The following is a 576,716-nucleotide window of genomic DNA, read 5'->3' on the forward strand; positions in this document are numbered from 1 at the left end:
GCAGCATTTGACTACCTTGCAATGATCGATCACTTCAAACAATTCAGATATTCTCCAGTTCTGTGCGTGTGTGTGTGTGGCTGGCAGGCGCGTGCGGTTTAAGGAACGGCACGAACCCTATGGCACCTGTGACGCTACAAAGAAGCTGGTAACCAATTTATCTCCCTCAATCCCAGCCCACCAACCATGTGTCTAACCAATTATTGTCACAAACCTATTACATCAAGGCATGCCGTTTCTAGACCCAGGTGTGAGTGTCTGGAGTGAATACCAGGGATTTGGCGCTAGTCTCGTGTTGTTCTGGACACAACTTGGGTCCATAGATCCTTGGGATCTTGACTGAGCCTTCTGGAACTTACCGAGGACAGCCATTTGTTCTGCCAACAAAATATTGATTTTTCTTAAACAGACTGAGAGCTTTTGCGCAACTGGCCTACGTCCCCCCTCTCCTTCTTTTGTTCTTCTTTCCCCTTTCCTAACAACTATTCGATTGTTCCGAAGCTTGAAGGAAAGTTTAGTTAGCAGTAGAGGTGCGTCTATTCTCAACAACTGCTGTAAAATATTAAAATGTTTTATTTTGTTAGGCTTAATAATTCCAGTGTCTAATTATTGCATTCTTGTTTGGTTTGTTTCGGTAACGTTGGACTGATAGTTTTGGAAATATAATTTTAATTCGGATATGCAAGTTCTGTTTTTAAAATGTGATTTTATGTTTCTGTAGTGAAACTTAGTTCTAGATGATAGCGTAACTTGTCACAAAATGTTAGATTTTCACAACCCCTTAAATATACTGAACAATAAGAGAAAACTGATGTTAACTTAAGAATACAACATTAAGATAAGCTTACACGGAAAATTCCAATATTTAAATACTAAGAGATTTGGACTTAAATATTTTTTGCTATCGTAAAGCATAGCTTACAAATGCAGAGTTTTAAAACCAACAATATGCACAACAGAGAATTCATCATGTTTTTATTGTATAAGGCAACAATAGACTTCCTGAGTCAGTTGAAGATGGGTGGAGTGAGATATTTGCCTAAGGCAGCAAATTAAAAAAGTGTGCCGATCCACAAAAAAAAAAAAAAAACATCGAATTTTCAAAAAAAGGTTCTGAATTACTTTGTTCCTAGCCTTAGGTAACTTAACTACGTCTTTTGTTTATGTCTTATTACAACAGCAAGTGTTTTAATATGACAAAAATGTTATAGCAAGATATTCATGGACATAATTAAGGCGAATACAAGTAGCTATAATAAAAATGTCTTGTTTAGGAAGCGTGTATTGGTCGACTAATTATACAATGTGGTTTATGGACTGGATAATATACAGTCATTTCGTTTGCAGCATGTTTGTTTAGACTGCACTAAAAGGTATTAAGCGGTTTATTAGGTATGTAAATTGAATGTGTTCTTCGGAGTTATATCTATTTTGCGAGATTAAAAAAAAAAAAAATTTTTTTTTCTTGCTTATGACTGAGAATAGAACTTAGGTCTTTCTAAACAAAGAGATTTGTCGCTGTTAAACTGGGTGTGTGGGGGGTGGCTACGGCGATTTTGAAGTTAATTAGAAATAAATCATATTTCTCTGATTACAAGAGACCGGCAGATCTTACGATCTTCCTGCCCATTCTCATAGAAACTTCACTCCCATCTGGGTTTTTATACATGTATATTGCACAACGCGCGACACCAACAAAGATAGAGGGTTGTTATTAAGCAGAAGACAATTTTTTTTTGGGGGGGGGGGGTAATTTTCCGGCAATGTGCCAAAGAACAACATTACGTATATGTATTCACACACACACACACACACACAAAAAAAGAGAAAAAATGAATGAGGGAAAGTTGATGGTGGTGGTTTCGCGTATTGCATTCTAAATAGATAAAAATGCATCCTTCCCATCTACTTCACACTTGCGTAGAATAATTTATTTAAATAGAAATCACTTGCAGGGGGGAAAATGAAAACCTAACTTCACTTACGAAGGAAAAAAAAAAAAAAAAACTTTCCTTAATGTATTGGGTGCTTTGCTAAGAAAAACCACTGCAGTTGCCCAACATAAGTACGGACCATATCAAAGAGCTGTTTGGATGGTAAATTGCACCTTGTAGAAATGAATCTTTACCGAGTTCGTATCTCAACGCACAAAAGTAGGGCAACACTACCAAAGAGAACACATCGCAGAGCACGAGGCTCTGGAGGGGGTTACTCCCACGGCCCACACCAGCTGTCAGTGATGATTGATAGCGCTGTTTTGTGAGGGCCTTAACGCGAATAGGTTTCTCTCTCTCTCTCTCTTCTCTGTCTCATTCCTACTAGCAACGGCCACAAACAACGCGTTCTCTCGCTATGAACAATCCCAACGTGCTTGCCATAATCAACAAGAGAGGGAATCATTCGTGGACCTGGCCCCCCCTCCCCAAATTTTAGATTCATCAGCAGAGGATAATGGAGGAGGCTGAGCCACCGATGGCAGCTGCCCACCGAAAAGAACGCGTGCGAAAGGAAACACGCTGCGAGCCGCTTAAGGTCTTCCCCACCCTCACTTTCCCCCCCACCCTACACCCCTACTATTGGACTGGTGAAGTGGTCGATTTTATCCGATCCGATCCTGCGCCTCTCTCTCTCTCTCTCTCTCTCTCTATCTGTCTGCTCACGCCCCGTTTCTAGAAACCTCCCCTTATACTTGCCTTTTTTCCCCTTTCTTCCTACCCCCCCCCTCCTCGCTGTGTGCCTCCCCTGGAAAAATCTGATGTTAAATCATTAACTGTAACAGGCAAGGCAACCGAATATCGAACTCTATTTTGTGAGTTTCTACCTTTGGCATCTCTCGGCATTGTTATCTTTCCTATTTCACCTTAGGGGAAGCTAACGCGTCTCTCCGCCCCCCCCCCCCCCTTTCGCTCACCGTTCGGCAAATAAATGCACTTACTTACAAATCACCTTGGGTGGAGATGACATTTTGTTAAAACTACCGAGATGCTTCTAAGCATTCTCCCCCCCCCCCTCCTCCTCACACACCTAAGATAGTAATGGTGAGACCAAACGACTAGGTTGAGATTACTAGGAAGCTTCTATTTTTTTTTTTTTTTTTAACTGTTCGCTGGAACGTACTCAGATTGATAATTTTTAAGATATCCTGAACTCAAAGAACAAAAATATTAACAATATCAGGAAATTCGAATAACAAGAGAGAATCTTGCACTTATTTCATATCAAATTTTGTTTTTAACTATTAATTATATGAAGAGCCAAAGGCTAAACTTTATTAATGTGGTTAAAATTTTAATTTGGGGAATATGCAAATAATTTCAACAAAATTTGTCTGAAAAATTATAAAAACACATGTCAGAATAATAGAATGCGAATATCCTTTTTAAGGATATTTTAAAGCTGATTTTACGTTTCGAAAATGCAAACGAACCCAAAGAATTATTTGTGGAGATGACATTTTTCTGCACAAACAAACAAAAAGACAGAAGGAAATAAAATTTACGTCAATCCAGAGTGGAATTCGAATAAAATTAACAGTTAAGATCTTTACTAAAAATTGTCCATCCATCTGAATTTTAGTCAAGTTCATCATTTTAATTGCAAAAAAAAAAAAAAAAAAAAGGTACAATACAATCTAACAATTGACAAAATAAATAAGTAAATAAATAATAGCGCCTCCGTGGTTTAGTCAGTATAGACGAAGCCCTTTCCTACGATTGGAAACTGTAAAAGGAAGAAGAAGAAGAAGATAAATAATTTTTAAGAAGATAAATAACAAATAAAATAAAAATTGTTTGTGGTAGCTGTTTTAGATTCAATTGTGGCGATAATGAATGACTCACTACACAACAATGCATCTATGATTGTCTGTTTAGTTTCAATTCTTGCATTTTAAATTGGTAATTATGGGAAAAAAAATTTATTTTTTGTGCGGGATTCATTTCTTGTGTGTGTGTTATAGATAAAATTAAACCATTCAGTCATTGATAATAAAAATATTCACAGTGTATACTTTTTTTTTTCAGTGTATAAGAGTATTTGAGTTTTTATTCTATTACATGTGCACATTTTTTTTCAGCGCCATTTTTAAACAGTTAATACCACCTGTTCGTGATCTGGAAAACGTCTTTTACTTGTGAATTGGTTATATAAGACAAGAATACTAAAGAAATAACTGATGATATCATTTAATAGGTTTCAAAGATCAGGAACGCAGTTGCTTAACCTACAAAATCTTCTGAATTTCCCAATGATGCAATTTGTATTCAGGGAGAGAAAAGAAAAAAAAAATTTCTTTAGAAACGTGTTCGGTAACGCCAAGCTATAAAAAAAAAAAAAAAAAGGAAAAAATATGCTTTAGAAATGTGCAAATAAGATCGACTCCAGTCACTTATCAGTCTGTACGATCAAGAAAACAGAACTCCCTTCAGTCCGAGAGATTCACCCTTTTCTCCGTCTTTGCTGTGTTAGTAAAGAAGCACATTATGTATTTCGCTTTAAAATCTAATCTGAAATATAAAACTCTTTGCTAGTAGACTCAATATAATCTGTGGTTGGCTGCGGTGGAAAAATAATGCAAATCAGCTTTCTCTCTCTCTCTCTCTATCACGCAATTCAGAAACGAATGAATATCGGTTTTAGAAACGCTCTCTTGTCGAAAAAAAAAAACAATTCTTTCTACTGGCGGTGAGAGAGAGGGAGGGAGACAGAGAGCGTGCTCGCTATCTCTAAATAGCAACCACAAACTCGATGTACTTAAAACAACACATGCGCAAAAAAATATTGCTCAGTGATAAACTAAATACGACACGTTTTTACCCCTAAGATAGAAAATAAAAGCAAGGAACGAACTAGAATTACTAAAGAGGAAGACGAAGATGGAGGGATGATCTTAACAGTGAAGGAAGAATTTTTCTAAAGAGAACTGTAGTTATGGAAAATAAAATTTTTGACTGATTTCAATTGCTCCTATAGCTTATTTTATTTTCACTATTTTTACTTATATAAAGCACCCCCGTAACAAATAGTAATGAAGACATACTTTGGTTGGAAAGCCTGGATTCGAACCCATTTTTAATAGGATGAGGGGGTCAGGAAAGTTCTGATGAATACCTAGAAACAAAAATGATATTAAAGCAACTGATGTAACCACGAGAAAGAACATATCAGTTGCTTTAATATCAATTTTGTTATTGGTGTTCGTCAAAACTTTCCAGATCTTCGCTCGATTGCATACTCCAACTCTACTTATGAAGAATTACTTGGACCAGTTCAGCGCCAAGTGGACATTGGGAGTTAAGGGAAAAGAATGAGTCAGGAGTCTGTTGATTCGTTTTCTTAAATGGACAGATGCTGTTGTCTTTTAGGAGATAATTGAAAAATCAATAGACGAAATTAAACAGGAGGATGAGATTGGCTTCGATAAGTTTCAAGCTGGATTGAATAGATATTGACCAACAGTTCTTCCATGAAGGACGTACACGTAAGTTTGTGTGGAGTTGACGAAGCTATGGCTTATGTGTCAAGAAAAAGCGAAAGATGTAGGTTAGCTCAACGAGAGAAAGATCTGATTATGTTCTCTAAGGATAAGAGGAAGAAAGGGGAGATCTTTGTTGCAATAAATAAGACAGGAGACTGTTTTTGGTAACATGGAAGTTGACAAAGTTGTCCTGGTGGTTAAGGTGTTGCTCAATGGAAGAATTTGAACCTCTAATGAATGCACATTGCAGGGGTTGTCTAATGATAAAGAGGAATGGAGGGTGTACTCTCATTAGGATAGGATATGAGGTCAGCGAGAGAAGGCCATTTGAGTGAAATTACAAAGCCATTTGGTACAGCAGCACTGATGGAGAAATCTGAGAAGAGGCGCCATCTATGATGACACGCAGTAAATGATGGCGATCTAATTGCAAATGGTAGAAGGCAGATCACAGGAGGATAGTTTGCTTGAGGTAGTAGGCCTTTGAGCCAAGTTGGATTCAATGCCTTATACGAGAGCAACCACATGAGTTTCTCCAAACCTTTCTATGACAAGATTGATTAAATTTGTACTGCTCGTTGCTAATTAGTTGGGAGGTCACCAGATGGTGTTCGAGTTGCATGTTGATGTCCTTCTTTATGATTTTTGAGTGAAGTGACGTGAAAATAGGTGGACGATGGTTTAGTGGCTGAAATTTGATTACCTTCTTCGAAACGAATCAACTATAGACTTGTTTCCATACAATACGATGGATTTTTTTCGTCCAGTACGAGAATGCCATTGGAACTAGATGATCTGTTGGCATCCAAGCTGTTCGGGAATTCTTCTAATTTATTGAGTTTAGGATGCCGAGAATATTTATTAAGGGCGTTCTTCACTAAAGACGAGTGCACCGGTCTCGCACGGATGTGGACGAACTTTGCCGAGTACGTCTTTTTTTTTTTTTTTTTTTTCCATCCCAGGAAACGTAACTTAGACATTTGTAGCTATCTGATTTTCTTTAGGTTATTGGAGTGTTGTATCACTCTTAATACTGCAGAATACTATAAACTGATGAGATTGATTTGTTAAAAGGAAACGGTGGATTATCTTTGAAATAGCCTCCTTCCTCTGTTCCTCTGTTATGCACAGCTGTTAACGATAATATTATCAAAGCAACTTACTACCGAACGCAATCCATTCATTCATTTTCAAACACATCCAGTCGCCGCTTATTGATCGAGTATTGCTTAGCGATACACAATAAAATCTAAATTTCATGGAATATTACATAAACATGAAAGTCATTTCTCCTATTATCCTTCCTAAAATTATGTTTTCAAATCATAATAATAAGATCGTCTCCATTTGACGTTACGTTTGCCCAGTAAAACAATGCGATAGCCATGTTCACAACGAACAGATATAAATCTCATGTTGTTGGTTAAATACATGAATAATATCATTAATGTTTTTTTGTAATAAAAGGAATATAATTTGCTGTTGAGCTAATACAGTGCCAGACTCTTAAAAAAAAAAAAAAAAAAAAAAAAAAGTCGCCAACTCAGAGAAACATAAATTTGTGGAGGGTCGGTTGCTACCACTTTCTGACGCCAAAGCAAAAAAATATAAAAATAAAATAATAAAATTAAAAAAATAAATAAATCATAGGCTTATTATTACTATTATTATTTGTAAATTAGGGAATATTTATTTAATTTATATATAGTGAAGCATTTTTAATTTAGTTTCTTTCTTTTTTTGTTTTTCAATCAGTATTTTTTTGGTTTAAATTTTCGCAAATCTATCTTTTAAATGAAAAACGCGGCCAAAATCAGAAACCAAGTTTAAGGCTCACTTGCTGAGTATTACAGACAGATTAGAATTACGCACCTCTGATGTAGAATAAAACACACACATACACACACACACACACATGCATAACAAAACGGGCGAAAAAAACAGACATAAATGACTGACCATTCACTTTTTTTTATTCAATTATCAAAGCGCCATCTCTCGGACGTCTCATGCAACAGAGACTTAAAGGTCGAAGCACGAAATGTAAGGCAATAAAAGACTGCGTAAACTCCACCAGCAACAGACTGATTCAAAAGGTAGTGCAGGAAGCAAAACCGGTTTGGTTTTAAATATTTATAAAGTGACCATATCAGAGCCTCTTATTCCACAAGTGAACGTGCGAGAACCTAGAACCTCATATAATAAGAGTACCGTTCGTGAAGAAATAACTGACGTAGTGACCTTTGACCTCAATAGAAATGTACTCCAGTTTGGAGGGGAGAAGACCATTTATTCATACATTGTCCTGTAGGTGGCGCTGGATTTGTAAATTACCTCCGTTTTTTTTTTCAGTATTTTCTTTAAAAAAAAAAAAACGTGGGTATTGATGACCTTAGTATAAGAAGAAAAATGCAAGGTTCAGCAAATAATCTAAAATATTGGCGAAGAAAAAAAAAACTAATGTCCAAAAGAAAAAAAAAAAAGGATTTTCCTCCTACAAAGCAACGATCTCCATTACTCAGAGGTGAGTTATTTATAGAGGAAACCCATATATATCCAAGTGAATGGCTACGTAGAATAGTCCTGAGAAAGGTTACATCGTAAATGCTGTTTTCTGTTGTTGTCGACTAAGCTGCACAGGAAAACTCTGAATCACTTTTATGCGTTTCTATTTGTACCTCTGACGACAGGCCTGTTTTAGAGAAGTGCAGTGTCATTGTGACAGATATACAATACCGCACGGAGCTATTACTGTCCCCGCAGTTTTAGCCAACCACAGTTTAGTTTATCCTTCATTTTTAACATTGTTGAACGCATGTTACAATGTTCAGCAATAAAATAATAAAGAAGTAACAGAGAAATACGTAAAAGAAACAACATGGTTGAATTTTACCGAATTGGCTTTTATTTTTTTTTTAACCCCAGAAAGCCTGTTTTCGTTTTCGGTATTATGCAACAATGTCATATTTTAAATCAGAAGATAAAAATGTTATTTTTTTTATGCAGTTCTTATTCAAAACATTGATTGTTGATTTCAATTGTTTAGTAACAATCGCTCTTCAGTTATTACTTATAATTACAAACGTGGGCGCGCGCCCAACAATGAAAAAAAAAAAAAAAAAACTGAAATCGACAATGCTGACAAATATCCGCGAAATAACTGAAAACCTTCATTGTTTATATATTGTACGCTTTTAAATATATATATATTTTAACTTTTTTTTTTTTGAGTAAAAGAACGCATTAGATTTCAGTATGAGATTTCACTCTCTTGTAATATCAACAAATACTTGATTTTGTAGTAGTTCCTTTTCTTCACAGACAATTTTCCAAACTTTGTTCTTTTAGCACTATCTTTATATGTTTTTTTTTTCTTTTTGTAATCGCTCATCTTTCAAAAGTTTCATTCTTTACATTGTAACATAAACAATCCACCTGCTTTCATTTTCTTTCATTCTTTTTTCCCCCTTCTAAATGTTCTCAATTGAAATTTCGGTGCTTGTCTTTTACTTCCATTGTCAAATATCTCAGCCTCGGAAACTAAACAGCTCTTCCCTTTGTTTTATACAGAAAACGATTCTATTCTCGGCTGTGTGTGTGTGTGTGTGTGTGTGTGTGTGTGTGTGTGTGTGTGTGTGTGTGTGTGTGTGTGTGTGTCTTCATAAATTATTCGGGTTTCTGCAAGGCACTTTCTTTGAGATATTGTCAGTACTTCCATTCATTTTACTAACTACCCTTCAAGTTTTTGTGTCACTTTGTAATAGCTTTTAAATCTTCGTTTTAACTATTATTCTTTATTCTTAGCAGGAAAACTGAACATCCAACATATTTAATGGGTTGATTAAACTTCGATGTGAATGGCAAACGATATCTTTGATCATAATCATGAAAAGATTTTTTACTCCTCATTGTTCGTTACGGTTATACTGAATGTATTTATAATATTACATCCTTAGTAGAGTATAATGAAAAGGTTTTTTATCTTTTTTTTTTTCAGAGAGATAGAGGGAGTAAAAACAAGGAAGTAGGTAATAAGATGACGGTTTTCAGTTTAACAATTATAACTGAATCTTTTAATTAGCGATCTGACATGATATTTGTTTATACTCAGGCGAACCTCGAGGCTTTAGAAAATCCCATTAATCATGAACTTAAATACATGTTTTAACAGATAAGTCAGATCGTAATCTACTTATAAAACAGAGATACACAAACTCTCTACAATTATTTACTACTTGTAAGCAAACATTATAATTTTTCTATAGAAAACGTAGATTTTGTTCTGCGCTCTGACAGACACTTGAGACTAATACGAAATATTTCACAAATTATTTGAATATAATAGTCCTGAGCAGTTACAATAAACTGTCAGTTAAATAAAATATGCAGCTTCAGATTATACATTTAAAAACAATTCAGAGATTACGTTGAGATTAAATAATTTTGATTTGTATTTTAAACACATAGGATAATCAGTAGCATCCTTACATACTATCATCATATCTACTCGTCCATCCTATCCTAGGACGGGTTGATTCCCCATACCGAGGAGGATTTCAGCTAATTAATGCAACCGGGTCGCCACTCCCCTTACTGCATCCCCTAAAGACAATACTTGTGACTGTAGTCCGTGTATGTGTTCACAGGGGTCAGTTTGTCTGTTCTGGGGGTCGAAGAACCCGAGTTTCCGGGGGAAAAAACCTCTACCTCTGCATGAGACCGGCTAACTCACCTTTAGTCGAAAGAGACCAGATAAAGGTTCCTCACGCCACTGACGAGAATCGAACCGAGGTCTTTCCAACCAAAGTGTTTCGTCTATACCAGTGGTCGCCAAAGTGGTCGATATCGACTCCCCCCCCCCCCCCAGGGGTGGATATAAACATTGTTAGGGGTAGATTCGGGCTCAGGGGTCGATAGAAAAATATAAGACATCATTGTACGGGTAATATTTAATTCGATTAACTTGGATTACCTCCATCCTGAATGACAACGCAATTAAGAGTGAATCGTGGGAACAGTGACATGAATAGGACCTATAACATGGAGCAAGGTCATGAAAATAGTTACGGAGGCCAATCAAGTAGGCCAAAATGACGTATTTACCAATAAAGGGTATGTCGGTGGTTTTATATAAATATATTTTATATATTATTTATCCCTTCTATCAAATATGTAATGTTAAGAAGGACGTGAAAAACAAAAACGTATCCCTTTGACGTTAAGCCGATATAATAATATATACTATATTATGCATACAATAAACACTGTAACTATAAAATAAACAATCTAAAAACTCACATAAGCGTCTTTTTTGCTGTCCTATTATAATTACGTAATAGTAAAATAGAGGGGGTCGATAAAAAGTCAAGAAACTCCTGAAAGGGCCGACGGTCAAAGAAGTTTGGCGACCCCTGGTCTATACCATGGCGAAATGATCCTAGATATATGATTATATCTAGTGTAAATGTATTTATATTCATTTATATATTTCTAGTAACCAGTATGACTATGGTCCTTCGATACGCACACATACTTCTTTCACTAGCCTATTTCTTTTATTGTTTTTTCGTGTTACTTTTACGCTTGCTTTATTCTTTTTAATGTTTTATATTATACTTAAAAACTACTTATATTTGTAATATTACTTGTAGAAACACTTGTAATACTTATACTCACTATTAATTTCTCGGTCTACCAAATTCAAGTTTTATTCTTCATATGAAGCGATGCTGTTAATATATTAGGGATAAACGATATGGTTAATATGAAGAAAATAGAAAATTCGGAACATGTATGTGGGAAATAACCTGCACGGTCTATAATGTGATGGAGTATTTGAAAATAGCTAGTTATCACCAGCTGGCTCAAGCAATCGAAATTCACTTGCGGGTAATGTTTTCATTTAGAACGCATCATTATTCCTCTATCCAGTCTCCATTTATAGTAACCTCCCAGTACATAGTCAACAATCAAAATTGAATTTGTATTTTAGGAACTTTAACAATGCGATTAAAATCAGCATTTTACTGCCGGTAAGATTTGTTTAATATTGACTCTCATTTCGTCTGCTTTCGATAATAAAAAGAAATAAACAATGGGAAAAGAAGCTTGTAAATTTCATTGATTTGAATAAATTCAAGACAATTTAGATTTCTATTTATAGTAAATGAGATAAAGAAATGTCATTTGTAGATTTCAAACTTAATAATGCTCAAAATCATTCCTCATTACCAGGCATAAAAATAAAATCTTTGATTTTGCAAAATTCCAATTCTAACTTTCCTGGTACATTTTTGCACGAAAATCCCTACAGATGTGGACAAGCTTAGCACTCCTGCGCATGTCTAAAATATAATATACTGCACAATGTCCCCTAACATTAATTCCCTCATTAGAGTCCTATGGGATCATCTTACAGACAGATAACAGTTTAATTAGGATATTTAATATATCCACAAGTCTCCCCAACAAAGGCAGGACCCCCCCCCCTTTAAAAAAAATCGGTTCTAATTCCTCTACCTTTCCCTTATGGAATAGCCTTAAAACAGCCCATTACTCAAGAGAGAAGGGGGGAAAAGAGTGTGGTACTATTGTTCGTTGCGGGTATCACTTGGGGGCTCGGCTTCCCATTATACCCTTCCATGGTCTGAGCTAAAAGGATGGGGGGAAACCGAAACAATGGGAATCGATGAGACTGGACTGAATTGAGAATGGTGGCTTAAATAGATGACGACATTTTACATTCATTTTTTCCCCCTTTTGTAGGGTGGGCGGAAAATATTAAATGGTTTCTGAAAGGGACTTTCGTTCCCATTACATTGCTTTCATAATGGTTCTTCGAACGAACCAATCGCGTTAACCCTTGATGCTTGCAATGTGTGCCATTGACATTATCTTCATCTGAGATTCTGAAGGGAAGATGGGGGAAGATTAATCACTCGGGGTAATTAACAATAAAATTACAGACGTTATCTCGTTAAAATAATGAATGAAATCCCCCATAAATTCGTTAAGTTCTTCACTCTTTAGTGTGAAGGATGGCATTCAAAATGATTCGAGTGTTTCGAAGTACTTCATACCGAATGCAACAAATGATACTCTAAAAAGAAAGATTGGGCATTTTAGAGGAAAAATATGTCTAAATATTTATTTGAATTTCTTATATGATCCGTTCTTTAGGATAAGACATGACGTAAGAGAAGAGATCGTTATGTGAAAAATGTCAAATCAAGATTCAGATCACAACCCCATCTGTTATTTGAATTTGGAACTTAAAAACATAATTTAACATTCATAACTGAAGATTGGATTAATAACAATGAGGCAATAAAAGACTGCGCAAACTCCACCAGCAACAGACTGGTTCAAAAGGTAGTAGGACTATTAATTGCAATATACAGGTTTGGATTATCGTAACAGAAAATAGCGTAAGGGGTTTCAATACTGGGTATCGCGGACTGATATTGCATTTTGTATTTCATTCGGTCTTGCAGAGAAGTGCGTTATCTATCTCGCTCTCTGCCCTCCCTCCCGGATAGTCTGCATAACATGCAAACCAGTCAGATAAACACGTGATGGGCAGACTGGTCTCATAGCCTTAGTTCTTTAACTTAACAGAAACAAACGACCAACCAATCTCTTGTCTTACTCTTTCCATTTAACTTCGTTTCTATCTTACTTTTTTCGTTTTCCTCTTTATTTGCCTTCTATTACCATAGTTGTCACTTTCTTTTATCTTTTTTTCTTACGTTTTCATACTATTTCTCGCTAAATAAACATTATTTGTCTGTTCTATATCTTCGTTTTTCCTTTTTTTAGCAATCCAGTCTTATTTTTCTCTCTCTATCACTTCTTCCTTTCTCTCCCTTCGCCCATTTGCTTCCTCCATATTGCATTTGTGATGCTTTAGCAGACCGAGCAGTTGCCAAGAGTGGATTGCATCTGTTATAGCGTCTTGTGAAACCATTTCCTCGCCCACCAATCGGCCGTGGAAATTAAAAACTGCATTACAGCTGCAGCAACCCATCCTCTGAGCTGTGCAAGTCTTGTGTAAGGGTAAAATTGATTGCTTGATTTATACCAAATGGCATTGCATTCATTTCTTACTACCTCCCCCCCTTTTTTCCCTACTCCTGCCATTTATAACGTAGAGTGGGTCTGGGGGCTGTCATCAAGATAACCAGAGGGGGAAAATACGCTAAACCTTTCCAAAATAAACGTCCTTTCCCTGTTTTTTTTCTTCTTTTGTTCAAAACAGCTTCCTAGAAGGTTGAACGATTTTTAAACGTTCGTAGAGACCTAATGAAGCATGAATATTTGCTACTAAGTATAAGCATTCGAATGTCTTAATTTATAGAATTTCTTGCTACATTATGGTTTTAGATTGATAATTGATTTGCACATATAATTTCAAAGTATTGGATAGGTCTATAGATAAACAATAATTTTGATAAAATAATTCAACAATAATCTTAACTGCTGATAATATTAGTTGAATAATTCGACAATGATCTTAACTGCTGAAAATGCTAGTTGAATAATTCAACAATGATCTTGACCGAATAGTTCAACAATAATCTTTACCGAAGTAATTTAACAGCAATGTTGGCCCAATATGGTCAACATTGCTGTTACCAACAACTTCAACAATGATCTTGACTAAAGTTGTTTAGCAATGTTGATTGAATAACACAACAATGATTTTGATTGAAGTCGTTTAGCAATGATGTTAATGAAAATTTCAACAATGATCTTGACCAAAGATGTTTTGCATTGTTGACTGAATAATCCAACAATGATATTTAGTAAAGATGTTTTGCATTGTTGGCTGAATAATCCAACAATGATCTTGACTAAAGTTGTTTTGGATTGTTGACTGAATAATTCAACAATGATCTTGACTAAATATGTTTTACATTGTTGGCTGAATAATCCAACAATGATCTTGACTAAATATGTTTTACATTGTTGGCTGAATAATCCAACAATGATATTTAGTAAAGACGTTTTGCATTGTTGGCTGAATAATCCAACAATGATATTTAGTAAAGACGTTTTGCATTGTTGGCTGAATAATCCAACAATGATATTTAGTAAAGATGTTTTGCATTGTTGGCTGAATAATCCAACAATGATATTTAGTAAAGTTGTTTTGGATTGTTGACTGAATACTTCAACAATGATCTTGACTAAAGTTATTTTGCATTGTTGATTGCATAATTCAACAATGATCTTGATCATGTAGTGCAGAAATGATGTTATCATTAAAAAACCAACTTAATATCCCTTTTGTGCCATTTTGAACTTAAAGATATAACATTATAGTGGTTATAATATTATAGTTATTTATGCATGCAAACATTTCAAACATATTTGTGAATTATTCCAAAGAAATAAGTCTTAGCTAGCTTCCCAGCCATCGATAATGCTTTTCACCCATTTTTACACAATAATAAACCATTCCCTGACTCTCATCCAGAACAAACTACCTCAGATAAGGGGCACAATCTATAAAGTACTCCAACAATGCTATCGAAGAATATAAAAACTTCCCAGAAAGGTATCCAAAGCACTAAAGCATCCAAACCTCTGTGTGCTACTCGACTGTCGACGACAAGGTTAAGGTAGAAGTGTGGGGATAGAGGGGAAATAAAGGTGGATAGCGATGCAAGAAACCGTATGTTGTTCGGGTATATATGTAGTTGTGCATATCCTAAACGAAAACCGTGTTACGTAGGGAAAAAGATCTATAGGGTACATTTTTATCTTCTGCAAGCCGACGGTATCACTCTAACCCCCGTTCTGATTCTCCACCTTCCTAGTTTCTATTCTATCCCGCTCTTCCCCCCGTGCACATGTTTGGTGATCGCATTAGATAGCTAGCGAAGGTCTCTTCTTTAGGTACCAGCAGCGGGGATGATAGTGGCAACCTCTTTAGAGATAAATCTAGCCCAAAGCTGGAAATAACAGTTGTGTGTAACTTTTGTAGTGCTGCTATTGCTCTATGCATCAAGCTATAAGCAGTCTTTTCTACGACACATATCCAGCTCTAGATACCAAGATGGCTAAATTCTAGGGAGTAGGATTTTAAGAAAGGTGGCAAGTAAATCTTCCAGTGCCATACCTCATTTTAAACGGCTTAAGATAGTCAGCAGTGCGAAAATCTCAAGGAAAACAGAGGGTCGTAAAAAATAATAATAAAAATAAATATTTTTAGTGATAAAAGTGCATACGTTGGCCAGTAGTAGAGGCTTCGTTCGGTAAGTGTTGCTTGCATGAAACACAACCTCACTTCGAGTTCTCCTAATCCACGCGCAAACGGAAAACCTTTCTCTTAATCGAAAAACCAAATTTAAATATTTATCATATCTTTACACTTTGCCAGACTGGGAGCGTGTGTGTGATGGTAGGGAGAAGGGTGGACGGGTAGCTTTTTTTTTCTCTTTACTTCCTCGCTTCTGTTTCCGATACTTGAAAGAACACCTGACACACAGGAGATTCGCTAGGAGGTATTTCATCAATGTCATGTCATTGCTACCGTTACACCACTAAGGAAATAATCCCTCCCCCCTTTTTGTTTTTCCCTACTAGTCTCAAAAAGAGCATGGGAGAAAGTGAACGTGTCACGCTTGTATGGCCACTGTTTTTTTTTTTTTTTATATGTGGATTTACTTTACGACAAGCCATCAGTTTCGATGGTAATTTTCAACGTAGTTCTGTGTTATAGTAAACAACTGTGACAGGTCATAAAATTGCTATAATTTACTATCATTTATTTCGTATGGGGTTCTCCCTTTCCTCCCCCATTCCTTAGGATTGGTTGAGCCCTCTTAATGAGGGATTAAGTATGTATTTTATGACTGTAGATCAGTGTGTATTCACGAGGCCGGTTTGCTTGTTCTGAGGGACAAAAAAAATCCTAGTTTCCGGGTGAAAAAAAAAACCCTACCTCTGTATGAAACCAACTAACTCATCTTTAGTCTAAAGAGACCAGATAAAGGTTCCTCACGTCATGGACGGGAATCGAACCCAGTTCTTTCCGACTAAAGGGCTTCGTCTATACTGACTCAGCTATGTAAGCTATGTATTATGATAGTAAAAGTTCTCGGCCTCGACAATACATGGCAACACCATCGGCAGTTTTTTTTTTCTAAGTTGGTACATCTGTCATAAGCATCCATGTGAAGTTGCAAGTCATTCTATCAAGTAGTTTGTTTTATATAGCTGTCGGAAACCAAAGTGTTGTCTGTATCCCTTGAAATACATAAAATTGAGTATCGTGCGGTTATAAAATTCTTTGTAAAAGAAGGTTCAACGCCAATAGAAATTCATTCGAAGTACATAAACGTTTCTGGGCACTCTTCTCCTTCGTTTTCGACAATTAAGAAATGGGCTGCCGAGTTTAAACTTGGCCGTACCAGCCTTGAAGATGATCCACGTGAAGGACGTCCAAAAAGTGTAACCACACCAGAAATCATTGATCACGTGCACGATATGGTATTGGATGACCGGCGAGTTCAAAGTGCGTGAAATTGCTGTGACTATAGGCATTTCAAAAGAACGTGTAGGATATATTTTGCATGAAGAACTGCAAATGAAAAAGTATACGGTAAACAATAGAAGAGGCATTACTATCTGTTTTGACTAAATATTGTTCCGTTTAGCATAAGGTGCACACCATTTTAACACATTAGAGGAATCCGAGTTGGTTGACACGTTGGCAATAATAGAAGTAATATATAACTTCTTTTAAAATTAATTTTGTTGTTGGATGAGTGCAGAGATTTTGCTATTCTTTACTCTCTCAATTCAATCCATCGTTTTATTTATTTGTTTACGTTATTCTCTCTCTCGCCTTCTCTTTATTTTCTTTCGTTGTAATATTTTTTTTTTCTATTTCTCCCTCTGTCATCGTGGAATATGCGGTTTATGCCATTTCGAAACAGTGTTGTCAATCTTAACAATAGCGCCGTATTCCGAACGCTGACTTTTAACGGAGTTCAAAGGAGAACACTGTTCGGTTGTGAACGTTAAGACTGGAGAGAAGGTACTTGACTTGGAAACATCAGCGGAAAAAAAAAAAAAAAAAAAAAAAAGGAAAAAAAAAAACCCAACAAACAATTGCAGTTATGTATGGTTCAGCTGTGGATCGTGTGTCTAATGGAATCCTTTAATTACCGCGACTGGAATTTCGAAAGTGTTGCTTAATGCGGTATTTTCAGTAATGGATACGATTGTAATTGTTCCTTATGTCAGACGAACGATTAATCTCGTAATACCGCTTCAGCCTCGGGTCCAAATGCCTCGTGTATTATTGAATCGTGTCTGCAGATGGGATTTTCGAATGCTATGAGGGGATGGACATTTTTTTTTTCGTCAATCAAACCCATTTTATTCCCTTTTTGGTTGATTTGCTGTGTTTAGATTTAATGAAGGCCTTTCTGATGATTAAAAAAAAAAAAAAACAGCTGTAGCTAATTCTTGTAACTTTCTTTTCTGTTTTTTTTTTTATTTCTCTATAGAGATTTTTAAAAAAATAAATAAACAAAAAGTGATTTGCCAGCTCTGCATGATTCCGTAATGGATACTTTGGAGAATAATTCAAATATCTTGCAAGAACCAGGATGTTAACAGTAATGAGCGACTCTCTTTTATTTGCTCGTTAAATAAAATGTCGTCTACGATGTTTTTTTTTTTCTTTTTACAGAAATAGTTTTAATGAAAATCACTCTAAAGTGTAGCTTTATTTGTTTATTACATTTGGACACTTATGAGAAACAGCAGTTTGCCAAAACGATTTGCGCATGTGCAAAAAAAGTATAACAAATGGGGAAAAAAAAATTGGTAATAGTATCATTAGCTTAAAATAGAAGTTAGTACGTGGAATAATTCTTTGATTGATTTCAGGAGCATCACAGGCTAATAGAAATCTAGTCCAGCAAGATTGGGTAAAATTTTAAAATTGGAGAAAAGAAAAGATTATATAGAAAGAAAGAGAAAAAAAAGAACGTAGACTTTCATGGGTCACTGTGGATAACTTGTTAAAGTCATAAGATGGGTTTCAGATATGGAATTTCAAAAAGGAAATTAAAACTTGAAAAATCGCTAGACTTGAAAACTATGAAAAACATTCATAAATAAAAAATAAAATAAATTTTCTTATAGGAACCAATAAACTGTGGGTTATTTACAGTCTCTCTCTCTCTCTCTCTCTCTCTCTCTCTCTCTCTCTATTTTTGTCCGTTGTTTATTTCAGATGGATCTGATAATGGTTCCATGTTTCCATAGCAACAACAGTTCAGTTAGCATCAATCAGGTGGCCGTTCGTAGCTCGGTGGCAAGATGCTTGGCATTACTTTCAACCATTTGCCTTCGTATCTCTTACGTCATAAATATACATAGCGTGCTTTTACAGACAACATTTTAGTTTATTAAGCTGATCGAAGATGGTTAGGGGAAAAAAAGTTGAAGCCCTTAGGAAAAACGGAAAGTATCTTCGATTCTTGTATCATTGAATATGGAGGAGATGATGATGATGATATTCAGCCAGTTTTCTACCTACTACAGGATGAAGGCCTCTCCCATTGCGGGAGGGTTGGGTCTACTACCACATGGTGACCCAGTTAGTTTGGGGGCGTTCTTACTTGTATGAATCAAGGTGAAGGACAATCAGAAAACATCCATACCCACGGCGAGATTCGAACCCGCAGCCTTTTGGTTGGAGAGGGGATACACTAACCACTCGGCCAACCAGGCCGGCATGGAGGGGATGACTGCGTCTAATAAGTTTTGTATTTCACTCCTTTTTTTCTGATGGTTTGCGTCGGTTTGTCCATTTGAGAGGCAGTTGCGAAGATATCTGGTGAAATAGCGATGACGGTATAGTTGCGGATCCGTTGAGTTGTTGATATCCACTATTGAAACACTTCTCATTATGACTGTGAGCACTGGACACAAATGGATGGGTGAAGTCTGTGGATTCACACATTACTCAGTTGTAATAGCATACAGAACATTGTGTTTTGCTGTTATGAAATTCCTCAGTTACAATAAGTAACTTTTTATATTAATTCAACATGGGCAACCTTAGAGAATCCACAGCATATTACCTAAGAGTGGACAGGAGCTAACTGGTAATTTGTTTCAATAGCTTTAGAATATAGTCATTGGGAACACCAGTATGGTTGGTTGCTTTAGAGAATAGAGGTAAACAGAATGAAAGAGAAGAAAAAAACAAGTTCTGTGGGTTTGCTGTTGGACAGCAAATTGATGTCGGGCGTCTCCTGTTTTTGATAATAAAAAGATTGGCGTCATAGCCTTAGTTGCTTTAGCCATTAGACAGCCCGCCCATTCCATATAGAGGCACCCAGGATCGTGGAAAGTGAGTCTCTCTTTCCACCATTCTCGTAGTTCAAGTACTTTTATTTCTTAGTCAATGGTTAGTAAGTATATTAACATCATTCGAAAGGTAACAAATGTTATGTTTTTATTCTACTCTGAGTGTAGAAATCAAAACAAAAGTGGGAGTGTTGCTATTTTGAGATAGAGCACTGAGTTTTATTATCTTATGATAGTCGCACGATTTTATTTCTGTCCAAAAATAGTGTCATTTTGACATCATTAAAAACATACGAAAAGAACGATCCACAGATAAACAATTAGGTTATTCCGTCTATTAGTTGGATAGACAGATCTCATAATAGTTCGCTAGATAGACAAATAGACACAAAAACAGATCCCCTCTAACATGAGATCACTGTAAAGGTGGATAGAAAAAGAAGTCGACATATCTAATCTATAGACAGTCCAATATATATATATATATATATATATATATATATATATATATATATATATATATATATATATATATATATATATATATATAATACGTGGATAGAGAGATGGTGAAGCAACACAAATAATAGATAGATTTCTGGAAATAATAAATAGACAGGAAGCATGTAGTCCCACTTCTGGTAAAGCAAAGTCCTTAAATATTGATGAGTGTTTTAAGTCCATTTATCATAGCGTATCTTCACATTTCTTGCAGACCTAATATATTCGCTTATCTCTACGACACTGCACTAGGGTTAGTCACGAGTACAGATATCGCCCGGTTGCCGTGTCTGAACAACAACGCGAGTGGCATGAATAAGTAAGATTGATCTGTCAGGCGTTTCTTTCGAAAAAGTTTACTGCATGTTTGGCCATAGAGTCTTTGAAAATTTTCTATTAAAGGCAGCTAAACAACGGGACTCTTAAATTGCCCATGAAATAACCTCCTGGCATGTCGTGTGTATGTGTGAGGAGGGGGAAAGAGACATCTCAGCCCATTTAACATTTTTAATGGCGATTTTGCTTAAGTATTCTATCGGGAAGGGTAGGTGGTGATTGAAATATAAATTATTTTCATTTCCATTCACCAAACTAAGCGATAAGCGATAACAAGGTGGTCGAATTCAATAATGAAATAAGAAGTATGCAACTAGAAGCACTGATTTCTAGAGGGTTCGAAGTGTGCGCCCGGAAATAAAAGTTGCTTAATCGAAGTTCGAAATATGCACCGGGAAGTAAGTTGCTTAAATTGAAGTTCGAAATACGCAACTGGAAGTAAACGTTGCTTAAATCGAAATTTGAAATGTGCAACTGGAAGTAAACGTTGCTTAAATCGAAATTTGAAATGTGCAACTGGAAGTAAACGTTGCTTAAATCGAAATTTGAAATGTGCAACCGGAAGTAAAAGTTGCTTAATCGAAGTTCGAAATGTGTAAGCGGAAGTAAAAGTTGCTTAATCGAAGTTCGAAATGTGTAAGCGGAAGTAAAAGTTGCTTGATACCATACATACTTTGCCTATTAATTTTCAAAACAGCACACACAACCGTCTATTCTGAAGCAACATTTTTTGAATGCTAATTTAAGGCTTCTAGCTATTGCTAATGGCCTAACACATTTTTGCTCTAACTTAAATGAATGAAACCGGAAATACGTAGTCAAATGCGGAAGTATATCTTTAAAGTAGTGATATTATTAGTAGCTGTTATTCTTAAAACGGAAATGCATTTTAAAGAACCGGAAGTCCATCACTAGACATAATTTCGTGTGTTTTATATTTTATCATTCGTTAATAGCTGCGGTTACTTTTTAAGAAATTGTTTTAATCCTGGTTTACAGGAACCGTATTATAACAAATGAATTTACATTTTCATTTTGTTGATTTGTTATTTTTCCGTAATGATAGTATAGAGGAAAAAATAATAAATGATCCATGAGATCTCCATAAGAAAAAAAAAAAGGAAAAAAAAACGATCTTTTGTAAATCTGCAGAAAATTTAAGGAAATTTCGAGTATGGTTCCTTTTTGGTTGGAAACGACAATATGTTTATCGACAAATCGCAGGTTTATTTTAAACTGAACAATTTAAATCAAATATTGTAATGACAACTGCTTTTTGATCCTTATCTTAGTTCATTTGAAACGCATGCGCACGTTGACAGAAAAGTATTATAGTAATTTTGCCAAAGCACAATTCCTATTGTTAGAAATTTGCCAAACGAACATCTAACAATACATTGTAACTTATCAGTAAGCTGGCTTTTATGTATTTGTTAGGAAACAAACAAAAAAGATTTCCAACAATGAAAAATCACTTAGTAACGTGATGAGCTAAATCGAAGCATGAAATGTACATTATTTGGAAGCGGTTTATCACATGATTTATTCACGTGCACATAATTGAATGTGAACATAATTGATGCTTAAATATTTATTGGATTATTTAATGTATTTAAAAGAACTTTTAATTTTAATAACCAAATAAATATCCCGTAATAATCATCAGTGTATAGCCATTGCAATTGTTGTTTAGATTGGTTGATGTTTTCTTTAATAGTTAATGGGAGAAATCCATTGACAATTAATGTCGTTAGTTTTGTACCTCCATAAATCGCTTTAACTTTAATAAATAACATTTAATCTAATTAATGACTGCCATTGCTTTCTATCGTGTATTTCATATCTGTAAAGCTTCGAGACTGTTTGAGTACAGGATAAAGAATAGGCTTTACATGTGAGGTTAAGGGTTAATATATATTTTATAAGCAAAGGCTGTGTACTGCAGCGATAGAGTTTTGTCTTTTCACATGCATCAAGCAGATCATTAATATAAATGATAAATGGTTGGAGACACAAATTCTTTTCCACAGAGACTGTGCGTCTACGGGGAATCCAGAACATAAATTTCACTTTTATTCATATTTACTGATAGAAGTGCGGAACATAGTTGTTAAGCTTGTTTATTTTGTCTATAGTTTTCGGTTCGAACAGGAGGGTGGGGGGTGAGAGGGATATGTAAATTTTGAGGGTTTAATAACAGGGTTGTGTTTACATTGGATGCTCTTTGACGTGTTTGGAATATTTCAATGTAGAGAGAGATAAATACTGAGTAAACCAGATAAGTAAAATACAGATAGAAGACAAAAAAAAAAAAAAAAGAACGAATGAAGATTAAAGAACAGAAAGAATAAAATAAAAATAAACGAAGCAATGATTACTAGAAAGAGAGAATAAAAATACGGAAAGGAAACAAAACACACAAGCTACGACAGGGGGGGAAAGGAATGTAGGAAAAAATAATAATAAAGAAAAATTGAGAAAGAAACAGAAATAGTAAAAAAAAGAAGAGAAAAGGAAAGAATAAGAAATGGGTAAGATTTGATATATATATATATAGAGAGAGAGAGAGAAAGAAAAAAACAAAGAAATACAGATAAGAATGAAAAAAGAGATTTAAAAAAAGACAATAATAGAGAAAGAAAAAAAATAATAGAAAAATACATGAAGAAAGAAGAATGGAAAGGAATGAGAGAGAGAGAGAGCAAAAGTTGCTAGTATAAATGATCAAGTGATTATATAAAAATAATCATTTCTTGGCAATGAAATTATTGCCAACGTAATAATTTCATTACCAAGACGTCATTTGGCTATGATTGAAATGACATTTGGCAACATTCCTGTAGGAGGAATGTGGAAGCATGTCATGACTTGCTTCACAAACAAAACAACTAAAAAAAAACATTTTATATAAACAAAACACGCACACACACACACACACACACACACACACACACACACACACACACACACACACACACACACACGTAATCACTAATGTATTTTTCATCTGTAAAGTTATCTCGTCTGATAGTTTTAGGGCTTAATTAACAAGCTGGGATTTTTGATACGTACGTGTTTGATTTCGTCAACACCGAGTTTCAGTTTTATTACTAATGACGTCAAAATAAATGACGTCTAATTAGAAAGGTGTTTTCCTAATTAAATACACATTTAATTTAAAAGGGTTTTAATTCTAATTAAAATTTTATTTAAATAAAAATGTTTTAAGTATACTTAAAAAGAAATCGTGAGCGTGTGGTATGCATGGTTTCGGTTGTGTTACTGCATACGGAAGCAAATTGTTAGATAAGTAAAAAAAAAAAAAAAAAAATTGAAGGGATATATTTATAACCAAAAAATTATAATTGAATATTATGTTTATATCTACAATCCTATCCACACTTATAAGAAATTAAAAAAATGTATATGCTGCATAAAAATGATACGAATTGTTTATTCTATTCTTCTAAGAGAGAGAGAGAGAGAGAGAGAGAGGAAAAGGCGAAGTGAAAGAAAGAAAATGAAGGCAGGAGTTATTCAGAAAGATAGATGAAAACAATGAATACAGAAAAAGGTAATGACAGAAAGGATAAGACAACCTGAAAGAAAAAAAGAAAATTGAGTAATGAGAGAAAGACGAAAGCAGGGTCTTTCAGAAAGAGAGACAAAAAAAAAACAATGAATGCGAAGAGAGAGAATATTTCAGCTAAGTAACACAAGAGGCAATATGCAGTTGAAGCACCGCTTGAAAAAAGATGGGAAAAGATAGTTTTCCGTAGGTTTAAAATCACGTATTTCAGTAGGACAAACTCAAAATTCCTATCACGCTTTATTTTCTATTTATTTTTAAATGGACACACACGGATGCCTTTGTCGATACAGCGTAGTTGCCTCGGGCAACCGGATATCAATGGAGGCAGGTGAAAAGTGACTGTGATCTCTTTATTCGCGCTTAGAATCGCCATTCTGGAAAGAATGAATAAACAGGATGCCTTCTCTATCTTCAGATGTCGTTTCCAGACAGAAAACAGCCTTGCAGAGCCGGTCTTATCATGCACAAGAGGCGCTCAGGAATAATAATAATAAAAAAAAAAAGTATCAGAGACTTAAGATGGTTGGCATTACCTGCAAATGCTAAGCTAAAAAGGCCTACATTTTCTCACTGAATGAGAGTGAAAGAATTTTTGATGCACATATTCAGATTTAGGCCGGTATTCGAGTAAATAAAACAAGTCAAATGGAAAAATTCGTAGCGGTATTTTGCTTTATGAAGAAAAATAAATTTCTAATAATAAATTATTCTAATTATAATATAATAGAGCTTTTTATAAATATAATTTATAACAATAAGATAGCCTTTCAACAATTACGTAAAATTTTGTCAAGCTGTTAGCAAAACTTGGCTCAAAATGATGGCATGTAAATAACCCCTAATTGTAGGTTAATATTTGCGATAACCTGACAGATTTTAGACTAAAATCTGTCAAGTTGTGTTAACTTTGGTTACAATCAAACGATCTGAATGTGAAAATTTAGGTAAAAAGTTATGTATCTACAATATATGAGCCAAATAAAAGGCTTTTAATTGTGATAGTGAAAGATATCACTACAGGGTGACGCTATTAATGAATCTTTCTTCGTTTTTTGTCTGGCTTCTTTAAGAAATAATAATAATAAAAAAAACCCTTTAAATGTATACGAAACTTTGTCTTAATTTAATATTGAAAAAATGCATTATTTCTTGAATAGTTTCGCTATGTACAAACAGAAGATGGAGGGAAATTAAGAAAGGAATGCAAGAATGAGAGAGAGAGAGAGAGAGAGAGAGAAGATTAGTAGGCAAAAAAAATAAATTTTATCATCAGGCCGAATACTACTCCAAAGAATTTCAATTAGGCACACTTTGCTGTAGAGATTTAATCTTTTATGGGTAATGTTATAAAGTGATTGCGTTTGCCTCATGATTCTTATGTATAGAAGCGAACTAAAAAAAAAATAATCTTTTACATTTACCAGATCTAGAACAAAAAATCTTAAAATATATTAAAACGAATGTTTGGTAAAGCCTTTAGGAGGCAGAAAATATTTTTTCAAGATTGCTTAAAATAATTCAGTGATATTCTAAAGATAATTGAAAAGGAGTTGATTTTTTACTTTTTTTTTTTTTTTTTTTTTTGAATTACAGTTGAAGCAAGTAAAGCTATCAGGCTAATGTATTATGTCAATTAATATTCTGAGTTTTCTTTTGACCATTTGTCTTGTTTCGATTGATGAAAAAACCCTTTCTCACCTTCTCCCAAACTCACCTTCAATTGAAAAGTCCATCTAAAGATTGTTCTCGTACTAGAGAGATTAATGACTGAGTTACGTTCACATTTAAGATATTCCATAATTTAATAAATAATTCTTTCTTTTCATTCTAAGTGTCAATATGCGACCTATCTAAAAAAAAAAAAAAAAAAAAACAGTTAATTCAATTCCTTTTCAATGATCCAACGCATTTCTATTATTTGAAGCAATCTTCCATCTTATGTATTTTCTACAAATTACAACGTATACAGAGGTTATTTAGGATTACTCCTCCTTCTCCTTCTTCTTCTTTATCGCCCCTTTTGGAAGAAAAAAAAAAAAAACACCTTCAGAAATCACCAAAGGAGATTCTCCTTTGGAAACAACGTTCGACGCACTAAAATAAGAAAGGCAACCCACTTTTTAATTACCCCGATAAGAAAGTGAAAATAAAATTGCCAAGTAAGTCTTACATTCTTTCATTCTCTCGCTGCTTTCTTTACTTAGAAAGAATCCGATTTGAAGAAAACAATTAAGTCGACCTCCCGCTCTCTTTGGCTATCTCAAGCTAAAGTGCAGACTCGTTGTTTAAGTATGTACCACCCTGTAGTATTCGAGTGTTTAGTTGGTAAGTTCTATCACGCAGAAAAGGAAGCGAAGTCATTAATTAAACACAGTCGAGTAGAGGGAACAAAGATAGCTTTGCGGGGTGTGGTGTACAGAAGCCGAAAAACACGTAGAATTAAAGCATGTAGCTGTTTTAATTTGCCCCTGCACGGTAATCGACTCCTATTGGTAGAGAGAGAGAGAACGACGCGTTTCCGAAATAAATAAAGACCCCCCCCCTTTTCCAACTCCGGTTTTATTTGATTAGCCAAAAGATCGTTTCTATCATTTGAAGGACCACCCGCGTTTCTTGTATCAAGAAATTACTTAGTTAATGCTCTTTCTTTGCATGTCTGAGACAAGAAGGTAATGTTAATGCCTTCTTGAATCATTAGCAATTTAAATGTCACATTGGGATCTGCAGGGAAAACGCTATAGGTCCCAGACTTCTCGTCCAATCCCTTCAAATGATACAGGTTTTATGGCGGTGGAAAGAAAATACGCTACGCTGATATGTAAATAAGACATCGTTAGTTTTAGCTGATTTCAACTTTCTTCAGGAACTGCTAAATGAAAAGGTGTAGTTTGCACGTGTTCATGTACTTAAAGAGGACGAAAAGAAATCTGCTTTGCGTGATTAAATAGGGAAAGAAGAGGGGGAAAAAAATCCAAATTAATCAACTCACCAAAAAAAAAAAAAAAAAAAACAGAATGAGTTGCAGCAGATGATATAAACACAGCTACGCTACAAAGAGTTTTTTTTTTTTTTTAATGAAGCTGGCACAGGTGTCGAAAGCTTTAAGTATTTTCTTTCCCTCCTTAACCTCTTCCTTTCACCCCCCCTCCATATCGTTTTCCTCCCCTTAGTCTTCTTTCTCTGGTTCGCCTTTAATCATATTTAGTTATACGATAAAAGGATGGCACTGACAAAACAAATTAACATGTTTACCCAAATAATTGTAGTGGTCTCTAGGCAACAAGCAACAATTAAAAAAGATGTGCGCGTGCTTGGCTTGGAAATTGCGAATAATGGCACGGGTGTATACAGTTTTGAGGAAATTTATCAATAGATATTTTTATACTTTTTTTTTTTTTTAAACGAAGGTAAACAAACAAGTAATGTAAAATTGATCTCAAAATTAAGTAGTTTAGATAACGCCTTATAAAAATAAAATAATTGGTATTTCCACATATTTTAATGTAATGAAATAAGAAAATATTAAGAAACATTTTCAAGAATTAACTACAAATTATTTGCACAAGTCATAGTATCAATAACTTTAGTAATGGTTCTTATAACTCCAGAATTCAAATTATTTTTGTTACAGCAGGTACTGACAACGTGTTTTTATTGTTAAAAAAAAAGAGCATGTTTTCGGTTAAACCGCATCATTTAAATAGATAAGTTTATAATTTAGTACATAATTTAAATTTAAATAAATAATTGAAAATAGAAATCGAAAATCAAAGATAACTTAGTTAAAAAAAGTCCTTAAATATTCTATATATAATAAATATTTATTTTATTCGGCAAATCAAATCTAGCGTTATTTTATTTAAAATATATATATATACACTAAGGATGAGGTATTGGGTTCGTATTATTAAAACTTATCACATATCACTTTAGGTCCATATTTTTCTCTGAATAATTAATTCATGTGCGTGAGTTGTATTCTGTCCTGGACGAAGAGAACGTATTCTACCATACTTTAGGATAACAACACTCTGTTTAAGTATCGTTTCTTGTGAAGGTGTTCTTAACTCAATCCATCACCCAGCTGACGATTGAACAACCAACAACAAATTTAATGTCAAACGAAAGGTTTTCCCAAGCCCTGAAACACACCAGCGGGGACTTCGTTTCGATATCTTACTCCACTTCAATTCCCCTCCTCACTTTTAGCTCCCTCAAATGAATCGGATTACACGGGAGAATTCATTCACGATGAAGGTGGAGGATTCTATTTGTTATTGATTAGAAACAACCTTCCGATGCTCAGAAATGAAAAAAAAAATTAAAATAAAAAAAAATAGAATTTTTTTTTTTAAATTTATGCTTCTGTTTGCAATGTCACGTGCGCATATTTTATAGCAGAATAAAATAATAATAATAAAAAAAAAAACTAAACGAGATATTACAATTACAAACCTAGCGCGCCATCTAACGGCTGAAAAGAGATATACCCTGCTGCGATATTTAGTTTCAAAATTCTGATTATTAATAATACCATGATAGTTATAACATGATTATTTAGCAAAAGATTCTTTGCAAGTCTTCATTTTGCAATAGTGACACATGTAAAGGCCAAAGGATATACACCAAGAAATTTTATACTTTGCTTTAAGCCTTTTCAAGTAAGCAAAACAAAGTTTGGCGCGTGAAATATATTCACGTCTAAGTCTAAGCTATTTGTACATAGAGGCTAATAACTTCATATCACTTGCCGTAATATGTATCCCATAATGCAAAGCACACCCCCTTTCAGGCGTGTATAATGCAATGCATGATGGGAAGGTCACTACCCAGATTTCGACCTTTATATATATATATATATATATTAGAGAGAGAGAGAGAATCCGGAAACCCTATTTCAGAGATCAAAACATGGTATAAAAATACGAGTTCCTGGACAGAGCTCGTGTCTGTTAAATAGTGGAAATCAAGACAACTGGTCTTAATACAACACAATGAAATCCATCTACCAACTCAGTGGTCATTTATGAAATTTCTTTATGCTTTCCCTTACTATTCGTTATCTTGATTTCCAATAGTTAGCATGAGGTATTAATGGTAACAATATCATGTAACTAATGAGAATACAAATATTTTTCTAAAATATCTTTATTTTTATTTTATTTTTAGGTGTGTCGAAAAGCGATTCAAACGGTTGCAATATCTTCATATTCTCTATTGATGGTAAGTTCACTGAACTATTTCGAATATTTAAAGCTTTAAAATATTTCTAAAAGTCGAGTGATTTTTATGGAGTTAGAAGACGATAAATTCAAAATATAATTCAAATACTAAAAGAAATAAATTAATAACTTACTGGAAAATCATGTTGACTCAACAAACGTTGCATAGGATTAGACCCCCCATACTTAGACAATGAATAAATATTTACCGTTACAAAGAGATTCTTATATATCCCTCTTCATCACTTTATATTTATTTTTTTTTACCAGTTTAAGAAACTAATTTCTGTGAGGTGGTAAATACATCGGTCTTTATGGTGGATATATTCTGACAGTTATCAAAACTACAGCTAGAAATGTAAAAAAAAAAAAAAAAAAAAAAAAAAGGATGTCGATTTAATGTATAAATTTATATTCATTATTCTCTTTCATTCTCTCCGAACCAAATTTTACGGTATAATGTGAATATATTAAGTAGCAATCCTTTTCTCTGATCAATTTTCGAACAGTAGAACACATTTGCATTTATCTCATTAAAATTTCATATTTTAACCTTTTCCACCTTTTTTTTTTGTTATCTTTTCACTCTATCAAACAAAAGAATATCTTAAGACACGTATTAATATATTTACTTATATGCTTTTAATAAATTGTCAACGTTCACCAACCAAAAAATAAAAAGATTAACTGCAATGATAATAATGAATAGGAAAATATTTTCAATTGTTATTTGAGATGTCAAGCGAGAACGCATTCAAATTTACTGAGCTGTTAACGAAATCCCATTCCTGACGAGATTGTAAACTATCTCTTTCTCTTGCTATCTGTTCTGTGAGGGAGGAAAGGGGATGGGGAGGTAGGGGAGGGTGGGAAGGCTCTTGTCTTCTTTGAACTCTAAGATGTTTCAAATTTATTGAGATCGTACAAGTCAAGCGTTGTACTCCACCTTTCTTCGAGTGACTCATTTAATGTTTGCCGAACCACGATAGAACGAAGGAGAAACCGAGCTAGTGGAAAATATTATCTATGCAACCCCCCCCAACAATTATGAGATCTGGAGGCAGGAGTTATGCTAACAGCTGTGGATAAATAGAGCGTTACAGGAAAGGGAAAAAAAAAAAAAAAAGTTCTATCTCATAAGGTTTGCGAGGATTGCTTGGCTAAAATAACAAATTTTATTGACATTCGCCCGTTTTCCTATTAAGGTCGGGCGAACCATTAGTTTTTGTCTCTTATCCTGACAAAAACATGGCGATACTTTACGCCTGGATTTTATCATTTGGTACGATGCAAGAGCGGGGGTCAATTTTCTTACAGGAAATTGGAGCTTTTATTTCAAGTGCTCGTGTGTGTGTTACCTGATATTCTTTCTCTTAACGAATGTGTTTTCTTAGAGGAGTTTGGAAAGACAAGAAAAAGGGGTTGTTATTTTCTACTGCTTCCATATGACATAATTTATATTCGGCTTGGCAGTCAGAAGAAAACTAAATAAAAGACGAAGGCAAATGATAAAAATCTCTGATATGAAGAGAACACAGATGTTTTCTTTTTTTTGTTTTAAAAGTGTTCGACTGTTTTTTTTTTCTATAATATTTTTAGTAATGAAATACGTCTTGCAGTGGCTAATGTATATGGCTGGATTTCTACAACACTTAGGAAGTTTGTTTTTATATTTATTTTTTACGCACTACCGTCTTTAAATATTTGCATTCTGTTTCTTGTTTATGTATAGGGAGGTAGATCGGAATATATTTTTCGTAATGAAATAATGGAGAAAATTGGACATTGTATCGGACTCTTATGATTAGTGATTGCATTTCCTCTTAAAGCAGGAAGGTGTATTATGGATAAGATATTAAAACTTGGATATTAAAATTGGAAAATAAGTTCGATTTTTTAAAGAACCTAAAAATACATTATTGTTCTGCGGGTTGAATAAGTATTACTACAAAAATAGTATTAATATGTTTACTAAAATAAAGAGTCAAAAGATTTAAGTTCGGTGATCCAAATTATAAAAATCAAATGGATATTAAATCCAGCATTTATTCAAAGCCAAATGCAGAAACTATGAAAGTTTCGTGTGAATTTTAACTAGAGAGCTTACCGGAATACACTCGCCGGCATTTACGAGTTGCCTAGCCGGACCTTATAGGAGACATTATATGGACGCTATGCCCAAGCGTCCATATATTAGTATTCGCCTCCTATTGGTCCATTTTGATAAGATTTCACTGGCCTGACAGCTGTTTCAAACTACTATTAATAGTAAAAGTATAAACTAGCATTAATATGTTTATCGTTTTTACAATAGTATACTTTCTATAATATTTCACAATCGTATAATTTTAGCATTTATTACAATCTAAATTTTAACATTTTTCCACAATCTTAACAATTTTACCATTTTTTACAATCCTGTAAAAAAATGGTAATTTTTTTTACAGGATTACTTAATTATTTTTTACTCTGCATATTTTTTTGCCATTTTTCACAAACTTTTAATTTTGTGAAAAAATAGCAAATTTTGTAAAAGCCTTTCTGAAAATAATAAAATTTTTATATTTGTTTTTTACAAAATCATAAATTTCAGAAATTTTTTAGTGTTTTATTGTAAAAAGAGTGCAGTAGTCACAATAATCGTACAGTTTACCGTTGTTTAGAATTATTTCTAAGGCAGTCTAATGCTCAGTATTAGATAAGTATTTTCAAATGAACTGGAACATACTTCGTTGATGGATAATGTAAATTAAAATGAAAAGGCGTATTCGATAGTTACCGTACGCTAAACACACCAAGAGTCATGTTCAACCAATAACAGCATGTTTGATTTATATTTATAGTCACGGTTCACATCAAAATTAAAAATACATACATGTTTTCTAGATGAAATCGTGCATTTAGTCCCGTATTTTTAAAAGGAAATAGATATAGGCATTTAGAGGTAAATGCGTGTTTTCTAATTGCATATTACCTCTAAGTTCCTACCCATATCCCATTTGAAAAAATAATCCAAAACTAATTGTCCATTTTTTGGTTCACTTATCAGTAAATGCCAATCCTTATGAGAGCAGTGATTGCGAATATATACCGTATATATTTTTTTAATCGTCCATTCAGTTTAACTCTTTGCATTTGTTCATCCTTCACTACTAGATTAATCTTCCATAGTCATTCTCGTAATTTTTCATCAATTACCGGAAAATTAAAAAAAAAATTGTGTATAGCGATCATTAGTTTAGAAAGACATTTCTAATCCTTGCAGACAATGCTACTAAGTCAGTAATTGGTCGTAATATCTAATTATATAATACTACTACTTAGATTAGATAGTACTACTAGGATTACGGACTAGTAGTATTTATAAACGAAAATAATAATTGAATTAACACGAGAAAAAGAGAGAGATTTGTATTTTTATTCTATCACTGGCGACCATTATACCAAACTTGAACCCCACAAATTGAACAAATCGGGCTGCACTCAAACCTCATTTATAGATTGCTATAGCCACTTGGTATTCCTGACCACAACAGCCCACGTGATCACCATCACCAAGACTACCGAATAACAAAGTGGGTGTTTTTCTGGCTGAGAGATTGTGCGAAGTTTTCACTATAAATGAATATCCACAGAGTGGATTTAATGTTTGTGCCTATAATAACCACGAGGGTGCATGTATATGTGTGTGTGTGTGTGTGTGTGTGTCATTTACACCAATCCCATCTAGCAGAGGGGGAGGAGACAGTTGACAATAAAGAGGTGTTGCCTGTCACCTAGCGTTCACCTACCTCTGCATGCATTGATAAAACATGACATTGGGCACGATATTATGACTTTCAGAGCTTGCCTAACTACAGAAGTGAGCAAGCAATCAATTAAACACAGCGGGAGTCTGCCGCATATTATTACGAATATATATATATATATAATACACTCATACATATCTATGTTAAATATGTCTTGGATGCACAATCAATGAGATTGCATCTCGTAGTTTTATATGGAAAATTCTCTCTTGCACACAGTTAATGCATAGTCGATATTTGCAACTGCTTCGACACTAGATTGAGACATAACGTGGGGACAAACCGCTCGTGTCAACCCACAGTACTTCCGTGACTAGCATCTCGTGTGTACAATGGCCAGCTAGGTGCCTAGACAGAAATAGCCGGCTGAGTGGGCTGGCCAAATCAGCCTTTCTGACATGCATGCAGCACAATCGTTTTAAGTTTGGCGTTGGAGTGTGTGGGGTGGAGAGGGGGGGGTGATTTAGTTTCCTGCTTTGTGACTTGCCGCGTAGTAGTCTGCACGCAAATGGGCTGACCCGAGAGCTTGATATTTAAACACGCAAATGACAGTAGGTTTGTACCATTGTCACCCTCCCGTAGTTGTTGCCTACTGCCTTAATGTGAGAAAATGTGACTGGAGGTGAGGACTACGACAACTCGAATTACGGTAGTTCCATCAATGGCCGACATGCCCGTTTTCTTGGTACGTGTTTTGGTCTAGTGAAACCTTCCCACCTGTCTATTTCCCGTCTTCCGGAAGGCAGGACAGCACCATGAAGATGATGGAACGAGGGGGGGGGGGAGTAATCGATTGGGAGAGATAGACAGAGAGAAAGAAAGAAAGAGTTTTAAAAGAGTAACTGACTGCAAAAATAGAAAAAAAAAGTTCAAAACGAATAAGAGAAATGAGAAAAAGAGAATATGTGTGTAAAAGAACGATGGATAAACAGATAGGTAGAGAGAGAGAGAGAGAGAGAGAGAGATTAAAGTTTTTAAAAGAGAGGGAAAGAATGAAATATCAAGAAAGAAGTAAAGAAAGAGACTGAAAGAAATATTTTTCTGAAAGCAGACAGAAGCAGACATAATGAGAAAGTAAGAAAATTAAAAATAAAAAATAAAATTACAAAACGGGTGCTTAGCATCATAAGCCTGTTTTCAATCTCTCGAACAGAATTTTAGTTTGATATCTAGAAACGGAGTGATCGCCTACATCATGTTTATTCCATCTCTCTCTCTCTCTCTCTCTCTCTGAATCCTACGCACACCCAGTAACGAGGCACACGAACATGCACTGCCTGTTATGAGGCTTCCACTGCCATGTCAATTAAAATCTCCTAATTCCACACTACTTACAGGCAAACCAGCAATGGTACGCTTCTATTTTCCGATAGTTCCACCATCAGAAAATGTCTCGTATTTAATGCGTTTCCTTTAATGACCACCAGAGTAATGATTCAGCGAAATCCCATATTTATGGGAAGCTTCAATATTTGCCGGTTGGAAAACGGAAAAAGAAAAAAATTGTCCTTTTAATTTCAGTTGAAATTTAGGCACACGAAACAAAGGAATGTTCTGTGAGGCTGTGGCTTAGTTGTTTATATATATATATATATATATATTTTTTTTTTTTTTTTTAAATTACCTTCATATTGAATTCTGGGAATGAATGAACACAAATGGATAATTCATTATTTTAAGAAGCATCGCGAATTGCTGAATAAATGCAATGGAATTAATAATAATAATTAGAAGCAAATAACCCAGTTGAGGGGAATAACTATTCTACTGATACAAGGATGAATAAACCATTAGAATGTAAGAGGCTGACGAATACTTTAATCTGATAATGCCCACACAATTGGATTATCAGGCAGCCCAGGGTTAGTCACTAATGAATGATACGATAGGAGAAGTTGTATGTCTGTGCTTACAGGATACATTTAACCTAAAGCCATTTTCTTAATTTTGTTAATCTGACAGGGCGCAAATAGGTTGGTCAAATATTTCCATCGCTATAATGACTTTGTTTTTTCGATTCTCCTTCGGAGTCTGTGAATCAGTCGTCAGTAAAAGTGCATGTAAGGAAAATCAGAAGAATAGAAATCGTAATGGCAAAAGAAAAAACTTTTGTATAATTTTCTCATTTTGGTAATATTTATAATGTTAAACTTCAGATATGGACTACAAAAACAAAGGTTTAGAAAGAGAGATTAATGTTATATTGAAAGCAATGTAATAAATATGGAGAAAATGCTTAGATTTTTATATAAAAATAATAATTTTATAATAAAATTTTATAGTTTATGTGAAAATAAATGTTTTTTATTATAATAATTTTATTGTTTACATTTTAAATTTGTAATTGATTTTGGTTTACATTTCCACTAAATTTTATCTTTTGCAATTAACCAGAAATTCAATTGTTACGTCACAACATATATAAAAATGGAAATGAAATATATTTCATTTACATTTCCACTAAATTTTATCTTTTGCAATTATCAGAAATTAAATTGTTACGTCACAGCATATATTTCATTTCCATAAATTTCATATTTCATTTACATTTCCACTAAATTTTATCTTTTGAAATTGCCAGAAATTCAATTGTTACGTCACAACTTATATTTTACAGTTTACGGCAAACTAAAACTATTTGATACAATAATATTTATGTGATTACAGTACATAAGCGCGAATAAACTAATGGTATTCGTTAGTAAAATAATGAGGTATCAATTAGGAACACTTTGATGAGGTTGCGAGGAATTTAAAACTATTTGCAATTTATTTAATTTTTTTTTCTTTTTTTTTTTCTTTTTTTCTTTACTGGACGTCTGATGGTCACTCTTGTACCTCCCTAAAGTTTCGTAAACTCGTTTAAAATCCTAAAACTCATTTTATTTATAGACGTACTGAGATGCTCTCGGCCATCAGATGACTAAAAATAATCGATTCACATGCAACCCATCACTAAGTACGGATATAGCCAATAATATTAGTGAAAAATTACCAATGAAATCAAATATCTGGGATTTTATTTTCTCATGAATTTTTAATAATACAAAAAAAAAAAAAAAACTTTCTGGACTCGGGACCCTACGCTTGTTTTTTCTTCTGAGCAAACTTGCACGCAACTTCTAAAAGCTTAATATATTTTTTTAACCACTTGAGAGTCAATTTAGATTTAGATGATTTTTTTTTTTACTACTACTAAGAATTTGTCTTATTATTGCTAATTTTCTTCTACTAATTCTTTATAATATTTGCTTTCACTTATACGGTTTTAAAAATATTAAATGTATAAATTTTCTTCTTTTTTTTTATCCTTGAATTATTAATTTCTTCTTGGGATACAGGAAAGATAAGTGAAAGCAACTTATATTAATCTCTTGGGAAATCTTGATTTCAATGACTTCTAAGAGCTATTTTTTATCTTCTTGTTTCGATGATTCAAATAAATACGATTCAGAAAGATAACATTTTATTTTAATGGTAACGTCCATACTCTCTCTTTCTCTCTCTCTCTCCCCGCTTGAGCGGCGCGCGCATGTGCGTGTGTGTGCATGAAAGAGAGAGAGAGAGAGAGAGAGAGAGAGACATGGATCCTTGCTTTCAAAGAAAGATGGCAACACAATAAAAATAGAAAACAGATCGATTATGCGTGTTAAAATTATCACCGAACAGCTTGTCTTTTATATGTCAACTATGTGTGTTCTCCAGCTGGTTTGGCATTTTCACAGAGAACAAAACCTCCCATTGTCGTCTAAGAGCATGTGCCTTCATAAAGAGAAAAACACGAAGAAAGAATAATAACAGAAAGAAAAAAAACATTACAATTACTAGAATTAGAAGGAAAAATAGCGGTCAAGAGAATATAGATTAGATGAAAAGATATAAATAAAAAGAAATTTGCCAAAAGAAATATACAGGTGGACAGAGTAGCAAAAATAGATACGATAAAAGAGAGGATTCCAAATAATGAATTATTCCTTGTTAGGTAGAAAGGGGGGGGGGAAGTAGAATATAGGAGACAGAGAAAGAGGGAGAGACAAAGAAGTGAAGCACGAGAAAGCGAGGAGAGAGAGAAATAAGGGAAACGAAAGAGATAGAGGAAGAAAAAAATGGAGCAAAGAAAAAGACATAGAGAGGGAGAAAGAGACATAGAAAGAGAAATATTGGGAAAGGCAAAGAGAAAGAAAGAAAGAAAGAAAATAGGGAGGGAGAGAGAAGCAGGGAGGGGAAGAGAGAAAGACAAAGAAGAGAAGCAGGAGAAAGAGAAAGAACGACAAAAAGAAAGCGAGAAATAAGGGAAGAGACAGAAAGAAAGAAAGAAAGAAAGGAAGAAAAATAGGGGAAGAGAGAGAAAGGCAGAGGAAGAGAGAAATGGAGCAAAGAAAAAGACAGAGAGAGAAAGAAAAATAGAAAGAAATGTGGGGAAAGGCAGAGAGAAAGAAAGAACGAAAGAAGAGAAATTCAAGAAACTAACAGAAACAGAGAAAATAAAATAGGGGAAAAGAGAGGGGGAAAACAGGAGAAAGCGAGAAAAATAGGGCGAAGAGAAATAGAAGAAAGCTAGAGAGAGAGAGAGAAGGAGGGAGGGAGGGAGAGAAAGAAAGAGAAACAGAGAAAGAGAGAGAAAAACAGGGGAAGAAGAGAGATGGAGAAAGAGATTGGAGAAAGCACGCACGAGAGAGAAACATGGTAAGAAATGTTCACATACTGGTTACGACAGACAGCCTGACAAGGGAAAAAAAAAAGTGAAAACAGAGATAAGGGAAAGAATCTCTAAGAAAGCATAATTCGAGGCAAAATTTTTCTGACCATTTTGACAACGAATACAAAGCTCACTTTCCTGCAAATGAGGAAGTGAAGGAGCAAGTCCGTTCATTTTGAGAAGCGCCGCTTAAACAAAAACGCAATAAATTTTATGACGGCGAATAAGTTTGGAGGAAAGTGTACGCTTCCGTACGTGGCATTTTTTTTTCTAAAAGAAATAATAAATTTTGAAAACTTCCTTAATAAATAAGGAAGAGGGTGATTTCTTCTCTGTTTTACACAACACGTGTTTTTTTTAGATCGTTCGCTATGTTTTTGTTTTTGTTGTTTTGTTTTTCTTTTCTCTTTTTTTTTTATGTGTGTAATGATATTCTTCTTGCCGTCTAGATAAGGGTTCATACATAACACTCCAGCTACTACTTCGTCTTCCAGTTCCGGACTTGTAGACAGCCAACGACTTAGCTGAAATATCTGCGGAACCAGAAGAAGAGGAAGAGGCCAGATAAAAATGTCAAACGTAATCTATCCATTGCTTTTTATAGACACATTGACACTGAGGTGAAACTGGGAAAGTTGAAACAATGACTCGCGCACACACACACATAAGGAAAGGGGGAGAAAATATCAAGCAATGAATAAAAAATATTACACTGTTGGGGGGGGAGGATTTCAATAAAAAGTCCTGAAGAAATTGAGTAATAAACTAAAGGGAAAGAGCTTCCATGTAGACGAAGACGAAGTTGCAAAAACTTCCAACTACATTTTTTTTCTTTTCTTTTTTTCTTTCCTAGTCTAAAAGTCACACAATGCTTGTAATAGAATTGTGTCTTACTATATTGTAAAATGTAAAAAACAAAATGGGTGAAATGCACAACAATGGTTGCACGCGGTAAATGCCAACGCGTGCTTTAAACACGAAGAGAAAAATAAATAAATAAAAAAGCGAAATCCACAATGTTTGGTAGAACGATAACAACAATAGCTGCGCGTGCTATAGGCAGACGAACTCTATGGTTAATTCCTTTTTAAACGATAAAAGAAACATACGAAAAATGTATCAAGAAAGAAAAATTGAAATCGACAATGTTTGGTAAAGTGATAGCTGCGCGTGCTATAAGGCTGGATGTTAATTCCTTTTTTAAACGATAAAAAAAAAAAACCATGCCAGAAATGTATCAAGAAAGAAAATAACAAAATACCACTTCGATTTCACTGCGATATATATTGTTGTTTGAAAAAAGCATATTATATATTGATTCCTCTTAAACCAACATTTTTAGTCTTGTTTTCTTTTTCTCTCACTTTCTTCTATGGACACAGAGAATTGGTTTTGTACAAAATCTCTTGTTTACTTTTTTCTCAACCATCTTCTTTCGCTGAGATTATTAGCCATAATACCCATAAACAGAGCAAACTCCACCATCCCTAACAATCCCCGTAGAAATCGACAGAGGGTGGATAACCAACGCCTCTCTAACCTTCCTGTTCTAGCATTCGTAGTGACAGGTAATCAGATAGGCTTTACCGCCTGGAGAAACGGGATAACAGTCACACACGCACCAATGAAGACCCGAGATATACTCACACACAAACACGTCTGTGAAGAGAGATTTGGGGGAAAATGAGGGAAAGGAAATAAGAGATTAAAGGAGGAAGAGGGGCGGAAGAGAAAGAAATACACACACAGTGAGAGGGTAAAAGAAGGAAGATGAGTGTAAGAAACAAGAAAATGCACCGAAAGTAACAAAATTAATACATTTTGTTTATTAATTTTGGTAATGCATTGAGTGACTGCCACTGAGTTTCAAAACTCAAAATCCTAAATCTTAAAATCCCTCAGGTACAAAAAAGGTTACCATGTTTTTTTATTATACTTCGGTCCCTCTTTTTTAAATTATATTTTTGCATATTGACACGCTCTTTTTAATTAATTTTTGTAAATTAGCTCCTTTTTTATGTCAAACTGTTATTACTCGAAAACTTTTAAGTTAATTATTTTATAAAATGGGGCTTTTAATTTGTTTTTTATTATTTTAAAATGCTCATCTCTAGAGTACGCTCAGAATATATGCTCCGAGTATTCTTATGCATATCATCTTTTAGCGATAAAATGTGATTTCGCAGATAACTAATTTTGAAGATTTAAAATATATTTTTATTTGAAGGGTTGTGTTGTACTAATTATTTTTCATAAATATTTATTTGTTTTTCTATTTCCGCTCTCTGTGTGTGTGTGTGTGTACGTGCGTGCGTGTGTGAGTGAGTGAGTGAGTGAGCATATATACATATGTATATATTCATTTGTTTGCTGTTGACTAAGACGCACGTGACGTCATGTTTCAATAGAAAGATGCTCTATGGAAAGAACGGACTTGAAATCCTGTTTAGGATCTGAAGAGTTTTTTTTTTAATAATTTTTAACTCATTATTTCAATTTGAATTTAAGTTATTTGGTGTGTTATACACAGGTGACAATATTTTATCGGAACTTGGATTTTTTTTATCCCCCAAAAAAACAGGCAAACTAATCATTAGAACAAGCTGTTAAGAGATTCATAAAACACACGTACGCTCGTAGCCTTAGTTGACTTCGGTTGTAATTCAAAACGGCAACAACAGAACTTGAAGGTGATGACATTAACACAGCCAGTTCGAGACAAAGGTGGAAGCATATTCCTCCCAGAAACTAGTTTTTCCTTCGGGAAAAAAAAGATAGATTGACTGGCAAGCGCGCGAGCGAGACATACACAGTTGATAGTTCAGCACAATAGTTTAAAAAAAAAAAAAAAAAAGCGCGGTATTTCCTAAATTAAAAGGTAGAGAATATTACAGCGAGAGGGGTTGAAAACCATTGATTTCCCTTGTTAAAAAAAAAAAAATCGAATTTTACGTCCTTAATCTTTTTCATATCATGGTTTATGTTAAAATGATTATTTCACGTCTACCTGCAGGTGTTCAGGATCTGGGCATACACTGTCCCCTCTGTCCATACTTACATACCATCTATTGTCTGCTTTTAATGAAGCAGACAATGCAGGGTATTGTGAGCCTCAGTAACTCAGTCGGTATAGACGAAGCCCTCTGGTTGGAAAGAACCCAAGTTGAAATTCTGTCTATGGCGTAAGAACTATTATCAGCTTTTCAACTGAAGCAGTGAGTTAACCGGTCTCATACGGAGGTGAAAGGATTTTCATCGCGGATTTTTATTTCTGAAAACGGATTTTTATTTCTGTTTAAAAATTTGGGTGATAAACCATCGACGTCATCAGGCAATTATAACAACAACAACAAAAAAAGAAAAACTTAAATCCGGCTATAATAACACTAATAATCATAATCTTTCAGGGAATAGTAGCTTCGTTTCATATTCGCCCCAACATCCATAAAATTAAACAATTAAATGACCGGAAAAATGTTCCTATTAAACCCAACAGAGCGAAACCTTAATTGAAAATAAAATACATAAAAATAAAACAAACCTTAGCTCCACGAACCAATTCAAAGAGACTCTTAAACGATAGTTAAGACCCAACTAAAACTAGTTATTTCCCAGTTTCCACTGCGATTCCAACATCCGCGGAGCCTCCCCTGTTAAAACTGTGCGATGGTGCACAGCAGATGTTTGGACGTAATGCTGAAAGCTGCCTACACCGAGCATTATTTTCTTGTTTATATTATAAACCGTTGTTTCTCCTCCCCCCCTTTCGTCCCTTTAAGTGTTACCCGGATGTTATTACCGAGCGAGGAGGGTCTGTACCCACTCTATTTTAGTGCCGTTATGCTGTAAAGGTCTTTTACACCACACACACTATGGTTAAAGAGGTTGTTCTGTGCTTAATAGACGTTACTATAATATGACTTTCACCGGCTGTTGGCTCATAAGGATGCATGTAGAACGGCCCAGAGACACTAAATTGGACATAATAGCTTCCACCCTGAGCCAGGGTTTATATTAATGGCAGAACGAGCAAGAAGGTAGTTACGGCAGCTACCTCTCTCTCTGTCTCCGATGCTATTTGTTTCCATCTTGTATTCTTCCAGTGCTCTTCTTTGTGTAAAGAAGGGAATGAAGATTTCGTCGTGCATTTTTCAAACTGTTTTGGACGGTGACTTTTATACTTCCTTTAATAAGTTTTTTTTTTTTTTTATCTTCCACTCTATAGTTTTGTCGGGTCGTGTAATATGAATACAAATTTGTAGTATAGATTTATTTATAAAATAAAATTAATTGTGTTAATAGTTAATTAAACAATTATTCTACTCCAGAATCCCATCGAAAATTTACCAATCTGTGGCAAGTTTGTGCTTTAAAAAATAATGCAAATACGATGGGACTGCATTTTATGTGTTGTGGATCTTTTCAAATTAAAGTAATATAAATAACGGTAGAGTACAAAATATACGATAAAGGCTATTAGCGTAAGAGGGTCAGATAATATTTTTTTCGTAGTTCAATTGAAAGAAACTTTGATTTCTGATTCTGATTTAATCTTATAAATTGCGAAAAGAAAAGAAAGAAAGATTAAGAGGAGAGAACGAGTGTAAGAAAAAAAAAAAAAGAAGTAAGATTAACTAAAGTGAAAGTATCGTGTATTTCAGCTGCGTCTGTTCACCGGCATGTTCATTTTGAGAGCGTAAAATCTTCCCTTTATAGAAGAAATTTTGCTATTTCCTTTTATCTAAGATTGGTTTACTCCGCCTCAAGTAAAAAATACCTGGAAAATGTCTTTCGCTTCATTGATAGACTGGAACTTGAATCCTTTCAACCGAAAAATACACGTAGTTCTATAGACGGCGCTGTTGTGCTTATCGGTAATAGAAAGGATGGTTGGGAAATCAAATATAAAGAAACAATAGAAAGAAAAAGAAAAGTAAGAGAAAAACAAAATAAGAAATGCGTGCAAGAATTAAACTCAAAGAAATATGGAAATAAATGAAAGATAATTTCAGATGACATGCAGGAAAGGAGAAAAAATAATGGAAGAAAAAAAGAAAATATTAGTAAGAAAGAAGGAGATGGATTAGTCACACAATTCGACAACTGCCCACTTAAGTAATTGTCCAGCTTGTTTACCACATAACCCACTGATTTTTGAGGGTCTACGGTTGTTTTGCTCGGAACGAAAACTTGTTTTTTTCTTTTCTGTTTCCAAAAAAATTCTAAACAGAAATATCTTTTGTGGAGAAAAAGTACTATTACCAATTAAACATTTTTTTAATATCATGGTTGCAAATAATTCCTAGTTCTGAAGCTCAAATATGTGAATATTACATTAGAAATGGAATAAAATTTTAAAGGGGAAAAAAAGCAGAACACGGAGAGAAACAAAAAAAAAAAAAAAAGGAAATTGAAAATGCAAACCTTGCAAAGGCGTCACAGTAAATCAAGAAGATTGAAAAATCACAAGAAAAATCTTTCAAGCAGGGGATACTCATGAATGCCAGCAGTATGAATCTCAAATGATTGCCAGATAATCCTTACTGCTTATGAAGAGAATTATAAGATGAATTTCATTTTAATTTGAAATCTCGCATGATCATTCAACTGATATTTTCTTTCAGAGTAAGTCATGTCACCTACCTTCAATTCAACCGAAATATTTTTACCTCTTGTCCAGTTTAATTTTTTACGCCATCATCTACCTATCATACGGTTCGTCTTTCTACTGATAGCCAATCTCTTATTATTAATTTAAATACTGCCACAAAAATATGCTTGAAAATGGGTCCAAATTGTAAATATCATAGGCAGCTACTCAAATCATCTAAAAAAAAAAAAAATTGAACAATTTTCGTTCCATACATCTAAATAGGAAATTAACGTGTATAAATATAAACACAAATGCAATTTAATATGAAATCCCCCAATCAGAGTGCGAGTTGTTGAAACCAACCATCGCAATATTTATCCATTGAAAAACATTTCTTCGCCTGAATCTGATTTATTCATAGGCATTGAATAAATCAACACTGAACTTAGGACAGTATTAAAATACATATGATCTGTTTATGCTAAATATTTTTCATCGCGTTGTTTAGCAGATACCTGTCTATTAGAAATCAGACACGTGGAATTACGGGGAGGTAGGAGCGGGGGGGGGATTCTCAACCATTGTTCTAAGTAACAAACACCACGGCAATCTTTCAAAAGTTAAAATAACGAAGGTGTAAAACAAGGATACAAAAATATGGTATTATAGTCTTAAATTATTGTAGACACTATTGATCATTTGTCTAGACGTCTAGACAAGTATGCAAGAAATGGAAGAACTCAATTGCTTAAAATCCTGTATATATTAATTGGCAAGACACCTCGTCTATATTATTTATATTATTTCTTATTCATAGTTGCTTATGCATTATTTAAATACTTCTGAATTTTTAATAATCCACGTGTTTTTTCGCTCGTGCAAGAGGTATTGAGGATGCATGAATATGAAGCGAACTTATTAAATTAAACGTCTCTTGGACCAAGATGTGCACATAAAGGAAAGAACAATAACAAGATTGTGTCAGACTTCTGCACAATTTACGGTAAGTATCAAAATCCTCGGAGAGAAAACAATTAAGATAACACTTCAATCTTAAAAATTGTCGTAGAATGTTTGGCGTTAACGGTTCTAATTGGATTATTAAAAGATCATACGATATAAGAATTTAAATGCATTGTTGTTGTTGTTCTTCTTATTCTGTCTTCGGAGTTTATGGAGTTGATTTTGAAAACTTGGCAGTGGAACTTGTTAGTTTTGGAATTCGGCAAAGAACAACAGTAGAAGCATTTCAGACAAAGCCGTGATAATTTTATTAATACTTAGGGAATGAAATTGACAATATTGTCATTAATATATCAATTATGAACGAAAACCACTAATGTTTCGTAAGGACATAATAATTATCTTTGTCAAAACTTAAAAAGATCTTGAATAAAATTTTGTCAGAAGTTTAAAAGCGAGATCTTCAGCAGAACTGTCAGAAGTTAAGAATCTTCAGAAAAATTTCTGTGAGAACTTTAAAAAAGATCTTTTGAAAAATTTGTGTTAGAAGTTAAAAAAATAAAAGATATTTATCTAATAAAATCTAAAAATCTTTAGCCTTTGTTAACTCTTTCTTTTAAGGTTACACGGTGATCAGCATTCATATTGACGAATTTAGGGACACAAAACGCACGTGTTCAAAGATCAACACGTTTGCAAAGATCTCACAAAAGCTGTTAGAAAGTATTGATCTTTTTTTAAAAGAAAAATCTGTGTTAGAACGTACATTTTTGAAAAAAACTCTTAAATCATTAATAATAAAAATCATTTCAATCATTTTAATAAATTTAAATCATTTAAACTTAAATCATTTTAATAAAACACTTAGAATGTAATGATCTTTTTAAAAATCTAATAATGACAATTTTAAAAAAATCTAATAATGACAATTTTTAAAAATAATAGTGTTTTTTTAAAAAAACTAATAATGATGTTTTAACAAAAGCTAGTGATAATTTAAAAAAATAATGATGTTGTTTTGGACAAAAACAGATGATGACCTTTAAACAAAAGTCAATATTGATGGTCCACTCTATCAATATTTTTAATTGAAATTTAAGATTGACTTTCAACAAAGATATCAAAAAACGCCTTTTTATTCCCGGAGTAGGCGAGGCCATTTAGCCCTATCTAACTTTTGGAGACTGAGTGGGCAGTTCAATCTCCACTATTAGCCAATCAGAGATAGCTGGCCCAAGGCTATCACTAATTAATAGGCACTCAGTGAAGAAGGCGGCTGTTAAGTGCCACCATCTGGTGGTCCCTCACACTAACACAATATATTTAATGTCTGAAATAATGTGGGTTCTACGGTCGATTTTCTTGAGTTTACAGGACGAAAAACCCGAGTTTCCGGGAGGAAAAACCCGCTTGCCCGTGCCAGAGATCGACTAAACGTGCCAGAGATCGACGGAACCGGTCGAAAAAAGGCTTAGAAAAATTTCCTCTAGTCGCCGACTTGACTCGAAACCAAGTCTTCCTTCGTGCGGCCAAGCGCGGTGGTATGCAAACGCCACATCCACTGAGCTACACAGGCTCTCAAAGATCAAAAATGATATTTTACACCAAAAACATCATTCTGGTGTACAATTGAAAACAATTTAAAAAAAATCTTTTAAATAAAAACTTTTGTTGGGAAATTAATAACGAAATTAAGAAATGAATTATATTTCGAATAAAATTTTGTTTGGTCACAACGAAGCTTTTGATTGAACCGCCCTATTCAATCTTTCAAATCTAATATCAAAGATTGTTTAAAGAAACAATCCTATAGAAAAGAATTCTCACCAAAAAAGACGCAATTTCTCAAAACATACGTTCAATAGTTTTAAAAGATTTACGCTTCTTGGATAAAAACATCGGCTTTAAGGATTAATATAATACTCTGGGTCGTGAAAGACTGAAAAATCATAAGAAAAAGCTGGGTACGCCTTGGAAAGAAAGGCATTTGAATGGATGGTAAGTAACAGCGGAGAAAATATATTTTTTGTATAAAATTCAAATTTAGAGTAATCTCCTTGTGGAGTTCTGAACTGAACACCAAAATACATGTATTACCCATTTGAAATTCTCTGATAGTCGCGAAAGTCTTGGTTTACATTAGAATGTACTGCAATGTGAGAAGGACGTTGAGAAGTAGTTGAGCATTAAGAAACAGACCTCTCGAAAGAAAGAAAATTGGATAGAGAAAAAAAAAAAAAGCGAGAAAGATTTGTAACTATTCAAGTGGAGGTTTTTCCCTGGCTGTCACTACATTAACAATAATGTTGAGGTTTTAGGGTGAAATTGGAAACTAAAAGATCTATTGTGCCTCGTAAAGTGGAGTATAAAATTGTCGTAAAGTACCCCGAAATATCTCACTCCACGCTCAGAGCACTTCTCTATATCGAACGTTTCAAGAGCATAACAAGATCTCTTTTAAAGCCAAGGAGGGAAACAGATTTTATGTCTTTATTGTGTACAAGGATTATATTAAGAAAAGGATATTGTAAAGAGACTAACAGCTAGTGTAAGTTTTCTTTTTCATTTCTTGCATTTAGGCTGGAGGCGATAAGAAACTTACGGTGTTATTATGGGGGATTGAGGGGGTACAATCCATTACTTGTCCGTTACAGATCACTCCGAGTGTGATTTGATGTTAGTTGTGGGCTTATGTGGCAAAAAAAAAAAAAAAAGAATATTTTTATCTACACATCGTGGACTAAAGTATGGGTAGTTTCTAGGTGCGTGCTCTCTCTCTCTCTCTCACACACACACACACACACATACACACACACACGAGAGCTTACTAGGTAGTAGCCCGATGGATGGCTCTGTTATTGTTTTTTCATTGTGACAGGGCAGGAAAGACATAAATATTTCCGATTCAACTGTTTTGCGTTGAGACAAATTCCCAGAAGGGGAATTTGTCTCAACTCATATTTGTCGAAACTCATAAAGGTTGATCCCATCCCACACGGAATTCGAACGCGTTTTTTTTTTTTTTTTCTCTTTTGAAACCCGAGATAAGAATGGTTTTCTAGCTGCGCTGAGATTCATCCTCATGATTTCTTTACAAGAAAAAATCAGAAAATTTGGACTTGGAGGTTTGAATTTATAGCCTAAATATGTGGTTGCACGTTTTTAGTTAACAGGAGCTTTATGAATGGTTGGCGAACCTCTCTTCTAGGATTTCAAAAAAAAAAAAAAAAAAAAAAAAAAAAAAAAAAAAAAAAAAAAAATCATTGAAGTAGGTACTTTGTCGTACCCAGCATTACTATCGAGGACAGAAATTTACCCTTCTGGGTATTTTTATTTATTTATTTTATTTTATTTTATTTTTTGGCTTGGTCAAAAACCAGTGTCATATACAGGTTATCACTCATGTTATCTTTAGAGTATAAACGCCCATTATTATTGAGTAGAGATTTCTTAGTCCTTTTCAACATCTAGTTCCCGAGTGTAACCATAATTATAATGGAGCTCTCCAATCAATAGATTAGAGATTTGAGTCCAACCATGGACGTGGATGTTTTGAATGTGTATGTGGGTGGTAGGTACTTTTAGTTCCCTGATTTGAGATTACCACGAATCTTAATGAAGGACCAAAGTAGCTTGAAAAAGTTTCATGTTTAATGTCTAATGGGTGTTGGATTATTAATGATGTAACCTTTAGCCCATCCATGGTGTCAATATGCGACAGGACTGGTTTACCAACTTTCATGTAAGGGATTTAACTTAAAAATATTAATAAAGCCATTTTTTTTTTCACTAAAAGCTCAAATCTAGTTTCTTTTCTCTTTCTTTTTATCAATTTCTTTATACCATTTATCGTGTTGGAATACGTTTCTTCATTCAGAAAATATATATAATCAGCAATTCTTCCACCCCCCCAAGATCAGGATAGTTCTGGAATTTTTAGAAGACTTTCAAAGTTCTGCAAACAATCTTAACTGTATAACAAAAAATTACAGGCTCTTCTATTTTTTTTATCGTATCTATAGAAACACCAAATGTATTTTATGTGGCCTTTGGCGGAATCAGCTGTTTTATCCCGTTCAATGTTTTATGGCATTTCTAGGATGATCCATGTGCTCGAGTTGGATCTATGGCTGCCACTGCAATGCATTCACCTTTCAAGGAGAGATATTACATTATGCCTTGCAGGTCAGTTGCAGTATATTTGATGCATGCTAATGCATAAAAGAAATGGCAGTTCGCAGAAAAATATTAAGCGCTAAAGGTCTGCAATGTTTTCTTCTTCTTCTTATGGAAACCACACACACACACACACACACACACACACACACACACACAGTAATGTGCTACTTAATAAAAACATAAATTATATGATTTTTTCATAGGGATCTCAGCAAAGGTAATTTCGTCGGTTGGCTATTTATGTGCTATCTCTCAATTACGTTTGGTTTCAGAGGTTTGTTGATTTGAATAAAAAAAAAAGCGAGAAAAAAAAACAGAATAAAAATTCGGCTTTATTCTTCTAAGTGCAAATAACTGAATCTCATCTAAGCAAGCCTACGCAGTTTTCTGGTTATATTTGATGAGATTCAAACTCCAGTCATTTTCCAGCCGAAAGACAAAGTCATGTAAAGATGTTGGCGGAGTGGTTAGTGTATCTCGCCTCCCCCCCCCCTCTTCAACTAAGTGACTGCAGGTTCGAATTCCGCCGTGAGAATGGATATACGTGATTGTCTTTAGGTTGTGTAGATGAAAGCGCCTCCACAGCTCAGTCGGTACCAGTTATGAGATTCCCTGTTTATAAGTAAAGGAAGGTAAGGCATTTTAAGAAAACAGTAATGTAACAACTACATTATAACATGATGATATAATATAAAATCAAACTTCGATTGAAATAATGGTATAACAATTGTATATATAGTTCATTATGATGTAAATAATTGCAAACGTTTATAATAAAGTTGTTAAAAAAAAACAAAAAAAAAAACAGCTCAGTCGGTATAGACGAAGCTCTTTGGTCGGAAAGACCTGGGTTCGATTCCGGTCCATGACGTGAGGAATCTTTATCTGGTCTCTTTCAGACTAAAGGTGAGTTAGCCAGTCTCATACTGGAGGTAGGGTTTTTTTTAACCCGGAAACTCGGGGTTTTCGTCCCCCAGAACAGACAAACCGGCCTCGTGAGCACACATGAATTACAGTCATAAATAATACTTAACCCTCATGGGAGCTCAACTCTCCCCAATAGTGACGGAGGAGAAAAGGGAGGAAATTCCACGCGAATAAATAAATAAAATGCCTGGTGTGAGACTACCAACTTGTTTGAAAAAGTTCCATGTTTGGTTTCTTAGAGCAGAGTTTTCCTAACTATGTAAAAAACAAATAAAAATACAAAAAAAAAATGAAGAAATAGAAAAACATTCTTAATACACCAACGGCTATAGGCAAGGTTTCTTGAAAATTCGGGTTTTGATTGGAGAATCCTCGCTTTATGGACGTATTACCACAGATTATTCCTCGACTTACTTGCCAAAGCATAACATTAAAAAAAGAAAGTAAGTAGCAAGCACCCTACCAACCATATCACCAAAGCTTGCACTTTAACGCAATGCGCATGCTCCTACCCCCAACATCACACGTGTGATCAGTTAGCCAATTATTTATGTTACTTATTCGTTTTGTGAATCATTTTCACAACGCCTGGGTTTACAATTATTTCCATGTTGCTCTTTACGACCCTCCTTCTTATCCCCATCAGCTTGGTGTGTGTGTGTGTGTGTGTGTGCTTCCGTTTGCACCTCTTCTCCTCCTCTTCTTTCTCTCTCTCTCTCTCTGTCTTGGAGTTTTGCTCTAAGAAAACTAAAGAATTCTTCGAGCACACTTGACAGAGCTCTCGGCGCCTCATCAGTTTGGGCAAATTTTCAAGGCTGACTGGGGCGAAGAATTGGATGTGTCACCGTTGTCGTTTCGATCAGATCATCGTCGCAGATTGATGAGGTGGCAAAGAGTCGGCTCGTGCGCCGAGGTGACACTGTCAAGCATTTTGCTCCCCGACTCCAATCAACGAAATAGGACCGTGATTCGATTAGGTATCTGCTGACGGCCAAACTACGAAATACCCTAGACAAGGGGGCGCTGCTCACTGACGAAGCACCACTCACGAAGGAATGCGAAGATAATTTGAACGGGTTAGTGACAAGTCGCCACGTTAAAGCTATATCTTTTGCCACGCCAGCACGCGCACATGTTCTGTCCTCTGGTCGCTATCATCTCTATTAATAACGATGTTTGCACGGATGACGGTGAATGGAAAAGATATTTAGTTACACAAACTTCGCCAATTTCATTAGTTGAGTTCCCTTCTCTCGCTATCTGTCTATCCTTTCTCTTTTATCGCACTTTCCTCTTTCGCACTTCGTCTCGCTCTGTTTCATTTGTCTGTTTTCTTTTCTCTTTGCGTGTTTCTCCTCATTCACTACTCTCTTCGTCCTCTCTGTATCTCCTTCTGACTTTCTTTTTTAAACGTTCCCTTTTCTTTCTCTCATTTCGCTTTCTTTTCTTTCTCATTCACTTTTTTTTATGTAACTGCTTAGCTCTTTCATCTCTCTCTGTCTTTGTATGTGTGTGTGTGTGTGTGTGTGTGTGTGTGTTTGTAATTATCATAAAAAAACAGCTGGCCGCAGTGGCTGAGTGGGTAACGTTTTCACTTTGCTACCGACAGATTGTGGCATGGATTTAAAGCTCTTTACAGTTAAGCTCATAGCTTTGGGAAGTTATTGGGAATGTCAGGAAAAAAAAAAAAAAAACTATGAGGTAGTAGATGACATGATTTTCATCTCCACCGCCTTGATTATTAGAAGTGTAAAGTGACAAAAAAAAAAAAAAAAAAAAACGTGTTTGGTTTGCAAGTATTGTCTCCCTTGATCTCTAACCCTTGATCTCCATCTATAGCATGGATACTAGGGCTTTACAACTTATGTTGATCAAGTAGTCATAAAAATATAAATAAATGAAAAATAAACACAGAATGCCATTTATAAAATTATTTTGTTAATCAGACCATCTCATTGTATTTTACATGACAAATGGGAATTTTTTTTATGATTTTTTTTACTCATACAAATGCGAGTATCTGTAAAACATTACATTATATTAAAGCGATACTATTCTTGAATAGAAACTTGTATATATGTGTAAAGATATCGTCATTGTTGTCCCATTAATAACAAAAGTATGCATAAAATATAGAGAAGTAGTTTGATTGAACATTGGAAACTCATATTAAGCTTATGCGGCGCCAACCTAAAGTCTATCACAGCGGTCTTAGGATGAGTGCAGGATTATTACCGATTGTCGGAACAGTTGAAATGATCGTATTGGATGATCAAACAACGGACAGCTGCTGTGTTATTACGTGTGTCCATAAGAGGATTTTATGGACATACACCACCAAGGCTAAGTTATCCTCTTAGATGGTAGTGGTGGAAGGAGTCTTGCCCAATAATGCACGTGTTTTCTTCATTCTATCAGCAATTTTTCTTGTTTGTTCCTTATACATTTCGTCATTCATAGGACACAAGCTCTATAAGCATGGACTACGAATTGTTCGCAACCTCTTAGTTGGAATTTATTGAACGGATAAAATAAAAATAAGAAAAACACGCATTGACTACATCAGGTGCATTTTCCACTCTATACTCAGTCCTTCTGCTTGAGTTCTAAGTATAGACAGACTGCACAAGTAATCTATTGATATATCCATACGTTTTCAAGACGGAGCAACATCCCAAGCCTTCCCATACCCCCATGATTACCTTAGGCTAAGCCTAGCTGTGTATCCACCCGGGTGATAGATTGTTACTGCTAGTCCAGTGTAGTTATATATGTTAACAGTTCGTGTTCTGGCCTGTTTGTTTTGCGGGATGAAAAACTGGAGATTTCGGAAGAAAAGTTCTGCATCTCCATATAAGACCAGCTAACTCCATCTTCAATTCCCGTTAGTGGGTATCTAAATTAAGGTTAAACATTTGCAGAATGAATTACATTATAAACAGGATTCTTCTGTGACCATGACTAGCATATTACTGATATTAATCCTCTGAACAGTTGACTATCGGGTGTTGGTAAGGCACAGGCTTGCGACAATCGTTTATCAACCTAATCTGGACATTGTTATATTTAGCAACTTTAGAAATGGAGATACTTTTACAGATGTCGAAAAACACTTCGGATACTACAGATTACATAATCGGACATGACGTTTAGATTGATGGTTGTTAGCTTTAGTTCTAAAGGTAGGACAGTCTAAAACTGGTGCGAATAACTTTTAGAAATAGTTTTATCAGTTAAGAAGATTAAAATAATTGAAGGATTTGGCACATAAGAAGAAGAAAGATTAATCACTTTACTTTAGTGCATTGCTGATAAGTTTCTTTTTCATGTTACAATACTAGCAACATGATATAAGGCTGACGAGCTTCAGTAACAAAGATAATGTGAACAGATCAGACTTAAGTCAAGCTCGATTTGTAAAACAGCTCAAGTGAATTAGCACAAGAAAGATTGCAAGTTATTTTGTATATGAACACGGTGATACAGATAAAAACTGTAAAAATTTCTGAAGTTTTCTTTAGCAAGTGAACAAAAAATGTGGTTACTATTCCTAATGTGAAACCTCATTAACTCAAGATGAGACTGACTAGCTCAGTACTTGGTAAAAAAAATTAAAAAAATCTAGTTATCAATGGGAATTTATTTATTTATTTATTCGTATGGAGTTTCCTCCCTTTTTCTCCTCCGTCCCTATTGGGGCGAGTTGAGTCCCCCTCATGGGGAAAAGTATTTATGGCTATAGATCCGTGTGTGTGTGTGTTCATGGGGCCGGTTTGCCTGCTTGCGGGATGAAAAACGCCAGATAAACTCCCCCCCCCCCCCCACCCCCCCCCCCCCCCACCCCCCCCCCCCCCCACCCCCCCCCCCCCCCACCCCCCCCCCCCCCCACCCCCCCCCCCCCCCACCCCCCCCCCCCCCCACCCCCCCCCCCCCCCACCCCCCCCCCCCCCCACCCCCCCCCCCCCCCACCCCCCCCCCCCCCCACCCCCCCCCCCCCCCACCCCCCCCCCCCCCCACCCCCCCCCCCCCCCACCCCCCCCCCCCCCCACCCCCCCCCCCCCCCACCCCCCCCCCCCCCCACCCCCCCCCCCCCCCACCCCCCCCCCCCCCCACCCCCCCCCCCCCCCACCCCCCCCCCCCCCCACCCCCCCCCCCCCCCACCCCCCCCCCCCCCCACCCCCCCCCCCCCCCACCCCCCCCCCCCCCCACCCCCCCCCCCCCCCACCCCCCCCCCCCCCCACCCCCCCCCCCCCCCACCCCCCCCCCCCCCCACCCCCCCCCCCCCCCACCCCCCCCCCCCCCCACCCCAAATTTTTTTTTAATCATGACATGAGTTCCGAGGTGTCAAAAAATGCCCTACAGTTTTTAATTTGAATATACGGTGTAAATTTATAACCATATATCGTTTAATAATTTAGCATTCATCCACCATACAAGTGACGTCCTTTAGGATCACTGAATAACCTACGACTGTTGAAATTATCAGACAACTAAAAAGCTTTCTCAATATGCTAACACAGTTATCTTTCTCCTATAGATGTTTCAAAATTAATGACTTACACAACAACGAAATTTCTTTTGGTGTCCACAGCCTTCATCTCTACAATCCATCATGACCATCCCCTGTTCTCTTCTCTTCTTCCCCTTACAAAAAAAAAAAAAAAAAAAAAAAAAAAAAAAAAAAAAAAAAAGACCACATCTATGTCAAGTGAGTATTTTTCTGCGAAATGTACCATATCACGATCCGTACATGCGTCGTACGAAGTTACCGAGAGATGGTGAGAGGGGGGGGGGGGTAGATAGAGAAAGTGGGTAGGGGCGGTTAGCTGTCATTTACGGACATACGAAGTACGTCGCGAGACTGCAGAAGTATTAGAAAGCGTCTCTTGAATATTAACTACATGAAAATATTGACTTATGGAGTCCTTCTGCTCTACTAGAATGTACATGAGGGAATTTGGACATCGAGTATAATTCTACGACGGAATGTTAAACAGGCACACACACACACACACACACACAACTCAAAGAAGCGACATTTTGTTGTTTTCTTTAGCACGTGATGGAGAATAGATTATAAAGCGTTGAGTGAGAAGGGGAGGAGGAAATGGATGGCTTAAAAAAAAAATCTGTCGAGTTTGTTTTTCAATTTAATTCAATTTTTGGACACATCCTCCATTCCGAAATCAAGAGCGATAAACAGTATTCTACTTGAGTGTCAACGTTTTATACTACGTAATGCAAATTAATGTAAAGTATGAAGATAAATACATACGTGTTTGATTTCTACTTTGTCTGTATTAATTCAGAGAAAGCATTCGTAAATAATAAATTAGTGGATAATATTCAGAAAAAGCATGCATCCTATCATTGTTATACAATGATTTAATCCATGTAATGTACTATTGTTGAATAAGATTTCAGATGACGCATGCGCAATAACTCTTGTTGCAACTCCACTATTGTTTTGTAATATCAGTTACCGCATGCACATCTACCATTGTTTAGGATGAAATCTGCACGTACATGCAGCGCCGCTATGCGGATGGGATTTAATTACATATATTAGCCCTTTTTTTTTTTTTTTTTTTTCGGGAATATAATACATTTATTAAAGTTCGAAATGCAGTCAAGGTTGCTTAGTGCATAAGGGATTCGTCTGGCAGGCATGGAAAAGGGCGTAGGCTTAATTACACAAACAGATTTTTTTCTTGTTTTTTTTTTTAAATTCATCAATCTTATGTAAAGCTAGCTCTAAATTAGAACATATTTTGTGTAATAAATTTGAAATTTGAATAAATTATACTTTTTCATTTTTTAACTTACAACAGTTGCAGTTTCTTATCGAGAACAAAATAAATCCCAACTAATTGAAACGTATCGACTCGAAACGTGAGTTGTAACTGATTCTTAAAATAAAAAAACAAAATCAGTTAAAAATACAAAAACACAAAAGTTTAACTTTTTTTTTTTTTTTTTTTTCCTTCCTCCTTCCCCTTGCGACAATTTACGTTATGATCGAACAAGGCAACCCGATCTTACTCTTGGCGCATCTCTTTTAAATCTGTGGCTGCCAAAAGAAATGTACAGTATTCAAAATACTAGATGGTGCGCGCATGCTCTGTTTCATTTATTACCACATGCTTTACGTGAGCCAAGTAGAGAAACTCTATCGTTTTTTTTTTTTTTTTTTTTTTTTTTATTCATGTACATTTCTGTTTATTTTCTCTTCAACTTCCAGTGGAACATATTTTGCATATTCACCAACCTTTGTTAAGGGAAACCCTTGTCCCATTATTAAAAAATATAAAAAAATAAAAAAATAAAAATTCCGAAAGTGTTCTTTTTGGAGTTTTACCTTTCCTTTCTTATATTTGATCTTTGAAAACTTTCTTGGCATCGAACCATATTTTGGATACCAAAAACAGCTTCTTAGAAAGAATTCGGAACAACAACAAGAAAATCAGTATACACACACACACATGGAATAAGGAAACAAAATTTATGCATGCGTCTGTTTGCCCACAAAAAGGAGAATGATTGTGAGCTCAGTGTGGTGGAATTAGAATATGAAACTAACCCCCCCCTCCCGGTCTCTTCCCTCCCTCCCCTCCTTGACAGTCACATGCTTTCTCTAGAACTGTCTGCTTGTTTCTCAAGCTACCATATGTTGGGTAATCATTTCGAACACTGTTCTAGCTAATGTCATTGCCACCTGGCGCTAATATCTACTGTATCGTGTATGTGTTTGCTTTCCCTGCTAATTCTAGCATGCGAAAATAACCTTCTCTCTTTCTCTCTATTATTCCCTAATGTATGCAGCTAATTAAATAAACTTTTCGCAGGCGTAAGTAACTCTCATTTACAATGATGCTTATGACTTGAGAAGCAACTGAAAATTTTAGTGAATTTCTTATTATTTTTGTACTCTCTCTCTCTCTCCCATCATCGCGTACTCACATTCGTAATTAAAGCTGGCTGAAGTAAATGTTGCAGTAGATTAAGGACAGTCATTTGCAAATTTAGTAGCGTACAATATCGTTTTGGCCCAATTGAGTGTCCCCATTTTCTCCGTCACATCATTTCAAATTCAAGTGGTGTCTCAAGTACTTTTCTCCCTCTGTATAATTCGTACCTTGATTGTGCCATTGTCGGTTTCTTTCTCTCCCCCCCCCCCCCTCCATCCAAGCTGCATGGATTAAACATTCCACCGAGTCATATGCATAATTAGTTGATGTTTAACCGGAAGTGCGCTATATCGTTATTGCGTACTTCCGGTTTTGGAGTTCGACTCGATTTTCGTCTACGATAGATCTCTTTTGGAGAAAAGTGGGAGATTATGTTTTGTGCATATAAATGAGGGAAAGCGGGTGTCTTGAAACTATCTCGGTTTCGATGGATTAAAAAGATTCGTCGTTGGACTCCTTGGAGGTGTCACATAATAGTAATAATAATAGTTATTGCCCTTTTATTTTCAACTGATCAGCCTAATAATTATGTTTTCAATGGCAGGAGAGGTTTTGCATTTTTGGATGGAGATACAAACCGCAAGAGTACACAGTCGTAGGAGAAAGAAAGAAAAAAAAATCGTATTAGCGATGAATGCACGATATTATTTGCAGTTAGTTGGACCTTTACCACAAACAGTCGACCAATTAGAGCAATTAATTGCTAAATCATTTTGTTTTTCACTGTATATTCTGTTCATTTTGCCAATAATAATAAAAACGTAATTAAAAAAAGTACACTACCGGAAATGAGATTTCAAACTCAAAAAATAAAAAATAAAAAACTATCAACTAGATTTCGGTCATTTTTGAAAGTATATACTTTATGTGTGTGTGTGTGGAAAATTCATCAGAAATATTTTCATTCGACTTAAAAAAAAAAAAACAACTAATTTTCTTATTTTGGTTAAGACTATTTGTATGAATTATGCATAAATATTTTTCCTTTCTAAAATTTGAAAGATAATTCTCATTGAAAATGCGCTCAATAAGTTGGATCCACCTCTAATGACAAATTATCATTTTCTTTACTTTTCCCCTTAAAAAAAAAGAAAAAAATTGTAACATATTTGTTATCCTCCCGTTGACTAAAAGTAAATGTGTAAAACTCGTACGAATTCTTATTTCAGCAACTTGGTTATAGATCGTGATTACTTTTAGAGAAGAAATTTGCGGTCCAAGCTAAAAAGAATGAGCATCGTTGCTATAAAACAGTAACTTAAGCGTTATAGATGATTTTCATCGTCTGATGTGAGACCACAACTACGCTTATTGAAAGTTGGAGGTGACTTGAAAGAGTGCCGTGTTTGGTCACTAGAGGGAGCATGATTAGATTTACCCCTTAGCTCGATTACTATTCGGTTGGCAAGATCTCAGTTCGAACACGTCTAGGATGCGAGGAACGTTTATAAGCGATTTACAAATGAAGGTGAGTCAGTCATTGAGATGGCAGGGTTTTTTTTTATCCCAAAAACCCAACAAAATAGAGCATAAATTTAATACACAATGCATATCACTGGTCTAATCCCTTTAAAATAGTGATTTGTTTGTTCCGATGCGTTTTGAAGAGTTTTTTTTTTTTTTTTTTTCTTTGGTCATACGTTTAACCGATAGACGCCTATTGAATTCATGTATAATACGTTTTTGATCTTTCGGGCAGGATTCTCATTCTTTTTTTAATTTATTTTTTATTGATTATCATATTTATTCGAATATAAGAGGCATCTCACCTTTAGATTTTGTAAAAAAAAATAACGTTTCTTTTTTAAAGCATCGGAAGAACGCCAATTCACAGTTTTCTTTGAATTTCCTTTTATCTTCGGAAATTACGTAACTCGTAAATACAACTAGTATTTTATGCAAATTGAATGATCCATCTGGAAAACTTTTATAAAACAGGAGAATATTTCTGGGCAATTACATTCATTGAGAAATACTTCTCCCCTCCTTTTCTTTTCTTTAGTTTTAAGTTGTATCTGAACTCGTATTTGGAATGCTGGATAGTTGCTGGGTAAATATCCAAATGGATAATCCTGAGTGTGCCCATTCTCCGTTGCTCAGATGTGTCTGTTGGACATTAAGTTTCAGTCGACTTAGAGGATGTTTGATTCCTGGATTAGAACAGATTCAGTCCCCTTATCCAGATTATGCATTTTGAGTACCCCCCCCTTTCCCTACATCTACATCCCAGATCTTCAGACTACACACAACTTGATCCTACACTCGGGCTACTATAGACGTTCCTATTGCACTCCAAGAATATTCATCGGTATTCCTACCATGTGAAGAAGAAACTCCTGTCCGTTTTATATCCGATGTAAAAGAACAGTTAACCAATGCAGTTAACTATCTAAAGCAGTTGAGAGTTAACCAATCGCATACGGAAATCCTGTATTATCAGGCCAGATTGTGTTGACAGAGGAAGGGGGACGGTTCTTGGAGTAAAATCAGTAGCAATGACACTTTGTTGGCGAAACCTTAATTAAATTGGTTTTTGGCTAATAATCCTTCCAGAGAATACGCGGGAAGAAAACCAATATAAATTGCCAAAGAGTCTCTGTCACTTCCTTATGAAGCAATCTCACCTCTGTAAAGCTTTAATAAATGGTTGGTTGAGTGGTTAGCGTATCCGCTCTCCAGCTAAAAGGCTGCGAGTTCGAATCCTGCCGTGGGCATGGATGTTTGTGATTGTCTGCGGAAATACCAGTGATGGTCGGCGGTAGATGGCGATGGCGTAGTTGCGGTCAGTTGGTGATTGAATGGTGGAGACGGAGTTGTAGAGCAGATGCATTCCCTCGATGAGTCTATGGACTTCCTGGAAAAGTCACGTAATAATAATAATAAGTAGAAATTTCGGTTTCGATTTAGACGGGATTCAATCTCAGGTGTTTCCGATTACACTAAGGAGGTTCGCTCCTTTGAGTCAACAAATAGTTCCCTAAATATATATTTAAATATCTGGAATCATGAAGATCTTCCACATTAATTTAAGGGAAAGAGAACAAAAACATCTTAACGAGGGTCAATTTTCCTTTGACTCCTAGAAATTTTATCAGAAATGCATATTTGTTGCTACGTTTCTATTTATTTGCAAAGGCAAACAGTGAAAGGAAAACAACTTACAAATATGGCCTTCAGAAAGAAAAAAATAATTAAATAAACGCACTAATCATTTCATTCTCACTTGCATGGTTAATGAGAGAAAACAGGAACTTCACTTCCCCTAATCGTTAGGTAGCGGTCGGTAATTAGCGGAGAATACAATTATCTAAATACCTACCGTGAGACTCATACCAAAAAAAAAAAAAAAGGACTCTTTGCTCTTTCTACTGTAATACTCTCTCTCTCTCTCTCTCTCTCTCTCTCATCACGTAAAAAGGTGGTAATGATTATAGTAGATTTGAAACCAAACTTGATTCCCATACTGGAATCTGAAAGTTTCGCATGGAAAGATAGAAAGACAGAAAGAAAAAAAAAAAGAGAACTCCTTAATTTGAAATCCCAGGCTGGCTCAAGGCCAACGCTTTTAACGGTTCAGAGGATCCATTGTCTAAAAAGGTTTCGCCTCGACAACTCCGTGCCGTAGGAAGACCCTCGACGTCCATTGGGCAAATAGAGGGATGTAGGGGGCGTGAAGTTGCAATTATTTCCTTTAACGCACTTAACAGGAGATGTTAAAGAACTAAAGAGACACGACAAAGTTCCCTGTGGAACGTATTCTCTTCCATTGAATGCGTAACTTGTGCTTCCACTATCACTCGTTTCATAAACAATCAGAGAAACGTGTAATAGTATTCCCTCTCCTCCCCTCCCCTATTAACATTGGTTCGAGTGTTCTTTTGGGTGGCATTAATCCGCATTCCACTGATGAAAGAATCCGCATGCAAAACGATGGTAGGTTACAAAATGATGATGTTCCAAAGCTGGAGGATTTCATTTATTTTACATGAAAAGTTTTATTAAACTGTAGTCAATCTGTAGAGAAATGAATTAAAAGTGAAGAAGAAGCAAATAAAAAAAAAAAAAACATATTCAATCTATTCTATTTTACACTTAAGCATAGACCCATTCCCACAATGTCTGATTTCGAAAATAGATCCGATTAAAAAGGGTGGTTAGTCCTAATTCCATAGTCTCCTATGTCTGTATGTATGTATACTGCGTGCTTCTAGTTTGGTTTTCGGGATGGAAAACTCGAGTTTCCAGTAAGGGATACCACACTTTCACCTCCGTATGAGACCGGTTAACTCATTTTCAATTGAAATGCACTCATGAAGGTTCTTCACGTCTTACACGGGATTCGAACCCAGATCTTTCCAACCAAAGGACATCATCGAAACAAACCAATTGAGCTAAGGAGGCAGATTTTTCTTAAAGCACATATACTTCAAAAAAACAAGATACCATAGCTACTCTACTTTTTTGTTGATGGGCAAATAATTGTGATTATTTAGATTACGCAGTCTAAATAATCTGATAAAAGCATATGGTATGGAAATATCAACAGACAAAACAAAAGTCAAAGCTAATCCAATAAGAAGCAAAATAGTAACAAACAACCTAATAATAGAGTAAGTAAATACATTCAAATATTTAGGATGCCCAATGTCATATGAAAATGGAGCTGATATAGAACCGAAGCCGTCAAAATGTTTAAAAGTAACAGGCATTATAAATAACATTTTTAAATTCAATTATGTACAAAAACACACACGAATAAGAATCAACAATACAGTAGCTACACCTACCTTACTTTATGGTAGTGAGAGATGGACAAAAAAAAAAAAAAAGCAAATGAAAGAAGCATTGAATCATCCGAGATGAAATTTCTGCGCAGAACTGAAGGAGTCACAATAATGGACAAAATGAAAAGCAGCGAAAGTAGAAATAATCTTGGAATTACGACCTCCCTAAATGAAACAGTAATTTGCTATGGAGAAAAATGAAAAGAACACGTACTCAGAATGAACAGAAGCAGAATACCGAAACAAATTCTAAATTACTACCCAAAAGGTACTCGATGCAGAAGAAGATCCTTAAAAAGATGGAACTGAGTCCGGAACAGACCACTTGGCCTATAAGCCTGGAAAGGAAGAAGAAGAAGAAGACAAGATAACATGGAAAATTGAACCCAGGATTTCTCATATTTGTTCAAATATAATGGCCGGCCTGGTGGGCCGAGTGGATAGCGTATCCGCTCTCCAGCCAAAAGGCTGCGGGTTCGAATCCCGCCGTGGGCATGAATGTTTGTGATTGTCTGTGGAAATACGTGGTGTTCGGCGGTGATTGAATGGTAGAGACGGAGTTGTAGAGCAGTGCCCTCCCTCGATGAGTCCTTGGACTCCCTGGAGGTGTCAAATAATAATAATAATATAAAGAGAGAAACATCTGGGAATTGATGAATCTAAGAACAGTTAAGGTTTCACAGTGATTAGACTAGCAACTGGAGTGTCTCAAGAAAATCTTTCCTCTAGATCCTTTGCGGATCAATTCTCATTGCAATCAATATATATATATTGATTGCGATGTATATATATAATCTCCCTCTTAAGATGAAAACTCACATGTTTCTTCATATTAGGAGGTAATTCTTCCATTTTCACAAACTTTAAAGTCATAATAACAATTTATATATATATATATATATATTTATTTACACGTATTTTTAAACTAACTTCTAAAACTAGAATTGCGTTGGCATGGAACTCTTATCTCACGAAATAACAAAAATAATTAATAAAAATAAAAACTTCAGTTTGTATTTCAATTTGTTTCCCACTTAATGCAACTGGAGTTAAATCAGAGCATTAAAAAATCCCTTTTAACTACATTAAGATTTCTAAACAATATTACCAAAAGTTTAAACTATAATTTGATATTTCTAAAACCAATTTTACACACACACACACACAAAGACATCTATTAACAAATGCAATGAGAAAATTTGAAAAATAAATGACATTCCAGGAATTTTAAACTGCCTTAAAATGTTTCCTGTGTAGGGAAAAAAAAAAAATACACAACGAAATTGTATGCAATTTAGTTTTAATTAATTACATCATTTACATAACCAATTAGCACAGAGAAATTTCATTAGATCCTTTTCAGGGATCGCTATGCAGTTCACTCAGTTTGAGTCGATAATAAACGGGAAAAAAAAAGAAGAAAAAAAAACGAAGCTACCTTAATTGTCGTGTGTACGAAACTTTGAGCATACGTTAATATAGAACCAACCGACTTGTAAATTAGGAGTTTAAATGGCATTTTAAAACTTTCAGGAAGTTTTTAAATCAAGCTGTATATTTACCGTTAGTGTACAATTGTATTCTTATTTAGATCACAATTTTATTTATAATTTATTGTATTATACTATTTGTATTTGCCAGTATATATTAATAACATAATATAGAAATAAATCAGTATTTAAATCACGGAAATATGTTTCTTCTTTTCAGATAAATATCTTTAAGCGTTATCGGCATGTAACGTATTGTACAATAGCTGGTCATCAATTAATTCACGAGGAATTTCTAGCGGTAAGTGTTGCTAATATTTTACACAAATGCAAGATTAAATTGCTCAAATGTCGTTCTGTTTAAACCGTAACAAGATTTAACTAATAAATTCTAACTCTGAATAAATAAGGTTTGTTAACAGAATTGGCAATGGAAACTTCCGACAACAAAAACATGGCGTTAATTTTTTTAATTATTAGTAAATAAACAGATAGGTTTAATATTTATTTTTCAATTATCTATACATTTTGCTTAGATAAATTAAAAAAAAAAAAAATGAAATCATTCCTTCTAATAGAAAAATTTGAAATGTAAATTATTAATTGTATTTAGAGAAATTCAAAATCTTTCATTTCTCTCTAGCAGACGAAATTTTTATTTATTGTAAATCTCGGATGTCACATTTCATCTTTCTTCTACCTCGCGCCACGCTACTTGACGTGATTTCGTGATGTTACGTCACATTGGAATTTTTATGACAATTTCATTACCTCATTTTATAACGCATGTCTTGTAGCTTCCTTTTGGTACTGGGAAGCATGCTTCATTTTTAACTGCTGTTTTATGAACATATCATTTTGGTTTTTATTTAATAGATTCCGATTTTTTTTCTTCTTTTTTTTAATGTTTACAGCGCAATGTAAGCTCAAATATGAAACGTAGTTGCATTTATCCTTATTACACATTAAGATTATATCGATGTTACTAATATTATTACCTTAAAGGATGCATAAACGTGTAATTGAGGTATCAAATTTTTATGAAAGCCTGAATACAAAAAATAATGTTTGAGATATGTGAGATTTGATTGCATATAAACATTTCTTCCTGAGGGATGAAGATATGCATCACTATTTCCAGAAAGAACGTGGGTGAATAGTTTTGCTTGTAACAGGATACATCTGGCAAAGAAAGTAGTATTCAAAATATATTCTATTTCTTTTAGAGAGAGAGAAATTTTGAATTACAATCAATGCCACTAAACATTTATTTATTTATTATAAGTGAAGATCCCCGAGGTTCCGTAGCGTAGTCGGTAACGACGGTCTTCTTTGGATAGAGTGCTTCCTCTCAAAGAAAGCAAATCAGTCCAATGAACACATATTTATAGGCGTATCCGCACTCACCCTCCTCTTAGGGATGTAGCAGAAGAAACTTAATCATGCTGTATTGAAATGTCTGTACTAAGAAACGCAATCCATACTGGATGGAAAATTCAATCACAAAACGATGATAAATTCGCTATTATTATTATTATTATTATTATTATTATTATTATTATTATTATTATTATTGGCTAGATGGGTGAAGCAAGAACGCTTTCATATTCTCCTTTATCTGTAGAAAAAGATGTATGAATGGGTATTATTGAGCTATAAGCTCTGGTCATGGCTAGGTAACAGCAATAACCGAGCCTCAGTTAAAACTTCATTGGCTACAGCATCGCCATCTGTTATTACCCTCTTTTTGATTTTCATGAATCCTCATAATTCGCGAGTGTAGTTCACATTCGCTATTATTGTTATTATTATTATTACTATTATTACTATTCGAATACTATTTTTTTTGGGGGGGAGATGTACTGAGTCCTTGACTCTTTATCCCTTCATCTGATTGAAGAAAATATATGGATGGGGTGTTATTTAGCTATAAGTTCTGGTCATGACTGGGTAACGGCAATAGCAGAGCCTCAGTTATAAAACTTCATTGGCGACATACAGCATTGCCATCCGTTACCTGGAGTCTCCATTCGCTATTATTATTATTATTATTATTTTATTTTTTTACTAGATGGCTGAAGCAAAAATGCTTTTCATATTCTCCGTTATCTGTAAAGAAAATGTATGGATGGAGTAATATAACGCTATAAGCTCTGATCATGGCAGGAGGGTAACAGCAATAGCCAAGCCTCAGTTAAAACTTCATTGGCTACAACATTGCCATCCATTACCCTCCCTGGGTACCCATTTTAGTCGCCTCGTACGACATGCATGGACTACAGTGGGGCTATTCTTATCCCGGCCACCGCACAGGATTTTTTCCTTCGCTATTATTAATTTCGATGGATCTATTTCAAGGCTTTCTTATATTAAAAAAAAGGTGTCTGAATAAATATGATTTTATTAAATAATAGTTCGATAAACTATAATAATTAAAGTTTCCAAACATTTTTATATAAAAACATTTTTAAATTGAGTAATCGATATAAACAGGTTTATGTGTATTATGCATCCATTTCCTGCTATCAATAGGAATACTTAAACCAATAAGTAGAAAGAGATTTAAATTTTTTACTAGTATAATTTCTGCTTTCTTTTCATAATCATCTTAATATAAAACTTTATGTTTATTGTATTAAAAGTTCAATTAATAGTTTTTGTTACTTTGTAAAACGAAAAAAATTCAAGGCAATATCAGTGGTGCCAATATCTCTAAAAAAAAAAAAAAAAAAAAAATATATATATATATATATATATATATATATAGTATTTCATTGTTCTGTCTCGCGCCATACTTTAATGTGCCTCGTGATTTTACGTCATATTGTCATTTTTATGTTGATTTCATTTACGTGTATATTGTGGTACTAAAAACACGTTTTGCTTTTAAGTGTTGTTTTATTAACTTATCGGTCTCTATTTATTACATTATCTTATATTATTTAGATCTAATCCATGCAAAAGTAATAACCACAATCTCAAAAGAACTCATTTTCTAGATATTTCATTTTCGCATGTAACCACCAATCCCACAATTTCTCTATACAGCAACGTATTCCCGTTGGCCATTACAGTAATGAAGCTAAGAAGTAGCGTATGCCATTCATGTGATCCCCATAGCAACGTAACCAACAATGCATTGGTTCTTGTAAGAGCTACTACATAGCGTCACATCGAAACTCATTGTTTCCATGTGAGGACACACAGACAGGATCACGCTTTTATCTTCCCACACGCGATATTATATGCACAAAAATCAGTTCGGTAAATCATTAAAAGAGGGCGTTGGCCTCGGTGTCAAGATATGGCTACTATGTTGTATAATAATCGCAAAGGACATCAAGAGGCTTTCTTTATTAGACCCGACTACCCTATCCCGAAGTCATGCAATCTAAACTGGGTGTGGTTTAGTGCTGTGGTGAGTGAGCGCGCGCGCGTATCGTTTAACTAAGATATAGGCTAATAGTAGATTAAGAGAGAGAGAGAGAGAGAGAGAAAGAGAGGACCATGAAAGATGTATAGGCATACTAATTGTTTGCTGCTGCTACATAGAATAGATTGAGTCCCTCTAGAGCACACAAAGTATAACATCAAGTTTTTACCTCAATTTAATTTTTTTTTTAATTGAAATTAAGATTTAAGATAGAATTAAGATTTAGATAAAATTAAAATTAAAAGAAAAATATATTAAACGTATATTTTATACCAAGTTACGTTTTTTTTTTTTTCTGTATAGCGCATTTCGCGTTATGTCTGGGTATGTCAGTTCATATATAAAAGGTTTGTTTGAGTTTGAGATGTGTGACGTCACCCATACTAATTTACAAAATAAGTAGATATACAATAAAATAAATTATTTTAGTAGTCATGTATTATTTATTTATTGGTTTAGCGCATTTGACTCATATATTTAAAAAATTTAACAGCTACGTTCCTCAATAATAGTTTTATTAGAGTAGTTTGATATAATAAATATATCGACTACGTTGAAGCCATCGTCCACAACAACGGTTTAAAAACGCAGTTGATGTGAAGTTAACATCCTCTTATTTACAAATAGCCTAGTCGTGAAGATACTGCACGCGCAAACTTTGTTTGCCTTTACTTGTAAAGGATTTAATAAGAATGTAATTTCTTGTCAGCCTCCGTAGCTCAGTCGAAGCCCTTTGGTCGGAATGACCTGGGTTCGATTCCCGTCAGTGACATGAGGAACTTTTATCTGGTCTCTTTGACGAAAGGTGAGTTAGCAGGTCTCATACAGGGGGAGGGTTCCACTCGGAAAAACTGGGGTTTTGACCACAGAATAGGCAAACCGGTCCCGTAAACAGACGCATCTACAGACATAGGACACTCCTGGAATAGGATTGACTAACTTATTCAGTGGGACTTCCGGTTTCGAATCGTAATAGGCCTTGCCTAATACGTAACGTAACAGGCCACTAGGCCTAATACGTAAAAGGAAGAAGAAGATAATTTCTTGTTAAGATATAATTTATATCGATGTAAAAAGTAGCTTTTTCATAGGACTTAACTCTATTTTTCTATTTCATTAAGTTAAGGGAGTGTCCGTAGCTCAGTCGGTACCAACAATGCCCTCTGGATTGGAAAGACCTAGTTCGAATCGCGTCTAGGAATGCCAAGAGCCTTTTAGAGTTTTTCACCTTAAGGTGAGTTAGGAGGTGTCATGTGGAAGTAGCAGAGTTTTTCCTTCTGGAAATTCCGGTTTATCATCCAGCAAAACAGACAAACCGAACAAAAGAACACACGCAATTTACAAACATAATATACCAGCTCCATAGCCTTAGTTGCTTTGACTGTAAATCCAAAAAATAATCATAATCATTACAGTGAATGCTGCGTATCAGATCGTATGAACTTACGAGTAAGTGAACTATAGGACTGCCTACCCGTGTGAAATAATGCCCGATGCCCTAAGTCGAAGCAGTAAGCCTACAAAGTAGGCTTACTGAAATAATTGAGTTCCATTTCATTTCTTACCAAATCGGTTGCGTTGGAAATATTTCAATGCCGGATCGACATTTTAATATCGAGAGTATAACGACGACGACATTTCCTTTAAATTACGATACAACTATAATAGTATACTCGAGGACATGGAAAGCCGAACATCATTAGAAGTACAAACTTAAGTCTTAGTATTAAAATCTTGGAGTGGTAGCGCCTAGATTCTAATACCAAGACGCTTGTAGTGCGTAATATTGACCTTTGACTGCAGCGAATACTTCGACTTAAAACTCTGAATCAGATACTTGATTTCGATACAGTAACATATACGAGTATTTGATCTTTGACCGCGATACGTCTTTAAACTTGGTACGTGATATTTGACTAAATAACCGCTGGACTTTTGACACGTTAACTGATACATAAGACAGTTGACATAATGAATATAGAGTTGAAAATATGAACCTGGTTGCGTAGAATCTATTCCAAGCATGGAAAGTTTTGAGAAATTATTCCGGTTTCACGGAAATGTATCCTCGTGGCCAAGTACCACTTCGACCAGCGACGTAACTTGCGAACCCTGCTTATAATTCAGACAGCCACCTGAGAACGAATAATAATTACTTGCAGATTTATACGGTTAGAATAAATGCAACGTAAATTACTAAGTACAGGCGAGAAAGGTTGTTGGGCAAAGCATAAATCTTCCCAATGGGATGAATGAAATTTTGGATTTATCAGGAAATCGGGATAAAAATCACAAATTTTCACATCAACTCGAGTTAAACTTTTCCAAGAGCGCACACATACATTTTCCCTATTCAGCCTTATCCAATTAACGGGGGAGAATATCAGTTGCAAATGCAAAACATTACAAGCAGGAGCGGGAGGAACATTCTAAAACTAAAGAACAGTCTGGAACGTATGTAATTATTTGGCCTCGCTGATTACAAAATCAATTTGGAGCTTCCACTCTAAGATTAAACCAATACTTCCATCAGCCCAGTGCTAAAGGATCAGAGTAAGCGAAAAACACGCCTTGGAATAATTCTAATCTTTTAGCTGGTCTCTCTCTCTCTCTCTCTCTCTCTCTCTCTCTTTGATTGTTTATTTATTTTCTTTGCCCGAAGTTTTGCATTAGTTCGCTTCTCCAAATAGCCATACAGATAATAGACGGATGTAGAAAATACTAAATATAAAAGATAGAGAAGTAAAAAAGACAAACAGATAAATAAGTTAGTATAGTTTCTGTGAAGTATATTTGGGCGTGTTTCTTCCCTCAACAATGTCCTAATTTCAATATAGAAGTAAAAAGATTTGAATCATACAGCTGTAGTTACTTCGACTTCTATTACGCATGCAAGGTAGTATGGGAATATTTGTGTACAAAGGATATTTGTCCAAGTGTAATCAACCTATTGCAACTGGGAAAAGGAACACTGGATGCCTAGAAATTGGTAGGATGAGTGCAAATTTTCTGATTGCCGATATAAAGAATCTCATCAAACGGTCTTCGAAACTGTTTGGAAAGTCCGTGAGCTTAACATTTGGAGTAGGAAAATGAAGAAACTGATATAATACAGGATGTTTCATCAGCGCCTGGCGATAATAAATGCTTATACAGAGTGATTCATATAGAAACGAACCCAAAAATTCTATTGCAAACCAGAAATGGTTACATGGATTCGTCTAGTCATCATCATCATCATCTGATGATGATGATGACTAGCGAACTCAGTTTCTGGTAGAAGACTGTCTTAAAAAGAATTCCCTGCATTCAAGTTCGGATTTGTTGGGCCATAAGAATGTGTTCTCTCTCTTGTATAGAGAGGTTGAAATCTTTGAAAAGAACTCGAAGCATTTGTGAGTTATCGAGCGCTTTATGCAATCTAGAACGAAATTTTTGAGTTCGGTTCTATATGAATCGTTCCGCGTCTCCAATACTACTTTGGAAGTAGCAACAAATCAAACGTCGTAGAACAAGCGGATGTAGATACTTATGCAGAATGGTACGCTATAAGAAAAGACTGTTCTTGGAATTTAGAATTCTCAGAACTTTACCTGCGCCGACTTCTTGCTTGTGTGTGTGTGGGGGGGGGATATCACTTTGACCCGCTTCGATGGCAGTTATACATTCTGACGTTCATTAAAGAAGTACCTTCTGTTTAACCTGATTTTCATCTTTTCGTGCATTCAGATTTATTAAATTTATTTTTTTTATTATCTAAAAATAAAGCTGACTTACTATCTTTCTACGTTTTTTCGTCTGTTGCTGTGAACATCTCAGAAAAATCTCTTGTTATATCTATCTGCTTCTGCTTTTTATCCATAAAGAGATGAGAAGAATTAATAAGTTTCGGTACCAAAAAGACTTAATCGTTTCCCTAAAACAAAGATGTAAAACTTCCTCCTGTAGAAAAGACAGGTTCGAACTTAGTTCCTTTTCTCAGCATAATAAAACCACTTGCTTTTGCCACACGCAAAAGGTCCCAAGATCTATGATACGACAATGCTGCGTGTAGGCAAGTGGTTAGAAAGAAAAGAAAATTTTTATGTTTTTTGAAGGACTGATGGTTGTAATCACTGGGAAATATGTTGAGGAAGACTGTTCCCCATAAAAGAGAAGAGAGCCTGGAGTTCTTTGTGGAAAAAAAAAAAAAAAATTTCATCTTGAGACTAACGATTAGCAAAACAAATGTTCTCTGCCAGGTTGGCAAGAAAAATATCCCTTCTACGGTATCAATCCAGTATGGATTGATACTGTAAAAAGTGCCTTAGACGATAGAAATGTAAGATCTGATAATGTTGGAGTCTTGACAAGTAACAGACTGATTTGGAGGAAAATTGTAGATAGGAAGTTAGTAATGATGCAAATTGTTCATATAGTACTATCATACACCCCCTTGAGTGTACATGTCAGGAATCTGATGATGATGATGATGACTAACGAACTCAGTTTCTGGTAGAAGACTGTCTTAGAAAGAATTCCTTGCATTCAAGTTCGGATTTGTTGGGTCATAAGAATATATTCTGTCTCTTGTATTAGAGAGGCATCATGAAAATACAAATACAAAAAAAAAGAAAGAAAGAAAGAAAGAAAGTGAGAGAGAGAGAGAGAGAGAGAGAGAGAGAGAGAGAGAGAATATATAGACTATGTATATCTTTTTGTTATCTAATTGTCCGCATTTATCTAATTATAAACAGTATGTTACTCAATACCTGAAAGTTAACTTTGCTACCAAAACTTCCATTAGTACATTTAAAGAAAGGTGAAAAAAAGAAAAATAAAGTTCATTAAATACTTTACTTTCTTTGAAGTAACTTTTTTTTTTCTCTTTCCTTTCATAGCCGTGTTTATGAGAAGGTAAAAGCAATCGTTGTTTGTATTAGTTTCAGGTAAATGGCAAATCTTTGAAAAGAACTTTTCTTGATGCTATTAGGAACTCATCCGACGAAGAAAGTAAAACACAAACAATACTCTCTTCCTCTCTGCCAAAAAAAAAAGAAAAAAAGGGGGAAACTAATGTTATTCTCAAAACAATTATCGACAATTTACCCAACTAATCGTCAAATTAATCTAATTAGATAAAACTTAGATGTCCTGAAAAAAAAATGGGGCACAAAATGCCGTGAGCTTAATTAGAGATAATTAATTTAATTGAAGTTACAGACGCTTGAGCTTCGACCCTACTTTTCATAGCGGTTCCTGGTCTCGTGCAATTTCCAATGACACACACACACGCACAGCACTTCGACACACAGAAAAAAAAACAAACCAATGCGAAAAAAAACCAAACATTTAGGAACTGTAAACGTTCCTTTGTTGCAATACAGAAGACTCGATACGTACATAAAAAAAAAAGATAATTAACACTATTTAGCCTCAATTTTCATTGTGTTTGCTTCATAATTATACATTCCGGTAAAATAACCGGATCCATTTAAATAGCCGTTTTTCTTTGTGTGGTAACATTAGATTACTAGAATCTGCGAAAAATAATTGTCAATGACATGTTAAAAGATAAAATTATCGTAGGTGCTAATTTGCCTTTTAATATATACGAGAATGTATCATATTTTATTATTTTCTCTCTATTTTTTATCTTCTTCCTTCTTTTTTTTTCATTTTACTTATATCTCTTTCTCTGAATTTTCTATTTTTTTAATTCCATCCCCCGTCTCTCTCATTTTTATCTTAATATGTGTTTTTCAAGTTTCTTTATCAATTTATCGGCAGCGGGTTTTTTTATTATTTTTTTTTTTTTATTGAAGAGCCGCAGGTGGGATGATAACTCTAGTAGTTGTAGATACGTCTAACCTTCCCTTGGCAATCAACAGTCAAAACACCTAGCGACAGAAGAGACGAATTATGGAACCCACTGGCATTCCTGGAAACTAAAATCTAAGCCTCGAGTTCTCTCTCTCTGAATTTTTCTATACAATACTTCAATTCCTACTGCTTGGACTGTCAAATAGTAGATAGGGAGACTCACTAGCAATAAAATCCTGAAAGCTAAAATTCTCTCTTTGACTGCCGGGTTTTCTATGGATAAAAAAAAATAATAAATTTATTAACATTTCTTGGTTAAAAAGAAAAATAGGTGCCGCTAGACTAAAATTCTGACTTGTAGAGTTTTTAAAAGGTCATATTTAAGGGTCTCCGATCACCATTGTGACGCAATGGTACTTTATGAGTCTATTTGTATTTCACAATAAATTTTATAGTCACGTGATCAAAACATACGTACATTGAGAGAAATTCTGTGTAACAAAATAATTCAAATTCAAAATTCATTAAAATACGTTCTTTCGTTTCGGATTCTTTGTAATTTATATTTAATTTTTTTTTTTTTTTTCAAAGGAAGGTTATAAGCGAGAAACCTTACTTTTTTTTTTAAATCTCTTTAAAATAATTCCCAAGCAAAACTGAGTTTGCTGAGCATCGCCAAAGATTCAGACAGCAAGCTAAAATAATTAAAAAAAAAAAAAAACGAAATTTTAGTGCGTGTGTTTTTACATGTCACTTTGGTTAATAAAGCTGTTATTATTTCATGCCCTCATTAATTTTTGGTATGTTCGTTAAATAAAACAACAAAAAAAAACATAAAAAGTTCCTGAATGTACTTTGTAATTAATAAAATGTGTCTGCTGATGTTGCGTTACAATTATTATTTTTTTTTCCCTCTTCACCTGAGCTAAATGTAAAACTTTCACTAGGGGGCGTGTTTTTTATTATTGTTTTTATGAAGCAGAATTATGATATACCCTTTTTTTTTTTTCATGCTTGGAATTACTGAGCGGTTTATTCTGTACCGTTCTCAAGTAATGCCGGTATTAGAGTGAAATATTAGCCTAGTTTTGTTCTCGCCCGAAGAATGCAGAAAATAAATATGTTAAAATAATATTTTTGCAAAGTGCGCTATTTTGTTTTGTTGGTCAAGAAAACAGCGGTGACAAATACAGACCAGAGATTTTTACATTCCAGCTGGGGCTGTTTGGTTGCGGCAACGTTAGTCACACGAGCGTTAATGTAACGGCGCATGTATGAATGATTTATCCATTATATAAATTCGTCATGGATACCCTTAAAGTTTAGTAGCTCCATACATCAAGATTCATGTTTTATTCACACTGTTACGACCATGCAAACTTTAAAGAAAAACTGTCTTCAGTGATACATTTCTCTACACTTTCATGCTTAGAGCAATGGATTCCCGGACGCTAAAGAAAAAGAAGGAAAAAAAAAGAGAGAAACATCGTACCACTCTTTTGAATACTTGAAATTAATTTCTACCCACACTCGGAAAGTGAAAGAGAAACTAACGTCTTTCCACTTTTGTCAACATTAGATAGCTATGCTTTTGTAAAAAAGTTATTTCGACTTAAGTTTGTCTTTTAATTGCTTGGAAACAGTCTTCTGGGATTTTAAGGATACACAGTAAGAAAGTTCATGGTTCTGTCTAGTATGATTCAGTGCAACCTACTTCTAACGGACCACATCTAACTCAAAAGCACTTTTGAAATGGCCTATTTTAGAGAGCTCTTCTAAAATGGCCTATCAAGAGAACAATTTTAAAATGGCTTTTTTAAGAGAGCACTTTAAAAATGGCCCGCTGTATTTTTCGTCCTATTAGATAAGGTTCAAGTATTAAACAAGATTCAAACAAAGACTCTTATTATTTTTAAATAAAATTTATTCAACTGGTATCCCCCCCCCCAATAGAATGGAGAAAAGAAATTGTGATTCCTATTTTTAAAAAAGGTAGTAGAGATGACAGTAAAAACTATAGAGGTATACTAAATTCCTGTTACAAAATATACAGCAGAATCTTAAATAGCAAACTAATGAAATATTCCGAAAACTTTATTTTAGAAGTACAGAATGGATTTAGAAAAGGACGATCATGTATAGACCCGGCCTTTTGCCTAAAATTAATAATAGAGAAAAGAAGATAATACAATTTAGAAATATATATATATATTGCGTTTATTGACTTTGAAAAAGCATTTGACATAGTTAAAAGAAGCATTTTATTTAACATTTTAAAAGAAAGACAAATGCCAAATAATATTCTAAAAGCTATCACAAGTATATATGAAAATAATCAAATACAAATAAGATTAAATCACAAGCTATACGAGAGAGATAAACCAAGGGGTCCGACAGGGATGTCCCCTCTCAGCAACCCTTTTAATATTTACTTAAATGAAATAATAATAAAATGGAATAAAAATTTACATCAAGGAATTAAACTTTCTCCTACAGTAAACTTAAACACTCTCTTTTTTGCCGACGACCAAAGAATAATAACAAATTCTGAAGATAACTTAAACAAAGCTATTTTAGATTTAAATGAGATAGCCAAAGATTATGCTATGATAATATCAACAGAAAAATCAAAAACTATGATCTTTAAAGGGCAAAATCCAGCAAGAACTAAAATAGTAATAGATAACAAGATCTTAGAACAGGTGAATTCATTTAACTACCTAGGATGTACGATCACATATGAAAATGAAAAAGATATAAAGTAAAAATTGCAAAATATTTAAAAATAACAGTAACTGACTGTTATTTAATTAATTAACTATAATTAATTAAATTACATTTAATTAATTAATTATATACTTAATTAACTGTAATTAATTAATTATAAAATAATTTACTCTATATTTAAACCAAACCTAGTTCAAACACAAACCAGACTAAAAGCATACAATACATTAGCCTTACCGGTCTTAATGTATGGAAGCGAAATCTGGACAATAAAGCAAAAAGACAAACAAAGATTAACAACAGCAGAAATGAAGTTTATGAGAAAAACTACAAAGTATACCCTATTTGATCACAAAAGAAACGAAGATATTATGAAAGAATTAAACCAAGAACCAGTAATAGAAAAAATTAAAAAAATATAAACATAAATGGATGGAACACGTTCAAAGAATGAAAACAGAAAGATTACCAAAACAAGCCTTAAAGTACAAGCCATTAGGAAAAAGAAAACCAAGACGTCGTCTTAAACGATTCAACAATGACTTCTAAGGACGGAACAGGCCATGCTAGGCCTAAATCCTTGATACGTATGATGATGATGATGATGATGATTGGATAAGGGAAAAAACAATTAAAATTCAGGGAATTATCGTCCACCATAACTGTATTAGTAATTATGTGTGAGTGCGATGTTTTATCAGTAGATATCATAACATACTTTTTTTTATTACTGAACAGCTATTGCCTATTCTAAATCTATATTTTATGGAATTTTTAATTAATTTTTCTATTTCTTTTGTATTTTTTTACCTATTCCGGAAACCCTGCTCTACAGACCAAAATGAAACTTTTTCAAGCCACTTCAGGACTTCAATAAGCAGGGTGGTGGTGGTCTCACATCGGGGTGATGAAATTCATCTGGCTGTCCGCAGCGGAATTCGAACTCGCAACCTCTTGGTTGGAGAGCGGATACGCTAACCATTCAGCCAACCAGATTATGTATGCTATTGTATATAAATACTAATTTATATGCAGCATTTTGTAGTGTAAATTATTTTTAATAGTAAACAAAAAAGACTGTATATTATGGCTTTATACGAGGGTCATTACAAAAGTTATGCAGCGAATAAGAATGCAAAATACTTCCCATCTTCACAAAACATGCAGTGTTCTGTTTCTGATTTCTCGAAATAAAACTTCAAAATGGAGTAAAAATCTGACTCCAGTTCGGATATCGCAATGGCCAACCCCTATGTTTCATATGAAACTAATCTTTATGGAAAAGTACGCATACACGTGATTCCTCATTCCCAATCCTAGTAGAGTCACACCACTCATGAGCTCTGCAGACTTCGATCTATTCCCTAAGTTGAAGGAGCTTCTGCGTGGGAAATACTTCACTGCCATGGACGAGGTTTCTGCTGAAGTAATCTCACTTATTTATCAAACACATCAAGAAAAAAAAAAGATATGCTGACAAGACTTACTCCTCCCCCCCGTCGTATAGTATATTCTATTATTATTATTATTATTACGTGACACATTCAGGGAGTCCAAAGACTCATCGAGGGAGGGCATTTATTCTACCATTCTCTATCTCCACCGCTCACAATCCGCCAACTAAACCAACGCCATCTACCGTCCACCACCACCACCTAGTATTTTCACAGATAATCCCCCCCCCCCCCCCCACCCCCCCCCCCCCCCACCCCCCCCCCCCCCCACCCCCCCCCCCCCCCACCCCCCCCCCCCCCCACCCCCCCCCCCCCCCACCCCCCCCCCCCCCCACCCCCCCCCCCCCCCACCCCCCCCCCCCCCCACCCCCCCCCCCCCCCACCCCCCCCCCCCCCCACCCCCCCCCCCCCCCACCCCCCCCCCCCCCCACCCCCCCCCCCCCCCACCCCCCCCCCCCCCCACCCCCCCCCCCCCCCACCCCCCCCCCCCCCCACCCCCCCCCCCCCCCACCCCCCCCCCCCCCCACCCCCCCCCCCCCCCACCCCCCCCCCCCCCCACCCCCCCCCCCCCCCACCCCCCCCCCCCCCCACCCCCCCCCCCCCCCACCCCCCCCCCCCCCCACCCCCCCCCCCCCCCACCCCCCCCCCCCCCCACCCCCCCCCCCCCCCACCCCCCCCCCCCCCCACCCCCCCCCCCCCCCACCCCCCCCCCCCCCCACCCACAACCCAATCGTGAAAGGTCCCATTTATTGGATCGCTTGTGCACCGTATAAATATTTTGTGTAGACACTGCACAAAATATTTATAAGATATACAAACGTATATCTTATAGTACCAAGCACCCATCTGCTTGGTGCGGTTTTTATCCTTTTTCGACTCATGTTTGTATCTTTCAAATAGTACAAACATGAGTCGATGGACTTGGCATGTCCATTATCCAGGTAGGTGGAGGTGGTGCTGTCATACGGGGTATGCTAATAAGAATTGGGATCGCTTTTGTATACCGACCAACGTATGATTTTTTGACAACGTATGATCTGTGACATGCTGTCTGTCGGCCACGGTGTGGCCGACAGACAGCATGTCACAGACCACTAGATAGGTGGTAATGCGCCATGATCACTTGGCCCACTTTGCAAGAAACCAGTTTGAGGAACACGCGCAGAAGATCATCCATTTTGAATGATGGCAAATTCATTGGATCTCAACCCAATCGAACGCATGTCGAAGGTTGTTGAATGTGCTATGAGGCATATAAGACACTTCATCCTTTTCCATTTAGAGGCTGTTGGGTTCCTCGTTGACATCATGGCTACTGATCAACATCGACTGGAAAGAGTGGATACGGGTACAGACACGTGAAAGGCGGCACAACACGATATCGGGCAGTCATAATTCTATGTTATGCCAATAAACATCGAGGTTGAAAGAAACATATAGAGATCGAACTAGAGTTCACCATAGCCTTGATCTTTTCAATGCTTTGAACTGTTTCTAATTGCAATTCAACTGCAGTCTATGAGTTTGCGCTACTTTTCTTCCTTGCATCGTTTTTCCAAGAGGAAAATGGCTTCAAGCATCCAATCAAAGGAGACAGAAAAGCCTGAGACAGAGACTTCGATACTGTTCTCAATCCAAATTGAAAAATATGGAAGTCTTTTTTTTTAATAATAAAAACATGATGAAAAAAAAAGAAATAAAACAGATAGTTCATCAAAATTGTAATACGCTAGCGTAAGAACTAGACTATGCATCTTATTTTATATTTTTGACACATTAGCTAGGAAAGATTCACCATTGCTGTTCTAGGGACTATATGGGTTCTCAGGATTCAAAATTTGGAATTCAACTCCCTCACCTGTTGGAAGAAATTTTCACATTTTTTTCCCCTTTAGGTTTCCCATTCTAAGAATATCATGAGTACGGTATAGAATAGTATTACATATAATATTACAGGTACATTATAGAATTACATCTATCAGGATAATCGCTAATTATTTAAATATCTATTCTATAACACTTAAATCGACTACATCAATTATCACATTTTAATTAAAATATAGATTATTATTATAAACTTTTTTAATTTGTATCTCACACAATATTAGGAATTTAATATTCTGCGACACTTAAGTCTTTAACTTCGACCGCGGACAAAATACATTCTAGAATGATCCACAGGGTGGTGCCGATGATATTTTATAGATAACTAAGGTATGCAGTGCAGGAAGGGATATTGCAGTTGGTAGACCCAAAGCAATATGAAGAAGTGGAGAATCTAAAAGCATTTTTCAGCTTATGCGATGGTAAATTTTATATTAATTTAGAAAATGTAAGTCTGCTCTCTCTCTCTCTCTCTCTCTCTCTCTCTCTCTCTCTCTAAGCATTTTCTCCATAGGCACAAGCCATTAGTTTACATGTGCCTGAGACCGGTCGATATGACTTATAATAGACTCAAATGACACTTTTTATGAACCTGAATCTTAAATTCTAGATTTTTTGTAAAGATGTTAAACAAACTACTTTTTTTTTAAATGAAATTCAAATTTTTACGGCTATTGTTTGTTTTATGAAGCCTAATATCGTTACTGTTGTTCGAATACACTGGCGCCATCTAGCGCATTTTATAAAGATTAGAGAAACGATGTAAAATATTTACAATTTTAAAATGGAAAACTTGAGCAATTCATCTACTTATACTTTCAGATGCACCCTTTAAATTGCACGCGCTACGTGAATGAAATAACCATAAGCCACTGATCACTTCATACAGGCCACTCTGTTTAATCTTCTAAATCACTGGAATTCTCTCCATTCATTCTTCCTTATCACCAGACACACTTGTAGCCGGCGACTACACGCTGTCCGCATCTGCTGAGAAGAAAAAAAAAAGAAAAAAAAATCGTTCATGATCGAAGCCAACTGCACTTGGATCAGCGTCGAGTGTTCAAAATTGCCACGAGTACTTTTTTATCTCGTTTATATGAAACTTGTCGGAACCACGCAGAACAGGGAATGATCGCCATAAATGTCATCTAACCTATAACTTAGGATTAAAAATGTTTCTTTTTCGCAATGGTCGACATTTTAATTCAAACATTTTACGACGAACCACTGAACGTATTCATTGGCGTAAGAAATTCCTGCAGCTACTCTGTTCCTATAAATAATATTTTATGTTGGGTATTAAACTTCTCGTCACCAACTCTGGATCACCGATCACTAGTAAGGCCACCGTTGTTCGTCTTATTACAGCCCCACCCACGCATACTTGCTATGGAAAAGATACTTTAAATCATTCATTCTCTCTCTCTGGGTATTTGAGGCTTGACTGACTGACTCAGTGGGTTATTTTCCCCTAACGTTACTTGTATAGGAAATAAATTATCTTAAAAATGTCTAGTCTAAAATGAAAAACTTTCTTAAGCATTCTTTGGTGATAACCTATCAGCCTTATATGGAGGTCACAAGTTTTCCCCCACAAAAAAACATGCGCGACTGATGGTCATAACGCAGTGGCTTTCATGATCTTACTGCAGCTTCAGAATTAACAAAACTTTGGATATTGTGACGTCATTTATTCGTTTAACTGTTGACCAACACACACACACATCGAAATCAATCATTAGATGGACTTATTGATTGGTTGCAACCGAGGTTTTCAATTTTCTACGTAGCACCTGAGAATGCCAAGTTTGCGGTCTCTGTAGGCCAATCAGTACGGCAATCATATAAGGTGTTGGAAGGTTTTTTTTTCCCCTCACAGAAAGTCAGGTTTTTCATTCCAACAAGACAGACAAAATGACCTGTAGAACGCACTCAATTAACAAACATAATAAACTGGTTTCGTATTCTTAACTGTTCAGCCATAATTTCAACTAATCAAACCAATAGGCATTCGTACACCCTCTGTCCAAAAAGAAACCGAACTTTTCGAAAGTAGAAAAAACTAGTGGCGCCACCTGTTGTATCTTTTTGTTGTCGAAAGCGGCAACCTCCATTAGTATTGTGTCAACTGTTTATGATATTTGTTTCATTAGAAGCCGAGTCATAGTGCCAAGAATGACAGTGTGTGTGTGTGTGTTGATGAACGGTCGGTCGTCACGATATTCATGATGTACGCGATGAATTCTCGCTATCAATCGCTTCAAAACTTCGAGACAAAACTCACCATTGACGGTTTGGCCAGGCAGAACGAATTCTTTGTGGATGTCCTTGGAATCGTGGAAACAAATCAGCATTGTTTTTACTTTTGACTTCTCCAAGCGAGTTTTTTTCGGATGCCCCTCTTCTGGTGGTCTCGACGCAGCACTCTGGCGCTTTGTTCCGGGCTCCACGTTTCGTCACCTGTAACGATTGTTTCAAGGAAGTTTGAGTCCTTACGAGCGGTTTTAATGAGGTCCTTGCAGTGTTCAATTCGATACATTTTTTGGTCGTCGGTCAACTTGTGGGGAATAAGTCGCGAATTCAATTTACGAAAGCCCAAACTCTCGGTCAAAATGTTGTGCACAGTTGATTTTGGAATCCCCAATTCATCTTCGATCAATCTCACTGACGACTTCGGGTTTTCTTTGATGAAATCACGCACTTTTTGAATGTTAACTTCGCACAGTCCTGTTTTTGGACGGCTCGGCTTTTCGTCGTCCTCAAACGTCTCACGACCACTTTGAAATCGCTTAAACCACTCGTAAACTTGAGTACGGGATACGCATTCATCACCGTATGCTTTTTGAAGCATTTGATGCGTTTCGGTAAAACTTTTTACCAAGTTTAACACAAAGATCAATCACAGCTCTATGTCTGAAACTCATTTTCCGACCGTTCGTCAAAACACTCTGTCACTCTTGGCACTATAACTCGGCTTCTAATGAAACAAATGTCATAAACAGTTAACACAACACTAATGAAGGTTGCCGCTTTCGATAACAAAAAGATACAACAGGTGGCGCCAGTAGTTTCTTCTATTTTCGAAAAGTTTGGTTTCTTTTTGGACAGAGGGTGTACTTAAACACTTCTAAATCCAGAGTCATCACAGCAAACTGCGTCAATGACCCTTTATACTCTGCCATTAATGACAGTTGTTCATTGAGAGATTTTTCTCACATTTGTTTGCCTGAGAAAAATTTGCGAAAAACCTGAGTTTTTCTGCGAAGACTGTTATGGTTGTATTAATAAAGGAAGAAACTGAAGCCATAATTATATTGTCTGTTAATGGCATACGTAATTTTGCCAATTGTAATTCTAATAATAATAATAATAATAACAACTCTGCTATCTATGTAAGAAACCGCCTAACTCATCTTTAGCGATGAAAAGTCCGTTATAAATGTTCTGTACAATAATCATGCTTCAGTAATATAATCAGAAATAATGATGGGCCTTCTATTTGCATCTGAGTCTTGTCTAGTACGCCCGAAACATTTCCCTCCTGGATTTTTTATTTATTTTTTATTTTTTTCGGGCAGACCAGACCAGGCAAACCGGTTGGTAAACAAACACAGTTGATACAACTGATACACATATCCTTCTGTAATACTAAAACAACCAATAACTAATCCTAAACGACAATCAAACCCAGGTCATTCTAATCAACAGATACATGTTGATTAGAATGCGTTCTCTTTATACCCAAAAGTAGGTTATTGGAAGTTGCTATTGGCTATTAGCATAGCTCTAAACGATCCAATCGTCAGACGTTAAAACAATCGATTTCAATAAACAGAAATATTATCAGAATCTCAATATTATAAGTTGGATATAAGCTGGCCTGGTTGGCCTAGTGGTCAGCATATCCGCTCTCCAGTAAAAAGTCTGCGGGTTCGAATCCCGCCGTGTGCATGGATGTTTGTGATTGTCTGTGAAAATACTAGTGGTGGTAGTGGGTGGTAGATGGCATTGGTGTAGATGATGATGGTAGTTGGTGGATTGAGCAGTGGAGACAAAGTTGTAGAGTGCCCTCCCTCGTCATTGGACTTCCTGGAGGTGTTAGTAATAAGAATAATAATATGGGGGGGGGGGAATAAGACGGAGGTGAGTGTTGCTGGCACTGATTTATCGTTACTCCATCGGACAGTGATCTCGGGAATGTCATTTAAGCTATTAGATAATAATCTAGAAGTTAAATCGATGGATGTAGAGCAAGGATAAGAAGTAATATTGCGTTGTTAAATAAAAAAAGGGAGGAAGTGTGAGAATTTTTGATGGAATTTGGAGATTTTACAATCCTCAATATTAATGAAAAACTAAAAATGTATGATAGTATAGAACCATGAGGGTATTTCGCCCTGTTCAAGAACTTTTAGAAAAAAGAGATTACATATCAAACACCTTTGAAAATCTTAATATGTATGCTTTATTCTTGGCTATCTTTAATTGTTCACGGATTTCTTCATCTTCAGAATTATTTGATGTAAAAATATCCGAGAAGGATAACTGGATGGCAATCAATGTCTTTTTTTTTTTTAGGAACTGCATTCTGTTAAATCATTTAAAAATAGGAAATGTATCAGATTGTTTACTAAAATAAAGAGCCACAAGCTTCATTTCGACGATGCACAATTATATAAATTAAGTGGATATTAAATCCAGTATTATTCAAAGCCTAATGCAGAAACTATGAAAGTTTCGTACGAAATTTGACCAGAGAGAGGGAATACACTCGCCGATATTTACGAGTTGCCCTAGCGCGGACCTTAACATGAACGCTGCCCCAGCGTCCATATATTCGCCTTCTATTCGTCCATTTTAATAAGGTTTCACTGGCCTGACAACTGTTTCGAACTAGTTGGCTCTCCTCAGAGAGCAGGCAGAAACCTTAAGAGAGTTAAAACTCTCGTTCAGTACTATGGAACTCGAAGTGTCGGAGAGGTTTATTTTTCGTAAGAGAACTCTCGGTTAGTGCGTAAAGTATTTACTGAAATAAAAAACCAAAAGGCTTCACTTGGAAATCTGAATTTTCGTACAAAACTTTCATAGGTTCTGCATTCGGCTTTGAAATAATGCTGGATTTAATATCCACTTGATTTTTATAATTGTATCAGATTAGTTGAGAGAGCTCTGGAATGTCTGTTTTCAAAACTGATCATGGAGAGCTGATGGGAAACTCTCTAAATTGAACAATGTTATGGAAAATATTTTGAGAATGTCCTTGATGTCCACCATGAGGATTCCCAAAGTACGATCACGAAGAGATCTCAATAAGAAAAGCATCACTCATATAACTTGGTACTTGCAAAAAAAGAAAGAGGAAATAGATCAAGGGCTTTATTTGGAGATAAATTAACTTTTCTCTACGCCTCTAAATAAGGTGACATATTTAGAGTTGAAAAATATATCATACAGCGAGTTCCATTGCAGTCTTTTTAACCCAAACTATATTATAGTATCAAATGCAAATCCTTTGGAAATATACGACAATTCTAGGAATATCGTACAGAATAGTTTGACAGTTGTCTACGCAGTGATGTGATAATGCTAATGGCAAATCGAAAGGGTCGCCTATCAACCGACATTTCTATTCATGTTACACTCACTAGACTTTCTTTAGTCGCGATATAATTCAATGGAATTAAAGGATAAGAATTCCGTCAAATGAATAGATTCGAAAAACATTACGTTATCTTGGATTCTAGGTATATAACAATCCTTCCCAACTGAAAAGATTTCTAGTTCTTGTAATTTTCTTCTATTTTTTTATATTTTATCTTTTCAGCGACTTCTGGTTCCAATCATACGCTTATGTTATCCGACTTCCATCGATGATCTTTCGCTATTCCTTCTGCTTTAGAAGCAATCACACCTACACAATCGAAAACAAAATATTGCGCCAACATGACTAGAATCAGTTACTTAGAAACAACAATTCAAAAATAATATTCAAAAAAAAAAAAAACTTCCCATTTCGTGGATTAAACTGGGCGTTTATTTTTTTCTCTCTTTCTTCTTTCATTCGATAATATGTTGAAAAAGTGTCGCGATAATAGGAAAGAAATAATAGTAAGAAGAAGAAAAGAAAAAAAAAAGTCAGATGAAAGAATTGATTCACTTTCTTTCGATGTATGGTGTCGACCGGTGACTTTCGCATTTATATCCCATCAAAGAGCAGAAGAGAAACTGCATATTCAATAACTAAAATCTAGCGAAGATTCCCATTGAAGATAGATGGCTATTCAACTGACTGTTGTCACTTGTGTAGAGGCTGCTATCACTTTATATCCTCGGAGATTACCATCTGTAAAAGGGAACGGTTCACGGATGAAAATCGTATGTCTCTTTGTTATTTAAATGCTATTCGTTTCTTAAAACCATTGGGCCAAACCAATAATGTGACGCAACTTATCTGAACCGGGTTTTTGTCAGCTGAGACTCTGCAGGGCTCGCCAAGATAGATAAGAAACTTCTGAACAATAAGCTATGAAGATTGACTTGTCTGGTTCAGTATGCATGCGCTGTCCTTCCCCGTACTCTTTCCACCAACCCCCCCCCCACAGTTGCATCCTCCCCTTTCAATAGACATGCACCACGTCGATCTGTTGCATTAATACGATACGAAAGGCGACACACAGTTTAAATTTGCACGCAAATAATGTGCGCTGCAATAACCTTAACGATATCTTCAATATATATATATAAAGTCGACTACATCTGCTCTTAAAATGACATAAACAAATTAGCCTGTCACTGATGGTGACGTTTGCACAATTAATACGTAATCTCTAAAGTTAGGCGCAGATTGCCAATGCAGTCATTCCAATAGGATCTGGTGTCCAAATGGGACGAGATTAGCGGCAATTTGAAGCGCCGACAGGGCAAATTACAAGCACATTAACTGGCATCGGAATACATAACGATAAACAGATATTTTGGTACTGAAAAGAGGTGATCTGATTCTGTCTTATATTTATTGATCAGCGAGTTATTGTGTGTGTACTAAAAAAAAGAAGTTTTTTGTTGTCAATATCACAGCCATTCATGTTCAGTATGTCAGAGCTCCCATAAAAATCTCCCTTAAAAATGTAGATTAAGTCAAATATGTGCTAAATAAAATAATTAACACCGGTGGCTATTTTATTTTGCTGAAAACAGCATGCTGAAGAAGAACAGCCTTAGATGTTTAATTCTGGATGGATTTATTTCTCTCCAAACATCGAGCAGGAGCGAATGCTGGTCTTCAAATTCACACTTGCTCTTGTTATCATCGAGGGAGTGAGAGGTGTGATTGAAGTCTGATTAGCGGAATAATGAATTACTGACCATTTCAAACTATATATTTAGAAATTTATGGCCATTTAATCATACAAATACAACATTTATTTTACAAATGATATTCTATCTTTTTCAATTTAGCTACTTGAATACAAATTCTACTCTACGGTTCTTCTTTATGAACTGCTCAATAACATCGTCATAAAAAGTTGGTTGTAACTTAATTTTCCCACGCACACTTGTAAAGGCTGGCTGAAGCTCACTGGCTAGAGCTAGTTTGACTGCTTATGGCCTGGGTTTAAGGCGACGTGAAGGGAGTGGAAATGGTTATGCGCGCGCATGAAATCACAGTGCTGCAGCGAGGACCTGGAAGCGCCTACAACCGAGCAAGCCAAGGTAGGTTTGACTAGACGAGCAAGCATCGGCCTTCGATACACAACGCAAAGATCAATTATCGCCGCGCAAGCTTAAGACGTCTTCTGTCTACAAAAATAAAAGCCTAAATGGAATGCTTATAAATGCATGCATTTATTAACAAATAAATATTACTTCTTTCTCAATTAATGAGCTTGTGCAGCAAGCATGGAGAATTCGCCCCTAACATCGAGTTACATTTCTCACGCCAATTGTTTATTTAGCCTTTACAACCACGTGCATCCTTAGTCTTTTGTTTGTTTGTTTGTTTGTTTGTTTGTTTTTATGTGATTTCCACCCACAAAATTTTAGTCAACATATAATATATTAGTACCGTGGATAAGGTTAAAGATTTTTCTATTTTTATAATTTTTGGTATTTTTAATTTATTGTTTACATAATCCGAAAAGCCTGTTCCGGAGACCAAATACGGAACTTTTTCAATCGATTTCAGGCCTCCAATAAACGAGGCAGTGATCTCACACCGGGTGATGAAGTTCATCTCCCACTCAAAGGATCCATGCTCGCAGCTGGATTCGAACCCGCAGCACGTTTAACTGCAGAGCCGAACCTGACGCTTGGCCTTCGTTTTACAAGGGTGCTTTCAGCTCACTTAATAGCTAGCTACGTTTACAAATTACAGCCCCCCCCCCCATTTCACAAATTTCACTGGAGTTTGTTTGCAAATCATGACACCCCGATGATCTGCAGCCGATTATTAATACTGGTTTGTTTCGATTAAAGAATCTGAATCTCACATTCAAATTGGTTAACTTTTTTTTTAATGAAAATAATCTTACTGCAGTTTTTAAGCTTTTTTTTTTTTTTTTTTAGGCTAGGTGATATAATGAGCCTGTATAGCTCAGTCTATATAGACGAAGCCTCTTGGTCGAAAAGACCTGGATTCGATTCCTGTCAGTGAAGTGAGGAACCTTTATCTGGTCTCTTTCGACGAAAGGTGAGTTAGCCGGTTAGTTAGTTAGTTCTCATACGTTTTTTTTTTTTTTTTCCCTTCCGGTAACTCGGGTTTTTTCATCACTCAAAATAGGTAAAGCGGTCATGTGAACACACACCGCTGCAGTCATAAGACACTCGTGGAATAAGGAGCAACCAACCCTATTCCGCAAGATTTTCGGTTCCAAGTGCCTACACGGAAAAATGTGTAAGTCTACACGTGAACGTAAACCAGGATAGGATCATTCTTTTCCCTTATTTTCCTGAGACATCATGCCAATATTGAAGTGTACATTGGGAACGCTACTAGTGATTCAGTAATCAAAAGTTTGTATTCTCAAGCACACTTATGAAGCAAAAATTATTCTAACGCGTCAGTAAACAAATCTTTTATTTTCATATACTTCAATGCACTTCTTGCCTCCAGCAGATTTCCCTCTCCTGGATAAACATTCCACTAATTGTTGATAATGGAACACAGGCCCATTCGTTCACCAAAATGGCAACAAATTCCTGTTGTGAAGTCGAACATGTTTGCTACGCCATCAACCTACGCTCTGTTCTTGAGTGCTCTCTCTACATGGACCAGAGAGGCAATCTGTAGTAGCCAGCCGAACTTACGCAGTACTTCCATTTCCTCAAACCATGTTACCACAACCAATGACTAGGTTATATTTGGCTTCAATGCAGTAAACTCTGACAAAGAAACTTGAGAATGTAGAGTTTAAATACGTGATGTTACTTCGGAAAATTTGACACCTGGGAGCGTTCTACGCCATTGAGGGAATTCCGTGACTGATGACTAATATGTTGCTTCTGATAATACTAACTGAACATTAACTACTGGAAATGGTATTGATTCGTTAATTGAGAATCAAGTCCCATTTTTCCTATCGCACACAATTCCAGTCATTTACCATTCCTTTCCTTGTTTTTTTTTTTTTTTTTTTGCATTGAGGTGTTGCACGTTTTATTATTGGTACGCAGTACACAAGAAAAATGGCGATGTCTAATTTTTCTTATGTGCATTTTCATGAACAGTTTGTAAGAGAAAAAAAAAAAAAAATTCCGCCACCAACTCAAGTGAATAAACGCATTCCCTTGCAATGATAAGTTCTATCTCTTAATCTATTGTCAGTGTTTTCGGTGAGAAAACTCGCAAGTCATTCATTCCCTTACTTAGCATCGATCTCGACCTGTAAGCTCAAATTCCCGAAACCAGACTATTCACTGGCAGAGCTCTTGTCTTGCAACTTCTATTTGTAACTTGATGAATGCATATTCACCAGACACCAAATGCTGTGGCAATATAGCGTTGGCGACAGTTGGACTGATTGCCTTGTGCTCACTGTTGAGAATTGTGGTAGGGTAATGATGGGATGGAAGCATTTTGCAAAGCGGGCTTTAGACAGGCTTATAAAGTTGATAGCTGTTAGTTGGCGATACCTATCATCATATGGCAAACATCCAGGGCTGAAATTTTTGGACGTGATCCTAGAGATAGTTTCAAGCCAGTAATCCATCTGTGTGGGTGGAGAGGGGGGGGTTGTTTCAAAACCATGATTATGAGTTATTACCACAATTAAAATTAACATTAAATCTGAAAACAAAAATTGCCATCTCATAAACAAACAGATATATCTCATGTTTACGGTCGACTTTTTTGTTTCCATAACATCCTCATCAAGCGTCGATTTTTTCGATAATTTCAAAATAGGTCACAATGCAATAATTTGCATTCGCATCGGAATCAGGCAAATGACTGCAATTAATTAGCAGTGCTTTTTTAAGTAATGCAAATCCTAGATGATTATTGAACAGAATGATTTGAGAAATCCCCAGACATTCATCACGGATCAGGCAGTACTGGTAACAAATATTATCACGAAGTATTCCTGAACGCATATCAAGTACAGTTAGCCTTTTATTGCTTATTAAAAAGTACAAATGAATCTCGTAATAAAGATAGCGATTAGTATATTCAGGAAGAACCAAGAGCATAATTCCTTCCTTTAGATCTTCAGGAGACAGTTCATCTGAAGAACCTTCTGGTATCAGGTTTCTACTCTACGACTATACTTAGGTCACGTGAAATTTTTTGCCAAAGAGCATCCCCGTCGTTTCCCTTATATCATCCCAGAGGTTCCTCTGTGATTTGAATGGGAAACCATTTCGATACATCGCGGATATACAACTCAATACAACATGGGAGTAGCAGGCCATTCCCAAATAGACCTACATTACAGAATCTCATTACGTAATCGCTGATTGTTTCATTAGTAGTAAGTAAAATGTCAAATTTAGCATCTCTACTGTGGTACATCAGGTAGATGTCCCACAGTAGAGAGAGTCTTTATATTGTTCCGAAGTAAATCTCCTCTCACGCATGCGCGTACTCGCATATTCTTTCCTTATACAACTTTAGTAAGTCAGATGAATTCTATTTCGGTGGTACACAAAATTGTAAACTGTATCACATATAGTAATTCAGTATTTTGACCAATCTTTTTTATGTGTTTTCTTGCCTGAGATACTTTATTTATTTATTTTTTCTGTTTCAGTCGAAATTCTCTTTCCTTTAATAGCGGATATGAAGAAACTTTTAGAGTTATGTCGTAGGAATAAACGTTTTGTATGTGGGTTTCGTGGAAACTTTTCCATTTTTATGTAGGGTAATAATAAAAAAGGAGAGGGGATAGATAGATACATACACACACATCAAAGCAACTTTTAGGAATATTTTCTACTATGAAAACAGCTGTTCTTGTCGCCGGCTCTACAATTACAAGGATGGAATCACGAAGAACAAAGTTATAAGTTATACTTGAGCCTTAAAAAAATAAAATAATTGTGCTGTAAACAGAAAGACTTTTTTATACGACATTGCAACAAAGTTTTATAACTTTTTTTAAAGTTTATTTTCTTTTCATCGAAGTCAGTTTCAAAATAAAAGAACTTGGAGAAAGTCCACTCTTTTCTCCATGTTCTTTTAACTACGCTTTCTCTGCATCCACAATAACGACAAAAAGAAAAAAAAAAATTAAAAAGAAAAAGACGTTCTCTATAGGTGGTCAGTTACAGGACTTGTGAACATACGGATTGAGTTGAAGTTACATTTCTAAGAGCGCTATCTAGCGGGAACCAGCGGAAATATTTATACACATGATTTAAAAAACATCACCAACTTCTTTAAAAGAATGAAAAAAAAAATTAAAATTTCGTCAAATCAAAAACTACAAACGGTTGCATGTCTGTTCTGTTCTTTGAATAGTTCGGAATTGCGTTTTATTTCAAGCTCGAGTCATGTGGTGGCGCTGTCGTTAAGTAAAATGCGTCCGCAGCAAAACTCTTGGGCATGAAAAAAAAAAAAAAAAAAAAAAGAGAAGCGAGGGAAAACTAAAACAAAAAGAAGCAAGTACATACACGATCGATGTACTGTGATGAGATGGACTCTCTGGGTCTTATGCACCGAGTGCTAAGTAGGCAAGAAAATTATCCTGCGTAGAATAACGACGTCATCTTGTAAACCTCTAGGTGCATCGGCTCGAGTTTATTGACTCTTTAATTAGCACAAAAGAAAAAAATCAACTAACACCCGTGCGCGCGCAGACACAGACACACACACACACACACACACACACACACATAAACCCTTCGTGCGATAGACTTTAGTCAACATACAACATATAGACCACCAGTGGATACGTGAAAGAAAAATTGAATCATAAACCAAAAAAAATAATTAATTAATTAATAAATAAAATGGCAAAACAGATGAGAGTATCTACAGGTAGGGACAAGGAAAGAAAGTTCCCACTATTATAGAATTTGAGGAAATGAAATTCAAGCGTTATCTTTCTAATATTACAGAACACAATGACTGTAGTTCTCTTTGACGTTATGTTAATATACAAAGACTAATAACAAATATTTTTTAGAATATAAATAGAATGAATAGGGCGTGAAGAGAGAGGGGGGGTAAATGAAAGATTTTAGCTAATTTCATTTTAATTCAGAATCAGTAGTGCTTGTATCAGTCGTATATAGAAGATGGTTCCATACTGATGAGGCATTTAGTGATCCTATATAAATATGCCCCCCCCTCCCTCACGTGCAGAGCACTTTTCCGAGATGAGTATATATTTTTTTTCAGAGACCTTTCTGTATTCTTTTTCTCTACAAAAAATATTCGATAGTAAATTGGTTTATTTGGTATCGAAGAATGGCCCTATAGTTGACCATTTTAGATAAATAGCTTTAGGAAATGCTTTAAATTTGACATCTAAATCGGAAATCGAAACGCCATTTATATCGGTCCATGCAGCGTCCACCCATTTCAGGAAGGATGAAGGGGGTGGGGAAGGAGATGTATTGGTGGTTGACTGAATCGTTCCAGATACATTATTGATTGTTCTGTTATTGTAGCTGTTTGGAGTGTGACTGACACCTTTCCTGCTGATCCATACTTCACTGTTATCTCTACAAACTTGTATTTCGCGATTTCTGATGGTTGAGGTCTTCGTGGGCCGAAATATCCCATTTATTGGAGATATTAATTGCTACATTTTAGTCAAGTTATCTTTTTTTTCCCCTCTTTCTTATTTTTATTGAGTCGATCTGCCTCAGAAGATATCTTCCTTAGAAAATACGTAGTCTACAAGGCGTAAAATATTTTTTAGGTTGTGAAAAATAAAAATAAAAATGAATCTGGGAATGAAATATCATTTATGATGAAGAGAAACTGTCCCTTATAAACAACTTTTTTTGCGTTTTTTGAACGACGCCTACATTTCTTCTTCTTCAGGTACGTTCTCCTTTGTAAATGCCTTTTACATCTGCGTATGAGTCGTTTTATATTTAATACTTTCCGGTATCCAGTCAGTTAAATTTCTCCATCTAATTACTATGTTTGTGCTTTAATACCACAGACAGTCTTTCTCAATTTATAGACGCCATGTATTTGGCTTGTCTGGAGAATTTCACATGAATAGCAAGAACATTTTATTTCAAAGAAAAAGAATACATGCAAATTTAATTGGTTTCTTATTTTTTATCTTATCTTCGCTCGAGTCAGTTACTAAGCCATGGAAATGAAATTTCTTTTTTTTTTTTTTTTTTTTTTTGTTGTTGAAGAATTCATAAGATTACGTATATATGAACATAAATGTAAAAGGATGTTTTCTTACGGTCATTAGAAAGTTGAGAAATATTGCAATATGACATTTTAAATTTCATCTCTGTCTCTTTGTCTTCCTCCCCCTTTTCTTCTTATTCATTCTTTCATGCGTTTCTTTTCTTTTTTTTGCATTTTCTTTTCTTTAATTTTCTTGGTTTCATCTGGTTAAGTTTTGCTTGCATTTACATGCTGATATTTTTCTTTGGTGCTTCTTTTTACTGCTCTCTCTCTCTCATCACTCTCTTTTTCTTACTTTTTTTTCTCTCTGTCTTTGGATTATATCTTTTCCTATCAATTTTATTTCGTTATGTTTTTTCTGATCGTTTTTTTATACTTTTTTTTTATTAAACTTTCGAGACTTCTTTTACTTCATCATTTAAATTCCCTTTTCCTTCCTTTATTCTTATTTTCTTTCTTTCCTACATACTTGCTACTCATTTTGTTTTATTTCATTCCTTCCTTGACACGTTACATCACATGTTTTATTTCTGGATTTTTATTTTCATTTTCTTGCTCTTTTTCTGTATTTTTTCTTATTAATTTTGTTCTCTCTTTTTCTCTCTCCTTCTTTATTTATCTTTCTATCTTTTTCTATGTTTTGTTTCATTGTCTTTCGTATTCTTTTGTACTTTCTATTGTCATTTTTTCTCTTTGTTTTTTTACCATCTCTCTCTCTCTCTCTCTCTCTCTCTCTCTCTGTCACTTTTTCTTTCGTTTTCTTTCTCGATAGTACATTGAGAAAGAAATTATATTTTTCTCTCTTTTAATTGTTTTTCCTCTTTTGTTATTTTCATTATTTTTTTGCATTTTCTTTCTCTTTTTCGTTTATTTCTCTATTTCTTTCTCTTTTTCGTTTATTTCTCTTTTCACTTTCTTCCTCTTATATCTCTATTTTTCTCAGTTTCTTTTTAATTCCTTTTTCGTTACTTTGGTCTTTTTCATTTTACGTTTTTCTTTTTCACTTTCTAACATTTCTTTCTTCATTTCTTTGTCAGTTTATACCTTTTTTTTGTGTTTTTTTCTCTATTTTTTCTCCTTTTGCTTATTTTCTCCAGATTCACATTTTTCTTCTTCTTAAACTTTACACGTTTCTGTAAATACATTTTTCTTTCGTTCTTCTTTTTACTGTGCTTCCTTCTTCAGTTATTTTTTTATTAACATGCTTTCTCATTCATTTTCTTCCTTTTCCCTATCGACGTTTTTCGCTTCTTTCTTTTTCTTGTTTTCTTTGTTTTGTTCTTTCTTTTTTTCTCTTTCTTCTCTCTCTTTCTCTTTCTTCTCTCTTTCTCTTTCTGCCTTTATTTATTTTCTGCGCTTTGACACTTTTGGTGAAATTTTTAGGTTTCGGACTTTTTTAATTTTTCCTTAATGCTTTTTTTGGTATTTTTCTTTTTAATTTCTTCCTTCTTTCTCCCCCCCCATAAATGTGGACACACACACACACACACACACACACACACACACACACACACACACACACACACACACACACACACACACACACACACACACACACACACACACACACACACACACACACACATCCTTAGTTCAAGTCGATGTTTCTACGAACAACCAAATATAATGCTAATGGTGCTTCATTTGTTAGTGTTACGCTATCTCGAATAAATATAATTTTGAGGCGTTCACTTTTATACACTTGTTAGGCGATAATTTATTAGGTGGGTAATTTCCAGATATTTACGTTATCTGGTTGTATTTGTGTGTGCGCGCGAAGATGTTTGCGGCTCATGGATCAATCAGGGCACAGATTTAGGTGATAACATCATACCATTACTATCAACGCATCGCTGACGATGGCTATCCATCACGTAGAAAAGGTCTTTTCCTTCCCATCCAACTTTCTCTTGTATCTCTCTCTTTCTCTCTCCCTCTAGTTAATAATGCGCCCCCTAGTGTTCCAAAAATTATTGATATTTCATTATCTAATTTTGTCTCGAAATTAATTTTAGCGGATTCCAGGGATTTTCGCGTCGAAGTCAACTTATTTCTTATATCATTTTTTTTTTTTTTTTTGCCTTTATTTCCTGATAAGCCATCGGTTTAATTGGAATTACCTGTAATATTTTTCGCACGTGGTAAATGTTTGATGTAAGCGTTTATGGCACGTTCATAAATCATAGCGGTAATTCTCTCGAGCATGGAGTATAATAATTTATATTGAATATTCAATTTGGATAATATTATTAGCTTGGCTGAAATATGGTTTTGCTCTAGCTTATCATTTTAAATATGCTGGCTAATGTGTTGTTTCGACGGCTTATTCTGTTATTGTTTGCCGAAATGTTTCATTAACAATAGAAGAAAATTTACTTAGCGTTACGACAAGCTGATTATTAATCAATGTCTTGATAGTGTGACATCGATCAACGGCACGAATTCGAGTAGAATTCTAAGAAGGCGATGGAAGACTTGAGCTAATCGTGTAGCATCCTGCTCGCGCTGCAAATCATCACGATTGTTCTGTGGGTAATCATACTTACCAACAGTTTCGACTACTGTGATGATTTAAAACGGCAATTTTAATTATGATCGTTAAATTTTACATGTCTTTACAATAGTTATGATAGTTAAAACAAATTTTAATTATTGCGACGCTAAACGATAGTTAACACTGTTGTGTTTTCTTCGAAGAATAAATTTAACTTTTCTTTGAAAACAACAGTTAAAACGCGCAATGGATTAGAAAAATAATAGTTTAGTTTATAAAGTAATTTGTAATAATAGTTTAGAGAATAGTTTTAGAATAACAGTTTAGTTTAAAACAATACTTAAAACTATTTAAAACGACAGTTTCGATATTACGCTGACCTTCAACTTGAAGATTTATGATGTGAAAGCAATTTTTTGAGGTTATAACTTTTTGCGTAATTAATTACTTCGGAAATTTGTAATTGTTTCAGTTATTTAATTAAGCAGATTACATAGGGGCGATCGGAATTATGGCCGAGGTTAGTTACGAAGAACGCGTAACGATTACATCATCTAGTTACGCGTTCTTCAGCCGATGTCGTGTGTGTGTGTGTGTGTGTGCGCGCGCGCGACAAAAAGAAAAGTCAGCTTTAGGACGAAAACTCTGCCATCTCTATTCTGAGATCGGGTGGCTCACCAACAGCTGAAAAATTCTTATAAATATTGTTCTAGAATTACACCGGATTCGAACGCTAGGTCTTTTCAGGCTTCCAAAGCCAATCACAGACATTCCTACTCAAGACGAGATTCAATCTCAGAGCCTGTTGGTTAGAAATGGATACACTAGCCAGTAGGCCTGCAATTGGAAGATGTTTTAATGGCATCTCAGTCTTCTGTGCTAAACGATGCCTCGTTTATTAAAATACATTATGTAAACAAGAAATTTTTAATATTATAAATATGTGCCACATCATATTTAATGAAATAAGTAACACTTTAAAGTTAATAACGCGTTTCGCAATTATGACTACTAGTCAGGAGAAGGCTAGTTACCGTCTTACTTCTTTGAAAAGACCTAAAATCCCATCATAGACAGATATAGTTTTCCAGGCCTTTTTCAGACAAGGCTTAGCTAGTTGGCTTCAGTCTTTCATACAGAAGTGACTCATTTGTAGCGTAACTAGTAGGTCATTAGACTGAAATATGTAAATGCAACATTCCTCCATCTCCTTAGGTGCCAGGATCAATATCCTGTCACACCCAAATAATTTCAGACCATGGAATTCTAATTAGTGTTCTGATAGAGCGGCGAATCTTATTTGCATAACTGTTACGTTTGTCAACGATGTTGTGTGTATTTATTCTCTAGTTAGTTCGCTTGTTTGTTTGCTGGTTTAAAAATTCTGTCGCTTCCGTATGAGATGGGTTAATTCATCTCCAGTTAAAAGACTATATAAAAGTTCTTTGCGTCTCAGACACGATTCGAATCCAAGTCTTTCGAACCAAAGGATATTATGGAGGCTATCTCTAAGTTTTATTGATTACTAAATCGATAATAAATGTTCTTTTTAGAAGATGATTGCCCTTAGCAACTATTACTCAGTGCATAACGTGAACCCTTGGCAATAAAGATTATTACAAACTTTACCTATAATAGAATTTCGTATTATACGGTAATGCATAATTTCCTATTAAAATATGTCGATAAGTAAAATAAAATAAAATAAAATGAAAATAAAAATTTAAAAAAAAATCTAAATACAAATCTGATCAAAATTTGTCTAACCACAACGAATGCTTACATATTTGTTGCAAAATAATCTAACAAATATATATAATATAATAAAATTGTTTCATTTGTTTATTGCATGACGTCACATTTTACTGTTAAAATGCGACGTCATGTTTTTACGAAAAGTATGAGTAAACTGGCATTTCTATGAAATCTAAATTACATCGTCAAAAGACGAATTACGTCATACACCCCCCCCTCGTATACATATTAGCGCGCTAATGAGAGCTGCAAGATTAATAATAAATATATAAATAATGATTTATCTCTATTTTGCCTTATACAACTGTTCGTGTTTATATAGAAGTGTTCCGCCAGAGGGAGCTGCATAGTTCTGATTCTAATATGTGGGATATAACGTACTTAGGAAGCTGTGATGTGTGGGATTTGAATTAACTTGGTTAGCGGCTGCAGGCACCTAAATTAAATTATTTCGCAATATTTTAGAGCTGTGAGTCAGACATTAATTAACTTTGTACTCGGGTAGATTATATTCTCAGTGACTATATAATGGTATCGGTCGGATAATCCCATCGCTAAGAACACACGTTGATAGTTTAGAACCACAACACGGACAAAAATTGATGAACTTTTAAGCGTGTAAGTAAATTAAACGAGTTTAGAAAACTTGGCGAACAGCGAAAAAAAAAAGAAATTAAGAAACGAAGACAGGATGATTCTATAGGGATATAAAGGAGGGAAGGTCTTTTTTATGAACAACCATCAAAAGATGCGTGGAATAGATAGCAAACTTCGCTCCTAACCTCCGAGCTAACTTCGCAAAGGATTTTGTATACTCTTGGTAGGGAGTTTGGGGATGAGTAAGAAGGAATTGATCGACGGACGGTCAGTCTCGACTCTCTGGGAAGGCTCACGAGTTCGTCACTAAGCAAATATTTCCTTTCTCTAGGTTCCGCTGTAGAGCTACCGTGGATTAGAGGGTGGCTGGTTAGGAGAAGATCTGGCTGGCTAGCCGCCAATCGGAAGATAACGCTACTGCCAACGGAGTAGCACTACAAGAAAAGATAGTCCTCCGTTTTGCTTCGTGTCTCCTCCGGGGATTGTTAGTGGCGTACCTCGACGTCATCTTCCCCAAAGGATTAACTGAGTCATTCTCCCGCTGGAATCTTGTGATGTGTCTCAGCATTACTTTTCTATAGTGGGGACACGTCCCTGATGTATAACAAGTGATTAGATTTACTGGGACACTTTGGTGACACTAAAGTTGGCTTTTATTTGAGCTTCCAAACTAACTTACACTCATTCTGTTTCCTTTATACTGTCTACAAACACTTCCTTACAATTAAATCTTGTTTTACTTCTTCCTTCATACCCAGCTTCTATACGACAAATTATTCACTTTTCACTTTGCCTCCTGTTTCCTTCCATGAAGATTGGAAAAATCTGCAACCAAAGCTGTGCTGTTGCTCACTTTGCTTCTAGATAGAAGGCATAACAGTAACAGTATGATTTGATAAATATAAAGGTGTATATTACATTTTAAAAATTTAGAAAAAAAATTAAAATATTGAAAATAATAACTTTTGATTTCAAAGTAAAATATAACTTGAATTGTTATTTCAGAGCAAAATAAAATAATTTTATTGATAAACTGCATAAGGACTTATTCTGCTTATTAAATAAACTCATAGAGGATTGAGTGAATTTAATAAAGAAAGACACGAATCACTCACCGTCATATCCTTTTCCAAATATGTTTGATATTTGGAAAAGGATATGACGTCATGCATAATATTGCATACGATTTATGCGATTTACCAAAAAACTTATATTATTTTGCTATGAAACAATATTGCAAGTTATATTTTACTTTAGGTAAAAAGTCATTGTTTTAAATATTGTATAATTTTAAAAAAAATTATAAAAATATACTACATACCTTTCAACTTTCCAAATTATTTTATTAACTAACAAAGTGGGAGTATAAACATAATAATTATCCCATGTGGTGGCCGGGATAAGAATAGCTCCACTGCAACCCATGCATGTCGTAAGAGGCAACTAAAATGGACGCAGAGTTTCGCTCTCTCTCAGGTTTCTTCCGGAATTTTGCTCCCGGTGAGGGGGCTTAGATTTCGGGGGTTTTGTCTGAGAGTGCATTTTGAGTCTCTGGGGGAAGGGCGTGGCTCGTGAGGAGCCTTGTCGGTGGATGCTTTTCCCTGGAATGTGAGCGGTTCTGCTCAGTGGTGGGGGAGCCCGTCACTGAGTGGAACCAACGCTGAGTTGGACGGTCTTTCGGCTACTCGTAGGGAGTGGTCCGAGGGTTCGTCTTAATTTTTAGAGGTGGCTTTACTTATTAATCCCACTGTAGCCCACATGTCGTACGAGGCGACTAAAATGGGTACCCAGGGAGGGTAATGGATGCAATGCTGCAGCCCAGCGTTTCCCAAATGGTGGGTCACGACCCGGCGCCGGGTCACGAAAGCTAAATGCTGGGTCGCCTAAAAAAACTCTCGAAACCTAGCTGTTTCGTTTTTTTTTTTTTTTTTTTATACAAGTAAATAGCGTTTAATTTGGCTAATGAATAAATAATTTCATTAATAGAGACGAAAAACGCGCTCCGTCCGCGTCGCCATTTCACAGTGTATTTGTTTGCGGAAAGTAACTCTATAAGTATTCAAATCTGTTTTATTTTACCTATTGGTGATTAAAATTTTAGCGGGTCACGAAGATGAAGTATTAAACTAACCGGACCACGGAAAAAGAAGTTTGGGAAACATTGCTGTAGCCGATGAAGTTTTAACTGAGGCTCGGCTAGTGTTGTTACCTTCCTGCCATGATCAGAGCTTATAGCTCTATATTACCCCATCCATACGTTTTCTTCTACAGATAACGGGGAATATGAAAAGCATTTTTGCTTCACCCATCTAGCAAAAAAAAAAAAAAAACCATAATAATTGGTACGTCCGTTACAACAATTGCTCAAAATTTCAAATTAAGAAAATTTTACTAGTATAGTCAGTAAACAAAAATCTGCATGGGAACATCAAACAGTCCACATACATTCTTCGAACGGATGTTTCATTCATTTTATTTTTCTTTTAAGGGTGCACAATTACTTCAGCTTTGCCTTTGAAAAATTTAATATGACTCAAAAAACTTTCACCAGACTGAGTTTCATTACTGGGTATTAACAAAAACATCACTTTATTAATACCCGGGGATGTAGTCACAACTGCCTTTTGTCGAAAATGCTGATTATTATATAGATAGGTATACACTATCTAACCAAAAATCATGGAAGACCATTTCAACTGCAGGAAAGCGGCTACGACTAGGCAATGTGCACAGTTTGTAATCAATAAAGAAATCACAACTTCACTCGGGAGTCATTTTGGGCTTAGATTTCGATATTATATGACGATCCACTAGTCGTCATATAATGTCGAAATATAATCTCAAAATGACACGGGAAAGAGTTAACAGGGCTTTCAGAGTGGAAGATGACATCAGATGCCATTTGGGGATTATCTCCATATGTACTATTTCTGCTAGAATTAAGAACTCTCAAGTTCAAGAGTTGGCAACATGCTGAAGAAACGGAAGTCCACCGATGACCATGAGCCCAAGATATGACCTTCAAAAGGCTGTTTACCTCATCTTACCTTCAGAGCTTGGAGAATCCGTGTTTGGAAATGCGAGTAACAACAAACAGTTCCCATAAGTATTTCCACAATATACAGAAGAGCGCATACCATGAATGTTCATTTAAGAACTAGCCTACAACTCTTAAGTGAACCTCGTTGATTGGCAAGGACCACGACACGCAAAACCTGAACCAGGGAACAATGGAAATCGGTCCTGTGGAGCGACGAGTCACACTGTACTCTCTTCCAGTTTGATAGGCATGTTTGGATATGGAGGGTGCCCGTAGGATGCTTTAGTCTGTGGAGCAAAGTTTCTAGATGATCTAACTTTGGCCCTTGCCATTGTCCTAGCAGGTTATACACTGCTTGGAAAGAAGTCGCGGGACACTCTCCCCCATGGACAGGTTTCATTTTACCATGTAAGGGTCACGTGTTCATAGCCGGTATAAATTAAAGGAATATGATGCTTCCGAGTCAACGCAACTGTGTCCTGGTGAAATGATTGCGAGAAAGGAACTGATGGAGTTTGAAAGAGGCGTTGTGATAGGATGCCACGTTGAAGGCCTATCTGTTTCCCAAACTGGGCAATTCCAGGTCAACAATCAGTGATATCATACTCATGTGAAAGAGCAGGGAGTGAACTGCAAGTGCTATCCACGGTGGACGACCAACGTGTCCGTAGGGTGCTACGAAGGATAATATGTAAATACCGCCATTTGTCGGCCGACACGTTGAATGAGAAGTTCCGGGCGTCGACTGAAACACCAGTCTGTATAAAAACATTCTGAACTGAGGTCACAGCAGAGGTTTCCATGGTAGGACCACAATAAGCTCCACATTGCCCGGACCAACATGCAGCGTCGTCTTCAGTGGTACAAAGAGCGTGTCCAGTGGGACATGGAAGCTTGAAAGGCTTCCTCGTCCCACTCACTGTACACGCTACGAATCACGACGAATAGAGAGGTTCGTAGTGCGACAAATCACGCTACACCCTCTATCAAGCAAATGGACAGGTGTGGATGTGGCGGATGTCTGGTGAACGTCTCTTACCACAGTGCGTAACCCTAACTACGAAATTAGGAGATGGCGGTGTGATGAATGGTCCTGTTTTTCCTGGTTTGGCCTTGGACCTTTGTTTCTGTTGCCACAAACATTGAACTCCGAGAGGTATCTGAACATCCTGGACGGCGTGGTTTGCGAATATGAGCGTGACCATGACTGGCCTCCACACAGCCCTGATCTCAATCCTACTGAACATCTGTGGGATGAACTGAAGCGTTGGGTGAGGTCAAGGAGCGTCCGCCTCACAATGGTCCAGGACCATATTATATGCCTACGGGAAGAATTGTCCAAAATTCCCATTGATTGCTATCGTACGCTTGTAGAAAGTATGCCGCGTAGGATTGTTGAAATTATGCAGAGAAAGGAGGTCCTACGTCTTTTTAAGGTGGGCGCCATGGCTGTTTGTTCCTCACACTATAGTGTCCGTTGACTTCTTTCCAAGCAGTGTAGGTGCACATCATTTCGTGAGTGGCGTGGCGTTATCGTAGCAAGAAAAGCTTTGAAATCTGGGACAAAAGTTGAGGCTTCAGGTGCTTATGGCGTTGATTTTGAGTTAATCGATTCGTATGCCTAACCAACCTCAAGAGATACCAATTGTCAAATCACAGGTTGGGCTATTTTGGATTACTGGCAAATTGACTAAAACGATATCCAGCGTATTGTATCGGTTAAACTGCTTGCGTTCCTTTGGGGAAAACATTAGTTTCAAGGAGGAAAAACCACTTTCCTATGAGACTGGCTAACTCACCTTCAGTTTGAAAGCTCTTATAAAGTTTTTTCGAGTCCTACACGGGATTCGAACTCAGGTTTTTTCCAACCTAAAGGTTTCGTCTATATCGACTGAGCTACGAAGGCTTCCGCATATCATCCATGTAAAAAAATTTAAGGTCCGTTAGGAAGCATTATTGGTTTCATATGACCATGCAAGACATCAAGGTGTCGCTTTCTTCTCTATGGCTTAGTTTCAATTCTAAGATTACTCCCCCCCACCTTTTTTTTTAGATAAATACTGATGACGATTCTTTCTCTGAATGTTTTCATAAATAAACTCACTTACAAAAATCGTGATCGATCAAAATAAATATTTCAGTAAATTAATTTCTAGTCAGAATTTAAATAAACAAAAAAGACAGAAGAATTAAAAATGAAAGATAGAACTTTTATCATTTTACAAATAATTAAGATGGAACTCGTCATTTGTAAAATAATGAAGGCCTTGTCATTTTAGTTATCCTTTTAAAGTTATTTAACGAATACATTAAACCAGTGGCGGCCCGTACACAAGCACTGCGACACTGCAGCACACCCAAGGAAAAAATGAAAAATTAAAATTTTGTTTGTGTTGATAAATAATAACAATGCTTACAACATTATATAAATGCAGTACAACATGTTAAAGGTTACAACTTATGTTTTGACATTGATTGAATAGTTAATAATTGGAATTGATCGATTAACACTTTAGATTACGAAACAAATGCATTGCGATCTAACGCCGATATTCGTTTGTGCTTGTCATTGCACGTTACGTCATTCCCAACTGTAACTGCTCAAACGGCAGTGTATTTTTAGTATGCTTACGTGCCTTATTTCCGTGAGATATGAAACGTTTATTATTGGTGCAAGTGCGTGGTGAACTATTTTTTTTTGTAAATCTTATTTTATTTTGTTAAAACAGCATATAATTATTTATTTATTATAGATACAGGCTGAATTATGACAAGTGTCACTGTTGAAAATATGAAAAGAATTATATTTTTTCAATTATCGTTACACGAAACAAATGCACTGCGATCTAACGCCGATATTCGTTTGCACTTGTCGTTGCTATTGATACGAAACTTTTATTGTTGGTGTTTGTTCGTGGTGAGGATGAAATATTTTTAATAAAGCAATTTTTAACATGTAAATTTATTTATTAATAAATTCGTTACTGATTAGGATTTTTTATTTATTTATTTATTTTTTATATTTTTTGTACCCACTTAAAATTTTTACCGGCCGCCACTGCATTAAACCCATCTTAACAGGTAATTAACTAAACGTGTATGTTATTGATCTTATATATAACGAGCTCGTAATTAATCCATCGCATCTTCCGTTCACCTCTTGCTAATACTTGTTTAATTTCTCTAAAATAGATTACAGATTCTACATATTGATTCAATTTCTTTTCATTTTCATTCAAAGGAACAGTAGCAATTTTCAAAACTTAACTTCTTCTTCCTGGTATGCCAACTATTTTGATATTTACACAATTTCCCTTGACAATTTTAGTTTTAATGCCAAAGAGCACAACCTTTTCACGGCACCCTTAGTGTGTCAGGATTTTTCCATGGCTCCCAAAGTCAGAACATAGGTCCATCTAACAGTTGCAGTGCACAGTTGGTGGCGTTAGGTTGGTTAAGTTTAAAAAAATAATAATAAATGAAACACGTATTGCAAATTCACAAACAATTTATGTAGAAAGTATTAAATAAGTACATATTTTGAACAATCAAATCATTAAATAAATAAATTAAACTGGACACAGCCACCCTCATTTCCTGTTCCGCGTTGATTTTCGCAAGATACTTGCTTTTTATCACAACGATCGCCGAAAACCCAGCTTCGCATAAATATGACGTCACAAATGGAATTAAGATTCGCTGAGCTATATTCATCTCTTACTCTGATATCCAAAAGTCAGTCAGTTCCATGCAGCTAAATTTTGTCTTCAAGTGTAATGTCTCAAGACAGCTCAATAAGATTTCACTGAAAATATTGAAATATTTCGTAGCGCCCCAGGTCGCAGCGGCGCACAGTTTGGGAACCACTGCCGTAATCAACCCACAGATTACTGCTAAAGCTAAAGGCAAATTCCTTTGATATGCAATTCTCCTATACAACGATTCGCAAGGTTAAGAGCTCGTGAAGAATCTAATTGGAATATTGCTTCTTTTGTACATAATTCTCTTCCGCATCCTCAGAATAGTAAGCTTATCTTTTCAAACTCAATCTTATTAGTCATCACTAGAAGCCACAAAAAAGACTTTAATTAGAAACACTCTACGCTTTTATATTAAGGGAAAAAAAAAGGCTTTAAACAGCCTCTGTTGCAGCAACTCGGTTTTTACTGCCTGCTACAAAAACATCCGCACTTTTATTATTAATAACAATCACGTGGTTTTCATTGTTAGATATAATAATCCATCAATCCAATGCCATCGCGAGTGAGGTCGGCGACCAGCTCAGTTGGTGTGCGGAGATAATTAATGTAGTGGATTTTCTAATTCTTTTCATATAATCAGTATTATGACTGTCAGTTGCGTGTGTTTCGGAGCCAATTTATTGACTGTTTTGTGTGAGCAAAAACAGGAGTTTTTTCAGTTTAGCAGAGACCAAGACCAGCTAACTTAGCCTAGGTTGAAAAATACCAATGCGCTCGTCTTTGAGAACAAACCCATGTGTATTATTAGCTTCCATTATTATAAAAACTCCATTGTTAATAACATCAGCCATCACTCCCATTGTTAGACACGACATAGTTTGTTATTTCGTAACCTTCCATTGTTACCAGCAACTAAATGGTAAATAATATGCATGATTACGGAGATGACTGTGCATTAGACAGAAGATGAGTTCTAGCATATATAGCGCTTCTTTTACTATATAAATATAATTACTTCAAGGAAGTTCAACATAGATTTGTATATGCATTCTCTGAAAGTGTGTAAAACCGTTATTGTATGTGGCTGATTAGTATGGACACTGGCATCTAACCGGCTTCTACCAAAACTAGGCTTTAGGCAGGCATCTAGCGATTGCTAGCTTAACGGAAGCAATAATAGGTGATGAGTCACCAAATCCCTATCCACGGCCTCTCTTCCTTCCCCTCCTCCGCCCCTTTCTTCCGACTAGCACAGTTCCCCTTTCATAGTTGACAAATTGTCAATGAAAAGAATCACATATAGAAGGAGGGGTCAGCACTTAGGCTACTCAACTGGTTGTTCTGGTGCTATAGCTGGCCCCACATTCAACACACGTTTAGCTGTCAATGGAAACAGCCTGGGGGGTTGTTAGAAGTCGTGTCTTAAGTCGGATTTGATTGCGTGTGTGTGAAATAATAATCACATCGTTGCTGAATTCTTAGCAGAGGGAAAAACTTCCAGATCAATGGATTTCAAGTTTTTGAAAGCCAAATGAAAGTAAAAGATAGCTTTTAGATGCGAACCGGGATTCAATTCTTTTTTCTCTAAGAGATAATCCATTCCTTCGCACGCACCATGGTTGGTTTCAACTTAAGCTTTTTTTGACACCTTGAAATTCTCGTAGCAACTTAAGGTACGCAATCTAAAATTTTATATTAATTCATGCAAGTCGCACCTACCCCCCCCCCCTTTACATTACTAACTGATTTGAAAGCAAATCTTTCCCATTCGCATTGAAGGTTTTCCATCTTTAGTATGATCCACGTGACTGACTTAATTATAAAAAGGTGAGCTAACTCTAGAGTTATTTCTCGTGGGATATTTATTCACTATCGACTCCTTATGTTAACTGTCAAAGTACTTATTATGCAACTGTGGGTTTCTGGAAAACCTTTTTGAAGTTCCCAACAAATTTTCATGTACATAAATTATTCCGTTCATGTCTCTTTGATGTAATTGAGTTTAATTTCTATCCAACTGATGCTATCTTTCATCTCTTTTATTTTCCATCGATAAAACTTTGAACACAGAAGTTGTTTTAATTTGTTTGAGTTGTGTATCACAGATCTTGTTATTTAAGACTTCGAATTGCATTTCCATCTAATATATTCATTATTTTGCCTTCGACGATAATTTATCAGGAGAAGTAGGAAGAGAATTTTCTATTTTCATTTGCATTTCTGACTTAATGTTTCCCAGAACAGTTTTATTTGGATAAAATAAATTGCTTTCCAACGAAAGACGAAAAATAATATTTGATGATACAATAGAAAATAAGAATATCTCATTTCTAAATATACGAGAAAATGATAAATTCGCATATACAGAAGCCTGTCAAAATAAACTAACACATTTCATTCCTTCTTCCCCATATTTTTTGTATATATTTTTTTTTACAAAAAAAAAGTCTGTTCAACCAACCAGGCTCTATCTGGACCTGTCTATTAAGTATCACACAGAGACATCATTTTTAACAACTCAGCCTTGTTTTCGATAATAATCTTCAATTGTCACATGAAGCCAAATATGTGCATTGCATATTTGGCATCAACAATCACACCATATTCGTAATGAAAGAACTTAATCTTTAACCAAAACCAAACAGAAAGATTCTAATAACGTGATAGAGTACAGTTTGTTAGACGCAATCTACTTATATCTCTCTTCAAGGAGGTTTGGACCACCATTATCAAGAATATAACATTACTATGTTTAGTTGTCATTGGTCTTGCAGGGAGCCTCACTCAAAAGTTCGTGTCTTAAACTACAGCATCAAGACATCCTCCCCCCCCCCATTCCTCCTCCTCCATAAATGTCTAAAGACTACAGAACGGAGACAGCGAAGCGGGGAAAATGTGGGTTGTAAAGAAACTGTCTTATCCCCTGCAACCTTTCTCTTGATCTGAAATTACAACCTTTCACAGAACGTGCATAACGTCCACCCTATACTAAGCCCATCTTTATGATCGCGGAGAAAGTAAGCTGACGCATACCCCTGCCTTTTTTCCCTTCGCATGTCGATGGTACTCCTGGGGCGCATATTTTTGACGTCGTCTACCGATTTTGACGGAACCATTATTAGATTGGTTGATCCTGCTCTGGTGCAGATGGGCAGGAGGGGTGAGGGAAAAGAGAAGAAAACTTGACAACGACAGCCCAATTGACAGGGACCGCTATACGGCATGACAGTTGCACGCGCGTGGAGACGGGCATTTCCGAGGTTCATTCCTTGCTAAGGAGTGAGGAGGGGGGAAAGATAGGGGATAGAGTGTTCGGGAATAGTTGCAAGACAATTTCCTTAACTAGGCCTTGTGTGTGTGTATGTCAGGGTTGATCTTCCGCTTCGTTGAACGTAGGTGCAATTCGCGGTCTTGTACCCAGTAGGAAACTTAAAACCCCTGCATGCCGATGTTTTTGTAGAGGGGGTAAAGCATGACAAGAGAATGAGATAAGTTGCCTTAGTGGGTACTGTATTTTTGGAATTTCGCATCTTAAATGAACCGTGGCTAATTGTAATGTTTTATCCTGCGAATGACAGATGTAACTATCTCTCCCCATTTTGTGCTCCAAATCCTACGAATTGATTTTAATTTGGTGATGGTGTAATACTTCCTGTACATCAACTTACTATTGGTATACAGATGGTGTACAGATTATACATATATACTGTACATGTAAAGAACTAAATCATTGGCGACAATGTCAATGCAAAAATTAGTTTTTGTTTACGATTTCAATGAAATGTTCGACCATTTTATTAGCTTTAGCAACTTTTACTTGCATTACTTCTTTCAGCTCATTATTTTATTATCAGATTCATGTAATAACTGAGGATATTATTCTGCAACATGTACATCTGACCTTTTTTTTTATTACTGTTAATAGAATTTTTTTAATTCTTGGGAATTAAAATTTTTACTTTTTTTTTTTTTTTTTTTGCAAAATTTACATCCTTTTCAACTACATTAGTTAGAATAATGTTTCCGATTTTTAGCATTTTTTCCCTGTATGTTATTTAAATCCATTATCACGAAAAGAGCCCATCCCATTCAAGTGCCTCCTATCTAGGTCTAGGAGGTTGACTATCATGATTGGACTAATGGTTAACTGCGGGCGTTACATGTGGTGAGGACCTTATATCTTCCACATATGGTCGTAAGTATTCATGGCCGTCCGTGTCTGTGTTTACGGGGCCGGTTTGCCTGTTCTGGGGAACGAAAAACCCTAGTTTCCAGGTGTAAAAACCTCCTACCTCCGTATGAGACCAGCTAACTCACCTTTCGTCGAAAGAGACCAGATAAAGGTTCCTCACGTCATGGACGGGAATCGAACCCAGGTGTTTCCGACCAAAGGGCTTCGTCTATATTCACAAATTATTAATCCCTTGACAAAATTTTCAAGGGATTAATAATTTAATCCCTTGAAAATTTAAGATAATTTAATAAAGGAATTCAGAATTATCCAGTATGGCTAAATTAATATAATCGTAACAGATAGTACAGGATGAAATCCAAAAAAATTGCCGGGTGTCAACTGGCCTGAACCTAACTCAATGGATCCACTGCATCCGATTGATTCATAAGACAAATTTGTAAACACTGACGGTCCTGTCAAGTGTCATCTCCATTCAAGAGGTTGACTATTATGGATCTCAGGCAGAGATCCGTAATGTGCAGTAGAAAGATAAGATGGTGAGATTCTAATCACTTCCATCGCACTTGATATCCTATGTATATGTGTTCACGTCCCTCAACCGGTTTGCCTGTTGAGGGACGAAAAACTCGAACTTCCGGGAGGGAAAAAACCCTTCACCAAAGTATGAGACCGGCTAACTCACCTTTAGTCGAAAGAGACCAGATAAAGGTTCCTCGTCATAGACGAGATTCGAACCCAGGTCGTATATACCAGCTGAGCTACGTACGAAAGCTGATTATTTCTCATTGAATTGTCTAATTTAATTAATTTTTTTACTAAATATTTAATTCCACGATTATGATCAAATTATTATTTTGAAGACAAGATGATGTTCCAGTTATTATTTTACACAAATTTTGGAATCGAGATTACACCAAATTATATAATTGAGAGATATTTGTTTTTTTTTTCTCTTAGCTTTTACTGCATATTTTGCAAAACACAAATCTGGTAATCTCTCTCTACAATCTACCGCAGGTGGAATTAAGTCAAGTCCGTTGAAGATAACTGCTGTAACTGATAAATAGATCAATGACAAAGGGGTCGATGTATTTATTTGGTAAAGAATGGCATAAAAAAAAAAGGTTAATTTAAAAACATTCAACAGTCCTTAAGAAAATCAAATACAGTTATGGATCTCCCTGTTTAGGAAAAATCTCGAGTGCATTGCTGATATAGCTATCCTTTAAGGATAGGCTATATAAATGTATACATACATTAAGGATGTTAGGGTCGTTAATAGAGTAGTGATTTGCTTTGTTGTTTTAACCCTTTAAGTAAATATGTGTTTTTCTTCATTGTCCATGGTGGTGGATGGCAGAAAAAAGAGAAACTGCGTTAGCTGGATGCAAGTCATTTTATCCACTTCAGCCTGGCAGGTTATCGGCACTTTGATAAGCCTCATGGCCCGCGACTCTAATGAACGTCCAGTAGAGATGTGACGCGCGTGTCACGACACAGGAATGTCCTACTTATCAACGTGGCTTTGTCTACGGCGATATCTGTGTGTGTGTACTGCCACAAGCTCACCAAGCGCCTAGACAGCCACCCGTCTCCACTATGACTCCAGACATCTCCCGAATATCCAAAGCTTCGAGCGAGGAAAATGACTGCTCCCATTGGAGAAAGTAAGGGAAGTTATCTTCTTGTGTTAAGGCACGAGGGTAAAGGAAAGCCAGTTACATCTCTAGAGACAGTAGTATGTGTGTGGGCACCTCCCTGTTGTCGTATTTTATAACCAAACTCGGCCAAAACTTTCTTGCTTCTCTTTAGCGTGGAATAAAATATTTATCAGTAGATACTGAGTGATGAAGGAATAGCAAAGGTCTCTTTATTGCTGTGGCGGCTATGAAAAAAGAAGAAGAAGAAAAAAAAAACACGCTTCGAGCACAAAAGCATCTTTGAATATTCCGTAAAGTTAGCTACTTCCTCTAAGTTGTAAATTTGTGTGTGTTTTGATATTGCTTCTTGAAAATGAAAAGTGTCAGCCACTCGAAAATAATAAAATAAAATAAAAAATAACACTTCATAAAAAAGTTCATTTCGGCATTTGAAACAAGCATTTTCTTATCAAAACTTCTCTTTTCATTAAAAATAAAGTCAAATAACAAGTCTATCCAGTAATGTAATTGAACAGAAAACAAGACATAACATGTTTGAACTTGTCCCATTATACTTAATGAGACGCGAATTGATTTAATTACTATATATCAGCTCTTAAAATGTAAATTTTATACTTTCTGTCATTTCGTAGCAGTAAAATTAAATTTTCGGTCGCATTTTCTTATTCCATTCTGTCCTTATAAGTTCCATTTCCAGAAGATGCGAAGTTTGGCCTGCAGGTGGCTCTGTGTGTGATAAAATGATGTGATGTTCATAGAGACATAAATACAGCAAAAGTATTTCTTTCTTTCTTTCTCAATCTCAACAATCCATTGACTGACTTGGGACTAATCCTTACTTCCAGAGAGTTTCTTCTGAGAACTCATGTGAGACGAAGGGCTTGTTTGAGATCTTAATGGATCTACTATGTTTTAACTCGGTACACTATATCCGTTTTAGTTTTAAGAGTTTGTTGTCAATAAGCCATTTTCAGCAATGTCGCTACTTGCTGTTGATGCTACGCTAACGGATCATAGAAACTTTTTTTTTTGTTTTCCTCCCCAAGTTCTGGATGATACAGAAATGATGGGAAAAGCCGCAACTTATGGAGAAAAAGAACAAAGATAATTCAACTGCCAACTGAGATCGGTTTAAATCCTATTCTGAATCAGTGGCATTTTCGGTGACAGAAGTTTTGAAAGCTAAAAGTGACCATTAGAATTAGCATTAAAATTAAGCTATTTTAAAGTAGGTTTTTAGAAGTAAATTTAACGCCTAGTCTTAACAAAATCGGTAGAAGAGCAAATTCCGTTAATAATACTTAACATTTATCCGACATTTCGTCCAGAACTGAGTTAGTCATGTTAAGGTGGTAATATAGCTTTTTTTCCTTGAGAAATTTTAATTGTGCACATCAAAACAGATCAATTACTGCGATACGTAATCTTGAAATTCAGACACTCGGCAAATGCATTACCTGTTCGAGTATAGCGACTGCACTGCTCTGCCAAGAAATGCAAATCCACTATAAATTTTGGTGGTAGATGATTTTTATTGTCCGGTGCGATTGTGCCACTTTGTTTATTGGAGCTGAAGCAACTCAAAAAAAAAAATAAAATAAATAAATAAGTTCTGTGCTAATAGCACGTCAACGAGAAAGTGATGGGGATGAGTGTTTGAGGGAAAAAAAAAGTTATCAATTAACCGAATTGTCTTCCTGTGGATAGTATCAAGCATTTGGGAAGTATTATTAGTCTTAACATTTTTAGTTTAAGTTATTACTAGTCTCAGAATTATTATCCTTATCATTATTAGTAAAAATATTAAACGCAATGTGTTATTAGCCTTAACCATTAGTCTCATATTTTATTATCTTCAATATTTCTACCTTTAGCTTTCTTAGCCTAATATGTTTAGCCTTAATGCTGGCCTTAACACTATTGATTAGCAAAATTATAAACATTGATAGCCTTAACATTATTTGTCTAATGATTGTAGCCTTATTATTGCTAGCCTTAACACTATTAGTGTAAGGATTTTTAGCCTCAATATTGATAGCCTTAACACTATTAGTCTAACAATGTTAGCCTTAATGTTATTGGTCTAATTATTTTTAGCCTTAATATTGCTAGCTTTAACGCTGTTATTCTAATTATTTTTTAGCCATAATATTCGTCTAAAATAATTCTTAAAATTAGTCATCGTAATATCATGAATTTATGCATAAAAGTTAATTTTCAGATGTCATTAGCAGGTGTGATGATTAACTCAAACAAAAGAAGAAATAGAAAGCTAAGATATTCTGGAGTGACGCGTGCTCGGTCCACTAAGTCGTTGAGACAAACGGCGAATCCTATTTCAGCACCATTTCAAACTGTTTACTTAAATCTGAGCTCTCTGACAAGATAATCGAGGAATTAATTTCTTTCTTCATCTTTTGCAGCTTTCTTCTTCTTTTTTTTTATCCCCCCCCTTTTACAGACTGAATTGCAAGCCGTTACTTAAGAGGGAGTGTTAATTACGAATGTGGAGTTAACTTTTTTAGCGTTGTTAACCCTAAAAGGTGATAAGAATTACGTCTTACTATAAATTTCTGCATTCACTATCTGCAACTACGGGGGGGGGGGTACAACGTAATGCGACTGCCATAGATACTTGCGGCTCTCGAAAGCTTCGCAAACATAAATGATGAAGGCAAGAATAATTAAGCGCAGTTGTTAATACCTGACACGAGCAGAGCGGAGAAGGTGGTGAGGAATTACGGAAATCCATTGCTAATTAAATCTCATTATTTCAAGCTGCTTATCTGGGGAAAATGACTTTCGTTTCTGTGGTTCGTCTCGTGATGTAGTCCTATATTGCAGACAGCGGATCACATATTCATCGTACCGAAAATACATGATTAAAGTGAGATCTTCTGTCGTTCACAGCGCTTTAAAACAGTTCTCTATCCATGCATACAAATCAATTAAATGATGACTTTGCGATCTTTATCCTCCTCTTTCTTTCTTTCTTTCTTTCTTGTGCGTGTGTGTCCGTGTGTATGTGTGTGTGTGTGCATTCAGTCTTCAACCGAAATTATGTATTAGTCCGAAATTATGGATTGGATACAATTCGGTTACAACCAGAGGATTCTGAATAACCATTTCGGTTGAAACGTAAACTTCATTATACAGAATGATTCTAACAGACATTTCTACCCTGAGAGAGAAAACAATGCAGCAGTGATCTGTTGTCGTGCAACAATGCTGTCCCATTATTACCCCAACATATGTTATAATCGACTAGAGATTATATTCTTATAATTTTAATTCTTTACCTAAGGGTGAGTAAACAAAGTTTGTACGTGAAGTATCTTCACGACTAGGCTACTTGTACATAGAAGAATCTCTCAAATTAATTGTGGGAAGGGCATAGCAAGATATATGTCCCAAAACAAGTGTGTAGTGAATTATGGGATAATGATGCAACAGATATGAAGTCAAGAGCTTCTATATATGAGTACCCTAGTCGTTAAGAGATTCTTAACGTGCTTCTCACGCTTATGTTAAAATAACAAAGAATAAAAACAAGAATACAATTCTTTATTCTATTATCATTTACTTTGTAACCAAGCAAAAAAACTTTCTCTAGAAACCAAGAGAAAAAAAAATCAACAGGGGGTTCAAATCCCTTTTGGTATGGTTGTTTGAACGCGTCTTTTGGTAGTAAATGATTTTCATCAACCGGTGTGTGAGCCTGCCTTTCTTATTGGAGGCATGCAATTCTATGTTTGACACAAGTATCCGAACCCATCCAATAGGTTTTCAACCAGTCTAGGCATGCTCATCATAAAAAATAATAACAGCTTATACGAAACGTGACGTGTATCACTCTTCAATTTTTTCTTGTCTCGCTATTTATGGCCCTTTTTATCCTCTCCTTATCTTATCCTGTTTAATCAAAGTCGATCTTCATTTCATGGGGAAAATGCTTATACATAAATTTATGGCTCAAGTATTAATCCAATGAACAAGGCCGGCAGTAAGTTTTTTTTTTTTTCTTATTTACAAATAAGAAAATATTCACTGCCAACTCAGTCTCCAAAAGCTTGATAGGGTTAATAGACCTTGCCTACTCCCTATAAAGGAATAAAAGGCGTTAGCTGATTTTTTTCTTTCTTTTTTTTTTTTTTTTGCAAATATTCAGAAAAAAGATGAAGAAAAAAAAATCGAACTTAAAATATTGACAAAGGTTTATGTTAACATAATTTACAAAAGACAATAATTTAAACTTCAAAAAAAATTTTTTTTAATGACAAAAATTTGAAAAAGATTTATAATGATGTAAAACGAAGTCAATTACAACAATTTAAGTTGTTGTAATTGACTTCATTTTTTTAATTTACGAAAATTTAATCAAAAAAGTCGAATTAGTTTTGGCCCGAATGTTAGAAATCTAAGGGTTTGTCCTACCAGTTAAAATTATAAACCTCGAAAATACATGTAGACAACAAAAACAATCTAAACTGATAGATAATATTACGATCAGTGAGTTGCCTTTGGTTTGCGCCTTCAAATCTTGACCACACGAACCAGAGTGGAATCTTTAGTAATAAAACCTATTCATCTAGCTATTTAAGATATAAATCAGGAATTATAATTTGGCTAAGATTTTAATTAATTTTAAATAATAACAAGCTTGAAGTTACTTAAAACCAAAAAATTTGCATTTTTTTTCTCTTCCCCCACCTTTTTTTTAACGTTATTTCTCATTTCTGTAATTTTGTAAACCATCGATTAACCCATTCCCCCCCCCCGGACTGGCATCTTATTCTCATCTTTTTATTCTCTCTCTTCCCTTCCTCTTCTGCGCATTGTCGGAATCCGTTTTTTTTTTTATATTTTTTTACATCCCCCCCCCCCCCCCTTGCCTTTATCCCCTGAAACGTGCAAGTACAAGAAATCCGCACGTGTCACGGAATGGTTTTGTTATATATGTGGCAAAATACTGCACCCGCCTGTCAGATCCGTCCACGAGACATGATGGATGATTCTCAGAGGCTTCAAGTTTACAATTTGTAGTCCTAATTTAGAGTTTCAGGAATTCATAGTATTATCACTTGTGGTAATAATATGAACTCCACCTATAACCTATAATCAGTGATACAAAGAACACCACACGGCTACGCCTAAAGCAACTAATTAAAAGTAGAAGTTTGCACCGTGAAATTAAATCCATCACCTGCAAAAGTAAGTCTCAACATGTCACAGTGTCCGCTGTGAGTTATTTTAATTATCATTTGTTTCTAGGCTAAAAGGTATTGCAAGTGGACGATTTTTTTTTAGCGAAAACACAAAAAAAATCTAATCGTTAATGTTAAGCTTCTGAATAAAATATGTAAAAACCTAGCCGAGATTTTTTTTTTTTAATCTGATATAGAGATCTGCATGATTACATAAAAAGCGTTCCTTGTTCGTATACAACAAAGATTTTCTCAACTTTTAGTTTATTACGTACTTTTCAGTTAATCATCCTTTGTTTTTGTTAGGCTATCCTCAGTCACAGTTTTATTCGAGTTGTACTTCGACATTGTATTTTTGTTAAGGTTTATCATCATTGCACTTCTGTTCACTTCATCACTGTAGTACTTTTTGTTAAGTTCATTGTGGTCGTAGTTCGCTTATTGTTGTACTTTTTTTTGTTAAGTTACTTCATTGTTGTACTTTTTTGTTAAGTTCACTTCATTGTTGTACTTTTTTTTTGTTAAGTTCACTTCATTGTTGTACTTTTTTTTGTTAAGTTCACTTCATTGTTGTACTTTTTTTTGTTAAGTTCACTTCATTGTTGTACTTTTTTTGTTAAGTTCACTTCATTGTTGTACTTTTTTTTGTTAAGTTCACTTCATTGTTGTACTTTTTTTTGTTAAGTTCACTTCATTGTTGTACTTTTTTTTGTTAAGTTCACTTCATTGTTGTACTTTTTTTGTTGAGTTCACCTCATTGTACCTTTTTTTTAAGTTCATATCATTGTTGTACTTTTTTTGTTAAGTTCATTTCATTGTTGCACTTTTTTTAAGTTCAACATTATTATAATATTTTTTTTTTCTAAAGCGAAAGTTAACATTGATGTCATTTTTATTGAGTCAAACGATACTATTGTTGTTGTACTGCTTTGTGTGTGTGTGTGTGTGTGTGTGTGTGTGTCGTTTCTGTTAACTTCAACGTTATCATTGTCATGTTTTTTTTTTTGTTGTTAAGTTGAACCATTATGGTCCTACGTTTTTTTTTTTTTTTTTTTTGTTATGTTGGATACTACTGTTGTCGTCTTTTTTTTTTCTTTCTTTTGTTAAGGCAAAAATAGTAAAGTTCAGCTTAACAAAAAAGAATCTTCCAGTGGTAAGCTGAATTCTTGTATTTTAAATTGTATGACTGATTGATATATAATTTTATATTTAATGTATTCAAGATGCATTCCCTAGTCAGATACCATGCAAAATAACCAACAATTCAGAAAAAAATGAATCAAGAATCCACTCCTTGAAAAATATACGCTTCATTTGATGGATATCTTGGTTGGAAAACGTTAAAGGTCACCTTTAGGTGAAGACAGTGGTTGACGTTAGCAGAATGTATTATCCACGCTTTCGAATGTCCCATGACTTTCCAACTATGGAAATCCCAGGTGCACACAAAATCCACTGGTGTATTTCAAAGTCGCGTGTTTCATTTTAATCTCTCTCTTTACAATACAAAAGTAACTTTAAATAGAAAACTTCGGATAGCCTAGTAAAAACATGAACTTTTGTGCATTCTGCTGGAAGTTAAAAAAATAAATAAAACGTTACGGAAGATGCATGGAGGAAAGAACGCATTATATAAGGAAAACTCTTAGTCGCTAGCTCTTACTATGCTGCATACTGAGCGAACAACTGGAAACCGGAAATTATATAGCCATCCAGTGTAGGCAAAGAAGAGGTTTGCAGGGACCAAAAGAAACTGTCTCTGATAAACGTGCATCAATCACACAGGAAGGAGGAGTCTGACCCCGTCGCTAGGAACCGTTCAGAAGTCTAAGGCGGCCTGTTGTGAATGCACGTGCACTGGTCCAAACACTAAGTTGATGTTGGAGTCATGGTTGATTTAGTGACTTCGTAGAACTCAAACCGACACCGTGTATGACACGAGATTAGCAATTGTAATATAACTCATACAACACCATTGGTGTCTCAATAGTCTTCCCCCCCTTCTCCTTTCCCCTCACAGTATTGGTGATGCTATTGCCACAATAGAAAATGTGAAAAACAACAGATTAAAGTTTACATGTTATCGAGTTCCTAGTAACAATGTAACGTTCCTAGTAACAATGGAACAAAACTAGGGGTTGCTTGGTAACAGTGGCGCGCTATTCTTTGTTTGTAGCGAGATAGCCGAAATGGTTTACCAGTGTTCAGTTCTAAAGAAAGAGTGCAAAAAGAAGACAAGAAAAAAAAAAAAAATCCGAGTTTTCTCTTTCTAACACAATTTGATTTTGAGCTGCAGAGGGCTAGACACTAGGACACTAATGTGACAGCTTCTTCAGTGATATTTCGCTTTGTTCGGCTTCTTTTCTTCATCTTCCAAAAAAAAAAAGAAAGTTGTAAGAGAAAAGAAAAACCAATCGATTTGGAATAAGGCTTATCTGCCAAAGTAGTAGCAGAAAGAAAACCCCCAACAGCCACTGTATATCAGAGTAGCAGATGAAACAAATGCTCTTGACTAATGCAAAGGGGCACTGGGTAGTCGTTGATCAACTTCGACTACGATAAGTTCAGTAAGAGTCTGATTGTGGTGGAGGTAGGAGCAAAAGGGGAGGGGGGGGAGGGTGACGATGATAAGCTCTTGTAACCGTTGCTAGACTACTCCTGTGTGTGTGTGTGTGCGTACTCCGATGGGAGGGTATGAAGGTTGGGAGGAGAACGAATATCAATTTGATGTGACTTAGACGCCAGTCGTATTCTTGGGGCGTTTGCATTTCGTCTTATGGGAAAGGGAAAACGAAAAATCGCTCCAGAAAATTAAAGCAAGGAAGGAGGGAGGTACACGGAGAAGGAGGAATTGTCAAGTAAGTAGCTGAATCGCAATGACAGATAGGTGTTTTTAGGTTACCGTTTATTGGCAGTTTGTTTGCAGTGGAAATACGACACAAACTACACACTCCTGCAGCTAAAAATGAATGTATTTTTAAAATGTTAAAATCATACCTAATAATAAGAAAATTATTTCCTGCTCTTAGAAATAAGTTAACCAGAAATTTAGGCTATTCGAGTTAGCCTTAATTTGGAAGTTTTCGAAAGTTATCTTTGATTTGAAGGCAGTTGAATGTTAGCCTAAATTAATGCCCTTTGGGGTAAAAAATGATTTTGTCTTTCGAAAGATTGCCTTTTTTTAGGCTTCCAAAAGTTTGCCTTTATTTTTAGGCTCCGAAAAGTTTGCCTTATTTAGAGGCTAAACCTTGTTATGCTACATATAGTTGAAGTTCACGATATAATTTTATGTATTGATTCCGCTTTCACGTTGGACACTTTCCAGAATATCATTGCCGCGGAAAATTATTCAAATACACAATTATGGCAAAGCAGCATCGGGCATGTGTAGACAAGGAAAGATGTTAAGACCTGAAACCAGTGTTCATATTTCGCCTCTGGTTAACCCGAGAAGTTATTTAAGGTTAAACGATTCCCGGGCACTGATGACGCGAATTAATTTAATTAAACCTGCGGCCTAAGATAATGATAAATTTCGATTATCATTCCCTCATTATCAGAATCTGGTCGCTAAAACCTCGTGGCAGTCATTGGTAGGTCTTCGCACAGCTGAGCTCTGGCGGTCAGGTCTCTTCTAAAGTGGATGATCACTGGAGGCCAAGCGGACAGGCTTTGCTAAGTGGATTAGCGATGCTAATAGGTACAAACCCCGATTTCTCATGAAGGAAGAGACCAGATCAATGCACCGCACAAAACGCTGTATAAAGGGACGTTGTTCATCCGACACAGCTGCTTGCATCAGGAAATCACTCAAATCAACGGCTGTATATTTTAAATCCAAAACTTTCCCGTAAAGTCAAGAGTAAAGAGTTCGTTTTTTTCGAACAATCTATTATTCTAATCAAGGAAAGAGGCCTAAAATTAGATTTCATTGTTGTGTGGAAATAGTCTGTGACGTCATTGCACGAGAGAAAGACTACCTATTGGCAACCACAGCTGTAGGAACTAGGAAAAAAGATGTACAGGCTGCATGGTAAGACAAATCTGACTTTATAATATGCATAATATTCGATCAACGAGTATATGGTGATATTACTAATATTATTATCAATAATAACATTTCAGTTTTGATGTAAGTATTGTTATCATAAAGTCATATTGTAACAAAGTCGCTTCCCTTTTTCTTTCTTTTGTTTTTATTTCTTTCTTTTTTTTTCATTTTTTTAGCCTGAAAGTTCCTTTCTTTTTATTTGGCAAATCGGATAAAGAGACGACTGAAGTTAAGATGCCTTGCTTACTATATAAAGAAGATTCGAGAATTCATTTTAATTTTAAAAGTTTTGTATTGTATTTAAATTATTGTTCTATTTATGTTAAAAATTATAATAACATAAATGGGCATTGTTAAACATTAATTAAAACAGAGCGACCTGGAGAATGAATAGCACGATTCGTGTTGAATGGGATTTCTCCTTAAAGGCGAATCTTTTTTTATCTTTACCAACAAGTTGTCTAGTGAATAATTTGGTGACCATTTACGCGTGTAGATTTGCATTGGAAAATCAGAGTTATGTACTTCAAATAATAGTAATCAGTTGTTTAAAATAGGTATAACAGGTTTATGGTAGTTTTGACAATGAAGGATAGAAAGAGTGAATGGAAGAAAAACACAATTTGGTTTCAGTTTCGTTTAGATTAGCTTTTTCTCAGATTTTGCATTTCTTTTTTCTTTCAGTACTGTGGCACGATGAAGGCTTATATATTCTCGAATCTAGGGTTCTCGAATCAAGAGTACGAGTTCAAATTCCACTGTGGGCATGTTTGTGGGTGTCTTTAGACAGGAGATGAATTTCGTTCCCTGTATATATATTTGAAGTAACTTGAAAACGTTACATGGAAAAGACGGGATTTCCGGTTATATAACGGTTAGTTTATAATATTAATGTATCGATAGTTTTGAAGCCGGTCTGATTGGCCGAGTGGTTAGCGTGTCCGCTCTCCAGCCAAGAGACTGCGGGCTCGACTCCCGCCGTGGGCATGAATGTTTGGGATTGTCTTACAAACTTTGTGTGGAAAGGAAATCGGCGACCCTAGTACTTATTCTAGCAGAAAACATCATTGCCAAAACCATGTGAGGTACGGCAATGACCAATATGGCGTCTATGGACGTCAAATGTGAAGAAAAAAAAAAAAGGTTTGAAGCCGTTCGTGAGATGAGATTCACATAAAACAATAATAATAATGATCAGCTGAAGAGAGTTGATAAATACTTCATTTCAACTTTCTCCCGGCACTACTTGACGAAATGTTTGTGAAGTCGTTACTATATTTTCAAAAATAATATGGTTCGTATTTATTATTATAAATTGTTATTTTTGTATTCATAAAATAAATATTACTTATAATAATAAACTGATTAATCCTTTTATCTGATATATATAAATTAAAGTTTGGAGCTAAATTAGCTAATACAAATTCGCGCTTTATTCTCAGCAATGTTTTTATATGCCAGATGAAAAAAAAAAATTGCTCTTGCACAAAACCCCTACCTACCTTCATATATGGTCAACGACCTCACTTTCCGTTTATTTAAAAAATGTTCCCGATTTGCTTCTTATCACTAATGTGACAAAAATCGAATCCAGATCTTTTCTAACGAAAGGGCGCCTGTTGTGTCATCCTTAAAATTACGCCACTGAGGCGTCTTCGTAAAGATCAAGAATGTTTGAGTCATTTAACTCTGTTCGTATGATGATATTCATTTAATTGCAAGATGTCCTTCGAGAACTCTTACTAATAACTACCCATAGTGCGTGAAGCAAAATCCTTCCAACAAAGTGTTTCAACAGAGAAATAAAATGTTGGTCTTCCACTAGGAGGCGCTCGCTTGCTCTTCCTCCTCTTCTCCAAGCCAAAGACTAATATAATATTTACAATAATAAAAAATATATATTTAGAAAAGAGAATCTTGCTAAAGAAAAGTCATAATTTATAACAAAAGAGAAAACAGATTTTAATGAATAAGACGAAATGATTAACAAATGTTACCATTAAAATTGTTTTACGGTTATTATGAAAAACTATCGTACATTATGAGAATAATAATATTATTCTTAATATCTTATCCTGAACATCGTTAAACGAAAAAGAGAAATGGAAGAAAGGAGTAAAAAATAAAAAGAGTTCTATTGCCCCCATCTATAGCACAAACCGTAATTATGGGACATACGAGAACAAATGAAATAAAGGAGAGAAGCATAAACGCAGAGCTATCGAAAAAAAAAAAGGAAAAGGAAGATGTAAAGAAAAGAATAGGAGAGAAACTGAAAGAAGAATAATCACAAACGGTGTATACTTCCAAGAGAAACTGAAAGTTGGATAGGTGAGTTAGAAATGCACGGCAGGCAAATCCTATACGCAACTATTTTGCATGTAAATTGCCCTCACTTTCAAGAGAACCCCCGCTTCTGAAAATCCAATGTTATCCGAAACCAAAAATCAACTCGGGAGATAGTTTCCAGGTCACGTGACTACTACGCGGTGCAACTGGAAGAAGGGGGGTGGGTAACCTTGGGTGTTTAATATAGCACGAGCCTGTAACCTAGCCTAGATATCTTAACCAACTCTTATCTTTGACTGGTGAACTATAACAGATGGGGGTGGTGCTTGCTTCCCCTCTCTCTCTCTCTCTCTCTCTCTCTCTGTCTGTTCTTTCCTCTCTCTCTTTTTATGCGCACAGCTGTAATTTCTTGGAGTGTAGAACATCGAGTACCATCAGCGCGCGCACTTACTTCTTCCCCTGCCGAAAATTGCCAGGCACGCACTACAACCGGTACTTGTTATGCTGCTGTAGCGGGCACTTAGTTAAGGCTCTTCACCTTTATTCACCGAGCGGAAGGGCGATGTGTAGTTGAGCTTCATTTTAGTCTTCCCCCTTTATCCCCACCCTAAGTCTCCCCCCCCCCCTTCTCTCTCAGCATCCGCAATCTTCCACTAAACTCGTTTCGGTCGAAGAGAAGATAGCCAAAAGACAGCAGGTTCTAGTAGACAAGCAGCACTCTACTGTAATTGAAGTATCTGGCGTTTCCCTTGCCAAATGCTACAGGAGATTAGGAAAAAGATTTTTTTTTGTCTTCAGATTTAGGGAGAAAAAAAATCAACAGCTATCGGGTACATTTTAAATCCTTTTAGTGTAAATTTTAAACTATGTGTTAAAACACTAATTGGACACCTGTCGTTTTTTTTTTTTTAAGATCTAATGCGACAAGGATAAAAAAAAAGTGTAAATTCGTTTTTGTGCGCTGAAAATTGTTTTAGATCTCCAGCAAATGTATGCACAAAAGAGAGATGACTGTTGCTCAGCAAGCGAAAGAATTTGTGTATGCAGAAACCTTTTCTCGTTTACAATAAAATTTTAACAACAAAAAGAAACTGACAACAGAACAAAACAGGGTAATAAGAGGACCAACAGAAAGACGCAATAAAACAATAGATGGAATACAATACAATGAAATAAAAAAACAATAGAAGAGAATGGATGAATAAAAAACAAGTAATATTACCGGCGAACTGAATTAAATAATAGGGACGAACAAGTAAAACAGCAAGAGAAACAATATTTCAAACATGTTCGAGAATAAACTCTTCCTTACATCAATTTTTCTTGATTGCCAATGTCATACAAAAATAAAACTTATGTGCACAGAAAGAATACAGATTAATGAAATCTTGAAATATTCGATTTATCTGGCCCAACAAGAAGAAGATTCGCGCCTGAGCACGTGCACACACACACACACACACCGATTTCCTTATCAAAAAACCTGGGTTCGAATCCCATCTATGACACGAAGAAGATCTCGATATGCTTTTCAGTTGAATATGAATTGAACTGAAGAGGGAGATCGGAGGTGGAAGGATTTTTCATCCCACAAAGCAGGCAAATCGACCAGAGAACACGCACACGATTCACAGACATAATATATAAACTCGTAGTCTTTGTAAACTTCGGCTATAATTTCAAACAATCCAATCCTCATCTATTTGCTCCATCCATCAGTGGCTTTAACAGGCACTTAAGCGCCCACTGCCTTCCAAGTATCCTTGGACTTCTCAACCGTAATACGAGGATAAGGCGGTTATCCCTTATCCTCGTAAGGGATAACCAAACATGTATATTGTCTGTAAATTACGTGTGCTCTACTGGCCGGTTTGTGTCTGTTTTGAGACAAAAACCCGAGTTTCCGGGTGAAAAAAAAACCCCTACCTCCGTATGAGACCGACTAACTCACCTTTAGTCGAAATAGACTGGATAAAGGTCCCTGACATCATGAACGGGAATCGAACCTAGGTGTTTCCGACCAAAGGGCTTCGTCTATACCGACTGAGCTACGGAGGCTCACCTATTTGCTCAGTATTTCATAAAACAAGATATTTTCCCGAATTTCAAATCATTTAATGTCGTATCAAAATTAACTATCGTACCATTATAATAGTGAAGACTCGCATCTCATATCTCTAAGATTATATAGTTTGGGCATCGCTTACCTAGGAATAGAGCAAAGATTCAAATTATGCCCATAACGGGACAATGTTCTAAGCTTTTTTCAAGCAAGTTAGCCTTGCTTGAAAAAAGTGGGACTTTCACTTCACAGTATTGGTATTTACCAGATGAAAATCCGAGTTCAAAAACTCGGATTTTCATCCGGTAAATACCAATCCTGTCATGAAGGCCCACAGTTAACATGCATACAAGTCTCGGGGCCAGAACTATTTGTTATATTCTTTTAATTACACAATTTCTTAAGGTGTCATTTTTATGCCAATCTCATCATCGACATATTGGAAAGGTATAGTAATTAATAGTAATTAGTACCATGGGAGGGCCAATGTTATATTCACTGCTCTGGGCACCAATTTTTTTGCATGTCATTCAGACTTCCAATTATCAGGATAATGGATTATAAAAATAAGATAATGAAAATCATCTCCCACTTATAAAGCAGAAATGAAGCCGCTATATTCAGGATGTACGAACACCCAGTTTCATCTTAAGGAGCAGCCTCGGTGTCTCAATTTAGAGAATGCCTGAAAATCTGGAGAGGAGAAATAAAACAAAAAATGGCCTCAGAAATATTTATGAAGTAAATCATGAAAAAAAAACTTTTTTTTTTTTATTTTCACTTATGGACAGATCGGGTGGATTAATTTCTAGTTCCAATGAATATATTATAGGAAATTTTAATTTTAATTTGTTCAGAATTTCTTTATGCCACCCACCCCTATATTGTGATTATTCTCTAAGAAATCAGCTAGATATTGTTTTAAAATAAAATAAATTTAAAAAAAAATCAAATAAAACGCACTGTATATAAATAGGGACTATTTCCATAATACTGTTAGGGTCCAGGGTTTGCGAAACGTCTTAAAACTACCTCCTGCAAAAGTAACAGGGTGTTTTGAATTGTTGTGTGTGTGTGTGGGGGGGGGGGGGGGGGAGGGAAACTGAGATTATGGATGGGAACTTTTTTTTTCAATAAGCATCAGTTTATGCTACAGGAGAATAATAACAATAACTTTGATTTTTAATTACTTAAAAGAGGATTGTAATAAATGCGAATAAATGGATCTTGTCTCACCAGATACAAATCAGAATATTTAAAAGTAAAAATCACAATATTCGAGATTTATTGAATGAAACAAAGTTCGTTGAAGAAAATAAAAACGAGCTATTAAATAATGCATATACTTTTTTTTAAATATATGTAATGTTTAAAACAGTTTTAAAATAATTCAAATTTATTTTCAAAATTAAAAGTACCTATTTTACTGAAACTTTGAATTAATTATAATATAGTAAAACAATTATATATTTTTATAATATTTTTTAAAACATAATAATAAATTTAGCTTTTAAGAGATAAACGAGAAAAAGCTAATTTTTCACCAGTTTGTTCCTTTAGGTAAACAAGTTATGTGTTGACACTATCAGTTAAAAAATTATTGCGTGGATGAATGCCGATCTTGAAAATTCTGTAAAGAATATGATGAAGCTGAAAGTTTTGGAATAAAATATCCATTGAAAATATTTAAAATACTTTCATTATATACGACAAAAATATAATGTGTTTATATATCGAGCCCGATGGGTATTTCACTGCACGAGAATGAACACGAATCTGCTTCAACTCAATTTCGAAATGACCACAAGAGATACAATTTTATTGCATCGGTCGAACAGCAGTTTAAATTACTAACCGAACCGCTTCCCCCCCCCCCCCTGTCCGTAGCACAGTAATGAGAACCAGTACTAAGGACGCCATTAATAATCATAGGTTCCTCGCACGCGTTGTGACTAATGTCGGGCTACCTTTTAATTCTCGCATCAAACGACTTAAAAGAGCGAACGGTGTATTAATTCTTTAGAATCCTCGGCTACCTACCTCCCCCAAAAGATTATAAATTATTGCAGTACTTAGACCCGTTTCTTAACATTGTTGCTTATTCTATTCACTGAACTCTGTTCGAATGAAGCGGTAATAGTGGCAGGCAGTTGCTTCTACGCTAACTGCACTGACTCAGACAGGCTTAATCTTTCATGTTCCCAATCCAAATGGGGAACGACATTTAATTTATCAGAGAATAGCCGAAAGCTATGTTACTTGATTAATTCTCTTGCAGACAAATGCCTTCTCTCTACTTCTTATCCTGATTGCTCTTGACCTTAGGGGGTGTGCACTATTTCACCGTATCCTATAAACGTGTTTCTCGGCTGTAAGATTGCTGGGCCATGTCGAGAAGAAACAACCTCATCAGCTACGAAACTTTCAACAGGGCTGGTGTTGATGAAGCCTTATTGTTGTGTATACCTGTCATTGCACCTTTTTGCCTTAATGGCTTGCCGTTCTCCTATGTAATAATGCCGAGGAAGCGCCCGCTGTGAGAAGATAAAGTTGGATATCGGGCAAGAAAACAAATCACCTTCACCTTCACTTTAATATATCAGAGATTTCCCCCCCCCCTTCACTTTCGCTTTTATTTGGTAAGAGGGAGAGAAGGGGGAATAAATTAATCGTGGTTTAGAAGCTAGGAACATGTAAAAAAATCAAAGGAAAAATAAATACTGGAACTTAAGGAAGCGGTTTAAATATTTAAAACCGAAAACGTAAATTATGGGATTAATAAAAGAGACTAATGTATTATTTATAACTAGCTAAAACCCTCGCAAAAAGCATTTACTGAAGACATTTCCAGTTGTTATGACTGAGATGCGAAAACATGGTTGAAATCTTGCAGTATTTATGTATTGTTCTTGTTCAATTATTGTTATTATTATATGGAAATAATTTTATTAATGTTCACTGTTGGAAATCAACAATGAAGCTTTCAGGGCAACAATGGAATTGTTGGGAAAAAAATCAATAAATACTGCGAGATTTCAACAATGCGCGTTTATTCATAATAATCAACAATGATGTTGCTTTCCACATCGATATACTGCAGATACTGTAAAATTTCAACGACATGGCACGCGCAGATCTATAGTGACAAATTGAAATCCACTAATTATTACATGGCATAACAGTAATGAATAAAATAAAACAAAAAAAAAAGAAAACACTATATTCCTCTACAGTTATCAATCACCTTTGGGAGGAAAAAAACGTGTAGAACATCTTCCAAAAAAAGATAAAATTTTGATATTGGAAAACATTCATATAGGAAATCATTGCGGTGTCCTATCTTTAGCTACCTGTTCAAGCTTTTTTAGAGATTTTTTAGATTGAGAAAAAAGATAAGGGCAGACCAGATCGTTAATAATGATGAAAATAGAACAAACGTGGTGAACAGTGGAAAGCATAGGTGATAATTGCTTTCACAGTAACAGAAGAGAGATAAATGGATTATTTTGGCACAAAGAATCCCCAACTTTTTCAACTCATGTTCCTTTGGGAAGAATGATTAATTTTCATGCTTCCTTTCCCTATATTCATTACAAATATTAATTTATACTTAAGACTTAAAAATTAAATCCGTAATAAATTTAATATAAAATAGAATTTTATTCATATTTTAATAAAAGTAATATTAATTAAAATGTATAATTCAAATTATAATGTATTTACTTTATACGATGACAGAACTTTTCTTGAATCTTGGTGGCCTTCCAATCATAGTCCTGCTGAGTACGATTCTCATGAAATTTTCTATAAGATACATTAAGAATGGTTGGGTTGAAGACGATAGTTTAAATTATTGGATATCATACTTAGCTCTTAATAGATCAAATAATATTACACATTGATATTTGGATTCATTAATAAACTAGAGAAATCACATTTGATTGGACTCTGGTTGAACTTACCAGAGAAACAATTAAGGTTTATGAGACCTGTATTATGTATGTTAACTGAATGAAAACATTCAATCTTTTGCAAGATGAAATTCTGAAAAATTTAAATAATGCATTACTAAATTTTCCGAAAAAAAAAAGGTCATTCTTCATAATAGACTTTACGTGGAATCTTAAATTTTTTTAAATAATAAAAAAAACCTTCATTTCTTAAATGATTCATCGACAGCACGTGACGATGACAGTATGGAAAAGAAAAAAAAAATTATGTACACTCATCAGTCAGAACATTATGACCACCCAACAGACTGCACGGTTAGCAAGTGAAGGCGGTTTCCTGGTATGGGGATTGTTCTCATGGATATCAATAGGGATCCTCTCATTTCCAACACCGCTTGACTACTAATTCTTATCTGGAGATTGTTTCGGTATTTTTCTACCTATTGACATAGAATCGCCAGATGGATCTGGATTCTACCAGCAAAATAGCGCTCCCCGCATCACAAGGCTCGCACTGCATAAGCATGGTTTGAAGAGCATTCTACGTGCTCCCCTGGAAGGGTTTGAATCCAATCGAACATTTGTGAGATCATGTGGAACGTTGCATCCTCCAGTCAGCGTCCTGACTTCCGGGACATTATTTTGTTTTTTATACCTCAGGACACTTTCCGTGGTGAGAGGAATCAATGCCAAAATGGATGCAATCGGTTATCTTGGGTATTAGGTATGTGGTCACAATGTTTTGGTTTATGACTGAATATATCACAAGCATTTGTAACACCTTGATTCAGCGAGAATATTAAATAGAAACTGAAATGCGATTTCTGTCTTAAATAATATTTAGGTGAAGATTACATCCTTTATTCTCTGGAGAAAGAGAAGGAAGGAAAGCCTTACGCCTACCAATCCAAAAAGTTAGATAAGCTAACTAATTGTTCTAATTTTATTAGATACTTTTTAATAATTCTAAATATCAAACCAGTGGCGGCTTGTACATAAGCACTGCTACACTGCAGCAGCACTCCCAAGGAAAAAACGAAAAAAATAACTTTTGTTTGTGTTTATAAATAATAATAATGCTTACAGCATTATATAAATGCGATACAACAATGTTAAAGTTTACAGCTTATGTTTCGACATTGATTGAATAGTTAATCGGATTTGTTCGATTAACGCTTTAGATTACGAAACAAATGCACTGCGATCTAACGCAGTGTCGGAATTATCATGTTCGGCCAATTGCAGCTAGACTCGCCGATATTCGTTTGCACTTGTCGCTGCACGTAACAAGTGAATCCGACACTGCTCGTTGAGCAGTGTCGCTACAGATAAATTGTAGGCTTCCACGCGTTATTTCTGTGAGATACGAAACTTTTATTATCGGTGTGTGTTCGTGGTGAGGGTGAACTATTTTAATAAAGCAATTTTAATATGCAAATATATTAACTAATAAATTGATTAATGATTAGGAAAAAATGAATTATTTTTCTTATTTTGTATATGCAGCATCCCCACTTAAAATTTTCACCGGCCGCCACTGTATCAAGCTCTCCTGCTAAAAGATAGTGAAAGCAAATATATGGACATGGAAAGCAAATATATGGACATTTTAGAAGTATTTAATGCATGCGTTCTTCAATGTAAACAGCAATAATTTTCCATTAAACCCTTGGAATCAATACTGGTTCCCTACTAACGGTCAATAATCCCAAATTTAAACACTTAAACCTAACGTTGAAGTACCGAATAAAGTAATCCCGCTTTGAGCTGTAAACCTCTCAGTCGTCAGAGAATAAACGACTATCTGATATCCCCAAGAGATATTGTAAATCTTAGAAAAATCGTACTAATAAATCCACCCCTCTAGAAGATTCGATGCGCAGGGAAGATTTCCTTAAAACCACCACTTTCAAAACTTTTCGCATTTTCCTTAATTAATTGAGAAACTCCCAAAAATTCCGGTCCAGTTAGCCAGACATAGACTCCTTGGATATTAGTGGCAAACTCTTAATTTCCAAGTTCCTTAATTAGCCGACACACAAGACTTCCCATTTCAATTCACTAGGTTTTATCGAAATGCTACCTCGGGATGATGTTTCCATAGGAGAGTATCATTCTGTAGCAGCTGTGTTTGAGTGTAAATGTAATTAAGTGCAAAGTATTGCAATAACTGCCCTTGACTGCCGACTAGATTCAACTATTTTGCGCCTTTTCTAATTATAATCTATCCTCCGCATACTTTTGATGTCTGTGTTAATTTTATTACGCATTGATATTAGATGTTTAATTCTCTAATTGCACCTGGTCCATTGGTACACCACGCAGCAAAGAAAATGAATTTAAAAATGAAGGTAAGATGATGATAGCGCAACTAAATTGATAACAATATAGTCTGGAGAAGCTAAGCCACTACTACTATTGCGTATTTTAGACGAACATCAGTCAACAATGGCCGCTAATAAAATTAAAACGTCACCACAACGCCCTCTATTATTAAACTTATCTTTTCCTTTGGTTATTTTCAAATTCACATCAAACAACAATGGTCGGGAGTTAAACTGAATTGTTAACAGCAACGCCTTCTATTATTAGTTTCCTTTTCCTTCACTCGTAAGTATTTCTTCAATTAATGCAATAACGGTGCATTAACATCAGAAAAATATTCGCGTTGTTATTGCATTAATGGCATAGTTGACGATTTAGCGCTAGTTGATTGTGAATAACCACATCAAGTATTTATAATTCATTTTCACACTTTAAGAAAAAAAAAAATTAAAATGAACGTGTTAACTTTTTTTTTTGTGAAGAGCGTGTAAGGTTAGAAGCCACTTTTAGTGTTTTAATTAATGTCTCTCTTGAGAATAAAAAAGGAGAAAAATGATAAAAACGAAGCTGTGAAAGTCTCGAATGGGATTATTAATAATTAAGTTGAGTGGTAATAAAATGTATTATTTTAAACTTAATGCACTGCGGTCGCTTCAATGAAGAGATAGCCCGTTTACTTGCAAATGATGAAGGTCTTAGATATGATAATCGGGTCTAGTTTATATAACGGACGTGTGTGTGTGTGTGCGACCTTAATTTAATGGGTTTAGAGGGAAGAATGTAGTTTGAATTTTAAATGCAAGAAAACGTGAGATGCGAAAGTTGCTTTAACTAACCTCATAGCGCCTGGTGTCATCGTCTGAGCTAGATAGTGTCGGATGTAATCGTCTTGCAGCGTCAGACTGTTTAGATTAACGTCCCGTTTTAATTTAATAACTGTGTTTTTCTCTGGGTTTTGGAAGTCTCTCTTTCCCTTCTCAACGTCCCTAGACGGAAAAAATTCCCTGGTGACAAACTAATTTATTACTGTTCGCGTATATCGAACACTTCTATCGGTGTCTCCGGATAAGAATATAATTATGAAGCATAGAACTGTTTTTATTTCGAATTCTAGATCAACGATCACCAACCATCAGAACAAGAAAGGTTCGTCTGCTTCGTAAGACTCCGTTGTTTTTAAAAAACAGCCAAAACGAGTTGAATATTTGCATTATAAGCAGTTGAGTGTTTTCTTTATACATAGAAATGTCTAACTTTTTTTTTTTTTATTTAATTGCTATTGTTAATGTACTTTGCAATAACCTAAGCATCCATGAGGATCACGTTGTCTGTCTGTCGGTCTGTAGTTTCATAACGACGGCGATTTGGCTGGACATTGATATGAAATTTAGTATCTGGTAATTTGTTAACTCAGACTTTTAAGTAACTAGATTGAATCAGACAACTTTTAGTGCCTATATTATGTAAAAAAAAAATCGAACTTACAATAGAAATCGCAACGTTTATTAGTATTATCATTTTTTCAGAATCTCCATCTCCTCAGTTTTATTTTCTTTCTTAACTAGGCATCATATGATGAACTTCTCGCCTACTGTCAGAATACTTTTACTTCAAAATCGTTGTTGTATGCTGTATATGGATGAGCCTTTATCTTTGTATGTTCAATATCATACTGACATAGAAATGTTTAAATATGCAATTGCTGTACAGTTTTTTTTTTTTTTTTAAATCCTATACCAAATCAAAGTTTCGTGACAGTCACACCAGGTTTTAAAAACAGCTGATTGTGAGTGACTGCATTAGTAGCTAACGTCTACGGATTTTCTGAGAGCGCTAAGAACCGAAGGCATTAAGGCTAAGTCCATATAATCCCATCCGGGTGAAAAGAAAAAAACAGAAGTAGAGTTTGACATTTTTACGAAGTCATTTCGATGTTTCTTTATTAATATAAGTATAGATATTAGTATTAATATAAGTATGTCAGTATAAGGTTTATAATATAAGTATCATACAAGAACAAAACAATCGGAGGAAGAGTTATCGTTTAGAATTAATATAATTAGTTAATATTTTTTTCCAACAAGTTATTCTTCCGGAAGAAGAATTTGCTGTTCTTCTAAAGGAAGAAGAGATTAATATATTTAATAATACTTTAAATGTGTTACAAATAGAACAAGACAATTTGGATGTATTTAAGGTAAATATTCCAATTGCAATTTTTAATATTGCAGATTATACCATGATACATTTGCGTTTTGCTAAGGCTTTTGGCAGAACAGAATGGAAGACTGGTGCATAAATTGGAGAATACGAGTTTGGATTATAGAACATTAGCGTGGATAGGAGGATGGCTGATTGACAGATATCAAAGTGGTATACGGGAGTTGTGAGTCTGCAAGATTTAAGGTAACCAGTGGTGTACCGCAGGGATCAGTGCTTGGTCCACTGTTATTCAATCTGTACATTAATGATATTGAGAAGGATTTGACAAGCGACATATCAGTTATTTGCTGATGATGCAAAGATAGGCAGGGTAATGAGGAATGCTGCTGATATGCAGTACTTGCAGAATGATTAGAATAGGCTCGAATTGTGGGCATGGGAAAATGGATGCGAGTTCAATGTCAGTAAATGTAAAGTCATTCACTTCGGCGTGATTAGATATCCAATGTCGTGTTATATTAATGGGATTATCCTAGAAGAAACTGATCAAGCTAGGGATCTTGGAGTGATACTGGATAGAAAGTTGAAGTTCAGGGGCCAATGTAGCAAAGATTGCAAATACAACTCCAAAGATAACTGCAATGCTGAAACGAACGTTAACATGTAAAGATAAGGATGTAATTTTGCCTCTTTACGAAGCCTTGATAAGACCTCACTTGGACTATTGTGCGCAGGTCTGGTCTCCTGGTTTCTGTTGTGATTCTGATATATTGGAGAGAGTACAAAAGCGAGTGTTAAAAATGATATCAGGATTGTGGAATACTGATTATGAAGACAGATTGAAAATCTGTAGACTGCAGACACTACCAAACAGAAGAAAGCGTGATGATATGATTGAGACTTACAAACTGCTGAAAGGGTCATACAGGATTTCAGATGATGGAATTTTTCAATTTATGGAGGGTGGGGGAAAGGACAAGAGGGCATCCTTGGAAGCTGAGAATGAAGGCTGCCAAGAAGGGTGTGAGGGCTAGATTTTTCTCTCAGAGGGTGGTGCGTGATTGGAATGGATTGCCATCGAATGTTGTGAGTGCAAGCAGTGTGAATGAATTCAAGAAGAAGTATAACAGTTGGGGTGTGTGTGTAGTATGTGGCCTCCCTCAATGAGTCTCTGACTCCCTGGAGGTCTCTCTTAATAATAATAATAATAATAATAATAATAATAATAATAATACGCACATATGAATAGGATTCTCAATACTGGCAAGCATAAATAAAACAAAACAAAAAAGACACTATCTTAGAATTTCAGTATTTGCACCTGTTGAAAATTGAACCAATAAAGAGTTTTTTTCGAAACCATTAGTTAAATTTTTCAATATCATAAACTCCGTTTAAACTTAAATGATTTATTTATAAACCTACTTTTCTAACAAAAAATCATTTACATCGAAAACCATTATAAACTATTTAATAAAAGAAAAAAAGTAAGTACTCATTATTTTGGGCAAGTAATTTTAATTTACAAGTTCTCAAATTTATAAAATACATTAATTTCATATCAAGTTGTAGGATGTTCTACAATCCCCCTTCCTCTAACTTCACTTGTAGACTGTAATTCAGAAACCATTGAAGTTTTGTTCGATAGTTTGAAATGGATGTGACGTCATCATACCACTTTCAAGAGGTTTCCCAAAAAACGTATTCATTATGTTTTTTCTCGGAGATAGTAATGTCAGACAATACATTACTTATCATTTGGCATTTCAAAGAATTTAAAATATTTTCGAAAATCTAACCGCTATAAATTAGACATTTCAATGGTCTAATGTGTGTGTGTGGGGGGGGGGGGTCTTAAAACTAAATTTATACCTGAACTTATTTATAGCAATGTTTGTTTTTTTTTTTTTTCAGTAAAACAGACAAACCGCGCTATAAACGTGATCACGCGAGAGATGGAATACACTTACCTTAGTTTTCTCAGCGTTAATTTTAAATAGAGTAGATTATCTTCGCATCCGCAGAAAACATTAACTATAGCTAGGAAAAGTAACTAATAATCTGTCACACTGTATTTAACAACTTCACTTTATCACTGAATAATAATAAAAAAAAACGAACTATGAAAAACACCTTTAAATACTGCTAAATACGTATATCAACGGGATGTATATCATATTGTTGCGCATATATTAACTAGAGCAGCTATTGAATCTTTTTCTATGTACCTACACTGTTTATGACAGCAGAATGTTTCATGTTTCAAGCAATTCTTATAATCCTTTCGGCCTATTAGGATACTAGGCTAATATTAGGTTGTTGTAAACTTTTCTTTCTACTTTTTTCCCAAACGTATCTCTTCCCCCCCCCCCCCATCCTCTCCCTTTAGCGGTCGTTTCGTGTATGTCGGCAAAAATGATGTGACAAAGTTCTTGCTCAGTAGTTGCGTGCAATGTGGTAATAGCACACACAATGCTATTTTGTATCCCTGTTCCTGTTATTGATTGCGGTACATTAGTGGTAGGTAGTTCTCAAGTGGAAGCACACTGCAAGACAGGCGGCTTTGTTCTCTGATGTTTGATGGCACCTCGAGTAAATTACACGTGGCCCAAGGCCCATGACGTCAACGTGTATCTTGTAGTAAGTTCTATGGAGCGTGGATATTGGACTAGGGGGTGAGAATGGTGATGGATCTGTTCTGCACTCCATTACAGGCGAGAAAACCACAAGTAATAGGGAGGCACACATACACGTGCGTAGCTTGCGTAGGCGGATGGACGGGCTCCCTTCTTTCTCTCCCCCCCCCCGCCACTTTCCCCCCATCCCTCTTTCCGAGTGGAAAAATAGCATACAGACGACTTTTACCACTACCCAACCCAAACCCTTCCTTTGCGTGATGTTTCCAATTTTTATAAGCTGCGCTATTAAGAATTTTAACAACGACCGCTACCCCTAGAGTGCGCTACTGGTTGAAGAAAGGGAGAATTTATTATGGACGACCACCATTTGCGTGAAGTGCACGGAATTCGTGCAAGATGTACGGAAAATTATGCGGATTTACTTGTGTTGTCCTGCATATTTGAATATTTGCGGATTGTAAGCAGAAAAGAAATGAAAACAAGATTTAGACTTTCAGATTCACTTACGGTGAGGTGATTACCAGCAATTTAAACAAGAGCAAAGAAATATCGCATGGAGCAAGTGTAAAACTTACCGAAAGCAGCTGAGAATCCAAATTAGGAAAGTAATTTCGTGTATTTCAATTGCTCTCCAGTGCATCTGATCTTAGTGCACGAAAAAGGCTGTTGGACTGTTTAATTACACACCATTAGTGAAGAAAAAAAAAACGAGAATGAGAGAGAGAATAAATCAAGACATGCGAAACGCTATAAAAATAACAGAGATCAAATACGGCATAATTGCATTCTATCCTCAACAAGTCCTAAAAACTTCGTTTTAAGGATCTTTAGAGGGCATTCTGTGGAGTGTGAGCGAAATTAACAAAGTCCAAGTCCTGAAGATTAAGACGTAATTTCTTTTCACTTATGTTTGAATAAGTGAATGTTCAGAAAGAAACCTGGAATGTTCAGAGGAAAAATGAATCATGATCAAGAGTACTTGAGACGAGAAAGGCTTTCACTCTATATTTCAACTGTCCTATATTGTATATAAAGGTGATCCACAAGCCCCCCCCCCCCTCCCCTGCTCCCTGATAAAAGCAACTCCTTCGTTATCAAAAGGTAAAACCTTTCTTTAGGAACATAATCATTTAACATAAAACAGGAACATCTATTTTCACTAAAGTATGTTAAGCGTTAAGTCGTAAAATTAAAAGAACTAAGAAACTTAAATACGTTTTGCAGGCTTTGTAATAAAATACCAGAACTATGCTGTTCTGGTTAACTGAGTACCTTCTAACGTACACTGAGGATTCAATCCCACTGCGATATGGATGATTGTAAATGTGCTTAGGCAGGGTTGGTCCCTAGGAATTTTGACGCCCCATGCAATAGCATATTTTGCCGCCCTTATTGTTACTAATATCGATATTACTGGGATCGCAATTAGAAGTATTTGCCATGAGCTCAGAATTTTTGGTTTCGGTCTTTTCGCTTATTTTCTCTTGTACTACATTAGCTGTTTCAATTTTTAGATATTTATGCAAAGTCCCGTTTTGTTTCTGAATATCGCGTTCTTTTTCCGATTTTTGTTTGCGATATTCTGCGCTTGATAGTGCTCCCCCCCCTTTTATTAGACATATTGGAATGTTAAAATTATTTTAAAAGTCAAATCCTAATAACTGTATCAAAAAGAGTATTATTAACAATCAATGCACAGCTGTATTTATGTATTTTGTTTCTATTTCTTTAATTGGTTTACTCTTAACTAATTATCTCATTATGATTGTTTAATCTCATTGGTTAAATGAGATTTACCCTCAGTTCAAGGTCAACTCATGGCGAACAATGGAATCGGAAATAAATGAAGATAGAAGGTGTTCTGCTATTGCCATCGTCATCTGATATTAACACTGACAATGCGATATTAAACGCGACATAATACTACATTATTTTTTATGATTATGATTTTTTTAAAAAATATATACAGTACAATGAACTTTTATTATGCAAAAATTTAACTAACGACGTCCTGAAGTCTGGTTTCAACAGAGAAGGAATAAATGACTTTTTATGATTTATTTTTCGTATAGTTTAGGACAATTTTGCCGTCCCCGAAACTTGTCGTCCCGTGCAAATACACGTGTTGCACTGTTGGTAGAAACGCGGCCCTGTGCTTAGGTGGAAGATGCTTTTCATTGCCGATATGTGAGCTCATTGGAGGCCTGAAATGTCTTAAACAGTTCCATGTTTAGGCTCTAGAGTGGGGTTGCCAGATTATGTAAAGATTATGGTCATGAAGTTTCACAACCCTCCGAGAAGGAAGGATTATCATGTGCATATATTACTCGCAAGCTGCAAATGTCTACAAACTAAAAAATAACATAAAATAATAATAATAAAAAAATTTTGTTTGCCATACAGCACCTCTCCCTTTTTTAGATATTTTCTCTATCTCGAGTACGTTATCACTGTATCCTAGAATCAATTTGTAATATCCTTAAGAAAAACTAACGTAAAAAAGAGCACCTTGAACTCACTAATCTTTATACGGTGCATGTTAATGATTCTAGTCTCTATCTAGTCGCAATAAGTCTTCTGATATCAGATTTTTTTTTTTTCAAAAATATCCACATTAAAAACTAGAATGAAGTAAACCTTAGCGATAAATATGTCCCTTAAGACTGGAACCACGCGAACCCATTTATTCCACCCCAAATCTTCCGATATAAAAATGACAACGCTACCCATCTATTTGAAGTAACCTCAATTTCCATAAAACACAGAGAATATTTATTCCCTTGTTTCGGGCGGAGAGCAACGACATTCTCCAATTTCGCTTTACCCCCTCCATTCCCCCTACGGCAACTTAAAAGTCGTGTGGACGATGCAAAAGGCAATTGGCATTTCATTATAGACCGTTATGCACCCCAGTAGTATGCATCTAGAGAACCTCCGGGATTGGAGCCCAATATCCTCAATTTATGAGCCGCATCCATCACTGATGTTGGGATATTGGCCGGATGCGAGGGCCGTTGGTGACAGTTTGAGGTCAACTACAAGCGGAGTCTCTCTCGGCGAATTTAACCGAGAATCAGTGAGTCAGACCCACCCATCTCCCTCTACGTAGTGCAGACAAGAGGGATCTCAGATATACCCACACGAGATGATGTCTAATTACTAATGTCTTCGTGATTTAAACGATATCTCATAGTCCCCACAGCTGGATGACTTATCTTTCTATGCAAGATGCCGTAGCGACTAGAGAGATAGATGGGGTGTAGCTGGGGGGTGGGATGAACTGGAAGGAAAGGAATAATATTATTCCTGTCTATATACGCTCCATCATAGAAAGCAGTAATAAAATCATAGCCGGACAGCTGAAACTGTAATGATAAAAGGATCACATAGGGGGAAAACGGCTGGTCATTACGTTTTATAGCACCAATCCCCCCATAACCCACAGAGTTACGACAAGGGGTCATTTTTCTTCTCCATTCTAGAAAAGCTGTCAATCTACTAGACATTTGCAGTCTTGTGGTTCTAGTGTATATGTGATGGTATTTGCGCTAGAGCGAATTTTCTCCCCCCTTCTACATCTACCCCCCCCCTCTGCCATCGGTTTATAGTGAATGCTTGCCGGTTCTTATTTTTTTTTTTCACTGACAGATGCTAAGGTGGAGAAAACGCTAGCATTCACGAGAAAAGGAAAAAGACCGTATGAAAACGTCAAGGATAACATAGTCTTATCTGATTGTCCACTCCCCAAGGCGCATCTTCTAATCGACTGCATTTTCCATTCGTTCTCTCTCACTCAGACCGTACATTAAGAAGTCTGTAACTACACTCTTCTGTCTGACTGAGCAAGATAAAGAATAGGCACATTCACAGCATAGGCCTTAATGGAAAGAATGACAGAAAGAGAGAGAGGGAGTAACCATTTAGCTCATTCGTGTTCGATACCCTGGCCTTTTTCCATTCCTGCAGGTCATAATCTTCTTCCTATAGTTGCTCTTACGTTCTACAATGTCGTCGTCATCCTAGCTGGGTCATTATGTCCATTTTCCCAAGTTTTGCCAACCTTCGGATAGTGTCCCTGCTACATGGAAGCTAAGTAGCCATCACTCTCTCTTAGATCAAGTTAGTCAGGGATGTGAAAGCATCCCTGTTTACAAATAAACCACTTTTAGACTGTGATTGTCGACTTAATTTTTTACAATATGAATTTATACAGCACTGCTTAATGAAAATGATACAAACTGACAGAAAAAACGGATAAAAGTTCTATTGAGTTAAAAATTAATATAAAAAAACAATAAATATTATTTAGATCTTCGTTACAGCATCTGATCTTGTTTTTTATATAACAATGCAAGATATTGTTGTAAAGCGATATTATTGAAAATGAATGACACTAGTCATTCACAAGTTTGTATATAATTTCGAATAATTTAGACACTTTAAAGAATGAACAATTTAAACTAAAATTGAAATGGCTCTTTGAATAATAGCAAATTTAATTTTAAAAAATCCCTTCATCCATGGTTCTGTTATAATGCATATAAGTGGAATGATGAGTTTTAAGACTGTTGCGAAATGCGCTTAAAATTTTGATGAAAAAAAAAAAACAACTTTAAAATCAATACTGTCACACAAAAACCATCATCGTTGGCTAAACTATCCCTTACATTCCGTACAACCAGTAGAATAGAAGCCGTCTTCGTTTTATGTGGGTAGTGATCTGTCTGACCAAGAAAAACTCTTGTCAATGACTTCCATCGCCGTGTTATTCAAGACCGAATAACAGTACATAGAAAAAAAAAGGGGGGGGTCTTATAACGTAGGTAGGTTTCAACTAGGACTGCGCACACACGAAACGTACACGCAATGAATTTTCACGATATGAGTTTGAATCTACGATACACATTAAACATGCGGATTTGCGTCTTCATTCAGCTGATACGAGCGAGGATTATTGATTGGCTGCCTCCCTTCTGGTCAGTGCTTTGAATTAAGGACGACCAGATCTAACCATTTTGACCTATAATTAATTAACATTACGTATGTGATTTCACATCAAAAGTGTCAAATGATAGAATTTCAAAGTGCTCAAGAAAAAGTAAATAAGGCCAGGATATTATGTATTGCGACGGAAGGAATAGTGTGGTACGATTCTCCTATTTCACTTCGCAAGAGAAGTGTTGGAGGGGGGGGGGAGAATCACTGAAGCAATGTCGTTCTCGTAAGATCTGTGATCATCGTCTCCGCTGTCAGAATTCGTGATTGCACGTATGCTCTTTTGGGCAGAACATCGAATAAAAACAGCTTCGGATGAAGGCGCTAGATTTTGATGGACTGACACGTCTGCCATTTTGCGTCCTCAGTAGGTATTCCATTTTACATTTGATTTAGATTTCATTTTAGTTTTCAGTTTTTTTTTTCTTTTCTTTTTTTTCATTTCTAGTGGGATCCATTTAGACTGAAATGGTAACTTCTTTAGTTTTTTATCCATATGAGATATAAAATACCATATGAGATATAATACGCATACACAAGAAGAGAAAGAAAGAAAGAGAGAGAGAGAGAGAGAGAAGCCATTTTGCAGTCTAAACATAGTGTAGACAATCCGAAGACAAACTCGCACTTAACTTTTTCTTATACCTCCTTTTCTTTAGAATGAAGCCTCCCTTCACACGGAGAGAGACAAAAAAGTTATTCCAAAGAATAGATGTTTACTAAAAGACCTATTGGATAAATTTGACAAATAATATTCGAGATTTTTTTCCCTCCTCAATACTCGTCTGTTTAGCTGCCGTGACTATAATTACGTGTATTTTAATCTTTAAATAGCTGCTAAAAAAACTGTGATTCATAAATTTATTCTTTAATATGTCTCTTCCAATCAAGATCAACATGCTCTGCGTTCGATAGATACGTACTTCATGTAGAATATGTCTCATGTATTTTTCTTATCACGTGTCATGCGAAAAAGTTATTTTCATAGCATTATCCATAATGTAATTTGTTGCTTTTGGACGTTGTGACTTTCCAGACATTTTAACTCAGCCTAAGAGTACATTGTTGAAATTTTATTGCCGTAGAAGCAAATTCCAGTATTTATATATTGCTGCTCTCGAGTATGACTGCTGCCCAAATATTGTTAGGCAACAAAACGGAGAATTATTTTAAGTTTTCAACAATGTGTGCGCAGCTGATTCACAACAACCAGTTGTTCTTGCTAAGCAACAAATAAGGAGATAAATAAATACGAAAAAGTTTGCTGTTGATGCTAGAAATTCACCCTGTTGCTATAAAGTATTATTTTATAAGCTATTATACAACATGTTCCACAATTATGTATACACACTAAAAGTTTATATTTCGTGAATAACAGGAATGATTTTAATAAGATTTTTTTCATATTTTAAAATTAAAATACATCCATTACTTTGCATTATACTAATTTTTTCAACAGAAATGATGGAAAACAGCATTCCATCCTGAATTTCCCTAAAAAATGGATAGATCGTAGAGCAGTGTTTTTTTTTTTTTGCATAGAAATACTTGAAAAATCATGTTTACAGTCGCAAACGGTGAACACTAGAGAAAATGAAGACAACACTGCATGAAGCACGAAATACTTCACCTGCCTTAAAGTTTGTAGAACTGTTGAAGAAAGATGGCTGGATATTTATTATTCCTTTCTAAAATGAATCCTTCAGATTTCCAAAGTGCGATAGCTCACCTTCAAGCAAATGTAGTTTTGGACTTATAAGACGAACTCCAGGTGGAGTTTTCCTCTCGACCAATTCTTCTTCTTTTGAAGTGATTTATCAATTCATTCAAAGTCCCGAGTTGCCGCAACTTCAATTAATTCCTCAGAATTGAAATACATCCTAAGCCTAGTGAATGCTTGCGACTGTCAAATGACAGTAAGTCTATCATTTGTAAATTTAGTGAACCCACTATTTTTACCTAATGCTAAAAATGGCGTCTCTTAGTGTGCCAAGATTCCATATCGGACACAAGACTTGTTGGAGTGGTGGCCATGGATTTCGAGGAGGAGGAATAGAATTAATATTAATGTTTACTATGGAAAAACAGTCATTTGAAAACTCTATTAAAGAAGTGACTCTTTTTTTTTTGTTTGTTTTGTGTAGAAATGTCAAGCAGATAAAATATTTACCTTAATGTAGGGAGTTATTAATAGCGCAAGAAGCATACCTAATATCAAGAGGCAGGAGGTGCTTGTGTACATTAGTTTTAGAACCAAAAAAAAAAAAACGTTTTTATATAAATTTAACTAAGAAGGTAGCTGGAGAGTTTCCTATGCTACTGGAGAAGCTCGTGGATAAATATTGGGAGGAGACGGACTTTGTACGCTTGCCGATTGAATGTTTGTGGTCTCGAGAGAGTTCGGAGTCAATTCCGACGGTACCACGTGTAATGACTTCGCTGCACACAGCCTGGAGAATTCGCGGCTGATGACTCTACCGTTCAAGGGAAGAAGGAAGAGAAGGGTGGGAGGGGTGGGTGGGTGAGAGACACGGGGAGAGGGAGGAGGCGGAGGAACGACAGAGAGAGAGAGAGAGAGAGAGAGAGAGAGAAAAGGGGGGGTTTCCAGTAGTTGTTTGCTACATCTGATCTGGTCTGTTGGCTCAGTGGCTGAGTTCCGTAGCTCACGCGGGGTATTGGGAGACACATTATGTTTTGACCTTTTCTGTTGTTGTTGTTAGAAGACTTCTGCACATGGACGTGCTAACTCCAATCTTCCAGTCACACCTGTCGTGGTGTTGCCATGCGATGTCCTTTCATGAGGTAAGTGACCGTTTGTGGCTATCAACATTGTATCAGTCGACCACAGGGTGTAATGTTAGCACGCTAATCCGTGCTTCTGACCACGCTTGATAACAAAAGCAAAGTCCGCGCCAAATCTTATTTCAAACAAGAAATTACAAGAAATCGAGGTCGTAATCAATCCAAGTATTAATTCTCCACAAGTGTATAAGAATAATAATTCATTTTCAAGTAGATTTTAAACAACATACAGTTCATCACTCGGTGATAAATAATATTTAGAATTCTGATATCTGGAAAAATCGATACAAAGAAATTAAACTATAATCCGAGTTCTATTCAGTTTGTTTAATTTAAGCAGTTTAGGTTGATCTAACTTCAATGAAATTGATGTTATATAAAGAAATAATCTTTACAAGATATTATAACAGTAGCGTATATAAGAATTTCCTAAGACAGGATATAATACCATTTAATTATCTTTTTATACTGTAATCTATTAATACGCAACACTTAGTACCAAATGTCAAAGTAACGATAAATCCTTACACAGATATGTAATCTGTTAAAGGTAGAATAGGTACGCTATACAGAAAGAAATCAACCTAATAGCGTAAGAAAAACTAATATTTCATAACCTCACCGTTCGATATATTTCACCGCCTCGGTGAATGAGCTTTGTAATTATTAGTGTCAATACTAACAAGTCAAAAGTCAAGAATCTCGGATTAACAGTCAAGAATAGTGGATCCAGTTTAATTCATTTTATATGCAATGACAAGAATAAGAAATGAAAATAATCAGTGAAAGGCGACATACTTCGATGAGACAAAACTTTTCATATTACGAAAATTTTTGTCGGGTCAAAGTTCAGTTCAGAAATCTGGGTCGATACCTGTTAACAGATTGTCTGGGTAAGCATTTTGAAATGTCCTTTGAACATCAGTGGTGCTCTTATTGCTTGGAACCGGGAAGTTCTCCGGAGAAGTTTAAAAAACACTGTCCTAGTTTTGAGCTAATACAAAAGATACACAACAAACTGCAGATAATTCGGGGTAGGATTATTGGAGAGATAGTTTATCCTTATACATATTTAAAAATATAAATAAATGAAAAACAATGACATGGGAAAATTTGTTGACTATTTTTGTGAACTGTGTGAATAAACTAAATCAAGTGTGTGCAGTCTTTGCAATCTATTTGCAGCGGACATTTGATTAGTATAATTATCAAAATTTTTAAAAAATGCTATTCTTAAAGTAGTTATATTTATTAAGTTGTATTATTAACCATAATATATAAAATAACAGCAGCTTTAAAACGCAGGCTTTTCGCGTATTATACATCATATAAACAGTTATTTTACTCCATTGTCAAATATTGTAGACTCATACGAGTATAGGACGTTTATATAATTGAGCAAGCACTGTACAAATTTACAGCATCAAAACAAATATGGTTTCAACGCGAGAAAATCTTTCGAAGAATATTGTTAATAATTATTGTCAATGACAATTCATAAGAGTGTTCATGTGTCATCACCGATAATTATTCGCATATACATTAAGATAGACTAAGTTTTGAAGAAAACAAGAATCAATGGATTTTTAAAATAAATTTGTAATTTTTTGAAACTGCATTTTAAAAAAATCGCTGCTTATTTAACTTGCCATCGCGTACCTCGAAATGTTCCTATTACTTACTGCTAACTAGATCTTAACTAGATCACATGTCAATCTTACATGTGATCTAGTTAAGATGCCACTTAACGGTGAAAAACAAATAGCAGCACGTGAGTGCTGATTAATGTTAATAAAGGACTTGCAGTTAACACATTTTGGTATATCATGAAACAGTAGCGCACTCTGGATTTAATCTTGGGGTGGGGGTGGGGACTGAGTTCAGTAGACGATTTGAGAATACACACTAAGCATCGCATACGACCTATGACTGAGCATCTGCAGTGATCGCTAATTCATGAGTAGTGTAGAAATAGAAGACAACACAACATAAATTTTAAAAAAAATGAATTTTAATTAGGAAAGGAATTTTAGAAAATTTTCTAGTGTTTATTTTCTTTTTCTTTGGAGGAGCCAGGGCCCTTTGGGCTCCCCACCACTGTCATGAAACAGTTTTATTTGCTTGACAAAGTTGGATATGACGCTATGCTTTGCATTCCAGTGATAATAATAGATTCTGTGTATACGTCTGTTACGTGGCATGTGGTTCTACGTCGTCATTAACAATATCTGTAGCTCAGTTTTAATATGTTCACCACTACTTCAAAACATTCTGCTTTCCAGAATCCAATTTAGCTACATAAATAAGGGCAGTTTTTAAGGAGCCTGGTTAGCCTAGTGCAGTGTTTCTCAAACTTCAGATATCCGCGTACCCATTCTTAAACTTTCATTATTACCAAGTACCCCCTAATTAATTAAAAAAAATTAATTAATTAATTAAAAATAAAATCATTATTTAATTAAAAATAAATAAATTAATTAATTAAAATCAATAAATTAATTTAAAATATTAATTAAAATTAAATATCTGTTTTATTTGAATTTATATGTTCATATAAACAAAAAATATGATTTATTTTTAAATTTTGGTTCTCTAGAGATGCCAGACGACACACTCTTATCAATTTCATTTGATCCAGATGCAATATCAACGTTTTCTTGTTGCTTACAGCTACTTGTATTTGCTATATTGCTCTCTTTTGGGGGTTTCATGAATTCAATCTTTGACCAATGATCCATACGTAAGAATTTGAAAGCTAAAAAAAAAAAAAAATACTGTATTTACTCGAATATAATTCTAACTTTTTTCCCAAAATTAAAGCTAAAAAATCGTGTTGCGGGAATTTTCGGAAACTAAAGTTTTCAGAAAAAAAACTGAAAATGATGCGACTTACCAAGAAGCTCCTACCCGCTACCATTACTTTTGGCATCGAGAACAGTTTCTTTGTGTGCATCGTCAAAGTCATCTACCCAAATAGCGTCATCTTCTTTCCCATTATTTCAAGCAAAAATTACCAGTAATTTACAAGACTTGAGATACGTAGAGCAGCGAAGAACTGCATATGATTGGTGCGGTATTTACAAAAGATCGCGCGAACCAAAGACAAATTAACATTTCAACAGTTGAGTTGAAATGCTAATTCCCTTCAACCGAATTCCATAATATCTGAAACACGTTCACTATATATTTCTTAGTTTTAACACGTTAACGACGGGGGTGGTATCAAGCAAAACCACATGTTCCACCGGTTTTGCTTGGTCTATGCAACAGTTTCTGTTGGAGAGGGGATGTGATTCATTAGTTAGTGCCATTTTATCCCGGTTGTCTCCAATTGCACTGTTTGTTGAAAAATATGACTCCTTTAATTATGCATAGCCGAAAATTGCCATGTACCCCCTAACGACCTTTCGCGTACCCCCGTGGGTACGCATATCACACTTTAAGAAACACTGGCTTAGTGGATAGCGTCCTTGATCTTCCCCATAGAGATCGTGGGTTAGAATCCAACCAACGACCTGTAGGATGTGAGATCGCCACCTTCCATAATGGAGGACTAAAATGACTTGAAAAAATTTCGTGTGACCCCTTAGAGCAGAGGTTCGCGATTATCTAACCCTTCAACTTACCCAACGATAGTAACGTATTTCAGGTTTACAATCAGGTTTAGCGAATGAAATTCACATTGAAAAATAAAATAAAATAGAATGGAACAGGCAAAATTTAACGTCCTATGCCGAATTTTTATTTTTATTTTTTTATTTTTTTAGAAAACGTCATTTCATTTCTGGAAGAATATTCTGTTAAATATTTTTTTAAAAACAAATTGTAAATTTGAGAAATACTTTATGAAATCAAAGAGCGCGTTCAAAGAAGTCGGAATATTTCATAGTGGAAAGTCATGATAAATAATAATGAGTTCTCCTCCCTGACACACACACACACACACATACACATGGGTTTCCAAAGGATGTTCGCTTTCAGTGGAAAAGCCCTTCGTTGATCACTTTCCATCAAAAGAACTCATGGCAGTTCGCGAGTTATTTTTCTGTTGTAACTTCTGTTCCTGCACGCAGTCTTACATGCGTTGATTCACGTATGTATCCATTCATCCACTCCAGACGTTTGTGTCAACTGAAAACTGAGAATTCCGAAGGGAATTGCTGCCTTCTCTTAGGACTAACTTTCTGACAGCAAGGCTATAATTCTATAACATCGTGATGAGGCAAAACTAGGGGAGGGGAGGAAAACATGTCTGGAACCATAAAGTGCAGGCGATCAAAAAACGTCTTTTCATTTGCGCTTCGAGTTACCTAATACTACATGCACGAAGCATGAAAAAGAATATACTGTCACACAAAAAAAGTAATGGCCATAAATAAAGTAAGGGAGCGGTGCTTCAGTATGGAATTTTATTTGACGTTTATTACCTTGTCATTATTAAAATGCTTAATAATATTTGATGTTGTTTATTGTACTTCCTAAAGCGTACGAAATGTATTGGTACATTATAAAGACGCTATTGATTGCACGCTTTGAAACAGGGCCAGAGAAGACGGGGAAGAGGAAAGAGGTTGATCCCGAACCTAAATGGCCCCGAACGTATGCCATTTGGGCTCCAGGGGACCATACAGTTTATTTCTTTATAAGAATTCTTTGTGACAAATAACATAAATAGTCTATAGGGAGGTAGCACAGCTTCGATATTTCTGAGTGAGTAGCCTTGGCTTCTTACATCTTTCAAGCCTAAGTCTATAATTAAAGTGCTTATCGGATAAATAAGAGGAAAGATCTTCTGAAAATGGTAATCGGAACAATGATGACGAAAATATTTTTGATGAATAATTCATCATTATCATCTTTGATTATTATCGTAGTCAGAGTTTTAAAAATACTCTAATTTGTGTCCTAATAATGTAATTGTAAATACCTGAAGTATTTCAAAACCTACACACACACAATTAGAAAAAGAAAAATGTTTCATAGAATAAAATGCCTCTCACACTTAGTTTCTTTATTCTTTTTTTTTTTTTATTATTATTATTTTATTTTTATTTTATTTGTTTATTTTTTGTCATTGTCAAGTTTAGGCATTGTCATTTAATTAACTCCATGAGCACTGTTGGATTTCCATTCTTGTTTCCAATAGCAGCATTTCGGTATTTAACAATGGCTATTTTTCTTGTATTTGTTAGAAAGCAACAGATATTTGTATATTTAACTGTAAAATTTCAATACTACATAACATTTTTAAGTTTTATAAGCTACAATAACTAACCGGAACAATTGCCTTTGCAACAATATATAAATAATATTGTTATGACATATATCCACGTATTCTGGAGCCCATAAAAGTACCAGTTTTATTAATATCGCCTCTTTCGTTCTTGATGGCGTAATTTGCGATGAAATAAACAAATATTTTATTTGTTTATTTCATGAAACGACAACGGAAACGTACAGTGAATACTCTGCCATTTGGGAGGCGCAAGCAGAATTATTTTCATGGAAATATTGTTTCTAAGGAAGTTAACAGTCTAATTAAATTTAGAATCCTTTCCCATTCCTCAGTTGGGACAGCATTGCCATTGGGTGATTATTTTGTTACTTTTCTGCGTCTACCTGGCCGATATCATCCTTTTCATCATATGACGTTTAATACATGATTGTCAACTGCGTATATATTCCTTCCCGATATTCTAGTTCTTCCTAAGGTATGACACAGAGTAAAACACGTTTACCTACAGACGAATGGTAACACATGGACGCAATGATTCTACGTAAACAGACTGAATAACAAGAATAAATGATAGAATACCATTAAATAAGTGATTACATTACAAAAAAATTACTTTACAGCATTTCCACAGAAGGATCAAGGCAACCAAAATACAGAAACCTTTTAAAAGTCATCTTCTGTTAAAGTTGAACAATAAATGTTACGATGAGAAATATTCTTAAAGAATTTAATGCACTTCTGAATTTATCGATGTCTTTGTAAGCACTAAGTGTTTTCCCCTCGGATTATTTTAATCTAGATTAAAGAAAGGATTACAAGTGAAGATGTTATACAACTTTCCCAACATAAAACATTTCTGACATAAACGCTTCCGGGTAACTACTGAAGAAAATTGAGAAGTTTTCATTGTTAGTTTTTTTTTTTTTTTTTTTTTTTAAGTCTTTGGCGTACTTATTCAGGCATCGGCCTATCCAAAGCGTAAACGTTTATTTTGGAAAGACTCTTCTTTAAAAGAGTGAACTCTACTCCACAATAAAAACTTTTCCCTTAAGCGATTGTCAGATTATGAGATAGAAAGAAAATGAGTGAAAGAAAAATGTTCTTAATCATGCGGTCTCTTGATGGTGTATCTGATCATATATCCATAATGTCAATTCCCTAGTCGAACAAAGGTCGCATTATGTTTCCCATTAACCATAATTAATGAATGTGAAACTGGGATAAGTTTAAATGAGTCTTCAAGCACACGAGTCGAGTATTTTTCTGAAAATTTACTCTAATTAAAAATGCACTTTTGATTCATTAGTTTTTTTTTATTTTACTAATTTTCTTAATGGTTTTATAAATTACAGTGCTTCCGAGAGAGAAAAGAAATCTTGAATATAGAACAACATTACGTCACTGATATTCCATTGTTGTCAGTCGTTTATTCTTGCAACAATGACTTGTTCAAAAATGGAACAAATCATTGACGTAATAAAACGAAAACATTTCTTTTTATATGACGTCATCAACACTTACTCAGATATTCCAACAATTAAAGGGGGTGGGGAATAAAGGCGAAAATAGATGCGTTTACATGTTTGAACATAATCGTACTGTCATGTTAAAAGCGGTTGTTTTAATTATGGAAAGAGCTTTGAAGGTTATTCCAAAATAACTAATTCAAACCCAACCCCTGCTCTCTCTTGCTTTCATACTCTCGCCATTTTTCTTTTCCTGCAAGTGATAGTAGGTGTGAATGCATTAATTTGCCGAGAAAGAGAGAGAACGGTTTGCGTGAATTGTTTAAATGAAGTTTTATTTCTGTTTGCTGTCTGCCTTGTATTTTAACTTAGTCGTTGCTAGCGGAGGCCGCTATAGATTAACATATAAATGGGAAAGTTGTGAGAAATGAGGCCCAGTACGTATCGGCATCACAAATACTCAGCAGCTTATTTCACTACTACTAGACTTTACGGGAATGCCTTGTGAATATCAATAGGCCTGTTCTGCATCGTTTCAGTGAGAATTGTATCGGCTACCTCATTCTAATGGTACGTTTGGCCATGGCATTTGCCCTAGCGATTACAGTCCCGCTGTTAAAGGACACTTTTAAATTTCCCGATTATACTTTTAAGGGGTCTGCCACTGCTAATTTAAATTTCGACTTAGGCAATTTAATTTCTCTGGCTAACCGAATTTCTAGTACAGGAAATGAATCCTTGTGGAACTTTGGCTAAAACAACACTTAATCAAATGCGTAGCGGGTGTTAAGTAAAATTCTTGTTTAAGTCTCGATGGCCAAAGACTGGACGAAATGTAATCATGCTAATGCATACATTTTCAGAAGAATATTCTCAAAATGATAGAAGAAAATTGCTCTTTGAAAACTTCCTCACCATTAATGCACCGTAAGAAACTGTCACTATTATATTTCGAATTAAAGTGTATATTATAATTAGCGCCAATATAAAGTAAACCAAAATAATAATAATGTAAATTATTGTTTATTTAAACACCACCTTAGCAGTTAATAATATGTTCTAATGCGTCCAAGCATAATATTCTATTATTGTAGTAGCAACAATGTCAGTATTAACATTCTTGTTACTATGGCTTGTTCCAACAATTGATTCTCACGCAAGTCATGGTTGATGTCTGTTTTTGATGACGTCATTCATTATTTGCAACAATGGTTATATGAATAATTTCAGCGGTGGTGGCCCTTTTAAAATCACATTTATTTCACAAAAAAAAAAAAAAAAAAAGAAAAGAAAAGAAAAAAGACTTATATCTTTATCTGTAGAATGGTAAAAAATGTCTATTATTTCCATGATGAAGACAATGGCTACTTCTAAAATAATAATGATGCATCTCTCTCTCTCTCTCTCTCTCTCTCTTTGTCTAATTGGATTTTTAAGTTACTATTAAAGATACGACACATGAAATTCTACATAATAAACCATAGTATCTATTTTTTTACTAGGTATTATGTATCTTATCTGAACACTTTTCATACTTGAAAGAAAATTGGCAGAATATTTCTGTTTATTGTATTTCATTCTTTCTTTCCTTTTCCTAAAAAAAAAGTTTGACTTTTTTTTTCATCTAGTTTGTATTTGTCAATTCCAGCTGTTCCACAACAGACGGCAGTAAATCTATTGCTTTACTTGTGAAAGCAATAGATTGTTCCTTTTCACAAGGATTTCTTAACGTGTTAATTGCACTTACTGCATTTTTCCGCATCCAAACATCTTTCTTCTCTCTCTCTACTTGGTATTTTATGTGACTTTAGCAAGTGATCAGAGGTTGCCGTCACATAATTCATAGTGAACAAATATATTTCCTTTTTTTTAGTTATCTAAAAGAAAAAAAAACAAACTTCGAGTGACTAAGCAGAATCATATTTTTAAATTAAATGTCCCTATTTATAAACATTAGTGAGAGCCAATAATGGTAACAAAGAATTCACAATCACCCAACTGATTTATAAAATATTCTTATGATGACCAAAAGCATTAGGGAGAATTTCATTAAAATACTGCAGTTTTTTTTACACCTTTAATATGCTTACTTTCGAAGAGAACCTAGCAAATGTTTCATTCACTGCATCTCTACAGTTGCATTTGCCATGCCTGCTTTGGAGTTCATAATATTATGCAGGTTCATTCGTTGTTTCGAGTTAATATAAATGAATAGTTTTTTTTTTATAAGATTCAGATCTTGAGAAGATTTAAGTAAAAAATATCGGTATGTTCAATGGCGATCACAGGAGTTCAAAACACAGTGTTATTTGTTTATATATACCTTAGCATTAACAATTAACAAACAAAAATACTTAGTAGGCAAGAGACAGTGGATCTTGTAGTGTTGTCGTTGAGCGGCCTCTCATGATGATCCTAGGATACCATCAGGTATAATAATATGAGCTAGTATGCATTCTTGGATTGTGCTTAATCAATGGAGAAATTCGATAGTTCAAAAACAACTGTCAGGACAATAAAATTCTTCATCAGAACCAAAAGAAGGCGTATGTACTATTTACAGATCGTGTCTTTTAAGTGATGCAATATTAAGACAAGTGTCTTCTTGCGCAGCCGGAAGGATGTTGCGACACTTGTCCTTTTTGCAAAGAAATGACATCGATTCTCATCTAAAGATGCAAGGAATTTCTACAAGTTTCAAGTGCAAGTTTGAGCTAGCGAGTTTCATACGGAGTAGATGTCTTACCTGAAACTCGGATTTTTCATCCTGCAAAGTGATCCACAAACACACATATGCGCATGCACACGGCATAATAACACACTGACCTCAAAGTCTGTAATCTAGTTAAACCCATGACCAATCAAGTGCATAAGCTACTGCCCGCTTCCCAAACTTGACAAGTTTCAAACATAGGTACTGTCTACCTACTTGGTAAACAATAATGATCCTTTCTTCCTGTTTATACTTACGCGTAGATTCACATCATACCATGCAGGCACTCGAAACCAAATCCGACGGAATAGGGTCGTTAATCCTTATTCCCGGAGTGCCCTACGCCAGTACATAGAATATTTTCTCCTGGCCGGTTGACGTGATGAAAAGTTAGAGTTTCCTGGGGGGAAGGCTCCAACTCCATATGACACCTGCTAACTCACCTTTACATGGAAAAAAACCCTGATAAAGGTTTTTCGCGTGCTAGATGGAATTCGAACCCTTCCCAACCAAAGGGTATTGTCGAAACCGACTGAGCTACAACACTAATAATAATAGATATTTATTTACATGGATCCCAATTAAGGTTCTAACATCAAATTGAAGCCTCAAGTTCACATTTTTTTGTTGTTGTTAATTGCTATTCTCCTAAGAAATTCCATAATCCTTACATTTACCATTATATAAATCATTCCAAATCCTACAATTTTCTGAGAATATTCAGTTTTTTTAATATAAGCAATAGTGATAACTCTGAGACCTTGCAATTACATCAGTTTCGTCTTGCAACGTTAAAGAACATAACTTCAAAAAGTCGAAATTTCGAAACGTCATTGTTTTTGATTATTTTCTTAACACGATTAAGGAACTACCTTAAGATATCATTGCTTGAAACTCGCTAATTGTAATCGGTAGGAACCAATGATATCAGAGATGTTGCATATCGAAAGTTATAAACAATTATAAGCGGAACAAAAAAAAAAAAAAAAGGATGTCGAGGATAAGATGATCCTATTAGATCTTCCTTTTTAATTTGAAGATCGCCTATGGAAACCTTAAGTTAAACGTTTTTCCTGTAAATTTATATCTTTGGTAAATGACACCACTATCCTATTTCAATAGCTATAATTCTGGATGCAAATATTTAGATTTATATAATTTATATATTTATATATAATTATATGATTTATATATTTATTATATAATTTAGGTTTATTTCCCCACAATTATGTATTGAATATTGTATATTGCAGCTTGATTTTGTGCCTTGTCACATTATGTTGTATTTCTATAGGAATGATGTCGGGCGGGATGAGATTGGATCCTGAACAAAGATGAAAATGTCAGAAGATGGATGAACAGGTCGGACATCTGTGTTCCTGTACTACAATGTCCCAGAGAAAGGTGGCGAGCAGATCAAGTGGACGGACTACCACATTCACTTTAAGCTTCCACCACCTATGGCTTTGTTTCTTAAACAGTCTTGTGCTCACCTGGATGGCAGTGTTATGCCAAACTCCAATTAGGCAAGATGGGGGTGTCTTGTACGCATCATACAGAACTTATAACGACTCTATTAACTTTACCCACATGGTGGTGGACCATCAAACCGGAAGGGTATATGTAGGCGCCACCAATTGGCTCTATCAGTTCAACTCTTCGTTAGATCTCGAAGCCGCTGTCAAAACCGGACCCACGAAGGACAGCATTCAGTGTTTCCCAACAGACTGCCGTGAACAGCAACTACTGTCCATGAACAATGTGAACAAAGTACTAGTCATTGACCACGAGATCAGGATGTTACTGGTATGTGGGAGTGTCCACCAGGGGGCGTGCAATCGGCATAGCCTCGACGACATATCGAATTATGAAGAATTAGTGCCAGTTCCAGTTGCTGCTAACGATGAGAATTCTTCGACGTATGCTTTCATTGGTCCTGCCCGTTATATGGGGTATCGGTCAAGAGTTCTGTATGTTGCCACCACCAATAGTCGCTTAGGTCCGTACAGAGACATGGTGCCAGCTATCTGTAGCAGGAGTATAGACAAATCTCGTTTGTTCACCGTCGTCGAAAAATCATTTTCCTCTATAGCTCGGGTCGACATCAGTTTCCATCTAAGAGACTACTATCTGGTGACGTATGTGTATGGCTTTTACTCGGCCGACTACGTTTACTTCGCTACGGTGCAAAGGAAGTCTCATTTAAGAGCACTCGAAGAGTGGGGTTACATCACCCGTCTGGCTCGCGTTTGTGTGTCGGACCCGGGTTACAATACGTACACAGAAGTGACGTTGCAATGTCTTGGGCCAGATGGTCTCGACTACAACTTGTTACAAGACGCAAGTCTGGTACGTGCTGGAGGAGATCTGGCTAATGATTTACATGTTGAACCGGGTTCGGACGTTCTGGTCGGTGTATTCACCACTAGCCGAGATCACACGTCCCGTCCTGCTAAGAACTCAGCGGTGTGTCTCTATTCATTAGCAGAAGTAGAACAAAGGTTCACCGAGAATATTCACATGTGTTACAATGGCAGTGTGCTAACAAGGGATATGGATTACATCGCGGGAAGCATAAACCAGTGTCCAGAACCAGGAGTAAGTATGCCTCTTATGGTCTGTGTTACGTAGATAATTAAACTATCAAAAGGCAGTGTTAAGCAGCTAATTTTTTACTTTCAAATACTGCTTAAAAAGATATATTAAAACCAAGAATAAGAATAGAAGAAATCATTTAATGGAAACAATCACGTTCTATTCAGTGTTACGCTGAATAGATGTTGTTTTTATTTGTTATAAAACATATTTTTCAACTTTTCAAAATATTGATTGTTTGCAGCCAATATTGAATGATTATTTCTATTCCTCTTCATTGTTGTGAAAGAGATAACAATGCAGGACGTAACAAGTATTGAAAAGGTGACAATAAAAAGTGTGAATTATATTGTTTTAACTTACTTAATTCAGAACAATTGTAGCTCGAATATATTAGCATTTTGATAGTGTTGTCTAACGGATGACAAAGTTGTACAGATAGATGTCAGAATGAATTCCATATTGTTTGATTCTCGTCTAGATTTGTTATAGGTTGAATAGTTTTCTTTTTGAAGGAATATGACTAACTTGGAAAAGGACCTTGACATTATCTTTCTGACATTGAATACGTAAAATACTTATTGCAACTACTTATTATATTCTTGTCAGTGTCTTTTTATCGCTAATGGAGATCCCAACATTTTATACATTTCAACGATTAAAATTAACTCATATTTATAAATAATTAACTGCCTATCTAATTAAACATTAAAAAATAAATAAAAACGTGAAAATACGAATAACTAGCTTAAAAAAATAAAATAAAAGTATACTAGGAGAGAGATAATTTCCAACAACTGACAATGAGTCATTATATTCATCTTAAGGAATCTTGCCGGTGTCGCGAAGAATTTTTCATAACATCATTTTTAAGCTGCTAAAACTTGACAGTGATTAATAGCGGTGGCCTTCAGTCAGGGAGTGTGTTTGGCATAGCATCAATACTTTCCCCTGTTGAGAGGAATTTCCATCCCTTTTGTCTCATGTGCTTAACTGTCGGGAACTTCAAGAATACTAATGTGTGTTATATTAATGTATTTTTCGTCAACGCTGGGATTACAGCTCGCTGTATTTCCGTTTGTGACTAAATTAGGCTAAATCGTACCATGCAATTTGTGAAAATGAAAAGAATGACGATTCCGGCCGAGCCTTTAATTATAAATAGAATAGTCTGGGGCGCCATCTTACGGGAAATCTCAGCGACTATAATTGGTAATGTTATTAGGGATTACAAAATTAGTAGAAAGATTCAGGGAGTCCCATAATAAACATAAGCACTCTATAAAATTGAGGCACACTTGCGCGATATATTACCAACCATGTCGTATATCCTGAAAACTGCTTTTTAACCTGGTTAAGAATGCATGTTTGAATGATTCACATAAGTTTGCGTCGTAGGAGTGGTTAACAGGGGATATTTCCCACAGAAGCAATTTCTCTTTGTAGGGTAAACACCCGCGCATAAATATTTGCTTATTAGAAAAAAAAAAAAAAACGGTGTTTGCATTTGCTCATCTCCAAAAAGATTTAGTAAATATCTCAGAAGTAGGACAGAATGTAATGTTCACTTTTATTTGTTCTGTATAGTTTTGTCATCGACAATAGAATTTATTAAATTTATATAAATGCACTATCAGATGCCCATTGAAAATACTATATGGCATTATGTACTGATTAGAATCTTCGCACCTTTTAACGCATTTTTAACTGATATTTAAAGGAACATCCTCCCATTCCCATCTTACCTCAAGGTCCTAAAAAACGAAATATATACTCCGTATTTGCTGAGAAAAGTGAATGACCAATGGAATCGACCAAGATATGTGCTTCAGGTTCTAGAATTCACTGGCCACTTTAAATTGCCATGTTGATAAAGCAGAATGATTATTTTGAGCATATAGAGACAAATGTGTAATACTACAATCCAAGTTTCGCGTTGAAGGATTTGTCTTTTGACTACATCGTATAAGAGCTTTACTTAATTTAGATTACGAGCAATTAAGTTATATTGATGAAAACATTAATTTTAATTTTCTTCATAACTCATCTTATCTTTCAAAAACAATCGATAAAAATAAAACTATTTGTCCTCATATGGACTATAATTGGTTATAAAATTTAATTATCCAAATTACAACTGCATAATTGGAAATTATTTGAGACATGATAATTAATATGAATTGAATAATTTCAAACAAGATCTCCTGTATTATCTTAATACTGGAATAGTTCATGTATCGTGAAGTCGATTTATTTTAGATAATTATCTTATTATTCAATAAGTTTTATGAAATTGTTTATTATGAATTATTCAATTAAATTATTTATTCAACAAATTTTATTAAATACGACAAATTTAAATTAAAGTAAGTACCAAAATAGAATAAAATTCGAACGAATTAAAGCTAAAAAGAGGGGTGCTAGTAGAGACAAAAACTGAACTTGCTTTCATATTATTATTTTTTAATTCTGTAGAGTGTGGTGTGTGTGTGTGTGTGTGTGTGTATTTGTAGTATTTTTATGCGTCGTAAATTCAATCAAGGATATAGGAAAGCATTGATTTCTTTACTCCGTCTGTAAGCCATTTAATCTTTCCATATATAAAGTCCACATCTTGGGTCAATATCGGTTGACCTAAAAACATATTTGAGATGCTCCACAGTAATCTCCATTTGCGTAATTCATAGAATTTCATGTCTTCACTACCTAAGATTGATTTATGCCTCTGGGTGGAGCCGAAAATATAAGGAATAGAATAGCGTTCAATTAAGATAATTTATGTATTAAGGCTTAATTATAATAATTTTTAATTTTCAATTAATGAAAATAATTTAAATTTTTACGAAGAAAATAAAACTAGAAATAAAAATACACTTTTATTAGAATACTATTAAAATTTTCTATCATATCATCATAAATTCTTTACGTGTTTTTTTTTTTACGTTTTAGTATTAAAACAATTATACTAAACTGAGGTTGTTATCAAAAATGATTTATTTTATAATTTACATTTTTTCACATAAGTCTTGGCATTCATGAATAAATTAAGATAACTTTCATATAAATATCCTTAAGCCTCTTAAAAACTGGTAACCTGGGGGCCAAATTGAAGAATGGTTAAAAAATATTTGGAAAAGGTAGGTAGTATATGGCCGACCCATTTGCGTTTTCCGATCTCCTCTATCTCGTAAGAGCTTTCGGTAGGCCTTTTTAGAGATTTCATTGACCCCCCCCCCCCCTCTCCGAGTCTTTATTGGAAATAATCTTGATTCCAAGTTTTTCCCATATGATAATTCTTCCAATGGGCAAATTATGTTTTTGGCGTCTGCAGAACACGCTATTTTAGAATATATTTTTAATAATATGAATAAGTATTAAGAGTTTTTAAAATCACTGTAAACTATTATATTAACACACACACACACACACACACACACACACACACACACACACACACACACACACACACACACACACACACACACACACACACGAATATTACAATATAGGGCATTAACAGTATCATATGGAGGTTGAACAGTATTTTCCTCCTGGTAGCTCGGATTTTTACATCCCTCAAAACAAACAGTCCAAATACCACTTAATAAGTACTCGGTACTTATGAAAAATAAACAAATATCTATAAAGTGCTATACTGTACTGTTTGATTTTATTTGAGCGTGCACACTGGTGAATCAGCAATATATAATTATATATTGCTGATTCACCAGTGTATCAATATATTATACTGACATAATGGTGAATCAAACAGCATATTTTTAATACAGAAGATTAAAATATACATATCGAAATGTGGGACTCCATGATACTACTCAAACGAGGCTGGCAAAAGCTACTCTTGAAAACCGGAGTAGGAATTTACCGAATTACTCTAGAATGTCGAGATATTTATGAAGGCTCAGCTGTCAATAATAACGTACGATATTCTGTGATTCGCTAGTCTCTTTTGACAATGGCAACAATGGAATACCATTGTTGCCATTGTCAAAGCACACCTTTATGACATTCGTATAGTGAAGGTATGTAAGTTCTTTTCACTAAGCTTTGACATCTTCCAGGTCTACCTACTCACTGATGAGACCTCAAAAAGGGTTGAAACCGGTCTGGGTAGTGACCTCTCCTCATAATGTAATGACAATATTACATCTCCTAGGAGCTGTGTTTTACATTATGAGAGAATATCAAGAATAGTGAGGGAGCTTGCTCCACCTTTGCTTCGAATTGCCTTCGCCGATAGTTTTTCGGCATTGAAACTCATAGATCGTAGTTCTCGATCTTGAGTTTCATTTACTGGCTATATAACAACATAGGATTTTTATCCCTTTAATGGAATACCATATTTCCCTATGTGTATTCACAGTATGCTTCTGATCCACCAATACGTCAGTATATAAAATATTGACACTGAGGATCAGCAAGATATAAATAGTCTACCTCACATGCTATATATATATGACATGTATTAAACTCATAGATAAATTTTTAAACATAGGAAACACATCCAAAATCTTAAAAGTTAGGACCACATCAAATAGTAGTGACGAATAAAAATTATTAAACAAGAATCTTTTTATAAAAATAAATAAATAAACATTTAAGCTATTTATCATCAAAGGGGGAGTAAGCGGTGCTCTTTAGCTGTAACAAACTTTTGGAAATTGGTAGGCAAACGGTCTGTCTCAACCCTTAGCTGTCAACGATAGCTCAGCCAACGATTTCCAATTATGTGACAGGCATCGGGGGAGATAGTACGGCACACAACTGTTATCATATTGTAATTCTAAACCTTATATTTATCGTCTGAAATAGTAGGAGTTTTACAGTGTCGGTTAAAAAACCCTAGTTTCCAGAAGAAAAACCTTAATTGCCTTGCCAAAACTCAACTAATTCGGGAACCGGCTGAAAAAAGAGAATAAAAAGTTCCTCTATTCGGCCACTGCAACCGAACCTATAACGGTCTTTTTTCTGGAGGTCTAGAGCTAGGGAGCCAAGCACCGTTTTAACAGAGCTGAACAGGCCCACAATACAAATAATTTTAATAAGTAAATGTTTAAAATAATAAATGTACATTATAAAAATAAGAATGAAATAAAATGCTATGTTGAGCAGTTAAAAAAACAAAACAAAAATTAAATCAAAATGAAAGGGAAGGTGATGAAAATACTGAGATAAAATCCATGCCGTCTAGTTATTACACTAGATGACGACTTAATGTAATAAATCATTTTAGTGGTTGTCTGTGGCAGAAGGAATCCTTTCACTTTCAGCTGAGACCGATTCATTGATCTTTGATCGCAAAATTTGAAAGCGTATCTTTCCGAACAAATACACTTCAAACCTTCTATTTAATCTTTAAGAAAACTTTATATTGAACTGATCATCATAATTATCAATGGACACTGCTACAACGATGGCTGGGAAAGAGCTCCACCAGAAGGAACAAGTTAATTTCATTTTGTAACTTTTTTTAATTATAACTTTCCATCTATTAGCATTTTGGATTTTTTTTTTTTTCAAATTTTATTTCCCTAATTTTATTTTTATGTTCATTTCCATTAAGCAACTCGTTTAGTTCGAGATCCAATTCAGGAGGATCTCAGTAAAAGCAAAATACGTTCACTGGAAGAGTCGTCATACATTGAGCGTCTCGAAGCAGCAGCGCATTGCAAAATGAAAAAATCAACTGTTTTTAATCAAATTTCAAAATAAATTACACGAACTTCATCCAACAACAATAAAAGTTGATTTCGATAACCTGGAAAATTCTGACAGGGAAAAAAAAAAAAGTTCGTTCCAACCACATTAATCGAATTCCGATAAATTACAGAATCTCTGTAAGTTTAAAATACACGTTGGCATCTTCAAATATGAGCATACGATTCTTAGCTCCGCATACTACACTTGCTCATCTGCAATGAGACTTTAACAGAATGCTCGTTACAGCAAAAACATTAAAAAAAAAAAAAAAGATAATCGAACTTTCAAAACCAAAAACGACATGGCTCACTTCATATTCTTTTTCCCAATACATCTTAAGGTTAACAAACTTTCATGTATAGGTCACCTATGTAGGAGCTCGAGGAGAATTATTTCATATTGTTACACAACTTTTTTTTTCCTGTTCAAGTTCTACTAACAAATGTCAAGCCTTTCTGAAAAATCAAGTAATAGCGAGGCCATTGCTGAAGTCACAGCGAGCCGTTAGCTTAGTGAAGCTTGTTACAATACAAATTAAAAGAAGTAAGGTTATGGAAAACTTAATCTCTTTAAATGCTCTTGCCTTAAGGTGAAGATCCATATTACGATTGAGTTAAAATGCTTCTGAATCACAGCTTAGTTGGAAGTTTATATATAAACAACGAAAATGTAGAAAGAATGTAGCAATTAGCTTGATCTAACAGATTAAGTATAATTAATGCCAGACGAATTCAATTTAGACAGAAAAAGAATGAGAAGATTTTGACAGACAATTTGAAAATTCAGCATTTTTCTCAAAGAGAGTTCTGCAGATTTTGATGTTTGTTCTGATTTTTCTTTGCAGTTAGCTAATTTTTGTAGAGTTATTACTTGTGATTTGGTGCTTTCAGTATAATCCCGAAACAAAAACATGCAATGGAAAATATCATCTTCCCAAGACCAAAAAAAGGAAAAAATATCAGGATCACAGATCAACACAATGAATATACGAAAAATTATATTCTCTTTAGAGCTAATCTGCTTAGCGCTATTTTAGATTTAATTGAACGTTCCCATTCATACTTTTTCATACCCTTTACTATTCGTACCATATCAGTGTATCTTATATTATCAATTACATCTTATCTGTTTTAAGAGTTTAAGAGTTGAGTTTTTCGATAGAGAGAATCCGTTCACCTAAGTGTAAGTCTTTTTCTCACTTAATAGAGTTGTGTGTGTGCTCGCGCGTAGTCTACTGGCTTCATCCTAATGAGCTAAAAAAATAAATAAAATAAAATAAATAAATATAAAGCTTTCGCCTGAAATAAGTATCAGAAATCCAATAAGGATTATTCTTCTGTCCTGCAGATACAGAAGTGAAATCATTGTCGCTATATTTTATCATGAGCAGAATAACAGGCGCTACTTTCTTTAGTCTTTAACTCAATTAATTTTTTTATATTTTATTTCATTTTTATAAATTCTACAACAAACAGATTCTCACGAATGCCAAAAACAGGCATTTTACTTGGGGAGGGGGTCAAAAATTTGGTTTCAAGTCAGTGGCGTAGCTAGAGCTGTTGCCGCCCCTCTCAATACATACCAAAAATACTACAAAAAGTCAAAACGACGTATAGGGAAATAAATTAAAACAGTATGTTTAGTTTTGAAGTAAAACTTTAATTTTAACATTCTAAAATGTTATTTTTCTTGCTTTATTGTTAGCAAAATCGTCGATGACATTGGCGAAGTCTAATGTAGATGATTCTTAATCAAATTTTATTTAGAAAAACTCCTTTTACAACTAGAACACTTACAGCAACTGTGAGAAAAATTCGCAGTAGTATTACAATATTTCGAACTGAGTTCTCGAGACTGTATTTTAGAATTAACTGCAAAAGTTCCAAAAGGTTCAAAGTGCCGTCCCGGGCGGACCGCCCCCCCCCCCCCCCCCCAGCTACGCCACTGTTTCAAGCATATTCCCATAATCAGAAATTGATCCAGAGGTGCTAATTTAAATACCGAACAAACAAACTATTTGCTTACCGTTTTCAAGTCTGATAGTTCTTGATTAATAATATTTTTCATACTCAATTTCTTAAGTTTCAGTCAACATATCCCAACAAATCATTTTTAGTATTAATTAACTGTATTTTAGTTTAATTTTCAAACTTAAATTCAAAGGTTTTCTCTAAATATTTTTAAATCTTGGATTTTGAAAATGCGATGAAGAAAAAAAGCTATCGCTATTGCAGTTAGCACCATAACTTTTCAACTCGTTGTCAAATGAAAGAAAGGAGTTAAGAAACAAAGAGATTAATCCTGTACTTCTATTGACCATTGAGAACCAAAGCGGTTCTCAATGACACTGTGCCAAAACTTCTATTCTCTTTTGCATAAAAGAGACATTTCCCGGGAGGACAAAATTTTAGTTTCAAACTTATTAGTCAGAAATTGGTCTAATTGTTCTTATTTACATAGTCGAAAAGACTAGAACAAACAAACATATTTGTCTTTATATGTGATTTTATAATTTTCGGAAGGGGGAGGTTACGACAAGAAGAGCTGGTTCTAGATAAATTCCATCCTAGACGAGAAGTACCTCCGGAGTTCCCTCGATTTCTTAAGATTTTTACTTCTCCTCCAGCTTTTTTTTTTTTTTTTTTTTTCGGGAATATCAGGGTGCTGATGTCATTTTATAGGTACTTTTAAACTGCGTGTTTGTCAAGGTTGCGTGTACTTTAGACCGATATTGATGATATGCGACAGAGAAAGTGGTGGAAATTATCATCGTAATTTAAGGGGGGGGGGGGAGTTATAAGAGCCTACTCGATAATGTTACAATGAATTACAAGTTCGAAATGTTCATTTTAAAAATTCAATAGCGTAAAAGTACTTTAAAAATATATATATATATAATGATTTAGAAAATTTTGAATTGTACATTATTAGAAATCATCATCATCATCATCATGCATATCAAGGATTCTGTTTTCATTCTTTCAACGCGTTCCATCCATTTATGTTTATATTGTTTAATTTCATTAGAAATGCACTTAGAAATTATAAATACACAATTTTATTAGAAATACATTATCGGAAATATATTCGAAAAACTATGATTTAAAATAGTGAGTTTAGATCCTATCCTGTTTCCAATGGAAGGATTTTACAAATCTCTTTTGCAAGGCGAATGTGAAAAGACATTGGTGTCCGTTAGAGATACGAACTAAGGATAGTTTCCAATAGTAGAATACCGTAAGAGATAGCAAAGACATGATAAAACAAAGAATAGATACAGGTAACTTATTACAGCTTCGTCTAGAATTAGATTCCGTTGTGGGTGAGCTGACACCAAAATCGAAATTCCCTCATGCGGAAACGATTGAATCAGGGTTGACCTCACTAAGCGTGAAGACTTTCACTGTTTGTCGGGGGGGGGGGGAGAGAAAAGAAAGAAAAAGTAACAAACTCCTTGCAACTTCTAGGCAACCCAACTATGGACTCAATGAATGTTTAAGAAATATAATCTCTTTTATTTTATTTTATTATTTGTAACCACCAGAATTTAGAAATCCAACATAAGGATGCGAGTAGCGATAGTTTTTTTTTTAATGTACTAGTGATATTCTTGAAACTCCAGCTTTTAGTAAGAAATTTAGTTAAAGAATTGTGGAAATTAACTTTAAAGTTTATAGAAATGAATAATGAAAATTAAATTAAATAAATAAAAGTTTATAAAAAAATGTGAACATTTTCAAAATATGAAAACTCCGAGAAAATTATGCAAAAATATAGAAAAATTCAAGATGTTTGAAAAAAAGTAGAGAAATTTTGTAGAAAATTGCACATAAAATACTTCCATTTAAAAAAATGAAAATTGAAGCTTCATCAAGAAAATTAGAAAAAAAAATTTGGTATGCATAAAAAAGGAGAGAAAGAAAAATTCAAATTAGTGAATTATCTGCTCTTACAGTCTCACGTTTTTTTGTCTGTGTTTGCAAAAGGTATTATTACAGAAGTAACATTATTACGCAACTAAATCTAGCAGGTAATTACCTATAGTGATCGATAAATGTCAGAAGTCATTTATGAAACCTACTTGAAATTCTAGTTCCCATTTCTTATCTCTTAAATACGGAGGAGCACTAAAGTTGCCACATTTTAATTGGTCGATGTTCTCACTTGGCAAGAAAGAAGGGGAAAAAAAAAACTTTCCTGAAGCATGTCAATCTCATCTAATTTAATTAAAACTCTTAGATAGGTATCGAATTTTTAAGCTTTCTGAAATAGTTAATTATTCCTGTTTTCATCTCTATAATGAATTATAAAAATAGAAAGATTATAAATTTTTAGAAATCTGATCTCAAGAATGTTTTCGCTATTTAAAAAATTATTTCCTCTTCTGTTGCCATAACGAAAAGGAAAAGTTCTTCCATTAATTTCCTCGTGGAAAGTGTTTCTGCATTTTTATATACTTTTGAAATATCCCAAGGAAAAGCTGTCGTAAAATGCATTATTATTATACATTCGTAATCTTCCATCTAATTTAGCAAGTTAGAGAAATGCTTCGAATAAAAAACAGATAAAAAAATAAGAAATATTCCACCAGGTGGATGAATGTTTATTTCTTCTCGTGCGAGCTTCGCTCGTGGGCACAATATGATAGCAAACGATAGAAAAATATTCTGCGTCAGAAATATTCAATAGAAGCTTAAAATGGATTGCGCCAATGCATTTTTGACGTGCCAACGTACTTAGAAAAATTTCCCTGTGAATTATTAATGTAAAAACAAAAACAAAGGCAAGTGTGTAAGGGGTAGCGATGTCATCAGTGCTTTCCGTCCGCCACATTATTGTCTTCAACATTCATTTACTTCATCAATACGCTGTATCGACTGCCTGCTGTGTTATTATTTATATTTTTCAACGCTGAGAGTTTCTTTCGTGAAGACTTTAATAAAGAGAATTCTCCTGTTGAAACGACTTGAAAAAAAAAAAAAAACGAAAGAAGTAATCTTCAGAGTTTTCATATGAAAAAATAAACCAAAAGAGAGTAAATTGAAGTAAAAAAAAAAAAAAAACGAAGAAAAATAAAAGTAAAATAGAAAAAGTATTTCCCTTAGTTACATTTAGGCACTTAGTAATGCAAAACACTAAAGTAGTTTTTGATTTCAAGCACTTTTAATGATGGATGAAATATATATTTGAAGCGATATTAGTCAATAGTGTTTTTTTTTTATATTAAGGAATCCCATAGAACAATATGCACGTCATTCATCTTGCAGATATATAAATAATGATTTGCAATAAATAAATTGTTAGAATGTGGTCTAATTGTAATTAGACTCTACACTTCAATTTTTAAATACTTTAAAGTTAATTTATTGTTTTTCATTTTTTAAATTAAAATATTCGATTTTTAAATTTTAAAGTTTAAAAATATCGGCTGCTTATAAAATTTATAAAAAAAAATTCTAAATTAGATTATATTTAAATTATTTTAAATTTAATAGAATTAAACTTCTATTAAAAATCACATAAAATAGGTGTTTTAAAAAATTAGAGGTTTAAAAAAAATTAGTGGGGAACGATACTTAGAAATCCTAATAATTCGAACTTATTCACTTATCGAAATTACACACACATAAAGAGGGAAAAATTGTGGAAATGAGATTATTTTCAGTAGCTGATAAATAATTCCATTTCTGTAATGTCATCTACTTTGTCAAAGTGTTTAAACGACAACAATTCCGGATCGCTGAATACGTGGGCTGCATGACTGAATCACTAACGAAGTAAGGTGCAAACTATTGGCCATTATCGCAGTCCAAACAACTCAACAAGGGCTTGCAAACAAAGTATGCCTGCATATAATTGCACAGCCAAGAATTTAAATGAGCGTACTCTTCTACGGCAAATATTGACAATAATGGCATTCTATGCCAAGAGTTTCATATTTTGAATAATTGGCGAATTTAAGCCATGGAGGGGCAGAAAAGGAATTAAACAGGTTCTAAACATTTAATACTTGCGTTCAATTAATTCTATCTGTTTCTAAATAGAATAACATATCAACAATCAGCGACTTTCAAGTCAAGGTAGAACCAATGGCTTATTAGAAGAAATCATTCAAGTTAAAATTCAACTGATGCAGCTTCGTTTCAACTCCGCCTGAATATTACTCGTTTAGCACTTTTATTCAAGAGAGGTTCAAAAAAAGTTGCCAATGACGCATTAAAGTCACTTAAAAGTAGGCACGTTGAAGATAGCCGAAAAAGCAGGCTTCCTTGAGGAAGCCTGCAGAGAAAGAGGAGAAAAGATAAGGGGAAAAAAGAAAAATGCTTCCCCCCCTTGTCTTCTGCTTTATACAAAATTTGACATATAGTTGTTGCTTGAGATCCCCTGATAATTTCAGCACAATTAGACTAAAACAGGGGAGGTTGTTATTATTATTATTACGTGCACATTCAAAGGAGTCCAATGACTCGTTGCGAAAAGGCACTCCATTCTATACAACCCATCATCTACACTACTTAAGGGTGAAGGAGGTTCTTCCCTTCCACGGGCACCACTACAGGTTTTATCACTCTAATGGTCGACAGTTCATGACTATCATTTAGATGCGGCTACTTTTAATTTAGACGTGACTGATATTGCAGGAAAAAATCAGCAATAACGATATACACACTAATAAAAATAAGATATAAATATATATATATATATATATAGAAAATTCATGCGTTTCTCTAGAGATTTATATTTACATAAGGATAACCTCATTTATAGGATAACAGTATGAAAGACGAATAGTAATATTTTCAGAAACGTAAATTCCATTAGACACAGTAAGTAATTAATCATGTCAAACTAACAATATATATTTTTAAACCTCAAGCCTAATTAACAAATACAAAAACGGTTAACATCGCTTTCTTTCTTTCTTTCTTTTTTTTTTTCAAGAAAAGAAAAATATTCGAGATCCCAGATATAATAACGAACTTTTATATTGGATAAATTATCTTCTCTTAAATTCGCTGTAATGCAATAACTCATTTGATCAACTATATCAATATCAATCATCGTGAAGTGCCATTTATTTAACAGTTACAAGCACTTGATTTTTCAATTACAATGCCTTATTGTTTTTATTTCGTAATATGATTATAATTATAACTAACTGCAGTAAAAAATAAGCGGGTTTTCTACCGCTTAAAAGCGATAGAAAAACCGAGTTTGAGTGCCTTACTCCTCCAGTTGTTTTCATTGCACATTTCCCAGTAAACGTCGCATAACATCTCAAGAGAACTGTTGATTCCGGTTTGACCTTTTTCATCTGTTGTTTCTCATCTGCAGAGAGCCTAATATTCGGCATTATCAGGAAACCAATCGAATATTTGAATTCAACTCAATGTTTCGTCGCTGAAAGCAAGTTTTACACCTCGAAGAGTTCCGTACTTTCGTTTTCTTATTAGAAGTATAAATTGTGTTTTCCTTTGATGTCTGCCATTTTTGATGGGGTGGAGATCTTAAAGGAAAAACCATTCTACAATTACATTTTACAAGAGCATTACTTCTCAGTTATACATGCTACACTTTGTAAAATAAATCACGAATGACCAGCAGGTTGTACTCTAACTGTAGTAGGATCAAAATCTGAAGCAGTCCATGAAAAATAAATAAAAGAAGATTAAAAATCCCAGTTCATATGAAAAGATATTTTTCCTGAGAATTTGAGTCGAACTGTAAATGAATGGGTGGCTTTCCCTACAGATTTAGTAGAGAGTGGAAGAATTACTAATATAAATTGTAACGAAGAAGGGGAAAATTAGAAATACCTATAGAATATGCTGGAAAGACAATCAGTCTAGTCAAGAATTTTAGAAAGAATATATTCTGTGGTTGGAATAATTTGTAATTTGTATAGGAATTATACATTTAGAAATAAATGAATGCCTGACACGGAAGTAGTTTCTTGCTGAATTCAAGAGCGATATATAATTTGTTTATGATAAAGATTAGAAGTCAAAGTAATCCTATAAGGAGAAATCTTTTTTTTGTCTACAGATGTAAGTATTAGCAAAGGTACGCTAAAAGACGAGTTCTTTCTTGTTACCAATATGAATTCAACAAGATTATCACATCCCAATGGATAATCGTTTGGAGATCTCTAATTAAGATCAATCTCGATACGCTGGAGTAAATTTTATCAATACATTACGAGACGGTTTTAAATTGAACAATTTGAAGTTAAAATGCGCCCCTTTTTTAAAAGATATTTAAATAATTTGCATGCTAGATTAAAATTGAGGACGTGAACGTTTTTACCTAAAGAAAACTGGATATAATGTCTGATGGCCTTCTCACAATACAGTAAAATCCGACATTCATTTCTGCTTTATTTACGCACATAAGATTTTGGATAAGTTATACAAAAGTCACCTTCCTGTGGCTATCCATCGATACCTCTAAAAGGTAGTAGTGGGCGCTGTGCACTCTATGTTCTGTGAAACAACATATTGCTTGAAGTACTATCTTAAAAGATGATAATACTACTGAAAAGATCACTTTTCAATAACTCTGTATTGCTACTTTTATTACAGATTTATTATATTACAAGGAAGCGAAAATTGCTAATAAAGTTGCTCACTTTACTGATATAACCCGATCATTGTTCTAATCATGGCGATGAATGCACAAGAACGCCTTGTGCTAGATGATATCGAATTCTTTACTTGTTTAAAAAATTTATAATTTTATTATTATTATTATTATTCCTAACACCTCCGAGGAGTTCGAAGACTCATCGCGGGGGGGGGGGGACACCTACAACTGTCTCAACCACTACACCGAACCTCTACTACGAATCATCTCCATCAACACCATCTACCGCCCACCACCACCACCACCACAACTAGTTTTTTTTGTCTGTAAATTGCGTGTGTTCTGAAGGGCCGATTTGTCTGTATGCGGGATGAAAAACCCTGCTACCCCCGTATGAGATCGGTTAACTCACCTTCGATTGAAATCGTCCAGATAAAAATTCCTCCCGTCGCGACGAGAATCGAACTTAGGCCTATTCCAATCGAAGGGCGCAATGTGCCGTCGTTCTTCCAATTGTGCTACGGGAAGAAAAACTAATCTTACTAAATCATCATGTAAATATGATAGAAGTCGTGCTTGCAGTTCTTTTTTTATTCGATTTCAAATAGCAACTGTTTAAATAACTTATTTCATTGCAAAGAAACGTACCGACGTTTTCTCGGCTTTCTTTCCTAAATAATAACATACAGTTCCATCAATGAAAATGAATTTTACATTTATTTTTAGAATATAAAACAACGTTTGTATCCATTTTTTATATTACAATTGTACCTCTGCGATATGTTTTCAATGAAGCATTATATTCTTCCTTGAATCGAACGTATAAAATGACTACAGTTCATAAAGTATGATGTCCAAAAAATGTTCAATACGTTTTCCAGTCTTTCTCTCGCTGTACTTCTTTGTCTTCCCGGTTACTGAGTATCAAAACCAAAGAAGCATGAGTGGCACAAATCTTTCGTATCGAACAGAAACTTGTCTTAGCAGACTCTTGATATAGGTGCATGAAAGAAGATAAGCACACCAATATGAAAGGATTTAAAGAAGAGAAGAAAAAAAAACCGAACCGCTCTTGCCAACCAGTACGAACAAAGCAGAGGAATCTTGGGTTTTAATTTTGTTTCTGCATTAAATTTTTTTTTTTTTTAAATTAGAATCGCTAAACATGTAATTTGTGAAGAGAGATGCTTTGGAGTGAGAAAGTGGTAAACTTCTGCTTGTATATGACCAAGCATGTGACCGTATAGAACTAAAGAAAATGCTGAGAATTTTTAGCACTACGTTTGAGCGCCTAAAACTATGAGATGAGTATACTATATCGATCAACCGTATGAGTTCGCGAACCTGTTTTTCTATTTTTGTGGTCTTAGCCCGATTTCTGGATGAACGCTGTTAACTTCGCCTGCCGACTAGCTCCTCTCAGTTGAAGAGAGAACTACGAAATATTCCTTAACAAAATTCGAACCTAGATCACCCAGAACACCTAAAGGGTACGTATCCTATTCGACTGTGTTAAGAAAATGTCTCTTTGATAAAATAATTATTCTTTTCATTCCTTAAAGCTCGATATAACGGAGGAAAATAACAATTCTTTCCAATAGCTGATGAATACTGATTTGAAGTTTATAGTTGCACTTCCAGACGATGATGCCAATGTTGTGTTGCCAGTATATTTAAGTGCAACTCTAAATTATCAACACGAAACAACAGGTGAGAGAGAGAGAGAGAACGCAAAGCTTAACCACATTTCATATACTTGTAAAAGTCGTTTAAGTTTCTTTAATGTATGTAAATGTAACTATTTGCAGAAATGACTCTGCTGTGCCAAATGCAGATTAAAAAAAAGGGTCTTAATAAGTTACTGCTGATAAAAATAAAACGATAAACAGATATAGAAAGAAAAAAAATTGTACTTTTTGGAACATATGTAAATCTTCTTGAAAAGGCACGACAATAGGAAGTCTACATTAACAGTATCTTGTAAAGGAAATAAACCAATTCACAAGAAACGTTTATTGGAAGAGATAAAAAAAAATAATAGCGTTAGTAAAAATGGAAGTGAAAATAATGAAATAAAAAAGAATAATAAAAAAATAAAATAAAATAAAAGGTCTCCAACCAAAAACAAAGAATGGAAGGGCTTCAGCATTGAAAAAATTAATATATCTTCTATAAATCCCTTTTTAATTCTCAAAGGAATTAAGATATCCCCTCTAGCCGAAGTAATCATACAGCAAAGAACTGCTACTATCTCGTGTTCCTAATCCTAGTTTTATTAAGGTATGAATATCGTGCATTCTAAGGTTGCTGTTTTTAATTACAGAGTTAAAAACCCGAGTGACCTTATTTAATTACTTACGCCAAAGATCAACTAATTTGAAAGCAAACACTCTAAATAAAAAAAAAAAATAATAATAATAAAATTATCTTGTCGATGATTAGAATCAAACTTGTGTAATCTTTCTTTTCCTGGTCTAGCATAAAAATAAACGAGTTGCATATTACATGGCTTAAATCTTATTAGCTTAAATTATGTTATATATTATACCATAGCCAGACCACCAGAAGAGATTATTATAGGATTAATTCTACTCGCTGATTAAAGGATCTTTTACTAGGCCTGGTTTCAACCGCTTTCTGAGGCAGTCGATTTTTAGAGCGGGCATGTAGGGTACCTCCGTCTCAGATTTTAACCCCATAGCTAAAAAAATGGACAACATAACTCACTCTATTTAAAAGTTTAATATGCAAGTTAGGTTCAAGAATACGAGATAGCAGCAGTTGTCTACCGTATTCTCTGTTCTGTCCGAAGTCTTCAGATCATCGGTATCTCCCTAACTTGACTGTCATCGGAGACTGGCTGCCCAATTTCCATAGGTGTATTAGGGCCAAATAGTTCCATCTACTCCGCTTGGGAATAAAAGAAGTTAGAAGATTCATTTCTGTAGTATACAATTTAATTATACTGCTTATAATATAAATCAGTTACTCTTATTATTTAATATCCGAATACAATACGCTCGCTAATATGGAAAACAGAAGTAAAGGAAATTGATAAAACAGAAAAAACAAAAACGAAACACTGTGTATTCTTAAAAGGTAACCTTTATTTCGGATTTTCAGAATGAGTGAACTAAGCACAAGTTGTTGATAGACACATTTTTTGAAGGAGAATCAAACTATTAGGAGCAGTATTGGAGAGGAGGATTCTATTACTGTCGTCGCCATAGTAATGAACAGCCAAAGGATACTTAAGACTCCAGTGACATTACATTTACTTACTATATAGTACTGTATTATTATTATTATTATTTCTAATACCTCCCGGGAGTCCAATGATTCATCGAGGGAGGGCACTCTACAACTCTGTCTCCACTGCACAATCCACCAACTACTATCGTCTACACCAGAGCCATCTACCGCCCATATTCGCTAAATCCTCTAAACACGTATTATATTACAGCACTTCACTTCACATTTAATGTAATAAATCAATGTAACGTCACTGAAGTTTAAAATGTCACCATAAAGACGACTTTCACTGATCCTAAAGAGAGACCGAGGTTCCCTTATCCTATTCCCTCAGCCAAGATGGTTTCCCTCCTTGCCGTAGTATATTTTATGACTGTATCCGCGTGTGTTCACGGGACCGGTTTACCTGTTTTGAAGGATGAAAAACCTGAGTTACCGTGAGAAAAAACCCTCTACCTCCGTATGAGACCGGCTAACTCACCTTTAGTCGAAAGAGACCAGATAAAGATTCTTCACTTCACTGACAGGAATCGAACCGAGGTCTTTCCGACCAAAGGGCTTCGTCTATACTGACTGAACTACGGAGGCTCTCGAGATTCCCCAGATGTCTGAAATGTTGAGAGGGCTTCTATTAAAGATTCGGTGATTAGGATTCTGAATAAAGTAGAATGTCGGTCAATGTTTTCATCGAAATAATTAAAACAGTTTATTTTATTTGGTGTCAATTTCGGAATGATTTTCCAATGTATTTGATACTTGGATTTTTCCAAGAGAACAGCAGCAGCAGAAGAAGAAGTAACATGTTAAGGGAATATAATGAGCTCAATCTGTTTGTTGTGGATTTTTTTAGAAAGCTGATAACAGTCAGTGTAATTCTCCCTGTATTCATCAATGCGATAACTAAGTTACAAAAATTTAGAAATCGAAGAACAGTGCTAATTGTAATATGCATGTCAATATCCATTTATATAGATCAAATAAGTAACATTTTACTCTTCGCTCCTTTTAGGATGAGGACTTTGCTTATGCGAATTATTTAATTATGCTTCCGTTATTTTGAAATCGAAAATCAGCAATATAAAGGAATATTAAGAATTAGTGTGATAGATATTATCATTCACAAAGTGCGAGAGAACACTTCATTGTATCCATGACAAGGCACCAAAGAGAATTCGCTTAATGGATTCAGAATAAGTTATACAATAAAACAGCCACTAAAGAATACTATCAATAATCTAAAGCCTTTCAGTCTTCACTTTAGATTTGTTTGAAACAGATTTGATTTCACGAGTATTTTTTTCTTTTTCATTATACTCGTATATATTATTAAGTCACTTCGAAAATGAACTTCAGATGAAATGTAGTATTTCAAAAATAACTCTAGGCAGAAGAATTCTTGGTAAAGGAACATGTCTACAAAATGCGTAAGCCAGCATGATGACACCTGTTTGTTCTTTCCACTAGTCGCTTTGTGAATGCACTGCGATCTGTCTAGGAAACGGTTTGCTGGGTATGTACATCCCATGGGAAAGGTTTCGCTAATGGAGTTTTATCCTTGAGATTATCTCTCCACACACTTCTCTGCCAGCGTCGCAGCTGGACCTAATTTCATTCCGATTTTGTTGACTTAAACTTGGTGGAAGAAATTGGTGCTTTGTTGTTGTTTTCCTTGCTCGATTTTCAGTTCAGTGTTTAGGGATTTTTTGTGCAGCGGGTGAGCATGATATAGATCTGATGGATTCCTGCATTCTTGTTAATATTTCCCCATAAAACTTGTCAAAACTTGATTGGACTTCGAGGAGAAAAGAGAAATAAACTCTCCTCCACATTTAATGCTCCAAGAAGAAAATTATAATTTGATTAGGCGATCATTATATGTGAAGTATCCACTGGAAACTTTATATGATTGAACCTGATAGCTACATGTATATAAAAACATGTAACAAAATGAAATGTTATGATTAAAGAATAGATGCATTCCATGCATATAGTATTATCAAACATTATAAGGAAGACATTAATAAAAAAAATAACTAGATAATAGATGGCGCCACTAAACAATCGCTCGATGCCCATCTTTAATGTTGACCAGATTTTCGCTGTTCTTGTTGCCATGGCCAATGTTATACAGGCAGGACTTATCCACTGACAAAGGCAACCGGATAAAGATGATTTAGCACTCGGTCAAAGTGCTGACTAGGTAAAAAGAGACACTCACATTATATGACAACCTACAGCAAGATGATTGTTGCACACTTGGAACACGCTAACAATGGACTATTGCTGACTAGGAAATAAATGAAACATATAAATAGCATCACAAATGAGGAACGCCTGCTTTATATGTTTCCAAAGAGAATTTAGGATCCTACTAAGAGAAAATCTAACAACCAAACATCCCAAGAGTTGAACATTCACCTGGAGTGCAAACAAGCATAAGAGGCTTTGCAACTTGGAGTTTTTTAAATTCGGGAACAGCAAATTTTCAAGTTGGTCATCACTCTATCTAGTAGGGGGGAAATGATGAAAATGAGGAAGAAAACTGAACTCTTGGAATTATATAAAGTAATGATGTACCCCATGAATCATACTTTCTTTTCTAGTTAAGTTGCAATTCTTAAGTAGCTACTATTTACTTCACCATGCCTTGCTGTAAGGTTCTTATAAGTTCGCTATGCTTATCGTTACAGAGTTTCTTCAGTGATGACTCCAGTTACTTCTGTCAATGTGACCAGTATAATCCAAGCAGCAAACTTCGAAAGGCTGAGTGAATACAATCGACAGACATAAATACGTTCGCCTTATTGCTTCATAATGTGTACTTCTGCAATCTACTGTTCTTTCAAGAAGGTTTGCAAAATGCGATTCGATGTTATTTTATATAAATGATGGGATAAAAAACATGTATACATTGATGTAAGATAAGGGAAATGGTTGATTTAAGCAACAACTTCAGCTTATGTCAAAGGGTTACCTCTAAGAGGATGTTCATGTGTGCAAATTCTTTCCTCCTCCAAACTTTTGACAAACTTAGACACAGTCTCATTACAAAATTTGAGTACTTCAGTATTATCTCGGAGTGGAATGAGCAGGATAATCTTGGATAAATAAAATATTAACAGCTCAGCTATCTGCACTAGTTTTCATTACATATAATTTGTGTAACTCATATCTTTTGTCCATTATCCATGAACATGAATATTTCACACATTGTTAAAAGTAGCCTCAATGCTGCCACGAATCCTAGACTCAGGCAATCAAGATTCTATGAACAGTGTCTCTCAATTACTTTATAACACTATAAAATATGATTATCATATTATAGCAAATAAATAGTGTGTTATTAATTAATAAGTATTAACGTATTATTAATATCATATAATAATAATAATAATAATAATAATAATAATAATAATAATAATAATATGATATTACTTATCAATAAGTAATATCATTTCTATTGTTCTACTGTTAATAACAGCGCGCCTTAGAACGTATCCAGCTGCGCAGGAAACTAACCAAATCCATTCTTTTTTTTTTTAATTAAGTTAACATTTTATTAACAAGTTTTACTTTTTGTTAGAAATACTTCATCAAAATGCTGCTCTAAATTCTAATTTTTAAATGCAAGTATACTCTATTTGCATATAACGTGTTTATTTTTTTTAATGTTTTCAAATATGTGCATATGCAAGCTTTGAAAAAAATATACTTATTTTCAAAATTTTATATTTTCAAATTTTGAGTAGGATTCCTTCAAGCTGGCACAGCGAATCTGATTTAAACCATTTATTTTTTCTTATAAAATAACCGAATACTATCATTATTGTGAGTACCATTTTATCAGCTGAGATTGCCTATGCGCATGTTGAACTGTCAGTATTAATTTAAACTCTACTAACCATGATATTCGCTAGGTTTTCTCTCAAGCCTCTAAAATCATGAATCGTCAACAGTACGATTCTCACTATCGAATATTCATGATTTTAATCCTTAAGATGACACTAACGCGAGATTAACAATAAATCTTTTTGGTAGGATGCAGAATGAGGGTAAGAGAGTCAAATAATATTTTGGAACTTCTGATCTAAAATTATTATATGTAATTAAATTTTGTTTTTAATCCTTTTTCTTTTAGTACAATATTGTATTTATCATCATATCAATATTGTAATTATAGACATGTCAAAAAAAAAAGTTGTTACATATAGAACATGAATAAGATAAAATTTATCAAGGGCTCGTAAAACCAATGCATAGCATAACTTCCATACCTCAAAACATTCCGAAATGAGAAGACTCGAGAGTTTAAGTAGATGAAACGAAATCTCTGATGGAAATTCCATAAAACTTGTGGTGCTCACGGGATCCAACCAAAGTGAAGTTTTTAGTAGGGGTAGTTACTCCACCCCCACTCTCTTCTTGTGATGTAGCTACGCCACTGAACTACTGCAAATAAAATGTTTCTAGGAATACGTTAATCGTCGAAAATTAATCAATTTTAACTATCTTTTTTGTATTAAAAAGAAAACTAATTGTAGAAGCAGTTACTTAAGCGCTGATAAATAAATAAAGCACTATTCCTCTTAACCTTCTTTTCCGTAATGGAAAAGATCATAAGCTGTAGCTGTTTTCAGTTTACCTTTTTTTTAAAAAAAAATTGGAAGGTTAAAAAGGAAAGCAATTTTTCATGCCGCATTTAATAAATTAATGCATCAGTGTAAATCTGTGTGTAATAGAAGTTAGGTTTTAACATAAATTTTAGAATTAATCTCTCATAATCTTTTCTTCTATTTACAATAAAATATTCTTGCTTCTTTTTGATGCCTACATGATTTTGAAAGTTGAGTATTACTCAATTTTTTAGTAAGACCAAACCTAATAGAATAAGAAAAATCTCATAAAGGAAACAGATGGTTAATCGAGAGATCCTGTTTTCTTTAAAAAAAAAAAAAAAAAGAGAGAGAAAAAAATAAATAAAAATTTCATTACACTTTTGCGTTTCAATATGAATACATAAGTTTAATATCATATTTAGATTGACATGCATATACTACTTTGTATATTTATCAATAGTGAAATTTTAATAATAGTGATCGGTACATGCAAAAGAGATTTGCTTGGACTTTTTTTTTTTTCCCCTGTTTAACGTTACTCACACAGCAGATATAGTGTAATCAATAATTTGATCGAATAATATAACTACACACAATAAATACTTATAATGCAAATTTCAAGTTTTCAAAGGACCATCATTTTTGTTATTGTAGGCAACGCACGAAAGATATTTGTTATTTGCCTACCAAAATTTTCCTATTGTTAAATTTCATGAATAACGAATGTAAGTGAATTCCATTTTCAGCATTTTCTATTATATACATTTCTGCGTTCGTTTGCGTTTATTTGAAAGCTGTTGTAAAGAGAACAACAGTTTTCAAAAAGGTCGCCAAACAGAATGTATTATTCTTATAGCAGTGTAATATTCAAGCACAAGAGGTTACGTAAATGCACAAAACATTATACTCGCTACATTAATCTTGTTATGAAACTTTGTGTCTATGTTATCTTTATGCTATTATAACGGTTACGTTTTCTATTTCCAGAAGGCAGGAAACATTTTGAATTTCTGCAACGAAACTGTGAAGTTAAATGGCTCTGTCCCTATCTCAGCTCTAGCTGCCATCACATTTCTCAATACCACCCTTACAGGCGTTACCATGACAACCACCGGCCAACACACTGTGGCTTTTGTCGGAACAGGACACGGCTCTGTGAAGAAGGTAAGGCTACAAACTGCTTCCACTGTTATATAGCGTGGCGAGGCTGACAAAAATGCAATTGTTTCTCATCTGTTTATGTCAGGTAGTGTGACAGCAAGGAGAGGCTCTAGTTTTTAGTGAACCAGTTGTTCACCACCTACAAGATGAAGTGTCATTATTTTTCTCCTTGTCTTGTATTGATTTTGTACCTAGTCTCCGTGAGCATTTTTGATCTAATCCCTTTGCCGTATTTTCTTTGAAGCGAGCGGGCATACGCACACATAGGGCGTTAGCAAATTACGTACGGGAGAGGGTAAAAAATAATAAATAAAAAACCCGAGTTAATATGACAAAATGATAAATGGCAGTATTAAAACATCTTTATGGTAAACTAAAAGTAAGAGAAATCCAACATGCTTATCTTTACCTGTTGAATAATTTAGATACATTAGTGTTGATAATAAAAGCGATACTATCTTTTAATAATAAGATGATAGCATTGCATTAGACCACCTATAAAGGCTATTACGGACTAAAATAAATCATTCTTATTCATTTATAACGAAAACAACTCTTCTTTTGTTGTCTTCTTTGTGTGCATTTTATAGCGAAGGACGATAAATAAAATGCTACGCTCACAAAATCTTGACAAACTGCGTAATTAAGTAGGCGCACAGACCAAAAGATAGCAAACGTAGACATCTGCATCATGCTTCAGGCGCCACCTAAGTAGATTGTTTACAATGTTATTTTATAATTATAATTATTTATCTTTTATTTCAAGTATTTATCCGTGCTAATAGCCATGTAATAAATTAATTTATACGCATTTTTAACCACAGCACATAAAATAGCCTATTACGTAACAAGATCAAGATTAAATACATAAATATATTCGTTCTATTACGTACCCAAGCACGCCGAGTTTTATTTAAAATATGCAGCGTGTATGGCAGGAGTATGCAAGGTTAGACGGGCATGCACAACAAGTGAAATCAAAGCCTTTCACGATCAAAGAGAGGCATCACCTTCTGTTGGCACTATTTTAACGAAAAGCCCGTTTCAATTACCAAAAATATCTTGTAGAAATAAACCTGAAAGCAGAATGTAAATTTTATATTTATTCAGTCATGATGCAAATTTGTAAGCATTTTTATATTTGGTATAATTAATGTTCTTAAAACTTGATTGCGTTTTTGATTTTTTTTTTCTTTGTAAACTGTTACACATATATACTCACATCAGTTGTATAATTGCACGCGATCGTCACTCACTGTGCGATATTTTTTACTCAGTTATATTCTAAATTCTTTATTTTAGCTACTCTGGACTTAAACTGCTGTATTGAGTTGTTCAACACCATGTTTAGTGACGGTACATTTTTCTGAAAATATAGAATCCGGCCCACTGAAAGGTTTCCAGTGGAAAGCAATACTCGTGATTGAAGAATATCGATTTCTTCTTATCATACAGTAGTACAGACAGCCCAAACATTTTCTTTCCTTGCAGCGTCGAGTACATCATTTGACTAGATTTTCGCAGTGATATTCCAACTTGGATGAATCTCCTTTTTTTTCAATAATGTTCACACATACGATATACACTCACTACCAAAGGTAATGTTTTTCCTCACTTTTCTTTAAAGTATGAGGCGTTATTTTGTTTGTCCTAAAAGGTACTTATACTACAAAAAGAGTTGAAAGATTCTTACAAGAGATGTCGAACCTGTCAGGACAGTACCCTTTAGTTATGGGTAGTAAAGAAACTTTAAAATACAGCGTTTTAAATCAATAAATGATAAAAGAACACACATTAGTGTTACCAAAAGCAATATTACATCCTCCGCTTTACATCGATCAATGTAAATGCAAGTCATTAGTGAAGACTTTTGTTTTAAATTGGAATTGAACTTTTTTTTTTGTATCATTTGCCTCAATTCCTCGTAAGAAATCAAATTATCCTTTTTGAGCGAATTTAACTAGCTAAACAACCTAATACAAGATCAGTTAACCAGCATTGTAACTACCAGCCATTATTCTCATAATGCAATTCACCCTAACTGAACGTCATCTTGACAATCCCTTCTATCGTTAATTGCCTCCTATAACGTTAACTCATCTTGTTCCAACATTAATCGTATCTCCTCTTACAATCACTGCTACACTTAATTAGTCTAACCTTGCTTCTCTCGCCTAATTACACCTTCCAAGAAAGGTGTAACTGTCTGTCTACTCTGTACACAACTTAGTTGGATTAAAGGTTACATCAACTTCTTTAAACTTGGTTCAGTAAGGCCATTATTTTCTTCCTTATCTTAGTAAAGTCTAGACTTAAATGTTGAGGGTTTTCGAGAAACAAGTCATTTGGTAATAAATAAGGTTAGATATAATTTCGACGATGAGAATTCTCTTAAGTAATTGTGTTATTGGGATGAAGTGTGAAAATGCGCGTTTGTTCTAGTGGTTTGGGCCGTGAAATAAATAATTACACATGGAATGTCTAGGAGTTGATTAATGTGCCTAATATCAGCTTCGCTCCATTTAACAGCTATTGTGACTCTCTATATAAGAAATATATTATAGCCATTCTTTTTTCTTTCTTTGTTTCTCATTACCTCTCAACTTCAAGTCATTGATTTTGTGCATTTTTATTTTATTCGATTGCAAATTTGCGTAGCAATAAAACAAGTGTAACAGTCGAATACCCAATTTTTTTCAGAGGATTTGCGTGGATATTTTATTGTTATCTCTATTTAATCCTCAGGCAGTTTAAACAAAAACATTTAATCCGATTTATGAGGATTTCATTACCGATTAATTTTTACGATGTGTTTTATAGGTTTTTGTTTAAAGGTTACGACATTGATAGTCGCGCATCTGTTGGTTGCACATATGCTACAATCCGTAAAATTGATTTCCCCTCCCACCTCTTCTTTTAAAAGAGATGTGAAGGGGACGAAAAGTGAATATATTAACTAAATGAAATTTTAAAAACAATATTACAAAAACGCACTTATATAAAGAGATAATTACCACTGAAATTTACACTTTAATCGCAGTTCCAGTGAGTTTAATTTCAACTTACTAGGAAATGTAAATCTACAGCCCTTGCTTGCAGAGATGCGAAGCGGGGGGGGGGATCTGGAAAGTTTTCATAAACACCGAGAACAAAAATTATATATTATATTAAAGCAACTGATATAACCACAAGAAAGAACATACCAGTAGCAGAGTTATGAAGGTAACTTATGTTCTTATATCCTCATATGCTCTTTCTTGTGGTTATATCAGTTGCTTTCATATCATTTTTGCTCTAAGTGTTTATCAGAACTTTCCAGATCACCCCCAACTCTACGCCAAATATCAAATAAAACTTTTTTTTCGCTCATTTTTATGTTTTGTATTTTTTTTAAATACGTGTATGTTGTTTTAGTGATTAATGCAAAGTAAAAACAAGTTATTATTTATTGGCAGTTTTATGAAGGAGGTTACTATTATATTAGTAAACATATGAGAACTGAACGAGAAACAGCAACATAGAATTTTGAAAAAATTTTGAGTATTTTGCATAAAACATAACCTTTCAATGCGAATGTGTGCGAGAAGTCATTATAACGAACATTTTTCAATAGAACAGTTTTAATTTCGAACCTTATAGGTTACTTTTAAGATAGCTATTAAAGATGTAATAAAATTAACGGTATCAACTTCGAGTTCGTTGAGATCATCATTATTTTGTTTTGATATCGATCCCATACATGCGAGGTAGAAGAATCTATAGTACATCTGGAGTGCAGATGAGGGTTGGGAAAGAAGAAATCTATTAGCATTCCCAATAGATTTCTTGAATTGTCTTGAAGTTTGTGGTTGGGGAAAACATTTCGTGAGGAAGAGTGTTCCAGAGGACAGGGGTAGAAATAAATGAGGAAGAGGAAGAAGAGCAAGTTCGGTGTTGTTTGTGTTGTGGCTGAAGTGAGTCAAAAGGGTGCGGGAGAGATCATCTAACAGCTGGAATCACTCTCTTCTAGATAGCATTGAGAAATGCAAAGAAGGTTTTGGTGTCACACCAAATACGTGAACGATGTTCTAAGTTAGTAATTGGATGCGTGAAAAGTAATGTCTTGAATGGAAGAGACTGCCTAGGTCTTTTTGGAGACTGAAGAACTATTGATGTGTTTATGCCACGAGATGCCAGAGGTAAATGTCAGTACAATGAGAGATATCTGATCTGACTGGTAGTAGGCGTTGTTGAGGGTAAGGGTAAGCTATCTGACATTCCTCTTCGCGAGGAAAAAAAAAAGCAAGGTACGTTTTGGAAACATTGCAGATGACCACGTTATCTTCGTACCATTGACGAATGATATGGAAATCATTGTTTAAAGCAATGGTTGAAGATCATCTTTAAGCTCGGTATAATTTAGCACTGGATGATTAGTAAAATCAGTAGGATGAATGTATACTATTAGCTACCCTCATTCTCATATACATAAATTAGTGGTGACTGAGATTAGGTCATGTAATATAAGAGAAACCTCTCACTCCTGACGATTGGTGAAGAAGCTCAAAGAAAGGGAGCCTTTGGCTCCCTTTCTTTGAGCTTCTTCACCAATCGTCATAGCCATCAATCGTTGGCTATGAAGATTCCAATTCTTCATCAATCGTTGACCAATTCCAATTCTTCACCAATCGTTGTATAGCCAGCTTTTTCTCCCTTTGGAGAAAAAGCTGGCTATGCAAATACAGAGGGTGGAAGGTAAAACAGAAGGATGGCAGTTTATTGAACAGACCATGATTCCATATATGATCAAATGTCAAGAGCTACAGCACACGTTCCTCCAACCCTTTCCATGGTAATTGTCTAATGGTCGTAAGTGTAGGCCAAGAGATTAGCTGTGGATCTATAGTGATGGAATTCATACTGGTGGGCGTTAATTAACTGATTAACCTCTCGATAGTGGAAAATTGATTATTGGTGCTTTCTCCATTATCTTGAAGAGGATTGAAATGATGGCGATGGGTTGGTAGTTGAACGGCAGACCTTCATCTTCCTTTTTGTGGAATACATGCTTTCTTCCACGCATTTGGGATATGTGCTAGCTGAAAATAAAAGATTGTAGCGATATATTAAAAAAAACAAGCGACTTGCATTGATGAATAACATATCTGTTCACAAATTTAAATTATAGTAACCCGTGCAGTAATTTTAATTTACATTTTGAGATACCACGACTCATACAATGAGTTTTTAAGGACTTCATAAGAAAACTATATCAAAATGTCAAATTAATGCAATGTATGCAGAATTATCTAGTAAAAGAAATCTCTTATAGAAGAACAAAAGCACGCTAGCATTACATAAAATTTTACGGATAATCTCATCTCATTATGCGCGCTGACATCTGTGCTGTGGGATAATTGCCAACTAAGTGTTAAAGAGTACAGAGTCGACACATAATGGGTATTGTTCCAGAGGACGAGTTTTGAATACACCTTGTGGATAATAAATATTAAACCCAAACCTTCACGATTTGGAGTTGAATGACATTCATACAAACCTCTTCTGTGATAACACTTTTCACTGTCGCTTTTGTTACTATCATAAAGATATATTGAAATTTGTTTCAGGAGTATCATAGTACCGACTTTCGTTTAATGGCCTTGGCGTTATCAGATCTGTGGCGTCGCAAGCCTCGGGAACAGAAGAAAAAAAAAAGCAAGAAAAAAACTTAAAAAAAAAAAAAAAAAAAAAAAGAAACTAAGCTTCGTCTTTATCTTGAATATCTCACGATCCCGCGCATCTTTTACTATCACTCTTACAGTTATATGCCAATTATTTTGAACGGAATAGTTCACTGTGTTTACATTATTGGAATTTTAACATGCTGGGTCTCAGTTCGCTTACGATTCAGGTTCTTCCTACTTTTAACCTAATCAAAGACTTGTGCACGTCACATGTTAACATCTCCATACGCTGTTTTCAATAAATCATATTTCAATGGCCCATTTTGACAATTTCAAAACAAAATGTACTTAATTCGTCTAAATGTTTCTTTCTTGCTTCCTTTTTTTTATGTGGCCCCCACCCAGGAAAGGTTCATTTTTGAACGTAGGTATGTGGATGGATTAAGGATTTTTCTATTTGATTGATTTTATATATATATATATATTGGTATATTTATTTATTTATTTTAACTAGATCTGGAAACTCTGCTCTAGAGATCAAAGCCACTTTAGGCCTCCAGTAAGCGAGGCGGTGGTTTCACACCAGGCGATGAAATTCATCTCCCAACTGAAGACATTCCCAAACATGTCAACGGCGGGATTCGCACCGCGACCTTTTGTTTGGAAAGCGGATAAGCTAACTAATCGGCCAAGCAGGCCGGTATGGACAATCATATTCCGCACTGTCATGACAATGAGCACGTGACTGACATAATATTCAAAAATATATTCGGACTGAATATATTTTCGAACAAATCTTTTATATGAACCTTCCAATATTCATCTTAGGATAAAAAGCAACGTAGAGTACGAAATATATCTAGTTGCATCACTACATGCATTAAAAAAAAAGACTGGATATACTGAATGCTGTTATCACGATTAATTATCTTTCTTGGAAAAATTTTACAGTAGAAAAAGTTCATACTTTCTATACTTAACCCACTGGTTGCATTAAAAATGAGTAGTTACTAAGCAGCAGGAATAGCCAAGTTCCACACACACTATTAAAAAAATTGAGGGATAAAAAAAAATCAAAAATTTAGAATGCACATAATTAAAATATTAGAGATCTTTCATTTATAGAGCTTATTTGTGTAGTTTTTGTGGCATATCATAAACTTTATTTTAAAATCGTAGTTATTGAAACTTCTCATTATAGGAACATAGTTATGTAGACAAACGCTTTCCAAACGATCGGCCTTCTTTGAAAATATAATTATGCAAAAGATGTGGTAATTTTCAGAAGTTACTACACAGTGATTTTCAAGTTTCTTTGCACTATAGCATAGCATAACGAGTATAATGTTACTATAGCTCAAAGGGAAACTATGCGCTCATGTAAAGGACCTCTTTCTGTTGATAAGCGAATTACGGGTTGAAAAGGCAACTCAGGACGTGTAAGTCATGACGTAGTTAAGTACTCTACTTATGACTAATGACATTATGTTAAACGGAGCAAGAAAGGGGAAACATAAGGAACTAGTTCAGGAGATAACGAGTTTGTATCGTATGGTGGAACCAAGACAGAGAGTGTACATTCAACAGGAGGAAAATTTATTCACGTGGAGCACTTAAAGGGCAAGACTTATTTACTTACGGAGACTGGAAGTAAACCGGTTATCTTCTGAACATAGAAATGATGTAAATACCGTGATTGTAAGAGGTTGTTTACTCAAAACATTTCTTGACAAAGCACTACGAAACTGTAATTTACATAAACTTAAGTTTAGTTACTGAAGTGTAGACTACATATACCGAAGAAAGTACGCGATTTGGGTGTGTCATCCAATTATAATAAAAATCATTCATTATTTGTGTGTGTGTGTATATATAGAAATTTTTTTACCTTGGGTATATAATATATGTTAAAGATACCAAGCTATTTTAAATATAAACCTGGTTTTAATCCATTTCCCAAGTAAGCAAACAGACAAGAAAGTCAAGTTTGCGCCTGCAAGTAGTGCAAGTCTTAGGCAACTCGTGGTAAAGGTGGAATAAGCTCTGATCACTATTCTTAATATTTACTCTTGATGCAAAGCACATCTCCTTGAGGAGATCTATATATATATATATATATATATATATATATATATATAAGTAAAGGACCAAAAGTGAAATTGAAAAATTGATATTTTTCAATTTCAAATTAAACTAAAGTTTGAAACATGATTTCGTTTAAAAACGCAGTTATAATTTTAAATTATAACTACATTGTAAACGACAAAGACAAATAGTAAAAAAATAATAATACGAATAAGTGAAGTCAGATCGCATAACATACAAGATCCGATTTGACTTAAGATCTTTGTGCTGATTGATTTCTCAATGTAAGATTTAACTTGGTGGTCTGTGAATGGATGAGCTTTATTAGATATTTTTTTCATGCGGTGAATAGCTCCATTAAATCTTAAACAGAAAGGGTTTTCCCTCTTGGCATAAGAGAAGCACGGAGTTCTGTTATTATGTCAAAAGATAAGCTAAATTCATATCATATAATTCAACCAAATTACTATTTATTTAAAGCACGGTGAAATCGCGAATGACTATACAGCAAGTGCCTCTCTTGGAGCCATACATTTCCTCCTTCTCCTTGCCCTTACAGACAAATCGGCCTTCAGAACACACGCAATTTATAGACAAAAAAAAAAAAAAAGTTGTTGGTGATGATGGGCGATAGATGGCGTGGATGGTAGTAATGGTGTCGTAGTTGGAGAATTAAGTAGTAGTGGAGAGGATGAGATGTAGTGAAGTAGAGTAGTGTGCCCTCCCACGGTGAGTCCTAGGACTCCTTGGAGGTGTCACGTAATAATAATAATCTTAAAAGCTATTACTGTCAAATAATGGACTCCATATTCTAATTTTAATTAGTATAATTTAAATAATTTGATGGTAATCTATAAAATATATATTGAAATATAATAAATATATATATTTCAGTTTATATTTTTTTTTTAATGTTTTAAGATGTTTTAGAGATTTTTAAAATTCATTTTAATACAATTTTTAAATCTCTGACTTGAACAACATCTGCACAAATTGTTGTTAGTGATGACACCCAAAAGACAAACAGTAATATAGAGATCGAATTACAAAAAAACCCTTGACACCGACACAAATTTATAAAAAGGCAATTGAAAAGAGGTTAGAGATGCGATGGTTATTACTGATGCATACGGTATATTTACGGAAAAAATTAATTGAATTTTAAAAGCTATTACTGTCGAAAGACGAAACTTTGGTTGCAACTCACAATATAATTGGATTGCTAGCGAAACATAACTGTGGCATTAATAATAATAGAAGAAAGAAAGAAAAAAAAAACTTTAAATCGTTATCACTTTCAACCAGATGTCGAGGAATATAATCGGAATCCGTAAAAATCACTACACTAATTAGAACAGAAACAGAGGGAATGTGATGCACTCGTTTTTTCACAAAACCATATCGGAGAATTGCAGAACTTCCATCAAAAAATAAGATCGAGTTATAAACTGTTTTTTTTTTTAAAAGGAGAATAATTTAAGCTAAGCTGATAAACATGCCATGAGTGACATGTTCGAGAATATTATTATTTTTCTTCTGATGATGATCATGATGATAAAACGAACATTATTCAAAAGATCCTCTAAGAAATCATAAGAAATCCATTTACACATTGTAGAAATGCTAAAGGATATTATATAATATTGATCTGTTAATTGGATTCATTTTCAGAGAGAGAGAGAGAGAGAGAGAGAAAGAATTATGTAATTTGAAGCATTCTTCATGTTAATACATCGAACCAGCAAGAATACCAAATGACCAGAAAATATCTGGAACTTCTCATTGCAAATTTTGCATTAGAGGTTTCACAATTACCTCAGTAAACATTATTAAATGACATTACGTTTACGACTAAGGGTTAGACGGATCGCAAAAGGTACTGTTGAGTGCATTATAGGTTTATAATTATGTATTTATTTACATAAAGTAGTTTTCTCGAAATCGTTTTCACAAAATGATAAATCGATCAAATGACTATTAAATTAAGATGCAAAAAAAGTTCAAGATTTGAAGCCTCCGTAGTGCAATTGGGAGAACAACGGAACAATGCACCCTTCCATTGGAAAAGACCTGGGTTCGATTCTCGTAGTGACGAGGGGAATTTTTATATGGACTTTTTCAATTGAAGGTGAGTTAGCCGATCTCATACGGAGGTAGCAGCATCCTATAAATTACACAGAGTTCTGGACAGAAGAGTAACATGTACAACGGACAGGTAGCTGCCTGTTTAGTTTATTAAATAAAAATTATGAGTTAACAGATGACGTTATTTTTATTTTGCCATGTGTATTATTCAAACGTGACGTATGGTCACTCCCGTACCTTCTGCTAGAAGTGATGAGTCGCAGATGCCCTTTCTACAAAGTGTTAGTAGGACAATCACACATCCATATATACCCCTTGCCAGGTTCGAATCTGCAGCTTCTTGGCTGTAGAGCGGACACGCTAACCACTCGGCCAACCAGGCTCGCGTGTTTCCATTGGCAGTGATATTTACGCTAGAATATTAATTTAAATGATTGACAAAGTGCATCAGAATGCATTCTATTGAGTTAAATAGTCGTCAATTTCTGAATTAGCCTAACAGTTCTCACTTTTATCGTTCATTTAATTCAATAACATTAAACTCGTCTTTATTTCAGAAGGGAATTATTAATTACATTGAATTAAATGAGCGTTTCCAATAAACCGATAACATGTTAAGATGATATATATTGTATTAATGACGTAATAATATGCATATGTATACGCACAATAAATGAAAGATATTCAAATTGATACCGAGAAAAAAAAAAGTATTAAAAATGCAACGACACCATGCTATAACGAACGTATCAAAACACTCCGTGATGCACTTGTTCTACCATGATATTGCAGTGCCTATTAAAGAAGATTTAGCACTTCCAATGGCGCTGCGTTCTCGTATCGGCTTACTTCGCATTTACCAACTCACTGGCTAACGTCCGTATTCTTTTACGCCTCGAATGCCTGCGGCATTAGTTGAATGGAAAATACGTCACAGGCGTTTATGTACTTAACCAAATCATTTACCGATTTTAAATATTAAGAGTCCTTGTTTCATTTATTTATTTACGCAAAAATTTCTTTTAAAAATAAATATAATAAGCATATATTTCACGTGTAATACGAAACTTTCTTTGGTATATGTTTATTTTAATAATTCATCACGTTCATATATATATATATATATATATATCTGCATAGTTAATACCGCTGAAATATATATATTTCAGCGGTATTAACTATGCAGTTATTTCGACAGTTCCATTAATCTATAAAATCTGTTACTTATGTATATATATTTTCTTTCAGCGAGAGAGTAGAACATTATTAATAAAAACTGAAGTGTGTAGCTATCAAATGGAACACTAACACTTGAAATAGTGCACACTTAAGTACAAGCCACGCACGTGGGCGTGGCTTATGCTTAACCTAAAATATTCGCTGGTTAAAGTAATGCGAAAGGATTTTAATGTTGGGTATCTAAATTGAGCACACACGCATGTAGGAAATGTTTGAAAGTACCAACATTAAAACAGCATGGTTTGATTGACAGCGTTAAAATCGTGCAGCTACTTTTGCTGCTACTGTATCTTAGTTATGCTGAGTTAGATTCATTACCTGTTTTCTACGGGTAAATGCTGTTCACCATACGGATTAATTGCCTGTACACTGAATATTGAAACTATTTAATTAGTTATCAGCATAAAGGAATGATTTTGATGTATAGAGAAAAGTCCTACACCATTCATAAAAAAAAAAAAAAAATCAAGTGTTGTGCAGTGGCGTAGCTAGAGTGGTTGCTACCAGTGGCACACTCAGGATTTAACCTTTGGGGAGGAGGGCGAGTTGAGTAGACGTTTTGCGAATACACACTACATCGCATACGACCTATAACTGAGCATCTGCAGTGATCGCTAATTCATAAGTAGCACACAACATAAATTTAAAAAAAAAAGGATTTTAATTAGGAAAAGATTTTTGGAAATTTTTCTAGTGTTTTTTTCCTTTTCTTTGGGGGGTGCCCGGGCCCCTTCCCCCCTCTGGGTGCGCCACTGGTTGCCGCCCCTCTCAATACACACCAAAAATACTACAAAAAGTCAAAACGACGTATAGGAAAATAAATTAAAACACTATATTTATTTTTGAAGTAAAACTTTAATTTCAACATTCTAAAATGTTATTTTTCTTGCTTTTCTGTTAGCAAAATCGTCGATGACATTGGCGAAATCTATTTCATACTAATATAGGTAATTCTTAATCAATTTTATTTAGAAAAACTCCTCTCACAACTAGCAACACTTACAGCAATTGTGAGGAAAATTCGCAGTAGTATTACAATATTTGGAACTGAGTTCTCGAGACTGTATTGTAGAATTAACTGCAAAAGTTCCAAAGTGCCGCCCGGGGCGGACCCCCCCCCCATACCTACGCCACTGGTATTGTGTTCTTTTCTGTAGTAATTCTCGTACTTTTTTTCCCTCTCGGAATTTTGCACAATAAAACATTACTGTAGGAACACACACACAATTGATAGACACGGCAGACTATGCAGATAGAATTAACTTTCCTATCGTAGCCCTAGTGTTGTACTACCCAGGTGTTGACTTACGCTTGGACTATAGCTCTTCGGCATGAAACTCTTAGATTTCGATCTCCGAGTTTCGTATCCGGCTTTAAAATAATGTGGGATTTATTATCCTCTTAACTTAATTTCCTATCGTAGCATAAATTAGATTTATAAAAGGCCTAGTTTCTTGACCATGACAAGCTATTGAGTCTGACACTTTAATGACAAATGGGTTGGAACTTCCAAACACTGATGAAAGAAAATTTTTCTTACTAACAGGAGGTGTGTTTTGATCATAACGTAACATGAAGCGTTTCCTTAGAATCCCATTCAGAAGCGAGAAACATTTATAAGTACTCTTCAACAAGCTATGTCTCATATTGGGGTTGCAAGGTTTCCACTCTCAGAAATTGAACAGTTTTCTAAGGAAACATGTGAAAAGACAAAATAAACCTTGGATATAGGATTAATCCTCATATCATTAAAATGCTACATTTATTGTAAATGGAACAATACAAAAAAAAATGTATATCATACTTGAACGCTATTGATTCTAGGCACACCCATCGAATGTTTTTTTTTTTTTTTTTTTCTCCTTGGGTTGTATCAGTGTATAGCAACGGTTGTTGTTTTTAGTAAATTGACATTTCTGGAAAGTAGCTAGTATGTTCTATGTCTATAGGAAATACGAATATTTCGCCTATCGAGTTTGTGTAGTTGATCGAATTCTTATATATATAATATTATGTTCTCTGCACCACATTTGTAATGCTGCATGTTGCTTTCCTTCTCTCTCTGAGGTGCTATGAAGCCATCAAATTGATCCATGATTATGTTAGCTATTATATCGCAGATAAAAGGAGCCCCATATCAGCGAATTACATTTTCCTTCCGAAGAAGATGCTTGAGAGGTATAGGTCATGATTTCGTCTTGTGGGACTGAAGAGTATTGAGTGTTGAGAGTTTATTTGTCACTTGGTTAGTCTATAATAAGTTTAGTTTAATCCTTTATCCAAGTGTGAGCAAACAAAGTTTGCACCTGAAAGTATCTTCAGGACTGAGCTAAGGTGGTGCAACACCAAGGTAACTCGTGGCAAAAGTGGAGAAAGCTATCATCACTCCTATCTCAGTATCTCCCATAATGCAAAGCACATCTCCTTGCGGATATGTGTAATGCTATGCATTAAGGCAAGGGCCACTACCCATATCAGTTTCGACCTTTATTAAGGTCTCGTCAGTGGGAGCCAGGTCCAGTAGTGGAGACACCAAGACAGAAGCAATGAGAGGTCATCCCCACCTATAGGAATTGCCTATCTTGGATAAAGGATTAAACTAAACTTATTGTAGTCTAACCAAGTGAAAAATAAACTCTCAACATCTTTCTCTGAATCTGGAATAATTTAATAATAAGGTTGTACACCCTTTGGCAACTCCTATAGGTGGGGATGACCTCTCATTGCTTCTGTCTTGGTGTCTCCACTACTGGACCTGGCTCCCACTGACGAGACCTTAATAAAGGTCGAAACTGATATGGGTAGTGGCCCTTGCCTTAATGCATAGCATTACACATATCCGCAAGGAGATGTGCTTTGCATTATGGGAGATACTGAGATAGTGATGATAACTTTCTCCACCTTTGGCCACCACGAGTTGCCTTGGTGTTGCACCACCTTAGCTCAGTTCTGAAGATACTTTCAGGTGCAAACTTTGTTTTTTCAAGCTTGGATAAAGGATTAAACCCAACTTATTATAGTATTGAGTGTTGTCTGGTTTTCAGTATAGTCGGTGGATAGTAAATAGGCTATTAGCATCAAGGGGCTGCTAGTATATTTATAACGAGTACTCTTTTTGGATATTTTATTAGTGGAAAAGAATTTTTGATAAATGAACTATTGTTTCTTTGAATGCAGAAGTGGCGTTATACTTCTCATCCTCTTTCACGATACCAAAATAGTTTTGATGTCAATTCTTTTATTACATATGTTATTCGTGGGTAGAATAATTTAAACAAATGCTTTTAATAAATGAACAAAATGATGTACAATTTCATAAAAATTAAACCACTTTTGGAAACATCTCAGTTAATATCATCAAGCACATGAAGAAATATGTTATTGCTTTTCAGACGAAGACAAGTTAGCCAGTCTCATTTGGAAACAACAGGGTTTTTCATCCCAGCAAGAAAAACTGGCTAGAGAATACACACAATTTGCGAACATTATACATACATTGGCATCATGGTCTTAGTGCTTTACAAGTTAGTCTTATTTCATCCATTTGTAATTCGAAACAACCAGAATCAGCCCACACAAAATTAACCAAATTTATTAATAAAAAAACAATGAATATAGAAAAGTTTTAGTTGATTAAAAACTTTTCCTACTAATATATCATTTTTATTTTAATAACAAATTACAATATCAAAAATTTCAATATAAATATATATATATATATATTGATGGAATGTTAGCTTTGTAAATGCACCACTCCAAGCATCACTTGGTTTGCCCATGCCTAATAAAGCATTGTCATCACATAGTCAAGGTATATATTTTTTTTAAAATGCAAATCTTCAAATTAAAATGGTTAGTGTATTTATTCTCCAACTACCAGGCTGCATGTTCGAATCCTGTTATTGGCATGAATGTTTGTAATTATCATTTGGTGAAGGTGAATTTCATCACCCAGGATGAGACCTCACAGAATCTGGGAATCCAGATCTGTGTGCAGTAGTCCAGATGTAACCTTATTAAAGCCTTATATAGGTGAACAATATCTATCTATCTAGAATGTTATATAACCATGTAAGCTGATGTACTGTTTTGGTTACCTTTGCAATATGCTCTCTAAACTTCAACTTCCTTACCCAATCACACCCAAATGTGATTGTGGATAGGGAGTTCCATTAATATGGTACACAGCCTCTGATCTCTTCCCAAAGTGCATTATCTGACGCTTGGCCACGTTAAACTGGCATCCATTTACCTTTGTCCATGCTGCTAGTTAAGTCTTCCTGCAGGATGTCTATATCACCTTCACTTACCATTCTCTTTCTAGTTTAGTATCATCAGCAAACAACTGAATATTTCTTGTCAGATCATTTCCTATAGCATTGATATACTAATTTAACAACAGAGGACCAAGTACAGCCCTGTGTTACATCACGGGTCACTTGGACTCAACAGCTCAACTTCTTGGACTCAACTCCTCCATAAACCACTTTTTGATATTGTGTCATCTGCCATCCTCTAATACAAATCACCAGATTCATATCCATCCCTCATTTGCTCCAATATATGCAATAGAGTTCTATGTGGAATCTTGTCATTATTAATTAATAATGACATTATTAATGCCTTGCCTGAGAGTGTGGTGTCTGCAAGGAGTTTGAATGTGTTTAAGACACGGTATGATGAGATGTGTGTGAGATAAAAAGACCTCCTAGATGAGTCTTTGACTCCATGAGGTCTTGTTTAATAATAATAATAATAATAATAATAATTATAGATTTGATTTTACTAGATACAGCTTCTTGTTGCTAAATATTTAAATGGTTTTTTATTTCTTTTTTTTTATGCCTTAGGAATGACCAGTAAGTCTGTCACAACACAGACTATATATTATATACAGAACAATGTTGTTTCTTATAATTAATATCTTCTTCTTCTTCTTTCTCAGCCTTTGTCAGTCTACTGCTGGACAAAGGCCTCCCCCTGTTTTGACCGCTTCTTTCTATCTTCGTATCCTTTCTTCTTTCTATCCAAAGATAATTAATATACAGCTATACAAATAGAGGTTTTGTATTTGTCAAAATATCAAATGGCATACAAATGACATATGGGAGTGAAGAAATCAGAAAAAACTTGAACTCTGATTGTTCAGTTTTGGATTCTTACAAATGACAACATATTACTCCTCACTGCAATCTCCTTCCCAAGGTGATGCCATATTGCAGTGAGGAGTTAATTCATGAGTTGTATAAGTATTCTTAAAAATGCTAACACATTTTTACATTTTTACATAAAAATTTACATTTTTACACATTTTACATAATAACACATTCTTATATTTATAAGAAAAATTTATCTTATTTGTCAGAAATGAAATATGGGAGTTCCATTTGAGTTGACTGTAATATATAAGCCCAAGTATTTTATTGAATTTGTTCTTTTTGATTAATCTGCAGTCACAGTGTTTTGAATACCACTGTAATTAACATCATGTCATTTTAGACAGATTGTGATCTGTCTGTTGTAATTTTAAGACAGTTATTGTTAGTCTCACTGTGTAGTTAATATGATTTTTTTTTTTAGAAAATAAGCCTCAATATTTTTTTCAGTGTGACTTAATGTTGTGTTATCAGCAAATGTTGTTATTATTTTATTAAATAGGTTGTGCCTACAGCAATAGCACACTCGGGATTTAATCTTGGAGGGGGCCGAGTACTCATAACTTAATCTTGGGGAGAGGGGGGGGAAGATGATTAGACGATTTGAGAATACACACTACGCATTGCATATGACCTATGACTAAGCATCTGCAGTGATCGCCAATACATGATACCCGTGAATCTCTGGCCCGGCTCGGGCAAACAAAGTATCGCCTGAGCACTACTTCGTTTGCTTTGCGTTCACAACAACCGTGATTCCCGAGAGCCAGAGGGTATTCCTACCTTATGCAACCGCTCATTCATAAGTACAGTAGTATAGAAATAGAAGAAAGACACGACACAACAGAAATAAAAATAATAATTAAGTATAGTCTCTGGGAAAAATCCCATGTTACTCCTCTTAAACACTATTATTATAATTACGGCTATTATAGCCTGTTTGTTTAGGAATGACCCTTATTTTACTACAATGGCTATCAATACTCAAGAGGGGTATATATATTTAGGGCATTATTGGTGAGTATAGAAGGCAATTAAGGTAGAATAAAAGAAGTGGAAAAATTTTGGTACATACCTTTTTTTGAATCTACGATGTCTTCCACTTCCATGATCTGGCTGAAGGTTGTTTATAAGCAGGGGGGAGAGAGGGCGGGAGTGTGGGGGTGTGTTGTGACGCGGGAAATAAGTTTGGATAACCCGGGTTAATTTTAATAATATATATATAAATGTATACATATATTATTTTGAATTAGGGCACATTTTTGTAGGGGGGGGGAGGAAGGGTAAAACTATAGTGGCAACTGGGGCAGAGTTAACGGGGTGTGGGACCGTTTTGGTCGTGTGACCATCTTCGGAACTTCCGAAGATGGTCACACAAAGCTCACCAATAATGCCCTAAATATATATACCCCTCTTGAGTATTGATAGCCATTGTAGTAAAATAAGGGTCACTCCTAAACAAAAACAGGCTATAATAGCCGTAATTATAATAAAAAAAAAAATAATAATAATAAATTTCATTAGGAAAAGATTTTTGGAAAATTTTCTAGTTTTTTTTTTTTCCTTTTTCTTTTGGGGGAGCTAGGGCCCCTTGGCCCCTCCCTGGATGCACCAATGGCTTACAGAACTACATATATTAAAAGCAGGATAAGCACTGGCACTGAACTGGGATATCATATTTTGTCATTTTTTTTATTAAAGTTACAATAGTTGATATATTGTTTTATGAACTAGGATTTAAATTGTTAATTAGTAATACCTCTAATACTGTATTCTACCTAGGAGTAGGTCATCGGATGCATAGTGAAATGCCTGAGAGATATAAAGAAAAATGGTTTCCATATAGGAATATATATATATTCCATATATACGGATGACAAAGATGGTTCAGGACTGTAGAAGCGTAGTTATGAGGATCGGCTGAGGGAATGTGAACTGCAGAGTTTGGTGGATAGAAGAAGGAGAGGTGATATGATTGAGACTTTTAAACTGTTGAGAGGTGGTTACAGGGTTGACACTGGGGAATTCTTTTGCTTGGTTGAACAGCAGGAAGGAGTGATGACAAGAGGCCATCCCTGGAAGTTACGAAAGGAAACTGTGAGCAAGAGGGTAAGGAGTGGTTTCTTTGTGTGGAGGGTGGTTGAACTGTGGAATTCATTGCCTGATGGAGTGGTGGGAGCGAGAATGGTCAATGAGTTTAAGGAGTGGTATGATATACTTTTTGTTTCTTAGGGGGGGGGACCTCCCCTTGATGAGTCTTGACAGGCTTTATGTTCTTAGGAAGGACCTCCCACGATGAGTCTTTTGACTCCATGGAGGCCTGAATAATAATAATAATAATAATAATAATAATAATAATATACTTTCCACCATTTATCCCACTGTAAATTATTTGTAAAATTTCAGTAGCACTTATTCCATATTTAAACCAGTTCTGAAACTTACTTGCCTAATCAGATCTTGTCTACTGATTAGGCAAGTAAAAAGATATAAAATGTAGTAAATTATTTAATCATTTTTTTTTAAAATTAAGATCTCGATAACCTTTGATACTGTTTATAATATTGATGTTGGTCTATAATTTTTAATTTCATTTCAGTCACTGCATTGAAATTTGATTTATGGTTAATTGAAATTTTTAGTTTCAAGGTATCTGTCATCATATCCCATTTTTCTCCTTTTTTTAAGCCAAACTATGCTCTTTACTTTTTTCTCATAAAGTAAAGAGCATAATAAGCTTACTGAATATAGATGTAGGGAATTATTTATCCACATCTGCTGTAGAAACTCCTATAGAATTATTAGTGGTATACGTATTTGATCAGCAGTATAATATATATATATATAATTTTTTTGTTTGTTTGTTTTAAAGAGCAGCGTTATCTGCTTTTGCCAGCTGAGTAGTATTTGGTAGTAATTTAATGTTATATTAATGTAGAGCCATAATGTGTATGTCAAGTTGCATTTAATAATGCTATTGTTAAAATTGATATTATTGTTAATATTAATTATAGCTGTTGATAACAAAGAATATGGAAGCTGAAGAGTTTGAAGAAATTGAAATTGATCCGGGAAATCCTGTTCTTGATGATCTGTTTGTTGATCCATCTCAGCAGTATATTTATGCAGCATCTCCTTACAAGGTATGATTCAGTTATTTGAAATGCTTGATTTAATTTTTCTGTAAATTTAGAAAATTAAAATGCATGCTTTCCCAAAACATGCATCGTTCATTTGGAAGTACAAATCTAAGTGAATCACATCATGTGAGGGCATCTGTCACTTTGGAATGTCATTTGTTTCTTTTGAATAAAAATATTGGGTTTCTAGTGTATTTAAGGTTTCCTAGATTTTTCAAATACAGTAATTCTGGCATTTAATATGAATTTTATGATCTTATATCTCCCAGTGAAAATCTTACCTTAATTTTACCTTAATAGTGAGAACCTTGTCACACCTATATCTCACTTCACATATTAAAAATAAATAAAATAAAATAAAATGAAAATAAATTACAGTGAGGTGGAAAATAGATGTGGCATGGCTCTCATTATTGAGGTAAAGATCTGCATTGGGAGATATCAGATCACTTTAAAAAAATTTTTTTTTGCATTCAAAAATAAAAAAAGTTGCAGCTCTCAGTAGTTGTGCTCATTGGTACAGTCCTTTTAATGCATATAAAGCATATCTTACTATCATGAGATCCCATAAACTATCCAAGCAAGAAGAAAAACATGAGTGGTTCAGGTTAATGTTGTTGTTGTTATTATTGTATGATACCACCAAGGAGTTTAAGGACACAGTCCACCATCTCCACTGCTTAATCCTCCATCTCATTGGCACATCCAGGGAGGGGGCCAAGGGGACCTGGCCCCTTCAAAAGAAAAAGAAAAAAAAAACACTAGAAAAATTTCCAAAAATCTTTTCCTAATTAAAATTCTTTTTTTTTTTTTTTTAAATTTATGTTGTGTCGTGCCTTCTATTTCTATGTTACTTATGAATTAGTGTTCACATAAGGTGGGAATACCCTATAGCTCTCAGGAATCCTGACCGCTGTGAACGCAAGGCGAATGAGGTAGTGCTCGGGCGCCTGTTTGCCCGCGCCAAACCAGAGGAGATCAAGGGTATCATGTATTTGGCGATCACTGCAAATGCTCAGTCATAGCTTATATGCAACGCATAGTGTGTATTCTCAAATTGTCTACTCCCCCCCCCCCCAAGATTATATCTTGAGTGTGCCACTGCTCCATCTACACATACACACAAGAACACTATCTGCTCACTATGTCACTATCTACACACACACACACACACACACACACACACACACACACACACACACACACACACACACACACACACACACACACACACACACACAACGCCATCTATTGCACACAGTAATATTTTTTCTTTGAAAATTGTATATACTCTCTTGGCCAATTTGTCTATACATTAACACAGAAATTTGGCATTTGTTGATTCCTGCATTTTAAGATTATTTCATAATCTTAAAGTGCAGGAATTCAAATGATTTTACCACTGAGTTTATTGTTAGGTTGCCAGATCCTATACTACTAAGGGTCATAAAGAACAATAATTGACATTTATCTGAGTAAAGCTGTTGAAGGATGCTGTACTCTATATAAATATATGTTTTTATTTTCATGGATAGTTTTCATCGAAATCATTAGGGATTTAATTTTCTTCTCATAATCAATTGATATATATTTAATTGTTTTACAATATGATAGATTGTCAAATCCGTGTGGCCAAATAGAGGCTATCAGGATCAGATCTTCATTTACGACAAATAGTTGAGAAAGCATGGGAATATAACAAAGATCTGTATTTAAGTTTTGTCGATCTAGAAAAGGTATATGACAAGGTGCCAAGAGAGAAGCTATTCAATATACTACAGTTATGTGGTGTTAAATGGGGCATTATATCAAGCAATATTTAGTCTGTATTTGAGTTGTAAGTCAGCAGTTAGAATTGAAGGAAGTACAGGAAGATGGTTTAATTTTAAATCTGGTGTGAGACAAGGATGTACATTATCCCCTCTGTTATTCATTATCTATATGGATCACATTATGAAGGAAAGTGGTATTAAATATGATATCAGATTTGGAGATGTTAATGTCAGCTCTTTGCTTTATGCAGACGATGTTATACTTCTAAATAAATCCACTACAAGTTTGCAAGATTCCCTGACTAAATTGAATAACTGTTGTAATAGATATGGTATGAAGGTCAGCAATGAAAAGACAAAGACAATGGAAATAGGGAGAATAGTTGAAAATGTCAACTGTGTTTTGAACGGCGAACCTGTGGAACAAGTAAAACATTTCAGCTGTTTAGGCACGATTTTTAGTGAAGATGGTAAATTAAATATGGAAATAGACAACAGAATCAACAAAACTGGTGTGGTAGGAAGTCAATTGAATAAATTCATATGGAATAAGAGAGAAATTAGTTGGAACACTAAATTAGCTGTATACAAGACAGCGTTCAAACCAGTTTTAACTTATGGATCTGAGAGCTGGGTCAGAAGTAAAACACTTGACCAAAGACTAGAGACTGCAGATATGAGAGTCCTGAGAAAGATTAGAAGTGTGAACAGATGGCATCAATGGCAATATCATATTAAAAATGAGGATATTAGGAAAGAACTTGACATTGTCAGCATCCAGGAATATGTTAGCAGAGCTAATCTCAGGTGGTATGGTCACCCATACCACCTGAGATTAGCACCTGAGATTTCCTCACCCATACCACCTGAGATTAGCAGAGCTAATCTCAGGTGGTATGGGTGAGGAAAGATTAGCAAAACAAGTGCTCTCTGCCAGGGTGGCAGGAAAATGACCCAGAGGAAGACCAAGATATAAGTGGATTGATACGGTACAAAGTGCCTTAGATGATAGAAATATAAGATCTGGTAATGTTGGAGTCTTGACAAGTAACAGACTGATTTGGAGGAAAATTGTAGATCGGAAGTTAATAATGATGTAAATTTTTCCTGTAGCACTATCATATCCTGTATGCCCCTTATGATGTCAGGAATTTGATGATGATGATAGATTGTCAAAATATAGAACCATGCAGAAAATTTCATCCTCACGTCACTGTATGTAGATTTAAAATTTCCATAACATTCTAACATTGCCAAAAAAACATTGTTTACTTTTATTAATATTTTTTTTCATACAGTATTGTCAGTTTTTATTTTTTAATAGTAATTTCTATTTTGTATTATTCCCTCAGACAGTTTTCTTTTTAAATGCATAGTCTTCAAATATCTTGGCAGCAATATAATTATCCAGTGTCAAATTGGGATTGTGGTCTCACAACCCATTGTCAATATTGTCATTCTCTCACCTCATCGCTTAGAAGCTCACTTAGCAAGAATGAATGAAATCAGGAAGAGATACCAATAAAAAAAAAAGATAAAGATTTTCCTATGTTAAAATGTTTGAAGATAGAATGAAAATAAGCATTTGAATCATCAGGATTAAATCATATTAAATCATAAAATCAGCATTAAATACAGTAACTACAAAATTAAATTTTGTCAGTTTGATATAGATGTTGATAATATTTGATTGCAATTAAAAAAATTAACTAAAAGGTATCCCTTAGTTATCAAGTATTATGAGATCTAAAACATTGATAACATGAGATTCTCAAACTTCAACAACTCTTCCAGCAGTTCTGTTTTTTTTGAAGAGATGCACAGGGCCTCCCCATGCAATAGCATATTTTGCCACCCCCTTTCCCGTAAAAAACTATTTTAATGACATCTTAACACGTTCGCTGCCAACTACGAGTATACTCGTAGTTGGTATATGAGCCACACAAGCCAGCTACGAGTATACTCGTATGACGCTTACCGCCGGCAACGAGATTACCCATCCTGACCTTGAAGAAGTGAAAATGCTTGGCTTGTGGAGCTAGCAGCAAAACTGTGTATACTCATAGATGGTATATGCTCAGCACAAGCCAACTACGTATGTCGATTACGAACATACGTAGTTGGCTTGTGCTGACATACGATCGTATAATCAACATACGAGTATACAAGCCAATATACTCATATGTCGATTACCGCCGGCAACAAGATTACATGTACTGACCTTGAAGAAGTGAAATTGCTTGGCATATGGGAACAGACTATGCTGAAGTAGCGTGGCAGCGAACGTGTTAAAAGCCATGATGTTAATCTAGGCTTCAACATGTCTAATCATAAATTCTAAATAGTATCATTGCCTAATGAAAATTCATAAGTTAATGAAAAATGATCATAAGCTATATTTTTTACAGAAAGAGAGACAATTAACCATTTAACGGGGGAATTTTATTCAGAAAATGTGCATCTGCATGCGTAATTAAAATCAAGTGAAGATGAGTATACTCATCAAACACAGAGTAAATGAAATTTTGCTGCCCCCACCAAAACTTGTCTCCCCCGTGCAAATGCATGTGTTGCACCATCGATAGAGCTGGCCCTGGAGATGCATGTAGCATAGTGGCGGCTCGTGGCTTGAAATCATGGGGGTGCTGCAACTTTCGAAATATACATACACACTGTAAGTACAGTGTATACATGTTTGAATAAAATATCAAAATTATGGTAAAATTTCAAAAAAATAAATTAAACATGAAAAAATATTGTTTATTATCGATAAAATTATACAGTTTAGTAAAATTCAAAATTACTTAAAAATAAAATCCATTATCATAACCCCAATAATGTTCTAAAATAAAAACTATAACAAATGTTATGTCTTTAATTGTAATGCCCAAATATTTAAAGAGACGGAGTAAACACGATAAGCACTATGAACACTCTACTACTGGCGCAAACTGCATATAAACAACAGTGGATCTGCACGACAGACAGTGCTGCCGCATTACGCTAATAGCTCTCATCTGACTATGACATGCATATGCTTGCGTGCGTCAATGTGACACTGTGGTAAGCACAGTACTGCTTGCATTCTTCGCCCTCCTTAGTGCTACAAGATGGATTTTTATTATTTTTTTGTACAAAATAAGAGAATTATATAGGATTGTTGATGATAAAATTAAATATTACAAGCAAATATAAATAAATTAATAAATATATTTATATATCGAGAAACATTGGGTGGGGTGCTGCAGTTCCGCAGTGTCTATGCCACCCCTGATGTAGCAGAAAAAATTTCCCTGCTAATTGAAAAAATGCATTTAGCGGGGTTACAAACCAGAGCAGATATTCAACTAGGATGAATCGTGTAACAGGATATTCTTTTCTGATGAAGAAGAGCATGTTGTCCTACTTGTGATTTTATAAAAATTCAAAAATATAAATGATTGGTTTATCATACAGAAATCCAAGAGTTTTGAAAAATTCAAAAAAAAAAAACTTTCAAAATTCAAACTTTTCAGATAGAAAAGTTTGGATTTTGTTTTGTAACCAAAGTTAAAAAGAAACTGATCAGAATTAATCTTTCAGAGTACTCCTTATCACAGACATTTTTCCTCATTATCACTTTTGCTACTAAAGGACCATGCAAACATTAAAGTTATATTCATATTATTATTATTATTATTATTATTATTATTATTATTATTACCACTCCAAGACCTCATGGAGTCAAAGACTCATCTGGGAGGTCCTTTTATCACACACAGCTCATCATACCGTGTTTTAAACACATTCAAACTCTTTGCAGACATCATATTCTCAGGCAAGGCATTCCAATCATTCACAACTCTGCACGAAAAAAAGCCTGCCTCTCACTACCCTACTCACATACTCTTTATACAATTTCCAGGGATTACCTCTGGTTCTCCTCTGATCTCCCACTATTTTCTGTAGAACTACTCCAACATTGATTCTATAACAACCCCTCACCAACTTGTAGGTCTCTATCATATCTCCCCTCTTCCTCCTGTCCACCAGACTCTGCAAATTACATCTTCTCAATCTTTCCTCATACTCAACATTCCAGAGGTCAGAAACTACCTTAGTCAGTCACCTTTGGACCCTCTCCAACATCTCTTCATCCTTCTGAAAACAAGGTGACCAAATCTGGGTACAATAGTACATGTGTGGCCTAATCAAAGCCTTATACAACGGAACAAAAATTTCCCTATTTCTACATGTCAGTGTCCTCTGCATCATTCCCAGAAGCCTTTGTGTTGTTTTCACAATTTTGGCTATGTGTCCCCTAAATTTTAGATTCTTATCCACTATCACCCCCAGATCTCTTATTTCCTCCACCTCCAACAATATATCCTCATCAAGCATAAATTCTGCATCTCATCTTTGTTTTCCAAATTTTAAAACCTTACATTTTGCAACATTGAACTTACATCCCCATTTCAGTGTCCAATCACTCGATTTATTCAAGTCTTCTTGTAAGGCCACAACATCTTCACTACTCTTTATGGTTCGTCCCAACTTTGCATCATCTGCAAACAACTGAATATCTCCATCCAAATCTTTGCCAATATCATTAATATACAATTTAAACAGTAATGGCCCTAAAACAGACCGCTGAGGCACTCCACTAGTGACTTTCCTTTTCCTTCATATTGCTCCCCCCCCCCATACACAACTTGTCGATACCTATCAGATAGCCAGTCTCCAATCCAATGCACTAATATAATATCCAACCCCATCTGCTCTAGTTTGACTGTCAACTTATCATGAGGTACTCTATCAAAAGCCTTTGCGAAATTCAAGTATATTACTGTGTATCCTTTTCCTCTGTCCAAGGAAGCAGTTACTTTATTGTAATAATTAAGTAGATTACTAAAACATGACCTCCCTTTATCAAATCCATGCTGTCCATCAAAGATAATGCCATTGTTATCAACCCAACTCTGGATCCTAGTTCTCACAAGCTTCTCCAACAACTTAACCACAACACCTGACACACAGATGGGCCTATAGTTTGATGCTTGAGTTCGATCACCTCCTTTATGAAGTGGCACAATCTTGCCCTCCTTCCACTCCTTAGGAACTTGACCAAGTGCAAGACTCATATTAAAAAAATATGTCAAGGCAGGTGTCAACTTCCTGGCACATTCTTTCAGAATACGTGGTGATATATTATCAAGTCCCACAGCCTTATTAAAATCTAGTTTACTCATCTCCCCATACCTCAACTTTCACCAAATGCATCTTCAATTTTCAGTCTGCAGACTGTTACATGAAAGTGTGGACATCATTGCAGCATTAAAGTTATTGTTATTATTATTATTATTACCGGAGACCTCTAGAGAGTCAAGGACTCATTGAAGGAGGCCATATATCACACTTTTTTTACATATCTTTTCTTGAATTCATTCACATTGCCTGTATTCACTACCTCTATAAAGTAGTGTGTAATTATACTCTACTCTATGAGAGAAAAATCTGGCTCTCACCTCTTTCCTAACTGCATTCATTCTCCACTTCCATGGCAGATATCCTCTTGTCCTCTTCTCACTTTCCATAAAATGAAAAATTCCATCTCCTGGTATCTCATATAATCCTTTCAGAAGTTTGAAGGTTTCTATCATATGATTCCTCTTTCTCTTGTTTACTAGCGTTTGCAGTCTACAAGTTCTCAATCTGTTCTTATCATCTGTATTTCACAATCTTTATATTGTCTTTAATATTCTCCTTGGCATCCTCTCCACTGTATTTACATCATTTTGGAAATCAGGATACCAGATCTGCACGTAATGTCATATCAAGACCTTGTAAGGAAGCAAAATGATTTCCTTATCCTTCAGTTCTTGTTTCTGCATTAGAATTATTGACTGAGTTGTATTTACAGCTTTTTCTATATTGTCCCTAAACTTCAATGTCCTATCTACTAAAACTCCAAGATCCATAGCCTTATCAGTTTCCACATTTCCAGTAGCCATTTCTACATGCCCACATTCTAGCCTATTCAAATCATTCTGCAAGTACTGCATGCCAGACACATTTCTAATTACCCTATCTATCTTTGCATGATCAGCAAACAGCCATGTGTCTCCTGTAAAATCCTTTCCGATGTCATTAATGTAAAAATTGGATAATAATGTGCCAAGACCTGATCCCTGGGATGAACCACTGGTTGCCCTAAATCTTGAGACTCATGACTTTTTGATATCTGCTATTCAGCATGTTCTTATCAAGTTTTAACAGAGAATATTAAACATGGATGCTTTTTGCAGATGCTGTGTGCCTTGAAAAAATTGTCAGTGACAATTTAAAGGATTCCCCAGAATTTAGAAGCAGGTTAAGAAAGTTGTGAATAATCCTCATAACCCTGAATATGTCTCAGCGACTGAGACAAAATATTGGAAAATATTGGAAGCATTAAAATTAGATTTTAATCCTTTCCTAGTGTTGTAAATATTCCATTAAACCTCCAACATGAACTAGAGAAACATCTGTCTCCATGAATATATCTTTCACATTACTATGGTACTTTCTTATTAATTTGTATTATTTTCTGATATGATTATAATGCTGAAATGACCTATGTATAAATTTATTTACCCTTTCAAGTGTTTATAATTCTGCACATACATTCATATCACTTTAATCATCATTTGGTATTAAGTCTCATGGAAAATGCACTGTAAATTTTTAAAGTACATGTTCCACTATATTATCATTATTAATTTTATTAAGAAATGGAATTTACTTCTTTTTTTTTTCCCTTAGGTTGCAAAAGCCAGGATAGAGGCTTGTTATCAATATGGTAGCTGTGATATGTGTCTTCAAGTAAGAAATCCATATTGTGGCTGGTGTTCTTTAGAAAAAAGGTATTTTTGGTTCTAGAGTATTTACTTTTGAACTATAAAAGAATTTGCTTTAAGTTCTGCAAAATATTTTGCAAAATGTAGAGGTATAATTCTGTCTTGTGAGAGAGAGAGAGAGAGAGAGAGAGAGAGAGAGAGATGAAAAGGTAAGCAGTATTTTTAGAATATGATCAATTTTTGTATGAAGCATTAATGTTATCCACTCATTTGCTACATTCTTCCCTGGATTTGACAATGTTTTTAAGAAACTGAAACATGAAGTTCAAATGAATATAAGCTATAAAACTAAACAGTAAATATAGATTCAATACTACTGAAATTTTAACATGTGTAATAATAAGTTAAAAAAATTAATGCAAATACCATTCATGAAAGGTTGTAACTAGAGAAACACCTCTCTCCATGAATATATCTTTCACATGTTCTACAATTAGTGCCATGAGTAGACTAAGGGTTAAATCATTTATGTTACTTCTCTCACTTCCCTACCATCTGCATTCATTAACGTTATCTCTCCATAATTATTCTTCCTTTTACTTGCCACATACTAAAAGATGTCTTTGGAATTTCCTTTTCCTGTTTGGCTAATTTCCTTTTATAATCTGATTTTTGCTCCTTTAACCATGCTGCTTGCCATTCTTGCCTGGGCTATATGTTGATAATGACCCTGCTAACTACATTTTTCTTTGTATTCTGTCCATAATTTATTTATTTATTTATTTTTTTACAACTTCTGCTTAATTATACTATTCATCCATTTTCGCTCAGACTTCATTTATCTTTCTAACTATTGGTATGCAATTTGACATAGCTTTCCTCAAGCATTCCTTAATGATTTCTCATGCACTGCTAATATCCTGCCCTTTCAATTTCTTATGTCATAATCCAGCTCAGTAGTTCCACATAAACTCCTTCTTAACTGAAAATTCTACAGTTGTAGTCCTTTCCCAGTCAAGAATATATGATGACTTTCCCAAGTTGGAGGTGAGTGACTACATTGATTAGGAACAAATCCTCATCCTCTGGTGCTATCACAAGATCCAGCACTCTCAAACTCCATGTTCCTTCCATCAGGTGCTTTTTTTATATATATTGATTCTATACATGTGAAGTTGAAGGACCCTATAAGCACATCAGTGCTATATGGGGGATGTGGATGAGGACTGGGATAGAGTTTATTTTATTTTATTTTTTTTTTGAAGAGTTGCAGGTTGTAGTTGTTAGGGAATACTTCATGAGGAAGGCTGTTCTAGAGGACAGAGGTGGATGGAATAAAAGAAGAAGAGGAGAAGCAGGTTCAGTGTGTTTGCCATTGCACAGTAAAAGGTTGCACAGTTAAAGGTTGCTGGGCAGCTGCTGCTTTTGTTTTAACAGGTGCAACAAAAGTAGAGGATGAATGTTGCGAGTTCAGTAGAGCATTGTCCATTGAAGTACCTGTAGAATAGATACAGTGCTGAAGCACTGCATTTGTGAGACAGCAGTTGAAGTGAATCTTAAAGAGAGGGATTATCTATGAGCCAAATTGCTCTCTTTTGGATAGTGTCATGGATTTTTAGGGAAATTTTTGGTGCATCACTCCAAACATGTGAGCAGGTGAGTATGTGTGAATTTGATATATTAGATAGTTAAGAGTAGGTGTAAAATAGCATCTTGAATGAAAGAAAATGCCAAGTTTTTTGGATGCTGAGAAAGCAACTGATATGATGTGTTTATGCCAAGAGAGAGACTGGAGGTAAACTACCTAGACACGGTTGCATTGACTTGGGAGCATCATATTTCTCCAGTTTATATTGGCTACACACACACGACTCATTACATGGCACAATGCACCTTGCTCATGTTGGGGGGGGGGCATTCACTGATTTCTTTCCAAGCAGTGTAAATTCCTTCTGCCATGATATTTCTACATGCTTGTTCATCCTCCAAGTCAGGACTACATGGTCACTCTCACAAACTGGGACAAGTATGATATCTCAGTCTCAATCAGATCCTCTGATGCTATAACCAAATCCAAACAAAACTATTGATCCTTGTGCTCCCTTCATCACATGCTGTCTTAGATAGCTGTCCCTCAAGAAATCCAAAAATTCAGTTTTCTTTAGTGCATGTTGCCTCTACTGTCTAGTTTATATCACTATAGTTGAAGTCCCTCATAATGATCACTCACTTTGCCAAAGTAATTTGGCTAAACATTTCCTCATCGTCTCTCTCTATCTTTCATGTATCTTCCTCAGTGAAAGAGAGTGCAGCACCATCTCCTTCCAGTTCTCTCTGTTGGTGGCTTTCCTTTTGTTTCTACATAGCTATGTGAACCTGTCCATGATCTTATCTTCAAGCCATGGCCTTCGTTTTACCTCTTGATCCTTTTCCCATAATTTTTCCTTCTAAAACTGTTAGTATCCTCTGTCCAGCTGAACCTCTCAGTACGTGTCCTGCCAATCTCATCTTTCTTTTAATCATTTCCTGTAATAAAGATCTCTGTGTTCTCATTCTCTATAGGACACCTGTATTTGTCACATGTTCTGTCCATGAGATTTTCAGAGCTCTCCTATAGCACTACATTTCAAAGGCATCTGTCTTACTCTCTTCTTGAATACCCAGGTCTCACTTCCATATGTGAAAACTCGCCACTAATCTTCTTTATCTCAATACCCACAGAACTTCTGAGCAGAACTTTATTTTTCCAGAAGGCATCTTTAGCTATGGCTGTTCTTATTTTTATTTCTTTATCTTGCTTTCCATCTGCAGTAAAGTAAGTACCTAAATATTTGTATTCTGTTGTATGTTCAAATTTTCATATTATTTACGAATATTGACTCGGATCTATTTTCTTTTGAGATTTTCATAAATTTGGACTTTTTTTTGCATTTATATCGAATCCAAACTTTTTACTTCTTCAATTAATAACTGCAGTAATTTGATTAATTTTTTTTCTGTTTTCTGCTGTTAGAATGGTATCATCAGCATATCTAAGATTGTTGTATTTTATACCATTGAAATTGATTCCTATATTTTATTTTTCAATCTTTTTCATCACTGTCTCACTATAAATATTAAATAGATTTGGTGAAAGGATGCAGCCCTGTCTAACTCCTCTTTTGATTTTCGCTACAGAAGAAGTTTCAGAGTTAAACAGCTGCATTTTCTTTTTGGTGTAAATCATTTTTATAATCTTAAGTACATGATCTTCTATGTCTAATTTATCTAATATATTGAGCATTTTATTATGTTTTACCTGGTCAAAGACCTTCTGAAAGTTTATGAAGCATATGTAAATGTTCCTATTTCTTCCAAGTGATCTTTATATTAGTATTTTTAGTTCCAGGATAGCATTAACGGTTCCCATTCCGATTAAGCTCTTTCAGTTTCTTTGATAACAATGGTTAAAATAATTTTAGATGCATGGGATATTAGGCATGAAGTAATTTGGCTAAACATTTCCTCATCATCACCATCTGTATTCCCTGGTTTATAGCTATATACAAACTAGATATCTTGTCTTATAGATGTCTATCTCATACTATTTACTTTCAAAACTATTAGTGTTATTTCTGTCATTCTGCATCCTGAGAAGACAAAAATCATCTCTAGTCATGAATAGCACTTCACCTCCATGTTTACCTTCCCTATCCTGCCAAAATATTATTATTATTATTATTATTATTAAACAAGACCTCATGGAGTCAAAGACTCATCTAGGAGGTCCTTTTATCTCACGCACATCTCATCATACCGTGTCTTAAACACATTCAAACTCCTTGCAGACACCACACTCTCAGGCAAGGCATTCCAATCACTCACAACTCTGCACGAAAAAACCTGCCTCTCACTCCCCTACTCACACCCTCTTTATACAGTTTCCAGGGATGACCTCTGGTTCTCCCCTGATCTCCCACTGTTCTCTGTAGAACTTCTCCACCATTGATCCTATAACAACCCCTTACCAACTTGTAGGTCTCTATCATATTTCCCCTCTTCCTTCTCTCCACTAGACTCTGCAAATTACATCTTTTCAATCTTTCCTCATACTCGACATTCCAGAGGTCAGAAACTACCTTAGTCAGTCGCCTTTGAACCCTTTCCAACATCTCTTCATCCTTCTGAAAACCAGGTGACCAAATCTGGGCACAATAGTCCATGTGTGGCCTAATCAAAGCCTTATACAATGGAACAAGAATCTCCCTACTTCTACATGTCAGTGTCGTCTGCATCATTCCCAGAAGTCTTTGTGTTGTCTTCACAATTTTGGCGATGTGTCTCCCCTAAATTTTAGATCCTTATCCACTATCACCCCCAGATCTCTTATTTCCTCTACTTCCAACAATATATTCTCACCAAGCATAAATTCTGCATCCCATCTTTGTTTTCCAAATTTTAAAACCTTATATTTTGCAACATTGAACTCACATCCCCATTTGCTTTCCCAATCACTCAATTTATTCAAGTCTTCTTGCAAGGCCACAACATCTTCACTACTCTTTATGGTTCGTCCCAACTTTGCATCATCTGCAAACAACTGAATATCTCCATCCAAATTTTTGCCAATATCATTAATATACAAGTTAAATAGTAATGGCCCTAAAACAGACCCCTGAGGCACTCCACTAGTGACTTTCCTTTTCCTGGATATTGCACCCCCATACACAACTTGTTGATACCTATCAGATAGCCAGTCTCCAATCCAATGCACTAATCTAATATCCAACCCCATCTGCTCTAGTTTGACTGTCACCTTATCATGAGGTACTCTATCAAAAGCTTTTGCGAAATCCAAGTATATTACTGTGTATCCTTCTCCTCCTTTATGAAGTGGCACAATCTTGCCCTCCTTCCACTCTTTAGGAACTTGACCAAGTGCAAGACTCGTATTAAAAAAATATGTCAAGGCTGGTGTCAACTCTCTGGCACATTCCTTCAGAATACGCAGTGATATATTATCAAGTCCCACAGCCTTATTTACATCTAGTTTACTCAATTCCCCAAACACCTCTTGCTCACTTACAGTTAGTCTCTCCTCCCCATCATCAACTGCTCTTAATCTCTCCATGAAGTCACATTCACAAGATTGAAAGATCTTTATGAACTGCTCATTAAGTATCTCCACCACACATTCTGCAACAGCTGTCTTTATACCATTTCCTCCAATCAATGTCATCCTTCCATAATCATTCTTTCTTTTGCTGGCTACATATCGAAAGAACTCCCTAGGATTCTTTTTGCCTTCATTAGCTAAGTGCTGTTCATGCCTCTCTTTAGCTACTCTCACCAACCAAGTCACCCTCCTTGCCTGGTCTTTGTAGACCTCATGAAATTGGTTACTTCCACTTCTCTTATGCTGCCTCCACAATGCCCTTTTTCTCTGTATTGTATGCTTAATCTCTTTATTCATCCATCTCACACTTACCTTATTTAACCTTCTCACCCATGGTATACATTTAGACATTGCATCTACTAAATAGTTTTTGAAAATCCCCCAAGCTGCATTGATCTCTTTTCCAGCTAACTCCTCATTCCATGCTACACCTGCAAGCTGTCTCCTGAGCTCTTCATAATCACCCCCCTTGTAGTTCCACATATACCATTTTTTCACAGGGGTCCTTGCACTGCTGACAACCACCCAGGTAATCACCTCATGGTCACTTTCACCAATTGGTGGATGATTTGACACCTCATTGATAATTACATCCTCCGATGAGATGACCAAATCCAAGACCCTTAATCCTCGTGTGCCCTCTGTTACATACTGTCTGAGGTAGTTATCCCTCAAAAACTCAAGAAACTCATTTTCTTTGCTTCCAGTTGCTATCTCTTCATTCCAGTCTATATTGCCATAATTAAAATCACCCATAATGATCACCCTTTTCTTATTTGCTTGGCTTATTTGACTATACATTTCACTATCCCCACCATCCACATTACCAGGTCTATAACAACATCCCACCAAGTATTTGATTCTGTTCACCTCTATCTCACACCATACTGCCTCAAAACCACTGGCCCTATTTCCCTCTTGCATCTCTACCTTGTATGGACATAACTCTTTCTCTATCATCAATAGCACTCCCCCTCCCTTTTTACCCCTTCTATCCTCACGAAACACATCATACCTTTCCATCTCTATTCCTGTCAGGATGTCATCCTCATCTAACCATGTCTCACTTATTCCGACAATCTCTGGGTGCACAGACGCAATTAGTGCAACCATTTCATCCGCCTTGTTTCTTATACTTCTAGCATTGGTATACAAACACAACAACTCATTTCTGGATCTACAGCTAGTTCCACTGATACCACTCACTCGATGTGATCTCTCCATGCTAGAATGGGGGCAATTTCCCTTTCTGCTTCTTCATTTTAGAACCCTTTTCAATTCCATCTGTTTCTTCTTGATCCCTGGTCATCCCATTACTTTCCTGCCTACACATGCTCTCACCTCCTCTTGGAGCATCCACCTTTCTCACGCTGTGTACCCCTGTCCACCCTAAGCCTCCCCGTTTCCCTGCTCCTCTTGCACACCCATTCTCTCATTTTCTATATTCATACCACTCACTTCCCCATTCATTTCCACTTCTTCAATCTCTCCTGTCTTACTCTCCTGCTCTTCCACATCACTCCCCTCTCTATCTGATTCATTCTCTCTATTCACTTCTCTACTTTCCAGCAGCAGTCTCTCCAAGTGACTCACACCATAACCACTCAAAAATGCAGTCCATCACTCCCATACAGCTCACTTTGTCCCTCAAACTCATTCCACACATTAACAAACTGTACTCCCATCTCCTCACACATTTCAGCCAGAATATCATTCATAATCCTTGATCTCTGCCTCATTTCACCACAATCATACCTAGGCAACACACTGACTACCCTTCCTGTCACACTATTCTCTTTTATCTTTCCAAGCAGTCTCCTGACATTCATTTTGACATGCTCTTTGTTCTCTCTCAAATCATTTGTACCAATTAATACAATTAACTCTTTTGCTCGCTCCCGCCTCATATTCAATGCCTCAATCACTCTACTCATTTTACCGCCTGGAAAACATACCATGTGCATTTTATCCTCTAGCACACCTTTAATAATGGAGTCGCCATACAACGCCACTCACTCATCTTTCATTAACTCTTTCATGCCATCATGATTTATTTTAATAGTTTTGACCTGAATTCTCTTAATTTCATTCCGCATCCATTTCATTTCTTGCTTCATCCAATCCGATTCACCTTTCCAAACCTCGTGACACATTCTCTCTATCATTAAATCTTTCTATAACTCTCGACCCCCTCTTTTCACTTTTCCTCTCATTCATCCTTCTTTGTTTCCGTACTTTAGGGTCCAACATACGTCCAACTTTCACTATCATTCTTCTCACTTTCACTCTCATTTATCTTTCTTTGTTTCCGTACTTTCGGACTAACATGCATCCAACTTTCGCTATCATTCTTCTCACTTTTACTGTCATTCATCTTTCTTTGGTTCAGTACTTTCGTTCCAACATGCGTCAAACTTTCGCCATCATTCATTCTTTTTTCGCTATCATTTATTCTTTCGATTTTTTTTACTTGCGATTTCTGCATCACGCCATTTCTACTTTCATCCGTTCTCTCAATTTCGTTTCTTTCAGCCTCACTTTCATCCTTTTAACATCCGTTACGGTTGCCAAATCGCTCTTTTTCTTTTTTCCTGATTTTTTAACATTTTTTCTCCTGTCTTTCTCACCATCCTTCTCTTTCAAACGTGCACTCACGACACAATCGGTACCAGCACTTTCTGTCATCAATTTCATATTCGCATTCATCAGTTCCTCGTTCAGGTCACACTTCGCACACACCCTTCTTCCATCCGCACTAAACATCCACAAATCATTTATGTAATTGAAGGAATACATATAACAGACCTCACACTTAACGAAACGACTGAAATCTAAATTAAAATCATGGAATGACAATGCCGCCGCCATTTTTTTTTTTTTCTCTGCAGGTTACTAGGTCTAATAATAACAATTTCGTAATTTAGTTTAGGCAAGAAAAAACCCCACACTAATAATATCGGTAGCGTACAACATTTACAGCCACTCTTACTTAAACAATTACGCATATATACTTAATTATTCCTAGTAAAACTTATCTGAATCAGGAGCTCTTCAAATCGCGTCTGCAGCGCTTGGCCCACTAGCTCCCCTTCAATTTCTATCCCTGTTAGAACATCTTCCTAGTTAATAAGTTTCATTGATACCAATCAATGAATGTCACAAACTCATTCCCTTTATTCCTAATGCTCCCAGCATTTGTATACAGAAAAACCAGTGCATTTCCAGTATTCATACAGCCATTATTACTTCCTTCATACTCCAACTGGACAAATAAAACTCTCTGTCACTCCATATGAAAAAATCAAAAAAGGAATACTGCATATTTTATTTAAAGAAATTTTATTTAAAGAAAAGACTACTACATTACAATCAAGACTGGGATATTATATATTTTAGTATTCAAAAATATATCAATAGTGCTAATCTTTGTAGTATCTGAATTTAAATAGAATAAGAGATGAAAAATGAGCAATACTAGTTTAGACAGTATACTGTTAATGAAGTTTTTCATGAAGCTCCTTTAATTTCAAATCATTGCGACACATCATGCTTATTTTGTTTAGGAGCACCCTCAGGTTTTGAATGTGAGGGTCCTAAAGGCTTCAAATTATAGGCCAATCTGTTTGTCTGGAGTTGTGGTCAAAGTGTTGGAGAGGCTAGTGAGGACATGGATTCAGAACTGGGTGGAGAGCAGTAGAATTCTCTTTAATGGATAGCATGAGTTTGCTAAAGGAAGATTGTGTTTTAGCAATCTTTAAAAGTTAGCATTTTGAAAAACATAACTTGAAAGTATATTTAGAGTGGAACTGCAATACTTCATGCTTCTATTTTCATTAATCTGATAATTTAACTGAGGCAGTACTATTATGAATGAAAGAAAGAAATTAAATTAAATTAAAGAAATTAAAGAAAGAAACTGAATAACCATAAAACCATAAAACCACAAAAGAACATGTCAGAATTAAAATAATTAAAAACACTTTATTTATTTTTTCTGGATAAATTATGCAGAGAAATAATTAAAATCCTAGAAAGAATAAAAAAATAAAAATTGTCTAATAATTATAGTGTATGAACCCTTTCAATATGGCATTGTCTTCAGAAACATGAAGAATGTCTACTGAGGGAAGGAAATGAGAGATGAAAAGTGAAAAAGGTGGGAAAGTTCACTTAAATGGCAGCATTGAATTGCTAGTCTGATTTTATTTATGTTTTTAAAGTGAAGAAAAAATGGAAGAACAATCCAAGTTTTAAGATGATGCAGGCTTGATGCAGTTAAAGAGTACTGTGGAAGACTAATAGGATCAAATTGGAGATAAATAAGAAATAATAAACTGATTTGGAATTAATCCATTGACAGGAAATTAGTATAGCAACCTTGCATAGAACTGTTATAATATCCTGGAATATTCCTTGGTGGTGCATTTCAGGAAATCATGATAACATGTATAGCCAACACAGAAGAAGGTATATATTCTTCTTACTTTTATTGTATTTTCTTAGAATCAGCAACTATTTGATATATATAAATATATATAAATATATATATATATATATACACACTGAATAGCCTTCAAATGCTATTCTTCTTACTATTTTGTAGCAAAAAAATTTATTGGGAAGTTTGATATTTAATATTGATATATAACTTATAATTTCATATGAGAGAAGTCTATTATAATGCAATGAACATGATGTTAATATTGAATTAAGTGTAAATAATTAATTGTGAATAATTGGTTCCTCCTCATCTTAGTTGGAAGAATGATGAGACACAGTTATCCTTTGATTGGATAACAACCTGGATTTGATTTCCTTTGTAATGTGAGAAATCTCTATGGACTTTATCACTTGAAGATGAGTTAGCTAGTCTCATATGGGGGTAGCAATTTTTTTTTCCTCTCAGAAACTTAAATTTTTTCATACTATTAAACAGGCACACCAGCCAGAGAACACATGCATTTAACAGACAGAAATACAGCCTAATGTGTAATATTATTATCATTATCAACACACCTCCATCGAGTTAAGAGACTCATCGTGAGAAGTCCCACTCTCACATGCACAGCTCATTGTACCCCAACTTAAATGCACTATCCCTGCACTCACCACACTCTCAGGTAATGCATTCCTTTCACCCACCACTCTCCATCCAAAAAATCTACTTATCACCTCCTTCCCCTTGCTCACACCCACCTTATACAGCTTCCAGGGATTGCCTCATACTCACATTCCAGAGACCAGAAACCAACTTAGTCAATCGCCTCTGGATCTTCTCCAACATCTCAATATCCTTTTGAAAACCTGGTAACCAAATCTGTGCACAGTAATCCATATCAAAACCTTGTACAATGGAATCAAAATATCCTTACTTCTACATATCAGTGTTCTCCACATCATTCCCATAATCTTCTGTGTTGTCCTCACAATTCTAGCAAAATGTCCGTGAAATTTCAAGTCCCTATCCACCATAATCCCCAAATCATTCATCTCCACCTCATCTAAAATATCCCCACCAATCCTATACTCTGCACCCAATCTTTACTTCCCAGATTTTAAAACCTTACACTTTGCAAGATTAAACTGACATATACTTGCCTATTCATGCAGTCTGTTTAGGTCCTCTTGCAAAGCTACGACATCTGCTATACTTTTCATAACTCTTCCCAACTTTGCATCATCTGCAAAATACTGTATATCACCATTTAAGCCCTTTCCAATGTCATTTACATACAAATTAAACAACAATGACTCCAAAACAGACCCGTGGGGCACACTAATAATGGCTTTCCTCTTCTGGGATGTTACCCCCCCCCCCCCTCATACACAACCTGCTGATACCTATCAGACAGCTAATCTCTAATCAAATGCACTAATCTAATATCCAACCTTCATCTGTTCCAATTTAAATGCTAGTTTGTCATGTGGCAATCTATCAAAAGCCTTTGCAAAATCTAAATATGCTACTGTATATGCATCCCCCCCCCTTATACAGTGTATTCATCACCTTATTATAATAAGTAGGTAATTGCTAAAACACAATCTTCCTTTTGCAAACCCATGCTATCCATTAAAGAGAATTCTACTGCTCTCCACCCAGTTCTGAATCCATGGCCTCACTAGCTTCTCCAACACTTTGACCACAACTCCAGACAAACAAATTGGCCTATAATTTGAAGCCTTAGTCTTATCACCTCCTCTATGAAGCAGAACAATTTTGCCATTTTTCCATTTCTTTGGGACATGGACTAATCTATGACTCATGTTAAAAATGTTCATTAAAGCTGTTGTTAACTCTCTGGAACATTCCCTCAAGACATACTGTGATATACCATCAAGTCTCATGGTCTTGTTAACATCAAGTTTACTCAATTCCTCATATACCTCCTCAGTGGTTCCTCCCCCATTCTCACTGATCTGCATTATGTTATAATCACAAGGATGGAATACTTTAATGAACTGCTCATTAAACACCTCTACTATATCCTCCTCAGTGTTTATCATTCTTCCATTATCACTGACCAACATCATCCTTCCATAACCATTCTTCATTCTACTAGCCACATAATTGAAAAAACTCCCTAGGATTTCTTTTTACATCATTTGCTAACTGCTGCTCAGACCACTTTTGCCCTTATTAAGTGAGTTACCTGCCTTGCTTGCTCTACTCCTCATGTAACTGATTATCTCCACTCATCTTGTGCTACCACAATGCCTTTTTTTTCCAGATTGCACACTTCATCTCTTCAGTCATCCATTTTACACCTACCTTATTTAATCTCCTGACCTTTAGAATACAGTCATTGCCTCTGCCAGATAATTCCTGAGTAGAGATCAAGCAGCACCGATTTCCTTTCCATGCGATTCCTTATTCCATGATATTGCTGCAAGCTGCCTCCTGAGTTTGCCATTATCACCTGCCTTATAGTTCCACATATAACTCTTTCTCACAAAAGTCCTGATATGGCTGGCCACCACCCAAGTGATCACCAACTGGAGGAACATCATGTGACACTTCATTTATAACAATATCTTCTGATGAGATAATCCAATCCAAGATTCTTGATCCACCTGTGGCATCTGTTATGTACTATTTAAGGTAGTTATCCCTTAAAAACTCAAGAAATTTATTCTCTTTGGTTTCCTGATGCCATCTCTTCATTCTAGTCTATATTTCCATAATTGAAATCACCCTTTTCTTATTAGCCAGACAAATTTGTCTAAACATTTCTTCTCACTGCCTTCCACATTACCATGTCTATAGCAACATCCTACTAAACATTTCATCTTGTCCACTTCCACACAATACTGCTTCAAAACCACTGAGAGTATTTGCTCCTTGCATCTCCATCCCAGATGGACACAACTCTGCCATCTAGGATGGAGATGCAGGATTAATAACACTCCTCTTCCTCCCTTTTTTTGCTTTGCCCTATCTTCATAGTAGATGGTGTAGTGCAGATGGTGGGCTGTGTGGTGTACAGTGAATCCTGTGACTTAATGGAAGCATCAAGTAATACTAATTAGAGTTTTAATGACAGTTATTTTAAATATCATTTTATATTTAAACAGATTTATTTTTTTATTTAAATGAAGTTATTTAATTTCAGTAACATTTATTATTTTCTTTCAGATGTACAGTTAAAGCTGCATGTCAAAATGCAACATGGTCCTTTAATGATCGTAGCTCTCCTCGTTGGTTGTCTTTAGAAACAAAACAGTGTATTGATTTTCAGGCTGTGAGACCTGATCAATTACCTTATAACAATACAGCCATGGTATGTCCACTGCTGCAAGATTTAAAAGATTTTAAATAGAAATATGTCTATTTTCACTATAGCAAACACCATTATGATGAACTTGCTCATTAAAATAAACAGCAGAAATGTCTGCACCAGAGCTTCATAGTATGTCTTACAAGTTTCCTGTTTTGTGAGAGTTGATTGCTTTATTTTTCATCAGTTTATCATGAATTTAATTTTATATAAGTTGAATCAGCCCTTATAAGAAAAATAAAAAAGAATCCTGTTTCAAAATTTTGTTAATTAACTTTCATTGTGAACTGGAATGACATTTTGCCAGCCTTATTGGCCAAGTGGCATTCTCCAACTACCAGGCTGTGGGTTTAAATTCCACAGCCTGGTAGTTGGAAAATGATGAACCTGTAGTTGAGAAATCCCAGAGTTATTTGTTTTTGTGCCTACCTTGGGCGTGGATGTTTGCACAGGCCTGCTTTAGACCATTGTATATAGCTTTTTAAGTTTATAAGGATTATCTTAAAAAATTGTCTTTTAGAAAGACTTTCAAATATTTGGCAAAGTTAACTGAAGACTAATGGGTTTATGCTTAGCTTGGAGGACAGGGGAATAGCATGAGAAAGGTCAGTGCTCAGAGAAGTAAAAGTGTGAGCAGACAAGACAGGAATGGGATGTAAGGGGCACAGTTGGGTTTGAAGAAGGTACTAGGATGGGTGATAAGAGAGAAGAATGGCTCAAGAAAGTCATGTTGAACCAACATCTAATAAGTGGTACCAGTGAAAATTGTTTTAGATTCAGAAATGAACTGTTATGTCTGTATACGAATGCTAGAAGTATCAGAAACAAGGCAAATGAAATAATTGCATTCACCAAGAATTGTTTTAATAAGTTAGACATGGCTGGATGAAGATGACATCCTGACAGGAATAGAGATGGAAGAGTATGATGTTTTACATGAAGATAGAAAGGGTAAAAAGGGAGTTGGAATGCTATTGATGATAGAAAAACAGTTATGTCAATATAAGGTAGAGATGCAAGGGGAAAATAGTGCTAGTGGTTTGAGACAGTATGCTGTGAGATAGAAGTGAATAGAATGAAATACCTAGCCTGATATTGCTATAAGCCTGGCATTGTGGAGGGTAGTGACCATGAAATGTATAAGCAAATAGGAAAAGTGTGATCATTATGGGTGTTTTAATTATGACCATATAACTTGGGATGACAAGATATCAACCAGAAGTAAAGAAAATGAAGTTTTTGAGGGACAACTACCTCAGACAGGCACACAAGGATGGAAAGTCCTGTGTTTGATCATCTTATCAGAGGATGTCATTATAAATGAGGTGTCAAATCTCCCTCCAGTTGGTGAGAGTGACCATGAAGTAATTATCTGGGTGGTTGTCAGCCATGTGAGGACTTCTGAAGTAAGGAAGAAATGGTATAATGTGGAACTACCAGGCTAGTGATTTTGAGAAGCTCAGAAAATAGAGTGTAGGTGTAACATGGAAGGAAGAGTTGGATGGAAAGGAGATCAATACTGCTTTGGTGCTATTCCATTACTATCTAGTAGAAGCAATGTATAAATATATTACAAGGATCAGGAGGTTAAATAAGGTGGTATCCGGAGAGTTCGTTGAAAAATAGTTAATCAAAAGTCAATTAATCGAATGAACAATTCATCAAACAACAATTCACCGAAAATTTGAACATTTTCTAAAATGTTATGATAAAGTGATCCATTTAGAACAAAATCTGAACCGTGCAGAGTGAGATAGCAATGCTACTTTAATAGGGAATAATTATAGAACAATATGGTTTCTTATTGTCTTTCTTGTCCGATAACTGTTTCATGTCTGTTCATGGGACTGATTTGCCTGTTTCCAGGAGGAAATTACTAGTAGTAATATGCGACTTCAATACAGCAATTATTATGGGATGAATTTTACTCAGATTTGCTATTTGAAACTTTTACAAGAAAATGATGAACCATTCCAGTTTACAGTTCAGCTATATTCGGGGCAACAAAGAAATAACATGTCCAAATTATGTATTACAATAGCTCTCTGACTTAGAGGAATTAGTAGAAGTTGTCAGTAGAAGAAGCTGTCTGCACGTTTCAGTTTTTGTTCTAAATGGATCGCTTTTATCATAAAATTTTCAAAAAAAGTTTAGAAGTGATATTAGCAATTCCGCTTTGGCTGGATAAATTTATTGAAGTTTTAGTTAAAATTTTTGATGAATTGCATTTTTGATTAACTGTTTTTTGATGAATTTTCATGGAACCAAATAAGGTAGGTATGAAATGAATAAGTAGCATGATGTGTAGTAATAATAGTAATAATCAGTTATATTAGGAGTACAGGGAACATGCAAGGAGGTTGACTAGGTTGTAGGGAGCAGCAATTGGCTAATGAAGCAAAAAATAAAAAAAACCTAGGCATTCTATCATAATTATTCTTTTTTTGGGGGGGGGGGCAAAAAAATTATGGTAGAATGACATTGACTAGAGAAAATGGTATAACTGCTGCAGAGGATATATAAGGGATTTCTGAAAAATAAGGTAACACATTGTTTTTTTTCTTAATAACGATGAAAGGGAATGAAGTAAAACATGGTCTATGGATAGACCCGCTACTAACATTCAGAAAGACACCATTGCAGTGTGACACTACTGTGGTCTCACAGCCAATGTTTTTTCACATTGTATCATTGTAAAAAACTGATAACTTCACAGGTGTCTGTGAAGTTATCAGTTTTTTTGTAAGCAAAAGAAAAGTGGCTTCACCAAGTGACATTCACCACAAACTGGTTGCTGTGTATGGTGAAAATGTGATGTCAAAGAAGCAGGTGTGTTTTAGGTGCAATGAATTTAAAGTGGGCTATGGTGACATTGAAGATCGACATCGGGCAGGCAGGCCTTTATTCAGAAAGACAAAAGACAACATTTCATGCATTAAGGACATCATTTTTGATGACTGGTTAATGAAACTGCTTAAAATTGCACAAGTGGTAAACTTGAGCAACTCCAATGTTTACAAAATTGTTCACAATGTCCTTGGCTTTCAAAAGGTATTCTCCCATTGGGTATCCCAATAATTGTCAGAGGAGCACAAGGCAACCTGCATGGGGATGTGTCTGGAGAATTTGCTGTGATACAGTGATAAAGTTGAGGATTTTCTTGCTTGCCTAGTCATAGGAGACAAAATGTGGGTTCATCACTTTACCCCAGTGAGCAAACAGACTCCATGATCTGGAAACATCCACAATCTCCTATGCGCAAAAAATTCAAAACTTTGTCTAGTGTTTGAAAATACATGGCCACAGTGTTTTATTGATGGACTTCTTGCCAAAGGGAGGAACAATCATTGCAGAGCTTTACTGTACAACATAGACAAACTGAAAGCCAGCATTCAATGTAAATGACTACAACTCCTGACACATGTGTTGTGATTTTGGTGCACAACAAAGATACTCCCTGCACTGAGCACACCACTTGTGAGAGGTTGCACTGTAACCATTGGGAAACTCTGCCACATCCCCCCCCCTACAGCCATGACTGAGCACCTTTAGACTTCCATTTGGTCGACCCTCTCAAGAAATACCTTTCTTGAAGACATTTCACTATGGATGAGGAAGTTCATGAGGCAGTATGATGTTGGTTACTGGGTGTAGGCATGCACTTCTTCAGTACTGGTATTGATAATTGATCTATAGTTGGGACAAGTGTATCAATAAATTTGGAGACATTGTGGAGATGTAGTGCATGTCTACTTATTTCAACTTCCTGTTATTAAACATCCTTAAGAAAAAAAATGTGTTACCTCACTTTTCAGAAACCCCTTCTTAGTTGAAATATTTAATGAGCAATTCACAAATTCTTTCACCCTTGTGAATGTGACATCATGGAGACTTTGAGAGCAGTGGATGAAGAGAAAGAAAGACTGACTCTACACGAGTAAGATATGTATGGAATTAAGTAAGCTAGATGTTAATAAAGCTATGGGAATTAATGATATATTTCCATATATTTTGAAGGAATGTGCCAGGTATAGTTGACATCAGCCTTGGCATATTAGTTTAATCTAGGGATCCCGTTTTTTGAAAATAAAAAACTGGGACACAATAAATTTTGTAGAATTAAGGGTTAAGAGAAATAAATTTTATTCGTTAACATTATGTATTTTAAAATAAAAAAATTAAATATTTATTTGAATTTGAATTTGATTTATTAATGTGGCTACCTAACTTTTGATACCCAAAAAATGATGTCAATGATTGACTTGAACTTTTTGCAGACACAGCAGACTTGTGCTTTTTTGTATTGACATGGTCAATTATATCTGCCTTACCTCTGTGGCCAATGTTAAATTCTGCATGGCACATGCTACATTTCACTCTTGAGCTATCATCACAATCACTGCTTTTTGTTATGAAAATGAAAGGAAAAAGATCCTTCAATTTTTCATTGAAATAACACTTTCTTTTGGGCATTTTGTAACAAACGGTATAACTTTATTAATTTAAAAAATACAACATTCGCAATTAATACGAGAATGCAAGAATATGAAACAAACAGTTCAAAACTAGGTTATATCACATACCCTGTAGTGATATAAAAACAATTTAGCGCCTGACGCGTGAAGCTTAGTTTGCATAGCGTACGATATCCGACGGTCCGAAATGTTTCTCATTAGTTGAAAGAAAATGAATTATCATGCCGCATTAATATTCAAAAACATGTCGACCAATGAGAAACATTTCGGACTGTCAGATATCGTATGCTATGTGAACTATGCTTGACACATAAGATTGCTAATAATTTACGGCCGACCAGATGAATGAAATAGATGCCGTGGTTGTGATTAGTTAAACATACAGTTGGGCGACTGTCTCCCTCAATCTGACATTCTTTTCTCTGGCTGAATGAAATGTATGGAACTAAATCGTTTTCCCAAAATTCTAACATTCTGGTAATTCACCGAACTATAAAATAAATATGTCTCTGCTTTTTGTTTTGTAAACATACATTTTTAAAAGCATATTATGACTTGTACTTATTCTTATTAGAAATGTTAATATTTTTATATTCTAAAAAATCTGGGACATTTAGCATCCTGAACTAAACATATCGGGATGCTGGGACAGAAGTAATAAAACCAGGACTGTTCTGGGCAAACCGGGACGTATGGGATCCCTAGTTTAATATGAGTCTTACATTAGGATAAGTTCCAAAGGAGTGGAAGGAAGACAATATTGTATTGCTTCATAAGGGAAGTGACACAACTCAAACATCAAATTATAGGACACTCTGTGTGTCAGATGTTGTGGTTAAGGTTAAAATGTTGAAGAGGTTAGTAAGAACCAAAATACAGAATTGGGTTGGGAACAGTGGTATTATTTTTGATAGATAGCATGGATTTGCTAAAGGAAGACCATGTTTTAGTAATCTACTTACTTATTACAATAAGGTGACAGCCTGCATTGGACAAGGAAGATGGATACCCAGTAGTGTACTTATTTTGCAAAGGCTTTTGATAGATTACTAAATGCGAAGTTGATAGTCAAACCAGAGCAGATGGGCATAGATATTAGATTAGTGCATTGGATTGGAGATTGGCTGTCTGATAGATATCAGCAAGTTGTGTATGGGGGAACAATATCCAAGAAGAGAAAAGTTACTTCTGTGCCTGAGGGGTCTGTTAGGCCATTACTGTTTAAAAGTTAATGATATTGGATTTAATTTGAATGGGGATATTCAGTTGTTTGCAGATGATGTAAAGTTGTGAAGAACAATGAAGAGTAGAGCAGATGTGGCCTTACAAAAAGACTTGAATAGATTGAGTGAATCGGCATGGGAGTGAGAATACCAGTTCAATGTTGTGAAATGTAAGGTTTTAAAATATGGAAAACAAAGATGGGATGTAGAATTTACACTTGGTGGGAATATATTGTTAGGAAATAAGAGATATTGGGCAATGGTGGATAAGGATCTAAAATTTAGGGGACACGTTGCCAAAATTGTGAGGGCAACACAACAAATTTTTGCAATGGTGTGGTGGACACTGACTTGTAGAAGTAGAGATTCTGGTTTCATTGTATAAGGCCTTGGACTATTCTGCACAGATTTAGTCACCTGGTTTTTAGTCTGGAATTTTGAGTAAAGAAAAGTTGAGAAGATTCAATTTAGAGTTTAGCAGATAGGAAGAAGAGGGGGGGGGTGATATGATAGAGATGTACAAGTTGGTAAGGGGTTGTTATAGGATTAACATTGAAGAGGTTTTTCATAAAATGGTCGGAGATTGGGAGAGAACAAGAGGTCATCCCTGGAAGCTGTATAAGAAGGGTGTGTGAGCAAGGGAGTGAGAATGAAGGCTTTTTTGCATCGAGAGTTGTGAATGATTGGGATGTATTGCCTGAGAGTGTGGTGTCTGCAGGGGATTTTAATGTATTGGGGCACAATATTTAGTGCACAGTATGATAAACTGTGTGTGTGTATCTCCTTCATTGAGTCTTTGAGTCCACAGGGGGATCTTTTAGATAATAATAATATTAAGTATGGCTGTAGTAATCTTCCAAAAAATGTGAGGGCAGTTATCTTACAATCAACACAACAACTGTAAAAACTTCTTTATAGCATTAGAGGGCACCTAATTAGGATTTTAGATTGTTTTTGCAAATTACAGTTTGAACTGATTCACTTACTCATTGTCATATGTAGACTGTAACAATAATTTTACTCTGAGGATTTTGGTTTGAAGTCCAGTGAAATATAAGCTTGTCAATAAACATATTTTTTATGAATTAGAAGTTTTGTGTTTTACTACCATTGAAAAAAGTTTTGAATAATGTCCAACATTTTAGCCAGTCAATATACCCAGTTAGACTAGTCATGAAAATACTTCATGTACATGCTCAAGTCTGGACATCTGGGTTTCTTGAGGATGAGGAGGTGGTGGGGACGATCCAGAGGCAAGTGACCAAGATGCTCAGTGGTCTGTGACATGCTCCTTATGAAGATAGATTGAGGGTTTGTTGGTTGCAAACAAAAGTTGGTTCATAAGTAAATAAAGGGGAGAAATATGACATAAACATTTAAGTTACTTAAAGAATTTTATAGGATTAATATAAAGGAAATATTTCAGCACTTGTCTAGAGTGGGGGGGGGGCAGAGCAGGAGGTCATCTCTGGAAGTTGGATTAGCATGTGGTTAGCAAGAGCATGAGGACTAGATTTTTTGCTTGCAGAGTGGTGAATGAATGGAATGGGTTACCTGAGTCAGTTGTGAATGCTTTGTATATTGATGATTTCAAGGAGAGGTATGATAGATATTGTGTTGATAGATATTGGGTCTCCCACAGTGAGTCTTAGGACTCCATCTAGGTGCCCATGCAGTAATAATAACAATAATAATTGGATTAAAACAAAAATATAATTTTTTGTCAACTATAATAAAATTTACCTAAAATATTATGCATATCTCATTCTTGCTTATACTTTATTTTCTTTGTATATGTACACTATATTAACTGATATCATGAGATAAATATTCTAAGATATATTTAATATCTTACCTTTTATAACTTGTTTGATTTAGGTTGAATTGGTGATTAACCAACTTCCTCAATTACCATATGGTGCTCATTACCTTTGTGTATTTGGAGACAGTGTTCCCATCCAGGCTCGGGTTACTCACAGTGGATTAGCATGCATGACACCTCTGGTTGCTGCTCGCCCATCAATATTGATAGGGAGGGGTAATTACAACCAGTTATTTTATTTTTGCATTTTTATTAATTAAAATGCTATATATGATATTATTATTTAATGATTGCTTTTCAAATATAGTGTACCATTGTACACAGTAAATCTAAGAAATCCTACCTAAACAAAAGAAGACACATTTAGCAGCAAATGCTAATTTTTATAGGATTATTGTGCTGAATACATGTTTGAGATCACTGTGTAAAGTATACCATGATTTTATAAATACTTTATGTAGTAGTCACACAGGTCACAGTGAATTAAGAGTAGAGGCTGCAAAATGTAAATCTTCAAAGGAATCAATACTAACATAATTTGATAAAATGGACAATCCCATTGCATTCATAAACAACCAAAAGCATTCTTAAATCATTTTCTTTGAATATCATTAAAGGTGCTTTAGACCATATATTGAATGCATAGGAGACAACAGGTAACTGAAAACTTTGGACACATGAGCAAGATTGCCATTTTGATATTAATAAATACAAAATTTAGTAGTTTGGAGTGAAGAAAGATTTGTACTGTATAAGGATCAGGAAGGGATGATTAACAGAGATTCGAAGTTCAGGGACACGTTGCAAAAGCTGAGACTACACACTACAATGCTGCAATAATGGAGATGACGCAAACAAGTGGAAATAAGAAGATGGTTTTGTCACTGTATAAAGTCGTACTTGAACTGTTGTATACGCATGTCATCACCTTCAGATCTTCTCCAGAAGATTTAAAGTTGACTAACTAGACAATATCAGGATTGTGAAATATTAGCTTATGTTCCAGAATCTTGATATTAGCTATTAGGAGAGCTTCAGGAAAAGTAATTATAGATTTTATTGGATGGATAGAAAAGAGCAATATGATAGAGATTTCATCAGGGATTGTCATGTGAGATATTATCACATTAATATGGAAGGAGTTATGCAGATATGGAGGGGAGGAGAGCAAGAACAAGAAGCATTTCTTGTTAGGAAGTTGTATATTGATGTGATGAACAAGGAGGTAGGAGTAGGTTTTTTTTACAGAAAGTGGTGTGCATTGCTGGATCGGAATCTTTTGTGAATGTGAAGGATGTGAATAAGTTTAAAGTGCAATATGATTAATATGTTACTAGTCAAATGAGGAATCCATTGATGAATTGATTGCATGGAGGTATATTAATATATACAAATATCATTATTCATTTATGTGCAGAAATAAAAATAATATCTAATTGTTTTTATTTAGATTGCACTGATAAAAATGGTAAATTTAATGCATTGAATTTTATATTATTAGAGTTGTTTGGACACATCCAGCTTGGTTGATGAGTGGTTGAATCCACAGGCTATTGGCTGTGGTTCAGATTCCACAAATGGTACAGATGTTTGTGAGATGAATTTCATCACCCAGTTATTGCAGGATTGAAGTGGCTTGAAAAGTTCCATGTTTGGTCTCTAGAATAGGGTTTCCAGACTGTAAAAATAAATTAAAAGTACAAAAAATTTCTTAACCTGCCCATGATACAAATGTACTATGAGTTTACAAAAGCCTTTCATGGGTGAGAGCCACATAATAAAAATAAATTCCCTGAAGTCCAAGCTCTTTATCTTTCCTAGTGCATGCATACAAACAAAATGCTTGTCATACTTCTCTTTAATTCCACTGATTGAGAGTATCTCCACTGGCAGTCCATTTAATTCATTTGCTTCTGGTTGTGAAAAAAAATCTAGACCATACAATCTTACTAATCATACATTTTATCAATCTGCAAGAATTATTGCATAATCACTCTCCTCCTGAAAATCTCCCCTACATCAGTACAATATCAATTTCTTTCAATAATCTGCATGTCTTTCAAATTCCCTCTTTTGCATGTTTAGTAAATTTTGTAGTCCACATTTCCTTAATCTGTCTTCATCTGTGGAACCAGTCAACTAGTCAATTCTGATTGCATTTACTCAGATGTCTATCAAAGCACAAGAGTAACATCCTTTCTATAAAAGTCAGTGTTTTCTTTTTTAGTGAAAAGACCATACAGGATTCAATAAAAGGAAACTGGGTATTGTTTTGTCAAAAGAGAATACCTTCATTGTTTGATCTTTACCTCCTTTGCAGTATGATTTCTGAACTTCAATCCCTGTCATATATTATTCCTATAATTTGGGACTCATCAGCAGTAAATTCCCAAACATATAACATGCACTCTGCAATCTCTCAAATTCAAAATTTATAACTTTTCCACTTGACAATATTTATCTACTGTCATTTGTCCATAGCATTATTCCACTCACATCCATCTGGAGGATTCTATAAAAAATATTCCTTATTATTCTTATTATAATTAGCAACCTATTGGATATATCTCTGTAGTCTGTATCCCTTCTCCCTGTATTGTTATGATATAAACTGAAGAGGCAAGTAATCTAAGGACAGAGCCCTGGAATATAAGGGTGGAGCTACAACTAATTACAGACAATCAGTAGCTGTGGAGTCAGTATTTCTGGAGTGATCATTATCTTCTCCAATATCTTAAGGCACTGGAGAAGGTAATAACCTGGTTAGAACTTAAATTGGATACCTACCCATCTAGAGTTGGGTAGTAACACTTTGATCTAGTCGATTGGAATTTTGGCGTACAATTGGATATTCTCCTCAAATGATTTCCAGCATTGTTGATGTACAAGCTGAACAGCAGCAGCTCATCTACAGAACCTGAGGCATATCACATCCTCTTATCTGGTTACAATAATAATGTCCATTCTGTTTGTTCCAATTTACATAATAGAGTTCCATGCAGCATCCCATCAAATACCTTTGTAAAGAAGTTCTAGCAGTATTATGGTCTAGCCATTTCCCTTACTCAACTCAGCTGGCACTTTATTGTGAGTAAATTAAAAACCTATGTGGAAAAAACCTATGATAGCTTGAAGAATTGACATAGGTTGGCCGGCCTGGTTTGCCAGGTGGTTAACATATCCGCTCTCCAGCCAAAAAACTGTGGATTCATATCCCACTGTAGGCATGGATATTTGTGATTTTCTGTGAAAATACTAGTGGTGGTGGGCGGCAGATGGCGTTGGTGTAGATGATGATAGTAGTTGCGGTTTGTTGTAGTTGGTGGATTCAATAGTGGAGACAGAGAGTTGTAGAGTAGGTACCCTCCCTTGATAAGTCTTTGGACTCCCTGGAGATGTTATATAATAATAATAATAATAATAATGATAATAATATTGAAAGACCTACAAAACTTTGGTCTTAGAGGAAACTTTTCTCTCTTTCTCAATGAGTCTTCCAAGTACAGGTGAGATCTGTCCTCTTTCAGCCCTTTCTCCAAGAAGAGGGAATTCCACAAGGTTCTATATGAAGTGTCACATTATTTGTTGTTAAATTAATTCAGTAATAGAACAACTTCATCCAACTATATGGATGACATTACCATCGTTTGTCATTCTTGTAATGTAAATGTTAGAGAAAAACAATTGCATCAAGCCATTGATCATCTTTCAAACTTAGTTTTCAATTGAGTTCAGATTTTCACTATAGAGAACTCTTTGTATGCATTTTGCTTGAAAAATGGTCTACATCCTGACCCAGAACTAAGACTTGGACAAAAAAGAAATCTTGGTTGCGACAGAATCCGAGCTCTTCGAACCATTATTTGACAAAAAAAATTAATATTTCTGTCTCAAATATGTAATTTGTAAGGAGAATGGCAAACATCCTTCATGTCCTGGTCTGCAGATAGATTCATCCCTTCACATATATTATTATTATTATTATGTGACACCTCCAAGGAGTTCAAAGATTCATCTAGGGAGGGCACCCACTCTACAGCTCTCCATTTCTGCCACTCAATCCACCAACTACAATAAACCTCAACTACCATCATCATCTACACCAAGGCCATCTATTGCCCACCACCACCACCACCACCACTAGTATTTTCACAGGCAATCACAAACATCCATTCCCACAGTGGATTCGAATATCCATTATTATTATATCCATTCTCTCCAGCCTTTTGGCTGGAGAGAATGGATACGCTAACCACTCAGCCAACCAGGCCAGCACTTATCAGATCAGATACTTGATTATGGGTTCTCAAAGTCGTGATTTTCCAAGGGACAGTCACGTAGTTGGATCCAGTTCACCATGAAGTAATCAGCAACTTGTGTATTTTGAACATTGCCTATTCCTATTCTTTATGTTGAAGCAAATGAACACCTTTATCACTTTGATGTCAGAAGTTGTCTTTACAATATGTGTATGTGACCAAAATAATCCATGTCAGATCATTCCATGTGGCTAATTATTTTTTGTTCCCCTTGGGAAATTAGTACAATACCTATACTAAAAATTCCCCATTACCTGTAAGTAATGGGGAATTTTAATTAGTTGTTATTAATATACACTAGAATAAAAAATAAAACCAACTAGTTTCATACTACACCTATAATCTGGTGGCTTCTTCAGGATTTTTTAAATCAGAGAAATGAAAAAGCATTTGATGCTAAAACATAAATACGTTTTTAGAACAGAAATGATCCAGTAAAAAGTAAATGGGACTACAGTAATGTGAGGCATGAGTCAGCTGTCTCTTTGTCAAGTCTGTATGTAATTGTCAGAGAAGTTAAATTCTGATGCACTAAGAGAACTGGGTAGTGATTTCCATACATCATTTATGATTAAACCTTCATTTCTCGTGAGGGAACTACATGAGGGAAAAACTGCCTTGGATTCTTTAATCTGTTAAGAAAAAAAGTCTTCTAAATAGGGCATGGTGACTTTATCCCAATTAGCTGTGTGATAAGATAGACCAGCCCTTTTTCTCTTTTATGGTCTACATCACTGACATGTGTTTTTTTTTTTTTTTTTTTTTTTTTTTTTTTTTCCCAATTTAAAACTTTCACTTGCTGGTCTGTTTAGTCATGACCACAGGAATATGGTATCTCTGAATTTGTAGAAAGGAAATGCTACCCTCCATTGATCTAAAGAGGCTATGAATAGCTTGGGTTGGCTTGAAAGCCGCCCATGTGTTATGATCCTTGTCTTGCCTACATAGGCACAAGCCAAAGTTTTGAATTAAGCAAAATAGAACATTTCAGCACTGTAAAACATAAAAGAGAAAAAAAGGTCTGGCCTAGCTCACCATATTTCATCTGCTAATCACACAGTTGACTAGGATAGTCACTGTTCCCTATTTAGAAGAAAGCTTTTTTCTTTACTCATGTGGCTCTCTCAACTGAAACCAAGATTTCATCCTAAATGATGTCTGGAAATCACTACTAAGATTGCTTAATGCAACAGAATTTAACTTCCCCATCAATTAACTATAGACTACAAAAAGCTGGCTGACTCTTGCCATGTGTTATGGTGGTCGCATTTAATTTGTGTCGGATGTTTCTCTTCTAATGATTTATTTGTGTTTTAACGTCAACTGTTTTCTTTATTTATTTTTCCATTTAAAAAGCCCTGAAGAAGCCACTAGATTATAAGTGTTGCAAAACTAGTCGGTTTTTTGTTCTACTGTGGACCAATAATAATTAATAAAATTTCCCTATTATTTATACTCTATTTTAACCATAAAAATATCAATTTATTTTGTACAAATATTATACTTCTATACATTTCTCTGGTTTGTGAATAAAATCATTACTATAAGCTCTAGACATTAGTCAAACAATACTGCATGACTCTATTAAATGCACTCCGACCATGGCACAGCTGCATTTCAGCATGCAGCTTTTCCTTGTGCAGATTGGTCAAACATTCCATCCTTCCTTCCTACCAGAAACTCTTTCTCACACACACACACACACACACACACAGAGCACAGAATATTCTGATTTGTACCTGTGTATATACAGATGGTTCATAATCAGAGTACTGGGGTCTGCAGTTGTCTTCTTTCCAGACAGCATAATATCAAATCACAAACCCACCAGAATGTACCAATTGTATTTCTGAAATGTATGCAATTGAGCTTGCATTAAATTACATAAAATTGAAATGCTAACAAGGATGTATTATTTATAGCAATTCAAAAAGTTCTCTTGAACTTCTTGAATTGGTATAAAAGTGTGCTCAGAAGTCTGGAATGCTAACAACATCCAGTGCTGTCTCAGATCCAATATTTGCTCTGCCAGTTAACGATGCATCATCTGCTTGTTCTTTCTCCTATGTTGAATCTCAAGTCCCATTGAGCTCAAGGGAAACGAGGCTGCATACAGTGCAGCCAAGTCAGCTTGTTCTCCAATGTATCATTATCTGCCTGTCTCCCACATGGATTACTGGAAGATTATAAGACAAAAATTAATAACTGAGAGGCAGTCATGATGAAATAGAGATAACAACAACAAGCTATACAAAATTAAGCTGGAAATTAAACTGTGGCTTTGGTGAAGAAGTTGTTATTGTTCAGCTTTGCATAGCCCATTGTCATCTTACACACTACTTCTTATGGAGGGGGTGATGATGTGCCATGTGTGAATACTGTGGCTCTACATTAATCATCATACATATTTTAATTGACTGCCCTGATTATATTAATGTGCATAGTCATTATTAGTCATTATTTTATTACTCTTAGTGATCTACTTGAGCCTATACACTCAAGCAGAATTTCTTATACATTCTATATATATACACCTAGTGTTTTTAAATTTTTACAAGAAATTAATTTTATATAGTATATTACATCTTAGAATTATATATTTAATGTGTTATTTTAAATTTTATATTTATACATCAGATATTCCAATTTATGAGGGTAACATTACCTGTGAGAGTCAACATGGATTTGTGAAAGGGTGCTCTTGTTTTAGCAATATGCTAGCCTTTTATAATAAAGTTACAAGACCATTAGATGAGGGAAAGGCATATACTGCAATTTTCTTAGACTTAGCGAAGCCATTCGACGGGGTGCCACATGATAAGCTGATATTTAAGTTGCAGCACATGGGTCTGGATGTCAGATTGGTCAACTGGATTCAGGATTGGCTGTCTGATAGGTATCAGAGAATTGTGTATGGTTGAGAAGTTTCCAGGAGGCAGAGGGTTACAAGTGGGGTCCCACAGGGCTCAGTACTAGGACCTATATTGTTTAACCTTTATATCAATGACATTGCCAGTGGATTTCAAGGGGATATTCAGTTGTTTGCGGATGATGCGAAGCTGAGAAGGATTATTAGTAATAGTGCAGATATGGTAGCCCTGCAAGAGGATTTGAATAAGCTAGATAGATGGGCAAATGAATGGGGATGTCAGTTTAATTCAGCAAAATGTAAGGTCTTGAGGTTTTGGGAAACATCGATGGGATGCTACATACTCTATGGGAGGAGTTATACTGGAGGAAGTAGGGGAGACAAGAGATCTGGGGTTGATGATTGATAGAAACCTCAAGTTTAGGGGACATATTGCAAAGGTGGCGAAGGTAACACAGAGGATTGCTGCAATTATGAGAAGGACACTGACCTGCAGAGATAAGAGGGTTATCATTCCGTTGTATAAGTCTCTGATCAGACCACACTTGGACTATCGTTCTCAGATTTGGTCCCCAGAATTTGAAGAGGATAAATTAACTGTGGAAAGGATACAAAGACGGATGACAAAGATGGTTTCAGGACTGTACAATGATAGTTATGAGGATCGGCTAAGGGAATGTGGACTGCAGAGTTTGGTAGATAGAAGAAGGAGAGGTGATATGATTGAGACTTTTAAACTGTTGACAAGTGGTTACTGGGGAGTTCTTTCGCTTGGTTGAACAGCAGGAAGGAGTGATGACAAGAGGCCATCCCTGGAAGTTACGAAAGGAAACTGTGAGCAAGAGGATGAGGAGCGGTTTCTTTGCGTGGAGGGTGGTTGAACCGTGGAATGCATCGCCTGATAGAGTGGTGAGAGCGAGAACGGTCATTGAGTTTAAGGAGTGGTATGATAGACTTTGTGTTTCTTAGGGGGGACCTCCCCTCGATGAGTCTTGACAGACTTTATGTTCTTGGGAAGGACCTCCCACGATGAGTCTTTTGACTCCATGATGGCCTGAATAATAATAATAATAATAATAATAATAATAACTTATTTACCATATTTTTTAGACCTAAGACACACCCCAAATTTATGAGACAATGTTTAGAAAAAATATATTATTATATAAAAATATTCACAAACCTTAAATTTAATTTATTATTATCATAACTTGTACCAGCAGCATTCAGTTTATCTTCACTGATCTCAGCACTATCATTAGTCTTGTTACTGTCACTTTTTGTATTATTGTTATCACTCTCATCAAAAACTAAGTCATCTCATCTGTTCAAAACTGCATACGCTTTCCCACTAACTACTGTTCAGGAAGTTTTTGTATGTAAATCGGAGATTATCGCATATGCAGCGAGACACATGTTTGGCTCGCATCAAAAACATGGGAATCCAAAACTTACCTGGTATCACCTACCTTCACACCATAAAACACACTTCAATTCTAAGTAAATTTCTCTACGTAAAAAGATGCTTCTTATGGTCCGAAAAATATGGTACTCTATGTGGATATTCTGTCTGATAAAATTCAAAACTTTTTTAAGTTTTCAACTTAAATTTTTTTTTTTTGACATGGCACGTTATGGATACATATGTGGATGCCCTCAAAAAAAAAAAAAAACAATGACAACAGCTCAGCTAATATTCTTTAATGGGTCAATCAGATAAAGATGTAAAGTTCTGGATTTGAAAATTTGACAAATTAAATTCAAGTCATGTTGTCTAGAGTTTAATCAATGAAGAATAAAGCAGTATTTTTTTAATAATTCATGTTTAGTTGAAAAAAATAAGAAAATTGACCATTCAATAGATATGCAGATTTATGCATTCATAGGCAATTAAAAAATTAAGAACTATTTTTGAAATCCTGATGACAATTTTTTTATTAATGTTGCGCATTTTAGATCTGTCATATACCCCATCTCCCACACCATTCTATCACAAATCATTGTTTAAAAAAACTACTTTTCTTTCCCCTTACAAATGCATTACAAAATAGAAAAAATATATTATTATGTAAAAATATTCACAAAACTTAAATTTAATTTATTATTACCATTACTTGTACCAGCAGCATTCAGTTCATCTTCACTCGTCTCAGCACTATCACTAGTCTTGTTACTGTTACTCACTTTTCGTATTATTGTATGAACTATTGTTATCACTCTCTTCAAAAACTAGACAAATCCATATAAAAATATTATTTCAGAGCTATTCTTTATAACTCTTCTCAGATTTTAATTGTTATCGTTATATGAATGCCAAAGCTTCACAAAGCTGTACTATAAATAAGGATTTAAGAAATTCATATACAATGAATGTTTTAAAGTAACAGTTATTTATATAATTAAATATAATCAATATATAATATTATAAGAAGAAAAATTATATATTGTGTAATATTATCTCCTATTTCAGATCACGTGATTGTTAACTTGGCAGTTCGTTCCAGTGAAACTGAAACAGATTTCATTCACCGGCCATTTGTTTTTTATGACTGTGGAGTTCATAAAACGTATGTACTTGTGTCTTTTATTAGAAAATTAAATATAAAAGATAAAATGTATTATTATTTTTTAAATTTCATCACGAGTCCTAACTCCTTATCAATAATATCTTTTCTCTTCTTCTTTTTAAGAAAAATTGATTAATCATGAGTGATAAGTGTAGGAAAATTATATATGCTGCTCCTGAGATCGCACGATTATGTGGAGTAACACACAGTGTGAAGCGGCAGTTGGAGCACCTGCAAAACTTTTTCCAGAGTGCCTCGGCTAACAGAAATAAGCAAGTTTGAAAGGAAAAATAAGTATAAGAGTGGGAGAGTTTCAGAAATGAAGGAAAGAGTGTTGTACAGTGACTCGTTAGTAAGAGGTGTGATAGATGAGAGTTTAACTAAATAATTTAAGAATGTAAGTGAGAAATTTAAGAATGTAAGTGAGAGTATTAGAGTGCAAAAACAGGGTGAAAGAATTGATAGTTGTGGCGGGTACAAATGAATTGAAAGGAGAAATTTTTTATGAGAGAGGACTTGAAAGTATTGTTAAAGGTAGCGAAAAAAAAGAGTGACAGAGTTAGGATGGTGAGTCTATTGCCTCGGTATGACAGAGAGTAGTTTAGAAGGAGGGCCATAATCACAAATGACTTTATGCCCAGGTTATGCAGATGGTGTGGTGTGGAATTTGTGGACGTGTGGAATGAGTTTGATGGGCCAAAGGATATGTACAAGAAGGATGGCCTGCATTTGAATGGATTTGGTGTGCAGAGACTGGAAAAAGTGTTGCTGAATGAAGTGAAAGTGGATGTGCAGAACCAGGGAAACTAGAACTATCAAGGAGGCGGGGGAGTCGATATGCAGACATCAGTGAGACAGTTGAATGTAAGAATGTATATAATGTACCCGAGCCAGTACTAAGGACAAGAAATCATAATGGAATAGTTAGAATAATGCATCAAGATAGGGGTGGGACAAAGGGACCTCTGCATTTCATGTATACTAATGCCAGGAATATAGGAACAAGAAGGAAGAATTTTTGGCCTTGGTTGGCTCTTCCTGGCCACAGGTTATTGGCATTAGTGAAACATGGTTGACGGAAGATGATATAGTTAGCAGGATAGAATATATAGGTTATAGTGTGTTTAGGAGGGACAGAGAGAATAAAATGGGGGGGGGAGTGTTATTGATGATAGCTGATGAATTGCAGCCAAGGAGAATAGAAGTTGTATCGCAGGATAATGAAAAGAGCTCATTTGAGGCTATTTGGTGTGAGATTGAGACTAGCAGAACAAAATATATAGTTGGGTGCTGCTATAGACCAGGTGATGGAATAGATGGTGGAGATAGTATGCATAAACAAATTGATGAAATGAGTGGAAGGAGGGTAATTATTATGGGGGATTTCAACTATGGTAACATTGACTGGAAGGAGGAGAGGACACATGTGAGGAAGGAACTGGATTTTATTCAGTTACTAAGTGATAACTATCTGAGACAGCATGTAATAGAAAATACTAGGGGTTTGAGAGTGCTTGACCAGGTAATATCATCTGAAATTTGACTGTAATGAATATGACCATGTTGCCACCCAGTGGCACACCCAGGATTTAATCTTGGGGGGGGGGGAGTTGAACAGATAAAAATATATTTAATGCAATGAATTTGCATTAAAAAGATTTTTATCCGTTCAACTAAAATTCATTAAATTTCATTCAGTAAATAAAATTCATTAGGTGATTATAAAAATTTATTTAAAGAATAAAATCCAGTTTTCTTTTCTTTTTACAAAGCTCTTGAATTATTAATTCATGGTTACATTAATCTCTGTGTGTGTGTGTGTGTGTATAGCAAAGCCAGTCATTCAATCGTGTCATGGTAGATCTTAAATAGGTTTTTAAAAGGCGTAAGTTAGAAAATGACCTTTCACTGATGCATTTTGTTACTGGAAGCATTGCAAATATTTTTAATAAGTTATAGATGTTAGGATATATCATTTTGTCACTTTGAAACTACATCAACGGCATTTTTGCATGGAGCTAACAGTTTTTCAAATTTCTTATACCACAACTTGAATTCGGCATTCAAAATTGCTGGATTTGTATAAGGCAAATCACTGGCATAAAATTCACACAACTGATGAAAATCTTCCATTGCACTTGCTGTTGGAGCATCTTTTCCATTTGGTAGAAAAAAATATATTTCAAAATGTTGCAGTGCCGAGTGAAGGAGTGAAGCGTTCATGAAGTTGAGTCAATATTTGGTCAATAAATGGAATGAAATAGTTCTCCTGAAATACTCTTCTACAGAATCGGTTGGAACATTGGACCTTAATGTTTGTTTTGATGAAGTCCTTGGCTTTTTAATGTCAATATTAAAATTATTGGCTTTTATACATGCTTCATCGTAAATATCTTTAAATGAAGAATCTGGTGTTTCACGAACAGTATTTAATTGAGCTACAACATCATCAACAAAATTTAGGGCAATTAAGAGGTCAATAAGATTTTTGCATTATTTTAGACAATGGTAAGGTGTATGCAAATATTTTTTGCAAGCTAAATAAAGATATTATAAATCTTAAAAGATATTAATATTATAATACGGGGTGTTTCAAAAAGAATGACCTGATTTCAAATAATTATATTTAATAATGAATATGTGGTACATTTACAAAATAAATTACCAAGTATGAAATAAGGCCTAAAGTTTCATTCATCACAATTACAAATGCTCATTGTGCAATTACAATTACAATTTTTGAATATACAATTTTCAAATCAGACATTCTGTTTGAAACACCCTGTATTATAAACAACAAGGATGTCCTGTCTTTTAGGAGTATTGAAGAAATGGTGTGCCTTTTCAATTATGCCAATTCAATTTCTTATTTGTCACAGATACAGCATTTCCAAGTGCCAAATTCAGACTATGTGATGCACAATGAACATATAAAGCTTGTGGATATTATTATTACATAACACCTCCAGGTAGTCAAAAGACACATCGAGGAAGGGCACCTACTCTACAACTCTCCGTCTTCACCAACCACAACTAGAATCCTCATCTACACTATCGCTATCTACTGCTGACCACTACCACTAGTATTTTCACAGACAATCACAAACATCCATGCCCACGGCGGGATTCGAACCCACAGCCTTTTGGCTGGAGAGTTGGCCAACCAGGCCGGATATATAGATAAAAAATTAAATTTTGTGGATAAAAATTAAAACAATTTTAATTTTTATTAAACAAATAAATAATATGATATAATTATGTTACTGTTTACTTTTAATGAGATGGATGAGCTTCTCGGCCTTGCAGAGTTGCTGGATATCTGGCTCAATATTGGTCAACTTCAGTCGAAGATCGGCACACACAAAGACGATTTCTGTATTTTGTTTTTTATTTGAAGGAGTGATGAAAATCCTTTCTCTCAAAGATAGGTTGTAGAAAACTGCATGATGATTTTCGACTTCTTCAGATAATTCAGGAAATTCACTTTTCACTGAAGGTGAGATCCAGAATCGAGCCAAACCACAATCACGGAATTGCATGTTAAGCCCACTGTCACTTGAAAGCTCAATTCATGACTGCAAGCCCGAAATGGATCGTGAAATGAAACCACAGAAATTTCTTATAAAAAGTTATTCGGAAAATGTTTCCAAATTCTGTTTCAGAGTTTTGAGGTGGACACAAACCCTTTCTCAGTGGTTAAATTCTAAACTAATAAGTTTCAGGGCCCTATACAAAATTTGCCGGCAAAGGTTGGTCGATTGGTAGAGCCTCTGCTACTAATGGCTCAGTTAAGTAAGTTTGAGCGCGGTTAGTAGTTGGAAGGGGGCCAATCGTTCGATGCTGTTGGCACACTCTCCCCCGATGAGTCTTTGGACTCCTTGGAGGTGTCAAATAATAATAATAATAATAATAATAATAACCAATTGTATTTACCTTTTGAATGCTATCTGGGGAAAGCTCCAAACCTCCCCATCCCTTTCATCACGCATTTGTAATCAGGTGACTGTTGATATTGACTTTATATATACATTCAAAACTGTAAACAGTTGTTGAATAATAACACAATAATGTAGGCATAATTACCGTAAAGGGAGAAAAGTCACAAAACAGAAAAATGTTCCTACAAAATAACGAATTATATTTACCTTTGAATGCGATCCACTGGTCAGGTGTCCAGCAAGTCAGCAAATCTTTCCTTTCGTTAAGCGTATTAATATTATCGCATTGCAACTGATGGGAATTCTGTGTTTCTGTGGATTCGTTGCAGACCTCTTTCTCTTCAGAAACTACACACAAACTGTCATTACAAACCCGATTTGTATTATCACTATCATCCGAGCTATTTTTCCTATTAAAGAAGGTACCAATGTGCTTATCCATAATTGAAATACCTTACTTACTTGCATATAACTCTCACCCCTGATTTTGCTTTTCGAAAAAAGAAATTAAAAAGTTTCGCATATACCTCGCAAATGAAAACAGCTGAAACACGTTTAGAGCGGGGCGATAGTAACTTGCTCCCGCGGTAAACAACAAGCACTCCCCAATAGCCACTATATTACAGAGGCAAGGAAAACAAGTACTTTTATTATGTCAGTGAATAAGGTATAAGCAGTCTGTGTAATATATTTCTCAACAAATAGTGCAATTAGAGACAACCGGGATAAAAACGACACTAATTAATAAATCGCATGTTCCCTCATACAGAAACTATGCTGTATATATAGACTCAAGCAAAACCATATGTTGCACCAGCAAACACAGTATCTAACTGAAAACTATTGTTATTAATTAGATTGTGTGAGTTCGCTCGGTAGCAATAAAATTCAACGAAAGTGTAAAAATTCGGAAACGTGTTAAAACTAATATATATATATATATATATGTGTGTGTGTGTGTGTGTGTGTGTGTAGAAAGTTTTTTACCTTGGGAATAATATATGTTAAAGATACCAAGCTATTTTAAATCTGGTTTTACTCCATTTCCCAAGTAAGCAAACAGACAAATAAGTCAAGTTTGCGCCTGCACGTAGTGTGAGTCTAACTGACCCACAAGATAGTGCAAGTCTAGGCAACTTGTGGTAAAAATGGAATAAGCTCTGATCACTATTCTTAATATTTACCCTTAATGCAAAGTCCCTTGAGGAAATGTATGATGCTATGCATTAAAGGCAAGGGGCCACAACCCAACCCGGTTTCGACCTTTATTGAGGTCTCATCAGTGGGAGCCAGGCTTAGAAATACCAAGGTTAAGTAATACAGAGCTTATAAGTATTTTACCAAAACAAATTACCAAAAGGTGCTTTGACCTTATTAAATAAAAACCTCAGGATGAGAGATAGATGTAGAAAGTTTTTTACCTTGTTGAATGTTGAGTTGCTTGAGAATTCTTGTAGTATATTCTGATATTCCTTTGGCATGTAATTTTTAAGGGGTGCTTAAGGGTCAAAGCTGTATAACGGAGAGGAGACCTCCACATAACCTTTAAAGGAATGCGGAGAACCGAACAGGGCTTCTGACCTAATGCCCAATCCTCACCTTCTCGTGGTGCACCCTGTTGGGTATCTACTTTGATACTGAATGAACGAGGATGGGCTGGCAATTTGGGATTTAGCCGACCAAATTGTATTCTTATTGGTTAAACCAAAATAAAAAATGATGGTACAACATGACAAAATTTCATGCCGGCTGGGGCGTCGCCCGGTTAAACAAGGCCCCCGTTGTTTTCGCCAGGGAACCAGGGCGAACAGCGAAAAGTCAGCTACTGGAACAAATCTGAAAACAAGCCCCAACTCAGCATCACCAGAGTTAAAGATTGGTACTATCAACATAAGAAGCCTGAATGGCAAAGAAATGGAGCTAGCTGAGGAATTAGATAAGTACCAGATCGACATAATAGGGGTGACTGAAACAAAAAAGACCAAAACTGGTGAGATCTTTCTGAGCAATAAATACAAAATGTTATATTCAGGCAATGACAATCAAGGAAAAGAAGGAGTAGCCATAGTATTCAACACAAAATACGAGGCTAATCTTCTTGAATGGCAGTCAGTCTCAAGTAGAGTAATGTGGGCAAATATGAGAATGGGGAACTGGACAATGAGACTTATTTGTGCCTATGGTCCCACAGAAGGTTCTACTAAGGTAGAAGTGGAGGAATTTTTTGATGCTTTAGAAAAAGCAACTGACACAATGAAAAAGGAAAAGTTGGTCCTTGTTGGGGATCTAAATAGCAGAGTAGGAAATGATTGTGAGACATACAAAAATATTTTGGTAAAATTTGGAGAAAAGAGCAAAGCTAATAATAATGGCAAATATCTGTTGGATTTCTGCTCAGGACATGGACTGGTTATTACTAACACCATGTTCCAACATAAAAATGTGCACAAATTCACATGGAGAGAAGAGGCTAGGAATAAGAAAAGTCTCATTGACTATGTTATTGTTGATAGTGATGTTTTCTTCCTGGTGCAGGACACCAGAGTGTACAGAGGATTTGAAATTGGAAGTGATCACCATTTAGTCTTGAGCAGGATAAAATTGAATTTCATATTGAAAAGAATAACATGTAAGAAAGTTTTAAAGCAAATAAAAGTTGAGCAGCTCTCAGATGTGAACTGTAGACTAAAATACAGAAAGATTATTGAAAATAAAATAAAAGAGTTTGAGAACAGGAATCAAACCTTGGAGATTCAGTGGCAAACTCTGAAGAAAACATCGATTGATTCTGCCAGAGAGGCATGTGGTGAGGTTGTGTGCAAGGATAAAAAAATCAGAACTCCCTGGTGGACACAAGAAGTTAAAGAGGCAGTGAAGGAAAAGAAGAAAGCATATCAAAAGTTCCTGGCAAATAAGTCAGCTTTTACTCTTACAGAATACAGAGACAAATGTAAGAAAGCTAAACAGTGTGTAAAACTAGCTAAACAAAAGTCATGGGAGGACTTTGGCAAGAATATAGAAAATAAATATCAAGAAGGTGGCAAAATATTCTGGAGGTTGTTGAAGAAGCTTAGGAATGGAGGAAAGAGTGCTGTAAAAGGAGTTAGAGATGATAAAGGTGACATGAAAACAGGAGAAAAAGATATCCTTGAAGTATGGAGTAATTACTTTGAAAAACTGCTAAATGAAACAAGCAGTGATGACAGCATAGTGATAAAAAATACTGACCAGGCATGCAGTCAGGAATACATACCCATACTTGAAGTAGAAAAAGCCATCAAAGGCTTGAAATGTGGAAAGGCAGCAGGAGTAGATGATATTCGACCAGAAATGCTGAAGTATGGTGGTATAAAAGTCTTACAGTAGCTGCACTGCATAGTTCAGAAAGCCTGGACAGAGGGACGAATTCCCGATGATTGGAGTAGAGCCCTCATAGTACCCATATATAAAAAGGGAAATAAAACTGAATGTGAGAATTACAGAGGTATTTCGCTACTGAGTGTTCCTGGTAAGATTTATGCAAGTATACTTGAGAAATGGTTGAGAAGAATTGTGGAAGAAACGCTTGGTGAAGAACAAGCTGGATTCAGGATCAGATCTTCACTTTACGACAAATAGTCGAGAAAGCATGGGAATATAACAAAGATCTGTATTTAAGTTTTGTCGATTTGGAAAAGGCATATGACAAGGTGCCAAGAGAGAAGCTATTCAATACGCTGCAGTTATATGGTGTCAATGGGGCATTATATCAAGCAATACTTAGTCTTTATTTGAGTTGTAAGTCAGCAGTTAGAATTGAAGGAAGTACAGGAAGATGGTTTAATGTTAAATCTGGTGTGAGACAAGGATGTAAATTATCCCCTCTGTTATTCATTATCTATATGGATCACATTATGAAGGAATGTGGTATTAAACCTGATATCAGAATTGGAGATGTTAATGTCAGCTCTTTGCTTTATGCAGATGATGTTATACTTCTAAATAAATCCGCTACAAGTCTGCAAGATTCTCTGACTAAATTGAATAGCTGTTGTAATAGATATGGTATGAAGGTCAGCAATAAAAAGACAAAGACAATGAAAATAGGCAGAATCATTGAAAATGTCAACTGTGTTATGAATGGAGAACCTGTGGAACAAGTAAAACATTTCAGCTACTTAGGCACAATTTTTACTGAAGATGGTAAATTAAATATAGAAATAGACAACAGAATCAGCAAAGCTAGTATGGTGGGAAGTCAATTGAATAAATTCATATGGAATAAGAGAGAAATTAGTCGGAACACTAAATTAGCTGTATACAAGACAGTGTTCAAACCAGTTTTAACTTATGGATCTGAGAGCTGGGTCAGAAGTAAAACACTTGACCAAAGACTAGAGACCACAGATATGAGAGTCCTGAGAAAGATTAGAAGCGTGAACAGATGCATCAATGGCAATATCATATTAAAAACGAAGATATTAGGAAAGAACTTGACATTGTCAGCATCCAGGAATGCATTAGCAGAGCTAATCTCCGGTGGTATGGTCACTTAAATAGAATGGGAGAGGAAAGATTAGCGAAACAAGTGTTCTCTGCCAGGTTGGCAGGAAAACGAATCAGAGGAAGACCAAGATATAGGTGGATTGATACGGTACAAAGTGTGCCTTAGGCGATTGAAATATAAGATCTGATAATGTTGGAGTCTTGACAAGTAACAGACTGATTTGGAGGAAAATTGTAGATAGGAAGTTAGTAATGATGTAATTTTTTCATGTAGTACTGTCATATCCTGTACACCCCTTGAGGGTACATGGCAGGAATTTGATGATGATGATGATGTAATTTTTAATGCAAGTAATTTTTTCTTCTGCTTAGGAAGCCTTTGACCATTGAATGCTTTGTTGATAAGGATTTTACTGAAGCTACCAATAGTTAAGAAAGTTGATTTTATATATTGTAATAACTCTTTCTACATCAAGAATTATGATACATTAAGTTGATTTAACATGCTAGGCTCTGTTTTGCATCTATGGCACATCTAGTGGGAGCTCACTTGACCATGTAAGATATTCCTTCCTCTGTATCTGGCAGGACAATTTTACACATCATCAGTATATAAGCACATACAAAAGCATCAGTATATAAGTATATACAAAGCACATATCCTTACAGACATGTATAATGCTCTGCATTATGGGAAGGGTCACTACCCAGGTATCACTTCTGGGTCTGACTCTCACTGATGAGACCTCAATAAAGGTTGAAACCAGTCTTGTAGTGACCCTTCCCATAATGCATAGCATTATACATGTCTATAAGAATATCTGCTTTGCATTATGGGATACTAAGGCAAGTGATGTGAAGTCATTAGCCTCTATGTACGAGTTACCCCAATCCTGAAAATACTTCAGGTGCAAATTTTGTTTTCTTACACTTGGGTAAAGGATTAAACCAAGAATATAATTTCTTGGCATCTTTAATATATGTTTTGAGAATTATTACATATGTATCTGAATTATCAGTCATTTTTTCTGTCTTCATTAGCCTCTATGTACGAGTTGCCCCAGTCCTGAAAATACTTCAGGTGCAAACTTTGTTTGCTTACACTTGGGTAAAGGATTAAACCAAGAATATAATTTCTTGGCATCTTTAATATATGTTTTGAGAATTATTACATATGTATCTGAATTATCAGTCATTTTTTTTGAACTTCTAGTTATTTTATATACTGGTGCTGAATATTACTATTTACATAATGGATAGTTTCTATGCTTATATCCCAACAGTTATCTGATATAAATAAAGCATTATATAGGAAAACTACAGTTATTGTTTCTTTTATAAAATAATCAGATATATATCATTTATAGAAGAAAATTCACAATTTTGTAATATTACATTCCTCATATTTTTTAGCCTCAAAGCCTGATACATCACTAAGTTTAGAAATGCAAATTTTTCATAAAGCTTCACAATGCTTTATGAAAAATTTATTTCACCTTTTTTACTTCAAGTGATTTGCAAAAACAAAATAGTTGAATTTCTTGGAAATAAACTCTGAAAACTGAAGTCTTTTCTTTCTGGTGGGTTAAAGAATAGAAGGAATAGATGTGAGATAATTGAAAGTGATTTGAAAAAATTTCTCTTATTCATTATTTTGAAATAAGTTTAGAAGGTATTTTATTGTATTTCCTGCTGCAGTAAAACTTTTACTTTGTTTTACTGTATAGTAAAACAAAGTGGTGATAGTGTGTGTTTGGAGGGAGGAATTATTCACTACACAGTTTTACTGCATGAGATATATAATTAATGCAAATTGAAATATAATTATCCACATCTTTAAAAATTTAAACCTACCAACCAAATATAGAATTTACCTTGGGTATCAGTTATTATATCCTGAAAACAAAAAATATTTTCCCTCCTACATAGCTTTGGTTTTTCTCTGAACAGCACATTTAATGATCAGTTGTGTGTTTGCTAGATATTCAAGTTGGAACCATGAAACAATTTGTTGTTGCTTCCAATTCCGTGGGGACATACTGAACAATATGAATGCTCAGCATTAATGTGTTAATGTATTGTAACTTGTGATGTAGTAACACAGAGCATGGGCATGATGGATTAAGGTTTTAATAGTATATTCATATTAATAATATTTAATAGTTTTAATAATATATTTTTGTTTATTTCTACAGTTTACTTCTTCCAGGTCCTCAACCTTGATTATTTTTAAAATTTTCATATGTATTTTTATCTTCGATCTGATTTTTATCTTTAACCTTGCTAAACACTATATGGCAATTATTTTCTGTTTCAAATCATATGATAAGGATATCAGTTTAATGCAACTAAATATATGGTCTTGAAGTTTGAAATACTCTTGTAACTTGGTGGAACTATATATATATATGAAGAAGTGGAGGAGATAAGGGATCTTTGTAGCGATGGTCATTAGAAATTTGAAGTTTAGAGACATATTTCATAAGTGGTAAAGGAATCCAGAGGATTTCTGCAGTTGAGGGCATTTATGAACAGAGATAAAAAGGTGGTGATTCCATTGTATAAAGTCCTTATCAGGCCATACTTGAATTATTGTGCTGATATCTGGTTGCTGAGATTTGAAGAGATCCTTGGAGAGGATAGAAAGGCAGATAACAAAAATGATATCAGGACTCTATAGTGTAGGTTATGAGGTTAGACTGAAGTATGCATGCAAAGTTTGGTGTATAGAAGATGAAGGAAGTAATATGATTGGGACAGTTAAGCTGTTGAGAGATATTTACAGGATTAACACTGGTTGCTAAAACAAGGGGAAGGAACAAAAACAAGTAGCCCCTCCCTGGAAATTGCAAAAGGAAGTGCTGAGTAAGTGGGTGAGAAGTGGCTTTTTTTGCAAAGAGAGAGTAGTTGGACCATGGAATGCATTGCCTGAGAGGGTAGTGAAAGTACAGGTGAATGAGTTTAAAGAATGGTATGACTGACTTTGTGTTTCCTAAGATGGGCCTCTCATGATGAGTCTTGTGACCCCATTGAGATTCTGATTAATAATAATAATGATGATGATGTGTTCTTCTATTTCAGTGTAAAGATATCCTTATTAACAATAACATAGCCAATATGATATTTCTTGTGTTTTCTCTCTATGCGAATGTATGCATATCTTTATATTAGAATATTGTTTGTAACAACTAATTGATATTCTGTAGAGAAATCCAACAGTTATTTACTATTATTATTAGCGTTACTCTTTCTCCAAATATTCTCAAAACATGTCCTTAATTATAATATATCTCTGTGAATTCTCATTAGTTTATCTGTAGTTTTGCATTATTTTGTTTACTGACTTGCTTTTCAAAGGATTTGTGTAATACTTAATGCAATCTTATGGTGTGAATTGAATTATAAATAACAGTTCTGGTCAGTATTTTTTAAATTTATGAATTTTGTTCATTTTTGAGTTTGAATCACTGTAACACATAATGCATACTTGTTTTTCTAGTACTGTAATACCTCTTTTTTATTTCTTACAGATGCAAGGCTTGTGTTACAAGCACATGGGCTTGTAGTTGGTGTATGCATGAAAATTTATGTACAAATAATGCATCCTTATGTTCAAGAAGAGTTATTGTTGGAGAAAGTGTGAGTATCAGTTTAGGCCAGTTTTATTCCCTGTAAAATAATGTTCCCATTCCCATTCAGAGTATGAAACTATCATTCAGGAGAATTATAATTGAGTAAGAAATTAATAAGTTGCACAGTATATTATTGCAATAAAGGCTTCAACAAGGTTCTGATAAGATTCTTAATATCATATCCTGAGAAAAGTTGCAGAATTAAATTTTTGTTAATAAGTAAATTGATTATTGAAATCCAAAAATCCTTGTTAGAGTGAAACAGAGAGTCCATTTAGATATGACTTGCTACCAGAATAGAAGTAGGTTAATGACCAAGACAAGAATTGAACTATCTCTCTCCTCACTTCAAGGCTGTTTGTTCTAGACATCTAACAAATGAACTCAGTTATCATTGTGACATTTTTAACCATTAGTTACAACAATAAAAGAGATAAAACAGTGCACTTTGCCTTTCTCCCTCATCTCTTGAATGACATACAAGATCATAGCAAAATTATTCCCATTTCTTATATTTAGAGCAGTGGGTCTTAACCTTTTTAGTGATCCGCACCTCCTTGAATCTAAAAATTCTCGCTATAAGTTCTTGCACCCCCCCCCTTGAAAAATGTGTTTCTATTTCTTTATTTAGGAAATTACATCTATTGCAAGATAATTTATTTATTGAAAAATAAACACATACATTTACATATACATATATACATACAAAACAATATCTCAATTTTTAATGGCTATGTTGTTGTTGTTGTTGTTGTTTATTAAATTAAAGAAAAGTAGTATTTGTTTCTGCGTCAAACCACCTTCGTACATTCGTACTCAGAGTATGCGAACACATGCATATATCAACCAGTTTCTTATTGTACTGCATGTGCTGGTAAGTGCAATGCGCTGATGCAAAGGTAGAGAGGGTAGGAGTGGGGGTCCCAAAAGTCGACATAATGTTCGCTAGTTTCTCACAGGCGGTCAGGTGATAGTTTCCATCGAAAATTTAGAAACTTCTCTCGCACCCCTGGAAATGCTTTCTCGCACCCCCAGGGGTGCACACACCCCAGGTTAAGAACCACTGATCTAGAGTAAGTCTGAAAATATAATAACCCTAAGCTCTACATAAATACAGAAATTGTTATGTTCTGTTTTAAATTTAATGTTATTTAACTTATACTTTAATGATACAGGAGGCTGCAAGATTCAGTGAAACATATCCCTTGAAATATCAAACATTTCAAATGCTGAATCTTCAGAATTCTCATAATCTCATAAATTCTATAATGGTGGGATGTGATTGATGACATAATTTTGCTAGCTTCTCTCTCTCTCTCTGTGTGTGTGTGTGTGTGTGTGTTAAATAATCAAAAGATAACTTGATTAGAGTTAATATATTACTAATTATTAGTATTATTCTAAGAGCCATAGAGTCAAATACTCATCTAGGAAGTCCTTTTGTTGCACCCACAGCTCATCATATTTTGCCTTAGACATTCGAATTCTCTGTAGACATAGACACCACACTCTCAGGCAAGCCATTCCAATGATTCACAACTCTGCACCAAAAAAAAACCTGTTTCTCACTACCTTGTTCACACCCTCCTTATATCCCTTGTATCTACAGCCTTCAAAGATCACTTCTTGTTCTCCTCTGATCTCCTACTAATTTATGAAAAACCTCTTTAGTATTGATCCTATAACAACTCCTTACCAACTTGTACATCTGTATCATATCACTCCTCCTATCCACTAGACCATTGATGGTGAACCTATGACACGCGTGTCAGCACTGACACACTTGAGGGTTTCAGGTGACACACCTTGGATGTTGAAAAATATCGGTATTCTGATGAAAAAACTAATTTCAGTAATTTCAGTTTATTAAATTAATTGTATAATATGAATTCATAGATTGTATATCAATGTCCTATTAAATAAATAGCCTAATATGATATGTACAAATCACCATCTATGAATAAGTAGTTAAATTTATAATGCATGTATGCAAGTGGCACATCAACAACGTCAATATTTAAAAAAAAAAAAAAAGATGTTTGACACACCTGGGTAAAAAGGTTCACCATCACTGCACTAGACTCTGTAAATTGCATCTTCTCATCCTTTCCTCATATTCAACATTCCAGAGATCAGAAGCTACCTTAGTTAATTGTCTCTGGACCTTTCCAACATCTCTTTGTTCTTTTGAAAACCAGGTGAACAAATATGTGCACAGTAGTCCATTAGTGGTCTAACCAAGGCCTTATACAATGGAACAAGAATCTCCTTTTTTTCTACAAGTCATTGTCCTCCTCATCATTTCCAGAATTCATTCTGTTGTCCTCACAATTTTGGAAACAGGTGTTCTAAAATTTAGATCCTTATCCACCATCACCTAGTATCTTTTATTTCCTCCACTCCCAACAATATAACCCCACCAAGTGTAAATTCTACATCCCATCTTTATTTCCCAAATTATAAAACTTTACATTTTGCAATGTTGAACTGGTATCCCCCACTCCTGTACTCATTCACTCTATCTATTCAAGTCTTTTTGTAAGGCCACATCTGCTCTACTCCTCATTGTTCTTTGCAACTCTACATAATCTGCAAACAACTGAATATCCCCATTCAAATTTAATCCAATATCCTTAACTTTTAAACAGTAATGGACTAATAGACCCCTGAGGCACACCAGTGACTTTTCTCTTCTTAGATATTGCTCCCTGCCTACACAACTCTGATATCTATCAGACAGCCAATTTCCAATCTAATGTACTAATCTATTATTATTATTATGATGATTATTATTACTACCCAAACTCCATGGAGTCAAAGACTCATCTAGGAGGTCCTTTTATCATACACACAGCTCATCATACCATGCTTTAAACACACTCAAATTCTATGCAGACACCACACTCTCAGGCAAGGTATTCCAATCATTCACAACTCTGCATGAAAAAAACCTGCTTCTCACTCCCATACTCACACCCTCTTTAAACAGTTTCCAGGGATGACCTCTGGTTCTCCCTCTTATCTCCCACTATTTTCTGTAGAACCTCTCCAGCATTGATCCTATAACAGGAGAAAGAGGGCAGATATGATAGAGACCTACAAGTTAGTAAAGGGTCTATCGTATCTGCCTTCTTCCTCCTGTCCACCAGACTCTGCAAGTTGCATCTTTTTAATCTTTCCTCATACTAGACATTCCAGAGGTTAGAAACTACCTTAGTCAGTTGCTTCTGGACTCTTTCCAACATCTCTTCATCCTTCTGAAAACCAGGTGACCAAATCTGGGCACAATAGTCCATGTGTGGCCTAATCAAAACCTTATACAATGGAGAATCTACCTACTTCTGCAAGTCAGTGTCCTCCGTATCATTTCCAGAAGCCTTTGTGTTGTTTTCACAATTTTGGCTATGTGTCCCCTAAATTTCAGATCCTTATCCACTATCACCCCCAGATCTAAGAGAAATAAATAATATCTAACCCCATCTGCTCTAGTTTGACTATCAACTTATCATGCGGTAATCTATCAAACACCTTTGCAAAATCTAAGTATACTACTGTATATCCATCTCCTTTGTCCAGTGAAGCCATCACTTTATTGTAATAAGTAAGTACATTACTAAAACATGACTTCCCTTTAGGAAATCCATTCTGTCCATCAAAGATAATACCACTGTTATCAATCCAATTTGGGATCCTGGTTCTCACTAACTTCTCCAACTTTTAACACAACACCTGACACACAGATTGGCCTATAACTTGATGTCTGAGTTCTGTCACCATCCTTATGAAATGCTACAATCTTGCCTTCCTTCCACTCCTTTGGAACTTGACCCAGTGTAAGACTCATATTAAACAAATGCCAACTCCTTGGTACATTCCTTTAAAGTTTAAAGTATGTGGTGATTTATCAAGTCTCACAGCCTTATTTATATCAATTTTGCTCAATTCTCCATATACCTCTTGCTCACTTACAAATAGCAAGGCACTTAACAATATAATTAAACAAAACATAGCTCTTATAAATATTTGTACTGTTGTTTCATACTCTGTATGAAATAATAGTATATTTCATTCTGATATATTTCATTTTGCTGATTTTGTAGTTAGAATTGTTTAAATTTATATACTCTTGTTTTATAAAAATGAGGAATTAAAAAAAAAAAAAAAGAAGTGCTTTCTATGAGTATAAGTACATTCAGTTGTTTCTAGATTAGGGAAAGTTATGAAGAAGAATTATGAAGAGCCCTGGCATTCCAAGAGGATTTAAACAGGTTAGCATTTATCTGTCCATAATAAATAGTATGGATGGATAAATGGATACCACCTCACTGTTGCTAAAGTTTGATATTCAAGCCAAATAGAAAATTGTTAAAATCAGTTTTTTCACATTAAGACAAATAGTTGAGAAATCATGGGAATATAACAAGGATATTGTATTTAAGTTTTGTATATCTGGAAAAGGCATATGACAACGTTGCTCCCCCCCCCAAATTTTATCCAGGCTTGTGACCGGATCGGCTGGGACGTATTCATGACTGTAATCCATGTGTGTTCACAGGGCCGGTTTGCCTGTGCTGGGGGGGACGAAAAACTCACATTTATGGGTAAAAAAATCCCCTACCTCCATATGAGTCTGGCTAACTCACCTTTCGTTTGAAAGAAACCAAATAAAGGTTCCTCACATCACTGAAAGGAATCAAACTCAGGTCTTTCTGACCAAACGACTTTGTCTATACTGACTGAGCTATGGAAGATTTATATATATATATATATATATATATATATATATTGAAGTTGTAAGTCAGCAGTTAGAATTGAAGGAGGTAAAGGAAGATGGTTTTATGTTAATTCTGGTGTGAGACAATGGTACACATTATCTTCAATACTGTTCATCATCTATATCTCTCACTTTATGCAGATAATGTTTTATTGATAAATAAATCCAGTACAAGTCTGCAGTATTCCCTAATTAAATTGAATAACTGCTGTAATAAGGTATGAAAATCAGCAATAAAAAGTCTCATCTCATCTCATCTCATCTTCCTTATACCCTCTTTTACCTTGCGGTGTCGAGGGAGGCAATAGAAAGTCAAACACTGAAAATAGTGAAGCAATTGAAAACATCAACTGCATCCTGAATTGAGAACCTGTGGAACAAGTAAACATTTCAGCTATTTAGGTGAAATTTTTAGTGAAGGTAGCAAACTAAATATGGAAATGGTTTTAACTTATGGATCCAATTTTAACTTATGGATCTTACAGCAGGATTAGAAACAAAATACTTGATCAGTGATTGAAGACCTCTGGTGTGAAAGTTCTGAGAAAGATTAGGTCAACAGAACAATGGCAGAATCATATTAAAAATGAGGATATTAGGAAGGATCTTGATATTGTTAACATTCCAGAGTGTTTGAACAGAGATAAAAGAACTTTTCCTTTCCTCTTCAGTGGGAGAGGAAAGAACCTTTCCTCTCCTACTGAAATGATATGATCACTTCAGTGAGTAAAAAGTCCCTTAGAAGACTGAAATGTATGATCTGACAATATTGGAGTCTTGAGAGATAACAGGTTATTTTGGAGGAAACTTGTTGATAGGAAGTTGGTAATGAAGTAAACTTTCATGTAGTGCTATTACAATATTCTGTACATACCCCCTCCTTCCCTCAAGATACACATCAGGAATTTGATAATGAGGAGATTATTGATGTATAGGAGGAAAAGAGCACCATGGTATCCTATATGAGATATTATTTTTATTATTGGTATATGAGAGTCCAAAGCTCATCACAGGGGAGCATTCAACATCATCTGCACACTATATCATCAACCATCCATCAATTCACTACATAAATCTACCATCATCTACATATTATGTCATCTATCACCCACTAATTGCATTTTTGCCTGTTAATTATGTGTGTTCTTTAGCTAGTTTGTAGTTTGCCTGTTTATGATGAAAAACCCAGTTTCAGGATGGGGAAACCATGTTACCTCCATATGAGATCTAACTTGCCTTCAGTTGAAAAAAACTCAAGTAAAGATTCCTCTCATCACAATGAGAATTCATCTCAGGTCTTTTTCACTCAAAAGGCACATTGTCCCCATCATTCTTCCAACTGTGCTATGGAGATGGAAAGATAATGAAAAGACAGATTGACAGACCATATGGTGGAGCTGACTTAATAGATCTTTTTATATCAAGACCAACCACATGAGTTCCCTGAACTTTATTTTATTTCTCCAAAAGTGGGAGACATTATATCATATCAAAAAGATATTACATCAAGAAGATCCTCTTTGATTGGTAGCAGTGGATCCATACTATGGTTTGTTTATTAGTTGAGAGGTTTTGATGTAACATAAATGGCAGCTGTTAATGGATTTTTCCATGACTTAAAAAAAGGATTGATAGATGGTTAATATTTGTCAACCTTATTTTTCAGGAATATATGGAATGGGGTAAATTTCAAAGATGCAGGATAAATATGAGTAAAACAATATATATATGGTAAAAAGGAACACAAAACAGGAGTCAATTTTGAATCACAAACCCTCTAAGGTAAGAGATAATACTAAAGAAAGAGTCCATAATATTGGTATGCTGAAATATTAACTGAATACTCAGGAATGCCATCAGCTAAGTATGATAAATAGAAGGGAAAAAGATTTTTTTGTCACTCACACATGGGAGTTTTTAGAACTACAGCGATCTTTATGGACAGAGGGTTAGTGATATGAATGATAAGCATTATAAAGGATTTTACCAGATGAATGCAGAGATTATCCATTGAATGGAAGGTGAAGAACAAAAAACAGTAATCACTCCTGGAAGGGTGGGGAGGGAAGGAGATATTTTTACTTGAAATTGAAATATTTAGCCGATTAAACTGCCAGCGAGCATATTAAGCGCAAAAATGGTGAATGTGTTGAAGACCCAGCATGATATGAAGATATTGACAATTGATGATAACCTACCATAATGATGCTTATGAGTCTATGGAGGGTTGATGATTATTAGTGATATTTTTAGCATAATTGTTAATTCATCTCAGTTGCAATCATTTACATTCCACACGTTCTTGCTATTGAAGAGTAGTGAATATTGATTTTATTTTTGTTTGATGATGTTAAAATCTCAGTGTTTCATTGTGACTTGATTAAATAAGCATAATAAACTGTAATATATATATTCATGACTTATTTTTCACGGTATTAACAACACCACAAACACTTTTAACAACAAAGATGTTTTATTAACGCTAATATTTCGCTGATTTTTATATATATATAAACTGTAATATATATATATATATATATATAGCTGCTATGTAGCTGATTATAATATGCATTTAAATATTAGTTTTCTTTTGTGTGTGCATTTTAGAATCCTCAAAATTCACTTATCAAAGGAAGACAACATTGCCCCAGCTTTAACATAGATGATGAAATTCTGCTTCCAAATGGTGTACGTAAAGAGATAACCATTGGAGTGAAAAATTTACTTACACCTTTAGTAAGTATTTCTTCAGTATATGAATTATTTGATTATAACGAGAACTTGATAATACTTCAAGGTGATATACATTTTTTAAATGCTTCCTCATGATTTGCTATTAAAAAGTAGCTTCAGAAATGTCATTGTTTAAATTTAAGTTTTAGAAACTAAGCTGATTTTAGTTTCTAGAACTTTAGGATCATAATTAACTGGAAGTTTCTAGAAGTTTAGAAATAGTAACTAGAAATTTAGATTTGGGTTCACTAATCCATTTAAGATTTAATCAAAGCACTTATCAGAGAAGATACTTTACTTAGCCCTTTAACAGGAGAAACTGTCCTTCAGTAAAACTTTGATTGAATCTCAATTGGCTTATTATGCTCATTATTATTATTATTTTCCTGACCTCCATGCAGTTACAAGACTCACCATGAGAAGTCAACACAAAGTCTATCATACCAAAACTCATCACTGTCTATATGTTCATCACCCTTACAAGTAATGCATTCCAGACTCCTATCACTCTTCATGCAAAAAAAGCTTACTTCTTACCCTATTACTCACCACTCGCTTTTGCAACTTCAAGGGATTGCACTTTGCCTTTGCTCCTTCCCCTCATTCCACCATATGAAAAATCTCCTCATTGTTAACATGTGAATAACCCTTCAACAACTTAAATGTCTCAATCATATCTTACCTTTGCCTTATATTCACCAAACTCTGCAATCCACATGACCTCAGTCTGTCATCATAATCAATGTTGTAGAGTCCTAACATCAATTTTGATATCCATCTCTGCAGCAGCCTCTTGAAGGTTACTTCATCCCCTTCAAATACCAGTGACCAGATCTGAGCACAGAAATCCAGATATGGTCTGATCAAATCTTTTATACAATGGGACCAGTGCACTTTTATCTCTTGCAGTCAATATCCTCTTCGACATTGCAGCAATTCTCTGAGATGTCTTTACAACCTTTGCAATATGTCCTCCGAACTTCAAATCTCTATCCACAATCCGAAGATCCATTGCTTCCTCTACTTTTTCCAGTATAACCTCACCAAGTAAGTATGAAGCATCCCACTGTGGATCCCAAATTTCAAAACCTTATGTTTAGTTGTTTTAAACTGATATTCATATCCCCATTCATTTGTCCACATTTCCAGCTTATTCGAATTCTCTTGAAGAGCCGAAACATCAGCACTATTACTAATAACCTTCCCAAGCATCATACCATTGATAAACAACTGAACATCTCTCTCTCTCTCTGTAGTTCTGTGATGATATCATTGACATAAAGCATAAAGATTGAATAGTAATGGTCCCAGTATTAAACCCTGTGGAACTCCACTTGTAACTATAAATTATAATTATTATTACTATTATTACATAACACCTCCAGGGAGTCCAAAGACTCATCGAAGGAAATTAATGATGCCAAGAAATTATATTCTTGGTTTAATCCTTTATTCGAGTGTTGCACATGAAGTACAAGTATCTTCACAACTGGGCTACTTGTATATAGAGACTAATGACTTCACATCGATTTTCTTAGTATCCAATAATGCAAAGCACACATCCTTTGGGTTTTGTGTAATGCTATCCATTATGGGTAGAGCCACTGTCCATACCATATTTGACCTTTATTGAGTTTCATAACAGATCTATGCTTTGCATTATGGGATACTAATGCCATAATAAATTTAGATTAATCCTTTATCCAAGTGTGAGCAAACAAAGTTTGCACTTGAAAATATCTTTAGGACTGGGGTAAGGTAACTATAGTATCTCCCATACCCATAATGCAATGGGAGATACTTAGATAGAAGTGATGTTAGCTTAGTCCACCTTTGCTACGAGTTGCCTGGTGTTGTACTACCTTACCCCAGTCCTGAAAATATTTTTAGGCGCAAACTTTGTTTGCTCACACTTGGATAAAGGATTAAACTAAATTTATTATAGTCTAACCAAGTGTAAAATAAACTTTCAGGATACTAAGGCCATTGATGTGAAGTCATTAATCTCTATATATAAGTAGCCCAGTTGTGACGATACTTCCCATGCAATCTTTGTTTGCTTACACTTGGATAAAGTATTAAACCAAAAATATAATTTCTTGCCATCTTTAATTTATACTGTAATCAAGTGAAAAAACTTTCAACATCCACTTGTAACCTTTCCACTGTCTAACACTGCTTCTCCCCATATATAATTCTGTCATATCTGCCAGAGAACCAATCACCAATCCATTTCACCAACCTGATATCCAGACCCATAGGTTACAACATAAAAATCAACTTGTCATGCAGCACCCTATCAAATGCCTTTGAAAAATCCAAAAAAAAAAAAAAAAGACAGTGTGCTTTTCTCTCATACTTTTTTTATTGCTTTGTTATAAAAGGTTAAAAAATTACTAAAACATGAGTGCCCTTTAACAAATCCATGCTGGTCTGCATAAATAATATTGCCCTCATCTGCCCAATTCTTATAAGTTTTAACTAATATCACCAAAATCTTAACAACTACAGAAGAAATACAGACATGCCTATAGTTTGATAACTCTGTTCTGCTGCCACCCTTATTCAATGGTACTATCTTACACTCCTTCCACTCTCCAGGAACCTGTCTCATTGTAAGACTTTAATTAAACAGCCAAGTTAATGGCACAGTCAGTTTCATAGCACATTCCATTAAAACACATGGCAAAATTCCTTCTAGTGCCCCTACCTTATTGACATTTAGCATACTCAGTATCCTTCTAGGAATAAAGCCTACTGTACCAGGATGGAACATTCTAATAAAGTGATCATTAAATAGTTCAACTACATCATCCACTTTGGTCATCTGATTCCAATCTCCATCCAGCAAGGAAATCCATCCACCATCATTTTTTCCACCTACTTGCTACATAGCAAAAAAACTTCTTGGGATTCTCCTTGGATTGCAGTGCCAGTCTCCTCTTATTCTAATTTTTCTCTCATCACAATACTTGTCACTTTCCTAGCTTGAGTCCTATATTCCTGATGCAACTGGTCTCCACCTCTGTTTATATATGCCTTCCATAATCTCTTTTCTTTCTGTAATTCCTCTTTTATTTCTTTTGTCATCTGTTTGACTTGAAATTGCTTTATCTTCTTCACTTGAAATATACAATTTGCCATTGCTGTCAACAATATTTTCTTAAGTATCTCCTATGTGTTAATGACCCCTCGTCCTTCAAATTCTTTCACCATTGTATTGCTAAATCTGATAGTTGCCTGCCTTATGATTCCACATAAATTCTTTCTGTTTTGATAATTCCACATGCCTATTCATCCATGGTCAGGACAACATGGTCACCCTAAACATTTTCTGCTCATCATGAGTTATATTTATATTCCTTGGTCTGTAGCAACATCTCACTTAATATCATCATCATGCATATCAAGGATTTAGGCCTAGCATGGCCTGTTCTGGCTTTAGAAGTCATCATTGAATCATTTAAGAGGACATCCTGGTTTTCTTTTTCCTAATGGCTTGTACTTCAAGGCTTGTTTTGGTAATCTTTCTGTTTTTATTCTTTGAACATGTTCCATCCATTTGTGTATATATTTTTTAATTTTTTCTATTACTGGTTCTTGGTTTAATTCTTTCATAATTTCTTTGTTTCTTTTGTGATCAAATAGGGTATCCTTTGCAGTTTTTTTTCATAAAATTCATTTCTGCTGTTATTAATCTTTGTTTGTCTTTTTGCTTTATTGTCCAGATTTCGCTTCCATACGTTAAGACTAGTAGGGCTAATGTATTGTATACTTTTAGTCTGGTTTGTTTTTGAACTAGGTTTGGTTTAAATATAGAGTTAATTACACCTGTTATTTTTAAATATTTTGCAATTTTTACGTTTATATCTTTTTCATTTTCATATGTGATCATACACCCTAGGTAATTAAATGAATTCACCTGTTCTAAGATCTTGTTATCTATTACTATTTTAGTTCTTGCTGAATCTTGTCCTTTAAAGGCCATAGTTTTTGATTTTTCTGTTGATATTATCATACCATAATCTTTGGCTATCTCATTTAGATCTAAAATCTGATAGTTGCCTGCCTTATGATTCCACATAAATTCTTTTTGTTTTGATAATTCCACATGCCTATTCATCCATGGTCAGGACTACATGCAGTGGCATAGCTAGAGCTGTTGCCACCTGGGGCGGTCCCTGAGTTTGCCACCCCTCTCAACACACACCAAAAATACTACAAAAAGTAAAAAGACGTATAGGGAAATAAATTAAAACTTTAATTTCATCATTCTAAAATGTTATTTTTCTTGCTTTTCTGTTAGCAAAATCGTCAATGACATTGGCGAAGTTTATTACATAGTAATTTAATTCTTAATCAAATTTTATTTAGAAAAACTCCTCTCACAACTAGCAACACTTACTGCAATGTGAGGAAAATTCGCAGTAGTATTACAATATTTGGAACTGAGTTCTTGAGACTGTATTTTAGAATTAACTGCAAAAGTTCAAAAAGGTTCAAAGTGCCGCCTGGGGTGGACCCCCCCCCAGCTATGCCACAGACTACATGGTCCCTCTAACATTTTCTGCTCATCATGAGTTATATTTATATTCCTTGGACTTAATATCTTGTCTTATAAATATCATTCCCACCCCATATGCTCTCAAAGCTATTATTGTTATCTCCACTATGATTCTCCACCCTGAGAGGGACTTAATTCATCTCTTATCATGAGTAACACCCCCCCCCACCCCACCATGTGTACCCTCCATATCCTGCCAAAATATGCTATTTTTCAATTTTTATCCCTGTTAGACCATCCTCCTCAGTTAACCTAGTTTCACTGATACCAACAACCTTCGGAAAGACAGAATTAGTCAATGCTGCAAACTCATTCCCTTTATTCCTAATGCTCCCAGCACATGTATACATAAAAACCCATGCATTGCCAGTATTCTTATATCCATTAAAGGTTGGTTGATTGGTAGAGCCTCTGCTACTAATGGCTCATGAAAAAAAGTTAAGCAAGTTTGAGCGCAGTTAGTAGTTGTAAGGGAATCAATCGTTCAATGCTGTTGGCACATTCTTCCTTGATGAGTCTTTGGACTCCCTGGAGGTGTCGCATAATAATAACAATAATAATATCTATCCTCATACTCCGAATCTGTAATATACCATATATCCTCTTATTTCTCAAGCTACTATTGGCACATGAGGCTATCCTGTTACATTCCACCTATGCTGGAATTGCACAGGTGGAATGCAATTTCCTTTTTCCAGCACTTCTAGCTCAATGCATCCATTAAGCATAATGCCTTCCCACATGATGACTCCAGCACCACTGTATCTATCCTTTTCAAGAACATTCTTGTGATGGTATGCAGTATCACTTTCATGCCAGATCAAGTTTCGTCTAAAATTGGAGGAAAGACTTAAACGACTCTCATTGAAAAAGGATACATTAGCCCATTTGTATCTTGTCTAATTTTTATGAGTACAACACCACTGAATAATCATGCTCTACAATGAGCTGTGGATAAAGGGACCAGGCTATAGGCCTACTTGTCGCAAACGACATGCCACAATTTGCCGAGATATCCATGTACCAGTTCTTGAATGGAGTTGACTTGCAAGCTGACCAACTGTAGTATTTCGATTATGTTTTACTGTTATAATCCAAAATCTGTTTTCATGCTCCATGATAGAGAAAGGGCGACCTGTTTGCAAACGTTTAAATTGCTGTCCAGAGCCTGGATACAATGCTATGTAAAATTCCAAACTCTCTGGCAATATCAGTAATTTTGCACATTCTTCAAGCTTTCCAGTAATTCTTCCCCACTTGAAATCATCTTGTTGATGTCTTTGAGACATTACAAGACATCCAAGTTTGCAACTTTATTCCTTCACTAAAAGAGCTTCCTTCAAACACAATTCGCTTAGCCAGTCTTTTGCCTTTTATCCTATTGAGTGCTGCCATGTGATCTCTTTGAGCACAATTCTAAAATTTCTACTCAAAATCGTCAGTTAGATAAATTGCCACAAGCCGATTCATCTGAATTTGCAGTTGCAATCTTCAGAAATAGTGTTCATCCTTAGTTTGGACACCAGTGTATGTACATATCTGCATACAAGAACATAAAGCTAAGTTACATGTATCTACATTGTAATCTTAAGTATACGAACAATGAAACTTTGATAAAATTCTGTTGTTTACAATAAATAACATTCTAATTTCTTTACTGTTGAAAGTTTTTTCGCTTGGTTATAAGTTAAAGATGCCAAGAAATTATATTCTTGGTATGCCCAAGTGTATGCAAAGGACATACTGTGCCCTTCATTAAGTTTGTAAGGTATAATGGATGCATATTTCTCATTCATGGTATGTCCTTAGGGCTCACACTTAGATAAAGGGTGAAAAACCAAGAATATGCTGGTGGTCTGAAAATTTCTCTGCCTGACAATGAAAAAATGACTTTATAATTTCAAAATTATTTTTATTTTTTAACATAATTTCCCTTAAGACTAATGCATTTATTCTAGCGATTCTCCAGCACCATTATCTTGTCCCTTTAGTGTTTCTCAGTAAGATCTGCAAAATACCCCTCTACTGCTGCAATCACCTCTTGATTCAAAGAAAAACCCTGACCAGTAAGGAAGAGTTTCAGTTTGGGGAAGAGATAGAAGCCAGAGTGAGCCAAATCTTGGGAATAGGGTGGATGTTCCAACAATTCATAGTGCATATCCCTTAATTTTCTCATTGCCAAAATGGGAAATGAATGGATTCACCTGCCCACAGAGGTGGCAATGGTGAATCCATTGCCACCTTTGTGGGCAGGTGCACCACATCATCCTGAAGAAAAATGACTTTTTTCTTCTGCAAACCGGGTCTTTTCTCACAGATTTTTTTGTCTAGTCTGGTTTAAAGATCAGAATAATATTCCCCAGTTATTGTTTTACCCTTTTCAAGATAATTAATAAACAAAATGCCTTTAACATCCCAAAACACCGATGCCATGACTTTTCCTGCTGATGGAACTGATTTTGTCTTCTTTGGCACTGAACAACTGGCTTCTGTCCACTGTTTTGACAGCTGTTTGGATTCTGGCATGTAATGGTGAATCCAAGTCTCATCCATAGTAATAAACCGACACACAAAATCAATTTTATTCTTGTTAAAACGCTCCAAGCACTGTTCAGAGGTTTTCATGCAAGTGCATTTTTGATCTGCTGTGAGCAAGTCCACCCATCTGTGCAAAGCTTTTTCATGTGCAATTCTTCATGCAAAATATATCCTACATGTTCTTTTGAAATGCCTATAGTCTCAGCAATTTCACGCACTTTGACTTGCCAGTCATCCAATACCATATCATACACTTGATCAATGATTTCTGGTGTGGTTACACTTTTTGGACGTCCTTCACGTGGATACTTTTCATGGCTGATACGCCCATGTTTAAACTCGGCAGCCCATTTCTTAATTGTCGAAAGCAAAGGAGAAGAATGCCCATAAACTTTTATGAACTTTGAATGAATTTCATTTGGTGTTAAACCTTCTTTTACAAAGAATTTTATAACTGCACAATACTCAATTTTATCAATTTCAAGTGATACTAACAGCACTTTTGCTTCAGACAGCAGCTATATAAAACAAACTATTTGATAGAATGACTTGCAATTTAATATGGATGCTTATGACAGATGTACCAACTTAGGAAAAAAAGAATCTTGCCGATAGTGTTGCCATTTATGGTCGAGGCCGAGAACTTTTCAGACCACCCTCGTATAATTTTTTGGCATCTTTGACTTATAATTTCTTTATAATATACGTATACATATATTAGTTTATATATATATATGTATAGTGTTTTGTATTGATCCCAGTTGAGCTGTAATGTTTCTGCTTGCATCCTTGAAGTTTTTATTAAACTTATCGAAGTATAACACCAGTTAGTTATTGTTCATTGGTTTCATTGCTGTGTTGGAAGTTATCTGATGCTTGATAGATTTGATATCTACCACAGCTATAGGATAACAGATTCACACACACACACACACACACACACACACACACACACACACACACACACACACACACACACACACACACACACACACACACACACACACACAAAATAACTAGGAAATACCATGATGCATTACTGAAAACTGAAAAACCTCAACTAATATGTTGCATTTCATTATTATATATTTAATGTGTGTAGGGTGCATATTTCTTGTTCATAGTATGCCCTTGATGGCCCCCTTTTTATGCCACTCTGGTTTGTAAGGTTTTCTGTCTTCGAAAGTCAGCATATTTACCATACCTGGAATAGCTGTGAGTGGTCTTTCCATAGTGATTATTATATTTATACATGATATAATTAGTTGTCTGAGGTCTTGTAATATGATATGTATTTCTGGCTATCCTATAATAATATAAGATGAAGTAAAATATTACTTCATCAAAGTAATATTTTAGCATACCTGCATAGTGACATAAGTGCTTTGCTGTTAGTATTTTGTGTTTATACACACTCAAATGACAATTACTGCCATTTGAGTGTGTATAAAGCCTGTATTGTCTGTTTCTTCCCAAAATATCAACTTTATCATTTTGCACTGTAATGATATTAATATAGTGCTTTCTGTTAATGTTTTTTTTGTGTGTAGGAACTATGTCTTTAAACTTGTAAATTTGCTAGTTATTGTCTGGAGTTTGTTTTGTAGATGCCTTATGTGGCTATTCCAGCCTCATATCTGTATCAAGGTAAATTCCAAGGTACTGTATTGCTTCAGCATGAGTGATAGTAGTGGTTTTACTGTTCTGTGTGTGTTTTATATGTTGGATGCTTATATATTTATTATCACATGGACTTTGTGGATTTATATAGTGCAGGGGGATATTCAGTTGTTTGCAGATGATGCAAAGCTGGGAAGGATTATTAGTAATAGTGCAGATGTGGTAGCCCTGCAAGAGGATTTAAATAAGCTAGATAGATGGGCAAATGAATGGGGGTGTCAATTTAATGCAGCAAAATGTAAGGTCTTGAGGCTTGGGAAACATCGATGGGATGCTGCATACTCTATGGGAGGAGTTATGCTGGAGGAAGTAGGGGAGACAAGAGATCTGGGGTTGATGATTGATAGAAACCTGAAGTTTAGGGGACATATTGCAAAGGTGGTGAAGGTAACACAGAGGATTGCTGCTATTATGAGAAGGACACTGACCTGCAGAGATAAGAGGGTTATCATTCTGTTGTATAAGTCTCTGATCAGACCACACTTGGACTATTGTTCTCAGATTTGGTCCCCAGGATTTGAAGGGGATAAATTAACTGTGGAAAGGATACAAAGACGGATGACAAAGATGGTTTCAGGACTGTACAAGGATAGTTATGAGGATCGGCTGAGAGAATGTGGACTGCAGAGTTTGGTGGATAGAAGAAGGAGAGGTGATATGATTGAGACTTTTAAACTGTTGAGAGGTGGTTACAGGGTTGACACTGGGGAGTTCTTTCGCTTGGTTGAACAGCGGGAAGGAGTGATGACAAGAGGCCATCCCTGGAAGTTACGAAAGGAAACTGTGAGCAAGAGGGTAAGGAGTGGTTTCTTTGTGTGGAGGGTTGTTGAGCCATGGAATGCATTGCCTGATGGAGTGGTGGGAGCGAGAATGGTCAGTGAGTTTAAAGAGTGATATGATAGACTTTGTGTTTCTCAGGGGGGGGACCTCCCCTCGATGAGTCTTGACAGACTTTATGTCTTAGGAGGGACCTAAGTCAAAAGATGAGTCTTTTGACTCCTTGGAGGCCTGAATAATAATAATAATAATAATAATTATGAGTATCATTAATTTCGAATTATCAGAGTTTAGGGTGTATGGAGAGTTTTGGTGAGCCAATCAATGAGCAGATGTATGTCATCTTGCATGTTTATTTGGGTTATCATGGATGGATACTATAGCTGTATCATCTGCATATTGGAATATCTTGCCTTTGCAAGGTAGCTGGTTAATATCATGCATATATATATACACTATGTTGAATAGAATTGGGAAGAGAACTGTGACACTCCACAAGTTACTGGTAACTATTTACTATGGATTGATCCAATGCATGTGATTTGTTTTTCTGTTTTGAAGGTAATTTTTAAAGCACGCGAGCAGAGGCGACCTATTCCAACATCACACACTCATACATGAAACCTAATAGGTTTCATGTATGAGTCTGTCAAATGCTTTAGTCGAGTCAATAAAGATTGCCATGACAATTTTGTTTTTATCTGAGGCACGTTAATGTCTGTAAAATCTTCCAAGAGTTATGTTGTTCCTTCTGAAAAATTTACTGTATTTTGGGGATGATATGGGGATGTTGCTTAATATCTTTAGGTCTAATGGTGTCAATTCCTGGGCCTTTGTTTGGTTTGATTTGATGAAATCAAATCAAACCAAACAAAGGCCCAGGAATTGACATTTATTTAATGAAATATTTAATGAAATAATAATAATAATAATATTACCAAAGTCTTCCCATGATTTAAGGTATGGTTAGGCTTTATGTCCTCAGTAGCTGTGGGCATCTCCATGGAACTCGGCTTAACAGTCTCAGTAGCAGTTGAAAGTTTTTTCACTTGGTTATACTATAAATTAAATATGCCAAGAAATTATATTCTTGGTTTCATTCTTTATCCAATTATAAGCAAACAAAGTTTGCATGTGAAGTCACTTCATGACTGGACTATTTGTACATAGAGATTAATCACTTCACATCAATTGCATTAGTATCCCATATGGAAATATGACTTCTGCATTACTTCAACCTTGGTATCACTTCTGGGTCTGGCTGCCACTGAAGTTTCCTCAATAAAAGTTGAAACCAGTCTTGGTGGTGGCCCTTACCATAATATATAGCATTATATATGTCTGTAAGGATATGTACATTGCATTATGAGACACTAAGGCAGTTAAGGTGAAGTCATTAACCTCTATATACAAGTATGAAAGTGGTCGGAAAAGTTCTCGGCCTCGACCATAGATGGGAACACTATCAGCAAGATTTTTTTTCAAAGTTGGTACATCTGTCATAAGCATTCATGTGAAATTGCAAGTCATTCTGTCAAGTAGTTTGTTTTATACAGCTGTCTGAAGCAAAAGTGTTGTCTGTATCCCTTGAAATGGATAAAATTGAGTAAAAAAAAGTTTATCGCCAAAAGAAATTCATTCGGAGTTCATAAAAGTTTATGGGCACTCTTCTCCTTCATTTTCGACAATTAAGAAATGGGCTACCTAGTTTAAACATGACTGTAACAGCCTTGAAGATGATCCACGTGAAGGATGTCCAAAAACTGTAACAACACCAGAAATCATTGATCAAGTGCATGATATGGTATTGGATGACTGGCGACTCAAAGTGCATGAAATTGCTGAGGCTATAGGCATTTCAAAAGAATGCGTAGGATATATTTTGCATGAAGAATTGCATATGAAAAAGCTTATAACAATAACAATAACCAGGGAAGATAGGTGCCACACTTGCTCACAGCAGATCAAAAATGCACTCGCATGAAAATCTGATCAGTGCTTGGAGCACATTAATAAAAATAAAACTGATTTTGTGCATTGATTTATTACTATGGATTTATTATTATGGATGAGCAGTCAAAACAGTGGACAGAAGCCGGTTGCTCAGCTCCAAAGAAGACAAAGTCGGTTCCATCAGCAGGAAAGGTCATGGCATCGGTGTTTTGGAATGCTAAAGGCATTTCGTTTATTAATTATCTTGAAAAGGGTAAAACAATAACCAGGGAATATTATTCCGATCTTTTAACCAGACTGGACAAAAAATTCGTGAGAAAAGATCTGGTTTGCAGAAGGAAAAAATCATCATTTATCTGGACAATGCACCTGCCCACAAAAGTGTTTTGGCAATGGGGAAAATTAAGGGACCTGCACTATGAATTATTGGAACATCCACCCTATTCCCCAGATTTGGCTTCTTCTGACTTCTATCTCTCTCTTCCCAAAACTAAAACTCTTTCTTGCTGGTCAATGTTTTTCTTCGAATCAAGAGGTGGTTGCAGCTGTAGAAGGGTATTTTGCAGATCTTACTGAGAACTACTACAGGGTAGGATAACGGTGTTGGAGCATCACTGGAATAAATGTATTAGTCTTAAGGGAGATTATGTCGAAAAATAAAAATAATTTTGAAATTATAAATTCATTTTTTCATTGTTACTCTGATAACATTTCAGAACACCTTCATAGCCCAATCATGAAGTGATTTCACGTGCAAACTTTGTTTGCTTATAATTGGATAAAGGATGAAACCAAGAATATAATTTCTTGGCATCTTTAATTTATAGTCTCAGTAGCTTTCTGCTGATTATTATTATTATTATTACAGGAATCTCCATGGAATCCAAAAATGGTGGGAGTCTTACACTAGCCATTATTTACCCAGTATCTACCTCTCCTTAAATTCATTAACTGTCAGAGATTACAACTATCTTTGGTAATCCATTCAATCATTCACCATGCTGCAAGCAAAAAATCTAGTACTAACACCTTTATTAATCACTTTTACACAATTTCTAGCCCTGATCCCTAATTCTTTCTCTGCTCATCACGTTGAAAAATTTATTTTGTATCATTCATATAGAACCCCTTTAGAAACATAAAAGTTTCTGTCGGTCATTTGTTTTCTGCTTGCCAACTAAGCTTTGCACTCACATGCCTTCAATCTAACCTTATAGAGCATTCTACAGACTTGTCACCATCTTGGTCACTCATCCTTGGATCTTCTCCATCACCTTCTCATTTCTAAGAAACTCAGGTGACTAAATCTGTGTATAGTAGTCATATGGCCATATCATAACCTTATAATATGATATTACCATGATAGTCATATCACAGCCTTATAAAGATAATAACCTCCCTATTTCTACTTGTCAATATGTTTTTCAACATTTAATAATCCTTTGAACTATTTTGCCAACTTTTACAGTATGCCCGCTGACCTTTAGCGCTCCATCTACCATCATCCCCAAATCCTACATATCCTGCAATCCAGTACCATCAGTATAATATACATTATGTGATCTTTTCATCCCAAAATGTAACCTAACCTTACATTTTGCTACATTAAACTGATAATCATTATCCTTTTCTCACACTGCCAGTTTATTGAAATCATCTTTCAGGATATCTCTAACATCACCATTAATTACTGTCTTTGCCCCCTCAGATTTGCATCATCAGCAAACTGAATACTCCTCAAATCATTCCCTATATCATTAATATACAAATTAAACAGTAGATACTATAGAGCCCTAAGTCATTCTACTAATCATCTTCATTCTCCTTGATTCTACTCACCATATATATTACCCTTTGGTCCTATCTGTCAGCCACCACTCCATCATCTATCCATGTCAGCAACTTCATATCCATTTCCATTTGTTCCAGCTTAGTGCAGTAGTATCACGGTGTAACCATTTCCCTTATCCAACTCAGCTGTCTCTCTCTCTTTTAGAAAATGTGAGTATATTACTATGATAGGCCCTGTCTTTCACAACCCCATGCTGTCCACCATAGAGTATTATATTCCCTTCCACCATTTCTGAATTCTGTTGTTAACTATCTGACTTTTCAAATACCTTAACCAGTACTCCTAAGATATTAACTGGTCTATAATTTGCTAATTCTGTCTTGTAGCTTCTTTTATATATTGGAATTATCTTGTCCTCTTTCCATTCCCTTTTGAACTTTCCAGAGCCGAGACTTAAATCAAACAGCTTAGTTGAGGCACTGCCCTTGCACATTTTCATAACACACAGACTGACATGCTCTCTAATCCCACTATTGTCAGTCTGTGTGTTATGAAAATGTGCAATCATCTCCTACCATCAACACTGATTAAAGCTATCTTCCATAATTATTCTTCCTTTTAGTTGATACAATGCATATCAAAAAAAACTCTTTAAACTCCTAAAAAAACTCCTATGGCCTGCTGAGCTAATTTCCGCAATCAGATTTAGCTCTCCTTAGCATGTTAGTTGTCGTCCTTCTTTCCTGTTCTTTTATTGCCTATGGGCATGATGAATACCTTTTTATTTATATTTCCTCTATAATTTTTTTTTTCAGCTCCCACTTTATGATGCTACTCATTCCGCTTTAACTTCCACTTAGTTTTACCCTCCTGAGGTTATCCTGGGTATGCAATCTGATACTGCTTCTCTCCAACAACCCCTATTTCCCATGTATTCTTGACATTCTTTCCTTTCAACAATACACTTACATTTAACCAGTAACAACCCCTTACAAACTTATACAGTATGTCACAATCATGTTATGCTTCCTCTTCCTATTCACAAGGCTCTGCAAATAGCATTTGCCTTGAACTGGCTTCATACAGAATGTTCCAGAGATCTGCACCACTATAATCAATCTTCTCTGGATCCTTTCCAGTATTATTATGTGACCTCCACGAGGTCACATAATAAGGACTCGTTGCAGGACTCACTCTACTAAAAAGAACTCACTTCACTCTATGTAATCCTCCATCTAAATACTGCCACTATCTACATGCTGTGCTATAATAGGATATTATAGTATAGTATAGGAAATATAGCTATTATGTGCTATAATATAAGTGTGTTTACTGGCACGATCAATCTGTAAATTGCATGCTTGCATTAGACTGTATGCGGGATGAAAAACCTGCATTTTCAAGAGAAAAAAAAACCCTGATACCCTCATGGTGAAATTGGTACTACTATGTTCACTGGGCATCCACAGATGCCGTATGGTCACTCTGATGCTCGGTGATGTTCCACACCAGGCCTCACCATGTAGCCCTGTTGTCTGCTTTTCTGGCAGCCTCAACTCTCTGAAGATCAGTCACTCCACATGCCATCCATCTCATTGATGGTCTACCCCTGCCTCTTTTTCCAGGAGCTTTACCTTTTATTATTGTCCTGAGAAGTCCTCCTTCCATCCTTTCTATGTGTCCAAAATATTTTAACTTTCTGTCACTATCCTTAAGGAGCCTTAAAGTTTTACTGATCTTTTCTAACACCCATTTTGAGATTGGTAAACTCACTTAAATTGAAAAAGTCCATATAAAGATTCCTCTCATCATGATGAGAATCGGACTCAGGTCTTTTCTTAATCATAGAGTGCAGTGTCCTGTCATTCTTCTAATTGCACTATGGAGATGCTTTAAAGAAATGTTACTAGAAAGCATGAACATAGCTTCCCTATTTTTCAACTGGATATGGATAGGCACATATGCAATATTTCCAAGAACTCCAAGGACTTCCCTTCACGCAACCTACTGTCGTCACTATTTAACCCTCCATCTACACAGAAAAGCACTATTGACCATTTATGTACTTTACTGATATAGACCATATGTTTTCATACTTTTGAAAAGCAGGTGACCAGATCTGTGCACTGTAATCCATATATGGCATGATCAGTGCCTTAACAATGGAACTGTAACCTCTTTATTTCTATGTCAAGGTCTTGACAGTTTTAGCAATGTGACCCATTAAACATCAGGTTCCTTTGTATGCTAAATATCACTTCTGCAATATATAAGTTAAAACTGTATTACTGATTGACTAAATAAATAAAGTGACACCATTTGCCAAATAGGGAAATATATTTTTAAACAATGTTTTTAATGCTTTTAAATTATATGGTTTAGTGTTTATAATATTAATTAATAATATTACAAATAATATTATATTAACTATTTAGTATTATTTTTATTATTTTGATAAATATTAGTTTGTGTTGTTGAAACCGAAAACTATTATTTTAGTACTTTGTGAATAGTATTCTTAATGGTAATGAACAAATCTTATACAGGATATTTTTATATATTAAGCAATCCTGCTACACTGTGTGAAGTTTCAGTTTCTCATAAGATTGGATAAGCATGCTTTTTTTGCTGTAGCAAGAATGCAGTTGTTTGATATTGTGATTGCTGTGAAAAGAGGACATCAGTAAAATCAGTAAAATTAATGACTACTTTTACATTTTGAAAAAGGTGGTAGTGAATAAATAAAAGCTGCAAAACTTCATTATTTAAGCATATTTCGTTCATGCATTTTTGTATTTTAAAATACTTGTACATTTGAAAATTTCTGTTTACTGAATGATCTTTGTAATTTTTTTAGGAAGGGTTTCAGTGTGTTGTTGAAATTGAAGGAGCAAAAGAACGAGTATTTGCAAGAGTGCGTGACAACACTGTTATCTGTTCAGAAAACATGGTAAATAATATATAAAATAGTTCCATAACCTTTTAGCAATAGAATGTACTTGATATTCATAAAAAATTTAGAAGAAATAATTATTAAAGCCAAAGGGCTTTTGCTCACTCATTACAACAATACATAATCAGAGATCTAGAAGAACTTGAATACAATATTGTCTCTTTTTTTACCAAGCAATGAAAAGATTGCTTTATTGTTTAAGAAACTAGTTTCAATGCATGATACTGTAGTATTGTGAGGAGCTTAGGAGTTAGTCAAACCTTCAGTCAAACCTACTTACTGTAATCAAAAGATATTACCCGTGAGAAAAAATTCACACAGTCTTTCATTCTGCATAGTACGTTTTGATATCTTTACTTTTGCGAAAGTATACCATAGGAAAAAGAAGCATCTGTTTCTGCTTCTAAAGAAAAAATTAGTTTTTCTTGCAGTTTTTTGTTTCTTCCCAAAACTGTGGCAAAGAAATTTTGGCTTAATTTATCCAATAGAATCTTCTTGAAGCTGTACTTACTCAAATGCATCAATATTTGCAGCGTTTTCTTGTATTTTTATTCCTGCTAGGTACGCATACAAAATTTTGTTTATCTTTCTCATTTCATAAAATGCAGTCAGCTTAGGGAACACAGCCACTTTTTTTTTTATTTAGTGTTTTTTCTTAATAGGAAACAAATTTTCTTTTAGCTCTCAGATCTTCTTGACAGTATCAGCCATTGTATCATTCATCTTCTGTATTTTTGAGTTCAACTCATTTAAGTTATAGAAAATGTTACCAAAGTTTTCTGGAAGTTGAAAGTTTTTCCTTTAAGAAGTTGGCCAATTAATAATTTGATTTTTTTTTTTCTTTTCTGGTTTTGGAAAATTTACGGTTCATGTGAAGTCAGAAATGTATATAAGTCTATTTGTGAAGATACTTCATCTGCAAACTTTGTTTACTTATGCTTGGGAGGATTAAAACAAGAATCTAATTGATTTCTTTCACTTATGTGCAAAGAATAATCTTGCTATATTTCCTATCAAGGAAAAGGAAAAGGAAATCAAGGAAAAGAAGGAGTAGCCATAGTATTCAACACAAAATACGAGGCTAATCTTCTTGAATGGAAATCAGTCTCAAGTAGAGTAATGTGGGCAAATATAAGAATGGGGAACTGGACAATGAGACTTATTTGTGCCTATGTTCCCACAGAAGGTTCTACTAAGGTAGAAGTGGAGGAATGTTTTGACGCTTTAGAAAAAGCAACTGACACAATGAAAAAGGAAAAGTTGGTCCTTGTTGGGGATCTAAATAGCAGAGTAGGAAATGATTGTAAGACATACAAAAATATTTTGAGAACATTTGGAATAAAGAGCAAAGCTAATAATAATAGCAAATATCTGTTGGATTTCTGCTCAGGACATGGACTGGTTATTACTAACACCATGTTCCAACATAAAAATGTGCACAAATTCACATGAAGAGAAGAGGCTAGGAATAAGAAAAGTCTCATTGACAATGTTATTGTTGATAGTGATGTTTCTCCCTGGTGCAGGACACCACAGTGTACAGAGGATTTGAAATTGGAAGTGATCACTATTTAGTCTTGAGCAGGATAAAATTGAATTTCATATTGAAAAGAATAACATGTAAGAAAGTTTTAAAGCGAATAAAAGTTGAGCAGCTCTCAGATGTGAACTGTAGGCTAATATACACAAAGATTATTGAAGAAAAAATGAAAGAGTTTGAGAACAGGAATCAAACCTTGGAGATTCAGTGGCAAACTCTGAAGAAAACATTGATTGATTCTGCCAGAGAGGCATGTGGTGAGGTTATCTGTAAGGATAAAAAAATCAGAACTCCCTGGTGGACACAGGAAGTTAAAGTGGCAGTGAAGGAAAAGAAGAAAGCATACCAAAAGTTCCTGTCAAATAAGTCAGCTTGTGCTCTTAGAGAATATAGAGACAAATGCAAGAATGCTAAACACTGTGTAAAACTAGCTAAACAAAAGTCATGGGAGGACTTTGGCAAGAATATAGAAAATAAATATCAAGAAGGTGGCAAAATATTCTGGAGGTTGTTGAAGAAGCTTAAGAATGGAGGAAAGAGTGCTGTAAAAGGAATTAGAGATGATAAAGGTGACATGAAAACGGGAGAAAAAGATATCCTTGAAGTATGGAGTAATTAGTTTGAAAAACTGCTAAATGAAACAAGCAGTGATGACAGCACAGTGGTAAAAAACACTGACCAGGCATGCAGTCAGGAATACATATCCATACTAGAAGTAGAAAAAGCCATCAAAGGCTTGAAATGTAGAAAGGCAACAAGAGTAGATGATATTCGACCAGAAATGATGAAGTATGGTGGTATAAGAGTCATACAGTGGCTGCACTGCATAGTTCAGAAAGCCTGGACAGAGGGACGAATTCCCGATGATTGGAGTAGAGCTCTCATAGTACCCATATATAAAAAGGGAAATAAAACTGCATGGGAGAATTACAGAGGTATTTCCCTACTGAGTGTTCCTGGCAAGATCTATGCAAGTATACTTGAGAAACGGTTGAGAAGAATTGTAGAAAAGGAAAGCTTGGTGAAGAACAAGCTGGATTCAGGCCAAATAGAGGCTGTCAGGATCAGATCTTCACTTTACGACAAATAGTCGAGAAAGCATGGGAATATAACAAAGATCTGTATTTAAGTTTTGTCGATCTGGAAAAGGCATATGACAAGGTGCCAAGAGAGAACCTATTCAGTACGCTGCAGTTATATGGTGTCAATGGGGCATTATATCAAGCAATACTTAGTCTTTATTTAAGCTGTAAGTCAGCAGTTAGAATTGAAGGAAGTACAGGAAGATGGTTTAATGTTAAATCTGGTGTGAGACAAGAATGTACATTATCCCCTCTGTTATTCATTATCTATATGGATCACATTATGAAGGAAAGTGGTATTAAACATGATATCAAAATTGGAGATGTTAATGTCAGCTCTTTGCTTTATGCGGATGATGTTATACTTCTAAATAAATCTGCTACAAGTCTGCAAGATTCTCTGACTAAATTGAATAGCTGTTGTAATAGATATGGTATGAAGGTCAGCAATAAAAAGACAAAGACAATGAAAATAGGCAGAATCATTGAAAATGTCAACTGTGTTGTGAATGGAGAACCTGTGGAACAAGTAAAACATTTCAGCTATTTAGGCAAGATTTTTACTGAAGATGGTAAATTAAATATAGAAATAGACAATAGAATCAGCAAAGCTGGTATGGTGGGAAGTCAATTGAATAAATTCATATGGAATAAGAGAGAAATCTGTCGGAACACTAAATTAGCTGTGTACAAGACAGTGTTCAAACCAATTTTAACTTATGGATCTGAGAGCTGGGTCAGAAGTAAAACACTTGACCAAAGACTAGAGACCACAGATATGAGAGTCCTGAGAAAGATTATAGGCATGAACAGATGGCATCAATGGAAATATCATATTAAAAACGAGGATATTAGGAAAGAACTTGACATTGTCAGCATCCAGGAATGCGTTAGCAGAGCTAATCTTAGGTGGTATGGTCACTTAAACAGAATGGGTGAGGAAAGATTAGCAAAACAAGTGTTCTCTGCCAGGTTGGCAGCAAAACGACCCAGAGGAAGACCAAGATATAGGTGGATTGATACGGTACAAAATGCTTTGGACGATAGAAATATAAGATCTGATAATGTTGGAGTCTTGACAAGTAACAGACTGATTTGGAGGAAAATTGTAGATAGGAAATTAATAATGATGTAATTTTTTTCATGTAGTACTATCATATCCTGTACACCCCTTGAGGGTACATGGCAGGAATTTGATGGTGATGATGATGATGATATTTCCTATCATTGTTGTTGCTTCATGTGTATAGACAACATTACAGTATCACTTGTGGATGTGCATTGAATAAAAAAATGGTGATTATTGACAGAAAAAACAGAAAAAAAAACTTTTTTATTTGATGTTTCTTCAGAGAATCTGAAATGATGCTTTTGATGTTTTTTCAAAGAAATAATGAAACTAGATGGAAACATCAATTACCATGCATTATTATTACATGAAAACTTTCATGCAATCCTTGAGTGGACCACATTTACCTTATTATGCAGTTCATATCATAACATATCATATATCATATCACATATCTCTTTAAACTTATTCACTGACATCACTATTGACTACGTCTGGCGATTGATTCCGTTGATTAACTACTCTCTAATCAAAAATTCTAATCTTCATAAATTTGTTGTTCTCTCTTGATCAGCTTCCTGGAGCAACATTTGTTCACTTCCCTAATGTCGTGCATTTGAAAAGATTATATTAATAATAAAAACAGAAATAGTTATGAAAAAACATCTCTTAATAACTGCAGAATTTTTGATTGAGTTTCTTGAACATTTTATTCAAGAGTGTGTTGAAGAGAAGAGAATAATGTAACATTTACAAAATAAGCATACATTAGATTATTTGATGTTACAAGCATGAGAACTTGATCTGTAAAGCCATTAAAAGTTCCAAAACAAAAAAGGATTAAACTGTTACAAAAATAAATAAATAAATAACACAACAGTGTGGACTATTATGTAAGATAATTTCCCAAAATAGAGGGAAGTTATCTTACATAATTCAAAGAGTCTTTTCTATTTACATTTGCAAATAAGAGTTTTGCAGCTTTCTTTATACACCCTTTCCATTAAAATGAATTTGATATAACTTTTGTCAATTTTTAATGAACTCTGTGTATGGTAAAAATAGTATGCCTGGCAACATCAGATTTATCAGACTTGTGGAATTTAATGTATCTTGGTCTCCTTCTAAGTGTACCAACAACAGATCTACTCATTTGTCTGTAATATGAATAACTGCAGAAACAAGGAATCCAGTATCAGGTTCCTTCACTTTTCCATCAATGAGGAAAGCAGTAGGAAGATGATCTTTTGGGAGCACAGGAAAGGTACTAATTCCAAACAGGGTGGAAGGAGACTGGATGATTTTACATAATGCATTAGTGTAGAGATTTTTTCTGGCATATCCTTGACAAAAGAAATAGAAACACTTGAAACTTCTAAGGAGAATGAGGATGAAGCTCATGGCTAGGGATGAGGTCAGAGTTGTAAACGTTAAGAAGAGTAGATTATATCAACATCATTTCTTTTTCCAGAAGAGATTCTGATGTGCACATGCAATAAACATATTTTTGATAACTCCAAACTGAAAACTGCAGATGTCTATTAGGTTGTGGTTGTCTTAGGATGAGAATGTCTAAGAAATGAAGGTTCTGATTACTTCTAATGTGTGACTTTTACTCTTGGATGGATTATGTGTTACATAATCTGGAATGTAACACATAATCCATCCATTCTGTTCTGTTGTAGAAATGACTGGCTCTCACAGCCTTCCCATCCTATCCATTGCTTCGCTGATGACAGTACACTCCATTCCTCCTTTTCATTTGACAAACTTTGTAGTACTCAAGTATTAGAATCCTCAAGATCTACCACATCCAGTGGCCTGAACTCTGCTCTCCTAGCTATATTCCTATGGGACAAGGAAAACACCTTGTAGACTTCATTGCCACCAAAAGTTAGTCCTGTTTGATCTCTTGCAAGAAAGGCTCACCCCACCTTATCCTAAATAATATGGGGATATCCAAACACAATCAGATTTCTCTTCTTGGACCGGCTTGCACCTCCGATCTTTCCAAGCACAACTACATTTCAACTATAGCTTCCACAGCTGCTGAAAAACTTGGTGTACTTTTTCACACATAACACTACTTTACACCTTCACAACTGATAACTCTATACAACTCAATACTATTAATACAATACAATACAAATCAATACAAATGCTAATTAATGATCTCTCTCTCTCTCTCTCTCTCTCTCTCTCTCTCACAGATGTTCAGTTTCTGCCTCCTCTAGTGGCCAATTCATGAATATGTTGAATTGGCCACTATTATTCCTCCACTTTCCTCCAAATTCATTAGAACAAGAGCCATTGTTACAGTCCATCATGAAACTCACTGAATCAACTTTACTGCCTCCTCTTTCATTCCATCTGCTTCTCTTCTTTGGAACAATCTTCCCCACTCTGCCTTCTCCAAAGTTTACAACCTTCAGCTGTTCAAGTAAAATGTGAACAAATTCCTCCTGCCCACACATGGCCGTAATATGCTATAGGTCTTGTGGCCTTTCATGTGTGGATCAGATATATATTAAAAATAAAAAAGTGGATTGATTGAGTCAGAAATGGCTTAGAAGGATGAAATGTTAGTTACAAAAATATTGGAATGCTGACAAGTAATAGACTAATTTGGTGGAAAATTGTTGATAGGAAATTAATAATAACATAATCATGTAGTGCTGTCAAAATATCCTGAATATCCTGAATGATGAGATAAGAAGGTGGTGGTTTTAAAGCCTTGATCATACCATATCTGGATTACTGTGCTTAGATCTGGTAATTAGTTATGAAGGGAATGAAGGAACTGTGAAGAGAGTGTGTGGATGGATGATAACAAAAATAATATCAGAGCTGCAGAATATTGGAAAAGTATTCTTTGATGGAGAGAGAGAGAGAGAGAGAACTGTGTGAAATTCATAAAAAATATTGCATTATTAGGATCCTATATATATATATATATAAGCATCTAGACTTTGCTGGTTCATGAATAAGTAAGTTTATAAGGCAGAAAACTGGAATAAGGTGGTAACAATTATTTTAAAAAACACGTTTCATCTTAATTACGTAGGATTTCTCGGATGGAAGTGAAGCCTCAGCTTTGTCATCACATGTGCTCTCTTCAGTTGACCCACAAAATGCTTTGGTAATGAGACATCAAGTGTTATGGGATAAATTGGAACTATTACATTGTTGCTATGACATAACCAAGAGAAAAATTTGGGAATCCTTAGAAATTACTATTATTATTATTATCTGACACCTACAGGGATTCAAGGACCCATCAAGGGAGGCTGTAACTTGCCCAAAACCAACTGTCATACCTTCTCTTAAATTCATTCACACTGTATGTGCTCACTACCATTAAAAACAAACTATTCCACTCACTCACTGCCCTGTATGAGAAAAACCTAACTCTTACCCTTTTCCTCTTTACCCTTTTCTTGACTGCAAGCAAACTTAACTTCAGTGGATGCTCCCATGTTGTCTCCTCACCTTCCATATAATGAAAAATTTCATCAGATGATATCCTATAACACCCATTCAAAAGTTTATATACCTCTATAATATCATCCCCCCTCTTTCTCCTGTTAACCAGAGTCTGTAATCCACATACTGTCATTCGTTATCCTCTTGGAACCTGGGAGACCAAGTCTGCACACAATAATCCAGATGTGGTTGCATCAAGGCTATTAAAGGGGCAAAATGACTTCCTTATCCTTACATGTCAAGGTTTGCTTCAACATTGCAATTATCCTCTGAACTGTATTTGAAACTTTTGCTATGTGAGCTTTGAACTTGAAATTCCTATTCACCATTACACCAAGATCCCTAACCTCATCAGTTTCTTGTAGCATAACCCTGCTAATATAATATGCTGCTGGAAATCTCATCATGCCAAAGTCCATAGCTTTACACTTACTAACATTAAAATGATAGCCTTTTTGTTTGCCCAAATTTCAAGCCTATTGAAATCATTAATTTGTAAGTGCTGGATATCAATAGCATCCCCAATTTCCCCGCCTATCTCCTTGCATCATTGGCAAACAAATTGCACTTCTCTTATTAGACCCTTCGTAATGTCATTAATGTATAGATTGAACAACAATGGCCCAAGGACTGAACCCTGAAGTACACTACTGGTCACCTTAAATCTGGAAGATTCACACCCACCATATACCACTTTTTGATATCTGTCTGTCAAGCATTCACTGATTCAAGTCAAGAGTTTATATTCCAGTCCCATATTCTCCAGTTTATGCAACAGCCTTTTGTGTGGTATTCTCTAAAATGCCTTAGCAAAATCTCAAATGCCATCTAAAATCCAAACCAAAGTCCCTATAGACAAATTCTTATCCAGGTTATGCAACAGCTCTTCAACTTCATTTTCATGAACCTCTAACTCTTCATCCAATGTAGCAGTAGCACTAGGCACTATGTTACATACACTTGGTTGATATATCTTAGCAAAGTGAGCACTCATTAATTGATATTATTAAATGAGTAAGTATTAGAAGCTAATCACTAGAGTACCTTCTGCATTCAATAAAGTTATTCTACACTCATTCTTTCTTTTGCTTGTAGCATAATGATATAATTCTTTTGGATTGCCTTTAGCTTGCATGGCCAATTTCTTTTCATACTGGAACTGTTCGCACAATAGTCATTACTTTTCTGGCTTGAGCTTTATGTATTTCATAACTCATCTCACTCCTATTCTTACGATATTCTTTCCAAAATCATCTTCTTGTGGATCTCATGCTTAATAACGTTGTACATCCATTTCACTCCCAACCTATTTATTCTTCTAACACTAGAAATACATTTAGATATTGCCTCGTTTAAGCACTTTTTCAAAGATTCCAATGCACTCCAACATTTTTCCCATTCAATAACTGATACATGGGACCAAAACTGATACATGGGACCAAAGATAGTATTTTCCAGTGTTGATCATAATTTTGCTTTGCATGTAACCTGTTCTAATGGGAACATCAGTATAATTAGATACATCCCAAGAAAGCACAACATGATCACCTGTCACCATTTGGTGGTAAAATACTCATATTTTTAACAGAGATCCCTTCTGATGCAATGAACAAATTCACTACTCTTTGACCTTGTTCCTTCTTTCACATGCCACTTGAGAAAGTTGCCTCTCAACAATTCAATAAATTTCACTTTATTTATTATTATTATTATTATTATTATTATTATTCAGGCCTCCATGGAGTCAAGGGACTCATCATGGGAGGTTCTTCCTAGGACACAAAGTCTATCATACCACTCCTTTAACTCACTGACTGTTCTTGCTGTCACCACTCTATCAGGCAATGCATTCCACGGTTCCACCACCCTCCATGCAAAGAAACCACTTCTCACCCCTCTTGCTCACAGCTTCCTTTCATACTTTCCAGGGATGGCCCCTTGTCATCACTCCCTCCTGCTACTCCACCAAGCAAAAGACCTCCCCCAGTGTCCACTCTGTAACTGCCTCTCAACATTTTAAAGTCTTGATCATATCACCTCTTCTTCTTCTATCTACCAAACTCTGCAGTCCACATTCCCTCAGCCGACCCTCATAATTAACATCGTAGGGTCTTGAAACCACCTTTGTTATCTGCCTCTGCACCCTTTCCACAGTTAATTTATCCCCTTTCAAATCATGGGGACCTAATTTGAGAACAATAGTCTAAGTGTGGTCTGATCAGGATCTTATACAATGGAATGATTACACTTCTATCACTGCAGGTTAGCTCCCTTCTCAGTATTGCAGCAGTCCTTTGAGTTACCTTCACCACTTTGCAATATGCCCCCTGAAATTCAGTTTTCTATTAATCATCACCCTCAGATCTCTTGTCTCCCCTACTTCCTCCAGTACAGCTCCTCAAATCGAGTATGCAGCCTCCCATTGATGTATCCCAAACTTCAAGACTTTACATTTTGCTGCATTAAACTGATAGCTCAATTAATTTGCCCATCTGTCTAGTTTATTCAAATCCTTTTGCTGGTCTGCCACATCTGCACAATTACTGATAACCCTTCCCAGCTTCACGTCATCTGTAAACAACTGAATATCCCCTTGCAATCCATTGACAATGTCATTGATATAAAGGTGAAACAATACAGGTCCCAGTTCTGAGCCCTGTGGAACCCCACTTGTAACCTTCTGCTTCCTTGATATTGCCCCACCATACACAACTCTCTGATACCTATCAGACAGCCAATCCTGAAAATCCAGTTGACTAACCTGACATCTAAACCCATGTGCTGCAACTTAAATATCAGCTTATCATATGGCACTCTGTCAAATGCCTTTGCAAAATCAAAAAAAAATTGCAGTGTGCCTTTCCCTTATCAACTGCTTTTGTCACTTTATTATAAAATACGATCATATTGCTTAAGCAAGAGTGCCCCTTAACAAATCCATGCTGATTCTCAGAGATAACATTACCCTCATTTTCCTAACACTGTATATAGTTCCTCACTAATTTCTCCAAGGCCTTAATAACTACTGATGACACACAAACTATAATTGGATACTTCCAGTCTGCTACTGCCCTTATGCAATGGCACTACCTTACCTTCCTTCCATTCCTTGGGTACCTTTTCCATAGCCAGACTTTCATTGAAAGCCAGGTCAAAGGAGCTGACAGTTCTTTAGCACATTCTCTCAAAACCCATGGTGAAATACCATCCAGTCCCACTGCTTTACTGACATCCAGAGTACTCAGTGTTTGGAACTCTCCTCTTGCACCTCTAATCCTCAAACCTGCCCTACCCCTCTAGTATTAAAACCTTCTCCAGGATGAAATACTTCAATAAAGTGCTCATTGAACAACTCCACTATGTCCTCTGCATCAGTCACTCTATTCCCAATTTTATCCGAAAATGTCATTCTTCCACAATCATTTCTCCTCCTACTGGCCACATAGCTAAAAAATTCCCTAGGATTTTCTTTGGATAGGGCTAATCTCCTCTCATATTCCAGTTTTGTCTTCCTAACCATACTAGTCACTCTTCTGGCCTGTGTCTTATACTCTTCATGCATCTTCTCTTCTCTGTCCCCTTATATCCCTTCCATAATCTCTTTTTCTCTTGCAGTTCCTGTTTGATATTGTTGTCATCCACTTTACACCAAATTGTGTCTGCTTCTTCACTCGTGGAATACAGCTTACTATTGCTGCTAACAAATATTCCTTCACCATTTCTCAAGCACTAATGATATCCTGGCCTTCCAATTCTGCCCTCCATGGAACTGCCCCAAGTTGATATCTAAGACTATTATAATCACCCTCCTTATAATTCCACATATGTTTCCTTTTCTTTGATACGCCTGCATGTCTGTTCATCTTCCATGTCAAAACCACATGGTCACTCTCACTCTCTCCAACTGGGGGGAAGATGTCATCTCAGTTATTATTAGCTCTTCTGATGCTATGACCAAATCCACAACTCTTGAACCTCTTGTTTCCTCTATTACATGTTGCCTAAGACATTTGTCCCTCAAGAATTCTAGAAATTCAACTCCCTTATTACTACATGCATTTTTTTCTTCACAGCTTATACTGCTGGGAAGAGGAAATAAAGAAGAGTCAAAATCTCCCATAACAATCATTCTTCTTGCACTTGCCAAGCTCAACTGCCTAAACATCTCCTGCTCTCTACCCGCAGTACTCCTTGGCTTGTAGCAACACCCCCACTAAATATTCTGTATTGCCCACCTCTACCTCACACCATATGCTTTCAAAACCATTAATGTCACTTCCTTCCAAAGCCTCCACTCTTAGAGGACATAAGTCATCACATCATAAGCAGTACTCCACCACCACATTTTCCCCTTCTATCCTTCCGAAAAATGCTGTACCCTGCTACTTCTATTTCTGTTATTATAATCATCTTCCTGTTTTAAAGATACCAAGCAAGTTTATAAGCTAGATTTTAATCCTTTTTTCCCAAGTGAAGCAAACGGACAGATAAATCAAGTTTGCACCTGAACGTAGTTCAAGTCTGAGGCAACTTGTAGTAAAGGTGGAGTAAGATCCAATCACTTTCCTTAGTATTTCCACCTAATGCAAAGGTGGAGCTTACTCCACCTTTACTACGAGTTGCCTCAGACTTGAACTATGTTCAGGAGCAAACTTGACTTATTTGTCTGTTTGCTTCACTTGGGGAAAAAAAGGATTAAAACCTAGCTTATAAAATTGCTTTGTATCTTTAACATAGTCTATCCAAGTTAAAAAAACTTTCTACATAATCATCTTCCATCAACCATGTCTCAGTGATCCCAATAATCTTTGTCCAGGCTGATGCTATCAGCACCACCAAATCATTTCCTTTATTCCAAATACTCCTGGCATTAGTTTAAAGCATAAAAATGTCACTGCTTCTATACTCATTATCCTCTCCAGACCCCACTGGATTTTTATCATGAGATTTCTCTTCCACCCAATCAATGTTTGGATAATTAAAGTCACCCATAATGGTCACTCATTTAGTACTCATAAGGCTAAATTGGAGATGCATTTCTTTGTCCTCTGTGACTGAGCTGCCAGGTCTGTAGCAACACCCCACCATTTATTTCATTCTGTTAGCTTCTGCTTCACATCAGATTGCCTCAAACTCACTGTTACATGGGACATTGTTACTATCATTGTTTTCTTGCATTTCTACCCTAACTGGACTTAAGTTGTCTGATATCATTAGTAGTGTCCCCCCCCTCCTATCATATCTAAATAGCATTAGATTCTAAACATCTAAATATAAACATAAGTATCAACTTATCTGAATACATCCTAGCCATTGTTAGCTAAACTCATGTACATGAATTTGTAAATATTCACAACACATAATTAGATATATTTTTAAAAAGCATCAGTCTCTTCTATAACCGCATAGTGGTTGTCACCTTTATTAGTTTGTGTGTTTACACTTGAAGAAATCCCATTTAATTAGAATGAAATGTCGGGTTTTTAATTAAAATAATTGTTAACATTTTATTCTGGTTTTATGTCTTATAAACTCCTACTTATATATATATATATATATCTGTGTGTGTGTGTGTGTGTGTTTTAAATTAGGAAATACCATTTTTTTTAATAACAATTTTTTTGCAATTCTACAAGAAGAGGTGACTCATAGGATATATATTATTCCTTATTCAGGGTAACTCTTGAAGGTGCTACACATATTTTAAAGAAATTTCACCTTACACTCATGTATAAGTCCACCAATTAGGTTCCTTTTACCTTCTCCAAAAGATAAAGTACTATTACTATTGCGATCTGGTCTATCAAATTCCCATAATTGCAACATATCCTATTTTGGACAAGCTAGCTGCTCCATCACAAAACATACAGGGTGTTTCAAAATTATGTATACCTACTTGGAAAATTTATATTTCATGAACAACACATACAATTCAAATTTTCTTTTTATCACATTTTAAAGCTAAGAGATATACAATTTTTTCACAATGAAATAATTTTGTTTTATTTTTCAGATACATGGAAAATGACAGAAAATACTCAATTAAGTTTTGAAGAAGGAAAGATAGTTCTAAAGTGCTACTGGAAGCATGAAAATGTCAGTGAAGATCAGTGTGTTGAATTCATTGATAGCATTTACTGGTATTTAGCTCTTCAGAAAGATGTCAATTTACCTAGGATCATTGTGTGAATGGGAATCTCTTTATATAGAATAATTGGGCATTATTGATTCAATGGTACTGTTAATGATGAAAATTATCACAAAATGTTGAGAGATTATGCTGTACCAAATATTAGAACAATCTTTAGAGATACATTGGTGTGCTTTCAACAAGATGCTGCACCCCCCCCCACACACATTATCGTACAGTAGTGCAGGATTATCTCAACAATGAATTTCCTGATCATTGGGTAGGCCATCGAGGGAGTGCTTTTGAATACCCTCCAAGATTTCCAGATCTCACCATTTTGAATTTTTTTGAGTGGGGATGCTTTAAAAATCATGTTTTACAGTCATAAACTGCAAAACATTGAACAAAATGTGGATGATAGTACAACAAGAAACCGAAAAAGTTTCCTGCTGTATTAGTTGGTGAGAGATGTTGATCATGTATTTGTGTTGATGGTGGCATTTTGAACATTTAAACTAAATTTATGTTATTGTGAAAAAATTGCCTATCTCTTATAGTTTTTTTTTTGCTATGTGTATTTATATTTAAAAAAAACATTATTGAAATGCTTAAGTGTGTAGTTTTAAATGATTAACTGAAATTTATATTAAAATCAGTTTTATTCTAAAATTTACTATCCTCTGTTTTTTTATTTTATTATAGTACACATATCAAGCAGACTTAGGTGAAATTCAGGCATCACTGACTGTGTTATGGAATGGCGACACATTTATTGACAAAACCAATGGTAAATATTGTAATTAGTTAGAAAAAGAATATTGACAAAATATATTGCTGTTGAATTTTCTGTTAACCAAACCAAATTGGCAGAAAAAATTCGAGTCATCAAAATTCAAGGAGAACCGGCCGACCAGTCTGAAACACGGGGGGTACCCCCATGCACATCCCCCCCCCCCCCCGTGTTCCATAATTTTTTTAATAACCTCTTGACCCAATAAATTATAATAGGCAAGAAATTATAGTCTTGTTTTCTAAGTGTAAGCAAACAAAGATTGCACGTGAAGTATCTTCATGACTAGAAAGAGTGAACTGCTTCTTTGGGAATTGGATTACAGGGAACATTAAGTAAAAACTGTTATAATAAGAAATTATGATTGATTCTCTTCTGTCAAGACAGATTGAGTATTTCATGAGTCCATCTTCTCCACTTTTCTCTTAATAAAGTCTTTTTTAAAAGATCGTAAAGGTTGCTGATCTTAGTAACTTTCTTAATATTGGTGATCTAGCTTATCCTTGGTCTGCCCCCCCTTGTCTGTTTGGTGGTTTTCTGCCCCTAGGGCAACATAAGTTAATCTCTGTTGATTCATTCTGTTTACATGCCCATACCATTTTAATCTCCTTTTGTTTAGTTTGTCTAATATTAGTTCCTTGTAATTTAATTCATCCCTCACTATTTGATTGGTCTTTTTCTCAGTCCATTTAGTTTTGGTTTATTTTTCTTAAGCATTTGGATTCAAATGCTTTTAATTTTATTTCTTCTTTTTCCTTTGTTATACAACTTTCACATCCGCAAAGGACCACAGGCAATACTATTGAGTTGTGTATTTTTAGTTTCAACTGTTTACTTATTTTATTACTATTCTAAACTTTATTTAGCTTTCCTATTACAGATCAACCTAAACCTATTCTATGATTTATTGTTTTCATATAATTTAGATCCTCAGTGATGAGTGATCACAAATAGTTAAACTGAGTTAGTTGTTCAATATATTTATTATCAATATTATTATTATTATTATTTGACACCTCCAGGGATCCAAGGACTCATCAAGGGAGGGCACTTGCTTTTCAACTCTGTCTCCACTACTCAATTCGTCCACTGACCGCAACTACACCAATGCCATCTACCACCAACCACCACCACCACTAGCATTTCCTCAGACACTCACAAACATCCATGCCCACAGCAGGATTTGAACCCGCAGCCTTTTGGCTGGAGAGCAGATATGCTAACTACTCTGCCAGCCAGGCCAGCCAATGTTAACTAGTTTCTTTTCCTTCCCTATTGTCATGATTTTAGTTTTATTTTATTTTATTTAGTTTACTGCTAATTTGGTTTATTTTGCTAATCATGGATTTCAGATCTTCTTTGCTGTTAGTAATGTTAATAAGGACTATATCATCCGCATATTTGATATGGATGATGTTGGTTCCATTTACTGAGAGGCCAGTACATTCTTCTAGAGCTTCTCTGATGACATATATATATATATAAAGAAATTATATACAAATAAAAACAAAATAAAGACAAATATCATCATATTATTACTAGTTCTGATAATAATGTATTATTAGAATTATACATTCAATTAAATTACATTAAATTATATGTTATTATGTGTAATTTTCTTCCAAATTAATTTGTTATTTTTCAGGTCTCTGTTAGGTATTTTCATATCTAATATTGTTTCAGTCTTCAGAGGCACTACTGTCAGTTAGGATGTACAGTAGCTGCATATCACCAGTTAAACCCATCCCAATATCATTAATATACATTAATACCTATGATACCTATTTGATAGCCAGTCGCTGATCCAACTCAGAATTTTGTTATCCATTCCTATCTATTTCAGTTTATTTAACAGCTTGTCATGTGGCAGTCTATCAAAAGCTTTTGCAAAGTCTAAGTATGCCACGCCTCTCCCTTGTCCAAGACATTTGTTATCTTGTTATAGTACATAAAGTATGTTAGTAAAACATGATTTCCCTTTAACAAACTCATGGCGACAACTATAGAGAATACTGCTGTTATCAATTCTGTATTCTGGTTCTTACCAATCTCTCTCTCTCTCTCTCTCTACTACCTTCACCACAACTACAGATTAGCCTATATTTTATAGCTGCAGCCTTATCCTCACCTTTATGCAGTGGAACAATTTTATGTTCTTTTCACTCCCTTGGAGCCTGTGCTGTTGTAAGACTTATTAAACAGGCATGCTAATGATACTTCCAATACCCTGGAACATTCCCTTAAGATGCATGGTGATATGTTATCAAACCCTGTCACCTTATTGACATTAAGTTTATTTATTTCCTCATATACCTCCTGCTCACTCACAATTAAACCATCCTGTCCTCTAAACTTAAGTTTCTCATGATTTCACCCTGATGAGAATGAAACACCCTTATAAATTAATTATTGAATACCTCAACAATGTCTTCTGTAGCAGTTACCATTCTTCCATTTTCATCCATTAACATCATCTTACCATAATCATTCTTCCTTTTATTTGCCACATATCTAAAAAACTCTTTAGGGTTTTTCTTCACCTGATTTGTTAATTACTGCTCATATGCACTTCTGTTTTTCCTTACTAACTGAGTCACTCTCCTAGCTTGTTCTTTATACTCTTCATGTAACTGATTACTACTATTATTAATCCCCTCATTCATCCATTTTACACCTACCTTATTCAACCTTTTGACCTTTGGAATATATTCACACATTGATGCTGTTATGTATTTCCTTACCACTCAACTCTTCCTTCCATGCTATAGCTCCAAGCTGTCTCCTAAGCTTGTCATTCTGCATATATCCTTTTCCTTACATAAGTCTGCATATGACTAGCCACACACCAACTGGAGGAAAGTGAAAAATCCCACTCACAATTACATCCTTTGATGAAATGATCAGGTCAAAAACTCTTAATCATCACATCCTCTCCTTTACATGCTGCCTGAGATAGTTGTCTCTCAAAAACTCAAGAAATTCATTTTCCTTATTTGCAAATGGTATCTCTTCATTCCAGTCTATACTGTCATAATTAAAATTGCCCATAATAATCACCTTCCCTTTGTTCATTAACCTAAGTTCTTTATACATTTCTTCATCACCATCTTTCCACATACCCTGGCCCATAGCAGCATCCAACTAAATATGTCTTCCTGTCAACCTCCACCTTACATTACACTGCCTCATAACCATTACCACTATTTCCCTCTTTCATGTCTACCTTATGTGGAATTAATTCACCCGCTATCATCAGCAGCACTTCCCCCTCCTTCTTGTCTTTTCTATCCTTGTGAAAAACACTCTATCCTTCTACTTCTATTCCCATTAGGATATCATCTGCATTCAACCATGTTTCACTTATTCCAACAATTTTGGGGTGAATAAACTCAATCAGTGATACGTTTCATCATTTCATCTCCATTATTTCTGATACTTCTGGCATTTGTAAATAAACACAGCAGTTCACTTTTAGGTCTATAACCAGTCCTACTCAAGCCACTTGTTGGTTGTGATTTCCCCACCACATATATTCCACTCAATCTCAACTTCTCCACTGATATCGTGATCTGTTCCATTTCTATGCTGATCATTCCCCATACATACATACATACATACATTCACTACTACTTCCTACATCCACTCTTTCTCTCTATGCCATGTCTCCCTGTCCACCTGAGCTTCTCCCTGTTTCACTGTTCCTCTAGTATTCCTGTTCTCTCTCTCTCTCTCTCCATCTCTCACACTACTGTTTCCATTGCCAAGTACGAAATACACAGAGACTTCCAATTTTTTTTCTCTCTGTAGGTCTAAATTTTTGTTTAAGTATTTTAATAGAAACAGTTGATGATTTTTTTAAACGTCAACTAGTTAATTATGTTATTGTCCTGCAGTGTTTACAAGATATCATTTTGATATTTTGTAAAATACATATGTTCTAAGGATTTTGTATAATGATTGACATTATCTGAGATAATCTTGTTTATCTTATATAACCTCTTTAATATATATATATAGCAATATCTGCACTATCTCATTATATAATTTTTGTGTCCATTAAAATAACTAGTTACACTATTTTTTATTCTATCGTTTTTTCTTTCAGTGACGCTGTATAAATGTCATCTTCTTGGAAGTCATGGTGGTAGATCAGACTGTTCTTTGTGCTTAACAAGGGATAGGAAATATCAGTGTGCATGGTGTGGAGGTGGCTGTAGTTATGGTGAATCTTGTGTAGATCCTGTAGCAACAAGCTGCCCTCCACCTCATATAGATTGGGTATGTAAAAAAGAAATAATTTTTTAGCTGTTAATGTCACATATAGAATGACAAAATTTGATTGATTTAACATTTTGATAATATGCTCCACAGCTTAGACAATTAGTGCATTGATTAGACTTTAACCATTGCATATTAAATTATTATATATTGTCATAACTAGAATGAAAATGATCTCAAAAAATTTCAAAGTATTAGAGATTCTGTGAGAATTTTATTAATGAAGAAATGTAATAACTTTATGAGAGTATTAAAAATAATTATTCCTACCACAACAAAATGATAGATGTTTTCAATGTTAGCATTAAGGACCATATACATTGATCAAACACTGACCAAAAATTATGGTCATGTTACCAAAATTGACACATATTTCATAGATACATGTATATTGGAATAAAATCCTTCACATATGTTATCTTAAATATTTTCAAGGTTATTTCATTAATGATTTGTTTTGCAGTCTATGTGAAAGAGGAAACAGTGACTTCCTGGAGAATTTTTGATGCTGTTGTATGTCGTCTATTTTTTTCCAATATAGACAGTTTGTTCATCCTATAATATATATTTTAGGGAGAAAGAAAGAACTTGCTAACAATTGATACTGCAAATTAGAGAAAAATCTAGAAATATCATGCTGTGTGATCTTTTCCATGACATTTGAAAATATGAATTAAAATTTTTAATTTTTTAATCAAAACATTTATTTAAAAAAGTAATTTTAGCTATTTTTTTTTTGATAAACTTAGTATAGGATTTATAATTCATATTTTGTAAAGTGTGATTCTCATAAATAATTTTTTAAAGAGTATAATTATATATTAATAATTTTTGATATATTTTTAAGTCTCACATATCTGTGTATATTTTGGCAGATTCATCCTCTTAGTGGTCCTGTTGAAGGTGGTACTCTAGTTACTATTGAAGGAAGTAATTTAGGATCCAGTGAGGAAGAAATACAAGATAAAGTCACTATTGGCGGAATTGCTTGTGTTCCTATCGAATACAGCATTTCTGTTAGGTATTATACCTAAATGATAGTTTATCAGATATGTAAAAGATATAGTTAAACAATAAAATGATTCCTTTTCCATATAATTATGGAAAAGGAATTTCATTAACATTTGTTGAAAACCAATATTTGACACAGCAATTAAATATGAAAGGCCATTCTAACTACTGCATATTTATTAGTCTTGGCTACCTCTGTCAGTCTCATTTTAAAATGACATCATATTATTATTATTATTATTACATGACACCTCCAAGAAGTTAAGGAGATCATCATGGGAGAGCACTCTACACTACACAACCCACTATCTACACTACTTAATCCTTCATCTATACTCTACTTTACTATATACTGTACTGCCTACTACTACTAGTATTTCTGTCTGTTAATTGTGTGTGTTCTGTGGCTGATTCACCCTGCATGTGGGATTAAAAACAAAAAAAAAAATTCTAGGATGAAAAACCCTACTATTCTTCATATAAAATTGACTAACTTACCTTCAGCTGAAAAAGGCCACATAAAGATTTCTCTCATCATGACAGGAATCAAACTCAGATCTTTACCATTTGAAGAGCATATTATCCTGTTATTCTTCCAACTGTATTACATACAGACTGAACAATGTGAAGTGGATCAAATCTACGTGTTTGAAGATAAATGTAGTTTTATTACATAGGCTTGAATGGATAAAACTGCATTTGTTTAACATGGAATTACAACAATTTGCAACATTTTGGGCAATATTAATAACTTATAGGTGTAAACTCTAGAAATTGCATACAGAACAGGAAGGCAAAACTTGAATATGAATTGCATACAGTATACGATTCATACAGTTCATGCAATTCATGTTATAGTGACTACATCATCATTGTATCCCTTCACAGTGATATGATGATGACATACTGTAATATGACAGTTTCTTTTATAGTTTTCTGTTACTGTGCACCTAATCTCATGCATGTGACTCTCCTGTTTCCAACTATATTTTGCTGTCTTCAAATAATATAGTAACATGAATAATCAAACTCTCTGTCTTATCCTGTGAAGAACAAAACTGAACCTAGAACTAGTTCATCATTATGCTTCAGTTTCTCACATTTTCTTTTTTAAAATCACTTTTTTTTTTGAAAAATTGGGTCATCCCTGGAAGTCACAAAAAGAGGTGGTGAGTAAAACAGTAAGAAATGAGTTATTTGCATGGAGAGTGGTAGGAGCATGAAATGCATTGCCTGAGAGGGTGGTGAATGTGCAGACTATGGATGGTTTTAAGGAGCGGTATGATAGACTTTGTGTTGACCTCCCAATTTTTTTTTTATTACTAGAAATTTTATTATTATTATATTCCTCACTCCCATGGGGTCATAAGTCTCATTGGGAGTGAGGAAAATAATAACAAAAATTCTAATGAGTTCTTTCGATATGTGACAAGTAGAAGGAAAAATGACTATGAGAGGATGTTGCTAGTTGATGACACTGGCAGATTGGTAATAACCAATGTAGAGGATATAGTCGAATTATTCAATTATCAGTTTATCCATGTATTTCATCCTCATGAAGGCAACATCAGGAGAAGTTGGAATGTAGAATTTATGGTGGAGGAGGGACTGATGGTGAATGAGCAGAAAGTATATGAGGAATTAAGTAAACTTGATGTTAATAAGACAGTAGGATTTCACAGTGTATTGCCATGTGCCTTGAGGGAATGCCTTTTGGAATTAATAGCACCTTTGGTGCAACTACGTAGCATGAGTCTGTGACAGGGCAAGTCCCAAAGGAATGGATGGTGGGAAAAAATTATTCTACTTTACAAAGGGGGGGGGGATAAGATTACAAATCTAAGATTACAAATTATAGGCCGATCTGTGTGTCTGGGGTTGTGGTTTAGGAGAGTTGGTGAAGACTAGGATTCAGAAGTGGATTTATAATAGCAGTATTCTTTATGATGGTCAGCATGGGTTTGTTAGGAGAAGGTCATGTTTCAGCAATTTTCTTACATATTTCAACAAGGTGACAAACTCACTTGATAATGGAGATGCATATATGGTGGTGTATCTGGATATTTCAACGGCCTTTGGTAGACTGCCACATGACAAGCTGATAGCTAAACTGAAACATGTGGGATTAAATAACAGACTAGTGAGTTGTATAGCTGATTGGCTGTCAGACAGGTATAAGCAGGTTGCATATGGAGGAGCGGTATCCCAAAAGAGGAAGGTCACTGGTGGAGTGCTACAGGGATTTGTTTTGGGACCATTATTGTTTAACTTGCACATTAATGACATTGGGACTGACTTAACTGGAGATGTGCAGCTGTTCACCAGTGATGGAATGTTGGGAAGGGCTATGAGAAGTAGAGCAGACATTGTGGCCTTGCAGGAGGATCTAAAGAGACTGTGTGAATAGGCAAATGATCAGACCTCTCATTTTAATGTTACAAAGTGCAAAGTATTGAAATTTGGTAGGCATGGTTGGGATGCAAAGTATGCAATTAATGAAGAAATTTTGAAGCAGAGGAGATGAGAGAGATCCGGGAGTGATTGTCGACAGAGATTTGAAGTTTAGAGGTTACATTGCATCCACGCGGTTAGCCTAGTGGCTATGCACTTTGCAACCATATGCCTGGGGAAGGAGTGTCCTAGGTTCAATTCCCGTCGGTGACGTGAGGAGCGGAAGGATCTTCCTCAGCCATAGCCAAGTTAGCCAGTCTTGGGCGTGGACAGCAGGGTTTTTCCTCAGTTTATTCTGGGGTTTTTCATCCCGCAAAGCAGGCAAACTGGCCTTGAGAACTTAACACTACAGGCCATAGGATATACCGGGGCATAGGGCTGACCACCTTATCCTGTAACCGGATTGAGGTCCGATGATCAATGGACCCTCGACACCGCAAGGTAAAAGAGGGTATAAAGAAGATGAGATGAGATGAGATGAGGTTACATTGCTAAAATTTTAAGAATATCCCAACAGATTATGCCAATAATGAGGAGGACATTGACATGTGGAGGCAAATAGGTTATGGTTACTCTATATGAGGCTTTCATCAGACCACATAAATTACTGTGCATGTATTTGGTTGCCTGGTTTTCAGGAAGATGTATTGGAGAAGGTTTACTAAGTTAGTGTCAGGTCTATTGAATGTCAGGTATGAGGAGAGATCGAGGGAATGCAACTTATGGAGCCTTATAAATAGAAGAAGAAGAAGAGGGGATATAATTGAGATATATAAGTTGGTGATGGGATTATTACCAGATTAATGTGGAGAAGATATTTCATGGTTTGATGATCTTTTGGCATGAGAGTACAGACCTCCCATGATGAGTCTATTGAGTCCTTGGAGGTCAGTAATAATAATAATAATAATAATTATAATTATTATTATTATTAAGAGAGACCTCCAGGGAGTAAGAGATTCATCAAGGGAGGCCACATACTAAACACACCAGCTATCATACTTATTCTTGAATTCATTCACACTGCTTGCATCCAATGGCAATCCATTCCAATCACACACCATCCTATGAGAGAAAAATCTAGTCTTCACCCCTTCTTAGTGGCCTTCATTCTCAGCTTCCAAGGGTGCCTTCTTGTCCTTTCCTTACCCTCCATAAATTGAAAAATGTCATCAATTGAAATCCTGTATGATCCTTTCAGAAGTTTGTAAGTCTCAATCATATCTCCTATCTGCTAGTGTCTTCATACTTAGTATTCCACAATCCCGATATCATTCTTAACACTCTCCTTACTCTCCTTCGTACTCTTTCCAGTATATCAGAATCACAACAGAAACCAGGAGACCAGACCTGCGCACAATAGTCCAAATGAGGTCTTATCAAGGCCTTGGAGGCAAAAAAACATCCTTATCTTTACATGTGAACGCTCGTTTCAGCATTGCAATTATCTTTTGAGTTGTATTTGCAATCTTTGCCACATGACCCCTGAACTTCAACTTCCTATATATTAATACCCCAAGATCCCTAGCCTCATCAGTTTCTTCTAGCCTAATCCCATCAATATAATATGACATTGAATATCTAATCATGCCAAAGTGAATGACTGACATTTACTGACATCCATTTTCCATTTACATTTACTGACATTGAACTGACATCCATTTTCCCATGCCTATTCACAATTCCAGCCTATTCAAATCATTCTGCAAGTACTGCATATTAGCAGCATTCCTAATTACCCTACTATCTTTGCATCATCAGCAAATAGCTGTATGTCGCTTGTCAAATCTTTCCCAATATCATTAATGTACAGATTGAATAACAGTGGACCAAGTACTGATCCTTGTGGTACACCACTAGTTGCCTTAAATCTTGCAGACTATAATAATATGCCTTTCCTTCATTAGCTGGTCTTGTTTGTTTGCTATGAAAAGGCATTTGATTATCAAAACAAGATTGCACTTTAATAAATCCATGCTGAGACTTACAAATAACACTAGTCTCATCTGCCGAATTTTGTATACAATCTCTCACTAATTATTATCCTTAACTACAGAAGGAATACACGCTAGGGCCGTAGAGTGACAGCCATTCTACCACCACATCTATACATTAAACTGTCTTACTTTCTTTACACTTTTTGGGCACCTTACTGTAGCCAGACTTATTCAATAATGAGATCAGTGGCATGGTCAGTTCTCTTAAAACACAGTGAAAATCCATCCGGTCCCACTGTCTGATTGACATCTAGAGTATTTAGTATTTGAAACACATTCTCCTCATGCATTTCTAAACTTTGAACCTTCCCCATCCCCTAATCATAAAACCTAATTTTTTTAGGATGAAATACTCCAATAAAGTGATCATTAAGCAATTCCAGTATGTCATTTGCATTGATCATTCAACCCCCATTTTCATCTAATGTCATTCTTCCACAATCATTTCTCCTCTTGGGCCATATAATGAAAGAAGTCCTTAGGATTTTAATTGGATCACATGGCTGATTTTATCTTGTATTCTAGTTTTGTCTTATTTGCTATTCTTCTAGTCACTTTCATGCTCTGTCATATATTCCTCTTGCAACTGCTTTCCACCTCTGTTTTTACTTTTTCTATAACCTTTATTCATCTGCAATTCTTTGATTTCATTAGTCATCCACTTTGCATTGAATTTTTTTTTTCAAGTGAAAAAGATTTGTTAGTAATAAATTATTATTATTCTGAGAAGTCTGGACTCATCTTGGATACCCACACTAACCATTAGTCAACACCTGTCATATTGTTCCTTCAACTCCTTCAGCAAAAAATACTCATGACCAGAAGAAATCTAATACAGAATTTCCATGGTGTGACCCATTTTCAACCCTGTTCTTCAATATCTAAGTGATCCTTTGAACTGTTTTACTTATCTTTGCAATGTCATATGACTTCCAAATATCTAGCCTCATCAATTTTCTGCAGTCCAGTGCCATCAGTGTAATATGCAGCTTGTAATCTTTTCATCCCAAAGTGCCTAGCCCAACCTTCTGCCATGATAAAATTATATTTGTCCACCCAGTTAGTGTATTTACAATTGTCCTTTTGGATTTCTCTATCATATTGATTAATTATTATCCTCCCCAATTTTGCATCATCAGCAGCCAACTGAACAAATATGCTGTGATTCCCACTATGGAACCAATCCTTGTTTATTCTAGTTATTATCTAGAATAATAACTAGAATTGAATCTTAAATGTAAAATGATGGCAAATAAAGAAGAATGATTACAAATGAATGATGATAGTGGGAATTGTAGAAGTAGAATAAATATTTGAATTTATTGAGTAACCATTTTGTATTATTCAGGTGGAGATAATGGAGTTACTTTTGTGATAGGGACAAGTTCATCTACAACACCAGTTGTAGATGAACTGGTGTTTAGTATGTTAACAAATTACACATATAAATACAGGCACGAGGTTAGATGGGCTATTGTGGAACAACATCCTTTTTGATCCCATGTTGTTCTACATGTTATGAGAAAGAGCACTAAAATGGGGCAGTGTCCCTAACTGTGCTGTTCAAGTCTCAGCACTGGCAGGTTCCCAAGGGAGGGATCCTGAAGGAAGGCAAAATAATTCCATTACATAGAAGAGACTTCAGGAGAGAGAGAGAAAGGTAGCAAATTATAAATGGATCACTATCTCAGGATGGTGGTAAAAGATATTGGAAAGTTGGTTAAGGACAGAATTCAGGAATGACTGGATAGAAATATGCTACTCAGCGGAGGAAAATACAGCCTTGTGAAGTTGTAGATCTTGCCTTAGTAATTTGCTTTCTAATAAAGGGACATTTGGATTTGATAAAGGAAATGGCTATACTATGCTGGACTTAAACATTTGATGGGATACTGCACATAATCTTTAATGTAAACCAGAGCAACCAGGAATGGCTAAGAAGCTGCTGGTTGATAGTCAGACAAACATGAAAGAGTAGTATTTGGTAGAGTTGAATCAAAGAGACCAATAATTAAGTTTAATGGAATAAATATAGCACAGAGAAACCTCCAACCTCTTTCTCAACCAGGGTTCTCTTAGAGCTGAACTCTCCTTTATTCACCAGACCTCTCTGTCCAATGGCTACAGTGCTGAAAAGATTAACATAATAGTTGTTCATTTCATTCCTCCCCTCACATCCATCTCAGCATACAGATTACAGTAATGCTATTACTGTTGCCTACTTCCAGATACCTCATAGAAAATTGCCAGAACTTGAAAGAAATATAATCTCTGCACTGTTTCCAAACCCCCCATAGGCTGGCTGCCATTATTTGCTCTCCTGAGGACCTGCTTCCTCCTCTCTCTTTGTTCCAGGTGTTTATAAATATAGGTTTATTATTATTATTATTATTATTATTACGTGACACCTCCAAGGAGTCCAAAGACTCATCGAAGGAGGACACCTACTCTACAACTCTCCATCTCCAACAACTACAATGAAACGCAACTACCATCATCATCTACGCCAACGCCATTTACCACCCACCACCACCACTATTTTCACAGCCAATCACAAACATTTATGCCCACGATGGGATTTAAACTTGCAGCCTTTTGGCTGGGGAGCAGATATGCTAACCACTCGGTCAACCAGGCCGGCATTTATTTTGACTTCCCAAGATTTGGGAAACATTAATTCTTAGGCCTTCCACCCAACAGCCAAAGTCAGCCAACAGCATCCATAGAGGGCACCCTTCATAGGATTCTAGGTTTCTAATCAAACTTCTTGCACTTACTATTTTTTATTTTTTTGTGTGTTATTACAATTTTAATATTGTATCCCTAATGATGTCTCTATAACAGAGTCAAAATATAGGTTCCATTAAACCTGTGTTTATAATTATTTCTTTGTGCTGCATTCATTCCATTAAACCTAATTATGAATTGAATGTCAACTATTACTAAGTCTTAATACTTGTTTGAATCAAAGAGTAGACAGGTGACCAGTGGTCTGTTATAGAATTCTGTATTCTGCTGCCATTCAGTTTATATGTTAATGATATAATGAATGATTTGATGGGTCATATTCAGTTTCTATGGATGGTGCTTAAACAGGAGAAGATAATAAAGTAATGTAGAGATCTTGCAACATGATTTATATAGACTAACATATTATTATTATTATTATTTTATTCCCATAATTGATACACAGTCAAAACAAGATATCTTTCAAGCAACAATTTGTTACTATTATTATTGTTGTGTGACCTTCTCTATGCAGTCCAAGGATTTATTATGAGAGACTATTCTACACTACATAACTCTACATGACCTACTGACTGGACAAAGGATGATGGCAACCAGTTCAGTATGGGAAAGTGTCAAGGTTATGCACTTTGGGATGATCACATGCTATGTATAACCTAAATGGTACTGGAATGCAAGAAATTGATGAGGCTGGGATTATATGGGATAATGGGACAGGGAATTGGTTTTCAGAAAACATATTGCATAAAGATGGAAAAATAGTTCAGAGGATCACTTTGACCATATCTGAACTGCTGTGCACATTAAATTGTTTTTTTAGGTTCTGAAAGGGTCAAAAGGAACCAGAAACAAGTGACCAAGATGGCAAATGGTGCATCTTACTAGTCACTTTCCAGTGACCAGTTTGTCAGTGAATGAATGAATTCAAGAAGAGGTCTGATGGGTGGATTAAATAGTGGCTAGTGTGGCCTTCCTGCACTGAGTCTTCAGACTGCATCGAATTGTTTGTGTTATAATAATAATAGTAAATAATAATCAAGAAGAAATTAAAAAAAAAAAAAAACTAAAAAGAAAGTGGTTTCGCTATATAAACACTTGCCAGTGATCTTATTTACATGTAATACTGTTGGCTTACTTTGTCTCCTAAACTTATTACCTCCAAAAACATTACAAATTTTTTATATTACTTTTGAATTATTTATATTGGTAATTTTAATTTTTATTATATTATTACCATGCTTTCATGATTACAGAGTTGTGTGTCGTACTGGAATTAGTGTAAATGGACCTATGGCTGCAGTAGTAATTATAGGAAACAGAGCTGGTGTTACTATAGCTCAAGAAAAATTTCATTATAAAGTAAATATTGTTTTCTCCTTTTTTTTTCCTGTAATGATTATATAAGCCACTGTTGTCATTATTATCATTATTTTAAAGTGAACATTAAATGCCATATAGTATTGTACTAACCAAAAATTTAACAGAAAATTGTTAGTTGAAAAGTTCAATTATTACCGAGTTTGTGATACTACTTATATTTATTGGGATTCTGTGATAATTAAATAGAAAGCCACCATCATTTCTAGGAATAAAGTAACTAAACAGTTATTTGAAGCAAAATATAGATTGCTGATTATCAGAACATACCTTTTCACCCAGTTTGATTTTTTTTAATGTACTCTTAGTAGTTATTTCTTAGAGTCATGAGATAAATAATGAATCAAATGACCAGAGCAGTAGTGTTCACTGCATAGCCTGCAGCCTTCACTTATCTTTCCTTCAATTTAAATAAGAGAGAGGGGGGGGGAGGAGAAAAAGAATGATGAAAAAAATTTCAATAAAAAAGCAACATAAATAATATATGAATTATATGCAAAATATGAGTACTATATGCATATATTGTAAAGAATAATAATAAGAAACTTATTATTATTCTTTACAGTCAGCTTATTAGCTCTTTATACTTAAATAAGAAACTTATTATCATAAAAATGGAGATGTTTAATAGAAAAAAACAGAAATATGCAGTTAAAAAAAGTAAAATGAAATGCACTGTGGCATTTTTTTAAAAATGAGACAAAAATTTGTGGAAAATATTTTTGAGGGTATCCTAATTAGACTTTACTTTACTAGGGGTGCATTAAAAATAATCTCCAAGTGCCCATTTTTCTGTTTCTCTGCTGTCAAATTCAAAGTATTCTCTTGCAACTTTTCAGCATTCAGGCTGCTGAGGAAATTTTTTAATATTAACCACATATGTAAGATACTACAAAACCTGTAGCACGATGCCATGAATAGTTAGAATAAAGAAGAGAACCTGTTGATACATTTTCTAGGCAACCAGAAGTTATCCTTGGGAATGAAATGGGGTAATAAGACATTGGTTCAGTATATTTTCAAAAAACTCAGTGCCCTTTTTTGTGGATGCTACTTCTTAGCTGGACAAATGTTAAATCTGCTCAACTTTAGAATACATTCTCACATTTGAGAATAGCCTTTTCTGACACAAATGCATTCATAGTCTCCTTAAGTGGTTATGAACATGCTGTGTTTGTGTCAGGAAAGTCTACAGGTATAAGTTATCACAAGAGATTTGATCTTGTTTAGAAATCACATTATTATCAAAAGTGGGATCTTTCTTCTCTGAAATAAGACAAAACTGCATTTTACTAGCATTGAAGTTAACAAGATTGTCCTTAAACAATAAATTACACAATAACCACACTAATTAACTTTAATGAAATGCATACAGATATTTCATACTGAAAATAGCAGTACATCATCAGTGCATAGAAACAAGCAAATCAAAGAAAGGGGAATACAAGGTACATATGAGGGTTGCCTGAAAAGTTTGGTAAATTTTCAATAGATGGCAACACAATTCGTTCATTCATACTAGTATTGGCACGTATCATCTTTTTCACGATAAATTATACCCCTGACAAAATTTTAGCCATGTGCGATATGTAGTTCTCGTTTGGCAAACATTTAAATTGACTGTGTTCGCATTTTTCATAAAAATGGAGAAAAATTAATTTCGTGCAGTGATAAAACACTTTTATTTGAAGAAGTGGACTGTGCAGATCAAAACTAAGTTAGATGCAGTTCATGGGGACTCTGCACCAGCATTAAAGACTATTTATTTTTGGTTAAATGAATTTAAACGTGGTCATAAGTCTATCAAAGATGAAATGCACTCCGGATGCCTGACTGAGGTCTACGAAGGAAATGATTGACAAAATCCATGGTATCGTTATGGAAGACTGCTGGGTGAAAGTACATGAGATTGCTGAGATTGTAGGCATCTCAACTGAACAGGTGTGTAATATCTTGCACGAAAATTTTCACATGAAAAAGCTGCGTGTGTGTGTGTGTGATGGGTGCCACGATTGTTGACTGTCTATCATGCGAAAAGACATTTCAGTGCAGTGTTTGGCAATGTTTAATCTCAATTTGCAGGATTTTTTGCATTGATTCATGACTGTAGATGAAAATTGGATCTACCACTACACACCTGAGCCCAAACAGCAGTCAAAGCAATGGACAGTGCTTGGTGAAAGAGCACCGAAAAAAGCAGAGACCGTTTTGTCAGCTGGAAGGTGATGGCCACTGTTTTTTGGGATTCCCAAGAAATTATCATGATAGACTATTTGGAAAAGGGTAAGACAATAACAGGAATCTATCATTTGATGCTCTTTCATCAAAACAATGCACCGTCCCACACATTGGCCGTTGAAATGGTACAATTGCGCAAATTGAGATTCGAATTGGTTCCACATCTGCCGTATTCTCTGGACTTGGCCCCAGTGACTTTTTGTTCCCAAACTTAAAAATTTTGGTCAGTGGGAAAAAAACTGAGAAATAAAGATGATTTTTTTCCAAAAAAATATGTTTAACTTATTTTTTTACCAAACTTTTCAAACAACCCTCGTAAAGCAGTCAGTGGTTTACCAATTAAAAACGTTGCTGCGTGCTAGAAATAAATATTTATAAATAATATTATTAAAAACTATTTTTGATGGTTACATAAAATAAGAATCTCCAAAATGTTTGGGAGAGAGAGAGAGAGAGAGAGAGAGACAATCATTCCGATTTAGGTTTGGCTAATGTAAAAGGGCTTCACAACTTTCTTTGAAAAGGCGTTCATATTTAAACCTGATTCTATGGAGAAGACAAGCTTCATCCCACTGGATACTGTATTTAGTGTTAATACTATGTTGTGCCAGACTAGACTTAGGCTTCATGTATTCAGTATAATATTGATGATCATTAATTCTTTTTTGTATTTTAGGACCTTAATTCATCAAGTACATTAATTCTTAATGTGCTTGATGATATCCTTGTCACAAAGTCAAAACTTCTCTGTCTTTATGCATGAATCTGAACAAAACAAGATAAGGGTGATCTTATGGATGGCTTTAATTATGGTAATATTGATTTGAATGAAGAGATAGCATTAGGAATTAAGGAGAATGAATTTCTTGAGCGCTTGAAGGGAAAACTTTTAGGCAATAATGCAACAGAGGGCACACAAGGATTCAGTATTAGATCTTGTCTTATCATCAGATGATGCGGTTATGAATGGAGTGGATTATTATAAGCTACTCCATGGAGTCCTTAGACTTATCATGGAAGGTCCTAAACATCATGTCAAGAACTTTCTAACATTTGCTCAGTATCTATCATATTTTGCTTTGAACACATTCACAGTCATGGCAACCACAACAGACTCTGGCAACCTATTCCACTCATTCACCACTCTCAAAGCAAAAAATCTACTTCAAACATCCTTGCTAACTACACTTTTGCTCAGTTTCCAGGATGGCCCCTAGCTCTTTCACCACCAGACTTGTTCTGAAAAATTTCCTCTGAATTAATTTTGTAAAAACCCTTCAGTACTTTGTATGTCTCAATCATATCACCCCTTTTCTGCCTGTCAACCAGTTTCTGTAACTCACAAATCTTCAACCTATTCTCATAAGGTTCATTCCATAGACCTGCTCCCATTTCGGTTGCTTGCCTCTGGATCCTCTCCACCTCTTCCTCATCACCAAGAAACTCAGGTGACCAGATCTGCATGTAGTACTCAAAATGAAGTCTTATCAAGGCTCGATAAAGAGGAATAATAACTTGCTTGTCAAAGCAAATTATTATTCCTCTTTATCTCTCAGCTGTCACTGTATGATAAAACATGAGCAAGTTATTTGAAGCATGACCTGCCCTTCACAAAAAAACTTGTCCGCCCCATACAGCATTGCATTTCTGTCTATTCATTCCTGTATTTTGCTCTTGACCAACTTCTCCAGTACCTTGACAACTCCTGATAAGCTGATCGGTTGGTTATTTGCTACATCAGTCTTTCTATTTTCTATCCCAGAGCCGAGACTTAAATTGAACAATGTGGTCGAGAGCACTGACAATTCTCCAGCACCTTCACGTAAAACTCAAGCTTGTATACCATCTAATCCCATAGCTGTATTCACATTAATGTTCTGTAATATGCTCTGCACCTCCATTTCATTTACCTCAGTTCCTATATAAGCCTTTGCCTCTCTCGTTACTGCAATATCTCCTCCTGGATGATATATTTTTGCAAAGTATTCACTTAGTAATTCTACTATTTTGACTGATTTTCAGTTACCTGCCTATAGGTATTCATTAAAATCATTCTTCATTCATCATAAACATTCTTCCTTTAATTGCCGTATATTGAAAGAACTGTTTGGGATGATCTTTTGCCTGCACTGCTGATTTCCTTTCATACTTTGCTTTTGCCTTCCATACCACAATGGTTACCCTTCTGGCTTGTGCTTTGTACTACTCATATGCCTGCTGGTTACCTTTTTTCTTGAATTCCCTCCACATTTTTTTTTCTTTTTTTGCAGCTCTAGTTTTGGATGATATTCATTAATTTAACTCCCACTTGATTTACTCTCCTGACTCTAGGTATGCAATCTACCATTACTTCCCTCAAATACTCCTTTACCACTTCCCATGCACTATCAACATCAGTTTCACATGCAGTTTCACATGCCATGGCACTGATCCAAATAATCCCCTAAGCTTGTCATACTTACTAGCCCTGTAATTCCACATATATCCCCCCCCCCCTCTTAACTGAAAATTCCACACATTTAACCACATCCCAAGTCAAGACCATATGATCACTCTTACCAGTTGGTGGCAATGTGGTCATATTAGTTGTAGACGAATTCTCAGATGCAGTTACTAGATTAAGCACCAGTGGTACACATTCTTACACTCAACTGCAATCTTCCCATTGGTGAGAGTCACCATGAGGTGGTTACCTGGATTGTAATATGAAAGCTTCTATAAGGAAAGAATATATGTGGGACTACAAGGCTGGTGATTATAAAAACTTAGAAGAAAAATTGGAGTGCTGTAACATGGAAAGAAGAATTGGGTGGAATGGAAACAGATGCTGGCTGACCACCAATCAAGAGATATTTTATTATTATTATTATTATTACATCCTCCATGAAGTCGGCAGACTCATCATGGGAAGTTCATTCAACTGACAACATATTTTTCATATTGAATCTCAAAATCCTTAACACTCCTTGCATTAATAACACATTCTGATAATGCACTCCATTTACCGACACTTCTCAATTTTAAAATATCTACTCCTCACACTCTTACATAACTTCCAGGAATGACCTCTGGTTTTCCCTTATGGTCTTCTACTCTTTTTATAATCTAATCTAGATTAATTCAATAAAATCCTCTCACTAACTTAAATATTTCATATACCTCTTTTCCTCCTATCCACCAAACTCTGCAATCCACATTTTTTCAACCTCTCTCTCTCTCTCTCTCTCAATAGCCAGCAGTCCAAAGTCATGATATTGTCTTAGTCACTTGCCTCTGGATTCTCCCCAATGTCTCTACATCACACTGAAAACCAGATTTGAGCATAATAGTCCAAGTGTGGTCTGATCAGCTTTATACAGTGGCACAACCACTTCCTTATCCCTACATTTTAGAGTACTTTTTATGATGTGCAGCCTTTGCAAAATATGTCCTCTAAACTTCAGTCTATTGTCAACCATCAATCCCAAATCTCTAATCTCATTCACTTCCTGCAGTACAGCACCATTGATATAGTACACAGCCTTGTATTTCTGCATTTCAAAATGCAACATCTTGCACTTATTGATATTAAAACTACAACCCCGCTCTTTTTTCCAAGTGAGAAGTCTATTCAAATCTTTCTGAGGGCAATTAACATCAGCAGTGCTACTTATGATTCTTCCCAACTTTGCATCATCAGCAAACAACTGAAGATCCCCAGTCAGTCCACATGATATATTGTTTACAAACAAGTTAAACAGCAGGAGCCCAAGAACAGAACCCTGGGGCACACCACTGGTTAACCTTCTTTTTGAGACGCTGCTTATCATACACAACCTGCTGATATTGTTCAGAAAGCCAATTCAGAACCGATATGCTATCTATTCCCATCCTCTGAAGCTTGTACACCAACTTATCATGTGGTAATCTATCAAATGCTTTTGCAAAGTTCAAGAAAATCACTGCATTCAATTCTCCCTTATCTAACACATTTGTTACCTTATCATAAAATGCAAGTAAATTACTACAACAGTACATACCCTTTACAAATCCATGCTGACCATCATAAAGATTGCTATGTCTATCAACCCAATCATGTATTATATTCCTAACCAATCTCTCCCACACCTTGACCACAACTGTAGTTATACAGACTGGTCTACAATTGGAGACTTCTGTCCTAGAACAATGCTTGCAGAATGGTACTATTTTGCCTTCTTTCCACTCCTTGGGAACTCTACCCACTGTAAGACTTTCATCAAATAACCAGGTCAAGGACATAGCCAACTGTGGTGCATTTCTTATGAATAGGTGGTGATATGTCATCCATTCTCACAGCCTTATTAACATCTAATCCAACAACACCTGATACACCTCTAATTCTTTCACTTCCAATTCTCCTAATACTTGCCTCCCTTCTATATATTGCACCACATCATTTACACCAGTATGACATATGCTGGTGAAGTGCTCATTCAATAATTCCACTATATCCTTTGCAGCTGTTAATCTGCTGCCATGACTATCCACCAGTGTCAACCTGTCATAATTATTCTTTCTCTTGCTTGTCATATAGCAGAAAAATTCTCTTTTGTTAACTTTTGGCCTGACCAGCCAATCTCCTCTTATATTGCACCTTTTCTTTCTTTGCCATGCTCATCAGCTCTTTCTAGCCTGCACTTCATGGATCTGATCACCACCAACTGTCTTGTACCTCCTCCATAGCATTTTCTTTTCCAGCACAATTTGCTTGATTTCACTGTTCATCCATTTCACTCCTACTCTATTTACTTGCTTAAATCTTGGTATGCAGTTATACATTGCTTTTGTCAGAATTTCCATTTTATAGGATATCAGTTGATGAAATTTTTCATTATATGGAAGGTAGGGAGGGAATAAGGAGGCATTTATAGAAGTTAAGTTTGTGTGTGGTTAAGAAAGGGATGAAGCTAGATTTTTCTCTCACAGAACTATGAGTGAGTGGAACAGTTTGCCTATCGAAGTGGTGAATGTATCTGGTGTGAATGAAAATAAGAGAAAGTATACCAGCTGGTATGGATGAAGTATAGCTTTCCCTGATTAGTCCTTGACTCCCTGATAGTCGAATGATGATAATAATTATTTGTATAGGCCAGAGTAATTGATTTATCTTTGCTTGCATACTTTTCATGGAAAAGTGAGAAGTAGTTATTCAAGAAGCTTGTGACAAGCTTCTTTGAATAACTATTTCACATCAGATGTGCATGTTTATATAGATAGTACCTACCATTTTGTTATTTTTGTGCAATTTTGTACATAAAAGAAAATCCTGTATTTTTATCATGACGATTCTTATGAAAATGATAGCAAATTATTAATAATTCTTTCTGAATAAGCAGCCCATAGTTTATTTCCTCTAGGCTGTAGAATTGCGTGGGATCTATCCTAGAATTGGACCGCAGGCTGGAGGAACTCGTCTCTATTTACGAGGTTCAAATTTAAATGTTGGAAGTCAAGTAGAAATTAATCTAGATGATCTGCCATGTCGGGTGGAAAGGTGAGTTTCCATAACATTCATAAATGTGACGTTATTGTAAAATATATATCTTATTGAGCTATTTTTGGTAATATGTTGACTATGATAGCATCCACAAGGGTAAAGAACAACTTTATTTACTTCTTTGTCCCATATTAGCAAGAATGAATATTAGGAGAATTAGTTTATACTGGTGAGCCTTTATTAAAACTGGACTAAAAATTGTCCATAAATATTTGGACATACTGGCTAATATAGCCAATGTCTAAGCTAGTATCCACTTTCCAGTGATGGAAGATCATATATTACTAAGAACTGTACCAATATTTTTGCAAAAGTTGAATGGATTATCATCTTAAAAACTACTATGAAGTGGCATGTATCAATTTATTATAAGAGAGGTATCTTAAATCACATTATTTTTATGAAGCATCCTGTTTGTCTTATTATAAATTTTGCCATGAGTGCAAAATATCTTGTAGATACTGATATCTTCTCAGGTGTGCAGTTTTTTTTAAATATTTAATGACATTATTGTCTTATCTTCTTTGCTTCTTGTATTCTTCTATCTTGTATTCTTGCAGAATACAAGAATGGAAACAGCAAGAGAGAGAGAGAGAAATAAGGTTATGGATCATGCTTCATTTTTACTAAGATATTATCCCTGCTATACTTGACATAGTTAAGCACATATAGGACTGCAACATTTCATTCACTGGAAGCTTTTTGAACATAGAATCAGTTTACACACATTTTTATTGCAATCATTTTAAAAGTATTGTTTTAAATGTTAAAATGATCACTATTATCATTATACCTCTTTGAAGTGGAAAAACAAAACAAAACATGGGAAGCTCAATGCATTATGTAAGAGAATAGATATTATTTTTTGTGTCTATTTGTCAATGTGTTGTGTGGCCTCTGATGAACTTCATCACCTTGTCCACTATCACTCCAAGAGCTTTTCCAATTGCAAAGCCTCTAATGGCTTAACATTAGAGGTTTTGCATTACTAGATTATTCTCTCCACTCTCCCAGATTATAAAAAATTATAAATTGTTTCTCCTCTCACTAATTCGAACCACAATCTCATGCAAGTTTCCTCTGCCGTAGAATGTCCTCCTCTCAATCATCCCCAACTTTGTGTCCTTTGGCACCACAAAAGGCTCCAATATTGGGATGAATTCAGGGATTTCCATTCTTCCTTTCTGTGGCAGACTACTGCTTTTGCTTCTGATTCAGACACCTGTTCTGAGCAGGTTGAAGAAATTATTCGTGCTGGTATGCACGAATTCTTTGCACACTTTTGACAGTTTCTTTATCCCCTTGGAACCTTATTAAAGAGGCAAAAGGACTTCCTTATCTTTCTTACTTGTCAAGGTTCACTTCAACATTGCATTCAACATTATTCAACATTCAACATTATGCCAAGATCCCTAGCCTCATATCATTTTCTTGTAGTATAACCTCGCTAATATAGTATGCTGATGGAAATCTAATCATGCCAAAGTGCTTTTTAATCAGTGGAAATCAGTCAAAATTACCCATATTGCTTGTCTAAGAGATCTGATCCTAAGACAGCCTCTCAGGAATGAGATCGCCATTGTCTGAGAAGGTATGTATGGACAAACAGAATTTCCTGTATAGCAATTGACTGAAGCATTTAATGAAGGCTGTTCCTGACCCATATCTCACCAAACTGTGCACAAGGAACTGAAGAGGATCAGTATAGGTTTCTGCAAAGTAATAAAAGTTTCTTATTCAATGGCCTGTATATGTGATTGGTGCATTTGAATTACTTAAAGGTGTAAATATGTGAACCATCATTAATGAGCCATGTGAGAATGGTAGATAAGGGAGAGAAAGAACAAGTGTGAATAGAAATACTTTCATTACTGTCAAACAAATGATTAATCATTTACATTTGTGATATATGTATGTGTGTCCTAATAAGTTGCTAGGTGGAACAAATAACGTGCTCCTAAAAAGTTTAGAAATGCATACTTTCAACAATTTAGTAACAATTAGCGTAATTCGAGACAACTGGAATGGTTCTTTATAATGAAAAACATAGACACTATGCTGCATGCCTTCAGAGCATCTAACTAAATACACTTATTCTAACATCCTCATTGAATTTTCAATTGCAGAAAATATGTGGTAAACAATTTTAATGTGGTCATTGTAGGAAGCAAACAATATATGTAAAGCAGATTATGTAAAGCAAATAAAGATGTATGTGTATATGTATAAATTGAAATCAGTTTAAATTACATTTAAAATTTTTCATATCATTAAGACAGTTCACAAATGCTAATTTTATGAATAAAATTCTACTAAAAAAAGTTACAACGAACACGTTGTCTAAACTTTGCGAAAAGATGACTGCATGATGTTGACCCCAACACATATACAATAAAGCAAGTTCTCGCAGGTATTGTCAGCACGGCATGAACATGTGTTAATAGGTGGGAAAGAGGGGGATCTGATATAGCATATCACTTCTTAAAGGGGTTTAATAGGATAAATGCAGAAGAAAATTTTTCAATATATGAAAAGTGCAAGCAACAACAAGAGATTATCCCCTGGAAGTTGTATAAGAGCATGGTTTGCAAAGGTGTGAGGACTAGATCATTGCACATTAACCATTATGAGATAATCTGCTTAAAATGTGGTGAATGAGTGAATGAGTTGACAGAGGTGACTGTGAGTGCTTTTTTTCGGTAAATAAATTTAAGGAGACACATGATAGGCATTCTGTGAATAATAGTTAGAGGACCAACCTCCTCTGAGTTTTCAGATCTTACAGAGATGCCCACATAGTAGCAATAATAATAATATTTCAATAATTAATATGCAACTGTTCTATAAATCCATTTCAAAGAACACTGCCAAAAACATTAATAACAGTAACTGTATGTTTCTTTGATAATGTGGCCTTTGTTTCATATATTCCATTTTTTTTAAATAGGTCATTAGCAAGCAGTAGTCAAGTTAGCTGTCGGACTACACGTTCACCTGTGCCTTCTTATTTGGTCTCTCAGCTACTTCTTAGGATTGATGGAGCTAATTTGACTTATTCTGATCCTTTTATTTATACTGCCGATCCTACTATTCATTTTATACGTCCATTAAAAAGTTTTATAAGGTGATGCTCTTATTTATCTCCAGTTATTGATATCTAGTTTTAATTAATTCTCATAAGATTTTTCATAAAAGCTTTTTGTTGTTGTTGTGATTATGATTGAGTAAGGAAATGATATATTAGAAAGCACATGAAATTTACTGTTTAAAATTGCTTTTGATTTAATGTTAACAACTTAAACTGAAATTTCAGCTATTCAATTACATTTCTGTCAGATTTTGCCCTCAAGATTTTCTCCTTCTTGAATGGCAGGCAGTCTCGAGTAGAGTGATGTGGGCAAATATCAAAATGGGGAAACTGGACAATGAGACTTATTTGTGCCTATGGTCTCACAGAAAGTTCTACTAAGGTAGAAGTGGAGGAATTTTTTGAGGCTTTAGATAAAGCAACTGACACAATGAAAAAGGAAAAGTTGGTCCTTGTTGGGGATCTAAATAGCAGAGTAGGAAGTTATTGTCAGACATACAAAATATTTTGAGAACATTTGGAGAAAAGAGCAAAGCTAATAATAATGGCAAATACCTGTTGGATTTCTGCTCAGGACATGGACTGGTTATTACTAACACAATGTTCCAACATAAAAATGTGCACAAATTCACATGGAGAGAAGAGGCAAAGAATAAGAAAAGTCTCATTGACTATGTTATTGTTGATAGTGATGTTTTTCCCCTTGGTGCAGGACACCAGAGTGTACAGAGAATTTGAAATTGGAAGTGATCACCATTTAGTCTTGAGCAGGATAAAAGAATAAAATTGAATTTCATATTGAAAAGAATGACATGTAAGAAAGTTTTAAAGTTGAGCAGCTCTCAGATGTGAACTGTAGATTAAAATACACAAACATAATTGAAGAAAAAATGAAAGAGTGAGAACAGGAACCAAACCTGGAGATTCAGTGGCAAGCCCTGAAGAAAACACTGATTGATTCAGTCAGAGAAGCATGTGGTGAGATTGTCTGTAAGGATAGAAAAATCAGAACTCCATAGTGGACACAGGAAGTTAAAGAGGTGGTGAAAGAAAAGAAAAAAGCACATCAAAAGTTCCCGGCAAATGAGTCAGCTTGTGCTCTTAAAGAATACAGAGACAAATGTAAGAAAGCTAAACAGTGTGTAAAACTAGCTAAACAAAAGTCATGGGAGGACTTTGGTAAGAACATAGAAAATAAATATCAAGAAGGTGGCAAGATATTCTGGAGGTTGTTGAAGAAGCTCAGAAAGGGAGGAGATGCTGTAAATGGAATTAGAGAGGATAAAGGTGACATGAAAACAGAAGAAAAAGATATCCTTGAAGTATGGCATAATTACTTCGAAAAATTGCTAAATGAAACAAGCAGTGACGATAGCACAGTGGTAAATTACACTGACCAGGCATGCAGTCAAGAATACATATATCTATACTTGAAATAGCCATCAAAAGCCTGAAAAGTAGAAAGGCATCAGGATAGATGATATTTGACCAGAAATGCTCAAATATGGAGATATAAAAGTCTTACAGTGGCTTCACTGCATAGTTCAGAAGGCCTGGACAGAGGGACGAATTCCCGATGATTGGAGTAGAGCTCTCATAGTACCCATATATAAAATGGGAAATAAAACTGAATTTTATTTCCCAGAGGTATTTCTCTGGGAAATATATGCAAGTATACTTGAGAAATGGTTGAGAAGGATTGTGGAAGAGGAAGCTTGGTGAAGAACAATCTGGATTCAGGCCAAATAGAGGGTGTCAGGATCAGATTTTCATTTTACGACGGATAGTTGAGAAATCATGGGAATATAACAAAGATCTGTATTTAAGTTTTGTAGATCTGGAGAAGGAATATGACAAGGTGCCAAGAGAGAAGCTATTCAGAACACTACAGTTATATCGTGTCAATGGGGCATTATATCAAGCAATACTTAGTCTTTATTTGAGTTGTAAGTCAGCAGTTAGAATTGAAGGAAGTACAGGAAGGTAGTTTAATGTTAAATCTGGTGTCAGACAAGGATGTACGTTATGGCCTCTGTTATTCATTATCTATATGGATCATGGATCACATTATGAAGGAAAGTGGTATTAAACCTGATATCAAAATTGGAGATGTTAATGTCAGCTCTTTGCTTTATGCGGATGATGTTATACTTCTAAATAAATCCACTACAAGTCTGCAAGATTCTTTTGATTAAATTGAATAACTGTTGTAGTAGATATAGTATGAATATTTAAAAAGGCAAAGACAATGAAAATAGGCAGAAACTTTGAAAATATCAACTGCATTGTGAATGGAAAACCTAAAGAACAAGTAAAACATTTCAGCTACTTGGGCACGATTTTTAGTGAAGATGGTAAATTAAATATGCAAATAGACAACAGAATCAACAAAGCTGGTATGGTAGGCAGTCAACTGAATAAAATTATATGGAATAAGAGAGAAAATAGCCAAAACACTAAATTAGCTGTATTCAAGACAGTGTTCAAACCAGTTTTAACTTATGGATCTGAGAGCTGGGTGAGAAGTAAAACACTTGACTAAAGACTAGAGACCACAGATATGAGAGTCCTTAGAAAGATTATAGGCATGAACAGATGGCATCAATGGCAATATCATATTAAAAATGAGGATATTAGGAAAGAACTTGACAGTGTCAACATCTAGGAATGCATTAGCAGAGCTAATCTCAGGTGGTATGGTCACTTAATGGGTGAAGAAAAATTAGCAAAACAAGTGTTCTCTGCCAGGTTGGCAGGAAAAAGACCCAGAGGAAGACTTAAGATAGATATAGGTGGATTGATACAGTAAAAAGTGCTTTAGAAGATAGAAATCTAAGATCTGATAATGTTGGAGTCTTAACAGGTAACAGACTGATTTGGAGGAAAAAAATTGTAGATAAGAAGTTAGTAATGATGTAAATTTTTCATGTAGTACTATCATATTTTGTACACCCCCTTGAGGGTATATATATATATATATATATATATATATATATATATATATATATATATCAGGAATTTTATGATGATGATTTTCTCCTTATATGTTTGATTCTGTTTAAAAGTTAATTCATTGTGAATATTGTTATCATTATTTCTCAACAAAACAGAAAAATGCCACATTTGTATGTTATCCCATAATTTGATTGATTTAAACTGTCTTCATTTAAATATATTCTTTTACGATTATTTTTACTTATTATTTTTATTATTGTTAAGAGAGACTTCCAGGGAATCAAAGAATCATTGAGGAAGACAACACACTACACTCACAAGCTATCATACTTATTCTTGAATTCATTCACACTGCTTGCGCTCACAACATCCAGTGGCAATCCATTCTAATCATGCACCACCTGGTGAGAGAAAAATGTAGCCCTCATCCTCTTCTTAGCAGTATTCATTCATTCTCAGCTTCCAGGGATGCCCTCTTGTCCTTTCCACACCTTCCATAAATTGAAAAATTCCATCAACTGAAATACTGTATAACTGTTTTAGAAGATTCTAAGTCTCAATCATATCACTCCTCTTTCTTCTGTTTGCTAGTCTCTGCAGCCTACAAATTCTCAATCTGTCTTCATAATCAGTATTCCACAATCCTAATATCATTTTTAACACTCTCCTTTGCACTCTCTCCACAGTATCAGAATCACGCAACAGAAACCAGGTGACCAGACCTGTACACAATAGTCCAACTGAGATCTTATCGAGTTCTTGTAAAGAGGCAAAATGACATCCTAGCTTTACATGTCAAAGTTTGTTTCAGCATTGCAATTATCTTTTGAGTTGTATTTGCAATCTTTGCTGAATGGCCTGAACTTTCTATCTACTAACACACCAAGATCCCTAGCCTGATCAGTTTCTTCTAGCATAATCCCACCAATATAATACAACATTGGATTTCTAATCATTCCAAAGTGCATTGCTTAGCATTTAATGACATTGAACTGATGTCCATCTTCCCATGGCCACAATTCCAGCCTATTCAAATCATTCTGCAAGTACTGCATATCAGCTGTATTCCTGATTACTCTACCTATCTTTGCATTATCAGCAAATAGCTGTATGTTGCCTGTCAAATCCTTCCTAAAGTCATTAATGTACAGATTGAATAACAGTGGACCAAGGACTGATCCTCATGGTACACTACTGGTTACCTTAAATTTTGCAGATTCGCATCTGCTGTATACCACTTGTTGATATCTGTCAGTCAACTGTCCTCTTATTCAATTGGAATATTATTATAGAATGTGAGCAAGTTGCTAAAATATGATCTTCCCTTAGTAAACCCATGCTGTTCATTGCAAAGTAGAGATTCTCTGTCAACCCATTTTTGAAGGTCAGCCCTCACGAACTTTTCCAAAATCTTCACTACCACTCTTGAAATACTGATTGGTCGATAGCTGGATGCATTGGTCTTTGCACCACCCTTGTGCAATGGGATTACCATAAATTCTTTCCACTCTTGCAAAATCTTCCCTGTTCTGGGGTTCAAATTATATAGCCTGGTTAAAGGAAGAGCCAGTTTATCTGAACACTCTTTTAGCACCCGTTCTGATTTCCCATCAGCTCCTATTGCTGAATTCTATTCAGTTTGTGCAAGAGCTCTAACACCTCCTCCTCATACACTGAGTTTCTTCATCCAGTGAAGAAACTATATTCTTATCTTCACTGCTACGAGTGAAGAGGTAGCAGTGAGCTCAGTGTTGCATACATCAGGTTGATAGCTTTTAGCAAAATGGGCATTCATTAGTCGAACAACCTTTTCTGCATCTGTCATCCTCACACTATCTGTGTTCAACAGAGTTATTCTTTCATATTCATTCTTTTTTTTTTTTCTTGCAGTAGAATATCAATAAAATTCTTTGGGGTTATCTTTAGCTTCAGAGCCAGTTTCTTTTCATACTCAGACTTAGCTTTCCATATAACAGTTGTGACTCTTCTGGCCTGCTGCTCATAATTTTCATAACTGACATCATTCTTATCCGCATGGTATTCCTTCCATATCATTCTTTTCTTATGAATCTCTTGCTTGACAAGATTACACATCCATTTGACTCCTATCTTATTTATTCTTCAAACTCTAGGGACACATTCTGATATTGCATCATTTAAGTATTTTTTAAATGCTTCCTATGCACTGTCAATATTCCTCCCATCCAGTAACCAATACAAGTATACTCCTTAGTTGGTCATAATTTCCTGCTTTGTAGTTCAGCACATAACCCGTAACCTTTTCTGAATGGAACATTCATAAATTTAGCCACTTCCCAAGTGAGTACTGCATGATTGCTGTCACCAACCAGAGGCAGAATAGTTAAGTGTTTAACTGAAACACCCTCTGACACTGTAATCAAATCTAACACTGCTTGACCTTGAGTTCCTCCTGTCACATGCTGCTTGGGAAAGTTGTTTCACAACAGCTCAATAAATTCAGTTTCATTCTTCTCATGAGATTTTACTGCTACCCAATCATTAGTTGAATAACCTCTTCTGCAACTGTCATCACCCTCACACCATCTGTATTCAATAGAGTTGTTCTTTCATATTCATTCTTTCTTTTATTTGCAACGTATCGATAGAGTGGAATACTTATCTATAATAACTTATTGGATGTTTTACTTATTTGTAACATCTTTAGATATTTTTAAATTTAATGTGTATGTTAGACATGTTAATGATTTAATTATAGTTTAATACATGTAAATTTAGAAATAAGTTTAATAATTTGGTATGATAATATTTTGTGTAACATTTAAATATTATTGTTGTTGTTATTATTACATGACGCTTCCAAATATTCTAGAACTCATTTGCAGGAGACCACTCCCACTAACCCACCTCATGGCAACTGTACATGCACCGTACTATTTGGTCTCACAAATGTGTTTTTGTCTGTTAATTGCATATGTCCTCTATCCATTTCATCAGTTTCACTGCAGAAAAATCTAAAATTTTGGCAGAAAAAAATCCTACAACCTCTGCATGAGACTGTTTAACTTGATGTCTATTGAAAAACGTCATATAAAGATTTCTTGTGTCATGACAAGGATCAAACCCAAATCTTTTCCAGCCAAATGTGCATATCATGTTTTTTCCAGGTACACTACAGACTAAGATGAAGAACTTGTTCTACCTTCTTTATAAGGCTTTGATACAGCTGCATATGGATTGCTAGCCACGGATTTCCTGGGAATGAGGAAGAAGTGAGAGATAGAGAGAATCTAGTGGTGAGTAAGCAAGATGATGAAAAGTTTGTGTAACTCCCTTTGAGGATAGATTGAAGATTTGTGGATTACAAAACTTTGATTGAAAGGTGGGAAAAGAAGGGATATGATAGAAACATATAAATTACTAAAAGGATTTTTATAAGATTGATGCAGAAAAAAAAAAAAATTTTTTTTTTAATAATTTACAACCAAAATGCAGAGACAGGGATAATTCCTGAAAATTGGGTAAAAGAACATGAATACTAGATTTTGTGCTTGGAGAGTGGTGAATGAGTAGAATGAGTCTCCAGATGTGGTTATGATGGCTTTTTCAATGAATGAGTTCAAGGAGAAGTATGATATGTATTACATGAATAATGTTAATGCGAGCCTCCTACAAAGAATTCTTTGGACTCTGAAGAGATGCTTGTGGTATTAATAATAATATAGGTGGCTATGAGTGCACTTTGGAGGAGAACTAGTCTTCTACAAAGACTGCAGAGTGTCTCTTTGGACACCATAGAGGTACCTATGTATAATAATACAGTGGAATCTCTCTTAACCGGCAACAACGGGACTTTGCCGATTCTGGATATGAGATTTTGCCAGATAATTGAATATATATTTCAAGAACTTATCTGTTCATGATTTGCGATGTCATCTATAGAAATTATAGCATGCGAAGTTCGTTGGTCATGTTTTTCGGTCTGCGCCATAATTAAATAACATCAAAAATCATGCGGATTTTTTAAAATTTAAAACATATGCACATAATTTTATATTTCACAAAATCGAATTTAAACAGCATTTAAAAATTACAGTACGTATTATCACATGAAAGTGTGAATTGCTTAGTGTGATGACATAACATAACTTGGAATGTCTGCCTGCTTACAAGATTGTCGCTGGAGCTTTAAAAATTCACTGTGTAAACAATGAAGTTTCAGAACATCATGTGCTGACATAGATGAACATTGTTCATCAAATCTTATGAAAGTCTGCAATCCTTCATCTGCTTCCTTCCACATAACTTTCTTGGTCTGCATGCTGTTGTCCTCATCTTCATCCTCCTCCTCATCATCATGCAAGCCCATTGCATATTTTTCTTATCTCATAGGCTTAAATTTCGGGTTTAAATTTAGACCTTCAAAAATGCTGTTGTTTTGGTAATGCCAGTTAATTGGGTGGCAGTTACGAGAGATTTTACTGTAATAAGAATTCTTTATCTAATTTCATGCATTCAATAATGTGTAGAATACAAATTTTTTAAAAAAATTATATTTGCCTAAAAAGTAATTAGTAAATTCTGTTTTTATTTAGTTCATATGAAAAAAAAAAGATCATAAATGAATAACATAATAACATGAATTGAATAAATCAAATGAATAATAATAATAACAGTTTTCATGCACTTCTTTTTTGTGTTATTTATTTGTTATTTTTTGTCATGTAGAAATTCAAGTCTTTTTCATGATGCTGTGTTAGTTATTTTTAAAATTATCCCTTATCAGTACATTTATCTATGTATTTCATTCATTGTCTATTTATTCATTTATTTTTTAGTGGAGGCCGTTCAGTCAGGGTAATAGGAACTAATCTTACATCCATCCAACAACCTAGAATGGTTATTTTTAATGAACATAGTGTAGTAAATGAAACCGTAAGTTTTCTTTCCTTTCCATTATTGTCATTTTCTTTTATGGCATTGATCATTACTACTTTTTTAGTGAAACTATATTCTTATACTCAGATCGATAAGAAGTACTTTATATTGGATGTTTAATGCAGTGAATAATTACTTGAAATGTTTTAATTTATCGTAATTAAAGAAAATGAATATAGTCAATGGTATAGCAGACATTTCTTGTTAATGAATATTGTTTTGCATTTTTGGCATGAAAGTAGTTTTACAGTATGATAATAATGTGAGCTGGCATGAATTTGTATGACTAATAGAATTAACGTAAAAATAATTAAAATATATTAAAAACTACAGTAATGATATAACATGAGATAGTAATGCATTAATAAATAATGCCTTTAATACAGGATTTTACAAAGAGACATTTGACTGGATGCCACATAAATTGATATTTAAGTTGCAACATGTGGGTTTAGATAACAGACGGTCAGTTAGTGAAGTGACCATCTGATAAAGTATGAAGAAGCAGTATCAAGAAAAAAGGAAGGTTAAATATGGTGTTCCACAGGGCTCAGTATGGGGACTTTTGCTATTTAACCTTTATGCTGGTGATGTTTGCCACTAGATTGCAGGGAGGTATTCGGATATTGTGTTTGTATGTGTAAAGCTTGTGAGGGTTATCAGTAAAAGTACTATGTTGTTGCCCTTTAGGTAGATTTGAATAAGCAGGGCAAGCGGGCAAAAGAATGGCAATATCAATTTAATACAACTAAATGTACGGTTTTGAAATTTGGGGTGCAGTGATGGGTGATTGCCTGCTCTATTGGTGGAACTGTGCTAGAGGAAGTAGAGGAGGTAAGAGATCTTGTAGAGATAGTCAACAGACATTTGCAGTTGAGATGATGTGTCATGAAGGTGGCGAAGGTTAATCCAGAGGATCGCTGCAATACTGAGAAGGATTTACCTAGCAAAGATAACAGAATGATGAGTTCATTGTTAAACATTAAAATCACATTTGGATTATTGTATTTCAAATCTAGTTACAGGGATTTGAATGGAATGAAGTAAACATGAAGAGGATACAGAGGTAGATAACAAAAATGATATTATGACTGTGCAGTGTTGTTATGAGGATAAATACATGCAAGTTGCAGAAACAAATTCTAGCTTGCATGTATTTGATGGCTCCTTGTTCTTGCAGCTTGCAAGAACAAGGAGCCATCCCTTGTCCTTGAAGTTGCAAAAGGAAGTGGTAAGAGAATGGAAGAGACTGTTCTGCATGGAGAGCGGATGGACCTCTTGTCTGAGAGAGCGGTAAGAGTGCTGATAGCAAACGAGTTTAACAAATGGTATGATAGACTTTGTGTTATGCAAGATGGAATGAGTCTTGTAACGCTGTAGAGATTCTGAATAATAATTATTATAATAAAACAGGTGCCTGGAAAAAAAAAACAGAGGATACCCAGGATCTAGGTGGATTAAAGCAGTTAAAAGCTTTAAAAGACCAAATGCTGCATGTGATCATATTAGAAATGTTACAAACAAGGAATTAATTTGAAAAAAAAACTGTTAATCATAGTATCCTTCATTCCCCTTGAGGGGTGTGTGAGTATGTACAGGCACCAACTTATGCCAGTCCAGAGTTATGGAGAATGTCTGGAAAGCTACCGAAGAAACTTTATGACAGTCAGGGGGTTATGAACAATCTTAGTGAAACCTCCAATGAATTTGTCAGTTTCAGAGAAAGTATGCTGGCAGCATATTGTCCAGCTAATGACAGGTTCATTTGTTTGCTGTAGTATTTGCTGAGTGGATAGCTATGGTATTCTTATATATATTTTTTATATTTTTATTGATCCGTGATTTACAGGGTTAAAATAACGGAAATAAAAGACCTAGGGTTATGAGCAGTGTAAGCTCACTCATAAACGTATTACATTTATGAGTGAGTGCACTCAAGATTGATCTTGAGATGAAACTGAATATCATTATGAATTACAAAGATGATCACGGCATTGCAAGCCTGTCGCATGACTTTAAACTAGTTATGTCAACTGTGAATGCAATTAGTAAGGATGAGCTCATATTAAAGAAACATTTTAAATGTTCTGAATAATGTGAAATCTACAATTATTAAGATTTAAATTGTTTTAAAATGATGATCTAAATTTTTTGATTTTCTTAATTTATTTATGCCATTTACCATAAATAATTTGTTTTAAATTTTCCTTTTTTTTTTTTTTTTGGCAATTAACATTACATTATAAACATTTGTTTTTATGGTAAACTTCTATTGGATATCATCAACTTTGGAAGTGAACTGACTTATGAAGGTTTTGACATATAAATGGTTTACCAGAACAAAAACATATCCAAAAGTCAGGGACTGTGTATGTGTGTGTGTGTGTGTGTGTGTCAGGATATGATGATTATAATTAATCACCATGTTCCTATTAATTTGGTATAGTTTTGTTTCTGATTTATGTTTTTCATTTTTTGTTTTGTTTAATGAATCCAACATATTTCATTTCATAGCCATTGTGTAATCATTGTTCTAATTTTTTGCTAATCTTCAGCATCATGTGCAACCAATTATTGTTGGAAAAATACATCTGTAAAAACTTTTCATTTGAAACTTAATCACTATTTTTCTTTAATTATGGGAAATGTTAATATCAGTTAATTCTTAATTAAATCAGTTCATTGCAATCCCATGATTATTCTTTTCTCTACATCTTTCATTATTTCTGAATGCAATTCTGTTAACTTCCTTTCCAGAAGTTAGCAGGCAGTTCGTTCCTTGTTAACTTTCCTAAGCTTTCTATGTCCGTGCAGCAATGCTATAGGTCTTACAGCCTTTCCTGTATGGATCAGAAGTAAAAAAAAAAAAATCATCATCATCAAATTCCTGATAGCACAAAATAAAAAAGCTTATATTGTTACCAACTTCATACCAACTCTTTTCTTCCAAATTGACCTATTATCTATCAGGAATCCAGTGTTGTTATATCTTATATTTAAGTCTTCTAAGTCATTTTTAGCATCAGTCCACTTAATTCTTGGTCTTCTCTTCATCTGGGTCTTTTTAAAGGCATTCTGGCATCAGACATCTGTTTTCCTAACTTTTATTTTCTCATTCTGTATAAGCAACCATACCACTTGAGATTAGCTTTGCTCACAAATTTCTGAATGCTAGCAATGTCAAGTTCCTTCCTAATATGATTAACATGCTTATTCATATTAATCATATTAGGAAGAATTATATTAATTAAGCATGCTTCCATATGCTTAATATGATTCTGCCAATGATGCCATCTGTATGCTCCCCTAAGTTTTCTCAGATCTCATGTCTGTCTCCAGTCTTTGGTCAACTATTTGTAACTCTGGTCTCAGATTCTTAATTAAAAATAGCTTGAACATGGCCTTGTATACAGCTACCTTAGTGTTCTTCTGACTTCTCACATATTGCATATAAATTTATGAATAAATATATATATAATAAATATATTATATATATAATAAATTTATAAATTTGTTAACTTGTTTAAATTTGGTGTTTATTTTACATGGCAGAATAAGTTGTTCAAACAAATCAAAGGAACAGCAATGGGCTCCTTCACCTGCTTTGGCTGATTATTTTATGGAACATCTAGAAAACCAACTCTTCTTTACCATTTTACCTCAACCTCCTATTTGGCTTCATTTTGTTGATGATGTCATTGCAATCTGGTCCCACTCAAGACAGAATTACTACAGTTCTAGATAAAATAAACTCCTTTTACTCTTGTATCAAGTTCACTATTGAATGTGAATTCAACATTAAATTCTTCCCTTTTTGGTTTCCTTAATAATCTGTAATCCTGTAGGTAGTGTTGAATTTTGTGTTTATAGAAAACCTTCCTTTACTGGAAGACACATCTATTCCAGTGGCGAATTCTCCATGCTTGCTGCGCAAGTTCATTAATTGAGAAAGAAGTAATATTTATTTGTGAAAGAAGTAATTGAGAAAGAAGTAATATAATTTATAAGTATTCCATTTAATATATTTATTAAATGGAATACTTATAAATGCATGCATTTATAAGTATTCCATTTAAGCTTTTATTTTTGTAGACAGAAGACGTTTTAAGCTTGCACGGCAATAATTGAGCTTTGTGTTGTGTATCGAAGGCTGATGCTAGTCAAGCTGCCTTGGCTTGCTTGGTTGTGGGAGCATCCAGATCCTTGCTTTATTACTGTGATTTTATGCGTATTTCTGCTCCCTCCATGTCATCTCACCCTGTTGCTTAAGCATGGACCATATGCAGTCAAAGTAGCTCTAGCCAGTGAGCTTCAGCCAGCCTTTACAAGTGTGCATGATGCTTGGGAAAATTAAGTTACAACCAACTTTTTATGACGATGTTATTGACCAGTTCATAAAGAAGAACTGTAGGGTAGAATTTGCATTCTCTCAATCTGTCAAGTAGCTAAGGATTGCTTTTAGGATTTATTAAGGATTTCTTTAGCTAAGGATTGCTAAGGAAGGGTCATTGTTTTGAAGGTCATATAAACACTGGTTTATTGTACTTCAGAATGTTTTTCTGATATTTTAAGTTTATGTTATATCAGAGTGAAATGGGAAGAGATTTTTTTTACCTGTACTTTTTGCTGTAACTGCATAGGAAAACATTTTTTATGTGAAGCAATTCGGTGTTCAAATGTAGTGGATCTTGTATTATTGGTTCTAGCTGTGTATTTTGATAGAGCTAGAGAACTTTCTGTTTAGAATGTCTAATATGACAGAAGCTAATTTAGTAGCACAGTGATGGTTTCTTTAGCAGGATAGCATGCTGAATTACTGAATAGTATTTTAGGAACATTATTTATATAAGTTGGCTCTCCTTAGCTAGCCAACTTAATAGTTTTCATTCCTGTTTCCTATTAAACATTATGGGATATGATAAGCTCAGAAGGGCTGTCCAATCAGAATTCATTACTTTTCACTGTATCATTGTTATGACAGAGACATTATGTATTATTATTATCATTATTATCATCAGACCTCCATAGAGTCAAGAGACTCATTACAGGTGGTCCCACTGTCGTATGCACAGCTCATCATACCTTGACTTAAATGCATTCACTGTCTCTGCACTCATTACACTTTCAGGCAATGCATTTCAATCACCCTCCACTCTTCATGCAAAAAGTTTACTCTTTACCTCCTTGCTCACACCCTCATAGGATGTTTCAGGGATGGCCTCTTATTCTACCCCCCCCACCCCATCTCCAGACATTCTATGAAAAATCTCATCCACATTAGTCTGATAAGTGCTCCTTATCAACTTATTTGTTTCAATCATGTCCCTCCTCTTCCTTCTATCCACTAGGTTCTGCAATTTGCATTCTCTCAATCTGTCCTCATACTCCACATTCCAGAGACTAGAAACTGACCTAGTCAATTCCTCTCCAACAACTTGTCATCCCTGATATTACCCAATTCACCTAACTCCTACCTGATTAACCCGCCTTACCTTAGGAGGTGCCTCTTAACTATCTCGCATGTATGCTAATTAGTGAATTCTTAGAATGGGTTTCTTCATTCTCATGAAGTCCTTGCTAAATATGCCCAAGCTGTTATTTGGATCTCTGGGAATCGATCTGTGTTATTAGAAATGATGTTTGTATATCAGTGACTGCTTGGTTGTGTGTGTGTGTGTGTGTGTGTGTGTGTGTGTGTGTGTGTGTGTGTGTGTGTGTGTGTGTGTGTGTGTGTGTGTGTGTGTGTGTGTGTGTGTGCATCATCTCATTTTCATATTTGATACTATTCATATTTTTCAGGCTTGTCATGTCATTAATTCCTCTGTTATGGTGTGTCCATCTCCAGCTGTCAAAGCAGAATCACAAAGAACAAAATATCAACAGAAGGGGTATTTTGATGAAATACGATTGCGGATTGGATTTGTAATGGATGATGTGCAGACAGTAAGAGAACTTCAACATTATTTTCCTGCACTGCCTAATGAATTAGTTTATGTTCCTGATCCTCACTTTTATCCATTAAGCAAAGATGGCATTAAACTTTATAAAGGAGAATCATTAGTCATTGAGGTTGGTAATAAGGAGAATATGATTATTTAAATTTGAATGAAATAGCTGTATAATAATTAAAGTCAATCAGATTATTATTATTATTGCATGCATGTGTCACTTCCCCATAGTCAAAAGATTCTTCATTGGAGAATGCTACAACACTTGTCATATCACAATTTAAATTCATTCATAGTCCTTCACTCACACACTCTGGCAACGTGTTTCAATCAGTCATCACTTTCCATGGAAAGTGATGACTGCTTATACTCCTGTTCATTATACTCTTATGTGATAAGAGTTTTCAGGAATGACCTTTCATTTTTATTCCTTCAACTCTTTGAAAATCTTTCCAACATGTATCTAGTAGACTTCTCTTAATAACTTACATTGCTTGGTCATATCACCTTTCTTTAATGTTTTTTATCTTATTTCAGCAGATAGAGGTTGCAAAACCTATAGTGAATCAGTGAATCATGGACAAGTGGTTAAGAAGAAAGAAAGAATTTATTAGTGTGTTTCTTGAATGGCTTTCACTACTCCAGAAATGCATACTGGTCTGAATTCAATTTCTGCTTTTCTACCACCTTCGTGAAGTGGCACTGTTTTACTTTTCTTCCTTAAAGTTTTACTTATCCAAGAACAAGACACATTATTAACATTATTAATACATCATATATATAATTAGAACATTATTAAATAAGCAAGGAATTCTGTATCTCTCTTAAAAACACTTGTTATAATTCCAAACCTTCATTGGCATCTATATTATTCAGTATACTAAATACCTCAAGTTCACTCACTTCTAGGCAGCCTAGTTGACTCAGTGGATAGTGCTTCTGCTCCCCCTATAATAGGTAAGGGAGTTTGAATGTCACTCTGGACATGGATGTTTGTGAATGTCTTTAACATGTGGGATATGAATTTCATTGCCCAATGTGAGACTTCTTCATCAGCCATTTTTTGTCCACTGCTAGATGGAAGCCTTCCCCAAAGTCCTCCATTCATTCCTATTGAACTTTTTTTGCCACTAAGTTCTTCCAGCCAACTCTTTAACCTCATCCTCTCCACAATCTCTTTGGTCTTTCTGTGGCTCTCTTTCCATCTTTGGAGGGAAGGGGTTAAGATCGACATGCCACCTGAACTGACTTGTAATTGTAAAGAGATGGTTGAACTCTTTAGGATTTTTGAATTATTATTATTTTATTATTATTATTATTTTATTATTATTATTATTATTATTATTATTATTATTATTATTATTTGGTAACCTCCATGGAGTCAACAGACTCATCATGGGAGGCCCACTCAACCAGCAACATGTCTATCATAATGAGTTTCAAGTTATTTACACTACCTGCACTCAAAACTCACTCAGGCAATGCATTCTGCTCATTAACAATTCTCCACGTAAAAAATCTACTCCTCATACCTTTCTTCACCACATCTTTATATAACTTACAGGGATGGCCTCTCTTCCATCTTAACATCTGCTCTTTTTAAAATTTCTTGTGTATTAATCTGATAGAATCCTTTAACTAACTTGAAGGGCTCTATCATATTTCCTATTTTCCTCCTATCCACCAACCTCTGTAATCTACATTCTCTCAAACGCTCTTTATAGTCAATACTACAGAGACATCACAATCCTGACATCACTTTAGTTATTTGTCTTTGGACCCTCTCTAATGTTTTCACATCACAGTGAAAACTAGTTGACCAAATCTGTGCACAATAATCCATATGTAGTCTGACTAATGTCTTATATAGAGGCACCACCACCTCCTTATCCCAACATGTCAATTTACTTTTTATCATAGCAGGTATGTGATGTGCAGTCTTTGCAACACATGTGAAACTTCATTCCACTATCCACCATCGCTTCAAGATCTCGAATCTCATCCACTTCCTTCAGTACAGCTCCACCAATAAAGTATGTAGCCTTATATCTCTGTATCCTAGAGTGTAACACCTTGCATTTATTAACATTAGAACTGCTACCCAACTCATTTATCCAAGCTAAAAGTCTATTCAAATCTTCCTGTAGAGAATTAACATTAGCACTACTCCTGATAATTCTTCCTAACTTTACATCATCAGCAAACATTTGAAGATCCCCAGTCAATTCACATGACATATCATTAACAAACAAGTTAAACAGTAAGGGCCCAAGAACAGAACTCTGAGGCACACCACTGGTCACCTTCCTTTTCTGAGACACGGCTCCATCATATACAACTTGCAAATATTGTTCATGGAGCCAATTTCTCTGAATGATACAATCTCCGATCGATCTAACCAGTATCTATTCCTATCCTCTGCATATCTATCAAATGCTTTTGCGAAGTCTAAGAATATCACTGTATATGATTCTCCCTTATCCAACATATTTGCCACCTTATCATAACACATAAGCAGATTGCTAAAACAAGACCTTCACAAATCCATGCTGATCATTATAGAGAATCTTATGTTCATCAACCCAGTTGATGTATTATATTTATGTTTTATATTTCTAACCTAGTTTTCCAAGACTTTGGTCATAACTGCAGATATACTTCCTGGTCTATAACTGGAAACTTCTGTTTTTGAACCATGTATTATTTGGCCTTCTTTCCACTCCTTCAGAACCATCCCCACTGTAAGACTTTCATTAAATAACCAGGACAAGGGCATAGCTAACTCTTTTGCACATTCTCTAAAAATACTTTAAAAATACTCTAAAAATTCTCTAAAAAGAATCAGAGGTGTAGCAGGTGCTACACCTCTGATTCTTCACCTTTAATTCTTGCTTCCCTTCTACATATTGCACAATATCATTCACACCACCATTATGACATATTGATGAAGTGTTCATTAAATAATTCCACTATATCCTTTGCTATGATTACTCTGCTACAATAACTATTCACTAGCATCAACCTGTCATAATTATTTTTCTTCTTGCTTGCCACATAGCAGAAAAGTTCCCTTGGATTAGCTTTGACCTGACTCGCCAATCTTCTCTCATATTCGGCTTTTTCTTTTTTTAACCATGCTTGTCACTTTTCTGACCTGCACTTTATATTCCTCATGCATATGTTTACTGCAAACTGCTTTATGCTTCTTCCATAACAACTTCTTTTGTAACATTTCTTGGTTGATTTCACCATTCATCCATCTCACTCCTACTCTATTTATTCACTATTTACTCTTGGTATATAATTATGCATTGCTTGTGTTAGATACCACCTTATCAGTTCCTGTGCATTCTCAACATCTTTTCTACACAATTCATCAACCCAATGTATTGATGCTAGTTGACTACTGAACTTCTGATAATCACCCACCTTATAGTTCCACATACAGACCTTCTTGATAACAACTTTTTCCTGTTTGATTACCTTATAACTAAATACTTAAGGAATTGACAGCATACACTAGAAATATAAATTAAATCAACTTTAATATATACTTTCCGATATTTCAGCAACGTCACGTTGCCATCTTCGTGGGAACTAAAGATAAAGACATGTGCACGCAAGTACTACATAACAGCAAATGAGAAATGAAGCGAGAAAGCTACTGTTTTCCTAAAGTCCTGATGGTGCTCCCCCTGGCAGGCTATATTAAGTGTTCTTGGCCTTTGGGCTGAAGTTCTTCTGATATATGTTTCCCAAATTTGGAGCAGTCTCATGCATTCAAATTTGTTAAGGTTTGGCATGTTCCTAAGGGCTGAGACTGATTCCATGAATAGTCTTTCATATTTGAACTTGCTGCGGTGTATTACTGTGGCTTTCTTCCACCTTATTCTGTGGCAAGTATCCAGAGCATGGTCTGCAAGCACAGAGTGGCTGTACTGGTGAAATCCAATGTAGTCCTTGCGTTCTGAGATTCTGACATTTGCTGTCCTGCCTGTTTGGCCAAAGTAGGACAATTTACAGCTGCAAGGGACCTGGTATACACCAGGTAGGCCTAGGGGAAGTGGTTGGTCTTTAGTGCAGTGGATAAGCGATGCCAATTTTCTATATGGTCTGTAACAAGAGGTCAAATCATGTTTTTTTAGGATTTTGTTGATTTTTTCCGAGGTGCCTCAGATGTAGGGAATGGTGATGGATTTAGAGTAATCGTTTTTGTGAAAGGGCAGGGGGGGAATGTGGGTTGTGGATAACTGGTTTTAGTATTTTTTGGGGGAGTAGCCGTTGGCTGAAAAAGTGTTAAGGATGTGATTTAGTTCAGTATTTAGGGCTTGGTCATTTGAACAGATTAGTTTTGCCCTGTTGAATAGTGTCTTAATAACTCCATATTGTTGTGAGGAGGGTGGTGGGATTGTTGGTGAATGTATCTGCCTGTATGGGTGGGTTTCCTATAAACTGAGAAAACCAAGGTTCCATCAGGTTGGCAGGTGATTAGTGTGTCTAGGAAGGGGAGGCTATTGTTTTTCTCTTTTTCCAGGGTGAAACTTGATTCTAGGATGTTGGTTGTTTAAGTGTGTTAAGAAGGAGAGGAGTGTATCCGGGCCATGTGGCCAAATAGCGAACACATCAGCAACGTAGCGAAGCCAAATGTTAGGTTTTTTTGGGGCAGAGTTTAAGGCTTTCTCTTCAAAAGTCTCCATAAAGAAGTTGGCCAAGGGTAGGGAAAGTGGTGAACCCATGGCTGTCCTCTCTATCTGTTTGTAGAATTTTTCCTGCCAAACGAAATAGCCTTGTGAACTGAAATATGGCTGAGATATCGGGAGGAAATTTAGCTTGGATTAGCTCTAAGGTTTCTTTGAGGGGGACATTTGTGAATAAGGAGGAAATTTGAAGTGGGCTGAGTTTTTTATGTGTGATAGTGTGTTGCCAGTATAGTTTGAGAGCACTTTGGTTAAATATTTAGCTTGTTTGTAAGTGGGGGAAATCAATGCCATCCACTATTGGACGTAATGGCACATTTTCTTTATGTATTTTTGAGAGTCCATATATACAGGGGGAGGGGTGTCTCGAGTTATATGGTTTTAGTCTGTTAGTAATTTCCACAGACCATGAAGTTACCTTTGTAAGGAGCCTATGGAGTTTTCTAATTTGTGAGTTGGTAGGATTGTATTCAATGGGGAGGTAAGTAGCTCGATCTAATAGTAAAGCCTTAAGCTTACCTATGTAGTCATTATGATTGAGTACCACAGTGGCGTTCCCCTTATTCCCCTTATCCACTTTGGTGATAACTATTTCTTTGTTTTTCTTCAATTCCTATAAAGACTTGTATTCACTAATGGATATGTTGGTTTTTGGTGATTTTGCTTTTGTGAGAACACAGGCTACATCCAATCTAATATCGTTGGCGATGTGGTTTGGAAGGTAGTAAATCCCGTGTTCATTCTGGATCATTAATTCCTCAGCCAGTAATTTCCTAGGAGCAATGGCGAAGTTGTGTCCATGTGACAGAGTGTTGAGTGCTTCAGGCTTCAAGATGACTGAAGAAAGGTTAACTACAGTGTTGGTTTGTAGTTTTGGTTTGGACATCAAGTTCTTTAATTTATCAAACTTGTTGATATGTCGACTCCATATTCATTCGAATTCTTTGTTTGCTGCAGTGCACGAGACATCATGTAGAATTGATCAAAGTTCGTGATTTAGCATATTTGAAAGCTCATTCTCTAGTGCTAAAATAGCTCTGTTTACGTCGGCTAGGGAACTGCGTATAGCGATAATTTGCTCCCGAAGTAAAGCCTGGCTCGCTCGGTTGTAGATACGGAGAGCTTTCTGTGAAACGAAACGGTGCTTAAAAAAAAAAACGGTGCTTTCTAAGCCATTGGCTACCCCCCCAAAAAAAAAAAAAAATCCAAAAAATACTAAAACCAGTTATCCACAACCCATCTCCCCCCCCCCCCATTCACAAAAAAGATTACTCTAAATCCATCACCATTCCCTACATCCGAGGCACCTCGGAAAAAATCAACAAAATCCTAAAAAAACATGACTTGACCTCTTGTTACAAACCATATAGAAAATTGGCATCCCTTATCCGCTCTACTAAAGACCAACCACTTCCCCTAGACCTACCTGGTGTATACCAGGTCTCTTGCAGCTGCAAATTGTCCTACTTTGGCCAAACAGGCAGGACAGCAAATATCAAAATCTCAGAACACAGGGACTACATCCGATTTCTCCAGTACAGCCACTCTGGATACTTGCCACAGAATAAGGGGGAAGAAAGCCACAGTAATACACCACAACAAGTTCAAATATGAAAGACTATTCTTCATGGAATCAGTCTCAGCCCTTAGTAACATGCCAAACCTTAACAAATTTGGATGCATGAGACTGGAAAACATATATCAGAAGAACTTCAGCCCAAGGCCAAGAACACCTAATATAGCCCGCCGGGGGGGGGCAACATCAGGACTTTAGGAAAACAGTAGCTTTCTCACCTCGTTTCTCATTTTCTGTTATGTAGTACTTGCGTGCACAAGTCTTTGTCTTAAGTTCCCATGAAAATGGCAACGTGACGTTGCTGAAATATCAGAAAGTATATATTAAAGTTGATTTAATTTATATTTCTAGTGTACGCTGTCAATTCCTTAAGTATTTATTTATCATGTTTAACCAGAGTATAATCCTTTCTACAAAGTTTGATTACCTTCCAAACCAATACCTCACGATCACTTTCACCAACAGGTGACAGTGTTGATACCGCATTCACAACCGCATCCTCACAGGATGCGGTTGTGAATGTGGTTGTCTATTAGTGTCATGGATGAGCTAAGGGTTTTTTATCCACTACATTTATATAATTTTTTTGTATTTTTATTTAATTATTCCATATTCCAGAAACCCTACTCTAGAGACCAAACATAAAACTTTTGCTAAGCCACTTCAAGCCTCCATTGGTCAAGGTGGTGATCTCAACTGGGCAATGAAATTCATCTCCCACCTAACGACAATTATGAACATCATTCAGAGTGAGGAAATGAGCATTCACCTCTTATTACAGCAAACTTATAGAGATCACAGAATGGTTTGCTATAGTGAGTTTCCTTTCAACTGAGCTTATGAAGTTTTAGTCAGAATTTTTTATATGATATAATATAGGCAAGTATTACTAATTATATGAAGAACCAAAAGCTTCAATTTGGCGACATGAACTTATTTAAGTTTAGGGATATTACATATCCCTAAACTTAAACCTTTTATACTTTTTTATATCCAATTTTTTTTCTTCATCTCCTTCCTAATGGCTTTATTTATTCATTTCACTCCTATTTATATTTATCCTTATACACACAATCTCACTATAACAAACACTGTTATAACATACTTGCCTATTTAAGTTGAGGGATATTACATGCCATATTGTTTCTTAGCTGAATAAGAAACTCAAAGAGTTTCATGCCGAATATAGAAACTATATAGAATATAGAAATGCCGAATATAGAAACGATTTATACACTCGCCGAACTTTATATAGTTTCTATTTCAGCATGAAACTCTTTAAGTTTCTTATTTGGCTAAGAAACAATATGGGATGTAATATCCCTCAACTTAAATAGGCAAGTATGTTATAACAGGGTTTGTTATAGTGAGATTGTGTGTATAAGGATAAATATAAATAGGAGTGAAATGAATAAATAAAGCCATTAGGAAGGAGATGAAGAAAAAAAATTTGGATATAAAAAAGTATAAAAGGGAGTTAGCAAACGGATCATGAAGAATATGAAATATAAGCTAGAAAACTAACAAGTCTAGCAAAGAAAGAGAAATTAAAATATGAGAAGAGGTTTGCAAAGCAGGAAAAAGTCCCATGGAGTTTGCTCCATTATGTAGCTAGCAGGGAAAAAAATAGTTATGGGCAGTTGATGGTCGAGTAACTAATGCAGAAGATACAGCTTAAGTATCTGCCTGCCTGATTGGTCATGTAGATACTTAAGCTGTATCTTCTGGAAAGAGAAACAGTGGAAAGAAAATTCACTATAGCAAACTATTTACTATAGCAAACCATTCTGTGATCTCTATAAGTTTGCTGTAATAAGAGGTGAATGCTCATTTCCTCACTCTGACTCAAAAAACAGCTACCAGTTAGTTCCCAAGTAACATTACATTTTCCTGAAAGCATCTTAAGCTGTGGTAGCATTTAGCATCTTTCCTCAGCTTCTTATGTTCCAGACTGACATAATTTCCCATCTTATAATTCCACATATATCTATTTCTATCTGAGATTCCCCCCTCCCCCTTCCCTGACCCAACACATATGATCATTCTCCCTTAATGGAGGCAACTTGATATTGAATAAGAATCACATTCTGTGATGCTATTAAGAAGTCCAGACTTCTTGATTCCCAGATTTCATCCATTACATTCGAGCTGAGATAATACTGTTATCAACCTCAAATTCCTGATACTTACCCTGAAGTGGTGTACAGGATACTATGAGGATACTTCATGATTACCTTTGTATTATTACTAGCTTCCTATTAACAGTTTTCTTCCAAATTAATCTGTTATTTGTCAAGTCTCCAATATGATCATATCTGATTTTGGGGTTCTAAAGCACTTTTTAACTGCATCAGCCAACTAGATCTTGGTCATCCTCTAGATCTTTTCCTAACAACAAATATGTGTTTTGCTAGCTTTTCTTCTACCATTCTGTTTACGTGACTCTGCCATTTTAAATTAGCTCTACTCACACATTCTTGAATGCTAGTAACATCAAGTTTCTTTTTAATATCTTAATTTTTAATATGACTCTGCCATTAAGGCCTTCTCTTCACTCGCCTAATTTTTCTCAGAATTCTCATATCTTTGGTCTCTAGTCTTTGATCAACTGTTAACCCAGCTCTCAGGACCATAAGTTAAAATTGGTTTGAATGTTATTTTGTATACTTCTAGTTTAGCATTTTGGCTAATTTCTATCATATTCCATATAAATGTATTCAACCTGGCTCCTAAACATTCCAGTTTTGTTTATGCTGTTATCTGTTTCCAAATTTCATTTACTCCCTTCACTAAAAATTGTATATCTAATTAGCTGGAGTATTTTACTTTTTCTATGGGTTCTCCATTGAATGCAATTGACATTTTTGGGTTAATGATTATTTTCATAGTTTTAATCTTTTTATTGCTGATTTTCAGATCAATTTATTATAACAGTTATTCAGTTTTGTTAAAGAGTCCTGAAGACCTGTACTGATTTATTTAGGAATATAACATAATTGCATTGAGTAAGTAGCTAAGATGAATATTGCTAGTTTGATATCAGGTTTAATAACACTTTATTTTATAATTACAAAATTACATATTGTTACTTGCATGCAGAGATGGAATGATAGGAAGAAATAATAATATTGGATACAAATACAAAGCATATCATTTCCTGGCATGTATCATCTGTGGGTGTGCAGTCCAACAAACTTGATCAGGAGATTAAAAAAGTATAATATGTAATGTTTTTAATGAAATTGAGTTAAATATGATGAATTGTAAATTAAATGTAGACAGTTTACTTTATACTAATCTGCCTGGTCTCTGATGATAACCAATGGCTCAAAACTGCTAGGTCAGTAAAAGGGGGAATGTACAGATTCTTGGGCAGAGCCCATATCTTTAAGTAGTGCAAACCAAGGCAACTCCTATGCTGAAAGTTATATTTTCATAAGCTCTCTGGTAAATTTTGAAACTTTTTAAGTTTCTTATATTTGGTTATAAAATGTGTGTATTTATAACATCCTCCATATTAATAAATAGACAGTATACTTTGGGGAGGAAAAAACTTGTTCTGCAAGTTTTGGTATCTTTTAAATTGTTAGATAGTGGATGATGATGCAATTTATCAGGTTGTTTTCCAAGTTGTAAATTTGTGTTAGGGCTATTAAATTGCTTTGTAGAAGCTACTGATCAGGCTACATCTGGACTGTATGCACAAATTAGGGTATCCTGCATTATAGCAATAGGAAGTGTTGCAGAAGTAGACAGTGAGACCTGGCTCTCAGAGGCAGATACACTAACTAGAACTGATTGTAAAAAGCTGTTTAGGAAGGAGAGACAAGATAGCAAAATAGGGGATGTGCTGCGAATGATAAATGATTTGAATCATTACTAATTTGATATTAGTAACAATTGTTTATGTAGCAGTGAGTAAGAAGCTATCTAGTGAGAGGTGGAGTCTAACATGCTCACATACATGATGGAGTGTTGTTACAGACCCAGTGGATTGGTTGCTGGTAATGATGAAATACACCATCAAATCAATCTGATGGGTACTAAAGGAATAATCATCATGGGTGAATTTAATTTTCTGAACATTGATGGTGGTGGTGAAATCTCATGAGAAGAATGAAGCTGAAGTTATTGAGCTGTTACAAGATAACTTCCTCAAGCAACATGTGACAGAAGGAACTTGAGGTCAAAGCATGTTAGACTTCATTATAGCATTAGAGGGGGGGGGGGGTTTCATCTAAAGAAGTGAATGTTCTGCTTCCAGTTGGTGAAGTGATCATCATCATCATCACAAACCATGGGCTTACTGCCTGTTGGTATCCAGCATCTCCTTCACTATCTTTTTCCACCCTTCTTTGTCCAGTGCACAGTGTCGCAGTTTCTGTAAACCCATTCCACCAGTCCTTTATGTCATCTATCCATTCTCTGTATGGTCTACCTCTTCTGTTTACACCATCCATAATACCAAACATGAATGTCTTTATCTTCCGGTCCTCACTCATTCTTCAGAAGTGTCCAAATAATTGCAGCTTCCGTTGTATAATCTTCTGCATTAGATTCTCCTTTGGTTATATCTTCCGATAGAACTCTTCATTTGTGATTTTCTGTACCCATCCTGGTTTTAGAATCCTCCTGTAACAAGTTCTTTCAAATGCCAAAATTATTTTTCTTGATTCCTTATTTATTACCCACATTTCAGATCCATAAGTACACTGCTAAAGATGCATGTTTCTAGTACTCTTAGTTTTGTTTTCAGGCTGATGACCTTCCTTTTCCAGATATTATCCATAGTCTTCAGACTTGTTGTTCCCTTTGCAATCCTGATCTTTATTTCTTTATTTCTTACAGTCCAAATCATATGTCATTTTACTTTCCAAATATGTGAATTGTACTACATTTTCTATATCAATTCCATCCACTTGTATCTTTTGTTTCATGTTGTTCTAACCAAATACCATTGTCTTTGTTTTTTCCAAGATTATAACAAGTCCAAATCTCTTTCCTTCCTCATTTAGCAGTTTCAATGTTTTTTGTAGTTCTCTTTTGTCCTCTTCAATAATAACAGTGTCATCTGCAAATCTCGGATTGTTCATTCTCATCCCATGTACTGATATTCCTTTTGCATCTTCCTTCATTTTATCCATTGCTCTTTCTAAATTCCAAAGTGATCATGTGGAATTACAAAGCAGGAAATTATGACAAACTAAAGCAAATACTAGGTTTTATCCCATAGTATCAGTTGCAAGATGGGAAGGATATTGGCAGTGCATAGGAAGTGCTGCCCTGACCTGTCATGTCATCTTCATCCAGGAGGTTGACTGTTATGGATCTCTACCTGAGATCCATAATGTGTAGTAGAAAGATAAGATTATAAGGCTTTATGATGGAAGGTGATCTCTTCCATCTTGCAGTCAGTGTTTGTTCACAAGGCCAGTTTGCCTGTTTTCAGAGAGAGAAAAAAGAAAAGAAAAAAAAAGTTTTCAGGAGAAAAAATCTCCCCTTCCATATGAGAGTGGCTAACACTCTCCAAGCACACTCCAACATTTGTGCAACATCTATCATACTTTGCTTTGAACTCGTTCATTGTCATGGCACCCACAACAGACTGGCAACCTATTCCACTCATTCACCACTCTACAAGCAAAATATCTAGTTCTAATACACTGACTAACCACACTCCTACTCAACTTCCAAGGATGGCTCCTGGTCTCCCACCACCAGACCTGTTCTGAAAAATTTCCTCTGTATTAATCCTGTAAAAATCCTTCAGTAATCTCAATGATACACCCCCCTCCCCATTTCTGCCTGTCAACCAATTTCTGTAAACCAGAAATCTTCAGCCTGTCTCCATAAGCTGCATTCCATAGCCCTGCTATTATTTTTCACTCAACTCTGGATCCTCCCCACCTGTTTTTCCTCATCCCATGAAACCCAGGCAACTAGATCTGTGCACCTAAAGATGAGGTCTTACCATGGCCTTATAAAGATATAATAACTTGCTTATCTCTGCTTGTCATGGTGTTCTTCAATAACCAGGTAATTGGGTGATCTGTTCTAGCCACTTTTGCTATATGTCCTCTAAACTTCAACTCCATATTTACTAACACCCCCAAATTTCTGGCTTCACCAGGTTCCTGGAGTACAGTTCCATCAATATGGTACACAGCTGGTAATCTTTTCATCCCAAAATGCATACGCTTACACTTTGTCACATTAAACTGATATCCATTCTCCTTTGCCCAAATTTTTTAATATCAACTTTATCAATTATTGACTATGTACCCAATTTTGCATCATCGGCAAATAACTGAATAGTTCCTCTCATATCATTTCCTATATCACTAATTTACAAATTAAATAGTAAAGCCCTGTGGCACCACTAGTCACTGGTCTTCTACTGAATTTTACTCCTGAATAAACTTCTGTCAGGTATTTCCCCATCAACAACCCTCTTATCCCCTTCACCAACTTTATACCCATCCCCATGTGCTGCATCTTATTGATTAGAATTCCTCATGCACTATTTTCACTGGCTTGCAGTTGAACTCCTACTCTCTTTGGTTACAGTTCATCAGCTATCATCAACAATATCTTTTATTTTGTATTGTAGTCATCTGTATCACTGTGGCATTTCCTTTATCTGCTTTTACTATAACTACATTTGTTCTGTTTTAGATTTCTCAAGGCTGTCTTTTTCTGCCTTAGATATGTTGCTTTATGGAGGTGTTTTTTTTTTTTTTTTGTTGTTTTAGCAAGGTTGATTCTTCTAGACTAATAATGCTGCTTGTATTAGACTTTTGATGGCAAATTTGATGTCTGCCATGATCAGTGTGCACAGAATTTTTTTCAGAATACATTCATTTATTTATATTTATATTCCAGAGTATATATATTAATCATTTCCTGATTACTATCTGGTGAAATGATGACCATTTAATCAAATGGGGAAAAAAACAAAGCTACATAGATCCTGGTTTAAATCACAGACTATTCCTAGAAGCAGCTGATGTGCTACAGAACTCATTGAACTGTAATAGAAATGATGGTTTAATTTCTATATAAATTTTGGAGCATTGCCGTATCTGCCCGTCAGTTATCATCAAAAGCATTACTGCAGAGAGAACCACTATCATCCTCCACACATGACTATCCTTGCACCTTTTTAAAGTTTAATCCTTGGTGAGTGTGAATCTTCAATTTGCCTTTGATAATGCTGACTTGAGTTGGCAAAACATCAGGTTGTAAATACTTAGTTTATTTAGTAACCCATCTATTTCATTCCTGTTATAACAATATTATTATTGTTATTAATCTGTGCAATGGTTCACATGTGGTCATATCAAAGACTTGTAAAGATGGATGTGTTTCATGAAATCCAAATAACCTTTTGAACTAGTTTACTCACTTTTGCATTATTATCATTATTATTATGAATGCTCCTCCATGAGTCGAAGAGTATTACGGAAGGTATATTACCCCCAAACTCTAGCCTCATCTAGTTTTTTTTTTTTTGTAATTCACTAAAATATAATACAGAGCATATCATCTTTTTAGCTCAAAGTGAGGAAAGCTTAGCTGCACCCCCCCCCCCTCTGTGGCCCTGATTCAGCACTCCAATTCTGTCCTTGAACAACACTTTCTCCAGTTATCTTTAACTCCAAATTCATTCAGGTACAAGTATCAGTTATATCTACGTCCCTCTGTTGATCTCATTAATTTGAGTATGTCTGGGGAGTTAAAAGAGAAAGTTCTAGAACAAGACCAAATAGATTGCATATCTAATTATAGGAATAGGCTAGGTGGTAATTTATTATGTCTGTACACATTTTGGAGCATTGTCCTATGATCGAAGAGTATTACAGAAGGTATATCACCCCCAAACTCTAGCCTCGTCTAGTTTTTTTGTAATTTTCATGAAATCCAAATAACCTTTTGAACTAGTTTACTCACTTTTGCATTATTATCATTATTATTATGAATTCTCCTCCATGAGCATTCATAATATTAAATTATGAATTTATTATTATAACAAACTCAACTCCTTTGTTTCTGATGCCTGAAGCATCAGAAACAAAGGAGTTGAGTTTGTTGCTTTATTTAATATGATGTGGCCTTAAATTGTTGGCATTGATGAAACCTGGCTATCACAATCAGATATGGTAACTGGGATTAAGTGTAATGATATACTTTTTTAGGAATGACAGAAGAGATAGGAGAGGAGGAGGAGGAGTACTACTAATGATATCAGATGACTTAAGTTCAGTTAGGGTAGAAACACAAGAAAACAATGATGGTAACAATGTCCCATGTAGCGGTGAGCTTGAGTCTATCTGGCGTGAAGTGGAGGTTAACAGAATGAAATATATGGGGAGTGTTGCTACAGACCTGGCGGCTCAGTTGCAGGGGACAAAGAAATGCATCGCCAGTTTAGCCTTATGAGTACCAAACAAGCAAATCATTATGAGTGACTTTAATTTTCCAAACATTGATTGGGTAGTCTCATGATAAGAAAGAAGAGAAGTTATTGAATTGTTGTGAGACAACTATCTCAAGCAGCATGTGAAAGAAGGAACTCGAGGTCAAAGAGTGTGGAATTTGTTCATATCATCAGAAGGGATCTCTGTTAAGAATAGGGCTATTTTACAACCAACTGGTGACAGTGATCATGCTATGCTTTCTTGGGAAGTACTGTATCTAATTGTATTGATTCTCTGATTAAAACAGGTTACATGCTGAACTACAAAGCTGGAAATTATGACCAACTTAGGAGAATAGTATCTTTGGTCCCATGGTATCAGTTAGTGAATGGGAAAAATGTCAGTAATGCATGGGAATCTTTGAAAAAGTGCTTCACTGAGGCTGTATCCCTAGTGTTCAAAGAATAAATAAGTTGGGAGTGAAATGGATGTGCAACCTTATTAAGCAAGTCATCCACAAGAAGACGATGTGGAAAGAATATCATGAGAATAAGAGTGAGAAGAGTTATTAAATATATAAAGCTCAGGACAGAAAAGTAACAAGTATTCTGCAGAAAGCTAATTGGAGTATGAAAAGAAATTGGCCATGCAAACTAAAGGCAATTCAAAACAATTTTATCGTTATGCCACAAGCAAAAGAAAGAATAAATGTGAAAGAATAGCTTTATTGAATGCACATGGTGCTTGAGTGTCAGAAGCTAATGAGATTGTTCAATTAATGAGTACTCACTTTGTTAAGATAGATCAACCAGGTTATGTAACATGGTACACAGTGCTACTGCTACATTGAATGAAGAGTTACAGGATCATGAAAATGAGGTTGAAGAGCTGTTGCATAACCTGGATAAAAATTTGTCTATAAAGACAGATGGAATTCCTTTAGCCTGTTTGCTAAAGGAATTCTCAGCCGAATTGGCTAGGCTTTTCACATGTTTGTATAACTTGAGTCTCAGCTCAGGAATGATACCACAGGAAAAAGGAATGTATGATAGTTCCATTGTACAAGGGTGGTGCAAAAACTAATGTGTCTAACTACCGGCCTATCAATATCTCTGGTATGATAGTGAATTTTAGAGAAGTTGGTAAGAACTCGCATTCAGAAATGGGCAGACAAGCAAGGTATACTCTCCAAGGCGCAGCATGGGTTTACTAAAGGAAGGTCATGTTTTAGCAATATTGCTCATATTTTATAACAATGTTGTGGCTGAGTTGGATAAAGGGAATGGATACACTATGATAATGATGGATTTTTTTCTAATGCATTTGACAAGATCTGCCTCAGTCTTGAAGCCTTCTTCATTCAAAACAACTAATTTCTCCTCTTTCCTCTTCCCTACACCAACTTCGAGCTGAGATTTAAATTAACCAATTCCCTAGCACATTCTTATGATATGCAAGTTCATGTACCATATATTCTCATAACTACATTCATACCAAGATTTTGTAATATCCTATACACCTCCAGTTTATCTACATCTGTTTCCACATCAGCTCTTGTTACTGCAATATCTCCACCTGTTGCTATACCCTCACAAAGTGTCATTCACTAATCAACTATTTTGTTTGCTTCAGTTACCTTCATACTATCAGCATTCATGAAAATTATTCTACAAAAATCATTTTTCCTGTTACTTGCCACATACAGGTAACCCTCATATAGCGCGGATGTTAGGTTCCACAGAAATGGTGCGTTATATAAATCGTGTTATGCAAGACTCAGATCACATAGAAAAAGTAGGGTTATGTTCCAAAATCGTTTTTTTTAAATTATATAAACAACAATGACATATCCAACAAAAAAATATTTTATTTAATTCAGGTAATTCATGTAAGTTAAGTAAACAAATAAACTATGAAACAAAATACGTAGTATAAACTTATAAAAATACAAATTGTACGTAAACTTTATTGCCTATAATGCATAAATATTTTAGGCAAAATAAAATAAAGGGCATATTTTAATCATCACTGTCTTCAGAAATAACATTCATAGATGTTCTTTATTTAGGAGTGGCCGGATGTCGTCATCATTTGAAATCTCTTGCACATCATTTGTATAATTCTCATTGCATACTTCGGCTGGTTTAGTTATCAAGAAGAGTCAGTAATAAGATCTTACTTACTTACCATTATGCTGCAATTTTTTTTATTAAGGTCATAATATGGAGCTAAACAAATATCCAATTCTCTCTCTTGAATTTTCCGGAGTGCTCCATTGATGGATCATTATCCATAAAATAACTTCCTAACTTTCTTGCTAAGTCCAATCCTTCTGCTAATTTCTTTAAACTGAATTATTTAGTGGATTCATCACAATCAGAATCTTCAGCAGAACTCCCCCCCCCCCATTTGGTTCGACGTCATCTATTAATTGTACCAGTTCCTCCTCATTTTAATCTATTTCCCATCAATTAATTCACTAATTTCATTTTCAACAATGTCGCAAAAACCCTCTATGTGGCCATTACTATATGTTATATTTTATATAAAAATTGTAGTAACCCTTTATACGGTAAACAATTGATGAACATACGCGATACAGGCAGACACAAATTTAACGAAAATAAAATTTAATTTTTAAGTCGTGCGGTGAAAAACATATGAAAAGATAAAGGGTTACTACAGTTTGTAGACCACGTTGTATAAGTACCGCATTATACGAGGGTTACCTGTACTTGAAAGAGCTGCTTGGGATTATCTTTAGCTTGCACAACTAATTTCCTCTCACAACTCAGATTTTGCTTTCCTTACCATACTAGTCACCCTTCAGGCCTGTGCTTTGTACTGCTCATGTGCTTGCTGATTATGTTTTTCTTTATATTCCCTCCAGGGACTTTTTTTTTTGCACCTTCTGCTTAATGATGCTACTCATCCATTTAACTCTCACTCTCTCCATTCATTGAACTTATTTGCTGATGATGCATACCATCCATATCATCTTTTGTATTTCCTTCCCTATAGTAGAAACTTTTATTTTTATTTTTATTGTTCTTTTTATTTATTTTTATATCTGATCCACACGTGAAAGATTGCAATATCCAAGCATATCAGTGCCATGTATTGGCAAAACATACAATTTATTGTATTTGTCTTATCGGGCTCTATTTCATGGCGTCAAATGCACTACAGTCGACTCTCGCTATAAATTTGTTATAGTATCACAGGAATAGTTTGTTAGCAGATAGTTTGCTATAGTGAATTAATTTCTTTTAACACAGTATTATGTCAGTCAGGATTTTTTGACAGTTTGTTATAATGAATAATTTTGTTATAATGGTGTTTGCAGTGTGAGAGCTGACTGTGCTTTCACTGATCTCCAACTAGACTACTACTCTTTTTGACTGTAGGTCATCAACCCCCCCCTCTCTCTCTCTCTCTCTCTCTCTCTCTGTCTGTCTGTCTGTCTGTCTAACCTCCCTGAAAATACTGCATCCCTCACATTCTATCTTACTATATCATCTTCTATCAGTCATGTCTCACTAATTCCAATAACTGTTCTGTTTTCTGTACAGTTTATATAATTTTGTAGAACAGATTGAACAAATTGAGATTAAAAGAAATTTCTCAACTTTGAAAATAAGTATATTATTTTGAAAAGCATTCAGTCAAATCATGAGAAAAAAAAATAAGCAATAATATGTACGGTGAAACTGTACGATGACTCGTTGGGAAGAGGTGTGATAGATGAGAATTTGACTAAATCGTACTTACCGGGTGTGAAAATTAAGGATGTAAGTGAGAGTATTAGTGCGCAGAAGCTGAGGGTGAAAGAAATGATAGTCGTAGTGGGAACGAATGATTTGAAAGGAGATAAATTTAATATGAGAGAGGACGTGAAGGAATTATTAGAGGTAGCGAAAGAAAAGAGTGACAGAGTTAGGATAGTGAGTCTGTTGCCACGGTATGACAGAGAAGAGTTTAGAAGGAGGGCCATAATCGCAAATGACTTTATGCACAGGTTATGCAGACGGTGTGGTGTGGAGTTTGTGGATGTGTGGAGTGAGTTTGATGGGCGAAAGGATTTGTACAAGATGGATCGCTTACATTTGAATGGATTTGGTGTGCAAAGACTGGAAAAAGTGTGCTGAGTGAAGTGAGAGTGGATGTGCAAAATCAGGGAAACTAGAACTATTAAGGACGGGAGGAAGTGGATATGCAGACATCAGCGAGGCAGTTGAGTGTAAGAATGTTTATAATGTGCCCGAGCCAGTACGAAGGACAAGAAATCAGAATGGGATAGTTAGTATAACGCATCAAGATAGGAATGGGATAAATGGACCTCTGCCTTTCATGTATACTAATGCCAGGAGTATTAGGAACAAGAAGGAAGAATTTTTGGCCTTGGTTGGCTATTCCTGGCCACAGGTTATTGGCATTAGTGAAACATGGCTGACAGAAGATGATATAGTTAGTGGGATAGAATGTGTAGGGTATAGTGTGTTCAGGAGGGACAGAGAGAATAAAATGGGGGGAGGAGTGTTATTGATAATAGTTGATGAACTGCAACCAAGGAGAATAGAAATTGTATTGCAGGATAGTGAAAGGAGCTCATTTGAAGCTATTTGGTGTGAGATTGACACTAACGGAACAAAATGTACAGTTGTGTGCTGCTATAGACCAGGTGATGGAATAGATGGTGGAGATAGTATGCATAGGCAAATCGATGAAATGAGTGGAAGGAGGGTAATTATTATGGGGGATTTCAACTATGGCAACATTGATTAGAAGGAGGAGAGGACACATGTGAGGAAGGAACTGGATTTTATTCAGTTACTGAGGGATAACTATCTGAGACAGCATGTAATGGAAAATACTAGGGGTTTGAGGGTGCTCGACCTAGTAATAGCATCTGAGAATTTGACTGTAATGAATATGACCATGTTGCCACCTATTGGTGAGAGTGATCATAGGGTCTTGTCCTGGGAGGTGGCTAAATGTGTGAAATTTTCGGTTAAGACAGGGTACATGTGGAATTACCGTGCTGGCAAGTACGACAAGCTTAGGAGATTGCTTGGTTCAGTGCCATGACATGTAAAACTGCAAGGGCTGGATGTTGATAGGGCATGGGAAGTGGTCAAGGAGAATTTGCAGGAGGTTATGGCAGACTGTATACCTAGAGTCCGAATCAAGTAGGGGTTAAATGGATGAATAACACCATTAAACTTGAGTTGTAAAAAAACAAACAACTATGGAAGGAATTTAAGGAGAAGGGTGACCTGCAGGCACATGAATGGTATAAAGTGCAGGCTAGAAGTGCAACGACTGTGGTGAGAAAGGCAAAAACAGATTATGAAAGTAAATTAGCCATGCAAGCTAAAGAGAATCCCAAACAGTTCTTTCAATATGCTGCTAGTAAAAGAATAACTGTACATGGCAGAATGATTTTGAGGAACGCCAATGGTAAGGAGGTCACTGAATCAGTCGATATAGTGGAATTACTGAGTGAGCACTTTGCAAGAGTATATCATCCAGATGGTGACGTTGAAGAAATGAACCATTAGTTTATATGGGAATTGTGGTGAATAAAGTGGAGGTGAATAGTCTATTACAGAAACCTTAATGTGAATAAATCTGTGGGATTGGATGGTATATTAGCACGGGTCTTATGTGAAGCGGCTAAAGAATTGTCAGTGCCCTTGACCTTATTGTTTAATCTGGGTCTCGGGTCTGGTTTAGTCCCACAGGGGTGGAAAGAGGGGAAAATAGTTACACTGCATAAAGGAGGATCCAAGACTACTGTTGCAAATTACCGACCGATCAGCATATCAGGAGTCGTTGTCAAGGTCTTGGAGAAAGTAGTCAAGGGTAAAATACAGGAATGGATTGATGAAAATGAGATACTGTATGGGGGAACAGCATGGTTTTGTGAAGGGTAGATCATGCCTCAGTAACTTGCTGAAGTTTTATAACACAGTGATGGCTGAACTGGATAAGGGTAATGGGTTTACAGTGATACTGCTGGACCTGGCTAAGGCCTTTGACAGGATACCACATGGAAGTCTAATCCGTAAACTGCAACATTTGGGAATGGATATAGGGTTGGTGAGATGGATAGGAGGGTGGTTGATGGAGTGATACCAGAGAGTAGTATACTCAGGAGTAGAGTCCAAAAGACGGCCTGTGACTAGTGGTGTGCCACAGAGTTCTGTTCTTGGACCACTGCTGTTTAATTTGTTCATTAACGATATAGAGAAGGATCTGAGAGGAACGGTTCATTTGTTCACTGATGATGCTAAGTTGGGTAGGGCAATAGTGAATGCAGATGTCAAAATTTTGCAGGATGATTTGGATAGATTGGAGGTATGGGCTAAGGAGAATGGATGTCAATTTAATGTGGCAAAATGTAAGGTTATGCATTTTGGGGTGAAAAGATTAGCAGCAGTATATTACATTGGTGGAATTATGATGTTTGATGAGTCCCTGGCCTCATCAAATCTCCTGGAGTTTGATGAGTCCCTGACCTCAAACTTCAGGAGATTGATGAGGCCAGGGACTTGGGAGTGTTGGTGGATAGGGAGTTGAAGTTTAGGGAGCACATCGCCCCCTAAACTTCAACTCCCTTCAACTTTGACGAGCAGAGATAAACAAGTTATTGTTCCTCTATATCGAGCCTTGATAAGACACCATCTTGATTACTGTGCCCAGATATGGTCACCTTGGTTTCTTCTTGATGGGGAGAAGGTTAAGAGGATCCAGAGGCGATTGAACAAGATATAGCAGGTCTATGGAATGAACCTTATGAAAACAGGTTGAAGATTTGTGGACTGCAGAAATTGGTTGATAGGTGGAAAAGGGCAGATATGATTGAGGCATTCAAATTGCTGAAGGGGTTTCTATAGGATTAATTCAGAGGATATTTTTGAGAACAAGACTGGTGGTGGGAGGACAGGACATCCATGGAAGCTGGGCAAGAGTGTGGTTAGTACGGGTGTTAGAGCTGGGTTTTTTACTTTTTGAGTGGTGAATGAGTGGAATAAACTGCCAGAGTCATTGTGGGTGCTATGACAGTGAATGAGTACAAGGTAAAGTATGATAGATACTGTGTGAATGTCGAATAGTTGTGATGGACATGATGTTTAGGGCCTCCCTCGATGAGTCTAAGGACTCCTTGGAGTCGTCGATAATAATAATAATAATAATAATAATAATAATAACAAAATGTCTTTATTATCTATTGTTGCCTTTGAGTAGTACATCCACAGAAATTAAAAGTTCTCCATTCCATTATTATTCATCTTACAATGGGTTATAATTAGTTATGACATCATCATCATCATTATCAAATTCCTGCCATGTACCCTCAAGGGGTGTACAGGATATGATAGTACTACATGAAAAATTTACATCATTACTAACTTCCTATCTACAATTTTACTCCAAATCAGTCTGTTACATGTCAAGACTCCAACATTATCAGATCTTATATTTCTATCGCCTAAGGCACTTTGCACCGTATCAATCCACCTATATCTTGGTCTTCCTCTGGGTCGTTTTCCTGCCAACCTGGCAGAGAACACTTGTTTTGCTAATCTTTCCTCTCCCATTCTGTTTAAGTGACCATACCACCGGAGATTAGCTCTGCTAACACATTCCTGGATGCTGACAATGTCAAGTTCTTTCCTAATATCCTCGTTTTTAATATGATATTGCCATTGATGCCATCTGTTCACGCCTCTAATCTTTCTCAGGACTCTCATATCTGCGGTCTCTAGTCTTTGGTCAAATGTTTTACATCTGACCCTGCTCTCAGATCCATAAGTTAAAATTGGCTTGAAAACTCTCTTGTATACAGCTAATTTACTGTTCTGACTAATTTCTCTCTTATTCCATATGAATTTATTCAATTGACTTCCTACCATACCATACCAGCTTTGTTAATTTTGTTGTCTATTTCTATATTTAATTTACCATCTTCACTAAAAAATTGTGCCTAAGTAGCTGAAATGTTTTACTTGTTCCACAGGTTCTCCATTCACAACACAGTTGATATTTTCAATGATTCTGCCTATTTTCATTGTCTTTGTCTTTTTATTGCTGACCTTCATACCATATCTATTACAACAGTTATTCAATTTAGTCAGGGAATCTTGCAGACTTGTAGCGGATTTATTTAGGAGTATAACATCGTCCGCATAAAGCAAACAGCTGACATTAACATCTCCAATTTTGATATCATGTTTAATACCACTTTCCTTCATAATGTGATCCATATAGATAATGAATAACAGAGGGGATAATGTACATACTTGTCTCACACCAGATTTAACATTAAACCATCTTCCTGTACTTCCTTCAGTTCTAACTGCTGACTTACAACTCAAATAAAGACTAAGTATTGCTTGATATAATGCCCCATTGACACCATATAACTGTAGCATATTGAATAGCTTCTCTCTTGGCACCTTTTCATATGCCTTTTCCAAATCAACAAAACTTAAATACAGATCTTTGTTATATTCCCATGCTTTCTCAACTATTTGTCGTAAAGTAAAGATCTATTACAGCTATCTATTTCACCTGACAGCCTCTATTTGACCTGAATCCAGCTTGTTCTTCACTAAGCTTGTCTTCCACAATTCTTCTCAACCATTTCTCAAGTATACTTGCATATATCTTACCATCAACACTCAGTAGGGATATACCTCTGTAATTCTCCAATTCAGTTTTATTTCCCTTTTTATATATAGGTACTATGAGAACTCTACTCCAATCATTAGGAATTCGTCCCTCTGTCCAGGCATTCTGAACTATGCAGTGCAGCCACTATAAGACTTTTATACCACCATACTTCAGCATTTCTGGTCGAATATCATCTACTCCTGCTGCCTTTCCACATTTCAAGCTTTTGATGGCTTTTTCTACTTCAAGTATGGATATGTATTCCTGACTGCATGCCTGGTCAGTGTTTTTTATCACTGTGCTGTCATCACTGCTTGTTTCATTTAGCAAATTTTCAAAGTAATTACTCCATACTTCAAGGATATCTTTTTCTCCCATTTTCATGTCACCTTTATCATATCTAACTCCTTTTACAACACTCTTTCCTCCATTCCTAAGTTTATTCAACAGCCTCAAGAATATTTTGCCACCTTCTTAATATTTATTTTCTATGTTCTTGCCAAAGTGTTCCCATAGCTTTTGTTTAGCTAGTTTTACACACTGTTTAGCTTTCTTACATTTGTCTCTGTATTCTCTAAGAGCACAAGCTGACTTATTTGACAGGAACTTTTGATACGCTTTCTTCTTTTCCTTCACTGCCTCTTCAACTTCCTGTGTCCACCAGGGAGTTCTGATTTTTTTTATCCTTGCAGACAACCTCACCACATGCCTCTCTGGCAGAATCAATCAATGTTTTCTTCAGAGTTTGCCACTGAATCTTCAAGGTTTGATTCCTGTTCTCAAACTCTTTCATTTTTTCTTCGATAATCTTTGTGCATTTTAGTCTTCAGTTCACATCTGAGAGCTGCTCAACTTTTATTCGCTTTAAAACTTTCTTACATGTTATTCTTTTCAATATGAAATTCAATTTTATCCTGCTCAAGACTAAATAGTAATCACTTCCAATTTCAAATCCTCTGTACACTCTGGTGTCCTGCACCAGGGAGAAAACATCACTATCAACAATAACATAGTCAATGAGTTTTCTTATTCCTTGCCTCTTCTCTCCATGTGAATTTGTGCACATTTTTATGTTCGAACATGGTGTTTAGTAATAACCAGTCCATGTCCTGAGCAGAAACCCAACAGGTATTTGCCATTATTATTAGCTTTGCTCTTTTCTCCAAATTTTCCCAAAACATTTTTGTATGTCTGACAATAACTTCCTACTCTGCTATTTAGATCCCTAACGGGGACCAACTTTTCCTTTTTCATTGTGTCAGTAGCTTTCTCTGGAGCCTGAAAACTAGAAGTGGAGGAATTTTTAAAAAATTCCTCCACTTCTACCTTAGTAGAACCTTCTGTGGGACCATAGGCACAAATAAGTCTCATTGTCCAGTTCCCCATTCTGATATTTGCCCAAATCACTCTACTTGACACTGCCTGCTATTCAAGAAATGAGCCTCGTATTTTGTGTTGAATACTATGGCTACTCCTTCTTTTCCTTGATTGTCATTGCCTGAATATAACATTTTGTATTTATTGCTCAGAAATCATTATACGGTTAATATTCTATACAAGGAAATGTGCAACAACAAACATTTTAGTCTTCAGTTCACATCTGAGAGCTGCTCAACTTTTATTCGCTTTAAAACTTTCTTACATGTTATTCTTTTCAATATGAAATTCAATTTTATCCTGCTCAAGACTAAATAGTAATCACTTCCAATTTCAAATCCTCTGTACACTCTGGTGTCCTGCACCAGGGAGAAAACATCACTATCAACAATAACATAGTCAATGAGTTTTCTTATTCCTTGCCTCTTCTCTCCATGTGAATTTGTGCACATTTTTATGTTCGAACATGGTGTTTAGTAATAACCAGTCCATGTCCTGAGCAGAAACCCAACAGGTATTTGCCATTATTATTAGCTTTGCTCTTTTCTCCAAATTTTCCCAAAACATTTTTGTATGTCTGACAATAACTTCCTACTCTGCTATTTAGATCCCTAACGGGGACCAACTTTTCCTTTTTCATTGTGTCAGTAGCTTTCTCTGGAGCCTGAAAACTAGAAGTGGAGGAATTTTTAAAAAATTCCTCCACTTCTACCTTAGTAGAACCTTCTGTGGGACCATAGGCACAAATAAGTCTCATTGTCCAGTTCCCCATTCTGATATTTGCCCAAATCACTCTACTTGACACTGCCTGCTATTCAAGAAATGAGCCTCGTATTTTGTGTTGAATACTATGGCTACTCCTTCTTTTCCTTGATTGTCATTGCCTGAATATAACATTTTGTATTTATTGCTCAGAAATCATTATACGGTTAATATTCTATACAAGGAAATGTGCAACAAACATAATCTATGTGCAGCATTGCTCTTATTTGGCAAAATTAATAAAGTAATGATACCCTAGAATAGGTGCAGGGAATCTTTAGGCATTGTAAGGCCACATATCACATTAAAAGGGTTTTATTTATTTACCAAAAAATTAATAATTTAAGAACGGAGTTCTGAAAAATTAACATCTCAACAGTTAAACTTTATTTTATTATATTCTAAGAATACAAGCTTTATGCTAATTTATTTAACTAAGTGGTACATAGTGACTTATTGGAGATTTCTTACTGCTGGATAAGAAGCAGATATTTGGTTTCAGCATTGTTGTCTTTAGCTTCAGTTGGCCTTCCAGTCATCATTTCTGATCTCAAGCACATCTTAATTTGAACCATGTGTGAAAACATTGATTCACAAGAGTAATTTGTGACGAAACAAGACAGCATATGTCAAGTATGTCGATTCAATTTTGGATAGTTGACAGCATTATTCCATATTTTAATCCAATTTTTTCTACTGTCAAATAGAGATTTTAGAAAATTTCTTCTGAGAGCACAGTCAGCTCCATTTATGAATTTTCAGGTGGACTAGAGAACATCAACCAGATGAGGTTAGAAAGCCAGTTTTAGTGTGAGATTGTGTTTCTCAAAATCTTTAAAACTGTCATTGTATTCTTCAATCAATGAGTCTAAGACACTGCTGCAAGGAGGAAATGCCAACCATAGAACAATGGATAGATCAATATAGCAGTTGATTTTTTAACATTGTCCTTTAAAAATAAAGATATTTAAATATAGTTAATTAAAATACACACTCATTTGAGAATGTATAATTTGTAAATTATGAAGGTGTATATGAGGGGGGGGGGGCTGAAAAATTGTGATAATTGCGAAGGAATTGGAGTAGAACCATGTAACTTACAAATTATTCTACATATTCCCCACAAAGTGTTATACACTTGTTACAATGCTGCTGCATCATTTGCAATCCTCTCAGATAAAAGTCTTTGTCTTATTGCACAAACCATCGTTTTTGTTCTAGGTGTTTATCAGAACTGTTTAGCTCCCCCCCCCCTCTTGTAATTGACTGAATGTGTGAAAAGCCTATACTGAACACCCCAAAAGGCCACAGGTTCCTCATTCCTCCCCTAGAGTAAAAGACAGTTGCTTTACAACTGGAAACACCTATTTCGAATCCAATCTAGGATTCAAGGAATCTTTATGAAAGCTTTTCAGGTGAAGGTTAGTTAGACATTCTCACATGGAGGATGGGGGTTTTGTATCCTACAAAAAAGGTAAACTCTTCTTCACTATTATCCATCACATGGTGAGGAATTAGCATACTAGTACTCAGCAGAATTTATCTGACAGTATCAAGTTAAATTTTCATTATGATAATATCAGTGTGTTATTAAAGGTTAATGCATCTGTAATATATTGGTACCTGAGATTGATTATGATAGAGATTTATGGTTAGCATAATTAAAACTTCATTATGTTTTCTGATGGGAAGGAAGTATGAGTGCCAGGAATTCATGGAGGAACCCAGAAATATGTAGTGTTTAAAGGTAAACTTAAAAATTATTTCAGTTTGGTAATATGAAAAGTATATATATGTATATATGTGTGCATGTGTCTTAAATCGTATATTTTTTATGATTTCTCTGTTGTAGGGTGAAAATATGAGGCTAGCTAGCACAGAATTGGAGGTAAATGTCACAATTGGAACTCGTCCTTGCAATCTTACATCTTTAGTCATGACTCAATTAGTATGTTTACCTCCTGAAGTCCAGCCTCTTGGAACTGATGAAATTGGTCATCGAACTTTAAATAATCTACCAGCTGTTGTGGTATGTATAGAAATTAAAATATTTCTTAAATCTATAGTTCATAATTTTGTCTAAATTTGTTTTATAACTAGCTGTATTCATTATATTGCATGGTATAGTCCATATTGTGACTTTATTTTAACTTCATTTTAAAACATTTCGATTTAACAGTTGCTATTATATAATAATTATTATTATTTTATTATCGTCATCAGCCTCTCATGAAGTTAAAAATTTCTTCATTGTGTCTGCATGTTTGATTTCATGATCCATGCTGGTGACTTCATTTGGAATTGGGGCAGAAGAGAAGAGAAGAAAAGAGAAAGAATTTTTAAATGGATAAAGAGGCAATGATTTGACTATTTCACACAGAAGTTTACCTTGGTAGACTTCTGTGTGAAATACATTTGAATAGCAACTTTTACCTACTTTCACTCTACACCCTTATTTTTGGTATTTATATATACATATAGTGGATTTTGGTTAATTTGCCAAATTGAGAATAGTATCATTTGGCCCAATTAAATGAAGTTGCACACATCAAGAGTTTAAAAGGTGTATGTGCCTAAAGACAAAACACAAGTTTAGACAAGTTTTTGGGTAGCAAAATTAATAACTTATGGATAAACATTTGGCTTTAAGTAAAGTAAAATATTTGCCATAAAAATGATTTCATTAGCAATTAATGATGAATTGATTGAGCATAGCTTTTTTTTTTTTTATTGACTACAAATAAAATTAGCATAGTTATTTAGTGCACATATAGCATTGCCTTCCTGCATAAAATAGTCATTATTATTATTATATGGGCAATTCCATGGAGTCTGAAGACTCATTGCAGGAGACCCAATCTATCCACACAATCTATCATATAGTTCGCCCACCGATTTGAGGTCCCTCGACACTTCTGCGCATGTCAGAAAAAGGAGAACCCATTCCGATAATAGGGTAATCAGTCTGTCTTCTGGGATGTAATAATAAACAAACTGAGTTTGTTTATTATTACAAGTCGGAAAATTTAGCTTTTCTTTTACGAACATTGCTGTTTTTAAAGTGTAACTATTTTGCTTGCATAACAGTTGGAGTGTTAATACGTGCAAATACTGTGTTCTACATAAAACAGTGTCACTTCGCTCCATGATAAGTTTCCTTTTATTCTGGGACTTTTTAAAACAAAATCCGATTTCATGAAGTATTTTCCTTAAAGTTTCTCTTCTCCAAGGAAAATTAATTTTTTCTTCAAGCACAGGAATCAATTTTGGAACAGTTGGCACTCTTTTCTCGACCACATAAAATTCGTGAATAGCTCTTCTTATAACATCTACATCAAAATCATTCAAAGCTATGGTTTCGATGGTTTTCTTTCTCTGGCGCTTTTTTTTAGGAGATTTAAATTTTGGCTTACCTTCACCTTTTGATTCCCTACGAATTCTTTTAACATTCGACCCCGATACGCCCACAATTGCACTTGCACGTTTTATGACTTGAGAAAGGGGAACAAGAAGACGGCCTTCTGACGATTCTTTTTCGCAGAATGTCAGCACATTATTCAATATTCTTTTGCAAGAGCTACTGAAACTTTTAACAACAGAACTTGTTGACTGTACTGGATCCATCATACAAATTAATAATAAAAAAATAATGCAAAAAGAGAACAACAAAAATCAAGCTAGTACTAGTACAGCGGCAGACAAGAAAGCACGTGATTTCGCATGTTGGCAACCAATTCGTACATCCTTCATTTCTTTCTCCCCTTCAGCATGAATCGACTATTCTTGGCACCAAGCCAAGAAGGGATCTAGAAATGGTGGGCGAACTATACCTCTCCTTGAACTCATTAAGAGACATAGCACTCACAACTGACTCTTGCAACCCATTCCACTCAATCACAACTCTCCAAGCAAAAAAGCTAGTCCTCACACCCCTACTAACCACACCTTTATTTAACTTCCATGGATGAATCCTTGTTCTGGTCTCTCTAGCTAAGTGTTGAGGATCAGACTTGAGCACAGTAATCCATATGTGGGTGTATCAAGGCCTTATAAAGAGAAATAACAACTTTTTTTATCTCTACTAGTTAATGTTTTCTTCAATAGCCAAGTAATCTTATTGGCTACCTTAGCAATATGTCCTCTTAACTTTAACTCTATTCTTAAATTCTTAAATTTCTAGCTTCATTTGTTTCCTAGAATACAGTGCCATCAATGTGATACATGGCTTATAATCTATTTATCCCAAAATGCATGACTTTATATTTCTCGACATTAAACTAATACCCATTAACTTTTGCCCATACTGACAGCCTATTTAAATTGTCCTGCAAGCTCTCCACATTGCCATGATTAACTATTACTCTACCTAATTTTTCATTATCAGCAAACAACTGAATATTTCCTTTCATGTTATTTCCTATATCATTTATGTACAAATTAAACAGCAATGGTCCCAGCACACACTAGTCACCTTTTTTTGCCTTGATTCTGCTCCTCCATATACCACTTTTTGATATCTGTTCAGCAGCCACCCTCTTATCCATTTAACCACTATCTTATCCATTTTCATTTGTTCTAATTTGCATAACAGAGTTCCATGTGATATTCTGTTGAATGCCTTTGAAAAATTCAGCAAAATCATCCTATAGCCATTTCCTTTATCCAACTCAGCTATTACTCTATTATGAAAAGTTAGTAAATTACTAAGGCATGACCCACCCTTCACAATGCCATGGTGATCCTCAGACAGTATCATATTTTTATCTACCCATTCTTGATTTCTCTTACCAATTTTGGTCTATAATTTGCTACTGCATTCTTAGAATCTTCTTATACAAGAGAATTATTTTGTCCACTTTCCACTCCCTTGGAACTCTACCAGAGCTGAGACTTTATTATTATTATTATTATTATTATTATTATGGGTATCTCCATGGAGTCAGTAGACTCATCGCGGGAGACCCAAACTAGCAAAACAATATCTGTCATATCTCTTCTTGAATTCATTTACAGATGAAGAGCTCACAACAAAGTCAGGCAATGAATTCCACTCATTCACCACCCTCCAGGCAAAAAACCTTGTTCTGACACCTTTGTTAACCACACTCTTCTTTAATTTCCAGAGATGACCTCTTGTTCTTCCATCACTATCACACAGCTGAAACATTTCCCCTGCATCAATCCTATAAAAACCTTTTAGTAATTTGAATGTTTCTATCATATCCCCTCTTCTTCGCCTATCAACCAATCTCTGCAATCCACAAGCTCTCAATCTATCAATGTAGGGAGCATTTTTTATATCACTCACCAACTTGGTCACTCTTCTCTGAACCCTCTCCACAGCCTCCTCATCTCCAAGGAATCCAGGTGACCAGACCTGAGCACAGTAATCCAAATGTGGAAGTATCAATGCTTTATAAAGGGGAATAATAACCTCTTTATCTCTGGATGTCAGTGTGTTCCTCAACAACCAAGTAATCCTATGTGCAATCTTAAATTAAAGAGCTTAGTCAAAGGCATTCAAGTTTCCTTGAATATTCTCTCAAGACCATATCCCATCTAATCCCACAGCTGTATTTACATTGAGATTCTGCATTATCCTAAGAACCACCAATTCATCCACCTCTGTTTCCTAAGATGATATCTAAGATGATATAATATATCATCTTAGTGAGGGTACTTCTTTAACCTATGTGGCAGACACTCAAGCAGTAACCTCATTAGGATGATATACAGCTGCAAAGTGGTCACTCAGTAACTCAACTATTTTATCTGCTTCTGTCTCCTTGTGACCATCATCACTCATTAAGGTTAATCTTCCATAGTCATTCTTCCTCTTACTTTCCACATAATGAAAGAACTCTTTGGGATTTCCTTTGGCCTGTTCGGCTAGATTCTTCTCATAATCTGATTTTGCTTTTCTTGTCATGCTGGTCATCTTTCTTGCCTGAGCCTTTACTGTTCATGAGTTTGCTGGTCACCTTTCTCTTTATATACCCCTCCATAGCATTTTCTTCTTCTGCAGCTCATGCTGAATGATATTACTCATCCATCTAACTCCTAGCAGATTAAGCCTCCTTACTCTAGGTATACAATTTAATACTGCTTCCTCTAGATGACCATTAACTATATATCCCATGCACTATTGACATTCTTACTCTGTAGTGTTTCATGCCATGGTATAGATTTAAGCTTTTTTCCCGAGCATGTCATAATCACCTGCCTTGTAGTTCCACAAATATCCCTGCTTGATAGAATATTCCTCATGTTTTACAATCTCCCAAGTCAAGACTGCATGGTCACTTTCACCAATTGGAGGTAATGTTGTCACCTTGGTTATGGATAGCTCTTCTGATCCTATGACCAGGTCCAATACTCCCCAACCCCTAGTCCCTCCTGTATCACATGTGGCCTTAAGTAATGTCTTAAGTACAATCCAATAATAAATTTTCTAGCATCCTGGATAGGCACTTGTTCAATCTCAAGCGTATCATTCTCATCACTTTCATGTTATTCTAATGTTCTCCGATGTTTTGCTGCAATTTTCTCCATAGTTTCCTCCCCAAAATCTTCATTCATTTTTATTCTAGTATTGAAAGCTGTTGTCAATGAATACAAGCGCTTTATGGTTTCTGATGTGGTTCATGTCTAAAGAAATGTCATCTTCACTATCTGCTGTATGTGACATACCCCTGATTGAATGCTTAAAACCACAGTGAGCAAAACAGTTTTGAATAGTGTTGTTTGTTGCTTATTCCTCACCAACTATCAGTCATAAACTGCATTGCCTGTAAAAGATTAACTTCTGCACAGACCTCCTAAGCAATTGTCAAAAAGCTGTAAAATCAATTTCTATTGTAATTTCACATCCCAACTCATTAGCCAATTATTAAAAATTCAGATGTCATCCATGCATTTTTTTTCACATGTCATCCCTGGAAACTGTATAAAGAGGGTGTGAGTAGGGGAGTGAGAGGCAGGTTTTTTTCGTGCAGAGTTGTGAATGATTGGAATGCCTTGCCTGAGAGTGTGGTCTCTGCAAGGAGTTTGAATGTGTTTAAGACCCGGTATGATGAGATGTGTGTGAGATAAAAGGACCTCCTAGATGAGTCTTTGACTCCATGAGGTCTTGTTTAATAATAATAATAATAATAATAATAAACAATGACAATTCTTGTTATATTCTCATTTTGTTTTTGTTTTTTCAGACTGGTCCCAATAAAATAGCTACCCCGATTAACTGGTGTTACCAATTTACTGGAATTTACTGTATATATATATATATATATATCTACATATCAAATTTTTAGTATTGAGATTAAGTCTAATAACTCACTATCATTTCTAAATACAGTAATCACTAGAGTACCTGAAGTAAGCTTCTATCTTCCATGAGCAATCCCGATAAACCAGACCTGCCAAGTTTTTATCGGGACCCTTGTTGTTGTAAACTATTCTACTATGACCAAACAGGAAGGACAGCCAACATCAGAATTGCTGAACATAAGAACTATCCATTTCCATTACTACAGCCACTCAGGACTTGCTGACCATGTTTTGGATACCTGCCATAGAATATGCTGGAAAAAAGTCACTTTACTCCATCACAGCAAATATAAATGCAAAAGACTCTTTCTCGAATCTGCTTCTGCCTTAAAAAAGCATATTAACCTCACCAAATTTGATTACATGAAACTGCGCCAAATTTGGGAAGCTCTCATCCTCTATACTTCAGCCAAACGCCCAAGGATGCCATTTAGGGGGCACTATTTAGGACTTTATGCCTACTCTCAGTTGACATGCTTCATCTTCATTATTTAGTGTAGTGCATTCATGCATTTTTTGTATTATATTTTGTTCCCTGATGATGGAAATTTGACTTTGTTGAAATATTGGAAGTATTAATTAAATTTTATTTTAGTTAATTTAGTCTATGTTGTAACTTCCTTTAAAAAAATACAGTTTTTAATGGATAAGAAGTGTGGTTAGCACGTCAGTCAAGGTGTTGACCCACCTCTCCCAATCCATATTAATTTCATTTTGTCTGTCCATTGTTGTGCATACTAAAATCTCATTTAAAAGTTCTTGAACACTGTGTTCAAGAACAAGATGACAAGATGCCCCATCTTGCTAAAAGTATATACTGTTGTTTAGTCTTGATTGCTTCAGGTCAGGATTCGTAGATTTTTATCCATCATCACACTAAGATTTCTTACTTCCTCCACCTCTAATGATATATCCCACCAAATGTAAACTCTGTATTCCATCTTTGTTTTCCAAATTTTAAAACTTGAGATTTTGCAACAGTGAACTGATATCCCCACTCCTTTGCCCATTCACTTAGTCTATTCACAACATCTGCTCTACTCCTCATTGTTCTTCCCATCTTTGCATCATCTTCAAACAACTGAATATCCCTTCAGATGTAACCCAATATCATTAACATACAGATTAAATGGAATCCCTAAAACAACCCCTGAGACACACTAGTAACTTTCCCTCTTCCGAGATATTACCCCCCCCCCCCACACACACACACAACTTGCTGATACATATCAGATAGCCAATCTCCAATCCGGATCACTAATCTAATATCTAACCCCATCTTCACTATCAACTTATCATGGTAATCAATTTATCAAAAGCTTTTGGAAAATCCAAGTACACTACTGAATATCCATTTCCCTCATCCAATGTAGCTGTCACCTTATTGTAATAAGTAAGTAGGTTACTAAAACATGACCTCCCTTTAGCAAATCCATGCTGTCCATCAATGATAATACCACTGTTGGCAATCCAATTCTGGATCCTGATTTTCACTAACCTCTCCAACACTTTAACTACAACACCTGACACACAGATTGGCCTATAATTTGATGCTTGAGTTCTGTCACCTCCCTTATGAAGCAGTACAATATTGCCTTCCTTCCACTCCTTTGGAACTTGACCCAATGTAAGATTCATAATAAGCAAATATGCTGGTAGATATCAAGTTGCTACCACATTCCTTCGAAATATGTGGTGATATATGTGGTAATATATACTTATGTCCCTCAGCCTTATTATATAACATATAACATCTAATTTACTCAATTTCACATATACCTCTTGCTCACTCACAGTCAAGTGTCTCCTCCTCCTTATCCAATGCTCTCAAACTTTCATGATGTTTCATTAAATATTTCATCTATATCCTCCAAAGCAGTTATATATATATATATTTAAAAAAAAAAATTTTTTTTTTTGTGCAAGCATTGAACAGTACAAGCAAAATTCGATGTTTCGCACAAATCAGCACCAGTTTTACAAGACAATTGATTGCTGCAAGAATGGTAATCTTAAAGAAAATATAAATATAAATACCAGAGACAAAGAGAATACACTTAAGTTTTGGAAAAACCTATGGGACAACCCTAAGAGGCACAATAACAAGGCAAAGTGGATTGCACAAATTACGAACGAATCTCAAGAACGAAAAATGGACCAATTGAAAATAACAACTGAAATGGTTCAAAAGCAAACTAAAAAGATAAAAAATTGGTCAACACCTGGGAAGGATGAATTACATGGCTCCTGGTTGAAATATCTAAACAGGCTTATGAAAGACACTTGCTAACCAATTTTATGATGTTCTAGAAGAAGAGTGGCTCACTCTTCTTCGCTTCTTTTTCACATGGAAAACGTTTTTGATCATAAAGGATAAAGAAAAAGGTCCAAACCCAGAAAACTTCCTACCAATAACCTGCCTGCCAACAACTTTTAAGCTACTCACAGGCATATTAGCTTATAAAATATACAGTTATCTTAAAGCAAATTCTCTTTTCCCAATTGAACAAAAAGGTAACAGCAAAAACTCAAGAGGCAAAAAAGACCAATTGCTGATTGATAAAATGATTCTGAAAAATTGCAAATGTAGAAAAACTAACCTTCATATGGCTTGGATAGATTATAAAAAAGTGTTTGATTCGGTTCCTCATAGTTGGATTTTAAAATGCACAGAACTATTTGGTATTAGCAAAAACATACAAAACTTTTTGCAATCCAGCATGAAAAACTGGAAAACAACATTGGTTCTGAATAGAGAAGAAATTGGAGAGGTAAACATAAAAAGGGGTATCTTTCAAGGAGACTCATTATCTCCTCTATTGTTTATATTGTCATTGATCCCCTTAACTAAAATTTTAAATAAAACTGCTCATGGTTATCAAACTGCACAAAAAAGTGCAAAGATATCTCACCTTTTATACATGGACGATCTGAAGTTGTATGCAAAATCAGAGAATGAACTCGGATCATTGCTTAATACTATGCACATATTCAGTCAAGATATATCAATGGATTTTGGCTTAGACAAATGTGCAACTGCTGGAATAACAAGAGGTAAGTTTGAAGATCTGAATGAAATCAAGCTGCTCAATGGTGAAATAATCAAGGCAATAAAATTCGAAGGCAGCTACAAATATTTGGGAATTTTAGAAGCATCACAAATTCTGCACAATAAGATCAAAGAAAGAACTAGAGCAGAATATATAAGATGATTAAGAAAACTCCTTAAGTCAATGCTTAATGCTGGAAATTTGATAAAAGCAATTAATACCTGGGCCATACCTGTTCTGAGATATTCAGCGGGCATTGTTGAATGGACCTAGTTGTTGTTGTTTTTTTCCATTAGCTAACTGCTGCTCATACTGCACTTTTGCTAACCTTACTGACCTAGTCTCTCTCCTAGCCTGTTCTTTGTACTTCTCATGGAATTGATTATTATTACTCATCTTATGTTGCCTCCATAATCCCTTCTTTCTCTGTATTGCTTTCTTAATCTCTTCATTCATCCATTTCACACCTACCTTATTTAACTTCCGTGACCTTTGGAATAGATTTAGACATTGCTTCTACTAAATAGTTCTTGAATAGCACCCAAGTAGCATTGATCTTCTTTCCATCCAACTCCTCATTCCATACTACACCTGCAAGCTGTCACCTGAGCTCTTCATAATCACCAACCTTATAGTTCCATATATACCCTTTCTTCACAGAAGTCTTCACATGGCTAGCAACCAACCATGTAAATAATGACATCCTTTGATGAGATGATCAAATCCTCACGTGTCCTCTGTTACATACTGTCTGAGGTAGTTGTCTCTCAAAAGCTCAAATTCATTTTCTTTACTTCTGGTCGCTATCTCATCATCCCAATGTAATGTATACAGTATTGCCATAATGAAAATCACCTATAATGATCACCCTTTTCCTATTTGCTTGGCTAATTTGCTTATACATTTCATAGTTACTACCCTCCACCTTGCCAGGCATATAGCAACATCTGACTAAGTATTTCATTCTATTCACCTCTATCTTACATCATACTTCTTCAAAACCACTGGCACTATTTTTCCCTTGCATCTCTAGCTTGTATAGACATAACTCCTTTCCTATCATTAACAGCACTTCACTTACTTTTTTACCTTTTCCATTTTCAAAAAAAACATCATACCCTTCCATCTCTATTACTGTCAGGATGTCATCCTCATCCAATCATGTCTCACTTATTCCAACAATTTTTGAGTGAATGATCTGAATCAATACAACCATTTAATTTCCCTTGTTTCTGATATTTCTAGCATTCATGTGCAGACATAACAGCTCATTTCTGAATCTATAACAAATTTGGCTGTTACCACTTATTAGATGTGGGTTCTTCCCTATAAACTTAAGCCTGGTTGGCCGAGTGGTTAGTGTATCCACTCTCCAGCCAAAAGGCTGCAGATTCGAATCCCATTGTGGGCATGGATGTTTGTGAATATCTGTGAAAACACTAGTGATGGTGGTGGGCAGTAGATGGCATTGGCGTAGATGATGCGGGTTTGCTGTAGTTGGTGGATTGAATGGAGACAGAGAGCTGTTGAGTTGTGGGTGCCCTCCCTCAATGAGTCTTTGGACTCCTTGGAGGTATCACCTAATAACAATACTACTACTAATAATAATAATAAGTAAGTACAGGGTAGCCATAAAATAACTTTCCCTTTTTGGAGGCATCTGTAGCTAAAACCAATAAACGGAATGAGACCAAATTTTATATTGAGACTTTTGAAGGTATGGGAGATGATTTCCATGAAAAAAAGATTTAGTACCAAAAGTCACCGATAGAGAAAATTTTGGCACTAGGGAAGCTGAAAACAAGTGGATAATTACATTAAAGGCAGATAAAATGGAATAATAACATTTCGACAGTCTAAGCGACAGCCGAGTCACTCATTCCAGCTGGATATGTGGCGCGTTACAATGATAATAATAATAATAATAATTAAACTAAAACGACAACTTGCAAGAGACACAGAAATTAATGTAGTGAACTCACAGGAAATAATGTTTTATTCATCAGAATCAGGATCCCCTGGACCACATACACGATTTTCAATGTGTTGCCCTTTCTTGTGTACAACAAATTGCATCTTGTGTGCGACATGCTCTATAGCTGAGTGTAAGGATTTGGATTGGGTGTTCATAACAGCCCGTTTTATATTCTCTTTCAAGACATGCAAGTTGGAAATGCCACCAACATACACAACGGATTTCAAATACCCCCCCCCCAGCCAAAAGTCACTTGGAGTGATATCCGGGGATTGAGGCGGCCATGCCGTCAGAAAGAACTGACTGATAACCCTCTCATTACCGAAATGCTGGCGTAAAAGGCGCTGTACTGACATTCAATGTGTGGCCATGCTCCATCCTGCATAAAAATTATGGAGTCCAAACATTGTCTTTGCTGCAATGCAGGAATGACAAAATTTTCCAGCCTTTCATGTAATTATCTGCTTGTTTTCGGCTCTTCCAGCGCCGAAATTTCCCCTATCGGCGACTTTTGGTACTTTCTTTTTTTTTTTTCACAGAAATCATCTCTTCATGCCTTCAAAAGTCTCAATATAAAATTTGGTCTCATTCCGTTTATTGGTTTTAGCTACAGATGCCTCCAAAGAGGGAAAGTTATTTTATGACCACCCTGTGTATTGCAGTGTAGCATTGAGGAAAATTTCAGCAATTACTGATGATGTGTTATGAAATTTCATACTAAACAAGATTAAATTATTTCACCTATTTTACTTCTCCTTTAAACTCAACCATAAGATACCTTGCATTAGTATATTTTTACTCATAAAATTAATATTTTGTTTCATTAAGTATATAATTTTTGCTATTTAGAGAAATTAAACAATCAAAAGCACATACTCTTTTTATAAAATTGAATTGTTGTTTATCTTCAGGTTAGAGTTGGAAGCAATCTCAGGCAAGAAGTTGGTTATCTGCGCTATGAAGTAACCAAAACTTATGAGTTCCCACCCGAAGCCATAGGTGGTATAGCAGCTGGTGGAGCAATCTTAATGATGCTTTCTCTAATTATCCTTGCTATTTTAAGGCACAAAAGTTCTCAGGCAGAAAGAGAATATAAAAGGATACAACTTCAAATGGATACGTTGGAAAATAGTGTGCGCTCTGAATGTAAACAAGGTAAGTAAAAATTGGTTCATTAATATAAATGAATATTTGTTCATTAATATAGCATTATACATTTAAAATTATATAAAATAGTATTTAATATGAAAACACATATTTTGCAGCATCCCAGCTTATCTTCAGGTTGAATATACAGCACTGGAGTGTTATATGAATCAAGAATGAAAATGAAAAGTGTATTTACAGAATACATTCTTTTTTTTTTATCATATTACTGAAGTTAGTATGACACTATTATGAAACTAAAGAACAGCTTAAACATGGCTAAAAAGGCAGTGAAGTGCAGATATCAGTACATAAAAGTATACATTAAAAAATACAGTGAAATAGAAATTATTCAGAAAATTACTAGTAGGAATTCAAAATGACTAATTCCTAAAATTTTGAAATATTTAAACTATCGCTGTAGTACAGATTCAGTCAAGTCTAAAGGACTTTAGAATTCCTTCAAAAAGTCTCTTATATTTGAAAGAACTGATAGAATAAACTTTTATTTTGCTCCAAAGGATCTGTGTCTTGTAGAAACTCCATGTTTTACAGATCCCCCTCTACTACGTGTTGATTCATGTAATTATCCCCTAGCAACTGTATAAATCCCACTTCCATCTTACCATGCCCCCTTTTCTCCCTCCAATCAATGTCCCCCATAGTTAAAGTCTCCGTAATAATTGTTTGGCTTACACTCATTGTGCTATCTACCGATACATGGCATCTTTCTGTGGACTTCCCTGGTCTAAAGTAGTACCCAACAATGTATTTTTGTCTTGTTTGCCTCTCTCTCTCTCTCTCACATACACCAGACAGTCAAATGAACCATCTCTCTCTCTCTCAGACCTAAAATCCTATTTAACTTCTAATTTTGTTGGTTGTAAATCTTCAGCTATCATCAGCAGTATCCCACCTCCTGTCCTGTTCCTTCAATCCTCCCTGAAAATACAATACCTTTTAATTCTATGGCAAGGGCTGTGATAACTCTAAAATTTTGAGATTGGTGATGCCTGGAGTTATGAAAAATGTAGGTTTCCTGTAAAAAGAAAAATTAAGAGAGATGCAATTACTGTTTTTTTTTAAGTGTTTTGTATCAAAGAATGAAGCAGTCTGTTTTCTTTTGTTATTTGGCCATGTTCTGCTAAGGAATTATAAATATTTTTAGTCAGAATCAACAGCCTTTGTCCTAGGATAAAATTTCTGCTAACAAAATAAACTAGATTCTTTCTATTCTTTGACACATACACCTTCTGTCCAAAAAGAAACCGAACTTTTGATAGAAAATAAAACACAGGCCACATGGTTGGATGGAAGAGGATGACATCCTGACAGGAATAGAGATGAAAGGGTATGATGTGTTTTGTGAGGATAGAAGGGGTAAAAAGGGAGGGGGGGGGGTGCTATTGATGATAGAGAAAGAGCTATGTCCATATAAAGCAGTGATGCAAGACGGAAATAGTGCCAGTGGTTTTGAGGCTGTATGGTGTGAGATAGAGGTGAATGGAATCAAATACTTCGTGGGATGTTGTTATAGACCAGGTAATGTGGATGGTGGTGATAGTGAAATGTATAGTCAAATTAGCCAAGCAAATAAGAAAAGGGTGATCATTATGGGTGATTTTAATTATGGCAATATATACTGGAATGATGAGATAGCAACTGGAAGTAAAGAAAATGAGTTTCTTGAGTTTTTGAGGGATAACTACCTCAGACACTATGTAACAGAGGGCACACGAGGATTAAGGGTCTTGGATTTGGTCATCTCATCAGAGGATGTAATTATAAATGAGGTGTCAAATCATCCACCAATTGGTGAGAGTGACCATGAGGTGATTACCTGGGTGGGTGCCAGCAGTGCAAGGACCCCTGTGAGAAAAGGGTATATGTGGAACTACAAGGGGGGGGGGGTGATTATGAAGAGCTCAGGAGACAGCTTGCAGGTGTAGCATGGAATGAGGAGTTAACTGGAAACGAGATCAATGCAGCTTGGGAGATTTTCAAAAACTATCTAGTAGATGCAATGTCTAAATGTATTCCAAGGGTGAGAAGGTTAAATAAGGTAGGTGTGAGATGGATGAATAAAGAGATTAAGCATGTGATATAGAGAAAAAGGGCATTGTGGAGACAGCATAAGAGAAGTGGAAATAACCAATTTCATGAGGTCTACAAAGACCAGGCAAGAAGGGTGACTTGGTTGGTGAGAGTAGTTAAAGAGAGGTATAAACAGCAGTTAGCTAATGAAGCCAAAAAGAATCCTAGGGAGTTCTTTTGATATGTAGCCAGCAAAAGAAAGAATGACTATGGAAGGATGACATTGATTGGAGAAAATGGTATAAAGACAGCTGTTGCAGAATGGTGGAGATACATTCCATGAAGTCACATTCAATCTTGTGAATGTGACTTCATGGAGAGATTGAGAGCAGTTGATGATGGGGAGGAGAGACTGACTGTAAGTGAGCAAGAGGTGTTTGGGGAGTTGAGTAAACTAGATGTAAATAAAGCTGTGGGACTTGATAATATATCACTGACGGAATGTGCCAGGGAGTTGACACCTGTCTTGACATATTTTTTTAATACTTGGTCAAGTTCTAAGGAGTGGAAGGAGGGAAAGATTGTGTCACTTTATAAAGGAGGTGATCGAATTCAAGCATCAAACTATAGGCCTATTTGTGTGTCAGGTATTGTGGTTAAGTTGTTGGAGAAGCTTGTGAGAGCTAGGATCCAGAGTTGGGTTGACAACAATGGTATTATCTTTGATGGACAGCATGGATTTGCTAAAGGGTGGTCATGTTTTAGTAATCTACTTACTTATTACAATAAAGTGACTGCTTCCTTGAACAGAGAGAAGGATACACAGTAATATACTTGGATTTCGCAAAGGCTTTTGATAGAGTACTCGTGATAAGTTGACAGTCAAACTAGAGCAGATGGGGTTGGATATTAGATTAGTGCATTGGATTGGAGACTGGCTATCTGATAGGTATCAACAAGTTGTGTATGGGGGTGCGATATCCAGGAAAAGGAAAGTCACTAGTGGAGTGCCTCAGAGGTCTGTTTTAGGGCCATTACTGTTTAACTTGTATATTAATGATATTGGTGAAGATTTGGATGGAGATATTCAGTTGTTTGCAGATGATGCAAAGTTGGGACGAACCATAAAGAGTAGTGAAGATGTTGTGGCCTTACAAGAAGACTTGAATAACTTGAGTGATTGGGCACGGAAATGGGGATGTGAGTTCAATGTTGCAAAATGTAAGGTTTTAAAATTTAAAAAAACAAAGATGGGATGCAGAATTTATGCGTGGTGAGAATATATTATTGGAGGTAGAGGAAATAAAAGATCTGGGGGTGATAGTGGATAAGGATCTAAAATTTAGGGGACACATCGCCAAAATTGTGAAGACAACACAAAGGCTTCTGGGAATGATGCGGAGGACACTGACATGTAGAAGTAGGGAGATTCTTGTTCCGTTGTATAAGGCTTTGATTAGGCCACACATGAACTATTTTGCCCAGATTTGGTCAGCAGGTTTTCAGAAAGATGAAGAGATATTGGAAAGAGTCCAAAGGCGACTGACTAAGGTAGTTTCTGACCTCTGGAATGTCGAATATGAGGAAAGATTGAGAAGATGTAATTTGCAGAGTCTGGTGGTCAGGGAGACCTTGTAGGTCTCCCTGACCACCAGAGAGACCTACAAGTTGGTAAGGGGTTGTTATAGGATCAATGGTGGAGAAGTTCTACAGAGAATAGTGGGAGATCAGGGGAGAACCAGAGGTCATCCCTGGAAACTGTATAAAGAGGGTGTGAGTAGGGGAGTGAGAGACAGGTTTTTTTTGTGCAGGGTTGTGAATGATTGGAATGCCTTGCCTGAGAGTGCGGTGTCTGCAAGGAGTTTGAGTGTGTTTAAGACACGGTATGATGAGATGTGTGTGTGATAAAAGGACCTCCCAGTTGAGTCTTTGACTCCATGAGGATTTGGGTAATAATAATAATAATAATTTATTTTATCCTATTCTAGTAACTGCTTACTAATATTCTTATATTAATTTTTATATTATTCTGTGTTTTACAGCATTTGCAGAACTGCAGACTGATATGTCAGATCTTAATAATGATATACAAGCTACTGGTGTTCCCACTTTAGACCATCGTACCTACATAATGAAAGTGTTTTTCCCGGGAGTAACAGATAACCCAGTTATACAGGAATTTAAGGTGATTTGCTATTTATCTTTATCAATGTATAGTATGCAGCTTTTCTTTATATATATATATCTATATATATAGAATAATTTTTAAATTATTATTATTATTATTAACCAGACTTTCTAGGCTTCAGAAGACTCATCAAGAAAGGTGCGTACTCTCATACCAAAGCTCATCGAACTGTGCTTTAAACTTTAAACTCATTTTCAATGTATCTGCATTCACCACATTCTCGGAAAAGAGAGATAGTCAAAGGCTGGGTGTTGTCTAGTACTTCTTGCATGCTAAACAAACATTCTACCGTATGAATTACCCCCGTCCCCAACATGTGACATTTTTAATCTAACGTTGAAATATCTGGCATGCTTAAAATGCATTTCTTGCTGATGAAAAAATGATGTGAATCATTTGCTGCACTGTCTCTCTAAACATGGGAAATATGATTAAACACAGTCACTCTTTAAAATCACTCTTTATACTCACACTAATCTTTATACACACAATACCTGTCATACCTCTCCTTAAAGTCATTCTATGTTAGGACACTTACAACTACTTCTGGCATTTCATTCCAGTCATTCACCACTCTCCAAGCAAAAATCAAGAGAGTGGAAAGAAGGTAAAATTGTTTCACTGCATAAAGGTGGTGATAAGGCTGTGGCTACAAATTATAGGCCAATCTTGTTGGAAGTTTATTTTTCACTTGGTTAGACTATAATAACTTTTAGTTTAATCCTTTATCCAAGTGTAAGCAAACAAAGTTTGCAGCTGAAAATATCTTCAGGACTGAGGTAAGGTAGTACAACACCAGGCAACTCTGAGCAAAGGTGGACCAAGCTCTCACCACTCCTTGTCTCAGTATCTCCCATAATGCAAAGCACATCTCCTTGCGGACATGTATACTGCTATGCATTAAGGGAAGGGCCACTACCCAGACCGGTTTCAATCTTTATTGAGGTCTCGTCAGTGGGAGGTAGACTCAAACATGGAGATACTAAGGCAGAAGCAATAGGAGAGGTCATATTTACCTATAGGAGTTGCCAACAGGTGTACCACCTTTACAAATTTATTATAGTCTAACCAAGTGAAAAATAAACTTCCAACATCTTTCTCTAAATCCAGAGTAATTCAATAATAAGGTGGTATACCTGTTGCAACTCTTGTTGCTTCTTGTTCTGACATCTCTTCAAAAAAGTGAGATGATTTAATAGTTTGGCCTTTTTACATCGGAACAACAAGATTATTCCAAATCTTTTTATTTTATTTTATTTATTTATTTATTTTTAATTATTTTATTTTTTTTCTATTTTTAAAAGAACAATTCCATTCAAGACGAGCGAAACATATTTATTTTAAAACATCTTTGGCACTTCTACGTGAATGGATACAGCATACTAGATTTCTTTTAAGCCAAATAGATTTAGAATGTTATCAGATTTATGACGATATCTCTAGTACTTTAGTTCAAGATATAAGGTTAATTTTTTACAGAATGGTCAATATTAGCTATGATAAAGCTTTTACAACAAGCAAACAAAACCAAATCAAAATATTCAACGATCTTTATACAAAACGTTTTAAGTCAAAATCTTCTCTACCAGATAATAAAGTTATTTTTAATTTATTGGATCATGTATTAACAAAACCAGAGATCAGTATACTTAAAAAAGGTTGCAATTGTGCGATAACACCTCATCATGTCCCTAAAGTGGATATCATTTGTAATATAGAAAAGGCAGTCTCGTCGTTACCGGAACCTAGCTAATGATATTAGATTAAAAAGTAATATCATCCTCTCATCTTCCAGAACTCCTAACAAAAATATCACTCCTCTGGAAAAAAGAACATTATCATATTAAAGGCAGATAAGGGAAATTCCACAGTGATTTCAAACACCAGTGATTACGAAGATAAGATTAACAGCTTACTATCGGATACATCAACCCACTGTGTCCTTGTCACTGATCCAACACTAAAGAATCACAATGACACCAATGATTTAATACGTCACATGGTGAACTGGCCTCTAGACTTAAAACAAAGATTGAAATCTATGCATCCACTAACACTAAGACTATATGGTGCTCCTAAAGTACACAAAAATGGAATACCACTATGCCCGATTGTAGATGGAATTAATTCACCCACTTATCTGTAATCTAAACACCTGGCAGGCCTCAAACCACACGTCCATAATTCAGTTACTTATATACGAAATTCGCAACATTTTGTACAGAAACTGAGCAACATCTCAATCTCCAATACAGATCTACTCGCCAGCCTGGATGTTATATCTCTATTCACTAACATCCCTGGTGAGGAGGTCATCAACATTTTAGGAAGTTTGCTCCCACAAGATATTACTTCTCTGTTCCGTCATTGTTTAACATCAAACTTTTTCATATGGAATAAAACCATATATCAGCAATTGACTGGCCTTGCAATGGGTAGCCCTCTCTCTCTCCATCTTGTGCTGATCTCTTTATGGAGGATTTTGAAAGTAAAATCTTATCACATAGACCCTAAACCCACAGTATGGTGGAAATATGTGGACGATATCTTTATTGTTTGGAACCACACAAAAAAGGACCTGTTAGATTTTCTAAACAAGATCAACTCTTGTTTAGAAAAGTTCACTCTAGAACTTGAAAAAGATAACCAATTACCATTTCTGGACACTTTAATTAAGAAGCTAACGAATGGTGGTATCAACCTCTAAGTTCACCGCAAAATCTACCAATACAGGACGTTATTTACATTTCACTTCCTCCCACCACATTTCTCAGAAACTTAGCATTGTACACATGCGGAAGAACCATGCCTCTCTCCTTACAACAGATCAACAAGACCTCCAGGAAGAACTATCCCTTATATATCAACCAACCTTACCATTGGATTTCCTCGAAGACTCGTCCAGAATATACTTTTCTCTGACCCCCCACAAAGACAACGAGATGACATACGTTATATATTTCTACCTTCGTCATTCCATACTTAGGGACAGTTTCGAATAAGATTGCAAGACTCCTTAGACCACATAAAATAAGAGTGGCCTTTAAACCTACAGAAACGATTAGGCAATTCTTAAGATCTCCAAAAGATAGCCATCCTTTCTTCAAAAATATGCTGGAGTTTACAACATACCCTGCTCGTGCGGCTTGAATTACATCGGCCAGACTTCAAGGAGCCTTGAAATTAGGCAAAAAGAACACATTGGTGACGTCAATAATAACAGAGAAGAAAAATTGGGATTATCTTTTCATTTCTCAAGAACGAACCATATTATAGAGTGGGACAGAAGCACAATTCCTTACATAGAGGAGGACTTCTGCTCCCGAATTTTTAAAGAAGCCACAGCAGTTGCCCGCTGTATACAAAACCTTAACAGGAACCAAGGCCTAATCTTGTCCGTGATCTGGAAGACCCTTATTAGATCTCTTAACTCACCAGAACTGAATTACAGTGCCAACTATAGAACGTTCCTAAATAACAACAAGTGAGATCATGCATGTTCTATGCATGTATTGTATGCGCTCTGTTCTTTGTCTAATATAATTGGAATCGGTCGATTATAGTTTGTAATAGTTTTTTACATTTTAGTGCCTTACATCAGTTATGTACCCTGAAGATGCAAACAGCCTTAGTTGGTGAAACTAGTTGGTATAACGTAGTTGTTTATTATATGTACTTGATCAATATAGTCCCATTAGAAGTCATTCCAGAATTATATTCTTGGTTTAATCCTTTATCGAAGCAAACAATGTTTGTACATGAAGTATTTTCACTGGGCTGCTTGTATATAGAGGCTAATGACTTCACATCGATTGCCTTAGTAAAAGGCAATCACATCAGTTGCCTTAGATAAGGATTAAACCAAGAATATAATTTCTTTCCATCTTTAATTTATACCAAACTTTTTATTGCCATAATTAAATTTAGTTAAAAAGATTCTTTGAGAGCTGTAGTGGATTTATTTAGGGGTATAATACCATCTGCTTAAAGTAAAAATAATGTGAGCCATAAGAGATGTAGAATAACAGTGCACTATTCTTTTATACCAGATTTGACATCAAATCATCTTCTTGTTCATCCTTCACTTCTAACCTCACCTCTGACTTGCAACATAAATTTAATTCTGTATAATTGTAGAGTTCTGAAGAGTTTTCTCTGCACCTTATCACGTCTTTTACAAATCTCCAAAACTTCAAGAAATCTTCCGAGGACTTCATGGAGATACCATATAATAATAATAATTGTTATTATTATAATTACTCTTCAGCTTTTCTGAATATAATTATCTCCTTTTCTTTGATTTGTTTGTTTTCTGAATATAATTATCTCCTTTTCTTTGATTTGTTTGATACTCTTTTTTCCATAAATTTCTTCAGTTGTCTCCAGAACATTTTGTCACATTCATGATATTTATCTTCTGTATTCTTTCTACAAGTCTTTCTATGACTTTTGTTTATATCTTGACTGGCTTAGCTTTTCTTTTACATTTCTTTGTAATCTCAAAGATACATGCTGACTTACATGCCAAGAACTTTTAATATTGTTTCTTCTATTCCAGTACTATCTCTTTATCCTCTTGAATTTATCACAAACTTCCAATTATATATTCATGTAGACAGTTCTTTGCACTGAAATAAAAGTATATTACTTGATATAAAATGTTATTGTTAATTTCATTCTTATTTTACCATGCATGAGTAAACAAAAGTCATTATCATTACATAGAATCCTATGTAATGATAATCCTATGTCATTATCATTACATAGGATTCTCCATGGAGTCTAAAGACTCTATAGGAGGCCCATACTAACCATTATTCACATCATACCTGTTGTGTCTCTCCTTAATCTCATTCACTAAAACAGCGCTCACAAACACTTCTGGTAATTAATTCCATTCATCTGCCACTCTCTAAATAAAATAAATAAATAAATAGGCCTGATTTTCTCAGTCCACACTCTTACAGTTTCCAGGGATGACAATTGTTCACTCTTCTCATCATCTGTTGAAAAATTTCTTCATTATCATCATCATCAAATTCCTGCTATATACCCTCAAAGGGTCTACAGGATATGATAATACTACATGAAAAATTTACATCATTACTAACTTCCTATCTAACATTTTCCTCAAATCAGTCTGTTACTTGTCAAGACTCGTCAAGACTCCAGCATTATCAGATCTTATATTTCTATCATCTAAGGCACTTTGTACCGTATCAATCCAGTTATATCTTGGTCTTCCTCTGGGTCGTTTTCCTGCCAACCTGGCAGAGAACACTTGTTTTGCTAATCTTTCCTCACCCATTCTGTTTAAGTGACCATACCACCTGAGATTAGCTCTGATAACGCATTCCTGGATGTTGACATTGTCAAGTTCTTTCCTAATATCTCATTTTTAATATGATATTGCCATTGATGCCATCTGTTCACGCCTCTAATCTTTCTCAGGACTCTCATATCTAATCCATATGAATTTATTCAGTTGACTTTTTACCATACCAGTTTTGTTGATTCTGTTGTCTATTTCTATATTTAATTTACCATCTTTACTAAAAATCATGCCTAAGTAGCTGAAATGTTTTACTTGTTCCGCAGGTTCTCCATTCACAACGCAGTTGATATTTCCAATGATTCTGCCTATTTTCATTGTCTGTCTTTTTAATGCTGACCGTCATACTATATCTATTACAACAGTTATTCAATTTAGTCAGGGAATCTTGCAGACTTGTAGCGAATCGGATTTATTTAGCAGTATAACATCGTCTGCATAAAGCAAAGAGCTGACATTAACATCTCCAATTTTGATATCATGTTTAATACCACTTTCCTTCATAATGTGATCCATATAGATAATGAATAACAGAGGGGATAACGTACATCCTTGTCTCACACCCGATTTAACGTTAAACCATCTTCCTGTACTTCCTTCAATTCTAACTGCTGACTTGCAACTGAAATAAAGACTAAGTATTGCTTGATATAATGCCCATTGACACCATATAACTGTAGCATATTGAATAGCTTCTCTCTCTCTTAGTACCTTGTCATATGCCTTTTCGAGATTGACAAAACTTAAATACAGATCTTTGTTATATTCCCATGATTTCTCGACTATTTGTCATAAAGTGAAGATCTGATCCTGACAGCCTCTATTTTTCCTGAATCCAACTTGTTCTTCACCAAGCTTTTCTTCCACAATTCTTCTCAACCATTTCTCAAGTATACTTGCATAAATCTTACCAGAAACACTCAGTAGCGAAATACCTCTGTAATTCTCACATTCAGTTTTATTTCCCTTTTTATATATGGGTACTATGAGAGCTCTACTCCAATCATCAGGAATTCGTCCCTCTGTCCAGGCTTTCTGAACTATGCAGTGCAGCCACTGTAAGACTTTTATACCACCATACTTCAGCATTTCTGGTCGAATATCATCTACTCCTGCTGCCTTTCCACATTTCAAATTTCTTCATCTACTCTATAAAAGCCCTTTAGTAACTTATACATATTTCTATCATATTACTTCTTTTCCACCTATCAACTAAACTTTATAACTCACAATTTTCAGCCTATCTTCATTTTTTTTTTTTGGTCACATGCCTCAAATCCTTTCCAACAGCTTGACATCCAAAGAAACCACAGTGATAAATCTGTACAGAGTAGTCCAAATTTGGCCATATCAAAGCCCTGCAGAGAGGAATAATAACTTTCTTATTTCTACTTGGCAGTTCAACATCTAAGCGATGCATTGGGGTATTGTGCCCACTTTTTGCAGTAAATCCTCTGAACCTCATTTTTCTGTCTGTCATTACCCTCAAATCCATAGCTTCATCAATTTCTTGCAGTCCAGTTCTACCAGTGTAGTACACAGCATTTAATATTTTCATCTCAGAGTATATAAAGTGTATACTTTCCACTTTGCCAGACTAAATTGATAACCATTATCTTGCAGGATCTCTGCATCACTGTTAACTGTTGTCCTCCCCAATGTTGATTATCAGCAAACAGATATTTCTTTGAAATCATTCCCAATAACACTAACCTGCTTTCTCTGCTTTGTCATATACACTCAATGGACAAAACATTAGGGATAGGTGTTTCCCAACAGTGCTTTTCAATCAAAAAACATGAGTAAATGTGGAGATCTTAGCAACTTTGATTGTGGACATATTAGCAGTTGACAGATGATTCATTCTGTCACCCAGGTGGTAAGAACCCTAGGGTTCTGGAGAGCAACTGTATCAAGAGTCTACTGTGAGTATACCATCAATGGACATACCAGCGAGCAAGTGGTGGTTGACCACATGCCATTGATGACTGGGGTCGATATAGATTGTCCAGGCTTGTACAGACCAATGACAGGGCAATAGCAGCACAAATCACATCCAGTTTCAATGTTGGAGGTCCAAACAGCATCATCATCAAGTGAACGGTATGGCATACCATGGGCTACAGGAGTAGATGCCTTAAACATGTACCACTGTTGACATCTCATCATCAGGCGTTGTGCCTCGCCTGGTGCTGGTATCACCAAAACTTGCAGGGTGGACCAGAGTCGTGAGTTCTGATGAATTCCGTTGTCAGTTGTACCGAGCTGACTGGAGGGTGTGGCATTGACAACATGATTCCATGGCTCCATCATGCCAAGTTGGCTCTGTTCAAGGAAGTGGTGGTTCTGTGAAAATTTGGAGAGCCTTCTCATGTGACACATTAGGTCCCTTGGAGAGGCTCTTAAACACTGCAAGCTACCAGAATGTGCTAGCTGATCACCTACACACTTTCATGGTCCCACACATCCTGCAGCTGATGGAGGCCTGTTTCAGCAAGACAATGCACTGCCCCACTGGGCTACAACTACCCAGGCATAGCTTATTGAACGCTCATCTGAGTTTGAGACCATCCAGTGGCCCAAGGTCCCAGGATTTAAATCTGATTGAATCTCTTTTGGATGCCATAGAGCAAGACATGCACTACTCTTTGATGTCTCTTCATCGCTCATCCATGAAATGCCTTTGAGTCCAGTGGTATCATGGTGTAGCCATTTCCTTTATCTAGCATGAACACTTCATTGTAAAAAAAGTGATTAAATTACTAAGGCAAGACCTACTCTTCACAAAGCCATGCTATTTCCCCATAGAATGTCATATTCATATCCATCCATTCCTGAATTCTACCTATCCAATTATCAACTATCTATCCACTCCTGAGATGCTGATCAGTCTATAATTTCTACCTCTGTCTTCAAGCCCCTTTATGCAATGGAACTGTTTTGTCCTCTTTCCTCCCTTTTGACCCTGCCATATGTGACTTAAATGAAGCAACCTGGTCAAAAGCACTACCAGTTATCTTCTTTGAATACACAGGCTAGTATCCGATCCCATCCCATCCTGTGGTAGTATTCACATTGAGATTTTTTAGCATTCTAAGCACCTCTAGTTTCACCTCTTTTCTCTCATAAGTCCCTGTTGCATCTGCCACTGCACTATTTACATCTGGATGACATACCTCATAAAGTTATTATTCAATGATTGTTATTCTTTCTGCTTCTGTTGTCTCCATAACTTTAGCATCTATTAAAGTTATCTTACCATAATTGTTTATTCATCTACTTTCCATAGCAAAAGAACTGTACAGTTTGCTTTGACCCATTTGGCTGGTCTTCTCTAATAATCTGATTTGTCTTAATTACCATACTGATCACCCTTCTTGTCAGTGCTTTGTACCAGTCATGAGCTTCTTGATCATTTTTCTCTTTATATTCTCTCCACAAAGTTTTTGAAGCTCCTGCTTACTAATGTTACCCATCCATTTAATTACCATCTGATTTATCCTTCCATTCATAGGCATGCAGTCTGATACTACTAACCTCAAATGCCTCTTGACCATTTCTCATGTTTAGCATACATCTTGTAGTGACTTATGGCATGACCATACCAAGCTGTCTACAAAGTTCATCATAATTATCAAATCTGTGGTTCCAATTATACTCCCTTAACAGAAGATGCCACATGTCATCTCCCAAGTCAAGGCTCCATGACCTTTGTTTAAAGACAATTCCTCTGATGTTATCACCAGATCCCTCTTATGGCTCAGTTTCCTCCATGATAAGTTGTAAGATGTTTTAGGTAATGATTCCTTAGTAGCTGCTTAAATTCCATTTCTTTTCTGCTCATGTGGCCTTTCCTCTTTTCTCATATGTCTACATTTCTCACTTTATTGTCATCTTCCTGGATGATTAACCTTTGCAAGGTGATCACTTAGTAATTCAACTATTACTTCTGCTTTTGTCATCTCTATCAACTTTAGCATTCATTATAGTTACTATGCTCATTCTTCCTTTGACTTGCCATAGCAAAACAATCTTTGGAATTTGCATAGGCTTGTTCATCTAGTCTCCACCTGTGCTTTGTACCACTCTTGAGCCTTCTTTATCACATTTCTTTTTTATATTCCCCTCCTCAACATTTTCTTTCCCTTTTTTTGTGACTTCTGTTACATTTATCCATTTAATTAACAACTGATTTATCCCACTGATCCTAGATATGAGGAGGGTGGGGTGAAATGTTCTAATAAACACCTATTAGTTCTAGAAGTTCTGCCTCAGTCTAGAAGTTCTATCTCAATTTTTTCATGGTGATTATCACAACTTTTCAGCACACCTCATATGTAGTCTGATACTATTGCCTTCAAATACTCTCTACATTTTCCTTTCCAATCTCTGATCTATGTCATCAACTGACTCTGTGTTTCGCCCAGTTGGTCTTCATCTTGCACTATATATTCTGAGATGCATTACCACCCTATCTCTGCTGACTTTCTGCCCTAGTTGGTTACAGTTCTTATGCTGATATCTGCAGTATGTCTCTCCTTTCTGTCTTGTTCTTTTTATTCTCCCTGAAAATATGATGCCTTTCACATTCTCTCCCTACAACCATATCATCTTCTGTTAGTCAACTTTCATGAATAGCAGTAACCTATGGTAAAGTAGAACTAAACCACTTCCAAAAACTCATTTTTCTTATTCCTAACACTGCTGATATTATGATACGTGAATTGGAATTGCAATATCTCCTTTCCCTGACAACTACTCTTGCATCTTCTAAGACTATTGAATTCATATTCAAGACCTCAGAAACTATATTTGCTTGCAGCAATGGTACTTACTCTTACATCTCCTTCTATATTTTTAGTTTCTCTGATTTTGTTCTTCAACTCTCTCATTGAACAATGCTTTCTCCAGATGCCTAACTCCAAATCTATTCAAGTGCAATCTATCAGTTCTTATATAAGTCTTTCTGTCCATTGAATTCACTCAATGCATCTACAAACTGTGCACTATTCTTTCTGCACAATCTATGCATACATACATACATACATACATTTAGTATGTATGTATAGGCTGTCCAAATCTTTGTTCCATTTGTTCCAAATCACTCAGTGCATCTACAAACTGTGCACTATTCTTTCTGCACAACCCATACATACATTTATATATTTTGTATGGGTTGGGTTTGCACAAATAGAAAGATAAAAAATAGAAAAAGTGAATATATATATATACAGTTGGGTCTCTTTTTATGCTGTAGATACGTTCCACAGAAAACCTCATATAAAAAATCACACAAAAAAGGCCTAACTTACGTTGAAAAATTAGGGTGCGGTGCGTTCCATTATTTTCTACAACTGCATAAAACCAAAGCAATGAATTAAAATAAACCTAAAATCGCATAAAAAAAGGTTTATGAAAATTCAGGAAAATAAGAATGCCTAAGTTTGTTTTCAAGCTTTATTCATTTAATTTTATTGAAAAGTAACAATTTTTTTATAGTAACAAATATTTTATAGTGGAAATATTTTGAAGAGAATAATATTCATGAATACGTTGAAAAGCTCAGACCCAGAAAGTCTAAATAACATCTGTATAGCAAATGTTAGTGACCAAGCTGTATTTTTAAAACGTGGAAGTATTCATGAATTATCGTTAATTTTCACACATTGAAACCTTTCAACATTCGGGAAAGGGAATACCGTTGTTTATGACCATTCATAAAAATTGCCTGCAAGCTGATTACAACAATGGGCAGCATATCCTCTGTTCTCAAAACTGAATGAAATAACATCTGTGTTGCAAATGTTAGTGATCAATCAGCAAGAAGTATAAAGAAATTTTTCCACTAAAATTGAAGATCAAGGTAGTCTGTATCCGGTTCTCAGATCTAGTAATACCGAATACTTTCTTCACAAGTTCATATTGTAGGGTGAAAGTGCTTGTTTTGAAACTGTAGTGCCGTGATTTTTTAAAAGTAATAGGCCTACAGATTTAAATTTTAATATGAATAGAGACAAGGGACTTTGTTTAATTTTGGTGTTAAGAAATCTCTTATTGAAGGTGTTTGTGATGCAACAGATAGTGATTCATCCACCTACAAAGTGATCTCCAGTATGTACAAAAGGAGGGGAAAACTATCAGCACACAGGAGGAAAAGTCTGCATTCACTCGTAAGTACTTATAATAATATTAATTTTTGGTGATCAGAATGGGATATGTCGATGAAAATCAGCACAAATTAATTTAACGATGTTTATGTTTAATTAATTAATAATTAACGGTCAATTATTAATTAACAATAAAAATTCAGCTAAATTAACAATTAATTATTAATTAATACATTACAAAATAATCAAGGTGTTCCATGAAAATTCCAGGATTTGTGAAGTGTTCCGTCATAGAAAAAGTTTGGGTAACGCTGGATTACCCTATTATTGAATGGATTACCCTATTATTGAATGGATTACCCTATTATTGAATGGATTCTTCTTCTGTTGACATGCGCAGAAGTGTCGAAAGGTCTCGTATCTTGAAGTTATGCACCGCATAACTTCAAGATACGAGACCCGAGTGTGTGTGTGTATATATAAAACGAGACCCGTGTGTGTGTGTGTGTGTGTACTAAAACTATATGCTAAAAATCACAAATTTAAGTTCATATTGTCTCTAATCCATTGGATTGCATATGAGGTAGCCTGGAACAGGTTCGTCAATGATGTGCCTTGAAAACTCTGCAGTGAGGTCGTCTGTTGATCACCACCACAGTAATGTGCTGAGGATTGACACAGGCCCCACTTGTATGTCATGGTAGCACATCTAGCATGGCCTGTCCTCAGGCAGTTGAGTGAGATCCATTGCCATCTGGACAGGTCAAAGCCAGGGTCTCTCTTGTGGAGATGTAATGAGATGCCCATTTTTTATTGTTGAAGTAAGCCAGCGATTCTTCCATTCAATTTCAGGAAAATACATATCTGGTGCTGATTTTTTCCAGTTATGGTTGTGGGACTTTAAGTGAATAGTGATAAATTTTGGAGGTATGGATGGGTAATTTGTTATTTCCCGTACATTTTATCTATTCTCTGTTAGCGGCAGCTTTCCTCTTATGTCTGGTGGTATAATGTTAGAAAGTGTTAGTAGCCACTCAACAGGTGTTGACATTGACCTTGCTGACATCATGACTTGAATACCACACTGGAGCTGGAGCACAGTATTCTGCACAAGAGTACACTAGGGCATGGGCAGCAGTTTTCAAAGTGTTGACCCCCCCCCCAGCCTGAACACACAAGTTTCCTGATGATATTATTCCTAGTTTTTAGCTGATTTCATGATATGAAATCAGCTAAAAACTAGGAATAATAGATGATTTCATGATATGAAATCATCCACTAACCTGATTATACTAAATTATACATAGTATAGTGGATGATTTCATATCATGCTATGCATGATATGAAATCATCCATGCATAGCATGATATTTCATGTTATTTTTAATCCATGTGGCACACACACATGCCATGCATGTGTGTGCCACAGGGATTAAAAATGCATGTGTGCCACATGCATAGCATGATATGAAATCATCCACTATACTATGTATAATTTAGTATAATCAGGTTAGTGGCTGCATTGTTAATTCTACTCCTGTATACATACATACACACACACACACGGATAGAATATATTTTTTTAGAAAATATGATAAATAATTAAACCATATTTTAAGTGCTTAAAAAAATTAAGAAGTTTCTTTAATGTCTGTTTTTCCTTCTCAATAATAGAGAATTATAAAAACTGACAAAGTTCTATTTGTAGCAGCTGAATGGACCACAGAACAATTATGAAGTTGCAATGGCACAATTTGAGCAGCTATTAAACAATAGGAACTTCCTTCTCACCTTCATTGAATCTTTAGAAGATCAGAGATCATTCAGTATACGTGATAAGTATGTTAATTAAATAATACCAATACAAAATTAGGTTTTGATATAAAATGTTATATTTTGACTATATTGCCTAATCTCATTTTATTTTTGTATTCTAGATTAGAAAGTGTATGAAAAATATATTTTAACAAAAAAATATGCAGCAAAAGAAATCTGTGATTGAGATATTGTACATTGCTCCCTTAAGATATAAAAGCTATAGACTGACCTCTTACTTCAGCAAGCAGTATTATAGTTAGTGCACTTATTGTGACTTCCAGAATAATCATGGTCAAAGTCCATAGCATGACTCCTATTCTAAATAGAATTGACAGACTTTCTATTATAACAAATTCTTCATTTGGTCTCTTCAAGTTTGCTATAGTGAGAGTTGTATCAGTAGGAGCCTCCATAATTCAGTTAGTAATGATGATGATGATTATGATATGATTTAGGTGGAAAGAACTGGGTAGGATTCCTCTTTAGGATGCAAAGAACTTTAATAAGGACTTTACAACTGAAGGTGAGTTTGTCAGTTTCATACAGAGTGACATTTTTCTTGAAACTTGAGTTTGTTATTCCACAAGAGAGAGAGAAAAACAGCCAAAGAATATATGCATCATGCATTCATCATCCTCATCATTTCTGCTGTGTACAGGATACTGTGATAGTATGACATACAGTAGTTTACATCATTACCATTTGCCTATCAACAGTTTTCTTCCAAATCAATTTGTTATTTGTCAAGACTCCGATATATCTCAGATCTTACATTTTAGTCTTCCATGATGATAGTTACTACATCAATCCACCTAGATATTGGTCTTCCTCTGAGTCTTTTTCTTGAAATCCTAGCATCGAATACCTGTTTTGCTAATCTTTCCTCTGTCCCATTTTGTTTATATGATTATACCACCTGAAATTAGCTCTGCTCCCACAATGCCAAGTTTTTAGTATATTTATTTTTGATATGATTCTACTATTGATGACATCAGTTCACTCCCTTAATTTTTTTCAGAACTATTGTATCTGAAGGCCAATAGTTTTTAATCAACTGTTTTATTCCTAACCCAACTCTCAGATCCATAAGTTAGAAATTAAGAATAATTTTGAATAATAAAAGTTTTGAATAATTTCTATTATTCCATATAGATTTATTTAACTAGCTCTCCATATCAGTTTTGCTTTTGCTATTATTATTTTCAAATTAAATTTGCCATCTTTGCTAAAAATTGTATCTATATAGCTGATATAATTTATTTGTTCTTTAAGTTCATCATTAAAAACTGGTAGGTGTAAAACGGATGAATGAGGGGTTTAAGCATGAAATCTGGAAGAAGATATTTTGGAGGCAGTAAAAGATGAATAATGGTAATAATCAGTTACATGAAGAGTATAAAGAACAAGCCAGGAAAGTGACACAGTTAGTAAGGAAAACAAAAGTAGAGTATGAGCAGAAATTGGCAAATCAGGCAAAGAAAAACCCTAGAGAGTTTTTTAGATATGTGGCAAGTAGAAGGAAGAATGATTATGGTAAGATGGTGTTAATGGATGAAAATGGTAGAATGGTAACTGCTGCTGAAGACATTGTTGAAGTATTCAGTGATCAATTTATAAGGGTGTTTCATCCTGATCAAGGTGGAATCATGAGGAACTTAAGTGTAGAGGCTTAATTGTGAGTGAGCAGGAGGTGTTTGAGGAAATAAATAAACTTGATGTCAATAAGGCAATATGATTTGATGATGTATCACCATTCATCATAAGGGAATGTTCCACGGAATTGGCAGTAGCATTGGCATGCTTATTTAATAAAAGTCTTACAACAGCGGTTCCAAGGGAGTGGAAGGAGGGTAAAATTGTTCCACTGCATAAAGGTGGTGATAAGGCTGTGGCTTCAGATTATAGGCCAGTCTGTATATCTGAAGTTGTGGGTGAAGGTACTAAAGAGATGAATGAGAAGTAGGATACAGAATTGGGTTGAAAACAGCAGTATTCTTTGTGGTTACCAGAATGGGTTTGGGTTTGTTAAGGGGAGATCATGTTTACTAGCTTACTTATGTACTATAACAAGGTGACGAATATCTTGGACAGGAAGACAGTGGAGAACTTCTCCACTCCATTGATGGTTGTTCAATCTCTGGGTCATAGTGATGAAGCCATGTTTCATCAACAGTCACAATACAAGCCAAAAAATTTGCACTTGATTTCTCAAAATGATCCAAAATTCCTGATGATCACACCCATTTTCTCTCTCTCTCTCTCTCTTGGTCTACATTCAAACATCTGGGGACCCACTTCTCTGAGCGCTTCTGCATGCCCAGACATTGGTGGATAATGATCCCAACTCATGCCCTGGATATCCCCAGAGCCTTTGCAATGTTTTTGGCTGATATTTGTCTATAATCAAGAATCATGGGCACTGCACTGATATTTTCAAGTGTGATCGCTGTGGAGGGTCTTCCTGACCTGGGGGGGGGGGCATCTGTTGTCTCAGGATACCCAGTTTTAAACTTGACTGTCCATCTGGTAACTGTTGGATATGCTGAGGCACAGTTCCCTAAAGTCTCACACAGAGTTTGATGAATCTCAGTTGCAGACTTTTCTTGTAGCACAAAAAACTTAATGATGGCCTGCACCTCTGTGTCTTCGAATTTCTTCAAAACCTCTGACATGTCTTGTTATATATCTTAAAAGAAAAAGAACAAATTATTACAATTTGATGAAACTTGGGGGTTAAAGGGTTTTAAGATACGTTCTTTCTTGTGGTTATATCAGTTGCTTTAATATCATTTTTGTTCTAGGTGTTTATCAGAACTTTTCAGACCCCTCTCATATGGAATGTACTATAGGTTTACAACCTTCAGTGGATGGGAGATATATAAACAAAAAAAGTATTATTGTGAAATAATACTTTTTTTTGTATTATTCAATATTCCTATTTTCAATTGGCTAAGTGCACAGAATTATTTGTGTTCATTAAAGTCCAAAAGAGGTTAATTGATGAATTGAAGGAAATATCACCACCATGCACAGAGGAAGAGAGATATATATTAAGGAATGAAATTATGAAATTGTAAAGGTGAAGCATCTGAAGAACTATAAAAGTCCCATGAATGATGCGATCACTGGGGTGACACTAAAGTATGGTAGTGAGTTGATGACAGATGAACTACACTAGTTGTATAACATTGCATGGGATGAAAGGAAAACACCAAAAGAATGGATAAGATCAATTCTAATACCAATTCACAAAAAAAAAGGAAGCAAAATGGACTGCAAAAATTATAGAATGATTGTCTTAATGAGTCATGGAAAAATTACTTATAATGATATTAACAGAAAGGATAAGGAAACTAATGGAAGAAAAATCTAGATGAGCAATCATTATTCAAAAGAGACAGATGCACTATATACCAAATATTAATGTTGAGATTAATTGTGGAGAAAGCATTACATAAAAATAAAAATATTCATGTCTGTCTGCTTTGTTGACTTTCAGAAAGCATTCAACAGCACAGATCAGAATGTGGCATGGGCTATACTCAAATCTTATGGAGTGAACAGGAACCTCATATATCTATTGCAGAATATCAATGATAATGCAAAGGCTGCTGTGAAAAATTGTGGTGGGAGAAAAAGGAATAATGGTTCTGGATAATGAGAGGTATGAGACAAGGAGACAGTATCCTTGAACATCTTTATTAAGCTTTTGGAAAGAACAATGGATATTATAAAAGAGAATATAAGGGAAATTTCTGTTCAAAGTTACAAAAATCAATAATTTAAGATCTGCAAATGACATAATCATTATTGAAAAAGATGAAGAATTAGAAAGAATAATGCATAAGTTAAGTGAAGAAGGAAAGAGATATGAGTTGATAATGAACAGTGAAATGCCAAAACAATGATATTCGAAGAGAAGAGGACAAAGAAGCAAATAAAGGTCAATGGAGACATTTGTGATTACTCTTTATGGATTGGAGACACAGATAATGGTCAAAGACCATATGAAGTGAATATTAGCATTTGGATACTCATGAATAAAGATTCTACAAATTGAACCATTGTTCAATTTGTAGAGTCAATTGTTCAAAAATTGATTTGAAAATGAAAGTACACTGTAGAAAAGCAAATTATCATCATCATCATCATCATCATTCAGGACCTTCATAGAGTCACAAGACTCATTGTGGGAGGCCCATCCTGGACAGCACAAGGTTTATCATAGCACACCTTGAACTCATTCACATCTCATCCATTCGTCCTCTCACCAGCCTATCAGAGAGTGCTTTCCGTGATTCAACTACCTTCTATGCAAAGAAACCATTCTTCATCATCTTACTTGGAAAGAGAATCTAATGCAGAAAATAATTAGAATGAAACTTAACCTTTTATACATATTTTTAGGATGGACAATAGCAGAAAGATCAAATCTTGATATTTGCTATAATAAATGGCATAAACAGATCGAACTTTGGTCAGACTTTTTGAGAGTTTGTTATAGTAATAGTTGATAGTCAAATACATATAATTTCTATGCACTAATGTAAGGAAATATATTACAGCATTCATTTGTAGTATAAACAATTTATAGATATTTTAATTCTCACAATAAATTTTAAATTTAAAATAACTGCATGATTGAAATTTAATCATATCTAATTCATAACAGCATTTTACCATATTACTTTGGTTAACATCTCAAATATATATCAAAATATATACTTTATCTGATCTATAGTTATTAAAATAAATAAATGCAGTAAGTTTAAAAAAAAAAAAAAAAAACTTTACCCAGCTGACTGTAGAATCTTTTTTTTTATCTTTTCAGAGTAAATGTAGCATCTCTTCTCATGATAATCTTCCTTGAAAAAATGGAATATGCTACAAGGTAAATTCTTGGAATTTTTGTTTAGAAAAGATAGTCAAATTTATCTGACTATCTTTTCTATATTAGTTTCACCTTTACACACGCAAAAAAAGTCAATTTGAATGAAGTCCATTTCTTTAGTCATTTTAATCTGTTGTGCAAGTACAAGTCTTTCAACTTTATTATGATTATTATTATTTTAAGAGACCTTCATGGAGTCAGGCTCATCAAGGGCAGTTCACATATCACTAACACCACCTATCATACCTTTGTAAAAATAGTCATAATTTACAGCTACAAATCTTTTTATAGTTTTTCTCTACGCTAGTATTTTATTAGTTTTGGTTTCGTAACGATGTATAATCAGCACTTGCAATGTGCCCAATAAGAAATTGATATTTATGTTAAAATAAAAATAAAGTATGTGAGATTTAATGATCTTATAGTTGTAATACTTTCAATGGTCTTTATTCTATTTCACAGTTGTTAATTGCTGTGATATTTGTTATTCATTGTAAAGACATTCTCTTTTTGCTAATAATGACAATGTGTCAGCCATTACTAACTTGTTTGCTTGCTGCTGAGTGGAACAAGTGCACATGCTCACCATGGAGGTTGATAAGGGATTGATAGCTGACAGAGAGAGAGTGTTCAGTACCTTGGTAATGGGGAGGAAACAAGAAGAGAGAGAGAATAGAAGTTTGAGAATGCAGACCAGAGAATTTTTCTTCAAAGAAATATTTTTGCCATTTCTTTCTATTCTGCTGTATTTTTATGAAGTTCTATGATGGAGTTTAAGTGGGTGCTTCCTCTAATGTTCTCAATCCATTTATTTCTTGGTCTTCCTTTGATGGGCTGTCCTTCAATTCTACCATTTAATAATATGTTTGGTAGTCTTTCTGGGTTCATTCTTGATTTTATTTTAGGAAGTTTTTAAGGACTTGACAGTCAGAATAAATTAATAGAGGATTCCGAAAAAGAATCTTATTAAGGTGAATTGACTTGAAAAGTGAAACTGTCAACAAGTGAGCTGTAAATAAAAGGAGATATTAAATAGCCTTCTGTTTCAATGTTCGAAGAAATGCAAAATGGAAAGTTTCATTTTCTTTCTCAAGAATGCCAGTGATATTAATTTTCTCAGAACAAGAAAGAAAATTAGTGTAATCTGAAACTGTCAAGTGGCTTTAACGATGAGACTCTACTTTGATACGGTGTTTATAAATTAGTAAAAGAAACTGTTTCTCTCTAGTAAAGAATTTATAATTTATGCTTCTTGTAATGCAATTGTCTGAGGTAAGAATATTTATACTCCAATGAAAAGTGAGGATGAATGAAATGAATGGAACAATATGTGTAAATAAGGAAACACTGCATAGTCCCAGAGAAGTTAATAAGAAGTTTTATATTTTGAGAAAGAACCTAATAAAGAACTGACTCTAATGAACATTTATTGTTCTGTAGGAATTTGTTGTGAAAATCGATGTTCAGTCTAGTAGACTGATTAAGTCTATATAAGTATATGTAAAAAAAAAACTATGAATAGAATGAGTAGTGTGAAAATGAATTTATCTCACATGTGCGAAAATGAATTTATCATTCCATGGATGCCTTGTACTTATTAATTTAATATGCATATAGTTTTACTAAACATATTTTTTATTTGGTTTTGAGTCAATCATTTGACACACATAATTAATCAATTATGTGTGTCACTTGATGTGATGACCTAATCCTATACACCATCAGAGAATATCAACCTTGAACTGACTTAGTGTAATGCAACACTGCTGAATGATGTTTTTTTTAAGCAAATCATGAGTGATGAAACAATATAGATGGCAGTTTTGTAATCAGCACAGAGAATTATATTAAATTTACCTATGTGTACAATACCCACATGTATTGTACAAGTAGGTACAAATCACCTTTGTACTTTGCAAAGTAAAAGTAATTATTAATCATATATTAATTTATGATTTTTTAACTCTTACAGCATTCTGAAAGAATTACTGTTGAGGCTTATAGAAAAATATGTTGGAACCAAGCATCCCCAGTTGATGCTGCGAAGGTAACTAACTGTATTTGTTTTATTTGTTTTAATTGTAACTAAATGTTGATAATTCAAACAGAAACTTTGTATACTCTTCTGAGAGTTATTTTTTAAATATATGATTCATTTTTCCTTAGTTATTGAACCCTTATATTACTTCATTTCACATTTACAACCAATCATAACTCCTTTAGTAATCTTCATCTAGTTCTGTCATTATTGCATAACTGAAATAGATGAAGTGACATTAAAGTGTTAAAGATATTAAAGTGACCCACAACCCATGCTTTAATTGCTTATGATGATTGAAACTTTATCTTTACTTCTGCATTTTAATTTCAGAACAGAATCTGTAGTTGAGAAGATGTTGACAAATTGGATGGCACTTTGTATGTATACTTACATTAAGGTGAGTTTTCAAAATTAATGGATTAGTATATTAATTTTATATCAGTATATTCCCTAGAATATTACATTGTATAACATAATATCCTTATTGCAATACATCTTATTATAATAAGTAAGTGGGTTACAAAAACATGACCTTCCTTTAGCAAATCAATGCTATCCATCAAAGAGAATAACATGTTCTCAACCCAATTCTGGATCCTAGTTCTCACTAACTGCTCCAGCACTTTAACCACAACACCTGACACAGGAATAGTCTATAATTTAAAGCTTGTGCTCTCTTGGAACTTGATCTAATATAAGACTCATATTAAACAGGTATGCCAAGGTAGATGTCAAAACTCCTTGGCACATTCCCTTAAAACACATGGCAATGTATCATCAAGTCCCACAGCCTTATTAGCATCAAGTTTGCTCAATTCCCTATATATCTCTTGATGCTCATTTAATATATCAACTATATCATCTGCATCAGTTCTCCTTATACTATTTTCTCCAGTCAGGGTAATCCTACCATAATCATTCATTTTTTGTTGGCTACATATTGAAAGAACTCCCTAAGGTTATTTTGGCTTCATTAGCTAACAGCTGCTTATATCCTCTGATGTGAGGATCAAATTCAAGCCCTTCGATCCCTACATACCCTCTTTTACTTACTGCTTGAGGTAGTTGTCCCTTAAAAATTGAAAAATGCATTTTCTTTAATTACAGATACTATGTCATCCCAGTCTATATTGCCATAATTAAAATCATCCATAATGATAAGTCTTTATCTATTTGCTTGACTAATTTGTTTATACATTTCATTTCATTTTAAAGAATAATATATATGGGGAGTTGAGTAAACTAGATGTTAATAAGGTTGTGGGACTTGATAATATATCACCACGTATACTAAAGGAATGGGCCAGGGAGTTGACACCTGCCTTGACATATTTTTTTAATATGAGTCTTGCACTCAGTCAAGTTCCTAAGGAGTGGAAGGAGGGCAAGATTGTGCCACTTCAAAAAGGAGGTAATCAAACTCAAGCATCAAATTATAGGTCCATCTGTATGTCAGGTGTTGTGGTTAAATTTTTGGAGAAGCTTGTGAGAACTAGGATCCAGAGTTGGGTTTACTACAATGGTATAATCTTTGATTAACAGCATGGATTTGCTAAAGGGAGGTCATGTTTTAGTAATCTACTTACTTATTATAATAAAGTCACTGCTTCCTTGGACAGAGGAGAAGGATACACAGTAATATACTTGGATTTTGCAAAGGCTTTTGATAGAGTACCTCTTGATAAGTTGACAGTCAAACTAGAGCAGATGGGATTGGATATTAGATTAGTGGATTGGAGACTGGCTATCTGATAGGTATCAACAAGTTGTGTATGGGGGAGCAATATCGAGGAAAGGGAAAGTCACTAGTGGAGTGCCTCAGGGGTCTGTTTTAGGGCCATTACTGTTTAACTTGTATATTAATGATATTGGTGAAGATTTGGATGGAGATATTCAGTTGTTTGCAGATGATGCAAAGTTGGGACGAACCATAAAGAGTAGTGAAGATGTAGTTGTCTTACAAGAAGACTTGAATAAATTGAGTGATTGGGCACGGAAATGGGGTTGTGAGTTCAATGTTGCAAAATGTAAGGTTTTAAAATTTGGAAAACAAAGATGGGATGCAGAATTTATGCTTGTTGAGGATATATTGTTGGAGGTGGAGGAAATAAGAGATCTGGGGGTGATAGTGGATAAGAATCGAAAATTTAGGGGACACATAGCCAAAATTGTGAAGACAACACAAAGGCTTCTGGGAATGATGCAGAGGACACTGACATGTAGAAGTAGAGAAATTCTTGTTCCGTTGTATAAGGCTTTGATTAAGCCACACATGGACTATTGTGCCCAGATTTGGTCACCTTGTTTTCAGAAGGATGAAGAGATGTTGGAGAGGGCCCAAAGGTGACTGACTAAGGTAGTTTCTGACCTCTGGAATGTTGAGTATGAGGAAAGATTGAGAAGATGTAATTTGCAGAGTCTGGTGGACAGGAGGAAGAGGGGAGATATGATAAAGATCTAAAGTTGGTAAGGGGGTTGTTATAGAATCAATGTTGGAGTAGTTCTACAGAAAATAGTGGGAGATCAGGGGAGAACCAGAGGTCATCCCTGGAAACTGTATAAAGAGGGTGTGAGTAGGATAGTGAGAGGTAGGTTTTTATTCGTGCAGAGTTGTAAATGATTGGAATGCCTTGCCTGAGAGTGTGGTGTCTGCAAGGAGTTTGAGTGTGTTTAAGACAAGGTATGATGAGCTGTGTGTGTCTGTGATAAAGGGACCTCCCAGATGAGTCTTTGACTCCATGAGGTCTTGGGGGTAATAATAATATAATTTAAACATTACATTAGAGTAATTTGGAATGAAAATATCCATAGATAAAACCAAAACAATGGCATTTTGTGGACAAATTCCAGTTAGAAGTAAAATAGTTATTAATAATAAAATAAGAGAACAGTTATCTTGGATGTGAAATATCATATGAAGGAGAAAAAGACATAAAACTAAAAACTTCAAAATTTTACAGATTATAGGCCTAATAAATAGAATACTCACTCCAAATATTGTACAAAAAGAAACACAATTGAATATATACAATACTTTGCCTTCACTATTATATGGCAGCAAAATTTGGACAATAAACAAACAAACAAAGAATAAAAACAAAGAATATAATGAGATTCATGAGAAGAACTTCAAAAAACACATTATTAGACAAAAAAAAAGGGAACATATACATTTTAAAAGAACTAAAAATAAAATCAATAGAAGAAACACTAAACAATTACAGACAAATCGGATAGAACATGTAAACTGCACCCGATATCATAAACAAATAATAAAATATAAATCAATTGGAAAAAGAAGAATGGGTAGACCTCAAAAGAGGATATTAGATGGATAATGAGACTGGAACAGACCAATATGGTCTATATCCGTATTTAGCATTATGATGATGATAATGATGACATTTTATGGTCACTTCCCTCCACATTACCAGGTCTATATCAGTATCTGACTAAGCATTTCATTCTATTTCTGTCTATTTCACATCATGCTGTCTCAAAACCACTGCCACTATTTTCCTCCCTTACATCTCCATCTTGCATGGGCATAACTCCTTTTTATCATCAACAGCATTCTGCCTTCCTTTTTACCTTTTCTATCTTCATGAAAAACATCATACTGTTTCATCTCTATTCTTATCAGGATGTCATTCTCATCCAAACATGTTTCCTTTATTCCAACAGTTTTTGTGTGAATGAACTTAATCAATGCAAGTTTCATTCCTCTTGTTTCTAATAATTTTAGCATTCACATACAAATATAACATTCCTATCTGGATCTATAACAAGTTTCACTGATATTTCTTATTAGATGTGACTTCACCATGCCTTCCTCAAGTCCTTCCTCTCTCTCTCTCTCTCTCTCTCTCTCTCTCTCTCTCTCTCTCATTATCCATTCCAGGACCCATTTCAAACCCAACTGTTCATCCTGCATCCTAGGCCATGCCATTCCTTTCTTGTCTATTCACATTTCTGCTTTCTCTTTGGATGTCAACCTTTCTCATGCTGTGTGTTCCCCTGTATACCCTGATTCCTTGTTTGTCTTGCATGCTTGTTCTCTCATTCTCTACACTCATGCTATCCACTTCTCCATTCATAAGAACTACTTCAGTCCATCCTTCCTTACTCTTCCACATTGCTTCTTACTTGCTTAGATCCATTCTCTCCCTTACAGCAGCAGTCTTTCCATATGACTCATCAAAATTATTCAAATGCAGTCCATCACTCGTATACAGTTCTATTCATCCTTCAAACTCATCCAACAGATTCAATAGCACATTTCTGCTAACCTATCATTCATCATCATAGTATCATTCACAATCAACTAGACAGATGGGCAAATGAATGGTGTGTTGGTTTAATGCAGCAAAATGTCAAGTCTTGAAGTTTGGAATACATCGATGAGAGGTTGCATACTCGATTGGATGAGCTGTACTGGAGGAAGTAGGGGAGACAAGAGATCTGGGAGTGATGATTGATAGAAACCTGAAATTCAGGGAATATATTGCAAAAGTGGTGAAGATAACCCAGAAGATTGCTGCAATACTGAGAAGGATGCTGACCTACAGAGATAAGAGTTATCGTTCCATTGTATAAGACCCTGATCAGACCACACTTAGACTATTGATTTCAAATTTGGTCCCCAGGATTTGATGTGGATGTTTTCAAATTTGGTCCCTGGGATTTGATGTGGATAAATTAACTGTGGAAAGGATACAGAGGCAGATAACAAGATGGTTTCGGGACTGTATGATGTTAATTATGAGGATCGGCTGAGGGAATGTGGACTGCAGAGTTTTGTAGATAGAAGAAAGAGAGGTGATATGATTTAGACTTTTAAACTGTTGAGAAGTAGTTACAGGGTTGAGACTGGGGAGTTTTTTTCGCTTGGTGGAACTGGAACAATGGGAAGGAGCAATGACAGGGGGCCATCCCCTGGAAGTTACAAAAGGAAGCTGTGAGCAAGAGGGAGAGGAGTGGTTTCTTTGCATGGAGGGTGGTTGAACCATGGAATGCATTGCCCATTCATGCTCAGTGAGAGCACGAACTATCAATGAGTTCAAGGAGTGGTATGATAGACTTTGTGTTTCCTAGGAAGAACACTCCCACGACGAGTCTTTTGACTCCATGGAGGCCTCAATAATAATAATAATCATTGCTCTTCACCTCATCTAATCACTGTCATACCTGGACAATACACTACCTTTTCTATTACAGTGTTATCTTTTATTCTTCTCAAACCTCCTGATATACAGTCTTACATTCTCCTTGTTTGCAATCAAGTTATTTGTTCTTACTGCTACTACTACTCATATGTAACAGATATTTCATATATTCAAAATGAGTATAAAACTTTTATCTTGTATACACCTCTTGAGGGTAACAGTCACAAGAATTTGATGATGACAATAAAATTTTTATAATGAATTCAGTTTTTAAATTCATTAATTAGTTCATCATAGCAAATTTGGTATAACAAATACTAAAAAAAAATTCCTGAAATGATCTATCCACAGTTCTGTGTTAAAGGAAATGTATTTATAGCAAACTTTCTACTATAACAATATTCTTTTTAATATGTATATATTAAACATACTAAATTTCCCATATTCATGGGAAAAATTCAACAACAAACTATCTTTACATGTTTATTGTTGTGAGAGTTGTAAAGATAGTTTGTTGTTGAATTTTTCACAGCATTTGTTCATCCTACATATATCATTAATTTATTATCTGGGCATTATCATTAATGATTCTTCATAATGGAATCGGTAAGAACTATTAACTAGAAATACCCATCATGGTTATATTGAAAATTTTCTGTATTGTAATAATCTGTAAAGAATTTGATTATCACAGTAGATATTGCCTTAATGGCATAAATTGCAACAAATTATTTAAATTTACATTTGTTTACTTTACTTTTTTTATTCATTTTAATTTATAAACTTAAGTAAATTTGTAAAAATGAAATATGAATTAATTTGTAAAAATAAAACAAACTGAAGTTTCCATTCATAATTCACATAAATTAACTAACTACTGAAACATTTTTGAAATTGATAATCAGAAAGAATAAGTGTATTTTTGTTTATACAGGATTATGCTGGGAGCTCTTTATTTTTACTATTTAGTGCTATCAAGCATCAAGTAGAAAAGGGTCCTGTTGATGCTTTTACACATGATGCTCGTTATTCCCTTTCAGAGGAGAGATTATTAAGAGAACAGATTGAATATTCAACAGTGGTAAGTTGAATTTGTTTGTGTGAGAACATTGGATATAATGATTATATATTTGATACACAGCTGGAATACATTTTCTCTTTATGACAGAGAACTAGTGTCCTAAAAACTATATTCTACCTCTTCCTTTTGAATAATTATTTTGTTATTTCTAAATCTGGAACCACTTAACACAAAAGTAATAACATCTTTGAAGCCAATGTAATATGTCTTAATAATGATTGTTGTGCAATTATTATATTATAGCACTAATTGAATTTAAGAATTTTTTAATGAAATATTGCTATTAAGAAAATGCACAGAACAAGCTTGGGTGTCAGGATTTATTCATATTATATTTAGCAGTATTAAACACAGTAACAAAACAGTATTAAATTTAGGAATAAAATAAATATGATATTTATTTATTTAGCTGCTAATATTTTGCTGTGGTATTCCACAATGCACAGCACATACTCCCTTTCAGACATGTATATTGCTGTGCATTATGGGAAGAGTCACTATACAAATCCATTTCTACATTTACTGAGATCTCACCAGTGGGAGCTAGACCCAGAAAGATACTGGAGTTGAATCATTGTAGAAGTCTCTGGATTGGAAATAGATTGGAAGTTTTTTTGTTTTGTTTTCACTTGGTTACAAAGTAAATTATACTTGACAAGAAATTATGTTCTTGTTTAATAAACAGTTAAATCAACACCTGGCTTGTTGTGGGTAATGAACCAAAACACGAAATGACCCCTGTCTAATATTTTCCTTAGATAAACCTAGCAAACTTCAAGGAAGACAGCAGAAATGTCCCCTGAACAAATGGGTGGGTGGGGGAGTGCAGCAGTGAAAAATTAGCTATTGATGTTTATCAAAAATGAATGTTCTCAGTATTTGGTGCTAAACTGGAAATAGCAGTAATAAATTTTAACTGTACATATGAAATACTGTAAAAAAACATAATAAACATGTTATTACATATAAAATTATTATTACTATTAGTGTTATCATGTTATTGATTATATATGTTCAACCTTCTCTGTGTGATTACATTAAGGTACCTAATTAAGTCTTAATTACTAATGTAATTAAATAAATAACAAATAAATAAATTAGTTGATGAAAAACTACAATCATTATATAAAAAGGAAAATACATGCAGCACTTCATTGCAGATTTTGTAAAATATGTTGGAATGCAACTTAAGATATTCATTGTACATGTGTAAATAATTGAGCTATTTATGAAATATTATTATTACATGAAAACAAAATTATTATTTAGAACCACCATGGGGTCACAAGGCTCATTGTGGGTGGCCCATATTAAACAACACGAAGTCTAACATACCACTTCCTTAAACTTGTTCACTGTTTGTGCTCTCACTATCCTATAAGGAAATGCATTACTATTCCAACTACCCTCCATGCAAAAAAAGCCACCTCTTGTGTACTATTTAATTTGCAACTTACAGGGATGACTCCTTGTCCATGCTGCTTCATCTTCTTCTTCTGCCAAATGAATATTCTGTTAAGTGGCAATCCTCATAACCACTTCTCAGCAGTTTAAAAGTGTCAACTATATCAATTCATCTTCTATTCATCAAACTCTGCAGTCCAAAGTTTGATGAATATGTTCTCAGTTTATTCTAATAACTAACATTGTACAGATCTGATATAATTTATCTACCTTTATAATCTCTCCAAGGTTAACTTACCTCCTTCAAATCCCATTGACCAGATGATCTGATCACAATAATCCAGATGTGATCTGATATGGATTTTATACAATGGAATCGCCACTCTTTTATCTTTGCTAGTCAACATCCTTCTAAGTATTGCCACAAATCTTCTGGATTACCTTCACCACCTTTGCAATACATCCTCTTAACTTCAAATTTTTGTCAGTCATCACCCCAAGATCCCTTGCCTTCCTCACTTCCTCTAGCCTAGAGGAAGTGGGGGAAGGCACTTGAACTTGGCATTAAATAGACTCCAAATTTCAAGATGTCACATTCTGTTAGATTAGTATCTCAGTTCATTAAAATCCTATCTCTCCAGCTTATTCAAATCCTGCTGAAGGGACACAACTTTGACACTATCACCAATAACTCTTCCAACTACTAACAACTCTACAAGCAATACTTTATGTCACTGATAGTATCAGTGACATAAAGATTAAACAGTAGAGGTTGCAATATATTGATCACTGTGGAAACCTCCACATATGACCTTCTGTTTTTTTAACACCACTCCCTCATACACAACTCTCTGGAATCTGTCAGACAGCTGGTCTCCATTTCAGTTCACCAACCTGATATCTAAACCCATATGCTGCAACATAAATAGCAGCCATTCTTGTTACTTATTATAAAAGGCATTCAGCTTACTAAAACTAGAGCATTCCTTAACAAATCCAACTGACTCTCACAGATAACATTATCCTCATCTGTCCAATTTGTATATGATCTCTCACTCATTTCTCCAAAATCTTAGTAACTACAGAATAAATATAAACAGGTATATTATTTGAATGTTCTGATACCTGTAGTAGAATGGATACCTCTATTCTACCACCATCCTTATGCAATAGCACTATCTTACTCTCTTTCTTTGGTAAGATAGTGAGTAAAATTTTGGTTAAGATTACATCCAGAATACTTAGTATTCAAAACTCATTCTCCTTATACACTTCTAAACATTTAACTCTCCCCATCACTCCAGCAATAGAGTTCCTCTTCCAGAATGAAAATACCTCAATAACATGATCATTAAACAACTCTGCAATGTCATCTGCACTATTTCCTCAATAATTTCTCCTCCTACTGGACACATAACAAAAGAAATCCTTAGGATTTTTCTTGGATCATGTGGCTAATTTCTTCTTGTATTCTAGTTTTGTCTTCCTTACTATATTAGTCACTTTCTTGGTCTAAATCTTATATTCCTTGTGTAACTGCTCTCCATCCCTCTGTTTATCCTTTTTCTCATAATAACCACTTTATTTTTTTTTTTTCATTTGCACTTCCTGTTAGATTTTATTAGTTCTCTGCTTTACACCAAAATGTATTATCTTTTTCACTTGCAATTGCTACTAATAAATATTACTTCACTAGTTGTCTTGCATTGGTAACTATTCCTTCTATTTCTCTTTCTTTCTATTTCTTTCATCCATGGATGAAATTATAAGCCAGGTGATTATAATTCCATAAAAATTCTGTTTTCCATGATACTTCTCTGTGTCTGTTCATCCTCTAAATGAAGACTACATGATCACTCTTTCCAATCATAAAAGCCAAGATGACATCTCAGTTATAATCAGAACCTGTTATGCAAGGATCATATCCAAAATGCTTGAACCTCTTGTTACCTCTACAATATGTTGCCTAAGACATTAGTCCCTCAAAAATTCCAAAAACTCACTACTATATGTTCATTTCCTTTTCCCAGTTTATACTGCTGCAGTTAAAATCTCTTATAATGATCACTAGTTTCTCACTTGCCAGATTTAACTGCCTAAACATCTCCGATTCTTCTCCCTCTATAGCAACATCACAGTAAATATCTTGTCTTTCCTACCTCCATCTCACACTATATGGTCAAAACTATCCTGCTGAAATATGCCAGGACCTTTCTGCTTCTATCCCTGGCAAGACATCCTCTTCTGTCAACCATGTTTTTCTGATTACAAGAATTTGTGAACAGGCTAAGCCTATTAATACACTATTTCAATCCTGATGCTCTAGGCTTTGTATAGAGAAGCATCAATGCATTATCACTATTCCTGTACCAAATGTAGCCTGGGGAAAATCCTCCCCCAAGCTGTCTAATGACTTCACATCAATTGCCTTGGTAACACATAATGCAAAGCGCACGCACACACACACACACACACACACACACACACACACACACACACACACACACACACACACACACACACACACACACACACACACACACACACACACACACATCCTTTCGGGTTATAGTGGCCCTTCCCATAATGCATAGCATTACACACTCAAAAGAATATGTGTTTTGCATTATGGAATACCAAAGCAATATTGATGTGAAGTCATTAGCCTCTACATACAAATAGCCCAGTCATGAAGATACTTCACACACTAACTTTGTTTGCTTACACTTGGATAAAGGATTAAATGATGATCATCATCATCTATTCATTGTATATTCACAGATGCTATATGGTCACTCCAGTGCTTGGTGATGTGCCACACCAGTCCTCGCCATGTAGTTCTGTTGTATGTTTCTCTGGAGCCTTAAAGTTCTACTGATCCCTGGTTCTACTGATCTTTTCTAACACCCATCCATTTGTATGCTTTCAATATATGATATCCTCAACAGCCTTTTGTAACACTACATCTCAAAAGCAGCTATCCTTTTCTTATCTGACTTCTTTACGTTCCAAGTCTCACATGTTAATAATGGATCCCAGGTACTCAAACTTGCTGACTTCCTCAATTCTTTCTCCATTAAGGTACACTTGTTTCTTGGCATCTTTAATTTATGGTATAACCAAGCGAAAAAACTTTCAACACCTTCACTTACCCATAGAACCACAATCTCTCCAAGAGGCTTGCATCCTTCCGTATTCTGTTCTGTTATGAAATGCACTCCAGGAATTCACATAATTCAAGCCTCTTTTCCAACATATTATTGCTACCATGTCATTTTTTATTGCTGCTCTTCTTCTTAAATGCAAGATCTGAGCTATTTTCACTCACTGTTTCCCTCTCACACTTTTCTGTTGCACAAATCTCCAAGGTTAACCTCAGATATCTTGCCAACAAATTCACACTACCACTCAGGTCATTTGAACCTACCATCAATATCATCTCATCTACATTTTCATCTTACTTAATTGTCATAGTTGCACTGTGTATCATTCCTCCATGCAAGCACATCTCTCAATGATCCATTTATTCCTTGGTTACCTGAATCCCCCCCCCCTCTCTCTCTCTCTCTCTCTCTCTCTGTCTATCTGTCTATCTCTTTCCTCCAACATTCTCCCCTCCTTGTTCTCTCACTTATCTGCCTTCCTCTCATATTTCCATTCCTTGCTCCTGCAGTAGCTTGACTTCCTCTAATTTCCTCTCTTTCTCTAGTTCTTCCATTCTTTCTTTCTTTCCATTTCTCTCACTCCTACTCTTGTTCTCATAGCATTTAGCCTTCCAGCTCTCTTAATCTCTCTCTCTCCATGCTTCTCAGCTCATTTTTCATACCTTCCACTTCTTTATTCAGTACTTAAATCTATCTTTCTCTCTATTTTTTGCATCAATATCCTATTGATGCAAAAAATGTGATATGAACAGCCTTTATATCTAAGTAACCCGGTCACAATGCTACTTCACATACAAAATTTCTTTGCTTATGCTTGGTTAAAGGATTAAAGTAGAATATTGCTTATCAGATATAATTTACTTTATGACCAAGGGGAAAAAACTTCCTACTGATTAAAATTTACTTTGGAAAGAATGCTGATCAGAAAACTTATCTGAATATACTTGAAAGAAAAGATGATTGCTATACCTTGTGGAACATGAAGTAGTTACCATATTTGTCAGCATATAAGATGCACCAGCTATAAGACACCCCCCCCTTTTTTGTACACATTTTTTTGGAAAAAAACTTTATCACTGAATATTATAATGAATTTACAGTATTTCAAATATAAAGTAATAAGTAGGTCTACTTTCAATAAATACCTAATCTAACTAGGAAAGATGTTGAAAGTTTATTTTTCACTTGGTTAGAGTATAATAAATTTAGTTTAATCCTTTATCCAAGTGTGAGCAAACTCCATTTGGCAACTCCTATAGGTAGAGATGACCTGCTAATGCTTCTGCCTGGTATCTCCACTTGGGCCTGGCTCCCACTGAAGAGACCTCAATAAAGGTCGAAACTAGTCTGGGTTGTGGCCCTTCCCTTAATGCATAACATTAGACATATCCGCAAGGAGATGTGTTTTGCATTATGGGAGATACTGAGATAGGAGTGTTGGTAGCTTGCTCCACCTTTGCAAGGAGTGCCCTGGTGTTGTACCGCCTTACCCCAGTCCTGAAGATACTTTCAGGCGCAAACTTTGTTTGCTCACACTTGGATAAAGGATTAAACTAAATTTATTAACTAGGAAAGAGTTCCCACCTTTTAATCTTCTTCGTCAAAACCCAGAAATTTATTGTAGGTTATGTTTACTGTGAGTTGCTTTTTTAGATCCTATTCCTGATTCCGCCAAGTTCTTATCATTTTCTCAGTTCGGGGTGGCCCGAAATGCCTCTCTGCAGGTTTCCAATGTTCTTTAGCATACACAATCACATGTAGCTTGTATGCAATATTGTAGCATTGCTGACATTTTTCAGCCATAATTTGCCAAGAAATTTAGAAAAAATTTAACGGCAGAAATTTATCACAACAACCACGACAACAGCTGGAAAGTTTAAATGAACAGGAACACAGCTATGATTGTCGATGACAGCGCATGCACGTCCATTGAACTCTACATAACTGGAATGCTCTCATGCACCGTAAGGAAGCAAGAAAGAAATCGCGTAACTCAGAACACAGAAAATTTCCAGAAATGAAAATAATAAAAAACCGAGTATCGGCGTATAAGATGCACCGTTTTTCAGACCTATTTTCAAAGGAAAAAAGTGCGTCTTATACGCCAGCAAATACGGTACTTCAAGGATTTTTTATTATTTTTTATTTAGTATACAGAACTTATGATAAATTTAAAAATATTATAAGATTGAAAACAATACAGAAAGTAAAGAATCATGAAATGTACATAGAAATACGAAAATAGTAAAAATGCAACATAACAAAAAATTAAATTTAATAAATGTGGATATAAAGATGTATGACAAGACTATGAAAGAAAAAATCTTGAGTACAAGTTGATGGTGGCCGACCGTTTTGAGAACTACATCATTAGATTTTAGAAGAGAAAAAAGTTTTGAGGTTGCTATGAAGCTTATGAGATGACTAGATATTTATTATTTATTTAGTTATTACTTATATGGGCACTCCATAGAGCCAAAACACTCATCACAGAAGACCCACTCTATCCATTAACACAATACCTATCATACATCGCCTTAAACCTATTCACTGTTGGGGTACTCAACCACCACTGGCAATCCATTTCACTCATTCTTCACTCTCCAAGAAAAGAACCTAGTCTGTACACCCTTACTAACCACATTCTTAGACAACTTCCAAGTATGACACCTTGTTCCCCCCCCCCCATGTATTGAAAAATTTCTTCTGTGTCAATCTTATAGAATCCCTTTAGTAACTGCTACTACAGTTATAGATAGATCTTCTGATGCTGTTACCAGATTCTGTGTGTGTGTGTGTTTCTATCATATCCCCTCTCTTCCACCTGTCAGCAAAACTCTGCAATCCACACACGCCCTCAATCTAGACTCGTAGGGAACATTTCACAGACCTCTCACCAGCTTGATCGCTTGTCTTTGAATCCTCCCTCTTCACCACCTCCTGATCTTCAAGAAATGCAGGTGACTAAATCTCTGCACAGTAGTCAACATGTGGCCAAATCGTAGCCTAATAAAGAGGGATAATAACCTCCTTATCTTTACTTATCATTGTACTCTTCAGCATCCAAGTAATCATCTGAGCTGTTTTGCCAATTCTGGCAATTCATCATCATCATCAAATTCTTGATAGGTACCTCCAAAGGGGCGTACAGGATATGATAGTACTATATGAAAAAGTTACATCATTACTGACTTCCTATCCTCAATTTTCCTCCAAATCAATCTGTTACCTGTCAAGACTCTAACATTATCAGATCTTATATTTCTATCTTCTAAGGCACTTTTTACTGTATCAATCCACCTACATCTTGGTCTTCTTCTTGCAATTTGTTCTCTGAATTTCAAATTTCTATCCACCAACATCCCCAGAGCCCTAGCCTCATCAATTTCCTGTAAACTAGTACCATCAATATGATACAAGTGTGTAATCTTTTCATCCCAAAGTGCATTATTTTACAATATTGAATTGACAAGCATTGTCCTTTTGCCCTCCCTAGTTTTGCATCATGATCAAGAAACAAGCTGAATATTCCCCTTCAAATATTCTGCTATATCATTAATATACAAATTAGAGAGTAGTGGTCCTAGTACAGAGCCCTGGGATACTCCACTAGTCATCCTCATTTGCCTTGATTTCACTCCACCATACACCACCTCTGATGTCTGATTTTCAGCCCCCCCCAGACACTTCTCATGCACTAATGACATTCATTCATTCCATGTAGTTTCTTGTACTATGACACTGTTCCAAGCCTCCTAAGTTGGTCATAATTATCAGCTTTGTAATTCTGCATAAACCCTTTCTTGACTGAAATTTCCTTATGTTTAGCAACCTCCCAGGACAAGACTGTGGTCACTTTCCACAATCAGAGGTAGAGTTACTACTACAGTTATAGATAGATCTTCTGATGGCTATTACCAGATTCCGTGTGTGTGTGTGTGTGTGTGTGTGTGTGTGTGTGTGTGTGTGTGTGTGTGTGTGTGTGTGTGTGTGTGTGTGTGTGTGTGTGTTGCATATTGATCAGTTCTTTTAGCTAGTAATTCTGAGTAATGTAATTTCCTTTTTATCTTGAAAATCAATAATGATGACCTAATCTATTTCAGAGACACATTTTAATTGTATGAGTAATGATATTCCACAACAAAGATCCTTGTAGACTTTTGTTGATGTTGCTAGCATTATTTTTTATTTTAAAATTAATTTCATTAAATGAATAGTGGAGCTGATGTAGCTGGTTATTGCATCTGAGTTGACAGTTAATTTGTAAACAACATTTTAACATGGTAATATATTGGATGGCATTATTAGTTGTGGTTATTTTATAGTAAGTGTTGTAGTTTATTACTGGCGATGAAGAAAATTTTGTAATTAGAATGGTTGAAGATACATTTGATGACTTCTTTATAGGCATTAATGAATATATGGGAATTTTAAGATTGTACAAGATTTTGATGTTTCTTTGGGATGAGAGAACATGATTTTGGACAGAATGGATAGCACAATCTATTGGCTGTTGTGCATGACAAATATTTTTAACCATTAATAAATTGTGTTAATACGACTGATCTTTTTTATGCAGTGAGTGTCATAGGATGAGAAGTGCAAGTAAAATTTCCAATATTTGCAGGCTTTATCATTTACTTTTGTATTGATGTAATGTTCTGATCCTGTCAGAGTTAAATTTAAAAAACTTCATAGATTTTTTTTTCTTATATATGTATTTAATAACAAATTGTAGTTTTAATCTATGGCCAAACTTGCTGTTGTTGTTGTCTTGTCCTTTGAAGAATATCCAAGGGGATATTCAGTTGTTTGCAGATGATGCGAAGCTGGGAAGGATTATTAGTAATAGTGCAGATGTGGCTGGCAGCCCTGCAAGAGGATTTGAATAAGCTAGATAGATAGGCAAATGAAAGGGGATGTTGGTTTAATGCAGCAAAATGTAAGGTCTTAAGGTTTAGGAAACATCGATGGGACACTGCATACTCTATGGGAGGATTTATACTGGAGGAAGTAGAGGAGGAGACAAGAGATCTAAGGGTTGATGATTGATAGAAACCTGAAATTTAGGGGATATATTACAAAGGTGGTGAAGGTAACACAGACGATTGCTGCAATAATGAGAAGGACGCTGACCTGCAGAGATAAAACAGTTATCGTTCTGTTGTACTCGACCCTGATCAGACCACACTTGGACTATTGTTCTCAGATTTGGTCCCCAGAATTTGAAAGGGGTAAATTAACTGTGGAAAGGGTACAAAGGCAGATAACAAAGATGGTTTCAGGACTGTACAATGATAGTTATGAGGATCGACTGAGGGAATGTGGATTGCAGAGTTTGATGGATAAAAGGAGGAGAGGTGATATGATTGAGACTTTTAAACTGTTGAGAGGTGGTTACAGGGTTGACACTGGGGAGTTCTTTCACTTGGTTGAACAGCGAGAAGGAGTGATGACAAGAGGCCATCCCTGGAAGTTACGAAAGGAAACTGTGAGCAAGAGGGTGTGGAGTAGTTTCTTTGCATGGAGGGTGGTTGAAGCATGGAATGCATTGTCTGATGGAGTGGTGAGAGCGAGGACAGTCAAAAAGTTCAAGGAGTGGAATGATAGACTTTGTGTTTCTTAGTGGGGGACCTCCCCTTGGTGAGTCTTGATAGACTTTGTGTTTCTTAGGAAGGACCTCCCACGACGAGTCTTTTGACTGCATGGAGGCCTGAATAATAATAATAATAAAAGAATCTTAGATGTTTATATGTGCTCCTTGAACTGCTTTGGCTATGTCGATGATTTTGTTTGTATAGAGCTGTTGTTCAGGATTAGGATCTATTTTTTGCAAGACTGCTGTAATTGCTGGACAGGTAAAGATGTGAGTGGGTGTCAGTTCAGTATTGGGAGAGTTGTTGCAGTTTCTATATGTTCTCATATCATCTGTATTGATCTTCATTCCTCTATAATGTTGTGTTCGTAGTCTTGCAATCGTGGTGGAGGTTTTTCTGTCAGCATTAATTTCAGGAATTTGATGTTGTGTCACTGATTTCAGTGGAATTAGTTTAGCATTTGCTAGTGCATTAGCATCAGCATGAGTTATCATGTGAGTTTCTTGGTTCAGTTCTCTGGCCTCTTTTGCTAATTTATCAGCTGCTTCATTGTAATCAATGCCTACATGAGCAGGAATCCATTGTAAAATGCAAATTTTTTCCGAAACACTTTAGTTGATTTAAGAGTTTATGGGTGTCTTATGTTTGTGTGAGCTTGGTATTGCAGTTTTTGATTACCTCCTTAGCTGATCTTGAGTTACTGTAAATTATAATTCCCTCAGATTGTTGAGGTGATGAAAATTTTAAGTAGGCTTCAAGTGCTTTATTTATTGCATAAAGTTCGCTAGTAAAATTGGAAGCAATTCTCCCAGATCCAACTTTTATTGAAAGTTTTTCACCTTTCGGGAGTAGAAGGAGAACACTAGTGCCTCCATTAATCATATTGGTGTCTGACGATCCATCGGTATAACAAATAACCTGTTTGGAGGATGAAAGAAGGTTGATAGTATTGGCCTTTTTCTTTGATCATTTCTTTTGATTCTTTTTTTGTACAGAGTTTGGTATGGTTTACATTTATGGAGGTATTTGGAGGTAAAGGACTGGAAAATGGAAGTTCTTTGTTTATGTGGGAATTTAGCTGATCAAGACCTATTTCCTTCCTGATAGTGTCATCATATTGTAAAGTTGATGATCTGTGAAGTCTGTATTTTTGATTCCAATGTTCATAAGTTTTTAGGGAGATATGATTGCTTTGGTACTTTCTGATATTATTTATGAATTTTATGGTGGCAAATTTTCATCTGTCCTCCAGCAGGTCGAGCCCACATTCCTATTGGGCTCTGATATTGTTAGTGGATGAGACTGCACCAATGATAATCTTGGATGCTTTTGCTTGTATTTTGTCTAATTTTTCTTTTACCGATGAACTGCATTGATTCTAACCTTGATCTTTCTTCCTCCAATGAAATCGGCAATCCAGATTAAAGCATTTCTTCTAATTCCAATATCATGTACTGTTTGTATTAATTTTTTGATCCAAACACGATTGAAAGCAGCATTCATATCAAGGAATGTGGCAGTTGTCTTTTTTGTTGTTTTTTCCTGAAATAAGTCTATTATTGTTTGGCAGAAGTGGAATAAATTGATCTGTTGTCGAATGACAGGCTCTATAGGCAGTTTGGTAGTATTTAATTTTCTTATTTTTTGTCAGCCAGTGCATGAGCCTGGAGTGTATGATTCTTTCAGTAATTTTACAGAGTATGCTATTTAATGTGATAGGCCTATAGCTTTGATATTCTGTAGCATTTTTGTCAGGTTTCAGGATGGGTGCAATAACTGATTTTTTCCATTCTTTGGAAGTTTGCCTGTTCACCAAGAGGTATTGAGAATGTCCAGAAGTTGTTCTTTGGCAATTTTGCCAAGGTGTTTGACCATATGATCAAAGATAAGATTTATTAGGTGCAGTTTTCTCAATTGATGAATTTATTTCACTTAGTGTAAATTCTTTGGAGAAGATGTGATTAGTTTGGTATGTTCTTGCTTGTTTTAGTATTTTACTTGTGAGTTTATTGAGGGTCTTGTCCTCTCTGTTATACTGAAGTTTGGAGTTGTTTGAATAGGTTTTTGTCAGTGTGTTTGCAATTTCTTGATCTGTAATAACTTGTTTCTCAGCATTTATGATGAAGTTTGTTTTCTGTTGGTTCTCATCTTTGATATTGTTGTCTAGGATTCTAATAATGTTCCGGTGTTGGCTTTTCTTGAGTCCAGGTTACTGCAATGCTCTGCCCATTTCTCTTGTTTGCACTTCCAAATTTCCTGTTCTATTTTGTGTGTTATGTCCATTAATTTTTTCTGGATTCATCAGTTTTATTAATTCTGAATTGTTCGTTGATATTGTCTCTTTCTGTAATCATTGAATCAATATTGGGATCTTTCCAGTATGGTATCCAGGTATTTTTCCGTTTGCCTCTTGGTATCGTTGCAAGGTATTGGCATCTTGGTATTGGCAGCTTTATTGATGTGTGAAGTAAGGATTTGTAATTTTCTGTCAAGGTTTCCAGAGACAGGTTCATCTTGACAGAGGCTCTCTGAAATTTGAGTAAACCTTGTCCAGTCAGCTTTTCTGAAGTTCCATGTCCTTTTGATTTGCTGTTCTTAATCAGTCTTGAAGTTTAGTGTTGTTATTATGTGTCTGTGGTCACTGATGGCATTTCCCAAATTTTCCATTGTGCATTTGATGCAATGCTATAATTAATAGCTGTGATGTCAATAGCAGATTCAGTTCCCATAGTTTTAGAGAGACAGGTGCTCTGTCCATTGTTAATTGTTGTGAGTTCCAAATCTGTAAAGAGGTCTTCCAATTGTTGACCTTTATTGTCTAAATCAGGGGAATCCCATGCTGGGCTTTTTGCATTTAAGTCACCAAGTATGATGGTTGTATCAGTTGGAGCTTCGCTTAGCTTTTCAATGATGTCTGTATCAATATTTGTATTATCAGGGTGGTAGATGTTTGTGACTGAAATAGAATGGTTTGGTAGGTGTATTTCAGTACTTTGAGCTTTTGTCGAACTATTGTTTAAATATTGATTTAGAGTGATTTCTTTGAATCTTTGAATTTTGATTTCAAAAGGATAGCAAGCCCGCCACCTGTTCTTTCCTCTCTATCCTTCCTAAGAACTTATATCCTTTGATGCTGAAGTTTAGATTTTTGTTCAGTTTTGTTTCTTGTAGACAAGCAATATGGATATTGTTTTTGTAAAGCATGTATTTAAGTTCATCCATTTTTCTCTGAGTACCATTGATATTGAGTTGCAAAATGTTAATATGAGTCCTCGTAGCATATTTATCATCAGGAGCCCATTCTGCAGCCCCAGTCCCGTCAGCTGCCCTGGTGATGTCAATAGCAGATTCAGTTCCCGTAGTTTTAGAGAGACAGATGCTCTGTCCATTGTTAATTGTTATGAGTTCCAAATCTGTAAAGAGGTCTTCCAATTGTTGACCTAGAAATTGTTGACATAGAAAGAAATCAACCAACGCAGTAGTGTTGGTTGATTTCTTTCTATGACTCTTCATTGGAAAATTGGATGCCGTTGCCATGTTAGTTACCTTGAAATTGGACCTTAAGAAATTTGGTCAAAATCTTCAAGGGGTGGGGGGGGCACAAGGAGGTGTGGTCAGACTTCTCCCACCTGCCAAACTTGTTAAAAGAATTAAATAGTTTTATGAATCAAATATGGAACCTTCATTACCAGTACATAGGACATCATCAGTAAAGCTATCATAATAAGAAATCTTAGTAGGGAAGGGAAGGAAATAGAAGTAGTGATTCTGTTTGTATCAAAAATGTAGGAATTACATGAAACCTAGTTTCAGAAATTCCAACTAATATGTATTACTTTTACTTGTCTTTCATTTCATGTGTGCATATTTTTGTCTTAACAATAATGATGTTTTAAATTAGAAAAAATTTACTGATTTTTTTTAGACAATTCAGGTAATACAGGAAGATCAAGATGAGAAAGTACAATGTAAGGTTAATGACTGTGATACGATCAGCCAAGTAAAGGCTAAAATTTTAGATGCCTTATATAAAAATACACCATTTTCACTTCGTCCTTCTATGCATGATGTTGACTTGGGTAAGATTTCTCTGTCTTTTTCTTATTAAATGTATTATTATTATTTTAGCACTATAAAGTAATATTCACAGCAATGTAATTCTTTTAGTACCATAAATTAATATATGAAGCAGCTTTAAAATAAATATTGGTTATTACAGCAAGCATATCTTAGTGATTGTATAGTTTACATGGACTCAATAATACTAACAAAAGCTTTATCAGTATTAATCAAGAGCTTTGACAATATGATGCAAACAACTTCTAAATGTATAGTAGTTACTGTTGTGTGAGGGGGGGGGGAGAAAAGGTGGAAGAAATATTGTCTACATCCAACAAAAATGGACTGCATGTCAAGTTTTCAGACAGTGGAAAACATTTGCTCAGTGAATGTTAATGAGCACAGTTTAGTAATCAACTTCATTTAGAGGTTTTACCCGAAGAACATTCTAAGGTGTGTTCTTAGAGGAACTAAAAACATCACAATAAAAATAAACTTCAATCTATAATTATATTGAGTGGGTTACACAGATATTAATGCTCTAAATACTGAATCAAGCATAACTACAGCTTACTTAGCTATACTGTCCAACCTTTTTTTGTAGCAGGTATTTTATCTTGTACTTGAGAGAAAATGGTAGACAAAAGTATTGTAGTCTTGTATAGACTACATTAATATTCATATCACAGATAATAGATTTCTATGAGAAACTAATTATCTGTGATATGAATAATAGATGATGGAATCATGGATGAAGAAATCCAAACAAACTTAATGGCATTTTGTAACATAATCCAACAGTTCCAAAGAATTATGTGACTATTTTGTTACATTAATGCATTGGATATGGGAAAGCTACTTCAAAAATCAAAATTAGAATTTTCGAGGATTTATCATTGTATCTAAATGAAGATATGCCACTAAAAATATAAAAAAAGAACCAATGAGGTATTAACTAAAAAACATTCCATGTCATCAAAGCTTAAAAAAAAAGAATTATATGGAATACAGAAAAAGCATCAATCAGAAATATGCCAAAATAATAACTATTGCAACAATAAAGATAAAATAAAATGAACAAAAAATCACACTTGGATAATAATAAATGAAGTCCTCAATAAAACATGACCTCTCCCTGTTGTTGTTATGTTCCATCTAGTTATTTTTGACTCTTGGTGATCACCAAGAGTCGAAAATGTGTGGGATGAACAAAGGCTCTCCATCCCACTCAGCCTCTTATCCTTTCTTTAAGTAATTATAAGTTCAAGTTGGTAAGTTCTTTTATGTTATCCATCCAACTCTTTTGTGGTCTTCCTCTTCTTCTCATTCCCTCAATCTTCCCCAACATAACTGCCTTTTCCAATAATTCATCAGCTTGCATAATATGACCAAAGTATATCAACTTCTGTTTAGCAATCATTGCCCCCAAGGAGCATTCTGTCTTTATATTCTCTAAAACCTTCTTATTGGTCATTCTTGCTGCCCATGGGATTTAATAGTCTCATCCACACCTATTATTCAAACGAATCAGTTTGTTTTCTGTCTTTCTTCTTAATAATCCAGCTTTCACATCCCTACATCACTAATGGAAATACCATTGCTTTGATAATTCTAACTTTTGTGGCCTTACTCATAGCTCTGTCCTTCATCATTTTTGTCAGGTTTAACATTGCTTTTTTTCCCATGAGTATCCTTCTTTTAATTTCATCTCATTTGCCATCATTTCTGATTCTGGACCTCAGTAAATCATAACTTTCAATGATTTCTATTTCATCTCCCTCTATTATAAATTTATTTAAATTGCCAGAAGCCATTACTTTTGTTTTGCTGATGTTTAAATTAAAGCTGGCTTTGTAACTTTCCATCTTAACCAATAGAATCAACTGCTCCAGATCTTCCTTAGTTTCGGTTGTATCATCTGCATATCTTAAATTATTCATTTTTCTGCCACCAATTTTAATTCCAGCTGGATCTTTGTCTAAATCTGCCATTCTCATAATATATTCACTATAAATATTAAAAAGGTAGGGAGAGAGCATACAACCCTGCTCCACCCCCTTTTCCACTTGCACACTATGTTTCTCCCAAGACCATTTTTACTGAAGCTTCTTGGTTGTCATATCATACAGCTCTCTTATCAAGAGAATTAGATGTTCAGGTATTCCCATTGATACAATCCACAGTCTGTTGTGATCAAAGCAATCAAAAGCTTTCTTATAATCAATAAAACAGATGAATACTTCCTTCTGAAATTCTCTTGTTCTTTCCATAATCCATCTCGTTTGATATTTGGTCTCTAGTCCCTCTACCTCTCCTAAAGCCTGCCAGTTCTTGTGGCATTTCTCTATTCACATATGGCTCCAAACTTTGTTGGATCACTTTCAGCATAACTTTACTTGCATGTGAAATTAAAGTGATGGTTCTATAATTCTCACAATCTCTGGCATTTGATTTTTTTGGAATTGGGATGAATACTGATGTTTTCCAATCTCTAGGCCAGGATATTTTTTTCCAAACCTGTCAACAAATTTCAGTCAACATATTCACTACTTCATCCCTAGCTGTTCTCAATAATTCCACTGATACACACATCAGCTCCAGGAGCTTTTCCTTTTGGCAGCTGTTCCATTGCTGATATCACTTCACTTTTCATTATCATGGGTTCCTCAACAAATTCTCTCCTTTCAAAGTCTCCTTCAATATTATTATCTTTCTTGTACAAATCCTCTACATACTCTTTCCACCTTTTTTTTTTTCACTGCTTCTTCTTCCATCAAGACCTTATAAAGAGGAATGATAACTTCCCTACCTCTGCTTGTTAGTTTGTTCTTTATCCAATTCATTTTATTTCTTTTCTTATATGTCTCTCACCCATGAAAGATTTTGAACCTATAGTATCTCAGTAAAGTGGGTGGGCTAAGGATTTTTTAATAATTTTTATTATTATTTTATATATTTTTTGTATCTGTATTTGTTTTACATAGTCTAGAAACCTAGTTCTAGAAATCAAACATGGAACTTTCTCAAGTCATTTCATGTCTCTTATAAGTGAGGCAGTTGTTCTCACACTGGGTGATGAAATTTGTCTCTCACCTAAAGACACTCACCAATCCATGCCCATGGTAGGATTTTAACCTGCGGCCTACTGGTTGGAGAGCAGGTACAATAACCACTCATCCAGTCAGGTCAGCAGTTGTCACTTTATTATAAAAACTGACAAATTATTTGGGCAAGACCTACATTTTACAAACTATGCTGTTCCCATAGACTACCATTTTCCAGAATGATAGGAATGGGACATTTCTCAATTCTGCCTTTTACCAACTTCTCTAATTTCTTAACCACCACTTCTGCAATGCTGACTGGTTTGTAATTTGTTAGCTCTGGCTTGGAGCCTCCTTTATGCAATGGAACATACTTCCACTCCTCTAATGCCTTCTCAGAGCTGAGACGAATTAAATAGCATGGTCTGAGGATTTGCCATGGAACAGAGGGGGGGGGAAGAAGTGGATCCTTAGGAGAGCAGAGAAAGGAAGTCAGCTTCAAATGTGGTTTAAAAGCAGTGCAGAGATTATATTTCTCTAAAATTCAGACTATTTTTTCTGAGTTTCCCCAGATATAAGGACTTTTGTCCTTTCCTGTTAATTGTCATTTCCATCCAGGAGGTAGGCTATTACGAATCTCTGTCTGAGATCCATAATGTGCAGTAGTAACATAAGATGGTGAGGCTGCTCTATCTCGTCCATCTTGCAGTTAATATCCTATGTGTGTGTTCATTGCGCTGGTTTGTCTATTTTGAGAGACAGTAAACCCAAGTTTCCACGAAAAAAATCCTTCCTTCTGTATGAGACTAGCTAAATCATTTGACTGAAAAGCCCTGATAATGGTTCTTTATTCCATAGACAGGATTCAAGCCCAGATCTTTCCAACCAAAGGGCTCCATCAAAACTAACTGAACTACAGAGATTCAGATATAGGAAACAGTAATGGCATTAGTATAACCTAGATGGGATCAGCTAATTCATTTGAAAAGACCTGATTTTTATGGAATAATTTTGTGATATATAAAGAAAAAATTATTTTATTGCTATGTTTAACATCGTCTTGAGTAAAGCAGTAAATTATTGTTTCATATTTAAAACTTAATGAAAGAAATTTTTAAATTAACTTTTTCACTTCTTTAAATATTTATTTAATTCAGAATTACAGTATAAATTTTGGATAGTGTAATCACCATTAAAAATATTTCATAGAATGGAGGCATGGACGTGGAGGCCACCTAATTCTTACAGATGAAGACCTGACAACTAAAGTTGTGAATGGGTGGAGAAAGATTAACACACTAAGTCATTATGGTATTAGAGAATCAGCTGTCATGTGTTTAGTTGCTAGAAGAAAAGATTTATTTGGTTCCATCCGTAAGTATTTAATCATTATACAATAAATAGGCTAAGTTGGTCTATGAATCAGTCTATCAAAAAAATATGTACCCTTTCAGAGATGGTGAATTAAAGGGGATGTCATGGAAATGACATCCCAATTAATTCAAAAGTAATATGTGTGTGTGCGTGTGTGTGTGTGTGTGTGTGTGTGTGTGTGTGTGTGTGTGTGTGTGTGTGTGTGTGTGTGTGTGTGTGTGTGTATTACTATATTGAGAACAAATTAATCCGGACACTCACTTTTAAAGAAAACTTTTAATTTTACAAGAAAATAAGTACAAAAATTAAACTCCAACTTTACCTAATAATTTATATGTATTCCTCTGTTTCTAATAAGTTCATTAATTCGTTTAAGCATGGACTCTACTAATGTAGAACATAATTTTTTTTTTTCATTTCTGAATTTCAAAACCACACTTTTGTAATGGATTGTATTAATTATAACAAGGTGACAAATACCTTGGACAGGGGAGATGCATATACAGTGGTGCACTTAGGTTTATCAAAGGCTTTTAATAAACTGCCGCACGACAAACTCTTAAATAAATTGAAACAGATGGTACTGGATAATAGACTTCTGAGTTGGATCAGTGACTGGTTGTTGGATAGATATCAGAAAGTTGTATATGGAGATGCAGTATCCCGAAAGAGAAAGGTCACTAGTGGTGTGCTGCAGGGGTCAGTTTTGGGGCCATTGTTGTTCAATTTGTATGTTGATGATATTGGGATGGGTTTAACTAGTGATATGCATCTGTTTGCAGATGATGCAAAACTGGGAAGAGCAATGCAGAGTCAAGCAGATGTTATGGCCTTACGAGAGGACTTGAATCAATGGACAGGTAAGTGGAACTGTCAGTTCAATGTTGCAAAGTGTAAAGTTTTGAGGTTTTGGTAAACAATGATGGGATGCAAAGTATACACTTGGTGGGGAAACTTTAATGGAAGTAGAGGAGATGAGAGATCTATTGGTGATGGTGGACAAGGACCTGAAATTCAGGGACCACATTGCACAAGTTGTGAAGATGTCACATCAGATAATGGCAATGATGTGGAGGACCCTGATATGCAGAAATAGAAAGGTTATGATGCCATTGTATAAGTCCTCGATCAGGCCTCATATGGATTATTGTGTATAGATTTGGTTGCCGGGTTTTCATGGTGAAGAGGATATGTGGGAAACAGTCCAGAGAAGATTACAAAGATGGTAAGTGGTCTTTGGGATGTGGAGTATGAGGACGGTTTGAGAGAATGTAAGTTGCAAAGCTCGTGAATAGTAGGAAGAGAGGTGGGGGGTATGATTGAAATATATAAGCTAGTTAGGGGTTGTTATCAAGTTGACATGGAAGATATATTATTATTATTATTATTAAACAAGACCTCATGAAGTCAAAGACTCATCTAGGAGGTCTTTTTATCTCACACACATCTCATCATACCGGGTCTTAAACACATTCAAACTCCTTGCAGACACCACACTCTCAGGCAAGGCATTCCAATCATTCACAACTCTGCACGAAAAAAACCTGCCTCTCACTCCCCTACTCACACCCTCTTTATACAGTTTCCAGGGATGACCTCTGGTTCTCCCCTGATCTCCCACTATTCTCTGTAGAACTTCTCCACCATTGATCCTATAACAACCCCTTACCAACTTGTAGGTCTCTATCATATCTCCCCTCTTCCTTCTCTCCACTAGACTCTGCAAATTACATCTTTTCAATCTTTCCTCATACTCGACATTCCAGAGGTCAGAAACTAAATTAGTCAGTTGCCTTTGGACCCTTTCCAACATCTCTTCATCCTTCTGAAAACCAGGTGACCAAATCTGGGCACAATAGTCCATGTGTGGCCTAATCAAAGCCTTATACAATGGAACAAGAATCTCCCTACTTCTACACGTCAGTGTCCTCCTCATCATTCCCAGAAGTCTTTGTGTTGTCTTCACAATTTTGGCGATGTGTCCCATAAATTTTAGATCCTTATCCACTATCACTCCCAGATCTCTTATTTCTTCCACCTCCAACAATATATCCTCACCAAGCATAGATTCTGCATCCCATCTTTGTTTTCCAAATTTTAAAACCTTACATTTCGCAACATTGAACTCACATCCCCATTTGCTTGCCCAATCACTCAATTTATTCAAGTCTTCTTGCAAGGCCACAACATCTTCACTGCTCTTTATGGTTCGTCCCAACTTTGCATCATCTGCAAACAACTGAATATCTCCATCCAAATCTTCGCCAATATCATTAATATACAAGTTAAATAGTAATGGCCCTAAAACAGATCCCTGAGGCACTCCACTAGATATTTTTCATAGAATGGGAGGGGATGGGAGGGTAGAGCAAGAGGCATCATTGGAGGCTGTATAAGACAGGTGTGAGCAGAGGAGTGAGGAGAAGGTTCTTTGTATGTAGAGTGGTTAGCAAGTGGAATGAATTGCTTGAGTGTGTTTGTTATGAATCCCACACTGAATCAGTTTAAAGTGCATTTGGATGAGCATTGTATATACCTCCCATGATGAGGCTGGTACACACTCAAATGTTAATAATAATAATAATGAAGTTATCCTTTGTATCACAATTTAATTTTCCAAGTTTCTTTTTCACTATGGCAACCCACAAAATTTTTTGTTGAGTTAATATCAGATTTACCTGACCACTGAAGCAATTGGATGCTGTGAGTTTTTGAGGAACTCATCACTTTTTTTGAAGTGTGGCATGGAGCAAGATCCTGTCGGAAGATGTGTTCTTTGTCTTTTAGGATCTGTGGGACCAATTTGTCACTTTTCATCATACTGTCAACAGGCACAAGTGATCCTGTAGTGTCATATGTAAAACAACCCCATAACATCTTTTTAGCTGAGTGTTTAGGAGTTTGTTGAAGGTGGGCGAGAGGTCTTCTCAGCCACTGATTTGCAAACATAGGGTATTTGCTCTCCTTGAACAAAGAAATGGCTTTCATCTGCGAATATGACCTTCTTCCTCTTCTCAACAATCCAATCTTTGTACACTTTTGCCCACTGTTTTTTTTTTTTTTGGTCTCATCCCTCTTTTTTTCCTGTCATCTCCTCCTCCTTTTTCAGTCAGTGGGCAGTCCTCCTTGTGTCCAACAATCTTTGACAGGCTGTCAGAAACAATCCCACTAGCTGCTAAGTCTCTGTTTAAGTCTTTAAGTATAGTTTTCCTTTTACGTCCATATTTTCCTTTTCTGTCATGAGAAAAGGCTCTCTAAACCTATTTTAAATTGCATTAACACTACCCAAACCAACACTACACTCATTGGCAATTTGTCTTTGACATGAACGTGTGCTGTGAAAGAGTACATATTTTTGAAAGCTTTCTTGAAGATGCATCCATTTTATAGTTACACAAAATGAATAAAACACTATGAATGGCGACTTGTTTACACTATTAAAAATGCACAACACTATTAATAAACATCATAGAGACAGTTAAAATATGCAGTACTCAATCAAAATAGTGAAAAAACAAAATTATTGTGGACTGAAACAAAAACCAAACCAAAACCAAACATTTAACGAAAAAAATTCGATTTGTTCGGAATAATTTGTTCACTACTCTATGTGTATATATACATATATCAGGGGCAAATATTCCATTTGTGCTAGATGTACAGTGCTCATCCACCAAATAGCGATATCACTGATATTATATTTTTGCCTTTATTCTCATTAAAAACTCCCCTGATCATTTCCAGACTTCACGTGATTCCTAAAAAGTAAACACAATATACTAATACTTCACTTTTCGACATGTAAGCATTGCATCACATTCACATTAATAATTCGGGTGTGCATTCAAAATACATACACCTTTGAGCCCTTCGAATAAGACGTACAGATGGCGCAGCAGGTGAAATTCTTAGCGTTCTAGTACTTTTAAACCATTCAGAAGGCAAGGCAAGGTGAGCTCTGAGACAATAGCACCTAGAGGCTGTGATTGGTTATTGTGTCAACCAATCCAATTGAACATTGTCATTTGTCATGAGCTGCTGTTTTTTTTTTCTGATTTTCATCTGTTTTACATGGGTGAAGTGTGAACTGACATGATAAGCAAGTTTTTATATATAATTTTTGATAAATTTATAACTTTCTTGTCCATATTTACAATGGGAAACAGTATTGTAGTTGAAGAAGGTAAACCTCATCCTCCTCTTCCAAATTTTACACCTTTGAGTAATTCAAATATACCAACCAATATAGAATTCCCCTTCATGATTGTTTTCTAATATATGGTATCTTAAAACAAACACTTCTCCCACTCCGTGTAGATTTGGTTATAATTAACATTGGACCAAGTAAAATGAGCACTGATGTGCTATACACTCTTAAAACTTTTATACATCGATAAAAAAAATGCAATCGTAAGGTCAAACTAATGTGAATTTTGTAGTGCAGGTTGCATAAACTATGACAGCACATCCACCCTAAATGGACATGCAATGCCACTGAAATAATATATATATATAGTCATCTCTTGTCATTCCTAGCTCCTGCCTCTCCTCTGACACTTTCTCTCTCCTTGCACTCCTACTTACCTCCCTTCCTGTCATCTCCTCATCCTGTGGAGATGACAGGAAGGCTGACTAATGTGGTTTGTCTCACATTAGTCAGCCATTCCAGTGCCTTAATATTCTCTTTCATGCTTCTGAACTCATGTGTTCCACTTCCTCTCTCAATATTGCTATCTCTCTCTCTCTCTCTCTCTCTCTCACTCTTTTCTCTCTCTCTCTCTCCCCAAGCATCCTGCTCTTGCTTGACATTCACCCACCGAATCTTCACTTTCTTCTAAATCTACTATATTGATTTCTGCATGATGTGCATTTTCCTCACCCTTGACTACTACTTATCTTTCCCTGCCAGCATTCACTCATTTCTAACACACTGCTACTGCTGCCACTTAAATCTAGAGATGAATAGGATATTACACAACTTTGATGTAAATATAGTTTTTACTTTTTTTTTTGTTGCTCCCACCCACAAAAAGTTATTTGTAAATCTGTAATAGATTTTGCACTATAGGTAGGCTAGGGATTTTTTTTTTCCTATTTTTAACAATTTTATATATATATTTTTTGTATTTTTCATTTATTGTTTTACATAATACAGAAACCCTGCTGTGGAGACCAAACATGAAACTTTATCAAGCCACTTCAGGCCTCCAATAAGCAGGTTAGCAGTCTCACACCAGGTGATGACATTCATCTGCCACCTAAAGACAATTATAAACATCCATGCCCATGACAGGATTTGAACCTGCAGCCTGTTGGTTAGAGAGAGCAGGTATGTTAGCCACTCAGCCAACCAGGCCAGCAAATGGTATAAAAGTGTGCCTGTTATGAAAATGTACTAGGGAATTGGTAGTGCTCTTGACCAGAGTATTTCATTTATGTCTCATTTATTTAGGTTTTGCAGATGGTGCAGAATTGTGTGGAGCAATAATTAATAAAGGTGATGCAGAGATCTTGCAGGATGAATTAAATAAACTGACATAGACAAAGGAGAATGGCTATTGGTTTAATGTAGCATAATGTAAGGGTATGCATTTTGGAAGGAAAAGATTACAACTGTTTACTAAATTGATGAAACTGGACTGTAGGAAATTCATGAAGCTAGGGATTTGGAGTACTGGCAGACTGTGAGTTAAAGTTCAGAATTGTGTACAGATTTTGTGTGGTGGTTTCTTATTGATTAAGAAGAGATAAGAATGCATAGAGGATCCAGAGGTGCATGAATAAGATGGTGGCATGTCTATGAATGCTTCTGATGATAGGTTGAAGATTTGTGGCATACAGAAACTGGGTGATGGCAGAAAAGGAAAGATATAATAGAGATATATAAGTTACCTAAATGTATGCAGAAGGTTTTTTCACTTAGCTACAAATTAAATTAAACTTGCCAAAAAATTATATTCTTTAATCCTTTATCCGCATATAAGCAAAAAAAAGTCTGCACATGAGGTATCTTCATGAATAGGCTACTGGTATTTAGCAGCTCATAATGCAAAGCACACATACTTTTCAGATATGCATAATACTAAGCATTATGGGAAGGATCACACTTGGATAAAAGATTAAACAAAATATAATTTCTTGGAAAGTTTAAGTTACCTAAAAGTTTTTATGCATGGCAGCTCAGAAGTAATAGGACAATTAAAACAGAAAAATTTTATTAGCAACATAATATATATGCAATGTATATAAAGAACATAATATTTAGATACACAACAAAACAGAAGCTAAATAGTTACAAAAATTATAAAATAATAATGACATTGTAGTGAAGATTGTTCTGGGAGCTGTCTTATTACCTCTGGGCCACTCTACAGAATTGATACAGAGGAATTTTTCAGTACATGACTAGTATGTATGTTGGGGGGGGGGGGAGTAGTGGGTAATCCCCATAAATTGAACAAAAGCTTGGTTAGTTAGCAAACGTTTAAGGAATATATTTGTTACTTACTTAGAAAGTAGCAAATAAATGGAATGGGTTACCAGAGTCAGAGGCAGGTGAACACATTCAAATCAAAATGTGGCAGATATTATGTGAATCATGATTAGTGCTTGGTGAAATGTTTAGAACATCACACAGTGAGACTTTGGGCATGGATGTTTGTGATTGTCTGTGAAAATACCAGTGGTGGTGGATAGTAGATGCCGTTGGTGTAGATGATGCAGTTCACTGTAGTCAGTGAATTGAGTGGTGGAGACAGAGAGTTGTGGAGTATGTGCTCTCCATCGATGAGTCTTTGAACTCCTTGGATGTGTTATGTAATAATAATAATAATAATAATAAACTCCATGATGGAGATGTCCATATATATATATATATATATATATATATATATATATATATATATATATATATATATATTTATAAAAAAAATTAAATTTTTAACTGACTAGTACCCGAGAAAGTATAACAAAAACCTTTAATACATCACAACTAGTTTCATCGGTGATCCGACTTCTTCAGGTGAGAAATAAAAACATAAGACATAAAATAACACGGTAAAAAATGAACTTTACAGCTTAATAAAAAGCAGAATAATAACAGTCATATTTGAATAGGTGACCGCGTGCTACCGTTGGCATGAGTAGAATGTGTGCGACAGCTAATTTTTGAGCGCCAGTACTGGATTACTGCGCTATGGGAATCAGGTAAATTGTAGCTAAGATTATTGTTTAAATGTGAAGGGTCCAGAACTATTTCTTTTGATTCGATGATTCTTCTTTCGAATTCATCCTTGCAAATATATAAATTAGTAGTGCGTTCCCAATCAACTTGATGTGGCTGTTCTTCAAGGTTAGAGTTTGCCGAGAAAAGGACATGACTGGAAAGGGCGCTCGCTCGTGCTCTACTGTAGGAGATGTCACGTCTATGTTCCTCAAGACGAAGTGAAACAGATTTGTCTGTCTGGCCAAAATAAGGTCAACCACAGTTGCACAAAACTTTATAAACACCAGGAAAATGCAGATGGTTGTGTTTTGGTTTTGGTCGACTCAGAAAAGAACGAAGTTTTGGCAGCATAGTATAGTTGGTCTTTATGTTGAATTTTTTCAGAATCTTAGCTAGTTTTGGGGTAAGAGTGCTGATAAAAGGTAACTGTATATGAGTGATAGGGTTGGAGTCATCTTCTTGTCGAGGATGTTGGCGTGGTCTCAAACGTTTAGTGATGTTACGAGACGAATATATGTATACATCCCGAGTAAATCCTAATTTCAACAATATATATATATATATATATATATATATATAATATATAATATATAATATATATATAATATGAAAGAATGATCATTAACTTGGTTAACATACATATTTTTATAAAGAATCGAATGACTAGAACCGAGGTTTAAGTAAAAAGGTTTTAATATAAAAACACGAGTTTCGGCTTGTAACAGCCTTCATTAGGTGACATTATAAAAGAAAGAAAAAAACACTAAAACACTGACACTTAAATAAACTATGAACATCATAGAGAGTCTCTATACATAATTGACATTAAATCGTTGTGGTTGTATTTAAAGCTGTTCTTTCGGTAGTTGTATTGTTGGGAAAGTGCGTGCTAGTAGCATCTCGTGAACGCCAGTACATGATTACAGCTGAATGATAATCTGGGAGGTTGTAGCTCAAGTTATTATTTAAATGAACAGGACTGAAGATGATTTCTCTAGATTCCACGATTTTTCTCTCTGGTTCATCATTGCAACAGAAGATGTTAGTAGATTTTTCCCAGCAGACTTTGTGACTTTGGTTTTCATCATTAGGTTTAGCCGAGAAAAAGATATGACTTGATAATGCACTGGCTCACTGTCTCTTGCAAGTAATGTCCCTCGTGTTCTTCCATACGCAATTTGACAGATTCGGCTGTCTGCCCAAAATAAGGAATATCAAGAACACTACAGAATTTGTTACATACATCAAGGATATTACAGTTAATGAAGATGAAATCATGGCTAGCTTGGACATAACTTCTCTGTTCACTAATGTCCCAACAGATGAAGTCCTAACATTACTCAAGGACAAGTTATCCAAAAAAAATGTTAGCCTTGCTTACACATTGCATCAGGTCCGGTTACTTCAAATTTCAACATAATATGTACAAGCAAAATCATGGACTGGCTATGGGTAATCTTTTATCCCCTGTACTCGCAAATATTTACTTAGAGGATTTTGAAACCAAGGCTATCTCTTCCTTTAACACCTAAAGTTTGGATACGCTATGTAGATGATGTCTTCATTATTTGGAGCCATGGACATGATTCCCTTATGGTTTTTCTCAAACATCTCAACAGCGACATCAAAGTATTAAGTTTACTGCCGAGCTTGAAACGGATAATTCCTTGCCTTTTCTTGATGTAAAACTGACTCGCTCTTCTGGTAAACTCAAAATATCGATATATAGAAAGCCCACAGATATCTGCATAGTCAGTCCCATAACTTTCCTCCTCATAAGCTTGGAATAATTTCCACCTTGGGACATAGAGCCCATTCTCTTCTGGATGACCCAAATGAATTTCCTACAGAAATAAACCATCTCAAAACTTCTTTCGAAGTTAATGGATATTCCAAGAGAATTGTTGAAAGATTCCTTCTTAATCCTCCTAGACATCACTCAGAAGTAACAAATAGATTCAAAGGCAATATATCTATTCCTTACATAAATACAGTTTCACATAATTAGCAAAAGTTCTAAGAAAATACAATATCAGAACCTTGTTCACTCCACTTCCAAAGATCCATTTCTTAATAAGCCACCCAAAACCTTGTCGTCATCAACTCAAATACCCTGGTGTATATAAAATATTGTGTGATTGTGATATTCCTTATTTTGGGCAGACAGACAAATCTGTCGAATTGCGTATGAAAGAACACATGAGGGACATTACTTACAAGAGACAGCGAGCCTGTGCATTATCAAGTCATATCCTTTTCTCGGCTAATCCTAATGATGAAAACCAAAGTCACAAAGTCACATCTTCCGTTGCAATGATGAACTAGAGAGAAAAATCGTGGAATCTAGAGAAATCATCTTCAATCCTGTTCATCTAAATAATAACTTGAGCTACAACCTCCCAGATTGTCATTCAGCTGTAATCATGTACTGGCGTTCACGAAATGCTACTAGCATGTACTTTCCCAACAATACAACTAACGAAAGAACAGCTTTAAATACAACCACAACAATTAACAATTTAATGTCAATAATGTATAGAGACTCTCTATGATGTTCATAGTTTATTTAAGCTTCGGTGTTTTAGTGTTTTTTCTTTTTTCTTTCTTTTATAATGTCACCTGATGAAGGCTGTTACAAGCCGAAACTAGTCGTGTTTTTATATTAAAACCTTTTTATTTAAATCTCGGTTCTAGTCATTCACTTCTTTATAAAAATATGTTAATATATATATATATATATGTTTTACATTTATGGGAAATACTAAGGAGAGTGATCAGAACTTAATCCATCTTTACCACAAATTGCCTTGGTGTTGCACCACCACCATAACTCTTGAACCACATTCAGGCGCTAACTTAACTTACTTGTCTGTTTGCTTACTTGGGAAAAAGGATTAAAACCAAGTTTATAAAATTACTTGGTATCTTTAACATATATTATACCCAAGGTAAAAAACTTTTCACACACACACACACACACACACACGTATATATATAATATTGAGATTCAAATTCAAAACATGATCAGATTTTCCTTTTTGGTTGACTTCTAGCCTTTCCTGGCATAAACACATCTCAGCTATAACTTTTTCAGCCTCCAAAAACTATATGTACTTTACCATATAAGCAACTGCTTACACTATATAAATCCCAAATCTGCTCAATCTTGGAATACTGATTACATTTTACGAAAAACAACCTCCCTAAGAATGCTTAATACTCTTAATGACCTCTCACTTACAGATACACTCCGATACTCTTTCATGAATACTCTGTTTATGCCTTATGCCTCATTTATAGGTATTTTCATGCTCAATGTTCTTCTGAACTGGAGTGTTTGTTCAGCAAAAACCTACTGAATAGCCCTCTACTTCTTTGTTCATTCCATTCACTTTTGTAACAGCCTCTCTAACTGTCTTTCAATGACTACAACCTTCAACTGTTCAAAAAGTATGTCAACAGACTCCTTCTTCACCTGTAATCCTTTGTCTACTCACAGCACTGATGCATATACATTTTTCAGCCTTTCATATACATATTAAAACAACACTGAATGAATTTAAGGATAATTATCATCATCAGTCCTCCATGGAGAGTGAAAAGACTTATTGTGAGAGGTTTTACTGTCACGCACATAGCTCATCATAAAACACATTCACTTCTCTGCATTCACCATGCTCTCAAGCAACGCATTCCAGTCACACACCACTCTCTGCACAAAAAAAAAAAAAAAAAGAGAGAGAGAGAAAGAAAGTATGTGTGTGGGGGGGGAATAATATTCCCCCCCCCACACACATATTTCATATACATTTCCCAGGGATGACTTCTTGTTCTTCCCCTGTCTCCTCCCATTCTATGAAACTCCTCATCCACATTAATCTGGTAATAACCCTTTACCAATTTATATGCTTGAATTGTATCTCCCCAATTATGACAAACATTGCTTAGTAGTAATACTGTGATAATTAAGTTAGCTACGAGGGTGGTCTGAAAAGTTCTTGTCCTTGACCATAGATGGCAACACTATTGCCAAGATTTTTTTTTTCTAAGTTGGTACATCTGTCATTAGCATCCATGTGAAATTGCAAGTCATTCTATCAAGTAGTTTGTTTTATACAGCTGTCTGAAACAAAAGTGTTGTCTATATCCCTTGAAATGGATAAAATTGAGTATCGTGCAGTTATAAAATTCTTTGTAAAAGAAGATAAGGTTTAACGGCAAAAGAAATTCATTCAAAGTTTATAAACGTTTATGGGCACTCTTCTCCTTCATTTTTGACAATTAAGAAATAGGCTGTCGAGTTTAAACGTGGCCATACCAGCCTTGAAGATCCAAAAAGTGTAATGACACCAGAAATCATTGATCAAGTGCACAATATGGTATTGGATGACTGGTGAGTCAAAGTGCGTGAAATTGCTGAGACCATAGGCATTTCAAAAGAATGTGTAGGATATATTTTGCATGAAGACTTGCATATGAAAAAGCTTTGTGCAAGACAGGTGCCATGCTTGCTCACAGCAGATTAAAAATGCACTCACTTGAAAATCTCTGAACAGTGCTTGGAGCGTTTTAACAAGAATAAAATTGATTTTGTGCATCGATTTATTACTATGAATGAGACTTGGATTCACCATTACACACCAGAATCCAAACAGCAGTCAAAACAGAGGACAGAAGCCGGTTGTTCAGCACCAAAGAAGACAAAGTCTTTTCCATTAGCAGGAAAGCTCATGATGTTGGATCCTAATTCTTCTCAATCTACACTTTGGATCCGACATGATTACTATTTCGATGTTCTTAATTAATTGATAGGTTGCAAGTTGATTTCTAATTCAAACATAAAGAAAATTTATATTTAAAGACTGCGCCACTTTATGTGTGAATTAGTTCAAGAATTGAAGATAAATCAACTCTTAACCACCTTTCCCTTATGTGTTGTTATTTTATATATTGGCCGAGTATATTTAACTTACTTAATTCACCCGCTTTGGTTCGAATATTTTATGAATGGTGCAGTAAAAGAGATTCAGGCAAAATACAACTTTTGATTAACAAAAACAAACATTTAATTTTGAAATCACAAATTTTACACATAAGATCAAATCACTAATTAAATTATTATAAACACTTCAGCCTTTCTGTTAATACTGTCATACAAACTCAGACAATGGAAATCTGTTATCTCTAATACAGTCTTCTCACAGTTCCTTAAGTTCCAAATACGACAAAAATTGCAGTAATACCTCTTCACAAACAAACACTTTTAAGTTTACACTTTAGCTAACTTCCACAATAGTTACTGTCAGTATAAGGAAATTCTAGGATGAAATTCCTTTGCAGAGAAGTGTGTCTTCTCTGCAAAGGAATATTAATGGTTGGAATAATCTTACCGATAATCTTTTTTCTTCATCTACTTATACGTAAACACTTTTTATAACTGTAAACACTTAAACAGTATATGGCACTCATTAAATAAATCTTCTAAGCAATAACTAAATTAATCATCGGTCACTATATACATAAACAAACGTTCTTGCATGAAATACTACTGATCACTTATGAATTAAGGCAATACACAATAATTCCTTAACTTTAGGTTTTACATGCACAGCTGTTCATTCTTCCTGCATTCATTTAATTCTTTAGGCAATGTATTTCTAAGCACAGCTAACGGTAAATTTCAATTTTACAGCCCCTACTATACTTTAGTAACTTCGTGCTTTGCTTCAAGGTTCTGTATGTCCTTGAAAGGTCGGTGCTGAAATTAAATCTCAACTCAAGTATTGCTAGTCTATTTAGTAGTCACTCAGCTGTTTTCCGTAGCTATAATTGTTATTCTACAACTTATTAGCTAACTGCTTCTTGACTAGTAGACTTTATTAGCTGCTTGAGTGACTTGCCGACTCGCTATTATCGCACTGTGATTCCTGAATGCTCCGATTCCAACCTAATGCCAATCTCTCTCTTATAAATCTCTCATAAATAATTTCAGCGTTCTTCCCTTTTTATATCCATTCTTCCCGCCTAAATTCTTCTTGTGATCTAAAACTCTTTTCAATAAACCTTCTCCTCACATTCTGTTCCAAACTCGTGCAAGCTATCTAACATATGTTTCCATGACAACAAAACAAAATATAATAAAATTGAGGTATTGCATAACGTTAAACTTCTACAAGTAGAAATAAATAGAGAATATTTACATTTCAATTAATGCGCAGTTAAATTATCAAATATAAATTCTATATTAACATAGAAATAAACTAAATAGCTTGATAATATTTTATCACAGAGTTTTTCTACTATTAATACATACATTCTTGATTAAATCATTAAATATTAGATAAAATTAAAGGTAGTTATATGAATATTAAATTATAAACAAGTGATTTACATTAAATAATATTTACAAATGTAGCCTTTGCCATGGTGGATTATGTTGGATTCTGAGGAGAGTATTAATAATTTAAATTTCTCTTCATTCAGAATCCAACAATGGCATCGGTGTTTTGGGATGCTAAAGGCATTTTGTTTATTAATTTTCTTGAAAAGGGTAAAACAATAATCGGGGAATATTATTCCGCTCTTTTAATCAGACTAGACAAAAAAAATTCATGAGAAAAGAGACCCAATTTGCAGGAGAAAAAAATCATCTTTCATCAGGACAATGCACCTGCCCACAAAAGTGTTTTGGCAATGGGATCTGCACTATGAATTGTTGGGACATCCACCCTAATCCCCAGATTTGGCTCCCTCTGACTTCTATCTCTTCCCAAAACTAAAGCTCTTCCTCGCTGGTCAGCATTTTTCTTCGAATCAAGAGGTGATTGTAGCTTTAGAGGGGTATTTTACAGATCTTACTGAGAACCACTACAGAGACAGGATAATAGCACTGGAGCATCACTGGAATAAATGTATTAGTCTTAAGATTATGTTGAAAAATATAAATAATTTTGAAATTATAAATTCATTTTTTCATTGTTAGGCCGAGAACTTTTCAGACCACCCTCCTATTTAATATCATATTTCATCAACTAGTTTGGCTATAATTAATACATCTAATTAATAAGAATATATATGAAAAATTGCAGACAGCACATAATTAGCAGCATATTTTATGATTTACTTCATTGTTTTATGGTCCTAAGAGCTGTGATGAAATTGTATTCCTTGTGCATTTTTTTAGCAAGAGTAGCTAAACATGTAAACATATAATTGATGTTTAGAGTATAATCACTACTATTTAACACAAAGTATTACTATTTTAGGCACAAGTAATGGTCCATTAATTGCAAATTCACCCAAGTTCTCAGAAACATTTCGTTACTGGCATCTAGTAAAATCATTAGATGATCATCATGAGCAAATGAAAGAGCACAGTCACAAAGCAATTCCAGAAATATTTCTGACAAGGCTTCTTTCTACAAAGGTGAGCAGATAACTATTAATACAGTAGAATTTCAATTTTGTATGTCATGTTTTAGAAACTTGATGGATGTCTGTCATCCATTGCACCATTGAAATCATCAAATTTACACTGCCAAATATTGATAAAAAAAAGTAAACTTATGAAACCACAGCTTATATTCCACTATTGAGGATGGCAGTAGCAGCATATAAGCTGTGGTTTCATAGGTGTATTTATTTATTTATTTATTTTTGACAGCACAACTTTCCCTGAATGATAGTACAACTTTCTTATATTAAGAACATAAGATAAAACCAGAAGTTGCATAATGTGTTTCAATTTATACATAGTTATACTGATTATTAGATAATCAGATGACAATTAATCGAAATTAACATTAACAAAAAAGAAAGAAAAAGAAAATCTAGTATGAGTCATACTAGACTTAAGGTGAGCAATAATTTGTTATTAGTGAGTCACTAGTTACTCATCACTAGTGAGTCAGTCTGGTTGGCTGAGTAGTTAGAATGTCTGCTCTCCAGCCAAGAGGCTGCGGGTTCAAATCCCGCCATGGGCATGGATGTTTGTGATCGTTCTACAAACTCTGTGTGAAAAGGGAATCTGCAACCCTACCACTTAATTTAGCAAAAGACTTCACTCCCAAAACTGGTGAGGTACGGGAGTGACCAGACGGTGTCCACAGACATCAAATGCGAAAATTTTGTTTTCTGAGTTACTAGTGACTCTCATCATAATGTAAAACATTTTACATTATAGTGTGGGATTATTAATAGATAATAATCCCACACTATAATGGATAGGGAAAGCAAAATATATATAGCATTCTCAGCCAATTGTTAGACCCACCTTCTCATGGTATGGCACATGTCTAACAAAAGGGATCTAGCAAAGGGATACCTTTCAGAAAAAAATACTAGCCTGTACCTGTTAGGTGGTAGATGACATTCATTACCTGGTGAAGCACTATCACCTTGCTTGGTTACATGAATTTGTTAATGTGATGTTTAGTATCTAGAGCAGGAGTTCTGCCTTCTACTCCCACCTTTTTTACATTCAGGGTTAGTGATATCCTTCAATTGCATGCTGAATATACTACAGATTTAGAACTCCCTATTCTGTTCAAAGCCACAGTAGTAAAGTGGTTCTACAGACTGGCTGCTAGATGATAGATAGGATTTAACCTGATACTAATATTAGGAGGCATCCTGAGTTGGTGCATAACCTTGCTACTGGCTATTCTGCAGATGACCATGTCTAGAAAGGCATAGTAGTGTGCTAGGTGGGGACACTGTCAAGGCCCACATTATGACAAGGAGACTGGGTCCAGAAGTCTTATCTCTACTCTGTGCATGTCCTTACTCACTTAAAATTTTGTCCACACCAACCACAAAAAGAAAATTCATCACCATCATCATGCATATCAAGGATTTAGGCCTAGCATGGCCTGTTCCGGCCTTAAAAGTCATCGTTGAATCTTTTAAGAGGACGTCCTGGTTTTCTTTTTCCTAATGGCTCCTAAAAAGAAAATTTTTTTTATAAAAGAAAGAAATTTTATATAAAGAAAATTTAATTATAGTATTACTATAATTATTTTCCTATATTTACTAATGCAATTATTTACTAATATAATTATTTTACTATATTTACTATTTACTGCAGGTAAAAAAAAAACACCAACTTCCTTAAAAAATACTACCAAAATATTAAAAATACAAAAATAAAACACTTTCACATCTCTACTTGCAGAATATCAACAAATATAAATGAAGTGCTTTGTCACACATTCATACCTTTATCTGATATTTGACTGAATTTCAGCCTCTAGCTAAAGCAACCACTGTAGAACTTGACTGTCCGAATAACATTCTACATAATTCCTTCATGCTGCGTGGTTAGCCTTGTGGCTGTGCGCTTTGCAACCATATGCCTGGAGAAGGAGTGTCCTAGGTTAGGTTCGATTCCCATCGGTGATGTGAGGAGCTGAAGGATCTTCCTCGGCCATAGCCAAGCTAGCCGGTCTGGACAATAGGGTTTTCCCCCAGTTTATCTTGGGGTTTTTCATCATGCAAAGCAGGCAAACCGGCCTTGAGAACTCAACACTACAGGACATAGGTTACACCAGGGCATAGGGCTGACTACCTTATCCTGTGAATGGTTTGAGGTCTGATGATTAATAAACCCTCGACACCGCAAGGTAAAAAGAAGATAAAAAGATGAGATGAGATGAGATAATTCCTTCCACCACAACTGTTGCACTTTGATATAATATATAATTGATATTCCATACTTGAGAATTTAGAATCCTTTTTTTTTTTTTTGAAATTTTGAGAACTGTACTGAAACTTGATTTTCTTCAATCTATACATCAAAACAGTGAAGTTATTTTCCAATGTGACTCTTTCACAAATGCAACTGGCTTCTTGTTTTACAATACCAATGACTCAGCTTGATGAGGTCCTTAAGTATTTGTTATAAGTAGTGTATATGGTATTCTGGATAAATGGATCTAATACCAATTATCCATTTATCCAGAATACCATATAACCTTCTCCACTTTCCCAACACTTTTGATCTTTCCTTAGCAGTTCTTTTTTGAAGTCTGCTATAAGAGCTTACTTCTCTCAATAACACATGCCATACCTAATGTAAGTCTGGTCTGTTTGAAATGTTCTTCCCACAGTCTTATGTCCTTTGACATTACAACAATAACAAATTTTACTATCCCTGTTGGACCTCCATTCTTTTTTTCCATGGTAAGACTATTGGTTCCACTTTTCCAATCCAAATACTTGCTCTGATCCAGTTATGAAGAATTAATCTTGTTGGAATGGATGACTTCATTCTCCATTATATTCAAACATTCCATTATATTAAAACCTTGGTTTTCCAACAAATGTATCAAGTACTCCGAGTAAGACAATTCAGTATAAAAAAAAAAAGCCAAAAGTAAGTGGCTTGAAGACAAAACTCCAGCTTCACTATTATCCAACACTTAAATTTGCAACAGTGATTGAATAACAACCATCAAGAAATCCAAATATGACTTAACAAGGCAAATGTAAAAAATTCAGCTCAGTACACCTGGGTGCAATATCTATCCATCTGTGCTTTCCTTCTTTCTCATCCAGATGGCACCAGTGGTGTTTTAATATTCTTAAAGCTGATATTCTTGCACAATTCTTTTCTTCTAAATCTTGCATGATAACCAAGGCAAGTCGCCTCTTCTTTCACCAGAAAGGCATCAGAAGAATTTCAAATAGATATCCAGACACACACATAAAAAAGGTTTTCTGGTTCTGAAGTATACCCCATTCCATTAAAGCTCCAGAGTTAATGCCTGTCCTTTGTCATCTTAAACTCTTTTATACTCGCTTGGTATCTGTCCCAGAGGATAGAAGAAAGCCAATAAAAAAAAAAGCCAAAAATCTGTCATCAAACTATTGACACATTGTCTTCTCTTAAACAATAGTGAAAATCATTAACAGTCAGCTTCTTCACCATATAGAAGATCACCAGATTCACAGCAGTTTCCTCATTGTATACATTCTCCTTGAGGAAATGTATACTGTGGATCTGGTGCAACTCTTATGAGTGGGATTAATATTAAAAGAAACACATGTCCTTTGAACACAGTATGCTGTGCATTGTGGAATATGAAGAGCAATCTTGATGTGAAGTCAGCTATTCTTTATACAAGCATACATGTAACTTGTATATGTACAAGTATATGCTAGCTTAAAATATAAATGAAAGAGAGTATAATTTCTTTCAAGTATAACTATGAATTAGCTGGTTTATAAATAATAATAAATAGCTGGTTTCACTGCATGACTGAGCTTGCAGGAAGCATAATACATAAGATTCTTTATAGTATTTTCATTGTAAGATATGCTAGGCAAATATTTTTAGCTATACAGTATATTATTATTGCATGGGCAATCTCATGTAGTCTCCAAATGCTCAGTGCAAGAGAACTTATCTACATAGCATCTCTCATATCTCTCTTTGAACTTATTGACACATGAAGAAATCAATGTGGCAACCTATTAAACTCATTTAGAACTTATTCCACTTATTCACCACTCTCCAAGTGAAAAATTTAGTCCTCATGCACTTGCACTTTTATTCAATTTTCAGGATGGCTTCTTGTTCTACCCCTCTAACCAAGTGCTGAAATATTTCCTCTGCATTAACCCTATAAAACCCTTTTAGTAACTTAAAAGTTTCTATCATATCCCTTTTATCTGCCAAATTTTGCAACCCATAAATGCCCAATCTGTTGCCATAGAGACCATTCCACAGACCACTCATCATCTTGGTCACTCGCCCCACCTTTGGATCCTCCCCACTTCTTCCTCATCCCAAAGAAACCCAGGTGACCAGACCTGAGCACAGTAATCCAGAAGGGAACATATCAAGGCCTTATAAAGAAGAACGATAAATTCTTTATCTCTGCTCGTTAATATGATCTTCAATAACCAAGTAAATCCTATGAGATAACTTGGCTACCTTTGCAGTATGCCATCTGAACTTCAACTCTCTGTCTACCTCCATTACCCCCAAATCCATAGCTTTATCAATTTCCAGGAATGCAATTTCATTAATGTGTTACACAGCTTGTATTTGTTTTATCCCAAAATGCATAGCTTTACAATTTTCAACATTAAACTGGCATCCATTATCTTTTGTCCATCCTGTCAGGTTATTTAAATCATTCTACAAGCTCGACATTGCTTTGATTAAGTATCTGCATAACTGGGATAACTCAAGAGGTAATCAACCTTATTGATGAAAGAAGAACATGGAAAAGAGGAGCAAATGAAGAAGAAAGGTTAAGATATAAAACTTTGAATAAAAGAATCAAACAGTTATGTAAAAGATTGAAAGAAAACTGGATAAATAGACAGTGCACTGAGATAGAAGAATTACAAAATAGGAACAAAACCAGAGAAGCATTCCTGAAAGTGAAAGAACTTAATGGAAAAGCTAAACGTACACAGTCTAATAACATACTCATTGATAAGGAAAAGATAAATGGAAGATGGGTGGTGTGCTTATCAGACCTCTACGATAATGGTAACATGTTAGATGATTCACGACACCTTAAGTTAAACATAACAACAGATACCACTCTACCCACAAGAAAGGAGGTAGAACATCAATCAAGAATCTTCCTAATAATAAATCCCCCTGGGTGTGATAATATTCCGGCTGAGCTGTTGAAAGCTTTGACTGGCAATAATAACAACTATTTAGTGGAATCCATTCAGGACATCTATAAAACAATACAATTACCTGAAGTTTTTACATCTATCTGCATACCAATTCCAAAGAAACATAATGCACAAAATTGCGAGGATTACAGAACTGTGAGCCTAATATCCCATGCATCTAAAATTATTTTAACCATTGTTAACAAGCAAATTGAAAGAGCCATAAGCAGTAAATTGAGCGAACAACAGAAAGGCTTCAGAAGAGGAATGGGAACCATTAATGCTATCCTGGAACTAAAAATATTAGTAGAAAGATCACTCAAAAGAAATAGGAACATTTACATATGCTTCGGACTTTCAGAAGGCTTTTGACTGGGTAAAACATGATAAAATGCTCAATATATTAGATAAATTAGACATAGAAGATCATGTACTTAAGATTATAAAAATGATTTATACTGAACAGGAAATGCAGCTGATTAACAAAGAGACTTCTGTAGTGAAAATAAAAAGAGGAGTTAGACAAGGTTGTATCCTTTCACCAAATCTATTTAATATCTATAGTGAGACAGTGATAAAAAAGATTGAAAAACAAAAAATAGGAATTAGTATCAATGGGATAAAATACAACAATCTTAAATATGCTGATGATACCATTCTAATAGCAGAAAACAGAAACAAATTATTAAAAATACCAAGCAATTTTAAATCTGGTTTTGCAGCTACTAATTGAAGAAGGTAAAGAATTTGGATTAGATATAAATGCAAAAAAGACCAAATTTATGAAAATCTCAAAAGAAAGCAGATCCGAGCCAGAAATATTCATAAACAATATGAAAATTGAACATACAATAGAATACAAATATTTAGGCACCTACTTTACTGCAGATGGAAAGCAAGATAAAGAAATAAAAATAAGAACAGCCATAGCTAAAGATGCATTCTGGAAAAACAAAGATCTGCTCAGAAGTTCTGTAAGTATCGAGACAAAGAATGATAAGAACATTAGTGTGGCCAATTTTCACATATGGAAGTGAGACCTGGATATTCAAGAAGAGAATAAGGCAACAGATAATGGCCTTTGAAATGTAGTGTTATAAGAGAGCTCTGAAAATCCCATGGACAGAACATGTGACAAATACAGATGTCCTATAGAACACAGAAATCTCTATTACAGGAAATGATCCAGAGAAAAATGAAATTGGCAGGACATGTACTGAGAGGTTCAGAAGAATAGAGGATACTAAGTTTTAGAAGGAAAAGTTATGGGAAAAGGATCAAAAAGCCAAAAACGAAGGACATGGCTTGAAGATATAAGATCATGGACAGGATCACATGGCTATGCAGAAACAAAAAGGAAAGCCACCAACAGAGAGAACTGGAAGGACATGGTGTTACACCCTCTCACTGTGGAAGCTACATGAAGAAAGATAACTGGGATAATTGTATACAGAGACAGTTTACTGCATATTTAATTGTCCTAGTATCCCATAAGGTAGAGCACATTTCCTTTTGAGATACAATCTATTCAGAAAGATCACAGGCATTCCAAAGACCATGAGTGAACTAAGAGTGATCTCAAAAATCACTCTAAACTTGTGGATCGCTCTACTGGATCTCTGCTTTTGTCTTGCCAGACAACACTATATTAAGCACCAGCATCATACATCAGGGAAAAATCCACTGCCAAATCAAATCTCAGCTCTTCAGCCGCTAGTTGGAACCAGATCTCTGTTTGGGTAAGTGTCTTCTAGATGTGTCCTTTTTTTTTTGTTTGTTTTTGGGTCAAAGTAGTGGAAGCTAGATCTATGTAGATATCAAGAGTAAAATGAATATTATATTATATTATATATTATTATTATTAACTGACACCTCCAGGGAGTCCAAAGACTCATCAAGGGAGGGCACCTGCTCTACAACTCTGTGTCTCCACCACTCAATCCACCAACTACAACTACCATCATCATCTACACCAATGCCATCTGCCGCCCACTACCACCATTAGTATTTTCACAGACAATCACAAACATCCATGCCCATGACGGGATTTGAACCCGCAGCCTTTTGGCTGGAGAGCAGATAATATGCTAACCACTCGGCCAACCAGGCAGGCAAAATAATGTATCACTTTATTATTACCACAATATTCTAGATTGAGGAATCATTGTAATGAGTTCATTGTTGGGTCAGAAAGTAAATTATACTTAACAAGAAATTATGTTTATCTTTTCATCCTTTACCCAGTTGTGAGCAAACAGAAGTCTGCATCTGAAGTACTTATATATACAGGCAACTGATTTCAGATCATCATAAAATATTATTATCAGAATCACTTACGTTTAATTTAAATGTCTTTATTTATAAAATTTTTGGCTAAGTTTTATAGCCATTGTCAATACAATTATAAGAAAACACAAAAAAGAGAACAACAATTTAATTGAAAATGCATGTATTATGTGCACTGTTGGCTGCAGGAGAATAGCTCCATCTGCATTAATAGATATCCAAAATAAATTACAATAAAATAATTTAGTTAATAAATTATTTTTAAATATAAACAAAAATTAATTACAAATTAAGGAACACATGAATGCTGAGTATGTCAATATAACTCCCCAAAATTGAGAAAAGTTCAGGCAATCGTTTTTGTTCAGGTTTAGGTTGTGAATGTGTGCTTCACAACCTTCTTTGTACAGTCTTTCCAGAAGAAAATAACTTTTGTCTAACACTTTGGTTTTGTTCCACTGAATCCTGTGTTTTGTAGATAATATGTGACTTGCTAAACCAGATTTGTTGGGTTCTTGAAGTGAAATGTATTTCTGATGTCTTTCAAGATGAATTTGCAGAACTACCAGTCTGTCCTATAATGGTATTAACAATGGTATGAAACTTAGCTGAAAATTTTATAAATAAAGACATTTAAATTAAACATAAGTTATTCCAGTAATAATATTTTATGATGAATTCTTCCTCTATGTCTCAATTTTTAGAACAATAGATTTCAGATCACATTGCCACAGTATTCCATAATGTGCAACAAATTTCCTTTTGGATGTGTATATTGCAATATATGGGAAGGGTAACTACCCACATAACTTTTGTCCTTAGAGCAATTTCACTACATTAGCCTTTCTTTGGATTTGTTAAAAAATTGAATTTAATGTTTCATTTATGCTCAGTTAAAGACAATTTCAGTTATGAATTCTGGTGTAAAGCAAAGAAGAGGTAATGTGTTAGAGACATCCAGATACTAGTTGGTAAAAGAATTGTGTGGGATGGAAATCAGTGAAATAATTCTTTCAGTATTTGATAGGAGGGAGAGAAAGCAAATATTACCTTGAAAGTCAATCATGGATATAGTTAGCAAGAATGTGAAAGTGAGATTTTTCTCTTGGTGGGTCATGAGTGAAGTGGAATGAGTTGCCAGTGGAAGTGTTGGGTGCATTATCTCTGAACAAATTTAAGGAGAGAAATGATATGTACTGTGTGAGCAGAGTGGGCTTCCCACATTGAGTCCTTGGACTCTATGGAGATTCCCATATAATAATAATAATATTTTATTCTTGTTTTATTTTATTTAATATGGATTTCATATATTTAGAGAATATTGACTGTTTCATTTGTTTTTAATTGACAGGGTACAATACAGAAATTTGTAGATGACTTTTTAACTACAATTTTAACAGCCAATGATTCTATACCACCAGCTGTAAAGTGGCTATTTGACTTGTTGGATGAAGCAGCAAGTAGGAATGGTATTTTAGATCCAGAAGTGATTCATGCTTGGAAAAGTAACAGGTAAACTTAAATATAAAGAGCCTATATATAAAGCCTATATAAAGAGCCTATAAAGAGGCTTCATTTCAGTGATATAAACATTATTCAAATTAAGGGGATATTAAATCCCACATTGTTTTAAAACCGAATAAGAAACTCAAAGATTGGAATCAGAGAGATGTAATAACAGCATACATTTCCTAGGAAATGTGTTTTTACATTATGGAAAATACCAAGATTAGCGATCAGAACTTTCCCCACCTTTGCAACGAGTTGCCTGAGATTGTACTACGTACTAGGACTACTTGCATTAGCTCACGCTAGTGGCCGCCGATACTTTTTTAGTTTACTATATTCGGCATGAAACTCTCTGATTCCAATCTTTGAGTTTCTTATTCGGTTTTAAAACAATGTGGGATTTAATATCCCCTTAATTTGAGTAACAGGTAAAATTCTCTAATTTTTTTTTAACAAAAATATCTTTAATAAAAATATCACATATGCTTAAATAACTTTAAGCATATGTGACAGGTTCTGATATAATTGATAAAATACAACAAAATAAATAATTAATTGTATATTAATTTCAGCCACTTATTCTTTCCATGGAATATTTGTTATGTCAGATCATTCAGTCATACTCAGCTCACTATCATTCAAACATATTCCACCTGCTGCTGTACTGATAAAGAATGACTTGGATGAAAGAGTTCAGAATAAGAGCTTGAAGATTCCAGTATTTTCTTGACCATCGCAGAGTGGAAAACACTCAAATCAAGTGTTTTTATCCTTTTATTCTTGTTCCGAGCAGTTCTCATCTAAGTTACTCCATTTTTTTTTCACTTCATCTAGCTATGTGTATTCTTGATCTTCCTCTTGCTATTTTTTTTTAACCTATTCTTAATGATAGTAACCATCTTGTTACTAATTTAGTTGCACAACATAATAGCTAAATGTCATTTAATTATTGTTATTCTTTTATGTAAATACCATCCACTAAAGGCTGTAAACCTATTGTATATTAGTACTATTGGTGGGTTAAGGATTATATAATTATATAGCAGGATAATGGTCTCACACTAGTCAATAAAAATCGTCTACCACCTAAATTTGGTGAATATCTCTTAACTTGAGAGTTTCCACAGTCCAGTTACAAAGACATTGTGATATTTGCTCTTAAGTTGGAAAAAGCCTAGGTTCAGCATTATAGAGATAAATTAAATTAAAGATACCAAGAAATTATATACAGGCAGCTCTCGGTTCATGATGGTTCAATTTACGCCGATTCACAATAACACCGGATGCCTGCGCTTGCTTTCTTACAGTAGCATGGTCTGACTGAGAAATGACTCTAGCAGGCATTCTAGTGTTTGACTGTTTACCGAGATACTATGACCTATATGTATCAAACCTAGTTTTACTGTTGAATCTACCTAATTGTTCTATTTAATTTTTTTTACTTCATACATACATATTTAAATTGATAAAGTACGTAATTACATACCATATCTGATAAAAGAAGTGCAGAAAACTTAGCAGAACTTGGTGTTAAAAGGTGCGGAAATCAATCACACTTGAAAAGAAGATAGAGGTGATTTGAAGACTGGAAGATGGGCAGATACGTGCTAATGTCTGTAGAAGTATGAACTTACTTCCATTGACTGTTACTACAATTATGAGAAATGCAGATAGAATAAAACAGTCTGTGCAACAATCTACGGTAGTACCAAATGCAAAACATGTAAATTATAGCAGGGATAAACTTCATGAAAAAATGGAAAAATTATTATCATTAAAGGTGGATGACTTCAATTGGAAAAACATTCCTCTAACGCAGACTGTTATAACTGAGAAAGCAAAAACAATTTTTGAGGATCTTAAAAAGACAGATGGAGGCAAAGAAACATTTTTAGGAAGCAAAGGTTGGTTGGTTTATGAGATTTAAGTCTCGAAGTAAGTGCCATAGTGTCAAATTATGTGGTGAGGTGGCAAGTGCAGATGTTGTGGCAGCAGCTGCTTTTCCTAAAGAATTTCAAGACTGTGTAGAACAAGAAAGTTATCCTCCTGATCTCATTTTTAATGTTGATGAGACTGGGCTCTACTGGGAAAAATTGCCATCACGCACCTTCATTTCCTGTGAAGGTGCGTGATGGCATCAGTGGGAGCCAGATCCTGAGGTAGTGCTTAGGATCTTGGAACTTTATTTGGTGATGGAATGAGTCCTTGACTCTTCATCCCTTTATCTGATTTCTTGATTGGGTGAGAGGTTTAGTGTAGGTATTTTACCTGCTCATTATGAGCATTTATAATGAGCAGATTTTTGTTTTCTATGTTTGAAGTGATCCGAGGGTTTAGGTGATGCTAAGGATGAAGTAATGCAGAAGTTATATTTTCATATATGAGTAGCCAAATGGTGTCACACCATTTTATTAAAATACTCTGGATTAGAGAAAGTTGTTGAAAGTTTTTCCACTTGGTTATACTATAACTTAAAGATACCAAGAAATTATGTACTCGGTTTAATCCTTTATCCAAGTATAAGCAAACAAATTTGCACCTGAACTATTTTCAGGACTGGGACAACTCATAAAAAGAAGCTAATGACTCTGAAGTCATTAAGAATCTAATGACTATGAAGTCATTAAGAATCTAATGACTATGAAGTCATTAGCTTCTTTATATGAGTTGCCCCAGTCCTGAAAATAGTTCATGTGCCAACTTGTTTGCTTACACTCGGATAAAAGATTAAACCAAATATATAATTTCTTGGTATCTTTAATTTATATTATAACCAAGTGGAAAAACTTCCAACAGCATCATAGAGAAGCCTTATGTATCTTTGTTTTTTTTTTTTAGATGATCAAAGGTGAATTAGTTTCTCTTAATTCATCTGGTTCCCACTAATGAGTTTTCAGTAAAGGTAGAAACTGATATGGATAGCAATCTTTCCATAATGCACAGCAATACACGTCTGAAAGGAAGCGTGCTATGCATTATGGGATACTGAGGCAATTGATGTGAAGTCAACAGCCTCTGATGTAGTCTAGTTGCAAAAATACTCCACATGCAAACTTTGTTCACTTACACCTGGTGAGATGATTAAACAATATTATATCTTGTCGAGTATAACTGAATTTATTTAATTTATCAGATATATAACAGACATTTTTTTGGTTCTCAACTTCTTGCCAGTTTCCTTTACATTTGAAGTAATTCCCAATAATATCATTGAAATATCAAAAAAACACAAGAGACTCATCATCTCTTTATGGTATACATTACAGGTTGTTTCATTGGACCGTATTTTGTTAAAGATAAGTAGGGTATATGTGGTTTGATGAATCAGCAGTGATGTGATTATTATTATTATTATCCAGGCCTCCATGGAGTCAAAAGACTCATCGTGGGAGGTTCTTCCTAAGAAACACAAAGTCTATCAAGACTCATCGAGGGGAGGTCCCCCCCCCCTAAGAAACACAAAGTCTATCATACCACTCCTTACACTCATTGACCGTTCTCACTCTCACCACTCCATCAGGCAATGCATTCCATGTTTCAACCACCCTCCATGCAAAGAAACCACTCCTCACCCTCTTGCTCACGGTTTCCTTTCATAACTTCCAGGGATGGCCTCTTGTCATCACTCCTTCCTGCTGTTCAACCAAGCGAAAGAACTCCCCAGTGTCAACCCTGTAACCACCTCTCAACAGTTTAAAAGTCTCAATCATATCACCTCTCCTTCTTCTATCCACCAAACTCTGCAATCCACATTTCCTCAGCCGATCCTCATAACTAACATGGTACAGTCCTGAAACCATCTTTGTTATCTACCTTTGTACCCTTTCCACAGTTAATTTATTCCCTTCAAATTCTGGGGACCAAATCTGAGAACAATAGTCCAAGTGTGGTCTGATCAGGGTCTTATACAACGGAATGATAACTGTTTTATCTCTGCAGGTCAGTGTCCTTCTCATTATTGCAGCAATCCTCTGTGTTACCTTCACCACCTTTGTAATATGTCCCCTAAATTTCAGGTTTCTATCAATCATTAACCCTTAGATCTCTTGTCTCCTCTACTTCCTCCAGTATAACTCCTCCCATAGAGTATGCAGTGTCCCATCGATGTTTCCCAAACCTCAAGACCTTACATTTTGCTGCATTAAACCAACATTCCCCATTCATTTGCCCATCTATCTAGCTTATTCAAATCCTCTTGCAGGACTACCACATCTGCACTATTACTAATAATCCTTCCCAGCTTCACATCATCCGCAAACAACTGAATATCCCCTTGCAATCCACTGACAATGTCACTGATATAAAGGTTAAACAATATAGGTCCCAGTACCGAGCCCTGTGGGACCCCACTTGTAACCCTCTGCCTCCTTGAAACTGCCCCCATATACAACTCTCTGATACCTATCGGACAGCCAATCCTGAATCCAGTTGACCAATCTGACATCCAGACCCATGTGCTGCAACTTAAATATCAGCTTATCATGTGGCACCTTGTCAAATGCCTTCACTAAGTCTAAAAAAATGGCAGTATATGCCTTTCCCTCATCAAATGCTCTTGTAACTTTATTATAAAAGGCTAGCATATTGCTAAAACAAGAGTACTCCTTCACAAATCCATGTTGACTCTCACAGATAACATTACCCTCATCTGCCCAATGTTGTATAGTCCCTCACTACTTTCTCCAAGATCTTAACAACTACTGATGACACACAAACTGGCCTATAATTAGACCCTTCCAGTCTGCTACCGCCCTTATGCAATGGCACTATCTTACCTTCCTTCCATTCATGGGCACCTTTCCCGCAGCCAGACTTTCATTGAAAGTGATGCTGGCAGAAAATTATCCTTCCCCTCATTTCTAGATCTCAGATGACAGTACTAAGCTAAATTTTACAATTGATTGAATAATGGCTCCTTCACTATTCATTCTATCCAAATTTGCCAAATTGAAGAAATATATGTTCCATGAGATATTCCAAGTACCACTGCTTAAATTTATTATATATAAAAAAGTACTAAAGGTTAATGCCAGATGCATCATCTGGCAGATATGGCAATTTGTCAGTAGTAAGTTGAAGAAAGAATCAAAGCAAATTAAAATCACATATTTATTACATTACTAAGATTACAATATACTACATAATGAAATATATAAATACAAAATTGCAAGATAAAAAGATCTACTAAATGAATAAAATTCTACTGATTATACTGACATAAAATTTTTATTATTAAGTACCAAATGTTTGCCCAAGTATCAAGGGCATATTCAATATGATTTTCAAGTAAAACAGGTAGAAAAGAAACCAGAAATATATGTTGTAGTTCCACTGTATATAATGCTATTCAGATCATATTTGGATTGTAATAAAAATACATTGAGAGTACAGATTCTCTCAGGATTCAGAAATGTTGAGTATGATGACAGATTAAGGAAATGTGTCCACAGAATTTAGTAGATAAGAAGAGAAAAATGCAATGTGATCGATTAGGTGATTGGAAAATGAGAATTCACCCTGGAGATTGTATAAAGATCACGTGAATAAAGAAGTGAAAAGGAGATTTTTTTTCATAGTGAATGGTCAATGAATAGAATGTATTGCAAAGTGTTGAATGCTCCAGTGTTGAGTGTTTTCAAAGCAAGATATGATACTTATTGTGCTCTGTGAATGTTTGGCCTCCTGTTATGAGTCTTTTGACTCTATATAAGGCTGAAAAATTTTATACTAATACAGGTAGTTCCTGGCTTCCTGAGTTAATTCATTCTTAGTGCATGCTCATAAAGCTAAAGCAGGAATTATTATCAACAGTCCTCCATAGAGTCAAGATCAAGAGACTCATCATGGAATTTATTTCCCATAGATGTTTGATTTAAAATAGGGTTCACATACTCATAGTAATGTTAAATAAAAGTCAACAAAAGGAATATTCTAATTTTTTAGGAAATAATTTTGCCATTTCATTATCAGCACTCTCATATACTCCTTGCAATTTAATGCTTTGCCAGCCAAGTAGCTCTTCATACTTGGATTAAAAAGAACTCATAAATCTACAAACTTGTAAAGCAGGGACTGCCTGTACTAATATAAACTGTGGAAGACTCAGAAAATTTCCTGCTGTGATGGCATTCCATTCTGCCATCACCACGTTCTTTTGAATAGCAATGATCATATCAATTGGTAGCCTTTTGATCTCAGTTTCAACTTGGCAAATAAAAAAAAAAATGTCTACTGAAGCTAGTATATAGAAATGTGGGAGACGGAGCATTGCAACTTTTTTTTTTACAACCAGAAATATCTTCATCATCTGAAAAGTGATATAAACATTACACAAGTTTTTCTCTTATCCAAGCCAGTTGTAATACTGATGTCATCAGTTCCTTATTCACATGTTTGGTTCGCTTATCATCATTCTAAGTGTCAGTATGTTGTAGGTGAATTGCACATTTTGCCAACTAATTCTGGATTCTTGCAGTGGATGATTTTCAGTTGTTCACTGCAAGGATTGTTTCCTGCAACCTCTCTATTCTCTTGAAAATACCTAAACCAGAAGTATTTGTGCACTGGACAGATGCTCATCTTAATAAAGTATTTTTAACATTCTATCTGTTTCAATGTGGCTTTTTTTCCAGGCTTTATGCTATATTTGGTGCAGTTCCACTGTTGGATCGCTGTGCTGTGGTAATACACAATGAATAAACTATGTCTATATGAAACAATAGTGCACTATTAGCAGGAAAGCAAAGTCACACTTTTGTGCATCTAATTTTTCTCTAAGATTCCTCTCATCAAAATTGATTCTCATTTTGATGAGAGGAATCTTTATGTAGAATTTTCAACTGAAGGTGAGTTAAGTTGATCATAGCAGGATTTTTTCATTCAGAAACTTTTTTCATCCCATATAAAGGCAAATCAGTGCTAGTATGCACATGCAGTTTATAGATAAAATATACTATTAGTGGTGGTAGACGATGTTGTGCTGTTGATGAATTAAGGCATTATATTATGAGTGTAGATTGAAGATTAATAGTATAGTGTAGGCAGTTGATTGTGTGAACTATCCTCCCATGATGACTGCTTGGAGGTCTGGAAACTGTGTAAAGATCATATGAATAAGGAAGCAAAAAGGGGTGTTTTTTTTTGCATAGCGAATGAATGCAATGCATTACAAAATGATGATTGCTCCAGTGTTTAATGTTTTCAAAGCAAGGTATGATACTTATTCTGTACTCTATTGCAGCACAATGATATTTGTACTGGATTTATTTTATTTTAGTCTCATTACATTCTTGCCTCAATATATAGTTACAAGGAAAATGTAAGAAATATCAGGATATTTCTATATATCTTACTGTAGATATCTATGATATATAATAAATATTTACATAATTAAAATTACTCCTACCAAAGGCAATGAACAGTACAGATAAAAGAAAATGGAGGTATACTTATGTCATTTGCATATGGAACTGCTGCCTTGTGATACTGTTTAGCTGAAAGGCAGCATTCAATGAACATCATGCACTTCTATTTAGACATTGAATGGCATTCTACTTTGCCATCAGAGACAGTAAACATCCTTAACGGTGTAATTGTGATGATGATGCATACTTTTTAACATGCATTTGTGTAAGATATTACTGTATACAGTATTGCATGTTTCAAGTTCAATTTGCATCCTGATGAGAAGAATCTTTATATGGACTTTTCAGTTGCAGGTGAGTTAGATGATCTCATACAGAAGTAACAGTGTTTTTTTCTCTTGGAAACTCAGGTTTTTCAACCTACATATTGGAAAATTGACCAGAAAACATATGCAATTAACAGGTAAAAGTACTAATAGCAAGTGATAGATGATATAGATGAAGGATAGTCATGTAGTGTGTGTAGACTGTGGGTTGTGTGGTGTGGAGTAGCTGCCCACAATGAGTCCTTGCCTCCCTTGGAGGTAGTATCACATAATAATAATGTATTAAAAGCAGTGCCACCCTAAAATAAATGCTTTTAATTTCATTATATATTTTCTAGGCCATACTGTATTAATGTTTTATATTACCATATAATTTTAAAGTGAATGAACTGATAATATTTTAGGATTAAAAATGACAAAAAAAAATAATTTTTAATATCAAAGAATAACTACAAAAGAAGTGATGGAAAAAAAATTATCTGATGCTTTCCATCTCTTCTTTAATTAACGATGAACTAATTTTCTAAACTACAAATGTAATTCATGCATATTTATAAAATAGTCAAAATCGTTTATTCAATTTTTTCAGTCTTCCACTTAGATTTTGGGTAAATCTTGTTAAAAATCCAGATTTCATGTTTGATGTGGAAAAAACACCTATTGTAGATTCTTGTCTATCAGTCATTGCCCAAACATTCATGGATTCATGCTCTACCTCTGAACATCGGTTAGGTAAAGTAAGTAGAAAATGTAAATCTTTTCTATTTTTGGGAATTGCTAAACTCACAGTAGAATATTTTTGATAGAATTTGTTTATATGTGCATTTGTTAATGCACAACTAAATAGTAAAAAAATTGAAAACTTCAATAATAACATAGCAGGATTCAGTGACTTCTTCAAAATAATTTGTGACAAAGTATGTAAAGACTTGTAAGCATACTAAATATGTAGTTTTAATTTCAGTAATGAGATGGAAACTACATATTTAATAACCTCCATTTTTCAAATATATTTTACAAAATTTGTAAGTCTAGATTTATTAGGTTTATTTCTTCCATACTCTTCATGTCATTTTTCTGCTGAGCAAGAATGATTTTTATTATCAGGCATCTCAATTTCTGTTTAAATTTGGCTTTTATGTGAAAAATAAAAATGTGCATCATTTTGTCAAAGTAATAACTCCACTTGAAATGGACATAGTTTGATAATTTATATATATACGTGTACACTGCTTGGAAAGAAGTCAATAGACACCATAGCATGAAGAACAAACACTAATGCACTCACTTTAATAAGATATAGGACCTCCTTTGACTGTGATAACTACAGCACTCCTATGGGGCAAACTTTGCTTGAGCATACGATAGTGATTAATGGGAATTTTGGATCATTCTTCTTGTAGGCATGTAATGAGGTCCTGGACTGTTTGTGGCATTTTCATAGAAACGCCACAAAGTAGGAAGCATTGCATTGTCCAGAATGTTCAGATACCTTGCAGAGTTCAATATTCATGGCACCACAAACAGAGGTCCAAGCCAAACCAGGAAAATCAGGACCATATCATCACACCATCACCTCCAAATTTCATAGTTGGGGTTATGCACACTGGTAAGAGATGTTCACCAGGAATCCACACCCATCCATTTGCTTGTTAGAGGATGTAGCATGATTTGTCATATAATAACACAGATTTCCAAGCTTCAACGTCCTACTGTACATACTCTTTGCACCATTGAAGACAATACTACATACTGGTTTGGGTAATGTGAGGCTTGCATATTGCAGTGTCCTACCATGGAAGCCTATATTGTGCACCTTGGTTCTGAATGTTTTTGTGCAGAGCCGTGTTCCAGTCAATGCCCAGAATGTGCATTAAATGTGTCAGCTGATGAATGGCAGTTTTTACATATTATCCTTCGTAGTACCAAACTATCACGTTTAGTGAGCGTGGTGGGTCATCCACTGCATGTAGCTCCTGCTTCCATCTCAGTATGGTATCACTGATTGTTGATCTGGGATGGCCCAATTTGTCAACAATTTGCCGAACAGATAGGCCTGCAAAATGGCATCCTATCACAACGCTTCTTTCAAACTCTGTCAGTTCCCTTCTCACAGCCAATTCACCAGAACACAGTTGCACTGACTTGGGAACATCATATTCCTCTAATTTATACTGGCTGCAAACACATAAGTTGTTACATGGTATGGTGCACATTGCCGATGGGAGTGTCTGTTGACTTCTTTCCAAGCAGTGTATATGCATATATAGATATATACATATATATATACACATACAGTTGACTCTTACCATAGGACAGTGATGGCGAACCTATGACACGCGTGTCAGCACTGACACACTTGAGGGTTTCAGGTGACAGACCTTAGATGTTGAAAAATATTGGTATTCTAATGAAAAAACTAATTTCAGTTTATTAAATAAATAGCCTAACATGATATGTATAAGTTACCATCTATGATTAAGTAGTTAAATTTATAATGCATGTATGCAAGTGGCACATCAACAACGTCAATATTTAAAAAAAAAAGATGTTTGACACACCTGGGTAAAAAGGTTCGCCATCACTGCCATAGGAAATACTGCTGAAACAAAGATCCAGACACAATGCTATATTAAAAAAAAAAATTACAGTAGTCAGCTGTACACTATTCCTGTTGTCCCTACAAGTTCATTTTAGTGAGAGTCAACTGTATATCACTGCCACACATAAGGGGTTGCAAAACAAAAGTAATCTCTTGATAGCTTGAGAACTATAGAGTTTAGTCTTTGAGGATACCTAAAATAACAAAAGTAATGACTGCAAATGATATTGGCAGCAGTTGCTTTTAGGATTAGCAGAAATGGGGGGAATTGACGAATGCCTTTTTTTGTTTTCAGGTTATTCATGACTTTTTTTTTGTCAGAAGGCAATAGGATATCTAATGCATTGTTCCAATTATAATTGGAGATGATCTATATTAAGGATCTATGCAGAAGTAGATGAAAAGAACGATGTCACCTAAAGATAAAGTTGACATCCTGACATCATTCTTCTAATCTAATTCCTGCATAGATTTCTTCTAATGCAAATCATCCCCAACTATAACTGGAACAAAGAGCAGGAGCACAGACAGACAGAAATTGTGCAAGGAACTAGAAGGCACAACTGCTATTTGAGCAAGAGGCAAGTTTCTACATTTAACTCTTTCAAAGTTAGACTTAGCTTTGCTAATTATTTTGTAGCTGCTGCAAGCTACAGTATAGGTTGTGAATGAAGTTTTTCTCTGGAATGACTTAAGGTATGTTGCCCTTTTCTATTGGACTACTTGGCACACTTTTTGGTAACCAGTGGCTTGGGTATTGGGCAGGAAATTTGACCATTGGAGAAATTATGGCCATCATTGACACAGCCATAATTTCTATAACAGGATCATAACAAGTATATTTAGATCTGGAGAATAGAAACAGTAATCTGACTATGGAAAGGAGGAGTAAAAGTCTCGGAAGTCTTCCTACTTGGCATTATTAGTGCCAAAGGATTGGTGGTTGTGAATGGATGAAGGTAGTTCTGGAAAAGAAGGAAGTATCAAAAGTGCTTGGAAAATAAGTCAGCAGGTGCTCTGAGAGAATACCGAAAAATGTAAGAAAACAAACCAGTATGTAAAAGTAGCTAAACAAAAGTCACAGGAAGACCGATAAGAAGACCAATTGAAAAAGGCTTAGAAATGTAAAAGGAACCAGAGACAGTAAAGGTGACAAGACAACTGAAGATAAAGATATTCTTGGTGTCTGGAATAATTAGTTTATCAGACACACTTTTTCATAAGAATAAAGAATAATAATTTTTATTATTGCAAATATTTTGCCCAGAAATTAATGGGCCATTATTACCTTGTAATTATGCTGATGCACTGAGATCTTGTTAATATCCACTTTTTGTGATAAGTGATGGTAGGAGGATGAGTCGATGTATCTACCAGTAAAGGTTGACTACCTATAAACTGAAAAATCAAGAGTCTTGCAGACAGAGCTCATATGATCTGCTCTTCTGATAGATGAACCGAATAAAATTAAAAACAATCTGATATATAATGGATGTCCGCTCGGTTAGCCAAGTGGTTATGCGCTCTGCGACCATATGCCTAGGAAAGGAGTGTCCTACATTCGATTCTCGTTGTTGATGTGAGGAGCTAAGGATATTTCTCAGATATAACCAATTAGCCGGTCTTGGGCATGGACTGCAGAGTTTTTCTCCTCAGTTTATCTGGGATTTTCCTCCTGCAAAACAGGCAAACCAGTCTTAAGAACACAATGCTTCACAGACAATTATATGTGGTTGAGCATGGGGGGGGGGGTAACGATTCCACCTCGTAGTGAGTTATGAGACCCAAAAATGGGAGGCCAAGGACGTACATGAGGCTGTAGTGCCAAAGAAGAAGAAGAAGATATATAATGGATACAAAAAAAACTACCATTCAAAAAATCATTGATAATTATCATTCTTCTACCAGACTATAATCTGATGTGATTAAAGGAACCTCAGAAAAAATAGCAAATTCTTCATAAATTCAAATTCAATCTATATGTTTCCTTCAAACCAGCTCAGAAACTGTCTTCCTTCCTACCATCAACAAAGAATACATTACCACCTCTTCCTTTACCATGTGTCTATTAAGTACCCTACTCATGTCATCTTTCCTATTTTGGATGGACTGGCACCATTCTGCCTTGATTAAAATTGAAGAACATCAAGACTATATTACATTTTTGGAATGTGACAAGTCTGGCCTTGCTTCTCATGCCATTGACACTGGGCACAAAGTTTTTTGGAACCAGACAAAACGTCTTCATTCACTCCAGCAAGTTCAAATTTAATCGTCCTTTCCTTGAAACACGTGAAATGCTAAGATGTGCCATTAATTCTCAAGTGTAGTGTTTCCCAAAGTGTATTATGCATACCCCTGGGGGTACATGTACCACAGTAGGTCTTTACAAAGTATGAGGCATTATTCTATAATTAATTTCTCAATAACTAAAAAAAAATCTAAAGAACATTTTAAAGAAAATGGGTGTCTAGCACTTATCATCTGACTTCTACTAGGAACACAACTGGTTGGCAGCACAATTGAGTTCCAAATGCATGCTTCAAACTGTTTGCATTAAAAGTTTAAATTCAAATTGTTCAAAGCAGATTTCACCAAATTAACTTCTTCCCAACAGAAACAATTTTACTTGTGTCATTAAATATTTTTATTACTGAAATTTAAATTTCACAATTTTTGTTTTAGTGTATGTATATTGGATTTATATAAAACAAATTTATATAAAATGTGTTTAGTAATTAAAAAAAGACATTGCTTCACATGTTTGCAATTTATTATAATGCAAATGTTAAATATTATTATTATAATTTTTCCCAAATTGCCTTTATCTGAGAGCAGTGTTACTAAAATTTTAAAAGGGTTACACAGGTATACTGAAAATTTGGGAAACACTGCTGTAGAGCAGTGGTCTCAAACTCAAATTGCATGCGGGCCGAATGCACGATATGAAAGCAGCTGATGGGCTGAAATTTTTTTTTTAACGAAATGACAGTGAATATATATATATATATATATATATATTGAACCGTACTTACCCCTAATGTATGGATACCACCCCTTTATTATTATTATTATTATTATAATTATTCAGGCCTCCATGGAGTCAAAAGACTCATCGTGGGAGGTCCTTCCTAAGAACATAAAGTCTGTCAAGACTCATCGAGGGGAGGTCCCCCCCCCCCCCGAGAAACACAAAGTCTATCATACCACTCCTTAAACTCATTGACTGTTCTTGCTCTCACCACTCCATCAGACAATGCATTCCACGGTTCAACCACCCTCCACGCAAAGAAACCACACCTCACCCTCTTGCTCACAGTTTCCTTTCGTAACTTCCAGGGATGGCCTTTTGTCATCACTCCTTCCTGCTGTTCAACCAAGCGAAAGAACTCCCCAGTGTCAACCCTGTAACCACCTCTCAACAGTTTAAAAGTCTTAATCATATCACCTCTCCTTCTTCTATCCACCAAACTCTGCAGTCCACATTCCCTCAGCCGATCCTCATAACTATCCTTGTATAGTCCTGAAACCATCTTTGTCATCTGTCTTTGTATCCTTTCCACAGTTAATTTATCCACTTCAAATCCTGGGGGCCAACTTTTATAACCTTTATAATTATGAAACCCTTTTATAACCTTTATAACTTGAGAATAAATAATGACAACCTATTCTCTTTCTTTTATTTATTAAATTTTTCTTCGACACATACAGAAAAAATACATATGTTTGTATGTAAATAATTATAAACTTCTTTATTTCTTACTTCAACTTGATACTTGATGGCATTTCGATTCTGATAAAGTTTGTAGCCTTAGAAAAAATTACTAGAAACTATCTTCATCACGGATTGTAGATGCTCATCGGTCAATCGGGTTCTTTTCTTAGACTTATTAATTTTCAACTGCGAAAAAACTGTTCACATATAAATATACTCTCAAACAAAGCGATTATTCTTATTGCAAAAATTCGTAACTGAGGGTATTTATCTTTTGACAAGTACGAATAAAAGTTAATCAAATCTGTATCTTCAAATCTTTGGATAAGATTTATATCACACTGTAAATTAATTAGCTCTATTTGTAGATTTTCTGATGCGTTATTCACGTTTGTTTTTAATGGTAATGAAAATAATGTAAAATCGGACTCCAAATCATTAAAATCTTTAAATCTTTCTTCAATTCTTGTCATAATAATGCTATTTTTCTTGCATATTCTTGAGATTTTTCATTTGAAATAATAGGGCAGGATTTAAGATATAGGAAATGTACGAAATTTTTTGATTCCAGTTGTGTTTCCCATAATTGCAATTTAACTTTAAAAGCTTTAATACAAGCATACATGTCAGTGATAAGTTTATTCTTTCCTTGCAGCTCTTTATTGAGAATATTTAAATGGCCAGTTAAGTCAACAAGAAATGTTAAATCTGTTATCCATGTATAATGTTATACATGGATAACATGTATAATGATATATTATACATGTTAGTTCGAATATTATAACATGTTGTGTTGAAAATTTTGATTTCAGTTATTAAATCAAAAAACCATTTTAATACAGCTCCTCGACTTAGCCACCTCACCTCACCTCGTTATAATAAATCATTTCTCCATACTCATTTTCAATTTCTTCAAGCAATGCAACAAATTCTCAATGATTCGGAGCTCATCCACAGATAAAGTTTACTGTTTTAGTTACTGTTTCCATAACACTATCCATCTGCAAACTTTTGGCACAAAGTGCTTCTTGATGAATAATGCAATGTATAGTGCAAAATTTATTCTGAAATTTTTCTTCTTTCACTATATTTCTTAATTTTACCACTACTCCAATTTTTTTACCAACCATAGCAGCTGCACCATCACTTGAAAATCCAACCATTTATCCCAACTTAATTTATATTTATCTATTACAGTTTTTATTTCAGAAAAAATATCCTGTGCACCGGTTTTTCCTTTCATAGGAATTATTTCCAATAATTTCTCAATTACTTCAAATTCATCAGTAACACCTCGTATGAAAACGGCAAGTTGTGCTATATCTGTGATGTCAGTACTCTCATCAACTGCCATTGAGAATGCTGCAAAATCTATACTTTTTTCTTTTAACTGACATCGTAAGTCACTAGCGATTTCGTTAATACGTTCTGCTATCGTGTTGGCTGAAAAACTAATATTTTTAAATAATTGTTGTTTGTCAGGACAAAGAAGTTCAGCAGACTTAATCAAACAATCTTTAAGGAATTCGCCATCAGTAAATGGTTTTGATTGTTTTGCAATGATGTGCGCAAGAGCAATTTTGCATGAACTGTTGCTTCACTGGATTTATTTGCTTCAGTAAAAAAATTTTGTTGTCATTGTAAACCAGATTTCAGAAACTGTAACTTTTCTTCCCTCAATTTGCCTTTCAACATTTCAAATTTTTCTTCATGATTCGTTTCGTAATGGTGACATAAATTGTATTCTTTTTGAACTGATATTCCCTTATTATTTTATTGCACACAACACCACAAAAGTGCATAATTTCCCATTTATCTTGAAAAACATGTCCTTCTTCATCCACTTTTCTTTTGCTCTTTGTTAAAGACATGGCTTGCAGTTTAATCTCTTAATTAAAATCACTATTATAATTTTATTTACAACTTTAATTCAAGAAGATGAATTTTCATATGAAAGCAACACCTAAAAGTTATGAACAATTCTAAATGATAGGTATTGATATAATGTAGATCTAACAACAAGCACAAATAAACAGGTTTTATAAGCCATACATTAGTTTGTCTCCATCTACATTGCAATATGAACTGCGCAGATGTGCATCGGAAACACCAGAATACTGAAGCACCACCAACTGTTGGCTGGTGAACTAAATTTACTGATTGTAAATTGTAGATATGGACTGAGCTTATGTGCACATAAGCTCAGTCCATATCTCTATGTCTCTAAAACTATAAGCACCATATTTACAACAAATACATAATTGAAATGTATTCGCAGCCGTGTAAAATTGCTTCGTGGGCCGGATGAAGCCCATGGGCTGCCAGTTTGAGACCACTGCTATAGAGCATTCCTTGCAAACACATAGGTTATATATTGTCAAGTTTACTTAGTTCCTCATATACCTTCTGATCACTCACTATCAGTTCCTCCTTTAACATACCCTCTGCACTCCAGCTTCTCATGATGTCACCTTCACAAGGATAAAATATCCTGATAAACTACTTATTGAATACTACAACTATATCCTCTGTATCAGTTACTAATTACTAATCTACCATTGTTACCAATTAACATCATCTTGCCATAGTCCTTCATTCTTCTTGGCTTTACTGGATAATTTCTGCTTATACTTCAATTTTTCTGTCTTTACTAACCGAGTCACCTTCCTGGCCTGCTCTTTGTACTCGTTTTGTAGCTGATTGTTATGAGTGTTCATTTTGTGTTGCCTCTCCAGTACAGTGGCTTCTTCTGAATTTCATACTTAATCCTTTCATTCATCCATTTTACTCCTACCATATTTAGCTTTTTATCTTTGAATACTCAGACATTTCTGCTGTTAAATAGCTTTTGATCAATGCCCAAGCAGCATCTCCTTTCCTCTCAACTCCTCTTCCCATGCTATAGCTCCTAGCTGTCTCCTAAGCTTTTCATAATCAAGTACCTTGTAATTCAACATATATCTCTTCTTCACAGACATTCTCATATGACTAATGAAAGCACAACATGCTGTTTGCTTATCATGTAATTGTTACCTAATAATCAGCTAACTAAAAATAACAAGTAATGAATTAAATATCTGGAAACAAAAATATCATTTTATGAACTTTTTGATAGGCCTTTAAATTTTCCAACCCATACCCATGTGATGGGTCTCTTGACTTAATAATAAGCAATCAGAATAGCCAGCGAAAGAGATTGAAAAGCATAAGTAAAAAAACAACTAATTAAACCATTTCTGATTACTATAATATAGATTGTAGAAAACGTATATGAAAATAAGAATTGAGTATGATTAAGGAAGTAGACCAAATTTTCATTTTTCTTCAAGATTATTTTAGTTAAAACTTACTTTGTTTGTAAAATAATTTGTACATATAAGTGTGTGTGTGTGTGTGTGTGTGTGTGTGTGTGTGTGTGTGTGTGTGTGTGTGTGTGTGTGTGTGTGTGTGTGTGTGTGTGTGTGTGTGTGTGTGTCTTGTTTATGTATCCCTATCCTTGATAGATTGCTATGAATACTATAATAGTACTTTGATGAGTAAGGTTTAAATAGGCTAGGAATTCAGTCTAAAGCTAAAATCTAGGAATTAATTGATGATTAATTAAAAATTCCAGGAATCCTATCTTAAACTTAGTAATTTTAAATACCTTTTCAGGCATCATTACATAAGGAGCTAGTGTAGACAATGAAAAAACTGTTATCTAGATTACTACTGGAATAAGAATACTCATTTCATTATGAAATGATTAGCTGTGTAAATTGTTACTATTGTAACTGCATGTATTCCATATTGTCATCCATAAAACAAATAATATTAAAAATTAGGAGAAAGAGGGAGGAGGATCCAACTTTCTTACCATATTTTAACCAAGAAGCTTAAATCAATAGACAAAGCTAGTATATAGAACAGATACCAGCCTTTGCATAATATTTAGTGATATTTAGTTGAATATTATTCCTTACAGGATTCACCATCAAATAAACTTTTATTTGCCCGTGATATTCCTACATATAGGAAGATGGTAAATAGGTTTTATCAAGATATTGCTGCTATGCCAGCAGTGGCTGATCAGGAAATGAGTGTAGCTCTCCAGACATTATCATTGGTAAGTATTTGAGGTTAATATATATGCACTAATTATTTCTGATTCTGATGTTTCATTTTCACCAAATAAGGTATCCTTTTAAGTCTTCCTTTCTATAAAGATAAACATTAAATCTTAGACATATCATAAGTGACTTTTAAATGTTTGATATACAACACACCAAAAGTAAAACTGAAACCTAGTATAATTTATTGTAGTGTGTATTTGAGTGTACACACACACACCACACCACACCACACCACACCACACCACACCACACCACACCACACATATATAATATATACACAGGGCTTGACAAATACTCAACTATTCTCCACCTGACAAAATCATTTGTCAGGTGGAGAATAGTTGCAGACTGAACAAAATATATTTTTTATTTAATATGAAACTTTATAAACAAAATCTCTTTAGTGATGCTTCATCTGTATTTTCTTAATCACTCTGCAGAATTCCTATTGAATTATGGGAATGTATCATTAAAAAAAATGGGAATCATGAGCGAGTATATTTTTTGCATGGTAAGTAGGGTTTTTCCATAATTTGTCAATACAGATATATGAATATATATATTATATATTCATATATCTGTCCAATCCAAGATTGCACATAAGTCATTCTCTGTCATAACTTAAATGTTATGGACTGTCATAACTTAATGTTATATCATTTCCATGAATGAAAGCAGTATTTTACAGCACATGGCCACCTAAGGGAAACTATGTGCTGTAAAATACTGCTTTCATTCATGGAAATGATAGCAGATCTCATTTGTTCCTTAGTTCTTCTCTAATGCCATACAATACAGTGCTATGCATTTTAGGATGAAAAAATTGCAAACTGTGAACTGCATTGAAGGACCTGAACTGAAGAAATTGATGATATAGGAACTTGGAGTGATTGAACAGAATTGTGAAGTTTAGATGACATATTGTATATGAGGAAATGGTGGAAAGAATCCAGAAGCAAATGATCAAAATAGTGCCAGATCTATGAAATGCTCTCTATGAGTATTGATTGAAGGTTCATGGATTACAGAGTTAACAGAATGGAAAAGAGGAGAAACATAAATTATTTTAAATAGTTTTATAGGATTGATACAGAAATTACATGAAAAGAAGAAAGAGAGAGAAAAAAGCAAGGAGTCATCCCTGAAAATTGTGTAAGAGTGTATGTGGTTAGAAAGGGCATAAGAACTAGTTTTTTTTGCTTGAAGAATGGTGAAGGATTGCCAGTACCATGAGTACTTTGTCAGTGAATGAGTTCAGTAAGCAGTATGATAGATATTATTATTTTGAACCTCCATGCAATCATAAAACACCATAGGAGGTCCATCTTAGACAGCACAAAATCTATCATCACTCCTTAAACCCATTTACCATACATATTCATCCCTGTCATATCAAATAGTCACTTCTCCCTCTCCAGCTAACCATCTCCTATTGCAACTTCCAGGGATGGCCTCTTGTTCTTACCCCTTCCCCTTGTTTAGATATAAAATCTTTCCTGTGTTACTTTTGTAAAGATCTATCAACAATTTAAATGTCTTAATCATATCCTCCCTTCATCTGCTATCCACCAAATTCTGTAGTTTGCATGCCCTCAGTCTATCCTCATAACTAACATGACATTGTAAAGTCCTGAAATCATTTTGGTTATTCACCTCTGTATCCTCTCCAAGGTTAACTTATCATCTTCAATAATATCTTGAAACCCTGATGGCCAAATCTGGGCATAATAATCCAGATGCTGCCTGATGGAATCACTACTCTTTTATCATTACTGACTAAAGTCCTTAGTATTTCTCTGAATTATCATCACCACCTTCACAATATGTGCCAACACATTTACCATTCCTGCTGATGAATATTTCTTCACTAGCCACCATGGCCTACTAATATCTCTCCTTTACAATTCTTCCATCCATTGAATTGCCACAAGTTGATTCCTAATATTATTATAGTCACCTACCTTATAAGTCCACATAAATTCCTTTCTCCCTAATACATCTGCATGTCTATTCAGCCTCCAAGTCAAGACTGCATAATCACTCAATTGCCCCTCACCAGTGAGGGGCAACTCTTGAACCTCCTGTTCGCACTAATACATGTTGCCTGAGACATTTTTGCTCGATTCCAGAAATTTCATTCCTATACTCTTTCGGGGAATGCACTCTCTAGAGTAACCTCTAGAGAGCGCATCTTTATATGGACTTTTTCAATTGAAAGTGAGTTAGCCAATCTCATATGGAGATAGCAGGGTTTTTTCTCCCGAAAACTCAGGTTTTTCATCCCACATACAGACAAATCGGCTCTTCAGAACACATGCAATTTACAGACAAAAAATACTAGCTGTGGTGGTTGTGGGCAGTAGGTGGCATTGATGTAGGTAATTGGTAATAGAGGTGCTGTGTAGTAGTGGAGACTGAGAGTTGTACAGTGGGTGTCCTCCCGCGATGAGTCTTCGGACTTCTTGGAGGTGTCACGAATAATAATAATAATATAGTGGAGTTGACAGAGACCAAAGAGCACAAGAGTCCTACAGTTTAATGTTCTAAGGTCTAGTTTCCAATGGCAGCATGATCTGGTTACCCGGGGATTCTTAGCACCCTCTGCCATTGGAAACTAGACCTTAGAACATTAAACTGTAGGACTCTTGTGCTCTTTGGTCTCTGTCAACACCACTATATTATAATGGCTTGCTGCCGTAGGTGGTAACAATCCAGCCTCCGTTGAATGAGGGTCATTTTATTTCTGTCGACTTCATCTTGGAAGGTTAGGCCATAAATTCACCATGCTGGTCCAGTGGTTGGTGAATGGCAATATTTTCACATGGGATCGCCAGTCCGAAAACCACTGGTCCATGGCTCTTTATTCAATATATTCAGAGCTGCCCTGATATCCAACGGATGGTAGTCAGGGTTTCCCCCCATCCGCCACCTAGGGGACGTGCTCAGTACCCCGTGGGAGTCCCGAGAAAATATCACTTTATTATTAAAATACTCTGGATCAGAGATAGTTGTAGAAAGAGTTTTTGTTTGGTAGAAAGTAGAATGATCCCACTGATGAGCCTTTACTAAAGGTCAAAACTGGTCTGGGAAAGTGACCGTTCCCATAATGCATATGTCTAAAAGGATGTGTTTTGCATTATGGGATATCTAGGCAATTGATGTGAAGTCATCAGCCTCTATATACAAGTATCTTAGTCATGAAGATTGATTGATTGTATATATGTGTATACTCCAAATGATGGCCTTGATATGAAGGTCGAAATGTCAGGTGATTATTTTGGTTTATACTAATTGATGTTTTATTGCTATACAGTAGTTGTCTCCATAATTTATTAACATGAATGCAGATTACTCTCTAACTATGAATGAAAGGATTATAGCTTTCTAATGTAGCCCTTTTTTCCCCCTGTGTATTTTTACTGAATCACTCTGCAGAATCATTGACTTTTCTCTGTTTAGTTTGTATATCTTATTTGGATACAAATTTCTTCTTATTTCAGGCTCATGCAGGAGAGGTAGATACAATAAATGCACTGAAAGAATTGTACATATATATTACAAGATACAATGAACAGGTATGTATTCTAGGTATAACAAAACAGTGTATATTAGTATATATAAGTGCATTTCATGTTTAAAAAAAATGGAAAAAAAATTTAGATGTTGCATTTTGGTACTTTGTTTATTTTCTTCTGTAATTATCATGTGTGTATGAAACAACATATAACACAGTTTGACTACTAATCAGTTAGGTTGAAGGCTAGCTTGTCCCTGTACTCTGGCTGTTTGCATTTGGTTGGAAGTAAGGGTAAAAATGGTAAAGAAAGTAAGGTAAATTAAATATTGTATTCAGAGAGGAAATTATCAAAGATACTGAGTATAATTTCTCAGAGTTCAAATCTTAATGGGACAGTCATTAAAAGATGCAAAAAAAGACCTGTTTATCCAATGAGATACTGCAGTTCATTCATATTAATGTCAGAAAAGACATACTGATGTTGGAAAATGTACTGTCAGAGAGCTCCTGAAAGATTTGTGTTTTTTTTTTTTATTTATTAGGTGTTTTCTTAGATTTAATTGTGTATTTTTAGTATATTATTGTATACTCAGGTTTTTAGTGTAGTTATTATGCTAAATCATTTTATAACATAATTTCAGAAATATTATTAGTTTTTACTACTCTTAAAAATAGTGCCAAAAACTCATCGTAACAAGGCAGTGATTAAAGCTAAAGTTGTTGCTACTGAGGAGAGTGTTTGTCCTAAACAAAAGCACTGCTGCAGTGATGATAATAATTTATCTGAGGATATGTTGACATTAGAAATACTTGGTTTAAAGAAATTATTAGGAAATTGACCAGGGAATTGGAAAAGGTGGAAAAATGCTTGTCTAAACTTCGACAGGATAAGAAAAAGGATGAGAACAAGAACAGGCAGGAAAATACTGAACATGAAAATCAAAACATTAATAACAACAAGGTAAGTCAATTAATATCTAAGAAAAAAGAGGTAATATGGTATGGTGACTCAATTTTAAAATTGAGTCACCATACCAAAATTAAAAAAGAAATGTAAAAGATATCGTAATGTTGGTCAGCTCAAAAAAAAAAATCAGCTAACGCCTTTTTTTTTTTTTATTCCCGTATACGGGAGTAGGCGAGGCCATTTAGCCCTATCTAACTTTTGGAGACTGAGTGGGCAGTTCAATCTCCACTGGTACCCAATCAGAGACAGATGGCCCAAGGCTACCACTAATTAAGCGGTACGCAGTGAAGAGAGACGGCTCAAATGTGCTGCCATCTTGTGGTCCCTAGCCCTAACACAATATATTTTTTTAATGTCTGAAATAATGTGGGTTCTACGGTCGATTTTCTTGAGTTTACAGGAGGAAAAACCTGCTTGCCCGTGCCAGAGATCGACTAACTCGGGAACCGGTCGAAAAAAGGCTTAGAAAAATTTCCTCTAGTCACCGACTAGACTCGAAACCAAGCCTTCCTTCGTGCGGCCAAGTGCGGTGGTGTGCAAACGCCACATCCACTGAGCTACACAGGCTCTAAACCGTACTGCCCGCACTTAAGACTGGCTAACTTGGCTATGCCTGAGGAAGATCTTCAAGTTCCTCACGTCTTCGATGGGAATCGAACCTGGGACACTCCTTCTCCCGGCATATGGTTGCGAAGCACAAGGCCACTAGGTTAACCGCGCGGACCGTAATGTTGGTAGGTACTAATAATTTAAATGGTGACAAACATAGTGTGAGATAAGATATGAAAGGTCTGTTAGAAGAAGTGAGAAAGAGTGAAAGAGTAAAAATTTTAGGATTACTACCTAGATATGATAGTACTGAGTTAAGAAGGAGGGTGATGATAGCAAATGATTTTATGCACAGGCTATGTAGAAGATATAAATGTGAGTTTTTAGATGTGTGTGCGGGGTGTGTTTGATGGCAGAAAAGATTTGTATAAGAATGATGGTTACACTTGAATGCATTTGGCATCAGAAACCTGGAGAAATTACTTCTTGGTATGAGACCGAATGCAGAGAGAAAGGGAAACTAGATCATGAAGAGAGGAATGGGAAAAATGTGTGTGAAAGTTCAGCTATGGTATACAAATGTGATAAAGATAGGAATGCCTTTGAACATGGTTATGTATGTGGCGAAAGAGTGGAAAAATATGCTTTGGTTCGGACCTTTTAAGTATGTCTTGGGAGGGAAAAGAGAAAATTCTAGAACAAGACCAAATAGACTGCATGTCTAATTATAAGAATAGGCTAGGTTGTAATTTATTATGTCTATACACAAATGCCAGGAACATTAGAAACAAAGGTGTTGAGTTTGTTGCTTTATTGAATACAACGTGGCCTAAGATTGTTGGCATTAGTGAAACCTGGCTATCAGAATCAGATATGGTAAGTGGTATCGTGTGTAATGGATATACTATTTTTAGGAATAACTGAAGAGATAGGAGAGGAGGAGGAGTTATTTATTTATTTCGTATCCAAAAACAAGTGGTTCAGTGTAAATGGTACAACAAGATTTACAACAAATTAGGATACATTACAATGAGATCAGCTTAGATATGGTAGGTGAATTATACAGGGAATAATAATTAAATATGAAAAAAGGAAACTATACATAACTTATATACAATAAATATGGTCAGATGTTCCTCCAGTATCTTGCACAATCAACTGTTCTTTCTGTGCAGGATATAAGGTCCTCTTTTGTGCAAGGTGATGGAAGAAAGGAACAAGAAAGAAGGTGTTCCATGGACTGGGTTGTCCCACACTCACAATTGTCTCGGCCAGTGAGGTAGCCCCATTTGATGAGGTTTTGTTTGCAGCATCCTGTCATTCGAAGTCTGTTGAGGCTTTTCCAAGTATTCCAGTCCAAGTGGGTACCAGGTGGAAGATGTTCAGCTGTTGGAATACCAGTATTATTTTCAGGATATAGTGCAAGCCATTGTTGAAGTTTTGTCTCTGGGAGGTTTTTAGGTGGTTCAACAGTTGACAGGAAGCTGTGTCGAGATCTTAGTCATTGGGGCACTGTGGTCTGGCTGAATAGTGGGTGGTGTTCATCATTCATTTGTCTGCTTCTTTCATCAGCTGAGAATGCAGATCTTCGAATTGAAGGGGATGCAATACAAGCTAAAGTATACAGGTCTTTTAGTGGTGTTGGTTTTAGGCATCCTGTAATTAAGCAGCAGCTTTCATTCAATGCTGGATCAAGTTTTCAGCATGGCAGGATCTGGACCATACTGGGCAGGCGTATTCAGCAGAAGAATAGTTAAGGGCCAAAGCCAAGGAGGAGGAGTGCTACTAATGATATCAGATGACTTAAGTCCAGGTAAGGTAGAAACACAAGAAAAAAATGATGGTAACAATGTCTCATGTAGTGATGAGTTTGAGTCTATCTGGTGTGAAGTGGAGGTTAACAGAATGAAATATATGGTGGGTTGTTGCTACAGACCTGGCAGCTCAGTTGTAGGGGATGAAGAAATGCATCACCAATTTAGCCTTATGGGTACCAAGCAAATGATCATTATGGGTGACTTTAATTTTCCAAACATTGATTGGGTAGAAGAGAAATCTCATGATAAGAAAGAACAAGAATTTATTGAATTGTCGTGAGACAACTTTCTCAAGCAGCATATGAAAGAAGAAACTCGAGGTCAAAAAGTGTTGAATTTGCTCATAGCGTCAGAAGGGATCTCTGTCAAGAATATGGCAAGAATATGTCAAGAAGAATACTTCTTGGTAAGCATGAAGTTCCGATTAAAACAGGCTACATGCTGAACTACAAAGCTGGAAATTATGATCAACTTAGAAGATATACTATCTTTGGTCCCATGGTATCAGTTAATGAATGGAAAAAATGTCAGCAATGCATGGGAATCTTTGAAAAAGTGCTTAAATAAGGCGGTATCTCAATGTATCCCTAGTGTTCGAAGAATAAATGTTGGGAGTGAAATGGATGTGCAGCCTTATTAAGGAAGAGATCCACAAGAAGAAGATGATGTGAAAGAATATCGTGAGAATAAGAGTGAGAGAAGTTATGAAATATATAAAGCTCAGGCCAGAAAAGTAACAAGTATTGTAAGAAAAGCTAAAATAGAGTATGAAAAGAAATTGGCCATGCAAGCTAAAGGCAAGTTGGATACACTATGTTGGATTTTTTTAAGGCATTTGATAGGATACCACACAATAGGCTGTTACATAAACTGGAGAATATAGGATTGGAATATAATCTGTCAACTTGGATCATGGATTGCCTTTGGAGACAATTCATCTATGACTAACTGATGTGAAATAGAGACTGGCAGTACAAAATAAACAGTCAGTTGCTATTGTAGGTCAGGGCATGTGGGAAGAAGTCCCATGGCTTCTACATCTTGTCCCCTCAACAAGCCACAACCAAGTTCAAAACCATTGAAACATAATAGAAAACCAAAATAAAACAGAGATACAACAAATACATCTTCTATTTTAGTTTTACATTCAGTAGGAAATCCACTTGGAAAAATATTACCCTTCTTCTTCATCCAGAAGAGTTGAAGGGATCTCCAAAATCAATCAAGAAACTTCATTCACAGTAGTGTGCTGCAGCAGGCTCTCATCTGCTCCTATAAAGCTCTTCATCAGCTCTTCACCTCTAAGAAGGGACAGCAGAATTAAGCAGATGTTTGCTGATAATGGAATACTTGGGAAGGAAGGTTGTAATTCTCACAAAGGAAGAACTTGCAATATAACTTCCAAAGAGGGCAGGTGGGGGAAGATGGCATGATGATGCTGTTCACACTACAAGTATGACTGCCTATTACACTGTAGCTCATTGTCTGTGCAGCTTTACTGAGGAGTACTGGCCAAATCAAGGAAAGAGAGTGTTTTTTTTTTTTTTTTTTTAAAGTCAGCTGACTTTTAAATATTTACCAGCACACAGCTGCTCATTAAGATGACATTCTTATTGAAGAAGCAACACAATCTGAAAAACTCTTTTGTGCAATATTCATCAGAGAAATACCAATCACATCACAGTCAGCCCCCAAAAAACTTTTCTAGAGACATAATATCAGAGTGAGGCCTCCTTAATGTTCCTGATGAGAAGATCTGCTCTGAATTGAAGGACCAAGCAGTGACAGACATAAAGTGCATCCTTATATGTATAAATATTTACTTGGTTTTCCCCCTAGGAACATCATCCTTACATTAAACATCAAAACCACCAACATCTGTTAAAACAGATTATCTCATCTTCCCAGTTAGGCTCTATATCCCGAACCCTTTGCACTGCTTTCAATGTCAGAAATATGGTTATTCTCAGACTTGATGTGGCAATAAAGCTCTTGAAAACAGACTCTATATGCAAAAGACCAAAATGCTCAATTATGAGGAAGATCACTCAGCCTACTCCAAAGCATGCCAAAGGTGGAAAGAAGAAAATGAGATTTACAACATTAAGACTGAGCAGAGCATCCCCTATTAGGAGGCAAAGAGAACATATATACCAGTAAAGTAGCAACAGAATCTAGTGGTAAACACTGAGAAGGCAACTGTAAAGAAATTGCCAATTGGAACCTTAATCTCTATGTTTGAACCACTTTCTCACAACAATAACATCCCTGAATGGCATGATATGCCTGCTGACTCTTTAGAGCATATCAAAGAGACTAAATGCAAATTCGCTAATCAAAAAAAATAACGGAATGTGCACCACTGAGAATCCAAGGACATGCCTTCAGATCTATTAATAGATGGGATGGATATCTCCATCCCCTCCCCCACAAGAATAAAAAACAATTAATATACTTAGTGCCTTAGAAGGAGTCCAGTTTGACAAAATCTTGGATATTTTTCCCCAGAAAGAAAAAAATGATGGACACTGACTGTCCACAATTCTCCAAAAAGAAAAAAATTAAGGTATATGAAAACAAGACCTCACAGATGACATCAGCAAAAATAATGAAAAGATTTCTACAACAGAATTGTCATGGATTCTGTCAAATTGACAATATCAAAAATCTCTTGCAAGTATAAACCAAAATGTTTTCGCCTGCCGGAACATGCCTGAAGTCCTGATGATTTGGCATCATGAAATGTAGCCATAATTTGTAAGGACAGTGGGCAGCCATACCCTTTTCAAGTCTCACTTAATACAAGTAGGGCAATTAATTCTCAGTCAGAACTCTTATAACAGTAAGCTGCATCTACTTATGTCCTAGTACATATACCCTATCTTCTCAGAATGAGCTTGATGATGCAGTTACCATCTCCTTTACTTTTAATAGGTGATTTAAATGCTTTCTTTTCGGTTTACACAGTGATCTGAATGCATTTTTGAAAATTATGGAGACAACTACCGTGTTTGAATAAAAACTTTAGTTTAATATAACTAAAATCTACATTCGACCTCATCTTCTGGAGCATACAACTATACACAGGAAACAAACTACACTGCAATCAAACTGGTTTGTTAAAGACACTGACCAACCACTACAACAATTGTTGGCCTGACCTCTGGTGGAAAAAAAAAAATTATACATCAACGCTAGAGTCCTATTATTAGTGTTATCTGTTGGTTGTAGAAATATTGGGCACAACAACAAGTATCTATCTACATACATATATTAACATCATGTACACATCCAGCCAGTTGGTATGGAATAGTTTCTAATACTAGCTGAGGATTGGTTAGAGTCCTGACTTATGCTGGATCTTATATATTAGGTAGGCTGAATGTGTGCCATCCAGATCCTTGGAATTTTCATGCCATCTTTGTTGGTGATATTTGGGTGGTTTATCAGGATTTCGCAGGCTTCCTTAAATTTCCTTTTGTACCAGGTTTTTGTGCAGTGTAAAGAGCAGATGCTTTTCCAGTTGATTTGGTGTAAGGTGTTGAGTGTGTGGTCTGAGAGGCCTGCTTCACCATAATGGTTATATTTAATGTGTCTAATTTGTTCTTTCTTGCATATAGGGATTGTCCTGTTTCACCAATGTACGGTAAGTTACAGGTGCAGCGGATGCAATAGACTCCAGGATGTGCTAATGGGAGGAGAGGATCCTTAGAGGAGTTGAATATGGTTTTAAGTTTAGTGGGTGGTTTAAAGGTGGCATTGAGGTTATAATGTTGTAGGATTCTGTTGATTTTTTCTGATAACCCTTTAATGTATGGGATGGCTATGGTTTTACTGTAATTTAGATTCGTTTTTGTTGTGGTTTTATGGAGTATTTTATTAACAGTATTTTTGTTATAGCCATTATTTATGAATGTGTCACTGATGATTTTTAGCTTTTGCTTCAGGGCTTGCTGGTTAGAGCAAATTGTTGTAGCTCTGTTTTTAAGGGTGTTAATGACTCCATATTTTTGTGATGGGTGGTATGAATTAGCATGTATGTATTGGCCAGTGTGTGTTGGTTTTCGGTAGACCGTGAAGGATAGACTGCTAGAAGGAAGACGTGTGACTAGTGTGACTAGGAACGGGAGCAAATTTTGGTTTTCGATTTTGATTTCGCAAGCCCTGAAGCAAGAACTAAAAATCATCAGCGACACATTCATAAATAATGGCTATAACAAAAATACTCCATAAAACTACAACACAAATGAATCTAGATTACAGTAAAACCATAGCCATCCCATACATTAAAGGGTTATCAGAAAAAATCAACAGAATCCTACAACATTATAACCTCAATGCCACCTTTAAACCACCCACTAAACTTAAAACCATATTCAACTCCTCTAAGGATCCTCTCCTCCCATTAGCACATCCTGGAGTCTATTGCATCCGCTGCACCTGTAACTTACCGTACATTGGTGAAACAGGACAATCCTTATATGCAAGAAAGAACACATTAGACACATTAAATATAACCATTATGGTGAAGCAGGCCTCTCAGACCACACACTCAACACCTTACACCAAATCAACTGGAAAAGCATCTGCTCTTTACACCGCACAAAAACCTGGTACAAAAGGAAATTTAAGGAAGCCTGCGAAATCCTGATAAACCACCCAAATATCAACAACAAAGATGGCATGAAAATTCCAAGGATCTGGATGGCACACATTCAGCCTACCTAATATATAAGATCCAGCATAAGTCAGGACTCTAACCAATCCTCAGCTAGTATTAGAAACCATTCCATACCAACTGGCTGGAATGTGTACATGATGTTAATATATGTATATAGATAGATACTTGTTGTTGTTGTTGTTGTTGTGCCCAATGTATTTCTACAACCAACAGATAACACTAATAATAGGACTCGATGTATAATTTTTTTTTTTTTTTTACACCAGAGGTCAGGCCAACAATTGTTGTAGTGGTTGGTCAGTGTCTTTAACAAACCAGTTTGATTGTAGTGTAGCTTGTTTTCTGTGTATAGTTGTATGCTACAGAAGATGACCTTGACATAAAGGTCGAAACGTCGAATGTAGATTTTAGTTATATTAAACTAAAGTTTTTATTCAAACACGGTAGTTGTCTCCATAATTTTCAAAAATGCATTCGGATCGTGTAAGCATAAAAGAAAGGATTCAGATCATCCATGGAAATGATACCCACAAGCGCTGCAATCGCTATGGTAAGCTAAAGATTTGTATTTCTCTCTTGATCAATCGGCTGGCCTTTTTAAAGAGATGCAGAGACAATAACCTTATTCCGATCTGCATCAGGCTAAAAAAGAAATTTATGAGCGCACAGAAAAAGCAATGCTTAGAGAACAGATTCAAACAGCCCTCCAAAAACTAGCTACAACACAAAATCTGGTTTCAAAATTACAATCCGAACTATCGAACTATATTAATCCAGACATTCTACAAGTACTTGAAAGAATTACTGACAATTCGGCCAAATATTCCCTGGAAAAGAATAAAGAAAAACTCAAGACAAAATTCCACAGTGTGAAATAATGGCAAAATATGGCGGCCAATCACAGGAATCCATCCAATCAGAGGACTTCCTCCCCGATAAACACCAACAATCAACAACAAACAAGGGAGACAAGGAGCAACCAACCACCGACAAGCAAGAACCATGTGATTAACCTATCAAACCACACCCTGAACAACGCCGAACTTACGCTGCTGAATAAAGGACTGAACTATGCAATAGCACCTAAAAAGGTAAACAAATTGGATTTTATCTACCACCACATTGAAAGAGGCATCAGGTCCCTACTTAACAATATAGCAGATAAAATACGACTAGAAACTAGTAATGTTCTGAACACTAAGAAAACCATACAGAACAACCTCACAAAAACAGAATTAGCAGCAATTAAATCATTAAAAGCCAAACAAAACATAATAATAACAAAAGCGGATAAAGGTAATGCCACTGTTGTCCTTGACAGGTCAACATACATACTTCAAATGAATCAACTATTAGCCGATAACAACACAAAAAAAATGATAAATTATAACCCAACAAAAAGGATAAAACAGAGAAACTACTCAAGTCCGTCACTTCTTGGCCACCAGACACGGTTAAAAAACTCAAATCCCACTATGCCCCCCCCCCCCAGAATGTATGGTGTTCCGAAAATACACAAACAAAATGTGCCCATTCGACCAATCATGGAAGGAATAGACAGTCCCAATTACTACTTAGCCAAGAAATTAGCACAACACTCAAGGAGTGGTAGGTCATTCCCCCCCCCCCCCCTCCTACATAAAAAACACACCATAACACTCCACAGAGACAACTTATTAGTCAGTTTTGACGTTTCTGCCCTTTTCACTAATGTCCCCATCAGTGACACAATTCTCCTATTCATAACAAATTTTTGCCGGACATTACAGTCCTCTTTGCCCACGTACTACAGTCCGGTTACTTCGTGTGGCAAAACAAATTCTACCTACAAAAAGAAGGTACAGCCATGGGCTCACCATTATCCCCCCCCCCCCAATCGCTAACTTCTACATAAAAACCTTTGAGCAAAGGGATCTTGATTCTGCCATGCTAAGACTGACAGTCTGGCTTAGATATGTTGACGACGTGTTCGCGATCTGGCTGCACGGGCGACAAACGCTAAACACGTTCCTTAGCCACCCGAACAAACAACACGAACGTATACAATTTACCATCGAAATCGAAAACCAAAATTCGCTCCCGTTCCTAGACACACTAGTCACATGTCTTCCTTCAGGCAGTCTATCCTTCACGGTCTACCGAAAACCGACACACACTGGCTAATACATACATGCTAATTCATACCACCACCCATCACAAAAATGGAGTCATTAACACCCTTAAAAACAGAGCTACAACAATTTGCTCTAACCAGCAAGCCCTGAAGCAAGAACTAAAAATCATCAGCGACACATTCATAAATAATGGCTATAACAAAAATACTGTTAATAAAATACTCCATAAAACTACAACAAAAACGAATCTGGATTACAGTAAAACCATAGCCATCCCATACATTAAAGGGTTATCGGAAAAAATCAACAGAATCCTACAACATTATAACCTCAATGCCATCTTTAAATCACCCACTAAACTTAAAACCATATTCAACTCCTCTAAGGATCCTCTCCTCCCATTAGCACATCTTGGAGTCTATTGCATCCACTGCACCTGTAACTTACCGTACATTGGTGAAACAGGACGGACAATTCCTATACACAAAAAAGAACACATTAGACACATTAAATATAACCATTATGGTGAAGCAAGCCTTTCAGACCATGCACTCAACACCTTACACCAAATCAACTGGAAAAGAACCTGCTCTTTACACCGCACAAAAACCTGGTATGAAAGAAAATTTAAGGAAGCCTGTGAAATCCTGATAAACCACCCAAATATCAACAACAAAGATGGCATGAAAATTCCAAGGATCTGGATGGCACACATTCAGCCTACCTAATATATAAGATCCAGCATAAGTCAGGACTCTAGCCAATCCTCAGCTAGTATTAGAAACCATTCAATACCAACTGGCTGGAATGTGTACATGATGTTAATATATGTATATAGATAGATACTCGTTGTTGTGCCCAATGTATTTCTACAACCAACAGATAATACTAATAATAGGACTCTAGCGTTGATGTATAATTTTTTTTTTTTTTACACCAGAGGTCAGGCCAACAATTGTTGTAGTGGTTAGTCAGTGTCTTTAACAAACCAGTTTGATTGTAGTGTATCTTGTTTCCTGTGTATAGTTGTATTCTCCAGAAGATGACCTTGACATAAAGGTCGAAACGTCGAATGTAGATTTTAGTTATATTAAACTAAAGTTTTTATTCAAACACGGTAGTTGTCTCCATAATTTTCAAAAGGTGATTTAAATGGATGCAACACTTTGTGGAGTAGTGACCCAAATAATATGAAAGAAAGGGTTGTAGAGCATATCATCTACTCCTAAAACTCTTAATTCCGCTACAATATCCTCCTCAGTGCTTATCATTCTTACATTATCAGTGACCAACATCATTCTCCCATAAGCATACTTCCTTTTTTAATGTTGCTCCCATCCGTGAAAGGTTATTTGCTACCTGTAGTACATTTTTGTACAGTAGGTACAACAGGCCATTCAACAAAAATAAATGAAAGTTGCTTTGCTTAAATGTTGCCCAGCTGCTGCTGCATCAGATGTAACATCCATTATGAGATTATTGAATATCTGTTGGTATCTGCCATGAATTAACTACTGTAGCTATTCAAGAATTTTCTGTCCCAGTGTATTTCCAGATACCTGGCAAAAGGGAATTATCATTGCCTTTCCTTAGTTAGGGAAGGATCCATAATTCCCCAACTATCAACCAATTGCTCTGACCACTGCTTGTGTAAGATTGTGGAAAAAAATGGTTAGCTCTTGTCTTTCGTGGTTTCTGGAAAGATGCAACCTTTTTTTTCAAGAACACAGTCTAGCTTCTGCAAATATCACTCTACAACTGATCATCTTTTTCCAACTGGAAGCATTCATCAGAGATGCTTTCCTAAAATACAAGCTATTAGCATCAGTTTTCTTTGATATAGAAAAAGCATTTCACACTGCTTGAAGATTCGGAATATACACACCTTTGTCTCAGAACCTCTCTCTTTTTATCAAGAACTTTTTATCCAACTGAATCATCTAAGTCTGGGTGGGAACTACTCTCTCTCCCAACTGTGCTCCTAGAGGAGGCAGAATCCTGCAAAGTTCAGTTTTAAGTGTCACTTTTTTTGCAATCAAAGTTAACTTGATAACTGAATAACTTCTAACTGTAAGTAATATCTTCTATGTGGATTATTATTCTTTTTTTTTTTTTTTACTTTACTATCTTTTGTCATTCATGTAATATAAGGATAATAGAAAGAGAGCCCATTTTGAAAGGTGGTCATTGTCACCTTTCAAAATGGGTACTTGCAAATGAGTTCAGATTTTTCCCAACAGAAGACAGATTATGTTCATTTTTGAACATAATCTCAATGCAGAAAATGGATTATGTCATTGAGATCATGTCATACACATAATCTCAATCCACAACTAAGACTAGGACCAACTTGAATCCCAGTTGCAAACAGAAGTCAAATTCTTGGAGCTCATATTTGATAGGAAGCTTAGTTTCCTCCTTCAGATAGTTGCAGTATAAGATGCAAAGGATGATCATCACCGTAAAGTGATGAACATCCTTTGCATCCTATCTTCCATCTCTTCTTACAAAACAAACCAAGAAAATCTCTCACCGCCATGCACTGATTAGTTCAAAACTTGATTATGGGTCCAAGTCTATGCTTCTACCAGATACAATACTCTGCAATGTTTGGATCCTATTCACATCAAACCATAAGAATTGCAACTGGAACATTTTGAACTTCACCGATGGCTAGTCTATACATCAATGCAAATGAACCACTATTGCTATTTCAACGTTAACTTCTATGTGCCACCAAAATAAAATCCCTGTCAGACCATCCTGCATATAATCTTTGCACATTGACACAACCACCTCCTTATCTCTAATAGCCAGTTTTCCTTATTCATAGCAAGACTACACAATGTAATCTTTCTTGTGATACCCTTCAAACTTCAGGTCTTTGTTAACTGTCATTCCTTCAACATCCACCAAATCCACTTCTTGAGCATAATGCTGCTGCAGTACACAACTTGCATTTCTGCATTACAGAAATAAGTAAGGCAAAACCTTACTTATTTGCATTAAAACCCCATTCATCTGTCCATTCTAAAAATCTACGTCTTCCTGAAAGGACTTGATATCAGCATCAATCCTCATAACCCTCTCTAACATTGCACTATCATCGAACTATTGAATATCTCCTATTGGCTCATGTAAATATCATTAACAAATAAGTTGAACAAGTGACTCAATAATAATACCTTTTGTCACACTACTAGTTGCTCATTTCTTTTCTAGGCTCTCCCTTCCACTCTATGTACAACTTGCTGGTATTTTTCAAATGACAACTCCATCCATCTTGTTAATCTATTGTTTCTCTACAGTAAATTGTATGCCAACTTGCCAAGTCAATCTGTCAAGTCCTCCATAATGTCTAAAAATAGCATTGTATATGAATTTCCCTTATACAGCATATTTGTCACTTTTTCACAAAATGCAAATTTATTGCTAAAGCAAGTAATTTTGTTTGTATTTTGTGCTCCTTTACACAAAATACAAACCATTATAGAGAAGCAACTCAACTAATCTATCAATCCAGTCCTGTATTCTAGTACAGTACTGTAGCTGCAGATGTATAAAGTGATCTGTAATTGGGGATTTTCTTCTTAGCACCATTCTTGTGCAACAGTATTACTTTGCCTTCCTTCTACTCCTCGATGACCTCCTCATTGCAAACTATCATTAAACAGTGAAGTCAAGGTCGCAACTCCTCTGCTCATTTCTTAAAAATACAGATCACTCTCCAGATGCCTTTCTGTGTTCTCCTAAAGACCAACTTGATTCTCTCCTATTCAGAAGTCTACTTATATGATTTATTTGTTCGTATTTTTTTATTATTATTATTATTTGACACCTCCAGGGAGTCCAAAGACTCATCGAGGGAGGGCACCTGCTCTACAACTCTGTCTCCACCACTCAATTCACCAACTGACCACAACTACACCAATACCATCTACCACCGACCACCACCACTAGTATTTCCACAGACAATCACAAACATCCATGCCCAAGGTGGGATTTGAACCCGCTGCCTTTTGGCTGGAGAGCGGATACGCTAACCACTCAGCCAGCCAGGCTGGCAAGTGATTTTTTTCCATATTCACATTTTGGCAGTGATGAAATTGCTAGTGTCTTGACTGTTAAAATCATTCAAATTTTCTGGAAAATTAACTATATGGAACAAGAAATAAAATAATTTAACAACTGAATATTTATACACCAAGGTTATACTAGTTTAAACTACTTGATATACTAGTGTAACAAAAGCATTTAAAACGAATTCACAGAAATCAAAATAACCTAGAGAAAGAAGGAAAAGCACATGCTGTATATGTAAGTTGCTACTTCTGTTGATATTTTGCAATTACCATATGTTCCGGTGTATAAGTCAACTTTTCAGCATTGAAAAAAAGTACTAATTTTTTTAGGTCGACTTATATGCCGGGTCAAAAATTGATTGCTTTCCAAGAAAAAATTAGTATGTATCATACTCTGTTAAATTTATTAGCAATATACAAAAAGAGTAAATAAGTAAAAATATTTCAACTTATATCAAATTTATTTACAGAAAAAATTATTTATATGTTATATAATTATTTATTTACAAAAGAAAATAGGTAGGTAACTACATAATTAAAATTTAATTTTCACTGTCTGAATGTATGAAAAGTTCATTGTACTCTGGTTCTGTAATTTCTTCCGGTATATCGTCATATAAATTGTATTCGTTTTCTCCATCAGATTTAGCATCAATTTTGTCATCATTTAAACAAAATCATCTTTCAAGCCATCTAATTTGTTAGATATACCACATTTTTTAAAACATTTTATTACTGTATCTGGTTTTATTTCATCCCATGCTTTCGCTACTCATTCACACATAGTTACCAAAGACGCATGTCGCATTTATCCTCCTTTTGTGTAACTTTGCTGGCAAAGGTTGATCGATTGGTAGAGCCTCTGCTGCTAATGGCTCAGTTAAGTAAGTTTGAGCATGGTTAGTAGTGGGAAGGGGACCAATCGTTCGATGCTGTTGGCACACTCTCCCTCGATGAGTCTTTGGACTCCCTGGAGGTGTCAAATAATAATAATAATAATAATAATAATAATAATAATAATAATAATAATAATAATAATAATTTTCTCTCCTTCTTGCATCCATGCATTCCACTGTTTTCATAAACTGTCTTTAAATGGCTTGTTTATACAAACATCCAACAGTTGCACTAGTGAAGTTAACCCACTTGGAATCACTGCCATATTGGTATTATTCTCTCTTAATATAAAGATTTTGTGCTCTCCGTTAAATGGGATTTGGACATGTCCCACAAAAGACTGTTTGGATTTTTTAATGCACCTTGTCCTGTATTCCAAATATTTTTTATCCGCAGCTTAACTCCTGCTTCGTCCATCTAACCATTCTCATGAACATGGACAAAAACGTTTCTTGGAATTTTGATCTTTGGCATTGTTTTTCTTTTAAAAATTATCATAGGTTCTAATTTAGTACCATCAGCCATACAAGCAAGTACAACTGGAAATGGCTTTTTTTCATGTCCAGTTGTTTTTAAAGAAATAGTTTTACTTCCTTTCAATTCTACTGCTCTACTGTTCCGATCATGTCAAACATAACTGGAGTTTCATCCATATTTCCGATTTGAGACAATAAATAATTTTTTTGCTTTCTTTTAGTAATTATAAATCTTTGAAAACTTAAACTTATCATCCTAATCCTTTAGTAGCTTCTGTGCGATTTTCATTTTTAGTCGAAGCACTAAATTTTTCCTTTCCATAAACCGGCTACATCAACTCACTGTAGCTTTCAAGTTTTCGCTGTCCTTTTTATTTGCTTTGCCCCACTTCAAAGAAAATAAATGAATATTATTTCTCATTATAATGAGTCCATTTTGGCAATTTTCTCGAACCCAATCCTCAACATTATTTTCCAGAATAGGGCACTTACAAATTCCTTTCCGTAATGCACACTTATTTTTTGGCATTTTCATTATTAAAGTTTCATTTTTTCTCCAATCGCAAACTAGTTTTTTGTTTACTCTGAACTGACATGCAGCAACACAGTATTTTCTTTTGCAAATTTAATCACTTTGCACTTAAAACTCGTATCATATTTCATTCTTTTAAAAGGAGCCATTGCACTTTAGTTCACTATTGGTCAACTGGTCAATACGAAAAAGAAATTTTTCATATTGACCAGTTTGCAGACTTGCAAAGGAATTTTTCGAGTCGACACGACGAGTATACTATAAAAACTCAAATAAACTCAAAAAATTCCAATATCGACTTATACGCCAGGTCGACTTGTATGCTGGAATGTACAGTAGTGCTTTTGGGGTGATGGAAATTTGTTTAAAATCAAACTGTCAGTTCTTTTGCAGTTTTTGGGGTTCTATAAACTTCAGTATATATATATATACTGAAGTTTGTCAAGTTTTACAGGCTGTTGAAGTACAATTTTGTGCAGTAATTTAGCTTTCTTCCTTCTGATAAAATGATTTTTTATCCAAGGCACTATGCTAATTCACATATGGGTTGTCCTATGCTATATACTTTTTTATATTAATTCTATCCTATCCCATTTTCCCCTTGCATGCTAGGCTCAGCAGCACCTACCCAAGTAACTTGCTTCTTTCAAACTTAATTAATGCTCTGATAGAGCAGTTAATCTGATTTGCATTGTGAATTATGGCTATCAGTTGCATGTGTTTTTTTGGCAAGTTTGCCTGTTTTGTGAAATAAAAAAACTCTGCCATATCTATGTAAGACCATCTAACACTCTTTCGTTTGAAAAGTCCTGATAAAGGTTTTTCACATCCTAGATTGATTCAAACTCACTCATTGCAATCAAAAGGTTGTTGAAACCCAGCCATAAAAGAAAGATAAGTTACTGCACAAATCATACTTCATGTTATTATTATTATTATTTTCCTGACCTCCATGGTATCACAAGACTCATCATGGGAGACAACACAAAGTCTATCATACCACTCCTTAAACTTATCCTTAGTCTGCACCATCCTCTCAAGCAATGCATTCCATGCTCCTACCACTTTTCATGCAAAAAACTTACTTCTTATCCTTTTACTCACCACCTTCTTTTTGCAGCCTCTAGGGATGGTGGCCCCCTTGTCCTTGTTCCTTTCCTTCATTCTACCATATGAAAAATCAGCTCAGAGTTAATATGATAATAACCCTTCAACAGCTTAAATGTCTCAATCATTCCCCACCCCTTTGCCTTCTATTCATCAAGCTCTGCTGTCTACATACCATCAGTCTATCCTCATAATCAACATTGTATAGTCCTAATATCATTTTTGTTATCTGTTTCTTCATCCTCTCCAAAGTTACTTCAACATCCGTTAAGCAGATCTGGGTACAGGAATGGTATGATGATCAAAGCTTTATACAACTGGACACCGCACTTTTATGTCTTGTGGTTACCATCCTCAACATTGTAGCAATTCTTTGAGATGTCTTCATAACCTTTGCAATACATACGTCCTTGGAACTTCAAATCTGTAACCACCATCATTTAGTTGTTTTAAACTGGTATCCCCATTCGTTTTCTCACCTTTTCAGCTTATTCAAATTCATTTTATTCAAATCCTCTTGAAGAGCCAAAACATTGGCACTATCTGATAACCCTCTCAAGCTTTGCATCATCTGCAAACAACTTAACATTCTCCATGTAGTGCTGTGACAATATGATTGACATAAAAAGTGAACAGTAATAGTTACAGTACTGAACTCTGCAGAACTCCACTTGTAACCTTTCTGTTCCTCCATGTACAACCCTCTGATATCTATTAAAGAGCCAATCACCAATTCAATCCACTAATCTAATCCAAATCCATATGATACATCTTAAAAATCAATCTGTCATGTGGCACCCCTGTCAAATGCATGGAAAAAAAAAATGACAGTGTATGCCTTATCTGCATTCGCTGTTCTTGCTACTCTATTGTAAAAGATAACCAGACTACTAAAATGAGTACCCTTTAACAAAATCCATGCTGGCCTGCATAAATAATATTGCCCTCTGCTCAATTCTGTATATGAGTTCGTAAAAATTTTGCCAATATCTTAACAACTACAGAAGAAATACAGGCATATTTTGATACCTCCATTCAATGGCTACCCTATTACCACTCTCCAAGAACCTGTTCCATTGCAAAACTTTCAATAAACAGCCAAGTTAATGGCACAGTCAGTTCCCTAGCATATTCCCTTAAAACATATGGTGAAAATTCCATCTTGTTCCGCTGCCTTATTGACATTTAGCATACTCAGTATTTAGAATACATCCTCTTCATTCACTTCTAACACTTCACAACTAGTTATCCTTCTAGGAATAAAGCCTGCTGCACGAGGATGGAACATTCTAATAAAGTGATCATCAAATAGCTTAACTATGTCCTGCTTTGGTCACCTGATTCCCATCTCCATCCAGCAAGATAATCTATCCACTATCATTTTTCCTCCTACTTGCCACATAGCGAAAAAAATTCCTTGGATTGAAACATCAGTCTTTTCTCATATTCTAAATTTTCTCTCCTTACAACATTAGTCACTTTCCTAGCCTGAGCACTAAATTTCTCATGCAACTGTTCTCTACTCTCTATCTCTCTTTATATGTCTACCATAATCTTGTTTTTTTTTTTTTGCAATTCCCTTTTTACTCCTTTTGTGATCCATTTGACTCCAAATTGCTTTATCTTCTTCACTCGAAATATACAATCCTTCATTGCTGCTCAACAATTTTTTCTTAAGTATCTCCCATGCACTAATAACCCCTCTTCAAATTCTTTCATCTATTGTACTGCTACAAGCAGGTTTCTAAGTCTGATAGTTGCCTGCCTTATAATTCCACATAAATTCTTTCTGTTTTGATATCTCAACATGCCTATTCATCCTCCAAGTCAGAACTACATGGTCACTCTCACCAACAGGGGACAAGTATGACAATCTCAGTGACAACGAGATCCTCTGATGATATGACCGAGTCTAAAACTCTTGATCCTCATGTTCCCTTCACCACATGCTGCATAAGACAGTTTTCCCTTAAGAAATCCAAAAATGCAGGTTTCCTTATTAATGCATGATGTCTCCTCTGCCCAGTTTATATTGCTATAGTTGAAGTCCCCCCCCCCCCGTAATGATCATTCACTTTGCACCTGCCAAACTAATTTGCCTAAACATTTCCTGCTCATCACTATCTATATTCCCTGGTCTGTAGCAACATCCCACTAAGTATCTCATCTTATAAAGATCTATTTCATACCATTTACTCTCAAAGTCAATAATGTTATCTCCACTGTGATTCTCCACCCTGAGAAGGCACAATTCATATCTTATCATGAGTAACACTCCACCACCACTACCATGTTTACTCTCCCTATCCTGCTGAAACATGCTATACTTTTCAATTTCTATTTCTGTTAGAACATCCTCAGTTAACAAAATTTTACTGATCCCAACAACCTTTGGAGAGAGACTGAGTTAATCAATGCCACAAACTCATTCTCTTTATTCCTATGCTCCTGGCATTTGTATACAGAAAAGCCGTGAGCTGCCAGTATTCTGATAGCTATTATTACTCCATTCATACTCCACCTTTCTCTGTAATATAGTGTACACCCTCAAATTTCTCAAGCCACTGTCCCCCACATGAAGCCATCTTTGCTACATTCCACCTGTGCAATTTTAGTTTCCCTGTCCTGACACACTCACTTTCCCAGAAAAACAACAGTCTCTGCAAATGCCTGCACCCTCCTGCATTTAAATGTAATCCATCTCTTGCATACAGCTCTCTTCTCAAACATATTCCATGCATCCACATATTTCACTGCTCTTCTCCTCCACTTATTATCCTGCCAGGTTAACATGCTCACTTTCTATTCTCAAACACATTTCTGCTGCACTATCTCTAACATCAACCTCAAATCTCATGCTACACAATTCACGCTGCTTCTCCAGTTATTTGTCACAACCATTACGTTCATCTCCTTCACATTTTCACCCCTCTTGACTGCCAGTACCACACTATTTTTACACCAGGAAAGCACTCCTCTAGCATTCTACTCTTCTTACCCCACATCATCAAATCTCCACACATGACACTCCAAACAGATTTATTCATCCTTCTCTTACTGCTTCCAATCTCTCTCACCTTTCTTTCCCTCCTCCCTCTCATCTCTCTACTCTCAACTTTCTGCAATTTTCATTCTTTCACCTTCCTCTCTCTCTCTCTCTCTCTCTCTCTCTCTCCTCTCTGATGCCATTCTCTTACACCTATGCTTGTTCTTTTCACACTAGCCAACCTCTCCATCCTCCTATCTTCATTCACCCTCCTCATCTCAGTGTTCATTCCTTCCATCTCCTTTCTCAGCAGTTCTATTTCTCTTCACACATTCGGCTTTCAATTTACATTCACACACACACACACACACACACACACACACAGACAATTATGGCCATCAGACAAACTATCCCCATCTGCTACACTGTTCAAGGTTAAATTCATATGTACATCTTTAATATTCCTCTCCAACACACTACTGGTATCAACACATTGAATTTCAGCCATTTCTGAAGCACTATATCTGATGCTGCTAAATCCCAAGATCAACATACTTATGTTTTCTAGCACTTTCCACACTGCCTACATTTCATGCACAAATACACATTCCTATCCCACACTTGCCACATTTTTAAACAACTGGATGTATACACCACATGCTTAGCAAGCTATAAAATTATCAACTATGCTATGAATAACATAGTCTTTAAATGGTGGTGGGCTGAATGAGATGCTAAAACTGGCAGCTGCCATGTCGAATACAATCAATACAGTTGGATACAATACTAAGACAATAAAGTCCTAACAAAATACCACACAATCATACAAAAAATCATCAATTAGAATAGTATAAACTTAAAAACCAGTATTGGTAATGAAATAAACACAATATCTTTCCTTACTAATAATACTTATATTTTTTTTAACAGCTTAAATCACACATTACCTCTCTCTTCGTATGCTAGTTATGGAATTGGTTGTCCTACAAAACCTTGAAAATTGCAATAACACTCATTTGATTTTTTAAAAAAAAAATGTTTGGTACACTGCCTTATTTTTTTATCAGTACAAAATTTCTGATTACAGAAGATCAACATACAAAGTACAATTCTCATATATATTCATCAAGCATGTGATTTTTCTTGTTCTCTAGGCCCTTTTGGGTTTTACGTTTTTTTTTTTTTTTTTTTTGAGAGAGAGAACATGTTTGTGTGTGTGGGGAGGTGTCAAGTGCTTAGCTTGTGAGACATTGGCATGTAAATATCTGCATCAAGATTAGGTAAGATATCAAGAGGCTGCCAGATCATTTTTGGAACAAAACCAGTTTTTCATAGGTGCTGTTTTGTAGTGGAAAAACTCCCATAACTTACATAAACAGGATTAGGAATGACCATCTTAAGCATTCCAGGTTCTTGAATGTAATCTTAATAATACCCATCATATTATTTTTGTTTCACCAGCCTAACAACCTGAACAAAAAACATATCTGCTCTCTAACCAGCAGTCTGTAGGTTCAGATTTGCCAAAAGTGTAGATGTTTTGTGAAGATGGTAGATGAATTTTATTGCCCAGTAAGAAGCCACTATTCTGCTTTAGGGGTGGCCTGAAGTAGCTTGAAAAAGTTGCATGTTTAGTCTCTAGAACACAGTTTCCCATTTATCTAATTGGCCTCACAAACAGAAGTAATTTACTTACAAAATTTCTGAGGTAGCATTTATATAAAAAGTTGCTTTTGTCCATATACCTGTTGGATTCCAATAGAAGTTCTGACTGAGCTATTATCCTACATTAAAGTCTGAGTTACAACATGTTTTAATTTTAAAATTTTTGATTGATTTGGTTATTTATTTAGCATATGATTATACAACAGCTGGGATGTCCACATGGGCATGTGGCACCATCTTATGAAATCAGTATATTACTATTGGCTATAATGTATTTTTGTCTGGAAGTTGTGTGTGTGTGTTCTGCTGACCAGTTTGCCTGGTTGTGGGATAAAATCAACACTGCTATCTCCTTATGAGACCAGCTAACTCACCGTCATTTGAAGTTGAATTAGCTGAAGAACTAATAAAGGTTCTGTGCATTCTTGACGGGATTCAAACTTAAGTGTTTCCATCAAAAGACTTGGTTCAGTGTTCCCTCTAAGCTGTACACATGCACACCAGTCAAAAAGGGGATACACATGATTAGTAACTGCATGCAAAAAACTTTTGCTTTCAGAGTTTCTCATTACAGTCAATAATTTTTGAATGCACTATTAAAAAAAGCAAATTATATGACAAATCATACTTGTCACTTATTTTATTTAGTAATTTCTCCAATTCTCTCCACTCCAATATTACTTTAATCCATTCCAACTTAATATACCCTAATTAGTTACTTTTAGCTTGTGCTGTGTGGCTAAACTAAAACTGACATCAGCAAGTTGTACAGGCATATTTGTTTAGGTCTACTGTCTAGATAATACGGTTACTTGAGCTCATGCAAATGGTGATAGATTTTTGTAGCTATGTGGATTTAAGCAAATTAATTTAGTGTTTACAATTTTACAGGTTATAATTAGACAAAAAAGGGGCAACACTAATATGAAAAACATTACAGTAGCAGTTGCAGTGTGTTAAATCCTCAAAACGACACTGTCAAAATTAAAGCAGAAAAACTGCAAATTCATTTAAATTCGAGTGTTTGGACAAATGTATTTAGATATGACAAGGATATCTAAATATTTGCTCTTATAAAAATATTTAGCATGCAACATGCATGATCTTTTAATAGAGATGTTGTCACCAATTTTAGGCTTATCATATTAAGAGTTTATTTTGAGGTATTGACAGGCTACCACACATGTTGAGTCTGAAACTGGAAAATTTTGCACAGAATGTTTTTCCTGTACACATGGGCTGACAAAAATTAGAGGGAATATTGGTTTTTTCTATATCAAATGAGCTGTGGAGGCTCATTAGTTTGACTTACTTGCTTGTAATCTTACTATGCTATACACAAGAAACTAACTAAAAAAATTGGCTGCTTTAAATTAAAGTAATTATGGAGGTCTAACCTTGAATCAGTGTCACATCTTTACCTTCTGTATCTATTTATAATCATATCAGATTCAGATCTTTTTTGGCTTTGAGTTGTTATAGAAATGTTGAGGCTCATAATGCATTCATTTCTCAACATGTGTGGATACTTAAAAGCTGCATGTATTTTATTGGTAAGTTTTTTGTTTTTTTTAAGGGGAAAACCTCACTTCCACAGTGTGAGACTCAGTATTAAGTAGAAGAAGCCTAGTAAAAAGTACTTAAATACTCGGGTGACACTCAAACCAAGCTGCTGTCATCTACTTGGTAGCAGCTCTATAGCATAGTTTGAGAAATATCAAAGGAATTTTTCCTTCATTTTTCCATCTAGTATATGAGAAACCATTTCGAGCGCTTTTTAAATTAAGTTAGCTGCTCTCGTACAGTGGTAGTATTTTTTCCTTCACAGACAGTGCAATTTTTCATCTCAAGACTAGGAGACTAGCCAGTACACACACATAGTTGACAGACATTAATATACTTGCCTCATGGCCATAATTGTTTCAGCCAATTCAACCATAATATGACTACAGAGAAAATATGATGTGAAAATAGCATAATTATTTTGTCATGAAAATTCGCTCTTCCAAGATGCTTCGGTAATCGTATGACATGTGATCTACCAATGCATGTCATGTATGAAGTGTGACCTACTGTAGGAATAGACACATTGCGAGAGGGGATAGACTTGGCTATATATATATAAAGGCGAGCTACTCTAGGATGTACTCTAAGGATAGTAAATGTCACATCATGAGAGGAGATAGACTTGGCTGTATATATAAGGGCAAGCTACTCGAGGATTACTCTAGGGATAGTAAATGTCAAGATGCAAGCAGAGTATTTTACACAATCATCAACAGTGAGGAAAACGCAGTAACCTGGCTTCGAGAACGCCGTTTTTCAAGATGAAGCTGCTATGCCTCAGTGTACAAGATTGGGATGTGGAGGAGAGACAAAGATGGCCATTCGAAAGAAGAGAAAGCGAGATAGGACCGTCACCAGCTATCCTGGTTCAAGTGCAAAAGGAAAGGGTGCCAATCAACACAATCGGTTCGTCGTTTCAAAACTTTTTCACTTACTTAGATAGCTGTGGCCGAGCTCACAGCAACTTTTCTGTACAGGATATTTTGGAGGTTGCGTTTCTGTGGTGTAGCGATCTGTCTATTGCACAAGTGGAAGAACTTACTGGTCACTGCCACCAAGCGGTAGTAAACTGGTTTAACCTCTGCCATGATGTTCCCTTTCGACTTTGGGAGAAGAGAGACAAAATAGAAGAACCTGGCATGGTTATTCAGATGAATGAAACTCTATTGCGAGGAAAGCGAAAAGGCAATTGAGGGAGATTGCTTCTCGGGGACCATGAAACTGCACGTATGGAAGATGTTGGCAGTTACGAGAAAGCTCTCCTTCAGGAAGTGCCTCCTGGACAGAGAATAATGGTAGAAGGATAGAAGGGCTATGGGTTTTTGGGCTGGTCCAGAAACTTTCTGATTGGATTGTCGAGCATCGATTCTTTGTGGTAGAGCATCGAGATAGACAAACTCTTCACTCCATTATCATGACTTGGAACACCCTCCATTCTGACGAATGTTGGCTTACAGAGGCTTAGAAACTCATGGCTATGTACACCAAACTGTAAACCATAGTGAGAACTTCGTTGACCCAATAATTGGAGCACACACACCCAGCTAATTGAAAGGCTGTAGGGAGATCTGAAACTGAAGATGTAGAGAAAAATGCATGGGACAACCCCCCCCCTCGACCTTCTGCCAAGGCACCTTGGCAGAAGGTGCCTTGAAACTTGGTGGCGCAGACTTAACCCAACGAACAGATTTGAAGCATTCATTCGAGACATTAAGGCTACATTCAGCAATATCATATGCAAATCCTGCCAATAGTCTAATGTAAATAACATAGGACAATAAAATTCTACATACTTGATACTAAGCAGTAGGTCACACCTCATACTTCATATTAATGGTAGGTCACATCTCATAAGATTACCGATGCTTCTCCATATTACTAAACAGTTTGTCCTTGTTTAACCTAATAGTGTTTATCTTTTTGTTGTTGTTTTCTTGTAATAATCTTGTAATTATTGTATTTTGATTATAAATTTTTTTTTTTTTTTTTTAGATTCTGGAAGCACTAGAGTCTGATCCAGGATGCCAAAGATTACACCTTGCTCACAAACTAGAAATAGTTTCATGTACACTTAATGGTGAACAGTCATCGGTCTGCTAACTGCTGAAGCAATTAAAATATTGTGAATTATAATTGATCTCCAGTTGTGTTCAACAGCCGATATAGCACATTGGCAATGAATAATGTGCTTAAAACATGATGAGCCACTGTGACATATATGAATCGGTACCAGCTGCCAGAAAAATAATTATATAGTAGTTCAGAAGTCCTAAACATCTGCATGGTGTATGCTCCATGTTTCGGTCAACCTGTGATCTCATCAAGGCATGCTTTGATATGTGTATTCTGTTAAATATGATAGTAGGAGTAGATGGCAAAATGAACTGTTATATATGGACCCCCGATGTAGGAAATATGAGCCAGAGAGCAACTGCCTTCTTGTAATTAAAAAATAACTGAAATTTCGTTATACAAGGTTTCATTACGTCCTACAGAATTTGCTTGTGTGACTCCGTGCCACTTTCTTCTGTCATGCTATGCACACATACACATTTGCAGTTATTTGTGAACTGTTCAGTGTTTTATTGGAACAAATCAACCATCAGTGCCAGGTATTTGTAGTACTTAGTATCAGTGGCCGCTGCTTTAATCCAGCAGCTTGGCTAAACTGTGACTTTTATGTATGAATCATGCAGCAGGGTCTCTCAAATTTTATGCATGTTCCATACTTTGCAGGGTGGAGGAAAGCCTGTGGTGTTGGCTTCACTACAAAACAGGGTAGATTTTCTTCCACTACACTCTTTACTACATTGTAATTTGTTATGTACAAAAAAAATAATAATTTTTGTTGATTCAGAAGTGCTCTTCTTCCAATATATGAAGCTGTCAAGGCTGGTGGGCATTTTGTGATTGAATGTTTCTCAGAATTGTTGTGTTGAGTAAAGAAAAGGAATGTAAAGCTGTTGATTTTTTAAGCCTGTATTAATAACTATGGTCAAATCATGGTTTGTATAAAATACATTTTGTAGTTTTAAAACTTGCATAAAAATTGACATCTGTGCCATTGACCTCTGTTTACAAACCACTGAGTTTTATTTACTTTCATAAACAGATGCCTTGTTCATGTAAAATGTCACTGTTATTAGACTTTCACAGATGTTTTTTCTGAGGCCAAAGGTAGATGTACAGAGACTCTAACTATGCAGTAATTTGTGCTGCTAGGCATCAAGAGTGCTTTCAGCTCTTCAGAACAGGGTTTTTCTTTGTGAGCCAGTGTCTATTAGAAATGGAATAGTATTTAATTTTCAGTTGAAGATATCCTGTGATCAAGTGTCCAGTAGATAAACAAAACTGAACTCTGATATTTCTTTATGAAATCTCTATGAGTACATTGGACATTTCTGCTGGAACTTGGTGACACAGATGCCTGGCTGAAGAATATTTTTTTATACTGGCCAAATTTTTACGTCCTGTATTATTGTGGGATAATGCCAATAAATTTTAATGAGTATATAATGTTTTGTGTATAATTATTGCTTACTTATCAATATAGACATCTGAAAGAACATAAATATTTAAGAGTTAAAATATTCTTGGGGAACAGGATTGCTAATACTTTCATTGTCCCCCCCCCCTGGAGGAGACAAGGAAATTAGTATAACAAAAAATTGCTATACTGATTTCACATGCTTTCTAATATATGGTATTAATGGCATTATTATATATTAATTTTTGCTTAAGATACAACTGCCATTATTACTATGCTTCTTGAATAAGATTGTGATATGTAGTCAGTGAAGTACACATACTGGTCACTGAATTAGAAATCTTTATACAGATGTATGTGAACATCATTTATGCAACATATATGTGAAATATTTGGTCACATGTTCTAGGCAACTATTTAAGAATGCTGCTGGTCAGTAATCCTCAATAGTGTTCATCACATGGAAAAAACAAAGGATCTTTTGGAGTGTGATAAAGGGCTTATTGTGGGTGCCCATCTGCTGTAGCTACAATTTTGAAAAAAGCAGAGCTGACTGGTTTCTCAACAGGTGAGATATCTTGGGTATTTAATTAGTGGAAAAATAACCCACATTGCTTGTCTAAGACACGATCGGCATCATCTGAGAAGGCTTGTATGGACAAACAGAACTTCCTGTGTGCAGCAATTGACTGAAGCATTTAATGAAGGCTGTTCCTGACCCATATCACACCGAACTATTTGCAAGGAATTTAAGAGGATCGGTATTAACAGTTGCACATCTATACAGAAACCACTGATTTCTACAAAGAAATGGAAAGTTCATCTACAGTGGTGTCAGGAACACTTTGACTGGATACTGGAAGACTGAAAAAAAGTCATGTGGTCAAAGAGTCATGGTACATCTTGTCCTATACTAATGGTAGGCAGAGAATTTGGTGAGAGTCCCATGAAACAATGAACCCAGCTTGCCTTATAAGCACAACTCAAGGTTCTGGAGGTGGTGTCATAGTGTGGGGCATGTTCTGTTGGTATGGAACAGGTACTCTGATATTGCTGGTAGGCTGGGTGTTCTCTAATGAATATCTGAACATTGTTGTCAATCAAGTCCATCCTGCAATGTTGACTTGTTATCCAGCAGGTGATGGTTGTTTCATGGACAACAATACTACTGTCCATCACACAAGAATTATTCAGCAGTGGTTCAACAAGCATGACACTGACTTCCACCATCTTCCCTGCCCACCACAAAGCCTGGATTTGAACCCCTATTGAAAATGTATGGGACATGTTTGAAAAAGAGATCCGAGAACAAAGTTCTCTTATGTCAAATCTGAGCAAGTTAAAGGATTGTCTGGTATGTTGTAGATGTAGATGCAATCTACACCTTGTGGAATCTATGCCAAATTGCATATGTGCTGTAATTCAGGCTAAAGGAGGTCCAACATGGTATTAAATAAAAATTCCTAATTCAGTGGCTGGTATGCGTAGCATCACATCAGTATACAGTCAATCCTCGACTTACAATGTATGTGATTTACAACCACTTGTACTATAAATGATGGCTATCCCTTTAACATGTTCACCAAACACCACCTCCTGCAACCCATGGACCCAGAATATTATTGCCACCTTCAGGGCATTATTTTTTCAGGTTATTGCTGCTACTGAGAGAGTAAAAAACCCTGAGTGACTTTTGGAAGGAATACATCTTGCATGGTACAAAGAATATAAATGCAGCAAGGAATGAAGTGACAGCAGAGTGTATGAATGATGTTTGAAAAAATTTGCTTAAAATATATGCTTATACTTTCACAGGAATAGGCAAAAACAAAGCCTTACAAGAAATTGTTGGCAAGATAGTTCTGTTAGCTAAAGAGTTGGAGATTGACAATAAAGATGTACAACAATTGATGGAAGCTGTGGAAGAGCTTGCTAATGAAGACCTTATAGAGCTAGAAGCACAAAATGTTGCAAAAGAAGAGAGATAAAAAAAACAGAGGAACATGAAGCCAATTCCCCAAAAAAAGTTTACATGAAAGTGAAAAAATTGGCAGACGCATTTGCCTCTGTTAATAAGGCAATTCAGTTGTTTGAGGTAATGGACACCACTATGAAGAGATTTAGCAAGGTAGACATAATGATGCAAGCTGCAATTACTTGCTACAGAGAAATTTATGCATAAAAAGAAAGGTATACTGTGCAGATTAATGTACCAATTTTTAAAGAAGTCCATTCCTACTCCCCCCCCCTTCCAAGAGATGAGCCTAAATCTTTCACAAGTTAAGCATCTGGTGACCCATTCTAAGGACAGTTTGTTGAATTTGTTGTTGATTTACTTAATCTCCCCTGCCCCTTCTGATGAATTGTCCAATTAATAAAGCAACAGCTTTGAACAATTACTCTTGTTCCATGTCTTTGCACTCTGAAGCACTGTAACTTATGTTTCATTATTTATTACAGTACAATACTATATATGGTAATTTTATGTTATAATTTGTACATTGTATTATTTCACTCCAAAATTGTTGGTGAATCATGGTTGAATGAGGATGATACACTGACAGGAATAGAAATGGAAAGTACAATGCTTTTTACAGGATAGAAAGGACAAGAAAGGAGGGAAGTGCTACCTACTGATGATAGCAGATGTGAATTATGTGGAATTATGTCCATTATGTCCACATAAAGTAGACATGAAAGAGTGAAATAGTGGCAATGATTTTGAGGCAGTGTAATGAGAAGTGGAGGGTGACAGGAAGAGATATTTAATTGGATGTTGCTATAGGCCAGGAAACATGGAAGGTAGTGATGAAGAAATGTATAAGCAACTTGGGTTAATGAAGAAGGAAAGAGTAATTCTATTGATTAGCATTAGCATAAATAGCATTTGGTAATAAGGAAAATGAATTTGAGTTCTTGAGAAACAACTATCTTAAGACAGTATATGTAAAGGAGAGTGCACGAGGATTGAGGGTTTTAGATCTGATCATTTCATCAGAAGATATAATTGTGAATGGGGGTTTCATACTCCCCCTCAGTTGGTGAGAGTAATCATGAAGTGATCACCTGGGTTGCAGCTAGTTATGTGAAGACTTCAGTGAGGAAAGGATATATATGTGGAATTACAAGGCTGGTGATTATGAGAAGCTTAGGAGACAACATGGAGGTACAGCAAGAAATGAGGAGTATTATTATTATTATTATGGGCGACTCCAGGGAGTCCTTGGGAAGTACAGCAAAAGGGCAGTATAAGCAGAAATTAACAAATCAGGCCAAGACTTGAAGAAAAACCTTGGGAGTTTTTTTTTGATATGGAGCAAGCAAAAGAAGAATGATTATGGTAAGATGATGTTAATGGATGAAAGTGGTTGATTGGAACTGTTACGGAGGAGAAAGTCAAGTTATTCAATGAGTAGTTCATCATGGTGTTTCATCTTCAGTGTGAAATTAGAAGCTCAAGTGTGGAGAATGAAATGAGAGAAGATTTACTGGTGAGAGAGCAAGAGGTACATGAATAGTTAAGTAAACTAGGTGTCAATAAGACAATAAGAGTTAATAAACATATCACCATGTGTCTTAAGGGAATGTTCCAGAGAATTTCTATCAGTCTTTCCCTACCTGATTAACAAGAATCTTGCAACAGTACCAGTCCCAAAGGAGTGGAAGGAAGGTAAAATTGTTCCACTCTACAAAAGCAAGAAATTATCTATAAGGCTACAAATCATCGGTTGACTTGTATATCTGGAGTTGTAGTTAAGGTAATGGAGAGGTTGGTAAGAGGTAGCATACAAAAGTGGGCTGATAACAGCAATATATTCTCTGTGCTTGTCAGCATGGGTTGTTAAAGGGAGGTCATGTTTTACCAACTTGTATTATAACATGTACCATGTACTATAACAAGGTGATGAATGTATTGGACAAGGGAGATGCATAATAAAATGGTATTCTTAGATTTTGCAAAGGATTTTGATAGATTGCCACCACAAATTGGTAAGTAAACTGGAACAGATGGGATTGGATGATAGATTAATGAGTTGGATAGGCAACTAGCTCTCAGATAGGTATCACCAAGTTGGGTGAGGTCAGAGCCGGCTGGATGTTTTGCGGGGCCTTGGGAAAAAGTTATTAGTGGGGCCCCTTGTATTTGCCAGTGTCTTTTATCATTGCCGGTGCCCAATACCGGCAATGATAAAAGGATAAAGAATCAATATAAATTGAATTAAAATATTTCCCATATCATTGCATCTCTGAAACATCAAAAATTCTATTATCAAATTGCAGGCCCTCGTTCTGAGGCCCGAAAAACCAAACATCTGAGCCGGCCCTGATGGTGGTGCACTATCCCAGAAGAGGAAAGTCACTAGTGTTGTGCCATAGGGTCTGTTTTGAGACCATTGTTATTTAATTTGTATATTAATGATATTGAATTTAACTGGTGATATACAACTCCTTACAGATGATGCAAAACTGGGGAGAGTGATGAGGAATCAAGCAGATATTGTGGCCTTGCAGGAAGACTTTAATAGATTGTATGAGTGGACAGCAGTATGGAACTGTCATTTCAATGATGCAAAGTGTAAGGTTCTGAAATTTGGTAGGCAACAAGTGGGATGCAAAATATACACTTAATAGGGAAATTTTGGAAAAAGTTTAGGAGATAAGAGGCATTGAGCAGTGGAGGACAAAGATCTGAAGTTGAGGCCACTTTTCACAAGTTGTAAAATCATCACATCAGATTATGATAATGGTGTGGAAGACTGTAACATGAAGAAATAGAGAGGTTCTGGTTTCATTATAGAAGACATTTATCAGGTCTCATAATGATTATTGTGCACAGATTTGGCCCTCTGATTTTCATAGCGATGAAGATATATTGGAAAGGATCTGGAGAGGACTGTAAAAGATTGAAGGTATGCAGTTTGCAAAGTCTTGTGAATAGGAGGAAGAGAGGGGATATGATTGAGACATTTAAGTTGGTAAAGAGTTGCTACAAGGTTAATGTGGAGGAAAATTTTCATAGACTGGGAGAAGGGAGAGTAGGAGGATGTGAGCAGGGACATATGGAGCAGGTTCTTTACATAGAGAGTGGTTGGTGAGTGGAATGCATCTTCTGACGTTGTAGTGAATGAGGATACACTGAATGAGTTTAAACTCAATACTCGTGTGACTCCATGAAGGTTTGGTGTTAATAGTAATATCAGTATATTAATATTCTAACCAATGTAATATAAAAACAAAAGCTTATTAGAACATAGTATGAGTCTAACATAACACTTCAACACAGAATGCATTACTGTAGGAGTTAGATGATCGCTTGGTGATGTTTTCCATCACCCAAATTCAAAGGTACAGTACCCAGAGTATAAGACAATCCCATACTTCAGTAAATTTTTTCTTAACTTCAAATATTGTCTTATACGCCAACATATATGATAATTTTAAAACAATATTAATTTGTTTATTTTAAAATCCTATTTAATAATTTACTTAGAAACGAAAATAATGAATATTCGGTAATATTCGTTATATGGAAAGTGGGGAGAGAACATGGGGAGAAAACAATATTAATTTGTTTATTTTAAAATCCTATTTAATAATTTACTTAGAAACGAAAATAATGAATATTCGGTAATATTCATTATATGGAAGGTGAGGAGAGAACATGGGGCATCCATGGAAGTTAAATTTATTTGCAGTCAAGAAAGGGGTAAGAGCTAGGTTTTTCTTCCAGAGAGCAGTGAGTGAGTGGAATAATTTGCCCTTAGGTATAGTGAGTACATCTAGAGTGAATGAATTTAAAGGAAGGTATGATAGCTGGTTTGGGTGATTTATAGTCTCCCTCAATGAGTCCTTGACTCCCTAGAGCTCTTAAATAATAATAATAATTTAAAGGAGTTATTATTAAAAAGGGTTATATTCTGAAAATTCATCAAATTCAATAAAGTAAACTTGCGTAAACCATGAATAAGTAAAATAAATGTAAATTCATATAAACCATGAAGTGTGAACACTTATTTTGTAGGGGGAAATTCCCATTTAATGTAGCGGTCTTTGTAACACAGATCGTCAATCTATCCTCATAAGAAGCATTCCACACACACACACACACACACACACATCACAATCTTAGTTGCTTGTATATGGATCCTCCCTACCACCTCCTCATCTCCAAGGAATCCAGGCAACCAGATCTGTGTGCAGCAGTTCAGATGTGGCCTTATTAAAGTCGTAAAAAAGGAAATAATAATCTCCCTATTATTGCTTGGTGCATTCTTCAACATCCATATAATCTGTGCTATTTTGGCTGCCTTTACAGCATGCCTTCTAAACTTCAACTAAGTTTAGAAGCTAAAATCACCCTCCCCCTCCAATCCCTGCTGTCTAGTTCCATCACTATAGTACATGACTTGTGATCTGTTCATCCCCAAGTGAATGACTCAACACTTGGCAACATTAAAGCAGTTGTCATTATACTTTGTTCATGCTGCCAGTGTATTGAAGTCATCCTGCACTGAATATTTCCCTTAAATCAGCTTCTACATCATTAGTGTACAAATTAAACGGGGGGGGGCAAGTGACTTACGGTGGACTGAACCCTTCAGTCCACCGTTAGTCACTTGCTCACTTGCCTTGTCCTGGATTCTGAAAGGAAACAGATGGAATTGCAAAGGGTTCTAAAATGAAGAAGCAGAAAGGGAAATGGCCCCAGTCCAGCATGGAGAGATCACATCGAGTGAGTGGTATCAGTGGAACTAGCTGTAGATCCAGAAATGAGTTGTTGTGTTTGTATACCAATGCTAGAAGTATAAGAAACAAGGCGGATGAAATGGTTGCACTAATTGCGTCTGTGCACCCAGAGATTGTCGGAATAAGTGAGACATGGTTAGATGAGGATGACATCCTGACAGGAATAGAGATGGAAAGGTATGATGTGTTTCGTGAGGATAGAAGGGGTAAAAAGGGAGGGGGAGTGCTATTGATGATAGAGAAAGAGTTATGTCCATACAAGGTAGAGATGCAAGAGGGAAATGGGGCCAGTGGTTTTGAGGTAGTATGGTGTGAGATAGAGGTGAATAGAATCAAATACTTGGTGGGATGTTGTTATAGACCTGGTAATGTGGATGGTGGTGATAGTGAAATGTATAGTCAAATAAGCTAAGCAAATAAGAAAAGGGTGATCATTATGGGTGATTTTAATTATGGCAATATAGACTGGAATGAAGAGATAGCAACTGGAAGTAAAGAAAATGAGTTTCTTGAGTTTTTGAGGGATAACTACCTCAGACAGTATGTAACAGAGGGCACAAGAGGATTAAGGGTCTTGGATTTGGTCATCTCATCGGAGGATGTAATTATCAATGAGGTATCAAATCATCCACCAATTGGTGAAAGTGACCATGAGGTGATTACCTGGGTGGTTGCCAGCAGTGCAAGGACCCCTGTGAAAAAATGGTATATGTGGAACTACAAGGGGGGTGATTATGAAGAGCTCAGGAGACAGCTTGCAGGTGTAGCATGGAATGAGGAATTAGCTGGAAAAGAGATCAATGCAGCTTGGGGGATTTTCAAAAAATATTTAGTGGATGCAATGTCTAAATGTATACCACGGGTGAGAAGGTTAAATAAGGTAGGTGTGAGATGGATGAATAAAGAAATTAAGCATGCAATACAGAGAAAAAGGGCATTGTGGAGGCAGCATAAGAGAAGTGGAAGTAACCAATTTCATGAGGTCTACAAAGACCAGGCAAGGAGGGTGACTTGGTTGGTGAGAGTAGCTAAAGAGAGGTATGAACAGCAGTTAGCTAATGAAGCTAAAAAGAATCCTAGGGAGTTCTTTCGATATGTAGCCAGCAAAAGAAAGAATGATTATGGAAGGATGACATTGATTGGAGGAAATGGTATAAAGACAGCTGTTGCAGAATGTGTGGTGGAGATGCTTAATGAGCAGTTCATAAAGATCTTTCAATCTTGTGAATGTGACTTCATGGAGAGATTAAGAGCAGTTGATGATGGGGAGGAGAGACTGACTGTAAGTGAGCAAGAGGTGTTTGGGGAGTTGAGTAAACTAGATGTAAATAAGGCTGTGGGACTTGATAATATATCACCGCGTATTCTGAAGGAATGTGCCAGAGAGTTGACACCTGCCTTGACATATTTTTTTAATATGAGTCTTGCACTTGGTCAAGTCCCTAAAGAGTAGAAGGAGGGCAAGATTGTGCCACTTCATAAAGGAGGTGATCGAACTCAAGCATCAAACTATAGGCCTATCTGTGTGTCAGGTGTTGTGGTTAAGTTGTTGGAGAAGCTTGTGAGAACTAGGATCTAGAGTTGGGTTGACAACAATGGTATAATCTTTGATGGACAGCATGGATTTGCTAAAGGGAGGTCATGTTTTAGTAATCTACTTACTTATTACAATAAAGTGACTACTTCCTTGGACAGAGGAGAAGGATACACAGTAATATACTTGGATTTTGCAAAAGCTTTTGGTAGAGTACCTCATGATAAGTTGACAGTCAAACTAGAGCAGATGGGGTTGGATATTAGATTAGTGCATTGGATTGGAGACTGGCTATCTGATAGGTATCAACAAGTTGTGTATGGGGGTGCAATATCCAGGAAAAGGAAAGTCACTAGTGGAGTGCCTCAGGGATCTGTTTTAGGGCCATTACTATTTAACTTGTATATTAATGATATTGGTGAAGATTTAGATGGAGATATTCAGTTGTTTGCAGATAATGCAAAGTTGGGACGAACCATAAAGAGTAGTGAAGATGTTGTGGCCTTGCAAGAAGACTTGAATAAATTGAGTGATTGGGCAAGAAAATGGGGATGTGAGTTCAATGTTGTAAAATGTAAGGTTTTAAAATTTGGAAAACAAAGATGGGATGCAGAATTTATGCTTGGTGAGAATATATTGTTGGAAGTAGAGGAAATAAGAGATCTGGGAGTGATAGTGGATAAGGATCTAAAATTTAGGGGACACATCGCCAAAATTGTGAAGACAACACAAAGACTTCTGGGAATGATGAGGAGGACACTGACGTGTAGAAGTAGGGAGATTCTTGTTCCATTGTATAAGGCTTTGATTAGGCCACACATAGACTATTGTGCCCAGATTCGGTCACCTGGTTTTCAGAAGGATGAAGAGATGTTGGAAAGGGTCCAAAGGCGACTGACTAAGGTAGTTTCTGACCTCTGGAATGTCGAGTATGAGGAAAGATTGAAAAGATGTAATTTGCTGAGTCTAGTGGAGAGAAGGAAGAGGGGAGATATGATAGAGACCTACAAGTTGGTAAGGGGTTGTTATAGGATCAATGGTGGAGAAGTTCTACAGAGAATAGTGGGAGATCAGGGGAGAACCAGAGGTCATCCCCGGAAACTGTATAAAGAGGGTGTGAGTAGGGGAGTGAAAGGCAGGTTTTTTTCGTGCAGAGTTGTGAATGATTGGAATGCCTTGCCTGAGAGTGTGGTGTCTGCAGGGAGTTTGAATGTGTTTAAGACCCAGTATGATGAGATGTGTGTGAGATAAAAGGACCTCCTAGATGAGTCTTTGACTCCATGAGGTCTTGTTTAATAATAATAATAATAATAATATACTCTTTGATGTCTGTTCATCAGCTACACCGTCTAATCCAAATCACCACTTCATATTCATTCCCATCCCTGCTCCAATTTATGTAACAAAGTTCAGTGTGGTATCCTGTTGAATGTCTTTGTAAAGTCCAGCAGTACCATTACCTTTATCCACTCAATTGTCACTTTATTATAAAATCTGAGCAAATTACTAAGCTAATGCCTACTCTGCACAAAACAATGCTACCCCCATACAGAGTATTACATTGTGCCTATTCCCTATTTATACCCTAAATTTTACTCTTTACCTCTTCACCACTTTAACCACTACTCCCAAGATATTAAATGGCCTGAGATTCTGATTACTATCTCTGTCTTGTAGTCTTCTTTATGCAATGGGACTGTTTTTTTTTTTTTTTTTACCTCTTTCTATTCCCAGGCATCTTCCCAGAATGGAGGCTTAAATTAAACAACTTGATCAGAGGAACTGTCGATTCTATTGCCAGACCTCCATGAACTCAAAAGACTCATCACGTGAGGTAAATGCTGTCTCACACAAAGCTCATGAAACCATGCTTTAAGCTCATTCAGTGTATCTGCATTCAAGATATCCTTAGGCAATGCATTCCGCTCACCAGCCTCCATAAAAGGATCTGCTTCTCAGGAGAAGCAGATCCTTTTAAGCATCTGCTTTCCCCTTTCTCACACCCTCCTTATACAGATTTTAGGGATGACCTCTTGTTCCACCTATCTCCCGTTCTGTGAAAAATTTCTTTCACATTAAAATGATAACTCCATATGAACTTAGTGGTGGTTAACAGTTACCTGTTAACCACCACTAAGTTACCTGTTAACCACCACTCCCAGATCTCTTATCTCCTCTTGCTCCTTCAAAATTTCCCCACTAAGTGTATAGTGTGCATCCCATCCTGCCTACCAAATTTCAGAAACTTTCACTTTGCAGCATTGAACTGATAGTTCCATTCACTTACCCACTCATACTATCTATTCAAATCCTCCTGTAAGGCCACAACATCTGCTTGGCTCTCATCATTCTCTCCAATTTTGCAACATCTGCAAACTTGCACTCCAGTTAAACTTATCCCAGTATCATTAATATACAAGTTAAGTAACAATGGCTTTAAAAGAGGTACCTGTGTCACACTACTGACTTTCCTCTTTCTAGACACTGCCTCCTTATACAACTTGCTGATATTTGACTGCAAATCACCTATCCAACTCACTAATCACATATTTAATCCAATCAGTTCCAGTTTAGTTATCAATTTGTCATGTGGCAAATCTATTGAAAGCCTTTGTAAAATCTTAGTATACAGCTGTGTTATATGCATCTTCCTTATCCAATGCATTTATACCTTGTTGTAATACATATGTAAATTGGCAAAACATGACCTCCCTTTAACCACTAAACTTGGCTTGACATGATTACACATACACGGATGCAAAATGTCGATTGAAATTCATCTGATCCTTGGATACTATAGAAAGAATATATATACAAAGCTTATATTTTTGATATATTTTATCCATGTGGACATTTACCCATGTGGGTGGCTAATAAACCCATGATGTATCAACCCATTTCAATACACTGGAAGTCGAACAATTTTACTTCATCCCCTTTCCATTCCTTTGGGACTTGTGCACTTGCAGCTAACTCCCTGGCACATTCCATTAAGACATCAGCGATATATCATTAACTCCTACTGTATTACTGACATCAAGATTACTTAATTCTTCACATGCCTCTTGAATTTTTCATATACCTCTTTTTCTTTTTTTTTATGTGATTACCACCCATGAAAGGTTATTATTAAACCTATAGTGCATTTGTACTGTGGGTGGGCTGAGGATTTTTTTCCCATTTCTATCAATTTTAATTTTTTATTTATTTTTACATAGTCTGGAAACCCCCTGCTCTATAGAACAAACAAGAAACTTTTTGGCCACTTCAGATCTTCAATAAGCAGGATGGTAGTCTCACACAAGGTGATAAAATTCATCTTACACCTTAAGACAATCACAAATACATCTATGGTGGGATTCAAACCCACAACCTGTTGGTTGGAGAGTGGGTACACTAACCACTCAGGCCGACATACTTGCTCACTTGTTCACCTCTTGCTCATCCGTTCATTCTTTCCCATTTCCTCTTTACTCAAGCTTCTCTAATACCATACTGATGAGGATGAAATATCCTGATGAACTGCTCACTGAATATGTTGACTGTCTTCTACAAGAGCTACATCAATCTATTTTCATCAACTCGCATTATCTTACCACTACTTTCACATATTAAAAGAACTCAATGATTTTTTTTTTGTCTGGATTTGCTCATTTCTGTTCACATTGCATTTCTGTTGCTCTTGCCAACTGAGTTACCTTCCTGGCCTACTTTTTATACCCTACATGCAACTGATTATTACCACTATCCCATAGTCTCATCTTATTCTTCCAGCAGATTTCATGCTTAATCCCTTCATTCATCCATTTGACACCTGCCTTATTTGACCTTTAGAATATATTCACATATTAACCCTGCAGAGGTCGTGGCTGATCTGACAGATACATATTTATTTGACAGTAAATTGTATCTGAGAGATACCGCGTACTCTGATGCCAGTATAATGTTGGTTTAGTTGTTGTTTTTTTTATTTGCCGTTGAAAATGGCGGAAAAATATATCCACTGGATAATCAATGACATGTTGAAGAGATTCAGAGAATGTTACTCGAGAATGTTGTTCGTGGAGATACCGCGAACTCCGATGCCAGTATAGTATTGGTTTAGTTGTTTTTTTTATTTACCATTGAAAATGGCTGAAAAAATATATCGATTGGATAATCCATCACGTTGAAGAGATTCAGAGAATATTACCTGATGATGAGAATGATAGAGTCAAATACGAAAGTGATATTTGATAGTAAATCTGAGAGATACCGCGAACTCCGATGTCAGTATAGCATTGGTTTAGTTGTTGTTTTTTCTTTGTTCAATAATTTCTAGATTGTAACCGAAAATAAATAAACCATCATGTATTATATTTGCAGTGTTTTTTTTAAAGTTTTATTGCAATTTTAGCACATACTAGTAATGAATGTATCCCTCAGATAAACATGACCTATGCTGCAATTTTTTCAATCACAACCTCCATAGAGTTAATGCTGTTAAAGATCTTTTGATCAGTGTCGAAACTAACTCCTCATTTCATGCTATAGCTCCAAGCTGTTTCCTAAGCTTTTCATAGTCACTGGTATTGTAGTTCCACACATGTCCTTTCCTCACAGAAACTTCATATGGCTAGCCACCATCTAGGTGATGTGGTGGCCAGCCACACTACCCACATGATCACTCTCACCAACTGGAGGGAAACGCAACTCTCCTTTCACAATAACATCCTCTGATGAAATGATCAAATCCAAGACTCAATTCTCACATGCCCTACTTTGCATACTGCCTAAGATAGTTGTCTTTTAAGAACTCAGAAATTTCCTTATTTCCAGATGCTATTCCTTCATTCCAATCTGGATTATCATAACTGAATTCATTCTTTCCATGTTCACTAACTCAAGTTGCCTATACATTTCTTCATCAGCACCCTCCACAATCCCTGCCCAATAGCAACATCCAACTAAATATCTCTTCCTGTTAACCATCCCATCACCTTGCACCAGTGGTTCTGAGGCATTAGCCTCAAAACCACTGCTACTGTCTCCCCATTGCATCTCCATCTTTCACAGGCATAATTCCTCTACTATCATCAACAACACACTCTCCATCTCTTCCTTCTTGTCCTTTCTATGCTCACAAAAAAATCATTCTCCCCTCCCACATTTCTATTCCCTTCAGGATATCATCCTCATCCAGGTTTTCCTTATTCCAACAATTTTTGGGCAAATAATCAGTGAAATAATTTCATCTCGCTTATTTATGATGCTGTCAACTTTCATAAGTAAACAGTCATCCATATTAGGTCTGTGGCCAGTCCTACCCCTGCATCCTGTTGTCAGACACCTTTTCATGCCCAATCATTTTATCACTACTTACTCCAATATTTCCTCAGACTCAACTACTCTACGTACATTTTAATGATATTTGTGAATGCATGAATCCCCATACATGCATTCACAACCACTTCCAATATCCACTCTCCTTATGTGTCTCCCTGTCCACTTCAGTCTTACCTGTTCCACTCTCCTGATATTTCATATCGCCTCTTACATTTTCTGATCTCTTCTTCACTTCACTCATCACATTCATATTGGATCTCCAACTGATAGGCTGTGGTCGTGGTTGTTTTGTGAACGTCTATTACTGAGAGACAAATTTCATTGCCTGGTGTGAGACCACAATCTTGCTTACTGGAGACTTGAAGTAGCTTGAAAAAGTCTCATGTTTGGTCTTGGAACAGGATATTCAGATTATCTGACACAGGCTGCTTATGGTACTAATATTAAAGCACTGTAGGCTAGTTTTTTTGAAGGGTGGGATTCACATAAAAAAAAAATAGAAAGTATACTATGTGGAAATAAGTTTGGAACAGACGTATATTTCAGTCTAAATTGCACACAATTCAGCATCACATGTGCTCTCCGTTGGTCTTGATCAAGGCATATTCTCTACCAGTTTGTAATAATATGCAAAGTATTTTAAACCATTCCTTCAGGATGACCACTAGTCTGTGTACCATTGTTGAATGTGCTGGTCTGTCCCACACCCAACATTTCATCCCCATGCTTTCTTCAAATTGAGATTGGAACTGTGCAAGCCATCAAGTTTTTCTATATCATTTTTTTCCCGATAACAAACATTATTGCAATAGCAGCTACAGTATGATATGTGTATCGCACCTTGAAACATGATTTATTCTATAAAACTGCCACAATGTAGGCAGAACTGCATTATTCATAAGTGGTACATATCCATCAGCATTCATTCTTCCCAGCACAACAACAATCAAAGTTCATAGCAGCAGAGACACAGAAAATAAAAAATAGATAAAAGTATAACACAAACCATGAAAATGAAAGTGTTGAGAACAATACCTTGCAAAAACAAGGAAAGATCGCATAAGAAATATGTACATTAGCAGAACATTGGATGGAATTTGAAAGTGTTAAAGAAATGCTTGGAAATTCCCAAATTCCCACAAGTAGTTTGAACATGTAAAGAGAATTTTAAAAAAATACCAAGAATGTGAACTAAAGTTATGGGGAGGGGAAGAACCAAAACGAAGATCACAGAAAAATCACATGAAAATTTTTTTAATGTAAATCCTATCTATGAAAGGTTGTGAATCTTTTGTAGATTTTTTGGTAATGTGGGTGAGCTGAGCTAAGGATCAAATAATTTGCAAGCCTGCTCTAGAGATTAAACATAGTACTGTACACCCACAGATGCGAGACTCGTCGACACTCCTGTGCATGTCAGAAGAAGTAGAATCCATTCTGATATTAGGTTAATCAATATATTTCACGGGATGAGTGTTTATTATTATACATTGGAAAATTAGCTTTTCTTTTATGGAAATTACAGTTCTTAAAGGAGTAACTATTTTGCTTGTACAGCAGTTGGAAAATTTAGGTACAAAGCACATGATTTCGCATGTTGTTACCAATTCGTACATCCTTTATTTCTTTCTCCTTTTCAGCATGAATTGAATATTCTTGGCACATTGCCAAGTTCGGTTCTATGAGGTGTGAGCGTACAATACTGCAATGAACCAAATCCATAAATAGAAGGAAGATAAGGACTTTGAATTAGCTAACATAAGAGATAGTCCGTTGGCACAGCTGTTGTTGATGGTGATGACTGGTCTAACAGAATAATTTCTTTAATAAATCAGTTGTACAAATTCTTCTTATTCAAACATTAAGAATATTTGGTGCCGCAATACGACGATGACCCAGTCTCCAATACTCGCTACGTATAAGACATGTGATCAAATGGGCGGGGTTGTTGCGTCACCAGAAGTGAGACTAACACATGTGATCGGCACGTCGCCACGCAGAACATCAGAAAACCTTCCACGGAAAAATGGAAGACAAAAACGAAGTTCAAAAAGCAAACTTTGTTCTACGTTGTTCATCTACGTTGTCTTTGGTAGGAGCAATTTTAATTCGATAAATATTTCTTCCTATTTTCTTTGGATGTACAGTGACGCAAGGATGAAATGAGACTGAAATAAAATAAACAGCACAATCATCATTCTGTGAAAACGATATTATTACGCGACAGCTCCACGGACTAATCACAAGAGGGCATTACTTAACCCACTGCACTCTAATCTTTCTTCTACACTTACATAACGCCGCAATCCACCAATAACACAACGCTATCTACCGTCACCAATAGTATATATTTTGTCTGTAAACTGTGTGTGTGTGCAAGGCGACCACCACTAGTACTTTCGTACTAGATCTAGTACTTTTTATAAATTTTTAGTGTTCTAGTACGTTCACGAACAGATCTACTACTTTCTTCCTTCAGAATAATAACAATAACAACAACATGAGAGTTAGACATATGAGTTTAATATTTTTCTCTTCTCACACCTCCCCATATGTCACATTCAATGACACAAGCATGAATGATTTATTTTTTCCCCTGCCCCTCTCACTGTTTGCTACCCTTTCTTCCCTCCCCCTCCGATCCCATACTCATGCAATCCGACTGGCCAATGAAAATATATTCTTCGCAATTCAAACACTTCTCGCGCGATCATTACAACAATGAAAACAAGTGGAAAAAGTAAATATTTTAATATGAGTAATCACCTTTTATTGATGCACAGCGTAATTTGGACCCCATTGAAAAGATAAATCCAGCCGATAATGACAGTTTTTAGACAGAAAATGTATATCTAGGGGCGTTATGAAGAGCTTGATAGAGAATGGCAACTATTGAAGACTGCAGAAGCATTGAAAAAAACGTCAAGAATTCATGGTTTTTTGGAATAAAGTGTTTGAAATGAAAAATGCTCTAGGAGAACAAATGTTTCCTAATTTAACAACATTAGTTAAGCTGTACTGTGCCTCCTTCATTCATCAGCAGTGACAACAAATAAAATAAGAAATCAACTACAATCTCCCAAAGCCTGTGTAGCGGTGACGTCTGCACACCATGGCGCTTGGTCGCACGAAGAAAGACTTGATTTCGAGTCTAGTCAGCGACTAGAGGAAATTTTTCTAAGCCTTTATCCGGCCCGTTCCCGAGTTAGTCGATCTCTGCTACGGGCAAGCAGGTTTTTTTTTCTCCCGGAAACTCGTGTTTTTCGTCCCGTAAACTCAAGAAAATCGACCGTAGAACCCACACTATTTCAGATATCAAATGTATTGTTAGGGTTAGGGACCACAAGATGGCGGTACTTGTTGACCTATTCTCTTCACTGCGTGCCGCTTAATTAGTGAAGCCTTGGGCCAGCCATCTCTGATTGGGTACCAGTGGAGATTGAACTGCCCACCCAGTCTCCAAAAGTTAGATAGGGCTAAAATGGCCTCGCCTACTCCCTTCTTCCTATACAGGAATAAAAAGCGTTAGCGGATTACTACAATCTCCCTTGATGAATGGACTCCTTTTGACAAAACAAAAATTGAAACATTCATCAGCTATAGATTCTACTATTTCTGAAGAGTTAAGTAATTTAGCAAACTCTGTTAAAAATAACGAATAAATACTTCCAGTGTTTTTCTTGTGAGTGGGAACCCCTGTATATATGTAAATAGCATATTAAATAACTGAAAATTTAATGTTACATTATTTTAAACACAAAAATGAGACTAAAATTAATGGTAAATTAATACATGTTAAGTACAAGAGTTACAATTGAGACTTCTGTTACGATTATTGACAACTGCATCTATTGGATTCACAGATGACTACAGTGAGGTGAGTTTTGACTTTTTTTTCTTTTCGTATTTGTCATACATGTATTAATTTAGGGGTTTTACAGTGAGTTAAGTTCATCTATGATAATAAGGTAGTAATATCATAAAATTCCATAAATAGAGTGAAACGAAAGCAGGGACTGCTCGTGCATAGGCGCTGTGGAACTGCAGCACCCTTAATTTTTCTCGATATATAAATATATTTATTAATTTATTTATATTTGCATGTAATATTTAATTTTATCATCAACAATCCTATACAATTCTCTTATTTTCTATAAAAAATAATAAAAAATCCATCTTGTAGCGCTTAGGAGGGCGAAGAACGCTAGCAGCATTGTGTTTACCACAGTGCCATATTGCTACGCGGGCAAGCATATGCACGAAATAGTGAGATGCGAGCTATTAGCGTAATGCGGCACTGTCCGTCGCGCAGTTCCACTGTTGTTTATATGCTACGAACACTCTCCTACTTTGCGCAGTAGGAGAGTGTTCGTAATGCTTACCGTGTTTACTCCGTCTCTTTAAATATTTGGATATTACAATTAAAGGATTTAATTGTAATGTCCAAAAATTGTAAATCCATTCTTTTAATTACAATTAAAGGAATGGATTTTACTTTTAAGTAATTTTGAATTATACTAAACTGTATAATTTTATCGATAATAAACAATATTTTTTCATGTTTAATTTTTTGTAGAAATTAAAACAATTATTTAATTTTTACCATAATTTTGATATTTTATCCAAACACGTATACACTGTACTTACAGTGTGTATATATATTTCGAAAGTTGCAACATCCCCAAGATTACAAGCCACGAAAGCAAATAAAAATTTAGTACTTTTTTTTTTTTTTTCAGATCTAGTACCTTTTTCCTGCATAAGTTGGTATGAAATATCTTTGCTGGGTGGTCACCCTGTTCGTGTGTACTTGGACCGATTTGCCTGACCAAAAAACAAGAGTTTCCGGGAGGGAAAAAATCCTACAACTTTTATATGAGATCGGCTAACTCACTTTCAGTTGAAAAAGTCACTATATTGCGCTACGGAGCCGAGCAATTAAAAAGATTATTTAGCAGCTTAGATATCTAAAACTTCCACCTAATAAAAATAATCTATAAATAAAATATGAGACATTTGCAGACAAAAAGTTTCAATTCAAAATCCTTTATATTGGTGTAGTAAAACAAACAAGATTTCACTTTTCAAACTATCCAATTCAAGTGTCTTTTTTTTTTTATTTGAGATTACATTTTCAGAATTAAATTTCCGATCTTAAAAAAAAAAAACTTATCTCGGTTACAAAATGCATAGAGATTTCACTTGTGTTAATGCATTGAACAAAGTAGTGCGGTACACAAAAGTAATGTATGACAACCAACACTCATAAACAGGGGATAAAAATACTCAAAACAACGAATACATACAAAATAGTTTGCATATCAACTAATTCACCGTCCGCGCGGTTAGCCTACTGGGTGCGCTTTGCAATCATATGACTGGGCAAGGAGTGTCCCGGGTTCGATTCCCGTTGAAGACGAGAGGAATTTGAGGATCTTCCTCAACCATAGTCAAGTTGGGAGCGGGCATTAAGTTTTTTTTCGTCAGTTTATCTGGTGTTTCTCATCCTGCAAGCAAGCAAACCGGCCCGATGAACACACACGGGTCTACAGCCATAAATATTTAACCCTCGGGTGTCATATAAATCTCCACAAGAACAAATTCTTGCTGTAGCAAATGATTTTTTTTTTTCGTGATCGCACTCTAAGCGATGAAGCTCATCTATCACTTAAAAGATTTCACAAACATCCATGTCACAGTGATGGTTTGTATGAGTCGTATTGCAACAGTAATATTAACTGTTAATGAATTAAGGGATTTGTGTAATAATGTAGTGAGGAGGATTCAAGGATTGTAACGTCACACTTTTAGATGGACAGGATCTGAAGAATGTGACATATTATAACTAGCAATAATCTACACCCATGTTGATGATTACAAAAAGTCTTCTGAATTTTTCGGATAAAGGTTGGTCGATTGGTAAAGCCTGTGCTACTAATGGCTCACGCAAAAAGTTAAGCAAGTTTGAGCGCGGTTAGTAGTTGGAAAGAGATCAATCGTTCGATGCTGTTGTCACGCACTCTCTCGATGAGTCGTTGGACTCCCTGGAGGTGTCACATAATAATAATAAAAATCCGTATCATATGACATTTCAAAACTTAGAAAGTGCTCCTTTGCAACAAAGGAGCACTTTCTTATGATGTTAAAAAACAAGATCTTGCAATCATTATCATCTGCGATAGAAGTTATTCAGGCATCATGAGACATGAAGTGAGGAACCAGATCAATTGTCAAAGTTGGGGACCAGAAGATTGAAAAAGTTCTATTTGGTCCGTATAGTAACTTTTTTATTTTTATTTTATTTTTTTATTATCTAACTCTTGACCCACTCACAATATTAATAGAATGTAGGTCTGCAACTTTTGGTGACAGTTGCAGACCTACATTCTTGTAGGTCTGCAACTGTCACCAAAAATTTTGTCACCAACATTTGTCTACAAATTTGGCATTACCAAATCAGCAGCTCTGAGCATTGCCAATACAGTAACCCTTGTCAGTTCGCTTCATCAACATTCTATCTCGCATATAAATCCAATGCTAAGTCAATATATTTGTTATAATACAAGAAGAATCTTGAATAATCAGCAGAGAACGAAGGTTTGGTGATTTTGTAAGAGAACCAAAACACCAAATCACAACAATGTCTGCACAGTGTCGCTATATTTCGATAAACTTTTTCTCCCCTTGGGCATAGAGTAAGTATGTGAAATTGCTATTTCTTAATTGAAAAAAAATCCAAAATTTCCTTCTTTTTTTTTTAATAATTGATATTTAAATTGACCTTCTTGTAACAGTGTCATATTTCTCCATCCTTCTTCCCCACCCTTAAGAGTATTACATTTTAAAGATAATCGAAGCCTATAAGCTAAATAATGTAGCATTATGTCTGTTAAGTATGTCGGTTCCAGCCCAGATTTACTGTTTTATCTCAAATAAACCGAACAAAACTGTCGAAAACATTAATACTACGAAATTGAACAAGCTCTTATAATTATTATTTTAACTGTTAAACAGTGATAAATCTCTTTTAAAATAATTCATTTGTATCGCATTTTTAAAAATAATTTTCATTATAGTTAAAAAAATTTCCCAAAATGCAGATTTTTTTTTTTTTTTTTTTTTTTTTTTTACCAATGTTAAATAACTTCGCTTTGAGTGGGTATATTTTAATAAAATTTCGGATTTGGAATGCTTTCAAAAATCCGAAGACCACTTTCGGTTTTGAGATAAGCAAGAAATTCTAAATGATAATATGTTATGTTTACATACATAATGATAATACAAATAGTTTTAAAGAAGTGATACAATACGGTACATAAACCAAAACACTTCCATGTTCAAATGAGTGACGTCACTATACTAGAATACCATTGCGAAATACATTGTCTTCTAATTATCTAGGATAATTTCCATTTTGCGGGGGGGGGTTTACATACATATTGCGTTATTGGATTGCATGATGAATAAAGTTGACGACGACGGGGAAACAATTAAAATATCCTCGGCCTCAGCATCGTGAGTTCATATCTGACATATCCTTGTGCACGGGGGGGATGCAAAATGCGTAAGAACTTATGGGATTCTGGACTCAATTAATGGATTTTTAATAAAATTCAAAATTTGAAATCTTTCCAAATATTTATTGAGCCCATTAAAATTCGTGCTTCAATCATTCAGAGATAAATATGCTATTTTATAAAAATAAAAAAAAAAAATCAGCTAACGCCTTTTGGTTCCCGTACATAGGGAGTAGGCGAGGCCATTTAGCCCTATCTAACTTTTGGAGACTGAGTGGGCAGTTCAATCTCTACTGGTAGCCAATCAGAGATGGCTGGCCCAAGGCTATCACTAATTAATCGGTACTCAGTGAAGAAGGGGGCTAGCAAGTGCCGTCATCTCGTGGTGCCGAACCCTAACACAATATTTTTAATGTTTGAAAATAGTGTGGGTTCGACGCCGATTTTCTTGAGTTTATGGGACGAAAAACCCGAATTTCAGGGAGAAAAAACCCGCTAGCCCGTACCAGAGATCGACTAACTCGGGAACCGGTCGAGAAAAGGCTTAGAAAAAGTTCCTGTAGTCGGCGACTAGATTCGAACGCTTTTCGTCGTGCGGTCAAGCGCCGTGGAATGCAAACGCCACTTCTACTGAGCTATTATTATTATTATTATTATATGGGCACCTCCATGGAGTCCGAAGACTCAACGCGGGAGACCCAATCTATCCACACAATTCATCATACCTCTCCTTGAACCCATTAACAGAAAAAGCACTCACAAATGACTCTGGAGGAACCTCAAGCCTCCATAGCTTAGTCAGTATAGACGAAGCCATTTAGTTGGAAAGAAATGGGTTCGATTCCCGTCAGTGAGGTGAGGAACCTTTATCTGGTTTCTTTCGACTAAAGGTGAATTAGAAGGTCTCATACAGAGGGGGGGTTCACCCGGAAACTGTGTTTTTTTTGTCCCCCAGAACAGGCAAACCGCGCCCATGAACACACATGGATTATAGTCATGAATACGTCCTACCCATATGTTGGTCCCGATCCCGGATAAAATTCGGGGTTGGAGAAAGCAATGGTGAACTACCCTGTAAAAATCTCACCAAGAATACTTTGTGGGAAATGCCTACAAAGTCATCTACGGTCGGAAAACGACTGAAAGGGAAAATAAGATATTAACTGATTCTGGCAATCCATTCCACTCCTTCAAAACTCTCAAAGCAAAAAGTATAATCCTCACACTCCTACTGACCACACCTTTATTCAGCTTCCAGGGATGACCCCTTGTTCTGGTCCCTCTAGCCAAGTACTGAAACACTTCCCCTGCATCTATCCTATAAAATCCTTTAAGCAACTTAAATGTTTCTATCATATCCCAACTTTTTCTCCTAAATTTAAATCCTACATTGCAATAACTCCGCTCTCGATGGGTAGATTTTAATAAAATTTGGTGTTCAGAATATTATTATTATTATTAAGAGAGACCTCCAGAGAGTCAAGGACTCAATCGATGAAGACCATATACTACACGCACCAGCTATATATCATACTTCATGAATTCATTCACACTCCTTCCACACACAACGTCTAATGACAATTCATTCCAATCACGCACCACTCTATGAGAGAGAAATCTAGCCCTCACCCCCCCCCCCTTTTTTTAGCGGGATTCATTTTCGGCTTCTAAAGATGCCCCCTCGTCCTTTCCCGACCCTCCATAAATTGAAAGATTTTATCAACTGAAATCCTGTACGATCCTTTCAGAAGTTTGTAACTCTGAAACATATCATCCCCCGTTCTCCTGTTTGTAGTGTCTGCAGTCTGCAAATTCTCAATCTGTCTTCATAATCAGTATTCGACAATCCTGATATCATTTTAACACTCATGATGCAAAAAGATGCAAAATGACATCCTTATCTTTACGTGTCAAAGTTTATTTCAGAATCGCAATTATCTTTTGAGTTGTATTTGCAATCTTTGCTACGTGGCCCCTGAACTTCAACTTCCTATCTACTAACACTTCAAGATCCCTAGCCTCGCCAGTTTCTTCCAGCTTAATCCCATTAATATAATACGACATTCGATTTCTAATCACGCCAAAGTGATTAGTAAATACAAAGACTTTGTATTTACTGAATATCCATTGAACTGATATCCATTTTCCCATGCCCATAATTCCAGCCTAGTCAAATCATTCGGCAAGTACTTCATCAGCAGCATTCCTGATTACCCTACTTATTTTTCAATCATCAGCAAACAGCTGTATGTAGCCTGTCAAATCCTTCTCAATATCATTAATGTACAGATTGAATAACAGTGGACCAGCAGCACTGATCCTTGTGGAATACCCCTGGTTACCTTAGATCTTGCAGGCTCACATCCCAGTATACCACTTTTTGATATCTGTCGGCCAGCCATTCTCTTATGTACGCTAGTATTTTATAATCCAAACCAATATTCTCCAATTTATACAACAGTCTTCAATGGTGTATTCTGTCAAAAGCATCATGGTATATCCACCCCATTGTCCAGTTCAATGGTAACATCATTATAGAATGAGAGTAAGTTGCTAAAACATGACCTTCTTTTTGTAAACCCATGTTGCTCATTGCAAAGTAGAGATTCACTGTCAACCTATTTCTGAATGCGAGCCTGCCCTAACCAATTTTTCCAGAATCTTCACCCCAACTCCTAAGATACTAATTAGTCGATAGTTGGATACATCGGTCTTTGCATCACCCTTGTGCAATGGAGTTACCATACATTCTTTCCATTCCTGCAGAATCTTCCCTGTTCTGGCTCAAATTGTTAGTCAGTTTATGCAACAGCTCTAATACTCATATTTCTTCATACACCTGAGTTCCTTCATCCAGTGAAGAAATAGTAGTGGAGACTCAATGTTGCATACACTAGGTTGATAGCTTTTATCAAAATGAGCACTCATTAGTTGAGCAACCTCTCCTACATCTGTAACCCTCACACCATTTGCTTTCAGAAGAGCAATTCTTTCATATTCATTTCTTTTACTTGCAGCATATCGATAGAATCCTTGTGGGTTGTCTTTAGCATGTAGAGCCAGTTTCTTTTCATACTCAGACTTTGCTTTCCGTACAACAGTTGTGACTATTCTGGCCTGCTGCTTATGTATAACGGACGTTATCCTTGTATACACGGTATTCCTTCCTCATTATCTCTAACGAATCTCTTGCTTAATAAGATTACACATCTATTTGATTCCTATTCTATTTATTCTTCGAACTCTAGGGACACATTCTGATATCGCATCGTTTAAATGCTTTCCATGCACTGTCGATATTCTTCACATCTAGCATCCGATCCCATTCCGCTGAACTCAGTATACTCCTCGGTTGGTCATAATTTCCAACTTTATAGTTCAGTATGTAACCTTTTCTGAATGGAACATTCATAAACTTAGTCACTCCTTAAGTGAGTACCGCATGATCACTGTCACCAATTGGCGGTCAGAATAGTTACGTCTTTAACCGAAACGCCCTCTGACACTATAATCAAAATCTGACACTGTTTGACCTCGAGTTCCTTCTGTCATATGCTAATTGAGGAAGTTGTCTCGCAACAACTCAAAAAATTCATTTTCACTCTTCTCATGAGATTTTACTCTTACAAAATCAATATTTGGTTAATTAAAGTCTCCCATTGTATTTACTCTTTTCAAGCCCATCGTCTCTAATTCTTCATCACTAGCAACCGCTCTGCCAGGTCTGTAACAATACCCACTATGTATTTAATCTTGTTAGATTCCACCTCATACCAGATGACTTTAAATTCTATGCCACGTGAAATGCTGTTACTAGTACTACAGTCATAGGTCTCAACACTAACTGGATTCAAGTCATCGGATATCATTAGCAGCACGCTCCTTCCTCTCCTATCCTTCCTATAAATACTAAAAATACTGATTATGATAGCCAGGTCTCACTAATCTTTATAATCTGAAGTCCCGACATATTGACCAAGGCAGCAAACTCTACCCCCTTTGTTTCTGATACTCCTAGCATTTGTGTGCAGACATAATAATCTACCTGCATGTTAACAAACGTTGAATTTTCTTGACCATAAAAGCTCTGGAATGACTTCTAATGGGACTATATTGATCAAGTACATATAATAAACAACTATGTTTATTATATGTACTTGATCATATAATAAACCAACTAGTTTATTATATGATCAAGTACATATAATAACTAGTTTCACCAACTAAAGCTGTCGGCATCTTCAGGGTACATAACTGATGTAAGGCACTAAAAAGTAAAAAACTGTTACAAACTATAATCAACCGATTCCAATTATATTAAACAAAGAACAGAGCGCGTACAATACACGCATAGAGCGTGCATGATCTCACTTGTTGTTATTTAGGAACGTTCTATAGTTGCCACTATAATTCAGTTCTGGCGAGTTGAAGGATCTGATAAGGGTCTTCCAGATCACGGGCAAGATTAGTCCTTGGTTCCTGTTAAGGTTTTGTGTACAGCGAGCAACTGCTGTGGCCTCTTTAAAAATTCGGGAGTGGAAGTCCTTCTCTTTGTAAGAAATTGTGCTTCTATCCCACTATGATATGGTTCGTTCTTGAGAAATGAAAAGCTAACCCCGATTTTTCTTCTCTGTTATTATTGACGTCACCAATGTGTTCTTTTTGCCTAATTTCAAGGCTCCTTGAAGTCTGGCCGATGAAATTCAAGCCGCACGATCAGGGTATGTTGTAAACTCCAGCATATTTGAAGAAAAGGATCGACTTCTCAGTTTATCGCAAACCTACCAATACAGGACGTTATTTACATTTCACTTCCTCCCACCACATTTCTCAGAAACTTAGCATTGTACGCATGCTGAAGAACCGTGCCTCTCTCCTTACAACAGATCAACAAGACCTCCAGGAAGAACTATCCCTGATATCTAACAACCTTACCATGAATGGATTTCCTCGAAGACTCGTCCACAAGATACTTTTCTTTGACCCCCCCCCCCACACAAAGACAACGAGATGACATACGTTATATTTCTACCATTGTCATTCAATACTTAGGGACAGTTTCGAATGAGATTGCAAGACTCCTTAGACCACATAAAATAAGAGTGGCCTTCAAACTACAGAAACGATTAGGCAATTCTTAAGATCTCCAAAAGATAGCCATCCTTTCTTCAAATATGCTGGAGTTTACAACATACCCTGCTCGTGCGGCTTGAATTACATCGGCCAGCCTTCAGGGAGCCTTGAAATTAGGCAAAAAGAACACGTTGGTGACGTCAATAATAACGGAGAAGAAAAATCAGGGTTAACTTTTCATTTCTCAAGAACGAACTATATCATAGATTGGGATAGAAGCTCAATTCCTTACAAAGAGGAGGACTTCCACTCCCGAATTTTTAAAGAAGCCACAAAAGTTTCCCGCTGTATACAAAACCTTAACAGGAACCAAGGACTAATCTTGCCCGTGATCTGGAAGACCCTTATCAGATCCTTCAACTCGCCAGAACTGAATTATAGTGGCAACTATACAACGTTCCTAAATAACAACAAGTGAGATCATGCACGCTCTGTGCATGTATTGTACGCGCTCTGTTCTTTGTTTAATATAATTGGAATCGGTTGATTATAGTTTGTAGCAGTTTTTTACTTTTTAGCGCCTTACATCAGTTATGTACCCTGAAGATGCCGACAGCCTTAGTTGGTGAAACTAGTTGGTATAACATAGTTGTTTTATGTACTTGATCAATATAGTCCCATTGGAAATCATTCCAGAATCTACCTGCATGTTCTTTTGTATACTCTCGTTTACCGTCTGTGACACAGTTGGACAACTTCTAGATCTCTATTCTTCTCTAGTGACTTATACATGTAGACATCTTCGCACACGTTTGATGGATCCGAACCGGATGAACACAAATTCAAATCGTTCCCTCCTCGTAATCCATTCCATGATAATGCCCACTCTCGTCATTAGCACAGTTATATAACATTGTCGCTCTTACACTCACATTCTCCCTATTCCTCCAATTGCAATTTATTTTCCCTGACTCTCTGTGTTAGGTCTCATACCAGTTATTACTTTTTCTAGGCTTGATACCAAACGCATTCAGATGTAGGCCGCCCCTCTTATAAATCCAATCCTCCATCAAACTCACTCCACACATCCAAAAACTCGCGTCCATTCTTTCTATTCAGCCTACGCATGGAATCGTTTGAATCGTTAGAATATACTACTTGCTGACTTACCTGTTTCTGTGCTTTGTTGTTTCTTATTTTGCTACTTATTTTCTTTTCCTTTGGGAATTACAGACTTTCTGTAATTCTCGCATCGTCTCTTTGATAATCTGCTTCAATTTAGCTATTTTAAAGGTTAATTCATTTTTAATAACCTTCTCAATACTAAGTATCTCCAATAAGCTCTTTATCGGGGCAAAGCCTTCCTGTTCTGTATTTCGCTGCTCTTCTTAGCATTACGTTTCTTGTGCGTTTTTTTTGACGCCATTTTAAACTATATTTATTATTGTTACAAAATATGTTATTAAATATATACACCAAATACACGAAAAGCTACTCTAATATATTATAAAACACTAATTTTCTAAAGAAAAAATAACAATAAAACCAATAATCAATTTTACACGAGCTCTAAATTCACCGACCAATCACAATGTAGCCTCGAACCCACCCTGTTTACTCTATACCAGTGTTTCCCCACAGGGGTGGAAGGCAATTAGAAAATGATGTTGCATTCGTCACTTCATCACCGATATACTCAAAAAACTCCATTGTCGGCGATAAATTGTCGATGTTGCAACCCCTGACTTTCCGAGAAAAAAAGCTGACATCACTAGTACAGCAGTCAACATAAATACAGCATCAAGAAGAACTCTTAAAAAAGCAAAATGATGAGTCTGTTAGAAATTTATTTAACATAAAAGGAACAATGGCATGGCTTTCTGACGAGACAGAAACGAAATACCGAAATTCAACTAGTTTTGCAAAAAAAAAAAAAAAAAAACTGTTGCTCTTCCCGTCATCCTATTTAGTGGCTTTAGTGCTGTAAATGACTTGCTACTGAAAAAAAAAAAAAAAAAAAAAAAAAAAAAAAAAAAAAGAAATCATCTGCTATCACAAACCATGGGATTTGAGACTGAAAATGACTAAATTAGTACCTCAAATAAAAACTCTTTGCAGCAGACATCAAGCTCAAGGATCGCATTAACTTGGATTTTATTATCCCGAGTTCCGTTCGATTTATGTTTTATAATATCCAAAGTGTAATATAAAATTTATATTCATTGAAGAAAGTCGAATTAAAAACAGTTTTACCTATGTTCCTTTTTTATTTATATAAATATAATATAACAAGTATAATATAAATATGTACTTTTTCAGAACTTGGCTGACAATTATGCTGGGGGGGGGCATCAAAACCTTTGAGGCATTGAGGTGGGGCATGATCCAAAAAACGTTGGGAAACACTGTTCTATACAGTAGAATATGCTCGTGGTTCAGTTTTAGTTTTTAATCAGATCATTTTAATGGCAAAATGGAACTAAAAAAATATTAAGTGACATGCCAAAAAAACGTTCTAGGTTCGATAGTCACTGGGCAAGAACGCAATGATGAAGCATCATTTTTTTTTTATTAATTGAAATCTAATTCTTTGTTTATTATTTTTTAATTGAGATATGTGAAAAAAATGCTAATATCATAAACGTCTTCCATTTGCTTCATTTTACGACTATGTTTTACTTATTATTATTATGACCTAATCAGGTGATTATTATTCTTGTGAAACACTTTTCGGTTGATCCATACAAATATTTACGTTATATGTTTATCTGAAGCGACCACGAACACATGACAACGAAAGCATTACATCTAATAAAGTATATGGTTATTTTTTTTTTTGTATTTAATTTTAAGAAAAGCTAATACCCTATTAGAACACACTTTCTCTCACCACATATTAATCACCCTCATCTTCGCGATCATCACCGTTGGTCTTCCAGCTCTACTTATCCCATCGAAGCCAACGAGTATAATCATCAAAGTCATACGGCGACCACTATTACCACCTAGCCATCCCCTCCTCCCCCCCCCCCCCCTCCGCTCCACCGTATTCGCACATGTCAACTTTAGGCAAGTTTGTCCGTAACATGACCCCTCCCCCTTTTACACACACACACACGTGATAGATGAGATCGGTTCAAATGTTGCCTCTGTTTTCCTTCCTTTGCTGCACGCGCCCGTTAACTACGCAGACACTCCGCTGGATGATAACCCATGTTTTCCCAGCGGCACTCTGCACTAATTAATTTGGAGAAATTACTAATTATTCATTTATTCATTAACCTGAGTGCTACCGTCCACCACAGTTTGGCATACCCTCTATCTCACTGGCGGCCCGAAGCTCATGGACTTAATTACGCCTTGTATAGTCGCCACACACCTCAAGGCTGCTACAGAGCTGCTTGAAGACGTCAAGAGTCCGCAGCTTCCCCGCTCCACGTGTTGTGATTAATTAAGTCTCTCATTACACGAGGCGGGTGGCAAGTATTCATTACAAATGGAGGAGTAAATGGATGCTTTGCAAGTGGCCTTGGTGATCACAACAATTCTAGCACCCTCCCCCCCCCCCCATACATATACAGACTGCTTAATAAGGCATTCTTCTTTGCTTATGGTATTACCCTCAAGAAAATCCTCCCCTGATACCTTTTCGTGGTGGTCTTCTGCACAATTACCCAGCCTTGGTTGTTTGGTTGGTCGTTTTTTTTTTTTTTTTTTCCTTCGGCGTCTTTAACCTTAATGCCACCATAGCCAGAACGTTCAAATGTTCCCAACAACATCGGTTGTATTTTCGGAATATGCACCAAGAGACCAATTATCCGTACTCAGCTGCAGAAATGGCACAAACTAAATGAACTACCAACCGATTCGATGGTTTCTTTGTTTTTGTCACTTTGGACTGAAGTATCTCTTAACGGTTCTTTCAACTACGGAAAATCGAATAGATTCTACCTCCCCGGTACTTTATTCATCTCATTCGGCTTCTATTTTAAAATCTTTTTTTTTTTTTTACTTTCCCCTTCTTGATCTTTTAACCCCTCTGCATGTCTTTAAATTAGACTTGAAATTTTACGATCGAAATGCTTCACTCATTTCCTGTTCGTTGCTTGGAAAGAAAGTTACAATTGCTTGGTGTTTATCGCGACTGGAGCTCGTTGGAAAACGTTCTCAAGAATAAGGTACCGTTTGTAAAATGGATAAAAAAAAAAAGAAGATAAAAAAAACGTAAAATGGGTTTCGTTTAGATTATATATGTGCAGCACGCAATACTTTATCTTTGGTATTTGAAATTAGCTGCATTTTTTTTTTTTGTTAGTGTGTGTGGGGGGGGTAATGCACAAAATAAACGAAATCAGTGTAAGTTAGATATGAAATTAAAAGGAGTGTGAGTAACCTGAAATGTCTATCGAAGTGAAAATGACCATATGGTAACATTGGCTCTATTCGGGAAACATCAGATGTAACTTCCGATGTTTCCCGAACAGAGAGTATTTGTTAGCTGGTATCTTAGATAACGACCAAATCAGATCCTATTGAAAATGAATAAAATTGGAGATCAACAGAAAAAAAAAAAAAATCTTCGAATGCAATTTTACGAGATACTGTTGAACCCTTTCAAAAATACCCCATTGAAAGAATTGAAAGTTTATGGTCACAAATGCCTCTCTCTGAAACCTAAAACTGTTCAAATCGTTCACATAATTGATACACAGTCAAAACAAGATATCATATAAATGAAAATTTGACTGGTGATTCAGAACAATTCAGATTCTACCCAAGAATCTAGGAATAGTCCGTCAGGTAGCGTCGTAAAATATGGACTGTTCCAAGTAATGCTGTTTTTTATAGGTCATATGGGGTCACTTCATTGATTTTTAATTGCTGTAAATAGTTGGACAGCTTCTTTGAAGTTGCACCAAGTGCACCGATAACTATTGAGATGGATGACTTTGGTGTGTTTAAGTTACAGTCGGCCAACTTCGATTGCCAGATCTCGATATTTATTATTTTTTCCAGTTCTTTGTTGTTGATGTTGTTACCACTGGGCACTGCGATATCGATAATCCAAATCTGTCGATGTTCGATAATTGTGATGTCAGGTCTATTGTGTTCCAAATCGGTTTGTATTCTAAAGTCCCAGAGAATTTTTGCGGTTTCGTTTTCCAATACTGTCTCTATTTTATGCTGCCACGAGTTATCAGAAGTAGAAAAGCCGTATTGTTTGCATACATGCCAATGAATTATTTTGGTCACTTGATCATGGCGGTATTTATAGTCAGTTTGAGATATTTTGCTGCAGGCACTGATTAGATGTTCTACAGTCTCATCTTTCTGCTCGCATAATTTGCATTTGCTGTTATTATTGATGTTCAAAATTTTTGCTTCGATTGCATTAGTTTTTAATGCCTGTTCTTGAGTTGCTAGAATAAATCCTTCTGTTTCTTTTTTAATGTATCCGTATTGTAGCTATTGCCACGTCTTGTTCACGTCAATTTTGTCCTCAGTATCTCGAAGAAATTGACCATGCAAGGGTTTATTTTTCCAACGCACATATCGGTTATTTTGTTGCTCCTGTTTAGTAATCGGATTTGTTTCCTGTTGTTTATAGAAGGTCCTCTTGCTTGAATCATTGACTCAGAGCCATTGTCGATGTAACTTCTTAAACTAATTTCTTCTTCTTCCACAGTCTGTCTCATTTGCAGCATACCCCATCCACCTATTCTCCTATCCACCTATTTTGAACATCGAAGTTATGTTGACTGGTAGGTACAACCGGTCAACATCACTTCGTGGATGTAATGCATGACACTCCCCCCCCCCTTTTCGGCTAATCGTTTTTCCCGTCCACTAGAGGAAGCGGGCTCGACCCGGGTCCCAACTCTCCCCCGCGTGGAAGCCTGCGGCTTCTTTCGTTGCTCTGATCTGTAGAGGTGGTGCAATAGAAGCCCTATAATAATAATAATAATAATTATCATTATTATTATTATTATTATAATACCTCCCCAGATTATTACTGACTTTATCTTCGGAATGAGGTCTTTGATGTACCTGGTTAGCCTGTCTTGTTGTCCGAGTGGATCCTCTCTTCAACCAATAGGGTGCGGTCTCCAATCCCACTGCAGGGGCATGGATTTATCTGATTGTCTTTGTTGCTGTTATGTTCCGTCGAGTCGTTTTCGACTCCAGGTGATTCTATGAACATACATTCTCCATTGAGATCTGCTACTGACCATATCTTTCAGAATTTCCAAGCGCATTCCAGTTGCTTGTTTAACTCCATCCTCCATCCATCTAATTGTTGGTCTTCCTCCTCTCCTGCTTCCATCAACTTTAGCAACATCATCATCTTCTCTAGACTCTCATTTGCTCGCATAATTATGTCCGAAGTATGACAATTTTTGCTTGATGATCATAGCTTCGAGGGAGCAATCTGGCTTTATTCTGTCTATCACTGATTTATTGGTCTGCTTTGCAATCCATGGTATTCTTAGGAAGCGTCTCCAAACCACGTCAGCTCCAAGTCAGAGTCCAACTTTCACATCCATACAGTACCACAGGGAATATCATTGCTTTCACGATTCTGATTTTTGTTGCGAGGCTGATATCTTTATCTTTAAAGATCTTGATTAAGTTTGTCATTGCTTTCTTTCAGAGTAATAATCTTCTAACTTCTTCAGCATGATAACCATCTTGATCAATTCGGGATCCTAGGAGCACAAAATTGTTAACTGCTTCCATTTTCCCCCCATTTACTTCAAAATCATTAAGTTCACATGTTGCCCTAACTTTTGTCTTTTTGAAGTAAGTTTACCATATTTAGCACTTTCTTCTTTAACTTTCATAATAAGTTCCTCCAAATCTTCTTTGCATTCTGTTAGCAAGGTGGTATCATCTGCATGCCTCAAATTATTATTTCTTTTGCCAATTTTAAATCCAACTGAAGACTCTTCCAGCCCTGCCATTCTTAAAATGTATTCGCTGTACAAGTTAAACAGGTACGAAGATAAAATACATCCTTGTCGCATCCCTTTGCCTATTGTGAAATACTCAACTCTTCCAAGGTCTTCGAAGTAGCTTCTTGTTCATAATAAAGATTCCTCAGAAGGATAATGAAATGTTCTGGTACTTCCATTGTTCTTAACATATTCCACAGTTTCGCATGATCTATAGAGTCAGAAATCTTACTGTAGTCAAGGAAACAAAGGTAGACATTCTTTTGATATTCATGTGCTCTTTCTATTATCCATCTCACATTGGCGATTTGATCTCTTGTTCCTCTGTCTTTTCGAAATCCTGCTTATTCATCTGGCATTTTTCTCTTCATGAATGGTTCTCCATGAATGATCTTAAGTAAGACTTTACTTTCATGAGAAATCAGTGCTATAGTTCTGTAATTTTCGCACTCTCTTGCATCGCCTTTCTTCAATAAAGATATATGAACTGCTTTTTTTCCATTCCCTAGGCTATTTAGTTGTGATCCAAATTCGCTGACATAGAGCTGTTAAAATTTTAATTGCTTCTTCTCCCAGGGCTTTGAGCAGCTCAATAGGTATTCCATCTCCTGGTGCCTTCTTACTCGATAGCTGTTGCAGTACCCACTTCACTTCACTCTCCAGTGGTACTGGCTCCTGTGTATAATCCTGCTCTTCAAATTTCTCAGTAATTTTGGAGTCCTTTCTGTAAAGGGCTTCTGTATATTCTTTCCATCTTTCTTTCATGTCTGCAGCTTCTGTAAGATATCCTTAGTGTTTACATTTCAATATTGTAACCTTGGTGCTGAACTTCCCTGATCTTTTTGAAAATATCTCTTTTTTTTCCTTTCTTGTTTTGGTCTTCTATTTGTTTAGCATTCCTGGTTAAAGTATTTTTCCTTGTCTCTTCTGGCTTGTCGTTGAAACTCTGCATTCAAATGCCGTACTTCCTGCAATTTTCCTGTGCCCTTCATTTTCCTCCTTTCCTGAGAAGTTTTGATGGCATCTTCTGACAGCCATTTAAACTTCTTCTTCTTACAAACTGTTGGAATATTCTTCTTTGCTTCTGTTTTAATTATATCTTTAATCTCTTCCCATAGTTCATCTGGTTCTCTTTCACACAAATTGAGTGCGTTGAATCTGTTCCGTATGCTAATATTATACTCAGCTGATATGTTTCCAAGATCATATCTGATCGACATTTCTGTTGTTTTCAGTTTCCATAATTTCACATGTTTCGTAGCCACTAATAACTGATGATCTGTTCCACGGTCTGCACCTGAAAAAGTCTTGACAGACTGAATTGCACTTCTCCATCTTCTTTGTCCAAGTATATAGTCAATTTGATTTCTGTATTGTCCATCAGGTGATATTCATGCGTACAATCTTCTTTTGTGCTGTTTAAAGCAGGTGTTAGCAACAAACAAAGAATTCTCTGCACAAACATCAACTAGTCTCTTCCTTGCAGTGTTACGAATTCCTAAACCAAAACGACCTGTTATTCTTTGTTCCTCGGTCTCTCCCTTTTGCATTCCAATCTCTGATAAATAGCCATAAATCGCGCTTTGATGTTGCATCTGTCACTTCTTGTAACTTGCCATAAAATTCTTCACTGTCTTCTTCTGGTGCCTCTGTAGTGGGTGCATAAACCTGAATGATGGTCATATTCACTGGATGTCCATTCACTCAGAGAGAAATGATTCTGTCACTCAATGGATTATAACCTAATACATACCTAGCCATCTTTTTCCTGAGTAAGAAAGATACTCCATTTTTACGACTTGTCTCATGTCCTGAATAATACACCATATAGTCCCCTGACTGAAAATGGCCCATTACTGTCCATCTAAGTTCACTTATTCCCAATATATCCAGCTTCTTGCGCTCCATTTCCATCTTTATAATTTCCAGCTTACCTTGGTTCATACCTCTAACATTCCAAGTTCCAATCCTGTGGTTTCTTGCGAAACAGGGAGCCTCCCTTTTCCAACCACCAACATCCGTGACCAAGCATCCTTCTAGGTTTGACTTGGACACATCATAAAAACTAGTTCTACTTGTGGAAGTCCTCTGTTCTTCACCAGTTGCATGTTGGATGCCTTCAGGCCCGGGGATCTTACCATCCAACACCATATCGTACTTTCTCATTTTTGGCGTGTTCATGGAATGTTCTTGGCAAGGTACAGAGGTGGTTTGCCATTGCCTTCCTCTGGAATATTTTTCGACTTTCCAATCTAGATCTGCACTGTTCTGTGAAAACGGGGGAACCTCTGGAAGGATGTGATTCTTAGCCACGCAGTACGGTCTTGGTAAAGAAGAGGCTAAGTGTCTATATTAGAGATATATTGCGCATATCTTTACCCTGGAATAATTCCCAGTAAAGAAATCATCCTTTACCCCTGATTGTCTTTAGGTAGGAGATAAATGTCATCATCCGGTGTGAGACCACTTCCCCGCTTATTGGATGCCTGAAGTAGCTTGGAATAGTCCATGTTTGGTCTCTAGAGTAGGATTTCACTAGAGTAGGACTATGTAACAATAAATGAAAGAGAAAATATATATTTAGCCCACCAACAGTATCAATGTAATATAGGTTTACAACGTTTCGTTGGTGGGAGTCATAAAAATGACTAAACTGTATTAATGCAGATGCGATAGTCATTAGAACCTCCGTAGCTCAGTCGGTATTTCCGCCCTTGGTTGGAAAGACCTGTGTTCGATTCCCGTCCGTGAAGTGAGTAACCTTTATCTGGTCTCTTTCTACTAAAGGTAAGTTAACCGGTCTGATACGGAGGTGGAGGATTTTTTGTCCCAGTAACTCGGATTTTTCATCCCTCAAAACAGGCAAACCGACCCCGTGAACACACACCGTTACGGTCATAAATACTTATGGCAAGGAAGGCAACAGGAAACCACTTTGCGTCATATCTCCCTAATAATCAGCTGCAATCCTCTCAAAGAGTCACAGGATTAAGATTATGATAGGGCATGTTATGAGTATGAGGAGAAGTTTTCTAAGCAAATCTGTTGACCATAGGAAACATACAGAAGATAAATATCTCTCCGAGGACAAACATCTTCTCTGGAGGATAATTAGCATATCAAAATATTGCAAGTAAAAGACTTCTCCCCTTCTTCAGCAATATATAAGTGTTTCTTCATTTAGAAAGAGGTTTATAAATTCCCGTCAGTTTGTAAGGTCGTTCCGAAGTGACTATTGATTCCACATTATAAAGGGGAAAAATGAACGGTTAGTGTTATTTGTCTTGCTGATAAAAGATAAACATTCTTCACCAAAAGAGCTACTGATTCTTTCTGTTTTACTAGTAATTGCAAACTGCATTTTTTTTTAAACCACAACTATAATGCAGTTCTCTCGTGTACAAATATTGAAGAAATTTACTCGCCAGTTTGGATAGATTGTCACCGATAATGATAGTTGATAGCTAGTCTTTTGATAGTAACAAATCTTTGAAAGAATCCGTTTGTTTTTTAAGAAAAAATGCGGTTTTTAAATAAAGCGTCTACACGACAATGTCTGTTTATTTTTTTATCTAAGAAATAACTAAGAAACAAATCATTTACGAATGTTTTTTTTTTCATCCAATCTTTGTTTTAAGCGAATAATAGTTGGAATATCGCAGGATTGTCCGTTAACAGATTATAAACTTTTTTAAATGTTTCTTTTTGGTAAATAAATTATAAACTTTCTGATATTCTTTTGGTCATTTATTTCTCAGCGATTGAAAACTCAAAAGATGGAGATTGAAAACTCTTGCAGACGTAGTCTTCTTTGAAAGACACGCAATTAAGATTCTTTATAAAAATTGAAAATATCACAGAAATGTGCAAATATGCTAGAACTGCAGCTACTAATGGTTTTTGTATGATAAATAGTAATAAATAAAATGTCGTTTTATATGAATACACAATTGAATAAACAACAACAGAAATCACACGAACTTTTCTTATACATATTCAGTATATTTTTGCATGAGCAAGTACCGTAGAGTCGATTTAGACTCGTCTTAGTTGTGAGGAAATTTTAACCTTGTCTGTCTGTCGTCTAGACTTAGTCTGAAGAGGTTATTATACTCACTAATTCAGCAAACAAATTACAACAGAAGCTATTTGTGTTTACGTACATAATAGTTTCTAAAGAGTTGTTAGATAATTCTGAATTTAGTAATTTTCTACTTTTTTTTGACGAAAAAATGAGTTTATCAAAACTTAGATTAGATCAAAATTTTTCCATTAATTATCTCGTTAAGATTATTTGTTTATGTATAATTCACAACTCAATTTGTAGATTTCATTGGAGTAGTTCATATTTTAAACTTTATGTGGCGCCACTGTCACCGTGTATTTAAATGATAAACACTCAAAAATAGAATTGCTCTTATAGGGAATTATTAGCAGAAAAGTCGCACACCAAATCGCTTCGCATTACTGTTTAATAAATCCACGCATTACAGCGATGTATTATAGAAAGAGTAAACGTTTAAAACATACTTTTAATCCTTTTTTTTTTAAGATCTTCTAACCTATTCTTTTCAGTTTTCACAAAATGCCACAGTGACATTTTGATGTTGGATAAACTCTTTTTAAGAATTTTTAAATAACTAAATCACGGATTTAATACTCACTAATTCAGTATATCTAAATTAAGTATTTAAATCAAATACCATTTTTCCTCCTTAGTCCACAAATATAATTTCTGAAAACAAGGAAGTGCGTTGTCGTCAATATGGTAAATATGAGGAAAGTAAAAAAAAAATAAAAATAAAAATAAAATAATAATAAAATAAAGGGGGAGAGAAAGAAGGAGAAAATAGTTTGACAGTAGTGTGGCTATTCGCAAACACTGCCCTTATCATTAATGTTTATGCTGTTGTTGGCTTCGCCACTGAGTGTGGTGTCACCGGGCGGTAAGTACATGTTGGTTCACGGTATCCTTTATGTGTCCACATAATGAGCCCGAATAGACCCTGTGGCTGACTGCAAATTACCTAATGTGTCTTATCTACCACATCCACTACATGTCACCCTTGCGTCAGGGATAGCTTCAACATACTCGCTACTCAGGCTCTTGTGTTTGCCCATCAGAAAGCGAATATACCAACGCCTGCTGGCTTGTTTGCTATCACTGAAGGTTTACAACAGTTTGTTTATTGCTAGCGCGTGCGTGCGTGCTACGGGGTAGATCATTCTTCGGAAAAGTAAAGGGAAGAGAAGGGAGGCAAAACTGGTCGTAAAATAAGTTGCGTTCTTTTTCGGTTCTTTTTTTTTTTTTTTTTTGTCGAAAGGTTTGATGTGAATTATACCACGTGGTACAGTGAGAGTCTGATATACTTCCTACAACTTTTCTTTTGAAAAAAAGAAGGGGAGGGGGAAGAAGAGGAGGATAACGGAAAGGCATGATCAATAGAAACACCACTGCATTACTTTGAATGGTTGAATATATTATGCAGTTTATAGACGGGCCCTTAAATCAGGGTCCGTCCATAAATTACGTAATGGTATTTTTCAAATTTTTATTTCCTCTCCCTTATTCATCCAAGACATGGATATAGCGTCACCAAAGCTTTCCCTCCAACTTTCCCAATCCCTACATAATTTGTGGATGAGCCAAAGGAACGTTAGCTATTTTCTTATGTTGATTCTGGCTGATAAGCAGCGAAGCTACCTAGCTGGTTATGGTCCAGAAGTATCTGTAAGGGGACGAATTAACCTTTCCCCACCCTTAAACCGAGAGACTTCCCCTTCCCTTATGAAACTGTTCCCGTTGATCTTAAATCAGCATCCCTAACTAGCTAGAAAAGGTATTTCTGCTTCATTACCAAACTAATAGAACATCACTAATTTTATTAAATGTATAAAAATAAGTATCCGATGAAAAAATTAATATCTTGTCGACCCTCTCACTGTTTTAATTACAACCTGTCACTAACACCAGCGATCAATTGTGTGCATGTGGCAGGTAGTTCGCTTGCTTTGCTTCTTTTACTGTGTTGTATCAAGGTGAGCGGATAGCAATAAAAAAAAAAGAAAAAGAAGAAAAACAAAATGTTGCCATTGTGTATTTTTGTGTCAGTGTCAGTTGGTCAGATTACATGTAATTAAGAACGGAAGAGTCGATTGGATATTTATCCATGAAAAGGAAAATCTGTAAACCTTGTTTTATATCATGAATATAGAAATAAATAAATTTGCTACTACTTTGGAAAATGTCTACACTTTCACCTGCCGCCTTCAGTAGTTTGACACGACTAGCTCTGTGATGCCAAAGCATTTGCTCAGCCTAAGCAACAACAGTAGTTTGAATTAGACCCGGTCTGAACAATACTGTGCCATCTTCCCATCCTTCTATTGAGAGAAACACTTAAAATTCTGCTTCTTTCTTTAACCTGGTTTTATTTTTTTCCTATTAATCCATAATCTTTTTAAGACAAGCTTTGTAAACTCAAGGAGCTAGATAAGCTCGTCTAGAGCAGGCTTTAGACTTGGGTCTTAGATTTGGGCCTTATAGAAATAGATTTGGGCCTTAGCTAAAGAAATAGACAAACAAAGCGACGATCTACTATTGAACATCACGCTTTTAGAACAGAAGATGCTTATTATACTTACGACATCATCGATTGCTTTTATGTATGACTCTAATCATTTAAAATCACCAGAAAAAAAAAAACAGCTTATGCCCTTTGGATAAAAAAGATCTGCAAATATATACAGTATAAGCACCAGTCAATTCGCCTTCAGCTTTTTATCTGAAGGGATAGGATGCGAAAGTGTTCCCTCCATCCCCTCATTCGAAGTGTTTTAATACCGCAAAAGCATCCAAAGCAAGCGAACATACTCAGACATTGTTCAGATACATTGCAGGATATTACGATAGAATTAACTAGTTTAGCTTAACATCAACTTTAATTAAAAACTAAGTTAATCGAGTGTGACAGGCCATTCGATCATCAAATACATCGAGAGAAGGTGAAAGTTTTCAACTTACCAAACTTTTTCAAATAAAATATATCTGAAAGAAAGTGTTCGTAAATTTCCGTATTTGAAGACATTCAATAGGTCGTGAGTTCTCATGGCATACAAGGGGATGATTGTGAGTTATTTGTGAGTGTCTTTAAGTAGTACATGATTTTCATAAAGAAATTGTATGGTCTCTAGAGAAAGATTTCCGATTATCTAGCCCTTATTAGTGATTGAGAAGCAGTCACTAATCATAGAGTGATTACAATAATCACCTGACTTTGATTATAAATGGTCTTACAAATGCTATTGGACCATTTCGATATTCATAAGAAGAGATCCGGGACTTGTCATATGATTAAACCTTCATTTCAACATAAGTTGAGTTTTTGGCTCAGAAAATGAAATAGTTTTAATTTTCATATTACGCAATTGGTTAGCGTAATATTCAAAATCAGATTCATTTGACCAGCAGAGTTATATAAATCAGAACCATATACATATACGAGGCAAGAACGATTTTGAATTAAACGTTAGAATATTTTTTAAACAAAATACCTTTAAGATGAGGATTTGGTAGAAAATTTAAAGGAACAATAACACAGCAATAGCTCAATTTTGAACCCACATTTCTACCTCAGCAATTTCTTCATTGAAAGAACAAGACCATTCGCTTTTGACGCAGGTGATAATCCCATTCTTCATCCAAGAGAAGTTGAGTATTTTCTATTGTATATTGGATGCAGCTATAACTGACTGAATTCAAAAAGATTTTTTTTTAATTAAATGTCCCCTGCGAAATTTGATGCACTTATTGGAAATATTAAAAATAATTTTGTTTGTTTTTTGACAATAAAAACCTCGTGAAGACCGCAAGATTCTACGTTTAACTGCTGATAGAAATAAGCTTGAAATATGGTCCTAATTAACATATTTGTTGACACTGAGCGAGTGTCTTAGTTTCCGTTTTTTCATCCTCTTATAACCCAATATTACACGCGGCAATCATCAGGGCTCACATAACACACTTCATCCCCTACTAGATCTGTAGATAACATTCTTTCTCATTTTGCGTTTCTTCAATTGCAACATAAAAATTCGATGTACATCTGGAGCATATTTGATTTCTTTCTTTTTTTAAAAAAAAAAAAAAAAAGCTTAACTGGTTTTCATTTTCTCTCCTCCCCCTCCCCTTCACTTTATCTTTAACGTTACCCTGTCTTATTGTCTGCCTTTCCAAGTCTGAAATGTGTTTACATCAAAACAGACAAAAGTGGGACATCTCACTCATTAGGAAGAAGTCCCTCATTGTATCTAATCACCCGAAGCTTCGAAGATCTTTCTACTCGATCTATATTTGGACCGGTTATTTCCAGTGCATAGTTATTTAGCTTGACCTAAAAATTTGTTATGCTTGAAATTTCATCTTCCATTTATTTATAAAATACAAGACCTCACGTCACTGGCGACAACGTCGATGCAAAAAATAAAAACTCAGTTTTTATTTTTTTAAAGTCGTACTTTTTTCCATTATATTATTTTCCTTAACCTTCGATAATTCTAAAGAAATTATGCAATTATCTGAACCTAATTCGGCTATGAATATTTACTTGTATAATTATCTGTCCTATTCTCTATATAGACATAATAAGACAAATCCAAATTGTCGTTTTATTTCTAACCAAATATTTGGTTTCGAGATTATGTTCTAAATTATTATTATATGAATCTTCAAATTATGCAGAAATAGTTCGTTGAGAAATTATTTGGCTTCCTCTTAATTTAGTAACTTGTTTTCGCGGCTTCCAATTAGTCGCCTAACGAATCCGTGCTGTAAACAAAAATGAACTGAGTCTAATCTCAAAGGTGGACAAACGAATGACACGACTATGACTGTCTCTTTTAAATTAAAAGAGAGAGGATAAGCAAAAAAAAGATGCATATAAGTTTATGCATCTTTTTTTGCCTCCATCTCACCTTGTTGGAATTGTATACATGCATGTCATAATCTACCACATGTAGTTTTATGCAAACAAACAGATTTGTTGTTATTATTTGGGATCCTCCATGGAATTGGAAGACTCATTGCTGAATGGGTTGCTCTTGAGTGGTTCTAAATTGCGATCTAACTAATTAAGGCTATGAGGCCATGTATTATGTGTGTTCATTATGAAATGTTCTTTGGCTGGTTTGTCTGCGAGGATAAATCAGTTAAATCGTTCCACTGAAGAAGCAGAAAAAAGAAAGAAAACATTGGTAAACTTCTTATCGTCCTAGGCTGGAATCGAACCCAGGTTTTTTCCAATCGAAAGGCATCGCCGTTGCTTGATGAGAAGCGCTTTTTTTCATCACGGGAAGCCTACACTTACCATTATTCACACAAGACCTATCATATATCTCCTTAAACTCGTTCACTGACAAACTGCTCAACGGAAACTCATTCATCACTCTGCTGGCAAAAAAAAACTAATCCTCACGCCTTACTAACCACGTTCTTACAAAACTTCCAGGAAATGACCCTTTGTTCTCTCTCTCTCTCTCTCTCTCTCTCTCTGTAAAGAAGAATAATATAGTTACCGGTATATTCACCGCCCGTGTTAGTTTGAGCTATGTTCTTAAACCTTAGTCCTGCTAGTTTCCTACTCAGTTCCATCAGTAATCTTTTGATCACAAAGGGCATACACCTCATATACATTTTTGTACCTTCAAGCATTATGGTTTGCCTTTTTAATAAATTTGCTGGAGGTTCGGAATGGCTTAAAAAAGCCATGTTTGCCCTCTAGAGCAGAGTTTCCCAAACTATGTTCTGCAGAACACTGGGGGGGGGGGGAGTCACATTGCTGTCTCTTGGATACCGTATGGTAATCCCCGTACCTCATAGGATTTTGGGAGTCAAATATATGCTAGAAGAAAAAAGTGGTAAAGTCACAACTCCTTTTCTGTACAGAATTAGTAAGACGATCACAAATATTCATGCTCAGGCTGTGGGATTTGAACCTACATCCTGTTGGCTGTGGATTGGATTGGATGCGATACTATTTTGCCATCCAGTCGGGTGGTTTTGCCTCTATAATTGCAGTCTATTTTTAATCATTCGGCAAGATCACTAAATCACCTTTATTAGCTGTTACTCCACCTAGTGGTACTTACATTTAACAATATATTATTTTAAAATTATCTAAAACAATGAGAAAGTGACTGTCATAACAATCTATAACTATGCAATTATTAATGCATTATAAACAAAATTAGTAGTAAAAGTGACACCTTTTCTATAGATACACGCGAGAACATTTCAGTCTGAATATTTCGTTCATGGAACGCCTTGTTTGACTTCACTCAAACAGATCTGATGTCACCTAAACTTTAATCTCAATTCTAATAGGAGTCAAAACTTAACGTTCGTTACAAAGATGCGTCCACCAATAAGGAAAAAGCATTAGGAATCATTCAAAAGAATACAAAACTGCATCATCATCCTTAAGATGTTTAAGAATCCAGATACGAACTATATTCAAAGTTTTCATTAATCAACAAACCATTATTGGTATTTAGAACCTTATTTATCTTCCTTAAGTGGGAAACAAAATCTCTAGGGTTGATTCAACCACCAGTCCCTCTAAGGAGATGTCGTCTTTCCTTAAGTGCCTTTATTCCCCCGTAAACATTGAGCTAAATGTGGCGCTCCTGTTTGGAGGTTTAGTGAATCCCTCTCAATCCCCTAACCTTTCTGGCAGCATGTAATTGTCGTGTTGAGCACCACCGGGTATAAGATTCTCTTGGGGGGTGTCCGTTAATACAACAATGGTCCTTTAGGGAACCGCACGTATTTTATAAATAAGCAAAAGTTTAACCGTACCAACTGCTTAGCCATACCTCCCTCTAGTGGTTTGAAAACGAACTATGGCTCCTAAAGGAAGATGAGATGGGGTAAAACTTAACTTAGTTTAACTTGTTAGTGAAAGTTCAAGGAAAATAGGGTAATGGAGACGTCTTAAAGAATTAACACCACTTAGTGAATAGTCTATTCCCCTAATAGAGGGTAGATGATGGGAAATTCTTGTATCGTCGGAACTACGGTGCTCAAGTCTTATCCTAATGGGTTGGAAGTTATAATATTATCATGTTCAAATTATATGCTTAGAAATATTATGTACTTGGGATTTATATTGGAATAAAAAAAAAAAAACACCTAATACAACTGGCCTTGTAGATTTCGTTGTTTCTATGGTAATTCAAATGTGAAAAATGAATAAATCACCCGAGATATGGTTGTTTTTGAATTACCGTAGAAACAACTAAATCTACAAGGCCAGTTGTATTAGGTGTCCAGACGAAAACAATTAATCGAAAGATAATTTATCGAAGGACAATGAATCGAATAAATATTTCATCGAAAAAGCAATTAATTCGGAAGACAGTCTTGAAAAAAGCAATTCAACGAACGGCAATTAATCGAAAATTCAATTTATCGAAGAAAAAAAAATCACAATTCGCCGAAAATTCTAACTCATTCAATTCTCGTCCGTCTTCGGACGGATTGAATCATCAACCCAATAAATCAATTCCATTTCAGTGAGGCGAACGCTATCAACAACTAAACTGCTGAAAAAAATTCTCAATTCTTAACCGCCATTGTGGAATCAGTATTTTCATGTGCTCAGTAATAAAATCGGTCTCGTTACTTTATGATTGAATCGCATAGATAACATAGCCACGTTAGCTATGTTATATATGCGTATAGACGCATATATAACCTAGCATATATTACATACAGTGTATAGACGCATATATTATTTATACGTATTTATGGTTGGTCTAATTCTCAAATAAGCTCAGCAGAATTTGATTTCATATTTAAGTTGAGTTTTTATTTATTTTTTATTCGTATTTTAATGGGTTTTTTTTTCTTTCTCTGGAAAGCACCAAAACCAAATCTTTTAATTCAATTAAACAATTGGACTAAAACAAAGACAGTTATAGGATTTTATCTAATAACTCTTATAAAGCAAAAATAATATTTTGACTTTAATGTATTTTCCCGCCTCCATTGTTTGTTTTGCCAAAATCCTTTTTTCTGTCAATATCAGATTTCTTTAGTGCTGAAGTTTGGCATGCTGTGGAATTTATGGTTATATATAGCTTACGGACTCGCGCGGTTAGAGTGACACGGATCGTCCATGCACTTATAACTACGGAAGGCACGTTCCGACAAGAGATCGGTACTGTCAGCATTCCCATTCTCCTCATCTTTCTTTCTCCATTTCAAGGTTTGTTTTTCTTAGTAAATATGTATTTGCACTTTGATGCGCTAACAGCGACCTCTTTTTTCCTCTCTTTCTTTTTCTTTTTATTTATTTTTTTTTTTTTAGCTTCTCCGATTCTGCTGTGGATGTGCCTTAATGTATAGGGTAGGCTACGGTCAAAGCTTCCATCATCACTCCTGCGTGGGAAAGCGTCTGTTCAGACGCCACGACCTGACAAATGACAGAATAACTTGGGTCCCCAATGTCCAGGGGCAGGTCCATTACTCGTTCGCTCTTTCCTACATGGAAAACTCAAGCGTTCCGCTTTGGCTTTCTATGAAGTTCTTGTTCTTACAATTCCCTAGTTTGAAGCCGTATCGGCGAGTCCCAACTGGAAGTAGCCGATGATGGATTGACCCATTACCCGTCTCCTAACCCTACTCACTCCTCTCGGAGCGGGGTGAAAAAGAATTCAGCAACTTGTGCGGCCAACCCCGACGGACAAGTACGGTTTACTTTGTCACTTAGAAAGCCACTTTATTTTCTGTCAGCGTAACAATGTCCGCGTGGCACGTGCTAAACAATGGGCTGCACACACACTGTTGTTGCTGTTAGTTCATCCCTCCTAATGCCAATATTTCTATTGACGTATTGTTAGGCATGTCAATGCGTAACTGAATGTAGAAAAATGAAGCGGAGATCGGTTAGGATGGCGATGATAATCGCTGGATGTTGAAAACAGTTTTAAGGAAATTTTTAAACTACGAAAAGGCAGTTTGAAAACTTGGGAAAGTTAAAAATTTATCGAGGGAACTTAGCATGCGTTTCATGATTAAAATACGGTTAGTGGAAAAACTGTCAGTTTTCTATCCAAGTTCCGCTAACAATCTGTTAGCAACTGTCGGCCTAACTTTGCAAAACGAACTATTACTAGTACTAACTATCGATGATTTTATAAAAATAATACTTACGGTGTGAATTGTATAAAAGCGTGCACTGCCTTTAATTATTAGACCCTGAAAGCACATCAATGGTCTATATTATTATTATTATTATTATTATTGTTGTTGTTGTTGTTGTTGTTGGTTATTATATATATTATCATGGTTGTATCGCTGGTCCCGTTTTTTATAGTTTTAATGTGGTTCTAACTCATGTTTTTAATTTAAAAGTGTCATAAAGTAACTCTACTTGTCACGCTGAAGACAGTGACATATAATTCATCGAAATCGGCCAAGTGGAATCCAAAATTTGAGTGTGCTAAAAATTGAAGCGTACACCGCGGTTGCTAACGAGTATAGAACAAAGGACGCCGCAATCTTTGCAGCTGTCCAAAGGAAGAAAGGTGAGTCATGAAGTGCAACAAGTGCCTGAAGGAATTACCATCCGATGGATGTCATATAACCTGCAGTAAATGCCATAGGAATCTTCACTTTACATGTTCCGGACTTTCAGAAACAACATGGCAACGCAAATTCAATGCCAAACGAGAAGAATGGAAGTGCCTAAACTGTACAGAGAACAAAGAAACGCCGCCACCCACGGCACAACTGATTACGCCGGAGGCAGAATCGGACGATGAACTGAACAGACAACAAAATACTGGTGGGTCTTATAATTTGAGTTCCGTAAATTTATTACTATAAAAGAGAATATAAAAGCCAGCTTGGTAGATCTTGTCCAAGAACTATTTGATAAACAGAATAAAGAAATAAAAAAAAAGAATTTACGAATATGAAGAGTTTGTTAAATTTAATAATTCAAAAGTTGAAGAAGTCTTACAAACGGTAAAAGACATTAAAACCAGCATTAACGCATTAACTGACAGGCAGCACAAATTGATAAAAGACACATCGGAACTCCGTCAAGAATTTAATTCCCTGAAGCTACAATACGAAGTTTTAAACCAACAACAACATAAAAAAGACCTTGGCATAAACGGTCTTCCAGAAACTGAATCCATAGAAAATCTCAGAGACATAGTTTTAAAGTTAGGCCATGCAATTGACATCCCCCTAGAGCATAATGATATTCAGACCATAAATCGGCTTCCCAGGAAGAACAAAAAACAAGGCTCGCCACGACCCGCACCAGTCATAGTTCGTCTGACAAGCAAGGCTACAAGAGACAATCTCATAAAAGCCAGCAGACTGAAAAAACCAGTAGTCAAGGATTTAAATGCATCGCAAGACAATACGCCAATCTTTCCATCTGAGTATTTAATATCTTTCAATCAGAATCTTTTGAACCAAGCAAGAAAAGAAAAAAACAGAAAAAAGTATCATTTTTTATGGATCAAAGACGGCAAAATATTCTTGAGAAAGTCACAGACTTCAAAGTCTATACAAATAAAAAGCTCGGAAGATATAGACAGGTTGCCAGAGTGAAACAAAAGACTCCAACTTAGTTCAATAAGAAGATCTCAACACAACAAAAATGAATGTGAACCACCAGATAGACGTAATTACACCAGAATACATCAGTAATTGTACTTTCGAATCGCTTGATGCATGGAAACAACACACAGTACAAGCGAGAGGTCTCTCAATCTTTCATATTAACATCAGAAGCATCCGAAAACATTGGTTATTGTTACAGGCTTATCTGAAGAATTACACTGATATTATTGATATATTGATTCTTACAGAAGTATCCATAACTAATGACGATTATCCATGTATAATCTAATACCAACAATAACATCATGTACTAGAGAAGAAATATTCGGAAATACTATCACTTCCTCCTGTCTAGATCATATAAACGTCCGAGCCAATAAAGTGCAAAGTAGCAGACCATTACTTCACTGCTCTAAGCCTGCACAATAAGACAATGTCCATGCAATGTCCCAGAGAAGAAAAGCGACAGAAAACAATAATAGACGAAGAAATAGTCAACCACGAAATAAGAAAAACAGACTGGGAACACCTGGCATCAGATTCAGCAGATATCTTATACAACAACATTAAACTCACACAGGAGGAGGAAATATATAAGAAAGCTAAAGAAAGTCAGAATTCGTTCAAAAACAACACAAAATCCTTGGATAACACAAAACTTAATCCTAGAAATACACAGAAAGGACGCTTTATGGAAAGAATTAAAGCGATATCCAAATAACACAGCTTTAAAAACTGAATATAAGATAACAAGGAATCGCCTTACAACACAAATCAGAAATGCAAAAAGAAGCTACTACAGAGACGAACTAACCTCTGTACAAAACAACATGAAACAAACCTGGCATCTGATCAATGAGATGCTAGATTTTGTTCCCAACACCACCGCCTCCGAAACCATAAAACACAGCTTCATGAAAGACGCAAAACCTATCCAACAACTAGCAAATGACTTTAACCAATACTTTGCAGACTCCATTCAAGAACTGCACAGAAATATTCCCCCAATCACAAAACGAGATCCTCCACTTGGACCACAATGAAAACAGACATTATGGTTCCCAACCATAAAAGAAGCAGAACTTCTCTCTGCAATACATCAAATGAAACCAAACAAAGGCCCAGGAATTGATGGTATAAGACCTAAAGATATAAAGCAACATGCAACTAGTTTAAGTCCTATTCTACTAAAATTAATAAATAAAATATTTAAAACAGGACAGATACCAAGTATGCTAAAGACCGCCATAATCACACCCATATACACACATGGAAAAAGAAATTTAATCAGGAATTACAGACCCATAGCAACATTACCAAGTATCAATCAAATTATGGAGCGGATCATACTGAAGAAACTCACAGCATACACTGAAATCTTTCATATTATCCCCAAAGCACAATATGGTTTTCAGAAAAATGAGGGAACAACATCTCTCTTGGAAGACTTTACAGACGTAATTAATACCGCCTTAGACAAAAACAAAATTGGCATGGTAATCTTTATTGATCTAACTAAAGCATTCGATACACTTACACATCAAACCTTGTTAGAAAAGCTCAGGCATGTTGGAATAGACGGCCTCTTCACAGGTGGTTTACAAACTACCTTCAAAATAGAAAGCATATCACACGTATCGGGTCAAACCGAAGCAGAGAGCCGCCAGTAACCTGTGGAGTACCACAGGGAGCTGTACTCTCCCCAACTCTATTCAACATTTACACGCACGATATTAATCAGCTACCACTCAAAGGTAAGATATTCCAATACGCAGACGATATACAGCAATAATATCCATCCATAATAACGCAAGCATAGCCCAAACAAATATGCAACATGACATAAATCTGATCATAGACTTGCTCACGAAAAACTCCATACACCTAAACTCAGAAAAGACAAAATTAATAATATTCAGAAATCCACTGACTCGACCAGTTGATAACAAATATATAACCATCCAATATCCACTTTCCAACATAAAAAACACGCAGAACAGCAAAACCACTACAATCACTCAGGTTGAAACAATACGATACCTTGGAATTTACTTCGATGCAGATATGAACTGGAATAGCCACATAAACCATCTACACAACAAACTCCGAACAATAAGTGGCAAACTCTACAGGTTAAAAGACATAGTTCCCATAAGCCTAAAAACACTAATATACAAAGCACTATGCCAAAATATACTAAGATACGCTATAACAACGTATGCTTCCTGTGCACCCTACAAATTAAATACATTAATGTCGCTACAGCACAAAATGATAAAACTGATCTTTTGGGAACAAAGAGAAAATAACGACCTTATATACATTGCAATGTCAGAACACAAAATACTGGCAGCAAAACATTTATGTTACTATGCAGCTTTGCTGAAACATTATTTCGACGCCAACTACAGGACAGTCAGAAATACATACCGTATAACAAGACCTCAGACAACTAATTATATCACATATAATTACAATAATCACTACGGAAAGGCCACGCGAAACTTCTTACATCCCAGACATGATAAACAAATTACCTTTTGAATAAAGAAACCTTACAAACTACAATAGCCTGAAAAGAGCCCTAAGGACATACTATGAACAAGAAACACGCACCCAAAATACCATACAAACTTAATGAAACACAATATATTCGCTCAGGCTTCCAGTTCAGCGACGCATCAACACATTCCAAGTTATTGTGTGTGTGTGTGTGTGTGTGTGTGTGTGTGTGTGTGTGTGTGTGTGTGTGTGTGTGTGTGTGTGTGTGTGTGTGTGTGTGTGTGTGTGTGTGTGTGTGTGTGTGTGTGTGTGTGTGTGTGTGTGTGTGTGTGTGTGTGTGTGTGTGTGTGTGTGTGTGTGTGTGTGTGTGTGTGTGTGTGTGTGTGTGTGTGTGTGTGTGTGTGTGTGCGAATTTTTCAATCATAGATTTCGTAGCTTCCCAACACAGCAAAATAAAAAATAAAATAAATAAATAATAACAAACTGGTGTCATCCTCAGATAAGCTTGCATATAAGCTTCAAGGATGAAAGCAGAGAAATTAATTCTCATCCAAGATGTATCATATGTAATCAAGTGCATGTAATGTACGTATCACATGTAAACCAAAGTATTTAATATATGTATTATATGTAAACAAATGTATGTAATGTAAGTATCATATGTAAACAAATGTATGTAATGTAAGTATCATATGTAAACAAATGTATTTAATGTATGTATTATATGTAAACAAATGTAAGTAATGTATCATATGTAATCAAATGTATGTAATGTATGTAATAACTGTAACAAAAGTAAGCAATATAGAGTGATTATATCCATTGATATTGTATATATAGAGTAAAAAATTGCAAAGAAACATCTGTAATAATCATCATTATGAATATTATAATAATATATGTTGTAAACAGTTATTGTTATTATTATTATTTAAAAAAAAACTTTATGTACGAGAAAGTATTTGTTATGCATAATTGTCTTCATATAATGTATGTAATTTATCTGAGAAATAATTTAAAAAAAAATATATGACACCTCCAGGGAGTCCAAAGACTCATCGAGGAAGAGTGTGCCCAAAAATAAAAAATAAATAAATAAATAAATAAAAAATTATTATATCTGACAATAATCCGGAGTATTTACAGGCCCTTAAAGCCAACGACCTTCCCAGATTGGTTTTGGTAACCATACATTTGGGACAAGGCAGTTAATGATATGCCTAAAATATACTTCTGTGGGTGTTCTCCTGGTTGCGAGATGAAAAACCCGAGTTTCCGGAGGTAGGGGACCCTGCCTCTCTGTGCAAGACCGGCTAACTCACCTTCATTTCAAAGCCCTGATAACTTGTTTATATTTACATGCTCGTTTACTTTATTTGCTTGTTTGCATGCTGCTTGTTTACTTATTGTTGAGTTGTATAACAATTGTTTATATATTTGTATATGAGTTATCTTAATTGTTTATCTCTTCTCATACTTGTTTACTAATGGTTTACTAAATGTTTACTAAATTATACACTTAGTGTTTAGTTTACTTATTGACTTATTTGTAAACCTGTTTATTTGTTTGTATTTAAACAGTAAACCTGTTTATTTGTTTGTATTTAAACAGTAAACCTGTGTTTACTGTTTGAAACTTATTTACCTAATTGTTTCCTTTTTGAAACCTATTTACTTAGTTGTTTACTTGTTTTAGCGTGTATTCGAACGTGGTATTCCAATTGTCCAAAAAATTTTAATAAAGTAATAATAATCTAGAATACGCGTTAAACCAGATGTGATCTTATGGAAGATTAACGTCACAGCAGTTAAAAAAACAAGAAAAAAACTCGTTATAATATACATTGAATCCCAAGGTCAAAATATTTTCCACCAGACAATCTGGGTTTTTTTAAGTGAACCCTTCCATGAAAGGCTGTAAATCTATAGCATCAGAATACCGGTGGACGTAATCAAGAAGCTCTTCTTTGGTAACAAAAAAAGTCCTTTGGTAACAAAAAATGTACAGCACAGTTCTGGAGTATGAAGTGAAGAGATTATGTTCCCTAAGACCTCTGCATATCCGTTCTTCATCTTCCGAAAGACGGATTGTGCACAGTTAGTAACCCAATGACTGAAATTCTCTGAATGCTCGGCTAAATTGCAGTCACTCTTTCAATTAAGTTTTGATATTCTGTTGTTGCAGTTCCATAATCAGTGGTTACTATTAATAGCTTAGTAATGATCCATTTAAAATAACAGGAAATTCTACTGCACCACAGATTTTTCTTACGAATATTTCTGGTGCATTAGAATTCTATTTATCATTAACAACATTCGTAAACTTCAAGAAAAGTGGAATACAATTTAAATTCAAATCCTAGAAAATTATCCAAGACCGTCACTTTACTTATTGGAGGTTCGGAATAGCTTAAAAAAGCCATGTTTGCCATCTAGAGCAGACTTTCCCAAACTATGTTCCGCGGAAAGTGAATAAGTGTTCCGTGAAAAATTATCAAAATTAATATGAGTCTGGAATGGTTTTAAATGCTGCGACAAGTTCAAACATGTTTGAAAATCAGGCGCTCCTCGCTTTGCGTATGAATTGTACCATTAAGGCCAGCGCGCTGGCCTTGACTCAGCCGTCCGCGGTTGTCGACACTTCCGAACGCGAGTGAAGTACGGAGGTGTCTATTCTAAGAAACTGCGATGCGGTCCGCCACGCCTGTAGCTGTCGCATTTTTGCGATGCGATACAGCCTGCTTCGACGATAGTGTGCGCTTTGCTTTACATTGAATACGAGAGACCGATTATACTCGACTGTAAACAAGATGTTTCGTTAAAATTTCAGGATTTGTGAAGTGTTCCGTCGTAGGAAAAGTTCGAGAAAAACCCTGCTCTAGAGTAAGACTTTGGGATTATTCAACCCCTTAACCCTATAGCCTTAATGCACTGTAGGCTAACAACCTTCTGTGTTTCAATTCACCTAAAAATACCATTGTAGAGATCTATATATCCAATAACATTTATCTCAACAAAAACATACACATTTGCTTTCTAAAAAAAAAATAAATAAAAATTCTCGCGCTGAATTTTGTCTCTAGCTTTCCAATGGTACAAATAGATCTCAACTATTGCTTTTCAGCGGTTACCAGTTCTAAACCTTTTACATATTGGTTCGCATTTTGAATACTGTTGTCTCACTTGAGGTGACTTTCCAAAATCTACTAAAAATACAATGCTCAGCAGAAGAGGATAATTTGGTTGACGATCCTTTTCTAATGACACAAATGAGTTGTACAATCTCCATTGCACAGCTCAATTGTTTATACCTTTTCTACAGGTACTTACATGGGTACGTACTTTTCATTATTTCTAAATAATATTCATCATTCCAACACTATCATCTAGGCTTATTGATAGGTATTTGGCGGTGGGTCAACACCAATATTAAATACATAGTCAAGCTTCAATTCACTGAACTAGCTTCCTTCGTCCATTCTCTTTACTTCTATTACCTGTAACAGCCCCTTCCTTATCCAGTGTTCCCAAAGAATTACAACCAGAATGCTTAAAAAAAAATCAAGTTCCTTAGCTATCCTCAACGTCTTATCCATACGTGCTGCTCATGTTTTATTGATTCTATAACATTTCGTGTGTAGGATAAATATTACAAAAGAGAAAAAAAAACGACTGACTGTGTATTTAATATTATGGAAAACATTTGTTTTTTATTCTTTTCACTGAACATGCTATTAAAACCATGCAATAGAATTGTGCGATAGATAATGCAGTAATCTAGTATTCTGGCATCTATTATATTTATCAGTTCATTTTTTTTAATGTTATTTTATTTAGTGTTATTCGGCCTCTGTTCAAGGTACGCTAACATTACAGGAGTGCTCCATTCTATCACTTGCCCTCTTTCTCGTATACTATCGCAAAGGTGTGGATAGGATTCGTGGTGACCAAGAATACACTCTATCCATCCTGCTCTTTCGACAAACCGAGTCCTCAGACATCCCATGCGTCAAGACCATGTGCAACCAGTAGCTTAAACGCTAATCTCCACATTATCTTTCATTAGGGCAATGATAACCTGGTCATCTTTAATACAAAGCGTAGTCCTGCCTTTTCTCTCTCAAGAGGGATCTCGGCCCGCTTTCCCTCAGTAATAGAGAGAATACCAGACAGAATCAAATCTCTAGCTCTTCTTGACCTGATATTTAATTCCATCCTCTCCTGGCATAGATGCATCATATCAATTGTTTTCTTAGCGTCTAAAAAATTACAGATTCTTTTCAGCAAGCTGCAAGATAAGCAATTTTGCTCGACCCTTTCTTTACAGACTCACTCAAAGCTGAAGTGATCCCCTGTTTCATCGCTGTTCTCGTCTAAGATACTTCCCTGTTCACTGTTCCGGGGAACTAGCATCATCATTCCGCCGCCCCGCTTTCTGCGGGACCTGATAAAGCAACAACAGCAGCTGTCCAGCACTCCTTTTCAGTTCAACTGCAAACAAATCGAACCTGCGTCTTCTCTTCCTCATTTATTCCACTACCTCTGTCCTCTGGAAGTGTTTCCCAACAAACAACTACAATTTCCACCTCTTCAAGAAAAATGTCAATAAGTTTCCTTCTTTCTCAATCTTTACATGCACCTCACACACGACACTATTGTGCTATAGGTTCTAGTACCTCTCATGTGTAGGATATAAAAAACGAATAAATAAATTCAGGTTAGCTTCTTGCATTGTTCTTGTCCATGTATTGATTATCTGAAAACCAATTAAATTATAATATCGGCATGTGCAGAGCCGAATAAATAATGAATTTAATTAAATAAAAAAATAAATAAATAATATAGAATTAGCTTACGAATATTATAGATATTCGGTATAATTTAAGTCCATTAGCCCAAGAAGTAATCTCAATTATATTTATTTCATCAATTTATTTGAATTCTAAATGTTCTTGAAAAGTAAGTCTCGTTTTTAACAGCATTTTCTTCAAACAGTAAGTCTTTGAACTGCATTCAGCATTCTTGAATTGAAGCTATACAGTATGGGCCATTAGAAACTACAGGACTCACGTCATTACCTTTCTCTCTCTCTCTCTCTCTCTCTCTCTGATGAGGCCATCAGATTGGGTGGAGAGTTGCACTGAAACCGATAAGGGTGGCACGCTGCTACGTGATACCGTCTTAAGGTCTAATTATATTGGAGTTCAACTGATGCCTTTTTTACACATAGCAAATGATGAAAATTATATTTTGCAGTAACTTAGATATTGCAGTTATATTCAAAGACTTTTTTTTAAAGAAATTAACAAGAAATGTGCAATTAATATCAATAATGTTAAAAGACATTCATTACACTGACATTTAATAAAAAAAAATGGTAAAATAATTTAATAATCAGTATAAATGTGTAGCCATTTATAAAATTTATGCCAAAAGTAATGTAAATTTAAACAAATAATTAATAAAAAAATAAAAAATAAGAAATAAATAAATAAAAAGTAAATAATAAATTTATATAAAATATAAATATTATTATAAACAGTTTTATGCTATTAAGGGTATTAGATATGGAGAAGAGAACGCAGAGGAAGGATTACAGCCGTGTATTTGGTTAAACGTTGTTGCACAGAAGACCCACTATGTGCTGGGGCATTGTTATGGTGGTGGTGTGAAAAGTTTTATGTGTACTATATGTGATGGCTTCCCTAAGCATTTTCCCGTCGAAAAGCGAAAGGCGTCGAATGCCACCAGTAACAATATAGTTAGTGGATAGTTTGATTTTCAAGGACAAATTACTGATTCTCAACGTCCTTCATAATCCTCTACTGACATTCGTTTTCTCTCGAACAGAGAAAAACTACTTGAAAATCTATGTTATTCCCATTGTCCCATCTCTAAATTCTGTTTGACAGATTTCGGAGTTTTACTTATGATAAAACTAAACTTAATACAAACTCTTGCCCGTTCTATCGCTCATTTCAACAGCCGAGAAATTTAACTGCATTTATATGAAAACACTTCATGTTATAATGGAAACAAATAAATTGACTTAGCCATAAAGCAATACAATAATATTTAACAACCGCAAGTGACTACTAAGCATACGCGCCTCTAGCGGCCAATCTGGGAACTTTGGGGAAATTCGTCTTTTGGTTACATTTATGTTTATTAAATTTAAATCTTCACATAGACGTAGTTAGCGTCATGAACAGAGAGAGAAATTATGAAATTAAATCAATTATGTAATAAAGTAAACAGTTTAATAATTAAACAAATAAATTTTATTAAACAGTCCTGAATATTAATACAATTTACATTTTAATTTATTTCATTTTAACATCCGAGATTTTATTACAATAAATGAATGAAAATGGGTTATAATTTTCAGCAGAAAAAAGATACATTTTACACAGAAATGTGCAGAATTCTGAAAGAAGTGTTAAATTGTTGATTAGTTACGTAGTTGCTGATTACGTAGTTGTTGATTAATAAACTGTTGATTGCGGTTGTTAAATACAATAATATTTAACAACCGCAAGTGACTATTAGGCAAACGCGCCTCTAGCGGCCAATCTGGGAACATTTGGGAAATTCGTCTTTTGGTTACATTTATGTTTATTAAATTTAAATCTTCACATAGAGGTAGTTAGCGTGATGAACAGAGAGAGAAATTATGAAATTAAATCAATTATGTAATAAAGTAAATAGTTTAATAATTAAACAAATAAATTTTACACCTGAATATTAATACAATTTACATTTTAATTTATTTCATTTTAACATCCGAGATTTTATTACAATAAATGAATGAAAATGGGTTATAATTTTCAGCAGAAAAAAGATACATTTTACACAGAAATGTGCAGAATTCTGAAAGAAGTGTTAAACTGTTGATTAGTGTTGGGAATTCGGCCCTATCTTGCATATTAATAACTGCCTTTATTTTGCACCCAGCTACAACTAAGCCTATAAAACGAAACCACACCATTGGTCTGACATGAACATTACGTCAAAGCGTTCTTTAGGGTAAATAAGAAATGACACACACTAAGACAGTTCTTTCAGTACTTACGAGCTCAAAAGACTTCAGAAGTTTGCAACTCTTAATAAATTTCTTCTGTTGGATATTTATAACGTTAAAGAAAGGCATTTGGGAATGAACGTAACGGGTTCTTTATTAGCGTTGGCGAACGTTTTTGCTATCATTTGTTGTACGAGATAGTGGCATCAATTACTGCATAGACACGTTCCACCAGATGATCACCTTATAAACCTAATTTAAAGTTTTCTGTTATGTTTGCGACCATAAAACGGGCCTTTCTTGTAATAGCGACGTTATTATGTTGACTTTATGAGAAAAGCCTGCTAGTAATATATTAAAGAGCCAAAGTGTCTTGCAAAATATTACCTCCTGCCAACAACGACTCTACTCCCGAACCAATGGGTGGGTTTAGGGTGGGATTGTCGTGTCAAATTATTGAGAAACGGACACTACCATCACACACACAAAGCGAAACTGTTTTTTCCCTCTTTGCTGGAGTTTCGTGTTTTAGCGTGAATTTCCTGGCGTGACTTCTCGCCAACTGATTTTTCCATTAGCATACCTTAATTGGAACACTAATTGATGGCTGCACTTTTTATTAACCTTAAAATGCAATATTGAACTTAGGAGACGATGGGCGCACGAACAATTTCTCTAATCACATTGGCTAATATCACTAGTGTTCTAACGATAATCTCGTATCGTTTTAATTAATTTTAGACTCCTTAAAGGTCTTTTAAATCTTTTTTTTTTTTTCGTATTCGTTTTCATGCAACAGGAGAATCGTCGTTAGAGGGTGTGTTTTGGCAACGCCTTTTCAAAATCCTAGAATGTATTATTAGTTAATTTGAGACGCGTTTAATTTTAAGAACAGCCAACAAGAAAAGCTGGTTTCTCATTTCTTCGTACTCTCTCTCTCTCTCTCTGTCTCCAGATATTGAAAGAAAATCTGTTACCTAGAAGTTGGCAAAGCTCTGTGTTTCCGATTTATATACGATTCTTCTCAACAATCATAATAATGGGAGAACCCTTTATATAAGCTTTCTCAAATCAAGGTAATTCAACCGATCTCAGACGAAGGTAGGCAGTGTTTTTTTCCACAGAAACTCCGATTTGTCATTCTGTATACAGACAAATCGGACGCAGAATACACGCATTTAACAAACAATAATACTACTATTGAGCGGCAGATGGCGTGGTACGTGAATGTAGTATAGATGGAGGATTAAGTGACGTAGATGGTAGATTGTCTTGCGTAGGTGCTGACTGATTCATTGGACGAGTTGTCACGTAATAATAATAATAACTAATTTTCTCAAACGTGTCTGCATTCTAAGCTTGCCTTGAAGAGGAGGATTGTCTTTTGTTTGCGTATTCCAAACTACAATGTTGAGTTTGAATCCCATTGTACCACAAATGTTTGTAGGTAGCAATTGTATTTCATGGTCTGGGTTGTGTCCACTTCCGTGAATATTTGAGGCCTAAAAATGGCACATCAAAGTAGTTTGTTTAATCTCTTTATTTATTTTTTAATTCGATATTTTGATTCATTTCTTATCGAATCTGGAAACCTTACTCTAGCGACTAAACATCGCACTTTTTGCAAGCCACTTCAGGCCTCCAATAAGCCAAGCAGTAGTCTCACATCGCGAGATGAAATGCATCCTCCACCTTCACATTCACATATATCCATGCTGTCTGCGGAGGAATTCCAACCGACTGCCTATTGGTTGGAGAGCATCCATTTGGCCAATTAGGCTGACTAAAGTGACACTTTTCTCTATCTGCAAAGAAAATTGTAGCTGATGGAATTATCACTTTGTGATTATGATTGTTATTCGAGATTCACAATTCATTCTTAAAAGTTTCTTCGTACACGGAGGGATGTTTTTTTGGTGTTCCAGAATTCTACCGAAAAGTCCAAACCCAAAAAGTGTCTTTTTTTTTTGTCCAGGATGACCATTTAGAATCCAATTCAATCACTTTTTCCTCGTTATGACCTCTCATTTTCTCAGACTTATCTTTTAGGAAAATATTTCGGTCATTTTATCATTTTGGAGATGCTAATAAGCATCTCGTGAAGCAAGTAACCATCGCAACCGTTCTAATTATAGTAGCACTTACTCGAGGAAAAAAAAAAAAAAAAAAACCAACAATAATGTCTGTTGATTTATTAACAGCGTACCGACCTCAGTATTAATCCTACTCGAATTATAACAATGCTGAAAGTTTTTAATTGTTGAAATCTCCACGACGTATTGCGTGATAAGTCCAAATAAAGCGAATAGTTATGTCTCGTATACAAACGTCAGAGGGGATGGAAAGTGTTAATGGGGGATAGCATCAGGAGCGTCTTTAAGTCTAAAAGCTCATTGATCATCAGAAGATCGAGACGAAGAAGAAGATTTATTATTCGTATATATTAACTCTTCATGTCCTAACTGTTTTTTCATTACGGTCATAAACAAAAGTTCTATCTCGATTGTCTTTATAATGTCGATGTTATCGACAACAATTTAAAAACGTACAAATATTTCGTTTCAGTTTCTATTTCCTAATCGGAAGCCAAGATGTCTGTTAAAAATGGGGAGGGGGGGACAAAAAATTTCAAAGCATCAGGTGCCATCACCGCACGAGTCCACCATTTGTCTGCGTTCTTCCTAAGCAATCTTCCGCTTGTAGCACCGACTTGGCTGGAGGTCAGCAGAAAGTCCGCCGCTATCACACACACACACACACACACACACACACACACACACACACACACACACACACACACACACACGCACACACACACACTCCATGTGCTCCAATATCCGACCGATATTATGGGAGATTTGCAGTGTAATTAATATTCTGGCTGTCACTTTGGTTGCTTATTATTGTGTCCCCAGGGAACCTATTTAATTCAGGCAGGGGATCATCAGTAATTTTATTCGCTAATCACATGACAGCCGCGTTTGGCAGAAGGGCGGCGGTCTCCATCATTCTGGCGTACGTACCTGTCCTAAATGAGATCCCCCTAGATACCCCTAGATAAGATATCTTCACCATTTAAGCCATTCATTATTAGATGACTGCTCTATGTTTTCCCTTCCGGGGGTTCCTTAAGCCTTCCCTTATTACATGACCGATTACTACGGCAAGCTGTGGTTTCAACGCTAATCTCATACTGTAGCTGTTGATTTTGTTTAACATGAGCAGATACGAAGTGATGGTGAACGGACTCTCTTCTCTCTTGTGTCTTATCTCACTCATATTTAAGTCCTCTCTCTCTCTCACACACATATACATAGTCTTACTCTGTCTCGTTCGCGCGCGCGCGCGCAAACTCACGTTCTCTTTCTCACCCTGTTATCATTATTTATTATTATCACCATCGCATACAGAAGCGTTTATTGTGTCTACAATACCGACAATGGTTGTTGGTGATAAAAGATGTAGATTCCGTCTATAATTAGTAATTATTTTTAATGTGTGTGTTGATTTAAATTTTTTTTTTCCCCCATACTTATTGCTCTTAACACATTTTTACACGTACATAGGTGAAGGAGTTCGAAAATAATTAAAAGTTCCTCACGTCACTGACGGGAATCGAGCCCAGTTTTTTCCCGCCAAAGTTTGTCTACCAGGATTGATTTATTTAACATGTACAAGTCCGAAAGAAATTTATTACGCATACTTTACTTTATTCGTTACACTTACAGAGAGAGAGAGAGAGAGAGAGAGAGAGAGAGAGAGAGAGAGAGAGAGAGAGAGAGAGAGAGAGAGAGATGGTTGCTTGTTTAAATTAAATTGCACAGATGCAAGATGCAATTCTGGCTATGAAGTGTGTTGTTAGGCTGGTTCATGTTATCAAGGATGAAAAAAAACTGAATTTTGAGGAGGAAAAACTCCACGATCTTGGTACCAGATCAACTGAACTCAGCTTAATAAAATAAATTCTTTTATTTTAAAATGTTATAAAGATTTCTTTTGGTATTACCAAAATAGAACCAAGTTTGTTTGTTACTTAACCAGAGGGTGTCGCTGCGCCACAGATCCGTGTGAGTGAGATAGACAATGAATGAGAGAAAGGATAACTTAGAGAGAGAGAGAGAAGAAATAAACACGCAGATAAGAAGAGATAGAAAGAGAATTATTATAACGCAGAAGTATTGATTGATAGGATACTAGCTAACCCAGATTCGAAGAATAATTCCTTATAAAGATTCCCTTCATATTACAACGAGGAACAGAATCGGTTTATCTAACCAAAGATCGATGTGAGGAGATATTAACACTTTTAGAGAGAGAGAGAGAGAGATGAGAAATAAACACACACACACACGTAAAGAAACACAGAAATATAATGATTACAAGGCAGAAGTATTGATTGAGTAATAAGTTTGGGGAGAAATAGAGAGAGAGAAATTGAATGATGGAAAGAGCAAGATTATATACGTATACCAGGTGGCTATTACAGTATTTATACTCAGTAATACTTCCTAGAAAAGAAGGTGGTATCTACATGAAACAACACGAAAAGAAATCAAATACTTCCAATATACACGTACATTAATACGCTGAATCTCTTATTTCCTTCCATAGAAACAAATACGCAATCGAAAACGTTCCGCTAAATGTCAAATAACCTGACGTGCTCTTTTATCATTCGCTAACCCGAATTTAAATCAGACCTTCCTTTCAATGCTTTCCAATTGCGTATTATATTGAATTCCCAAGCCATATATTTCAAAAGGGGCTGTATCGTTTCTCATTATTTCTATGCTCTTTGCTTTTCTGCCTACTGTTCTAAATAGCTATTGGAGAGCGGGGGGGGGGATGGAGAGAAACGAACGAAGAGAAGGTAAAGTTAATGCAACGTTCATTTTTCGTGTGTACATTAAAATTACTTCCAATGTCGATAATCTAATCTTCATATGTTCCTCTAATAACAGCGAGTTTTCTTTCATTTCCATTATGCAGAAAACGTAGCGATGTTATTAGAAATGTGGAGAGACTCTAGACCCCCCCTAATGTGTTCCGTACTTTTCGGCTTATATCTCCTCGATGTCTTGGCTTTCTTTGCAAAATCACCAGGCCATTAAATAATGATTATCGTTCTTCCTCATAGTTTAATCAACGGTAGGGGGCTACAGAAGATGATTACTTCTTCCTATTTCTCTCTCTCTCTTTCACTGAAAATCATTCTAATGGATTCTTAATCTTTTATGTGAAATTCACAAAAGCATTCCGAATGAATAGTTCCATTAACACCGAGAGATTAAATCAATAGATACGCTTATGAATGACTTCTAATGTTTACCGTGGCTTCTATTTATGTAAAGTCTTTTAAAGCCTTGCAGTGAACATTTACTTATTAGCAGACATCTGATGTTGCCATTCCACTTCGTTCAATTCTCCCACCCCACCCCCTGTTCCATTCCTACCCTTCTCTGACTATGCTTTTTTTTTTTTTTATAAATGTTTTCTTAAATAAATAAAGTAAATTGTAGCGTGGGTTTGTAAACGTATAATTTATTCTATCGTCAGCCTACTTATTTCTGTTACTTGCCTTATCGACGAAAAATTTAAAAGCTGTTGACTGTTCATCGTTTAGCACTTGCAGCAGAGGTATTATGTTGTAATGAATTGAAGACCAATAGCATGTTAGGCTATTAGTAGGATTCTATTTCGGGCATTCAAAGTAAAACAATAACATTTGATCCGAAGTTTAGCTATTTAAAAAATATTAGGGGATCTAATGCCTTACTCGCTAACCCTTAACTATTGTTTATATTCATAAACAAGTTAAGTATTTATATATAGTTAGATAAATGAGAAGTAGACAAATATGATAGTTCACTGGTTGTCACTAGATGTCGCTGGGGTTTCCTTCTACAAAATTTCGTTTTTATATTAGAGGGAGGCTTGACCTTCGGCAAGCATTAGCAAGCTAATATACAATTACATCGACAATTAAAACAGAGACTACTAGAAAATGCCATTGTTTCTCGCCTATTTCATTATTGACTACGCAATTTACTTAAATTGATTTCATTTACTGGTTTCTTTCATTGAAGTGTGACTTTTATATTTTATTTACTTGTATATTTCATGAGAGCTTTTACTTGACTCGCATATCTCATGGATGTATTGGGTCACAGCCATCTTAGTCTCCAACAAACAAAACTAACTGTTATATAGAGCGATAAACAAATATAAACAAAATGTATATACTCATTTGATTTCACCAGTAGATAACGTTGGGTTTTTATTACCATGATTTCGTTGGTGAATTATCAAGAAAAGACAGAAACATATGTGGAAATAATAAAATAATTTCAATATCTGTTCTAGTTGAGTTCTGGTAGCTCATCAAAATCTGAAGTAATAGTCTAAATGAAAATCTAGAGTATTAGATGGGAAACCAAATGATCTAAGTGTATGCTAATTGACTGTTACGAAACTTACATAAAAAAGAGATTTAAATATACCAGAAGTTCGGGGTGCATAGCGCGCTGAAATATTGCCTGCTTTGTAATATCATTACAGTCGTCATGGAAACACGGAAGCAATAACATCCCTTGAGCCTTTTATTAACTGAAGTATTTAAACTAACTTAACTACTTAACTGTTTGATTATATAGAAAAAGTGCCAAAGAGTTTAGAAATAGACCAGCGAGTTAGTTGATATAGATCAGGTTTTAAAGTTTTGGCTATTGCGACCCACCTTCTCTTTTTTTCCCCCACTTTATTTACTACTAAATATCGTGATTCCTTGAAAAACTCTGTAAGGCCTTCATATATCAGTGAAACTTTACATGAAGTAAAAAAAAAAAAAAAAAAAAAAATATCCGGGTGTGACTGGCATATATTTGGACAACATGAATGTGACTCTCTTGTCAGTTCTAGTCTGAGATTCTTGGTGTAAATGAAGAGTTTTTTTTTTTTTTTTTTTTCGGTAGAGTTTGGGTTTTATTATTTGTCATATAGGATGCAGTTGGAGTAGCTCTATAGATGACATACGTATCCACCATAAAAATTGAGTTCCAAATTTTATTGGTACATAAACAATCAGACATTAAACTACATGAAAGACAGAAAAGAAGATAAATACGGATCAATAGATAGAAAATTATCTATTGATAGATAATAATAAAAAAGACAGTAGACAGTAAATTGCTTTTCATCTTACTTGTTTCTTCCTTTTTTCTGAGAGAGGGGGGGGGAGAGAGAGGAGGGGATCACACGAACCCTTGCACACCTCGGATACAAGTGTGAGGTGTTCCCCCGTAATCACTACCGAGAAAACCCCCTTGGCAAGCAGATTTCAGACTTAGTGCGTGAACATTAGCGGGAGTGGAGACAAGCGGGCGCTCCATTCGCATAGCTGATGAAATACTCCCTTAAACGTGGAAACAAGAAATGATTCTGTTAGGACAGAATTACTTTTACATTCCCCTTTCATCCCCACCCCACCTCCCTCCTCCCAGATCGCTTCCCTACTTCTCTTTTTCGAAACCCTTCCGAAGCATCCTTTTAATCTCGTCTGTTCTTCCTCGGCTGCACAGTGATCAATTGTAAGTCTGAGGACGCAGCTGGGGAAGAAACGAAGGAAGGATAGAGACCTTTTCTGACCGGAGAATATTCATGAAATTAAATAACGCTCCTAGTGCCACTCCCAGAGCACATTAATCAAGTGGCTGTCACTCAATGTCAAACAGCTGTATTTTCTTCTGCTCCACTCTCCAACAACACTGCTCCGTCCTCCCCATCTGATTTTGTAACGGGTTCTTAAACAGCACCATCATTGCGCCGATATATCCCAGAAAAAGGATCCACACTCGTGGGTCTTACCTCCCCTCCCCTCATTCATCCATTTTTTACTTTACAAACGATTCAATAGAAATAGGCTTTTTCGTTTTCCATTGTAGTTCTCCATTGACTTTATTTTAGATTTATGCAACAGAGACTTAAATGGGAGATCTATTAGGTTGCACAAATGCTCAGCGCCTTTCCCGATTTTTAAATGAAACAGTCAACATGTAAATAGAAGTAACTATGGGGGGGGGGGAATTGGAATTTTGACAAAAGAATGATCGTTGGTTGGCGATTCAAGATGATAGTACAGATATTGAAATGAATTTATTTTCTTCAAGATTATAAAAGCTGTACACAATATACATTTATATGAAATATTTACGGATTCATATAATTAGAAGTGCCTACTTTCTATATAGGAATCTAACAATTATAACTAATTTTAGTACTATTTAAATGCCTCAATGTGGTTACATGCCTATGCTTTATGCTACTCATCGATCTTTTAGCATTAACAAGTCACATATTAAACTGAGCTTGATTAGTGCTGCCCTCTATCAGTGATAATGACATGAAATTTTGTAAAGAAAAACAAATGATTTTTTTCCCCCTCCTTTCTTTCTTTTTCTAAGGAAAACAAAGTAGTTGTCTTGTCTTATTACTTTAAATATTTATTACATTTGACTTCTGGCAAACTATTAACGTTTACACAAAGTCCTACTTTGCTCTTGAGCTGTTTATCTTTCGTCTGAGTAGTAGAATGTGTTTGCATAGCAACTTGTCGAGTGCTGGATTTAAAAGGTCGGCTATTCTTTTCAGTCTTTTAATGACGCTGTTAATTTGTAATATTTTGAGATCTCGCTGTTTTTTTTTTCTTTTTTCGTTGCTTGCTTCTATTCCTTTACATGCGTTGACTTTTGTGTGTGTGTGCTATCGTAAATTTTCATAACACTCTACTTAATTAAATGTAGTTTAATTATCTCACATCTTAAAGTCATGTTGGAGCGGATTTCAACTTTGTAAACAGGAAAAGGGAACTAGTTGTGTGCTGTTGGTTCTCAGAACTTCCGGAACAAAATTATTTGCAGCTTATTTCTGTCTCAAGTATGTTTCTTCTCTAAAGTTGACTATAAAAACTATTTTTTGTTTGTTCGTTTGTTTATTTTTCATTTTAGAGAACCGTACTTTTTTGGAGGTGTGGAGATAGTTGCAGAAAGATTTTCATTTGGTTATCAAGTAAATTATAGGAGACAAAAATTATATTCTTGTTTTAATTTTATACAAAATATAAGTCTAATTCTCATATAATTTATCGTTAAATATTATTTACTTGATAATTAAGTAAAAAACTCGCTATAACTAAAACAAACCACAGACTATTTTACAAATATATAATCACACCACTTTATTACTTGTATATATATTATACAAATTAAATTCTCTATATCGGGAGTTGCGGTGATTGATACGTTTAATAATTTAATACCCTTGGAGGGCAATGGATGGCAATGCTGTAGCCAATGAAGTTTAACTGAGGTTCGGCTCTTGCTGTTACCCTCCTTGGGCGCTGAGATTCGAAAGTTTTGAGTTCGCTCTCTTAGGGTTTTTGCCTTAAGGGAGCAATTTGAGTCTCCGGGGAAAGTGTTCTCCGGCACGGCCCGGTGAGGGGCTTTGTCGGTGGATTCTTTTTTTCGGAATAAGAGCGGTTCTGCTCGGTGGTGGTGGAAGGCCATCACTGAGTGGAGCCAACGCGGAGATGGACGGTCTTTCGCCCACGATTGAGTGGACTAGGGATCGTCCGAATTTTTAGAGACGGCTTTACCTTTATTTAAATATGGCAATGCTGTATCAATGAGGTTTGGCTGTTGCTGTTACCCCCTTGGGCGATGAGATTCGGGAGTTTTTGAGTTCGCTCTCTTAAGGTTTTTGCCTTAAGGGAGCAATTTGAGTCTCCGGGGAGAGTGTTCTCCGGCACGGCCCGCTGAGGGGCTTTGTCGGTGAATTATTTTCCTCGGAATTTGAGCGGTTCTGCTCGGTGGTGGAAGGCCATCACTGAGTGGAAACAACGCTGAGATGGACGGTCTTTCGCCCACGATTGAGTGGCCTAGGGATCGTCCGAATTTTTAGAGATGGCTTTACCTTTAAATATGGCAATGTTGTACCAATGAAGTTTAACTGCGGTTCGGCTGTTGCTGTTACCCTCCAGGGGCCCTGATATTCGAGAGTTTTGAGTACGCTATCTTAAGGTTTTTGCCTTAAGGGAGCAATTTGAGTCTCCGGAGAAGGTGCTCTCCGGCATGGCCCGCTGAGGAACTTTGTCGGTGAGTGCTTTTCTTCGGAATATGAGCGGTTCTGCTCGGTGGTAGAGTGTGGGTGAAAGGCCATCACTGAGTGGAGCCAACGCTGAGACGGACGGTCTCTCGCCCACGAATGAGTGGCCTAGGGATCGTCCGAATTTTTAGAGACGGCTTTACCTTTAAATATGGCAATGAAGTTTAACTGAGGTTCGGCTGTTGCTGTTATCCTGGGTTAATGAGTTCGCTCTCTTAGGTTTTGCCCTAAGGGAGCACTTTGAGTCTCCGGGGGAAGTGTTCTCCGGCAAGGCCCGCTGAGGGGTACTTGCCTGTGAATTATTTTCCTCGGAATATGAGCGGTTCTACTCGGTAGTCGAGTTTCACTGAGTAGAACCAACACGGAGATTTGGACGGTCTTTCGCCCACGAATGAGTGGCCTAGAGATCGTCCGATATTTTTGAGATATCACCTTTACTTACACATGCGGCAATGCTGTTCCAATGAAGTTTAACTGAGGTTCGGCTGTTGCTGTTACCCCCTTGGGCGATGAGATTCGAGAGTTCGCTCTCTTAAGTTTTTTGCCTTAAGGGAGCAATTTGAGTCTCCGGGGAAAGTGTTCTCCGGCACGGCCCGCTGAGGGGCTTTGTCAGTGAATGCTTTTCCTCGGAATTTGATGGACGGTCTTTCGCCCAGGAATGAGTGGCCTAGGGATCGTCCGAATTTTTAGAGGCGGCTTTACCTTTAAAATATGGCAATGCTGTAGCCAATGAAGTTCTCAGGTTCGGCTATTGCTGTTACCCTCCTGCCATGATCAGGGCTTTAATAGCTGAATAACACCTTATCCCTACACTGTCCTCTACAGATATCGGGGAAGATGAAAAGCATTCTTGCTTCGCCCCTTTAAGCCAGTCCTTATATAAGGACTATACGTTTAATTGGATCGGTTAGCGTATTTGAATCGCAATTACCGGTGGAAAGAAATATCAGAGTTCTTCGCTGCTTTTGATTATTTTTTCGCTGCCATTTTTTAATTTTGTATCAGTAATCTCTGTGGATTATGTGATCCTCTCAATCGATTTCAATGCGGCGTGACCTTCGGACTGTTGAGTACCTGCATTTCTTTCAATGACCTTATGACGCAGCTGATATACTTTTTTGTTGCTTGTTATTTTATAAACAGCATTCAAAATTTTAAGACGATATTTGTAAACCTTTCGCCTGTAAACTGCAACTTGGATTATGAGTTTCAATTAAAAAAATATTTGTTTTAGATTCGCTTTACGTCTATAACTGTTGACGTTGATCATATCAATTTTGAATTTTAACATCACACGGTTAGAACGTAATGAAATAACATTTTTAGGCCAAGTAAAGCGTAATCAGTGATTCAACTGGAAATTTTGAAAAGTAATGATCTCACGGATTCCTAAAAGGGTATCGCAGGCGCTGAACATCTAATAGGGACAGTTTTAAGGGCTCGTCCATAAACTGCGCAGCACTTGAGAGGATAGAAGAGCCAGTCTTTTGTGTAGACCGGAAGTCCATTATTTTATATGTCCTACTTTGTGATAGAGTAGAGGGAAGGTGGTATGCCTAAAAATCCGAAAGATAACTTTATAAACAAGCCCTACCAAGGATGACTCAGATGATTGGCTGTCTCAAAATGTCATCTATTATTATTTATTTATTTTTTTAATTTTTTTTATTTTTTTTTAAGAAATAGACAAACTATAATATGTTTTTGCCAAATGAGAACAATGTCTAGAGAATAGAACAACTAGAGAGAGAAAGAAAAAATGGGATGAAAGGAAAGAAAGAAATATATAAAGGAGAGAGAAGAAATAGAGAGAGCGTGAAAGAGAGAGACAGGGATGAGATAGAGAGAAAAAAAGCAAGAGCTCTGTTAGATATAGTGAGAAGAGATTTATTTCAATTACTTCGTCAGCTGAGTAATCAAAGAAAAATAAAATAGGAGGAGGTCAGTTTTAGATAATGTAATGCCGAACAGAATCAAAGACTCAAAATTCTTTTCAATTTTTTTTTTTTTAAATAATTACTTGTTCTCAAGAGCCTAAGTAGCTCAGTCGGTTTCGAGGACTCTTCGGGTTAGAAAGACTTGGATCAAATCCATTCTAGGAATCAAAGCACCTTTATAAGGGCTTTTTAAATGAGGGTGAGTTAGCCAGTCTCATACGAAGGCAGTGGGATTTTTCTTCTTATATATATAAAGATAAGCCGAAATTTGAAACGTTTTTATGTCACGTTTTTTGTCTCAGGCTTACCAGCCCGGAACTCAGGGGGGGGGGGAACCTAGTGTATATATATATATTTACGTATGTTGTTTCTGTTGGAATTAATAAAGTATTTTATATTGTACTCAAAATTTATAATTTAATTGTTTTTACTAAAAGATATGAAAAAAAAAAAAAACAGGGCACCCATAAATATTATTGTGATCATTCAATTACATCCTGACAACGAATTCTCAAAAGAGTGCAGGAATGGATTGCTATGAATTTATTTACATTTAAAGTCATTTAAATTTATAATATACATTAGAAGCCCTCGTAACTCACTTATAGGCGAGTCCTTTGGTTGGAAAGACTGTGGATTCAGATCCCATCTATGGGCGTAAGGAACCTTTAAAGTACGTCCACAGATACGAGACTTTTCGACACTTCTGCGCATGTCAACAAACGGAGAATCCATTCCGATAATAGGGTAATCAATCCGTATTGTGGGAGGAGTGTTTATCACACGTCGGAAAATTAACTTCTCTTTTAAGATCATTGTAGTTTTTAAAGTGGTAACTACTTCGCTTGTATAACAGTTGGAAAATTTTACCTATAAAGCACGTGATATAAAGTCAACATGAATTGACTCTTCTTGGCAGTCTGCCAACGAGAGCTCTCCCTTCTGTGGTCGGACTATATCAGGTCTGTTGAATCGAATGGAGGATTTAACCTGTCTCATAGATGGGGTTTTTTTCTCCCTAAGAAGAACAGGCAAACCTTTCCCGTGAATACACAAATCTACAGGCATAAATACTGTACTTGTCCTAAGATGATGCAGCAAAGGAGTAGCGTGCTAGTTGTGTTAATGGGGGGGGGGGGGTTGGATAAACACCTAGAACAAAAAGTAATTAATTTTTTGCCTTCTTATATATCAAAAAAAAATTATGAAAAAATATTTTTATTCTAGATGTTTATCAGAACTTTCCAAGTCCCATCCCTCCCCTAGTAGTTTGCCACGACCTTGAATCAGGAAACTCCATCCGTCCTACGGGATGGATGAGTCGAAGAAAAATGTACATTATATAAATTTGTAAATATAAATATACTTTATTAATATAAATATTAAAAAAAATCATCTGATCTTTATTTATAATATATGTAATATTGTCTATATATTATCCCTGCAGACATGGGATACAGCGGGAGGCACGGGGTTGACCCCTAAATGAACAGAAAACCCTCGACACCACAAAGTAAAAGAGGGAAGAAGAAGAAATATACTTAATTCATATAAATATTTAAAAATCATCTGATCTTTATTTATAATATATGTAATATTGCACTGATATTGATATATTATTGTTATAATAAATAAATCGATAGGATATTACTTGTCCACTCTAATGACAATGAATTTTACTTCATTATTTTTCTAGCATGAGAAATTAGATCTGTTTCAACAATGAAGCCATAATTCACTTTTAAGCAACAATATGCTTTTTCCCCCGATCTCGTGCTCGAAAGTAAATTTATTTCAACAATAGACCATTGTTCGTCAATCCCATTAAACAGAATGTTTAAACAATGAAGTCATTGTTTATTATTCCATTTCCTCTGGTAAATGAATTTTTAGTGCTTTTTTAAATAATCAGTTCTTTGTTTAATGGAACAATACGTTTTTTTTTTAAATCTTTTAATTGTGCACGTGTTTATGTGGAGCGTTACTTTTCTTGAGAATAATAATTGGTGAATAGCAAAACCGTATAACTACATTAAAGCTTACATCTGCTTACGATTTTTTTTTTTTTTTTCCCCATCGTTCCGTATTGTCACTGTCTTGTAATTCAGCCCGACTTCTTTATGGCCCAGTTCAATAAAGTATTGAGCTAACTTTTTGACTCCGGGGGCTGAACATCTATCTCTTTTCATTCATTACGACAATTATTTGGACGTAGCATTTCCTTCAGATGGAGTCGCGGTAAGTGCTTGCACCCACATCACTTTACTCCACCCAATTAGTTTTTAGTGCTCGATATATTTTGTTTTGCTTCGTTAAATAAGCATTCAATGGTAAGTAACGTTTCATTATTACTCAGTCTTGTCTCTTTCATCTTGGCGCGTGCCATGCAACCCATTTACTGGAGCGCGAGAGGGAAATAGACAGAAAATTAGTTCAAAAAGGATTTTTCGCAACATTTCTGTCTTGCTTTATTACTACTGGATCATATTGCAGAGTGAATTATTCACTGCGCGTGCGTAATTCATCGCTTGTCTCTTACAGGGAATTGTGGGTTTGATTAGATTGGCCAGAAAGCAACGGAGCATCAAAGTGGTTTTAGTTAACTGATGACGTGAATAAAAAAAAAAAAAAAAAAAAAAAAAAAAAAAAAAAAAAAGTAAATTCAAAACTTCAATAAAAATCATAAAGGAGAGAAAGACTGTTTTTAATAACAGACTAAAAACAGCTTCTTGAAATGACGTTTTGGTGACATTGACAAATTGCACTTTCATTTCATTTTAATTTTTTTGAAAGAATTGAATAAAATTAGCATTATTTCGTCACTTTTTATATATAAACATTATGGGGGGGGGGGAAATACTCTACTCAAGGCTTAAATAAATACTTTTTTTGAATTTTTTTTTAAATCACGGAATAAATGATTAGGCTTGGATCATCCTAAACGATACGAATTAACCAGAACCAAACTAGTAATTACAGCTTCCTCTTAACATTAAAGCAGGGGCGAATTTAAGATTGTTTTGCATCCCCCTATACTCAGGCACTGGCCTGATGGTTGAGTAGTAAACGTATCCGTTCTCCAGCCAAGAGACTGCGGGTTCGAATCCCGCTATGGGCATGAATGTTTGTGATGGTTCCACTAACTTTGTGTGGAAAGGGCATCTGCGACTTCTAGTAGAAGGCTTCACTCCCCAAAACTCTATAAGGTACAGGAGTAACCGTACGGCGTCCAGTGACGTCAAATGTAAATAACTAACTCTACTCAGGCAGAGGCCCTTTTTAATGAGGTCCTAAACTGTAGTTTTCTTACTTGTACCTAAATCTGTCCCTATATCGAGGACTGGTTGTTTCCTTGAATTATAAAGTTTCGAGTAGGCTGCTCTAGCAAAAGGGGAATCAAAAGCCTTTACTGAGTCATAAGAGGGGAAGATCCGAGTGTTGCAAATTATTATATTTAATTAAGAAAATTAAAACCATAATGCATTTTATCATTTTGATAAATAATAATTAAAACCTTCTTTTTTTATTAGAATTTTTAATGTGCTTATATAATACCTAATAGAATTCGTTTTCTTAGTAGGTACTTACGTAGGTACAGGACCTACGTAAGGAATAGTTATTCCTGGAATAACTATTCCTAGGCTCCCTCCGAATAGATTCGGTAGTTGGAATTCTTACAAAATGTCTCAGTTTTCGAACTACTTGAAGGGGCGCCAAAGAAGGAAAACTTATCGAAGAAATAACTCCTCTGGTTGGGTGGAACTTAACGCACATGATACACAAAGAAGCTACCCAAACCATCCGCGTGATTCAGTTTTATTATTATTATTATTATTATTATAGTCAATGACAACTTTAAGAAAGAACAAATTGGGTTTTCATCACGTAAACCAACAATATTATGTTATGTATATCATTTACAGCAAAAATTTTATTTATTTTTTTTTCGTTTTATCCACTTACAAAATGAAATTGAAATGTTTGTTTTATTATTATCGCGTCTAATCTCTTCTTATATAAAAAAAAACACTGCAACCTAAAAAATAAAATAAAGTTAAGAAGGAGCAGCATTAATTTTGTTATTTCATCTCACCATCCTCGTGTTTACGATAGAAGAGAATGGTGATGACGCAAAGAACGATGAACTGGCGAGGAGCACCAACCCTCTCAGTGGAGGAGATTAGGCGAGCGGTTGCAAGTAAGATAGTTTACCCTTTACACATGGTTATCCGTTCATGCTTGCTCGCAGATCCACCTGTATCAGTTTACGAACCTAAATCCTTTCGAATAGAGAGCCTCCGTACCTTTGGCTGTGATAATCTTGGTTCAAATCCCGTCTAGAAAGCTAAAAAAAAAAAAAAAAAAAAAAAACTTTTCTCAGGGCTTTTTAGTTGAAGTTGGGTTAGCCAATCTTATTCAGTGGTGGAGATTTATTTATTTTTATTTTTTCTCCTGGAAACACTGGTTTTTCATCCCACAAACCAGCGAGAAGAACACACGCTCGATTGATAGCTTGCATAATAGGCTTGCAGATAGGATTAACAGCCCTACAGTTAGGTATTCGCATGTGACGTCATATTGACGCCAAATGATCACTCTCGTAACACACACTTCACTCTCAAAACCCAATGATGGGTTTTGGGAGTTAAGCTGGAAGAAGTGGTAGGATCGTAGATGCCCTTTCCACAAAACATTAGCAAAACAATCACAAACATCCTTGCACCTAGCGGGATGCGAACCCATGACTACTTGGGTGGAGAGTGGATATGCTAAGCACTTGGCCAACCAGACTGGCAACTAAGAAAAGTTGCCTTAGAGGGGCGAAAAACCTCCACATAAGACTGGTTAACTCACTTTCGATTAAAATAATCCTGCCAAAGGTTCGTATTCCACTCGGAATTCGAACCCAGGTGTTTCCAGCCAAGATACGATGGCTACCTTCATTGGACACGGCTGGTATATTTCATGTCGTGCATATGTAAATAAGTGTGCGTGTGTGTGTTGATGAGAAAGTTTTACCGTAGAGAGAAAGAGAGATAAAATCGTAAAATTAAATTTTAGCCATTCGGTCGAGATAGTTTAGTGAAAATTGTAGAAATATCCAACATAAGTTGGATATTTCTACAATTTAGGCTTAGGTAAATGCGTCATTAGCCGCTCTATTGAATCATAAGTTCCTGTAATTAGTTCCAGTGGCTTTACTTCCCCATCGAAGTACCAATGGACATTCGTTCATACATACTTGTCACGGCAAAATTAATGAAAGCATCGGAAATAGAGTCCGAACATAGCTTGGCTATTGAACAATTCGCTTTAGGACTGTCAGATTAACGTACCATTCATAATACCTTTGAGAACAATCAATAAAATGACAGCTAAATTGATTTGCTTACTTGGCACTAAGAGATGTTAGATTTCGTTGTGGTATGTTCGTAGTGTCGTTATAACCTTCGAAAGACTATTAATATAGACATCTTGCGTGTAGCAAGGGGGGGAGGGGGCACACCAGAAATGGACGTGTATCGTAGCAGTTGGTATTGTTGAGGGATGGACTGGCTGGCGCCATCTATATTATGTTTTAATTATTCTGACAATATTAATGACGTGCCACGGTTGTAGGGTGGTATTAAAACATTTATATAAGGACGCTATAACTGCCAATCGGAACACCCCCTTTTCCTTCATCACCCCCCCCCTTCCTTGCTTAGAAAAGTACCCAAATGAATGTTCCATTAGGGGATTCGGTCGTAGGGGGAGAGGAAGGGAAGTTTCGCTACGATACGCTTCGATAGAAACATATGCGAGTAACTCCATAGGGTTGAAGGGAGAAGAGTGGGGGGATCTTCGGCTGAAACATCGTAGGAACGATATTAGTCAACAAAAATTGTGTTTTGTGGCAGCCTTTGCTGTAAAGAGGAGCCAGACAATGGCTTTGAGCTAATCCTTTCCACTCTATCCAATATTAATTTGCAAATGGACACAATTAATTCTTTTAGAAGCCACCGCTAGACTCAACCTCCCCGGCGCTAGTGGGAACATTAATTCTTTTAGACAGAGCTGGAAAGTTGGCGTTAATTTTCCACAAAGTTCTGGCATGCCACAGATATTCGTCCTTCGCTCTTTACTAAGGATATCTATCTATCTCTATATATACATACATTGTACTCGTGGCTTCAAGCAGGGGGAGTGGTCATCTAATAAATCTTTTTAATCCGCTTAGCGACATGTGCAGGATTCCGCCTTGGCGCGTGCAGATGTCTGCCGCAACGCGCGTACACGCACACACGTACAAACACACAGTCATCCGAGAATGTAGACGGAGCTGGAAGATATGTTGACACATTACGAACTTCAAGTATACCTCAGTGGAATTTTTACTGCTCTTGAAGCTAGTATTTAAATGGTAATTCATTTATATCCTTTTCAGCAGTCTTTTCGGGTAATAATTAAAGAGAAACACTAGAATACGGTAAAGAATTACAAGAGAGAGATCATCGTGTGAAACATAATCGAACAATTATTAAAGATATTTCAATCATTTTTAAAAATTATTGATTAAATTTTTTTGTTTCGAGTTTTAAATTTATAAACAAAACTGTTTGCTTTAAAAATAATTAATTCTGGAAAACGTTTTTAATGTACCCTAAAAATTATGATTATCATGTAATGTATTTTAGTGTAGTCGGGTTAATTTTTAATTCCATTGAAGTCATACATAAAAGAAAACCTACATTGAGATCAAATAGGAAAAATTGAATTAAAGGATTAAAACCGCTTAAAAAGAGGCTTATGTATATGTATATAAAACAAATCAACCCAAAAATTAACCTACTTACGAGCTAAAGTACTATAGATTTACAAAAAATATTTAGGTGTAAAGGTGACATTTAAAAAAAATAAAATATGTTTGAAATACTTTAATAAAAAAGTTAACATAGACATTATTTTAAACTTTCTTTATATTTTTTTAAAATTAACATTTTAAGAAAAGTTATAAATTATTTTGTAGAAATCTAAAATTAAACTAATAAAATAATTATTTTGAAGATATTACGACATACATTACGACAAATTTTTATTAAAAACTCCTATTCCAAGACTTTTTTAAAAATCTTAAAACATAATATTTAATAAGAATATTAATGATCCGTTATCTTTTTATAATTTAAAATATTTTAAATTAACTTTTAAATGATTATTTTTATAAAAATATATTCATTCAAAATGGCTATTTATTATTTCTGGCATTTACCCGTTTCAATGAAATAAAAAAAAAAAATGTTTTCAAATCTATCAAAAAGTCAATTTTGTTTCTCAAAAAGTATTCTCTATTTCAAGTTATTTCTTGAAGCCTTTTAATATTTCTTTTTCCAAATTATCAAAGATATAAACTACACATTGATTAACTTGAACATCTTTTTTTTTCTCAAATAGTTTATCATGTTGAAGTCATTTGGAAAATAAAACAGTTTGTAAATATTTTAGTTATTTTAACTTTTTTTCCTCGTTGTTTTTACAACTCAACGAACGATTTAGTTTGGGGAAAGCAGCACCGTTTAGTTTATTGCTTGCTAAATTGTTCTCGTATTTTTCAAACTAAGAATTACTTGTAACACAACGATGTATCGTCCAATCCCCCCCCCCCTTACCTCCTCTTCAAAACGAAAAAAAAAAAAAGTCTTACGTTCAAGTGCTTGCTAACTTTCAAACTAAGTGTGGGAAAATTAGCTTGGCAAAAATCTGATACGTCTTTTAAATTATTCTCTCCTGGAAAGAAAAAAAAAACCAAGTCTTCCATCAAAAGCATAAATTATCAAGCAGTGTGGAAAATAAGATATTATAAAAGGTGGCCAATGCAGGTAATTACTGATCACAGACCTTCCTGCTGCTGAACCTTAAGCCTATAACAATGCGTTAGAAAATGCAATGCATGGAAGCGTGCTTCAAAAATTTCTTTTTACCCGATAAATGGTGTACTTTTGCCGTTCCTCCCCCCTCTTCCCCTTCCCCCCTCTTTCGCAATCCCACCTCTCATCTTGCACTCTCAGTTGTAAGAAACTTTTAATTAAGTATGAAATTACAAGCTGTAGAAAACAGATGAAACAACCTGGTTTGTGGCTGACATACGAAAATCACAGCTATTGATTTTAGCCATTTTAATTTTAGAAATTAATGACTCGTTGTGTTTTGTTGTTGCAAGAGAAATACGAAACGTAAATGCTCACAAGAAAGCAGGATAAAAGCTCGTTTTTTTTTTTTCCCTTTTATTTGTTTCAGTGTAGAGAATCTTACCCAATTTGGCTGGAAAACTTTTTGGTTGCCAACTTAGACTCTCTCTCTCTTTCTCTCAAACGAAAATTAAATGTAATCAGATGTTGCGTGCTAGTTGGTGTACCCCATGCTATACTAAAGCACTGGAAATTCTTTTAGGTTCTGCATTTTTATGTTCTTGGAGAAAATTAAATTAGTTGTTACGAAAAGCCAGACAGAGATAGTAAACAGTGTTCCATTCATTTTGTTTTCATCTGTCGGGGACCATCATATAATTACGGGATTTTTTTTTTTTCTTAACTGAGTAATGTATGCAAGAAGGTATACTCAATATGCAGTCTGGTTCACTTTATTATTACAATAATCAACAAAATACTGAAGGATGGGTTCATAGACTCTATAAGATAATGAAAAGATATACAAATCATGATCGATTAATTCCTTTGTAAGGCTCAGAGAGACCTCACAAAGGGTTAAGAGATTGAATTATGTTTAGATACTCTTAAATGTGTAAGCTCTTGCAGGGTTTGTTTTTCCGTCTACCTGTCTGCATGCGACAACTCCGCTCTAGCTGAATAGATTGATGCAAGTTGGTTTTACGTCTGGCATTTGGCCACCAATATCAGTCTTGCTTACTTTCTGCCTTGCTTTCTGTACCATATGTACACGAAAGAACTATTGTTCCCCTTCAAAGTTTGTACACTTCTACTCTATGATGATTGTTGATAATTATATCAATTTAATGTTTTTGGTTATTTGTTTAAAAAAGAATTAACATGCGTTGTTCTTGATCTCTCCATATCCACTCTCTGAAGAGATTTATTAACTAGAATCTCAACCAACAGTTCTATGAGTAAGCAATGTTTTTTTTTTTTTTTTGACTAGATGGGCGAAGCAAGAATGCTTTTCATATTCCCCATTATCTGTAAAGGACACTGTAAGGATAGGGTGTTATTGAGCTATGAGCTCTGATCATGGCAGGAGGATAACAGCAATAGCCCATCCATCACCCTCCCAGGGTACCCATTTTAGTCGCCTCGTACGGCATGCATGGGCTGGTATGTAAGTAAAGCTCTTTCTAAAAATTAAGACGATTACCCCGGACCACTCCCTACGAGTGGCCGAAAGACCGTCCAACTCAGCGTTGGCTTCACTCAATGACGCCCCCCCACCCTCACTGAGCAGAGCCGCTCATATTCCAGGAAAAAGCATCCACCGACAAGGCCCCTTACGAGCCACGCCGGAGAACACCCTTCCCAGACACTCAAAATGCTCTCTCAGGGCAAACCCCCAAAAATCTAAGCCCCCCCCCTCACCGGGAGCAAAATTTCGGAAGAAACCTTAGAGAGCGAACCTCTCGAAACTCTGCATCCCATTTTAGTCGCCTCTTACGACATGCATGGGCTACAGTGGCGCTATTCTTATCCCGGCCATCACACGGGGTAAGCAATGCTGTAACGAATAACGTTTCTGTCCTGGGTGAAGCAAAAATGTTTTTCATATTCCCCTTTGTCTGTAAAGGTAGAACTTTGAATGGAGTGTTTATGAGCTATAAGCTCGCCCAGTAAGGGCAGTGAAATTAGTTGTGTTCAGCTGGGCGTAAGATTGACGTGGGCCTTTTATATTTGTAGCTTTCCGCTTCATTATATTCCGAAACTTCCTTAATCAACGGGTTTGGGTGGTTGCTTGTCTTGGTAAAGAACTTCTCAGCTAGATCTAGGAGAAGGGAAGAGATGTAAGGAATGTTGACATCTCTATGGATCTGGGAGTTTCTAATATACCAAGGGGGGGCATCTAGAATCATCCTCAGGCACTTGTTCTGTAATCTCTGTAGTTTTTGAATATTTGTATTCGCAGTGTGGCTCCATGAGGTGGATGCGTAAGTGATGATCGGTCTTATTACCATCTTGTAAATTATTAACTTTGTGTGTGTATCCAGTTTGCTTTTTCTGTTGATCACAGGGTAGAGCTGTGCTATTACTTTGGATGTCTTCGAGGCAATGTGTCTAATATGATTGCTGAACAGGAGTTTTTTTTTTATATATATATATCAAGAATCACTCCAAGATATTTGACTTCAGTCTGCCATGGAATCTTAACTCCCAAAAGAAGAATATCCTCCATACTATGGATTTTCTTTCTAGAAAACAGTATGGCTCAGCTCTTTTGGGGGTTTCACTTGGATCCTCCCGTATACGTATACTGCTTTGAGGTCTTCTAGTTGCCAGTTTTGGGCTCAGAGATTTTGCCATTAATGCAGTATCATCTGGCTATAATGCAGTGAATGTTGTTCCCGGGTTCATAAGGATGTCTGCTACATAGATTGACAACGGGAGAGGTACTTTTTTTTAAGTAAAGCCGACTCTAAAAATTAGGACGAGAGAAGGCCTGCAATACCCTGCATCTAAATAAACAAGCAATGTTGTCCTTATAAGGACTGGCTTAAAGGGGCGAAGCAAAAATGCTTTTCATCTTCCCCGTTATCTGTAAAGGACAGTGTAGGGATAAAGTGTTATTGAGCTATTAAAGCTCTGATCATGGCACGAGGGTAACAGCAATAGCCGAGCCTCAGTTAGAACTTCATTGGCGATGTTGAAGTAAAGCTAAATCTAAAAATTAAGAAGATCCCTAGACCACTCAATAGTGAGCGAAAGACCGTTCATCTCAGCGTTGGCTCCACTCAGTGATGGCCTTCCACCCACACACCACCACCGAGCAGAACCGCTCAAATTCCGAAGAAAAGCATTCGCGAAAAAGCCCCTCACCGGGCCGTGCCAGAAAACACTTTTCCCGGAGACTCAAATTGCTCCCTTAAGAGAGCGAACTCAAACTCTCGAATCTCTGAGTCCCAGGGGGTAACAGCAACAGCCGAACCTCAGTTAAACTTCATTGGTTCAGCATTGCCATCCGTTACCCTATATGTATGGGCATCGCATATAAAATCAATCACTGCATCTCACAGTCGAATCTCCAACCATCCTTCTCCTCTACCCTCCAAAGTAATATTGTCCTTATAAGGACTGGCTTAAAGGGGCGAAGCAAGAATGCTTTTCATCTTCCCCGTTATCTGTAGAGGACAGTGTAGGGATAAGGTGTTATTAAAGCTCTGATCATGGCAGGAGGGTAACAGCAATAGCCGAGCCTCAGTTAGAACTACATTGGCTACAGCATTGCCATCCGTTACCCTCCGAGGGTATCGGATTGAATGAATCAATCACCGCATCCCATCCCCCAAGTAATGTGTTAAGCCCTTTATTTCTTGTAATAGTTTGATATAAAATAATAAAAGGTATATTCAATTTTTTTTAATTTTTTAAAAATATTTATATAATTAAAATATTATTGTGCAACTTTTATGTAAGCTATATCTTTTGCTATTTTTTAATAGAAATAAGTTAAATTATCTATTTAAACTGTGCAAAATAGTATGCATAATGCTACAACCCTCTCATAGACTCAAAATATGAAAGACAACTGTTCTTTTATATGAGAGAGAGAGATACAGTAATCTAGATTACAATACTGTAATCTAGAATAGCGTAATATATTAGAATAAACTCAACCTTAATAAAGTGCATAATTCTAACATTTGTATTACAGGAGTAAAAAAATAAATAAAAAATAAATAAAAAAAAAAACGTCATGCGACCACAGGTATGATCTCAGAGATCAAAGTAATTACATGTCGTTAAAATGATCGTGACCTACGCCCATATATTCAATCACGTGACTCTCCTGGGACTGTTCTAATGCCAATAAGCTTTCTAATAAGCAGTAGCTTCACTAATTATCTTGGTGGGCTCAGGATGTTAATCTCCGCCCAGGTCGAAGTATTCTTGTTCGTTTTCCTTTTTTTTTTTTTTTATTCCCGATAGCCTGAAGCAACGCAGAGAAACCTGGGTGGCAGGAAAACACATTACATGTATATATTTTTATGAGGGGAGGGGGAGAGGAAGGGGGGAATGAAACAACGCTGTGACACGCGTCGACCGGCAGATGATGAATTGCCACGGCTGCTGCCAAAAGGGAATGCATCCCTGTCGGGAGATCTTGCAACTGTGTCTTGTTGTCGTCGTCATGGCAACTAGAACATCTGTCGCCCTAAAGGGAAAAAACTGGTTAGTTTTTAGTATGTGTGTGTGTGTGGGGGGGGGGAAACAGATGATCACCGAGGCTACGGTTATTAGTCATCTGTACTTTTGCCCAATATTAATAACGATTTTAGTTGAAGAAATTACAATCGAAGAAACCTTCACTTGCACCGTCGTGAAAAACTACGGACGGATACGTGAGATTAATTAGGAAACTGCTTAGTGATGAGGATGGTTTGAAAGGTTCGGTTCAGAGATTTTGCGTTCTGGTTTTATTAATAATGCTTCATATCCGAGAGGCATTCGTAATTTAAAAAAAAAATCTATTAAATGAGTATTAGTTGTTGTTAAGTTGCTTATTTATAAATAGACTTTGATTTACGTAATGAAAATCTGGACTCTTTTGGAGAGCCAGCGGGATTGATTCTCGTTGAGTCATAAGTGAGAATCATCTTGGATATAATAATCTGTTAGAACTGGAATTGGATACAAAACGACGTGTATTATGACGTCAGCATGAACTACATGTGGTCGCATGAACAGGTGATGGTCGATTTCATGTTCTTTATAAATATAGCACGATAGATTTTGCGAAATCGTGACGAAATTAAATTATATGGTTATGCAAGATAGGATTTTAATTCTCTCTCTCTCTCTCTCTCTCTCTCTCTCTCTCTCTCTCACGTTTACTTGGTATTTCTATTCATTTATTTTATATTCATTCATTTTTTTAGAATTCTTTCTTTCATTCTCACTATTTCCTCATTTTTTCTCTCTTTCCGGTTCTTTCTTTCGTTTCTTATTTATTATTCTTTCTTTCCTTCTTTTTTCCTCTTTCTGTCTGTTTCATTTCTTTCACTCACTTTTTCACATTTTCTTTTTTCTGTCTTTTCATCTCCTTTTTAATATTTGTTTTCCTTCCCCCCCTCATTCTCTTTCTTTATCTAAATATGTTATTAAATTTCCATCTCGCATTTCTCTTTTTCTCACTCTTCCTTCCCATCACTTATCTCTAATTTATTTGCTTCTGATTGTCTCTTTCATCTCATTAACATTTTCTCTCTGTTTTCTCCATATTTCATACGGAGGTTTTTTGCTTCCCGCAAAACAGGTAAAAGACAAAGTGAATACCCACAATTAAAAAGTTCAGGGACTCGTGCATACTGTATGAGTTCCTAACTCCCTGGAGGTCTCTCTCTTAATAATAATAATAATAATAAATTGACCTCGAGCCTTAGTAACTTTGGCTGTAATAAAAACTAAACCAACTTTTTCATTTCTTTTCCTTTTTTACTCTTCCTGCTCTCTTTCGCTTCCTGTTGACTCTGCACCTTTTATCTTTCACTCTCCTTTACCATCTCTCTCTCTCTCTCTCTCTCTCTCTTTATTTTTCTCCTTTCTCGATCTCTCTTTCTCTCTATCTATCTCCTTTTTCGGTCTCTCTCTCTCTCTCTCTCTCTCTCTCTCTCTCTCTCTCTCTCTCTCTCTCGCTTTCTCTCTATCTTTCTCCTCTCACTCTCTCTCTCACTCTTTCTCTCTCTTTTTCTCTCTCTCTATCTTTCTTTTCTCTCTCTCTCTCTCTCGCTTTCTCTCTATCTTTCTCCTCTCACTCTTTCTCTCTCTTTTTCTCTCTCTCTATCTTTCTCCTCTCTCTCTGTCTATCTTTCTCATATCTCTCTCTGTCTCCTTCTATTTTCCTCCTCTCTCTCTCTCTCTCTCTCTCTCTCTCTCTCTCTCTCTCTCTCTATCTATCTATCTATCTATTTACATTCACAATTTCTCTGTCTTTCTAACACTGAATTTTTTCATTCTTCCTTTCACTTTCTGTGTCTTTTGTACTTTCTTTTTCTTCACATTCCTTTTCTTTATCTTTCCAATCACTTTCTCTCTCTTCCTCTCTCGCTTTATTTCTCCTTTCTCTCTCACTGATATTTTTCTCACTCTTTTCTCTTATTCTTACTCTTTATCTTACTTTATCTCACTCTTTCTCTCCGTATCTTTCATCTTCAATTTCTCTCTTTCTCCCTTTGTCTATATTTTCTCTCTCTTGATTTTTTGCATCCTCCTTTCTTCGTTCTCTCTTACTGGCTTACATCTCTTTCACTTTTCTCTTACTTTTTTTTTTCTCTTCCAGCCTCTCTCTCTCTCCCCGACCTCCAAGTATTTATTTTTTCATCTCTACTGTTCGAAGGCAATCTTTTTTTTTTCTTTATTTCTCTTTTACGTAAAACTTATAATGCATAGCAGGAAAGAAGTTTGAAACTTTTTTTTTTCCCTTTCCCTAAATCCACCAGCAGCAGCAACCTTATTCTGATGGTGGGCATTAACTTCTTTGCCCTTGTCTTGGGAGGCAAAGCTAAAAAGAGTGGAGTACAGCGAGAGGGTTTTTCAAGCCACCAGACTTTCCCACCTTCATCAGTGCCATAGTATGCACCGAGTCATTACAGCGATGATTGATATACAGGGACCAGCGTTTTCCTGTCCACTACTGCCAACTGCCAGTTTTATGAGCTGTGAAAATAACCCTGGCCAACGATTTCGGATTTAATATCTTAGACACACGCCTAATCATCTTAAGCAAGTTTTTAATTTAAAACTGCAGGCGTTATTTCATGTATGCCATTTTTCTCTCCACTCCAGGTCATCCATCAAAAGAGTAATCATCTGTCAACGTCTTGCTGTTAGTAAACCGAAGTAGTTAGCATTTGGATCAACAGATGGCGCAACATGTCCGATTGGACGATTAAAAAAAAACGATTCTGTCGTGCTAAAGGCATTGTTAATGTTTTTCGATTAAGTACATAATATATTTGATGTTATCTACCGTATTTAAATTAAACCGTGGAGAACACATCGGACATTTAATTCAGTGCATGAGCTGCTATATAACTCATATTTATCATTGAAAATTCAACAAAGAACACTTCCGCTTTTCGATGTAAATTTTACGCATTTCTCTGCAAATAAGGTTTTCCAAGACAGCCCCAGAAATCCTCTCTCGTATGCAGTACAGGCGAGCTCTACATCGAGTGACAAATAACTGGAAAAATCTCCGTTCGCTCACTTTCCCACGGTTAGAGTGATGTTCGCAATATTCATACTACAGCCGACGGCTAGATAATAAATTACGTCTGTTTGGAACCATGTTTCAACCTATCGCTTACTTCTTAGACAGCCTTGCCGTTCTCCTTCGTGGTACTCATTGCTTTAGAGTAGTTTTAGAATTGTCACCCGGAAACTTACGAAGTGGGGGTGTATATCCCCTTCTTGTAAAATTGTCATCTGAAAAAAAAGTATTTTTTTTTTAATAGTTGTGGGCATACCTAAATCCTCCCCTTCAATTTCCAAAAGAGAACTCGATAATTCAAAAATGATTTAAATTTTTGTACATCATTCGATTTATAAGTGAAATGCAAAACCACCATATTCGTCTTTTTTATTGTTGTTTAATACATAATATATTTCTTTATTAGAAATATGCATCTTTTTTTGTTGTTATTGTTGTTTAATACGTCATCTAATAACTAGTATATTTCTTTATTAGAAAGATGCATCTTTTTTTGTTGTTGTTCTTATTTAATACGTCATCCAATAACTGGTATATTTCTTTATTAGAAACCACGCCACGTATTGAGCGTGCAGTTTTTTTATTGTTTATTTCACTCTGAAGTTTCTGATTCTTCATTGTTGCAATGATGTGCCGCATTGTTAGATTGTGACGTATCAGACTGATTCGAAATGCAAATTATTATTTTTTTTTTTTTAGAAAAAAATAATCATCTTAATTACACTTCACTACTTTGTGTCGCTTCAGGCTGACGGATCCAGATAAAACTGTTTAGAATTAAAGAAAACTCCTAATACTGACGGCTATAGCGAAACATACGGGCAAAGCAGTTTGCACTAAATAAAAAAAAAAAAAAAAAAAAGAGAGAGAGAAAGAGCTAGTCAGTGACAAAGAAACGTAGTTTAAGAGACAAGACGAGTAAGGAAAAGGGTACAAAACTCAATAGGAAGGCCGTGCTGGAATTAAATTCCCTCTATTGGGAGCGGACACCAGCACAGGAAAAAAGAAAAAGAAAAAAAAAAAAACCTTTGCCCAGAGACCACTTGAGCTATCAATCCGATTAAGTTGACGGGCGAGAACAAAAGAAGATGGCGCAACTCAACGATGTTCTTCTTATTGCATCAAGAAAAGGGGAAAAAGGAGTTATTTTTTTATTATTTGGCTACAAATTTGTCACAATTATACTACAGGAATTCATTTGTCTTTCGACGTCAATTATTAGGCCTACTTAATACGGCCTTATAAAAGGTAATGAAGTGGAAAGTAGGAAGATGAAGTCGTTTGTCTTTAAATAACGCTAATCTAATGGAAAAACAGAGGAAAGCTGTAGCCAATGATGGTTAGTTTTTTAAATCAATAAATGCTTTGAACTTGTTGATCTTAATAATTATTTCTAATTTGTAGGTCCTGTATCTTATTAGATATTGCGTATATTACATTTGTTGACACTGCTACAGCTTGTTAGATGTTTAAATTTATAGACATTCCTACAATATTTATGTAAATGATTGGGAGATTGCAAGGGTTCCATTCATATATTTTTATGCTACTAGACCTACTCTTTGAACTTCTATTTGCATAGCACGTAATTATGTTTAAGTGTATGAGTAGTAATTGCGCTATCGGCTATTTTAAGTAAGTATCATTTTGATCGTTTATATGAGCACCAGATTGATACGCCAACAATGAAACAAGCAAGTTGATGACCACGCATGTGCAATGACTGTGCTTTCATTAAAGTGAACTCTCACGTGATTCCTAACGCATTTCTCAATGATTTCGACTGAATTCTCATTAACGTTTTATATTTTTTTTCTCTTCTTTTTTTTACAATTTTTCTGTTGCTTTTATCTTTCTATGTCGGACAGATTAAAGTCATATTTCCATTGAAATGAACATAGGCAGGATTAATACTTTCATTGGATAGACTGACTTATCTACGAAGCTATTAGTCAATTCAATTCCTTTTTCTTTTCTTTTTTTTTTTTTGTCTACTTTCCTGGTCTCCTGAAAATTTTAAGGAATGGGGAATGCAATTGTTCCTTTGGCATCCGTCTGCTAGGTGAGTAATTTTCTTCATCCATCCATTGACAGCTCCTTCATAGAGAGCAACAACAACAAGAATGAGAAACTAATGAAGTACGAAATAAATTTCTTTAGGACGGGTGTTCTGCAACGAAACAGTTTAAAAGACTTTTTCTTTATCACTATGACGACCATACAATCTAAGTCGTTAGTGATGAATTGCCATGCGCAAATTTTCTCTCTCTCTCTCTCTCTCTCTCTTTCGCTTTTTCATCGTTCTATCACCAGGCAGGATGGTTTAAAATGTTTTCATTAGCGTTCCGAACTATGCGGCTATTAATAATTCCCTCATAGACACCCCTATTTCATTCTCCCTCCCCATCGCTTCCCCTTCAAATAGATGAATGAAGGTGCGGACAAATACAGCTCATTACGTAGACGAGGCCACGCCTTCGTCAAGTTACGGAGCTCATTTTGTGAGCTGACTGGCAGACCATGCCCCTAGAGGACCATCTGACATCTATCTTCTCCCCTGCTTCTGCGTGCTACGAAAATCACTTAGAGAAGTAGTAGGATGTTGGCAGTAAAGGATTTTTGAAGAAATGTATTAATCATTTTCTTCATGGTTCAAATAAGAAGAAAGGTTACCGATCTTACCCAATAAATAAATTACAAAAAAATCTAACTTCGGATCCGTGCAGTTTACGGTTTGTCAGAGACGGTTGGTATGATATAGTGACTCTCACTCATTTCGGGAAGTCTTTTTTTTTTTCCCCCTTTTCTTTTCGGAGAAGAAGCAACAGCCTCCCAACCTACTCTCGATCCCAGGTGGCAGCACTTTATGTGAGTATCCCGTTTTGTTTCAATGCGTTTATGAATGTTGGCTTGAAAAGGGGTTACTTTGTGTGTGTGTGTGTGTGTGTGTGTGTGTGTGTGTGTGTGTGTGTGTGTGTGTGTGTGTGTGTGTGTGTGTGTGTTAGAACTATTCCTTAACTGTTTTAATCATACACACACACACACACACACACACACACACACACACACACACACACACACACACACACACACACACACACACACACACACACACACACACACACACACACACACACACACACACACACGACTGTTTTAACTTTCTAAGATTTATTTACGCATACTAAAAATACTCCTTTTGTAGGGGGATGGACAAACATTCATAATCAAGCTAGTTTCAAAGGTGTGTGTGTTAAAGCTACCAAGAAATTTTATACTTGATTTTAATCCTTTTCCCAAGTAAGCAAAAGAAAGTTTTGCGCGTGAAATATATTCACGTCTGAGCTACTGGTATATAGAGGCTAATGACTTCATGTCACTTGCCTTAGTATGTATCCCATAATGCAAAGCACCCCCCCCCCCACCTTTCAGGCGCATATAATGCAATGCATAATGGGAAGGGCCACTACCCAGATCGGTTTCGACCTTTATTGGGGTCTCTTCAGTGGGAGCCAGACCCGGGAGAGATGCCAAAGTTGAAGGAATGCAGAAGTCATATATATATATATATTCGGGAGATAGATATGAGAGAATAATATAACCAAGAAAAAGTGATATAAGAGAAAATGAATAAAATTTCATCTATAACAGGGAGTAGAACCGGAAAAAGAAGAAAAAAAATTAGAGAATGAAATACAGTGAAGAAAAATGAGAAAAGGATAAAGTTAAAGAAAATTTAAATCTCTGGTGCGCACACATACAGAGAGAGAAACTAAGGTATACTAGTACTAACTTACTTTAAGTTGACAAATCAACCTCTCGTGTATGGGCCCAACATAAAAAAAAAATCATGGATAAAAAGAAATCGAGAATGAAAGAGAAAAAGAGAGAGAAAAGTAGATAGAGAAAGAAGTAGTTGGATTTCTTTTTTTAAAATGGAACAAAAAAGAAATAAAAAAAGAGAATAAGTATATATTACTAGGAGAGAGAGAGAGAGAGAATGAAAGAAAGAGAGGTAGAAGAGTAAGATAGGAGTTGCATTAAGTTATTTTGGATTTACGGCCGAAACGACTCAGGCTATGAGGCCAGTGTATTGTGCGTGTTAATTGCGTGTGTTCTTATGACCGGTTTGTCTGTTTTGTGGAATGAAAAACCCGAATGAGAGAAGGAGTGAGTGAGAGAAAGAGAATAAAACAAAAATGGAAGCAGATAAGGAAAATTGGGAAAAAAGAGATAAAGAATGAGTGACAGATGTAAGGAAAACAAGAAAGTAAAAGAGAAAGAAGTTTGTAAGAGATCATGAGAGATCCAGGACTGAGATAGTGAGATCAATAAAAGAAAAAGGACCACAAATTAGCAATGAACATGCACAACATTAAACGAGAATGTTAATGAATGCAATGACGAGTTTGGACGAGAAAAATAAAAGCAAACAACACGAAATGAGAGCATCGGATTCTGACAAGAGCAGACCGGGAGAGGAGGGGGGAAGCGATATGGCACAACTGACTAATCGCAATGAGCACATGCTAAGCATTACAAGAAAAGGCGGATGGATCTCCGCAGGTGGGAGTGACAAGAATATAGCTAGAGCTGTCGGGGAAGTGTGCGAAAGACACCGCAGAAATGACGACTTCAGAAACAGTGTCACGTGTCGGTGACGTCATCGCACGCACAGTCGAGAAAGCACCGCCGCACCCATTGAGCTAACTGCAGAAAAATAAAACTTATTTGCTTATCAATAGAACGTCCAGATACATTTGGCAAGTCCTCACGCCCTGCGTAATGTTTATTTGGTGCAAACGAAACATCACCAAGCAACTGCTAATGTTAGCAAGATGACACGTGGAGGCGCCTTTAATTGGAAGTGTGCCCACTGAGAGTCACAGAAAGATAAGAGGATTAAGGTTGCCAATAAAATTGACCTCCGTTTATAAAACTTGACATCGTCCTTATCTCATTCTGTTGGGTTTTTATTTTTTTTTTTTAAATCCTAGGAAGTTATCACAAAACTAGTTTCGTCTGCCAGTATTGTGGAAAACTTACCAAAGCTTTTCTTCAGGACTAAACTCTCTAAAACTGTAAGAAAGAGACAGAGGATGTGGTGTGATAGAGAAAATTGTAGAATGTATGTGTGAAAGAGAGAAGAAAGAGAAAAAAAAAAGAAGGAGAAGAGAGAGAAATATGACAGAAGAACAGAAAATATTCTAAAAATACCAAATCATAAATATAGACCAACTTATCATTCTAATTAATTAGGGACAAAAACCGAAATATTATATGAACGCCAGGGTGGTGTGTATAATCTGATATTTTTAAATTACAAGATTAATGTTAAGTAATTAATTTTATTTATCTTAAAATATAATCTCTTTTAGCCCACTCTGATAAAGGTGAAAATTAGGACTCGAAATCATATCCGTAATATGTTTAAAAATACTGACATTTTTAAAGTTTTTTTTTTAAATCAAACTGTAATGGAGACCCGTTTCTTTGCTGTATTGATCTAAGAAATATCGAAACTTTTGTTCAATTTAAGGAAGTTTTTCCTTTTGGACACCAATCTTGTACAAGTTGAATTATGAGGACGTTTTCCTTTGCCTCCAAAAGAAGGATGCGTTGTATAAAAATAAAGATAATCTCACACTACGGGTGTTACTTCAACAGATCACTGCAGCGAGGATGTGATTGTCATGTGGTTAAGCGGTTGTTTCGAGGCAATGTTTTTTTTTTCTCTTTTTTTCCCCCCCTCTTCTTTCTTCTGTCAAACTCGCAGGTTGCACACAATCCATGCGGTCACAAAGAATGGCTTGGTGACGCTCGATGAAATATGGAACACAGATGGGAGATACGTCGTAAAATATAGCTTTCACAGAAACCTTGGATGTATACATATCTGTGGTCACCAATGGTGTCCAGATTACAGGGGTATAGGAATGAGTGGAGGTAGGGTCAGAAAATTGTGCGCTTATTACTATTATGCAGTCTAGCTCTTAGTGGGCATCAGACTAACTTCAAGTACTCCGAGATAAAGGTTTGTATTGGACCGAACATGAAGGGGAAAAAAATCTGTTTGAATCGTTTTGCCTATAAAAATGATCCATTCGAAAAAAAACGAAATGATTAAACCATGTCAGTGTAACATAGTAGAGCTAAATTCTTGCAAGTGCTCTTTTTTTTTTTGCAGAACTATAAAAGCTATAAAAATAAAAAAATGGTGGATTTTAAAAACAAAATATTATATAGTAAATATTTAAGAAAAAACTTAATATTTTGAAATATTTATATTTATTATATAACTTTCTTTCAATTCTATATCAAAAAACTATTTTTTTGCAAAATAGTGAATACAAATTCTCTTTCTTGCAGTTGATATCTGTCTTTCATTAATAGCTGACATATCTTATCGTAGGATGATGCGTGTGTGTATGTGTGCGCACACCTTGGCGACACTCCATTACTGTTTATTTTAAAATGTAGCCAATTTAGACTCCGTTCGCGGCTTTGAGATCACACGATCAGAACCATGATTGCACTGATTAATATATCAAGACAAGTGACAGATTATTTAGTATATAGCATATCGGGGCGCAAAATAGGACACGACAAAAGATATTCAAAACTGTTAGCATTACTATTATAAAACTGTACATACGAAATGGACGAAATCTAAAAAAAAAAAACTTAAATGAATTAGCATAGCATAAGCTTGATTCATGCTCAAAATTCTTATTTATATATTCATTCACAGTGCTGTAATTGCACGCAGTACCAAAGTTCTTAAAAAAACTGGGCGATGGACTGAGTCCTTGACTCTTTATCCCGTCATCTGAATGAAGATAATCTGTGTGGATGGAGTGTTATTGAGCTAAAAAGCTCTAGTCATGGCTGGGCAACGGCAATAGCCGAGCCTCAGTTAAAACTTCATTGGCTACAGCATTGCCATTTGTTACCCTTGAACTGTTTAGGTAAAGGGTAAAATCTCAAAAAATCAGACGATCTCCAGGCCACTCATTCGTGGGCGAAAGACCGTCCAAATCTCCGCGTTGGTTCTACTCAGTGAAACTCGACCACCGAGCAGAACCGCTCATTCCGAAGAAAATAATTCACCGGCCAGAACCCCTCAGCGGGCCGTGCCGGAGAACACTTTCCCCGGTGACTCAAATTGCTCCCTTAGGGCAAAAACCCTAAGAGAGCGAACTCATTACCCAGGATAACAGCAACAGCCGAACCTCAGTTAAGCTTCCTTGGTTCAGCATTGCCATTCGTTACTCTGATTAGTAAGTAAAGGGTAAAATCTCAAAAAATCGGACGATCTCTAGGCCACTCCATAGTGGGCGAAAGACCATCCATATCTCAGCTTTGGTTCCACTCATTGACGGCCGCCCCGTCCTAGTACCCCGTTTAAGCAGAACCGCTCAGCGTTGGTTCCACTCAGTGTCGGCCGCCCCGTCCTAGCACCCCGACGACTGAGCAGAACCGCTCAAATTCCGTG

The 576,716-nt window shown here is 35.5% G+C and overlaps 1 protein-coding gene and 1 long non-coding RNA gene across 2 annotated transcripts; both read left to right on the forward strand.

Moving 5' to 3' along the window:
• The first annotated feature begins 29,428 nt into the window (after positions 1-29,428).
• LOC150108310 (uncharacterized) lies at positions 29,429-152,762 on the forward strand. Its single transcript, XR_016550652.1, has 3 exons — positions 29,429-29,465; positions 63,097-63,177; positions 152,631-152,762. It is a non-coding gene; the product is annotated as an uncharacterized LOC150108310 (long non-coding RNA).
• A 71-nt stretch (positions 152,763-152,833) lies between these two features.
• On the forward strand, positions 152,834-484,322 carry LOC150108311 (plexin-B-like). Its single transcript, XM_090390442.1, has 34 exons — positions 152,834-153,934; positions 177,088-177,264; positions 196,504-196,632; positions 205,182-205,282; positions 218,005-218,149; positions 225,723-225,882; positions 235,325-235,421; positions 247,375-247,483; positions 254,858-254,986; positions 271,145-271,237; positions 285,247-285,331; positions 289,440-289,612; positions 290,488-290,633; positions 299,073-299,178; positions 306,813-306,949; positions 309,900-310,076; positions 317,813-317,909; positions 323,712-323,981; positions 351,221-351,397; positions 362,631-362,874; positions 366,942-367,084; positions 380,234-380,364; positions 385,175-385,234; positions 387,207-387,281; positions 387,606-387,672; positions 393,375-393,521; positions 407,612-407,765; positions 411,999-412,163; positions 426,654-426,814; positions 435,665-435,825; positions 444,102-444,249; positions 453,794-453,934; positions 457,442-457,516; positions 482,890-484,322. Exons 1-34 carry the CDS (start codon positions 152,834-152,836, stop codon positions 482,995-482,997), a joined length of 5,589 nt encoding a protein of 1,862 aa, XP_090246568.1. The 3' UTR covers positions 482,998-484,322.
• Positions 484,323-576,716: the final 92,394 nt, after the last annotated feature.

This window comes from Typopeltis vanoorti, chromosome 3 (genome assembly GCF_054136105.1).
Source record: "Typopeltis vanoorti isolate ZY-2024b chromosome 3, IOZ_Tvanoo_1.0, whole genome shotgun sequence".
Classification (NCBI taxonomy): Eukaryota; Metazoa; Arthropoda; class Arachnida; order Uropygi; family Thelyphonidae; genus Typopeltis; species Typopeltis vanoorti.

Coding starts and splice junctions, on each gene's coding strand:
- LOC150108311 (XM_090390442.1), top strand. CDS start 152,834: ATGGCAGTGTTATGCCAAACTCCAATTAGGCAAGATGGGGGTGTCTTG. Junction 153,935..177,087: donor ACCAGTGTCCAGAACCAGGA/GTAAGTATGCCT, acceptor TTCTATTTCCAG/AAGGCAGGAAACATTTTGAA. Junction 306,950..309,899: donor CTGCCATGTCGGGTGGAAAG/GTGAGTTTCCAT, acceptor TTTTTTAAATAG/GTCATTAGCAAGCAGTAGTC.